A 576,716-nucleotide genomic window follows, 5' to 3' on the forward strand; every position below is an offset into this window, starting at 1 on the left:
CACTGGTTCAGATCATGGGCGCAGAGCTACTCACCACTTATCAAGCCATGCTGAGGCAGGATCCCACATAGAGCAACTAGAAGGATGTACAACTATGACATTAAACTATCTGCTGGGGCTTTCGGGAGAAAAAAGGAAAATAGGAGGAAGATTGGCAACAGATGTTAGCTCAGGGCCAATCCTCCTCAAAAAGAAAAAAAAAGAAAAGAAAAAGAAAAAAATGGAGAAAAGAAAGGAAGAAAGAAAGCTAGACAATAAATAAAATAATCAAGACTATGGAGTAAAGATAAGGTATCAATATAGAAGGATGTTTATTTCTGAATTTGTGAAGTAGAGCAGTGGAAAGAACAGTGGCGTGGCTGTAAGGCAGTGTTTCTCATTTTTTAACAGCTTTATTGAAGCATATGTGATATATAAAAACCTGCACTTATTTAATATATACAATTTGATGAGTTTGAACATATACCCATGAAACCACCACAACCAAGTCAAATTTTTAAAAAAAATTATTGTCCCCCACCCTGCAAAAGGCCTTTTTAGGTGTTTCTTTTTCTGTAAACCTCTCTCTAGCCCAAGAAAATTTAATATCATAGATATGCTACATATCTGGTTTTGTACTATGGCCCTTTGGAGGTGACCACTCTAATACCTAAAATATTTTTGCCCCCAAGAACCAACTTTCACCCCATTGGTGGCATCATTGCCCGTGCTGAGAAGACACGCTGTAAGGTAACTTGAGTTCTAGTTCTGCATTAAATGATTACTCAACCTTTTGCAAGTCATTTCTCTTTTTGAGACTCAGTTTTCTCATTTGTAAAATGAAGAGGTTGAATAACATGCTCTGAAGACCCATTTGCAGCCCTGGAGTCCTGTGACTTTCATGTGGTATACATGGACCCACATAGCTCACTCCTCTGGCCCTCCCTGTCCCCTTGCCCACCCACCTTTGCAGGCAGAAGGAGAAGGTAGCACACTTCATCGTGATTTTTAGTTTGTGTGCCAGTCTTCCTCCAAAATGACGTGAGCTCCTTGAAGAAAGTCCACGTGCATTTGATATGGTAGCTGGCAGGAAGTAGGCACTCGGTCGACATCTGTAGAATGGGCTACACAGTGTACTTGCAGGTTGAACTAGATGAAATTGTCAACATCAGACCTTTTTGACATCAAACATTTGACATCAAATATATAGGCTAACTCAGGCCCTATGGAATTAAATGACACCTGCCTGGTGCTGTAGCTCACAGGGTAGTATCTGACATGTCAAGAGGTCAAGAAATGTTTAAGGAAGGAAGGAAAGTTGGCAGTAGGAGAGGGAAAAAGCACAGAAGTATTGTTACCAATTTTACATATCTTCAGAAATGCCTAGTAACTTTACCAGCTCTACCAGATTGTTCTGCCCTAGATCCAGCAGGCTAGTTAATGAGCTTGGTCAAAATTGGGCATGTAGGAATATTGCCACTGAAAAATTTTGTGCTCTTTATAGTATAAATCTATGTCATAAAAATTAAGAAGGCAACAACTGCTTATATTTGTAAAGTACTTTCTAGTTTCCAAGGGACTTGTTCATTAATTATCTCATTGCGGGCTCCAGAAAAGTTTCACATAGTGCAAAAGGCAGTCAAACTAAGTAAATCCACTGAACCAGTAATAGGATCATTCCTTTGTCAACCACATTTGTATCTTATGTAGATGTCTTAAGTGTTCTCTTTACAGACTAGTTGATAGTATTCAAAGTTGCCATGGATATAGGATAGCTATATAACTCATCTGCCATTCTCCGTCCTCAGCCACCAAACCTACGACTAGACGAAGAAAATGTAAGAAACCATTCCCATCAGTACCTAACAAGACTTAACATCATAGAATGCAAGTGGTAGAAGGAACTTTATCTTCTGGTGCAGATATCCTTAACATTAAGTACATGAATCCCTAAAATTGACTGGAAAACTTTATGGCTATGAGAATGTTTCTCATAATGGTCCATAGGTTTCACCAGGTTATGAAGGCAATGGGCTCCATGATGACAGCCCACCATTTACATATGAGATAACTGAGCCTAGAGAGGTCAAGAGAATTTCTTGGGGTTCCACAGTACAACTAGTTAGAGGCGGAATTTGACTGTGGCATTCCTAATTAAATGCTGTTTCCTCCTGTAACTCAGGGCCTTCAGAAACCATAAATTTTTTACCCCAATCAGGGAATAGTTACATCTGTGTGTTTCTTTTTTTTTTTTTTTAAAGATTTTATTTATTTTATTTTTTTCCCCCCAAAGCCCCAGCAGATAGTTGCATGTCATAGCTGCACATCCTTCTAGTTGCTGTATGTGGGACTCGGCCTCAGGATGGACGGAGAAGTGGTGCCTCGATGCGCACCCGGGATCCGAACCCGGGCCGCCAGCATTGCAGCGCGCGCACTTAACCACCAAGCCACAGGGCCGGCCCCATCTGTGTGTTTCTGATGTTAGAATATGAAAGGGTCTTGCACATGTCTGCCTAGTTTATCCTAAGATTCCAGCATTTAATTGGGATGAGGTAGCATTGTCTTAATTATACAACCTCAGCAGCAAAGTATACAGAAAATGAGTCATTTCACAGGGTGAAAATTTGGTGAGTATGCATTAAAATTTGAATAGAACTGGTAATGGTATATGATTACGGATTAACACGTTATTCAGTTTCCTCAGAAATGTTTAGGGTAAAGGCCATTTTTTTTTTTAAACAATTATTTTTTTAATAATTTTATTTATTTATTTATTTTTTCCCCCAAAGCCCCAGTAGATAGTTGTATGTCATAGCTGCACATCCTTCTAGTTGCTGTATGTGGGACGCAGCCTCAGCATGGCCAGAGAAGCGGTGCGTTGGTGCGCGCCCGGGATCCGAACCCCAGGTCGCCAGCAGCGGAGCGCACGCACTTAACCGCTAAGCCACGGGGCCGGCCCAAAGGCCATTATTTAAGAATTAAGAAATTGGGAGCAAATCTCATTTGTAACCTGGAACAGCTTTAACTCATATATAAAAGGCAGCAATGAGGATGCTGAAAAAGCTTATTATAATCATGTAAATGTCAAGGACAGAATTTTTAAAAGGTGACAATGCCAAAATTTTAAGTCGGAAGATAGGAAATACTCGTAGAATTATGTGAAATAATATTTCCCTTAGTTTTTGTAGGTGGGAATTTGCCCAAATTATCTGTACAGTACTTTAAAAAATATATAGTTATCAGCAAGAATATAGTCTAAGGATAAGCAATTAATTGGATGCCTAACTTATGTAAGAATAGGGCAATAGTTGAAGCTCGTTTTAAAACGTAGTATTTTATACCTCTTTTGTCCTCACCCTTTATTCTAGTTCCTTCCTCCACTCAGATTTTAGGATGCCATATATTGTCCTCCCGTCAAAACTAGCTCTCAAGAAAAAGATCTTGATAATAAAAGATAAAGCCCTGATTATATTGTCATAGCTATATTGCAAACTGCCCAAATCTGAAAAATTGCAGGGCAAGAACCCAAAAGCATGTGTTACCTTATTAGCAAATGTCCAAATATAGGGTGTGGATCCAAGGAGAGGAAGCACCAGCTTCAAAAGGAAGGAGGACACAATGAGGGCATTCTCTGGTTACCAGGCAGCCAGTAAAGTTCCCCTAAGTGTTACAGGAAGCACCACTCCCCATTCTTCCAAAGCTTCCAGATCACCCCGGAGGGGAGGATGCAGAGAGGCAGGTGGAGAAGAGAGAGGCCTTGGACACCAAGATTCCTAACCACAGTGGGGAAGAAGGGGCTCCGCGGGCTGCAGAGGTGGAGCTGGCTCTCTATACTCCTGTGGCTCTGCTCCCTGTTACCTTAGAAGAAAGGGATGGATGGTGGCAGCCCAAAGACACACAGACAAAGGCATGGACCTCTGGAAACCTTCTTTACAGTTTTTCTAACTATATTGGGGCTCTCTGAGTGGGATGAGTGGGAGATAAGGAAGTAAGCAAATGGTGGGGAAGGGGTCGGACGCCGTGTGGGAAGCCATCCATCAGTTACTGTCACAGGACTGATTACACGCAATGTGGGGGAGATGCCACTTCTCTCTCCTGGTTACTGCTCCAGCTTTTGGCCATCCAGAAAACAACTGAAGAGTGTTCAGAGCAGCCAAGAATTGTGGCCTTCGGGACTGGTAATCCTTTTAGAGCAGGAAATCTTTTTGAGAATGTATCACAAAGGGTTGTTCTATTAGCCACCAATCACCCAAGGGCCAGCCTACTAGGCATAAGGCCCTGTGGTAAGTGTTGAGACAGGGAACGGAAGGGGTAACATGAAGTTCTTTCCCCAACTATCTTAAAATCTGATTACAACCTGCTGATGGCAGCAACTGCAACACTCCCCCATCCACTCCTACCAAAATAACTGAGAAGAGGGACACCCGGCCTGGAGGGAGGGTTTCCGAGGTGATGGTTGTGCTTGCCTTGGGGTCAGCAGTGGGCTCCAGAGAGATGGATTCGGCCAGTCATGCTCCTCCTGCAGGCCTTGTACCATTACCTCTTGGGAAGATCTCCCCATCCCCCACTCCCAAAAGTTAATGTTTTTTGGCAAGTCTCTCTGGCAGGGTGCCTTAGTTATTTGCAGAGTTGTTATTCTGTAGGATCAGAGCCAGGGGCAGGCCAAGTTTTTGCCAGTCATGCTGAATCTGCCATCCTTCCACCTTCACAACGTGCATTTTTCCTGGGAGTCCTAAGTGTGGGGCTAGGATGAAGGAGGGCTTTCTGTTGATTGGTGGGATTCTTCCCAACAACTCAGGACTTCTCTCTTGCTTTCTAAACCTCAGCCACGGAAAGCATTTTAGCTCTGAGTCCACAGTGTCCCCCAGGCTGAAAATATCTAGGCTTGCATTGTTGACAGGCTAGGGAGAAAGGGTTGGGGGGTAAGGGAACAGCAGGCAACCACACTCTGAATGCTCCCCTTTCCCTTTGTGCCCAACATGTGTACCAGAGTGAACCAAGGTCGCCACCACGAGCAGCTTCAAAGGTGGAAAGTCATTAGAGAAGAGCAGAAGGGGAAGGGGCAGAGGATCTCACACATCCTTCCTTGATGATTTGAGGCAAAGGATGAGTGAGGGGCACATCACAGTGCCTGGTGCACTGTGGTCACCCCTCCTCTATAACTGCATGTGTTATAGGTCATACTGCATACACAAGCAGGAGTCACACTTGAGTGAGCATAATTCAGTGAGTGTTGTTGCTTATGAGATCTGCTCCTTCTGAGAACCTGAATTTGAGTCTAATGAGTCTGGTTATAGTATATCTTTAATACTTGAAGTGATCCTTTTATTTATTTATTTATTTATTTATTTATTTATTTATTTATTTATTTATTTATTTATTTATTTTGTGAGGAAGATTAGCCCTGAGCTAACATCCATTGCCAATCCTCCACTTTTTGCTGAGGAAGATTGGCCCTGGGCTAACATCCGTGCCCATCTTCCTCCACTTTATATGCGGGACACCTGCCACAGCATGGCTTGACAAGCGGAGCACAGGTCCACGCCTGGGATCCAAACCTGTGAACCCTGGGCCACTGAGGCAGAGTGCCTGAACCCAACCACTATGCCACCCAGCTGGCTCCTTGAAGTGATCCTTTTAATTTGAGACTTGACTCTCTTTTTTTAAGGATTCACTGAAAATCTGAAATGACAATATACAATAACCTATGTGAATTTACCAAATTCTTAATGTACAGGCACATAGGTCCAACCAACTATAAATAATACTGAGCACAATTCTGGTGTTACAGCTAACCTCTCCTAACTTGGAAATAGAAGGAAAAAAAGACGCAGGCAAACCCAGCTAATAGGACAATGGGATATTTTTTCCATCCTAGTTCTATGTCATTCACAGATTCTCCTCTCTGTCCCATGCTGGTCTGATTTGGAAGTCACATCACTATTTTGAGGCTCTCATTCTGATTGTAGAGAGTTGTCAGTTTATTTGTTTACAACTAGTCATATTTCACGTTTTGTAGGCGTTAGTTAAATGTAGTTCTCTGCCTCAGGCTACCTGAGTGATGACTTCACAGATTCATACAATGGGTCCCTCTCTTCCTCTGCTTGCTTTCTAATTTCTCACTTGAGCTATTCATGGCTGCCCACAGTTGTGTGATGGGATAAATCCTAAATGGGCTATCCCTACCTATTTTTAGGAACATAATTAAAATTTTAGGTTGTGTGCTACTTGAAAAAATTTCTCTTATGTCAAAAAGTCATTGATTTTATATATTTTTGGCATTACTATCAAATATAAGCCCTTACCTTACAAATATAAGCAGCTTCCCGGTGGCTTAATGGCTAACCATTTAATACCTGTGCAGAGAGTGCTCCTCAAGAAATTTCAGCTCATGAGGTACTGTAGGGCTTGGGGCTAAACTGAGAGGGTAACAAGAGTCTTGTGACCCTCTGGACTGTCTGGCAAAAGCATTCCCCAGGCAGAGGAACAGCAAGAGCAAAGAGCCTGAGCTGAAACGTTTATGTAACAGCTACTCTGCCCGATCTCACCGAGGATATGTAGATGAGGAAGTCGGCAGGCCTCACCCTGCTCTGTAGCCTGCACGTAGTTTCCCAAATATTGTTTGTGACTTAGTTTATTTTCATATAAGCCTAAGCACGCTATCAAGCTGTTCACATTTGATTTCAATTTTCTCAAATTCGGGAAAGAGAATTTTTTTTTAAAAAACAATCCCTTGGGATACGTCTAAACAGTTAAAACTTGTGCACTTAGGTTTTTACACAATGGCTTCTCCAAGGATACCTTTTGGAAGCTGCATTCCTCAACTCTTCTTTTGTGTTGGAGACAGAAAAACGAAGTGCAATATGGATGCCATAAAAAGTAGAGAAAATAGAACCATATAATTTGTGAGACAGCTGCTTGGAAATGATTTCCACTAAGTTTTACTAAATTAACATGCTTTCTGGAGCTGGGAGGAGCAGCTACAGTGAACATCTAGGGTAGTGGTCTCTGTCTCTAACTCAAAGGGATCTGCGAACAGAGAAACGAATTCCTCAAGTGATGGAGTCAGCATGGTAGCAGTTTCATGAAGAATCACAAAATATTCAGGACTGTTAGTTAATAGCCACAATATAATGCTAAAGAATTTTTTAAAGATTTTATTTATTCATTTTTTTCCCCCCAAAGCCCCAGTAGATAGTTGCATGTCATAGGTTCACATCCTTCTAGTTGCTGTACGTGGGACTCGGCCTCGCGTTGGACGGAGAAGTGGTGCCTCGGGGCGCGCCCGGGATCCGAACCCGGGCCGCCAGCATCAGAGCGCGCACACTTAACCGCTAAGCCACGGAGCCGGCCCTAAAGAATTTTTTAAAGTAATGAATATTGTACTTCTTAAGTAAAAAAATACAGTAGATTTCAAATAGATTAGCAGTGGTCTTTAGATTAATAAAATCTTGTTGCAATGATACAAAGAGACCCTCCCTATTTTTCTTACTAGTGAGTTCTTTGGCAAAGTCCATTAGGATTTATTTTTTTGTATGGGCTCAGCAATGTTTATCATGTGCTTATGAAATTGCAGATTCATATCAGAAAGATGACGGTATAAAAAGGGCTGAGTTAATACTGATTTTATGTAAGGTATGCATGATTTCCCATAAACATTCAAGGATTTAAGTTGACTAATTGATTCAGTTTTGCATATTGAATAACACTATACGTTGGATGTAATGAAATTGGAGGATCCTAGAAACTAGTTGCAGGATACTTTTCTTTGGATCAGGGAACTGTTTCCATCTAAGGAGCATGGTTCTCATGAAAGACATAGAAATAATTACTTTAGTTATAGATACACACACTCATTAGATCCTTGAGGCAAACATAGCTTAAGTAAAATTATCTTGCAAACAAATTGAATCCTTGAGATTTCACATTTTTCTCTTTTCTTGATTTCTCCATTACTTTCTTAAGACTCCTAAATCACATTAACATTTCCTTTTATATACCACAGAATTGTCATTGTCTGTAATCAGTTGTTATTCTCTGATTCTTTGACTTTCTTTTCATGTTTAAGCTTCTTTGTGGGATTAAGTTTGAGATTTAAGAAGAATCAATTCTATCAATTCCCTATACTAGGAAACAAGGCTAGTAATAGTCATTACTTAAATGCTATTTATTAGGAAGGGAATTTGGCACTACGAAGTATCAATCCTGATAGAAAAATGCAAAGAATTGAAAAGAAGAAATAAATTATAGGTTTCTTAGCTAATATGTTTTCAGATTATTTTTCCATATTACAACACAGTATTTCTAATTCTAATCTATTTTTGACTAGATTTAAAATTACTTCTGCTGATATAAATTCATTCTATATATTTATAATGTAGATACCTGGCTTATTTGTTCTTCGGTAATATAAAGTCAAGCTGTTTGATGAAAATGACAGTTCATTTACTTGTTGAGATATAACTCATATGGGAATAATTGCTTTGAGAACACTTTGAGTACAGAATGCCTTAAAAGTCCTCTTGTACTTACCAATAAAACCTTCATTGCAACGAATTCTACTAATGTAAAATGAAAACATACAATTGAATCATGACCAGTTGAAATTCATTTTTTCCACTATGGCAGAATTTACCATGGTAAGTAAAGATGAGGAAATACTCATTTTTAGTTTGCAATAATAAAACTTCACATTAAGAGGACTGCATACAGATGAGAGCCACTTTCTAGGAAGCACATTAAAATGCAACTTTAAAACAGTGTTCTCATAGGTATAAGTCAGTCCAGAAATATCTAATTTGGAAAGCATTTGACTGGAGGCTGTGAAGGGTCAACACGAGAAAAAAACTCACAAAAACTAGGACAAATCTTGTCCTCAAGTTCTCACTTGCAAGTCCCAGTGCAGTCAATGGAAAGTTTATGGAAATATCTGAAAGGCACATTTGGCCTAGTTCAAAAGCTCTATTAAATTAGTACTTTAATACGTTGTCCTAGTTAAGTCTTGTCTTTATGGCCCTTTTAACATTGCTTCACCCAGGGTTCATTCATAGCTTACTCAGAAATCACAGAAACGAGGATAGGCTAACAAGCGATAGTTGACCTTCTATTCAGTTTCAAAGATACTTTGACTCCCTAACCTCCCCCACTTCAATGCTGAGAAAAAGACCTATGTGAAGAAATTGATGGATCCAAGGCAAGCTTTGTGGTTTTTAATGCTCATACAGTGGGAAGCACAAACAGATGTAAAATGTATAATACCAATACTTAGCTTGGGGGAATTCAGTCCCCGAAACTAAACTGTATATACAACCGACAGTATCCGATGTTATACATTTTATCTTATAATACTGAGTCTATAAATGTTATTGCAGGTTTTTCCTTGTGGTACAAGGAGGAAGTCAGGTAACCTTTAACTTCCTGTGATCTGTATTTACAAAGCCTCTGTTTTGGCCTGGTACTGTCTAAGATTACAGCAGTGTACCTTGTCAATGGTACCAGATTTGGTTTCTGGAAGTGCAGGAGCAAAGCATCACTTCAACATTTTGGAGTCAGTCATCAATGAACCTTGATTTCCTCAAAGAGGTGGACTTTTCTAAGCACCCAGCAACAGATTTCAGATAGATACCTTTGCAGGTAGGACCAAGGAGGCTTCAGGGAAACATCTGCTAAGAGAAGTGGGAGCCAGGTGAGACATTGTCTGCTCAAAACTAATCCTTGTCCTGGAAGGAAAATTTGGACCATAGACTCTGGAGCCAGATGGACTAAGTTAACATCCCTGCTCTATCACTTACTAGCTCTGTGACCTCTTTGTTTAACCTCTCCGGGCCTCAGTTACCTGACAATTACAGGGTTTTGTGAGAATAAGAACTCAAATATCTTGACCATTGTTTTTCTCAGCTTAACTCTCATTTTATTTTATATTAAGTACTATCACTGGATTTGTCTCTTAGCCCAGCTCCCCCTCTCCCCCCTCATTGAAATAATGTAATGGGCCTGGGTGGACCAAAGGATGTGTGGAGGCAGAAGGAGATGCCATAAGATAAAAGCAAAGGGCTGCTTCAGTAAAAACTCTGTGAACTGCCCTGCCCCTGCTCCACCTTGGTAACTATTTAACACTACTTCACAAAAAGGAAAGACAGGCCTTCTCCTCATTATGCAACACAACCCTAGGTGGGCTTCTGTGTGTCACTCGGCAGTTTCCAGCAGGATCCAGCCATTCGCAGCAGAGGAGGCTGGTGGGCCTGGGGACCTGTCAATGAGTGGTGGCAGAAGAGGAGTAAAACCAGATGCCACACTGCAACCACGCTCTCTGGTTCCTGAGCCTCCTTGAGACAGTCCCAGGAGGTGCTCCAAAACATGCTCAAGAATTAGGAGAAAGTCTTAAGGATTTGTCAGAAATGTACCAAACCACCACACTTCCTGCTTGTTTGTTACACACCAGGTATTGTGCCGGCAACTGGTGACACAAAGATGACAATGACGTCTGTGACCTCAAGTCCTTGTCTGGTTTACCCATAGGCCCAGACATTTTTAAGACAATATGAGGAATTCAGAGGTAGCTCAGGCCCATGCACTGTGTGACTGCAGAAGAGGGGACCCATGGTTGGGGATATCAACGAAAGATGACTGTAGGCGTTAGCCCAGCGCAGGGAGATTTCAGATAGAGGGTGCCATCCAAGACAAAAAAATGAACTTTTTGTTTCACATTTACATTTGCATCTGTTTAACTAAGATTCTCTGAAAATATTAATTCTACAAACAAAATGAAGTTCTGCTTTAAAACCGAAGCTATCCAACACGTATGGCTTAAGCACTGAACTACCCCTAATATCACCATTTCAGAATGTCTTAATATTAATACTGGCAAGAACCACCTCTCTTTCTCAAGAAGCTGGGTTGCATTGCTTGGGGTCTGTATGCACATGGAAGTGGAAGCTAAACACAAGTCCCAGTGAAAGGCCAAGAGGCGGCACGCTCCGCCCCGACACGGCACACGTGCCCGCCGGCCCCGCCCCCGCACCCCGCCCCGTCCCGATCGTGCGGGGTCCGCCAATGCTCGCGAGAGCCATCTCGGCTTCCACGTTTGCCACGTTCCAAAGGATCAGGACAGACTGGAAAGACGAAAGCTGCCCGCGCTCACAGGCGACTGCGTCGCGCCAGGACAGCCTTAAGTCTGCAGGGGGCGGGGAAGCGCGGCAGGGTTTCGCCCCCTCATAGCCGCCTTTGTGATTGGCTACACTTCCCGTCACTCAAGCTTCCGGGCAGGGAGGAGGCGGGGCTCAGCCGGGAAGGGGCGTGGCCGAGGGCCGGCAAGCCGCGCGCTCTCGCCGCGGGAGGGAGTCACAGGCTCGGCGCACGCACGGCCGGGCGCGCGCAGCCGGCACGCGGGTGAAAGTCCTCGGAGGCGCGGCCGGCGGTGCCGAGCCACAGCGGCAGCTGCAGGAGCCGCGGCCCGCACCCGCTGCAGCGCTCGCCCGCCGTCAGCGGCCCCCGCGCCCCCGGTGTCCCCCGCGCACTGAGGGGCCCCCCACCCCTCGCCTGCTCCGGCGGTGCGCGCAATGGCCCCACGCAAGAATGCGAAGGGCGGCGGCGGCAACAGCAGCAGCAGCGGCTCCGGCAGCCCGAGCGCCGGCACCAGCGGCGGCGGCAGCAGCCCCGGGGCACGGAGAGGTCAGAGGCGCTCCGCGGCGGGGCTCGGGGGCGGCCGTAGGGGTGGGGCCCGGGCGGCGGGCGCCGTGGCTCCGTCTCTGCAGCTCCCGCCGCGCGTCTCTTCCATCCTCCGCGTCGCGCCTCCTTTTGGCGCGGGGCGGAGGCCGCGCTCGGTGGGCCTGGCGGGCGGGCTGGAGCGGCTCGGGGGGTCGCGCCGGGGAGCCCCTTCCCGCTGATCCCTCACCTGCAGGGCGCAGCCTAGATGGAAGTTATGGATAGACTCCGTCTTGGCTTTCCGTGGACTTGAAGATGGGAGTAAGAGAAACAATTTACCTTTGCCTTGCATAATTTGGGGAGTTTGGCAATGAGCCAAAGTCGAAGTAAATAAGTTCTTGCCAAACCGGCAGCTTTTAAGAGCAACTCGAAGTGTGTTATTCTCAGGGGGGTGTGGGGGTGTGTAGGGGTGTGTGGGGGGAGTGATTTGAATGTTCTTGGAAATGATTTTAAGTATTTTTGCATTTATGTAGCTTTCTTAAAGGGCATTGTTGTTACTTTTAAAATATTACAGAATACTTTAGAATACTGGGCCAGCTTCTCTGTTGTTTTTCCCCTTGTCTTTTTTTAAAAAAATCTTTTGGATGTTCACCTTTCTCCTCCATGTGCTTACCCAGCAAAGACAGAGAACAGATGTTTTAAATCTGTTTCATCTCATATTTCAGTGGTTCTCTGTTTCTTTTATATTTCCTTTGACTCATAGTTAGGATATTGAAACTAACTGCAGGACACATGTGTATTGAATGTGAACTGTAGACTTTCCTTGTTGAAATGATTTAGACTCTTTTTGTGTCCTGGGGTCTACATGTAATGTAGTCATATATATCAAGAAGATAAATCAGATAACTATAGTCATACTTCACAGGACTTATTTTTTTTTACAGCCTTTCTCACTACCTGAAATTATTTATTTTCGTTTGTATTGTCTTCCTGTCTTACTCCCTCCTCTTGTTCATTCCTATCCCCAACTCCTAGAATGGTCCTGGCCTTTAATAGGTGCTCAATATATATTTGAATAAATTTATGTGGTGAAAGTAGTGCAAAGTCACCACACAAATTTACATTCTAAGAACTAACATTTGTATTGTAAATTGAAAAGATACACACAGTTTGAAATTCAAAGCAAGCATATTAATTCACCTTCGACAATAAGTAAAAGTTTATGTTCTTTTGTCCCTTGTCCTTAAATGCCAGTCCGTTACTTAAACAGGCTGAAGAGTAGATGAGCTGTCACAGGCGGCTCCAGCTACACTTCTTAAAATTTAGAGATGAGAAGAGCCCATTGTGCCGCTTAAGTTCCAAACAGAGAAAGCGGATGAACAAGACTTTAATGTTAATTGTTTTTTACAGTTTTCTGCACTCTTTACAAATGAAGCACATCTTTGTTCCATTTTATCCTTTGGGCTCATGAGCAGAGAGGACTGATTGCATCTGAGGAAGTCGCTTTGTATGGCCTGTTATTGGTAAAAATTAGTATTGGGAAATACGTATTGTGTTCCCACCCCTACTGGATCAGTAAGTGAACCAGTTTTAACAGGCAAGTAATAAATTCAGGAAATGTTATGACCTAAATGAACATATTCTGACTTTCACATTCAGGCATTTTAGAGCAAGCTCTGTCCATATTTGAAGATCTACAGCCTTTTAAGCATTTTATACATTGATTCCATAATTATCATGAAACAGACATAGTATCTAAAGAGAAAAGTATCTCTTTTACAAAAAAAAAAACACATTTAAAGAATATTGGAGTCTCACATGTTACATAATGAGTAATCTTTTTCCATAGCCATTTTTTTCAGTAAATATTGACCTCTGGTTGTGTGCCAGGTAGAAGGCACAGGAGATGGAAACAAGGATTCTTTCAGTCATAAACAGTTATACCGCAGAGTGAAAGTGTGATTCTATTTATATTGTTTTCTTATAGCAGGATATACCTGAAAGATAAAACCAACTTCTCTGTTGTTGCAGTGGCACTGAAGTATAGACATTGATGCCCAAACCATTCCCATCTGCTGGGGAAATCATAGAAACTGAAGAAATTTTAGCAATGGCATTACTGTGAGGCCCCTTCAGTTCTCTCTTCTCATCTTATAGATGAGGGAATTATTGCCCAGAAAGGTTGTCTAGTTCATTAAAGGTTGTGTAGTTCTTGGAAACCCAACTAGTTAGTGGAAGATCCAAGACTAGAACCCATGTTTTCTGTAATTCATTCATTATACTACTACTTGGATTTTAGGTTCTCTAATTTGTAAGATTTTAATGGAATCTTGCAGTTAAAGTAGATTGTCTCTTAAGTTTCCTTCTGGATCTCTCTGTGGCATGCTACAACTAGTTAATTAGGAAAAGTGTGCTTTCGTCATATAACCAATTAAATTTTCCATCATCCTTGATGATGACATTGGTCACATTAAACATTATTATTTCTTAAATTTTTGTATAAAAGTATGGGGGAAAATGGACGCTATTCTTTGAAGCATGCATTTTAGAGAAACGGTGATTATCTGGCCTTCTGTTTGTCTTGGTGGTCACATTGTGTTGAAAAGTGATGTTTGGAAACTGGAATTTTGGGGATTTATATAACATTTGGAATTTTAAGTCTGTCTTCTTTTAACTCTTCAACTAAAACTGAAAAATGATAAAATGTCTGGTTTCCTACAGAGCTCAATTTTACCTTTGTCAGTTTTATTCTTCATAACATAAAAGAAACAGAAGTAAATTGGACATCTTACTTGTAACTTGCATATAAAAATTTGACTTGCATGGCCAATTGGGGTCAGAGGAAACCTCTTTCGGATTTATTGATTTGAAAATCTTTGGTTAAGAAGGATTACGATGTCCTTTTAAAGGGCTTATTTTGTAGTACAGAGACACTGGTATGTGTCATGTTTTTGTTTGCTTCGCTTTTCGCTTTTGAGTATCATTCATTCTTTCCCTGTAACTTCTAGCATGCTACAGTGGTGTAAACATCTGACTGTTTATTTTGTCTAGTAGTGTCGTGCTACTACGTTCCTCTTTACCGGTAGGTGTCACTGTAGAACACTTTTTCTTCCTTCTATTTGAAGCTTCAGACTGTAACATCAGTTGTTTTATTTTGTTTAATCAGTCCTGTACATACTCAAAACTATAGTGGGCGACCGCTTAAACACTCTTATCCACTGCTGTTTAATTCTCTCAAAGTCTCTAACAGCAGATTTTGAAATTTAATAGTAAGAGTTTGTCCCTACCAGCCTTATTTTTTTAGGCTTAATTTAGAATTAAATTTAGAATTAAATGCATTCGTATACTATTTGTAAAACTTAACATGTTCACAAATTTATTTGATGGATATTAATCATTTAGAATTTTTTTCTCTCTTTCTACTTTTCAGTATCTTTTAGACCACTTAGTAACTAACGATACGGTACACTGCTGATTACATTCTGGATCCCTTGAATGAAGAGGGCTTGGTGAGATTTTCTTTCTTTAGCCAGAGGCTATCAGTTAGGGCCAGTTGCTTAATCCTCCATTAGTCAACGTAGGATGAAAAGATAGGAAGGCTATTATTCTTCCACTATAAGAACTGTGTGATATTTTGTGTTCAGTTGAACAGCATTTTGTCAGCCTGGCTATATCATATAAAACCAACTCCTAAAAAATGTTCTGAGAGTATTCTTGAACACATTTTAAAAAGACCAAGCGTATTAACCCGTGTTGGGCTTAGGAAATAAAAGAAAAGATCTATATTTTAGTCTGTCTTTGACATTATATGTCTCCAAGGATTATTAGAAAGTGAGAGGTTTTCATTTTCAGCTAATTACCAGCAGAGTAACTCAGAGTAACAGAGATAAAGGCTCTTGTGGGTTCTCCTCCCTATTTTCAGTTAGTCTCAGAAATTTAACCTCTGAGCTCTCTGGTCCCAATAGAATAAACCTTTTTTCCTCCAGAAAGGTAGTGTAGTTTGGGAGAGTCTGATGACCTGGATTCATATCCATTCAAGAACCTTGTGGCAAGCCATTCAAAATCTCTAATCCTAGTCTCTTCAAATGGGAAAAAGTGTTCTCTCCTTTTCTTTCAGAGCTGTGATAGCTCTAAAACCAATTTTGTATCCCTTCGTGTTTCTCAGAGGTTTTCACTAAATTACTTCTGATGGTAAGGGTGAGTACCAGACTTCGGAGGATGTAAGGTATAGAGCTAAGCAGGCCATTGCATGCTTGAAACTTTTTGATGATACATTGTAAAAAAAAATCATTTTTTGTTATATTCTGTGGCATCTATGTTTTAAGTAAAATGGATGTTCTAGAGGTGGTGTTTATACTGTGGCTTTGAGAACCATTTGACAGGTCTTTCTGCCTCTGGTGGTGTACATACCCCGTTGACACATCAACCTTCAAGTTGCTGATTTACCCTTGAGGTCTGGTAACGTTGTTCTATTTTACCAGAGCTCAGATACATTTTAGTCTTTTGATGCTGTTCCAGCATACTGTTTTAATATGAAAATATGCAACTTAGTTTTGTCTTAGATACTTCTGCAACTCCTGAGTGGTTTGACTTCATTCTGTACCAAGATAAAAAATATTTTTTTTGAATTAACTTCCCTTAAATAAAATCTGTATGTACTTAGAACCCATCCACAGCTTACCCAAATCTCTGGGGAAAGCCTCAGCCACCTGCCGGGAGATGTGGGGTTGCTGTGGCTCACTCCTAAGTTTCAGTATCTGCTGCCCAGCATCTGCTCAGCGCCACACACATGGGTGTAAATCTATCTGGGTGGACACGTGTCTGGTTCGGTCCTACAGTTTTGGCCATTTCTATTAGAGGACTCGAGATTAGGATGTTCATTTCCTCCTCCTCTTCTTCCAAAGTGCCACTGTAGGGGTATATTCTGGAGTCCAGTGCTTTCACCTTTTCACTTTCTTCTGGTAGTGCTGGGAGCCAAGATGGTATTTTCTTGTTAGTCATTATTAATTTTTTTAAAATTTTCCTTACTTTATTTCCTGAAATGAAGGTGCTTCATGTGTTTGGTCTGCATTTGATATTCGTTTTCAGGGATGTGTCTTGGTTACCTTTGGCTGATATAGTTATCTTTTAATGGCAGATCACTGAATGTAGTTTAGTTCTGATCAGATTGATGACACCTGAGGACAGATTTACTTTAGCTAACCTATTAAACTCAAAGGAAATTTGAGCTCACTTGGTGAATAAATCTTTTAAAAAATAGTCACATAAGATCTTTTGAAGGATCTGGGTTGTTCTGTGACCCCCTGTGAGATCCAGGTGGCTTACCTGGTTGTTCTGACTGTAGTAGGACTGTCATCATCTGCCATAGATGCCCTTTGTTCTCTAATGTGGATAGGGTAGTGAGTTAAATGGGGCCAGGGGTGGTGGGGGAGGGGTATCCACAGCGAGCAGAGTGGAACCACTATTGCTGTACTTGGAGAAATGCCAGCGCTTCTCTCCCACGTGTGTGCCTGCAGATGTAACCCAGTGACTCGTTCTGAATGGATGCCAGCGAGCATCCTTCTTAATTTTAAAATGAGAGAATGTTGTTTGATAAAATAATTTTATTCCATAACTAATATTGTATAACTGCCTCTTCTCATATTTTATATGTTTGGCAGCCTTTTCTACCATAGTGCAGACTCACTGCTGTTCTGTTGTTCTGTCTCTAACTTGTGTTTCTTGTTTATTATACCACTGATATACACAATTACTTCCCCTTCCCATCTTTCACACTGTTTTTAATCTGAGTTTTCCTGAAATGGTATATTGGAAATCCTTTTTGGTCTTAGGTTCACATGTAAATTTTATTTAGGAGCTGTTAATTTTTTTTCTTGCATGAAAATAAAAATCTGTGTTGCAAATGTTTGTTGAAAGAATATCTAGCTCTTAACTTGACTTTTCCATTCTTTGAATCAAATCATTTTGAATAAGATGCTTGTCACTTACTGAGTTTTATAAATTATGTCATGCTTTTTGACATGTGAACCATCTCTCTAATTTCTAGAACACAATATGTGCTGCTCTGTTTGAAATATTACGTACTTAAGACTATAAATATATAGTGAATGCAGTGAATGCCCGTGTATCTACTGTACAGGTGAGGAAATAAAATGTTACCAGATTCTCGGTTTCTCCTTTCCTGTGTTATCCCTTCCCAGCCACTCGTACATATTTTGTGATAATCATTCTCATGCATTTCTTTATAATATATAATATATATACACCCACAAATAATATATAATGTTATGTTGCATATTATATGTTACATATTCATTCATGTAAAAATGTATGTAATGTTAAAAGCAACATATATGAAAACTGCTTAGGAAGTATGTGTATATCCCTATATATAGAAATATATATATTCTTGTTTAGCACATATTAAAAGTTTTGTGTATAGGCTCATACTTGGCATAGTAGTTTGACACCATTTGTTTGAGATTCCACCAAACTCTGGCTCTTTATTTTCATTTATATAGTTCCTCACTCTTATGAATGTGCCCCTTTTTGTTTACCCATCTTACTGTCGGAGACCACTTGGTTTGTTTTGTTTTTTTCCTTCAAAGACTGCTGCCCTGAACACTCTTGTACCTGTCTGTCCCCTTGTGTACGTGTCTAAGAGTTTTTCTAGAGCTTAATTTAGGATTGGAATTGTTGGGTCAGAACAAATACACATATTAAACTTTACTGGATATTGCCATTTTTTTTAACCCCAAAGTGGTGGTGTCAGTTGACACTCCCACCCACAATGAATGCAGCTCCTCTCGTGCTGCAACCACATTGCCAACACTTGGTAAGGTTTGATATTTGCAAGTTTGGTGGGTGTGAAATAGTACTTTGTGGTTTAAACTTCCGTTTTCCTGATCGCCAGTGAGATTACTAGTAAGAGTTGACCTTTGTGTTGCCTTTTCTATGAATTACTTGTTCATATATTTTGCCTATTTCTGATTTTTTTTGTTTTGTGTTTTTAGGTTTGATTTGTAGAATTTTTTTCTATATCTTGAACCTTTTGATTATTTGTGTGGTAAAGGAATTCTCCTAGTTTGTGAGTATTCACATGGTCATTTTCTGTGGTATATTTTGTTGAATAAAATTTTAAGATTTTAATATATTAGCAGTAGAATTTTCCAATTTTCCAATTTATGGTTTGTGCTTTATTTAAGACATCCTTTCTAACACAGAGATCATAAAACATTTTCTATTTTCTTCTGAAATATCTTAAATTTTGCCTTTTCTCATTTAGATGTCTAAACCACTGGACGTAGATTTTATTGTATATATCGTGAGGTAGGGATTTAATTCAATATTTTAAAAAAATGGATAATGAAAATTTCCTGTACCCTTAATTGAAGTGTCTTCCTTCTACACTAATCTGCAGTGTTACCTGCTCTGTATAAACATGTGTGGCTCTGATAGTTTCAGGTGTGTAGCAGCTCTCCCTCACTGAGCTGCTCTCTGCAGCGTGTCTGATGGGGCAGGTCCTTCTGTTCTTCTCACCATTGTCCTTGCTGTTTTTGGACCTTTCTTCCTCCATCTCTATACATTTTAGAATTTACTTATCAAGAAAGTTTCATTAAAAATATTTCAGGGTTTTGACTGGGATTGTATTGAATTTATAGAACAATTTGGGACAAATAACATGTTTATAATATTGAGTCGTCCTATACTTGAACATAGTATAATTTGCTGTTTATTTAAATCTTATAACTAATTTTTATAAATTTACCCAAAAGTCGTATACATCTTTTATTAGATTGAGTGTAGGTACTTTATATTTTTTAAACTAACATATATTATGAAAATTTAACTATATGCATCCAAGTTAAAAGAATTGTGTAGTGACCCCACCACCTAGATTTTACAGTGGTTAACATTTAATGTATTTGCTTTATATCATATCCATTAATTAATCTTACTCTTTTATGCACTTCAAAGTTGTAGACATCAGTGTACCTCTGTCCTAAACACTTGAGCATGCCTGTCATTAGAGGTTTGTTTATGCCCCCCCTGTAATATTTTCATACAGTGAATTGCACAAATCTTAAGTGTGTGATTTGAGGAATCTTTATAAATGTATACATCTGTGTAACCCAACAACCAATTAAGGTAGAGAATATTTACATCATTCCAGAAAATTCCCTCAGTCCCCTTCCTTGCCACTACCTCTGTCATCAGAGGCAACTATGGTACTAAATTTTCTTACTACAGATTGGTATTGCCTGTTCTAGAACTTCATTTTGTATTTTTTTGTGTAAGGCTTCTTTGACTCAGCTTATTTTCTAGGTCCATCCGTGTTGTGTGTATGAGTACCTTGTTCCTTTTATTGCCAAGTGGTCCGTTGAATGACTGTAGCACAATGTGTTTATCCATTCTTTCATTGGCCACTTACACTATTCCTAGTTTTGGATTATTATGAAGAAGATTCTATGAATATTATAAATTTTTTTTTTTTTGTGGTCATATATCTTCATTTCTCTTGAGCAAATACCTAGGAGAGGAATTGCTAGGTTATAGGCTAGGTGTATGTTTAGTTTTATAAAAAAACCTGCCAAACTGTTTTCCAGAGTGGTGTGTAAGTATCTTTTACACTCCCACCCACAGTGTGTTGGAATTCTAGTTGTTCTACATCTGTACCAACATTTGGTGTTGTCAGTCTTCTCAATTTTAGCCATTCTGGTGGGTGTTCAGTGGCTTCTTATTGTAGTTTAGAATTACACTTCCCTAGGTAAACAAACAAACATGGAGGTAAGGAGAACAGATTGGTGATTACCAGAGGGGAAGGGGGTGGGGGGAGGGCGAAAGGGGTGAAGGGGCACATAGGTATGGTGATGGATAAAAACTTAGACTTGGTGGTGAACATGATGCAGTCTATACGGAGGCTGAAATATAATAATGTACACCTGAAATTTACAGTTATAAACCAGTGTGGCCTTAATAAAATAATTAAAAAAATAAAATAGAACTACACTTCCCTGATGACTAATGATGTCATGCACTTTTTCTTGTGCTTATTGGCCATATGCAGAATCTTCCTTTGTACTTTTCCTTCCTTGAAACTTGTAAAGTTTCTATTTAGCTCTTGTGCCCATTTTTAATTGCTTTTTTGTCTTTTTGTTATTGAGCTGTAATTTTTATGTATTCTAGATCAAAGTTCTTTTCAGATCTTTGTATTGCAGATATTTCTCCTGGTCTGTAGCTTACTGTTTCATTTTCTTAATAGTATCTTTGAAGAGCGAGTATTTTTAATGTTGATATTTAATTTTTTGTGGTTTTTGCTTTTTGTGTCTTGTCTAAGAAACTTTTCCTATTCCCAACTCACAAAGCTATCCTCTTGTATTTTCTTCTGGAAATTTTATGGTTTTGGTTTTTGTGTTTAGGTCTGTGATCCATCTCACATCAATTTTGGATTAGTTTTATGTTTTTTCATGTGGATATCCAGTTGTTTTGGTGCCATGTGTTGAAAAGACTTTGCATTCATCATTAGATTGCTTTTGGTGCCTTTGTCAAAAAGCAAAAGATGATATAATTATAGGTCTATTTCTGGGCTCTCTATTCTGTTTTGTTGTTGTTATCTATTTGTCCTTGTGCTTTTACCACATACTCTTGATTACTCTAAGCTATATACTTGAAGTATGTATTACTAATACTTGAAGCTGTACAGTAAGTCTTCAAATCAGATACTATAACTCTTCCAACTTTGTTGTTCTTTTTAAGATAGCTCTGGATATTCTGAGTCCTTTGTATACCCATATAAATTTTAGAATCTGCTTATCAGTTTCTACAGAATAAAGCGTACTAGGGTTTATGGTTAGAATTCATTGAATGTATAGACCAGGTTTGGGTGAATTGTTATCTTATTGATGTTGAGTCTTCCAGTCCATGACAGTGGTATATCTCTTTGTTTATTTAGGTCTTTAATTTCTTTCTGCCTTGTTTTATAGTTTTTGTTTTTTTCTTACACATTTTTTGCTAAATATTTTTCTAAATAATATACTTTTTGAAGCTATTATATGGTATTTTAAAAAATTTCATTTTCCTATTATTTCCTGTGAGTATACAGACATAGAACTGATATTTGTATCTTCTATCATGTGACCTTGGGAAATTCATTTTTTTAGAAAAAAATAGATTCCTTGGGATTGTCTATGTAAATATCATGTCACCTGCAAATAGAGACAGTCTTACTTCTTTTCCAATCTGTGTACCTTTTGTTTCTTTTCTTGCCTTACTGCACTGTCTAGGACCTCCAATACAGTGTTGAACCGAAATGAGAGGAGACTTTCTGGCTTTGTTCCTGATTTTAGTGGCAAAGTGTTTGGCATTTCACCGTTAGGTATATTAACTCTAGGTGTTCAGTGGATGCTTTTTATCAGATTGGGGGAATTTCTTTCTATTTCTAGATAGAGAAAAAATATTTGATTGAAATGATCATGTGACTTTTCTTTTATATTGATAATATGGTAAGTTATATTTATGTTTTTTTTTGAACAATTTTATTTATTTTTTCCACCAAAGCCCCAGTAGATAGTTGTATGTCATAGTTGCACATCCTTCTAGTTGCTGTATGTGGGACGCGGCCTCAGCATGGCTGGAGAAGCGGTGCGTTGGTGCGCGCCCGGGATCCGGGCCCAGGCCGCCAGCAGCGGAGCGGACGCACTTAACCGCTAAGCCACGGGGCCGGCCCTATTTATGGTGTTTTGAATGTTGTCTTCCTCCCTCTCTCCTCCATCCCCCTTATTCCTTTCTTCCCCTTACTAAGAATTATGATTAGTACTGACTTTTTTCTGTCTCTATTGAGATGAGATAGATATATATAGAGAGAGATATAGATATATATATATGTATATATATAAAATTTTTCTTCCATATTTTAATTGGTAAATTATAATAATAGATGTTCTAATTTAAAATCACTCTTACATTTCTGGGAAAAGTCTAACCTTGTGATGATATATATTTTTCAATATTATTGAATTAGTTTCGTTAATATATCCATAAGTAAAATTGACCTTTAATTTTCTTTGCTGATTTTGTTGTCAAGGTTATTCTAGCCTTGTAAATGAATTTAAGAGCATTGCCTCTTTTTCTATTCTTTGGAATAGTCTTATAGGATTAGTTATTTGGTAGAACTCATTTGAACCTTTTTGTCATTTACCCCCACTGGGTAGGGTGTGTGGTAGATAGGAGGGGAAACTGTTTCCCTTTTTACATGTTTAAATGACCATTTAAGGTTTCTGTTGCTTCTTGAGTCAGATTGGCTTAGTTACATTTTTGTTTCTTCTTAGGCACATTACATTTATTAAAAAGGTTTCTGTCTTTAAATTTCAAACTTACTGGCAAAAGGTTGTTTATGGTTTTAGTTGGACCTCTTGTAAATAAAACATAGCTATTGTATGCCTATTACCTTGCAATAAAATAATTTAAAAAAATCACTAAATATTAACTTTCTTTAAATTGTAGCTATTTTTTAGACACAAGGAATATTTTCTGAGTTTATTAAAGTGAAAAGTCTTTATAAAACAGACTGATACTCTAATATCTGTGAGAAGTAAGCTATTTTACTGGTAATTTGGTTGGATTGACTTGGGATGGTACCCACTTTCCTCCTTGAATGCTGGCACTGGGTACATTACTTTGTTCAAAATTGGACTTACTCTCTTCATGAACAAAACATAATGCTTATTTTCTGGAACCTTCAGATTTATTTGATTATTTTATGGGTTTTAGCTCTTTGGTCTATTTAGTCGTAACCAGTAAATAGCCTGGAGGCCTGGAGTGCCTGACACAGATCTAAGACAGTTATTGATGGGCTCTGTGGCTCATATGGAGGTGCGAGGAGAATTATAGGCCAAACATAGCCCAGTGTTTCTGTTACGCTTTTGCTCTGTAAGATTATAGAGGTTGGACACTTTTAAGGTGAAATTAATGTATGTGCAAAGCTCATAAGCAACTTGTATTTATTTAATTTTTTTCTTCTAGAGGTAGTGCAGTATTTGTGTTAATAAGCCCCCAAGCTGATTTTTAGAATTCTCTTTCCATCAGTGAGACATTTAAGATGATTGAATAAGGATACAGTAAGATCGAGGTAGAGCACTGTTCACTAGCTTAAGTAATACTGATGTGGAATAAACTATGTACATTCAAGAGCTTCCCCCTCAGCTGGCCCCTCAACAATGCCTTGCAGTCTTTCATGTATGTTCTTAGTTGATGTTTACCCATGTTTTCAGCACCCGCTATTTAAATCTTCAACTCCTTGAGCTCAATACCTTACTACTTCCCATTTAATTTTGACAGCCTTCCTTCCATTTTGTAGAGAAACCGGAGCTTCCTTTAAGAGTTTGCTCATCTCCTGCATGATGGATGGGGTTGGCCTCTGAGTTGTCTGACATTGGGAGCCAACTGACATGAAGCTGATTACCCTTCTAGGGGGGAGATAGGGTCTAGAACCTAGGATGGCTGCAGAAGCCAGTACAGTTGAACATCTTGGAGAGATTGCTCTAATTTGGACGTGCAAGTACCCAACAACTGAGCTTGTGAGGTGTGTCTTTGATGTGTGGTTCAGTAAAGCCCCTTTTCTCCATTGAGCCTGAGGAAGAAGGCCAGTAGGGTGGTGGGTGAGTGGAGGTGAGCCAGTACCACAGTTAGAATTTAAAATCTTGGCAGTCACGGGCTACTACGGACCTTTGGGCCCCCACCTACCTAAGAGGAAAGCATAAGCTGGGATAGGAGTCTGGGCAACTCTGAGGGAGCCCTTAGTGGACACCACTTTCTCATGGACCTTGAGTTTTCCCTTGTCTTCTCTTTGAGAACTCTCCTTCTCCACCCCTCCCACAGCTACGCCCCTTTCTTTAGTCTTTCTCTTTTAATGAAAAACAAAACAAAAAACACGAAAACCTTGAAAACTTCTTTCTACTCTGCCTGCTCTACCCAGCCACATATTACAAATGAGTAGGATGAGCTCCTTGTCTTCTTCCCTTTGGGTCTTGCTCTTTCTGGCCAGGGTCAACAGAGACTACCTTAATCCCAGATCCACTGGGCTCTTCTTGTTCCTTTATCTGCTCCATAAAGGATAGTCTTCTCCACATTCTTTGCTTGGCCCTATTTGAATCCTATGCCACACAGTCTCCATAGCTTTAACTACTATCTATTGATGGCTCCCGATTCTATAGCACTCCTGAGCAATAGACTTAATAACAACAGCAATGACCCAGGAAAAACATAGCTGCCGCTGACTGAGTGCTAGCTATATGTAAGACATCGTGTACTTCTTATATTTTAGCATTTTATTCTCACAGTATTTATCTAAATTCTCTTTTTGTAGATGAAGAAATGGAAGCTTAGATTAATTTGTCAGAGATCATGGAGCTAGTGTAAGTAGGAACCGTAGTTTAGATATCCATTTTGACTCTAAAGCTTCTTTAGATGAACAGTGTAGGTCCTCATTAACTGCTTAGATTACTCATAACTGGTCCTATTTCATCCTTCTGTCATAGCCATCTTTATAAAGTTGAAGTTAGATCATGTCTCTTCCTTATTTGAAAACATTGAGTAGTTAGTTCCCGAAAGTGTTCAAGATAGAGTTTAAATTCTTTAGCATGATCTAGGAGGCCCTTCATGATCTTGCCTCTCTTATCCTCTCTAGCCATTCTCTGCCTCACCCTCTGTATGTTTATATTAATTTAGCCATGTTCAGTCATTCTCTGTAGTCTTTGTATTCACACAAGCCATTTCTTCTAGAACAGCTCCTCCCTTTCCCTTTCCCTGTGTGGCTTCTGTATAACCCTCAAGAGGCGGCTCCTTCGTCACTTCTTCCCCACTCTCCCTTCATCATCTTCCCATGGACTAAGTTCTGTAACTACCTGCCCGCCCCTCCAAGCATGAGCTTCTGTAGCACTCTGCATGTCGCCAATCTAGCATCCTCATTCATTTACTGGTTCCTTCAGCAGGTGAAAGTGTGACCCAATCATGATATTAGACAACAACATATCATCAGACTAGACTAGGGTTGGGAGAGTTGGTCCTTATGTTTTATGTAGTAAACACCATGTTTTATTTTCCTTTTTATTTTTAGTGCTTAAATGATTGTCTGGACATAGTAGGTGCTCAGTAAATGTCAGAATGAACAAATACAGGTAAAGGTCTTACTTCCCTGTAGTAGACCAAAAAGGCATTGAGTGGGGGAACTGGGTTTTTGTGTCTGCTACACTGCCTTGAATGTAATAAGTGCTCAAAAATTATGTGTTTTATGGTGGATTTTTTTAGGTTTATGGTATGGGCAAGAACACAGATCAAAAAGTCCTATTGATGTTTATAAATGTTGAAGCTAAAGACACAAACAGAAAAATTATTAGGAATTATGTGGAGAATTGTTGTCCATTAATGTGGAGAATTGTTTCAATAGATCAAGTCCTTTAATAGGTACTGCTTACCATGCTAGTAGTTTCAGCATAGTAAGCTTTTGGGGTTATACCTGTAGGAAGCTGTTCTGAAGCTGTGAGAGGCTTTCCTGATGCTCCTTCATTTGTAGTTAGTTCCTTCTGATTGGCAGGAAGGTGGGGCAGAACCAGGCATTTTATTTGTTCTGTATTTTGTGAATTTAGAAAAACTTTGCAAGATTTTGGTTTTTTCCTCATTTTATTTTTAAATATGACTCAAGGATAGGCTAAAGTTATTTATGTGAATACTGAAATACTTCTGAATTGTTCTGTTTTTTTTGTTTTTTTGTTTTTTTTGGTTTGGGCTTTTGAGATTACTTGTAAGAATTGTGAGTATATTTCTTCCTTGACTTAAACTAAGGTTTGTTGATTTGGATTAAAAAATATAAAACTATGAAGTGAACAATGCTAGCATTTATAAAGAACAGTTTGGAACTTAGAATGCTATATCTTTAAAATTCAAGGTTATGATTCTTCCCAAATGATTGTTTTCATCTATGTTGTCCATATACCCCTTAACTCTAATATAATATACTTTCCCAAGTAAATTTTTATTTGTTTTTTCTCCTCCATTGGACTAAGTGGCCTCTCTTGTTCATCGCTGTAGCACAGGGTAGGGACTGAAAGGGTTTTTGTTGAATGAATGAATATTCAGATGCATGGAGAAAACCATGGAAACGATTTGAAATTTATCATCGTGATTTTTATTCCTTTGTATCTTAAAATCTGTATTAGCTTATAGAGCTGAAAGCGCCTTGTTTTGCTGATCTGAATTATATGTTGAGCAGAAGTGTTCTATTTAGGGCAATACTTTTATCCAGGATGGTATTAAACATATTTAACCTCTACTATGGGAGAGGCCCCGCCTGGTCAGGTCAGCGCCTGTAAAACATCCCTGTGCTTGCTGCCTGAACACGAGCTTCTCTGTGACTTGCATAAAGCTTTGAGATGTCAGCCTTTTTCCTTCCTCAAATCTTTTGGGGGTCATACTCCTGGGAACCTTCAGCAGCAGACTCAATTATTCCAGAGCACAGTCAAGAGGCGAGCATTTGAAACAGTGTTTACTGCAGTGCAGCCCGGCAGCGCAGGACAGCGGGGTGCCTGGTGACTTATTCTGGGTGACCTCAGCCAGGGGATAGGGGGAGTGCATTTGAAGCTGGAGCTGAGGGAGGGGGTGTGGAGGGACTTGAGAGCAAAATGGGTCAGTGAGAGTAGGGTTACGGGACCTCTCCGAGCATGTGGTGGCATCAGTCATCACTTTGGTTTTGAACTGGGGGAATTGGGAGGAAAAGGACAGACTTGGGGTGAGGGGCGGGGCAGCTGAGTCGTTGAAGCTGGCGAGGTTCTAGCTGTACCCGCACTGGCTGTTCCTGTCCCTTACTCAAAACCAGCCTGTCCTTTGCTGCTGTGTGGTTTGGGTTTGTTTTTAAAATACTTCATGTATGTTAGATTTGCTTTACCATTTAGATGGGACAAAAACAATGTATATTTACATTTTAGATTTTTGTGGGAATACCGTGTAAATTGTCCAGTGAGGTTCCTGAGGACTTAACTGTGTTCCAGCCCTGTGCTCGGTGAGGGAGGACAGCAGTGAACTCGAGCACCCAGCTTGGGAAACTCGCCGTCCTGTGGGCTGCAGAGCAGTAAATATTTGTTGAATGAAGGAGGTGTGTGTGATCGAGGAGTAGGGAGAGGAAGACTGAAATGAGGAAGAGCTCTGAGGCTTTTCAAGACTCTCAAAATATAGCCCCAACTGAAGTTTTCTGGGGAGTTAATCTCTGGGGAATCATGAAAATTAGAAGAGGTGGCAAAGACACTCAAGGGACAATGGCCCATTTTTATTAAAGGAAAGAAAGGTAGATTCAGGGCAACTATAAACCGTTGTCTCATCACAATCCTAGGCAAATTCTAGAGTTAAAAATTAATTTTAAGTATTTAGAAGAGAAAGCCATGAACACTAGGAGACAGTACAGGTTTACTAAGCACAGATTATTTAGAAAGATAAAAACAAAAACTAATAATTATGCATTTTGATAAGCTTTCTAGACTAAGTGGTCAGGATACAAGCTTGTAATTTTTCCTGACTTCACCGAGGTCTTTAACACCATCTCTGAAAACCCCCCTGTGCCTGCGATGGTCAAACGTTGGTTATATGATATGGTTGAATCACAGCTGACTGTAGAACTCTACCCACAGAGTGCTGACTTAATGGGTTGATGTCAGCCTCAAGGGAGCCGGGCCCAGTTACTGCTTATGCAGATGTGTGTGGTACACAGCTGCGAGGGAGGCTAGCACTCGAGGGACGAGACACTGTGCAAAAGACTGGCCTGGCTGGGAAGGTGGACTTTAAAAGGTTTAGCACATTTTTGCAAAATGAGCTCACTGCTGAGGATTAGCTGGGAGAGGCTTGAAGTAGTAGAGATATTTTTTTAAGAAGGCCTGGTATTTTGTTTGGGTTTGGTTTTTTAATTGCTTGCAGTTGCAGAGGGAGCTGCCTGCGTGCTGTGGCTGAGGAAGACTACCCTTCAGTGTTCGTGTTATTAGCGACCAGAGTGAGAGAGGTGGAAATTCCGCTCTGTGGTCAGGGCTGCATCTGGAATTGTGGTTTCGGTTGTGGGGGCTGCGTGTTAGGGGGATGATGACAGCAACTGCTCAGAGGAGGATGAGCTTTCGGATGAGGCCCTTGGGTGAGGGTGTGTTAACCTTAATGTGAGGGAGCGGTGAAAACCCTGTGGATGGCTGGCCTGGACTGGAGAGTCCTCCTAGGGGACGTCACCATCCCCAAGCGATTTTGCAGCTTCCAGGTGGCAGAGGAGTTAGGTTTATTCTAGCAGGTGAATTTGAGGCGAAACTCAGGGTGTCCAGTAGAAAATGTCCAGCAAGCAGATGGAGAAATGTGACCAGAACTTGCCTGTAGGAGACGTCAAGTGGAGACACTTTTCCCTTTGGGTTTTAAGTTTGAGACCAGAGGCTGAACTGGTGTTTTTTTCATTACTGCTGGGTTTGGAACTTGATCCTTGACTTCTTGTGTCGTCTTTTTTAAAAACAGGTTAACTTTGTTTTTATATTTTTCCAACGTTTTGTTTTGAAACTTTTAAGCCTATTTAACAGCAAAAAGACTCATGCATTGAAAGACTCATATGCTCTTCATCTGGGTTTACCAACTAGTTGTTAGCAATTTGCCACATTTGCTCTCTTTGTGTGTGTGTATCTGTCTGTCCGCCTGCCTTCGTTTCTCTGTCTCTCGTTTTTTTGGAACTCTTTGAAAGTAAGCTGTCGTCATCATGACCGTTTAACTCGCTCAACTACTTTTCCATGTGTCTTCTAAGGACTAGGACATTCTCCTGCGTAACCACGATAGAGAGTGTTAACACTGATACAGTATTATTTAAATGCACTCCCTTTAGATAGTACAGTATTATCTAAATTTAACACACAGTATCATTTAAAAGCATCCTTAAAACTTGAAGCTGCATCTTTTTTTCTAAATTTTTTACTTATCCAGAATCCAATCATGAGTGAACCTGGGTGCTTTTAACATTTCAAATTCTTGGCCCTTACCCTCTAGAGTTTCTGATTCTTTAGGACCAGAATGGGCCTGGAAATCTGTATTTTCCCAATTTTTAATTTGAAAAAATTCAAACCTTCAAGACAGTTATAAAAAAGTTCATTTACATTCACCAGTTGTTAATATTTTGATGCCTTTGCCTTCTCTATTTCACTCTCTAGACACACACACACCATTTTACTTACTTATTCATTTTGCTGCTGAACCATTTGAAAGTTAAATCATGATACTTTACCCCTGAATTCTTCAGTGTGTTTTTCCTAAGAACAAGGATATGCTCCAACATCATAATATAATCACACTCAGGAAATTTAACTTTGCTGCAGTACTGTTACCTAATAGAAAGTCAGTATTCAAATTTTCCTGATTTATTCCAATAATGTCCTTTAAACTGACCCTCCAACCCACGTGTAAATTCTTAATGTCTCTCTTATATAACGATTTTTTAATTAGATTTTCTCCCCCAAAGTCTCATAAGTAAACTACATGCCTTCCCTGTAAAATATGTTGCTTTTTGTAATTCTTCTAAAGATTTTATGAGTTAGGGGGAAAACACAGTAAAGAGAAACTTTTTAATTTCTTCTGATTACAACAGTCTTGAAATTTAAATTTGTGACTGAAAAGTTGGGGGGGAACATACCAATAAAAACACAAGTAAACCAGTTTTTGAAGGAAGTGAAAGGGTTCAAGTGTTAGCAGGACTTTTGGGTGGCAGGAGAATTAGATTGATTTCATTCTGTTGAATTTGAGGGGAAAATAACTGGCTTAGAAATTTTTTATAACTCATCGAAGCTAATGAAAATATTCCTTAAAATTATCAAAATGTTTCTTGCTTTCACTCTCTGCGATACGCACCACTAATAGACATTTAGTCGACATACTGGCCTCTGATTTCATGACCTCTCTTTTCGCTGACACAGTGTTGGAGCCAGTACCGGGGCTTTTGTCAGTGACCGTATGTCACAGAGCCGATGATTGTGTGTAAGTGCTGAAATAGAGGTCACGTTTCAGAATGTGACGCGTGGAAACCCTGTTAAGGTCTAAGTAACATTTTCCGATCTGGTGATATATTTAAAAATATATAAAATTAATACATTAGACATCATCAAAATTAAAAACTTTTACCCGTCAAAACTTTTTACCCCATTTAAGAAAATGAGTAAGAAAGTCATAGCCTGGGAGAAAATTGTGTAACACATATCTGTTAAAGGATAGATGTCCAGGAAATATAAAGAACTCCTGCAATTCAATTAAAAAAAGCAATGAAAAATTATAGGCAAATGTGCAAAAGATTTGAACAGACAGTTCATAAAAGAAGATAAATAAGTGGTCATTGAGCACATGAAAAAAGCACTCAAATATTGGTCCTCAGGGGAATACAAATTAAACCACAATGAGATAAAATTGCATATTTGCCAGAATGGCTAAAATGAAAAAGACTGACAACACCAAATGTTGACAAGATCACAGAGCAAAAGAACTTTCCTACCTTCTTGGTGGGTATATAAAATGGTAGGACCACTTTGGGAAAATGTCTGGCAGTTTCTTGTAATACTAAATGTACATATACCCTATGATTCAGCAGTTCCCCTCCTAGGTATTTACCCAAGAGAAATGCAAGCCTATATTTCTAATATGCAAGCAATAGTCTTGTACAAGAATATTTTTGGCAGCTTTATTTGTGATAGTCCAAAATGGGAAACAGTCCAGGTTTCTACCAATAGGAGAATGGATAACCTCTGATATACTCTGGTATATTTATACAATGGAATACTACCCAGCACCAGAAAAGAATGAACTACTACTACACAAAACGTACATGGCTTTCGGGAACATAAGGCTGAGGAAGAGAAACCTTACACAAACAAGCACATATTGTGCGTTGCCATTTTTATGAAATTTCAAGAACAGGCAGAACTAACCTACAGTGAAAAAAAGCAGAACAGTATAATGGGGCTGCCCCAGGGAGCTTGGTAGAATGTGGTAGAATGGAGTTGTGGTAGAATGTGAGTGGGGAAGGGCCGTGAGAGAACTTAGGGGTTGTGTTAATGTTTTATGGCTTGATAGGGATTTGGGTTGCACAATGTATATTTTTGTGAAAACTCAGGGAATGTACACTTAAAATTAGAGCATTTCATGTAAATTTTACATAAAAATGATTGAACTGTAGTTATGATACAGAAGCTGAAGTACTTAGGGGAATTGAACTAATGTCTACGATTTATTTTGAAATACATTATACATATAAAATGGATTAGTGGATGGATATAGAGGGATAAATAGACATGCCATAAGTGATGTAATAAAATGTTAATGGTAGAATCTAAGTGATAAGTACATGGGTATTCTCTGTAAAATTCTTTCAGCTTCGTTGCGTGTTTGGAAATTTTCATAATAAAATATTGGGAAGAGACTCATCTATTTGTTGCATCATATGAAACCCATTTTTGTGGGCCAGAACGATGAGGTGCTGGCGCTTTTTTATGTGTCAGCCTAACATACACAGCTATGGTCTTTTTCCGACAGGGTATTGGTGTGAAACTTCATTTCCTCCACTCGTCGTGCTCAGTGGGACTAGATTAATCTCTGGGTGGCAGAGGCTCTTGACTGTCTCCGGCACAAATTCCTTAACGTCCCAGTCACTCTCCTTTTCTAAAAGTCTGTCTGGTTTAAATCTGATGTCATTTTCAATGCAGAATTTCCTGTCTCCCGTTAGCAGCAAGGCAGGAGGGCCGAAGTGGGGAGGGGTAGTTGCGCTCTCTGCATGGCTGCTTTGGGGCAGTGCCCTCTTGCCTCTCCTAGGATCTAGTTTGTCACTGGTGCTGAGTAGGGAGAGGAAGAGTGGGAAAGGCCTTTGTCACCTCACAGGTCCTAGTCAAGGTCTCTTGTGCTGGTCGATAAGAACACCTGACCCTGGTTGCCCACAAGTGACAGGTGCCCAAAGGCTGCCTCTGTGAGTTCTCTGGAGAGCCTGATGAGGACCTTCCCCACGGCATGCAGCTTCTTCCAGCCCCCCGGGCGTCCACTTCTGGCAGGATGCTCCATCCTGTCTTGCTCCTGGGAGTCCCTCACCTGGCATTCAACCCTTTTAAATGAGATGCTGCAGGATGGTACAAACCCCGGTACTCCCGTGCTGCCCACTTGGGTCCGTGGGAAGCTGACATCCTGCCGGGAGTGCAGGCTGCTTGGTAGCTGTCGCCTTTCCTCTGCAGTCATCCCTCTCCAGTTCTCCCGCTCCGCTTGGCATGGGCTGGGCCATCGAGTCCATTGCTTAAGTAAACATCCCCTGGGGAATGAGAAGGCAGTCTTCCTTTCCTCCAGGCAGGAGGAAGGGCTTCTCTTGCAGGACGTCTCTCTCACTGGGCTTTAGGCAGGGGACTTTTGGAACTTATAAATGAGTATTCGTATCTTCTAAGTTTGTTGAAAACTCAGATTCATTATTCTACAGAAGTGTGGTTTGTTAGCTTTTGGCAAAGTTGTGAAATTTCTACTGAAGGTATATATTTAAGGATGGTTGCAGTTCATGTAATTTGGGAGAAGGACACCATTAGTCAATCATCAGTTTATTTAGTTGATCATGATTTCTGCACGGAGTTGGGCAAACTGTACATTCTGAGGGAAGTGTCCACACAAGATTGCCCGCATCAGACACCAGCAACAAGTTTGGGTGGGTCCCCTGGGCCACTATCACTTCAGATCAGCTGGCCACAAATTAGGGGGTTCCCCACGAACACAGAACTCAGGAAAATGCCACACTTAACATTGCAGTTTTGTTACAGTGAGAGGATACAAATTAAAACTAGCCAAAGGAAGACACGCAGGGCAAAGTGGGAAGGTTCCAGACACAAAGCTTCCATTGTCCTCAGGGACATCTTGCCTTCTTGGCATCAGTGCATGACAGTACGTATTGGAGTATTGCCAACTAGGGGAGCTCATCCAAGCCTTTGACATGCAGAGTTTTTATTGGGCCTCGATCACGTCTGCAAGCATGGCTGACCTTCAGTCTCCAGTTCCTTTGGAGATTGGAATTGATACTGCCTGTCCCAAAGCCTCATCATAAATCACATTGTTAGACTATCCGGTGGCCAAAGCCCCCAGGCAAGCAAAGTCATTCCTATCAGGCAGGATGTTTCAGGGACCAGAGATCCCCTCCAAGTAGGCAAGGGCAAAGCCAGACAGACCTCTCTTTAGGTGAAGTTAATTCTTTACTATGTAGTTTTCAATTGCAGCCATTCTTGCTTTTTACTTATTACTGTTCTTCAGGTTCATTATTATTAATTTCTTTAGTAAAGGGTTGTTGGCTGTCCCCAAAATGTATTGTGATATATAATTGCATCAACTGTTTGTTTTTTTTTGTCTATAGTTTTCTAATCACTTGACTCTAAGATGTATATGTTTTGTAATTTACAACGGACTCTTCTGTGTATTTTGTGCCAGTGCTTTTATATGCCCCCCTCTTCCCTCCCTATTTGCATCTCTAGGACACTTTTTTGTAATTGCTGAATTCTTTTGCCCCAGAAAGTGGGAACTTGTGGCTGTGGATCTTCTGCTGTCTAAGTGGGTTAAGGTCAGAAAGCCTTCGGTGACACAGCTGCATGTCAGTCCTGGTCATACATATCGGCTTTGTGACCTGGTCTCATTGCTGCAGAATTAGAGTTAAATGACGAGAGGTAGGCTTTTTTGTTATTTTTCTTAGTTTTGAAAAAAAACCTCTCTTTTTTTTTTTAAAGAACTTTTCACCACCTCTGAGTTTCTGAATGGACACCATAACTCACTTTTCTTCATTCCTTTTGCCACTCCCCATTCAGCAGGAGACTGTCGCACTCTGAACACCATCCTGTTACCCACATGGACAGATGATTGACTAGACGAGGAGTGGTTTTCCCTCTGAGACTGAGTCTTCCCTCTTTATTGAATGTTCTGTAGGGAGAACTGGTTAAGTTTAAACAACTAACTCATTAGGCCTGGCTTGATGAACTAGCTTTTGGAGTTACCTGCCATTTCTATTGTGTTTTGAGCTTCCTACCATCGGAGTTTGGATACATCACAGATTCGTAAGGGGGGCGTTGATGGACCCGTGCCCTGATTCAGTTGTTCTCTTCTGCAGTAAATCAGGAGTACAAAGATACATGTGCATGAGGGCAGTGGGTCCTCAATTTGGGTTCCAAAGAATAATAAGGGTTCCAAAAAATATCTGAAGGCTGATATAGGTAGATATTGCTAATATTTCACTTTCTGTTACTTATACTGATGAAAATGGAAACGCCTTTCACAGTTTTGTGTTACTAAATTCTGAAACTCCTGGTAGCCTCTTGTCACTCCTTCAGCCTTTTCTGCACAGAGTCAGTCAAGAGAGCAGCGTTAGGGGTCTGGCTGCCAGGCCACCCTTCCTCCTTGGGCTTCTCGTGTTCAACCTGGGGTCAGTCACCCAAGATTGATCAGTGAGAAATTTATCTGACACAGAGCAGTGGAAACTTGATCATGGACCGCTTTGGGTTCATAGCCAGAGTTTGGGAACCACGGGGCTTCTTTCTTGATATCTCTCTTAACTATTTGAAGGTCTTTTCCTCTTGTGAATTAATTTTAGGATAATTAAATTCATGGAGATGAGGAAACCTGAAGGAACTAGGCAGTTGTTGGACCAAGCTTTGCTCCCTTTTTTCTGAAGTGGTAGCAGGAAGAGCTTTGATTACTCGTGTAATAACAAGGATTTGAGAGGAGTTTACTCACTTGTTTAAGAGATGTATGTTGAGTTCCTTCTAGGTGCAAGGCGAATATTCAGTGATGAACAAGGCAGATTTAGTCCCTGGCTTCATGAAACTTGCATTCTGGAGGTAGAAAAAGATTAAGAAATTAATTATGGTATAATTGTCTAATTACCAATGAAATAATGCTATAAAGGACAAGTGCATATTAGAAAATGCTCTAATAGTAGTATGGGAAGGCTTCCTGGAAGAGGTTGGATTTAAGCAGAGTGAGCAGGAGATAGCTAGGCTGTGGGGAGATGTGTGATGGTGCAGCAGTGTTGACATTCCAGGAAGAGAGAATGGCCCGTGCAAAGATCTGAGGCATTAAAGAGCATTAAAGAGTTGTTTTGTGTCTGGAATATACACAGCTAGGGGAAAGGGCACAAAACTAAGTCCAGAGTGGTAGGCTGGGGCCATGTCAAGTAGAGTCTTATAGGCCACACTGAAGATTTTTATTTTATCCTAAGACTAATGTGAAGCCATTGAGGGATTTTTAATAGGGTAATGATATACTCAGATTAAAAAAATTATTCTGGCTACTGTATGGAGCAATAAAGATTATGTTAAGATATTTTAATTGTAATAGCCTAGGAGATGATGGTAACTTGAATTTGGATGATCACAGTAGAGAGACAGACATATGGGTGATTTGAAACACAGTTTCCCACTTTTTCATATGATGGCATACACAAATGCTTTTTAGAGATACCATGCTGGGATAAGTTGACAAGGATGACCCGGGTACTGAGGGGAATTCATATCTGGGCGTAGTTGTAATCTATTTGCAACAGCCTGATGAAGAAACTTTGATTTGAGACGTGGCTGTTTGGGAAAAGAGGAAGAGTAATGAAGTCAAGGATAAATCCCAAGTTTTTGGTTTAAGCAACTGGCTTGATGGAAGTGCTTCTGAGATTCAGAACACTGGAGCGGAGAGGAGAGAGATCATGGGTTCAGTTGTGTATATGCTGAGTTTGGGGTGTCTGTAAGTCATTCAAATGGGATATTGAATAGACAGATCTGTGGGTTTGGAGTGCAAAGGAGAGAAAAATATAAGCAATATAGAATGCAGCTGAAGTCAACGAGGGAGAAGGCATAGGACCAAGGCTTACAGAATCTCTGCTTTTAAAAGTCCACTAGAGGAGAATGAACTAGCAAAGGAGATTGAGAATTAGAAAGTCCAGAAAGGTAGAAGAAATACTAGATGATTCTGAAGTAATGAAAGTCAAGGGAAGAGAATGTTTAAGAAGGAGGGAGAATTCTTCTGAGAGGGCAAATAAGATGACTGAAAATGTTTCATTGAGTTTTGTGACGTGAAAGTCATTGGTGTGACATTAGAGCTACTACACTACACTGTGCAGAAGCTAGTTGGCAGCCTGCAGGTTGTAAGGGGTGAATGGGCAGTTAGAAAATGAAATAACTGCTCTGTTTAGTGTTTTATCTGTTATGGGAAGGAGAAAGATAGAGCAGGGGCCAGCTATGGGGTTGAGGGGAGATGTAGTAAAGGCAGAGAGGCTCGTGGTATAGGAGAGTGAAAAGATAAAGAGTGTAAGGGAGCTGAGAAATTAGTAGGAAACCAGAGAATGAATGCAGGTGAATCCAGGTTTGTAATGGTTGGCAGTGCATAGTCAACACAATTTCTTGCCAGTGGTTCTGTTTTCTCTGTGATGTAAGAGGCTATGGCATTTTTTGAGTATGAGAAGACAGAATACCTTAGGAGCAGAGAAGTTTGAAGTAGTCTGTGGAAATTGGGAAAGTGAGTTTTCTAGAGATGTGTGGTGGGATTGACAGGCAGTCGTGAGGGCTGTGGTTGGCTCCACTGTGTCCTGTGCCTGATTTTCCCTTGGTGTGCCTAGCTGCCCGTGTAGTCATGGAGAAGATGAATAATTGTGTTCGTCTAGGGAGGCAATTATGGCAGATTGATGCAATGAAAGGATAGAGGAGCAAGGGAGTTTAGCGAGTCAGGAAGTGATTTAAATGATGAACTACGAACTCTTAAGACCGGTATGGGTAGATGTGGAGGTAGGAGGTGAAGAGGGGATAAGAAGAATGTGGAAGCAAGATAACTACAGGATCCAAGAAGAAATGGTTGAGTAAACAAGCTGGAAAAATAGGACAGTTGTGTCAGAGTGGATGTTTTCATTCTATGCATCACACACTCGGTAGAACCTAAACCTTCGCACATAGTGGTGGTGTTCCCTACCTGGGGGTGATGTATTTAAGTAGATTTTACTCAGTGTTTCTCTGCTGAGTTGCCTTTTGTTACTTATGTAAGACTAACTATTTAATATTAGGTTTAGAATGCTAAGACTCGCTCATGTTTGCTTTGGAAACTATATGTAGATGAAAAGTTTTTTGCTTTTCTTATAAAGAAACATATTTTAGGTATCTCATGACATCTTGCAGCCTATGATAGACCCAAACAAGCAGAGCTTTTTTTTTTTTTTAAATAATTTTATTTATTTATTTTTCCCCCAAAGCCCCAGTAGATAGTTGTATGTCATAGTTGCACATCCTTCTAGTTGCTGTATGTGGGATGCGGCCTCAGCATGGCCGGAGAAGCGGTGCGTCGGTGCGTGCCTGGGATCCGAACCCGGGCCGCCAGCAGCGGAGCGTGCGCACTTAACCACTAAGCCACGGAACCGGCCCAAGCACAGCTTTCTTAGCAGAGTTACAGAATCCATTAGGACGGCTGTACCAGGAGAGCTACAGAGATATTTCAACAAGAATGAAGACGTGTTTAGGAAGATGAATTAGGTCCATGGTAAGAATGTAAGAATGAGTGTTGGATATGGAATGGAGGGGAACAGGTCACTGGGCATGAAGAAATGAAGGGAAGAGAACCTGTCATGTTGGCCACGCAGATAGACGTTGAAATCACGTGGTTATGGCTGGAATTGAGGTGTAGAAGACTTCACTGAGGGGAGAGGGCCCTGGAGGTGGTCGATGACAGTGATGAGGCAGGGTGGAGGGCAGTATAATTGGATCGCATGGACCTCTGAGCAACAGGGTTTTGTTTTCCTTTTTAGGTGGTAAGGAAATGAAAATGGGTAAAATGAAATGGAAATGGGTAAAAACAAGAGCTCCTTTCCCCCTCCTCCACACCCCGAAAATTAGGGATGGCTAGTGCCGTAGTGGTGTGAACCCTAGACCAGAATGCAGATTCTCAGGCCCCACTCCACACCTACAAAATCAGAACTTTGGGGTGGGCCCAGGAATCCGTTTTTTGTTATGCCCACCAGGTGACTCTGATGTGCTCGGAAGTTTGAGAACCATTGCTGAAAATGATAGCTGATCGGGTGAGGGGAGGGAAGTAGTCAGTGTTGACCCATGAGCAGTCTGAGGGATTTTCACCTGGTAGGGTTTGGAGGCAGGTAGAGCCCTGGACTCAAGGACATAGGTCTTGGCTCTGTGGTCTCCAGTGACATCAGGCTGGTAATAGTACTCAGAGCACATGTTAGAAGTTAGGTCTTTGCTTGGACCTAGGAGTTTGCTGTTAGTCCCAGCAGCTAGTATAAGGACTAGTTAACTTTAGTTGTCTTGGCTAGGGTTTTAAAAACATGATTCGCTGTATGCAAATTAAATTTATTTTTAAACTTTTCATGAACATTTTCCATCATAAAAATGAGTTATCTTAAGAGAGAGTTATTTGGAATTCAGAATTTCTTTTTCCTTAAGAAATGTGATAGGTGAAATGTTATTTCAGAGAGATTTATCCTAATCACCCTATTTAGAATAACAGATGTGCCATTATTGTGAAACTGAGAAAGGAAGACATTTAATCAAAATAACTGTAAAACTCTTGCAAAAGAGGAAGGAGAAGGTTAGCCATGGGATGTGTGAATATGTGTAATAAAGGTTTGTTGAGGAGGAATAATCAGAGCTGTGTTGAAGAAGCCTCAGGTGTGAGGTATACCCAGATTTAATAGCTATGACTCTTGTCTCAGTTTAGCGTTTGGCCTCAGACCTGTAATTGAGAATGCAGCGGGCCTTGCGCTGCCCAGTACAGGGAGAGAAGAAACGCTAGCACTCTGGCAGTCTTGGTGGCAGGCTAGCATCCTGAAAAGAGCTGTGAATTGGAGATGAAGAGACTTGTGCACTCGTCTTGATTGATTCAATAAAAATGTGTCGCATGGATGACTTCAGCAAATATTTGCATGCCTATTTTGTACCAAGGCGCATTTTATAGACAAGGAAATTGAAGTACAGAAGTTTAATGACCTTCCCCAAGTGAAAGTAAATGAAGAAGCTGGGAATTGAATCCAGGACTCTTAAGTCTGAAATGGGTTACCCGCCATGTGAGTGTAGTGGCTTGGTTTCCAGTGGTCCTAAGAAGGGTCTCTTGTCACTCTCGTTCTCCTTTTGAAAACAACAAAACAAAAGAAAGCCTCCAAAATATTTGTCTAATAAGTTTGTATGATGATGGGTCATCTTAAACCCCTGTCAACAGATGATTCATTTTCATGTAACGTTTTAGCCAGCACTGACTTTAGTTGGACAAATCCTTGAGGAAAGGAAGGCGGGGACATGGCTCTTGGTCAGAGGACACCTAAGACACTCCTCCGTTTTGTTTTGTTGGCCCTGATGCCTTGTTCACTCTCTCCCAGCTCTGGGCCGTGGAATATTGGTACCGTAGGTTGCTGACTCCTCTTCAGAACATTTAAATGTTTGATTTGCATGTGAAGTTAAAGACTTATAAATGACTTTAAAGGCTACTGCATTGCTCTGGATACTATTTGTGCTAAATTAATTTAGTATACTAATTAGAGCTCTGATGAATTCTGTCAACTGCTAATCTAAAATCAGTGAATAAATGGTACTAAAATTGGGCTGGTTTTATTTCCCAGAAGAGAATATTTGGAGATGGGGCTGGAGGGAAGTAGAAAAAAATCGGAACGCAGTTGTACAATCTCCAGTTCCCTCTCTGAGACAGTGTTTCCTAGATCACCACTCTTACTGCTGAAGAGCCCCTTCTTTCCCTGTCCCCTCCCTCCAGCCTTCCTTGCATTCCTTCCCTCCTTCGTGTCCTCTCCCTTCCCCTCCCCCTGTGCCTTCCTTCCCAGCTCTCTCTCCCTCCTTCTCCAGTGAAACATTTTTTAATTGTTGCTTTACCTTTGCTGTTGGAAGAATTAGTCTTGGGATGGTAATGCCTATAAATCAGAATTCTAGAGCATTAATTAATTTCTTACCGTTTAGGCTTCTGTTTCATTCAAACAAACAAAGTAATGGCGTTTTCATGTAGGCGTTTGGTTACATTCTGAAGGGCCAAATCAAGCTCTTTCTGGGCATGGGGCCACATTTTATAGCAAGGCTTGTTTCAGTTTTGAATGATTTGGTAGTTAGGCTAAAACCATTAAAGATTGATTCCAAGAAAACAAAACTGGCGGTACAATTTGTTCCATTTCATTTTTCCGGCATGCTTGATTTTTTTAGAGTTTGGGTTTGGGAGACAGGACCAACTGAGAAAGGAATCCCATAAGGGGAGAAAGGCTGTGGAATTGTTAGGAGTGCATTTCAGCCTGAGTGATTAGCAGTATTTGGCCATGAGGAAGAGGCCTCTAAAAATAACTGGTGAGCAGAGTGTGCAGTCAGGTCCAATTTCAGGTCTGGAGGCCTTGCCGGTGGAGCGGGTGGCCAGTCCGGAGCTCCAGTAGGGACGGGCATGTGGCCTGCCTGATACCTGCTGATCGCGCAGTGATTTTTTTCCTTCAATACATATTATTCATGGATTGAAGAAATCAAAATGGCTGAAGGTAAATGTGTATTTTTATTGTTTGAGTTAAAAGTGGTTTGGGATCCAGCTGACAGTCTTTAGCTTTATTTTTGGTTGTGCACTGTTAAAATATTTTTGACTATGTGCTTTGACTGCCTCGTCTACATTTTCTATTTTGAACTCCTGGTTTTCACGGTAGTTTAATTTTTCACGGTAGTTTAATTTTTCATGGGATGATCTGTCTTTAATCTGAATATGTTTTGGTGTCTTAACTTGGAATATGTTTTAGTATATTGTACTACCAGAGACCGCATTTTATAAACTTCAGAAAAATGTACAAGCAATCTTCCTTAGTCTTAGAAGTTAATTACAGTGAATTTAAAAAGTTGTGTGTATTTAGATCTCATAAAATTATAGGAAATTGAAGGCGTGTATAAGTCCCATCTTGTGTTAATGAGCACTCTTGGTTGGCTCAAGCAAAGACTTAACCATATGTGGAAACTGACCTAATTTTGGTGAGGCAGATGATAAATGCAAAGAAAAAGACACTCGGATTTTATTTTGTTTTTTAAAATTGAAACATTAACTTTCGAGTGCTCTTTAGTGATGTGTTGAATATACATTTTTTGTGTATGTTTGCTTTTGCTTTACTTTGTAAGTTAAGATTATCTTTCCATTTAATTGAAAGCAAGCTACATTGACTCATTATATTGAAAATTTAAGAAGGAAAAAATAGATGTATTAAGACTGCTTCCAACTCTTAGCTGCCTAAGCGACGACTGGAAGGATTCTGTTGTTAATATGGAGAATATGAGTATTTCTACTTTGAACACTGTTTTGATAAATGGTTAGGATAGGTCACTTGACTAGTCTTATAAAGTGCCTCATGTAGCCACGAAGAAGAACATGAAATATATATCTGACTTTTAGTTCTTTTAGAATGCATTTCTCCCCTTCTCCATGGATCACTTAATGTGCATAGTGAGGTAAGGTCAGCTGTTACTTCTGACCCACTTTTAACAGTTCTTGGCTCTCAAAGGGTGAGATTTTGTAACGTGGAAAAATAATCAGTTTGATGAATTACTTGACAATTTTTAAAAACTTTAAATGCGTAGAGTTTATGTATAAATATGAAATCACCAGCAATGCTAACCAAAACTCGTAAATGGTTGGTTTGTAATTCAGTTAGTTGTAGTCTGGTTAAGTAATTGCCTACTGTTGAGGTGTGGGGTATATTTTCTATTTTTCCTTTCCTCAACCAAATAAATAACATTACCTGTTGTCCCTAGCCCAGTCTTCATTTTGGAGAGAGACATGTTTCATTGCTCATCATGGTAATTTTCTGCTTTTGGTAGTATGGAGGAACATTTTCTGATTTGGAGCTTGTTACTTTTGATGGGTCACCATGGAAAACAGTGAATCACATAGTTCTTGCCATATTCTTAACCCTCATTGAAAAAATCTTTTTGACTAGTCTCTGGGACTACAGGTCAAATATGGAGCCAGAAAATGAAATGAAGACTGTTAGATTTATTCTGACCTTAGCAAATATGGACAACTACTAGATGTTCTTCCAGAATACCTTTCGAACAAAGTACTGGTTTCAGGTTTGCTTAGGGAGTTTTAAACTCTCTTGAAGGGTTTATCTTACTATGTTTTTTTCAGTTTAATTGGACAGAAACTGATCTGCCCTTTGGGACTAGGCACACCATATTTAGAAACTGACATATCAGGAGTGTATGATTTGGTGTCAGTTAAAAAGTTCCCCTAAAAAAGATGTCTTAGGAAAGACTCTTTTCTATAATTTACTGTTTTGTTCCTTTATGGAATTAGTAAATATTAATAGTAATAAGATTAATAACACCAAAGTAACACCTCATTTATTTGACATTATAAAGGGATAGGTAAAATATTGCTAATAATTTCGTACTCTTAAGTAATGTTTATACTTTTTTGACATGTACCGTTTAAAGTGATAAATCTGTTTAATAAAAAATATTTTGAGTGAAAATCTTTCTAAGATTTATTATACATTTCTTGCATTCTTAAGCAGTTTGAAATAATATTTTAATGGCAGAATCAATATGAATATCATGACCTTGTACTAAAGATTATTTTAAGGACTATTCAGGATTTGCCCGCAAGCTTCAGTCATAAATGGCCTCCTGCCACTATTCTTTTCTAGTCCTTGTGTCTACTCTTGCTGCTGGTTTTCTCACCTTTTATAGGCCTTCCCTGTGTCAGCACTTTGTTGCTTTAACTCTTTTGGATTAGATTTTCTTTAAAGTCTATTCTTTAGTTTTGTGCAGTGGGTTAGGAAACTTGATTGAAGTGGTTAGAATCATGTCCAAAATAAATGTAAATCAATTCTAGGTAAAGGTGTATTCTTTATTGTGTTTGGCTTTCTCTCTCCTCCCCCTCCCAATCCCTTCTCTCTGTTTTGGTGCATGCATTTATGCAATTTTTTAAAAAAACCTTTTTCCACTTTTTACTTATATTTGGTGTTGCAGGTTGCAACCTTAGATGAATGTTACTAAATTAACTTGGATAAATGATACTTTCCTTTTGAGAATCTCGGAAATTTTCCTCCTCCATTTCTGCTTTAAGAAAGACATAGAAATGGAGAAAGAATTGAACTTTGAATTCAAATTATTATTTTGTTTTATTAGTATTTTATGATGTTTATTTTAAATAGCATTGTCTTGGGTGTACTTTTATTGAGGTCTACGTCTTGAAAACTTAATTGTTGAGTAAAAATTGTGTCATGTCTGGCACATGTATGCTGAATGAATATGTGGAATGAATAAAAGGATGAACTATTTATGTAACTTTACCATTTCCTAGTTAATAAGGAACAGTACAAGAGACTAGTGTCAATTACAAAGTGTCCGAGAGGAGATAAGAACCCAGTTTTCCTGCAATTTTAGCACTCATTTTAAATAGAAAATTTCGGTTTGACTCTTAGAGGCAATAAGTAGCCAAGGGAGGAACATTCTTAGTCATGAACTATTATAGTTCCATATTTGGAAGTAAAAGGATGCTCCTGAAGGCATTACTCTTATTATAATTAGTATTCTATCCAAATGGGTATTATGCATATATCAGTATGTTATATAGAAATAAGGGTTTTTAAATGCAGTATTAAAAAATGTCTTCATGTTTATAGAACTTTAATAAATGAAACACACAACACTGCTACTGAATCTATGCTCCCCTCCCCCTGCAGAAGCTAGCCACTTTTTTCTTTTCTTTTTAACAATTTTAATGGTGCTTTATTTTATATTGTTGTTCTTATAATTCCTGTGCTTAAGACACATAAGAATATCAGGAATCATCATTTCCCCCCACCACCATTGCAGAAATTTTCACCCAGTCTCCCCCTCCCATGGCTATGTTCAGATAATGAAACAGTGACACCTGTTTTAAGTGGATTTAGTATGCAACATTTTGATCTGTGCCCAGCAAGGACTTTTTTAATATATAAATTAAGTTTTTATATAGCTGGCTTTTAGGAGACTTGTAATAGATCATGTTAGAAACAAATTAGTGGGCCGGCCCCGTGGTTTAGCGGTTAAGCGCACGTGCTCCGCTACTGGTGGCCCGAGTTTGGATCCCGGCGCGCACCGCTGCACCGCTTCTCCAGCCATGCTAAGACCGCGTCCCACATACAGCAACTAGAAGATGTGCAACTATGACATACAACTATCTACTGGGGCTTTGGGGAAAAAAAGGAGGAGGATTGGCAGTGGATGTTAGCTTAGAGCCGGTCTTCCTCAGCAAAAAGAGGAGGATTAGCATGGATGTTAGCTCAGGGCTGATCTTCCTCACGAAAAAAAAAAAGAAACAAATTAGATGGCTGTGTGTTATTTGGTAAGTATACTTCTGTGAATTCACCATTTGATTATTTATAAATCTGGCCGTTCTTGATGGATCTGTTAATATTTCAAAGAACATTAGAAAAGGAAATTGACTTTTTCTTTAAGAATGAAATTTGTCTTTTTTAATCATCATTATTTTATATACTTAAACATAGATATTAGATAAAGACGTGTATGTTTGAATGTGTATATACACACATATACATACACTCTCTCTCTCAGATTGATTTAGTTTTTGTGGCTCCTTTTAAAAAGTTGATCCAGTGGTTGGTTTAAAAAATGTGTATCTTTTTAACAAGAAGAATTTCATTTTACTTTTTCTTCAGAAGAGTTGGCAGTATATTCTTGATTTGAGCCACTGGAAAACTACTACCAGTATTCTGTGATTAGAAATGGATTTAGGAGTCAGAAGGCAGGTTCCAGATTAGAGCTAGTGAGGTTGTTTGAAATCATGTAATTTAGCCCACTCATATGGATCAAGGAACTAAGGACCATAGAAGTCAGGGTTTATTCCTAGCTCCACCCAACTAGTGCTGGTGCCTTTGGGAATCACTTAATTTTTTCTCTGTAAAACAGAGATGATTGTTCCTGTCCTTACCCCAGTGGTTCTCAACCAGGCACTGCCCCTGTAGGGGATGCTTGGAAATGTTTGGGGGTGTTTTTGTTTGTCATAATCACTTTGAGCTGCTTACCTTTGGGACCAGAGGAAACCAGGGGTGCCAGCTGCCCTGCAGTGTGAGGAACAGTGCACAGGATGAAGAATGTCCTGTGTAAACATCCAGAAACACCCTCTTGAGAAACACCGAGAAGACCATTGTGAGACTCACGTGCAGCCATGCGCGTAGAAGCACTTTGAAAGCGATGACACGGGTCAACAAGAGAAGACAGTGTCCTACTTTCTACGTGGCTGATAATCTTTTCCTTTTCTCAAAGGGCATTTTGAGATATGACATATCCTTTTAATTTATTTATTAGCATTCATATAATTTTTATTCCATTCCTTTTTAAGAGAAATTTGATTATTATGGTCCTTCCTTTTAAGGACAATGGTGACCATTTTCTATTAATATCACTTGACTCTCATTATTTTTGGCTGTAGGAAGAATGTTTCCAGAAGACTATAAGGTGTATTAAACATATCAAATGTGATAAGTGACACTTTTGGTGGACAGCAGTTTACAAAGTTGTTTCCTGCATCGAGACCAATTGTGAACGAGCCTTTTCCTGTTTCCGTAGGTCCCAGTGGATCTTGTAAAGGAGGAGGACTGAGTTGTTGGACTGTTTTGTTTCTCTTCTTCCCTGACCTCTGTTTCCTATAAATAGTTTCCTTCCTTCTGTTTCTCTCTGGCTAAGAATATGGAGTGGTTTTGGGGGGAGATATTTTCAGTGGCAGTTAACAGAGTTTTTAAGATTCTATGGAAACTAAATGAGACAGAGAAAAGGATTTGGCTGCATTTCTATATGATTTCATTAAGTTGTTGATATGCTCTGAACTTTGAAGGAGGTTACATTTAGGTAGTTTGGATAAAGGACTTAGAAGGAAGAAATATACATAATATATGAGTGTTTATTGTTAGCCCATCGGTAGTTTATTTCCTTTGTTACTTTGAAGTTAAGGTTTTACTACAGTATTATCTAAGCAGAATCTTTTCTAGTTTCAAAATCTTTATTTTATGTAACATGTTTTGAGAATTTAAGTGAAAACTGTTTTTGATATGATTTACCATTATAAATACTCTCAAATTACTGGAGAAATAATTCAGCAAAAAGAGGTGTTCAATAAAGGATTTTCTTCTTATATGATGACATTGTACATCTATTTTATTTTTAAACAGAGACAAAGCATGGAGGACACAAGAATGGGAAGAAAGGAGGACTTTCTGGAAGTTCGTTTTTCACATGGTTTATGGTCATTGCATTGCTGGGAGTTTGGACATCAGTAGCTGTCGTCTGGTTTGATCTTGTTGATTATGAGGAAGTTTTAGGTAAGAATTTTGATATTGTTTCTTATGTGAATTTATACGAGTGTAAATGACATCCCTTAGTAATCTTAAAGATTTATCATCATCTTCTTGGTACTGTTAATTTCTGTAGCCTTTCGGTGGTTCTCTACCTTGGAATAGTGGCTTTTCAACTTCTTTGACCATGATCCGTAGCAAAAAAAAAAAAAAAATAGGCTTTATGTTGTATGTATATCACACAGAAAAGTTTTATCAAACAGTACTGACTCGCACTACGTGTGATACTATATAATTCTATTCCATTTTGTTATATTATGAATTTTAGAAATATTGGTCATGATTCACTGAATTTATTTAAGGACTCATTAATAGATCACACACAATTTGCAAAATAACTAATAAACACAATTCGCAAAACCGTGCCTTAGAGAGCATTTCAAAGCACACTCCTTTTTGTCTTTGTGGGAATCAGTGTGTGTAGATGTGAGTGTGTGTGTATGTGCTGGTATAGGGGTGTGTGAATGTGAGTGTGTGTGTAGGTACTGGATAGGTGTGTGTAGGTGTTGGTATAAGGGTGTGTAGATGTGAGTGTGTGTAAGTGCTGGGATAGGGGTATGTGGATGTGATTGTGTAGGTGTTGGGATAGGTGTGTGTAGGTGTTGGTATAAGGGTGTGTGGATGTGAGTGTGTGTGTATAGGTGTGATCTGTATGCTGTTCTGAGGAAGTTGCTGTGTTATTCTGGTAGTTGTCCTCCTTTCTCCTCCATTTTCCTTTTCTCTCCCCATAATCATTGCAGTTTTTTGTGATTTTTTTTTTTTTTTTTTTGTGAGGAGATCAGCCCTGTGCTAACATCCGCCAATCCTCCTCTTTTTTTTTTTTTTTTGCTGAGGAAGACGGCCCTGGGCTAACATCTGTGCCCATCTTCCTCCACTTTATATGGGACGCCGCCACAGCATGGCCTGCCAAGCAGTGCGTCGGTGTGCGCCCGGGATCCGAACCAGCGAACCCCGGGCCGCCACAGCGGAGCGCGCACACTTAACCGCTTGCGCCACCGGGCTGGCCCTGTGATTTTTTTACATTAATGATTCTTTACCATTTTTGGAATCACACTCCTTTACTTTTTTCACCTCACCAAGTCTTTTTTTTATTTTGAGATAAAATTCACAACATAAAATTCAATGTTGTAAATACTTGAAAATGTACAGTTCACTGGTTTTTAATATATTCATCATTTTATGCTATCATCATCATTATCTAATTCCACAATATTTCCATCACCCTCCAACCCCCCCAAAACACCCAGTCCCCCGCTCTTTCCCTCTCCTGGAAAACACTAATACACTTTCTATATCTATGGATTTGCCTGTTTTGGACATTTCGAATAAATGGAATCATACAACATGTGGCCTTTTGTGTCTGCTTTTTTTGCACTTAGCATAATGTTTTCAAGGTTCAATACTTATTCCTTTTTAAGACTGAATAATATTCCACTGTATGGATACACCACATTTTGCTTATCCGTTTATCACTGGTGGACATTTGGGTTGTTTCCACTTTTTGGCTGTTGTGAATAAACGGCCTTCTTTTTTAATAATCAAGAGAAAGATGTGGAGCCTGTCACTGAAAAAAATGCATATTCTCTCTATGTGCAGTGTTGCACAGAAAATCTCCTCCTTCCATAGAACCTCCTGTTTTTCTGCTTTACTTGGTAGATTATTGCCATCTTTCTGGAGTAAAAAAGGCAAAGAGGAACAAAACACACTTACATGTAATCTGCCTTTTGTTGAAGCTTCTCATTTTTGTTACTTTAAGAGAGTGTTTCTGGGTAGGTTGATAGAGTGATAGAGGAAGAATTTTAGTTTAGAGACAAACTTCTTAGTAGACCTGTGCTTTTGTTGACTGACAGTGATATGCTGCTAGGGAAAGTCTGTGAAACAGAAGAAGAGATTTAAAGTGTTTGTACCTTTGAGCACAAGTAACAATTTTCATGTTTTTACATGCATGCAGCCAAAGCAAAGGACTTCCGTTATAACTTGTCAGAGGTACTTCAAGGTAGGCTATTGGAGATGTGTTTTAAGTCTCTTGTGTTAGTCTCTAAAACCTCCTCCTCCTCCTACTAATTTAGTTATCGTCTGCATCAGAGCATGTAAGTGGTAGGACCAGTTTCCCCTTTGAAGTCTGTCAGAAAGTGTAGTATTTTCTATCTTTTTAATGTTATTTGAGCTCTGTGCTGTATATAGCCTCCACCTGCGGATAGATCAGTGCTTTTCATTTATATTTTCTTAGCAAAAAAAATAACTTCCTTATCTCTCCACTGTTATTATCATCATCGTTTGTAATGTGTGTGTGCTTTCTAAACCAGACTTTTCCATAGCAAGTTAACTATCTTCCTATGTAGAAACAAGACTCTGGGAGGGTAAAGAATGGTCATAGCCACTGTACTCCAAAAGTTGCCTGCTCTTACACAATGTTTTAATTTACGTTTTATTAAAGAAATGGTAACAGTGCTGCCAACTGGTGTTTTATAATGCTATATTTGTGAATGTTGATTAAAATATTGCTATGCATTATGTCTCTTCAGAGCCATTTTCCAGTGATGAATTATAAATCATGTTGATTTTAGGACGTTTTTTAGGAAATTGAATGTAACTGACTCATATTTGAATGCTAAACATAATAGTGCTCTTAGATGATAAAGGTTTATTAGAGCCTTAGAATATGTATTTACTGTTCTTGAAGAGGAAAGGCCGTAGTGGTGGTGCCTTCTCAGCTCATCTGTTTTAAGCCTTCTTTTTTTCCTTAGTAGTAGATGGCCAGTGCTAATTAAGTTCTTAAGTAGGATAACTGCAAGTTTTCCTCTATAAATTCAAGAAGCCAATTATACTTTGTTTCCAGAACAGTGTTTTTTTTAAGGTTGATTCATGATGCTTTTGTTGTAAATCATTTTTTTTTAAATTTTATTTTTATTTTTTAATTTTTTTTAATAATTTTATTTGTTTGTTCTCCCCCCACCACCAAAGCACCAGTAGATAGTTGTATGTCATAGCTGCACATCCTTCTAGGTGCTGTATGTGGGACGCGGCCTCAGCATGGCCGGAGAAACGGTGTGTTGGTGCACGCCCGGGATCCGAACCTGGGCCGCCAGCAGCGGAGCGCGCGCACTTAACCGCTAAGCCACGGGGCCGGCCCTCTTGTAAATCATTTTTGTAAAATATAAAATTAATTGTCCTCATATTATACTCAATGATTTCTATGTAGTCTTTATTTGAGGTTTGGTGGGTGTTCTTTTTGTTTTGAATATTGATGGTGTGAGGAACTTTCATACTTTAGAAACACTGCATTTCATGTTACTGTTAGAAATGGATCGATATTGTTTCTTATATATGTTGAAAATTTTACCTAAAATATTTTTCAGCAGTATAATAAAAAATTATTCTGTAGTGATTAAATTTAAACCTTTAAAGAAAATATTATTTCAGTTATATTTCTTAGATTTGTTAGGTGGACATTTCTTGAATCTCTAAGTGAATTGCTCTCAATTTTAGGTAAGATATTTATTTAGTACTGTTTTTTAGGATTTAAGGAGGAAAGAATTGCATTGACTGGTAACATTTATGGCTGATGTGCAGGACTGCAATAAGTGGTTAATACCTTATTAAATTTGTTTCCCCTTTGTTTCCATATCCATCTTTCCTCCCCTCTTGTAGGAAAACTGGGAATCTATGATGCTGATGGTGATGGAGATTTTGATGTGGATGATGCCAAAGTTTTATTAGGCAAGTACACATTTTATTTTTTGTTAGTGGTAGTAAAATGCTGGAAACATTCAAGAATATTTTTGCTTTAATAATATGTCAGTCATATACATTTTATGGAAGATATTTTCCCACTTAAACCATATGTTTTTGTTGAGATGTTAAATGGCTTAATTATTTTTCTATAAACTGTCACATTTCACTTGACTTTTATAAATGGATAAGTATATAGCTCTTGTACAGATATTTTTAGTAAGTATAATAATTTCATATGTTTTCAGATTCAAAGCACTTCATATTCTGAACTTAATATTTGAACATATAGATTATGTCTTAGTCTGTTTTCAAATATGGTAATTACAGCCATTCTTTAGCATCATTTGACATAATTCACTTCCATTTGAAAATGTAAATTTCAAAAAGCTTATGTAAAAATGTCCTATGTGTATTTGAAAGGTAACATTAAAATATGAACTAGTAGTCTTTGGCCTGTTTCTTTATTTTGAAAGTCTTGGACCCTTCTCTTTCTATCACCAGAATTACTTGTCTTTATCATTGAGATGTTTGTTCTAATAAATAAAGATGTGATATTCCTTCATTTGTTTCAAAATGCTGTCTTACTGGAAAGGATGGTGCTAATTTTAATATGCAAATTTTTTATTCTGTGGCCTGGTGAGATATGTATTTCTGCTTATTAAATAGCATCATTTCCTTTGCTTTAGTATGTAGCATAATATGTATTAAAACTTTTTATATTTAAAGTCTTTAGGAAAGTAATGAATATGGCATGGTATTATACGCCAAATTTAGTAGAATAATGGCACAAAGAAATTCTTCCTAGACACACAATTTTGTGTATATTTTATGAATACGAAAAAATGGGATGATATCACATCTGTAACCAATGAAACTTTTCAGGAGATTAATCTTACCTCTTTATAAAACCGTAAGTTCTAAATATGAGAAAAAGTTTTAGTTGTGATTAAATATAATAAAGCTTTTTAATTTTGACTTTAGTTTATGTTTTCTTATTACTGCTCAGTGGGAATTATGTTTGCTACTTAACAGTGGAAGCTTACTATCCATGAAATTTCTTTCCCTGTCTTAACTTTGATAGAATTTTCTATGTAATTCTGTTATTACATATCTAAATTTGAGTTTCTATAAATATAGTAAATACTCAGAAGACTATAATCCTAGGCATGTGAAAGAAAGAAAATTATATAGAACTTAGAATGATGCTGATTTGCTTGCCTGTAAATGGTTTATTACTCCATTATATTACTTTACTTTAAATGTTGGATTCTGAATAGTAAAACTTTTTGTATTAAAGATAACTTGATGTGGGCCAAGTTCCCTTATTTTTAGAAATAATATTACTTCTCATCTACTATATTTTGTTGATTTTTTTGGGAGAGGGGCTTAAAATCAGCTATCTGGTCTGTCAGCTAGGAAGTGTCAACTATTAAAAATTAAAACATCTTATTTCTTTTATAGAACACACTGATTTCTATAGCAAACTTACATTAATAACTTGCTTTTAGTTTGATATTTTAGATTTTAAAAGTTTATTCACCTTAAGGTTTTTAAGCAACCATTAAGAGTTTAATTAGTTGTAATTTAGAACATTGCCATTTGCAGGTAGACACATAAGTGGTACAGGCAAATCTTAACTTGTTCCTTTTACAAAAATTATATACTTGGAGGTCGAGCCAAATTTGCTGAATCTGAGGGTTCATTTTGGTAATTTGACTATTAAATGCACAAAGGCTAAGATTAACTTATTTTACCGTATATATGTAGGAATTCACAGTTGGCTGTGGCTGTAGTAAAGTTGCAACAAACCAAAGTTGAATTGTCAGGCTCACTTATGCCCTCTATTTCATTTCTGTAGTGTTTGAATTCTCTGCACGAAATATAACCTTGACTGAAATTGAATTTTATGACTAAAGTTCTTTTCTAGTTTGTGAGGTTATTGTAGCTTAGTTGTGGCTCTATTACTCACATGTGGTTATAAGAATCTGGTGAAATTCTTGGAGTTTAGAGACATTAATGGGCTCTGTATGTTGAGGGAGAAGTTATGGGGGGAGCAAATTTAATGAGTGTATACCCAAAAAGGAGCCATACTTTCTGGGTACATTCTCATTGGAGAGGCCACTCAAGGGTAAGGGTTTTGGATTAAGGCAGAGGGAGTTCAAAGGGAAGCATGAAAGCGAGAAAGCGGAGATTGGGGGAGAGCTTGGCATGGTAGGTAGAGTAATAGTTATGTTGAACTTCTGTAGGTTTGGCATTTATTTCATTAGTACTCCTTTCTGGTTTCTTACATCAGAATATATATTCATATCTTACCAATCTGAGGAAATATATACATTCGTGTATACATTTCTTTTACATTTTAAGGTGTGACTTTTCTTGTGAAATGTAAGGAGAGAATGAAATATGTGTGAGTAAATCAAGATCAGTAGCCATTATTAATTTTATTATTTCATTATTTCTGGCCATGGCCCCCTTATGATATACTTTGAAAATATTCTAACTCTATTCTGGTTTACGTAGCTTCCACTTTTATGGCCAAATTATCAAAAACAAAGTATCTTTGATTTTGGTTTTGATTATTGAAAACTACATTGTTTGAAATGTATTGTTTGGAAACTTGTTTCCCAAATAAAATCAGCAGGAAAATGATCTGAAGACTAAATGCCGAGAGTAGCATCTTCTTAGAGTAACGCCACCTCAAGATTACATAGTTATCCTTTTGTCCTATGACTAGCACCTAGCTGGCACCATATCAGGTATGGCTGGAGAACAAAAGGGAAGCCAGTCAACAATTCCTAGAGCCTTGACAAACATTCATAGACAGGATAGATGCATGAGTGAGCTGAGGGACAGGACTGGACCTTGCCCAGTCAAAGGCATTCACACTCTGCTCTGTGGGTTACACCTACTCTTAGAGGTTAAGAAAGAATTGTATATCCAAAGTATTTTCCTTTTCTCTTTGGATTAGTATTTTATCTTAACCACAGGAAGGTTGCATAGTTGGGTAAATAGTTTTGTTCAGATACTTTTGCGTATTTGTTGTACACGTCAGCCTGTCATACTGAAGGGTGGTAAAGTTTTATATTTTATATTCGATACTTGGAGGTACTTATATTGGAAAATGGAGAAAAATAAAAATATTTAGCCTAAATATACAGCTATGGTGTTTTAAGGCAGGAAGAAGAAACAGTGTTATTCCCACAGAGACTTGGGTGGTGGGAGTACAGTTCTCCTCTGTTCACAGCACTTGTGCAGTTCAGTGAAAAAACATTCTGAGTTTGTCAAAAGTAATTTAAATACCAAGTACAGTTTGTGTCCCGCGCCCCTCCCCCCCCCCAATATATGAAGAATGACATAGTTCTTCTATGGACTAAAGTGGGGAAAATTCACTATGATGTTTGATATTTATACTAGTTGTCTTATTATTATCCGTTACTTGCCAATCTTGATTGCTGGTGGTTATGCTACGTGGAGAAATTCTGTGTTGCCAAAGCCTGAAATACTACGTTAGTGGTTATAATCTGAACAGCTCTAAAGTCATGAATGTTCACATTTCTTATAGCTAGAACACGCCACCCTGTTTTTTTCCTCCTCAAAATTATGGGTCTTGCTGTATAGACTTTGGCAGTGTTAGTAGACTTTAATACCTACTGAAGCCAAGAGACCTTTCCTACCCAAAGTCGATTCTTCAGAGGAAAAAAACAATGATAAAAACAATACGTACTCTGCTTTCTTCCATCATGGGGGCCTGTGTTGGGACTGAGACTTAAAAACAGCAAGAGTGAGGGGTCTTTGCCATAGAATTTCATGGGCTTATGGGGAGAGAGCTTCTGAATGTTTCTGTTGCAAATAACTAGCTAAGGCCTGATTGAATTTCATATTGGTAGTCAGAGTGAATTATTATTAATAGCTGACTCTTACTATTGGCCAGAACTACAGGACCGTGAGTTGGTAGCCAGAGCGTTGTAGAGCTAACATATTTTATAGTGTTAAAATTTTAGTTATCTGAATTACATAATTTGAGTACATTTCTACCCGTGTATGGAGGCTATGATCAGTAATCCTGCTATTCATATTAATTCTAGAGTTTCCTGAGTTAACTCCAAGTCCTAAGGGGAAAAGTTTGGGGAAATGAACCTTTCTATTTTCAGTGAATATGTATTGATATATGTAAATGTTTGTATAATCAACTCTCGATAATATCTGGTTGGTAAAGGAGCAAATCTAGAGGTTGTCGGAAGTATCTATCTTTTTGCCCTCATACTACTTTTACTCAGTCTTCCCATTGACATTAGTCAATCGATTTTAGCTGATACAATTTTGTGTTTTTCAGCTTTAGATTCTCTAATGAGACAAAGGCAAACCTGGTTAGGTGCCGGTAGGAATGGTGAGGATTGTTCAAATTGTGCCTTTCCTTGAGCACATATGATTGAGAGTTGATTGTAAAGTGTGCATCTTAATTGATTTCTTTATTTTCCAAAATATCTTTTCTGTAAACTTCTGTGACCATGATGCACATCCATTTTGAGATCACTCTTCCTCAACTTCTTTTTCTGCCTAACTGCTCTCCTTATTTTCTCTTTCTCTCTTCCTTTATTCTTATGTAGGCCTGACCAAAGATGGCAGTAATGAAAATATTGATTCCCTTGAGGAAGTCCTTAATATTTTAGCAGAGGAAAGTTCAGATTGGTTTTATGGTTTCCTCTCATTTCTCTATGATATAATGACTCCTTTTGAAATGCTAGAAGAAGAAGAAGAAGAAAGCGAAACCACAGATGGTGTTGATGGTACGTCACAGAATGAAGGGGTTCAGGGAAAGACTTGTGTCATTTTGGATTTACATAACCAGTAACTTGGATTCAGGGACTGATGTCATTGCCTTATGAAAACCCTGAGCAGTCTCCTTTTTCTTCCTTTCCATCGCTCACCCAGGGCTTAATGTGCAGTGGGGCAGCTGCGGTCCTATAATACAAGGCAACCACGTGATATTTTCCCTCAGTACAGCTCCTAGCTAGTCCCTTGCTCAGCTCCCCCACTTCTAGTGAAGAAAGTAGCATTCTCCATTCTTGTAGTAGCCTACAAAGTGCATTGAGAATGATGTCCTTGGTGGTATAATTGGTTTCTGTATCGTTTTGTTTCAACTTATGTATTCACTGAACTAAATTTAGAAACTTAATAGCAAATTGTTTTGTGATTAACCCTTGATGCTTGTCTTTCTGACACACTATTAATTAAAATGATTATAATTAAATGATTATAAAAATATTTCTAGCATGATTCATGAATTAAATGCTTCTCTGTTGATCTTTAACATGACTGATGTGTAAAATGATGGCTCTTAAAAAAGCTGATTTTTTTTTGTAATTAATTTTTCAGGTTAATACAAATTTCAATATAAAATTCTGTATTAATGGTGCTTTTAAAATAATTTGAAAATAACCCCATGTTTTTGCCATAGGGTAGTTAAGTTACTATATTCAGATAGTAGTATATCTGAATATTTCTGTCTATGAAAGCAAAATTTATTTTTAATTTCATTTTCAAATATACATCCAGAGAAAGTAATTTGTATTTTTTTGGAAGTAGGTGTATTACTCAAGAGGGAAAATGTGAATATGTATCTTAAGTAATGTTGTACAAATTAAAATTATTCATCCTAAATAATAGTCTTTTTCCATTTTTTTCTCTATTACCTTATTAATTGGCTATCAACTTTGACTTAGCCATAATATATGATTTTTAGATTTATAAATTAAGTTTATAAACGTGATAATTCCTTTTAGGAGCATGAGTTTTTGCCATTAGAAAACATCTTTGAATCAATTCCTTTAAAATGAGTTTGCTTCAGTAATAGCAAAAGGAATTGTATTAGTCATATATAATATGCATTTCTTAAAATGAGATTTCATCCATTTCCTCCCTCAAACAAAGCTCTTACAGCTTGAAATCGATAAGACCTAAGACCTTTGGTTTCTGTACCCTCTTAGGGAGTGGTGTTTCATGTTTTTAAATCTCTTTGAGCTTCCATAAAACTTAGTTTTGGTTCTTCATAGAGCTTAAAATTTGAAAATGTTTGCATTTTTTAACATTTTAATCAAATTGCTTTCAGTAAGTGGGTTATTCCAAGGGGAATTTTTCCAAGGGGAATATGACAAATTTAGTTTCTTTGTTAGAAGTCACTCTTGTGAACTATGCGAACGATAGCCTGAACGTAAAAGTCTCAAATCAGAACACAGGAAGCACATCAGCTTCTCCCTCCACTCACCATTTACATGTGTCAGGGAGAACCGTCCAATTTGCTAATTTTAGCAAAGAAAAAAGCATTATTCTAAAGCTACTTTTGGAAATGGATGTGCATGTTGTACATCGGGTGGTGATCTCCTAAAGCTTAAATGGCTATTAGAACTCCAGTTTGTCTTTCGATAACTATTTGGAGAAATTGATTCCTTCTGTTAATGTTTCTGACAGTCGAAAGCTTCTGATTTTGAAATGTTAATATTCTGGAACAAATGAGTATAATTTAATAATGTTCTTTCTGAAAGGTTATGCAGTCTCTGTCCACATTTATTGTATCTTCCTCTCTGCATTTGAGTACTGTGAAATATCCAAGTTCGTTAGCTTTAAATTCACAGGCAATCTTAGGTCTCACTCTCAATGAAATTCACTTAGCCAGATGTCTGAGATGTATTTTTTAAAGCAGTCTTATGTTTTAATGCTTCATTGCTACTAACTCTAGATGTTTGATCAGTTTATAAGAACTGAATAATTAAATTTGTGTGTTAAAAATGTTTGGAATCATTAATTTCTCATCTGGCTCTTTTTCTTTTTGTCATGGTACTAATGCACATTTTATGTACAGAAATTAATTATGCTTTCAGGATATGAGGTAGTAATTAGCCATTTATTTAGTACCCCCCATTTATTTAGTATTGAGGATGTGAGATAATAATTAGCCATTTATTTAATAACCCCCATTTATTTAGTATTTAGCATGTGAGATAATAATTAGCCATTTATTTAGTAATCGGCCCTTTTGAAAAGCCTCTGATGCAGGTAAAATCCAGTAGCTGGTGAACCCCTGACTTCTGTGACTTCCTTCAACTTGTGCCTAAGGCTTGTTTTGGTGAAAGAAAATAAAATTGTTTGCAAAACTGGTGTAGAGTATTTCAAAACTGATCAAAATTATTTCACTTAAATTTTATTTAAGATATATAATTCTTAATTTTCTAAGGATTTGTTGTGAAATTTTCTATTTAATAGTATAGATATTTTACTAGCCTATGTCTTTTAAACTTAGCAACTTACAAAGGCATGATTGTATTCTGTACGTTTGAATATTTATTTATAGTTACAGAATTTTAAGCTGTACTATATTTACTTTGCTTTTCTGATTTTGAACAACCAAAGGAACTTTGTGGAATACACTCTTCTTCAGATGTGGTGCTGTCTCTTCAGAGCTGCCCTTCTTGCTTCTTCGGACCGATACTCTGCCATTTGTCCAGTTGGAAAGGGACTGGGTTCTCTGGAGTTTGGTGCAAAAACAAGGAATTGGCACTCTGGGGGTTTCTTTTCTGCACTTTAGCTTCTTTCAGCCCTGATTTTCCCTGGGACGAGAGTGGTGGATGTAAGTCAGTTGAAGAAGCATCTTCTAGGTGCTGAGGCCCAGCTGCCAGCTTGCTGCCTATGGGAATCATGCAGATGCCTTGGACATAATGGAATGCTGGGTGGTCCTGCTCTTTCATCTTGTATTGGATTCTTTATTCTAGAAATTATCTCCCTGTCTTACAGAGCTGTATCCAGACATGAAAAAAAATGTTTTTTGTTTGAATTCTGATTTTTTTTTTTCATTTACAGTTAGCTAGACTGAACAAAATGTTTCCTTGTCTATCCTGATGTTTATAACTTTGGAGAATTATCAAAAAGCAGCTATAGGCATAGACGGTTTTTCTTTTTTTTTTTTTTTTTGGTGGGGAAGATCAGCCCTGAGCTAACATCCATGCCAATCCTCCTCTTTTTTTTTGCTGAGGAAGACTGGCCCTGGGCTAACATCCATGCCCATCTTCCTCTACTTTATATGGGACACCACCACAGCATGGCCTGACAAGCGGTGCATCAGTGTGCGCCTGGGATCTGAACCCGGGCCGTCAGCAGCAGAGCACGCACTTAACTGCTACGCCATGGGGCCAGCCCCCATAGACAGTTATTCTTAATTCAATCCCTTGGCAGTTACACCTTTTGGGAATTGATACCCAATGACCCTTTCTAGATAAGATTCTAGTCTATAAAACAAGAAGTTTTCTGTGATTTGGGCTGTGGAATTTTCTTTGATCACAATGCATATTTGGAGCACTTTTATGAAATCTAGTGACTCAGACTTTATTATCACAAGTTGATCAATGAAACAGTGTACCAAATTCTCTGCCTCTGTTATTTGTTGAGAAAACCATGGAATACATAGGAGTGGGTATTAACTAGACTGTGCACGCCTGGGAGTTAGCAACCATTCGAATCCCTCTTCAAAGCTGAGCCTAGCATGTGATATTTATTAAATATTTTGCGGGGTTAGTTCTGATGAGTGAGAACTGCAGGAGTTACCCATTGCATAATAAAACATTGACTTTTTTTTTTCTTTGAAAACCAGGTTAGATAAGTGAAAAAATTATTGGACATATTTTTTTCAAGAGAAATGACAATTTTTTTTTCTTTTTTTTTTTTTTTTTTTTTGGTGAGGAAGATTAGCCTGGCCCTGGGCTAACATCCATGCCCATCTTCCTCTACTTTATGTGTGGAACGCCTGCCACAGCATGGCTTGATAAGCGGTGCGTATGTCTGTGCCCGGGATCTGAACCTGCGAACCCCAGGCTGCCAAGCAGAGGGTGTGAACTTAACTGCTGTGCCACCAGGCCAGCCTTGAGAAATGACATTTTGAATTTTCTGCAATAAACTGACCTGTGTTAACAGAGGTCTTCAGGTCACATTTCTGATATCTCAGTTGTATTTGAGTCTGCATTTTATCTTCATCCAAACTCTCAGTCTCTGGATGTAATCGCTTCCTAAATTTGTAGCCTTTCAGTTCTCTTATGTTCTAATCCTCCCGTCCCCACTCATCTTAGAGGGTTGGAAGGTTTGTAGCTTCCTTTTTTCAAAACATCTGTGATAATATTGTTACAATATCTATTTAAAAATAAAAAGGAAATTGGTGTAGTGTCCTGACAAGCATTTTTACCAAGACCAGACATCCATTCTAGAGCAACAGTCTGCCTAGCTCACAGAACCTTTACTTAGGCATTTGGGCCTCTTTCTGCTATCTGTAGTCTGTTAATGTTGGAATAAATTGTGATGTTTCAGTATGGGAAGGAGGAAGATGAGAAACAAACTCAGTGACTCAGGTCTCCCCAGGGACTATGGGCGTGACTGAAGTGACCTAAGTGTGGAGTAATACCCAGCCGACCAATTCTAGGGCCAACTCGGAAAGTCGGCAGTAGCTGCCTGGGGTTCTGTAATGGAGCCAGTATCCTAAAATTCAGTCTGTTACATGTGGTGGAACCACACGTCCAACAATTGGCTTCATGAGTCAACATTTTAATTCCATACGGAACATATCATTTTGAAAATATGTGGGCTAGAGGCCCTGCAGCAGTTGCCAAAATAACGTTAATTAGCTTTAGGCAACTCCCTCGTGTTCTAAGGGAAGAATACAAGACCACCTTTTTCAAATTTCTGTTTAAGAATTCCCAAATAGTCAACAGAGCTACTAACAGTAATCACCTTAAAAACCATTAGAATAAACATACAGAGCAAAAAGGAGGTAAGCAACTTGGTAATTATTTATTTTTTGCCATTCTCTTTGACTATAACCACATCCTGATTCTTCTTTGATGACTCCCTTCAATTAGAATGTATTCTCTCAATAAAAACAACTTTTATCCCAGTGGATTATAAAATAGCAAGATGCTTCCTTTTCAGGCTCTAATTGGTATAATTTTCTCCGTACTACTTGGAAACTATTTTTAAGAAGTTATTTTATTGTCATTGATTTTATTGTTTGATTGAATTGTTCCCTTTTTTCCCCTCGGCGTTGACTGTGGTAATAAAGAGAGAAAAGGAGAAAAACAGGGCATGCTTGTTGATTTTTGACACTGTAGGGAGAGTCCACCTCAACCATAGTTACAAATGATAAGAATTTAATTCTGAATAGTATTAGGAGTTATGTGAAAGCAACGTGTTGCATACTTTCCTTGTGGTTTTCTCTGGGGCCACTTCTCTGATGTCCCCACACTTGTTTTTTTCCTCTACATGCTGTCACCAAGTCTGGATCACCACTCACCACTCCATCCCTGGGCTTCACGTTGTTGGGAAAAGATCTGTTCTAAATTCACCTGAATCAGACCTCTGTGAGGTGCTCTCTGCTCTGTGACAGAGTTATTGACACAAAAGTTTGACAGGTATTCACACCTTTTCTACACTCTTCCATCTTCCAGGTTCATTTTATTCTTCTGTAGAGGTGTTTTTGCCTTCTGCTTTACCAAGATGGTCACCTCTGGCTTGGGTTCCATTATCTTCATCTCTCTACACTTTACAACATTTCTTTACTCTCAGAATTTTCTTGAGTCATCATTTCCTTTCTCATTGGTCATTTTTGCAGATGTTGCATCTTCTGGTTTCTCAAGCTAACCCATTCCCTTGTGTCTGCACCTGCTCCTCTGACCACATCATTTCTCCCCTCTCTCAGTGAATCAATTTTTTTTCCCATAGACAAGCCTGTGCTTCCTCTAGCCTTCAAAACATACGAACACCTATAAAAAGTCCTTCAAACCCTTATTTGCTCACCTTTCTTTTCACCTATGTTTTCTCCTCATTGTAATGTGACTGCCTCTTCTGTGCTTGTAAAACTAATCTGAAGAACCTTACAAGACGTTTAATAACTAAGATGGGTCAGTAGTGTTCTGATCCTAAACTTTTGTTCATGCCTTCTTTCCTAAAACTGCTCTTTTGACTTTTAGAACACTGCATTTTGACTATATCATAACGGTAGGGTGGGGAGTGGGCAGTCTCATTCCCACCCCTCTGCTTTTTAACAGGAAAATCTGGGCCTGCATTGTGAGAACATGCAGGAGTCGGGAGGGGACATTAGCATCACTAAAAGTATATTTTAATGCTTTGTTGTATCTAATTTCTTTTGTACTTTGGATACTACCCATGTATTTAAAAGTTGGTATTACAAGAATAAGTTTGATATTTTCTTCTGAAATAAACTTTAGTGGAGAGTAGTCCAAGATAGCATTTAGTATTACAGTATTGGCATGCTATTTTTAATAGAGTTTAGGAAAGAATCAATTTTTGTCTGTGAAAAATAATTGTCACTCACACTGTTTATGGTGTATATGTATATCAAGTAATTGGACAGATACAGATAGTCATGAGGAACAGTTAATTCACATTTCTTTTTTTATATAGTTGGTAGTAAGACATACTAACACCTTGTTTTCCAGAATGATGATGATGATATTTCCATCAAAATAAATTGCCATTCTCAAAGGGACTATCTCATTTGATGAAAAGAAATTGCTGTGACTAGAGAAAGTGGAAGGAATTCAGGAATGGAGGATGATTTGAACAATAGAACAGAATGGGGGTGAAAACATCTCATACTGAGTGTGGGGGTGTGATTACGGTGTTGAGAAACATATAGAGTGAGTTGTACAGTTTCCAGCAGGAACAGTGTAAAAGGGTTTGGGGGCTTTCTTGAGACAACACCTTAGACCCTAGCTGTTGAGTGACAGATTGTGCCTGATGCTGCCACAACAGGAAATGAACAATAATCACTGTACCTCCCACCCTAATATGCCTAGAAGATGGATTGGCAACTTAGAATGCCATTTTGGAAAGTTTGCTGATATATGAGTATAAAGTAGCATTTATGTGACCAGGCGATGGAGTTGGGAACATCAGTGGACTGGGATGCTAAGCACGGCCTGCTTGGGATAGGAGTGTGCTGATAGGTAGATGATATTGACATTTGTTAGGAGGTTAAAAATAAACCCATTATCAGAACTTTCATTTGCCAAGAGAGAAAATAGAAAGCCCTCACAAAGTGTTTAGATGAAGAGTTAAAAAGTTAATAGACACTTACCTAATAGTGTAATTCTTACTTGCTTGTGTAATTAAAAGAAAGTTTGAAACCATGGGGGAAAAAAGCAATGATTGTTCAAACAGTAAAGATGAAAATTCTAGCATAATATGCTGCCCTTTTTTGGATGGCGGTGATGATTGAGTGGCCAAGTCAACTCTCCAGTAAAGCACCCCTGGTGCTTGTAATGGTCATCTGTGTCCAAGTAGACATCCACTGGCCCTCCAGGCACCACTGAGGGGGAAACGCCATTTCCAGTGGTGAATAGGCATTTCTAAAGCCAACGCTTGATTCTTTCAGATCTAAGGCAAGTTGTGAAGTTGACTTAGTCATAGGCTGATTACAATGCATTTTTCTGTTATAGATAGTGAAGGTAAGATTCTAAAATGACATATTAATGATAGATATTTATATGTTGAAGGAGTGTTTTATTTTAAATTTGCTTGATAGATGCAACGATTTTAACTATTTTCTAGATCCTTGTTTTTAAATTCCCTTAATATTTTCTGTTTATAACCTATTTTCCATTTGTAAATACCAACAGAAGGACCTGGTGGGGTAGCCAAGAGAAAAACTAAGGCTAAAGGTATTTTCTCATTTTCAAATTAGCCTTGAGTGAGTCAAGTTTAATGCTTGAGAATGCATGACATTTTCTAGATATGTTGTGTAAATGCAGCTACTAATGCTAAACGTTATTGCTTTTTTTGGTTTTGGGTGCACCTTTGGTCATGATTCATGATTAGTTTTATCAAAGACTTTATTAAAGAATATTCTGCCTCAAGCCTATAATTTTAAGTAATTTTTCATGTTATCGAAACTTTGTAACAGTCTTTAAATTAAGAATATATATTATAACAATATCATGATATTGTTATATATAAATTTACATATACACATCCTACCTTCCAACCTAAAACCTTCCTTAGTTTGAATTTTTCAGTTACTGTTGGAAAAAAAGATGAATTCATCAGTGATTTCATTTCTTCAAAAGCTCTGATGACACTGTCTCTTAGAGCACATTAAAAGCTAGTGTGATGAAGCTTGTAGTTTTCAGTAAAATGAAAACTTAGATTTATAATCTGGAATATAATCTGGAATACTGTATTATGTTGGTATAGAATTTGATATTTTAATTCTTTAAAATTTACTATACTGGTCAACCATTATATATAGGCTAACAGCTTATTATTACAGCCTTATTTTATATCCCAGTGGTTTTTCTTGTTCACGTGTAAATATTTAGGGAGAGGGGCATGGGGGAAGTGCATGTTTTTTTTTATAAACTTGTAGTAGTCTTTTGTGTTCAAGTGCTTGGCATATTGTTGGTAGTTTGTTTTTGGTGAAACATTAACAGGTGAAACTTCACTATGTGGTTTGCAGGGTTTTGTAATTTGTGTTTTAATTTTAAGATGAGGAGATTTTCATGTTTTAACTTTGTATCCCACCTGAATAATTCCTGGAAAGAAAACAGAATTTTCACCATTTTATTTTTATATAAATAATTGTGAAATAAATGCCCGATAAAGTATAATTTTACTTCTTGATTTAGAGAGGCAAATTAAACTATTAAATGACAGATGTAATATTTTAGAAACATTGCACGAGCATTCTACTTTTACAGTGTCGTTATCTGTGTTACTCTATGGATAGCACTGAAGTAGAATGAAGCCTCTATTGGTTGATTCTTTATGGATGCTATTCTGTATTTTTATAAGGTTTTAATAAGATTTTCAAGAAGAATTGAATAACATTTTGTGTCATGTGAGTTTTATCTGATTTCAATGGGCAAAAATGTCTTCAGCATTTTATTATATTAAAGAAATCTTTCATTTTCTTTGTTTCTGCTTAAATACTACATTATACAGTAAACACCTCGCTTCTCTTATGATTTCCTAATGAGAGGACCAGAAAGTGAAATTCAAAGATTTTGCTCGCAGCTCTATTAAACTTTATGTAAAACAAATCGAAAACAGCATCTTACATGAGATTTGAAATTATCTGTGTATTGCATTTAATTACTCTCTCCTCTGTGAGCATGGACAACATATGTGTTGGCTTAAGTGGCCCTACATAAATTAACAGGAAGCATACTTAAAGGAATACTGATTTCATAATGTTGAATATAAGCAGAAAAAAATTTACTTGTCATTTTAGATACTATATAGATAATGAATTTAAAATTTCATACTCTCATGGAAATTGTATTTTTCTTAACTAAGAAAATTAAATGGCATTTAATTTACTTTTTGTGCATTATACTTGCTTTCAAGGATTGTAAGGACAGGTATTTTAGATACAATTTTTTGTTGGAGCTAAACAGGTTTTAATTATCTTTGTACAAATACTTGCATATTATGGAAAATTGTTCTTACACTGCCAGTGTTCCTTTAATTATGTTGTTATAGTTTTGAAATGTGAGTTAACACTTTGTGTAAAATACTGTCTTTATGGATGGACTCATTTTAATAATATTGCATGTTAACCTTGTTTTAAGACGGGTCATAGCGTATTTCAAGCTGGAAAAATATGATGCAAGTTTCTAGCACTTCTTTTATAGCTGATACTTTATAGAGGTTTGCGTGTATTTTGCGCCCATTTAAAAATAGTGCATTACAGTCATTTTTTGAATGAGCATTTCATGTGTGTGGGGAGATAAAATAAAAAAAAGACAGTATTTTTGCATTAAGTTGCTGTTCTATGAATTGAGATGCTTTCAATAAACTTTTTTCCTTTGATTGGAAAACCTGAAAGTTAAAGAACTCACTAAAGAAGAACTCAAGAAGGAGAAAGAGAAACTTGAGTCAAGGAAGGAAAGTAAGCATGAAGAAAGAAAAAAGGGGAAGAAGGAAAAAGAGGATGGCCGGAAGGAAAAGAAAATTGTTGATTCAAATCTATCCAAGAAAGAGTCTCCTAAGGGCAAAAAGGACAGAGAGAAGGAGAAAGTGGGACTAGATAAAGGTGCTAAAACCAAGGAAAATAGGAAAAAATCAACGAATATAAAAGATATTTCTAGTAAAATGGCATCCAGAGAGAAAGATGACAGAAAGGAAAGTAGAAGCTCTCCCAAACACGCGCACTTAGCAAAGGGAAGTAACCAGAAAAGAAAGAACTAAACATCATCCCAGGAAATGGTAATGTTCTTCTTTGTGATCGCGGCTAAAGGGCATAGAACATTTGGTATTGCTCTGGTTGGCGAAGATGTGTCAGTTAGCCATTGAATGTATGTATTTGTTGGTGCTCAGCAAGTAAATTCTATGAAATTTAAGTATACTGTCTCCTGCTTCTAAATTAAAAAAAAATATGTAATAAAAATGTGATGTAATAACTTTTATTTTTATTAATTTATTGATCATGTATCCAGATAAATGTATATGTATAATATGAATTGTAATGAGTTTATTAATATATTGGATACTGTCACTGGAGTTAAATAAGAATATTAAGATTTTAAATAGTATTTATATGCAGAGTGACTTACAACTTGCAGGTTTGATAAATACTCAGGTAGGTAGGAGGTGATCTACTTTGTCCTCAGTTTTCTTCCTACTGCTTCCTGCTTTTCTGATCCTCTTTCTTCTTCACCTACCATTTTCCTCCTGCACTTCCTTTCTCCTTCCCTTTCCCCTTCCCCTCCCCCAGCTCTTCAGAGGGCACCTCCTCAGGCTCTTGTGACATCCCCTGCATTCCTCCCTCCCCTGCATTCCTCTCCCCAGTCCCTCCTTCCTCAGGCTCTTACCTATTCAACTTTTCCTTCTCCTCCTATCTCTCTCTGTTTGAGTCTCTCCTTCCCAGTCTTACAATCTCTTTTACCTCCTTCATTTCTCCATGCCTCCTCACTTCTTGCCCCTCCTCAACTACCCCTCCCTTTCCTACCAAGAGCTCTCCCCCACCTTCTCCTGTCACCTAATGGATACTTCGTGTCTACTGTGTGTAGGATACGCTGTTGTGAGAACTCTGGATATAGTCATGAATAAAAGAGAATTTTATTTAGAAGAACAATTTTAGAACACTTTATGACGTCTTTACAGACTCAGAATAGTTAGAGAAAGGCTTTAATTACTTCAAATTAGGATATACTTTCATTTTATATCACATGGTTTTCAAATATTTTGGTGGAATGGCATATATTTTTCATATTTGATTGTATCATAATTGTTTACCATTTCTAAGGGGTTACAAATTTGAGATCTAACTAGACATCAGAATTTATCCATCAGAAAACATTTAATAAAATGAAATTTCAGTAAGAATACGTTTCTACAAATGGTTTGTACTCTTCTGTGCATGAAGTCTTAAATCTCTAATTGGGACTACTGGTAAAATTGAGTTATTGAATTTGAGAAGAGCAAGCTGGTATATTGTAACAGAATCAAAAGTGCTGCCACAAAGGCTTTATTTTTTTAAATAATTCTTCAACTTTTTCTATGAAGAGCTTAGAAACAGATTTGGGCCTCATGAAAAATATTTCAAGTCAGAAATGAGTAAGTATTAAGTGCAAATGTTTCTAAAAGTATTGTGCACCTTTTTCTTAAATGCTAGCACCTTTTACTGCGTAAAATCAAACACTTAGACATTTAGTTGACAAAAATTCCCACTGACATAATAGAATTACACAGCAAGGGGGAAATCCTAGAGAATATCTAATCTAATTTCTCTCTCTAATCCAGTCCTATTATTTTATTGTTTAAAAACCGAGGCCCAAAGGAATTGTAAACACTGGTAACTTGGGGTTTCATTTGTTGATTAGTCAGGATTTTGTTGTTTGCATAGATTACAGGAACATAGTAAACCAAAAAGGAATTTTGTGACTTATTTGAGTGGTAGATACAGGGGCACTGGCTTCAAGTGAATAGATCTCTGTAATCAGAGCTCTGTTTCTTCCTAGCTCTCTTCTCAGATCTTGGCTCTGCTGTTTTCTACTGGATTTTGTTCTATATGGAGGTGTTACCACTTAATGAAGAAGACAGTCCTCAGCAGGCCCCGGACACATCCTTCTAGTTTAGCAGTATTAATGCAAAGAGGCAGTTTTCTGGGATGGCTCTGGGAGAAGTGTCCCTGGGTGAATTCTGACTGGCTGGTTGGGCCTAGTGACCATTCCTCTAGTTGGGGATGGCTTGTCTTCCCAGGCTGGCTCCTGTGCACAAAGCTTTGGGTGGGGGTGAATGGGTCCTAGTCAAACCACATCAGATGTTTCCTGCGGGCAGGAGGGCTTCTGGGAGGAGAAGAGGAAGGCTCTGACTGAGAACTGGACGGAACAAGAAGCAAACTATATCCACCGCACACATACAAGTTACAACATTTAAAAACTATATCCTGATGTTAGATCTTGCTGCTAAGATAAATGGATTGGTTTTTTAATTTATGTACGACATTTAAAGTGTTAATTTTTGTACAGATGATTTTTTTTTCCCACTTGCAAAAGGGCAGAGAATTATAATTAGATTTACTGAGGACATTCTAGTAATTTTTACCTTAATTCTTGAAGGACAATGGTTATGGGCATAAAGTACATAAATGCTAAATTCTAAGAAAATGAGCAAAAAAATTTTTAGAATAAACTAATCAGCATAAGCATATAAACGTCTGTTGGTATTTAGTAAAGCACTTGGAAATACTTTAGTTCTATCATTTAGGTTTTCCTTTGAATGTCAGCTCAAGAATTGAAACATCTCTACTAAAACATTTAAAAATACTTCACGAGCTCTTGTGAACTGGGAGTTGATTTATTTTCTTTCTTCCTTTTTCTTTCTTTTCCTTCCCTTTTCTTCAGTAAATAAAGGCTTCACCTGAATTTTATTGAAGTCGAGGTCACACTTTACCCAACTGCTTGGCACTTATTATTCAATTAAAAAACTTAGTGCAAGATAAGCTTTTGGTCGTGATTAATGCATTACAATTATGTTTGCATTCGCTGTTTTACTTGCTTTTTTATTCAGTGTATAGTTATTTCTGTATTCTGCTTCCAATTGTTATCTAAGGATAATTAAAACCAGAAAGGTTCCCCTTCTTAAATAAGTAAGCTAAAAACAGAGACAAACATTTTATGATACAGAGTAGTTGGGAGTCAGAAGTCCTGAAAGTGTGAATTAAATACTTAAGAATGTAAGTTTATTTTGTTGTATCACTAACAAATTATTTATTTAAATTGCGCTGAGATGATACTTAGAATTCTAAAAAATGACATTATTGATGTATTTTTCCTTAAATTATGTATGATAGCATCTCACATGTGAGTAGCACAGTCATCACAGAGATGGTCAGTTTTGCAAAAATATTTGAGAGCCTATCAGATTTCCAAGAATCTTTTTTTATCCTTTAATATTCAAATTACTTTCTTTTAATGCGGTTTATCATCGATTTTTTTTCTTCATTTCTTGTGATGTGTAACTTCTATGTTTCATTTGTTAATGGCTTTGTGTATGAATTTTAGTTGTTTCTAACATTGGTTGTAATCAACCTTTTGAAATATTATTATTTTTTTTTAGAGGATTTTCATTTTTACCTTATGGGTGATATGCATTGTGTCCTCTCAACATTTCACAGTGAGGGAGAGACTGGTAAAGAAATTAACATAAATCAGTCAGCATGAACGCTTGAGTTAATCCAGGGGGATTAATTCTATAAGTGATTGTTCTTAAGAGGATATCTTATAGTGTTATGGCCTGCTTAGCCATACACTCTTGTAACTTCAGAGGTTCTCATAGTGATTACTTGGATAATAAGGACTTCCTGTATATATGTCCTTTAAAAAACAAAGAAAGGTAGTAAACAAGTGTGATTTTTAAGTTTAAATGTTTTAAATTAACTGGAACGTCATTTTGCATGAAATGGGTGTGATGACTTAAGCTACATCTCCTGACTTTGGTTCGTTTTTCTTGTGTCTTTCACTGTTCCTTCTCCTGTTAATGCCCATCATGTTACTGCCCACTAATGCCCAGTAACAATTCTCCATGTTGATTACTCAGATTATTTCACCATACAATGCATCTCTGAAATACCAGCTTTCCTCCTTTGTAAATTGAAGATAACACCATTTGCTCGAGGTGGTTTTGAGAACTAGCTGGTATTACATATCCACAAGCAGCTGGCACATTGTTGGCACTCGTTGATACCAAAACTCTTAATCTCAAGTGTCCCCAGTGATGTGCAGCAAGCCAGTCACTGAGACATCAGTACTTGGAGATGGAGAAAGGTTTATTTGAATTCATCAAGATGAGAAGGTGGGAGCATAGGTCTCAAATCTGCCTTAACAAGAGAAGAGAGCAGGGGCTTTTATAGAGCTCAGGGGCTTCGGAGGAGGAGTTTTGGAGAAACAAAGGAGTAATCCGTGTTTTTTTCACTCCTGACAAGCCCCTGGGCAGTCTGGCTTCTGGGTGTCAGCTGCAGCTGGGGGCTGGTTACCTGATTATCTTGTTAACTTCCTTGAAGGCATTCTCTTTCTTCTGTAATCTGTAAAACATGCTCATAATTCCTTGTGACCCTTGAGTTACCCCTCAGATTAAACAAGAAAACAGCAAATTGACAAGATTAACTTCTTTCCGTAACAGGGTTGAAATATTCAAGATTATTGCATATTTACAGTAACCCTCAGGTACCCGCTTCATCATGTTTCCCTTTCCTTTGGTAAGATAATGGTAATAATCATAGCAAGGTGTTTTAGTCAGGTGTTAAAAATTTTGAAACACTGAGGTTGTAATTCCTACTCTTTGTTTTGTCAACAGGTTGTGAGACAAATACCTTCCTCGTTTATCCTTTGTAACTAATATATCTTTGTGAAATGGGTTTACTGGGTCCTGATTTGTTCTACTGAGATAATTGAGAGTGCAAATAAAAGTAATTATAAAGGTTACATATGTGTAAAGCCATAAGAATGCATAGTTATTTAAAGGATACTGCTACAACATGAACACACAAGATATGAAATGTAGAGGCTAGAAAAAAGTTATGAAGTAATAAACTATAGTCTTAAGTATGTGGTACAGTTAAGAAATTTCATAAACAACCTAGTTGTCGAAAACTTATTTATATGTTTTCTTTGTACTCAGAACATGTTTTTCTGCAGAAACAATTTTGTGATCTTTAGAGATTTTCTACTCCAGTCCACAAAAAACCTATTTAATCCCTAATGTCTAGTTCTGCAAGTCTCAGTGTAACTATGTTTCTTTAGACAAAGGGATTCATCATTTTTCCTCAGAGTATTAGGAACATATTTAGTTTTATTTCTAAGTGTTCTCCAGAATTCTTTTGGTTAAATATGTGAATCCGTTCAAATTAGCTTATATGGTTAAAAAAAACATTGATTGGCTCACATCATTGTAAAGGCCAGGGGTAGCTGTGATTTTTTTTCCTTTGGTTATGCTGGATCTAGGTGCTCCAACAGTGCTCTGAACCTCTCGTTCCATCCCTGGACTTTCTGGGATGCTGGCTTCCTTCTGAGGCAGCCTGTCCCAGGTTAAGTGTCATGTGCTCATATTTACCCCTAATCCTTATGGAGTAGGGTAGGGGGAGTGAAGTTGTGATTGGCAAGACCTGTGTCATGTGAGTGCCTACCCTTAAAACTGTGGGGTGAGGGAAAAGCAGTTCCTCAACAGAAAAATCAGTGTGCTTTTACCAGAAGAAGGGGGAATACGTGCAGAGGGGGCTACACAGTGACTATTTATAGCCTGTGCTTCATGTGCACCAATGCAGGCAGCGTCTGGGGTTTGTTTTCCTCATCTCTTTTCCTCACCCCGTTCCTGCTTCTGCCGCTGCCTAAATACGAGGAGTTGAATGGGATGGGCCTAAATGGGTATTTCAGAGTTAGAGCCATGGGGAATAGAGAGAATCCATCCCAACCCTCGGTCGGCAATAATTTTAGACAGATGAAGGAGTGTAAGAGAATATTGCCATATGATAAATATTGCCATTTAGTTATCAGGTCTGTTAGGTTTATTTATGTTGTTAAGCTCTTTCCATTTCCCTCCGATTCTGTCTAAAGAGAAAGTTGTTGTTCTTAGGAAACTGAAGGGTGAGTGTTACGTCGCAGACCCTTAAGAGTTCTTCTCATGAAAATCTTATTTGGGGGAATCTGAAAAAGTCCTCAGTAACAGCATTCAGTGTCATGTCCTTGCTCCTCTGTTTGCCTGAGGGTAAAACTGCATGAGCTAGATGTTGATTACCGGTTTGGATATCAGTTTACATAGGAATCAGTTTCTACAAAAGCTTCAATTTTATAAGCCCTACAGAGCAGAAGTCATCTATTTTCCTTTTCTTTACTCCTCATTTCATGCCTCGTTTGATTTCACTTCATGTATGTGTTTATGACTTTATTAGCATTCATACATCATAGAGGTCTGTCTGTCATTTACTTCTTTCTTGCCTCAAACGTTAGTTCTCTTGTATCCTAAGAGATTAGAGGAAGACCTATAACTTAAAGCTTCTGTGTTATTTTTGATAATTATATACCCACCTGCTGTGTCATCTCTATTTCCCATTTATTGATTCATTCAACAAATATTTGGAGTATCTGCAGCTTACCGGGGTCTCCTAGGCTGCGGGGATACAAGTGATCAAGATGGCTCCAGTCCTTCCAGTGAAATGCTGTGAGATAAATAAGGAGATGAGGAAGAAAGTAATGAAACTGGAGCTATTGCTGGTACTGCCCACTGTCCCCTCTGCCCGGGATATGCTCCCACTCCGTGTGGTGGGCCACCTTCTGTCTCCTGCAGGATCCAGCAGAGTCATCACATCTGCACTCCTGCTTTCTCTGATCCTCCCAGGTGGGTGGACTGCCTGTCTTGCAGTTACTATGCTTATCACTTTGCTTTACCCCTAGCCTTTGCTTTGCTATCAGCTTATGATTTATGTCCAGTACCTATCATAGTAACTGAGAGTGATAGGCATTCAATGTGTGTTTATTGAATGGGGAACACATAGAACACAGATCATTTAAGAATATTTCAGATCTGTATGTACTGTTGAATAGTAATAGAAAGAAGAAAAAAAAATTTTTTTAAAGAAAAACCCAGAAGTTTCTTCAGTAATTGTTTTAACCACCTTGGAAGTTGCCTATAACTGTTTGTGTTGCTGTATGTATGTGTGCAGGGAGCGGGGTTATATTTGTTTCTTTAGAAGAAATAAAGGAAGAAATAAGTTGGCAAGAAAAAATGTATATTTGCTAGGTTTAAATGATCTCATTTAATTCTTAAAACCCTTCTAAGGAGGTACCGTTTTATCTCCTTTCTGTATTTGTGGAAGCCACAGTTGTAGCCGTGGTAATGTGCTCGAGATGAGATTCAAATGGAATTCAAAGGCAGCCCTCCTGCTTCACATGCCTGAGCTCTTACACACCATCTCGTGTTGCAAGAGGTTAAAGTGAGTCCATTCCATTCCAGTCTGTGGAGTCCCTTCATTCGTTCTGAAACTCAGGCTTTTAGGAACCTTTTTGGCAATGTTTAACTCTTTGGAGATTTATGTCCTCCTCTTCCTGAATCTGTCTCTTCATCACTTGGGTTGTGTTAAGATGCTTTGAATCTGGAATGGCTCTCATTGTATATATCTTGGGGTAGCTCTATTAGTCACTGGCAGTCTCAGAATTTTGATAAGTTCTAGGACCGCTGTTGGGATACCTGCTAAGATCTGTGTTCGTGATTATACAAGCCAGGAACAACAACGAGATTTAGCATGGTTGGTTGGTGTGCATGCCTTTCTGGTTTGATTTCCCAGAATATTTCTCTAGTTTCGTGTACCTGTTAGGGTATATTGATTTATATTGTTAGACTCTAGATCTTCCTTGACTTACGGTGGGGTTACGTCCTGATAAATTCATATTAAGTTGAAAATATTGTAAGTTGAAAGTGCATTTAATACACCTAGCCTACTAAACATCATAGCTTAGCCTACTCTACCGTAAACGTGCTCAGAACACTTACATTAACCTGCAGTTGGGCAAAATCATCTAACACAAAGCCTATTTTATAATAAAGTGTTGAATTTCTCATGTAATTTATTGAATACTGTATTGAAAGTGAAAACAGAATGGTTGTCTGGGTACAGAATGGTTGTACGTGTGTTAGTTGTTCACCCTCGTGACCGTGTGGCTGACGGGGAGCTGTGGCTCGCTGTCGCTGCCCAGCATCACGAGAGTGGATTGTACCGCATATCGCTAGCCCAGGAAAACATCAACATTCACAATTCCAAGTATAATTTCTACTGAATGCATATCGCTTTCTCCTTATTGTGAAGTCGAAAAATCTTAAGTCGAACCAGCATAAATTAGGGATGTCTGTTCTTACATTTGAAGCAGTAGCAGTCCTGAGCACTTCTCCTTCATGAATAACAGTAGCTGGAGTAACCTTGGTTGGTAAAATCAAAATTTTCGTCGATCTGTACACCACTGAATTGGTAAACCAAAGATTGATAAACTAATTTTTAGCAATGTCTTAGCTTTTATGGGCTAAGTATATAAAATCCTATGAAGCAAAATACTATTTATAATTCTTACTTGCCCAGATTTTGTTGAGGAACAGTTTGTATGTAAGTCTTATGAAAAGTGTCATTTTCACTCAGAGTAAAGGCCTCGGTGATCTGGTCACCCAGGGCCTTTCCGATGCCCACGCCCTTGCTCGCTCGCCAGCTGCGTTGACCACTGGGCTCTTCCTTGCTCCCAGCACCCTCTCCGCTGGGGAATGTTGAACTTGCTGTTCCAGAGCCTTACCAGGAGCACTCTTCCCCTCTGTAACTCGCATGGCCACATCCCTGATTTCCTTCAGGAGTCTGTTCAGATCTTATCAGTGAGTTCCTTTCCTCCTCCATGTGTTGCAAATAGCCCTGCCCCCTTTCCCTAAGGGCCTGGCGCTGCCTGTCCCAGTCTTCCCCATACCATCTTCCCCCATCTGATATACTCTATTTCATGTTTCTTTTCTTTTAATTGTTCCTCTCTATGGGAGGTAGGGGTTTTGTGTGTTGGTTTTCTGTAGAACAGTGCCTTGCATTAGTACATGCTAACTATTTGTTGAATGAATAAATGCAGTATGCAATTTAGTAAGTTTTAAACTATCGCATATTTGTGGGAAGAAAATACACTTATTCTTTCCCATATGGTCAGGTGTAGTTGGGTAGCAGTGAATGAAGTAAGCTAATACTGGTCTAGGGTGATTGTGTCAGATAATCAAATTTGCTATGAATGGTTATTTAAAGTGCTCATTTTCATTTACTTTTTGTAACTTCTTCCATTTTTACTTGAAATTGGAGGAAAAATTATGTATGTTTGAAATGCAAACATAATGTTTTGTGTTTTTTTTTTTAATTTCCTGATTTATCTGATGTGCCCAAAAATCTAAAAAGAAGGTACACTTTCAGAGAATTAATTTATTTTCCAAATCACATAGGGGCTGTTGTGGTTGACTCGAAACATTTATTCAACCCTAGATAATTACTGTCAGGCAATTGTGGTCATCCTGTTCCTCTTGCCAGCTTAGGAATGGAAGTGGATTCTGGTTTTGACTATTAAAACCGGAAGAGAAGACTGTTGGGAGCTTCTAGGAAAGATTTCCTCACGCCTAAGAAAGAAGCAGAGCACCTTTTGCTTCTGGACATCATCTTATCTGGAAGGGGAGCTTGCAGCTGGTGGGGAAACCCTGATTGCCAGCCCGAGGATGAAGCCGTTGCTGAGAGCAAGCCAGCTTTGCCTCCGCACTTCTGGTGAAGTTAGATAATAAATTTCCTTCTTGCTCAAGCCAGTGTGCGTTGGTGTTTGTTATATGCAGCCCCAGGAACATCCAAACCGATACATTCATTTCATCACATAATTCTGAATATTTATTTCAGTGCTATGTCCTTGCCATTGTACCTTATAATAAATCCAATTTGAAAACCATTCTTCTGATTGTGAATTGACCTTATATGCATTCATGTTCCTTGTTTAATTTTTGTTTATGTGTTGCCTGAAATCTTATATGAAACATGGATTTACAAATCACTGTTGTCTGAGGAGCACTTATTCATGGACTAAAATGGATGTGGGTGGCGAAATGTTTTTTGGGAACACCAGAGTAAAAGCTTGTAGGGTTCATTCTTCCATATGGGTCATCAAAGCAATAAGAATTAGTCTAGAGTGTGTTTCTGTTAAGTTTTAGAAAGTTTATAGGGGTTTAGGGAAGGCAATGTGTTAATATGGTCCTTAGCTTCTTTGAAGTTTACAATGTTTATTTTTGTGCTGACTTCTCTGGAAAAGGAGGTATCAATAAATTGACAATTCTGCTGCCACTTTGGACAGAAAAGAAAAGTGCTCAGTATTTTCTCTTGTTATATGCTTTCCCTTTCTCCTGTTGTTTTTCATGTTTTACAATTTCAATTTTAGAAACTAACAACTTCCAGTTGATTTCGAGAAAGCTGACTGTTAGGGGCATTGTATGTCTGAATATTGGTATACTAGTACTTTGCAAACACTTAGCAACAAAATTTATTTTCAAATGAAACTTCTCAAAATCCAGTAAGAATGGGATTTTCAGGCAGTTTAAATCTTTATTATTTGGCAGAAAAATATTTTACTGCTTACTGAACCCACAGTTTGAAAACCTGTTACGTATGGGCTTAGTGAAGAATGACCCTGTAATTTTTCCTCCAAACTGAGGGACTGTTGAAAGGGAAATAATTATACCAGGACAACAGACATGAACTGGCACTGCCCCAGGCAGACCAGGCCTGTGGCGTTGAACTGGTGGGTGCTGGAGCACAGATCGCAATCTCGTAGGTCAGCAGTAGTAGGGAAATAAATGCAAGCCCCTTCCCCCCTTCACAGCACTAAGCCACTCTAGTGCAGCTGAGAAGCCTTGGCCCTACGGAGAATCTCTGCAGCCATTTAAACGAGCAGAGTGGTCACACCGGCGGGTGTATTCAGCCCTTCAGCACATATTGAGCACCTGCTGTGTGCCGGGTTTCCTGAGGTGCAGAGGGTGCAAAGATATGTTAATTGATTCTGAAGATTCTCAAGGTTTGCCCTATTCATTTAGCCAAACATGGCAGTGAGTAGTTCCCTTAACAGTTGAGAGATGTAGGAATGGATTATTTAAATGAAAAAGGGCATAGGGATTTTCCGCCCTGAATTTGGAGTTTGAGCTGTGATGTGTTTTAATAGGCCTTCCTCTCTGGCCCTCCACCCCGTGAAATTGAACTGCATTAGGATTTGTGAATACTGGTGTATGATCTCTTTGGAATCTATCTTATAGTTAGAAGTCACTTTATAGTTAGGTGTAGAACACAGCTGTGTGTGTTGGTGTTTGTTTTACTCGCGCTAGCGTTTTTGAGTAAGTAGTGTTGGAAATAAGTAACGAGAGGATTTATGAGTGATGAAGTGGAGTCCTGTCTCAGTGTCTTTTTAGGATTTGGAAGAGGAGAGGGTGACTTTGTTTTTGTCAATGAGAGAAAAATGAAGAGAGATAGAAAAGAGAATGATAAGGAAAAATATAAAGAATCAAAACAGAAGAGTAAAAGACATTGAAATGAGAATTTTCTGGACAAGAGTATATGTACGTTAAGAGTTGGATAAAGGTGCCAAGATGAGAAAAACGCTTCTCCATTCTGTCTTGACCTTTTCACTCTAGGCTGTTGACATGCACAACACACTCCCTTTAGTGACAACTCTTGGTACCACTCTTGGTGGGGTGGTGAAGAACCCAGGACTTGGTAAATGGAATCGTCAGACTCTTTAACCCAGCCAGTTTAGCTTTCTAAATAGTTATATTTAATTGAGGATATATTTAAATTTTCTACATATAAAATATCAAAGAACTAACTTAGTATAATAGATTTCAGACTCACGTTGACTTTCAAATCAGCTTTCATGGTAGTTTACCCTGATGTCTTATTTTCCTTAAGACATAAAAAACAAAAACCAAAAAAGAACTTTTCTTCATGCCTTTGAGCTCTTATGGAATAATATGATTGCTTAAGTGTTACCTTTAGAAGATTGTAAATAGTGAGTTATGTATTATTTCTTCTCATTTTTAGCTATAATTTTCAAGAAGAGTATATACAAATCAAAATACAGAGTGTGCACAAATAACAGTAGAAAGTTCAAATGCATCTTAGTTGTGTTATTGCTCAATTCAGAGTTCAGGCTTAGGAGTTAATTAGTCACTTATGAACACAAGGAGCTTGAACTCATACTGAACTTCTTTTGGCAAGTTCAGACATGACTTTATATTTTAGCGATTCATGAACATGTAAACAATGACTTAATATTTTAAGTGAAAGGTTAATTTAGATAAGGAGATGTTAAAGGCCCATGTGAAGTTAAAGAGCAAACTATTTCCCTACTTCAGTTTTTAAGCATATCAACATTTTCCTGTAGTATATAGTCTTGGAAACTATAAATTGCGCTATTGATGAAGTGTTTGAGAATGTTATTTTTCCTGGCTTAACATGTCAAAAAAAAAAGAAAAAAAACTTAAGTTAACTTTGTGAATAAAAATGCAGGCCTTAAAGAAAGATCTGCTTCAAAGCCAACAGTCCCGCCAGAAGAGGCTGAGCCATACCCGTGGCTGGAGGATCAGATTCTCGAGGGGCCAGGTAAGCGTTCTCTAATTCTGACTGGATGTGCCTCAGCCTGCCAGGGATCCCAGTTTGCAGTTTGCAGAATCCTGTTTTACCCATAATTTGTTTCACAATGTTTACAGAATGATGAATTACCTTTTCTTCTTCTGAAATTTTATAGTGAACTTAATTTTTTCTAGTACAAATTTACACAGGATAATTTTAATTTTTGAGATCAAGAGTTGAAGGCGCAGATGGTTGCTCCTTGCCTGGGATCACACAGTTAGGAACATCATGGACTAAATGCTGTGTCTTGATTCTACTTCCAGGACTACTGTCCCATATTACATTGAAAGTAAAATTAGACACGTATTGTACACTAGTTTTGTCATCGTTTGTCACATTATTTACTAGAGTTGGTCTACTGGGTTCCCAGTCTTTTTAATATGAGAGTCTCCTTTCTACATCAAAAGACTTCCCAGATAGTCTGTGAAGCCTGTTTTGCATCTACATGAATTCATGGATCAATACAAGTATCTTCTTATCACCCACAGGCCTGTGACCCATAGGATAGAAACTCCTAAAATCTCTTAATAAATTGGTAAATGAAATTTGAATCCATTACTATCATTTCCTTTTTATGCTGTGGTATTTATTACAAAGTACTATGTCATTTCTGTACATTTTTCATTTATTCAGTACTCAAAAATCTGGTTTAATTTTGCCACCTATTGAAAGTGTTAGGTATGACACTGCATATTTACTGGCAACTTAAGTACTGGGTCCACATGGTACTTGGCTGATTTTATCACTGCATACTGATGAGTAATATTTGATTTACCTTCCTTCCTTTTAAGATCAATATGTTGCTGATTTTTTTTTTTTATTTGTTCAAATCATAATCCCAGGAGAATTTACTGTCTCCTGTTCCTGTGGAATTGCCATAGTCATACCACGGCTCTGGAGCAAGACTTGTTTTTAATTTTATAATTTAAATGTGTATTTGTATTTGGAACCTGAAGCTTTACTTTGTACTAAGTACATTTATAATTTAAAAATCTTGTTTTTTAAAACTGGTACCTGCTCTGAAATATTGTTCCATTTGCTTCCACTCTTCCTTTTTTGTTTTTTGTTAATACTACTCTTTGCATATTACTGATAACTTGTCCTCCTAAATCCATCAATTTATTATCAGCTCATATCCTTTTCAACTTTTTGGCCATATTTGTTTTAGTTTAAATGTTGCCTTCTCAACCTTTCTGTTACCTAGTCCTTTAGCTTCTCTCTCTTCTCTGACTACTCACCTATTCTGTAGACATAAGTACATACCTCTCATTAAAACAGAATAAAATAAACTCCCTCTTGGTCCCTACAGTTCTCTCTATCTGCCCTTCAGTCCCTCTCCTTGCTGCACTAACCAGGGTTTTGAAAGAAGAATCTACAGTTGCTTTTTTGCCATATTTTCTACTCAATCTTTAGTTCATCACAGTCTGGCTTCTGCCTCTACCAACCCTCCCCAAAGGAAAAGAGGAGCATCGTAGCATCATGGAAAGATGGAATCGCATGGTGCCCTCACCAAGGTCAAAGCCAGTGCTGTAGCAGAGATTCTGGAGAGGCACGTGAGGGCTGGATTGTGGAGGTCTTGTATTCTGTTCCGAGGAGCTTAGATTTTCATTTGTTCAGGCAAAGGAAGCCAGTGGCGGGTTAAGTGAAGGACCAGAGCCTCACCCCTCTGCTTCTCTTACGTTACTCATGTTATATTCTCTGGGCACTGCTGTCAGCAGGTGGAAAACTGGGAATCCAGTTAGGAATCTATCACAGGCATCGTGAGAGATGATGAGGGAGGAATAGATATCAGCAGACTCTTCTGTAATTATTTGAGAATATATAAAAAACTGGTTTGTGAAATAAAAACATCCATAAAAATAGAAGGTACTTTTTGTGCTTCAGAAATGGTTTTGTAGTGTTATTAGCATAATAGATTCTTAAATTTTTTTTCCTATCTGAAGTTCAAATTAACTTGCTCTGTTTTTGTCATTGAAGATTAGCTCAACAAAATAACTGATGTCGTTGGTATTATTTCATGTGACAGCATTCATGATACTAAGTCTAGTACTGCTTCTATTTACTGAACATAGATTATGTTTATTACACAGAAAATTTATAGTAGTGTCAATGTAATTATAGCTTCTTGTTTGTTGTGTGATGTTGCAATAAACCTGATAACCCAGCAGGCATCACAGTGTTGTCAGAATGTCATTACTAATGTTGTTCACTTTTGTAATTTACGTCTATTTGAGTCTATGGATCTGGCTGCCAGATGGGGTTCTCCAAAGCAGAAAGGATTGTCAGTTATAATGTAAGGTCGACTCATGCTGCCTGCTGACTTCTGGGAGCGGTCAGCCAACCCGGACCATCCCAGCCCTCACCCGAGCTTTGGGGCCCTTTCCCCTAACAGGAAAGACAGAGGCTGACCATATACTTTAATGTCTGTTGACTTCCTCTTCCACATTGTTATCCTTAGTCCCTAGTACTTCCCTTTCTGAAAGTTTTGCTCTTGCCATTTTTTTTTATTCTACCATCACTGTGAATTTTGTTAATTACAAGCTGAAGTAATTTTGCTCTGAGTGAGGTTTCTTTAAAAAAAAAAAACTCTAAACCTGAATTAGTTTTCTTTTTTTAAAATCTTATGGAGAAGTTTTTTTAACACTTATAACTGCTGTCAAAATAAAACCGATTTTAAATATCTATCATATTTGCCAACAGAAAAAAAAGTGGTAAACTGATATGAAAAGGATGGATAGTTGATTAGCCAATTATATTCAGTTGAATGTGTATACATGGATGCCATATTTCATGTTCTACATTAATGTCTAGATTTTTTCTACTTAGTTATGTTTTGTAATTATTTTAGGACCTCAGAATATTGAAGATGAAGTACAAGAACAAGTTCATTCCGTTCTCCATGAAACGGTATACACAGAACCTGGTATGAATTAAAATCTACTGTTTTTTCATGCATTATTAAAATAATGGTTAATTACATAAAATGACTTGGGCATTATTTTAAATAATAATTGAGTGTTTGGGTTTTTTTTTTTAAGTTATTAGAGGACAGGTATTTCTGAAATAGCACTAGACATGTTTTATTTTACCCCACCTTACTGTTAAGGAACTTATTGCATACATATAAGAAAGAAATGGTGGGAATAAATGAGAATAAACAAATCGAGACCAATGATACATCAAGAACAGATGGGAAGAGCAGGGTAGAGGAAAATAGAGCACAACCAAGCAAGCTGTCAGGGGCTGTCTGGGTGCTGTGGTCAGACCTCAAATTTTACTGTGTGCTTTGGTGGTTGCCAAAGCAAAAAGGAGAAACTTTCAATTATGTAGGTCCTGTTACCAGAGAGGAAATAAACATGCTGTCTACTTAGAGAATATAAAGCATTTTCCCAGCTCTTACATCTAAAAAATTTCTTCTATGAAGTTCTATACAGAGAATGTTAAATGATACTCTAGAAACCAACATTTTTAGATTTTATAAGACTGTTTCTTGAAACATCCCTTGATAAAAGCAGAGAGTATAACCCCAAAATATAACTCACAGAGGGATTTTGCAGGGGACAGAGCACTTCGTCTCCTGATACTCCTAATGGTTTGGTGTAAGCTGAAGATAGTTCTGAAGGAAAGATTGTGTTTCTTAAAAACAAAAGGCAGAATTCCCTATCATTTAAATTGGGCTTTAGCAGGTCTCCTAAACCAACTTATTCAGTCTTGGGTGTTGGGGTTAAGTGTGGAGCATCCCACCTGGCTCCATCTGTGCTCGTCTGGGGAGACCAGGTGTGGCTGAGTGGTGGGTTTGTGCCATTGGCTGCTGGGGCTCTAGGAGCCTGTATTCTTTCGTTACCAGCTTCTTCTCAGCTGGGAGAGCTACTTGCCCTGAGTGTATGTCTGCACATATGAACAAGTGCGGACCTTCCCTTCCTGGATCTTCTTTTTTTTTTTTTTTTTTAACTTTGCCTAACACACAGATGATGCAGTCTACATAAAGAACTGATTTCAATATGATGAGCCAAGTGCTGTAATAGTGAAACACAGGATGCTATGTGGGGCTTGCTCAGACTTTGGGGTTTGCAGAAGCTTCTTGGAGAAAATGACATCTTGACTGAGGAGCTGAAGGATGGTGTAGTGCTTTGCTAGGCAGATGTTGTTAGTGACTAGAGTGTTTTAAGCAAAGGGCGTGGCATGTGTGAATGTCCAGAGGCTAAAGAGGATCTGAAAGTAGTTCAGGATGCCTGGCACGTGGAATACGTAGGTAGAGAGGTAGAGAGTGATGAGGAAAAGAGTATTTTTACTTGATTCTTGGAGTAATTGCAGCCATTGAAGGGTGTTGAGGAGTGTTGTGCGTTCTGTCTGCAGCATGAAAAATGAGTTGCAGGGAGTGTGCAGCAGGGAGATCTGATGGGAGGTGGTACTGGTAACCTGAGTGAGGTGGAGATGGTTAGTCAAAGGTGGGGAGAGAGGATAGTGGAAGGACATGGTAGACATTTAGGTGGGTGGGTGTAGGAAGCCAGACAGAAGAGGGAGGAATGAAGTCTAGCGCTGGAGTTTCTTGCCACAGCCTTGGTCTTGGACCTGTTCTCTTCTCTTCTTTATCAAGACTTTCTGCCTAGAAAATCACTTAGGCCATGGCTTTAGATATTATTTGTGTTGCTTCTGAGTGTACACCTGCAGCCCTGGTCTCTCATCTAAGCTCCTGGTTTATGCAGCTGCGTACTTATCTCCATTTGCATGTTTTAGGGTATCTCAGACTTAAAATGTACCTAAAACTGAATTCTTGATTCCTCTCCATATCACAGCTCTCCCCCCACCCCCAAATTTTGCTCTTATTCCAGTCTTTTATGTTTTGGTTAATGGTCTCCCTATCCACTTAGTTGCTTAAGCTAAAAACCTGAGAGTCCCCTCGATTTCTCTCTCCTTGTCTCCCCTCGTATGTAATTCATCAGCGCGTCCTGTCGGCTTTGCCTCCAGCCTGTGTCCTGACTCTGCAGTGTGTCAGCGTCACCATCACCTCTTGCCGTGACCACTGTAGGAGCATCCAGTTGGCTCCCTGTTTCCGTCCTTGCTCCTCTACACCCCGTGTTTGATGTGGCCCAGCCCACTGTGCCTTATCTGGGCCAGTCTGTTTCTCCCTCAGTCACTTTTCTCTAGCCCACTGGCCTTCTCTCTTTTCCATGTAATGGCTAAGCCCATCCCTACCTTGAGGCCTTTGCACCTGTTACATCTTCTGTTGGCGTGTGTGTGTGCGCGCGCGCGCGTGCATGCGTGCGTGCGCACACGCCAGGCCTCACGTCTTGTCAGAGCAAACATGGCCCCCGTGACCACCATCTCTAAAGCAGCCTCTCTGTCCCGATCACTCTGTATTTCATTATTGGGTTCAGGCCCTGCAGCTGCCATTTATTAGCTGTGTGGCTTTAGCAAAGTTTCTCAAGTCCCTGCTTCTCCAACGTAGGATGATTGTACCTCCCTCATAGGGTTGATGTACTGGCTGCAGAGGGCCTGGCAATGCCTTGAGTCCAGTAAGCCCTCAGGAAACTATCTTCTTTATACCAGGCTATCACTGAGAGAGCAGTGGAGACTCACAGATAGTGTACGATGTTTGGTTGGTTTCCCTGCTGAAAACAGACTTTCCACTGAATGGTGATGGCTGAGAGAGCTAAAACCTGCTTATGTAAAAACTATAAACTTGCACTGGGTAAAATGAGAGTAAGGAAAAAGGAATATGGTAAGAAGAAAAAGAGTTGTAAAATTAGTGACAGGAATTAGAATTGGTGATTAGTTTGCTGAGTAGCAGGAAATCTGAAATGAGGAGAAACAGTATAGCAGGCTATGATGAGAAGACAGAAAACAAATAAATACAGTCATATGCTGCGTAATGACGTTTTGGTCAACAACAGACCCCATATACACAGTGGTCCCATGAGATCAGTACCATATAGACTAGGTGTGTAGTAGACTGTACTATCTAGTTTTGTCTAAGTGCACTCTGTGCACTTAGACAAACTTATGTGTTTACATAATGACAAAATTGCCTAACGATGCATTTCTCAGAACGTATCCCTGTCGTTAAGTGACACATGACTGTAGTTTTGACATAAATGGACCTACATAATTCAGTAACACCTGAGAGCATCACTATGCCACAGTGAAAGTAAAGTAACTAAGGAAACCTTCCTGCAGTTTTGAGAGGAATTCTCAAATTCCCAATTTTCTATTGGGAGAATTTTTTTACACCACAGTAACAAGCTAAACCATATTGCAGTGGAATAATGTAGCATGTTCAACATCTACACAAAAAAACCACAACAGTTCAGTATATCATAAAAGCTAGTCTCAGAAGAGAAAATGGGCATCTTTGTGTAACTTAAAGGCTAAAGATAGGAACCTTCAGATGCAAAGTATAATACCAGTGACCTAGCTAGATATGCACGATGACCTAGCATATGGTTTCGATAGGTTGTTGGCTATTCTTTGAAACAGAACATTTGTATGGAGTTATTTAAGACTGTTACATGGAATTTTACGTCAATTCTCAAGGAGAGGTCACAGAGTAACCTTTTCTCTGACCTCGTAAAAATTGAAGAGGGAAATATATTAATAATTATGAGTTCATTTATTCATTCGTTAAATATTTGTTGAGCACTTCCTATGGCTTGGCATGGCCCTAGATGCTGAGCATACCTAGTGAACCAAATAGATGAGGCCCCGGTCCTTGGTGAGTTCATGTTCTAGTGAGAGAAGACCTGTTCTCTACTGAGGTGGACTAGCACTCGGCCAGAGTGGGAACAGAGCTTCAGAGGGGGCAGCAGCATGTACAGTGGCCCAGAGGAGGGGCAGGGCATGCCCACAGCGGGAGCGGGTATGTGGCAGCCCTTCAGAGGGGCTTGTGTGCCTGCGGGCTGCTGCCTGTACACCCGTGTCACTTTGTTTATCATCTCTGTTCAAGGAGAAGACCTGCAGCATGAGGAGGGTGAGCCAGCAAGAGAGCTGCCACCAGACGATGATGATTTCCTTATGGGAGGTAACGCAGATGATAGATTTGAGGCCCTGGAAACTGGAACAGTTCATGAAGGTAGAACACGTTTTTTGGTTCTAGACTAAAACACAGTAGGCAATTTGTAATTATGATTGTTGAATTTTTTCTTAAATGCCTTTAAAACCTATATTTTTTTAAAGTTGAAGCCGAAACTTAATTACAATGAATTTTTTTCCTAAAATAAATAGATATCCCAATTTTGATTGAAAGCACTTTTAGGGAAACTCTCAGAATATATAAATTTCTTATAGAAAGTCAGTGAAATGCTTCAGCACATTACTTTTACTGTACTCTCCTTCCTAGAGTGTCAAGTGTTATAAGAAATTCGAACAACTGATGAAATATGCTGCTTGATAATCTATCACAGGCTCTTGTTCTAACATGAAATCTGTAACTACAGAGGGTAGAACACAATTCTTTGCTTCTGTACTAGGCATTGGCAAACTTTTTCTGTAGACGGCCAGAGGGTCAACATTTTAGGCTTTACAGACACTGTAGCCTCTGTTGCCACTACTCAGCTCTGCTATTGTAGAGCAGAAGCAGCTGGGCAATACCTGATGGGTAAGTGTGGCTGTGTTCCAGTAGAACTTAGAGTCGGAGGCAGGCCTGGTCTGGGCTATGGACCATAGTTGGCTGACGTCTGTGTCTATCAATACTGTAAATTAAATGCTAGTTATTTAAATATCAGTTGAGTTGTTTACCTTGTCTCGTTGCAGTAGGCAACCTAGAGTTATCTTTATTCTCCACTGACATACAAAGAAGTAATTTCTGTAATGATGAAAACTTTTTATTCTTATATTTTGTGCTCTGCTATGCTTTAACATGAGACTACCACGATTATTTGAAACCCTGTTGAATGAGGTGCACATGCTTTGTTCTTATGTCCTCTTTCCTTAAAGGAGTCCTTTAAGACTTTATGAGTTCTTAAAAGATTTTAAGCCACAAGTTTTGAACTTGGATTGATTTATGTCATTTTATTTAAAATATATAAATATATAAATGATATAATTTTAGACTTAAAATGAGTGCTAATGAAACTTTGTTTATTTAACATGGATGTTTCATTTCTAAAGAGTAATAAAAGAAAAGCAAAAAGAAAAATAAAGCCTGAAACTGAGGGGTAAAGGTCGATGGCACCAACACAAAATTAACCACATTGCACATTAAGTTCCACCATAAAATAATCAGTCTTTGGTTGAGTTGCCTTACAACCCGTGCAATTACACGGCACCACAAGTCACAAGGGATCTAGACCAGAGGCGCCTGGCAGGGTTCAAGGATTAGCCAAGCCCAAACCGAGTCCAGAGAGGGAGACAGAACGGTGAGAAGCAGGCAGTAGATCAGATCCACAGCGCCAGTAAGAGTAGAAAGGGCTGGAGCCATAGGGTCATGGATTCAGAGGCAGAAGCTCTTGTGAACAAGATCCACTAAGATGGACTGATAACCCTACAAATAGTTTTCAATCCTGGATGCAATTATTATCACCTAGAGAGCTTTTAAAAGAATCCCTGTAACTCACCCTAGACAACGTGACTCTGAATGTTTGGGGTGTGGGGCTCCCAAAATGGATAATTGTACAAAGTCCCCAGGTGATATTAAAATGCAGCCAGGGTTGAGCAAGGATGGCTGGGCTATTTTTTCCTGTGCCTCACGTCACATCTCCTACTCTGCTGTTAGGGCTTGAACATCTGTGCTCAGAGCCAGTGGGGTCAGGCGGCGCCCCGGGACTCGTCCAGGCTGAGGACTGAGTGGAGAGGTAGCCTGCACACAGTATGGTTGGCAAATGGTTGCAGGACTATTTTAAAGCATAAAAGTTATGAAAAAGTGAGATATATCTACTCATAATATTTAATATATTGGGAAACTACTTTAGAAGTCAGCAGCTCCTAATTTATAAGTGACTGTATTTCCAAAAGTTTATATTCATGCCTATTGTTGAGAGCAGGAAATGCACTTTTTCATAGAAATAATGTTATAAGTGATGGTTTGGTTTCCATACCAACCTACAAAATTGTATATAAGGCATAATTTCCTTTGAAAAATGTAAACTCAAAATGCTTCTGAATATGTATATGATTTCAGCTGCATTGTGCGTTGAAAATAGGCCTTTGTAGACTAGCTTTAGAACTTTAGACCTTTAGTTATCATGTATGTCATGATTTCTATGGGGAAAATGTTTCTAATTTCTGAGTGGGAATGCTGACAAAATGGTTTCCACGTTTCCTTGGTGTATCCTGCTCCATCCTGTCTTCGGCCAGGATGGCTCAGAAAGATTGACAGTTACTCAGAATTTTGGCATCTTAGATGCTGTTTATACAGCAGATTTCAGTTAAGAAGCTCAAATAATCCGAATCATAAGAATTTTATATTTTTGAAGGTTAGGAGTTAGAGATCGAGGGTAGGAAGAAACATTTCTAAAAAGTTCATAAATTGAAAAACCTAATTTTATTTAATTGGGCTGTAGATTCAGTTTGAACTTCAAAGTTACTTATTAAAAGTCTTCAGAAATTAAAAATATTTACACTTCATATAGCTGTTGAATAAAATTAACAAGGGTTACGCGAGTGGAGAGGATCATACAGTGGCAGCAGCTTGCAATCATGGGTATGTGGGTTAAATTATCAACACCTTTACCTTCCAGCTCCCCACACTTAGAAAGTCTCCCTGTTCTTCCTTTGTGTTCCCACGTATAGACGAGGTACTCTTGCTCTAGAAAATAGAACAACTTAGTGGAATGCGAAGTAGACCAGAAATGAGCCCGTTTCCTGGGTCCAGCCTTTGTCACTGTGTTACTCTGTGTAAATCATCTGTCTCTTTTGCCCAAGTTAAGGTGTGTGTCAACCTTGTGTGGTTGTTGAGTGGATTAAATAAGAGAACATTGAGACATTTCTAAGTGTAGTTCTAGTGAAAGATAGAGTGTCTAGCAGACATTTAATTGCTATTTTCATGTTTTTTTTTAATAGTTATTTGCTTTCAAAATAAAATCAACATTAAGCATAGATTCAGAATATACATAGTATATGTACATACCGTTTTATGAAAGTAGTAATACTGATTTAATGTTTTTTTTTTCAGAAACTGAAGACAGTAACCATGTAGAAGAGACAGGTGAGATTTTAATTTAATACTATGTTTTAATTAGAATGATTCTTTTCCTATAAAAGAGCATCATGAAAGAGAGAGATAACGTTATCTATAATTATTAATAGTAATCTGTTTTATAGTATATCTAATAGCCTATATAATATACATCTAATAATTAAGTTATATTTACTATATTGTGTCAGATATATATATCTGTCTTTGTGAATATAGCTTTTGTGCCTTTGAAGTCTACTTGCTGAGGACAAATTCCGGTAGTGGAATTACTAGGTCAAAAGATATAGTAGAATTGCATGTTTTGTAGTCTTAAATTACAAAGTCAGTGAAAGGTCAGAATTGTGTATTGTCACATGTCATGTGTCTCCGGAAGGTATAGCCACACTGGAGATGAACACATCATCTTTCAGTAAGCCTGAGTTGTTCGCCAGTTTTTCTTCCAGTGTTGGAATGGATCCTTCTTTCTGTGCTTGAGGACCACATAATATTGTTGGCTGGCATTTAGGCCCTGTATCGTTTCAACCATATGTATCTGTAAGCACTAGAAGTATGTTGCAGTCTGGGAGTAGTCTGGTATTGAGGCCAAGTGAGAGTCTGGGATGTGCATGTCTTCACTCAGGCTCACTCTGTGGCAGGTACCGCTGAATGGATGGCAGGAGGGCTCACCTGCACTGTTCTCTCTGTCTCATTTTTGTTTTGCTGAATATAGTTGAATTCACATAAGCTAAATGTGAATATAGCTCCACGATTTTGTGGTTCAATTATAAACCCACTGATGATGAAGACTGTCTTATTCATCATTGTATTTGGCATTTAGCACAGTTAGTGCCTATTTGTTCCACGAGTGAATAAAAGTTTGAACATCATTATCATTTGATTTTACATTTCTATCATCACTAAAAATTGTTCTTTTCCTGTCTTAAATATCAAGTGTAATCCTTCTAATTTGAAATATATTTATAATTTCCTAATTATTTTCTAATTTTTAGCTTCACCAGCCTATAATCAGGATATGGAAGAGATGATATATGAACAGGAAAATCCAGGTTTGTGATATGTGTTTCTGTTTGAGGCAGTGGCCAAGGCCGTTTTAACCCAGAGTTAATGATTCGATCTGATTCAACACGGAGTACTCTTTATAATACTCATAATCATTTTTAGTTGCCCAGATATTTATAGAAATTTCTGAATGTAGTTTAATATTACATGAAGAAATGAGGAAAAAAGGAGATTTGTTTTTCAAACCACAGGTTGGGACCTTGGTCTTCATAGATAGGATACTGGAAAGAATATTTGGAAATTAATGAGGCGTTGTATGTAGTGGAGTCAGACTAGGTGTATATCCTAGTTTTGCTAGTTCCTATCTTTGTGACTTCGCAAATTATACAACTTTATTTGGCTTAAATTTTATTAAATGGTAAGGATGATATCTATCTTACGTAATTGTGAAGATTAGAATTAATTTATAACTATTTTAGAATGGTGTCTAGTAATGTGTTTGTTTTTTTCATGTTTGGCAAAGGTGTATATTTTTTCTTTTTAGATTCCATTGAACCAGCAGTAGACCATGAAAGAATGTTCCATGATGCAGGTATTAGTGAACATATTCATTAGATTTTAAACATTACTTAAGACTTCACAGTTGCAATGCTGTGCTAACATGGTGATTTTTCTTTCAATGGAGTCAAAGAAGTAATTTTTTTGGGGGGGAGTGAGGAAGATTAGCCCTGAGCTAACGTCCGTTGTCAATCCTCCTCTTTTTGCTGAGGAAGATTGGCCCTGGGCTAACATCCGTGCCCATCTTCCTCAGCTTTATATGGGACGCCGCCACAGCATGGCTTGATGAGTGGTGCATAGGTCCCTGCCCGGGATCTGAACCTGTGAACCCTGGGCTGCCAAAGCAGAGCACGTGAACTTGACCACTATGCCATTGGACTGGCCCCTCAAAGAAGTAATTTTAACACCTAATATAAGACTTTGCCTGACAAAATTAGGTGGTTAATAAAATGTCAAGCTTTCACCTTTCACCTCGTCTACCACCGGCTCCACAACAAAACAGGATATTTATTCCTAATGCTCCTTTTGCATATCTTTTTTTATGCCAGTTTGAGGAATTTTTATGAAAATAACGTACCTGCCCTTTCCTCTAGTTGCTTTTGGGCAGAGTCATTTATCACTAACTGCAGACATTAATATTTAAAAGAATAGAATTCTGTATTTCAGAGTGTTGTTTTTTAGCTAAGCAATTACACAGAATGATCGTTCAATATTTATTTTGGTTTTATTCTCTTTTTTGCAGATGATGTAACACACCAAGACTATGACGAACAAGGTTTGAAAATGCTTCTTACCCTTAAGCCCCCTGTTTGTTTTAAAATCTACTCATAGGTAGACTGTAAAGTATGGAGAATGATGTCTTAAGCTACAAACACCATAACTTAAAACGTCCGAGTGAATGATAGATTTCAAAGAATTTACTTGGGGAGAGTGTTTACCTATTCCAGTGGTTCTACCATTGCCTAAATAATTTCTTAAACTCTTTACAAGTTGCCTTAGGAAGCAGTTAAAAATTATTCAAGAGAATTTATCTCATTATTTTATAGTCATAGCTCTCTTTTGACTAAAATATGTCTTGTGCTTGAAAAACTACTTTAGTCAGAGTTTAACTGCTCCAGCTGCTTCTATAAATTAATGCCACTCTTGAATAAAGATGACTGATTGGCCAGTATGGAGAAAGGTACAGAAGAATTCATTCCAGGTTTAAAGGCAGCATGGAGAAAATAATTCTGGCAAATTCGTGGCATGAGTAGCAGCAGATTCAAATTTAGACAGTCATAGTTCCTTTTAGAATGCACTTCTCTACTGTTTTATTAAACTCCATTAAATAGATTATATTTTCCTTACTTCCCAGATGAGAGAAATAAGATTGAGAATGTAAATAATTTGCATAAGTTTATATGACTAAGAAATGATAGAGCCAATAAGTGTACCCTTTTCATTCCAATATCTTCAAAGATGACTCTGTAGAAGGAAAGAAGTCAATCGAGTAACTTTGTGTGTGAAGCGAGAGGAGGAAGAAATGTGTGGTGACTGAGTCAAATATAGAGGACTTTCTATGTGCTAGGTGGTTTTAGCGCTTGGTATTCAAATATGGATAATAAAGAGTCCCTACTTTCAAGAAATTTGTAGTCTCGTAATAGTTGGTGAATCTCATTGAAGAAAATTAGGAATGGCTATATGTAGACCTGTTATGCTAATTTATTAAGTGTGTGTATTTAATATGTGAGACCCTACCAAGATCACTGTCCACAGTGGCCATTTCTTTTTTGCTGAGGAAGATTCGTCCTGAGCTAACATCTGTCACCAATCTTTCTCTTGTTGCTTGAGGAAGATCCACTTTGAGCTAACGTCTTCCTCTATTTTGTATGTGGGTCACCGCCACAGCATGGCTGCTGATGAGTGGTGTAGGTCCACACCCAGGAACTGAACCTGGGCCGCCAAAGTGGAGTCTACTGAACTTAACCACTAGGCCATGGGGCTGGCCCCCACAATGGCTATTTCTAATGGGATGGGAATGACACCATTGGAAGAATCCTGAATCTTGGATTGTATCTTTAGGAACTAATGTTTTTTATAAGAAATTAAAGAACTTGGCCACTATGATTTCATTCAGATTTTCTTTTCAATTTTGAATTTGAAGGGTAAAATAGACATTTGGGAGTTAAAACTTGCTTATAGAAGTGGGATTTGAGATAGTTTTCTAGTCTCTGCCAGTCATTATAGTGTTTTTCTAAATATGCTGGAGAGAACATGCTTGGAATGCAATTTGCAGAATAGATCTAGAGAACTTTAAAATTAAACTTGAAAGATTGGAAAGCAGGACGGGGTCATGAGTCCAGTCTGCATGTGATAGTGCATGTTGAGACACCCAAGGGGAGATCTCAAATAAGCTGATTGATAGTGTTTGGATCTCAGAGGAGAAGTCTAATTCAAGGTTGTGAGTTTGAGAATCATCAGTAAACATGGTGATTGGAGCCAAAGGCTGAGATCACTTAAAGAAAGAGGACAGAGAGGGAAGAGAGGAGTTTCTATGGCTGGACTTGGATGAAAGCCAGCCTTTGGTAAGATGAGGATGAAGTGATAAAGAAGATTGAGAAGTAGAAACGGAAGAATAAAAAGAGTGTATGGGGGCCGGCCCAGTGGCGTAGTGGTTAAGTGCGCGGCGCGCGCTCTGCTGCTGGTGGCCCGGGTTCAGATCCCCGGCGCACACCAAGGCGCTGCTTGTCAGGCCATACTGTGGCAGCGTCCCATATAAAGAGGAGGAAGATGGGCACAGATGTTAGCCCAGGGCCAGTCTTCCTCAGCAAAAAGAGGAGGATTAGCATGGATGTTAGCTCAGGGCTGATCCTCCTGACACACACACAAAAAAAGAGTATATAGTCCCATTGAAGTCCCAGGGCAATAGTGTTTGAAAAAGAAGGAGCTACTAGGAGATTTAATAGGGTAAGGGCTGAAAGTGTGCATTAGATTCAGTGAGGGGCTCACTGGTGGGCTCAGCGGAGTCTTCTCAGCCTGACGTGGTCAGGGCCCCAGGGCAGATTGGAGTGGGTTGAGGAGAGGAAGTGAGATGAGAATGTAAATGACTCTTTGAAGAAATTAGATTGTGAAATGGAGGAAAAGAGAGGGCAAGGGGAAGCAGCTTCCAGAAAGGGCTTCTTTTTTTAGTTGGTGGAGACTTGAGCACATTCAAATGCTGACTCAGTTCAGGGTGACAGAGTGAGCAAACATTCCCTGCGTCTTCATCTTCCAGATGCGCAGCACTGAGAATGATATCTGAAAGATAGTAGGTGCTCCAAAATTTTTCTTTGTTAAATGAATAAAAGGAATAAATTTATAACCGTGCTGGGAAAATTAGAAAGTTTGCTCCTCGTGTGTCAGAAAATTTGAGGCATTTTGGAAGATGGAAAAGCAAGGATCAGGTTGACTAAGAAAGCTGCGACCCACCTGGGCATGAGAGGACTGTAGCAGAGACCAGAGCCCTTGCAGCAGAGCAGAGAAGCAGTAAGCTCTGTGCAAGCAAATAAGAGGAGAACTGGGTGGTGGGCTGTGGTTAGGGTACTGAATTAAGGGCCTGCCAGCTGAGCCCTCATTCTAGGGGGCTGGCAGCAGGGGTGTTTGCCCCTAGGCGAAAGATTTGAAAATTGTTCCCTAAACAAAGGAGAAATCTAGGTTGCCTGGTGAAAATCTAGATCCAGAGGGATAAGCAGGGTGGAGCCTCGGGTAACTCAGAACATCCACCGAAGACGTAAAGAAAATGAAGAAAGGAAATTCATGCCACCTGAGAGTAAACAAGTTGTTGGATCCTGGTAACAAGTGATTGGGGAGGAACTTTAATTTTCCCCATTTTACAGGAAGGAAGCGTATGTAACTGCCCATCTCCATGGCTAAAAAGTGGCTGAGGTGGGATTTGAATCTGGGCCTGTTTCACTCCAGACCAAACTCTTCCCCACCCTGCTCTGTAGCCTGCCTTTCCCCAGTGACTAAGCCCTAGAAGTTCAAGGATAAATTAGACATTCTCTCTGCTCCTGACTCCTACAGCCAATGTTGTGTTATATTGTGAGTTATGCAGTGTTAAAGAATTATTTCTTGTGTGTATTTTATAGTATACGAGCCATCGGAAAACGAAGGGATAGAAAGTTCAGGTAAGCTTTTTCTCTAAGCAGCCGTTTCCTGCAAGTCAGCCACCTGTATTTGTTAAAACTCGTGTAACTTGTGGAACAAACATAGATGCAGTAAGAAATACAAGACATTTTCAAGTCACCAAGGAAGTAATTGGATATTGTCAATATATTTATTTCCTATTTATGATGCAAGGTTTATGTCAACAAGGATGATATCTGCCTATTAATGTATTCTTTGAATATAATTTAGAAATTAAAGTTGATATTCTAGTATAAATACTTATGAGTCTCTCTGTGAAAATCCTCAGCCTGAAAAGAGCCACATTTAGGTCTCTGAGTGGCTATAAGTTAATTTAAGGACCTAGTGGAGGTGAGTTAATGTAAGATGTGTTTACTTTTTTTTAGATACTGCTGTAGAAGATTCAAACATAATTTTAGAAGGTAAGTTAATTTTATAGAGATAGGTTTACTTTTCATATTAAAATTGTGTTCATTTTTTCGACAATATTGATTTAGCACTTAGTCTTTGCTACCTATGCAGTGCTCAGGGGCTGGGAGGACGAGAGTGAATGAGGCAGGTGTAATTCCTGTTTCCAGGGCTGGCATTCTAGTGGCCAAACAGATGATAAAGTAATTACAGATTATGAAAAGTGCACTGACAGAGATAGAAACAGAATAGTGTAATAGAAAATAACTGGTTAAAGTGAGGAGGGCTACACTAAATAAGAGAAGGTGATCTTGTGAGGAGTTAGCCATGGGCAGAGATGGGTTGAACACTGGGTCCTTTATGTTGTTTATTCAGCTGGGAAAAAATTTTGAAAGTGAAGGGGTTTCTGAAACATAAAAATTGTGGCATATATTACACAGTGGCACTTTGACACAACTTAGGTTAATATAGTTCTTAACAGTTTGCAGAGTTCTTTCACATATGTGATTTCAGGTGTTGCTCACAGAAGACACTGAAGAGGAGGTAGGGCGAATATCATTGTACTTATTTTACAAATGAAGAACTGAAACTGACGTGGAGTCAAGGGGCTGGCCCCACGTTACCGGCTAGAAGTGACTAAGCTGTTATTCAACCCAGGCTTGGGGCCTGCAGTCGACTCTGGGGTCCCCGTGCTTTAACAGCAGTGGGTTGCCACAGGGAACATGTAATGGGGAATTTTGCTCATAGAATTACTCTTAGAATTCATTTATGAGCAACTGTCAGTTTTCAGACTAAATGTTACTTCTTTTGAGCTTTATTAGGCAGAATAGATAATAGTACAGTCGTAATGGGAGCAGAGAGAGAGGGCTGGAGGGAATGGGGGACACTAAAATTGCCCTTGTTGTGCACTTAGCTGCTGGGAGAGACCCCTGCCTGGGTGCTGTGGGACCACTGTGTACAAGCAGTTTCATCTCCACGTAGCAGGCTGGATTGAGTTCAGATTTTCTCCTACCTTTACTCAGTTCTCTGTGAAGAATGTGGCTGCCTCTGTTTTTTCATTCAGTTAGAATCAGAAAATGGAAACCCAAAATCCCTAGGAAGAACTTCATCCAACCCACCCCACATATATTATTTTGTGTAAGAGAACTAAACATCACAGTATGCAACTTGGCCCTGCCTTTCTTGTATTAGAAATGCAGTTTTTTCCCTAAGACTTTTCAGGCATTTTAATAAGCCAATAGAGGACATGGCAGAGACTGCTCAGGGAATTCCTTCTGGTGGACGGTGGGGGTCTGGACTGGGCACCATCAGCCCAACCTGCAGTTTCTGTGCTTCTGCAGCACCCGAGTAGACAGTGAGAGGGGACTCATCATCTTCCCATGCCTTCCAACCTTCTCTTTCCCCGCTTCCCTTATCTTGGCTGGTTGCATCAATATATGCTTGGATTCCCAAACCAGAAATGTGGGAGTTATCATCGAGTGCTCCTTTCCCGCTGTCTCCATAGCTAATGCTGAGTCCTGTTGACTAGTCTACCTGAACCTTTCTCACATCCAGTCTTTTCTTTGTAACTCTAGTGATCTAGTTCAGCCTCTTGTCATCTTCCTGGACAATGGCAGTAGCCTTCCATCTAGTCATCTTAACTCCATACTTGTCCCTTTCAAATCCATCTTTCACAATGCCATTAGGATATTCTGTTCAGAAGTACAGATCTGACTATATCAACCCTATGTTTAAACCCTTCTGTTCTTCCTCATCTGTGTCAGTAAGGTTACTTTCTATTGCATGTAACAGAAAACTGAACTTGAATTGGCTTAAGCAATAAAGAGACAGGAGATAGATCAGTTTGGGCCTTGGAGGACCTAGTATGGAAATTGGATTATATTCTAAATATAGTGAGAATCCATGGAAATACTTAAGTGAAAGATTGTGTAATCTGATTTATGTTTCAAAGAATTACTTCCACTCCTAGTTAGAGAATGGATTGGATGGAGCAAGGATGGAAGCAGGGTCCACTCTGTTAGAAAATTATTGTGTACTAATCCAGGGAAATGATCCTGGTGGCCTTGAGTAAGATCATGGCGGTGAAAGTGGAGGGGAAAGTTTTGAACTTGAGATATATTTTAGAATTACAACTGATGGAACTTTCTGAATAAAGGGGACCTTTGGTTTGGTGTGAATAACTATTGGATGATGGGGCCATTTGCTGAGAAGAAAACTGGAATGCTAGAAGAAATTGGTTTAGGGAAAAAATCAAACACTCCATATTAGATATTTTCAGTTTGGGAATTTTGTGATACAGCAAGGTGGAGGTATCAAGTAGGGAGTTGGATATGCCACTCTGAACTAGACAAGTGAGATCTGAGATGGGTATAAACATTTGGAAGCCATCATCATGAATATGGTGTTAACTCCATGGAAACAGATAAGATCGTTTTGGAGATGAGTGCAGAGAGTAGACAAGCAGTCCCAGGACTGCGTTCTGAGGACCCCAACATTGTGAGGTTTGGTGGAACATGAAGAACCAGTGAGGCTTGAGGAAAACCGGGGGGGAAGAATGTGAAAGAGCAGAAGGAAGGAGGCAATATGTTCCATGCTACTGCCATTGGAATTTCAAGACTGAAAGTGTCATTTGCATTTGGCAATGTGGAGATGGTTGGTGATCTCAGCAAAAGCTATTTGAGTAAGTTGATGGGAGTGAAAACCATACTGAGGTGGGTTTAAAAAGTCCTGGAGTAAGAAAAAGTAAGCTATATCAATAGACACCTCTTTCAGGTTGTGCTGATATAATTAATTGGCTATTTCCTTTTAAAAATCCTCTTGTTACATCATTGCCAAAATAATTTTCAGATAAGTTTTTTAAATATACATTTTTTCAGAATAAAATCAGATGAAAATTTAATTTTAATATTGCAATAATAATAAAGGCTTTCTTAGTATGACATCAATGATGGAAATAACAACAGAAGCGATTAATACTTTATGATGTACACAGTTTTTTCACATGTACCTAAAATGACAAAAGTAAAGGAAATTCTGAGAAAAATATTGGTAAAATTGGGAAAGTGCTAATACGTCTGTAAATTATTAAGAACCAAATAAATAGGCAAACCACTAACAAGCCAGTCACAACACAGCCAGCTAGTACTGGCACCAAAAGAAGGAAATACACCAGAATACTAACATTGATCAGTGGGAATATGTATGAGATTTTTCTGTTTCCTTTTTACTCTTATGTAAATATTTCTAAATCTTCTGTTTTGAGCATGTATCATTCTTATAATTAGAAACAAATTAATGCAAGGAGAAAAATGATTAAAATAGCTGCATAAATATTTTCAGTTTTAGAAAATGCTATTAAAATTTTTTTCTTTTGGGCCGGCACTGTGGCTTAGCGGTTAAGTGCGCGTGCTCCGCTACTGGCAACCCGTGTTCGGATCCCGGGCGCACACTGACACACCGCTTCTCCGGCCATGCTGAGGCCGCATCCCACATACAGCAACTAGAAGGATGTGCAACTATGACGTACAACTGTCTACTGGGGTTTGGGGGGGGAAAAATTTTTTTTTTCTTTTGACCAAAGCCTGTTAGAAATCTTAAGGAGCAAAAGGAAAGCTGATATAATCTTATCTCTAGATTAAGGTAATGTCAAATGAGCTGTTAGGTGTGAAGATATTAATATGTGATGTAACTTTATAGAGCAGATCAGATCAGTATATCATTACACCATTGGCTGGTGAGATCTACAGTCTCTTTAGTTGTAAGTGGGTTGAAGCAGCCAGGGAAAAAGACAAGACGTTAAAAATTCATATCCACTTTTTTGGCTAGTCTTAGAATATGTCATCTGGAATATTATTTTTCAATGACAACTTTAAGGATAATGATTTATTTTTAAGATTCTATTTCAATTTAATTTCTTTGTTGTTTCATTCACGTTAAAACTAGGGTTATGAAGTAAAAACTTGTAAAGAAGAAACAAGATGCTGTAAATGTCTTTCCTCAGTTTTCTTATCAAGTCTGATGCAAAATTGTGAAAGCCTGAGTTTGTTCCTTTCTCCTTTGCTGAACAGTGAGTTTTGAGGTTAGTCATTAGGCAGATTGTGTTATAAAGCCGATAGTGCAGAACAGTTGAGAAATATACAACATGTTATGAAGTTATAGCTCATTCTTCTTTGTTGTGATGGTGTAAAAACCTAATACTTTTATGATAATTGCAATTGAATCCCAAAAAAGTCTGTAAAAATAATCACCATAACTTAAATGCAAGCAATCTGTGTTTTAAATACTGGTCAGCAGTATGTAATGGATTGTAACTTTATCATTTATTTTAGAAGTACGTGCGCCCCCTGTAGAAGAACAACAGGAGATACCACCAGGTATGTTTTGTTAGATGTATTGCTTTTTCCTTTTTTGTTTAATTTAATACGCTATTGATATTCGTACTAGCTGTATGAAGTAAATCTATGAAGAGTAAAAATCCTGAGAAGAATTAATTATACCTAAATTTAAAAAGAAAATTTTCTGTTTTGATCAGATGAGCCAAAGTAATGGAAAATACACGTCAGACTCAGTCTAGTACATATTTGTTGAGCAGAATTTGTGGAGTATTAATGATCAAAGTACCATATGATTTTTGCCATTATAGATGGCAGTAATAGAAATTAGGGGATTTTTTTCCTCCTTTTTTTGACTGGCAAGCTATTTGATGGAGAATATGGAATCAGAATTGCCTTGAGATGAAGTTTAACAGTGCATAAATTTGTGACGTTCCTCCTCCTCCTTCCCATACCCCATCTTCCTTGAGAGCATCATGAGTGCCCCCTGGCAATGCAGGCTGCCTGGGACTTGTCGGTACTCCCCAGTCTTTCCCTTCAGCCCACTGTGTTGAACCCATTTCTCTACTTTCCCTACCTTCCCCACACGTCCCTTATCATCATCAGTGAATTTAAAGAATGGAAGTGGTGCTTTCAAATGCATTTTAGAGATGATATTAACTATACCAGCAATCAGAAGATAACATAAACCTTCTATTCTCATAGTGGGGGAAAAATGTTTTAAGAGACAATTTTCCAATATCTCTTTCCCAAGTGTATTTCTTCTTGTTTTTGTGTTTTATTTCCATTTTTTTCTTTTTGGGTCATTTATTGGTTCAATTTTTACTCATTTTTCACATTATGCTTAATATGAATTTTGTAGCAATGATATGCATTACTATTATTGATTTTGGTAGAAATAATTGAGCCGCCAAAATTTATTGAATACTCAATTTTAAGGAACAATATAACTTTTTAAGCAAAGAATATTTTTAGTTATACCTCAGCTCACCTTTGCTTTTTTATGATTGGGATGTTTTAGGTTTTTTTTTTTTTTTGCTGAGGAAGATTGGCCCTGGGCTACCATCTGTGCCCGTCTTCCTCTACTTTATATGTGGGGTGCCTGCCACAGCATGGCTTGATAAGTGATGCATAGTTCTGTGCCTGGGATCCGAACCTGTGAACCCTGGGCCGCCTAAGCGGAGCGTGTGAACTTAACCACTATGCCACCGGGCCGGCCCCAGGATGTTTTAGGTTTTGATAGTTGTCACACCATGTACATTTATGATGATATGTACAAATACTTAAGAGAACTGAATTGTTGGTATTATAGTATGAATGAGAAAAGAGATCCGTGGAGAAATCCATCTTTTACATGATGATTGTTGGGCGTGAATGTATATTTTGTGTTTAGGAAAGATGCACAGGGCAAGGAAAATTGATGTTTCTGTCCTACTTTTGTAGTTTCCTCTTTATCGTTGGGCGATGCTTCACGGAGTGCCTTGTTTTTATCTTGAGGAGGCAGAGCAGGTTACTGAATGAGCATTTTGATTACTATCCATTCCTTTAAAGAAAATTGTTTTATAAGTATACCTAAAAATAATGAGTGTCTACAGTATTGACTTTTTTCTAGTTATAGTTCATCTTTTTAGATATTGATATAATTTTAGTGAAGGTATGAAAGGTAATATTATTTTCTGGCCAAAAAGTTCTGTGCTTTTCTTTCCATGTTTTATAAACTAAGCCCAAGAATTTCCTTGGAACATAAATATAAAATGCTAGGTGGCTAGAGTGCTGGAATAAGATGCTATTTTAGATGAGGTATTTAATGACTGAAGCACATAAAAATGAAAATTTGATTAATATACATACTTCCTGGCACATAAAAAGCTCCCCGTAAATGGTGGCTGTGGCTGTTATTGTTTAGTAATTAATGAGCCTGATCTTTGAGGTGGAGCGAGAGAAGCTAAATTCTGAAAGACCTGCTCAGGAAGTTATAACCTGTAATTTGGTATCATAAAAATTTGATTGACCCACTGCATGCTTGTAGTTTGACCTTGCCAAAAGAGAATGTAAGGCTGAGAGTTAGAGATAGTTATTTTTAATGATTGCACTTGATTTGCTTTTTCCTATTATCTTCTTAGTCTTACTTTTTATTACATTTTTTTTAGTATTCAATCTTACAAAAGAATAATGTTCATAAATCTGTATTCATGATCTTTTTGTACATTAAGCTTATTGCTTTTGTAGTTGTGTTTAATTGTGTTGTGCTTGCAGAAACTGCAAACACACTAATTGTGGGGCCTGTCTTCTTGCTACCTTTCAATCCTGAAAATTCTGTTTTTAGTAGAAAACTCAAATTGACGACCTCTGCAAAATACTGGATATTAGCTCACTTTTTCCTGGCTCTCAGAATCTAATTGACAATTATTTTGCCTTCCCTGATCATTCTAAGACTAGGTTATACAGTCTTTATATTGCTTATTAAAGTTAGTATATTTATCAGTGTGATAATCCCATGGGTAGGAACTGTCAATCTACCATTGTATCCAGCCACACACAGGGGACGGGGAGTGCTAACGTTTATTCAGCATCATGTAGGTGCTCTTCTAGGTATATTACATGAATTAACTCATTTTATTTCCAATAGCCCAAGAAATAGACATGCTGTTAAGATGAGAAAACTGAGACACAGCAAGGCAAAGTACTTGCTGATCCTTGCATCCTGGCTCCAGAGTCCACATTTCAGCTGCTGTGCTCTCGAGGATGTTAAATAAATGATGTCTAAGAGCTGATGAGTTTGGGAGCTGTTTGTATGTGATAAAACTAGGGTATCGTATTCTTTGGCATCTTTCTCTTAATATACGTTAATACTTCAGTTAAGACTCAGAATGTTGAAGATTAATTATGACTCATTATAGAAAAATAAGTTGTCCAGTGGTTTAAATTTTGCCATCTTTTGTTTATATTTGTAAATGTATAAGTGTTTTGGCACTGGACGCTTGGCAAGGATGTAAAAGATCAATCCTAAGAATTGATCATTCTGATATTAGAAGTCAATCTTTGTTTGTTTGTTTTTTTCTTTTGTGAGGAAGATTAGCCATGAGCTAACATCCATGCCAATCCTCCTCTTTTTGCTGAGGAACACTGGCCCTGGGCTAACATCCGTGCCTATCTTCCTCCACTTTATATGGGACGCCGCCACAGCATGGCTTGACAAGTGGTGCCTCGGTGCGCGCCCGGGATCCGAACCTGCAAACCCCTGGCCGCCTCAGCAGAGCGTGCGCACTTAACCGCTACGCCACTGGGCTGGCCCCACAGTCAATCGTTTGTTTTAAAAAATTGATTTTGGAATCCCTGCTCCTTTAGTGGGTTTTCACCATTCTCTCAAACTCATATTTTTACTTGAAATCGTACTGCATATTTCTAGCAGTATGACAGCATAAATATACATAGCACAAATTGAATGATTTTTGAAGAAATTGCTTAGGAAATTCATCAGAGTCAAATTTCCTGCCAAATAGTACTTTAAGGCCATTTGGCTAACTGTTTCCATTAACAATTTTTCTGTCATACTATGCCAGAAAAAAAAGTTAATTTTATGTTTTGTGATGATAATCATGTTATTCAAAATGGAGTTATGTGAGCATCAGTGTTTCTGGGTGATTCTGCTGCTCTTGTCTCTCTGAAAATGGAGATAACATTAGTAACTCACTCCATTGTGGAATATTCTAGCAGTGGTGGTGGTCTCACCCCATTACCTCTGTCCAGAACTTTCGCTCATGGCTCCCCTGTCACCAGCATCTTCTGACATGATCAGTAAGGCCCATAAGCAGCTTTAGTCTGGCAGCCCTAGAGGTCTTAGCTTATGTTAATAAGTGCCTAATACGCATATTGGTATTGATTTGATCATTTATTTATTCAAGAAATGCATATCGAGCAACTACTGAGGTACAGGCTCTGCTCTGGGCCATGAAGATACACGATCAACGATATAGGCCCATCTCGTAGTGGTTCACAGTCCTGTGGGCATACAGCTGAGTAAAACAGCCAGTACAGTCCTTAACTTCTCAGAGTGGTACGCAGGGCCCCCGCAGAAGGAGGGCTAACTATTCCAGCTTCGGGGGGCGAGGGTGCGGAGGGTGAGGTAAGGCCTGCCACGTGTTGTTGTGCTAGAGCTGAGGTTTGAGGTGCTGCCGGAAGCGACGGGAGCTGGCAGGCGGGGAGCAGGGGATGCAAGTGCTTACAGAACAAACACCAGGATAGTGTGCCACATGAAGGTGTCAGAAGACAGGGTGGGAAAGTAGGCAGGCGTCACTTCTTGGAATGTCCCATATATGATGTTTAAAGATTTGAATCTGGCCCTAAAAGTGACAGGAAGCCACCGAAAAATTCCAAGTAGAGGAGTCACATGATCAAATCCAGATTCGTAAAGAGCCGTTCTGCAAGGAGGTGGAGACTAGTGAGGGGCAGGTGTATTATCTAAGATGGTAATGGGGGGAGTGTGGACTGTGGTGGAGGGAGGGAGGGAGGCAGGGAGGGAGCGACTTTGTGGAAATTGGAGTTGGAAATCATTAGACGGGAGAGGGGGCTGATGGAGGGGCTGGGGTCGAGGATGATTCCTGTTTCTGACTTGAATGAATCATGGAACCTCAGAGGAAGTACAGAAGGCAGGAAAAAACGGAGAGTAGCAGAGATGGGACCTGATTTCGGAGGTGTTGGGTTTGCAACTTGGTGAACCACTTCTGAGTGGAGACTTTAAAATATTTAGGAGCATATATTTGAGTTGTTCAAAGTTGAAAATGAGCTTTTAGTTTATTTGCGTTTTTATCAGTACCCATTTTACTTGGAACAACTTCCCATAGTCTCGGTATTTTTGATTGCCAAGTTACAGAAATGCTCATTCCTCTCAAAGTCTGAGTAATTGTTAAATTCTAAGAGAAGATAAAATCAAACTCATTTTTAATAACTTTTTCTATTGAGGTATAATTTACATGCAGGGAGGTGCTCCGATGTTGCGTGCACAGTTTGATGAACTTGTACCTGCTACTCAGAGTTCTTCTAGCACCCCAGGAGTCTCTCCATCTTCCCTCTCAGTGACACCTCACCAAAAGTAACTACTGTTCTAACCTGGATCATCATAGATTGGCTGGCCTACTTTTGAATTCAATTAAATAGAACTATAAGAAACACACACACAAATAAATGTATACTTTTCTGTTGCTCAACATTGTGTCTGTGAGTTTCATCTACTTTGTTATGTATAGTAATTGGTCTTATTCGTTGCTCTTTACTATAAATATATTCCTTTTTAAAAATTCTGTTGTATGTTGATGGCTGTAGTGAATGTTTGTAGTTTTTGGCTATTATGAAAAAAGCTGCTGTGAATATTCTTGTGCATGTCTTTTGGTGAACATAAACTCATTTCTGTTGGATATATAAAAGTACACATATAATTTCCAGTTACTTCACATTAACACCAAATAATTCTGCTTATATAAAAATTTCTGGTTACACACACACATGCACACATGCTTATTGTAGATAGATGGATAGATAGGAAGGAAGGAAAGAGGGAGAGAAGAAGGGAAGAAAGGAAGAAAGAAAGGAAGGAAGGAAAGAAAGAAAAGGAAAGGAGGAAGGGTCATAATCCAGCTTTAGAAATTATATCAAAATTTGGCTGGGCCTTTATGTGCAATAGCTTCTTTTCTACTCTAATATAGATCCAATGCTGTCTGTGATGGTAAAATAAATCAGATACTAAAGTTTGGAATGAGAAAGTATTCGTAAAAAGTTGGACTGGAATGAATTTTACTTCTTTTAAGATACTGTATACTTTTTTTGCTAGTCATTTATATTGTCAATAACATTAAAAATTGACAAAAGATTATTAAATTAATATATTTTAACTGCAGCTTACAGTATCCAGTTGCTCCTTGAAAATCTTTCCTGTATTTGTTTTTCAAATGCCATACTAGATTTTTTTTTCCTCTTACGTTTCTTTTCAATACAGTGAAAACATTGATGGGAGAAAGAAGTTTAATGCTTTATAGTTATCAAAAGATTGAAGTTCTTAAGTTCAGTTTTAGTTCTCAGATGCTCAAAGGAACCTCAGATTTTCATCAGCAGCTTTGCAAGTAATCCCCAGGAACTTCTCTAGGTAGTTAATCACTCTGTTATCAAGTTGCCCTTAACAACAACACACAAAAAAGCATTTACTTCTGTGGGTGGGTTTTTTAAAAAGGATAATGAAAATGAAGCAATTTCACAGTCTATGTCTAGTTAGTCCTTTAATTTAGATTTCCCCTTATTTTTGCAGATACTTAAAGCATCAGAAAGACTGCCCCTACTACCACAGGAGGACCAGCCTAACCATACGCTCCAAAAGATGGCTGTGATAGATCTTGTGAAGCAATTACTGAGCAGATCAAGATCTTTGGGAATGAACACTAAAGATGTTTTGAATGAATCGTAGTCCACTGGCATTTTAGTGTATTTTTTTAGAGACAAAAATTACCTGTAACGTTACATTCCTGCATGTCCTTTTCTGATAGCGTTAGTGGATCCATTGGGTTTCTTTTCATTTTCTTTTCATGACACAGCTTTTAGTCTTGCATTTATGTGTGTTTTTCAGACAATAATTATATTGATGATGTAGCAGCAATTGTCTTGGCAGGGTTTTAATATATATTATTAGTAATTACCACTAACCGTGTTGGACTGACTGTGTAACCTGCGGTAAACGTGATTTAAAGCCGTGAGGAGTCCCTTGTGTTAGCGTTCTTAGAAACACTAACAGAGGTTGTCATTAGCTGTGAAGATTTGAGTTGTATACATCTGCACTGATATCCTTATAAAAAAGTTCTGTGTTTCGAGTATTCAGGGTAAAACTCAAAATTTGAGATTCCTATAGCTTTTAGCTTGTTAATTAGAAAAATTTAATATTTGAATGAAAGTTTTAAATTATCACGGTTAATAGGGGGAAAAACTAAAATTCCTTGTTAGGATATAGGCAAACAGAATGGCCTTCTATATCCTGCAAAAACGCTTTTTGGCACTTTGATTGATCATGTAATAGCTATAGTCCAGTCGGCATTTGGTTAAGTTTTAGAAAATCTATATCAATTACTAGTGTGTCACTTAAAGATTGTTCTGCCTTTGGCTGATTGCGTAATGTCCCCACAGCACTAAAGGCGGCACAGTGCTCTTAGTGAATAAGTTGGTGTTGCCTCCTGCTGGGTTGATTCAGGACGTGTGACAAGTGCTCACAGAGCCAGGTGCCTGCTGCTACTTCACAACATATGAGCCTTTTTCTTTCTACACTGAAGAGTTGCTTCTATTTTTAATGTGGTTTATTTGTGGCTCAGAAATAGTTGCTGTGATGAAAATATTCATTTGTTAGAAAAGAAGCTAGCTACAATGTCGTTTTGAAAGGACCATGAGCTGTAAAGAAGCCATAAGAAGTGGTTTCATTTACGTGTCAGGGGTAGCTCTTGATTATGTTAACGTTGTTTTAAGATAAAGTGACGTTTTTCCTGCTTTTAGGGTTAAAAACAGAGAGATTTTATATTTTTATCACTATAGATCACAGTTGCAGTGTAGTGAGTTATGCATGCTGACCCAATGTGTAGTGAAACCAAAATAATAAGTTAGTAAGAAAAGCAATAATTTTCTAAAGCTGTGATATGGGTAATACAGAGTTGCTACTCAAAGTCTAATAAACCTCTTAACTCATATTGTGAATTATAGAACACTACTTTTTATAAAGCCATATTTTTTTAGGGAAACTTAGGCGTGACATAGAACTGATAAATGAGTAAAATAGATTTTACTGGATTTTTGTATATAATCATCTCTAGAACTCTGGAAATTGAGGATTCATGATGCTGTGGTCAACTTCAAATACTTTTTAATTCCAAATATCTGACTTAATGAGCCTTGTCTTTACAAATCTGTGCCAAGCTGGGCAACATGAGTGGATTTTCTAAAAATAATGTTAAATGTCTTCTGTTTAATGTTACTTGAGTGCAATAAAATGCAGAATTCTTCTCTATATTGTCATTATTTTGAAGTATATATTTTTTGTTATATAAAAAAATCAGTTCACTTTATACTTACTAGTATTTTAGAATATTATGGCGTTTTTGATGACTAAAATCACAAAGGAGTACCTTCAATGCCTTTCTTCACCTATTTCTAATAGGTAATGTTTATTTATTTTGTTTAACATTTACTAGTATGCTACATTTCTGAGGGCAGGATTAAAATGAAATAGCCCCTGCATCCATCCTTTGTAGGTTTTGGTCCAGCACCTAGAAGCTTTGATAATTCCCTGGTGAGGCCTCCCCTACTCCGCCATACCCTTCTGATCCTCCAAGACCGTCGTGCTGGGAGGATTGTAACTTCATCCTGCTTGAGATGACTAAAGAGTCCGAGTGGGTGGAAGGGCAGAAAAGGGTACAGAAGGTTCTCTTTCTTCCGATCTTCATTCTCTGGACAGACAAGGAGAGCTAGACAGGTAGGGAAGAAGCTTCTGGGGTTCTAGAAAGTGTTGTTTTCTCCTCCAACATGCCCAGAAGAAACAATATGACACAGACTTTAAGGGTAAGTCGACCCACTTTCACTGACTACACTTCCTCTTCTAAGTGCTCCGTGTGTGTTAGGGAGATGAGTTTTCCCAGCAGATGGGCATTATTCCTGCTTGCAGATGAGGAAACTGAGGGTCAGAGAGATTGAAACACCTGCTGGCCTGAGGTCATTCATGGTATTCTAGAATGAGCACATGGGCACCAGGTGTAAACAATTGGAGGGAGGCCGAAGAGCAGGCGGGAGAGCAGTTAGGAAATTAGCTAGTAATAGTCCAGGTGATGGTGAGAGGGCCTGACTTCAGGAAGTGCTAGGAGAGAGAGAGACAGGAAAGATGGGACTCCAAGACTGGGTAGTGTGGGCGGTCAGGGAGCCCAGGACTGGGTTTTGGGGAGTAAACAGATGCTGGTAAAATGAGGGACTCAGAAGGACAGATGGGCCTGGATGGAAATTAGCTTTGGACGTGCAGTGGATCCAACAAGAACTGCCGAGTAGGCGGATTAGCACAGTAGCGGGAACGTAATGGAGTTCAGGATATTTGAATCCACAAGTGATTTTTTTTAATGGTGCTATGACAATTTTTAAAAGTTTAAGATCCCATTCTTTTTAGTAAAGTTTTCCTTATTCTGATAAAATAATGTTGAAAGGGAAAAAATGTAATGTTATTACAGTTAGAGAATGTGTAACAGCTTTCCTTCTTGGGATAGGTGTTTAAACACTAAATATGAGTGACAAGTGAGCTTGCACTTTTGTAATTTTCAGGGTTGGGCTGAGCATATAGCTCCCTTTAATTGATGAAGTGCTCGTTATTGGAATATACAGAGTATGATTAAAGTAGTATTGTTATAGAGTATGGCCTCCTAAATCAGTCTTGTGTGTTCTGTAACCCTCGGCAAGATTCCGTAGCCTCTCTAAGCCTTAGTTTCCTTATCTGTAAAATTAAAACCACCTCCCAGGGTTGATAGAGTTAAATGGGATAATCTGCGTTAAGTGCTTAGAGGAATAAGGCATTTTCCCCCCTGACGCATCGAGGTCCATATGAGGTCTCCCAGGGAAGCATGTGTGCAGAGAGTAAAGTAAAGCGAAGTAACACTTGGTTATTAGCTGTGCAGAATGCTAGTGAGCTAGAGCTCTTAGAAAACTCCTTTACTTAAGCTAAATTTAAGCACTGAAAACCAGAGAAGCTAAAATGCCTGTTGTGTGTTTTCCCATACCCAAACAGGAGTCTCAGATCTCAGCATGTCCCTGTGAGGTGAGGGACAGAGGGGACACTAGAGACAGTCTTTGCCCCAGGGCTGGGAATCATTGGCCTCGCGATTGCATCCTAGGTCCTGCACTGGAGGAGGACAAAAGAGGATGGCTGTTGTTCCTGGGAGTGTGCCTGGCCAGGGCCCTCCCACGCCTTTTAAAATGTGACCAATTCAAACCACTCCTCCTTTCCTATGTCCCCCCCAGGGGCGGGAAGATCTGTGGAGAGCCCTAAACTCTTCTTCATGATCCGCATCCGCCTGTTTTCTCTAGTCAGGATAGAAACTTGCATTTTGTGCTTGATTTTTCAAATGACACTAACGTGGGCCAGGTAAAGGGTTAACTGGAGGATGTGGAGTCTCACAGCCTGCCTGCAGGCATTACTGACACTGCTAGAAAGAGAGCTCCTTGAGATTTTTGACGATTTTCTTCAATCCTCTGTCCTTGATGCCTATGACAGTACATTCTATTAAATAATGCACTGCCTAACTTTATGACAAGGAGATTATAGTTAATAAGATCAGGAATTCTAAAACATTCAACAGAGATCTAGAAGTATATATATATATATACGTATATATATATATATATCTCCTACATATCTCCTGCAGTGCTGGCCAGAAAGTGTATGGCAGTCAACTGTGTAAAACCTACACTTTGCAAAAGTGAAGAGCTGCACTTCTCTATTCTTTCTGTTTCAAGAAAGGAAGCGAATGGCACAGTGGAAAGATCATATGCTCTGGAAGGATGTAAACTGCTGACCTTGATAACTTTGGGCACCCTACTTTCTCAGCCTCAGCTTCCTCCTCTGCACAAGAGGAAGACAGACCTTCCCCATAGGGTGTCAGAGACGGGAGACGTGTGTGACGTGCTCAGCACTAAGCCTGGCACACTGTAGCTTCGAAGTTAATTCCCTTCCTCTCCCCTGGGGTCTCAAAGGAGAAAAATACTCGACCTATCAAAATTCCTTCCTTGCATCAGAAGTCTCCCTCAGATTTACTCTCACCCCCAAAAAGTGAAATGTTTTATATGAATGAATGTGGGAAACTGGGACCAACAAATCAAGTGATCCGTGATTGCATCCCTGATCCCTCCCTGCACTGCACCCACACACTCTCACGTCTACTGTGGGAAAAGGACGGAGTCTGTGATTTTCATCAGTCTCCCAAACTCTGCCCCATCCCCATGCCAACACATATGTGTACACACATGTTCCTGGAAATACCCAAGGACTAGATAAGTACCTACTGGGACTATAATCGACTGGTCTACCTTGAAAAGTAGCTAGATCCTAATCTATATTAAATAATAGGCCAGATATGAGGTTATAAATGCAGAGGTTATAAACACATGGTCAGGTCAGATGCTGCTGTTTTGCCTGTGGGGGTGGATGTTCTTTGGCTGGTCCAGGATCTTGGTGGGTTTCACTGTGCTCTGTAGCCCCATTTGTGGAAGAGACACTATGATTCACTTAATGAGAGGCTGACACAGGTGGGCTCTCGGGTTCATCTTGATTCTTCAGCAAGTGAGCTGTAGGACACCTGGGCTCAGTGCAGGCATTCCCCCCTGCCCCATAGGTCAGCTGTGTATGTGTGAGGTCCTTAGAGGAGGGAGACTAATGTTCTCAGTAGTGTGACGTCATTCTTTTAAAGCACACAGTGCCTATTATAAAGTAGTCTTATGCTTTTAGGGAACAATAAAAATATCGAATAAGCTTTGATGAGGCCTTCTCCCTACCCCAGTTTCCCTTTGGATCCATAGAGCACTTGGAGTTGATGGAGACGACCCATGCCAGCTCTCTTATAGACGAGGAATGCTTAGTCTGGCACCTGATGCCTAGTTACTGCTTAGTGACTTTTACAAGTAATTCAAATGAGTATATTCTTAATATTTTATAACAAATTTCATGTGTGAAGAATTCAGGATTTAGGAAAATTGAATTGTTGGCCCAGAAATATTTTTCTTAAATTATATTTATTTGAATTCATTTAAATATAGTCCTGTATTTTGAGATATTGAGTGGTGACTTGCACAGTATTTATTTTGTTTTGTCTTTCCTTTTCAGAAACAAATAGAAAAACAGATGATCCAGAGCAAAAAGGAAAAGGTGAGATCATCAAATAAACAGCCTTTCAAATGTACATATGAAAAAGTCGTCATACCATCCATGAATAACATGATGGTTTTATTTTATATCACTAGGTAAAATAAATTGCTACTGGATTTATTATTTCAAGGACTTTATCAACCAACATTTATTAATATTCTACATAACCATTAAGATCTAAGGCTCTGGAGAGAGAGTGCCTGACTTCTAATCCTAGTTTTGCCATTCCTTATATGTGTGTCCTGGAGAATTACTTAACCTCTGTGCCTCAGTTTCCTATTAATATTAATAATAATAATAATATTAGTACCAACTTCAGAAACCATAAGACTATAGATTCCACAATAGTAGTTAAGTGAAAATATATGTAAAGTGCATAAAGCTGTGTTGAGCACAGGGCAAGCACTTAGGAAATGTTAAATATTCTTTATTGTCACCTGTGTTGACAACTGTGCTAGGTATAGGGATCCAAAGATTACTGGAACATGGTGTCTTTTTTCAAGGAACTCTGAATCGTTGGGAAGAAACAAAGTTACGTCCATATAGAAAGGATCATCTCTGCCTTCCAAGAGTTTGTTACCAAGGCATTCTAATCAATTTAATAACCCAGTAGAATTTTAGTTCAACTGTCACAAAGCTTCCTAAACTTAGAGTGAGGAGCTGTTTTTAAGTTAAGAAATCATATGGATGATCATAGAGTAGTGATTATACTTTTAGTACCAATTGAGTGATAAAATCTTCAATGATTAAACATTATTACAGTTTCAGGAATGCCTTTAATGTGTGGTGATGAAAACAGTGTCTACATTGAAAAGATACAGTACACAGAAGGTACAAGATCTTTCTCAGGATGGAAATAATAACTTGAGCATGGGGACCTGCTGGCCGCTGCTGCAATTTCGTAGCCCTTAGGCTGGGAACTAGACATCTAGCTCATGCACTTTTTTTTCTGACTTGTTTTTAATTTTTTATCGAAGTAATATAGAGATATGGGTTTTTCTTTTTTAATAATTTTTTTTTCCCCCAAAAGCCCTAGATAGGTATGTCATAGTTGCACATCCTTCTAGTTGCTGTATGTGGGACGCGGCCTCAGCATGGCCAGAGAAGCCGTGCGTCGGTGCGCGCCTGAGATCCGAACCCGGGCCGCCAGTAGCGGAGCGCGCGCACTCAACCACTAAGGCATGGGGCTGACCCTATAGAGATATAGTTTTAAAAGTTGTGACTTACAAAGAAAAACAGTAGTCTTTTATCCTCCTTCTCCCCATCCATGAGTCCCTTTCCCAACTTTCTTTTAGCTGTTTCTTCTAGTACTTACCTACACATTTCTAAATAACTTAATTCTGCAAGTTTCTCCTCAATATTGGAAACTGTCGGTTGACTTTTATGTATAGATGACTGGGGTTTCACTCAGTCATCAGACTCACTCAAGCTCTCCATGCTGCCCTACCTCCTCAACCTTCAAGTACATTCCTGACATACTCTGTTAGATAATGATAAGGACCAAGGAGAAAAAACAGCAGAGGGGAGGATGTCAGCAGCTTTTGATGAAACGAATCGCTTCTCTCCTCCAAGACACTTCCGCCACTTGGCCTGCTGGATACCACGTTCTCTTGGTTTTTCTCCTGCTCTTTGTTGTTTGTTTTTTCTCAGCCTCTCTGGTGAATGGTCCTCATCTCCCTGACCATCACACAGTGGAGAGCCAGACCTACGACTCAGTCCTCAGAGCTTTTCTCTCTCCACACACACTCCCTTGGTCTTGTCTAATCTCATGGCTTTAAATCTCTCTATGATATTACTACATCTACCTGCAGCCTGGGTCTCTTCCCTGAACTCCAGACTGGGACGGCCAGCTGTCTACCTGATGACCTTAATTGGGTGTCTAATAATCACTTCAAGTTTAACAGATGTAAAACTGAACTCCCAACCCTCCCCCCTCGAAACCCACTCCTCCCGTGAATCTTCTCTTTCATGCCTCCCTGTCATTCCGTCAGCAAATCCTGTCAGTCCTCTCTTTAGAACACATCCAGAATTTGACTACTTCCTGCCACCTTCACCCACTACCACCCAGGTCCCAGCCACCACCGTCTCTTGCCTGGGTTATTCCAGTTGCCACCTAACTCGTCTTCCTCCTTCCACCTTTGTCTCTCTGATCTTTTTCATTACAGCAGCCACAGTGACCCTTTTAAAACCTAAGTCATATCATGTTGCTCAGGTGCCTCCAGCGTCTTCATATCTTCCTGCAAGTAAAGCATTAAGTCCTTTGCAGTGGTTTGCAAGGCTTCACACCGTCTGTTCTCCCTTCTCCCTCTTCTGTGGGTTTCTTTCCCAACCTCATGCCCTATGACTCTCTCTCGCCTTTCCTCACTCTCCTGCAGCTACGCTGGCTCCCCTGCCAAGCACAAGACTCAGGGCCTTTGCACTGGTCATTCCTTCCTGGCTGAAGGTTCTCCCCCACAAGTCCACATGGCTTGTTCCTTTAGTCTTTGCTCAACTTTACCCTCCTAGTGAGCCTCCCTACCCATCTGCATAGCACTTATCACTATGTGATTATATTTGATAGTTTAATTCTTTATGTTTATTGTCTGAACCTCTTACTGGAATCATGTTTCCATGAGGACACATTTTTGTCTCTGGCTCACTGCTGCATTTCCTGTGCCTGGAACATAGTAGGTACTCAGTAAGTTTTGCTGAATGAATCTCTATTATTTTTTAATTACTAAGCATTAATATGAACAGACATTAAAGGCTCTATAAGACCCAAAGTGTAGCAATAAGACCCAGATCCAGATAGAACTCCTAGGATGGAAGGCTTGGGGGACCAAAAACCATGGGAAATCTATGGGAGACCCAAAACTTTGGGGACCCTGGGGTAAAAAGACTCTGCTGTTGTCATCCCTAAAGAAACCAGATGGTTATGTGGTCTCCTCTGTGACTTAATGTGTCTCAACTCAGTGGACACGTAGAATCGTCATACCCACACTATTTGGAACACAACTAACAAGGAGGAGAAAACCTTTATTTAAAAACATTTTAATCTTCAGTTTCTTTGTCCAGAAATGAGGATAATGATTTGTATGCCTTACAGGGTGTATTTCATAGCAGAAGGATAAAATGAAAATAGTATCTGTAAATAATAAATGCACTCTGCTACTATTATTATTATCCAAACTTCAGTCTACTACTATTATTATCGAAATATCTGGATTTCATGTTGCTTTTGATTAGCAATTGAATTGGTTGATTTGGAAATCTAATGTAGATGGGCCAATTTTTAATTTTGTTAAAGCAAGACTTTTAAAAGATCCACGTGTACTATCATAATCAGTTGTAAAAGCAAAGGTATTTTTAGCCCAAAAGTAAGACATGCATAATTTAAGAATAAAGGACCGTTTTTTAAATTGAATAAATTTAGATTTACAAAAAACTCACTAAAGAGATCCACATCACTCCGTTTGCCTGGGACTAGTGAACATTTCATGACGTGGCTTCAAGGCAAAGACCACGAGGCTGCTCTTTGGGACCAAATTTACCCAGTTGTCCCTCTGCCATCCCAGATACCAGCCTAGAGTGTAACAGAGAAGGGAGATAAATTCTCTTTGTCTTTTATTCTTGTTTTCGTGTCCTACATTGGTTAGGGAAATAAACGCTTCTAAGGAAAATTCTGCTTTTTCTTAATAGCCCCCTATTTTTACCCTCCTCCCCATCTTGTCTCCAAGAGGTGAGTTATAGTTCAAGTTCAAACCTCCCCTACAAATTACCACATTCCCGTTACAATTAAATTCAGTTACATATAATTTTTTAAAACCTCAAATTTCAGTGGCTTAACCAAGATAGGAGTTTATTTCTTAGCCACGTAAATAACCTAGCACCAGGTCACTGGCTCATCGGGGACCCAGCTCCTGTCCTGCCAGTCTGCCATCTTTAGTCTATCACCTCATGTTCCAAAAGGGCTGTTCAAGCGCCAGTCATTGTAGCCACATCCACGTAATAGGAAGGAAGGAGGGAGAAGGAGTAGGCTTCTTAGAAGAACTACATTTAACTGACAGAATTTTGTTCAAGCTGAAATTCAGGGTTCTGGTTCTAAGGAATAAGGGAATATCGACTATTGAGAGGAAGCAGCAATAGCAGTCTCAGGCATGCTGTATTTCATTCCGTCTGTTACCAGGATATACTCTACCATTGTAGTTTAGGAAAATGGCTACTGTTCTGTGCTAAAAAGTTTGATAGATCATCAGAATATGTTTATTAAAAAACTATCAACTTCTCATCATTCACAAAAAAATATACTGATTTATTCATCCACTTAAATATTTGCATGCCTGCTGTGGACACAGGTGAGAGTAAGCAGGCAAGGTTCCTGCTTTCATGGCACTCACATCTCCCCAGAGAGCCCGACAACACACACACACACACACACACACACTCAAACACAAACTGAAACAGTGAGAGAACTCTAAAGGAAACAAAGCAGGAGAGTGTGCTCGAGGGAGACGGGGGGTGAGTAAGGGGAGAAGGTCTCTGAGGAGGTTAGCGATGAGATCAAGGTAGCTGTGTGAGTGCTCAGCTAAGGGCACTCTGAGCAGAGGAACAGTCTGTGCAAAGGTCCTGAGACAGGAGTGAAGGACCTGAGAAGCTGGAGCATCCTGAATAAGCCCCGAGTGTGTGGGATGCAATTGGAAAGAAAGTCAGGGACCAGACCGTGGCAGAGAGTCTGGATATTTTCCTTCATGCAGTGGGATGCCGTACCCAGCCCGTGCAGGTGTCTGCAGATCAGAGCCTTTCTCATTCACACATTCCCTGGTTTGCTTCTGGGAGGTCTGCCTCAGTGTGTTCTTACAAAGGTGGAGACAGGGAGGGTGGAGGGTGGGCGTCGTTTATTGCAGATGGTGAACACATGCAAGCCCTGCCCCCGGACTGGGGACACAGCGTTGTTGTGAGCCATGTTCTGCTCGCTCTCCAGGGGCTCCGTTGCATCCTTAGGGGCCGTGCCTTCCTTTGCACTGCCCTGTGGATCTACTCCACACAGCTTTATCCTCCAGGGGCTCTGATCCTAAAGGGAATTTTCCAGTGAAGTGGGGCTGGGCTCTCGGCGATTTCTTCCCGGAAGCAGTGGAGACAGTCAGGGCAGCAGCTTCGCTTGATGGTTCCTCCCTCTCCATCATGTGGAACTGGCAGTTCCTGTCAGTACCAAACAAAAGGTGTTGTAACTGAAGTCCTTTACTGAGTGTGAAATGCAGGAATGGCCTTAGAATTAAAAGATAAAATGAGTCGCTATTACTACAGATTCATTGAAATTCCCTTTGGGAATTCCAACTGTTTTTCACTCAGATAGATTTATATGATGCTGTTAACTGATAGAGGAGAGGGAAGGGGAAACATTCCATTTTTGGTATATGTGTGAAAAAAGTGAATGTGTTTCAATAGACTTTAATTTCGTGATAATAGAGATGGAGATTTTTTTTTTTAGTGGTAATTACAAATTTGTCTCAGGATGAATTATTAGGTTGCCTAATTTTCTACCTGTATTATCGTCCCTCAAGTATATTGATGAGGAAATACTGATGAGAGTGGGAAGATTTTGTTTTTACTTAGAACTAATAATTATATGATCCCTTTCTTTTAGAGAATCAGATTTAGTTTATTTTGATAGAGTTCATAGGTTTGGGATAGGGCTTATTCCAAATAGGCCCACACTTGGAGATACCAGAGTCTTAAATTGAATCAGATTATTTATATATCTGTTTTAAATAAAATTGCTATATCAGTTTCTCCCCACTGGATGTCATCTTTTCCCACATATTCCGTATTCTACAACCATAAAATGTTAGAGTGAACGACGAAGTAATGCAACGCAAAAATGGCTTGTTAGATATTGACTTCAAACACTTATTCTCATTCATTCATTTATTCAATGCATATTGAGTACCCACTATGTGCCAGGCCTTGTTCTAGGCACTGGGACCAGAACAGTCAATAAAAACAAAGCCCCGGTACTCACCATACTTATATTTGTGTGTGGAGATATGTAATTAGAATATAATAGGCAGAATATAAAAATTAGAATATAATGGGCAGTGATAGGTGTGAAAAGGAATATAAAACAGGGAAAGAGGACAGAGATTGACAGTGGGCAGGGGTGCTGCTCTGTAGATAGGCCTCTGGGGCAGTGACACCTGAAGATGCGAGGGAGTGAGCTGTGCAGCCACCTGGGAGAAGAGAGCCCTGGGGTGGCACAGCCTATTCATAGTCCTTATAGTGAAGTGTGCTGAGTGTGTGAGGGTTAGTGAGCCAGGAGTGAGCTGGTGAGGAGTGTGTGAGGGGAGAGCATTAAGAGTGGCTGAGGGGGCCAGCCCCGTGGCTTAGCGGTTGGGAGCGCGCGCTCCGCTGCTGGCGGCCCGGGTTCGGATCCCGGGCACACACCGACCTACCGCTTCTCCGGCCGTGCTGAGGCTGCGTCCCACGTACAGCAACTAGAAGGATGTGCAGCTATGACATGCAACTGTCTACTGGGGCTTTGGGGGGGAAAAATAAATAAATAAAATCTTTAAAAAAAAAAAAAAAAAAAAGAGTGGCTGAGGTCAGAGGGGTTTCAAGGTCCAAGTCACATAGGGCCACCCCCTGTAAGGGCTTTGTGTATTATCTTGAGATGGGAAGCCACGAGATTCTGAGCAGAAAATTAATATGATCTGCCTTATGGTTTAAAAGGCTCATTCTGGCTCTAGGGGTGCAAGATTTGGAGCAAGGAGACCACTTAGAAGACAATTGCACTCGTCCAGCCAAGCCATGATGATGACTGAGGTTAGGATGTGGGGTAGAGGTGGTGAGTGGTGGTTAGATTCTGCCCGTCTTTATGGGTAAAGTCAGTAGGATGTCCTGATAGATAGAATACAGGGTATGAGAGAGAGGAGCCAAAAATGACACTAAGCTTCTTAAAAAGGTGTGCTTTAACAAATTCATTGAACATCAAGTATGCAATGTGTTACTGATTTAACATATATCAAGTGTCAGTTATTAGTTGAGGATTTGTGAGCCTTTAAAGAAATTTGAGGAGCAACAGAATCTCCGTGCCTGCAAAAAGATGTGCTTGCGTGTGTGTGTGTGTGTGTGTGTGTGTGTGTTTGTGTGTATGTTAGACAGAATTGCATTTGGATCAGGGACTTTTCCTGAAATTTTTCTTTGATTTAGACTAATATTTAATATCCCATTATATTATTCATTATGATTGAGGATATGCTTAAACAGTGTATTTTGTGAATGTCTTTAAGAAGGCATTTAAAGATTCCTGGTTACTGTTAGCATTCTTTTAAAAAGTAATAATCAGTGTCCTAACAAAACACCAGATGGCACTAAAAGACAAGTCACATTTACACTAACAGACATCACATTTGTAGTTCAACTTAAAGAAAAGGCTGAGATGGCTGTGTAATAGCCATTAAATCAGCCTGGTGCAACTAGTACCTCATATGGAGTTTTTTGTGATCATAAGGAAAATAGAAGGCAGGAATCAAGCCTCATTAACAAGTTTTCTTATTATTTTTTTAAAAATATCTCCTATGAAGTTTTTCCTGTGATTCTTACAACCATATGTAACATATCTAAGCAAACTTGTTCTCCATTGCCCTGAGGATGAACATCGAATTCCTTAATACAGCACAGAAAGCATCTCAGGCTCTAGCTCCTACCTCTGGCTTTCCTCTGTTCAGAATGCTCTTCCTTGCCTCCTGGCGTCACGTTCAGCTGGCAAACTCCTAATCCTTAGAAATGAGCTTAGAGCTTATCTCTGCTAGGAAGCCTTCCCTGACTATACCTCCATCTCCTACCCCAGAACAGAAGATGTGCTTCTCCTCTGTGCTCCCAGGACACCCTGTGCTTACAGATTTTTAGCATATATTTTGAGTTTTTCCCTTAATTTTTAGATGAAAAGCTTCTTAAGGGTAGGAACCATGACCCTGCCCCTTATATTAGTCAAAGTTCTCCAGTGAAACAGAACCAATAGAGTGTGTGTGTGTGTGTGTGTGTGTGTGTGTGTAGAAAGAGAAAAAGAGAAGTAGAAGAGAGATAGAGACAGAGACACAGAGAGATTTATTTTAAGGAATTGTCTCAAGTGATTGCAGAAGCTAGCAAGTCCAAAATCTACCGGTTAGGCAGGCAAGCTGGACATCCAGGGAAGAGATGATGTTGCAGCTCGAGGCCAAAGGTAGTTTGGAGGCAGAATTCCCTCTTCCTTGTGAAAGGAGAGGAGGTCTTTTTTTTTTTTTAAGACCTTCAACTGATTGGATGAGGCCTACCCACATTATGGAGGATAATCTCCATACTTTACTCAAAGTCTACTGATTTAAATGTTAATCTCATCTAAAAAACTAATTTCCCAGCAACATCCAGACATGTTTGACCAAATATCTAGGTACCATGGCCTAGCTAAGTGGACACATAAAATTAACTGTCACATTCCTCCAGCAGCACTTAACCATAACATAGTAGGAACTGCATAAATAGTTGTATGAAAAAAATGTGGTTAATCCCTTTCCCTTTACTTGTGTCTTCATCTGATGGTGATAATATGAGATGCAAATGATGGGCAGGAAGAGTTTATAAACAGAAATATCAAAATATGAATGAACTTTAAGTGTCTACAATTTACTGCATTTCAAATTATTTCCATATAGACTCTCATTTAATCCTCACCAAAAAATCTTGTGAATTAAGTATTTTTTAGCCATTATTTCTTCAAGTGTTTTTTTCTTCTTCCTCTCTCCACTATGTCTGGTACTCCAATTACATGTTGGACTTCATGATAATGTCCCACAGGTTTTTGAAAAACTTTGTTCACTTTTTTTCCTTGGGATTGCATAATTCCTCTCGCTCTATCTTCAAGTTCAGTGATTCCTTCTGCCATTTCAGATCTGCCGTTGAACCCATCTAGTAAAATTTTCATTCCAGTTCTTTTCAGCTCTAGATTTCCAATTGCGTCTTTTTTTTTAGTTTCCTATTCACTGTTGAGATTCCATATCTGCTCACTCCTTACTACCATGTTTTTCTTTACTTCTTTGTACTCATTTATAATCATTGATTTGAAGTGTTTTTCTAATAAACGCAATATCTGGGCACACTTGGGGGCAGTTGCTAGTGACTACTTTTTTGTCCTGAATGTGGGTCAGGAGATTCCTGTTATTTGCATGTCTAGTAATTTTTGGTCAAAAGCTGGATTGTATATATAATATGTTGTAGCAACTTTGGAAATTGTTTTGTTTTGTTTTTGAGAATTGTTGGTGTCTAGTAGACGATTAACTTGCCTGGACTGAAACTGAAAAATCTGTCTCCCCTGCAGTGTGAAGTGGTGCTGTCTGCACAGGTTTTTTGGCTTCCAGTGGCTGTTTTTTCAAATCTAGTTCTCTGGAGGGTGGGGATGGAAGTGCCCTGTGCCTGCATAGGTTAGTGGTCCACTGAAGATTTGGGCAGAATTCATACTTTGATTTTGGAGCTTGCTTCTGGGGTTTCTCCTTGCATCTGGGACTCACCATCTAAATTTCCAGTTGCTTTGCTAGCTGCAACTTCTACTGTCCTATACCTCACAGCAGTAGGACTTTTCTGCTACCCAAACAGTGTATGTGTTGAGAAGTGTATTCAGGTAAAACACAACAAACTTGCAGGTTTCACCAGAAGTAGTCCTGTCTTTCAAAGGTAGATTTCTGTAGTAGTTAGCCTCCAAGAAGACCCTCAGTGATTCTTGCCTCCTAGCACTCATGCCTTTGTGGTACTCTCTCCACTGAAGAGGGCTGACCTGTGTGACCAATAGGGCATTGCAGAAATGACAGAGTGTGACTTCCCAGCCTAAGTCATAAAAGATGTTGGAGCTTCTCCCTTGCTCTCCTCTGGATCACTCGCTATGGAGGAAACTAGCTGCCATGTCATGAGAATACATGAGCAGCCCTTTGGATGGGTCTATGTAGCAAGGAACTTGTATAAGATAATAAATGTTTATGGTTGTTGTAAGCTGCCAACTTTGGGGATAGTTTGTTTTGCAGTCATTTATAACTAATCCATCCTCCTTGAGTTTCTGCCTGCTTTTTCACCAGGCTCCCTGGGGCTACCCATGAAGATGGAAAGTTATCAGTCAACCAGGGATTTGGGTAGAGTGTATTCTCAGATTTTGGGTCTCAGCCCTTCTGTGGCTCTCCTGCTTCCAGAATTTCCCCTTTAAATCTCCCTCTGCTCTGCTGCTCTGAATGCTATCATCTATCCCTTTCAGAGGGGAACAACAGAGTGTTCCACTGCCTGACTGGGGCTGGTTGGGGAGTGTCCCCACAGAAGAAAATCACAAACACACCATTCTTACCCAATGCAGAAACAGTCTTTCAAGAATAAACTCCTCTGTTTATAAGTTTCTGCCTGTCTTTGGTCATTTTTCAGTGCCTTCAAATAGTTGTTTTAATGTTTCAGTGATACTTCATTGATTTAATGAAATATAAATATTAACACTCTCTGAAGATTAGAGAAGCTGAATATCTCAAATTTGTAAGCCAGTCTGGATTCCCTTACTGTGATACTGTTCATATCTTATTTTTTTGTGATGCTGTTCATATCTTATTTTTTTATGTTGATTTTCATTGGTTTTGTTTATATTACTGATATTAATCCCTTGTTTGTTTTTATATTGCAAAAATATTTTCTAATTAGTTCTTTATCTATTAACTTCATGGACAGTGCCTTCCAGATACATAATGGTTGGAATAAACGAATTTATGAAAGAATGGTGTTCTCTGGCCTGTTAACAGCACTTTGAACAGGTCCAACGATATCTTCTTGCTTTCATATATTTTTCTATTATAAAATAATAAAGTATGTACAAAAACATTGGACAGATGGTTTTAGCTGGGGAGCTTGGGCAGTGTGAAGCATGGTCCTTCCCTCAAAGAATTCCTTCATTTATCTCATTGAGATAAGAATTGTAGTACATGGCTGTACTTGTACATGCCATCAAGCTTCCATCATGTTGTCTCTGAGGGTCCTTTCCCTTGATGCACATGAGCTCAACCAAGTCATCCCTGCCTTGAACTTAATTACTGCATGATCCATATGGGTAGGTCTTCTGTCTTTAGCTGCCCATTGGAGGTGCTTTGGTTCACTGTCTTGAGCAGTCCCTAAAACACTATATATTCCTTAGGAGTAGTACCAACAGCCCACTTAGATGTAGCACAGGCTGGCCGTTCAATTCAGGCCACACCACTGTGCTTTAGTAATTTCCCCATATTGTAGAAATAGCACACTTAAACCAACTCAGGAAAAAGCTTTGAAAAAACAGTCTCCCTCCCACCCTTGCAGCTGTGAGAAGAGGTTACGAGATAACTGCTGTTCAAGATTTATTATACTCATTACATTCAACAGCTACAGTAGTTTTAGTGGTTCCTAAAATACACCAGCAGTTATTGTCTGATTACTTCTACAGATAAGTTAATTATAGGAGATTTCTGACTCCTATATAAGTCTAATTTAGAGAGAAGTTTAATTACAGCTATTTTAGTGATTTAAATAAGCTTAGCATATATTACCAGTCTCAGCAAGTGTAGGAGTGGTTTTTAGCTGTGTTGAAATACGCATTCGCTGTGTTTTTATTTTTCGTTTCACGATTTTAGCCATACTGTAGTACCAGTGATAATTCAGGACACCTGTTTCCACCAGAGTGCCTCTTCAGTCAAACACACCACAGGACAGTAATAGCAAATTCTTCGTTATCATTAAAATCCCATTCTAATACTTCCCGTTGAGCACTCAACATTTTACAAAGCTAATTTCTATAATGATTGTGACAACATTAGCAGGAAAGAAAAATAGATTTCTTAAGGAAAAAACTTCAGATATTAGTGTATTTTCAAATTATCGTTAGGATCTAAATTTCCTTTTAATTGATGGGAAATGTGACCCTGTCTTCAAATCAGAATAATCCATGTTACTGTGTATTAACACATCGTCTATTTGTATACTGAAGCAAATTAAAGATTAACGTATTAGCCACATATGCCCAAGCCAGCTTAAAGTTAATCTTTCAAAAAATGTGCCATAAGAAGACAGAGCTATCGGTGGTTGAATATATTCATTTGTTTAAACAAGACTTCAAATTGGAGAGTGCATTAGTTTGCAAAATGCATTACTGAAAATTACCTCAGTGAGAGGTCTTCCCCACAGCATTTTTCATTCTTCTGATTAATGATAGGTTGTACTGTCACAGCCGTAATTCTTGCCATATGTTTATATGTTTTTCACTTAAAACTCAAATATATATTGACAAGAAAAGTATTAGTAATAGTGAAAATAAATCCTCTCTATGTTTCAGTTTGGGTGATTTTATTCTGCTCAGGAAGCCTCATCCTTAACACCGTGGAATGTCAGTCATGTTTTTCTCCTTTGCTGGAATGCTCTTTCTTCTTCATCTGTTCAGATCCTAAGGTCCGTTGCTGTTCCCAAGCCTGGTCAGCAGTGACACAGAGTAGGCGGGGAGTAGCTGGAGCTCAAGTATGAGACAGAAAATTAGACACAAGCAGCACATCGTGTCTGGGAGGCCAGGCAGTAGGCAGTAGGCAAATATGTCTCAGAAACGAGGAGAAGCCTCTATCACAGAGGTTCAGGCACACACCACAAGTCAAGCGGGGAGCAGGAGGACATTTGCTGACAGAGACAGGATTTCCTCCTAGAGGAGTGGCATTGGAATTCTCCAGAGGCACTGGCATGCTGCAGAGCCCCATCACGAGCCCTGCCACGGAGCTGGTCCAGGCTGACGGCAGCAGGGCGTGAGGTCGGTGCAGGAACATCAGCAACACTCATGGTTTATCAGCTGCCTTAACGCTTTTAGTTAACCATCCGCTTTCCCCCTCGCCCTCCATCTAGAACATGTGAAGCTAATATATGGATAATTAACTGCTGTTGAAACCAGTGAGGCACCCAAACACAGATTCTTTTTTGGGCCCCAGGGTATGATACAGCATTTCTCAACCCTGCCGGCATGTTAGCATCACTTGTGGGATATTTCAGAAAATGCCCTGGGTCGCACCCCAACCATTCTGATTTCATAGCTCTGGGGCCCAGTAGCTCTAATATGCAGTCCTGGTTGAGAAGTGCTAGGTGAGGTGTCCTGCTTACCAGGGCAATCTAGTCTGTCTACCAGGATCGTCTTAACTAAAAATTTTTCACTGGGTCCACTTGGTTCAGATATCATTCTTTGATATTATTTGAATGCCATTAAAGGGATTCTTTAACGTAATGAACTATAAAGACAACAAAAGGATTAGTTGAGGCAAGCTGAACCTCTGCTATAGAAAGAACGATTGTAAGTGGATGAAACACTTTCTGAAAGAGAAGTCTGAGCCACAAGTGGTGAGCAAGCCCAGCTGCATTGCGGACCTGAGAACAGCTGACCACCTCCGGTCGTGGGCTTGGTAGGCTGCTGGGCTGGGTTTGGGAGGTGTCCGGGTCTGAATATGGCAGCGGACCCTTCTCCTCTTTTGTGGCCCATGTTCCATCTCATCGGTAGACTCTCCTCTCACCTCACACCGGTCCATTCCTTTGCTAAACCTCACAGATTTGAATCAGAACTAAGAGAATACCGTTAAATTCTCAGTTGCCGTCTACACGTGCTCAAACTTCAGGTATTAAAGAATGTGATTTTTATTGATGACATTTTTATAGGTCTAGCTTTTTCTGTTTCTGTTAGTTGTGCTGATGCCAGCAAATGTTGGAAGCAAGGTGAGCCTTTTCCAATGCTGCAGATACGCTGCGTGGGAAGGACGGTGACCAGGAGAGACCCATTTCTGGGCTGACCGGGGCTCAGGCCCTCTCCCCACTGCGCACCTTTGTATCCACCCTCCTGCAGCAGCCAGGGTGGAAACTGTCCTCCTTGGGATTTTTGCTGCTTAACTGTTTACAGGCAACTAATTTAACCCTCATCATGTGTGGGTTACAAAACGTCTGGGGACCTAGGACATATCGTTTATTGAAGATATATTCCTATACGGGATGAAGATGTTTGGGAAAAAATATAAGCCTAATAATAAAAAGCAGATGCATTCCACTCTGTTGGTTCACTTTTTGCCTTTTCCAGCGAGCCTGGCTGTGCCCTGCACACAAGGTGCTCAACATTTAATGGATCGTTGCCGCCTTAGACCCATTCTTGTGTTGCCAGGGAGAACTTGGTTAAAACTCTTATCACTAAAGTAATAAGAAAACATCACTGAGGTTGTTAAAGGCGTCTGTTTCATACATCCTCCAAATTATTCATTACTAGAGATTTTAATCATTTAAGGCAAATATGCCGTAATTTATATTGCAAATTCTAAACTCATTTCAAATATTAAGCACATTTGTCCACTTGGTTATGGCAGAGTCAGAAAACACGGTGATTTTTGCCTTTGGCTTAATTTTTAAGAAGTCAGCATGTGTGGGAGAAGGGAGTAAAGAAGTAATTGCATAGATTCTAACACGTTTTCTTTTCCAGGGGATTCATTGGTGTTGGGTGAAGGTAAACCCTCTTTTACCAGGTCCTGGAACTCCAGCCACCCCTCCGTGTGGTGACCCTTCTTAAAGCATGGATGTGGGAACTGAGTAAAGGGACAACAGCCTCTAGCTAAGAGGATGATTTATTAATTTAACAAACATTTCAGCTTCCTTTGTTTGCCATGCTCTGTGGAGTGCCCTGAAAACAAAGCAAATAAAAAACTACACTTTAAGGAGGTGGAGGTTAGGAGCAAAATGCTGTGGGAGCTCAGAGGAGAGAGGAACTCTCTGCTAGGGAGATGGAAAGCAGCTGAAGTCTTCATGGAGGGGTGATGTTTGAGCTGGTCCTCCAGTAGTGAGCAAGGGTTATATCCTTGCAATTCTCTGCCTAGACCTGGGAATTCAGATACTTAATTATTTTTAATGACAGGGCTGATGGATTGATATGGAAAACAGCTTGTAGGTGTTTTTGTGCGCAGCCAGCTCATCTTTACTCCAAGAGCAGTACTGCTAGGATATCATGGGGGATGCGCTTTATAAAACAGTTTAAACTGATTAGAGTCCTGTCTTGCAACTCTTGACCACTTTTTGGGAAAAGATTATCATAATTCAGTTTTTTTTTTGATATCCAGTGATTTTTACACTTTCTCTCCTTTGATTCTTCAATACCATTGATGGTATCTTGTCTTGTTTGTTTCTTTCCTGTTTCACATAATAGGTGTAATTAGAGCCTACATCTAGGACTATATATATATTATTTATCTGGAGCCTTCGGGGCTAGTTAGCTACCATGATTATAACACCACCTCTGCTCAAGTTGGATGAAACACCCTCAAAACTAAACTTAAATAAAAGTGGATAAAATCTGTTTCTGTAGCATGATGCCTTTAATTGATATCCTTTGCATAAAAGCCAAGGCTTGATAAAGGTGTGTTTCAGGTAATAACCCTGATGTTTATGCTTCATTGAAATTGGGCTCCTCTCCCCCAAGGATCATTGACTTCTTTGTGCAGTTATACCACCATATTAGGGATGTTATTACTAATGTCATTCAGCTAGTCATCGGGTGGAAGTAGCATTAATTGCAAATTATAGCTTCAACATAAAACCAATAGACTTGGGTGAGCTTTTTATTTCTGTGCCTTGTCACTTTGATTCATACTGCGTCTTGCTTTTTAACTGCTGCCTTGAACCCCATGTGCATTTCTCCACGGTATATTTTTCCATGGCGCTTGCAGACAGTCATGGGAGTCAAGCAGTGTAAGACCCAGCAGGGCACGTGTTGTTGTGCCATGAATTGTGTACGTCTGTGCGTGGTGAGGAGGGAGGCCAGAGGCAGATTGTCTGTTACCCCCTGAGGAGTATGGTAATAGCTCGACAACGCACTTCCTGAGTATTTCCCTGTGATTATAAAACATGAGTGAAGAGACTTGTTAGAAAGAAGGAAAAAATGAAGACTAGTTTAAAGTTGCCTTTAGATTATTAGCAAACATACTTAGTGCATTGGCACTAGAGTGATGGAAATATTCACATGGTGTTCCCACTCTCGGTCATTCACTTTAGACTGAGTTTTTGGTTTCATCTGTTTTGTTTTTAGATTAAAGTACGTGGCTGAATGTGGTGTTTGGAGGTTGAGGTCCGTAACAACATTACAGGAAATTTGGGAATCTAAGAGTATTGTTCTGCCTGCATTAGCCATCATTTTTTTTCTTGCTACCCCTGAACATTTTCCTCATAGGCATTTAAATCCCTCTTACTAGTGTGAAGTAACTTGATCAAAACAGAAAATTGTTGTAGTATGGTGAAAGGGGTCCTTTACCAGGAGTTTTAGTCTCAGCTCTGCCAATTCTTATTTGCCATTTGATGTTGAACTTCTTATTTGCTATGTGATCTTGAATAAGTCTCTTAGCTTCTTGGAGCTTTCCTTTTCCCGTGTGTAAAATATGGAGGTGATTCTGCCTGCCCGCCTGCGGTTTTTGGGGAGGTCGGATGACCATTTCACTTTGTCTCTGGTGTCATGCTATACAGATAGGAGCAACTATTATCGTTATTTCCGCTCCTAGTGTTATTTTATATAAAATGTACATAATGCCCAGATCCAGATGCTGTTTGATACTGTTTATTTGTATATGTTCCTTTTCTAAGAGGCTCTTGATGGATTTGATACACCTTAAGTGCAAGAGGAGAATACTGATTCTTCAGGGATGTTCCTCTAGAAAGTGTTTATATGTGGAAAATGAGCATCTACGAGCTGAGTAAGCTGTGAGAATATTGGAGAGCTACTGTAGTACATCTTGTAGTGTACTTGGAGTGGCATCTCATTAAAGAGTAAGTTATTCTTTCCTTCCACCTGGGGTGTTAAAGCTTTATTAACACTGAGTTTGGAAACAGCTAGCAAAAAAAGCTAAATGTGTAAGGGATTTATTATAAAACTCAGTAGTGCCATTAATTTCAACATCTCTTTAAATTGCTGGGGTAAAATCATGTATTCAGCAAGGAAGCAAGTTCTTGCTTCCTCCCATGAGTCTGCTTGATTGTGCTATTGGTATCTCATCCTTTAATTAAACTTGTCCAAAGATAGGATCAGCTAAAGTGTTTACTGTATAAATAGTTTTCATTCCCAGTGTGCAAGTTTAAAACCCTGGTTAAAACAGTTTGCCATCTGTTAAAAACAAAAACATGTGGTGTGGCATTGCATAGAAATAAACTGTGTATTATTCATAAAAAGAATCACAACATATATCATATCTTTCGGGCCGACAATAATCTGTGCTATTTTAGAATGTCGCCACCTTCTCTCTAAGTGACAGTATGCTCAGTTCATTATGGTAAAAAACATGATAATCTATAAACATAATAAAATTAATATATGCATTTTTATCCACGTGAAAATAGATTTGTCTGAATATAAGTTTTACTGGTGAGGAGGTACAATATTTTTGCTATTTTCAAATTGAATTATTTATGAGAGTTTAATGTTGAAACCTTGTTTTCCCCTAATTTAACCATTTAATGTAGCCGGGACTGTAACTCTTTCCCACATTGCCATTTCCTCAGCCCCGGACAGCTGCTCGGGCTTTGGCAATCGCTTCCTGCTTCTAATTTCTACTCTTTGCCTTTCCTCTTACACGTACTCACAGGAGACACTTCCTAAAACACAGGTTATTTACAGTCACGCATTAAAACCATCAGTAACACCACCTTGCCTGTGGAACAAAGTCTAAATTCCTCGGAATATTGTTAAGGATACTCCATAATCTGGCTCTAAGCCACCCTCTCTGCCCCTGACCCAGAACACTGTGTAGTTCCGCCTGACTTACAACCATCAGTAACACCACCTTGCCTGTGGAACAAAGTCTAAATTCCTCAGAATATTGTTCAGGATACTCCGTAATCTGGCTCTAAGCCACCCTCTCTGCCCCTGACCCAGAACACTGTGTAGTTCCGCCTGACTTTTCACAGACCCCTGAACTTGCCTCTTTCCTGTTTCCACCACTGTATCTTCCTCTTTCCATGGAAGATTTTTCCCTGCCTCTGCCTCATCCCAAATTAGATCTGTGCTTCAAGACTCAGCTCAAACACCAGATTCTTCCTTAATTCTTACCTTCTTGTTCCAATTAGGAGTAATGCCTTGCTTCTCTGTGTTGCCAAAGTATTTTATAATTCTTATTTTGCCTGATAATTTTCAACCTTATATTCTCATCATTAATTTACTTTTTTTTCACTTTCTAATGTCTAAATTATTTGAGGATAGAGATTTGTCTTAGTCCTTCCAAGCTGCTATCACACATTTACCATAAACTCAGTGGCTTAACAGAAGTTTATTTCTCACAGTTCTGGAGGCAGGGGAGTCCAAGGTCAGAGCACTGGCAGGTGTGGTATCTGGTTCATGGACGGCACCTTGTTGCCGTGTCCTCACATGATGGAAGGGACCAGGGAGCTCTGCGGAGTCTCTTTAATAAAGCACTAGTCCCATTCATGAGCTGAGCCCTCATGACCTAATGACCTCTGAGAGGACCTACCTCCTAATACCATTACCATGGGGGTTAGGATTTCAACATATGAGTTTTGAGGGGACACAAACATTCAATCTATAGCAGGATTATATCCTGTTCCTCTTTGTATCTGCTATGTTAACCAGCATAATACCTTATGAGGTACTCCATACATGTTTGTCGAAATGGTTTGAAAACTGATACACGCGTTCCTCTGGGGAATCCATAATAACCAAATTAATGCAGTGCAGAAATTTAGATTAACAGATCAGAGCAGATTGTCGGATTCTAGGCTGGATTTTTTTTTTAATAGAGCTACTGGGCAGTAGCTATGGATGTTATAAAATATTCTTGGCACTCTTCTGTTCAGTATTTCTTATTGGACGGTTAATATCTCACAAGATTCTGTGGGAAGTTCTGACTAATTTGTTTGAGACAAAACTAGTTGTAATCTTTGGACCTTGTTTGAATCTCATTTCAGAATAACGAACTCTAAAAATATAAATAAGACAATGAGGGAAATATAAACACTGATTATCCAGTGGAAGTATCAATTATGATATTCAGGAATTATTATTAATTTCTTTTTAAATATGATTATAGTATTGTGGTTATGTTTTTATGTTTATTATAGCAGCTTTATTGAGATACAAGTAACATACAATAAACTTCGCCTAAAGCCTACAATTTGATAAGTTTTGACATATATACAGCCATGAAACCCTCACCACAATCAAGATTATGACCATATCCAAGGACACCAAAAGTTTCCTTGTGCCCCTCTGTAATCTCTCCTGTGTGCTCATCCTACATGCCCCTCTCATCCCCATCCACTAAGGTCCCTCCATATCCATTAGTTTACATTTCCTAGAAGCTTATCTAAGTGGAATCCTACAGTATGTAACCTTTCTTTATCTGGCTTCTTTCACTCAACAATTATTTTGACATTCATCCATGTTGTAGTATGTAATATAGTTCATTCCTTTTTATTGATGAATAGTATCCATTTTATTGCTATAATAATTTATTTATCCGTTTGCCTGTTGATGGACATTTGGGTTGTTTCCAGTTTTTGGCTGTTACAAATATATCTGCTAGTGACATTTATATACAAATCGTTGTGTGGACGCGTGCTTTCAGTTTCCTTGGGTAAGTACCTGGGAGTGGAATGGTTAGATCATATGGTAGTTGTATGTTTAACTTTTTAAGACATTCCCAAACTGTTTTCCAAAGTGGATAACTTAATTTTACATCTTACCAGCAATGCATAAAAATTCCAGTTCTTCCGCATTTTTACCAATACTTGGTACGGTCACTCTTTTTCATTTTAGCCATTCTAATAGGTGTGTAGTGCTATCTCATTTTGGTTTTTTTTTTTTTTTAAAGATTTTATTTATTCAGTTTTTTCCCTCCAAAGCCCCAGTAGACAGTTGCATGTCATAGGTTCACATCCTTCTAGTTGCTGTACGTGGGACTCAGCCTCGCGTTGGACGGAGAAGTGGTGCCTCGGGGCGCTCCCGGGATCCGAACCCGGGCCGCCAGCATCAGAGCGCGCGCACTTAACCGCCAAGCCACGGAGCCGGCCCTCATTTTGGTTTTAATTTGCATTTCCCTGGTGACAAATGATGTTGAACGTCTTTTCATGAACTTATTTATCATTCTTATCTCTTCTTTGAAGTGTTAGTTGAAATCTTTTGCCCTTTTTTTACTGGATTGTTTGGTTTTTTATTCTTTGAGTTTTGCGAGTTCTGTATATATTATTTTTCTAACACTTTTGTCATATATATATGACTTGCAAATATTTTCTTCCAGAATCTGGCTTATCTTTTCATTTTCTTAATAGTAGCTTTTGAAGATATTTTTAATTTTAATGAAGTCTGATTTATGAATGTGTTATCTTATGGATGGTGCTCTTGGAGTCAAGCCTAAGAGATCTTTGCCTAACCCAAGGTCACAAAGATTTTGTCTTATGATTTTTCTAGAAGTATAATTGTTTTGGATTTTATATTTAGGTCTCTGTTCCATTTTTTTTTTATGTTTTTTTGTTCCTTTTGGTTTTTTTTTGTGAAATTTTTGTTGTACATTATTGTTTATCAGTCACCATATAAGTGCATTCCTCCACCCCTTGTGCCCACCCCCACCCCCCTAGCCCCTGGTAACCACCAAACAGTTCTATCTGTGCGTGTGTTGGTTTATCTTCCACATATGAGTGAAATTATGCCCTATTTGTCTTTCTCTTTCTGGCTTATCTCACTTAACATAATACCCTCCAGGTCCATCCAAGTTCTTGCAAATGGGACGATTCTGTCTTTCTTTATGGCTGAGTAGTATTCCATGGTATATATATACCACATCTTCTTTATCCATTCATCAGTCGAGGGACACTTGGGTTGCTTCCATGTCTTGGCTATAGTGAATAACGCTGCGATGAACATAGGGGTGCATAAGCCTCTTTGGATTGTTGATTTCAGGTTCGTTGGGTAGATACCCAGTAGTGGGATAGCTGGATCATAAGGTATTTCTATTTTTAATTTTTTGAGGAATCTCCATACTGTTTTCCATAGAGGCTGCACCAGTTTGCATTCCCGCCAGCAGTGGATAAGGGTTCCCATTTCTCCACAGCCTCTGCAGCATTTGTTGCTTTTTGTCTTGGTGATTATAGCCATTTTAACGGGTGTAAGGTGATATCTTAGTGTGGTTTTGATTTGCATTTCCCTGGTGACTAGTGATGTTGAGCATCTTTTCATGTGCCTATTGGCCGTCTGTGTATCTTCTTTGGAGAAGTGTCTGTTCATTTCCTCTGCCCATTTTTTGATTGGGTTTTTTTTTGTTATTCAGTTGTGTGAGTTCTTTATATATTATGGAGATTAATCCCTTGTCAGATATATGGTTTGCAAATATTTTTTCCCAGTTGGTGGGTTCCCTATTCATTTTGATCCTGGTTTCATTTGCCTTGTAGAAGCTCTTTAATCTGATGAAGTCTCACTTGTTTATTTTTTCTTTTGTTTCCCTTGTCTGAGTAGACATGGAATTCAAGAAGATCCCTTTATGGCTGATGGCGAGTAGTGTACTACCTATATTTTCCTCCAGGAGTTTTATAGTTTCAGGTCTCACCTTCAGGTCTTTGATCCATTTTGAGTTAATTTTTGTATATGGTGAAAGAAGGTGGTCTACTTTCATTCTTTTGCAAGTGGCTGTCCAGTTTTCCCAACACCATTTATTGAAGAGACTTTCCTTTCTGCACTGTATGTCCTTAGCTCCTTTGTCAAAGATTAGCTGCCCATAGATATGAGATTTTATTTCTGGACTTTCAATTCTGTTCCCTTGATCTGTGTGTCTGTTTTTGTACCAGTACCATGCTGTTTTAATTACTATTGCTTTGTAATATGTTTTGAAGTCAGGGATTGTGATGCCTCCAGGCTTGTTCTTGTTTTTCAGGATTGCTTTAGCTATATGGGGTCTTTTGTTGGCCCATATGAATGTTAGTATTCTTTGTTCTATTTCTGTGAAGAATGTCCTTGGGATTCTGATTGGGATTGCATTGAATCTGTAGATTGCTTTAGGTAGTATGGACTTTTAATAATGTTTATTCTTCCAATCCAAGTGCATGGAATATTTTTCCATTTCTTTATGTCATCATTGATTTCGCTCAATAATGTCTTGTAGTTTTTATTGTATAGGTCTTTTGCTTCCTTGGTTAAATTTACTCCTAGATATTTTATTCTTTTTGTTGCAATTGTAAATGGGATTGTCTTTTTGAGTTCTCTTTCTGTTAGTTCGTTGTTGGTATATAGAAATGCAACTGATTTCTGTAAGTTGATTTTGTACTCTGCCACTTGTCTGTTGTTGTTGATTATTTCTAATAGTTTTCCAATGGATTCTTTAGGGTTTTCTATATATAAGATCATGTCATCTGCAAACAGCGAGAGTTTCACTTCTTCGTTGCCTATTTGGATTTCTTTTATTCCTTTTTCTTGCCTAATTGCTCTGGCCAGAACCTCCAGTACTGTATTGAATAAGAGTTATGACAGTGGGCACCCTTGTCTTGTCCCTGTTTTCAGAGGGATGGCTTTCAGTTTTTCTGCATCGAGTATGATGTTTGCTGTGGGTTTGTCATATATGGCCTTTATTATGTTAAGGTACTTTCCTTCTATACCCATTTTGTTGAGAGTTTTTATCGTAAATGGATGTTGGATCTTGTCAAAAGCCTTCTCTGCATCTATTGAGATGATCATATGGTTTTTATTCCTTGTTTTGTTAATGTGGTATATTACATTGATTGATTTGCAGATGTTGAACCATCCCTGTGTCCCTGGTATAAATCCCACTTGATCATGGTGTATGATCTTTTCAATGTATTGCTGTATTCGGTTTGCCAATATTTTGTTGAGGGTTTTTACAGCTATGTTCATCAGGGATATTGGTCTGTAGTTTTCCTTCTTAGTATTGTCTTTGCCTGGCTTTGGTATCAGGGTGATGTTGGCCTCGTAGAATGTGTTGGGAAGTGTTCCATCTTCCTCTATTTTTTGGAATAGTTTGAGAAAGATAGGTATTAAGTCTTCTTTGAATGTTTGGTAAAATTCTCCAGAGAAGCCATCTGGTCCTGGGCTTTTATTTTGGGGGAGGTTTTTGATTACTGTTTCAATCTCTTTACTTGTGATTGGTGTATTCAGGTTCTCTATTTCTTCTTGATTCAGTTTTGGGAGGTTGTATGAGTCTAGGAATTTATCCATTTCTTCTAGATTGTCCAATTTCTTGGCATATAGTTTTTCATTGTATTCTCTTATAATCTTTTGTATTTCTGTGGTATTTGTTATAATTTCTCCTTTTTCATTTCTAATTTTATTTATTTGAGCCTTCTCTTTTTTTCTTGGTGAGTGTGGCTAAGGGTTTGTCAATTTTGTTTATCTTCTCAAAGAACCAGCTCTTTGTTTCATTGATCCTTTCTACTGTTTTTTTAATTTCAATTTCATTTATTTCTGCTCTGATTTTTATTATTTCCCTCCTTCTGCTGACTTTAGGCTTTGTTTTTTCCTCTTTTTCTAATTCTGTTAGGTGTAGTTTGGGGTTGCTTATTTTGGCTTTTTCTTGTTTGTTAAGGTGGGCCTGTATTGCTGTGAGTTTCCCTCTCAGGACCGCTTTTGCTGCATCCCATATGAGTCGGTATGGTGTATTTTCATTTTCATTTGTCTCCAGATATGCTTTGATTTCTCCTTTAATTTCATGAATGATCCATTGGTGTTTAGTAGCATGTTGTTGAGTCTCCACAGCTTTGTCACTTTCCCAATTTTTTCCTTATTCTAACTTCATGGCATTATGGTCTGAAAAGATGCTTGTTATGATTTCAATCTTCTTAAATTTATATAAACATGCCTTGTTTCCCAACATATGGTCTATTCTTGAGAATGTTCCATGTGCGCTTGAGAAGAATGTGTAATCTGCTGTGTTTCGATGGAGTGCTCTGTATATGTCTATTAAGTCCATCTCATCTAGTTTTTCATTTAGGTCCATTATTTCCTTATTTATTTTCTGTCTGGATGATCTGTCCATTGATGAGAGTGGGGTGTTAAGATCCCCTACTATTATTGTGCTGTTGTTAATATCTCCTTTTAGGTTTGTTAATAGTTGCTTTATGTACCTTGGTGCTCCTGTATTGGGTGCATATATATTTAAAAGTGATATGTCTTCTTGTTGGAGTGTCCCTTTTATCATTATATAATGCCCCTCTTTGTCTCTCATTACCTGTTTTATCTTGAAGTCAACTTTGCGTGATATAAATATGGCAACACCTGCTTTCTTTTGTTTGCCATTAGCTTAGAGTATTGTCTTCCATCCTTTCATTCTGAGCCTGTGTTTGTCTTTAGAGCTGAGATGTGTTTCCTGGAGGCAGCATATTGTTGGGTCTTATTTTTTAATCCATCCCACCACTCTGTGTCTTTTGATTGGAGAGTTCAGTCCATTTACATTTAGGGTAATTATTGATATATGGGGTCTCATTGTTGTTATTTTATCACTCTTTTTCCGGTTCTTTTGCATTTCTTTTGTTTCTCGTCCCATGTATTTTGGACTACCAATGCAGTTTGGTAGTTCTGTATGGGGGTTCTCTTAGTTTTCTCTTTCTTTATCTTGTGTGATTCTGTTCTGATTATTTGGTTGGTGGTTACCATGAGGTTTGTATAAAAAATCTCATGGATGTGATAGTCTGTTTTTTGATGGCCTCTTATTCCCTTAGACTAAGTCAATTCAATCCCTTTCCTCTTCCCCTTCTATGTTATTGTTGTCACATCTTATTCCTTCTTGTGTTGTGAGTTCATGTTTAACATGATGAGGTAATATTTATGCTTGGTGCTTACCTTCCCTTGATCTTTGGTTTTATAATTAAGTGTTTGCCAATCTATTTTGATAGAGGACTGAAATTTTTCTGGTTTTGTCAACATATTTTCCTCCTCGTTCAAAACTTTGAATCCCCTTTCTCTTTTTTTCCTCAGGGATGAGGACCTTCTTGAGCACTTCTTGTAGTGGGGGTCTTGTGGCAATGAACTCCCTTAGCTTTTGTTTATCTGGGATAGTTATTATTTCTCCATCATATCTGAAGGATATTTTTGCTGGATAGAGTATTCTTGGCTGGAAGTTTTTGTCCTTTAGCATTTTGAGTATATCGTTCCACTATCTCCAGGCTTGTAAAGTTTCTATCGAGAAATCGGCTGAGAGCCTGATAGGAAATCTTTTGTATGTTATTTTTTGTTGTCTAGCTGCCCTTAATATTTTTCTTTGTCATTGACTTTTGCCAGCTTTACTACTATATGCCTTGGAGAGGGTCTTTTCGTGTTGATATATTTAGGAGATCTATTGATTTCATTCACTGGTATTTCCAGCTCCTTCCCCAGGTTTGGGAAGTTCTCAGATATTATTTCTTTGAACAAGTTCTCTGCTCCTTTTTCCCTCTCTTCTCCCTCTGGAATACCTATAATCCTTATGTTGCATTTCCTAATTGAGTCGGATATTTCTCAGAGAGTTTCTTCATTTCTTTTTAGTCTTAGTTCTCTTTCCTCCTCCATCTGGAGCACTTCTGCATTGCTGTCCTCGATATTGCTAATTCTTTCCTCCATATTGTCAGCTCTGGTGCTTAAGGCTTCCAGATTTGTCTTTATCTCCTCTATTGTGTTTTTCATCTCTAAGATTTCTGATTGTTTTTTTTTTAGTTGTTTCATTCTCTTTTGTGAAGAAACTCCTGGTTTCACTGAATAGTCTGTCTGTGTTTTCTTGTATTTCATTAAGCTTTTTTATGATGGCTATTTTAAATTCTCTGTCGTTAAAGTTATACATTTCTGTGCTTTCCGCGTTGACTTCTGGGTGCTTGTCATTTTCCTTTTGGTCTGGAGATTTAATATATGTTTGCATGGTACCTGTTGGTGTTGGCTTACCTTTCCCAATAGTGAAAATATATGGTCGCAGTTTCCTCTTGCTGCCGCTGGATGGGGGTCAAGGGCTGTGTATTCTGGCCCGCCTCAATCTGTGGGCACTCTTGTCGGCCCCTGGCTGATCTGCAGTGTGGCTGCGTGGAGGCTGCTGGGGGGAAGCGTGAAAACAGCTGGAGCTAGAGCGCAGCTAGGCTGAAGCAGCTGGGGCTTGGGTGTGGGTGGGTTGAAGCAGCTGCAGCTGAAGTGCTGCTGGGCCAAAGAAGCTGGAACTGGAGTGCGCTGGGCCGAAGAAGGAAGAGCTGGAGTACCGCTGGGCCAAAGAAGCTGGAACTGGAGTGCGCTGGGCCAAAGAAGGAAGAGCTGGAGTACCGCTGGGCCAAAGAAGCTGGAACTGGAGTGCGCTGGGCCAAAGAAGGAAGAGCTGGAGTACCGCTGGGCCAAAGAAGCTGGAACTGGAGTGCGCTGGGCCAAAGAAGCTGGAACTGGAGTATGCTGGGCCAAAGAAGGAGGAACTGGAGTGCGCTGGGCCAAAGAAGCTGGAACTGGAGTGTGCTGGGCCAAAGAAGCTGGAACTGGAGTGCGCTAGGCCAAAGAAGCTGGAACTGGAGTGTACGGGGCCAAAGAAGCTGGAACTGGAGTGTGCTGGGCCAAAGAAGCTGGAACTGGAGTGTACTGGGCCAAAGAAGTTGGAACTGGAGTGTGCTGGGCCAAAGAAGCTGGAACTGGAGTGTGCTGGGCCAAAGAAGGAGGAACTGGAGTGCTCTGGGCCAAAGAAGCTAGAACTGGAGTGTGCTGGGCCAAAGAAGCTGGAACTGGAGTGTGGTGCGCCGAAGTTGCTGGTGCCAAGTCAGCTGGAGCCTGCGCACAGGCCAAGCCAAAGCAGCTGGAGCCGGGGGACGGGGGGCGGTCAAGCTGAAGGAGCTGGGGGCGGGGCATGTTGCAGCCGAAAGAGCTGGGGCCGTGGAACGGTGGAGCCCGGGAAGCTGGGGCTGTGGCGTGGTCCAGCTGGAGCAGCTGGGGCTGTGGCGTGGTGGGGACTAAGCTGCCGCTGCCTCTGGTGCGGGAGTGCAGGCTCGCCCCACTGCTGGTCGGGCTGGGCGCCTGGGGGCCGCTGCCTCTGGGGATAGGGCTGAACTGAAGTGCTGCTGTGCTGAAGCGCCAGTCGGGTGGGCCAGGTGGGGGAGGGGTGCTTACTTTCGCCTCCCCGATCTCAGAGGTTTCTCGCCTCGCTGTGGCTCTCTGCTCTCCTGAGGGGCTAGCTTGTTGAAACTACCCTCGCAACAGTTCTGCTCCCTCCATAGGGGGATCCCCTTGGGATGTGAGGGGTCTTGAAGAGCACAATTTTTCACTCGGTGAGCTGCCCCTCCCCCCCCTCTGAGAGACACATGGTCTCAGTCTCTGGGTCACAGTCCTTGGGGAAGGAAGGGAGCTCCTCTTACCTCCTTCCACTTACTCTGGAGATTCCAGCACTCAGTCCTTGGGTGTACGGCTGTCTGGGTGCCTCAGACGTCCCCTGTATTGTGTGAATAGCTTCTGTTGGAATATGAATGTCCTTTTTGTTGTGTCTTAGAGGGGGAGAGTTCAATGGCGGAAGCTCACCCGCCGTGATGCTGACGTCACTCCTCTGTTCCATTTTGAGTTAATTTTTGTATATGGTAAAGGTATAGATGGCAGTTCATTTTAAAAATATGGTTATTCAATTATTCCAGCAGAATTTGCTGAAAAGATTTTTTTTTTTACACTGAATTGCCTTTGCCCCTTTGTTGAAAAAGTTCATATATGTATGAGTCTATTTCTGGACTCTCCTGTTGATCTGGTTATCTGTTTCTATAACAATACCACACTGTCTTGATTATTGTAACTTTATAAGAAGCCTTCAAATCATGGAATATTAGTCTTCAAAGTTTGCTCTTTTTTTTCACAATTGTTTTGGTTATAGTAGAGGTCCTTTGTATTTACATATGCATTTTAGAATTAGTTTGTCAATTTCAACCAAATAAAAAAGCCTACTAGGATTTTGACTGAGATTGCATAGAACCTATATATTTATTTGGGGAGAATTGATATCTTTACTAAGTTGAGTCTTCTATGAACATGGTATGGCTCTCCTCTTAAGGTCTTTTAAAATTTCTCTCAGCATTGTTTTATCGTTTTTCACATACAGGTCTTTTACAACTTTTTTCAGATGTGTCCCTAAATATATCATATTTTTGGATGTGATTATAAGTGGTATTACTTTATAACTTCCACTTCCTGTTGTTTGTTACTAGTATATAGAAAGAAAATTAACTTTTCTATATCAATCTTGTATTCTGGAGGCTTGCTAAACTGACTTATATGTTCCAGTAGCTTTCTTGTAGCTTTTATCAGATTTTCTATAAAGATATTTATGTCATCTCTAAATAAAGACAGTTTTACTTCTTTGTTTCTAATCAGGATGCTTTTTCTTTCTTTTTTTTGCCTGATTCAATGCCTAGAATCTCCAGTATAATGTTGAACAGAAGTTATAAAAGTAGACATCTTTGTCTTGTTCCTAATCTTAGGGGGAAAAAAAGGTCAGTCTTCTACCAGTGAGTGTGATGTCAGCTGTAGATTTTTCATAGATGCTCTTTATCAGATTGAGCAAGTTTCCTTCCATTTCTATGTTGCTGACAGCTTTTATCAGAAATGGTTTTGAATTCAGTCAAAGGCTGTTTCTGTACCTAATCAATTGATCATATGGTTTTTCATTTTTATTGTATTAATATGATAAATTATGTTGATTGATTTTCAAGTATTAAACTAACTGTGTACATTCCTGAGATAAACCTCATGATGCATTATCTTTTGTATATGTTGTTGGAGTAAATTTGCTCACATTTTTTTTTTGTGTGTGAGGAAGATCAGCCCTGAGCTAACATCCATGCCAATCCTCCTCTTTTTGCTGAAGAAGACTGGCCCCGAGCTAACATCTATTGCCAATCCTCCTCCTTTTTTTTCCCCTTTGTCTCCCCAAAGCCCCAGTAGATAGTTGTATGTCATAGTTGCACATCCTGCTAGTTGTTGTACGTGGGACGCTGCCTCAGCATGGCCAGACAAGTGGTGCATCGGTGTGCGCCCGGGATCCGAACCTGGGCCGCCAGTAGCAGAGCATGCGCACTTAATTGCTAAGCTCCGGGACCAGCCCCAGTTCTGTCAGTTTTTGATTCATGGATTTTGAAGCTCTGTTACTAGATGCATAAACATTTAGATTATTATGTTCTCCTAATGAATTGACACCTTTGTCATATGAAATAACCTTTTTTTTTTTTTTTACCACTAATAATATTCTTTGGACTGAAATCTACTTTGACAATCATATAGACGCTCCAGCTTTCTTTTGATATTTTTGATATTGTTAGAGTGGTATGCCATTTTCCTCCCATTTGCCTTTAGCTTATTTGTATCTTTCTATTTGAAGTGCATTTTTTGTAGTCAGCATATAGTTGAGTCTTGCTTTTTCATCCAAACTGAAATTCTTTGGCTTTTAATTGGGCTATTTATATTTAATGTGATTATTGATAAGATCAAGTTTAAATGTCATCTTGCTGTCTGTTTTCTATTTGTCACATCTCTTTGTTCCATTTTCTTCTTTCTTTGCCTTCTTTTGGAATGATTGGATAATTTTTTATGATTCCATTTTATCTCCTTTGTTGGGTTATTAGCAATAACTCTTTGTTTTGTTACTTTATTGATTGTTTTAGGGTTTATAGCATACATCCTTAACTCATTACAGTCTGCCTTCAAGTGATATTACACTACTTCATGTCTACTATATATGTATTACAATATTTATTACAACCGTATAATAATATACTTCCACTTCTCCCCTCTGAATCTGTGCTATTGTTATACATCTTACTTTTACATATACTTTAAAGCCTATGTTCCGTTGTTATTATTTTTGTTTAAACAATTATTTTATTTAAAATATTATCTTTTAAAAAGTTTTAAATAATAAGAAAGAAAACATATGTTAACCCCTGTAGTTACCATTTCCAGTCCTTTCATTTTTTGTGTAGATCTATCTTCCCAGCTGTTACCATTTTCCTTCTGCCTGAAGGTTGTCATGTAGTGTATTTTGTAGTGCAGGCCAGTTGGTGATGAATTCTTTTAGCCTTTGTATGTCTGAGAAAGCTTTTATTTCTCTTTTGTTTTGAGAGATATTTTTGCTGGGTATGGAATTCTCAGTTGACTTTTTTTTTCTGTCAGTACTTTAAATATATTGCTCCACTCTCTTCTCTTTTCCATTTTTTTCTGATGAGAAATATATCATCCTTATTTTTGTTTCCTTGTATGTAACATGTCTATTCTCTCTGTCTACATTTAGAGTTTTCTTTTTATCACTCGTTTTGAAAAATTTGATTCCTTTCTCTCGGGGATTACTGCCCTTCATTATTTGATGTACAGTGTCTTGCAAACCATTATTTCATATATGATATGGACATATTTAGCAATTTGACTTTGTTTTTAAAGTATGCCGTCAACCTTAGTATTTGAAGATAACATCCTCTTCTTCTTTATTGTTAATTCCACTACATTTATTTCAGAAAGGTAATGAATTTTTCAATATATTGAATTATAGGTCTATTTCTCTGTTACTGATCCATATTCACATTTGTCTGTAATGAAAATCTGGTCATTTAAACATTTATTTTCTGTTTGTTAAAATATCAGATCCATCACTTTATCATTCTGCCGTTGCCCAAGTAAACTCAACTATTTCTCATCTCCCGGATATCCAGATGTTTACAGTTGAGTTTCTTGTTGAAAGTTTGTGGTCATCTTATCCTACAAACCAAGATGAATAAATTCTGTAATATGAGATTTTCATTTTCATCACACAGGAGAAACTCTAAAGGCACTCTTGGGATTTCTCTTATTGCAATGATCAAATTATATTTAAAGGTTTTCACTTGGGTTTGGTGAAATCTCAGATGATGTCTAAAAAAATATGAATCAGGTTTAACTTCTGTCTTGAAAGATAAAATAGTCAAAACCAGCCAACATCAATGCTGACAAACACCAATCAAACATACAGACTCTTATTGACATCTGAACAATCAACTGAAAAAATAAGGTAGCATAAGAAACTAAGCTTACAAATACCTAACTTATTTACTCATATCATATATACTGATCTTTAGATATATCTGAGATGTTGCAGAGCAGAATTACCTGTAACTATTTGTTTTTAATATAGGTTTTTGTCACCCTACCTCCATACTCCCTCCCCCTGCCTGTGATACTTATTTGATGGGGCTTGGGAATGTCTATTTTGTTTCAGGTTCCCCTGGTGATACTGATGTACAGCCAGGCTTGGAAATTATTGTTTTCTTTGACATTACTGGGAAATCAGTATTTCATAGAAACGTATTTAAAGATGACTTTAAATACCCTTAAGCACCAAATTTAACAAAATTTGGTAGATAACTTTTCTTAAAAACTTTTTATGCATCTCTGCCTTTTTAAATTGTATACTGCACATAATTTAACTTTCTGTGGTGGTTAGAGACTGTAATGCCCATTTTGATGAACAACAGCCTTTTGGGCTGTTGAAGTGCAGAGCACTGTTTCCCACTATATATTGCAGGGCTCTTTGAGCTGGGTTCATTTCTGGTGATTTTTCTGTCTTTTTACTTCGGTCTGTCAGCTTTTACTTCCTTCTGCTGAGTATATATCTGGTTCAAGCAACCCTCACTCCCTCTGATTTGTTACTTGTAATAAAGCCTAGAGAACCAGGAGGCCAAGAATCTTAGAATTGTATCTAAAATAAAATTTGAGGAAGGTGGCTATTCTCTCATGGAACATTGCACACAGAGATGGAATTCATGATGTCTGAAGCAGCTGTTGTTAGCCTATGGACTGCCTTGGTGCTGAAAGGGTTTCTGTTATGTATAGAAAACACATCACTTAGCGTCTCTGAAATTTCTAATTTAACATATGGGGTCACATCTGTTAAAGGATTATTACTCTAGAAGGGGAGTGATGTATAATTTATTAAAACAACCCTATGGGGAGACAGAGGACTACATTTAATAAACTGGAATACTTGCTGGCGCCATTGAATGCTCCCAGCTGAATCCCACATTATTTCCATAGAAGGGACAGAGGAAAACAATTGCCCTTTATATAATGTTTACTGTGTTGTATTATTAGTGTCTCTCAGCTGAAAAATATTTATGGTAACTGTTTGGTTTAAGCTTTGAATATTGAACTCCTGCTGGTGTGTAGTTGCTATTTAATTATGAAGAGAACCAAGTCCATTATTCTTTAGCTGTAGGAGGCAAAGGAAGGGCTCACTACCCTTCTTCCCACCAATCTGCAGTGAAGGCCGGCAGGTAAGAGAGTCTCCCCAGAGTTGCCCAGATTTCTCTCTCCTCCCAGTACTATGCACCCATGAGGTAGATAGCACTAGAGGAAGTAGCCTCAGAAAGAGTTCTTTTTGTATCAGACACATTAATTTTCCTTTCTCATGGTGATAAGACAAAGACTACTGCCAGTAGCACTTCCGTGGCTGCCTGCTGATTGGGTTTCTCAACAGCAAATAACATGATTCTCTTGATATGATATCAGATTTATTTCAGACTCCAGTGTGAAGCATAGCAATAGGATACCTTGCACAATTCCCATTTTTAAATGGAGGAGAAAAGAACAGAGAGCTCCTACGCACGTCCCCTGCCTGTGCCTTGGAGGAACACTGGTAGATGCGGGCTTGCTTTCCCAGTACCCAGCAGATAGAATTTCATCAAAAATCCTAGTACTGGATTCTTGAAGTCTTGAATGTTTTGCTCTATTGTTTCCTGCTTTTTTCTCATTTGCCTTAATTTAGAGATTTACCTCACTGCCAGATAAATTTAGAGATTTTTTTTTTCTTATATTGAAATTATCATTGATTTTTTTAAAAAAGCAAAAGTAACTTCCAGTTCTAATACAGGAATATTACAATAGGTAGTGGGGTCTGTCTTGGATTAACTGTGAATTAACATGAATAATAGTGCAATAAAGCAATTATGTGACTTGTAGCTTCAGGCTGCATCCCAGATATAAAGGACATTTTTCTTCAATGTCTTATTTTAATCTTACTTTGTCTTCTCTTTAATCATTTTGCTTTTTAGATTATTTTTCATCAAATTCCACCTTTGGATACCTAGAACAAAAAGCGTGGTCCTGCTTCAAAACATGTGGTGGGGTTTGAGGAGCAGAGGAGTAGAGTGTGTGGTTCCACTGCTCCTTGGGCCTCTGTTGACTCAGAAGGTAGAAGCTGGGTGTGGGTAGACTGTGGCAAAGTTATTAGTTGCCCCAGATCTCTGCCAGGGAAATGTTTGACTGTAGAGCAAATGTGGTATCTTAAAAAAATAATGATAATAATTCCTCAAACGTTTACTAATAAGGTATATCATACACATCTCATTTAATTAAAGAGCAGAATTTTAAAGTAAGTGAAAATAAGGTATTACAGATGGAATGCATGATTAACATTTATGTGATGTTTTATGCTCCTTCATGGTTGGTAAGTGGGGATCAGATATTATCCCCATTTCATAGACATGAGATTAAGCAAGTCGCCCAAGAAGGGCAGAATTGAGGCTCACATCCTGGCCTCCAGACGCCACACCCTGGGGTCTTCCTACTAAGCCTGGGTGTCTCTGTAATGTGTAAATGCTGGGTCTTTGAGACACAAAATAAAGGAAAATTACTGTGGTTGTTTACCTTTATCCTTTGAGACAAGTCATACAAAGTTCAACTACTTCCTTTACACAACATAATACTTATACTAATACTTAATTCTACTCTATCATCACTCGCAAAGCCCTTAGGAACACCCTAGTTTCTTAACTTCTGGGCCAGATGCCAGAGATATAGCAAAATGGTCAAAAGCAAAGACATTGGGGTCGAGGCAACCCCAAGTTCTAGTCTTGGCTCCTACTGTTTACAGTTTGTGCAGCCTGGGTGAGTCACACACATCTAGCAGAGTCAGATGGATAAATGTCAGCTGTTATTATCAGCAAATAATTTGATAAGGCATTAACAATGACTCAGAACATAAATGCAAGCTGCTTAGTGAAGTTTTTATGTTCTACTGAAATAACCTGAACTTTGCAGTCCAAAAACATGCTGGCTTATTGTGTTTAGTATTCTGCCATTTGTGTTCTAAATTGCTAAGTATACTAGAAAACTTAAATGGAATAAGACATACGAAATAAATATCAGTCTTCTCTATAAGATCTTCAGTGGAGATTGTCTCATACATACCTTGTTTCTTTTTCTTATTTTCCTCCTCTGTCTCCTCCATTGTTATCCATTGACGTTTTTTGGATTAGACCTTATTTATGAAGTAAGCTACTCTCAGTTTGTTCTCTATCTTGGTTGCTTATAATTTTCTAATTTCTTTAAACAGCTGATATGCCTAAGTTACAAATTGACATTGCCCTTTCTCCTTCTAGAACATCTTGATTTATTCATGCTTGCATGTATTCATATGTTCAGAAACATTCATTGGGGCCGGCCAGTGGCTTAGCGGTTAAGTGCGTGTGCTCTGCTGCTGGAGGCCTGGGTTCAGATCCCGGGCGTGCACCCACGCACCGCTTCTCCGGCCATGCTGAGGCTGCGTCCCACAGACAGCAACTAGAAGGATGTGCAGCTATGACATACAACTATCTACTGGGGCTTTGGGGGGAAAATAAATAAATAAATAAAATTATAAAAAAAAAACAAAAAAGAAGAAATAGGATCAATGTTTGAAAAAAAAAAGAAACATTCATTGAATACTTTCTGTAGGACAGGCCATGTGCTAAATGCTGGAAATAAATTGTGAGTAAGACACACTTCTTTTCTCACAAAAATTAACAATCCGGGGGGTCAGGGGTGGGTAGGAAGAGAGTGAGCGCATGCTATATATACAACAAACTTAAACACAGCCTGAAAACTTTACTAGAAACAAAATGTTATATGAGCACAGAAGAGAAATATTTTATTTTGTTTTTTGCATTAAGATGTCTTAGATGACTTGAGAGAGGAAATGGCATTAAAACTAGGTTTTGAAAGTTGAAATACAGAGTTTTCTTTGGTAGAAATAGAAGGATTTTCTAGGCAAAGAAACACCATGAGAAAAGTCACAGAAGGGTCAAAGTTCACTCCATGTTTCAGAGGCTGTATAAAGGAGAGATAAACTGCCCTACAGGTAGGTAACAGGAGATGAAGACTAGGGGCCACTTTGTGAAAGGCCGTAAAGCTGATTCAAGGAAACACAACTATGAAAGAGCTGAAGATGTACATTGTTTTCTTGAATAAATACAGCATTTCAGATGGGTTTTGAGTTGATGGGAGAAATTCTCATTCTCTCTCTCTCACTCTCAGAGTAAAGTTAAATTAATGTCCTTAATTAAGCATACAGTATTGTGTCTAGAGCAAAATGGCAGTCCAGGGCAGGAGCAGAGGCCATGACCATCAGTGTGGCTTCATGGGCATCTAGAATCCCTCGTCTGGCGGGAGTGGGAGCCACAGCTGTCCACCTTGTCTTGCATGTTTTCAAAGCCCAGTTCTTGCTATGCTGCTGCCCTTTTATAGTCGGGGTGTACGACCTCTCTCAATAAAACTGCTACTCCCCGAACATGCACTTTGGGCCTCTCCTGGCTGGTGAGGCAGGCTCAGCATCACTAAAGCCACGACCTCGGATGTGGGGAGAACACAAGTCAGTTCCTGGGATCCCTGAGCAATATTTCCACCTTCAGCTTTCCAAAATTCTGGAAAGCCCGGATTCCTATAATAAGAATATTCACGTAGTTGATACCAAACCTTAGCATCCAAGCAGGAGGAGATTTTTAGCCTTTCACTTACAAGAAAAATAACTAAGATGACAGTACAAGTTCTCAATTCTGATTGAATTACAAAGTCAATACTCTTCCCTCTGCCTGGAATGCTACCTCTACCTGGCTATCCTTCAGCTCTCACTTTCCCTCCCCTCCCAATTAGATTAGCACCATTCCTGGTCCACACTCATATCTTTCCCCTAAGGGTTAATTATCCATTTACATCTGTCTCCCCAATAAGACTGTGGCCTCCTTGAGGAAGGTTCTGTTGAATTCCTAGCACCTAGGCCAATCCTTGGAACATAGTGACATTTTAGCAAATAGTTGAATGAATGAACAAGCCAGTGAACAAGGTTGGTCTCAATCCACACTCCTGAGGCTCTCTCCTCCGTGTACGGAGTCACACACTGAAGAACAGCAATGGTTTGGTGTAGTTCGAGAGTAGTCAAAAAAAATTTTAAATAAAGAGTAGGGGTGCTTGGAATGAATAGTAAGGAAGAGGGGCAGTCAGGAGCAGAAAAGGTAGTTGGGATATTAAATAAGGAAAATATATAGATGTCATTGAGGGCCTAGTTAGGTCTAAAAGGGCATTTTTTTTTTCTTTTTTTTTTTTTGTGCAGAGAGGAGCCTCTTAAGCATGGTTGAGTTTGAATTACCTCACAATAGGTTCATGGGGGTGAGGGAGCTCAAAACCAGATTTAATTTTATTTTTAAAAGTACAACATTTTTATGCCGAAATGCTTTTCATACTGTTAAACCTATAAGAGGAGTCTTCATTGAGAATCATGTGGCTTGTCTCTTCCTTATAACTTTGTTGTTAAGTCAGCTATTGAGGTATAATTTACATACTTTTGCAGTGTGCAGGTCTGAGTTTTGACTTGTGCAAAGACATCTAGATACAGTTTATTCACCACAATAAAGATATAGAATTTCATAACCCCAAAATTCTCTTGTAGCCTCTGTAGTCAACCCCTTTCCCTACTCCCGGCCTCTGAGACCACTTATCTATTTTCTTTCCCTACAGTTTTTCTTTTTTCAAAATGCTGTATGAAGGGAATCATCCAGTCAGTAGCCTTTTGGATTTCGCCTCTTTCACTCAACATAATGCACTTGAGATGTATCTGTGTTGTTGCATTATTCGTATTATGGCTGAGTAGTGCTCCATTGTACTGCTGTACCACAGGTTGTCTGTCCATTCACCAGGTGATGGACATTTGGGTTTTTTCTACTTTTTGGCTGTTGGGAACAGTGCTGCCGTGAATATGTGTGTACAAGCCTTTGTGTGGATGGATGTTTTCATTTCTCTTGGGTAGATAACTGGGATCAGGATTGTTAGGATAGCATTCTAAGGAATTTAGTTTTTATTTCGTATGCTCGGGGGATCCATGGGTGTATTTTAAGCAGGGGGAGGCATGGACAGATTGTGTTTCAGAAAGATCCTCGGGACAGTATAGAGCATGGGGACAGACTGGAAGCAGGGAAACTGGTTAGGAAATTGCTGCTTTTCTGTCTACCTAGTGGCAGACACTGCCATTTTCGTCACTTGTCAATGGAACGGGTCCAGGACATGGAGTAATACAAAGATTGTGTCTGTTTTTATGGGTGTTCAACTTTTCCCCATGCATCATAATATAAACACATCTTCCATGGACTAAGTGGAAATGAAAGGGAATCAACATTAATTTTTATATAATTAAAGTATGCACTGTTAGTGCTTTTCTCATGCCTTTAATTATTCTTTTTTGCCATTTTATTTACTCTTAATGTTTCAACCATGGCATGGCAAGAGAACTAAGGATTTGAAATGCAACTGGTCACTTTTTTTCCTTCGTTGTGGTCTTGGAAAAGGGTAAAATACTTGTAATGGCAGTGATGAAAAAATACATACAAAGTCTAATATAGCATAGACAGCTTCCTCCTAAACCATTTTTAAAAATCCATATTCAATAAAATCAACAATTCATTCCGGTACCTTCTAGGTCTGCTTTGAAAGATTATTAATGTGATTTAAATCAACTGAAAATTAGAAGCACAGGATTTTTGAGTTGAAAGAGACCTTAAGAGACCAGCCCAAGTCACTCATTTGTAGATGAAAAAACTGAGGCCCAGGGGCCGGCCCAGTGACCTAGTGGTTAACTTTGCGCACTCCACTTTGGCAGCCCAGGGTTCGTGGGTTCTGATCCTGAGCACAGACCTATACACTACTCATCAAGCCATGCCATGGTGGTGTCCCATATACAAAATAGAGGAAGATTGGCACAGATGTTAGCTCAGGGCTAATCTTCCTCAAGCAAAAAGAGGAAGATTGGCAACAGATGTTAGCTCAGGGCCAGTCTTCCTCACCAAAAAAAACCCCAAAAAACAAACACTGAGTCCCACAGGAGCCTGAGAGTGTTCTACCTGGTCCGTCACTAACCCATTGTTGTTTCTGCAGCTAGACCATGTGCTTCCCCAGGACAGGAAGGAAGAGAGCTGTTTTCCTAGCAATTGGGAAAATTGCCTTAGGCTTTTTCTATACTTAAAAATAGTTATGATAAAACAAAACTTGAATTTCAAAGAGAGGAGCAATGGTTAGGAGCTATTAAATAGGAAAATATACGAAAAGATGGGACAAAATTATTTCTTGGTAACAGGTGCTATGAGATTTTTAATATTTTGTCTATTTTTTCTGATGATATTGAAATATTTTGACACTAAGACACTTGCAGTATGGCTGTTTAGCAAACATTATTTCACTGTTGACTATTGTGGGTGTCCTGAACTGCCAATAATCTTTTTCTTGTGAATAAATCTCGTGTTAACTTTAACTGTATAACACTGGAGGCATATTTGGGAAAACCGATGATGCCAGCAGTAAAACCCTCTACTCAGGGCACGGCAGGCTTGCCTGGTCCTGCTGGCATTCTGCTGACAGACACGTCTCCAAAACCAAAATGATCAATTGAGAGACATAAGTCAGTGCTGAGATGACAAGGCACCAACTCCCACCACTGTAAATCCACATCTCAAACGTCAACTCCTTTTCCGTATCCTCCGCACGTACGCTAACACATAATGACATGCAGTTGAAAATGCTCGTTATTCATGATTTTTTTCAGCCCCTGCTTTAGACATTTATTTCTTTCAACAGTAGAGGGCCTGACGGTTTGGAGAGGGGAGAAGAGAAAGGTGGAATAAACAAATAAAAGAGCATAGCAATTAAAAAAGAGGCACAAGGAATGAAATAAAGGAAAGGTGATTAAAGTGCCGAGGAGAGCTGACTTGAAGGATGGGACTTGGATGAGCGGGAATAATAGGTATCTTAACATTGAACTCCAGAATTAAACATTCCCACCCACTCTAGGCACTATGGAACAGCTGGGTCTCCCATGTGGGCCCCCTCCCTGTGGGATGTGTGATCAGCTCAGCGCAGGACGCATGCTCTTGGGAGGAAGCTAAGGGGTGGAAATGAGCTGCACAGGCTTGTCCTTCCTCCACTTCAGTCATCAGATAAGTCACATCACCTCTTCTGTATGGAGAGGCAGGAGGCTAAGGGTTTCTAGGAAACTTCCCTCCTTTTGGAAACCATGTGAGTGGAAGATAGGTGTCCCCTTCCTCCCGTGTGGATGAGAAAGGGGACTTATCAAGAGACTGACCCTTTTGGAACCTCAGTGGCCACATCTGTGAAGTTAAATTTCCTGTGTCCAGGAGATTGGGAGAATAAAAGGAGACAGGCACAGAGTGAGCGCTAAAAAATAGTAGCAATTCCGCTCAGTCTTCATTTGGATAATTCCACATTTTCCTTCTTGGCCCTGTTTTACTTGCCTTCTCCAACCACGTTTGTGATTTGGATAACCAGATGAATAGGGCTCCATCCTCTAAAGTAGGGTAAATTTGAGAAAGAATGGATTTGTGAGCAATAGTGAATTCCATTTCTGATCTGCTGAGCTTGAGGCATCTGTGCCCTAAATCATAGGCACTTGGATTTGTGATTTTTTAATACAGAGAAAAATTAGCTAGTTAATTTTTAGCTCAGTTGGAAAATTAACAGTTAAAGCCATTTAGAGGGCTGAAGACTGAGCCTGAGGAGCACAGCATCCTAGGGATCAGCAGAGGGCAGGAGCCACAGAGGAGACGGGGAGGAAATGGAGAGGCCAGAGAACAAGGAGGAAAACCAGGAAAATGGGCAATGCAAAAGTCAAGGAGAGGGATCACATCAGGAAGGAGGGTGGAGTCAGCTGTGTGAGATGCTGCAGAGTGGGCAGGTAGATAGGAAGAAAAGGCCATGCAGAGAAGGCCTTAGGCATTATTAGCCCTCAGGTACAGACCGCTTAGTACATGCCAGGCACTGTGCTGTTTGCCCACACACAATATAGATTTAGTTCTCAAAAACACTACACTCATTTAATAGATTAGGGAAGCGCGAGTCAGGAAAGTTTAATACCAGCTTAGGTCATAGAGCAGGGATCTGACAGAGCTGGGACTCAGACCCCTGCCGTGACTCAACCCCTGAGCTCCCCTTCCCTCTGGAACACTTGCTTTGGCCTATGTGTGGGGTGAGGGAGCCAGGGCTCTGTGGGTTGAGAGAGAGCCAGGTGTGAGGGGAGGGGAAGAGAGGATGGCAAGCAGAGGAGGGCAGGCTGAGGTCGGTCTTGGTGGGTTGGTTGGTTTGCTTTAAGACACTGAGACATCAGCACTATTAAATGCCAATAGGGGCTGAAAGCCAGAGAGAGAGTGAGGAGCCATTCAGAGGAGACGCAGAAGGCAGAGGGCAGGTGTGCGTATGGAGGGGGTAACCTTCGGAAGGAGAGACCCTCCTCTTTCGTGACAGGATAGAGCAGAAGTAACTGAATGTGTAGGTTTAATGTCAGAACATTTGAGCTTCCAGGGAGCACTTGCTATCTGTCCACTCCACAGGCGCTGCCGGGTATGTACCAGCACGACCCGCCCTCTCACCTGTTGACTGTGACTTCATGCTGAGTAAGCATGAATACATTCAGTTGGCATCTAAGACCTGGTGCCACCTTGCAGGAGCTTCTGGTTTGGAAAGGAACTAAGATAAATGCACAAATGATTGTAGTAGAAGTCATATGGGAGAGGGACCATAAAAGAGATGTATGCAGGGTGCTATGGACTTCAGTTGAGAGAGAGAGAGACAGAGAAAGAGGAAGAGGGAGGACTGAGTACTTGAGTGAGTGATTTGTGGGGAAACTTGATAAGGAGTGTGGTTTTGAGCTAGTTGTTGAAGGATGGGCATATTTTCAACTGACAAAGATAAGGAATAGGCCATTTTATTTGGAGAAAGTGGCATCAGAAATGCACAAAGCTTATTTGGGGAACATGGAGAAGTCTAGTTTAGCTGAAGTATGGAATATAGCGGAGTGGTAAGTCCATGAGTCAATGGAAGATCCTTGAGTGCTAGACTAAAAAATCCTGTTTACTTGACTCTATAGAGAATAGCTTCCCATTTTTATCTTTATCTGATTAGAAACATTGTAGATATATGCTAAAACTATTTTAAGTGGTCTTTTGGACTTAGCCAAGAAGTCGATCATAAGAGTTTAGAAATCATACCTACTATTTTCACTCCAGAAACTAGGCCAGTATCCCTGCGAGTTCCAGGATACCAGCATCCACCCAGTCTCCCAAGAATACTTTTGGGCCTGAGTTAAGGGCTGTACTGTCTCCCTGTGGCCTGGCAGTTACTGACTGTGTTATAGTGGACGTGGGTAAGGGGGTGGGAAGGTGAGCTGGGAGTGTGCCTCCTCCTGCAGTTATAGGTTCCAGACCAACGCTAGGTTTCTCACTACTTATAAATCACTATTCTTAATAGCTATTTCTAGACAAAAAAAATAAAAATAAAAACCTCTTTTTTCTTTCAGTTAAGAAAAAGAAGCCTAAACTATTAAATAAATTTGATAAGACTATTAAAGCTGAACTTGATGCTGCAGAAAAACTCCGTAAAAGGGTAGGTTGATATTTTTGTTTTGCGCAGAAATGTGCAATGGTTTAGTTGTTAAATAAACTCAGGCGTTACTCTTGATTTGTTTAAAAAAAACGTAAGAGAAACCACCTTTGAATAGAGTGGATTTTTCCCCAGGCACATCAGCATTCCATGTGAAATGAATCAAATGAAAAGCACAATTGCAGTTGTAATGGCCAAATGGAAACAGAACTTACCTTCAGGCCAGCTAACTTGGGAGTCAGCCCACTTCCATCACATTCTAGTCGTGTGGCTTTGGATAAGCACTTGGCCATTCTGAGCCTCAGTTTTCCTATTTTAAAAAATGGGAGTAATAAGTAGTCTTCCTACATCCTTCTTGGTTTTTGTAAAGATCAAGTGAGATTAAAAAATATATATATATCAATACTGTTAAGTACTATGCAAGTGGAGGTTTTAATTTTATAGCAGCTACATGCAAACAGAAAGAACAAGTTAGTCCACTACTCTTAGGATAGTTCCTGTTAGGTTAAATGACATTCTTCTCACTTGGGTTAACCTCACGCGCCTCCAGTTTTCAGAGTGACTCTTTTATGTTTTGTTTTGTCATCAGTTAATTTGAAATACTATTTGCATTTGTTTCTAGATATTAGTTTTTGAAAACAGTGAATTGACACTAAATGGAAGTTATTTGTTCTCTTGACTCAGTCATATCCATGTAATTATCAGGCCAGATACTTACGATAATATATTTAATGACATCTTCATTTAATCATCTATTTGTTTTTCATAGAAATGTCTTTTTCTCTACTCCGTACTTGAATTTATACGCGGTGTAATGCTCATTAGTTTTCCTGTAAGCTGCTTTTTTATTGGTAAACATTGGCTGCAAAAAAAAGGGACGAGGGAACTGTGAGTAAATAAGCAAAAACAATAAGAAAACCCGTGTTAGGAACTGAAATGGGACAAGAAAGTGCTTCCCACACGTTTGTTGGAAGTGTACCAACGAGCGTGAAGGCTTCTGTAACTAGCATTAGACCAGGTTCCCAAGCTAAGGTTGGCTTACCCTCTTTACCAGCCGATACAAATGTAGTAACTCCAAAGAATATTACAGCAAAGTCGTTGTTCACTAAATTAATCATATGGAGTGATTTCTGAGTCTATCTTGTTTAGCTTTATAAAATGAAGCCATCTACTGTTTGTAGGAAATTTGCACTTCTTAATAGAAATGAAACGGGAATCTTCGTTTTCTGTCGCCTGTTTGGCGTTCTCCACTTTCTCAGGACTAAATGCCATATATGAAAATATGGAATGCCTATTTCACAGGTGACTTTTGGGATAAAGAACAAATGAACAGCTCTAGAGTAGGATTTCTATGTAATTATAATGAACAGTAAAGAAGGGCTCAGTTATCAAAGGGCAGATAAGTCAGTGGAACATAAAAGTGCTGGGAACAATCCATGGAGTATTCTCTGGTTCTTGTTTATTTGGAGAAATGATGACGCTCTCCTCGAGGAGCACCCTGAATCTATAACAGGGTAAATAAGGGAGGAAGAAGTGGCCACATAGGTAATTCTTGCTTCTGAAAGAACAAGGTGCTGAATTATTGACTGACTCATCAGCATAATTAAGTCTTGTAGGGTCGTTTTTATAGCTGGTATTTTCAAAAGATGCAGCGGACTGCACTGGAGTAGTTGAGGCCCATGCTAAGGCCCAGTCTCAGTTCACATTCTAGATTCAAGTAGCATGCTACAGGAAAGTCTGAGGTCACTTTATTTTTCCTTCAAAAATGTATGGATTATTTTTAAATGTTATTTAAAAAATAACATTTATTGTTTAAAACTTCTCTTTACCCCTAGAGAAAGGATTTCAACTTATATTCTGAAATATTTGTTTATTTTTTGGAATAATTTATTATTATTGCATTATAAGTGGAAAAAAGAGAGAGAAAGGAAAACTTAATAAAGTCAGAGTAAGGTCAACACATGAAAGTTCACAGCACACAGGCTCTGAACGGAGCAAGGGATGAAGTAATCTGTAGGCAGAACCAGGGGAGTGGCGTGTCACTGTAAGGTGAATAGTATTCATCAGAATAGCTGTTCTGCACCAAGTCCAGAGAGAAACATCCTGCTGTAGCTCTTCATCAAGAGTACACTGATGGACTGCACAACCTCCTCCCTAACGTCACATGAGCAGATTCTACAGTATATCTGCAGGGGTGTGTCCTAACGTCCTTCAGCACAGCCCATTGGCCTCATGCCAAGACAGTGGGCCCAAGTCCACGTCTCTCCAGTGAACTGTCTTGCTCCTAGAATAAAATATAAGCTATGTTGAAGCACAGATGATTTTCAGGCAATTCTTCACAAGCATTGTATCTTGCAGTTGAGTTTTCTAATAAGAAGTACAATGATGTACACCTGAAATTTTTACAATGTTATAAACCAATGTTACTGCAATAAACAAAAAATTAAAAAAAAAAAAAGAATTGCACAATAGTGTTAGGAGCTGTAGTAATAACCTGGGGAAGGGAAATTCTTTCAGACTAAAGGCAAATACATTTATTTGCCAGACAGATGCGGTTGAGAGCAGGGCTGACAGTCCCTTAGGAAGGCCACACAGCCTCTGTCTTAAGGGGATCCAAAGGATGCCTAGGACAGTGGCAAAATATTCCATTATTCTGATAACCTTGATGGCTGCCTAAGTAGGAAGGGTCAAGCAGGAACAAAATACTTGAAAAGTTTTGTTATAAACATTGTTATTCCTATGTTTTAAATCTGGTAATGGTGCATTTAGCATGATTTTCACAAAAATAGCCTCAACATTTGCAATTTAAGTTGCATAGGGCAGGTGGTAGGCTGAAAATGGTCCCCCCACAAATATCCATGTCCTAATCCCTGGAACCTGTAAATATGACTGTATTTGGAGATAGGGTCTTGCAGATATGATTAAGTTAAAGATCTTGAGATGGTGAGATTATCCTCAGTTATCCACTTGGGCCCTAAATGCAAACACGTGTTTCCTTCTAAGACAGAGGCAGAGAGACAAAATAGGAGAGAGCACACACAGAGAGGAGTAGGCAATGTGAAGATGGAAGTGGAGATTGGACTGATGCACCCACAAGTCAGAAAATACCGTCAGGAGGCAAGAAACAGATTCTCCCCTAGTGCCACTGGAGGAAGCTCAGCTTTGCTCACACCTTGATTTCAGCCCAATGAAACTGAGTTCGGACTTACATTCTCCAGAACTGAGAGAGAATAAATTTCTGTTGTTTTAAGCTACCAAATTTGTGGTAATTTGTTACAGCAGCCGTAGGAAACTGATACAGATTTTGGTGCTGGGCAGTGGGGTGCTGCTGTAGCCAATACTGAAAAATGTGGAAATGGCTTTGGAAGTGAGTGAGGGGTAAAGGCTGGAAGAATTTTGAGATGCATGATAGCAAAAGCCTGGATTGCTTTAATCAGACTCTTGGTAGAAATATGGACATTAAATCTGCTTCTGGTGAGGACTCAGAGGAAGTGAGGAGCACAGTAAAGAAAGCTTTTATCATCTTAGAGAACACATATATCATTATGAACAGAATGTTGATAGAGATATAGACATTAAAGGCACTACTGGCAAGGGCCCAGAAGGAAATGAGGAACATGTTCTTGAAAACCGGAGGAAAGGCAGTCCTCGTTGCACAGTGTCAGAAAACTTACCTGAGTTGTATCTTACAGTTGTGTGGGAAAAAAAAACTTGTAAGCAATGAAACTTGGATATTCAGCGAGGAGATTTCCAAGCAATGTGTTGAAGGTGTGGCCTGGTTTCTTTTTGCTGCTTCTAGTAAAATATGAGAGGAAAGAGATAATTAAGGAAAGAACTGTTAAGGAAAAAAAAACAGAACATGATTATTTGGATATTTCTCAGCCTATCTAGATTGCAGAAGATGCTAAAATTAGGAAATTCACTGTTAGGAAAGCGTACTTTGGAGAGAAGACCAAGGGTGGGACTGGACATCCTTTTCCTGAAAAGATTAGTTATGTGACTCTTGGTTCCACTCAACCATCTCATCAGAAGCCAGGAATAGAGAGGGGATTATCCTGGAAGGGTCTGTGGACATGACTTTAGTCTAATGGTGTGAATCCCTGTGACATACACAAGAGAGCCACAGGTTTTTGAGAATATTATACCAGCAGAAGCACTGCCACTTTGGACTGAAAGAGACAGAGGACAAACTGAAAGAAGGCTGACAGACTCCCAAAATTCCACAGGCAGGAAACAGGCTGATAAAACTAATCGACTGAAAACCCACACTCTCTTTTCAGTAGAAAGGAAAGATAAATCCAAGGGCAGAGACTTGGACCCAGAGTCTAGAAACAAAGACACAATAGCCAGAGCCTATGACCCAAAGGGCAGAACCTTGAGCTACAGACTTTGAAACCTAATGGAATTCGCCTGGCTACATTTTGAAATTGGAATCAGTGACTCCACTCTTCTTTCCATTTTCTCTGTTTTGGAATAGAAATGTCTATAAATGTTATCCTATGATTATCTCACCTTTGTGTTTTAGAAGCAGATAACTTGTTTTCTAGTTTCACAATTCCACAGATGGAGAAGAATTTTACCCCAAAAAGGATTATAACCAGAGTCTCGTCCATCTGTGATTTAGATGAATTGAATTAGATGATGAGATTTGGGACTTTGGAGCTAAGGAGATTTAGATGAGATTTTAGACTTGAGTTGATGATGTAGTGTGTCCAGACTTTTGGGAATGTTGGAATGGGTGAATGTATTTTGCATATGAGACAGATGTGAATCATTGGGGGCCAGAAGGCAGACTCTGGTAGGCTAAAAAAAGGCTTCCCCAAAAGATATCCATGTTCTGATCCCTGGACCTGAAAACATTACCTTATTTGGGAAAAGGGCTTTTGCAGATGTGATTAAGATAAGGATCTTACAAAGGAGGAATTTTCCTGGATTATCCTGGTAGGCCCTGTAATAGTCAGGGTTTTCCAGAGAAACAGAACAAATAGGATACATATAAATATATAGAAGAAGAGGTTTATTATAGTAATTGGCTCACATGGTTACAGAGGCCAAGAATTCCCACATTCTGCTCTCTGCAAGCTGGAGAACCAGACAAGCCAATGGTGTCATTCAGTTTGAGTCTGAAGACCTGGCCGATGGTGTAAGTCTCAGTGTGAGTCTGGAAGTCTGAGAACCAGGAGCGCTGATGTCTGAGGGCAGGAGAAGATGGATGTTTCAACTCAAGCACAGAAAGTAAATTCTCCTTTTCTCCACCTGTTTGTTCTATTCAGGGCCCCTCTGGATTGGATGATGCCCGCTGGCACTGTTGAGAATGATCTGGTCTACTGATTCAAACGCTAATCTCTTCTGGAGACGTCCTCAGGGACACACCTAGAAATAATGTTTTAGCAACTATCTAGGCATCCCTTAACTCAGTCGAGTTTGACACGAAAATTAACCATCACAGGTCTGAAATGTGTCCTTATAAGAAAGAGGCAGATGGAGATTTTATACAGACAGATGAGAAGAAACATACACAGAGGGGAGAAGGTGATATGAAGATGGGGGGAGAGATTAGAGTGATGCAGCCACAAGCTGAGGAATGCTAACAGCCCTCAGGAGCTGGAAGACGCAAGGACAGATTCTCCCCTAAAGCCTCCAGAGGACATACAGCCCTGTGGACACCTGATTTCAGCCCGGGGAAACTGATTTTGGACTTCTGTTCTCCAGCACTGTGCGAGAATTAATTTCTGTTGCTTTAAGCCACCAAGTTTGTGGTGATTTGTTACAGCAGCCACAGGAAACTAATTAGACGATAATTTGAAGAAAGTCACACAGAAAAATATTTAACATGAAATCTTCATCCCTTAAAATCATTAACAGAAGAAATAAAATAGTGGTATTAAAAACAGTTATCCAAAATATACAAAGACTTCTTCAAATTCAGTAGTAAGAAAACAAACAACTTGATTAAAAAATGAGTCAAAGACCTTAACAGGCACCTCACCAAAGAAGATATACAGATGGAAAATAAGCGTATGAAAAGATGCTCCACGTCATTTGTTATCAGGGAAATGCAAATTAAAACAACAATGAGGTACCACTATATACTTGTTGGAATGGCCAAAATCTGGATCACTGATAACACCAAATGCTGACAAGGGTATAGACTAACAGGAACTCTCATACATTGGTGGTGGGAATGCAAAATAGAATAGCAACTTTGGAAGGTAGTTTGGTGGTTTCTTAGAAAATTAAACATGCTCTTATAGTACCATCCAGAAATCCTGCTCCTTGGTATTTACCCAAAGGAGTTGAAAATTTATGTCCACACAATGAATGTTTATAGCAGCTTTATTCATAACTGCCAAAACTTGGAAGCAACCAAGATGTCCTTCAGTAGGTGAATGGATTAATAAACTGTGACACATGTAGATAATGAAATATTATTCAGCACTATAAAGAAGTGAGCTCTCAAGCCATGAAAAGACATGGAGGAACCTTAAATGCATATTACTAAGTGAAAGAAGTCAATCTCAAAAGGCTGCATACTGTATGATTCCAACTGCATGACCTTTTGGAAAAGACAAAACTATGGAGACAGTAAAAAGATCAGTGTTTGCTGAGAGTGAGTGGGGGCTGGGAGAGGGATGATTAGGCGGAGCACAGATGATTTTTAGGGCGGTGAAACTACTCTGTATGATACTAGAACAGTGGTGCAGTCGGTATACATTTGTCTAAACCAATAGAATGTACACCACCAAGAGTGAACTCTCAGGTAAACTATGGACTTTGGGTGATTATGGCGTGTTAGTATAGGTTCATCAGTTATAACAAATGTACCACTGTGGCGCAGCATATTGATTATAGGGGAGGCTGTGCGTGTGTGGGAGTAGGAAGTATATGGGAAATCTCTATGCTTTCCTCTCAATTTTGCTGTGAACCTCAGACTGCTCCAAAACAATAGTCTTTAAAAAAATTAATATTATGATGGAGCCAGCCCAGTGGCATAGCAGTTAAGTTTGTGCACTCTGCTTCGGTGGCCCAGGGTTCACTGGTTTGGATCCTGGGTGTGGACCTATGCACTGCTCATCAAGCCATGCTGAGGCGGTGTCCCACATAGAAGAACTAGAAGGACCTACAACTAGGATATACAACTATGTATTGGGGCTTTAGGGAGAAAAAGGGGGAAAAAAAAAGGAAGATGGGCAGCAGATGTTAGCTCAGGGCCAATCTTCCAAAAAAATAAATAATAATTAATATTATGAGAGGGGCAGCATATTTTAAATAGCAATACAATTATTTCTGACAATAAATATAACTTAGAGAATGTGTTCCTGGCATGATTCAAGTCCTCATTGTCTTTGCATTAAGCTGCCTGTCTGTCAGATAAGAGACTTATCTGGGATGGGCCCCATTATCTTGTGCTGGCACGCACATCCACCACACACCACAATAATAATAATAACTAACATTGTTCAGTGCTTTCTATGCTCTCTGCAGTGTCTACAAGCACTTTATGTATGTAATCAGATTTAACCTTCATAGCAACTCCACAAGGTAGTCAAGTACCCTCATTATCCCCATTTTACAGATGAGCCACCTAAGGCAGAGTCCTAAGTAACTTGCCATAAGTCCCACACCTCCCAACTGGTAGAGCCCAGACTTTGACCAGTCCGTGGCTCCGGAGCCTGCACTTGTGACCACTACACAATGCATGTATTTTCCTCCAGCCCCTCAGCACCACCTACGGGCATGTGAGAGGGAAAAGAAAACCACCTTCTTCGATGATGTCTACCTAAGGAATGATTTCAAGGAACTTTCATATGGACATTGCCTGACTCCTCTCTATTTAGTCAAGTCTTTCAGAAGTAGGTGTAAGGAACAGTTGGGTAGTACTATACTGTTGGCTTTGCACAGCCACATTTGTGAGGTAAACTTAGTTGAATGAAAACTCACTCGGTGAAGGTCAAAACATATAAACCACAGTGAGCTTGCGTTTACATGTAGATTGAATGGATTTGCCAGTTTATAGGGAGCTGAAGTGTCTGGGAAAGTTCAACTTGGAAAATCTGTCTCAATCCCGTGGTTCCCAATATCCTTGGCCTGCTGCCACCTGTAGAAACCAGGAGACGTTTGTTTCACCCTGTGGAATGGCACTGGACGGAGTGAGACGGGGAGAGGTTTCCTCACGCCCCTGCCAAGACACTCACCAAGTTTACCTGTTCCATGTCCTCCATTTCTTTTCATGCAGTGGTGGTCAGAGACCTATCGAAGGTGCTCGGACCATCTTCTTAAGGCCCATGTGAGCTTTGGCAGGGGATACGTGATTGAGGCAGTGAGGCTCCAGTCAACCAGATGAACCAAATCAACCCTGAGGTTCAATGGGTCAAGGTACCGTGGCCAAGTGGCCCTCTCATCCTGTGTGTTTGCTCTCCACTGTTTTAACAGGTGCTTCAGACGTCTCACTGCAGACCCCATTGAGAATGTCTCAATGCAGACATTCTAGCTGCCAGCAGTATTTTCCCCCCAACTTAAAACCTAGATATTTAAGAATTCTTGGAGGAACTGTACATATGGAGGGAAAATACAGTTTCTTTAACAAAGTCTCATAGTACATCATTTGTCAGGTTCTGTCTTTTAAAAACTAAAATATGTTTTTGTTCATTTCTAGTTTTGTGTTTGCCATATAATACAGTTAATTTTTTTAAAATCTTAGTTTAAACTGTCTTTAAATTCAGAGTGGAGTCCAGGAAATTTCGACAAAATTGCTTGGTAAATATGAAACAACTATATTGAATAACATTATGCGTTTGAATTTATTGTATCTATGTAAATACCTCTTCCTACAGGGAAAAATTGAAGAAGCAGCGAATGCGTTTGAAGAACTAGTTCGCAAATACCCTCAGAGTCCGCGGGCGAGATATGGGAAGGCACAGGTATTCTAAAACCCTTCTCTTCAGAAAACTGTGTGTGATGTCCTTGTAGTCTGCGTAATTGGATTTTCCACAGCCCACTATTTGCTTTTTCTTTTTCCCATATAACTTATAAACAGAATCAATTTTTCATGCATCTGCATAAACTCAAGCAAGAAGTACTGTTTTAGATAAGAAAATTAATTATTGCTCTTGTGTACTGGTGAATTTAGTAACATTTTTCTGTTCCCCCTCCATATGACTTCTCTCTAGTTTTGAAAAGGAAATAAAGAATGACGCTTTTGTCATTGATTTCCCACCACTTCCACGTCTCATTCCAATTAGACCCATCACATAGTTTCACTTTAGGCTCCTCAGTGCTTTAAGAGCTCAGTTTTATAACCAGAGTTGCAAGTATGCTTAGAAAAGACTTTTTTAAAATATAAAGTGGGATGTACTTTGTTTTCTCTATAGTTTCTTTCAACTGACTTATTTCTTACCAGCTACCTTCTCCCTATCTTCCGCTCCCACCATCTCCTTTCTCACCTGACTTTCTCCATCTTCCAGCTCCTCATTTCATGAAGCTTTTCCACATTCTTCTATAGCTGCATAACCCACCATGTGCCACATACTGCTTGAGGCCCTGGAATGATCATAATGAACGCTCTAGAGGTCTCTGTCCTTGCAGATCTTCTATTCCAGTGGAAGATATTTTAAAAGTTACTTACTCAAAAATTACTTAGTGAAAATCTACTATACACCAGGCTCTGTTTTAAGCACTGCACATGCAGCCATCAACAAAACATATGAGTTTTCATTTGTAATGGCAAAGACAATGCATGAGACAAAGAAGTAAAATATATATGCTTGCTAGTGATAAGTGCTAAGGAGAACAAACATAGAGCAGAGTACAGCCACAGGATGTGTGAAATGTTGGCTAGAGTGGCAGGGAAAGGCCTCCCCAAGGAGGTAACATTTGAGCAAAGTCCTGAAAATCTTTATAAATGAATATACATTTATAATATAATATAAATAAATGTAATAATAATATAGATGTAATATAATATAAATATCTTTATAAATAAATATATATTTAAAGAATATTATAAAGTGTTAAAAGTAAATATATTGGATCATCTTACATAATAGTATATGCCATAAAGAAAGAAGGTAATGGAATAAAGAGCATACCTATTAAGATTTTTGGCTGCAGGTAATGTGATTGAGGGCACAACAGACAATGCTTAAGATAAGATGATCAGAACAGGCCTCTCTAGGGGTGACAAAGTTGTGGAAGGAGCTGTCCAGGCAGAGGGAACAGCGAGGGCAAAGGCTGTGATGCAGGGAAACAGTCTTGGCGTGATAAGCTCGGGGACAGGAAGAAGGGCACTCAAGGGAGGGTGAAGTGGGAGGAGTGAGGCCATGGCCTCACAGATTGTATTCTCCAGGCACTGGGAAGCTGTTGGAGAGTTAGGCATGGGCATGACTCTGGTTGTTTTTTATAAAGATTGCTTTGGTTGCTGGGTGGAGAATGGATTATGGGGCAAAAGTAGCAGCAAGAAGAAAGGAGGCTGTTGCATGTGTACTCAAGATGCGGTGGCTCGGACAGTGGTCCCTTGGAGGTGGGGAAGTGAGCAGAGGGCCAAGCTTAAAGGGCTTGATGATGGATGAGATGGAAGGGTCTGAGAAAGAAAGGACTCCAGGGGACTCCTGGGGTTTTGGTGTGGCCAGCTGAGGAGAGGAAGATTCCAGTTACTGATTGGGAAGATTGGTAGAGGAACAGGTTTGGGCAGGTGCAAAATCAAGAAGCTTCTAGTCCTGTTAAGTTTGTGATGCCTAATAGACATTCAAGTGGGCGTGTCAAGTAGACCATGGGATTTATAGAGTCTGGAGCTCAGGGTAAAAGCCAGGACTGATACACGAAGGTGTCAGCAGTCAAGCCCCTGCAGCCCTGCCTAGGGGCACGAGATGGTCAGCCCTGCTGGGAAACAGTAGATGCAGAGCTACAGAAATTTTCCAGACCAAGAAATTGACAACACCCCTTTGGAAGGGGTCAGTGCTGTCACTTATGTGTGATACTCACACAGGAACTAACACATCTATAGGTAAAATAAGTATGTTTTGCTCTAAACTAAAGGTGGCAACCGCTTGAGATCCAGATGTTCAAATTCTTCCGATCTCCTCATTAAAAACTTAATAATTAAATTGTTATTAATTAAATTTTAATAAATTAAGTTTGTGAAAAATTAATGCGAATAAGTTCCTCTTATCTATCGTACAGAACAGGTTTAGCAGACAACAGCTGTATCATTTTTGTAAATTAATTTGGTCAGTAATCCTCCAAAATTGCTAAATTGTATTGCCAGTAAGCGAGGGAGAATGTGCTCATTACCAACAGATCATGCCTGTTCCAGTAAATGATGTGCTTTGTCGCTAATATTGACAGTCATTTGATTAAGGAAAGTGTATTAACTAGAGAGAATAATGATTGATGCAAATGCTGATTTACTTATGGCAAAATGTTTTGTGCTTTAGAACTTTTCTTACATGTGATATTAATTGTGGGTACCAAAGTCTAAGTAAATGCAGTATTTTTTGCACATGGTGATTGATGTCTTTATATCCTGATTTAACAGCAGGAATTTGAGATTTAGGCCTCAGGCTATATTTTTTATCTCTAAACTGTTATGCTTCAAGGTATTATTGATATTAATGTGGCATAAAGCAAGATTTAGGCATGGTAAATTAAACATTAATAGAGTAATTTAAAAGAAAATTTAAATTCATAGTTTTAAAAATTCAACAGAAGATGGATTTTAAAGGGAGGAATAAGTGATGGCTTTTTCATTCTTTGCTAGCAGATTAAGTAATTACTTTGGAATATCCCAACAAATTTTAAAAATTCAGCAACATTGAGTTAAATATAAACTACAGTCTCTCTCATTTCTAAAGTAGCCTAGATTATTCTTATTCTTTGGATCACTCTGAAAATCAATTTTGACGAAGTTCCCTCAACATCGGACACAATATCTTGAATTCTTAAACTCAATTCATACAATTACACAAACTATTAATGCCTCTGAGGCAGAAAATGACACATCTCCTAGGAAGGGTGGATGGGTGAATTAGTCTGAGTCAACAGAAGGCTTTGCCATGTTAACGTCCTGTAACAAATGCTCAAGTCATTTTATCTACAGATGCTAAACTGATAAAAATCAATCTGTACAATTTTGATTTTCAAAGCAAAGCCTATCAGTTTCATTCAAGAGATTTTAAAGAATTATGTGCCATTTTAATACTGATATTTCTCCAATTCTAGAGGTTGTAAAATGTTTTGTACTGCATTAAAATGAAAGACCCTGGGCTGGAAGGAGAGGAGGGGACAAGGAATAGATTGTATCATCTTTCTCTCTTTTTGGGTTGAGTTTAGTTAGATATTTATTCCTAACTCTATAAAGAAGGATTACCTTGGTAGGCATTTGTCCTTGCAATAACCTTGAAGAGACCCTCTAGTTCCAGTATCTATTTCTTGGCTTGAAGAGGCTATACTAGATGGTCTCAGAAGGCCTCTCTCAGCTGTAGGACTCTGTCATTCTGTGAAGTTATCTATGAATGATTGTGTTTCTGGGAGTTAAGTCAGCATAGCCAAACTCACAAGAAACTGATGCCTAAACAGAAAAGCCAGCATATGAATTAACAGAAGGCCATATGGGCAGGATGACCAGTATGGGCCATTGACACTGGACTTCCTCTCCTGGTAGATAAGTCTATTCTGGAGACCCTTTACAGATTTGAACAGATAGTTGTGTGTTCTGAAGCTTTTTTCTATCAAACAAGGGTGACATGCCCTTTTCAAATCTAGAGATTTTTTTTCAATTTTTCTTTCTCATAAATCTGTCCACTTCTGTCACCACCGCTTTGAGTCTAGCCTTCATCATCCTGGGAAACTTACTTAATCAGTACATAGTATCAAGTTTTTTCTTTGATGTGTTATTCTCTGAAAAGCTTCCCATAGATATTTTATCAATTTTTACTGATTCTTACTAGTTTTTGGGGTGGAGGAGGGATGGATCATTTTCTTACCATGTTCTCAAATTATGGAGTTAGGCTTTATTTTGGTTCTGCAGACGTTGTATGTATTGACTACAGCACACACTTTCTTTTAAAAAGGTAAACATGTTAAATAGGATATTCTGAGAAAAAAAAATTTATATACTACTTTTAGCATCTAAGTGGTATTATTTTTCCTCAAATGGTAATCTGCAAATTGTGGTCTACTAAATCTGATGAGATTTTGATGACCATTTTACACATTCTCCTCTCTCTTCCTACCTCTGGTATTTCACTCCGCATTCTCAATCTCCAGCTAAGAATCTTGCTTATTTCACTGAAAAAATAGAAGTATCCAAAGAGAGCTTCTGCATGACCCCACTACTGCACTAATAACCTACCGCCACCTGCTCCCATACGCTCTGCCCTCCCTCCTGTTAGCACGGATGAACCGTTCTGGTCCCCTCTCCCGTCCCCTCTCACCTGCTGAGGGACATCATTCTAATTTTTGTGTCCCCTTCTGCATCATCAGATTTTCCCTCTCTGCTGAGTCTTTCGCATCAGCTTAGAAACATGCTGTAATATTTCCCGTTGTTAAAAAAACTCTCTCCTGTCTCCACATTCCTTTCCACTTACTTGGCCCATTTTTCTGCTTCCCTTTACAGTGAAACTCCTTGAAAGAGTTGTCTGTACCCTCGTCCCTCCTGTTTTCTTTTGAACCTGCTCCATTCCATTACGGGTCCCCCATAGTCCTATGGAAACGCTCTTGCCAGGGCCTTCAGAGGCGCCACATTGCCCAGTCCAGCATGGTCTGCTCTCAGTTCTCATCTCGCCCACCCTGACGGCCACCTCTAACACGATCGATCACTCCCTCTTGATACCTTCTGTCACTTGGCCTCCAGAACACCACTTTTTTGTTCTTATTTCCTTCTCTCCTCCTTCCTTCTCTGTCGTTTTTTGCTGGTTCTCCCATCTTTCTGACCTCTAATGACCTTGAAACATTGCAGTTCCTTGCAGTTCTGTTCTTAGACCTCTTCTTTTCTCTATCTACATTCCCAACTGCTTCTAGCTTCTTAGCTTTAAATATCATCGCTATCCTTGATGATTCCCCAGTGGATGTCTCTAACTCTGACTATCTACTGAATGTCAGACTCACATATGCACCTTCTTATCCAATATCTCCACTTGGATACCATAGGCATTGGGGTTTAGTATGGCTAGAACTGAACTCCTGATTCCACATGCCTCCAAAGCTGCTTCTGCCCTGAACTCCTGTTCTCAGGGAATGACAGTTCCACCTGCTAATTATTAAGCCAAAAACCTTGAATTCATCCTTGACTTCTCTCTTTCCCTTTTTCACATACCCTACATTCAGACCATCTACCAATCTGTTGGCTCTGACCTTCATAATATACCTACGATCCAACCACTTCTTACCACCCCTATTACTACTACCTTAGTCCAAGGCATCATACCCATTGTCTGGATTCCTGCCGGAATGTCCTAACTGGGCTCTCTGCTTCTCCCCCTGCCCCCTGTATGTTCTCCATACCACTGCCAGTGTGAGCCTTTTGACAGCCATCAGATCGTGTCAAAAAACCCTAGTTCCTTCCATGTGATGTAGAATTAGTGTGGTAGAATTGGCAGTAGTTTACCAGGTTCTTCATTCCCTGACACCCCGCATCAGTCTCCTCCTCGGTCCCCTCCTGCACCAGCCTTTCCTCTATTCCTCACCATCCCCCAGGGCTCCTGCTCTTGCTGTTCTCTCTGCCTGGGACATTCTTCCCCCAGATATCTTCATGCCTCACTCGATCACTTCTTTCAGGCCCTCCCTGATCATCCTGATTAAACTAGCATCCTCCCTACCTCCCCACTCCCAGCACTCGTAAGCCTGCTTTGTTTTTATCCACAGCATTTATGGCCACCAGACTTTCTCTCCTTTCCAGAATAACGGAAAACGAGAAAAGGGATTTGTCTGTTTTGTTTAATTTGTCTGCCACATGTGTAGAACAGTGCCTGGCTCCCAGAAAATAGTTGTTGAATGAGTGATTGAACACAGGAATAAACTAATGAAAGAAAGGGAACTGTGGACTGGAGTCTTGTCTGTATAATGTGAATGTATAACATGATATAAATCTCCATTAGCCCCAGCATATATTAACCTTGTTTTTATGATATTCTTTCTCATCTGTAGCTTAGTAGCTAACTTTTGCTCATATTATTAAAATAGCATGTTGTGTTGCTTTCCTTTGTTTATTTTTTTTGTCTTGATAAAGAGAAAATTTTAATCTGTCTTGAATTACTTTTAAAGCATGTCCCAAAGTCAACTTTTCACGAATATGTTGGTTGATTACAAATATAGCTTGTCATGGGACATTTATCCAGTGTGGGACTTCCTCTAGTGTGAAGACGATTTGGCTGAGAAGAGGAGGAGCAATGAGGTGCTGCGGGGCGCCATTGAGACCTACCAGGAGGTGGCCAGCCTGCCCGACGTCCCCGCAGACCTGGTGAAGCTGAGTTTGAAGCGACGGTCAGAAAGACAGCAGTTTCTAGGTAAAATGGAATACGAGTTAATTCAGCAGCAAATGCCGTGCTCTTATCTTGAAGAGCCCGATGGCTATGTATACTTTTAGAAGAGTTTAGTTACGTGGAAGGAAACCCAAGTTTTATAACTAATTTCAGGTAACTTACTCGAGTGTGTCTTAGACTGAAATAGCAACGCTAACCTTAATAATTACAAAGATGTAGATAGTATTTTTACCGCCTTCCTACCGCCTTCCTTCACTCCCCCCCATTTTAAAGATGTGGCAAATAGGATGTTGAGAGGTTGGATAATTTGCCCAAGGAATCATAGCTAATAAATTAATAGGTCTGGAATCAAAAACTCCTCCTGTCATGGCATATTCATTTCTTTATTATAATGAACTGATTCATGGAGGTTGAAATTATCAGTGGAACAATTTTGATAGAGGAATATTAGGAGTTTCAGGCTCTGAAAATTTTACCTGTAAGGTTTGACTCTATACCAAGGAAAATGATAGAAAAAAAAAATCGTAATCGCTAAGTAAATTTGCATATGCTTTGAAAAGAGCAGCATAAAGCATCATCTCTGACTGACCCAGGTTCCCAGTGCCAAAGGCAAGTAAGACTAGCTGTGACCTAACTTCATTATAACCAGGCTTGTGATTCTCTCCCACCTAACATGTCATCAGTAAACCAGGAGGCAAGAATCTAAGCCATGGGTAACTGTTAAGATGGGTGCCCGGCTGGCTGGATAAGATGTTACGTGAACGAATTATCGATGTCACTAGGAGAGGCTCGTATAAGTAATATTCAAGGCCAACTGACCCTTTTATCAATTTTCTGAAGGATGGAATTAAAGGTAGTTGTGTCACTTTGGTAGATGACCAAAATCTGTGATAAGAGTAGAACCCAAGTGATGATTAGCAACTAGAAGAAGTGGTCCATCAGACTTAAAGTCCATAAGGGCCCATGCAAGGGAGGAAGAACCTACAGCACACATGCGGGGTGGAAAAGGCCAGGCTGGGGCTCAAGGGGAGGCTCTCGCTTTGGGCGCAAAATTGGTACTGCTGGCTTGTCCTCTTCCCTCAGGCTCCACTATAGCTCTGGTAAGTGGTGTTTACTGATTCTGTCTTTAAAATCCCGATATTTTGTTCATCATGGGTTTTTCCATTAATTTTGATCTGGATTGCTGAATTTGGAGCACCCTCTTAAACTCTGCACCAAGTGTTGCACTTGCCTAACCCTATTCCTGGCCCTGGGGAAAAGACTGCCTATGAATGCATCTCACCCTCTTCCACAACAACCTTCCAATACTTGAATATAGTCTTTCCCTCCGAATGACGATGAGGCAGGTTCACTCGAGGAGGCTCTGTGAGGAGGGACTTGTCTGCAGAGGATGTCAGTGAAGGGACAAGGTGATGAAGGTCACTCTCAGGAGAACAGGGCTCCAGGATGCAGTGTAGAAGGGACAGGAGGAGATGGCAGCAGGAGGGATTTTCACCTGGGGCTTTGTAGTGGTTAATAGAGGAAGTTTAGAAGCAGAAGAAAAGCGTGGACCTAATTTGGGCAGATAGGGGAAGAGAAGGGTGGAGAAAAGTAGTCCAGTTTGTTAGCGAGAGAATGAATGGCTGAGCAAACCCATCCCATATTGGCCAGTGATGGAGAGCAGGCCATGGGATAAGTTGCTGAGGTTTTATGCCAAATAGTTTATCTGTTAGTGGGGCATACAACTGCATTAGCTTACTGATGGTCCTACTATACTCTTGGCTAATATTCAGTTTGTGGGCAGCTGAGCCCTTTAGGTAATTAATTTTGTCATGTATACTAGTCTTAGTTTGCACATTTTCCCTTATTCAATTTGTCTTTCCAGCTATGGTGAGGAGTAAAGACAATTGGCCCCAGAAATTTTAAACTTCCATGAGACAGCCTTAAAAATGAATTGAAGCTGGGGTTTTCATGATTCATGTTGTGCATAGTATCCTGTCGTCCACCAGAGGGTCCCATAACACTGGATGATGTCTCCTTTGCTCCATGACTGGCCATTACCTAGAGACAAGGACACGCTTAATTGGAAACACTGTCAGCAGTGTACCTCAGTGCCTCTTCAAGTTTATACAGGGTGCTAGACCCTGAAATCTATTAGACTTTTTATTTGTCTGTTCTGTATTCATAATTTTAAAGTTAATCATAATAAGGCAAAAATATCTCAGCAAAATATTTTTTTACAAGGAATTGGTAACTAAAACTTTAAGAGGAAATTTGACATAAGAAGGTAAATGATGATTTTGAAAAATGAAAATGTCTTTAAAATGTTTATAACCAGTATCATATTTAGTATCTACTTACAGGAGTTATTGATACCATTCAAACTACAGGAATAAAGCCTAATAGGTACTTAGCTATCAGTAAATAGACTCAGATTTCAGTTGGTCTTCAGGCTCTGTTGAATACTCTCTTGTGATTTGTAGTCTCAATACAAAGGTCTACATAGGGCCGGCCCCGTGGCTTAGCGGTTAAGTGCGCACGCTCCGCTGCTGGCGGCCCGGGTTCGGATCCCGGGCGCGCACCGACGCACCGCTTCTCCAGCCATGCTGAGGCTGCATCCCACATACAGCAACTGGAAGGATGTGCAACTATGACATAAAACTACCTACTGGGGCTTTGGGGGGAAAAAATAAATAAATAAAAATCTTTAAAAAAAAAAAAAAAACAAAGATCTACATAATCTATTTTTATTTTTATTCTTTTTTTTTTTCCTTCCTGCCAAATCAGGTCACATGAGAGGTTCCCTGCTAACTCTACAGAAATTAGTTCAACTATTTCCTGATGACACTTCCTTAAAGAATGACCTTGGAGTGGGGTACCTCTTGATTGGAGATAATGACAATGCCAAGAAGGTTTATGAAGAGGTAAGCAGGCAGCTATCTTCTATGAACTACATGAAATTGTTTTGAACATGAAGTTCTAATGTTATTTATAAATTGCATTTATTTTACACCCAATCTCTTAATTTCTTTGTTTTAAATCAAGTTAAATAAAATGTAAGTATTATTATAGTTGCCGTGTTCTACATTTTGTTTTCATCCCCTTTTTTCTCAATCAGATTTTAAATTTTAGTTAACACATGGTACATGAAAACTTTAACCATCAAAACCTTTATAATTGATATTTTTAACGCTTTATATTTATCAGTCCACAAATAGCCTTTCTAAAAGTGTTCTTTATGATAGAAAGAGGAACTCAAGTTTTCCATGAATGTAAAAACAGACAATCTTTTCCTTTTTTCACGAAAAATCAGGTCTAGAGAAAGACTACAAGACCTGAATCTTTTGGGCATATGGAGTAAATTACCTTTCAGAGGTCGTTAACTCTTCAATCCTCTAGCAAGGATGCCTTTAAAGGATTTCTACCTTATAATGAGTGTTTTAATAAATAACCTCTAAGTCTCAAGTAACTATAAAATCTAGAGAACTGTGACTCCTGCAAGCAATGAGGGTATTCATTTCGTATAGAACAAACAGGATACCAAATGAACTTAGTAGCTGGAGAAAGTTAATGCCTCTATAACAGAAAGATGAATACATTTACTTGTTATTCTTTAATTTAGGCCTTTTGGTCAGTGGTTTTCAAGCTGGTGCACCTTACATCGAAATACTACTACTCAGTAATAGCCAATATGATTCCTTCTGTTTTAAAAATGCTGTCAAGTATAGAGATTTCCTGCTCAGTCTAAGGACTGGTCTACTCACAAAGTGATGCTTTCCTCCCTTTGTTGCTGTTGATACTTAATTGAAAATCATTGAATTTTGAAGCAGTTGTCTTTTCATCCTTGTCATAATTTTTACATTTTCTTTTTTTTTTTTTTTGTGAGGAAGGTCAGCCCTGAGCTAACATCTGTTGCCAATCCTCTTTTTGCTGAGGAAGATTGGCCCTGGTCTAACGTCCGTGCCCATCTTCCTCTACTTCATATGGGACCCTGCCACAGCATGGCTTGATAAGCGGGGCGTCGGTGCGCACCCGGGATCCTGTGAACCCCGGGCTGCCAAAGCGGAGCACACTGACTTAACCGCTTGTACCCCTGGGCCGGCCCCTATATTTTCTCAGAGAGAACAGAAATAAGACCTTTGCTGTTTATAGCATCTCTAATATCTACACAGAGTGGATCGAACCTACAATATTGGAAATGTGTGCCATGTACTAAAGTACCTGTTCCAGGTCATAAAATAAGTCCATGTGGGGCATTGTATTTACTAATGGCTAAAACATTATGCTGAGTGCCCTGTCTTGCAAAGTTTGGTTAAGGGAAACATGTATCTCAGTGATTCAGGATCATATGAATGTATGAATTGTCAAACTATATCAGACACACTGGTTATTCTGCCACTGTCAGAAGCCACAGAGATGGAATTATAGAATTCCTTCCTTCTTTCCTTCCTTCCAAAAAACATGATCAAGTGTTGACTGGGTCCCAGGCGCATTTGAAGTTAGGGCAGGATCTGAAAGCGCGCCAGTCTCTCTCACCCACTGGGAATTTGTCCTCCTCCACCTTTTCAAAACCTGCCTTGAATATATTCATTCTTTTCACCTGGTACTAAATCTTGGCTATGTGAAACATTTTACTTCATCCTGAAAAATAAAATTTACCTGCTGTTATTTATACATTTGAAATCATAATCTCATCCAAATAAGCATAACAGAATGCAGAAAGGCTAAAATATAGCCATAGTATACAATTGAGTGGGTTTCTTTTTAAAGAAGCATTAATAGACTGAAAATATGTGTGGGGTTTGCTTTTTATTCCCTCCTGTCACTGCTCAGTTAATCAGCTGTATCTAATGGGTTCTCTTGCCTTAACCAAAGTTTATCCTGGTATGTTTATGTCTCAGTCAAAGATCATTTTCAGAAAACTGATAGTGTAATTTTATATTTTTCTTCATGTTGATTTTTATTTTTGAGTAAATTTATACAAATCATTGATAGTTCCCTTGGTGGGTTTTTGCTGCTTTTAGTTTCAACAAAAACTGCCTTTAAAATGGTTTGATGTGGATTGCTCACATCTGTAGCTTTGAGAGGCACACTGCGTTCCCTCTGCGTTGGCAACACTACCAGTTACCCAGGCCACCCACTGTCAAAAGTCGAGCATCATTCCTGATTCTTCCCTCCCCTCACTCCTCACGTATATCCATTCACTTAGTCAACACGTACTTATTGAAACCCACACATGCTAGCCTGGGAAATGGAAGTTAATGAAATGAACACTGGTTTTGCCCTCATGGAGTTTATGATCTGGTACCAAATCACTAATTTCTCTTAATTTTACCTTCTGAATTTTAACCCATCACGCATCATCTCTTTTCTGAACTAGGACAGCTTTATCCTGTCCAAGCCTCCTCTTCTCTGACCTTCGTCAACACAAAACACAAATCTGACCATGCCACCCTCGGCTTGAACTCTTCAGTGGTTGCCGTTGCCCGCAGCAGTGGTCTTCACACGCAAACCCTTCCAGTAAAAAATTTTCAAGCAAATACCTGTGATATGTATGTTTATGTATTTATATATTATGTATATATGCGTGTGTACTAATATGTGATATATATTACAAAAGGTACACACCCCAGATAAGTTTTAAGATGAAATGAAGTATTTCAAATGCTTTTTAAATTTCATTTAACCGCCAAAAATTCTTTTCATTCTCACTGAAAAATTAATATTTTAGTAATATCGATATGCAATACTATTTATGGTTATATCACATGATTTTTTTACCCTGGTAATGTGTCATGCAAAGAGTTTGTGCTGGGCTAGAGATGTCAGCTCTACCAGGTTTTTGATGTCTGTGTCGTGTGTGTTTGTGTAAAGAAAGAGAGAGAATCTATGTAATATTATTAATATTAGTCTCAATCTGGGTTTCTTAGAAATCGTATGAAGCCACTCGTTTTGTGAGGTTTGTTGATTACAGCTAAATACACCTGCACGTCCATTCTGCATCCATGTGTGAACTATAGTGAGCACAGCAGGTGATCATAAGAATCAAACAGGGAGGGCAGCACTGTTGGTAGCTCTGGGGCCTGATCGCCCACCCTCCCCTCACGATAGCACGGGTATGAATGGGATGTGTGACTGTCTGCCATGCAGATGAGAGGAGAGCCCTGGAGCCTGCTGCATGCTAAATATTATATTTCAAAGACAAATACAAGTAGAAGCATTTTTAATTTTTTTCTACTCCCTGGAGGATTATTTTGCATGTAATTCTAAACAGGACCTGTTGTGATTTGCCTCCTGCCCTCATCTCCAGTCCCATTCCTTTTTACTGTTCCTGGCCCACTGTTCCTTTTTACTCCTTTTCTCCTATGCCTTGAGTGCCTCTTCCCTGCCTATTCCCCATCTTCTCTTTCCCTAGTGAACTCCTATTCATCCCTAAACACCTTTCCAACTTTGTCCCTGCCACACCCACTTAGAATAAGCAAGTGCCTGTCCTCCATACCCCCTGCATGCTTCGTGTCTATCGCTGTGGTTACACTTACTGCCTTGCATTACCATTGTGTGCTTGTGAATCTCTCTTCCTCCCTTGACTGAGAGCTCCCTGAGAAAAGAAAGTATCTCTCATTTATGTTTATATGTCCAGAGCCTAGAAGAGTTCTGTGTTCTAAAATACCATAAATGAATACATTTGCTAATTACTTGAGATCATGGCTGTGTGTCTCCAGTAGCTGCAATAGTTGTAATAATCCCTTCATAGTTATGCTGTCAGAAGCATGATCAGCCCCAATTCAGTTCAGTTCCAGAAGGGTTTAGTGAGCTCTTGCTCAGTATCTAGCTCAGTAACAAGTGCTGTGGAAGGTGCAGAAGCAGCAGGGGCTATGCTTTCAGAGATCCAGTTAGGCAGGAAAGCCCGGCCTGCACCCGTCATTCAGTTAGTGCAGATTGCTGGACCACCTGCTGTGTGCTGGGCACTGTTCGGAGCACTGGGGATCAGCAGTGAGTGCAACAGACAAGATCCCTGTGGAGCTTGCTTCTTAGTGGGAGAAATGAAAATATAATCAGTCAGATGGTGATGCATGCTGTGAAGAAAAAGGAGTCAGGATAAAGACTAGTGATGGGGGTGGTTGGGCACAGGCTTCACTGAGATGGTAACTTTTGAGCAAGGACTTCATCAAAGAAGGGAGTGAGCCATTTGGTTGTCTAAGGGAAGAGTGTTTGAGGCAAAGGAGTACTGCAAGTGCAAATGTCCTGAGGCGGGGGTGCCTTTGGTTTGCCACATGGCAGCAAGGAGTCCAGGGTGCCTCAGAGTGGCTGGTGGGAGGCAGTTAGGAGAGGAGGCCAGAAAAGTAGAGAGGCTCAGGTTAAGGGAGGCCATGGAGGCTGTTCCTAGAACTTGGTCTTTTACTCTTCATGAAATGGAACCCATTTGGGTTTTGGACAGAGGAGGGATGAAATCTGACCTAGGATTTGGTGAGTCCATTCAGGGCCCCAGTGGGAGAAGGGGTTACAGGAGAGAGGGGCTGGGAGTGCAGAGGGGGCTGGGAGGCAAGGGTTGGCAGTTAGGAGGCTCCTGTAAGAAGGTGGGGGAGAGATGCTAGACTTGGAGCCGCGGTGAAGGAAATGACAAGGGGTAGGATTCTGAGTATATTTTGAAGGTAGTGTTGGCTGGATTTGCTAATGGATGAGGTGCACAAGCAACTACAAGATGGAAAACGCTCAAGTATTGGCAGTGTGTAGTGTGAACTCACGAAGGGCGTGGGGTCCCCTTTCCTGGTGCACTTACTCCTTCTGTGTAAGGAACCCACCGTGGCTCTGACCCTCCCTTCCCACTCAAGTGCAAGGATGAAGGGCAGCTACAGGATGTTCATCTTTTCTCTACATGCACCCAACTCAAGCCTTCTTCACCTTTCACTTTTGTTCTGTAAATTAGTTTGTCTAAGCAGCTTCACAAGTTGACTGTTATTGTTTTGATTTCTCAGTGCTAATATTTAATTTATCGGCATTTTGCATAATTTACCTTTAATCATAATAAATGCATATGATAGTAAACAGTGATTTGGTTTATATTAAATATTTACCTGGGTTTTATCACAGAGTATTGGATTTGCTCACTGCTTTATCCTCAGTCCTTAAAATGGTCTGGGCAGTCAAGAAATTTATGTTGAATGAATGACTCATGGTATATTACAAATGCAAATCTAAATTTTCTCTTAATTAAGACAGTGTATAAAGCATGTATTTAAAGAAATGTATAATAACCATTCAGAGTTGACTTCAAGTATAGCAAATTTAAAGCAGTTTTTTCCAGATCAGTAAAAAAATGTTGAAGTCCTATCAATTGACAGATATTTTGCTGATTTGCATTGTTAAAGCAATGCTTTAGTAGTCATTGCCTTTTCATTCATTTCTTCATTCTTGAGGAACTGACGTGTAGATGTGCGAACATTGTGAGCTGAGGGAAAGTGGGGCCATGAATTTAAGCGTAGTATATTGCAATGAGTAAATCACTGTAGTGTTGTAAGCTGTAGCATCATAATCCAGTCCAAGTGCAGCAGAGCTAATTAACATTTGTTCTGATAGTCATTTGTAGAATTTGTAGTCAGTCACAGTAGCTTTTTGTTTTCTTGGAGTTTAGATTCTGAATGTGACACCTAATGACGGCTTTGCTAAAGTGCATTACGGCTTTATCCTGAAGGCGCGGAACAAGATTGCTGAGAGCATTCCCTATTTAAAGGTAACTGCCCCTGCCCCTCCTCTTTTTCCTTCTTCCCATTCCTTTGAGTCACTTGGACGCCCTTGATGATACATTGTAGATTGATTGGCATGCACTGCTGAGTCTTTTCATCAACAGAATGTACCCCCTCTGACCGTGATCTTCCTAGGCAGAGTGGACCTTCACTGTAATTGAGTGTCGGATGTAGAAACACCAAATATGTGAGCAGAGACTGCTTGGAAAAGACTTTATTAAGAAATTCCTAAAACTGCAGTTGTTACTGGTTTTTATTTAAATGTCAAAGGTAGACAGAAATTATTGATATAATATTTTAAAATATGGGCAATGCATTAAATGTTCCTTTTACAATTTAATTATACATTGAGACTGTTTGAACAGGGCTCACGGCAACCTCTACAAAGTGATGTGACAAATGCAGACGAAGAGGTGAAACCCCAAAAAACCTGATAGCTCAAAATATTTAGATTAAAATATGCTGTCCTTTTTTTCCCTCGTATCTAGTTGAATCCTTGTCAGTTCACCAGAATCATGTTTTGTCTAGCTCAGGGCTGTCCAACAGAACTTTCTGCCACAATGGAAATGTTCTGTGTTTATACTCTCCAATACGGTAGCCACTAACCACGTGTGGCTATTGAGCACCTGAAATGGGGCTAGTGTGACTGAGGAACAGAATTTTTAATTTTAATTGATTTTAATTTATGTGGTAACATTAGCTAGCAGCTACCTTATTAGACAGATGGCTGATGGGAAACCTGTGGACTTTTTTTAAAGTAGCAGTATATTACACTTTTATGATCTCTTTCTTTCACATGACTTACATCAGAGATCCCAAATAGCAACCCACTGATTGCAGATAGCTTGCATGTTTTATTTGTCCAACATAATTCTACTAAAAACAATTTTAATTGCTTGCCTTAGTTGAGGAAATGAACATTTTATATAGTCATGCAGATTTCTGGTTTCGCAGGAAAGGTCTTATCTGGCCCACATCCCAGCACAGGCACTGAGCACGGTGTCTGCTTGAGGCAGCCGTGCACCCCGTCTGTCTCGGCTGCACTGGGCCTCTGCAGTCCTTTACATTCCCCGCCAGGACCCTGTGGGCATGTGGGTTCCTCTGCTTTAAAGTGTCCCCTTAGATTTCCTTTGTCGTAATAAGGGCCTAGTAATATCTCCCTGCCTCAGAGATGGGGAGACGGAGGGCGGGGTTGGTTAAGAGCAAGGACATTTATTTGAGTGTCTGTCAGTCAGGGGCCCTGATCATAGCTCTCCTTCTCTCCTGAGCGGTGCTTCTCCTGTTCCTTGCTGCTATGTCCCAACATTATGCAAATAACATTTCTTCTCAGTAAAAGATAATGGGCTTCTTATGAAGAGGCCTCAAAGATGCAGATTTTTAGAAAAAATTCCTTGACATTTAAATTTTTTTTTTCCTTTGTCCTTTCACTTTTCTGAACTCATTCTTTTTTATATTTTCTCTGGTTTTTTTTTACATAAATCTCCATTCAGTCCTTATGTGGGAGATGGGGGAGAAATCAGCTAAGTGTTTTAGAGTAGGATTTGTTTAATAACAGTTACTTTTTTTTTTTTGAGGAAGATTAGCCCTGAGCTAACATCTGTTGCCAATCCTCCTCTTTTTTGCTGAGGAAGATTGGCCCTGGGCTAACATCCATGCCCATCTTCCTCTACTTTATATGTGGGACGCCTGCCACAGCATGGCTGGATAAGTGGTGCGTAGATCTCAGCCCGGGTTCCAAACCTGTGAACCCTGGGCCACCAAAGCAGAGCATGAGAACTTAACCGCTTTGCTGCCAGGCCAGCCCCAACAGTTACATATATTTTTGTGTGTGAGGAAGATCAGCCCTTTGCTAACATCTGCCAAAATCCTCCTCTTTTTGCTGAGGAAGACAGGCCCTGTGCTAACATCCATGCCCATCTTCCTCCACTTTGTATGGGATGCCACCATAGCATGGCTTGCCAAGCAGTGCATCAGTGCGCCCCCGGGATCTGAACCGGTGAACCCCTGGCTGCCGCAGCAGAGCACACGCACTTAACCGCTTGCGCCACCGGGCCAGCCCCTCAACAGTTACATTTTTAAAAATTCCAATTGACTTTAATCCTATTGTACATTTTGTAAAAGATTTCATTAAAAGACAAGGATGCATTTATTTTGAGTGGGAAAAAAATATTACTTGCAGTTGAGTCTCTATCAATTCAAACATCTGTGACCAACTGAACATTGTGGTTCAGGAATAAAAAAGCCTCTGGATGACATATGGTCAGATTTGGAGAGCAAAATAAATGTGATGGATAGGCAGAGAAATTCTTTGGGATGTTGAAATATGATTGCTCCCTTAGAGACAATTCACACAGCATCATACTAATGGGCTGTTTCAATGTTAATTAATGATGAATGTATTGTTAAATTTAGCTTTATCACCTCTTTTTGGTTTTGCATTGTAAATGTTGACCAGTAACCTAATTGCCAAACTTCAATATGGAGATGAATTTTTCTGGTTCTCAGATTTTCATGTGGTGTGTAAAGATTAAGTAAACCAGTGAATTAAATCTGGTATTTAATTCTTTCATAAATACAAACACTATCTTTTCTGCAGGAAGGAATAGAATCTGGGGATCCTGGCACTGATGACGGGCGATTTTATTTCCACCTGGGGGATGCCATGCAGAGGGTTGGGAACAAAGAGGTAATGGATTTGTGGACTTTTGTTCTCTTTAACAGAGGATAGAGTGGAGGGGAATTAATTCTAGGAGAAATTTACAATTGAAAAATTTTTTTGAGCATAAACTTTTGAAGGTGGTGATTGAAACTATTTCACTATTTAAATTATTTTTTGAAACAATCCAACAACTCCTGTTTAATCCTATAAAGAATTTTTGGGGTTTGACTTATAGTTTCTTTCAAGAAAGTAGCTGAGTATTCATAGGAGCAGCCTCTAAATTAGTGTGTGTTTATGTATCTGTATGTGTGTGTCTGTGTGTGCGCATGTGTGTATATATAGAGAGACAGAGACGAACGTTGCCTTGGAAAAATATTTTTAAAATTATGAAATGAAGAAGATCTCTGAAATTGTCTAAGTATTTAAAAAAATATTTTAACAGTTTGCCTAGATTTATTTTTATTTTATTTTGGAATTTAAAAAGTAGTTATTTTTAGAATGAAGCTGTTATTCAACTGGTTCCTAAGCACACTGAATCCAGTAGTTAATTGTGTCAATTACCTTCTGAAATATTTAATACCAAGTTTAAGATAAACACCTGTAACTATAGTCATGACAGCTACTGACACAGAAAATGTAGTAGCTAAAACAAGATACATGTTTTCTTTGTGATTATTACTTTTTTCTGAGTATAATGTCAGCTTCTTTAAACATAACATTAGATCGTTAATCATGACATCATATACTGTAAGTTCCAAAACCCTCCCAGTCCACCATGATTTACGGGACGTTAGTGGGCAGTGAAACTCACCTTTCCTGTCCTACACCATCATAGGGTTCTGGCCTGGGCTCTCCTTTGGGTCGGGGATAAAAGGGTGAAGTGAGACACTGAACCTTTGTAACCACTGCCTTCCGTAAATGTGATAAAGTGACCTCTAAGGAGAACACAGCTTAGGTTTCTAAAATTACTAATAACATGGGACCATTTGGATGATTGAGGGTTCATTGGAGCAAGGGGTTTTGTGATGGGGTAATTGCCAGCTGGAGAGGTGAGCCAATTTGGGGTAATAGAGATTTGGATAATTGACACTGTTTTCTCTACATATTTCTATGTCTCTATACCTTTCCCCCTCTAACCTACCAGTCAGTCAACTGAAATAGAATGAGATATGAGAGGTGAAGAGAAAGAAGAGAGAAGAAATTGCTGATCAGTATCACGTTTGTGTTCCTTCATTCTTTTAAATGTAATGTCTGGTACCTCTTTTGAATGAGAGGGATAAGAATGATTTTGTTACAGTATCTAACACTGGATAAATGTTGATATCTGATTGCTGTAAATGTAATTGTCACTAATTAATTTATCTTTGAACATCTCAGGGTCCAGGGCAAAGACAGATAAAAGAAGTCTGATTTATTATCACATTTTAGATGAAAACAGCCCCTACTTCAAGGGCAAAGAATTCACTACTAAACACTTGTTAAGGGCTTGGGATTTGAACCTATGGGACTGTTCTATCAGCTTAATTATCATTAATATGCAAAGAACAGCGCAGTCTTGAATTTAAAAAGTTCACAAGGATTCATCCTTATAGGAGAACAAAAACAAGCTTGTAGACACCCCATCTTAGTATATTCTCAATATTAGGTGGTGAATCTGTGAGTTGATGACTCTGATGCTCTGAGTTTGCATATTGGGAAGCAACCATCCTTCTTGTTCTTATGCGTGGAGCTCTGCTCCAGTCACCAAAGCTGATGATAAAATTGTTTTTGAGGAAGATTTTTCTGACAAGTTTGTTTCATATGGACAGGAAGAGAGGGGAAGACAGACCAGGATAGTCCTGTAGCCTCCGCTGTTCCCAATATTTCTGTAACTCTCAAATTCACATTCCAGCTCTCATCTCCTACTCAGAGTTCGGATGCATATGTCTACTGCCTGCTTAGTGTGACCACACGATGTCACAGAGACAACTCACTTGTCTTCCTCTAAACCTGTTTTCTTCTGGGTTCTGTCTCTCCTTTGATGATATTGCCAGCTTCCCAGGATCAGAACTTGAATTTCTTCCCTATCCTTCAGCAGGCCCACCTCCTCACTCCAGTCTAGTCAGGCCCCATTCTGGGAAGTCAGCTTCCGCGGGTCCTTGGCGTCCATCTCACCTTCCCTCTTGTTTGGTCAGTGTTGTCATTTGTTACCGTCCACTTCAGCGATGGCTCTGAGAACCTGGCTGTTGCTTCTCGCTTTAGTCTTACTTACTTCCAGGCCTTCCTATGCTCAAAAACCCCACAGTGCAAAATAAAAATAAAGGTCTATTTCCAAGCCACGGCATTCACAATCCTCCACAGGCCATTTGCAGCCAACCGTTCTCACAAGTGTGTCTCCCGTGGGCCACTGTGCACCATGCTCCAGGTAGAACGGGCTCCAGCTGGGGCCATGTGTGATGGGCATGTTCCCCACATGGGGCCTGGCTTTTCTGAGTTGGAATCTTTCAACACAGTTTCTGTGTGATGAGTGTGTGTGTGTGTGTGTGTGTCTGTACCATACCTGGCAATAATTTGAAGTATAGTAGACATTAATATAAAATGTATTTAAGAAGGTACCCTAGGTGTCCTTTCTGTCTATTTTAGTATGCCTGATTAGAAGTATAAAAAGGAAAGAGTAAAGAGGAAATTTTCAGAGGATTCTAAGTTGATAATTGATTTTTCTAGCAATTTTTATTGTAAGGTAGTTTAGATGTAAAAAAAAAAAAAAGGCAATCTGGCTGAATTCATTGGGTCCCCTGTATAATTGGAGATATCATTGAAGATGATTTTTAAAAATTCCTGATATATCATTGTCATGATTTTGTTTCTCTAAAAGTTAAATGACAGAGGAGTATAAAATTAAGGGTCCTGTTTGATACGCTAGTACTAACTTGAAGTGTTGGAAAAAACCTTACAGATAGTTTAAACATGCCATTGTAAGCCAAGTCACTTGCCCAGGCATCCACCATGGTGAATGTTAAGGCCAGGACTAAAATCTAAGACTTCTAAGTCCTGAACTAGAGCTATGAGGTTTGCTGTTTTGATTTTCCTATAGTAATAATTTTTTTCTCACTATTCTAACAATATATCTAATCCTTAAAATGAATTGCTGATGACTCAAAAATGGACTGTAAGAGTTTCAAAAAAATCACCTGTGGTAATTAATATTATTGTTCACTTTAACACTGAAAAGTGTAGGAAATAAAATCCTAAATTTAAATTGGACAAAAATAAGTAAAAGTAAAATTAATTTCAAAGGTAAAATGCTATATTTTTAAAATCAGACAATAATTAGCCATTTTAAGTTGCTTTTAAAGAAGTTGGTTTTTAAAGAAACTACTTTATGGCTCCCACTTACATGTATTTCAAGGAAACCATATAACAGTAAATAGTGTATGCGTTCCTTTTTTTTTAATAGTGTATGCGTTCCTTTTTTTTTAAGTTCATCTTTTTTTTTTTTTTTTGTGAGGAAGATCAGCCCTGAGCTAACATCCATGCCAGTCTTCCTCTTTTTGCTGAGGAAGACTAGTCCTGAGCTAGCATCTATTGCCAATCCTCCTCCTTTTTTTCCCTTTTTCTCCCCAAAGCCCCAGTAGATGGTTGTATGTCATAGTTGCACATCCTTCTAGTTGCTGTATGTGGGACGGCACCTCAGTATGGCCAGACAAACAGTGCGTCGCTGCGCGCCCGGGATCTGAACCCGGGCCGCCAGTAGTGGAGCGCGTGCACTTAACCGCTAAGCCACGGGGCCAGCCCCAGTGTATATGTTCTTAATTGAGATATTATTGAGAAAGATAATTAAATAAGATGATCACTTTTGGTAATTTATTTTTTAATGCTACAAAGATGAAAGGAGAGTGGTACAAGTTGACTGGGGCCTGGGTTATAGCCTTTTTAAACCTCAGTTTCAACATTTGTAAAGTGGAGATATTTGGGGATCTTGGAAAGATGAAATGTGATTACACATGTAAAAGCAAACGAGAATATGAGGTGGTGCTGCTGTCACCCTTGATTTTCTAATGAAAGAAATTTTGACATAGGAATTTTAAAAGACTTTTAAAAGTTATTATTTTTTACATCTAAATTATATCTAGAGTTTTATGAAGAATTCTTCTTGAATATCTTCTTAATCCGCTTGATATTAAATGTCTATGTTCAGTTGATCAAAATGTGTATTTGAAACCATTCTTCAAAAGTAATCATTAGATCAGACTTATAGTAATGGAAGGGATACTGTTAAGTCCATCACTAGAATGGTCTCCCGTCCTAAAGACAATGGGGTGTGCACGGGGCAGGAAACGTGTGGGGAGGGCCACTAGGAGAGCATATGGTCAGGGCGTCATTTGAAGGAGACATATGGAGCAGCAGACTCTGCAGCCAGCTGTCCCTGAAAAGGCTAGTCTTCTTGGAGGCAAGTTGTATCGTGTTACAGCCAGCCGAAAGCCGTAAATGTTATCCCTTATGGCAGGAAAAAAACAAAAGGGAAAAAAAATTCCCTTTAAAAAAAATCTAATATGGTTTATCACTATATTTACTGCTAACTCAGAATAGTATTTCCCCTCTGTCTACTTAATTTAATGGAGGATATACACTCTGTCACCTTGAGGTAGCCTTCTTAAATGTGGGCATAGAAGGAATGTACATGTGAAATGATGTTGCTCTCCATTTTAGCATTCCAATTCAGTGAATGCAAATATCTTTGAAGAAATTATTAAAATCATAATCCTTTCCTTTTAAAGGCAACATAGAAATAGAACTTAAGAAATGAAAGCTAAATATAAATATAGTCCACATTAGTGTCTTAAATTATTTTTCTGCTCAAAATAAGTCCTAGACTCTGTGCTGGCCACTCAGGGGGAGACCAAAATGAGTGCTGCATCAATCCTGTATTCAGAGAGCTTACAGCCTAACAGTGAAAATAAAATACACACATTTATTTATAATAGTAGGTCATAATCAGAAACCTAATCAAATAACACTAATTTCACCACCATAGCAGATTTGAGCACCTGTCTAGCAAACTCTTCATTTAAATGTCATGAAGTAATACCTTATTTTTAGTGACTTTAATTTTAAAATTAATAAAACTATTTCATTTGGAGTTCAATCTTTCTGTATTCTTTCAGGCATATAAGTGGTACGAGCTCGGGCACAAGAGGGGACATTTTGCGTCTGTTTGGCAGCGCTCACTGTACAACGTGCATGGACTGAAGGCCCAGCCGTGGTGGACCCCAAAGGAGACGGGCTACACCGAATTAGTGAAGGTGGGTGTCAACCTAGACTTCGTCATCACCTAATCGTCATCTATTTCCTTCTCAAAATCAGAGAATGCTTCTCATGGAAAGGAAGGTCAGGGAGGACATAGATTTTATTTCCAGTGACATTTGCAAAAAATATTGCAAAAAGAATCTTTTCATCCCATTAGCCAAAAGTTTAGTTTAGATGGTGAAGAAAGGAATTTGTCTTGAAGAGCAGTTCTCAAACATGTTGGCTTTAGGACCCCGTTACACTCTTAAAACTTATTGAGCACCCCAAGGAGTTTTGTGTGTGTGTGTGGGGGGGTTATGTCTATCAATATAATTATTAGAAATTAAAACTGAAAGAAAATGTAATATTTATTTATGAATCCTTTAAAAATAAAATAATTTGGGGCCAGCCTGGTGGCATAGTGGTTAAGTTCCCTTGCTCCGCTTTGGTGGCCTGGGGTTCGTAGGTTCGGATCCTGGGTGTGAACCAACACGCCACTCATCAAGCCATGCTGTGGCGGCATCCCATATACAGAACGGGAAGAGGGACACAGGTGTTAGCTCAGAGCTAATCTTCCTCAGCAAAAAGAGGAGGATTGGCGATGGATGTTAGCTCAGAGCCAGTCTTCCTCACACACACACACACACACAAATAAAAATAAAATAATTTCATTATATGTTAATATAAATAACTTTTTAAAAATAGTTACATTTTCATAACAAAAAAATGAAGTGAGAAGATGGTCATTGTTTTCTATTTTTACAAGTCTCTTTGATGTCTGGCTTAATAGAACACAGCAGGATTCTCACCACTGCTTCACAATACACCCATTAGAACGGGGATATCATATGTCGTGTAGCCTCTAGAAAACACTGTGTGCCTGTGAAAAAATGTGCATGAAAAGAGCAAATAACGCCCTTGTATTATTAAGAGAATAGTTTTGATCTTGCAGACCCCCTCAAAGGGTCTAGGGAGCCCCCAGGTGTCCCTGGACCGTACTTTGAGAACACTAGTCCTGAACCTATAAAAAAAATTAGATATAGTTTTAGAAAATGTTGTGTCAGATATGTAGGATAGAGAAATTATGTGATTCTAACAACTTAATGGCTTAAGAAAGAAACAGAACATTGGAAGCTTTAAGATTGGTAGATTAAATCCAAACTGTAAGCACGTCTACTTGATGATTTGGGTATAGGCTGGTCAGAAGTTTACTATTGCTTTGGTAAGCTCCTTCTTCTTAGACACATTAATAAAATGGGAGGTAGATTAACTCATAGTTTCAATAATATTCTTTTCTACTCAAAATGTAAAAGAAGTCATCTATCTTATTGGTTAGATGGGCCTCACTGGTCTGGCCTGAGAATCTAACTACGTATATACATTGCTTATATAAGAAAATGTATTCTGGTTTTCAAACAACTGATTTTACATCTGCCATGTGTGTTTTCTAACACCACTAAACAATTCTCCAATTCTCAGTGGACACTGACTCAGTCCTACAAATTTAACTCAATTCTGACAAAACCTGGAGATAGCTTCAGATCCCATGGGTTAAGGGCTCAGCCCCAAAGACTGCCCCCAACTTGAGATGCCAATAGCAAGTCCAGGTTGTCACCTGTGCTTCTGACTGACTGACTGCAAAATCTGAGGTTCCCACGACCCTCTCCTCGGGTTCAAATAATTTATTAGAGCGGCTCATAGAACTCAGAACATTTACTTTCATTTGCAAGTTTACTTTAAAGGGTATTGTAAAGGATATAGATGAACAGCCAGATGAAGAAGTACATAGGGTGAGTTCTGGAAAGATCTCTAGCACAGGAGCGTCTGTCCTCATGGAACTGGCGTGTAGCATCCTCCTGGCATGTGGACACGTTCACCAACCCAGAAGCTCGTTACATCTTGTTGTTCAAGAGTTTTTCTAGAGCTTAATCTGCAGCACTCACTTCCCCTTCCCACTGGTCGGCGAGTGGGGCTGAAAGTTCCTGCCCTCTCGTCACTTGGTCTTTCTGGTGACCAGCCCCATCCTGATGTTATCTTGGGCCCCACGCTATGTCACCTCTTTAGCATAAATTCAGGTGTGCTCAAAAAGGACTCCTTATGAGTGACAAAAGACACTCCTGTTATTCAGGAAATTTCATGGATTTTAGGAGGTTTGTGCCAGGAACTGCTGACAAAGACCGAGTATATTTCTTATATTACCACAGGCCACCCCTGGTTTTTGACCACAGATCCCTTATAACAAAAGGAACATAATAGTTAATAGACACTGGCACGTTACTAGAGTAGCATTCAGTCGTTAATAACTAGCCCAGTCCATCATCATATCATATGAAAATACCTCCCAGGGCAAGGCCACTCATGTTGGCAGGCCTCCATTAGATTTTGTTGGGTTGCAAAAGCAGGAGTGGTCTTAGCAACATATAGCTTCACCCTTTCAGACAGCTGGTATAAGTGAGCTAAGAGACAATATCATCTCTTGCCCTGAGCCTCTTTTGAGGTGTTGATATAATATTGGATTTCCCTCGTTAGTTTATTTATTCATTCCCTTACTCTCAGCTACTATTCCTCCTTTTCTTCATTTATACCCAAACTTTTCCACCTTTGGAAAGGACATTAGGTTTAGCCACAGTGCTGCTCTACATTGCAGGCAGCAATACTAGTCTAGCAAATATCTCCCCCTTGGTCCACTCTCATTCAGATAGGGTAAGGTCACACAGGTGCAGAACCAGTGGGCTATTTTTACCACCAGGCAATATAGCTACATTCACTCATTAGGCAAGAAAGGAAAAGCCAGAGTAATAAAATATTGATAATTTTGGAATCTAAGTGATGGATATATGGAGGTTTCTTATACTGTTCTCTCTACCTTTAGGTATATATTTTACATTTTTCATAATTTTTCATTAAAGAAAATCTTGAATAAGACTTACAAGACCTCACGGATTAATTTGGTGTACTTGGGGAAAAGAAAAGTTTCAATGTGGTTTTAACGTGCTTACGTTAAAGTATTACTTGACCATGTTTATTCTGTATTTCATTGCAAAAGCACACTCAATAATCACCATAATCCAATTGTGGACTGTCATCAGTTAGCCTTTGAATATTTTATAGATCAGAAAACCATAGTTTGGTGACAGTGAATGCAGATTGATTTAAAGAGGGTCTGTAGGGCCGGCCCCGTGGCTTAGGGGTTAAGTGTGCGAGCTCTGCTGCTGGCGGCCTGGGTTCGGATCCCGGGCGCGCACCGATGCACCGCTTCTCCGGCCATGCTGAGGCCACGTCCCACATACAGCAACTAGAAGGATGTGCACCTATGACATACAACTATCTACTGCGGCTTTGGGGGGAAAATAAATAAATAAATAAATAAAATCTTAAAAATAAATAAATAAATAAAGAGGGTCTGTATCCAAAGCAGAACTAGTACAGGAAAAACATCTTCCTTGATAGATCTACTCTGATAAATTTTGCACTGTCAGTGATTCTTTCCTTTGTAAAATTCCATCCTATCTCAGATGGTGTCACACTGAGCTCTTTTGATTTTCCTACCACCTAATCTTTTTTTCTTGGTCTCTTTGAGAATTTATTTTTCTACTTTTAGCATTTATGCTTTTAGGATGCTTTCAAGTTCAAGTAACAGAAATGCAACTGGAACCTAGCTTAAACAATAAGGAATGTGATTGACTCATGTGAAGGAAGCCTACAGCAGGGCAGACTTCAGGGGTAATGTCATCGGGGGAAGATTTTCTTGGCTCTGCACTTCCTCCTTGGTCAGCTTTGTCCTTGTGCTGGCTTACTACAAGATGGCAGCCAGCAGCAACTGGAATAGAGGGTTGGAAAGTGTTTCGGGGCTTCATAACATTGTTGAGCCACCACATCAGCCCTAAATGGCCTTCTAGAAACCTCCTGGCAGATCCCGTCCTATTGGTCATAATCGTGTCTCATAGGCACTGACAGTTGCAAGGGAATCTGAGGCGGCTCCTGAGTCCAGCAGGAGAAAACATGGCTTCTCCATCAAGCAGGGAACACAAATCTCCCTTCAGTCCAATTGAGCCAATTTAAGTCACATTTCCACTCTACGTGAATTAGTGGTAATGGGCTGTGAGATTTTCCTTAAAATAACAGATTAACCCTTGTCAACACAAAATAACCAATAGCTAGTCTATAGGTAAGAGAAATAAGGTGAATTTTACTTGGGCCAGAGTGAGGATTATAACACGGAAAGGCCTTAGAAAGCATTTTGGAGAAAAATGGTTTTCAGTACAGTCTTATATCTTTTTAGAACAAAGAACATGCATTAAACATGCCCAGGATACATATTCATCCAAGCTTCAAAGAGGTGTTCAGTTGCAAATCAGCAGATCAACATGACACTGGTGTCGGGAAAGGGACTAATCCCTGCGCATTACCGGTAGGGCATAGGAGGGGAAGTGTGCATTCTTGTCCTAAGAGAGTGCATTCTTTACTTCAATGGTTAAAGCAGATGTACAATGTATGTTTGATAGGCCATAAGTCAAGCTTTTTGGTTCAAGCCAAATCAGTTTTGAACCCGAATAGTTACCCCACATACCTCAATATGTGAAAATCTCTTGTCACCCTGGAGCCGGAAAAGGGTCAGATTCCTCTAAACTGAATGGGTCATCTGAGGAGAGTGAACACCCGAATGTAATCAGGATCTGTCAGGAAGGAGAAAGAGGCGCAATGGATGTTTGGAAGGCGACCTGATGTGTTCAGTGCCCTCGCTGACTGGACGTGCCCTCAGACCCAAACATTGTTCTCTGCTCTCGGTTCTCCCTTTCTTGTCATTCAGTTTCTGAGAAACCTTTTCCACTCTTGTTCAACTCCAATTAAAATTTCTATGTGCTCCCCAAATAGACTTCTCACTGTTTCTGTTCTGTCTCCAGCTGTATAGGGACATTGACATTCAGTGTGAAGATTAGTTTACCTGGTAATCTCATGGTTAATACTCATTTCCAGCTTTATAGATTTGGTCAGTGATTTAGCTTCACCCAGAATACCAGGTTCATTAGTCTGTCCTTGTGTCTTACCATTATCCTTTACTGCCTTCAATTCAACCAAAATTCCTCCTCCCACCGGACCTTCCCATATGATAGTCTCCTCTCCTTTACGCCTCCCCTTTTTCCTTCTCCCCTAGCCCCTTCATAGCCAATTCCTATTTACCCCTCAGAGGGTAGAGAAGTTGTCACTTCTTTTTGGAGGATAAGTTAGAGCTCTCTTCCTTGCGTGTACCCAAAAGCACCTTGGACATCCTTTTTAAGTACTCAACACACAGTATTCTAGTAGCTCTTTAGTTCTCTGTAGCCCCATGAGATCATGTGCTCTAAGAGGGCAGGGACCATGCCCACCTTATTCAGGACTAGCACAGTATCTAATACATAATAGGATGATAGGTGCTCAGAAATTAGGTTTGTTGTATGAGTTTCTGTAAACTTTCTTTTCTCCAGTTGTTTCATAGCTGTGTCAGAAGACTCAGGGATATAAAAATCTTACTACTCAGCATTTCTTACATATAAGCAGTTGGTGCAATTACCATCCTTCTTGGCCTTCCCTGAATGTGGGGGAAGTTCTCTCTCACTGCTATTGCACTGGGAGAAGAAGACCTAGAGAAAAGCAAGATCCCCTCTCTCTGCTATTTCAGGAGCAAGGGATAAAGCCATTCTTTTGGGAAGGATATTTAGCATGTCCAGAGTTCCTATTGAAACTTCAGGCATTTAATTGCTTATATAATATTGGGGTAGGACTTGAAAATGGCAGAGAGAATATTTTTGTAAATCCATCCCTCCATAAAAGCAGTGAAAACACTGAGAAAAAATGTCAAAATCAGCTTTTTCAGAACTCTGTACATTAACCAAAGGCTTACAACAATCTGAGGAGCATTTACTCAAGAAAACCTGCTATACCTCAGTAAGAATGGCAGGATTTATGGCATGGTAACTTGACTTACTTCCCTCCATTCCTGCCCAGCTCCAAGGTAGCCTTGAACTGGTTATCTCACAACAAAAGCTGTGAAGACCACAGCCTTGCAGGCATTAGTGGGGACAGATCACATGTGGAGCCCTTCAGAAAGTTCCACACTTAAAGCATTGTCGCTATTTGATTTATCTTGTGCTGCTTGGAAAACCGCATTCTCAGGACATTGTTTTTATTTGACCTCATTCATAAGTAAAGCTTTATTCCAGGCTGTTAGTCAAAACAGTCAGTGGCAATTTTTTAGATATCATAGCTGCCTAAGGTAGCAGTGCCGACTGGAGCAAACAAGAACCTGTCCAAAAATAAAGGCTCATAAAAGACAATCTCGTGAGCAAGATGTCCATGAGGGGCTTTGAAAAGCTCTCACATATTCCTGGGAATGTAGAAGGCCATGGCACATATAGGTATGCAGAGTGGTGTGCATAGCCAGGAAATACCTGAAGGGCCACAGTCTTTCACCTTTGGTTGACCTTGAGGCTCTGCACAAGCAAGAACTGAAGACTAAAGCAGAGTTGTAAACTGCCTGAGCATTGCAGACATGCCCCAAAACTCACTCAGAGCCCCTCAACAAAGAGACAAAGAGTTATTGGTTCAAAGTGATTAGGCAAATCTCTGACCATTCATTAGCTGACTGTTAAGTTAACCAAAAAGAGGCTTTAGTAGTCATATACTATAGTCGAGTAATAGAGACTTCACAGAATTAATCCAAGAAAGTCACCAAACAAACAAATAGCAGCACAAAAACAAAAATCACCAACAACAAATGCTGTGGGAGGGGACGGATCTGATTTCTAGAGTTGCCACATTATATTATCTAGGATGTCCAGTTTCAACAAAAATTACCTGACACACAAAGAAACTGGAAAATATGTACATAACATTATATATCTATAATATCTATAATATATATACAGAACAGGAAAAAATGCAGTCAATAGAAACTGTTCGTGAGGGGCCAGATGCTGAACTTACTAGACAAGGACTTTAAATCAGCTATTATAAATATGTTGAAATAACTAAAGGAAACCATGTCCAAAGAATTAAAGGGAATTAGGACAACCATGTGTCACCAAATGGAGAGTATTAATAAAGAGATAGAAATTATAGAAAAGAACCAAATGGAAAATCTGGAGTCATAAAGTACAATACTTTAAGTTAAAAAATCACTAGAGAGGCTCTACAACAGATTTGTGCTAATAGAAGAAATAATCAGCAAACTGGAAGATAGGTCAATTGAGATTATCCAAGCTGAGAAACAAAAAGAAAAGAGAATGAAGGGAACAACCTGTGATGCACCATCAAGAGTACCAACATATGCATAATGGGATCCTCAGAAGGAGAAGAGAAAGAGAAGTGGCAGAAAGATTATTTGAAGAAATAATTGCTGAAAACTCCAAAATTAGATGAAAAACATTAATCTACACATCCAAGAAGCTCAGTGAACTCCTAATAGGAACTCAAGAAACATACCTAGACACATCATAGTCAAATGTCGAAAGCTAGAGACAAAGTGAGACTCTTGAAAGCACGTACAAGAAGATGACTCTTGACAGAAAAGGAGTCCTCAATGCAACCAGCAGCTAACTTCTCATCAGAAATGATGGAGGCCTGGGGCCCAGCCTGGTGGCGCAGCGGTTAAGTGCGCACGCTCCACTTCGGTGGCCTGGGGTTCACAGGTTCGGATCCCCAGCACACACCGACGCACTGCTTGTCAAGCTGTGCTGTGGCAGCGTCCCATATAAGGTAGAGGAAGATGGGCATGGATGTTAGCCCGGGGCCAATCTTCCTCAGCAAAAAATAGGAAGATTGGCATCAGATGTTAGCTCAGGGCTGATCTTCCTCACAAAAAAAAAAAAAGAAAAGAAATGATGGAGGCTAGAAGCAGTGGGGTGGCATTCAAATACTGAAAGGAAAAGACTGTCAACCACAAATTCTGTATCTAGCAAAACTCTCCTTCAAAAATAAAGGAGAAATTAAGATACTCTTAGATAATTAAAAACTGGGAAAATTCAATGCTAGCAGACCTGCTCTACAATAAATACTAAAGACAGTTTTTGAGGCTGAAATGAAAGGATATTAGATGGTAACACAAATCTACATGAAGAAATAAAGAGCACTACTAAAGATAACTACACAGGTAAACATAAAAGAGAGAATACAGGTATTTTTTTGTTACTCTTCTATCTGATTTTTGAAACAACTGCATAAAGTAATAATTATAAAACATGTTGATGGCCTTAAAATATATAAATATATAATTTGCATAATAAGCACAAAGGAGGAAGAGGGAACAGATCTATGTTGGAGCCTAATTTCTGTATACTATTCAAATTAGGTTAATATTAAACTGAACTAGATTGTTTTAATTTAAAGTGCTAATTCCAATGTCCAGGACAACTAGTAAGAAAATAACTCAAAAAAGTACAGTAAAATAACATGGAAATTAAAATGATACCTAGTGAATATTTGATGTAAAAGAAGGCAATAATGGAGGAATAGAGGAACAAAAAAAGATATGACATATAAAGAACAAATAGCAATATGGCAGACATTATTCAGCAATTGTATTAGATGTAAATGGATTGAATATTCCAATCGAAAGGTAAAGATTGACAGAATGGTTAAAAAAAGTGATTCAACTATATTCTACCTACAAGAGACACACTTTAGCCAAAGACACAAATAAGCTGAAGGTAAAAGGACGGGAAAAGATATTCCATGCAAACGGTAACCAAAAGAGAGCTGAAGTGGCTGCACGAATATCAGAGAAAATAGACTTTAAGACAAAAAGTGTCACTGGAGACAAAGAGGGACATTTTGTAATGATCAAAAGGTTAATTTATCAGGAAAACATACAATTATAAACATATATGCGGCTAATAAGAGAACACTAAAATACAAGGGAAGGGAAAACAGATGAAATTGAAGTGAGAAATGAACGATTCATCAGTAATAGTTGGAGATTTTGAGACCTATCTTTTTAGAATGGATAGAAGAACTAGGCAATATATCAACAAGGAAATAAAAGAATTGAACAACACTATAAACCAACTAGAACTCACAGACTTATATAGAGCGCTCCACCCAACAAAAGCACAATACACCATCTTCTCAAGTACACATGGAACATTCTCCAGGATAGACTGTATGCTAGGCCATAAACAAGCCTCAAATAATTTAAAAGTATTGAAATCATACAAAGCATGTTCTCTGACCATGCTGGAATGAAATTAGAAATCATTAACCAAAAGAAATTGGGGAAATTCACAAATATATGAAATTGAACAATATACTCTTAAGTAACCAGTGAGTCAAAAATGAAATTACAAGAGAAATTAGAAAATGCATTGAGATGAATGAAACAAAAACACCACCTAACAAAACTTACAGGATGCAGCTACAGCATTTATTAAAAATTTATACCTATTAATGCCTAAGTTAAAAAAGAAGAGTGATCAGAAAACAATGTTAGTTGTTCACCTTAAGAAGCTAACATAGCAGAGCAAAATAAACCCAAAGCAAGCAGAAAGAAGGAAATAATAAAGATTAGAGTGAAAATAAATGAAATAGTGAATTAAAAAAATAGAGAAAATCAGCGAAAATTTGGTTCTTTAAGAATTATTTGACAAACTGTTAGCTAGGCTAACTAGTAAAAAAAGAGTGAAGACTCAACATTCCTGAAATCAGGAATGAAAGAGGAGATATCACTACCAACGTTACAAAATTAAAAAAGACTATATGGGAATACTATGAATAGCTATATGATAACAAATTAGATAACCCCAATGAAATGGATAAATTACTAGAAAGACACAAACTACTGAACAGACTCAAAAAGAAATAGAAAATTTCAATAGATCTGTAACAAGTAAAGAGATTAAATCAGTAATTTAAAAGCTTCTCGCAAAGTTAAGCCCAGGCCCAGATTTCTTCACTAGTGAATTGTACCAAATATTTAAACAAAAAATGAACACCAGTCCTTCACAAACTCTTCCAAAAAATAGAAGAGGAGGGGGGCCGACCTGGTCCACAGTGGTTAAGTTTGCGCATCCCACTTCGGCGGCCCGGGGTTTGCTGGTTCAGATCCTGGGCACGGCCCTACTCACCGCTCATCAAGCCATGTTGAGGCAGCGTCCCACATAGAGCAACTAGAAGGATGTACAACTATGACATGCAACTATCTACTGGGGCTTTGGGGAGAAAAAAGGAAAAAGGGAGGAAGACTGGCAACAGATGTTAGTTCAGGGCCAGTTTTCCTCAAAAAAGAAAAAAAAATTGGAAGAGGAGGGAAAATTTGCTAACTCATTTTATGAGGCGAGTGTTATCCTGATACCAAAACCAAAGGCAACACAGAAAAAGAAAGCTATAGACCAGTATTCCTTGTGGACAGAGACGTAAAAATCCTCACACACACACAAAAATACTGAATCTAGCAACGTATAAAAAGAATTATATACCATGACCACGTGAGATTTTTCTGGGGAATGAAATGAAAATCAATCAATATAATAAGCCATATTAATAGCATAAATAATTCAAGTTACATGATCATTTCATTAGACACAGAAAAGGCATTTGACAAAATCCAGCACCCTTTATGATAAAAAATACACAACAAACTAGGAATAGAACAGAACTTCCTCAATCTGTAAAAGGGCATCTATGAAAAACCTATAGCTGGCATCATACTTAATGGTGAAAGACTGAAAGGATGAAGTAAAGTTATCTATACTTGGAGATGGCATTATCTTGTATGTAGAAAATTCTAAGGAATCCATGAGAAACTATTAGAACTAATACAGGAGTTCGTCAAGGCTGCAAGATACAAGATCACTGTACAAAAATCAGTTGTATTTCTTTACACTAGCAAAAAACACTCCCAAAATGAAATTAAGAAAACAATTTCATTTGCAATAGCATCAAAAAAGAATAAGATGCAGTATTAGTTTGCTAGGGTTGGCATAGCAAGGGACCACAAACTGATTAGCTTAAATATTAGAAAGTTATTATCTCAGAGTTCTGGAGGCTAGAAGTCCAAGATCAAGGTTTCAACAAGGTTGGTTCCTTCTGAGGGCTCTGGGAAAATCTGTCCCATCCATCTCTCCTAGCTGTGGTGGTTTTCTGGCAATCTTTGGAGTTCCATGGCTTACAGATCTCTGCCATTATCTTCACATGGCACTCTCCCTGTTTGTATGTCTATCTCCAAATTTTCCCTTTTTATAAGGACACTAGTCATATAGGATTAGAGCCCACCCTAATGTCCTCGTTTTTACTTGATTACCTTTGTGAAGACCCTATCTCAAAACAAGGTCACATTCTGAAGTACCGGGTGTTAGGACTTCAGTATATGAATTGGGGAGGGAGTGGTGCGGGGGAACACAATTTGACCCATAATAGATACTTAGGAATAAATTTTGCAAAGTAGTGCAAGACTTGTACATTGAAAACTACGAAACCTTATTGGAGGAAATTTAAAAATATCTAAATAAATGGAAGCACATCCCATGTTATGAATCAGAAAACTTAATATTGTTAAGTTAGCAATACTGCCCAAATTGACTTAAAGCTTCAATACAATCTCTGTCAAAATTCCACATGGCTCTTTTTTTTTTTTTCTTTTTACAAACATTGACGAACTGATCCTAAAATTCATAAGAAAATACAAGGGACCCAGACTAGCCAAAACAATTTTGAAAAAGAACAAAGTTGGAGAACTCACACTTTCCAATTTCAAGACTTAGTACAAATCAACAGTAATCAAGGCAATGTGACACTGTCATAAGGATAGATATAGAGATCAGTGGAATAGAATAGAGACACAGAAATAAACCCTTACATTTATGATTAATTGATTTTTGACAAGGTGCCAAAACAATACCATGGGGATAGAATTGTATTTTCACAAATGATGCTGGAACAACAGGATATTTATATGCAAAAGAATGAAGTTACCTCATATTATAAACAAAAACAAACTCAAAATGGAAGTACATCTAAATGTAAGAGACAGAACTATAAAACTCTCAAAAGAAAACATAGAAGTAAGTCACCGTAACATTGAGTTAGACAATGTTTTTTTTAGATATGACACCAAAAGCACAAGTGACAAAAGACAAAATAAATTGGATTTCATCAAAACTTAAACTTCTGTGCTTCAGAGGACACAATCGATGAAGTGAAAATAAAATCCAGAATGAGAGGTAATATTTGCAAGTCATATATCTGACAAGGAACTTATATCCAGAATAGAAGAAGAACTCTGATAATTCAATAATACAGAGACAAGTAACTCAGTTAAAAAATGGCAAAAGGATTTGAATAGACATTTATTCAAAGAAGATATATGAATGGCCAAGAAGCATATGAAAAGATGCTCAACATCATTCATCATTAGGGAAATGCAAATCAAAACCACAGGGTGATACCACTTAACCCTCATTAGGATGGCTATAACAAAAAAGATGAACATTAAGTGTTGGCAAGTATGTGGAGAGATTGGAACCCTCAGCCGTTGCTGGTGAATATGTAAAGTGGTACAGCCATTTTGGAAAATAGTTTGGCAATTCCTCAAAAAGTTAAACATAGAGTAATTATATGGCCTACCAGTTCTACTCCTAGGTATATACCAAGAGAAATTAAAGCATATTTTCATACAAAAATGTGTATGAATGTTCATAGTAGCATTACTCGTAATAACAGAAAAGTGGGAACAACCCAAATGGCCGTCTAAATGATGGATGAATGAATGAACAAGATGTGGTATATCTACACAATGGAAAAGAAAGGAAATGAAGTACTGATACATGGTACAACGTGGATAAACCTTGAAAACATTATGCCAAGTGAAAGAAACCAGTCACAAAAGACCACATATTACATGATTCTATTTATACGAACTGTCCAGATTAGGCAAATCCATAGAGACAAAAAGTAGATTAGTGATAGCCAAGAACTAAGGAGGTGGGGTGGGGAAGGTGACTGCTAATGTGTACAGTGTTAGTTTTTGGCATGATGAAAATGTTGTAAAATTAGATAGTGCTGATGGTTGCACAACTCTGTGAATATATTAAAAACCACCAAATTGTAAAAGCAAATTGAGTGAATTTTATGGTATATGAGTTATATTTCAATAAATCTGTGAACAATGGGAGACAGTGATAGTATACTGTACTTCAAGTATGTTAAAAATAAACAAGTTTCTGGGGGTTGATGAAGAACACCTAATTTACTCATCAGTGAGGCAGTATAGTGAAGCACTTTAGAGCATCAGCTCCATAGCCACATTGCCTGGTTTTGTTTTTTGGTCTGTTCCTCACCAGCTATGTGACATCAAGCAACACTTTGTGTTTTGATTTCTTTATCTGCAAAGTACCTATGGAAATATGGAACTATGTTCCATAGTTGTTCAGAAGACTTAGTAAGTAGGAAGAGCTCAGTAAATATTAGTTGTTGTTATTATCGTGATTTATAATTTTATTATCTTTTCATAGGAAAATATTTTCTAGTGTCTAAAGAATAACTTAGAAAGCCAATTTTGAATTATGTATTACTGAAATAATAATATAGCACCTATCATCTATTAAATACCTCCTATTTGCAGTCAGTGTTACCAAACCAGGCCCGTTTTACCTGCCGTGTGGTATGCCAATCACCTAGACAATGAGTTTTGCAGCAGAGAAAGGGTTTATTCACAAGGCAGCCAAGCGAGCAGGTGGAAGAACAAATCTCAAATCCACCTCACTGAAAATGGGGATTAGGGTTATTTATGGAATAAGGGGGCAGGGTGGTCTGAAGGGTGCAGATAGATGATTGGAGGTAAGGAAAAGTAAGATAATGACTTGCGCAAATGTAGTCAAGCTTCGTGGCTCTTCGTAGGACGCCTGTTCACAAAATGGTGGTGTTAGCATGATCTGAGTAGAGTTTTCGGCCCCCTATTGTCAAAGAGTCACTTGTCAGACACTCTCAAAGGCCCAGCTGATGGGTTGGTGGTCTCACCCCATTTGGACTGGACAAGGAGTTGACTCTCAGTTCCTGAAAAATGACTTGAGCACCCATTATCATGGTGACCCAAGTGTCAGAGATGTTCTCTATAAGGAACCTAGTGGGAGTCTGATAATATATTGCTTATCTACGTGACTTGTGGGAATAAGCAGCATAGCTAACAATGGGCGGGCAAATACTAAAGCCTACAATTAATAACTGCCTGGAAAAAAAACTTTAGTTACGAGCTACCTAATCGCTAATGGCTATCTGGCCACTGGCTTCATCAGTGTGCCTAGCACTTTTGTATATAATGCTTCTAATCTTTACAACAATTCTGCAAGATAGGTATTATTGTGCCCACTATATATGAGTAAAGTAAGGAGTAGAGAAATTAAGAAATTTGCCCAAGGTCCCATATTTAGTGGTGACAGAGCAGAGATTTGATCTGAGGTCTCCTTGTCCTCCAAGTCCATTCCTTTGCTGGTACCCCACTACTCCCTCAAAGTTACTGATGTCTCAGGTCCTTCTCCTTTTTACCAATCAAGTGTTTATTTCAAATTCTATTACACTGGGCCTTTTAATTTCAGCCCTGCCTGTTTTAAGCTCTACTTTATTTAAAGAAGAGCAAAGCCTGAGCCTTAATCTCCAAGTCCCCAGAAACATGGAATCTCCGAGTGCATAACATCTTGTGTTTCAAACTCGGTGCTTTGTGATTGTAAAGTTAGCTTTACTTTGCTAACTCCCTTTATTTGCAGAAATGTTAATATCATATCTGGTTATGACTTAAAAAAAAAAAAAAGTAATTTCAAGGAGACCACTTGCCGATAATGACTGTGACAAGAGAGAGCCTGCTGTGGTAGGAAACCAGGGCCCATGACCATTTAGTTGACACTTCCACAAAATTTTCTTCCATTTTCAAATTACAGATTGTAATATATGGATTATAGATCATCACCCAGGCATTAACATCTTAAAGTGGAAACCTTCTAGATCTGGTATCTGCCGTGTTAGGCCAAAATCCTTTTAGGATAATTACCCAGACTCTGGCCCTAAGGTGACAATTAACTACCATAGATAGCACGTTTTCGTTTAAATTATTCTCATTGTGTGTTCCAGTGAGATGTAGAGTGCAATTTTCCTGAAGGCATGGGACAATGTTCAGGAAAATGCATCATCTGTGTTTTTCTCTTTTGTTGAGTTCTCATTGTTCCTCCTCATTGTGTAGTTTGCAATTTGGCAATTCTGTGTACTGGGGGTGTTAAGAGGTTATGCAGCTCAGTGAAAAAATTTAGAGAAAAATGTTCCAACAGAGTTTTCTCTTTTAGGTATATTTTCATTAAAATTGAGTGGGTTGCTGCCCAAATCACAAATATCAAAGCACTAAGGTGCCTTGGGGGTATTTAACATAGAAATTGAAACAAAAATGGATTAAAGTCTTTGCTGGGTTATAAATAGAAAAGATCTCTTCTAACCAGAGAAAAGCTACCATACCCTAAGAATTTTGCTTTTCTCTTGTTGTGATTAGCTTTTTGATCCACATTATTCCATGGCTAATTTAGATGTAAACATGCACACATAGAAACCACTGTAGTCACATTGAAAACACAACAGCCAATAGCAACTGAAAACTATATTTAAAATACCCCTTTTGGATTTGTTTTTCCTGCTAGCTCACTCTGCATTCATCACTGGAAAAAAGGAAAACTATTGCATCCTTTTTCTGAGTTTTTCAGAGCAACTGCTCTGATGTAAACAAATAGCATTACAGATAAGTTTTCCTTTCTTCATGTTGTGGTTTTGTTACAGTTGGACGAGTGCCCAGTAATATTTTGCCAGTGTTGTGACACAGTGTGTAAGAATGATTGATTAGAATGATGTTCTCTCTGTCATTTTCCTTCAGACTGTGGCTTTTATTAATTAAGAAATCCATTGTGTATGAATAACGTCACCCGGACAAAAGTAAGACTTAAAATAGTAATACATTAGTGGTTCAGCATTTCTATCTGTGCAATTAAATATTTGAATGTTTTCACTGAATGACTTTTGAAATGAAAGGGATTGAGAAAGAAGCAAAAATGTCAGAGTTATAGTGGAATTAAGCTGTAAATTAAGAGGATTAGCAATTACATAGAAAAGTGAGTATCGTAGTATAAAGAAGTGCTGATAGCAATTCCTTAAAATTAACATGATAGTTTTATCCTATTTTTCTAAGTCAAACTTGAAACTTTTTGGATTTCAATGATACTTTCGCTAAAAATGACAACAAAATGACAATGGGAGTAAGAGAACTGAGGGAATTTGAGGACTATGTGATTTAAAAGGGACTCTACAATTAGAAGCAGCTTGGTTTTGCCCTCAGCTCCCGCAGTTCTTGGGCAAGTCATTTCTGTGCCTCAGTTTCTTTACCTCTAAATTCCAAATAATTATCTCAGTTCTTCCTCTCCTACGAGGTTTTAGTAAGACTCAAAAACAAAACACAGCACAGCAAAAACCCACCATCATGGGTTTTCCTGTGCGTGTTTAAATGTGAGCCCATAATAAATTGAGTCAATACTCTGCTAAGGTTATAGGACTGCATATGGTGCCAATGATGGCAACAGAACAAAAGAATAAAATATTTGATAGTCTTTGAATTATTTCATACTAAAAAGTTTTCTTTCTCAAAGTGAAATCGGTGAGTTTTCAGTATTTGTTAATGTAAAAAAATGCTTAAAAATTGGCTTTATCTGTGACTCTCTTTGGGCACTCACACAGTACAGTGTTTGCTATTTCAGAATAATTACAAACTGTACCTGTAGGTTGGTGCTCTATTTGCAATTCCAGAATTTTTAATTGAGTAAGTCATGATCTATGTCTTAATATACGTACACACAGATGGATGTCTTAAATATAAATATGCACATACGCATTATAGATTATTTATTTATCTGTTTATCAAGTGATTTATATAATATATACACAGAAGCCTCCCCATTGGACTTTAAGCCCCTTGAGATTAGAGACTCTGGGATTTTTGTTCATGGCCGTAGCTCCCTCAGCACATAGCTCAGTGCATATTCCCAGCAGGCAGAGCAGGGAAGTGACGATGGTACCTTGTCTCCCCTTTTACCCTCCTCTGACTGAGGCTGTTGGCCGGCCCCCCTGGCCCTCTGAGCTAGGGTATGAGGAATGTGGGTCTCCTTTGCCCTCCGAGTCCTTGAAGCCCTCAGGCTGGATGTTTCTCCCGACAACCTGGAATGTCTTTTCTCCTTTCTCTGAGGAGAAGACACCCTTTTTCTCCCACTCTCTAGAAATATCAAAATTCAGTTCCCCAAGACTCTTCTCTTGCCTGATGCTGGGTGCCTAATGTTATCCTTTTCCTTCAGTGAAGATGATGAGAGACTGAATATACAAATGGACAATGGCCAGGCCATGTGTCAAGATATAACCTTGACCCACAACCTTAGCAAACTGCCTGGGAAAACAACCCCTACAATAACCAGCCCAGGAAGGCAGCCTGCTGTCAGTCAGACTTGCAGGAAGCCAGATTGCTGCCTCTAATGACAATCCAAGAAGCTAAACAATAGCTTTTGTAACAATCAGCCCAAAATGGCCAGGACTTGATGAATAACTGACAGCTTCCTTAATTTTTGTCCCCACTGCGTACTTAGGACCAACCAGAGAAAGCCATTTGTGCTCCCCTAACCAATCACATAGGACTCCCACTTCTAGCCAGCCCACCTACAGCTTCTCCATGCCACAGCCCCCCATCAGGGCACGCCTGAAGCCTTCCCTTTTTCCACTATAAAGCTTGCCCACTTCTCTGCCGAAACACACAGGATGGTGGCTGACTCCCTGGCTGCAGCAAACTCTGAATAAATAGCCTTTGCTCTTCCGTTGGGTTGGTCTTTGTTTATTTCCACAAAAGCAAATATCAGATGTTTTCTTTATATTCAAACTTGAAAAACAGGAAATCTGATAAAATTGCATTAGGACCAGCGAGAGATTGCTCCTTTAATGCTACCAATTTCCTCAGAGAGTTTATTAAAATTATTGCAAAGAGAGTTTGCTGTGAAAGCATTACACTCACTCTGGTGTTTGTTCTGATTTCATAACTTCAGCTCAGCGCTCAGGGGGTTGCCTGCCACCCCCGGGGTATTCTTTCTTAGGCAAAGCACACTACTACCCATGTTTTATCATCACGGTGTAAAGTATAGGCAGGCTTTGGCTAATGTTTAAGCTGATTTTATCTCTTAAAAATCAGATATGTAATTTCTAAAATAATTAACTCTAACAAGCATGTTCATAGCCAATTAAATAAAATTTGGTACACATTGTACCAATACACCATTGTTATCAATTCATTCTAACTCCAATTTAATGTGTAAACTTTACCTAGAATAGTCTTTGAACACATGCCTTGTCTGAATTTAGAGTCACAACCTTTCAAGGTACATACACATCTCTGGGAATTCTTAACTGCCGATGTCTGTGTTTTCTCAATGCCCTTTTTTAAATACCTAATCACACACTGTTCCTTACCTAATCTTGCTCATGTTAATCTTAGCTCTAAGAGTTCTTGTATTTTGTTTTTTCCATATGTTAGAAGTATAGCTCTTCTTGCCTTTTTCCATAACTGTGTTTTATTTTGCTGCTATAAATTTACTTATTCCCATGTCAATATGAATTTATTCCTGATCTCCTTCCACCTGCTGTTTGCTTTCTTAGCTGAAGCTAGTTCTAACTTGAATCTGCATTCGTGTTGTGGGTTGATTGTGTCCCCCCAAAATTCATGTGTTGAAGACCTAACCCCTTCCCACCAGGACCTCAGAATGTGACTGTATTTGGAGATAGGGCCTTTAAAGAGGTAGTTAACTTAAAATGAGGCCATTAGAGTAGGCCCTAATCCAATATGACTAGTGTCCTTATAAGAAAAGGAAATTTGGACACGCAGAAGGGTGTGTGCACGCACAGAGGAAAGACCACGTGAGGACATAGAGAGAAGATGGCCATCTGCAAGCCAAAGAGAGAGGCTCAAAAGAAACCAAACCTGCCGACACCTTGATCTTGGACTTCCAACCTCCAGAACTGTGAGAAAATAAATTTCTGTTGTTTAAGTCACCCAGTCTGTGGTATTTTGTTATGGCAGTGGTGGCAAACTAATAACCATTAGTGGAGAAATTTCCCTTACTTAGCAATCTACAAGGTTTACTAACTACCTCAGCAAAAATGTTTCTCTGAACGGTCCTATTTTCCTACGTAGAAGAAATATTTAAAGCTCTGGTAGATGAATTTTGTTTGATTAGTACAAAATTAAAGTGATGTTTTGTCAAGCTTCAAGCATCATAATCAATTTCATCATCATCTGAGCACATCATGGAATCGGGGGGTATGCCAACCAAGTCATGCAAGGAAACTGTATAGGCCAAGAGGTGAAAAGAAGTTAGGTTGACAATAAATCAATATATGGATTAGCAGAGTTTGATTTAAAATATAAAATTTGGTGCTGAGAATTTTTTCTTACTCCTCTTTCTACTACCTAACGCTGTCACATGAAATATTACCTTGAGTTCAGTGATCTTTTGAAGACACATTTGAGAGACTAATAAAGAGCTTTGCAGACTTATAGGATTTTATTTCTAAACTTCCCTAGATGGTTAGATTACACATTACATGGTCCCTCTAGTCTAAGAGAAAAGAAGGTAAACAGTTAAAAATAATCAACTGTTAGAGATGTATATAAAATATGAGTGAGAAAGGATCAAGCAAAACTGAACACACATATTTAACACCTCCCACGTGAACCTTAAATGACAATGAAACGATAAAATGGTATAAACCTACAAGAAAAACATGAGGGAGGAGGGAGACCATAACAGATGAACAATGTCAGCATGGTTTTTTGAAAATGGAAAAGACAAGTATCTGACTTGGCAGATCAAAGAAATCTGAAACCGAGTAAGTGACTGCAGAGGGGCTTCCAAAGAGAAGGAATTTAAGGCACCTGGTACTACAGCAACTCTAGAAACTGCGTGGCCTCCAAGGATAGGCCCATCCATACTGACGCTTTATGGTGCCCAGTGAAAAAACGGGCTTGATGCTGCACCCAACAGTGAGGCCTGTCCGTCATAGGCCTCGCCCTTTCACCCAGAGCTTCCCATCGCTACCTCAGTTTTATTGGACTAACAGTCAAGGATCACCAGACACTGGAGAGACCCATCAACATGAAAGAAGATACAGAACACAACAAACCAAAAGAGTGCTGTAGCTTGGGGGAAATAGAAAATGCAAGGAACAAATGCCAACTTAAAATAATATCTCTTAAGATCTTCAGGGCAATAAAAGAAGATAGTGTATCCACGGGAAAAGAATAGGATACTATACAGAGGAACAATCAAAGACTCAAACACGTTTTCAGAAATGAAAAAAATATGATTTGCAAAAAAAGAATTTAATAACAGTATTGGAAGCTAAGTCAAAGATATCTCCCAGAGGGAAAAACAAAAGACAAGGATGGAAAATAGAAAAGTTAGGAAAATTAGAGGCTCAATTTAACATGTCCAACATAAAAACAAAAGAAGTTCCAGAAAGAATAGGGAAAAAATGGAGAGGAAATTATTAGAGAAATAATACTAGATAGTCTAAAATTAAAAAATGTGTTTCCATGTTGAAGGGACCACTGAGTGTCCAGCACGTACACTAAGGCACATTTCCATAAAACTTCAGAAAACCAGAAATAAAGAGAAGATCTTAAAATCCTCATCATTATCATCATAGTTGTATTTATATATAGCACAGGCCTTTTTAGCACATTTGATCTTAGAGACTCTTGAGGGAAGTTGTAGTATTTTATCCTCTTTATAAATGAGGAACCTAAGGCACAGAGTGGTTAAGTAACTTGCTTGATATAACACAGCTAGTAAGTGGCAGAGTCAGATTTCCAAACCAGGGACTCTGGCTACAGATTTTATAGCCCTAACCACTACACTATACTGACTTTTATAAAGCTTCTAGGGGGAACAAAGAAAAAAAACAGGAATCCAAAAGGTATCAGATTTTCCAACAGTAACACTTAAAGTTATAATGCAAGGGAGCAATGCTTTCAAAATTCTAAGGAGAAATTATTTACTATGTAGAATTCTGTACATAGCCAAGCCTTCAGTCAAGTGTCAGAATGGCTTCAGATATTTTCAGAAATTCGATTTTATCTGTGCTGTGTCCTTTCTCAGGAACAACTAGAATCCAATAATTAGGGAGCCCCAAACCCAGCAGAGGCCAAGGGAAGTTTTCTGGTGACAGATGGCTGCTGCTTCAGAAGAAGAGAGAAAGAAAGAAAGAAATAACTTATATGATGTTTTTGGCAAAGGGTAGAATAGTATCAAGAGATTTTTTAGCCCTCTTTCAGTGCTATAAAGAAGAAACAGTGATAAGTGCATTAGAAAATGAAGCCAGAGAAAAGGTGGCAGAAAGAAAATACTGCACGTGAAATGAAGTGTAATCATTACAATACAACTCAAGTGTGAATCATACCGCACTGTCGTAATATTCTAAAACCCGAATGTGAATTCACCCAGACGGATGAAAGATTTGTGAAATTAATTGTATTGCAAGACGGAGAAGAGCAGACAGAAGACATCAAATTGCTAACTTGTTCCCTTCCCTAATAGAAAGATGAGTGACAATGTCTAGAATCAAGAAATAGCAATATTAACATATTATTTAGGTGTAAGCAGGTAAATGTCAGAAAAAATATTTAAAGGAATTAGCTGGGGGTTGGACCCAGGACCAGGGAAGAGTTGAGTAAAAGATTGCTGCTTTCATTATAAGACCTGTAGTAATATTTGACTTAAAAAAATGTGTATTTTTTAATTGAATGAAAACAGTACAGGAAATCATTAAATAAGAATTAGTTTGACTTTGCCTCTCTAAAGACTTTCTGCAAGTAATCGGTTTTAGGAGAAGACTTTAACATAGGACTTAATCTAATTTGACTTTGAAAAGTGCACCATCCGTATGGGGTGATGAAAACATCTGGGAAGTGAGGAAAGAACTGGATGAGGATTTGGATTAAAGAGAGCTGAAGTGGACTGTGGGATTCATGAGGCTTGAACCTGGGAAGTCCACTTATAGTTGACTAGAGTGCCAAATATAGCCGAGGTTTAGCTCGAAAGGCAAGTGCCGCAGATGGGTTTCTGAAGCCGTGTGGCACAGTGAAAATAATCAAATCTCTGTTTTCTAACGTCTGTGTAGCCAGAAGAAGAAATGTGAATTTGAAGCTCTTGTCTTCTGGGCAACCAGAAGTTTCTCTTTTCAGTTTTATGAAATGGATGAATTTAGGGTCAAGGAAGTAATATTTCAGATGAGACCTTTAAAAATGTAGGCATGGCCTGCTCTATATGAGCCTTCAAGTGCCTGTTAGAATTTCCTAATAAATGGAATTCTTTGCCATCTCAGACAACTGAATAATATTACTGTAGAGAAAATTCATCTCTTTTCTCTCTATCTCTCTCTCTCTCTCACACACACACACACACACACACACACACACGTAATTAGGTTTGGTCTTTAATCCCCTGTAACCATGTGAATTTTATACCATGCAGTTCCTTGGTTTGTGCTTAAAAAATAACATTCCCAGGTCCCATCCAGATTTCTCCCTAATGCCCATAAAAGAGACCCTGCCCTGCCGTGTCTTTCCAAAGTTGAAAAACACCCCCAAGCCCAGTCATTGCTTTGGTAGAAAAAATGTTTACGTTGAACAAGTAGGAGATCTCCATTGTTGTTATCTTTGTGTTTGTCATTATGTCACCAGGTTTAACCGGTGTGATCTTTTGGTTAGCCCAGTTTCCCCAGTTGTCAGGAATGTGAACTCTCTGAGGCATGCACAGTGCCCAGTTGGGAGCACAGTGCCGTGCAAGTACCCTGCCCCGCGGGTGCCCCATAAATCACTGCACAGGAGACTGTAGAGCCCACAGCCGCTCTTGTGCTCCAGAGGGGGGCAGGACCCCAGAGCCCACCACAGCCTGACCCTGTCTCCTTTCATAGGTGCCTTAGGAATAATCAGTGGGGGATGGGATGGCATAGCAGGTTTCTGGCACTAGCTCTGCTGACCACTAGACTATGAAATGTTAGGCTCATTAACCACTCCAAAGTCCTTCTGTCATCCCTAAAGCGAAAAAGTTTCCACTAGATTAACGGTGCAGATCCTTCCAGTTGTAAAATTCTATGACAAAGTATTGAACTCAAAAGAGAAAATGACGAGTGGCTGTTTTATAATGAAAAGAAACTAAAAACCTCTGTGTGCTTGGTTAGTATGGAGCAGGTCTGTGGCACCGTAGCACGGGTGTTTCGAGTTGGGACTGGGGAGACCCTCCTGTACCAGTTTGCTCCTTTCAGCACCAGTCTGTCATCCAATACCTGTGGGCCGTGTTTAACAAGGGAAAACAAAAAAGTTCAAAAAAAATCATTACTGCTCATGGAAAAGAACCTCAACAACACGTCCCTGGGGGACACTGGGGAGAGGAGGTGAGGGAGGCAGGAATGACCACATTTCATATTTGAAAGACAGCCTGCTCTTAAGTTAAATTTTTAAAATTTTATTTAGTGATGCAGTCTAGTTTAATATTTTCCCTAGGGCTTTGTGCCCTATTTTAGTAACAAAATATCAGCTCTTTCCAAAGATACCCCTAAAATCAGCTTTTAAAAGAAATTTCTAAAATACCAGGAGGCGAGAGGGGAAGACCCTGCTGTATAAGGCGCCAATAACCTCATTTGAAAAGTAATTTCATGTGTTAGAGAGGTAATTCTCCCCTTGTCTCTGTGACAGTTCAACAAGAATCTAACAGATTTATCTAGTAACTTCAGCCCGTTACAATAGCCGTGGGGAGTGTTGGCGATTTAGGTGCATTTGAGAAGATGTCAGTATCTGAGGTATATTTTTTTCTTTTCTATAAACCTGGAATTCTTGAGAAAACCATGGTATTCTCTCACTTTGGAGACCTGACAATGTGAGGGCTTTCGAGTATCTCTTTATTGAAATTCAGTCTTTGACTTATTGTTTACGAATTACCTACTTGGAATGAAGTAATATTGAAATTATTTGTGGACACATGACCAGCACCAGTATAAAGCCGGGTGAAGATAGGAGCAGCTGGAGATTTTGACAGAGATCAGTGGGTAGGTTTCACAGAAATAGAAGTATAAAATCAGTAAATTGGTACAGCCACCATGGAAAACAATATGGAGGTCCATCAATGAATGAATGGATAAAGAAGATGTGAGATACACATACACACTGGAATATCATTCAGCCATGAGAAAGGAAGTCTTGCCATTTGTAACAACATGGATGGACCTTGAGGGCATTACGCTAAGTGAGATGAGCCAGACACAGAAAGACAAATACTCTATGGTATCACATGTGGACTCTACTAAAAAAAAATGAAAGTCGACTCACAGAAACAAAGAGTAGAAAAGTGGTTGCCGGGGGGTGAGGGAAATAGGGAGAGGTTGGTAAAGGGTACAAACTTTCAGCTATAAGATAAATAAAGTCTGAGACTCTAATGTGGAACATGATGACTATAGCTGATAACTCTATTATGTAATTGAAATTTGCTAAGAGAGTAGAACTTAAATGTTCCTACCAAAAAAGAAAAGATAAATATGTGAGGTGATTAATGTGTTAACCAGATGAGGGGATTCCTTTCACAATGTGTATATATGTATCAAATCACCACAATATACACTTCAAATATCTTTTAATTTTATGTCAGTTATACCTCAATAAAGCTGAAATTAAATAAAGAAATAGACCAATAGATTCAAAGAAATAAGGGGAAAAAAGAAGTGTAAAATCAATATCTAATCTTAAAATCTCTCTCTTACCCTAGGATATTTTAATAAACCAAATGTCACACAATATAAAAAGTGTTCCCTGAATTTGACTGAAGTTGGCACCGTTTTTTTTTTCCCCCCTTTTTTTTTTTTGCTGAGGAAGATTGGTCCTGAGCTAACATCTGTGCCAGTCTTCCTCTATTTTGTATATGGGTCGTCGCCACAGCATGGCTGCTGACAAGTGGTGTAGGTCTACACCCAGAAACCGAACCCAGGCCGCCAAAGCGGAGCAGGCTGAACTTGATCACTAGGCCACAGGGCCAATCCCTGGCACCATGTTTTCACACAAATCTCCGAGGGTCTCTGTCTCTCATGGAGTCCCCTGCCTGTGCAGTCTTCCTGGCTCCTTATCATTTCTCCCACATTGAGTCAAATTCATAAAGCACGGGTTGGTAAGAACCCTCGACACATTATTTTGTGCTTTGCTCTACCCAATAATTGGTCATCGGGCCTTCGCTTGACTAATTCAAAAGATAGAGGGGCCAGCCCTGTGGTGTAGTGGTTAAGTGCACGCGCTCCGCTGCTGGCGGCCCGGGTTCCGATCCCAGGTGCACACTGATGCACTGCTGGTCAGGCCGTGTGTGGTGGCGTCTCATATAAAGTGGAGGAAGATGGGCACGGATGTTAGCTCAGGGCCAGTCTTCCTCAGCAAAAATAGATATATAAATAAATAAGTAAATAAATAAATAACTGTTAGGCAAACCTAAACACAAGTAATAGAGGGAATTATTCTCTGAGGTTCCTAGAAATTATTGAAATGTTTATGCTGCAGAGGCATTTGGTTCTGAAAAATAATATTAGGTTTTTTTTTTTTTTACACCCTTGACAAGAGGTCCTAGAAGAAATTGAAATAAACAATCTAGATGAAAACAAAAATTTCATTGCTTTATTAATCAGACAAACAAACAAAAAGCTGAGGGTCATTATTAGGTGTTCTACCATGCGTATTTTCAGTCCAGTAAAACCAGAATCTTCCCTCTAGTCCTTAGAGAGAAACTGGAAGTTAATCCGCGATGAAGGCCTTGCCGTGATGGATAAAGCTAAAGGCCTCTTCCTGCCTGAAGATGAAAACCTGAGGGAGAAGGGCGACTGGAGCCAGTTTACACTGTGGCAGCAAGGTGAGCTCCTGCCTTCTAGATTGTTCTCTGCAGCCCGCTGGGAAGTGGGCACAAATCTTCTCGTGATAGTTTCCAGAGCCAGGACTCCCGGCTTAAAGGAAATTGCTTGGAAACCTAGATTATCAAAATCTATTCATTGTTTTTTAAAACTACATTTGAACACTTATTTGTGTGTGTATGTGTGTCTGTTTGCGTGCTCATGTAAACATGTGTGTGTGTGTGTATACTCACATGTGTATTTGGATAAGTATATATATATATAGCATTTTGATTTCATGGTCTTTTCTGCTAAACAGTGTGTTACAAAGAGTAAGCCTACTGTATAGGTGTAACTGAAAAGTCCATGTGCTTATCAATGCCTTAGAAAGGAATTCCCTGAGCCTCATTTGCTCCTGGAAAATGGAGATGCTGTTGCATGCCGAAATGCGTGTTAGAAGTGATAGAGTTGTTAGAAGTGATAACACGCCAGAGTGACAAGACAATAATAACTAGTGTCTGAGCTCATCAAGAATAGGAAATGGTTCATATTCAACCTAATAATCCTTGAGCTGATCCCAGGCCCAAGCACATAGACAGGGCTCCAGTGTATGTGTTCAATGAATTAATATCTCAATCTATCCTCAAAATCAGGAGTATCGAATTTTATCTTTAAGGCTCTTTACAATTCTCTTCTTGAAAAATCAAGTTAATCTGGGATAACAATAACTGTACAAAAGTAAATCCATTTTGAAGACTCAATAGCACGTACCGCACAACTTTAGCTGCACAAAATAAATGGAGAGGATGATAAGCAGTCCCGTTTACATTCAAGGACAAATAAGCACAGTTGTGTATCTCAGTGTGCCTTCAGAGTGGTTTACACATAAGAGAAAGAACTGCTTCAGTAATAGTTTCAAGGATACGTCGATCAGAAGAGAGATCACATGATTTCAAGTGCCTCTGTCAGCTTTTTGCCTACAAGAATTTTATTCATTTTATTACATAATAATCATCCATTGTGTAATAATAACTGTAATGGAGAGGCAGTCTTAGGTCATGGTTAAGAACATAGACTCTGTGTTCAGTAGGGCTGGAATTCTTCCTCTACCACTTACCGGGCGACCTCTCTGTGCCTCAGTTTCTCTTCTATAAAGTACAACACTAATAGCGCCTCCCTCACCAGGTCTTGTGGGCATCAGATGCATCACTCTAAGCACGTTGAGTGGTTCCTGGCCTATGGTGAGCACCATGGAACTGTTGTTGCATTCTTAAATCCTCATGATCACGTGCAAATAGTTAAAACAACCAATGGCAATTCACAAATGTCAAGCATCTACTACACAGCTTTTTCCCTTACAGAGAATCTGTGTTTACAGACTAGAAGAGATCTATGTGTCTAAATAGCTAGAGGTGCTCTCTAAATCAGTCCTGTTCAAGTGGCAATCTGGTGACACAATCCATTGCCTATCATTTAGGGAAGACACACCTGTTCTCCAAGTGGCACGTGCTCAGCCCTTACCACTGTGCCTGTGGGAGCTTGGTTGCTCCTGAAGCCACCAAGCTTCACTTAACTGAGCAGCACAGAACCCAGAAGTGGGGACTCCTACCAAGCCATCCCCAGATCCTGCGTGTGGGAAGACATGGGAAGCTAGGGCTTAAAAATGCTTTATGATGGCGTATACAGGAATATATTTGGTCTAACTGACATTTATCATTCAACTCATTTGGGGTACTCCATTTAATAGCTAAAAACAGCAACTAACATTTTACTCAAGAGGCAAAATATAACATGGGTATAAAAGTTGTTTTTTAAAATATTGAGGTCCATTTGACTGAGGAGAATACCTTTAAGTTACATTCTTTGTAACTCATTTTATTCTCAGTATATCATAATCTTAGAACACAACTAACATTAATTAAATAAAATTAAACTCAGCTTTAGATGTAGCAGCCCCTTGTAGGAATCTGGAATAGGGAATTAAAATGTATTTTGTTTTATTCCTGTTGTTTCCTGCATTGTTTTATTCCTCCATGAGAGCAAATGATGCTGTGTACAGTGCTGAGCACATCTTCCCTAAGAAACAGTGATTCTGTAGATGGTGAAGAAATTTGCATAGTCCAGGAAGTTTAAGACTATGTCCCAAAATCTGTGTTCCTAACACAGTCACTCATAGAAAACATCATCTCTCCAAGACCTCCTCTCTTCATTTAAATCCTTTTCTTTGTCAACATGTAAAGGATGATCTGTATGTTGAAAATACATTAAATTCCAATTAAAAAGAATGTTTAATATAGTCTTAGAAATGCATTTTTAGGTTAGAAATATAATGTAAGCTATTTTCCTTCCTTTGTGGGTGTGAGTTTACTGTGGCTGCTGTAACAAATTACCACAAACTTAGTGGCTTAAAATGATGCAGATTTATTATCTTTACGGTCCTGGAGGTCAGAAGCCTACAGTTGTTGTCACCGGGCTAAAATCGGAGTGTCATCATGCTGCATTCCTTCCAGAGGCTCCAGCCTCTAGAGTCCACCCACATTCCTTGGCTTTTCCTAGTCCCTTCCTATCTTCAAAGCCAGCAATGGCCAGTCAAGTCTTTCTCATTCTGTGTCACTCTGACACTGACTCTTCTGCCTCCCTCTTCCACTGTGATTACATCAGTCCCATCTAGTTAATCCAGGATAATCTCCTTATTTGAAGGTCAGCTGATTAGAAATCTCAGTGTCATCTGCAACCTTTATTTCCCCTTGTCATGTAACATAACATATTCATCGGTTCCTGGGCTTACGAGATGGACATCCTTGGGAGCAGGCCATTATTCTGCCTGCCACGGGGGCAACAATGAGTATTCGACGCATGCCTTGTCCATTAGACATCTTTAGTCAGATAGTCCAACACTGAGTGGAGAATGCTGGTCTCTGCCAGTCGCTGTCTAGTGGAGCAAGACGCTTTTGTCTTGTGTTTGCTCAGCCTTCTCGTTCCTGCAGTGAGGATGACAATGTAGATCACATATGGTCAAAACGGGATGAGTTCAAGCTTTTCTGTGATTTATTTCTAACATGGCTTATCATTTATTGTTCTAGGAAGAAAAAATGAAAATGCCTGTAAAGGAGCTCCTAAAACGTGTTCTTTACTAGATAAATTCCCCGAGACAACAGGATGCAGAAGAGGACAGGTACCAAGAGTGTTTCAGTGCTGGCAAGTGCACAATAAGTTATTAGGAATAAGGGAATGCTGACGTTTACAAAGAAATGGTTATTTCCTTTGTCCTAGTGAATGCCTCTTTTTTCACTTTTTTTTTAATGAAACATAATTTTGTGTGTTTGATGTCAGAATTGAGGGGTGGAAAATCGTTTTGTGAAGAATGGGAGTCCTTATTTTTAGTTCCTTCACAAAGAAATAAAATGAGAATATAAATTCTGAGTCTTATAAAGGCTCTAATCCAGATTGACGGTAATTTTGTACTGTCACTTTAATTCAGCAGTTCCCCCACACCTTGATAAATGGATGAACGGTGTATTATATTTTCTGCGCAGATCAAATATTCTGTCATGCACCCAGGAACTCACGTGTGGCCGCACACGGGGCCCACAAACTGCAGGCTCCGAATGCACCTGGGCTTGGTGATTCCCGAGGAAGGCTGCAGGATCCGATGCGCCAATGAGACCAAGTACGTTTCCTCCCATCGTTTACCCTCTTATTCCTCACCCCCGAGGATGGATGCTCGTTACAATAGAGATTTTTTTTTCTTCCTTTGTAACTGAAGCAGACTGGGGCGGGTGATCCCGATCCAGACTCTTTCGCCTGTGTTCCTTCTTCATACTCTCTGTTGGTCTGGAGACACTCCCCAGTTGCAGGGCTACCCTCCTTGACCATTTCCCCCGAGCACGCTCGTCTGTTCCTGAGCCTTCTTGCTTCGCTTTCTAGATGGACAGACACGCGTGCAGAGTCAGCTAACTTACGCTGAGCCCTGCACGTATTACACATTGTGCTTATGGCTTTACAGCTTGAATTACTCATCTATACAAAGAGTCCCCCTCCTGAAGAAAACACCGCGTCATATTTATGTGTTTTGCTTACGGGAGACAGCAGAGTGCAATGGAAGCGGGCTGCCTTTTTCAGATCCCAGCTCTGCCGCCTAATCCTGTGTAACCTTGGCCAGTCACTAATCCCCTCAAGCCTCAGCCTCCTTACTTATAAAATTGCCAATGAATCTATCTGCTTTTCGGGACTGTTGTACGGATTACAAGAAATAATGCATACCAGGCACTTAGCCCAGGTCCTAGCATGAGTCGGGGTGTGGTGAATGTTAGGGCCCCTTCTCCCCATGCCTTTCCTGTCCTAATCCTATTACTCCCTTCACCTGGAGTACCCATCTTTTCACCCATCCAAAATAGACCTGTGACTATGATCCAATTTAGTTTCATAAACAGGAACCTCTCTTCTGACTTCTTAGACTGTGTATAGTATATATTCTCAGTAATCTTGTTCTTTGTCTTTCAGTGCTTTTTATTATTAGTATATATTAGCCTCATCTCTATGATTGAGCTATAAGCTCCTGGAGAGCAGAAGCCACGTTGTTGTCTTCTTATGCATTTCTCATGGTCCTTAGTAGAGGTCTGGTGGAGGGGAGTGTTCAGAGGAGTGTACTGTTGTTCATTTGGTTATTGCAGACACCTGCCTTCCCTGGGCGTGGGGCCTCAGCACCGAGTGCTGTGGGAGAATCAGAGATGAATCAGATGGGGGCCTTCCCCTGCTAGACGTGCCCAGTCGGGGAGGTAACACAAGCTTGAATGTCATGAGTCACAAGAGAGACACAGCAGGGCTGGCTCCGTGGCTTAGTGGTTAAGTGCGCGCTCTGCTACTGGCGGCCCGGGTTCGGATCCCAGGCGCGCACTGATGCGCCGCTCGTCGGGCCATACTGAGGCCACGTCCCACATACAGCAACTAGAAGGATGAGCCACTATGACATACAGCTATCTACTGGGGCTTTGGGGAGAAAAAGGGAAAAAAAAAAAGGATTGGCAATAGATGTTAGCTCAGGGCTGGTCTTCCTCAGCAAAAAGAGGAAGATTGGCATGGATGTTAGCTCAGGGCTGATCTTCCTCACACACACAAAAAAAAAACCATGAGAGAGACACAGATAAAAATGCTACAGTGGGTCAGTGGGCAGGTAGCTCATTTGCTGCTGAGGTTTGGGAATCTTGACAGTGGTGATTTTTAAAGATAGGAAGGATTTGGACATTGAAAGCTGGGCTGGGAGAGAAGGGCATTCCAGGCTGAAAGAACAGCATCTGCAAAGGCACAGAAGCCAACATTACAGGCCACATATGAGGAATATTGAGTGATTTCAGCAACCAAGAGTGTAAGATACTGTTAAAAGGTAAACTGATGTGCATTAAATTTTTTATGAGTTTATCTGAGCCACATCGATTCCAATCAGGCAGCATCAAACTAAAAGCAGTTAGGAGCAGTCCACCGACAGGAGCTAGGGGACAGGTTTTTACAGGGAAGATGCTGAAGCAAAGCAGAAAAATTATTTGACTGGTTCTAGCATCAGCGGCTGCTGTATTTGGGAGAGCCTGGTTGGCCGTTTGTGACTGGTTGTTCTTAAGTTTCACTCTCTCAGATTCGAGTGCACTGACTCTGGCTTAGGTTTTGGTGTGCTTGTGTAGGCCACCAAGGTATTGGAGCCACCTCAGTCTAATAGCCTCCTTATTTAAATACTCTAAGAGTACATATAGAATAAGGTTGGAAAGCAAGAGAGTGGATTAGAAGCTAAATCATAGAAGGCATTGAATAGCAAACAAATGGGATGAGACCTTTGTTAGGAAGTTATTCTGGAAGCTCTGGCTGAATCCTATGAGGGGAGATGGGCAGAGGAGTTAACAGACTGTCACAGCGGCCCACCCAAGGAAAGCTGGACTTGAGACGCTGGAAGGAAAGGGAGAGTGAGGAGCAGATGCAGGAGAGATGGTGGAGACTGAGCCAAGTGAATCTGGAGTGTGCGTGGTACAAGGGAGGGAGAAGTCCAAGATGACGTGGTCGTTTCCATCTTGGTCGGTAGGAGAGTGGTGATGCTTTAGCAAATATTGAGAACTTAGGAGGCATGAGGCAAGCTCAGGGGAGTGGATAATGAGTTCAGTGTTTGTATGTATCTTGTTTAAGTTGCTGTTGGAACCCATTGTGGAAATACCTGGAGTCGGCTGGATATAGAGGCCGGAAGCTCAAGTGAGAAGTCAAGTCTAGACATTAAAGGTTTGAGAGGCAGACTTAGACGGAGGTTCTAGAGGCAGCTTGAGAATCCGTGAACCGTCTACGTTTAGGAGGCAGAAAGAGAAAGGAGAACCAAGAAAGAGGTGGGGCAGCAGAGGGCAGAGTTGGGAGGACCAGGAGGAGGAATCAGAGGTGGCTGGACAGGGAGAGGCTTCTTCCAAGATGGAATGGATCTTGTCAAGCCTTTGAGAACTCAGTTTGGGTCTGCAGGGTCTCTCTGCCAAGGGGAAGATGAGCAGGAACATGGCAGAGGACCCAGGGGATACAGAGGCGAGGTGGGGGAATGCTGGGGAAGGCAAAGATGGACAAGGCCAACTCCTTGAAGATCAAATAAGAACCATGGGGCATTGAAGATGGAGAAGAGCACCACGCCTCATTCCTGAGTACTACCTTAGGGCTTTAATCTTGTTCTTTGTTCTCTCTGTCTCTGTCTCTCCTTCCCTCCCTCCCTCCTGCCCTCTATTTATTTATTTTTTTAAATCTCCTATCTGTTCCGCTTGTAGATACTTGGAAAAAAATCACTAGATAAAAATTCACTTAGAAACAGGCAGGGAGAGGGAAATGTAGGGAACTGATCCTAGTCATTGGAGACCAGAGGTGGTGAGAAGCCCAGAGTGAAAGAATGGGTGTGGCAGTCAAGAAGGGGAACAGGTGGACGGCGCCAGAGGCTTAAACAAGAGGCCGGGGAGGGCTCACAATGCAGAAGTGACGCTGGGAGACCTGCCCCAGCAGCACACCCACAGGTGCATCCCCACCCCAGGCTCCCAGCAAACACCTGGTGCCCATGCTTGGCAAAGGAAATAACGGCCAGCCCCTACACTCAAGTTTAAAACGTGATGAGGTTAACTGTCCTCACCTGCCTGAAGGAGGGAAGGGTTATAAGCCTCAGTTCACTTGGACGGTGATCTTCAATAAGAAGATTAGCTTGGCAGCCCCTCAGTTTCCACTGTGCTGAAATACAACCTACTTCACCTGACCGTAAGTACCCGCTGATAACAATAATTTTCAGATGGTGTATTTTGCACAGTGATTATTAAAAAGTACTTGCCGCCCACCTGCATGTTGTTGAGCCAGGGAGGCAACTTGGTAGAGGATGAAATGCTTCAAGTTCTCTCATCCCTGGAGAGGAGGTGAGCATCAGTGCCTTTCCGTCTCATCACGATTGCTGGTCAGCATCCTTCTCCATGTCCCTCCTATTATACCTGCTTTATGTCGTGTTCCGTTCTTATCCTTAATAGTCCTTAACTCAAGGGTGATTGTATCAGGCTAAGTACTTCATTACAAAACTAGTGTTTTTCACAAGAGAAATGGGTCAATTAAAGTACTGTGTAATGCTTATAGTGAAAATAGCTAGATATCTGAATAGCAGTTTATAAACTCTAAGGACAGAAAGACTGTAATATGAAATCTGGATGTTTCATGCTGTTATGATAGTGGTACTATCAGTGTAGGAAGAGAAGCACATACACCAAGAAATCAGGCTTCCTTGTGCTAGGCAACAGGAAGCAATTTTTCAAAGTTTCTCACCTTCCAAAAGAGTAGCTTTCTTTTAGCAATTTGTGCATTGTAGTTCTCAGGTATTAATAATCACATTGCTATTTCTCCAGTGCTGTGCGATTCCTGCTAGCGTGCATGTTGTTAAATATTCCATCACTGCCAAACAGCACAGCTCCTTCTATCTGAAGACGAACTTGCAGATATACAGCCTTCCATCACTATAAATAAAATGACCATTTAAAATTAATAAATGCTTTCTGATTATAAAACCGATGCATGTTCCTTATACATCATTTGTAAAACACGGAGAAATACAATAAAAGGGTAAATATTATTTTTGGTCTCAGTACTCAGAGAAATTGCCCAGATGCTTTTCAGTATCTATATGTGTATATTCATGATGATGATGATGACAATGATGAAAAACACAGTGATAATGTATATTGTGCCTACTATGTGCAAAGCACAGCTCAGAGCACTCTCTATACATTAACTTGTTAATCCTCGCAACAATGCTATCAGATTATTACAATCTGTATTTTACAGCTGAGAAGACTGAGGTATACAGGTGCTAAGTCACTTGCCCAAGGTCACTCAGCTTAGTGGGTATTGATATTTGTATTGGTTTCCTAGGGCTGTCATAACAAATTACTACAAACTGGATGACTTAAAACAACACAGATTTATTCTCTCGTAGTTTTGGAGGCCAGAAGTCTGAATCAGGCATCAGGAAGGTTGGTTTCTTCTAGAAGCTCTGAGGGAAAATCCTTCTCTGCGTCTCTCCTGGCTTCTGGTGACTGCCGGCATTCCTGGTGTTTCTTGGCTGGTAGACGCATCACCGCAGTCTCTGCCTCTGTCATCACGTCACCTTCTCCCTGTGTCTTCTCCCCTTCTCTTCTTTTATAGGGGCACTTATCACTAGATTTAGGGCCCAACCTAATCTAGGATGATCTCATCTCAAGATCTTTAACTTAATTACAACTGTGAAGACGCTTTTTCAAATAAAGTTACATTCACAAGTTCCAGGTGGACATACTTTTTGGGAGGCCACCATTTAATCCACTACAATATTGGAACCAAGCTTTGGTCCCAGGCAGTCTGGCTTGAAAGTCTGTGCTCCTAGCCTCAACCACATAGCCCCGCTATATATAGGTTTTTGGGCTTTTGGGATTTTGTTGTTGTTTCTAAAATTAGGATCGCTATACAGTACTTATAAGGTTATCACTTGGAATGTTGGTTTTCATTTCTAGACAACAGGGTATCAAGTAGAGAAAGCAACTGTGAAGTCTCCGTCCCTGGGCCATTCGTTGGTGTCACCCCTCACAGGTCATGCTTTGTGGTCTCTGTAAGAGAAGCCTGTTAGTGATCTTGATCCAGAGCTGAATGAACTTGAGTCAGTGGATAAACATGCCCCTGGCAAGTGGGAATTCATTATTACCCTCATGGAGTGGCCGAGTTGTGTGAGCTCTGGATGATCCCAGAGAGGAATTCTTTCTTTCAGTCTCCAAGAGGGCCTCCAAGACATGCTGGAACTGGGCTGAGGGAAAGAAGGGTGAGCGTGAGCTTTCCTGGAGACCCAGCAGTGTTGCCTGCGAATTGCCAGCCTGAAATGTAGGACAAGACCCATATGTAGCCAGGAAAGCATGCGTTGGCCTTAGTGTCAGCGACAGACTGAAGAAATGACCTGGCAATGCCATTTAATTCCTCTCTTTATTGCTGTAGAAATAATGGCCTTTTCCCACATACCTCAAGTATTTTATAACATATTTCTTTTCATTAATTTCTTAAGTTTCCAATTAGGAAGATTGTGTGGAAGACTTGCTAAAATATTAACAGTCAGAGAGACACTTAGTTTTTTAAATCCACCATAAATTGTTCATAGATAATATTTGTTTTGTTTTCATAAAGTGTCCAAGAAGATAAGTTTTAAAATTTTTTAATCACACTGTAGAAGCAGTGAATTACCAAAGCATTTAGAAACCAAATATTTTCTCCTCTTCTTCCATCGTTTTTCGCTTGTTTCCCTGAAATCATAGATCTTCTGTTTCGCAAAATCTACCCATATTCCATCCAAATTGTAATGTGACCTTATTCACAAGTCACCATTCAAGCCTGCCCATCTGGGACTCTGGGACAAAAATGGCATTTTTAACTAGATGGAATGTGTTCTTGAGGGCTTGTTATTGGATAGTAATGTTTTATCCTCTTTCTTCTTTCACTTCAGCAATTTGGTGAATTAAAAACATCAGTAGTTTCTTTACCCCTGGTCTGGTTAGCATGGTGTGTTCACGGCTATTCGTACACACAGACACATCTTTACATCTCTACAGGGAATGGCAGTTCCCACACTGAAAAGCGATTGTGTCCAAACATTTGTTTGTTGAAGTGATTGTTGAGAATTTGGAGAGGTGGAATCCATTTTCCTATGGCAATAATAAAGGATGTGCAGGTTCCTGGGCCAGCCCCCAAAAACTTCTTAACTCATGATCCTTTTTAATAAGTCTCTAGAGCCAATGACTATATATAATAATGTTTCTATGGGAAAATGCATCCCCAGTTTCTACTTCAGATTTTAACATTATGTATCTTCATAAAAGCAAATTAAGAGCACTGAAGTCACATGACCTGAGTTCAAATCCTAGCTTTATATCTTTGTAACTTTAATCCTGGCTGTGAAACTTCAAATAACTTGCATAACCTCTCTAAGCCTTGATTTCCTCATCTGTAAAATGGAAAGAATAAAAGTATGTCTTTGTGTGGTTTTGAGCATTAAAGTAATCCATATAAATGTGCTGAGAACTGTATTTCCAAGGTACTGTGTGGTAAATGTCCTCAGTATATTTGAGCTTTTATTGTCCTCTTGTCTGTTTGCTGCAGAAATGGGGACTTCTGTCCTTTACATTCCAGGGAGTGAGACCAAGCACTCCTACAACACTGGAGGTTGTTCTTGTAACCTGGAGTGTGTACTGTGACAGGGCAGAGGGTGGGGCTTAAAGGAGCTGGGAAAGAGGAGTGAAATAGGAACTCGAGGATGTGGGAGGCCAGGGCTGCTGGGGGGCGGTACAGATACAGATGGAGACTGTGATTTGACTTGTGTGGTTTGGGGCTGGGAGAGATGCTGGGAAAGAAGGCATGGGAGGAGCACAGCTGATGCCTCCCCGCAATTTCTCCCTTTTTTCCCCCCACAAGGAAAGATTCGCCCTGAACTAACATCTGTTGACAGTTTTCCTGTTTTTTTTTTTTCCTTCCCCAAAGCCCCAGTGCATGGTTGTATATCCTAGTCGTAAGTCCTTGTAATCCTTCTATGTGAGGCGCCACCACCGTGTGGCAACTGACAGCCGGGTGGTGTGGTTCCATGACTGGGAACAAACCCAGGCTGCTGAAGTGGTGAGAACGCCAAACTTGAACCACTAGGCCATCAGGGCTGGCTCTGCCATTCTCCTTTTGCTCCCCATGCCCCCACCCTGGGACTAGAGATATGGGAGAAGGGGCAGTGGCATCCCATTTCTGCAGCCTCGTGAGTTTTCTTCTCCCCCTTCCCTTTCTTTATTTTCCTTTTTCGGCTTTCTTAGCTGTGTTACAGAGCCATCTGCTACCGGGTGACCTAGAACCAAGAGGAGGAAGTCAAAAGCTAGAGATGGGGCCGGCCCTGTGGTGCAGTGGTTAGGTTCAGTGTGCTCCATTTTGGTGGCCTGGGATTTGCAGGTTCAGATCCCAGGTGCGGACCTACACTACTCATCAAGCCATGCTGTGGCGGTGTCCCACATACAAAATAGAGGAAGGTGGGCACAGATGTTAGCTCAGGGCCAGTCTTCCTCACCAAAAAAAAAAGCTACCGAGAGAGACAGCAGGGGGATGGAGAGCAGGGCTGAGTCTGGAATCCCCAGGCCTCTTTGGAAGGGAGAGAAGCCCTGTGGCAGCCTGGCTGGAACAGCTCTCCCCAGGAGCGGCTGTGACATCTGCTAGAGGTGCATAAATACAGAACCTGTCAGGAAAAGAGATTCTTTGTGAAGTTAGCCATCTTTTATTGAAATTAATATTTTGACATTAAACAAAATAGCAAATACTATTCTCAGCAAATACCTTTCTCAGAGGAAACTTGTTAAATATATCCTATGAAATGTAATATGAAGACTGAAGTCCTAACCAACAGCTCAACTCAGAGAATTAAGAGAATTTTAGTGCTGAAAGTAGCCTTAAAGGCCATCATGCCCACCTCTGTCTTTACACATGGGGAAACTGAGGCCTGCAGGTAAAGTGCTTTGTCTTAGTCACATGGCTAGTTAGCAGCAGTCAGAACGAGAACACAGGTGTCCTAGCGTCCAGAAAAATGCTGTCCAGATAGATATACAGTGTGAGAGAGAGAAAGAACGTGTGTATGTTCCTGTCTGTGTGTATTGGGAGGAGAGAGAGAGAGGAGGTGGTAATAATACAGTTTTACATTTCAGTTCCAGTCTGTGCCCGGATTTCTAATGCAGCCAGAACTGAGGGATCTCAGGAGATCAGAATTAGTAAGAGCTGTGTTAAGTAGCCTTGTTCCTGAGCTCTTGACCCTTGTCTGCATTCCACTCAGCCTGTTTAAATGCCCTACAGGCCACCTCAGCATAGCAGCTGTGGGCGCTAAGAATAGCCCCTGGTACCGTGACCTTGAACTAAAGGTTTGGGTTGTGATGAAGCAAGTCGAATGGCTTTCTGCTTCTTCCACAGAATCACACCATCACTGCAGACATCTGAACTTGCTCCCATGAGATTCCCTTCCTGGAAAATTAGAACCGTGTCATTTGCCTGCCTCAGAACATTTGAGCAAAGGTCACTGAGATGTGATCTATGAAGTTTTTAGGAGGCAAACTATAAGCACCTAGTATCATTACTTAGCATTATTAATATTGGTGGTAATTCTATGACAAAATTATAGTTATTAGGTATGTGCTGCCGTTGTTATATCATTATCATTAATTACAATTATAATAATTTGAGCAATTGAGGAATTATATAATATTGCTTTATCTTGTGACCAGATATTCTTTATCTTTTGGCAAACCAGGGAGAGGCGTTCTCATCATGGTAAGAAATTCTAAAAGTACGCCAAGGTAGCTGTCCAGAGGTGGGGTCCAGCTCCCCATCTCCAATCCTGCTTTTCTGAACCCTCGGAGAAAGGCTGTGTGAGCACCTTCAGGAAGCTTCTTTCAAAGGCTGCCCTGAAAGTCTTTTCTCCAGAGAGCCCTTTCCTTGTCATAATTTGCACATAACTTAATCATATTTGGTGGAACTTTGCTCACAAAGCAAGTGGCCTGAAAGCTATTTCTTTGCATTGCAATGAGAGTCTTTGTTTTTTCTTCAGAAGAGAGCCAAAGACCTTTGACATCTTTATGCTCTGTCTCTTTTTGTTGTGTAAAACCCTTGTCCTTTCCCAGGCAGGTCATGTATCTCTAGTTTAACCCCAAGTCACTTCATTCTGCAAGTCCCTTGAATAGGGTTTTATTGTCCTTCCCTTTTCCCCTTTTAGGTTAATGAGGGCTGCATTTTCAGTCATTCTAGTTCTGCTGGGTGATTGAAAGACACCATTTTTTAAGTATTCAGAAGCAATCTACATTTGAGAATCTACATTAAGTAATTGAGTATCTTTACTATTTTCTGCGAAAATGTGTGCAAGAAAATGGGAAGGCAAATATAAGTCTAAGAGGACACACTTCTCCATGATTTTTATGGACCTAAAGGAAGCCAGACCTTTGGAATACCTCCTAGATTTTTTGTTAAAAAATTGTTTAATCGATGGTTTATACTAGTCCATATTTCACTTAAAAAAGCTGAAAAGCTACAAACCAGTGGTAACAAGTTCCACTTTTACAGACACTGGTGTCCATGAATGAACCAGTGTGATCCAGCGCTAAAAGCTTTTTCCACTTTACAGGGAATTTAAGTTAATGAATGAAATGCTCAAGATTTTTCTCCCACAAAGCACTTCCTAAATCTTTGGCTTTCTTATATCTATCAGAATCTAGTGAAAATGTCATTTTCTGCAATCTAGAATGTTCTATTGAGTTATTTTAACTACTTCCTGTATTTTAAATAGGTTCCAGATTCTCTGCCGCTCAAAAAACGTTGAGAATCACTTGTCATTGCAGCACAAAATATTTCACAGATTCTCTTAAAGATTTTTGGTATCTCACTCCCTGGGGAGTTTTCAGTTTTCTCAAATGAAGAGAAATTTGAGAAAATTCATAAGGTAAATTCATAAGGAATGACGCCAAGGCAATTTTTGGTAATATTCTACCACTTCCCAACATTATCACCTCTATCTTTTATCTTTTTCCTATTTTTTTCTATATTTTCCTTCCTCTGTTTTATATTCTCTTCCATTAATTGAATATCTATTATTTGCCGACCATATGCTTATCCTCACATCAGTTATGCAGATGAAGATACAAAGGCTGAAATATGCTAAGAAAGTCACCCTCAGTCACCTAGTCAATGGCAGATCCAAGAGCTTTAAATCTGCTTCCCTTCAGAGACTGTGACTTTTCCATCACGCTATAGGGTTTCTCTCCCCCTTTATCTTCCACCACATGCTCCCCTTTGCCTCTCCCTTTTTTTCTTATTTCATTGTGGTAAGATACACATAACATACCATCCTAACTATTTTTAAATGTGCATACAATTTAGTGGCATTAAGTACATTCATATTTTGCTACCATCATCATCTTCCATCCACAGAACTCTTTTCCTCTTGTAAAACTGAAACTCTGTACCCAGTGAACAACAACTCCCCATCATTCTACTTTCTATCCCTATGGATTGGGCTACTATAGGTACCCCATATAACTAGAATCATATGATATTTGTCCTTTTGTGTCTTGGTTTATTTCACTTAGCATAATGTCCTAAAGGTTCATCCATGTTGTAGCATGTGTCAGAATTTCCTTCTTTTTTAAGGCTGAGTAATATTCCACTGTATGTGTATACCACATTTTATTTATTCATTCATCTGTCAGTGAACACTTGGCTTGCTTCCATCTTTTGGCTGTTGTGAATCATGCTCTGAACATGGCTGTATGGCTTTTCCCTTTTGAGTGCACTTCCCCCCCTTATCTTCTGCCTATATTGTAGGCTTGTCAGGGGTACCCATTTCACATTGCTTAGTCCCACCCATAACACTATGACCTGGAAAATGACCACCTATCTATATAAGCGATGGACCATTTCACTTCCTTTTTTTGTCTTTTTTTTTTTCTTAGCTTTACCTTTCTTTTCAAGTTTGGTTTTACATGGTAATGAATACCTGTTCTGTTGTTTGCTCCTGAGTCTATATATTTCTGTCCTTTGTTACACTTGAATAGAACTCCAAAGAACTCTTTGAACCTTCAGAGGAATTGTATCAAAGAGCCAAGCAACACATGTTTATTGAATGCAATACATTAGGCTAGGTATGTGAGACAGCACACAAGGTTAGGGGGGCATCAGAATTGAGATTTGGCTCCTGACTTCAAGGAACTTTTAACTTGCAAATATTCATTTACTTGATCAGCTAATTTAAATAATTTGGAAATGTTACTGTTAGATTCATTCCATATGTCTGGGATGAATTTTTCCCACCCCTCCAAGACATTAACAATGACTGGAGATATTTTGGGTTGTCATAACTGGTGGGAGTGCTACTAGCATCTTGTGGATGGAGGCCAGAGATGCTGCTACACATCCTACAGAGCACAGGACAGCCCCCACAACAAACAATTATCTGGCCCAAAATGTCAGTAGTGCCAAGGTTGAGAAACCCTGAAATATGTAATATTACTTACTTTAATGTTGATTAATCACCTAGTAATGAATAAAAAGACACAAATCATTTTCCTAAGGAAAACTTCCTTATGATAATGCAGTAACTTGAAATCAAGCTATCATTTTCCATCCTATAATTTTAATTATTTGCTAATCCAGGATATAAAATTTCAAATGTTTGAGTGGAATTTTAATATCTAAAGAAAATTTTCTAGTAAAAATTTCATTTTAAAAACATAACTTAGTATTTAATATGTTGGCAATTAATTTGGGGACAAAAAGGGAACATTAGCATAGTTAATAAACTTTTTTTGAATTTAAAAGGCATTGTGTAATTACTCCTGCATCTTTCTCTCTGAACTGCTTTATTTAGCAGTTCAGATAACTGTTTTATTTATTCTCCCTGAACACTATATGTAGATCTCAGCTCCTACACAGATATTTTATGAAATAGTGCTATTAGCCCTAAAGGATGTTTTGCAGGATTGATTTAAAATATTCCGTGGATAACCCTCTTGCATAGCAGATGACATTAGAAGTATAAGCAATCTACTGTTCCATAAAGGGACTTTCTTTATGGAACTTTCTTCCATGAAATGGAACTTTAACAAATGGAGTGGATTGAAAAGAGAATCATGTGGAGATGCACAAACACCATGCCAGGTATCCCATGAGGCATAGAGATGCCTGAGACCCACCCACCCCACCCCCGCCCCAATTGCTGTCTGTAGGTCTAAACCAGTCTCTGAAATGCCAGGGAGGATACCATGGAGTCACTGACTGGGAAGTCACTCTGGGCATGAGCCGCCGGGGCACGTGTTTGAATGCTTGCCTGACTAAACAAGCCTTGCCTAGGTTTGTGCCGAGAATAAGTATGCCCTGATCACTGGTCCCCTGCCCTTTGTACACCTTCAGTGCTGAGCGTTGAAAATTGATGTTCCTGGTAAGAATCCTGAAATTCGTTCTTAATCACCAAGGAAAAGAATAAATCCTGGCTTGGTGTTCCAGTTATCTGGTCATTTGCAAAGGTGATCATGAAAGTGCCTTCCTGCACAGGGACATGAATCGATCCTCAGGCATCTGAATCACAAGAACCCATGTTTTTCTGTTCCAGGACGTGGGAAGAAGGCAAGGTGCTCATCTTTGACGACTCCTTTGAGCACGAGGTCTGGCAGGACGCCACGTCTTTCCGGCTGATATTCATCGTGGACGTGTGGCACCCAGAGCTGACGCCCCAGCAGAGACGCAGCCTACCTGCAATTTAGCATGTCTGCTGGCTCAAGACACACTGGAGTGAGGCTGCCTTTCTAGATCTATCTCCTTGGGTGTGGGGATGGAAGTTTGAACACCAAGGCCCTTAATTCCTTGGACTTGCAGCCTGAAAAATTCTAAACCTCTTCCTAGGGTTAGAAGACACTAAAGGGAATATTTGCCTTGCTGCAATTCATTTAGAAAATACGCTGCTGTATTTTGTCCCATGACTACACCCATCTGATGCCTGTATTTCAGGTCAATACAGGATAGCTTCTGCCTGGCCAGCCAAAGAGTTTTTTCCACTTAGAATAGGCCTGAATGAGTGTACAATGAGAATATATGTAGAAACTGTGAATGGATTGCTTTACTTTATAATTTTTCTATATAGTTATATTTTTCTAGGGTAGCTAGATGATTTTGTCATCGCATACCACTACTTTTTTGTTGATCTTAGCGGTAAGCTGTATAAATGCTTTACTTCTGGCTGTTTAATGGTAACTTTCCTGGTGAACTCATATTCCTTCTTTCAATTACTTTTAGTAAAAGACACTCATATGAAAAAAGAAGTTTTATTTTCCTAATGCAAAGGAGAAAGATATAATTATGCAAATATCTGTGAACTGTACTGGTCCCTATCCAGTGAGTCTATTTGCTTTTTTATCTTCATTAAGAGCCCATGTCTTAATTTCTTTCCTCACTACGTGAATGGGAGAGCTATCAAAATCATATTTCTTTCTAAGAGGAACTTTTAACACTGAAAAAGGACATGGAATCATTTTATATTGAGTTATAAAAATGCCACGTGTAAATTTTTTAAATGCCAAGTATTACGGCTTGAAAAAAAAAAGTAAAATTTCTCCAAGTAGAAATTTTTTCTTGGGATCAGGTAGATAGGTGGCTGCCAGGACATCTGGCTCCTAGCCACTTTTCTGTCTATGAGTGTCATTGCCTGTTGTAGATCCATGTGAGTGATGAAGTCCTTGAGAGGATTTCCATCACAATTTTGTAAAAATATGCAAGTTGGCAGAGTGGAAGACCAAGAACTCCAGGATCTTTGTCCTGGGTCTAGGGTGTCAAGATTGCATTTGTCTTTGAAAGAGTTTGGAAGACTCTTCGTGTCCCGGCTTGAGAAACTTCTGCCATTTAAACCTCACTTTGAAATAGCAATTGTTATCCACAGTTTAGCTTTAATATTACCCACAGCTTAGAAATAACAGCTGAAAAATGGTCTTGCCTACTCATTCTAAAGATGATCAATCATTAATGTAATAGAGTATTAATGCATTAAATTTTGTGTTTTTTAAATCAAGGTAACTAGAAATGTTAGCAATAAGAATGTAATGATATTCATGCACTGAATTTTAAGCCAATATGAACAAAAATGCTGAAGAAATGACACACAGATTAGCAAATTTCATTCACAGGTAGAAAAACACTTGTGCTTTCTTCTCCATCTAAGGACAAAGGAGGATGCTTTCTTTATCTCATTTAAAAAACAGTTCTTTAAAATTGAAATGGCCCTTTTTTGCTTGTCCTTAAAGACATTAGCTTCCAGTAGAAGAGTTTGCAAAATATGTGTCTTGTTCCCTTCTGTCTTGCCAGTGTTAAAAATCTCACTAAAATAGATGAAGAAGCATGTGAGGAAAAATATCAAAATTAATTACCAAAGTCCAGAAGAAAAAGCAAACTCTTAAAAAATAAAAAAGTATTTGTGTCCTTCAGTATTTATTGAACAGAGAAAATGACTGACAACGGACAATACAATCCAATGCTCATGTAGTAACATTCATGTCACTTATTGAATTTGGTTTTTGTATGTATATTGCATACACATAAAGAAATTCAAAGTATAAGTTGTCATTGTTGAACCATCATCTTACATTCATTTAATGAAATCATGGACTAGAGTGAAAACTAGCTCTTAACTTAGTAATTGTGATATGGTATTTAAAATCAGGTCACTACAGTAGGATTCTAAATATTGCCAATTGAAAAGCCAGAATTGTTATTACTGTTGCAAAGTGTTGGCAAGAATTGACTCCAATAGCATTTTAAATACTTGGATCCCACAACTATTTTATAAACCCGAGTAATAAAGTGGGTTTTCTAATTCACTTTAATTCTTCATCTCTCTTCCCTATGTCATGTTATATAAGAAAAGTGTTTCAGTGACTGCATTGGTAGAATTATTTCAATGTTGTTATTTGAAATGTCTACACAAAATGAATAGATTTTACTTATACTGTGATGAAATTGGTTGAGAAATATTTTTAATTCGATTTCAATTTTATTTCAAGAGCGGAATACAAAAATTACTTCTGTATTATTCTCTACTAGTAGCAAAAAAATTTAAAACACCAGATCCATTGAGAAAGAGATGTAATAAATGGTTAAGATTAGTAATATCTGTTGAGGGTGAACGTGGCCAGTTGAATCACCTCTTTCCTTTGAATTCTTTTGCTAACAAATTAACCCTCCCAAATACTTAAAATGTGCAATTGTATTTTACTGCCCGTTATCAACTAAAATATTTTTTATTTGACATTGAGCACCAGCTCGTCATCCGTGAATGCCCATGTCATGCAGGTGGCTGGAAGAATAAGAGATATCTGGAAACATACAACTGGTTTGGGGAAACATGGCACAAGTAAGGATATCATTTCCTATGATATCTGTTTATTTTTATCTAATTTCCTTTGAATGGATAGTTGGGGACTCCATTTCTAAGGAGAAAAGACAAAGAAATAAAATGATCTTTGGCATTTCATCCTGCATTCCTAGTCTTCTCTTATTTTCAGTACTTGCATATTTAGCCATCCTTAAAGGTCTTCCTCCATGATTGAATACCTACCTTCTCGGCTACAGCCAGGCCCTTTTTCCACACCTTTACTGGTAGCAGGAGGGCAGGGGGATTAAATGCTTTAGTAGCACTTTTCTTTGCTGTAGTGACCCAAGTGAGGCAACTTGAATGGATTCATTAATCAATGACATCTGTTTTCAATGAGACCCCCCCCACACCCTGCAGACACATGCAGCCTGTGGGAAGTCACATTGCTAAAGTGAAATAATCATATTTCAAATTGTGTGTCTTCTTTAAAGTCAGCTCATGATAATCAGCTGGTGGCCTGACAAAAGATGTGACATCAAAATCATTTTTGCAGGATTTCAAAGTAAGCAAAAATTCTGCAAATAGCCAGACCTACGAGAACATACTCTTAGGCTGAACAATTCAATGCTGGTGATGAGGTCAAAGAAAATAATTCAATAAGAATGGAAATTACTGGAGATTCTATTGTCTCGCGGCTTTGTACTACATTAAACTTGACAATTGGGTCTGCATGGTTTAATTCTGATGTATCTACTTGGAAATGCACTTAATCTTAAATTGCAAAAACTAGGGAGGGTCTCTGTGCAGTGCCTCAAAAAAAATCCTTGTCCTAATACAGTGTGTGTATCAAATTTGGTTTTTGTTTTTTCAATTCATTTAATACCATAAATATGGGAGAGGGGGAATCTTGTTTACGTAAATGCCTTGTTTCATCCTCCAATCCCCTCTCTGAAAAAAAAGCATCTCTCAGGTCTTCGTTCAACTTTGGCTGCTCAGACCAATGGCTGGTGACAGTCATTACTGGGTGGCAGGAGTGGAGGGCCTTGTGTTAAGCCAAACGCACGTGTCTGTGGGGGTGAGTTGCACATGTGCTTCCTGGGTGGCTGATGCCACCGAAGGCCGACGATCTGCAGGAGTGTGGGTGACCCAGAATTCAGTCCAGAGCCAGGAGTGGCTGAGTGTTCTCATTCTCTCCCTTTTCCTCATGTTTCAGGGTCCCAGCTTCTACCACAGACTGAGATCTAATAATAGGGAAAGGAAAAAGATATGATTACAAACCATTCATGGTGGCAACAATTTTGGAACTTTGGAGGGCATTCAGATTTTATGTTCCCCTTGTTAATCAAGACACTCAAAGTAACTATATAATCTCCCCCCTTTTGTATGTTTTCCTTGCTTTTGTGTCTTCTTCACCACATTTTTATGGGGAGAGGCATCTTGCAATCTTCTTTGCAGAAATCTCTTCTGTTGGTGAAAGGAACACATGTTCTAGCCACATCTCTGCCCCACTGTCTAAACATTCTGTGAATCTTGAGATGTATAAAGTCAAATAAAATGTGTTGGATTCTTAATGTTTCAAAATGCTTTTTAGAGCCTTTGTTTCTCAAGGTCATAGGAAACTGTCATGCAAGATGTTAAGACCATGACCTTTGGAATCAGATGGTAAAAGTTGATCTACCCCTTACTGGCTGAGGAACCTCCAGGGAGTTCTTAAAATTCTTTGGACCTTTGTTCTCTCTCCTGTAAAATAGAACTATTATCTACCTCCCACAGTTGTTGATAAGGACTAAAATAATATACGTAAAGCATTTGATATGTAATTATAGTTAAAATTTACAGTGCACTCTGTTATCACCATTATTGCAATAACAGTAGTGATCTCTAGTTTCAGTCCTTTCATATTGGAGTAATAACGATTTCTTTCCTGAGTTTATAATATGGATTGAAACTAAAATTATTTTCCAGCTTATAGAGAAGGTTATAAAAATGACTCATGCAGTGGACATTCAATAAATGTTACTACTAAAAAAAAAAATCAAACCATTAGGAAAATGGTTGAATTAGTTAATTCAAAAGCAAAATTTACATATAAGTGACGTAAATGGTTAACTCGGGAGGCCTGAGTTACCCAAACCCCCCACATTCCAAAAGTCTTCAGGACTGTCCCTTGACTGGCTCCTCTGAACCCCTGGAGTATCCTGCCTGATAAAAATGTCTTTGTGTACCTGAGACTTTGGGCCATGCCATGTAGTTTATGCTAACGATGTGATTTATAGTGAATGCCTGTTTTTGTGTGCCTGGGCTTTGGGTCACACTGTATCAGTTGTACCTCTTGCGGGGGGGTGGGGAGGGTGGCGCAGAAGACTGAGCAGCTAACATCAGTCACGCATGCGCTGCATGCCTGTGTGACTCACCCCCCCACCCCTGCCCCCAATAAAAACCCTGGACACCAAGGCACAGTTGAGTTTCCCTGTTTGGTGACACTTTGTACATGTTGTCACACATCATTGCTGATAGAATTAAGCTCTGTCTCTGTGACTCCACTGGGACGACAACTGAAAGCTTGCAACTGGTCCAGTGCTCCTGGATTCCCCCCAATGCGCCTTTTTCCTTTGCTGATTTTAATCTGTATTCTTTTGCTGTAACAAACCATAACTGTGAGTCTAACAGCTTTTCTGGGTACTGTGAGTCCTTCTAGCAAATTATCAAACCTGAGGGTGGTCTTGAGGACCCCAAACACAATATATAATAACAAATAATTGTTATTTATCCACCTGGTATTGTAAGTTCTTTATATATATTAACTTCATTTTCACACCCCTAAGGAGTGGTGCTATTATTGTCTCCATTTTATAGATGGGAAAAAACTCAGGGACAAAAAAAAATCAAGTAGCATAGGAAAGGAACACATACAGAGAGTGAAGAACAAGACAGGTTTATCACCATCTCACTACTCCTGGGTGTACCTAAGGCTGCAGAGCTGTTTAGCTGAAGTATTTAGTATTCCTTCCACCTCACTGTAAAAATAATTTTCTGCCTAAAATTCTTATCTTCATTCAGGATATGTATATACTGTAGAAACCATAAAATATAGAAATCAAGAAGCAAATCAGTACAGTTGTCTCAAAACAATTGGTTTCTACTCTAAATATCAATCCAGTCAAACAGTCCAACTTTAGGTACCAAGCCTAACCTTTGAAAGTGAAATGGGTTCATTTACTGCTGGGACAGGGCAGAGGAAGCCCCAGGGAGTAGGTTAGCTCAGCTCCTTTACACATTTTCTACTCATTTCTCTCTCTGTTTTAGTTAAGGGCCTAATACGTGTGTATGGGCTGGGGGTGGGGGGCAGTGAATAGATTTATATAAGGAACAGAAAAGCTGAAAACACAGAAGGCATTCAAACAAACATGATAAAAAAGAGGAACACAGCTGCCCACCCAGGCCACCTCCCTCCAGCACCTCGGACAGCTGCTCTACTGCTTCCCCCACAGGCCCTGGTGAAAAGGGAGGATACTGATGGCCGTTCCACATTAGAGACCTTGACCTGCATTTCTCTTCTTCTTTCACTGAGTTGGCTTTACTCTACAACATGGCAAGTGAGTCACAGCCACAGAGAAGGGACCTTGGTGACCCATCTAGATTAACCCAATAGGAAATATTCAGTAAGGGACCATGCAGCCTCTTGAATATGTGCAACTTGAGAAACCCACTCCTGGATGCCCCTAGAGGGGAAACTGCTAGAAAGTTCCTACATTGAACTAAAACCTGTCTTTCTGCAATCTCTATATACTGTCTCTACTGGAGTCACCCGAGTACATGTAATTCAACTGGTCCACATAATAGTCCTTTAAGTATTTATCTAGTGCCCTCCAGTACTCTCCTTGCCCCCACCAAAGCTAACCAGATTCCGCTTGTGCCAAGTTTTTAAAACTCACCACTCCACACTCTCCTTCTTCTCTTTGTCAACTGGTTGCCCACAGGGCGTGACCTCAAAATAGAGTGAAATTATTGCTTCCTTTTTTTTGTATGCTTCTGTTGGAGCATGGACAATGCATCTAAAATTGCATGAGCCTTTCTGGCACTCACGTAACACAGCTGAGGGAAATTTTAGCTATGTTTACACATGCTGGTTTTAACCATTTCTCTCCCATCCTGAAGGTGCATGGTTATTAATTTTCATCTCTTTAAATTTGGCTCATATTTCCACCCTATCTCCACCCTTTTGGATCTTGAAATGTGTTATCCATCCAAATTTCTGTCTGTGATTTTAATGAGTATTGGATTTTTTTTCAAACTTTTTCTGCCTCTATTTTGGGAGATATTATGGGAAAAAACCAACAAATTCTCAAATATTGAATTTTGAAACAAAATCATTTATTTACACTCACTCCTGTTAAGAAATGTTTGTGAATGTCTCCTGCTGTATGCTGAGAACTGTGAGCAAATGTTCAGAAACCTTCATTCTTTTGTGGAAATATTGCTTCAGTTACCCAGCCAAGACCCACAAACAGATGTGGGATTACTATGATAGGCACCCAGAGGAGAGAGTGTTTGCGGGAGGTGAGGCATTCGCTCTAGAAGGAAAGGAAGGAGGGAAAAAGTTATTATTCACTCAGCAAAATCATTCACAGTCCTTGTTCAGCTGACTCTCTCTTCCACTTGAGGTCAAATTTGGATCTACATGACTTCTTTCAATACCTGTACTGACAGCAGGAACGCAGAATGCAAGCTCTCTTAGCCAATAAACTGTATGTCTTGGATGAGTGGCGAGTAACAATTGAACAATTCTGAGAAACTAAGCATGAGGAACCAAGCATAATGTTTTTTTTCCTGTCTGCATTTTCCTTGATTGAGAGGATGACCATAGCCTCTTTACTTTCAGCGTAACATAATTCCATTTATCTGGTCACACAATGAACATCTGATATAAGCAACACACTATATTGTGAAGTATTTGAAATTCATTGGAAAAACAAAACGAATGTTGCTTTTTTAAAAATCTAGTATAGATAAATAAAGCCAAGAAAAACACCTTTCTTAAATCTTGCCCTCAGTCCATTTAGCTAAGTCAAAGTACTCTCTGGGAAGACTGATCGACTGCCCAGTGATGAAAATGTCTCCCCGACTTGTAAACAGAGTGCTCAGAAATTGAGCACGTTAATGCATTAGCCATGGAGGAACGACCTGCCTCGCAACTCCGTTGTCCAGATAATTCTTGGTGGCAATCTCCGCGTTCAGTGGCGTTGCTTCCTCACAAGAAGCTTAACACTTCTGCTAAAACAAATATTTCAGACTTTTCTCTTGGGTCCTCTTTCCAACACTGAAAGCCAGCTTAACCCCAAGAATAGGCAAGGGAGTGATTGGAGCTATTTCAGCCATCATTATCTCAGTGGTGTAGCAGACTACCCTAACAAAGGCTTCATTCTAGCCCTGAGGGCCACATTTTGTTTTCCTGCTATTATATTCTCTCTCCCCCTCAGTCCCTTCCCGCTCCTTCCCCATCCCTCCCCGCTTCCTCCCTCTCTCTCTTTCCCCCTCCCATTCCCTCTCCCTTTCTACTTTCTACCTACCCCCTTTCCTCTCCAAAATTCAGAACTTTCCCCGCTCCATATCACCAAAGATTAGCCATGGTTTAATTTTTACTGATTCTAAAGGCAATTAAGTTCCAGAAAGAACAAGACAAAGATGGAAAACATTCACCATGAGCTAGTCCACTCTGCATAGACCTACAATTGGACTGAGAGTTCTGCTGTCAGTCAGAGGTTTATTTCTAAAACTTCATTTATTTACCTTATCTCTACATATTCTCCTTACTAATGAACTGCCATTGCTTAGCTTGGGCTATGTGGACCCCAAATAAGTGCACAGGAACTCCGCCCTTCAACCCCAGGCATTCACCAAGAGTCATAGAGACCAGAGCTGTAAGGAGCCTCAGAGTTGACGCAGCAAACCCTCATTTGACTTAGGTCCTACCCACTCGTTTTCCAGAGACCAACCTCCTTACTTCATCAGGAAATATTCCATAGTCCTGGTTTTATTTCTTAAAGTCCACGATGGGCTTCGTTTTGTGGAATAGCACAGAACTTCTAATTTACTAGTGAGCCTATATAAGCACTTCTAAACAGAAAGAGAGTATGTATGTTAAAAAAAAAAAAAAAGAAGGTATCTTTAAAGAATTCTCTTAAGTAATTCTAGTCAGCCTCTTTTTCTCCCTATAACTTAAAGTATCAAGAAAATTCCACCAGGAGCTCCAGCCTTGGCTTGAATGATGGCTCCACCACCGGCTTTGTGACCTTGGGCAAATTCCACCTCCTCATGTGTAAAATGGAGATATGATAGTACCTACATCATAGGAAGTGGGAGTAATGAGGATTAAATGAATTAAGGCATGTAAAATGTTTAACCCAGTGTCAGTTTCATATATGTGCTTGTTCATTTTTACCTCTTATTCTTTTCCCCATTCGCAGATAAAAAAAATTAAGGTCTGGAGATATCGAATTCATTTACAAATTGAACCATGAAGCATGAATTCAACTCCAAGTTCCTATAGCCTCATTATGAAACTTACAAGAAAGAATTGTGTGTGCTGATGCATCATGTAACCTAACACTAAATGAAAGACTAATATTTCAAAATGGATAAAGGCTAATAGTTTAAATTCAAAATAAGTGATGAGACTATTCTACATGAAAGATATAACCTTATTACTTAACCTTATATCTTGTAATTTTTAGAAGTATCACAGAAATTTCCATCTGATTAATGATTATTTATGTAGCTTTCAGTGCAATGTATTTGTAGTTGTTTCCACTGTGTAAAGCAGTATGGGGTTTCTTTCTACTATAATGCCTTCAAGAATGGGCTTGATAAGGAGTCTTAAGGAATGTTTTTTAAGACATGTATTCTGTTCAGCTACCAAATTCTTTATAATCAAAATCATCCTTGCAGGCAACATGATTATGCTCAGTGGGAACAATTAACGTTTACTGAACCAGATAAATAAATCAATTTTTTAAAAAGATAAGCCTAAGTATTTCTCACATAAAGCAGCAAACCTATTCCCTATCGAAGTGAACAAATGAAAAATAAACCTCTCTCTCCTCTGACAATACAATTTGCCACAACTTACTGAAGTGGAAATATAAAGAAACCAATCCAAGAATGATAAATTTTCTATTACTTTTGAAATAAACTATTTTTAGAGTCAGCCAAACATTCAACTGAGCTCTTGCCTGCATGTACTATAACTCAAATTTAAATGTATAATGTATTTCTGTTTAAATGTGATGGGCTTGGGCTCTGACTAGCCATCTTATAACAAGAAAGAAAGAGCCAAGAGAAAACACGTGCACCTTCAGAAAGGATGGAAGCAGGTTGCTTTTGTGAAACTGGGCTCACATGTCAACAGGACCAGAGCAGCACCATCCAACACGGAGCCCTAACAACAGGTGGCTTTTGCAGACTTGAAATCGGGCCAGTCTGAATTGAGATGGGCTGTAAAGGCAATGTATACACCAGATTTCAAAGATTTAGTATGAAAAAAAAGATTGTAAAATATCTCATTAATAATTTTTTAAATTAGATATTGAAATAATTTTTGTATACATTGGGTTAAATAAAACATATTATTAAAATTAATTTCACCTGTTTCTGTTTACTTTTGTAATGCAGCTACAAGACAACTTAAACTTACGTATGTGGCTCACGTTATATTTCTGTCGGACAGCATTGGTCTAGAGCCTCATTTACTCCACCTTGTTTGTGGCTGAGCTCAGAGTAATACGCTTATCCTTGTTTAGAAACTCATAGTCATCTTAAAGGACCTCAGCAACAACATTATGTTTCATTGCCAATATTCACTGTTCTAAGCTCTTTCCTCCATCTGTTGGTTGTCATACTGTGGCGGCTGCGTGTTGCTGTGATGCTGAAAGCTATGCCACCAATATTTCAAACACCAGCAGGGTCACCCATGGTGGACAGGTTTTAGCAGAGCTTCCAGACTAAGACAAACCAGGAAGAAGGACCTGGCCACCCACTTCTGAAAAAATTGGTCATGAAAACCCTATGAATAGCAGCGGAGCATTCTCTGATATAGTGCTGGAAGGTGAGAGGATGGCACAAAAAGATTGGGCAGGGTTCCACTCTGCTGTACACAGGGGCGCTAGGAGTCAGAATTGACTAGACCGTGCTAACAACAAAGCTCTTCCCACGTATTAACTCGTTGAATCCTCACACTGACACACACAAAGCCCCATGTGACATGAACACTGTGTTCTGAGTATCACTGTTGTTTCTTGAATTCTAACTAGAAAGAAATTTTATTAGTAGACTCCATTAATTTGTTATCATTTAGAGAAGACTGAATGGGTATCTTTAAATGAATAAATAGTATGAATAGAACTTCAGGAAGAAATTTAAACTACCTAAAGAAAAAGAAAGAAATTCTTTCTGAACAAATAGCAAAATTAATACTAACTTTATGTTATGACTACAGATTTTTCTTGCTGTTCGTTACAAGGGCCCTCTGAAAGGCGGATGAATTGATAGAAGAGCACTAGGCTAGAGGTTAAGTGCCTTTTCTTGTCACATGTGTAACTGACTCACCGTGGGACTCTCTGGAGCACCTCACTCAGCTTCTCAGAGCCCACATTCTTCAACTATAAAATGATGATCTTGGATGGGGTAACATTTTTAGCCCCAAGATTTCAGGAACTCTACCAGACTGGGTAACAATCATCATTTGTTCTTGAAAATAATGAGACTTCATTTTTCAAAGTTCTACAATTCAGACTTTAAGCTAATTTTCTCAAATAGTCTAAGTACTTCTCTACCTCAGCATTTGTTTTTACCTCCTTTTAGAAAAGCATAAAAATACTAAAAATGACAAAGTTTGGCCCGACATGGAAAGCCTTTTCTGAAGTTAGTATGTGCTCAGGACATTTAGGTTTCATGAGTCAAAAAGATTTATCTTTTAAAAATATCTTTCACTTCCGTAAGTTTTGAAATGTTGAATTCAAAGCTGCCATGTGCTACTTAATAACTATGTTCCTGTGTCTTTGTTAGAGTGTTTAGTTTATTTAAAATGTCTTATTGCTACAAATGATCTGTGCTCAGGTCATAGTTTCTGCTGGAGAGAGTAGCTCTCATCCGATCCATAGCCACCAAGGGTGTTCCAGTGTGCAGAAAAATTCCGTCTGAGTTCAGTAAATCTTGTTTGCTACATCTGAAATCAGTTTGAGAATGTTTTGGAAAGGAAGATTTCAACACGCAGTTTATTTGGATATTTTTAGAATTTTCACCTACAGGAGAGTTTCCCATCTCCATTTCTGGTTATTATAATTCTTGTCATCATCATCATCATCATCATCATCATCATGATTAATAACAACAACAACCATTCATTGAGTGCTTACTACATGCCAGGTTTTGCACCAAGTATTTACCCTGCATTATTTTTGTTTAATAATCTTCTGGGCTGGCCCCGTGAGTTAGTGGTTAAGCATGCGTGCTCCACTACTGGCGACCCGGGTTTGGATCCCGGGCGCGCACCGACGCACTGCTTCTCTGGCCATGCTGAGGCCGCGTCCCACATACAGCAACTAGAAGGATGTGCAACTATGACATACAACTATCTACTGGGGCTTTGGGGAAAAAAAAAAAAAAAAGGAGGAGGATTGGCAATGGATGTTAGCTCAGAGCCGGTCTTCCTCAGCAAAAAGAGGAGGATTAGCATGGATGTTAGCTCAGGGCTGATCCTCCTCACACAAAAAAATAATAATAATAATCTTCTGAAGTGGGTATTATTAATTTGATTTTGTGGATCAGAAAACTCTGCCTCAGAGAAGTTAATTAATTTGCTCAAGATTCCATAGTTAGGTGTGGAACTAGAACCTGAACCCAAATATGACTCTTTAGTCTACATTTTTAAACACTATGCCATGCTATGCTGTATGAAGTATCTACACCTTGATAAGAAACCAAAGAATATAAACATATCTATTAGGAATTGGAAAATTCAAGTTCTCAGAGAAGCATTTCTCCTATTGTTATTGATGAATCCAAAAGGTAACACAATCATCCATTATTTGTAAAAACTTTATTTTAGGCATAGTGAATGAAATTAGAAAAGAAAATAGCAGAATTTCATTTAGAAAAAAAAATGTTCCAGTGATTTAAAGGTTCTGCAATCATACCTTTATCTGTAATGACCAGTAAGGTATTTAATAATACTTCAAGGTCCTCTCTTTTAAACATACAGCATTCACCCGAATACCTGGCAACATGTCTGCAGAACTGCAGTTAGTCATCATGGAACTTCGATTAGGGTGGAGAAACAGAGCAGATTAGGTTTAACCGAGACCAGAGCTCAACTGCCAGAGGACAAATCAGTCCAGGAACTTGGAGATGGAAGGAAGGCGAGAAGGGCCCAAGGAAGGCCATGGTAGAAACTGGCAGCTGCAACTGGACATTCTGCTTAATTTATTTACAAAGAGGTTTATTGCTCTTTATGACACTATGCATTCCTGTCATATTAACTCACAGCTTCGCATCTGTAAAATGAGGAGAGAATATTACTGTATTCTCCACTGGGCTATGAGAGATAAAAGATGTAATAAAGTGCTTGGAGCTCTTTGAAAGAGAAATTATTTAAATTGGAAGGGTTTCACATTTTACTAACACTTCCCTGTGCACGATCTTCTCAGCATGACCAATTGATACTCTGCCTTGTCTGATAACAGAGATTGTCCACATCTGCCCACTAGAAGAAAACCAAAGAAAAGACTGCAAACTTAGAAAATAGATATGGAGCTGTAGATTATTTACATTACAAAACTACTGTTAATTTTACTGAGCGATTTACCAAATAATTCCTATAGCAGAGTGGCCGTAGTGCACCTGAGGTATGAGAGTATTCAAGGTCATAGCTGGTGTGTGTTGTGCCCAAATCCTTTGCAGGAACCCCAGGTATCAGAATGAGATCTACAGACATCTTAGGGCCCCATCTGTATCTGACCCAGTCAGCTATCCTTGCAATCTTTCCATATTCTGTGTGGGTGAGGTTTACAAAGTTTTGAGGAATGGAGTGCACTGCTATAAGCACTTTGATGTGGATTCAAGTGCTCTGAGATGGTCAGAAGGAGCGTTAAAATCATACGTTTTTAACACGCAGATCTTTCTGGAGGGGTCTTTTTTCTACTACCGATCATATCTTAAAATAGCACAGTGAATGGCTGCAGGTGCTTGCATCAGCTGTCTTGAATGGAGTTGTCTTTCATTAGAATTAGACTGGCACAAAGAGCTGCCAGTCTGTCTCAGACCATTCCTAACTATTCCTAATTATTCTCCTCCCTCTGAAATAATTGGTGGTACACACCGTCGGTGGAGTTATTTTGGTAGAACTAGAATATGATGTTCTGAAGCAGGTAGAGAAATGCCAGAAGCTGTGACAATGAGGATGACTCATTCCACCTGAGTTTGAAATGGATGGCTAGTGTTCTTGATAAAAACTACCTTTCATAGGTCTATTTTTTTACTGGAATGACAGTATGTTAATATATCTTCTTTTATATTACTAGATTAGCCTGAAGACCAATTTTCTTCCTGAGTATCTGTATCTTCCCTGCTCAGAATGGGGTTTGGGACAGCACACTGCACGGAAAGTGGGGTGGAGGAAGTTGCTTTTTAACTGAGTCTTGAAGACAGGGTGGGATTTGGACAGGAATGGGAGCAGACATCATCTGAGACACCTGCAGTGGTTTGAGCAAAGAAAAATGCTCAGAAAAGTGCTCTATAAACCCTTTGGAATGAATGAAAGAAAGAAAGAAAGAATGAATGAATGAATGAATACATAAGTGGTGTGAGAGCAGAGGTGATATAGGAGAAAGAGCGTTTGACTTGGAATGAGGAGAACTGAGTTGACAATATTTTGCCATCTACTAGTTGTGTGATCTGCGTAAGTCATTTAACTTCTGTGTGCCTCAGCGACTTTATCTATACAACAGGATAATAATCTATTTTTATCTATTTTAAATCTATTTCTAAAAATTATCTATTTTTTAAATACCCATTTTTAAAAAAATTTTCTAAACCTGAAAGGCTCATTTTTCAAGGATCCTCAGAAGAAATCAGTGGAACATCTGTATCCAGTCTGGCATGTGGGAAAATACTACAGTCCAGGGTCTTGCCAGTTAAAGTCTGGTCCCCAGACTAGCAGTATCGGGCAGCACTTGGGAGCTGGTTGGAAATGCAGATTCTCAGGTCCACCCCAGACCTACTGAGTCAGAATCTGCATTTTAACAAGATCCTGGTGCTTGGACACACGTTAAAATTTTCAAAGCATTTCTCTAGAGCTAACTCTGCCTGTATAAATAACTATGGGACAGTCAGAAGCCTTCTCGGTCTGCCTAAAAGACAACCTGCTTCCATCTTCCTCAAGAAGAGCTGTGAGGATTCATCAGATGTGGCCCATTCAAACCAAATTCCTGATTCTCTTCATTAGTTTATTCAATATCTTAAAGAGTTACAAAAGTTCATAAAATGCTGAATTTATTACTAGAGAGTAGCTCTCAGTTTAGGAAAATCTGTCTTCATATCTGGAAAATACTTTGAGGATCAGGAATATATTTTGGAAACTCAAAGTTGGGACACTGAGACCATCCTGCTTTCCCACTTCACATTTTGTCAGTGTTCATGTCACACAATAAATTCTTTCAAAAGTTTTGAGCACATACTATGTGCTAAATGAGGAAGGAAAAAATCTCTGTCTTCAAGGTATTCACATAAAAGAGACAGAAATTAATATAAAAACATCTGTCTGTCACTTCTGGCAGCTGTTTATAAACTCATTCGAGAGAGTATGCCAAGACTCAGCAGTCAACAGCTCACACACAGGTAGGAAACACACCTGGATAGTCAGAGTTGTGCCTTATCACAGCTGGTCATTAGTCTAGATGCTGGGTACAGGACTGAACCAATCAGACGAGCCCCTGATCACAAAGCTGGTGGGAGCTGACACAGACAATGAACATATAAGCAAATGGGAAGTTCCGGAAAGTGAGAAGTGCTGGGAAGCAAATGAATGAGGGCAGTGTTAAGGGGCAGGGTTGGGGAGGCAGGGGGCTGCTGCTTTAGTGAGGCTGCACCTCCACTAAGAGGAGTCTCCAGCGACGCTGTGCATCTGTGGTGGGGACCAGTTATCCACCTCGTTCCATCTTCCACGTGTAACAAGAATGCAGTGTTCCCTTCCTACGACTGATCCACAGATACCTTCTCGACTCCTCCATTTTCAACAGGTAGTGCGTGGGAAATAGGGGCTCGTGTGAAGGCGAGGCCGTCTTGGCCAACAGGCAGGGAGAGAGGCAGGGGTGCTCTGTGTTGCTAATTCCTCTCTCTCCTTGGCTTTGCCCTCCATGCCCTGCTCCCACTGTGCCTGGCCACATTCTGGGTGCAGGGCTCCAAGGATACAAAAGGCCTGATACTGGCCCAATGCATAAATTAAGGCAAGAAGAGGGAAATGGCCAATGTAAGTCTGACTTCCAACCAGGAATTCAAGGCATTTCCCTTCAAGCCACCACGCCTAATCATTGCTGGCTTCTCTGTTAGGGGGTGGGAATTTTCATTGTTAGTGAGAAACTTCCATTGGGAAAGAAATCAAAACTGCAACAAAATGGAAATCCTTATGTACAATGCTCGGGAAGAAAGAAAGTTATCGTCCTGTTCTTCTATAGCGCTGTAGTTTACTCACCCTGCTGCTGTTCAACTGTGACAGCAACCCCCTGAGTTTATACACACTTTATAGTTAAGGAAGCTGAGACTTGCCCAAGGTCACATAGCTAGAAAAATCAGTGGGAGAAAGTGATCTGAACCCACATCTAGTCTGATAAGGGGAGACTGGGAAATAAAGACCAATAGAGAGGAAAAGGAAAGTGTAACCACTGCTTCCAGGTCACAAAGCTGAAGCAAGCGGCTGGGATTAGGATGCGGTGCCATGTGCACGGAGCCCCTGAGGCCCATCCTGCAGAGCAATGGAGCAAAGTGACGCATGGCTCAGTGGGGCTGACCGCCACACAAACAGGAGCCCAGCTACATTCAAGTGGGGCCGTGAAGGAGTTCCCAGTGAAATGCTGGAAGCTCAACAATGCTCATTTATGGCCTTGCCATAAAAACTCACACACCACAGTTTGGACATCTTAAGCCCAAATGATATCAACAAGGTTTGCCTAAACCTGAAAAGGAACTGTAATTCTGTAGGCAAGCAGCACACTGTTTTTAAGAATGACATCGCAAAGAGATTTTTATCACATATTATGTCAAATATTTGTTTTCATCCATACAATCATTAAAGCTTATAAGAGAGATTCGTGGCTGGCTAGATGTTCGGCACAAACAGCATCAGCTTTATTGGAATCAGGCAAAATGTTTGTTTACCAACAGCAATATGTTCAGGAGAAATAAACGTTCTTTGTTTCTCTTGCCTAGACCACGTCTCCCTTTCCAAGTAATTGCGTCTGACCGTGGTGCTTCAGCAAACAGGCATCTTTTTCAGAACATACACCATGAGTAATCAAACAGTGAACATTTGAAACTACACCCAGTCAGTTCACCCACATGTGTTCGTTTCCTCTAATTCAGCCCTCCTCCTTTGCTTTTCCGGGAGCTTCGATCTCTTTATCTCATCATTTGTCATGTCATTCTTTAAAAAAGAAAACATGCCCCTGTACACAACACTTTGTCTAGCCTCATTCATTTTCTCATTGACCAAATTCATCGTATAGATTTTCTTTCACTCTAACGTTACATGGCTGTATAGCATGTGCTTGTCAGGAGATGGCCCCCTTCATTTCTGCCACAGAAAAGAAAGCTGTACAAAAAGCAAGATATTCATCTCAGCCAGATGCACAAGTAGCGATGAGGCTAAGCAGCTATTTTTCTTTGTTCTTTAAGAAATGTTAACAAATTCCTGTCAGCATCCATGAAACACGCCAGTATCCAATAACTACATAAAACACTGAGCATTTACGACTTACCCGAGAGATCTTTGCTTCTAGAAGCAATGACATCTCAGGCATTAGCTACCTGAGTAGGAATGACACCCCAAAACTAAGAAGTTCAATTCTGTTTGAGCTGGAAACCAGTCACGAGACAACTTAGGGGGCAGCAGAGACTGGGGGTCGTTCACTACGAAATGATGCATTACATAATTTTATTGAACGTAACATCCATATGGAACATCTGTTCCCGGGCCACACAGTAAAATGAACCCTTTTTGCCCTGACTGCTTAGAAGACAAGGGTCCTCCTGTTCCCGCTCTGCCACCCCTCATCCTTGCTGTATGGCTTGTATTTCATGATGATGTATTGCTTGTGCCGGAAATGAGCAGTCATCCAGCAAATGCATCCGTTCACCCTGTAAGAAGAGGACTATGTGCTGAAAAAGCACCAAGGATCGCCAATCCTACTGACAGCTGAAAACAGTTAAACTGACTTTTACCACCCAGGCAGGGGCCAAGAGGGAACAACACGGCCCAAAATTTCCTTCTGGCTCAGAAATGGGAGCTCAGTCCAGATGTTTCCCCCACTTTCTCCACCCCTTCCAAAAATAACAGGCGGCTCGCAATGCCTTTATGACATCTCACTTCTTCCATGTGGGATCTGAGAGGGGTATTTAGGGAAGATAAGGATGAAGGTATTTGGTCAAAGGGTCATAAGTAGTTCTACTGCCATATAGCTGGCCAAGACGCTACAGCACTGGCCCCTCCTATCGCCCGCCATATAGAGTAGACTGGGGGGGTCTGAAGCAGGTGCTGTTCTTTACTGGTGCAAGTGGTCATGCAGCTCGGGTCTTCAGGACCTCTTCCTCTATAGATAATTGTCTGGATCCTTGACAAGTGGTCTGATCCCTGACATTGGTCTTTTGATTCCATGAAAGACAGGGCCTGTGATCTCAGCACAGAGGAGATGCTCACTAAATATCTGTTGAATGGATATGGCCAGGGTGCGCGTGGGCATTGCTCTCTGCCTTCGATTCTGCGCGTTAACACACCTCTCCGTGTATCTTCAAAGTCACTCTGGTTCTGCTTTTCCTCAAAGTGACTCCGTTTGGCCTGGGTGGCTGTACAGCCTTGGCATGGGCTGGGTGAAGTGATAACTCCATTCCCCTCACTTGTTGCACAAGGGAAGGAAAAATGTGCTTTTCTCCTTGTGGTCATTTCTGGGCTTCTGAGAAGGAGCCACAGCTCCACTATGATCAGGCTTGGATTTTCTCTTTCAGTGCTGAGACATGAATGTTTATTTGGAAAATGAATGAGCTGAATGACTAGAATACCAGATAGTACATTAAAAAAAAAAAATCCCTTTTCTTGTGTATCAGGGATGCCAAACTGAACCCGAATCAAAATGCAGATGCATCAGAGCACACTGTGAGGGGATCTCTGGGAAACAATGAGGATGGAAATTGTCAGTCAATTGTCAGACCAGCGGATTTCCATGACCTTAAGTCAGCTTCCTGACTTTCCATTTCAAACACGGGAGCAGTGTTTACTACTCTAGTCTCTGGGAGACAAGTGTCCTGTGACATGTTTACAGCTGTCCTACCCAGAAAGAATCCTATGACGAAATAGCTTTGGTGCCACAGCTTTTCTCCCGGCGGGACTTCTCAGGACCTTGATTATGAAAATTAGAGAAATATTTTTAAAATCTTAGTACCAGTGAAAAAAAGGCACATCTATGCACCATTTACTTATATCTTTTAAGCCAAAAAATGTTAAATATGTGTGGAACATCTACCATGTGCAAGAAAGACACCATGCTTTTGGAAGCAGCTAGAGGCCTGGCTGTACAAAAAAATCCCCAGACTCAGATATGAGGTTGGAGCTTGAGTACCAGCGATTTCACATAAGTAGTAATGGACAAGGGGGTGGGGCAGCTATTTTTACATTATTGTTAATATTCCATAAAACTTAATGTAAACTTACCATCTGTAAGACTAAAATTTAAATTAAACACTAAGTAACTTTGTTTTTATTAAAATTAAAGATCTTAGGATAATTCTGCGAAAAAACATTGATTACATCATGGCAAGATGAATTTGTGATTGTTTAATAAATGCAATGTCCTCAGCAGCCAACTTATTTATGTGTATGTATACACACACACACAAACACATACATATACACTATATGGGGGACAATAGAAGAAATCCTTGGTGATGGAAAGTCTGATGACCCCTAGGTGACCTCTAAGGACCTCCTCTGGCTCTAAAATTTTCTAAGTCCCTTATAATAAGGAGAATGATAAAATGTATTTTTATATAAAATTTTAATATTTTATACACAATTTTTGTGGAGGGTTTTTATCCTGCAAACGGAAGCCGTCTACGGTGGTACGGCCTAGAGGAACCTACTCAAGATCAATGGCAAGATGGCCTAAAATAAACGCTGTCTCTCCCTGGCCACCCTGGCAGAGACTGCCTGCTCTTCTGATATGGAGGGGACACACAGTTTTGACCTGGTCCACACCCCTTCTCCTTTCTATAACAATCCTGTTTAGTCCAGGATAGCATCCCACCACAACTGGGGCGACCACATGCCCCAGGCCTGGAAAATCAGATGCACCTTGCCCCTGCCACAGTGATGGGTTCACAGATGGCACAAAACCTGGCTTTTCAGAGTCCTCTCTTTAACTTGCTCAGAAATACCAGGAGAGATGTTCTTTATTTCTTTGAGATCATCAACTCCATTGTCAATAGCTCCCATCAGTGCAGACTAAGATTAGAGAAACCAATGGAGTAATGAAATAATGTATCTGAGAGCAATTTGTGATCTCTTACAGGCTGCAAGAGGGCTGGCCATCACTTTCATTTCTGAGTGCCGGATCTGAGCCGCGCTATTCCCAATCACCCCACCTCTGCATCACCAACATGCACTCAGAGGGCTCCAGCTCCAGGGAAAGGTTCCAGTTCCTCACTCAGGATCAAGATCTTAAGATAAAATTTACATGAGGTTTATTACCAGTAATTTTTAAAAAAATTATATATGTGTGTGTGTATATGTACATATCTGTATATATTTCAATATATATTTATATATACACATATGCAATCTATATATACATATTTATGAGTATATATATACATGTACACATATATAATATATACATTTATATTTTTAAGTATAACCTCTCCAAAAATAACAAATCATCCACCAGTAGTTACTTCAAGATAGAGCATTTCTCTCTACATATGTGCATGTGCATGTGCACGTGCCTTTTAAATAATATCTATAGCCATTTTAACTACTTTTTCAGAGATAAAAGCTAGAATCAGAAAGCAATTGAAAACCACATTTAATAATTGAAAGAGATGTCACAAAATCTACATACTGATTTAAAAGACAACGCATGAGCCTCATGGGGCAGAAATTTCAGGCCTCGCTCCTAGGCCTGAAGCAGGACTGTTGGTTGCCAATCCCAAGCCATTCCCTCCTCCTTCCTAGGTGGCCATGCTCCTCTGATTTGGGTGTCATCCTCGCTGCGTGAATCAGGGGTGGACTCCTGCCTGAGAAGTCCCTAATTGTGCTGGACACGGGTAAGAACCCGGATTCTGGGTGCCACCACCAAGTCACGCAGCCACCTCATCTTGCCACTTCTCATGATGTGAGATAAATTTTCCTTATTGTTTAAAGCAGTTCAGTTGGAGTTTTGTCTTATTTTAGCCAAAATAATTATAGCAAATACAAATTCTATTGACTGTTATCTGTTGGGTGGTTTTAATAATTTTGGCTACCTGTTTTCCAAGCTAGAATGCATTCCAGTAGTAAATTAGATAGGAGGAAATGGGGAGCTTCAGACGTACATAGTCCTAAGAACAGAAAGTGACAGTCAATGGCCTGAGAGCAAGGAAATAGATTCCAAAAAATAAAATAAAAAACAGAAAGCAGAAGTTAAAAATACAAAATGGCGGGGTCGTTTAGCATCGAGGCAGAGAATGCCACACACTCAAAGGCTCACAAAGGCATCATTATATTAAAGAACAGACCAATATTGAAATAATCTGTTGAGAGAAATTTCCATCTAAGCTAATAATTTTTAAAAGTTTTTCTGCTTAAGGGTTGCACCAAATTTATCTGGGAAAAGAAAAATTTATCTTGTTTGAGTGACTCATTGACTGAGAATTTCCTACGTCTTAGATTTTGCTCTACCTGCGTGTCAGAATGCATTGTTCTGAGCCACTGGGAGCTCAGAGGCCATTTGTGCTCAGAAGCCGTGTTATAAAAAGTGATTAGGTCCCAAGGACACTCCACCAAAGCCCATTTGACTCCAAATGGACCTGAAGCCTGTTGGCAACTGTGGCAGGGGTTAGGACTATAGGCAGCATCTACTCACTGGAAGTTAGGGTGCTGTTCCAGAGGACAGACCCAGGGCATCCAGCATAAGGAGGTGCTTCCTAAACCACGATGCAGGGAACATGCTGCCCGTAGCTGCCTGCCTGTCGTCTCTAGACAGTGCCAACTGAGGCTGGCCAACAGCCTGGGCCGGAGAACAGACCACCCTATCAGGTGGGTAACTGAAGAGATGACCTTTAAGGTCTCCAATTCTGTTTTCAATTTTCCCAGGTCTCTATGGGTTCCGAGGCGTCAAAAGAATCTATGAATGTTGGCTGTTCTGTTCCTGTAATTTTCTCAGTCTCCACGGACCTCCATTAGTGAGGCACCTGACAGCAGGCACAGTCCAACTGCAAGTGTGGTCCCTCCTTGCTAGCATCACTACTGGTACCAGTCTCCTCACTGCCCGTCCTGCTGCTGCTGCTGCAAACACTCAAGGATGCCACCACCTTGAGTGGACAGCAGGAGTGGGCAGGAGACCTTGGTGGCCTTGACGGGGTAATGAGATGTGTATGCAATTCCTAGCTTCTACAGATAGTCTTGGATGGTGACTCTAATACCTTATCATTCTCCAAAACCTGGCTCAGCTATGCCTTCCTCCATTAAGACTTCTCTAAGAGTCTTCCTGGTTGGAATTAGTGAATGCTTCCTCAGAATGCTATGGCAGGTTCTTACACCTCCTTTGTAGTGTCTTGCCCATCCTAACTGTACTATAGTTATTTATGGGCACATCTTATCTCCCTTACTGGGCTGTAAGATCCTCTAAGGCAGGATCCATGAAAGCCAAAGGAAATTAGCTCCTTCCCTCTAGGAGCAGACAATTTGGTTGAAGCAACTGAACAAGTGCACCAAGGGTGGGTTTTGGCAGTAGTAGCTTTCATTCAACGTTGATTCATTTATATGCAGCAAGTATGTATAGGGTGTCTGCTGTATATCTATTGTGTGTTGGACATTGAATGGATTACTGGGGAGAGAGTACGGTAAATACAAGTTATACAAAGACTTTACCCTCCAGAACTCACTGTCTAATAATGGAAGCTGTCACCTCCTCTGATCCTCAACATCAATTCAGAGGTGGAACTTGGAGTCAGGACATGTCTGGTCACCCAAAAGAGATGTAACTTTGTAACTGATCATCTGGGGAAAGAGTGGCAAATTCCTATTTTATGCCACTTGACTTTGGAAGTTCAGACATATATGAGGGTATGATGGCTTTATCTAAAAGTCTCTAGAGACGAGGTAGGGACAGGCTACATGAGATGTCATTGTCTCTGCCCATGGAAGGATCAGGGAGAGAAAGCTGGCATTAGAGCTAAGGATAGAAAGCATGAGGAAAAGCAGGCAGTGTGTTGTATCTTATAGAGGACACGAACACAGAGCACGGAGCCGGCCTGACCACATCTGAATCCCAGAGTGGCCACTTAGCTAAGTGACTTTGGGCAGTTGCTTACCTTCTGTGTCTCAGTTTCCTCATTTGTAAAATGGGAATAATGATAATACCTTTCTCATACTGTTGTGATGAGGATTTAAAGAGGTAATGCAGGTGAAGGGCCTCGAACAGTATCAGTTGTGTGAGTTGTTATCATTGTCATTACTGTGCTGTCGTCTGGACTGAGAGTAGGTCAGGACCAGGGCCGGACCATCTCACTCAACCAGTGAGGTCAGTCCCCTCACTGTAGAAACAGAAAGCCAACCTCTCAGCCACCGTGGCCAACACTCCCCAGAGAATGTCAGCCGTTAACCTGGGGAGTCAATGAATTTCCAGATCCCACCAGTACCAGTGGAGAGGTTTTCCAGGCATTTGAGTGTAGTATTCACAACTGAGCAGGAAACGTGGGGATCCTCATCCTGGACACTCTTTCTTGGTTCAGGACATCAACATGAGCCCAGACTTCAACCTTGACGCTGCTCCTTTCCCCAGAGTTCAGCCCGTCCTCCATTGCTTCAGCAGTTCTATCCCTCATCTTCCCACCTGAGCCTTCTGATGGCTTTTAGTCTCCTTTTCCCTGCTAATTCCATGATCCTTATAAACCTCAGACCTTATTATGTAATTTCTCTGCTTAACTATGTCTGATGGGCAAATATAAATGGAAACAAAAATAACATAGAGTTGTCCTACCATCAGGATTATGATTAAAATTGAAGTCTGATAATATGAAGTACTTTTCAAGGGTCTGGGGATAGAGAGTCTCACACACTCCTGGCAGGAGTGTCAATCAGTACAGTCATTTTGGGAGGTTTACAGGCCATGTGGAATAAAATCTAAAGTACACACACCCTCTGGCCCAGCTACTGCAGGGCTCCAAGTCTACCCAGAGGAACTTTCCTGTGAGAATGAAGGAGGCATATCAGGGATATTCTTTGGGCCTTATGTGGGTTAGAGAAAAAAGTCACAAACAACCTAAATTCCCATCAATAGGGAAATGGGTAAACTGTGATAGATCCATGTTCTAGAATACCATGCAGCATTAAAAATATGAGATAGGTCTAGATTCATTGATATGGAAAAACGTTACATAACAATATGGTATGGGATTAATTGTGTCCTCTACCAAATTCATATGTTGAAGTCCTAACCCCAGTACCTCAGAATGTGACTGTATTTGGAGATAGAGTCTTTAAAGACGTAATTAAGGTAAAATGAGGTGGGCCCTAATCCAATATGGCTGGTGTCCTTATATGAAGAAGAGATTAGGACACAGACATGCCGAGGGAAGACCATGTGAAGACACAGGGTGAAGATGACAATCTACAAGCCAAGGAGAGAGACCTCAGCAGATACCAACCCTGCCGACAACTTGATCTTGGACTTGTAGTCTCCAGAACTATGAGAAAATAGATTTCTGTTGTTTCAGATGTTTAGTTACAGCAGCCCTGGAAAACTAATACACAGTATTAGATATTTTCTATGGGTGTGTATAGATGAGTGTAAATGTACAGAAAACAGAAGGGGAGAGTCCATCCCAGTCTGACAACAATGGTTACCTTTGGAGAGGGATTGGGATTGGGACTGGGATTGAGGATAGTGGTTGAAGGGGATTTTAGCCTTATAAATAAGGGTTTACTTTTTACAATGAGAAAGCACACATGCACTATTTGTTTATCAGTTGTAAAAACCCGTCTCCCACGGCACTCCACTGAATACAGTATGCAGTGTACTTCACCACCTGGATCCAACAATCTTTGGAACATTATTCCACGTCCACTCTCATCTCTCGATCCTCTTTGCCACACTAGTGTATCCCATCTCTCTAATGCCTCCACGCCTCTGTCTGTCCCCTCTGCTGGGAATGCCTTTTCCCTTTTTGTTAAGCCTGGGCTGCTGATTTTCATCCATTGAGCCCAGCTCAAATGTGACCTGCTTTATAAATACCTTGCTAAAAGTCTTACTTGGCAGATCTTCCTGAGGCACACTTCTCTGTTCTTTTGATGTCTTATTTCTGTTTGTACTCCCAGTGCCTAATCAGTGCCTGCAGCCAAGTAAATGCTCGATAAATGGTTCTTAATGCATGGATGATAGGAACATTTTCTAGCAGGTTGCTTTTTCATCCAGTGTGTCTCAAAGGTACAACATTTCATTCTGTGTATATTAACAGACACTGGGACTGTAATCATAACATGAGCAAGGTCCTAGCCTTTAACTGTTTCTTTAATACAATGGAGACAACTATATTTCTGGGCAAGCCAAGCCCCATTTGCTTTCAATTCTAGTGAAATCAGCTAAGAATGTATCGCAATTTATTTTATTCAAGTTCTGTGCGCATTACGGTCTTCAATTACTTAACCCACAGTAGGCCCAAATCAAAAATGCCTATTGACCTCCAACTGGGAAGCTCTGATAATCAGGCCTTACCTCTTCATCGGCTTGGGTGAGCATTCTCTCTCCAGGTTGGATGATGTGTGTTTCACGTGCATTGCATTATAGGAAGTGTGAGTATAGTCATTTTCGTCGCTGTAGTCAGGACCAAGTAATGTCCGGGCCCACGTTCCCATGTCATAAGGAGGAAGCGTTCCTCCAAATTCAGAGGGCAAAAATTCAGGGTGTATTAGCTGGTGAAGGCTGTTTAAGTTGTTTCCATGGAGGAAAATCTGGAAAAAAAAATAATTAGCAATAAAAAATCCAAAACATATGACCAAGCATTTAATCTAATACACAATTTAGCAATGAGAAATTGGATGCACTGCTGGTGATCATGGTGTTTAAAGAGGCATTCAATTTTGTGTCGGTGGCTTAGTTTTCATAACATGTTAATTTATTGCTCAGAAAGGGGGCTGAATTAACAGTCCTTAAAAATGAAGTTTATGAACAAATTGGGTATTATTTGGCCATGGCCCAAATTTACATATACAGTCGTCTCCTAATTACCCCTGTTGGTGAAAAGAGTAGCGATGCAGACCCTCCAGACCCCCAATCATGCTTGACACACATCTCTACATTGCTCTGTTCTCCCCCTGGAGTGCTGTCTGCCCTCTGCACCCCCATCAATCCTCCCATCCTTCCCAGGCCTACACCAAGTGGCAGCTTCTTCCTCAGTATATCCCAGTGACACCTGCCCACTCTGGTCCTCCTCCCCCTCCCCCCAGTTAACTCTTTATTATGTGATGACCTCTATTTTTGTCTGATTTGTTCATTTACGTCTTGCTTCCCCACAGGAAGAGAAGACTACTCAGGAAAAGGGGTGATGTTTTCTTATTCTTTTAATAGACTCCTAGCTCCCTGGGTGATGTATGTGGGCACAAGGTCAAAGCTTGATCAATTCTTAGTCAATGGAATTGAAAACTGTGGCCCGAGAACTTATTGTGGGATGGTTTTGCAGCAAGTTTCCATTTTGTCTGGATTGAGGTTAACACCCAAACAAGTTTGCACCTTCTAAGCGTATAATGGATGGTGATGGAAATTAGTCAAGCAGGGGAGGAAACATGCCCAAATTACAATTATTTTTCAGACAAATCTGAAAAGTGAATAAGCCACAAGTTGATAATTACCATTGCCTGCAATTCAGGAATTAATTCCTGAACGTTTATTTAAAGTGCATCTGTGTAATGATGTCGGTTCGCACAGTTCTTCATGTTGCAGGCTCGATACACATAAGTTGTTCCCAACTACAGGACCGTCAATTACACAAAGACACACATGCACACACACACACACGCCATCTTTTTTTTTTTTAATTTTTTGTTTATTGCAGTAACATTGGTTTATAACATTGTATAAATTTCAGGTGTACATCATTATACTTCTATTTCTGAAAAATATGGAACGCTTCACGAATTTGCGTGTCATCCTTGTGCAGGGGCCATGCTAATCTTCTCTGTATCGTTCCAATTTTAGTATATGTGCCGCCAAAGCGAGCACCACGCATGCCATCCTAACCGTGATGAATTGCAAATGTGATTTTTAAAATACTTAAATATAGTATAATAATATATGTACCACAATATTATATTATGGTATATACTACATGCTAAATTATAGTGTACTATGTAAGTATATAATAAACATCTGCTACCCTGTTCTCTTGTGTTGATTTTAACTTATGAGGTAGTGGCATCATTTAAAGATGAAGGGGACAATAAGATGAGTGTTAAATTCTTCAGAAGAGTACTGTAGCACTTCAGAAAACAGTGCACATTTGCTGACAATGGATTGGGTATGACTGAATTTTAATAAGAATTATTTCTTTTGAAGAAATTAACATATTCTGGCTTTCATAAAACGTCACACAGGAGGAATCAGTATTTGAAGTATGGAAAACCTGGAGCTAAATTCTGGCCCTGGTGTTAAGAGCAAACATTTGTACACACCCACCCAACCCCTCCAGTTCTTAAAGAACTAGGAGTGCTGCTGAAACTGGTCCTCTCTCCTGGGGTCCTGTGGGATGGAGGAACTCAGCGGGTAGGAGGCTGGACCCTCCACCTGTCAGATTCTGTTCTCTGCCCAGAGCTCCAGGAACTCCTTCTATGGCACAGCAGCAAGTGTCGATTGCTTTGTGGGAGGAATTCCCACTGGCTCCTTCCTGAGCAGAAGATGAAGCCACATTGGGAACAGTCTAGGACACTTCTCTGTCCTTAGTGCTGTCCTGAGCCCCAGAGAGATTGCAAAATGCCTCAGAATGTCTCTGTCCTGAGGCTGGTCAGTTCTAGTTCCTGGTTCCACACTTGTTTGGGGACAGGGGAATTACCCCTCCCATACCCTACTGCAATGTCTCCTAAGGACCTGGAAGCATCTGAGGGCTAGGAGTTAGGAACCCTACAGACTGTGTACGTGTGTGTGTGGGTCCCTCATATCATCATTACCCCCTGAACACTCAGAGCTCTCTCCCAGCATGGGGTGCCCTGGCTATAAGGGCATATGGAAGGTGCTAAAAGGATGACCTGGGCCAGGTTCTTTTGAGAGGTGGTGCTTCTGACCCAGCAGGTAGCTAAAATCAGAAAGCTTCAAAGAAAAGAGAGTTAGATGATAAAAAGAAATAAAGGTCATTGAGCTTTGCTATGTGAGTGGCATTATGCTACCTGCTTTCATATGATGTCTCATTAAATTACCCCAACAACTCTGTGATGTGGGGTTATTTTTCTCATTTGTAAAACAAGGAAACTGAGATTCAGAGTGGTTTGGGAATGTTCAGTTTCTCAGCTACTCAGAATGCCATGAAAAAGTCCAGCTCTGATGGAAGACATTGGCTTCCCAAATGTCATCAACTAATACAATTAAGATTTTAAAAGCATTCCTCCTAAGAGCATTATTATTTCCAATGAAGAATGCTTTCCCAGCCTCAGAGGTGATGGAGCTGCCAGCTATGACCCAAGAGCCATGGGGAAAAATACAAATTATAAACATTCCTCATAGTGATAATACATTTGCAGGACAAAATGCTAGCTATTAAAATATTCCATGAACAGGAAGCTGCTTGACCCCATATCTCCCATAAGCATTTACGGTAAAATGGGCATCTGGTATCTGCATGCCTTCAAAGTTTCCTTTGGTTTGTCACTGGGACTCTGAAAATAACCCAGTTCTACTAAATTATTGATTAAATCTAGGTCATTTGCAAACTCCAGCTGAGGCTCAAATGCTCAGGGACTGCAGAAAAGCAGAAAAACCACAGTGAAAAATAAGAAAAGAGGGAGAGATTGAGAAGAGAGGCACCGTAATTGTCCCTCCGCATCCCCGCCGTTGGGTGTTTGTTTTCGTTACCCGTTTCCTGGTCTTGTCTTTAAGGAATGGCTTGATGAGCGTGTACAGGGCATGAATGTACCAGGGCTGGTTGACAAAATGAACTCCTCCGAAGCGAGCAGGAAAGCTGTCCTGGGGTGGAAAGAGAGAAACACACACCAATTAGCACGTATTCCAGGTTAGACTGGACCAGCACCCCTGAGAACAACCTATTTCTTCTCTCTGCCTGAAGCACTAGCTAACGGTGGGAAAGAAAGAAAACACACCTCTTTCTAGCTGTTAAGGTTTCCTCTATTCCCCTTGCCTCCCTCCTCTCCTTTGACTCCATAATTTAAAACTCATGCATAGGTGCCAAGCCTCTCTTTTCCAAGTCACAGTTATATGACCTCCTACAGGGCACAGGAACAAGTGCGGCCTGGGTAGTGAGGGAGTTGAAATTCTTCATTGTGTTAGGGAACCAAGGCTTCAGTTCCCACAAGCCCTAAGCATAAGCTCTTTTTACCCTCATTCTCTACTCTCCCGCTCCAACATTCTCCAGCAGTATTATCATGACAATAGCTGAACTTTCTGGATGAGTGAGTTCTGTGTAGGAAGGGGTGGGAGGATTTCAAAGCATTTTAGGAAATAGGGCTCTCTGGAATGCACCAAAGTCTGACAACATTTGCCAGCTATTTTCTCACAGATTCCAGAACTAGCTCCTTACTTCATCCTGGGACCCACACAATATGTTCCAGGGAAAAGACACTTGTCGGTTGATGGGCTAATTGATTCCCCTAATTTAAGGAATATGCGTCACCTTTTCTGCAGATCAACACATTTTGTAAATATCAAGAAATAAGAGCATTTTAAAAATGGTTCCCATTTTAGAATCGAGATCAGGGCATAAGTTTCTGTTTTAGAAGGTGCTCTCAATGCTAATTAGATCCACAGAATAAGGGACCTTGACCATAAAGTCTGAGCTAGTCCCACAGCACCGGGTCATGAGATCCTGAGGAAGGGCCTCCGCAGATTGTGTTGCGTTCATCTTGGTTAATAGAATTAAAAAAGAAGAAACATCTAATGCAATTTGAATTGCCAAGTGTGCTGACAATCAATTTCATTGCAACAAACATCTTTGTAAAGTGTTAGCAAGATGAGATGAAAACAGAAGGAGTCTAGTCATCTGAGTTAACAGTTCAGGCAGCTAGCTACTCTCTGGGGGTGTATGAAATGCCTCGCCTGGGTCTTTTTTAGTAACAAGGAAAGAGGGTTATTAACTTTTTTTCAGAACCCTTTGACTCTACAGGATCCCTGGGCATCTTCCATGCTGAGACCTAGTTTCCAATGTAAGTACATGGAACTGTGCTTAAGGGTTGACATTTAAAAAACTTAAAAGTAATTTCCACCTCTATCTAGATATTTTACAGAGTAGAAAGGAATGAAATATTTTGAAGGCTAAACTAGACAATTTTAGTAAAAGTCTTTGCTCTGCAGAGTAGGTATTTTTTTATTTTGTTTATTTTATTTAAAAAAAAAAGCAGTAAAACCACCAAGTAGGGATGGAGAGACCATTCATGCTCATTTGCACGTTTGTCATAATCTCTCACTATTCCAAATCTGGTTTTAGAAATGTAAAAGTTCCTTAATAAGTCTATCTTTTCTTTTAGGTATAGTTTAGGATCTAAAAATTCTTTGGTTCCCTAAAAAAAAAGAACTTCACAAAAGTTTTTCCTTTGAAATAAGTGCTAAGCACTAGTGTCACTCTTCCTGGTTCTTGTGAACTTCTTATTCAGAGTATAATTCATTATCCCACAAATTAAACACAGGTTCTGAGGGGCTATAGAAGAAGGAGAGTAAAGGGTTTACTTATAAAACCAGGGCTTGACTATCTTTTCAAATAGGACCAATAAAAGGGGTTTTATTTCTATTGAGAGTCTATTGTGTTATACATTTCTAGCTTAGTAAAGTGGGAGAAAACTCTGTATATAATACTTTAGAGGAAGTAGGTAAATCTCAAAGAAAATACTAACCTTTTAGAAATATCCAGACTCTCAGTTTTAATCTACAGAACCTTAATCATCAAAGACATCAAAAAACAGTCTTCTGTTTGTGTCAGAGGAGGTTGAAAGAAAAAATGCAGGGCTGAGATGGTCAGTTCCCTCTAGGCTGGCCCTGGCTTCAAGTCTGCCAGCGTGAAGGCATGGGGTTTTATTGATCCCACCCAGGTCGCCAGCAGCTATGTGCAGATACACGCACGTAAAATCCTGCGCCTCAGACTTCCGGGTTTGGGCCAGAGTAGAAACAGGATCACTTTTCTTCAGTCTCTCCTATAAAATTCAAATGGAAGGCCCTCCTGTGTAACAAAGGCAATGTGCAAATGTTCCAGGCATTCTCAAATGAACCTGACTGCCATATTAATAAAGGTGTGTGCAAAGGAAGGGAAAATTAGCAAACACAACCCTTTTCTGACCAAGGCCCGGTCTTACTAGCAAACTACACAAATGTTTCCCAGGACCCCAAGCCATCCAGCACTCCCACGGAGGTGCATTTTTTGGGGGGCTGGAGCAGATCTAAGATGGCAGGCCTTGATTCAATGACAGGGTAACACATTGTTTTTCAGGGTTCTTGGCGACTAAAGAGTATGCACCAAAACACACCCTAGGTTCAATAAATGTGTTAATTTCTGCATGTTTCATGCAATTATCAATAAAAATATAACATCACTTCAAATTATAAACAGATACAAGTCATAAAATTTGTCCCCCAGTTTATTTTAAATTAATTTATTTCCCTATTACAAAAATAACATCCATTCCAGAAAAGTCAAAAATAGATTTAAAAGAATCACTTGAAAAACTAGAAAATACAAGAAGACAAGAAAGAAGAAAAGTCACCTATCGTTCCACGGCTGAAGACATCACTTAGTATTCTCTATCATTCAGGATATGCTATGTCATGTTACAGTAACACACGCCTGCTCTTTATTATTTAAAATTATAAAGATTTATTTCTCGCTCATACAACATGTCCTTGCTGGGTTGGTGGGGAGCTGTGCTTGATTTGCTCTCAGCCAGGGATGCAGCCTCCCCAACCTGGAACAGAGCTGTTTGCCATCGCTGAGGGAAACAGCATGGGGAGTCCCACCTGAGCTCTTAAGGTTGGCTGCCAGAAAGTAACATGCTACATCTGCCACATTTTACAGGCCAAACACCTACCTGACCTCTAAGGGGTCAAGAAGTGGAATCCTACCATGTGCCCAGTAGGGGAAGCACCAACAGTGTTGGTGAACAGCACTAATGATTACCCAAGCTGTCCTTTCCTTCCTCCCTTCCCTTCATTTCCTTTTTTTTTAAAGGAAATGTTTTTTAAATCAGACTGACTAACTATTCATTGATGGCCAGCTTGACGCTGGTGACACAGTATCAAACAATGTAGATATAGAGTTACAAAGTAGTGGGGAAAACAGAAAATTGCAATTATGTAATGAATGGTTTAGTGTCTTTAATTCTTTACAAAACAATCAGTTCATACCTTGCACCTCTTCAATTCATGAGTACCCACTACAGGACAAGCACTGGGTTATTCTCTAAAGTATACCTCCAGCAACTGCCACTGACCAGGGCCCTCTGTGATTTTGACTCCTTTTCCTGCCTTCTCTACCTGAGTTCTACCCATGCCCTTAGCCGCTGAGGTCACGTTTGCCTTCACTGGCTTTCCCTTTTTTATTTCAATCGTGCCTCTCTAATATTTTTCTTTGGAATAGTGTTGACACCAAGAGGTAGCTTGGAGTGCTAACCCCTCTATAAGCAGTCCCTCCTCTAACCCCCAAGTCACACAAATACATGTTCCAACGAGATAAATTAGCAAACACATCTTCCAAAATAGTCCCCAAGGCATTCCAACTCCACATTCAAAGAGTGCTACTTCTCAATCCTTCCTAAATGGAATACCGGCTCAACAATTGACCTGAAAACTTGAGCTCCACTTACTCATGTCCAGGGTTCCCTCTTTGCTCTCTGAATATTCAGAGTAAGGCTCCTTTCATCCGTCTGCCATATTTTCCTATAGCAGATGACTGTGATAGCATCCAAATGTTATTTAAATAAGGGTGTGACATCAGAGAGTGTGGAAAACAGAATAACACTGACTTAAGATGAATGGTGGAGGAGCCAGTAACCAAGAGAATGATGGAGCAGTGAGGAACAGGTCTAAACATGCAGGAAAAAATTAAAAAAAGAAATTGAGAAAAACAGTTGAGTGGGATAAACTCAATTTTAGGAAAGGGAAGGAGATGGAGGAAATTCTATTGTACATATATCTAACAGTGGAATAAGTATTGGAGATGGGCCTTTATTGTGGAAAATAAGAGGGTGAACCAGAGACATAAGCACCATCGAGGTGGCAGGACCCTTTCAGAGTCGTGCGAGGTACCTGGGCAGAGGGAGCAACGGTTGAGCTCAGGACTGAGCCTGACTGAAGAATTAGGGTCAGTTCCCTGGAAGAAATTCCCAGGGAGAGGATAATTATTAATGCCTTGATTGTCACTTACCAAAAGATACGTGTCCTGTAGGAACTGCAGAACTGCCAAAACTTTCCAGAGATATCATGATATAGCAACCATTGACCAGACGTCTACTTGTGCCAAGCATTCAGATTATATTACTAAACAGTATCCAGTCTCCTGCATGTCAGTAATGAAGGTCCCCTCCCCTTCTCCACTGGGGTGCTCTCAGAATAATGGGCAGTCAGAACTTTTGACTATCACCCAGTGGTAACGAGGCCACTTCCACCATGGTGTCAGTGGAGGCCATGTAGGAAGCCAGAACTCCCACCTCCTGCCCAGCAGTAATGAGGAACTCTCTTTCCTTGTGTGAGGAACCTGGACTTCTACCTCCACCAGGCAGTAATGAGGCAGCAGACCCCACTTTCCCTGCCAGAGTGGTATCAAAAAAAGCTATCTAAAACAGGAGGTTTACATAAAATCCAGAATTTCAGTATAAAACAGAATAATACAGAAATAATACAGAAATGTCCAAGTTAAAATTAAAAAATCACTCTTCATACCAAGAACGAGAAAGATATCAAACTGAATGAAAAATGACAGTCAATAGAGGCTTACCCCAAATGATACAGATGATAGAATTACTTGACAAAGATTTTAAGTTAGCCATCATAAAAAATGCTTCAATAAGCAATTATGAACATGCTTGACACAAATAAAAAGAAAGAAAATCTCAGAAAATAAATAGAAAGTCTTAGCAAAGAAATATAAAATATAAAGAAGAACCACAATTAATTTTTTTTTTTTTTGTGTGAGGAGATCAGCCCTGTGCTAACATCTGCCAATCCTCCACTTTTTTTTGCTGAGGAAGACAGGCCCTGGGCTAACATCTGTGCTCATCTTCCTCCACTTTATATGGGACGCCACCACAGCATGGCTTGCCAAGCAGTGTGTCAGTGCGCGCCTGGGATCCGAACCAGCGAACCCCGGGCCGCCACAGCAGAGCGCGTGCACTTAACTGCTTGCGCCACTGGGCCGGCCCCCACAATGAAATTTTAAACTGAAAAATACAAAAGCACCACCCCTCACACACAAAAAAATGAAGCTCAGCAGATGGGCTCAATAGCAGAATGGAAGGGATAGAGGATAGAGTCAATGAACTGAAAGATAGAACAATAGGAATTACCCCATCTGAACAATGGAGAGAAAAATAGACCTTAAAACAATGAGCAGAGTCTTAGGGGCCTATGGACCTATAACAAAAGATCTAACATTTGTCACATTGGAGTCCTGAAAAGAGAGGAGAAAGAAGGCAGGGCTGGAAAAGTACTCAAAAAATAATAGCTGAAAACTCCCAAAATCTAGCAAGAGACATAAACCTACACGTTGAAGAAGCTAAGTGAACACCATACAGTATAAATGCAAATAAATTGATGCTAAGGCACATTATAACTATATTTTTGAAAACTAGAGACAGAATGTTGAAGGTAGCCAGGGGAGAAAAAATACCTTGTCTATAGTGGAAAAAAAATGCAATGACAGTGGATTTCTCATTAGAAATCATGGAGGCCAGATGGAAGTGGCACAATATTTTTCAGATGTTGAAAGAAAAGAGCTGTCAACCTAGAATTCTATACTCAACAAAAATATCCTCAACAAAAATATCCGTCAAGAAATTCTCAGGTGAAGGAAAACCAAGCAAATCTGTTAACACTAGACTTACCCAAAAAGAATGGTTTAAGTAAATTCTCTTAAACAGAAAGGAAATGATGAAAGGAACTTTGAGTCATCAGGAGGAAAGAAAGAACACAGCTACCAAAAATATAGGTAAATATGATAGGCTTTTCTTCTCCTCTTAAGTTTTCTAAATTGAAGCAGAAATTATGACAGTGTCTGATGTGGTTCAAAATATATGTAGAGGGGGCAGGCCTGGTGGCATAGTGGTTGGGTTCGGCATGTTTCGCCACTGCAGCAGCTCAGGTTCGTGGGTTTGGATCCCAGGCACAGGCCTACACCACTCATCAAGCCATGCTGTGGCAGTGACCCACATATAAAGTGGAGGAAGATGAGCACAGATGTTGGCTCCGGGCCACTCTTCCTCACTCCCTCCCAAAAATATGTATACATATGTAGGGGAAATAGTTAAGACAATTATATCATAAATTGGGAAGGAAAAAGGGATGTAAAAGGAGATAAGTTTTCTATACATCACTTGAATTGATAAAATGTTGATATAAATAGACTATGATAAGTTGTGAATGTATAATGCAATACCTAGAGCAATCACTAAAAAAGCTATACAAAGAGATATACTCAATAACACTATAGATAAATAAAGACAGAATACTTAAAAAAAAGTACAAGTTGGGCTGGCCCCGTGGCGTAGCGGTTAAGTGCGCGTGCTCTGCTGCTGGTGGCCCGGGTTCGGATCCCGGGCGCGCACAGATGCACCGCTTGTCAGGCCATGCTGTGGCAGCGTCCCATATAAAGTGGAGGAAGATGGGTACAGATGTTAGCCCAGGGTCAGTCTTCCTCAGCAAAAAGAGGAGGATTGGCATGGATGTTAGCTCAGAGCTGATCTTCCTCACACACACACACACAAAAGTATAAGTAACCCAGTGGAAGGTGGGAAAGAGAAAATAGAAATGCGAAACAGAAAGAACAAATAGAAAAGAAAAAAGAAAGTGACAAACTTAAGCCCTAACAGATCAATAATTAATTTTAATTTAAATGGTCTGAATACAACAATTAAAAGACAGAGATTGGCAGAATGGATTAGAAAACATGATCCACTATGTATGCTGTCTACAAGAAACTCACTTCAAATACAACTATATAGGCTGCAACATATATGAAGCAAAAACTGATATAACTGAAAGAAGAAATAGACAAATCCACAATTGTTATTGGAGAATTCAACATCCCTCTCTCAACAATTGGCAGATTTTTAGACAGAAAATCAGCAAGGATATTAAAGAACTCAACAACATCATTAATGAATGACATCTAAATGATATGTGTGAAACACTCTACTCAACAGCAGCAGAGTATACTTTCTTTTTAAGAGCCTGTAGAATATACACCAAGACAGATCATACCTGGACCCTAAAACAAACCTCAGCAATTTTAAAAGAAGTGAAACCACACAAAGTGTGTTCTCTGCCCATAATGGAATCAAACTGAAAATCAATAACAAAAAGATAACAGGAAAATTTCCAAACACTTGGAAACTAAAGAACATGCCATTAAGCAATTCATGGATGAGTCAAAGAAGAAGTCTCAAGGGAAATTAAAAAATACATGGAACTGAATGGAAATGAAAATACAATACATCAAAATTTGTGGGACACAGCTAAAGCAGTGCTGACAGGAAAATTTATAGCACTAAACACATACAAGAAAACAGGAAAAATCTTGAATCAATAATCAAAACCCCCACCTCAAAAATCTAGAAAGAGAAGAACAAAATAAAGCCAAATCAAGCAGAAGAAAGGAAATAATAAAGAGCAGAAACCAGTGAAATTGAAAATAGAAAAACAATAAGGAAAATCAATGAAACAAAGAGCTGATTCTTTGAAAAGATTAATAAAATACTTTTAGCCAGACTGACAAAGAAACAAAGAGAGACGTCACAAATTACCAGGATCAGGAACAAAACAGCAGATACAGCTACAGATTCAGCAGACATCAAAAGGATAATCAGGGAGTTCTACAAACAAGGCTACATACATATATTTGACAACTGAGAAGAAATGGACCAATTCCTCACAAAACACAAACTACCACAACTCACCCAATATGAAATAGGTAATTTGAATAGCCCTTAACTATTAAGAAAATTAAATTTTTAACGTAAAAAGTTACCCAAAATAAAATCTCTAGGCTCAGATAGTTTCACTGGAAGTTTCTACTAAACTTTAAAGAGGAGTTAACACCGGTTCTACACAGCCTCTTCCAGAAAATAGAAGAGAACGTCCCAATTCATTTATGAAGTCAGTATTACCCTGATACTAAAACAAAACAAAAACAGCAACAAAGGGCCGGCCCCGTGGCTTAGTGGTTAAGTGCACCAGCTCTGCTGCTGGCGGCCTGGGTTCAGATCCCGGGCGTGCACCGACGCACCACTTCTCCGGCCATGCTGAGGCCGCATCCCACATGCAGCAACTAGAAGGATGTGCAGCTATGACATACAACTATCTACTCAGGCTTTGGGGGAAAAATCAATCAATAAATAAATTATTAAAAAAAACAGCAACAAAAAGTAAAATTACAGACCAATATCCTTCACGAATATAGGTACAAAAATTCCTAACAAAATATTAGCAATTAGAATTCTGCAATATATAAAAAGAATTATACACTATGATCAAATGATGTTTATTCCAGGGATGCAAGCCTGGTTCAGTATTTAAAAATCAATTAATCTAATGTGTTAACCATGTTTTCTAGTTTCTATATTTGATGCTTTGACACGCGGGGCTTTGCTGACCAGGGAGGGACTGCTCCTCCCAGAGTTAGCTGATGTCTGGAGATAGCAAATGACTAGTCTGGGAGCACTCCTTTCATATGCAAACTAACCAATCCAGCATCCATACCTCTGAATGCCTCCTTTATTGGGCTCTTTTACTTTGAGCTATTACTCCTTTGCCCTAATCACCCTCAGGACCAGGTATCAGCCACCTAGGAACAGGCCCTACCCAGGAGACCACTGAAATTATTCAAACTAGCCAATCCTAAACTTGCCTTTCCCTGCCTTGCCCATTCCTTCCCATGAAAACCACAATAAAAGCTCTTGCCCAAGTTTTCTCCTCACTTTCTCTGCCTTCTGACTCTGGTGCTTCCCCACGTGTCCCCCTGTGTGATGTGCCGTTCCCCCTGTTTCCAGGGATCTATGAATAGAACAAATTTCTTCTTTCATGCCAGTCATTTCCATGTCTGTGTGTCTTACCATACCTGATTAAAACAAATCCCACGTGCCTGTACAATAGTAATCCATCATATTAACAGGCCAGAGAGGAAAAATCACATGATCGTATCAACTGATACAGAAAAAGCAATTGACAAAATTCAACATCCATTCATGATAAAAACTCTTGGAAAAGTAGATCTCTATTTACAGATAACATGATTATCTACATAGAAAATCCCAAGTAATCTACAAAAAAACCTTCCATAACTAATAAGTGAATTTATCAGCATCGTAGGATACAAGATAAACATATAAAGAATATGTAGGATACAAGATAAACATCAAAATTAAAACTACACTACCACTCATAATTGCTCAAAAAATTAAATACTTAAGAATAAATCTAATGAAACATATCCAAGATTTGTATGCTGAAAACTATATAATGCTAATGAAAGAAATCAAAGAAGATTTAAATAAATGGAGAGACATATTATGCTGTGAATTGGAAGATAACATACTAAATATGTCAATTCTCCTCAAATCGATAGACCGGTTTAATGCAGTACCTATCAAAAGCCACATAAAATTTTTTTGTAGACATTAATTGGATTATTCTAAAATTTATATGGAAAGGCATAGACCTAGAATAGTTAAAAATAATTTTGAAAAGAAGAATAAAGTGGAAGGAATCATTCTACCAAATTTCAAGGATTATTATATGGCTAAAGTAATCAAGCTGAGTGGTATTGGAGAAGAAAAGATACATAGATCTATGAAGCAGAATAGAGAACTCAGAAATAGATCCACACTAATATGCCCAACTGATTTTGACTAAGATGCAAAAGAACTTCAACAGGGGAAAGAAAGCTTTTCAACAGAGAGTGCTGGGACAATTGGATTTCCATAGGCAAAAAAATCAACCTGACTTAAACCACACATCTCATCAAAAATTAACTCAAAATAGATCATAGACTGAAATGTAAAACATAACACTATAAAAATTTTACAAAAAATATGAGACAATCTTTAAGATCTCGGACTAGGCAGAATTTTAGACCTGACTCCAAAAGCATGAGCCATTAAATCTGGATGAATCTCTGGAGAATTTTGCTGAGTGAAAGAAGCCAATCCCAAAGGTTGCATATTGTATGATTCCATTTATACAACATTCTTGAAATGGCAAAATTATAGAACAGAACAGATTAGTAGTTGCCAGGGTTAAGGAGTGGGTGACAGTTGAGGGAAGTGGGTGAGGCTGTAACAGGGAACATGGGCGATCCTTGTGGTGATGAAAATGTTCTGCACCTTGACTGTATCAATGTCAATATCTTGGTTGTGATATTGCTCTATAATTTTGCAAGATGTTACCATTGGGGGAAACTAAGTAAAGGCCATACAAGATTTCTCTGTATTACCTCTTACAAGTGCATGTGAATCTACAATTACCTCAAAATTAAAAATTAAAAAATATAATTATTGTGAATATTTCAAAACTCCCCCAAATGGGAGCAGCCATATTTTTAAGTACAGTAGAAGTATTTCTAAGGATGATCTTTTCTGCCTTAGATGGAATGTTAAAAAAAACATGCCAAGGTAAATTGTAAGGCACAAGATACATTGCAGGACATTCTAAGGGGCTCTTCATTTTCTTTGGCAATCTTGGACAATGTTAAGTGATTCTTACAATCCATTAGATATGCACTTCATTTTTAAATGGGCACTTCGTTTGCACTTTATTTTCACGCTGGCACTGTTCACACATCACTTTGCCTTCTCTTGTGTTTGATCAGGGTTTAGGAGATACATGATAGAGGCAAAACTATTTCCTCTTTCTTTCTTTGACAATAAGATACAGATGTTACTGGTGGCAGTTGGCCGTGTTTCCTACTGGATAATAAAGCACTTACTAGTGCTATTTTCTAAGATTTGTAATGCCTGCAGGCTAACATGCTTCACAACGAGGTTGCAAAACACATCTGACCTCAAAAGCACATTGCCTTGCAAAGCTTGGGGAGCTTAGCTCACGTTGGTTGCCCTCTCTCTCATCCTTTCTCAGCTCTTCTACTGCTCTTACAAGAAAACTAGAACAGGACCACTCAAATTCACAAATATTATGAACTTCCCCATCTATTAAGATTTCTCTGAAAACCAAACGCAAAGAAGAAAAGGGAGGAGATGAGCACATGAACCATCTTTCAGACCTTCTGCATCCTTCCCTCTGACTGCCTTTCAGGGCCTTGGCAGAAGGCATCCATTCATTCACATAACTGCATATATGTAGGCCTGCAGGTGGCATAAAGACACAAGCATGAAGCTAGGCTTTTTCTATTCAGTTCATGCATGTCCTACTAATGACACCCATTTCCCACATCAAAGCAGACAGATAAAACATTTTCAGGAGCATAAACGGGCTTCACTGATGCAATAGAGCCTTCTGAAAATGCTATATTTCATGGTAATGGGTTTCTATTACACCACGTGGTAGTCATTAGTGGGGAAGTCACATATCCACTTATTTGCAAGGAAATGGAGAGCTATGCAATAGCAGTTACACAGCAAATGCTTTATATATATATATCAATAGCAAGCATGAGAGAGAAGAGAATGTGCTTATTAGGAAGGCAGCTGGACAATTGCTCCAACTGATTATAATCTATGGCTTTTCTTTCAATATATGTTCCTAGAAGGCATTGTTGACTTCTGAGAAGCTGTATCAACCCAGTGTTCTCTTGAGGTTAGGAAAGGCTTGGGTTTTTTATGCAGGTTCAGATCAGGACATGCCAGAGGATAAGGTTTTATCTGCAGATCCTAGAATGGTTATAACCCGTTGGCAATTGTCCTAAAAAACTGGCCTTCTGTCAAAGTGGCCCAGACCAGCAGATCAAGCTCCGAACCTCCTCTGGCTGCAATCTAAACAATATTTCTTGATGATCTCTTTCAGATTCAATTCTGTTCAACAGTTCAACTGAGCTCCTCTTATGAGCAAAATGAACGGGTGCAGGGATGTATGAAACACAGTCCTTGGCTTCAATGAGTTCATTGTCCAGTGGGAGAGACAGGAGAATGACAATGTGTTGTTTGAGGGAAAGACATGGGATTCAGGGTTTAGGTTTGTGGTTTATAGTAGTTCCTGAGAGCAGAGTTAATAAACAGCTTAGATAACCAGAGGTAAAGGATGAGGGGAAGACTGGATGTTCCGCAGAGGCCAAATAAAAAACCCTTACTTAAAAGAGCTAACAAAAGATTTGGTAATGGATAAATATATGTGACTACGTTTGAGAGTCTCCAAGAATTTATTTGGCACCAGGAGTCCCTAAATTTTGCTTAGCCTCACTATTTTCTAAGAATAAGCTTGCAGATGATCTCTATTTAAAAAAAATAAGGAGGCAGAGTCAAGATGGCGGCGTAGGCAGACTCTGAACTCACCTCCTCTCGTGGACACAGCCAATTTACAACTACTCGTGGAAAAATTACCCGTGAGACAGAACTGAAAACTGGATGAGAGGAACTCCTGCAACAACGGACAATCCTAACTGAGGTGGAAGAGGCAGAGACTCCCTTCCGGAGAGGAAAAACGCTGCCTTCACAAGCCGCCAGCTTCACGGCCGCCGAGGAGCAGCTCACAGGTACGCAGACCTCCCTGGAGGCGCGGGGTCCTGAGCTGGGGAGCGCCCCTGCTGTGGGCATTTTGTGGACCCAGCACAATCGACACCAGCGGCATAATATCTGCCTTTGCCTGCTACTAAAGCATTGGGGAGCGCCCCCAGAAAACCCGGTTCATAAAGAAACTAAAACTGGCTCTTAAAGGGCCCACGCACAAACTCACCTGTTCCAGAAAGCATCCTAAAATCACCAGAAAGAAAGGTGCACAGTGCTGGGGTGAAAAGAGACTCACCTAATAGGCCCTGAGTGCATCTCGGTGAGGGGTGAGACCTCTCCAGGGACTGGGACATTGGCGGCGGCCATTGTTGTGGCCTGGAGTGGGCGTGCTGACACAGACGCCATTGAAGTTCTCCCTGAGGCCTGCTAGCCCAGGGTCTGCTCCACCCGCTAGAGCACCGATTTAATCCAGCTCAGCCAGGGCAGGCAGCCCACCCTAGAGACTAGCCCCACCCAACAACAAGCCCTCAGGCAACGTGTGGGCCTGCATAGATTGGTGACTGGATTCTCTGCAGCCTGGCAACTGAGCCGACTTGAGTGGGGCAGGGTGTGCACAAGGAGCGGGTGGAGAGTGTGGGGTGGTGGCGGAGTGTGTGGGGTTCCCGCCGTGGAGAGACTGGGTCCGCTTGGGGGTCGGGGCGCTCACACCGGGCAGGACTGTGTTGACTGTGTGTGTGGACCTGTGGGCAACAGGGCTTGTCAGCTGCAGAAGACTTGTGCTTCTCAAAGACCCACATAGGAGGTTTGCGCCACCTTCCAAAGCCTGAAACAATTGGGTGCTCCTGTGCCTGAGGCCAGCCCCACCCAGCTGCAATCCTCAGAGAGCTGACAAGAGACCTAATAGGCTAGAGGCTTACAGCAATTGTAAGGCCCTGAGCCTAACAACCTGCCACGCTGGGGGCCTACTCAGTTAAAAGAAATACTGCAACACAAATGTGGTATTAGAACTTACAGCCAACTGTGCTGGGGCTCCCCACACCTGATAAAGAGACTGAAGGGCCCAAAACAACTACAAACAGCTGAGCATTACAACAGCTGGCCAGGAGCATAACTCAGCCTCCCTGGGCGCCTATAGGGAGAGCTAACAGGCCACAATAGAAGGACACATGTAGCCCACATAGGGGTCATCCCTGGAACATTGAGAACTGAGGGAAGCACACTGGAAACCTCCTAAGGCATCACTTACATAAGGTCACCTATCCAAGAGCAGGAGACGTAGCTGACCTACCTAATACGTAGACACAAGCACAGGGAAAGAGGCAAAATGAGGAGGCAAAAGAATACATTCCAAGTAAGGGAACAGGACAAAACCCCAGAAAAGGAACTAAGTGAAACAGAAATGAGCAACCTACCCGACAGAGAGTTCAAACTAAGAGTGTTAAGGATGCTCACTGATCTGGGGAGAAGAATAGATGAACTCAGTGAGAATGTCAACAAAGAAATGGAAGATATAAAAAAGAACCAATCAGAAATGAAGAATACAATACTGGAAATGAAAAATTCATTAGAGGGAATCAAAAGCAGAGTAGAGGATACAGAAGAACGGATATGTGAGCTGGAAGAAAGACTAGAAGAAATTACCCAAGGTGAACAGGTAAAAGAGAAAAGAATTAAAAAGAGTGAGGACAGTCTAAGGGACCTCTGGGACAACATCAAGCGCACTAACATCCGTGTTATAGGTGTCCCGGAAGGAGAAGAGTGAGACAAGGGGGCAGAGAATCTATTTCAAGAAATAATAGATGAAAACTTCCTTAACCTAAGGAAGGAAACAGACATCCAGGTACAGGAAGCACAGAGAGCCCCAAACAAGGTAAACCCAAAGAGGCCCACACCAAGACACATCATAATCAAAATGTCCAGAATTAAAGATAAAGAGAGAATCCTAAAAGCCGCAAGAGAATGTCAAGTTACATACAAAGGAAACCCCATAAGGCTATCAGCTGACTTCTCAGCAGAAACCTTACAGGCTAGAAGAGAATGGCACGATATATTTAAAGTGCTAAAAGGAAAAAACTTACAGCCAAGAATACTCTACCCAGCAAGGTTATCATTCAAAATGGAAGGAGAGATCAAAATTTTCCCAGATAAGCAAAAATTAAAGGAGTTTGTCACCAAGAAACCAGTGCTACAAGAAATGTTAAAGGGACTGATTTAAGGGGAAAAGAGAAGACCACAAATAGGAAAAATTATCTATTTCCATGATTAGAACGTAATGGATACAAATGCACAAAAAAGAGGTTAGATATGATATCAAAAACATAAAAGGAGGGAGGAGGGTAGTTAAAGAGTACAGCTTTCAGACAGAGGTCAAACTAAAGTGACCATCAATTCTGTATAGAAGAAGTAAGGAAAGAGAAGTACTACTAAAACACTGAGGGAAAAAAAAAAAAGTTAAAAAATGGCAGTAAGTACATACCTATCAATAGCTACTTTAAACGTCAATGGACTAAATGCTCCAATTAAAAGGCATAGGGTGGCTGACTGGATAAAAAAACAAGACCCATATATATGCTGCATACAAGAGATACACTTCAGACCTAAAGACACTCACAAACTGAAAGTGAAGGGATGGAAAAAGATACTCTACGCAAATGACAATGAAAAGAAAGCTGGGGTAGCAGTACTCATATCAGACAAAATAGACTTTAAAACAAAAACTGTAAAAAGAGACAAAGAAGGGTATTACATAATGATCAAGGGAACAATCCAACAAGAGGATATAACACTTGTAAATATCTACGCACCCAATGTAGGTGCACCTAAATATATAAAGCAATTATTAACAGACATAAAAACAGAAATAGACAGTAACACAATAATAGTAGGGGACTTTAACACTCCACTTACACCAACGGATAGATCATCCAAACAGAAGATCAATAAGGGAACATTGGCCTTAAATGACACACTAGAACAGATGGACCTAGTAGATATATACAGAGCATTCCATCCAAAAACCGAAGAATACACGTTCTTTTCAAATGCACATGGAACATTCTCCAGGATTGATCACATATTAGGCCACAAAACAAGTCTCCATAAATTTAAGAAGATTGAAATAATACCAAGCATCTTTTCTGACCACAACAGTATGAAACTAGAAATCAACTATAGGAAGAAAATCAGAAAAGCCACAAATACATGGAGATTAAACAAAATGCTACCGAACAACGACTGGGTTAACGAAGAAATCAAAGAAGAAATCAAAAAATACCTGGAGACAAATGAAAATGAAAATACGACATGCCAGAATTTATGGGATACAGCAAAAGCGGTTCTAAGAGGGAAGTTTATAGCGATACAGGCCTATCTCAACAAAAGAAAAATCTCAAATAAACAATCTAACAATGCACCTAAAGGAACTGGAAAAGAAGAACAACCAAAGCCCAAAATCAGAAGAGGAAGGGAATTAAAAAAAAACAGAGCAGAAATTAATGAAATAGAAACAAAAAAAACAATACAAAAAATTAATAAAACCAAGAGCTGGTTCTTTGAAAAGATCAACAAAATTGACAAACCCTTAGCTAGACTCACCAAGAAAAAAAGAGAGAAGGCACAAATAGGTAAAATCAGAAATGAAAGAGGAGAGGTTACAACAGACACCTCAGAAATACAAAAGATTATAAGAGAATACTATGAAAAGCTATATGCCAACCAATTCGACAATCTGGAAGAAATGGATAAATTCTTAGAATCATACAACCTTCCAAAACTGGATCAAGAAGAAGTAGAGAATTTGAATAGACCAATCACCAGTAAGGAGATCCAAACAGTAATCAAAAACCTCCCCAAAAACAAAAGTCCAGGACCAGACGGCTTCCCTGGTGAATTCTACCAAACATTCAAAGAAGACTTAATACCTATCCTTCTCAAACTCTTCCAAAAAATTGAGGAGGGGGGGAAGCTCCCTAACTCATTCTACGAAGCTGACATTACCCTGATACCAAAACCAGACAAGGACAACACAAAAAAAGAAAATTACAGGCCAATATCACTGATGAACATCGATGCGAAAATCCTCAACAAAATACTAGCAAATCGCATACTACAATACGTTAAAAAGATTATACACCATGATCAAGTGGGATTTATTCCAGGTATGCAGGGATGGTTTAACATTCGCAAATCAATCAACGTAATACACCACATTAATAAAATGAAGAACAAAAATCACATGATCATCTCAATAGATGCAGAGAAAGCATTTGACAAGATACAGCATCCATTTATGATAAAAACTCTGAATAAAATGGGGATAGAAGGAAAGTACCTCAACATAATAAAGACCATATACGAGAAACCCACAGCTAATATCATCCTCAATGGTGAAAAACTGAAAGCCATCCCTCTAAGAACAGGAACCAGACAAGGATGCCCACTGTTACCACTCCTATTTAACATAGTATTGGAAGTCCTAGCCAGAGCAATCAGGCAAGAGAAAGAAATAAAAGGGATCCAAATTGGAAAGGAAGAAGTGAAACTGTCACTATTTGCAGATGACATGATTTTATATATAGAAAACCCTAAAGAATCCACCAGAAAACTTTTAGAAGTAATAAACGAATATGGTAAAGTTGCAGGATACAAAATCAACATACAAAAATCAGTTGCATTTCTGTACACGAACAACGAAGTAGAAGAAAGAGAAATTAAGAATACCATCCCATTTACAATTGCAACAAAAAGAATAAAATACCTAGGAATAAACTTAACCAAAGAGGTGAAAGATCTGTACACCGAAAACTATAAAACATTTCTGAAAGAAATTGAAGAAGACACAAAGAAATGGAAAGATATTCTGTGCCCTTGGATTGGAAGAATTAACATAGTTAAGATGTCCATACTTCCTAAAGCCATCTATAGATTCAATGCAATCCCTATCAAAGTTCCAACAACATTTTTCACAGAAATAGAACAAAGAATCCTAAAATTTATATGGAACAACAAAAGACCCCGAATAGCTAAAGGAATCCTGAGAAAAAAGAACAAAGCTGGAGGTATCACACTCCCTGATTTCAAAATATACTACAAAGCTATAGTAACCAAAACAGCATGGTACTGGCATAAAAACAGACACACAGATCAATGGAATAGAATCGAAAGCCCAGAAATAAACCCACACATCTATGGACAGCTAATCTTTGACAAAAGAGCCAAGAACATACAATGGGGAAAAGAAAGTCTCTTCAACAAATGGTGTTGGGAAAACTGGATAGCCACATGCAAAAAAATGAAAGTAGACCCTTACCTTACACCATACACAAAAATTAACTCAAAATGGATTAAAGACTTGAATGTAAGACCTGAAACTATGAAACTTCTAGAAGAAAACATAGGCAGTACGCTCTTCGACATCGGTCTTAGCAACATCTTTTCAAACACCACATCTGACCGGGCAAGAGAAACAATAGAAAAAATAAACAAATGGGACTACATCAAACTAAAAAGCTTCTGCACAGCAAAGGAAACCATCAACAAAACGAAAAGACAACCTAACAATTGGGAGAAGATATTTGCAAACCATACATCTGATAAGGGTTTAATCTCCAAAATATATAAAGAACTCATGCATCTCAACAACAAAAAAACTACCAACCCAATTAAAAAATGGGCAAAAGACCTGAACAGACATTTCTCCAAAGAAGATATACAGATGGCCAACAGACACATGAAAAGATGTTCAAAATCACTAACTATCAGGGAAATGCAAATCAAAACTACAATGAGATATCACCTGACACCCGTCAGAATGGCTATAATTAACAAGACAGGAAACAACATGTGTTGGAGAGGATGTGGAGAGAAGGGAACTCTCATACACTGCTGGTGGGAGTGCAAACTGGTGCAGCCACTATGGAAAACAGTATGGAGATTCCTCAAAAAAGCAAGGATAGAACTACCATATGATCCAGCTATTCCACTGTTGGGTATTTATCCAAAGAACTTGAAAACACCAATTTGCAAAGGTACATGCACCCCTGTGTTCATTGCAGCGTTATTCACAATAGCCAAGACTTGGAAGCAACCTAAGTGCCCATCAAGGGACGAATGGATAAAGAAGCTGTGGTATATATACACAATGGAATACTACTCAGCCATAAGAAACGATGAAATCCAGCCATTTGTGACAACGTCGATGGACATTGAGGGTATTATGCAAAGTGAAATAAGTCAGAGGGAGAAGGTCAAATACCGTATGATTTCCTTCATTAAGTAGTAGATAATAACAACAATAAACAAACACATAGGGACAGAGATTGGATTGGTGGTTACCAGAGGGGAAGGGAGGAGGGACGAGGGTGAAAGGGATAATTCGGTACATGTGTGTGGTGATGGGTTGTAATTAGTATTTTGGTGGTGAACATGATGTAATCTATGCAGAAATAGAAGTACAATGATGTACACCTGAAATTTTTACAATGTTATAAACCAATGTTACTGCAATAAACAAAAAATTAAAAAAACAAAATAAATAAAAAAAATAAAAACATAAAAGAAAGAAGGAAAAGAGGGAGGGAGGGAGAAAGGAAGGGAAGGTAGTAGATAAAAAAATCATCTCATGATGTGTACCTGTCAAATTTTTGCCAAGACAACAGAAAATGTGACTATAAATTTAAAGCATATCTCGATTACACTAGTATCTGCCTCGCGCCTGGTAGGAAAGCCTTCAGTAACAAGAAAACCAAGATAATACCAAATGCTTTTTTAACTTCCTACTTAATAGAGCTCCAAATGGGAGAACTGCATCCTTCCTTGGCTCTCTGGCAATCTCATCGCTGCCTGGCGAGATGACCAAGGAGGTGACCACACTCCAGGAGGTGACCGCCACTCGGAGGAGAGAAGGGATGGAATGCAAATCCATCCAGCCTGGTCACTGTGAGTCAGCAGAGTTGAACTCAAGCAACGGAAACTTAATTTGCCATAAAAATCTCTTCCAGCTTCTCTAACCACAGTGAACTTTAAAAGAGTTTATATTTGACTATTGAATAGCAAACTCATTGTGGTAAGTACACAATACTTCATCTTCAAGTTTCCCTCAGGGTCCTTAAGTGGTAAATAGATGATTGTCATTCATTACTTAAAAGCTAATTCGTGGAGAAGCCCAGATTGCTTGAATCACTAATCACAGCATAGCTTATCCTGCCTTGATGAGCTTGGACACTAACAGCAACGAGCAGGGGACATCTGGGCTGTCGAAATGACTTGGGAGTTATCAGCTTGTGATGGTATTTAAATCTATGAGCTTTGTGAGGTCACCCAGGAAATGAGGGAAGATGGAGCGGAGATGAGATCCCAGGACTGAGCCCTCAGTATTGTCATGTTTAAAAGGCAGAAATATGAGAAGAGTGCAGGACAGATGTCTGAAGGGTGGCCTGTCAGGCAGAAAAGAGGGTAGTGTCCTGGAGGCCAGGTCAAGAGAACATTTTCAGAGTATTTCAGTATTTTCAAATTGATGAGCATTCAATGGTGTTGAATGCTCCTGAGAGGCTGAAAAAGATAAGGGCTGAGAACTGTCCCTTGAATGTGGCAATGTGAAGGGCCCTAGCTTCGAAGAGCTTAATCTGGTTGGGAGGGAGAGACAGATAATAAGCAAAAGTAAAAACAAACCAAAAAAAGCTAGAAAGTGCTACCTCGGAAAATAAATAGGGAAGAAACCACTAGGGAATGTTGGAGAAGGGACTTGAATTTTTAAAAAGTTGGTCAGGGAAGGCCTCACTGAGAAAGTAACCTCTGAGGGAAGACTGCGGGCTATGTGGAAAGCTGGCCAGGTGGCTGCCTGGGGCTCGTATTTCAGGAGAAGGGAATCAGGGCAAAATCCAGTGGTGGGAGCATCCTCATCCTTCATCCTCTGAAGAAAGGCATCGACTAAACTAGTATTTCCCAAAGGAAGGACTGCAGAATATTAATTCTGAAGGGTCTCACCATACAAAAAAGAGGATTCCAAGTTAAACATTGCATACTCGGCCTTCTCTTGGGATGTAAAGGGACATCTTCATCTGCTTAATTAAAGCCTTTGAAAAAGTCTGGTAGCAAAGAAACCAACTAAATTTTGTTTAAACCATTGCTACCCATGTGTTTTACACGATAGGACCCATTTTTCGGAGGTTATCTATTAACCAAAACTAATATTCTAGAAAATCCACAAGGAGAAATTTTGGACTTAATCATTTCTCTGTGTAAGTCAGAAAACAACATACTTCAGTTATCAGATCTGTTAGACTTCAGTTGGCAATGTGACAGTTTAAATATAGTCAGATACTATTTTAAACGCATCTATTATGAAAGGCATACGGTTACAAGAAGCAAGCAAGCATGTGGTTTCAAGAAATCAGTTTGTCTCTTTTAAAGTTAGAACTGTGTTTTAGTCATTTGAAAATCTTTATTATTCATATTTTACCCAGCTTGCCCACGGTCTTCAGAAAGAGAGCCCACTGATTTCTTGCTCAAACTAAGCAAGAACAGGGAACTGAATCTCCTCCTGAGGAGTCCGTCTATTTTTTTACTCCAATTCTTTGGTCTTGGGTCTTGGGAAAGAACTGCACCAGCCGTTAGAGTTTAAATGGTACCTGTGTTAGTCTGAACTTAGGACAGAGCATCATCTTTCCTTTAAAAGGGAACACATTGAGCGCTGATTTGTTGTCCTGAGAGCAGGATGTTGACAGAGGCAGAGCCCATAGAGACAGCTGGCAGGTCACTGTGACCTGAGACCCCGAAGAAGAGCCAGGCTGGACCTGAAGAAAGCCCCCTATTGAGTCCAAGACTCACCTGACACCTGTGGAGAAGACTGCTTTTTATTGCCTAAATATGAGTTTGCTGCTTTGCTGGGTGGGAAAAAAAAAAAAAAAACATGCCTTGAATGTGGAGGGTAAATAAGCGACCTTGGGGAGAATTTCATTTCCCTTCTTTGAAAAACAATCTTATACACATCTTCTTTTTGCTCATCTGTCTGCGAGGCTCAATGGGGCCTAATTGTCTTGAAACTACTTACTCCAATATCCAAAGAAAATTATCGCTAAATCACACTACAACTATCCAAATGGTTCCATGAAATTTAAGGTTTGGTTTAAGCATCTCTAGAGATCTGATGCACTCATATATTTATGATTCATTAAGGCATCTGCAAAAGAGTTTTGTTAGGTATAGAGACTTTCCAACAGTCTTTATACACTTATGTATTGCTGTGGCCTGAGTGCTGTTTCAAGGGCACAGCATAAAAAGTATATTTTGCTCCTTAATAAATGTTGACCATTGTAAATATTTGACCAATTTTTTTCATGGAAAAGCAGCTTACATTTGTAGTTTTAAAAAAATGGTAGAAATGATCCCAGAGAAAATAACAGCTCATCAATAGGACTTTTTAAATTTTAAACTCTACTGTTTGTGCTTTTAACTCAGCTACGAGAATCTTTCGGAATTTAAGGGCCGAGTGAGAGAAGATTATTACTAATAGAATTAGATATTTTCTATTAGAGAAAATTTACCATCACCATTATAATATACCTTGGGAAAAATGGCTTTCCTGGTTTTTATTAGTAACACAAATTCTTAAGAATTTATAAGAAAATAATTCAAAAGTCAGCCTTCTCACTAGGTGAGTCAGCCATGACTTAAGGGGCATTATCTTACGGGAAAATCTCCACCACCTCTGGAACAGACAAATCCATCACTAGAGAATCATCCCTGTGCCATAGAGCTGTATCTCCTGGTAAAACAAAGACAGCACCGTCAGGGTATCTCCCCAATTATTTTTCTCTCGTTATTTCCTGGGAGCAGATTTGGAGCTATTCTTGGTGTGTAGGTTTTGTGTGTCTGTATGCTGGTGGTGGCGGGGAGGTGAGATGTGAATGGAGGTGATGGGAGGATATTTGTAGGGCTGAGAAGGAGGCCTGCCATGGAAGATAGGAAAGCACGCACTGCAGGTTCTCCCTGTGTCACCACTAGCTCTGTCCGTCTAATGTTGTTACCAAAAGGGACATATTTGTGGACACTTTTGAGAATGCAACATTGTATTTCAGGCACAATGCGGTCAATGGGTACTTTGTGGTCAATGAGTTCTGGTTCTGAACTCCATCCAGGCGTAGTGCGACTTGGGGCAAATTACTTAATCTCTCTAGGCCCAGTTTGCTCCTGGTAAAACTCTGCAGGCGATGGTGAGACTTCAGTGGATCAGTGTGTGTAACCTGCAACGTCTGGCAATTAGGAATATGCCCTGAGTGTCTCTCTTGCGAGCCCTTACTCACGATTTCCCCTCTCTGTGGAAGTACATATGGGCATGCCCATGTGACCAGGCCATTTCTGCACCACTGTGTCTTTGTTCATATCCTTCTTTTTTCCCAGGTTTGTCAGTGATATCTTACACAGATTGTGTATGTGCTGTGCCTATTTACCCCAGGGTTGGTCCCTCACTAACCTTCTCCTGCTCTGGGCTATAGTGGGGGGTTCTGACTGCGCCCCCCACCACATCTCCCAGGCTCCTTTTCAGCCAACAGGGGCTATTGGTGGAAACTCTGAGGTGGGTGGGGTGGAGGAGAAACCAGGGCATTTCCCCCATGTGGTTCTACTTTAGGTGGTCCCGTCTCTGATGTGCCTGCTCCCTCCAGACTGGCCTGTTTGGTTCCCATCCCTGGGCCCCAAGAAACTTTGTCTCTCAGCCCCATGTAGGTCTCTGCTTCCTATCCTTGCTCATCTCTAGCTTGCCTCATAGTTGCTGTCTGACTTCTCAGATTTTTCCATCACCCCTGTGGTGTAGCCGATTCCTTGTGTTAAATTAAGTTACCTCTGTTTTAAATACTCATCATGGTCTCTGCCTTCCTGGTTGGACTCTGACTGATACACAGATGCAGTATTATGGATGTTACTGAATTTTAGCCTCTGGGTTGGAAACTCACACTATGGAATTTCAAAGCAATGGGTCCTTAGATGCCTCAGGTAAATGGACTTGAACCCTCACATGCCCAAGTTAGCTTGACTAACATAGCGGTTGTAGCTCTACACATAGGCACAGAAGATATGTGTGTGGTCTGTCCAGGTAAGACCTCTGTTTGCTCTGGTCATAGATGGAGCTGAAACAGGAAACTGAAGCTCCTGCAGGAAGGATCAACAAGAATCTTGATGACCATGAGTGCCATGTCCCAGCAGGGCTGAGAGCAGGGACCCCCCCCTGTGATGGGTGATTAATATTGTGTGTTGGCGAGGGGGCCGGATAGCCCATCAAGTTTAAGTGGTCATAAACAACTTTTGTGTGCTGGCTGCTGTTCACATCACACATCTAGTGGCGTGGCCCAAAATGGAGAGGAAGATTCTTTCCCAGCCCTGGTAGATTCTCTCCATTTCAAAATCTTATTGAATTTATAATAGGGACAAAAAACGACTATTGGAGTATTCATAGTCTTCACCCGTATAAATCCTCTTTACTACTCCCCCCATCCACACCTACTTCTAGAAAGGAAAGATTTTCTTGCTCGTTGGGTTTGTTCCAGGCTCTTCTTTGCAGTGCAGACTTGGCGTAATGAGTGAAAGTCAGAGAGGCTGCGTGAGTCTGCCACTGAGAGAGGAGAAAAGGGAGATACCCAGAAAGTAGGTGCCTGTCGGGTGTGGGGAGAGACTTGGGGACTGGAGAGTGAGAGGCTGCAGAGTAGTAGGGGGTGTAAGAAAAGGGGAGGACAAAGAAGGTGATTTTATGAAGTGTTGCTGTTGAATGCGAGTTCCATCTCCTTTAAAGCTCTTTAAAAGATGCAAATAAAAATCTGATGTACTTTAAAATGAGTTTCAGTGGTTAGACAGTACATTAAAAAAATGTTTTACTTAAACCAGACTATATGGGTACCCGAAGTTTATTTGGTTTACATGTTGTCTGCTGTACATAATTAGCACCTTAAATGATACTATCTTGTTCTCTCCTTGTTTCGGATGTATGTGTGCTGTCTTTTGAGCTAGGCAGAAAGCTGCTAACAACTGCCTTTTTATTTATTTATTCCCATGACAAACATTGATTGAGGGCCTGCTGTGTACCAGGCTCTGTGTAAAACCCCATTCTGCCCATGAGGAGCTCACAGTCCAGGGAGGGAAACAGAAAACAAACATCCATTACACCGGGGGGTAAATGTAGGGATAGAAATGAGGATACCAGGTGAGCACAGAGCAGACACACAGTAGTTGCTCAAACACAAGGCAAATCCAGTAATAGAGGGTGCTGGGGCTACAGACCAAATGCAGGGACACAGCAACAGCAGTTGGCAGGGGCCCAACCCGTCACTGAACACTATTATAGAATGGGAGTCAATAGAAAATGTGGTTCGACCCAGAGATTTCTACCTGACAGCTAAACCAAGTCCATCAATTGTCATGAGGATACACTACCATGTGATGGGGCTGGCATGGGACTGGGACACACTGTTCTCTATTCTCAAGGCAACCTCATTCTATTTGGGAAGATAGGACAAATACAGAATAAAATTAGCAAATAATATAAGTCCACAGACAGTGAAGCATGAAATCATAAGGTAGAAGTGGCTATGTCTTGTGGGAATTGTCAGGGAAGACTTTCCTACATCAAAGAATACGTGCAACAGCAATAAATGCTCAAAAGAGTGTTTTGAATATACTAAAGTGACATTATGGACCCCCTGGTAGACGGAGGTGTGTGTAGGAATGACGTGTGTAGGAATGACAGATTGATGTTCATGGGGAATACCTTGGCTGTGTTTCCTCTGAAATAGGATAGAATAGAGGCAGAGCGTGAGATGGAAGCGAGCCAAACTCCTTCACTTATACACTCCATGGTCTCCTGATTGGAGCTGGGTTCTAACTCTAAATAAACTTGTAAAAATGTATCCACAGATCTACAGAGCCAGAGATATTAAATGATGATATTCTAGCAACTTAAAATTCTAACTTCCTACAAAATGGTGTTGTATCTGATCTTACAGCAGTCAAGCGCAGAAATGAGATCTAGTCTGTGTCCTCTGAGCTTATAGCAAAAAAAATCACATCTAACACGCAGAACTGTCTCCTCTCTTCAATCCTTACGCCCTAGACACTTCAATAAATATTTGCAGAGCAAATGAATAAGAGAATGTAATTGGAGCATAAACCACCATGCCAAAAAAGTCCATGGCCTATTCTAATTATAAAAACTTTACACTCAGCCTTCCGATGTTTTTCCAATTGAAATGAAGCTACATGGGGCAGGGGGGCAGAGATACCAGGGAGTGATTGCTAATGGGTATGGAGTTTCTATTTGGGATGATGAAATGTTCTGAAATTAGATAGTGGTGATGGTTGCACAACTCTGTGAATATACTACAGCCCACTGAATGGTGTACTTTAAAAGGGTGAATTTTGTGGTATGTGAATTATATTTCAATAAAGCTGTTATGTTTTGAAAATCACAGTTGAGATTCAGTCTTGATGAGATACATTATAACTCAAGAATCCAAATACAGCTCATTGTGCCTAGTGTAATAAATTAGTTTTATTCTTGAAAATAAGTAGATTTACACTATAATCCAATAAAAATTATGACCTTACAATGGAGAAAAAACTATTCTGTTGAAATACGAAAGCACTTTAAACAGAAAACCAGCAAGCATATAAGCATGGGCTCATTAACTGAGAGCTGCAAATATTTTGTTTATGCATCAGAATTGGTAGGTGAGCTATTGGTTCATTAAGTTGTTCATCCAACAAACATTTATTAAGAAATCTAAGCAGCAGTATTTTTCTAGGATCCTGAAGAGCTGTCTCAGCACTAGCTGAATCATTGAGCACTAGAAAGGTTTGAAATTCTCTAAGACCACTTGAATATACTGTATAGTGGGCTGTATAGATACATCTCCTATGACAGCAAGACTCCGGGGCTCTCTCAGATGAAAACTGGGAGAGAGAGTTACACAGCTCTGACAGAATTGGGTTCGTCTTGTCCACAAATCCTGAGGCTTCCACAAACAGAAAAATGGGAGTTCTTCCCTGGCTATAGTGACTTTTCTCTAACATTCATGGCCCAGAACCACCATCAGTTCTCTGTCTATCTGGCACCCACTGCAAGCTTCAACAGACTGTAGCTGACAGGCAGTCAATTTCTATAACCTTGACCTGTCCAGTACAGGCACCATTTGACACACGTGGTTATTAAACACTCGGAAACGTGTTTTTTCTAAAGTGGGATGTGCTGTCGGTATAAAATACCCACCAAGTTTTGAAGACATAGTACAAAAAAATCTAAAATATCTCTTTAATATTTGAAAATCTGTGTTACATGTTGAAACGACACCACTTTGGATTTATTGGGTGAAATAAAATATATTCTCCCTCCCAGATGTAGCTATCCCTTCCCTGAGGATGAACAACAAAGGGACTCAGCCTGGTGAAGGTGACAAAGAATGAAATCAAAAGAAGTGAAGAGAGAGGCATGGCAAGCCTCTGCTTACTAACTTTTCATAACTGCTGTCATAACTGGGGGGAAGTTATGAGAATCAGGTTTGAGATGTTAATTTAAAAGCTGATTTAACCCTCAATCGTTCTGAACTTTTAACACCCTTCTATGACCAAGACTTCTTTCTTGAAGGGGAATCCCAGCTGGCCATTGACAGGTTGTGTAGCTGGACATTAAGAGCTGGATCCTACACAGAGGCTGATGTAGCTGCCGCTACATACATACACGCTGGATATTTGGGGAGGTGAATCAGGTGTATAGGGAGGATCAAGAACTGTTGGAGCCCTTTGCCCAGATATAAGTAGTCATTTTCAAACTATATTTTTAATATCCATGTGGATAAAGAGCTCATAGCAAGGAGAAACAGACAAGTGCATTTACATTTGCACTGAGTGAAATGTACGGATAGAATCTTCAGGATACATTCTACGTGCATTTCCTTTAAGTGAACAGGCCCAATTGAAGAAAACCCAAATCTTCCAGAGGAACTCATATGTGCTTCAAGCTCTTAGCCATCAATTATCTAATGATACCCATTGTGTCTGGAGGCATTAAAGATACCAAGACGAAGTGACTGGGTAGCCTCCCTTGAGAGAGACACAGTTTGGTAGGGGAAAGATACATGAAAACAAATAACTAAAGCAATGTTATACATGCTGTAATTGTGATATTTGATTAGTAGTGCACGTAGGAGAAGGTGTACAGTTTTATAGGTAATTGAAAGCGAGTCCACAGACTACTACTTGGTTAACACAGCTTCTACTGCTACATGACAATAAATAAATAATCTACTAATTATCTTATTTATTATGGAAATTGGTCCAAGCTACTTTGTTGTCTACATGTTTGTGTCTACACTTCTTTGCTGCCGGTGATGCAGAACAAATGGATTAGGAATGAGTCTTTTGTTTTAGTACTCTATGCCAAAGAGCAGCCATTTGCCAAGGAAAATGCTATGCTTTGCCCCCAACTCTTGGTATACGGCAAGCTTTGCTCTGCAGGAAGAGTAAGATCTTTGTGAAGTCCAAGTATTCACTGAGAGTTACTAATGATAATAATAATGGCAAACAATTTGGAAAAATGAATGAATTATTAGAGCTGATAACTTTTGGGAAAAAAACAGGAGCTAATCAATGAATTTGCTAATTAGTCCTCTCCATTGTGACAGAAAGTTCAACAGGCATATCTGTTCATAGTGCAGGGTGGCTTTATATGGGGGGGGGTGTGTCTATGTGCAAGGGAGGAGAGATGAAGACAGATGGAGATGGTCTGAATTCTGGAGTCTCACATAATAATCTTATTAAGCATTGATAAATGTTTTCAAGTCTCTGCAGATTACTCTTGACTTGGAAATTAGACACCTTTGTTACATACAGAAAATCAGTGTTCTCATATTTGGAAATTAACCATTCTAATCCTTTGATATTGCTCAAGTTATGTTTCCATCTCAGTTTCGTCCACTCTCACCTGAGAGACACTTTAATCAAACACGGTTCGCTATTGAGAGGTGGAAAGGGAACATTCCTGGTAATTTTTGGAAAACGTGGTTGTATAGTCAGTACAATTATTTGGAAAGCCTCTATTAGCTGTTAGGTAATAATTCTATCAAGAGGCAAGAGGAAAAGAGGGCACAGTTGAAATCTCCCTGAATAGCATTTTAAGGGAAGCTAGATACGACAAACCATTCTCAAAAGAAAAAAAGAAATTTCATTAAATTTAATTAGGCAAGAAAAATGACTGTTACTCACTGTATTGTTAGACATTAGGTTTCGCTTGCATGTATGTGTTTGGGAGGCCAAAACAGATGTTACAGTATAGTAAGAACCTGTATAAAATCTATGTGGGCAGTACACACATGCCCATTTTGTAGAATGTGAAGCATAGATATGTTGTCAATTTTTCCCATACAAGTTTATCATTATACATTTATTTTTTAATATATCTTTGCTCAGATTTAGGACACATTCCCCATTACCACTCATTCTCTTATTGAAAAATGTTTTTAAGCACAATTATATAACACCACACAGATTACATTTTGGAGGATATCTATAATTAGGTGAGAAAGGAAAGCAGATGTCCCTTGCAGGGAGAAATCCCTTAAGAATATTTTCTATGCTTGTCCTGCCCTAGAAAAGATCTAATGTGTTTTGAACAAGCTAATGAGCATCATTAGTTTAAAGTGTTCTGTGAATTAGATACTTTTCTATATGGCCTGGCTTCAAGAATCTTTGAATGTTTAGTATTACTGAACTCTGCTCAAGTTAAAGCGGTTACATGAGTTTCAGGCTTACATGAGCTAATAAAGAAATACGCGCCTGGTCCTGAGGCTACAGCCTGGGAGAGAAGGGGAGGGTAGGGAAGTGGACCAGTGTGAGGTGGCCTCATCTGCAGGGCAGGGCCAGGGAGGAGGGAACTGCAGCGTGCAGGGCACATCTTGCTCATTTTGGTAATGCTTTGAGATGTGCTTTGATCCTCATAGTTTTCCATCAGGAAAAATCAGTGGATACTGGAGGCCAGTAGCAGTCAGTCCATCTTCCAAGGGGGCTCACTTCTGATCACCCACCCATTGCCGGTTCTCCTGAGGGAGGCTTCCCAGCAGGAGGATGGCCCCCCTGGGACAGGGCTGGGAGGACAGGGTGATGGGTGGTTGTGGCCGATACTACCTCTGCCCCCAGTAAATAAGCCTTTTTTCCTTCTTTAAATACCTCCCGTTGTTTCAACTAACTCATGAGAGTAGACTAACGGATACTGTTAAGTGGGTTTTCTTTGCTTTTTCTCCTTTAGATAGTCTTCCAGAGCACACACAGTTGATTATAGGTTTTCAAGATGCTTTTCAGTTATGAAGATTCACTATGGTTGTCTCAGTGTTTTATTTTTATCCCGTCTCTTGTTTTCCTCCACATTCTAGGTAACACTATTCAAGTTATAGGTGGTTCCTCACTGGAATTTCAGCAGTTTGAAAAGTAGGTACTGGATATAAATTAGGCTTTAAAAAGAAAACAATTGAAGCAATTAGTAAAAACAACTGAGACTAATAGGAGGAATGCTTAGCTAAGGAGAATTTTTTACCACCCCAAGTTATATTGATTTATTTTCTCTTCTTCATAGCATTGAATATAATCTTTAATTGCACATCTCTGTGTTCTGTTTTCTTCTCCTTGGCACCCCAGTCACCCTGACTCAGGGATCACATTCACTTTGCACTCTGCAAATCCAGCACCCAGCTCAACGTATGGCACATGGAAGGGGCTTGGTAAGTAGCCGCTGAGTGAATGAATTGATGTTATGTCAGTAGATGTGTAATCTCCAGTTTTACATATATATGCATATTTCCATTGACATTACTTTAGATTATTGAAAAATCCTTGAGGCTGTTTATTCTTTACTTCTAATTAGAAAGTTGGACACTCTCTTTCTAAGGCTGACTGGAAATGCTCTTCAAAAGAAAAAAAAAGTCAAGCTGGTAAAAAGAATCACACACTCAGCACTGAGGTAGAATCATCTAGTTCACACTATTTCCCAAGCAAGAAAATCCTCTCGTATTATTTGAACAGTATTTCATGACTAAAGCCCAACATTTTCATTTGTGGGTATGGTGTTTCAATCTGTGTGTTCACAGCTGGAAGCAGCACTGTAATATCTTCGCCTCATGAAGGAGTCCACCTTAACTGGATTCTTCCATTTCACTCCAGAATGAAGGCATCCTAGTATGACCACAGAGGAATAAAATAATATTTGGTTGTCTCTTCATATTTAACTGCAAAATTTTACTTCTCATAGAAAGAGCCATCAAAAGCATTTCCTATTGTTCTGTTTCCAGAGGAAGAAACAGAAACTGAGTGAGAGCTATGGAGTTGGTCCTAGAGTGGACTGGAACTCATTTGGCAGCTTGTTCTGCTAGATACTACATCACCAGAGTTGGGCCTGCCTGCCTAGTGTCCAGGAATGCCAACAGTTTGGTAATCAGAGGTTGAGAAGGGTTGGGCCCTTTCATAGTCCTAGGGCGATATAATTAGCTTAATCCAGAGCCACCCTAAATTCAACTCAGCCATGGTGAGAATTGCTTCAGTGAGAATCAGCCAGCTATGGGCTATCCTGGAGGATGGCTCTATCCCTGGAAGAACTACCACAAATATTTTCTATTAACTCTGAGAAGACTAGAGCAGACTCTCAGCTCTGGTGTAGTATTGTTTTATCTATGATGTCTTTATAGACATCCATGGAGTGTTGCTTTATACCACCCCCCCACCACACCTACTTTGCTGCACCAGCACAATCTCCATTTCCTGGATGCTCAGCAGAGAGTGATGTTTGTGGTGACATAGCTGTGCATTTACAGCTCTTCAGTACATGGTTTGAGCAGTGACATCCAGCTGGGGTCTATTGAGGAAGTGGGTCCTAGGCATCCTTCCAGCTCTTTTCAATATTTCAAAGAGTCTGTCTCAAAATAGAATTTACATCCCAACCAAAACACTAACAACCTCAAACAAACAAGCAAAAGCCACCCTACATTTGATGCTACTTTTAGTTTCTATTTTTCTGAACTTGCACACACAGTTGCAAATGTTTTTGAGTATTAAATATAAAAACAAATTAATGATTAATAAACATAATCCCTAAAATAATAACAATGATTTTAAAAAGCTTGTTTTTCAAACCTTTATTGGGTATTTACCACGTGCCAGACCTTCTGCTATGTGCTTTTGTAAGTGTATCAATTAAATCTCATAACAATCCTATGAAAGGCAATATTATTAGTTCTATTTTAGGGATGAGAAAATCGAGGCCCAGAGAGGTTAATTAATTTACCCCATAACCTACAACCAATATGCTTTGGAGTCAGGATTTGAATCCAGGCTGTCTAATTCCAGAGTTCCCATACTGAATATGAATTCCATGAAATAAAAAGGAGCAAAGTTATCGGAAGATATTAGATAATAATAATCAGATTTAAAGGTTCCAGACTTGTATAAACACTGGATAGGTTACTTGCCTGTTACTTTATTGAGCCAGCCTTAACATGCTTATTTAGCATGACTAATGGTAAATAGCAAGTGTGAAGGGGTTAGGAAATATTCTTAGAAACTCTAGAAGTGCATTTTGGGTCCTTTGAACATTACATCTTTAACTGGTGGTTTGCAGATATGGAGGTAAGTTCAACACACAGAGTCTAGAAGCATCTAGAATCAGAAAGTTATGCCAGAAATGCCTGAGAGCCTACAGAGATGTAGAGAAAGATAAAGAGCATAACTCCGTGAGTCAGCTGCTTCCAGAGGCAGAATTCCCTGAGGAAGTTCCAAGGAATTATGTTAAACTGTATTAATGTGAGAGGGTAGAAGACAAGCCTGATTTCCAATTCAGCTTTGGAGTTCCCTTGGCTGGTGAAACAATTATAGGTCCCTTGCCATCAGCCTTCAGCATGTCACCCTTTTTTTTTTTATTGCTTATTCAAATACATCCCCAAGTCTCTTAGAGAAATTCCCTATTTCCTCTCATTATTTTCTTCTTTATTTTCACCACAACACTTAAAGAAATGGTTCTTATTTGTAGTCTTGTTTGTACCTTCATTTGTTTCCTTTTAAATTCATTGATCTATTCATTAATTCTTCCTGTATCTCCCCATCTCATCCCACTGTTACTGCTCAGCCACTCTGAAGTGTGCTTGGTTCCAGGGACAAATGTGGACTAGGTCGCCGTGGCTCTCTTCTTCCCCAGCCCCTAGGCCCTCATGTTGCTCCCACTCACACACTCTCCATCCAGGCTCGGCAGATGGGCCAACTCTGTGTCTATACCACAAAGTTACCAACTTCATTGTGTTCAATAAACTCACCTATTCCTTCACTCAGCTGATCTCTTACTGATGTTAGGAAGAGGAAGCTGATTGACCTCACAAACAAAATACCCGAAGTCTAAGCCTTGAAGAGTAGTGAATACATTTTACTCTTTCATGAGTCTCATTTCATTTGCTCCTCAAAACAACAATATATTGAGTGGGAAAAAAGACCTAGTTATGAATAATGTATATCATATAAAGAAATTTTGGTACAAACACAATTCCTCTTTATTTATTTATGTTTGTATGAGCAAGGAGAAAGAGATGGAAAGATACATACTGGGCTGTGCGCATTGCCTGTATCAGGAGGGTGGGAGTGGAGGGGAAAGGCAGAAAGTCATCTTTGCCTTTATACAGTTTGTTTTGTTAGCATCTGTTTCGCTAGGTAAAATAAGCATGGATTACTTTTGTAGCTTAAAAAGTAATAAATAAAAATTTTACACTTAAAAACCAAACAGAAAAATAAAAAACCCTCAGGTTGAGGCTAGCAAGTCTTCATTCTTATGGGTGAAGAAATTGAACCTGGGGGAAAGCAAGGGTCTTCCTCAGGTGATGGGGCCAGAAGCGGGCAGAGCCAGGCTCCATCCCAAATCTTCTGGTTGGTAGGACAGTGAGATTTCTGCCCACAGCAATTGTTTCCTTTCCAAAGAACAAACACATCACAACTTGTTAGGATTTGGGGCAGTGTACCAAAGCAAAATAACACTCTCCACTACTGAGGGACAAGACATTTTCCTAAAGAGAAAAGCAGTAGACCAGTCGGCTCTGGGTGTGATGGTGGACACCAAGTTGACTACATCAAGTTGTTCATAACTTCCTCAAATTTTCTTCTTCCAAGTCCAGAGACCATCTAGGAGCCTGCCAGATACCATCAAATGGCTCTCGGATGGGGGTCCCTAGTCTCTGACATAAGGAAGTAGGGTAAGGATTACTCTTATTTGTAGGTATGGACTATTGTGTGAGTTATGAATACTTAGCTGAGAAATGCTTAGGATGTTTTTCTACCTTCTTTCCTGTTTTGAGTATAGTTTTTAATATTTGATGCTGGTGAAAATTAATTTACATGCTAAGAGGTCCTCACCTCTCCCATGAAAGAGTCTTGGAAAAGAGGAGAGATGATAGTGGTGACATCTCATGGTGATAAAAAAATTAAGTGCACCTGGAATTGAGCAGATGAGCAACCAGAAGAATCTGGCTCTTGAGGCAGGCTTCCCAGAAAGTCGGAAAGTTTAACAGGTATAGCCAAACTTAAATCAAGAACTTTACACGGTTCAATTTTTGCCTGGCATCACATTTAAAGAAACAAAAGTCGGGTGGAAAAAGTGTAGCCTAAATAATTCAGATATACTGAGTGTTTCCCAGAACTGATATGCTCACAGGCACACACACAGTGGATGGGTGGGGTGTGGGGGGCACTTTCTTAATGCACAGCCACATTTCTTTATGCTTAGATCACTCTTATTCTCAGATCACTAATAAGATCACTCTTATTCTCCACCTTACTCCATGTCGGGCAGCAACTCCCAAACAAGGTTTCTTTCCTCTTTTCAGTCCCCAGTCTGTCTTTGACACTCACCCTGCCTGGCTTTTCAGTCACTCTTCTCACTCACGGTATCCTTAGGCAAGGTGTGCCTCTGGATCATGTTCTCCTTCCCTGGCCTTGTGAAATCTCTCCAGACAAATAACCTTTCCTGCCACACAGTGGTGAGGGGCTTCCACTTTGATTGCTATTCTCTTAACAATCAGCCCCATCCTGCCTTGGCCAAATGCCCCTTCCACCCACCCCAAACCCACCAGAATTCTGGCTGATAGAACTTTCCACTTCGTAAGACTGAATTTCACCTTAAAGCCCAACATATGGAATAAAAATCTGGCAGATCATAGTGAATAAGCAAAGAAACGTGGAATTGCTTCAGCTGGAGCCAGCATCAAGGAAGGTATCCACGACTGTGTGAGTGGCACCTTTTCCATTCTTGCATTCCTATGTGGAAGATGTGTCCACTGATTACCTGTTTGAGGCCCACTCTTTTGATGGAAGTAACGCTCAATAGGCAGAGATGAGGGACTCAACCTAGTGTATGTCACATAAACAGTTCATATTTTGCAAAACAGCAAATAGAGAAGAATCAAGGCCTTGAGCACAAGTGACAGATCACCTTGGGATGAAACAATGCAAAGTTCAGTATTTTTCCCACCTATTGTTTCTAATATTTTTCCTATGAATTGGACTCTCTTTCCCTTTCCCTTTTTCTTTCTCCTTCTTTCTCTTTCCATCATCATCATCATCATCATCATCATCATCATCATCATCGTCTATATCTTGATATAAATGCTGAAATTTAGAAGAAAAAAATGATAATAGACAAATATCACTATTTTAAATAAATGTGTAATTCTCAAATTCCATAACTGGAGGTAGTGCCAGACAGTAATTGCTAATCCCAGGAACTACGCAATACGAGAAGACTGTTATCTCCTGTTTTTTTCTGTTACAGTTTCCATAACCCTGTTATTCAAGGGCACATCTCCATGTCTTCGAGTTGCTGGGGTTCCTCTTAGCTCTAGTGCAAGCGGTGTCTGCGAACCTCCGGTGAGCCCACGTGCAGCAATAAAGCATCCTCCCATGTATGCTTTGGGTGAGTGGTGCCAGGACTTCACCAGGCTTTGTTTTTCACTGGTTGGGGTCTAGTTCAGAGGTCTCCAAAGTTTTCGGTAGTGTATACTTATGTATAAATTGAATGCAGGGATAAAATCAATGAAGATAGAAAATAGAAATTTTTCTTCCTATATATCAGTGGATCATCTTGTGCACCATCTGGGGACCGCTAGTGTGTCCCATAGTTAATTAAAATATGTGTGCTTCATTGCCTCGAGGAAGAAGATAGGTGGCCACTCATTGGAAATACTTTGCATTCCTGGAGAACAAACGTCATGGAGCATATACTGGCACCCACGGAAGGTACCATGAGAGCTGATGGTCCTCTAGGGTCCCTGGAATTCTGCAGTTCTGCTGCCATTCCAGCAGCTCTGCCATCCCTCCCATTCGTAGTTTCCCAGGCATTATTGATGAACAGGATGGGGCAACCTATTGAATGGCTGATTATTTTCATGCCTTTGAATAAAGTTCTACACCTTGACTTAGCCACCACTATCTGAAAGACAATTAAGAATCTCCTAGCATCCATTTTTTTGTTATAGACTTTACCCTTTTTCACTAGATAATGTTCCAGCACAAATTTATGACTGTGAAATAGATTGGGAGGCTGGCAGCACTGCAGCTCTAAACCCTGTGAGCTTCTAGGGCAGGTGCCCCAGCTTCCGGCATAGGGCCACCCTTGGTGACCACCTGTTCTACCACTCGGGAGGCCCCCCTTTGCTCCTGCGCTCAGGAAAGTGTTAACAGGCAAAAATGAATAACATAAAGAGTGGGCCTTATGTGAAGTGAGAGCAGAGAAATGCAGAGAGAAGTGGTTTTGGTGAAAAGGGCTTAGAATATAGATCAGGCAAGAGCCAGAGAGGATAATTAAGCCAAAAGCCTTGGGCCTTTGCCCAGAGCAGCATTTCAATCTCCTGTTTCCTTGGAGCAGGAAACTTCAGTTAAATATTTTCATTTCTCAACCCCCAAATGGTGCCTAACTTCTGCCCTCCTCTGTGGCTTACAGTAGAGTGTAGAGAATAAGTTAAACTTTGTGAATCTATGAGATGTTAATAAGTTGCCTGATAAGCAGGTGGATTGTCCCTGGCTGGGAGACCTAATGCAGAGGCAGGTGCTGTGAGGATGAGCTGCATTTGACACCCCATCCGACTGGCCTGGGGAAGCTCCCTGACTGACAGGGTCAGTGAGGGTCTTTCCTGCACAGATGGGCTCGTTCTAATCATGCTAACTCTTGGCACCATGACCATGTTTCTCTTTCTCTTCCTCTGTAGCCTTCTCTTTCTCCCATCACTTTTCTCAGTTGATTACAGGCTGGTAATAGCGAAGGCCAATGTAAGAACAGGCCCCTTAAACCAATCGGGAGCCCTAGACCCCACTCACAGTCCCAGCCAAGGAGGACGCCCCTTCTCCATCTCTTGGAAAACAACTCAGACCTGGCAGGTCACAATAACATCTTTGTAAAAGATGCCTCATTCTGTCTCCAATTTATGTCCTAAAAATATCCCAGCCCCTATATAAGTAGGAAAAAAAAAAAAAGAATGGAAAATATGAAAAAAAATCTTTCTGAGAAATTCCAAATGCAGCGTGCCCTGTTCCTTGTCTTTTATAACCTACTATTGTTCAAAGTCCCCTGCAGATCCCACTCCACTCATGGAGCCTTCTTGTCTAATCACATAAACTCCCAAGGTACGCATTTCTTCCTCAGAGCTTCGTAGCATCTTGGGCACAGCTTTATTTTCATACGTCTCACCGTTCTTTGCAAGCATTAATTTATATATCTATTGCTTTTACAAATCCATGAGTCACTTTAGGGCAGGAACCCAGATTTATTTATTTTTCTTCCCATCTCTCTCTCATTTTTATTTTATGTTATTGTTACTATTATTTTTTGGTAGCCTAGCACAGTGCTCAGTGTTTTTTGACTGACTAGGTCTCCTGGGGCTAATTTATTAATCAGTTGTTCAAAACTAGAAATGAAGTTTCCCATAAGTTCCCTGTCCAGAATGGCAGTTACATTCCTGGAATCATTAATAACTCCCTCCAAGGAAGTATCTGACCAAGGAGGCACCCTGTATATTAGCTGTGAAGAACTAAAAGCAATTCTACTGCAGTATTAATGGAGTATATCCTTTGCATTTTGTGAATATTACTGTAGCATATGATTTGCCCCATAAAATAAATCTTTGACCAGGAATTTCAAGCAGAACTCAGATGAGGTTGAGATGTCGACCTGAGCTGAGCCCAGTCTGCTCAGCGGCTAAGGGACAAGCCACTCCTCCAGCCTGGCAGGGCACTGAATTCAAGGGCCTCAGCAAAATGATCAATTGTTTGCCATGGCCTTAAAGGATGATTCACACATAGATTAAATCAAAATGTTAATTCCAAAAATGCACAAAAGCTTCTGAATGTAAAGCAGGAAGGCAAAAATTAAAGAGGAAATAATAAGTATCTGCGTTTAGTGGGGAAGAAAAACAGGTGTAATTAAAGGAGAATAAAGATTTGCAATTTAGAGACATCTTTCTTTGGTGATTCCGACAGGAAAGTGTAGGGAATTTAGAACTTCATAATACTAGTTCCTAACTCCTTCACTGACATTCAAGGCCCTCTAAAAAAATAACTCAGTCCAGGTCTTAGGCTTAGTTCTTACCAACTCCCCTTCTGTGCAGCCCAGTCTTAGCCAGCCTGGCTCCCTGCTGTTCCCTGGGCACACTGCTCTGCCTGCCTTGGTGTTACATCACCTCTGAAGGGTGATAGAGGAGGAGCAGTAGCGCCCTCTCCGGTTGTTGTGAGGATGCCACCACACCTGAGAGCACTTGAGTTTTGCACAAGTTCGACTCATTATAATACCACGGGTTGCCTCTCAGCCCCATCCCCACCAGTAATCCATTCTTATAACCAGCGTAGATGCCAATTCAGAGCTTCTGTTATAATTCAACCTATTTCTGAGTCTGAGTCGAATCTCCTTTCTCACAAAGCCTGAGTTGAGACCCCTACCACATGTGGTCATTTGGTTTCACCAAATCTTCAGAGTACTTTGTTTTTTTATCTTTCTTCGACTTGTCTTTTCTCTGTGTTCCATTGCTTTCAGTGCCTATCTCATAGTATGTGTGTTCTTTTTTAATTTAACTTTTTAGCTAGAAATAATTGCAAATTTGTGTTTCATTTTAATTATTAGTTTACATATTGACATTCCCCACCAAACCATTACTTTCTTTAAGGATAGAACTTTGTCTTCCCCGTCATTTTTTCCCCAGGACCTAGTGTGGTGCGAGCCCACAGGGAATGTTGAGTCAATACTTGCTAACAAGTGTTATAGAATGAGTGACGCAGAATGGTTGCCTTTTAGGCAGTTGCAGCTTCTGCTGGCCAGCCCCTGCCTTCAGGGCGCTTTCAGCTTCCTCTTCACCCACGTATTTCCTTCAGCGCCTAGCACAGGTGCTCTGTAAATACTAGTTGAATTCCCAACCAGTATTTCCTGTTTTTCATGTTTTGCATGAAAACATATGGATTTCTTTTTCTTTGATCAAGATAGAGCACTAACATACCTGCACATACCTGCTGTGATTAGAGTAGGCTTCTTTTAATTCCTCCCAACAAAGGACTTTAATTCTGAGGAAAGTGGGAGGGAAAGAGAAGGGGAGAGTGGATAAAAGTGAGTTTGTGGGAGCGTGAATGGAAAGGAGGGAGAATGAGCGACAATGAGGGAGAATAAGTGAGAGTGAGTGAGGAGTGAGAACGTGTAAGGATGCGAGTGTGAACCAGGGAGAGCGTGTGAGATGAGAATGTGTGAGTAGATGCACAAGGGAGGCTGACTGTCAGGGTGAGAGAGTGCATGAGAGGGAGTGTGAGTGTGAAGGTGAGGAAGGGAGTGTGCGAGTGTCAAGTGAGAGAGATGGGCACAGTAGGTTGAGGGGGAGCTTCCCGAGGGGAGGGTGAAATGCTGAAGAAATGGGGAGCGGGGCCCGTCAGGAAGGAGAGGAGGAGGGGTCCTGGGGGGATCACGCCGGAGGCGACCCGCCGACCACCCCACCCTCCGCAGCGGGGCCTGCCGGACCCTCCTCGGTTTCCCGGGCTCGCGGAGCCCTGGCCGCCTCCCACCGCACAGGGCGTCGTGGCGGGGACGACGGTGGCCCTGCGGGGCAGAGGGGAGGGGTCAGGGGAGCCGGTCCAGCCCGGACCTCGGGGGAGAGGAGAGGAGAGAGGAGCCCCGCCGCGGAGGGTCAGCCGGAGAGGGTGTGCACGGGGTCCCCACCCTGGGACCTGGGGCCAGATGTGCCGCAGGCCTACCCCTCTTCACAGCTACCCACAGAGAAAATGCTGACCGTGTCCGAGGCTCTGAACAATGACCCGAATATTCCTAGCTCTGCAGCCGCCTCCTCAGCCGAGAATTGGTGAAGTCTTCCCTCGTGTTTCCTCTCTCTGTCTCCCCCTCTCCCCCGTCTCTGTCTCCATGGCCCAGACAGTGGAGGAGACACAGAGTCCGATCCGCCGTTCCAGTCCCCTGGCTGTCAGGGCCCCCCTGTCACTGCACAGCCCTGGGGGGAGGCGGAGGGGCGGCGGCTGAGGGATTCAGGGCTGTGTTCAAAATCAAGCGCACTCTGGGGCCTGAAAAACATCTTTTTTTCTTTTCTTTCTCTCTCTCTTTTTTTTTTTGTTTTTTGCCCTACTCCCTTTATGTCACTTCTCCTAAATATATTCTTGGAAGCATACATTTCTATAGGCAATCTGTAAAAATGTAATGATTATCAGCTTCGCAGGACAACTTTTAGAATCTGGATCCAACAGCGTGGAATGCAGATGTAAGTTCCTCCACATCTGGAAGCTTTGACAGGCACTGCATTTGACCACATGACTAATAGGGAAAAAGCTCAGAGGATAGAAGAGGCCCACCAATGCCAGCTTTAACGGTGAAATCTGACGGAGTGGAGAGCGGTGCGAGTGTGCAGAGAGTAAAATGAAGAAGGCTGCTCTGATGGAGGCCGTATGGCTTCTGACCCAAGAAATCATGCAACCAGCTTCGGATAGTCAGTTCTATTTCTTTTCACAGACAATGAGTTTATATTGGGTAGAATATTCAAAGGAACCAGATCTACTGGATATTAAAACTTATTTTTAAGCCTCAATAGTTAAAACAGTGTGGTATCTATGTATGAAGAGCCCCGAGTATATATGGCATATGATGAAGAGGGAAAGTACAATCAGAAGGGGGAAATAAATATTTCCATAAATTGTGTTGGAACAACCAGGCAACTTTGTAGAAAAAAAAACAAAACAAAACTCACACTGTACTCTAGGATAAACTGCAAATGGATAAAAATTTAAATGTAAAATAAAAAGAAACCATAAAATTTTAGGAGAAAATCTAGAAACCATGTAAAATTCATAAATACTACAATAAAAAATACTCTTATCTAGCAAAAACAAAATAAAGCAAAAAAAAAAAATCCTGCAAGTAAAATCAAAAGACAATTGAAAGAAAATTATGAAAAGTATTTACAATTCATATCACAAAGAACTAATCTCCCTAATATAAATTGATAAAACCAACAATATAATAAAGAAAATTAGCAAAGGATATGAACAGGAAATTAACAAAAAAGGAAATACAAAGTTCACTTGAACGTATGAAAAGATGCTCCACTTCAATCATAATTAGAGAAATGCAAATTAAAATTTCACTGAGACAACATTTTTAATTCTATCAGGCTGTCAAAAATTCATAAGCTTGAGGATACATTCTGTTGGCAAGGCCTTGGATGATAGGCGTTCTCATACATTATTGATGGAAGTGGATATTGTAGTGCTTCCTCCATGGAGGGATGTTGCTGAATATTTACCCAAATTACAAATGCATAATTTTTAATTTATATGAAGATCCTACTTCTGGGAATTTATCTTGCAGATATAATTGTATATGTTCAAAATGATGTATGTACAAACTTGTTAGTTGCTGCATTGGTTGTAATAGCAAGATTGGAATTAGACCAAATATCCATTTATAAAGGACTGTGTTTAGCAAACCGTGGTACATCCACACAATAGAATACTATGCACATGTAAAAGAAAATAAGAGGGAAGTTCTCCATGTGCTGATATGAAAAGAGTTCCTTTCTATGAAATGATATACTGAAATCCTCAAGACACATTATTTAAATAATAAAGCAAGGTATATAACACTGTATAGAGTATGGAATCTTTGTATATAAAGGGGAAAAATAAGAATATATACTTCTATTTCTGTTACACAAAAAACAAAGACACAAGAAACTAATAAAAGAAATTGTGATAATGGAGGATAGGAATGAAGTGGAAACATTTTGCTGAATACTTCTTTATATTGTTTTGATTTATACACTATGTGAATGAATTGCCTATTCAAAACATATATATTATATATGTCAGTCATATTGAAATATGTCTGATTTTAATAGTATCACCAAAAAAGTCCTCTTTTGTGAAATCAAAACACAGCTCAAAACTACTTCTTATAAATTACCCTGTCTTTCTCTCTCTCTCTTTTTTTTTTTTCCTGTTCCCATTAGGGCTTTTAAGCCTGACATATTTCTTCCTTTGACTTGGAGAAGAAGATAAATAACTGTGCTGATGAGTGGCCTGAGGATTTGGGGTGTTCTGTCAACAATACGGAGACCACCGTTTCCCTATTAACTCTGGATATCTGTCTCCGAGACGCCAGTTTTTCTTAATGCACTGAATGTTTTGCATTATAGATTACTGTTCTCAACCGGCTAACAACACCCAAGTAGATAAACAGCTGTCATGTTTCAGCCCAAGAGTGGCTGAAGGTAAATGCAATATCTCTCATTGAGATGAATAGCACCGGAGTTCCAGGTACTTGCTCTTATAAGCCAGAGCTTAATTTCGTCAGTGATAAACAGCCGTTTATATATCATTTGATTTAATAATCCTTCTACGCAAAATATAAGAATTCCTAAATGCAGCTGTGTAGATGAAATAAACTAAAGTCTGTAACTTGCTGTAGGCATATGAAAACCCATCAGTGCCTTAGCTTGGTGGATTGATTTCTAGGTCTAGAGAGGAGACGTGGGTCGGGTTCTAACATCAGGTGCAGCAAACCTGGGGTAGGTGAGGTGGGGAGTTGGAGGAAGGAAGAAGCTTCCACTTACCTATCTTTCCAATCTGATTTTTTTTTCCTTTATCTCCCCAGTAAATAGTTATGTTATAGTTGCACATCCTGCTAGTTGCCATATGCGGGACGCAGCCTCAGCATGGCTGGACAAGCGGTGCGTCGGTGCGCGCCTGGAATCCGAACCCGGGCCTCCAGTAGCGGAGCGCACGCACTTAACCGCTAAGCCACGGGGCCGGCCCCTCCAAGCTGATATTTTAACTCCTTCTTCTAAAGGCCTTTGCACTTGCTGTTCCCTCTGCCTAGAAGTTGCTGCCCTGGATCTTTGAATGTCTGTCCTCTTCGTGTCATTTAGGTCTAAGCTCAAATTTTGCCTCTTGAGATAAAACTTCTGTGGCTTCCCCACACCTCCCCTCCCCATTACTCTATCACATCCTCTTGTTTTATCTTCATTTTTTTAAAAACTATTTTATTGAGGTCGTATGGCTTATAACATGGTGTAAATTTCAGGTGCACATTATTATATTTCAGTTTCTGTATAGACTGTATCGTGCTCACCACCAATAGTCTAGTTTTTATCTGTCACCATACATATGTGCTCCTTTACCCCTTTCTCCCTCCTCCCACCTCCTTCCTCTCTGGTAACCACCCATCTATTCTCTTTATCTATGTGTTTGTTTGTTTATCTTCCATATATGAGTGGAATCATGTGGTATTTGTCTTTGTCTGACTTATTTCGCTTAACATAATACCCTCAAGGTCCATCCATGTTGTCGCAAATGGCACGATTTTATCTTTTTTATGGTTGAGTAGTATTCTACTATATATATATATACACCACATTTTTTGATAAATCTCCATACTGTTTTCCACAGTGGCTGCACCAGTTGCATTCCCACCAGCAGTATATGAGGGTTCCCTTCTCTCCACATCCTCTCCAACCCTTGTTATTTCCCGTCTTGTTAATTATAGCCATTCTGATAGATGTGAGGTGTTATCTCATTGTAGTTTTGATTTCCCTAATAATTAGTGATGTGGAACATCTTTTCATGTGCCTGTTACCCATCTGTATATCTTCTTCAGAAAAATATCTTTTCATACCCTCTGCCCATTTTTTGATTGGCTTGTTCATTTTTTTGTTGTTGAGTTGTAGGAGTTCTTTATATATTTTGGAAATTAACCCCTTGTCAGATGTATGATTTACAAATATTTTCTCCCAGTTGGTGGGTTGTCATTTTCATTTTGTTCATGATTTCCTTTGCCACACAGAAACTTTTTAGTCTGATGTAGTCCATTTGTTTATTTTTTTTGTTGTTTCCCTTGCCTGAGTAGATATGGTATTTGAAAAGAAACTACTAAGACAGATGTCAAAGAGCATACTGCCTATATTTTCTTCTAGGAGTTTTATGGTTTCAGGTCTTACATTCAAATCTTTCATCCATTTTGAGTTAAGTTTTTGTATATGGTGTAAGATAATAGTCTACTTTCATTCTTTGCACATGGCTGTCCAGTTTTCCCAACACCATTTACCGAAGAGACTTTCTTTTCTCCATTGTATATTCTTGGCTCCTTTGTCAAAAATTTATTTTCCATAGATGTGTGGTTTTATTTCTGGGCTCTCAATTCTGTTCCATTGATCTGTGTGTCTGTTTTTTCTGCCAGTATCATGTTATTTTGATTATTATAGCTTTGTAGTATATTTTGAATTCAGGGAGTGTGATACCTCCAATTTTGTTCTTTTTTCTCAGGATTGCTTTGGGGTTTTTTGTTGTTCTGTATAAATTTTAGGATTCTTTGTTCTATTTCCATGAAGAATATCATTGGGATTGGATTGAATCTGTAGATTGCTTCAGGTAATGTGGACATTTTAACTATGTTTATTCTTCCAATCCATGAGCATGGACTATCTTTCCATTTCTTTATAGCTTCTTTGATTTCTTTCAATGATGTCTTATAGTTTTCAGTGTATAGGTCTTTCACCCCCTTGGTTAAATTTATTCCTAGGCATTTTATTCTTTTTGTTGCAATTGTAAATGCAACTTTATTCTTGATTTCTCTTTCTGCTAGTTTGTTATTAGTGTATAGATATGAAACTGATTTTTGTATGTTGATTTTGTACCCCACTACTTTACTGTATTCATTGATTGTTTGTAATAGTTTTTGATGGATTCTTTAGGGTTTTCTAAATATAGAATCATGTCATCCACAAATATTAAGAGTTCTATTTGTTCCTTTCCAATTTAGATGCCTTTTATTTCTTTTTCTTGCCTAATTGTTCTGGCTAAAACTTCTAGTACTATGTCAAATAAGAGTGGCAAGAGTGGGCATCTTTGTCTTGTTCCTATTCTCAGAGAAATAGCTTTCAATTTCTCACCATCGAGTATGATGTTGGCTGAGGGTTTGTCATATATGGCCTTTATTATGTTGAGGTATTTTCCTTCTATACCCATTTTATTGAGAGTTTTTATCATAAATGGATGTTGGATCTTCTCAAATGTTTTCTCTGCATCTATTGAGATTATCATGTGATTTTTATTCTTCATTTTGTTAATGTGGTATATTACATTGATTTATTTGCAGATGTTGGACCATGTCTGCATACCTGGAATAAATCCCACTTGATCATGGTGTATGATCCTTTTAATGTATTGTTGTAGTCGATTTGCTGATATTTTGTTGAGGATTTTTGCATCTATGTTCATCAGCAATATTGGCTTATAATTTTCCTTTTTTGTGTTGTGCTTGTCTGGTTTTGGTATCAGGGTAATGTTGGCCTTGTAAAATGAGTTAGGAAGTGTCTTGTCCTCTTCAGTTTTTCAGAAGAGTTTAAGAAGAATAGGTATTAAATCTTCTTTGAATGTTTGGTAGAATTCACCAGAGAAGCCGTCTGGTCCTGGACTTTTGTTTTTTGGGGTTTTTTGATTAGTGTTTCAGTCTCTTTGCATGTGATTGGTCTATTCAGAGTCTCTATTTCTTCTTGATTCAGTTTTGGGAGGTTGTATGATTCTAAGAATTTATCCATTGCTTCTAGGTTATCCAATTTGTTGGCCTAGAGCTTTTCATAGTATTCTCTTATTTCCTTTGTATTTCTATGGTGTCCATTGTAATTTCTACTCTTTCATTTCTGATTTTATTTATTTGAGCCTCTCTCTTTTTCTTGGTGAGTCTAGCTAAAGGTTTATCAATTTTGTTTATCTTTTCAAAGAACCAGCTCTTAGTGTCATTGATCCTTTCTATTTTTTCTTTTTTAGTCTCTATTTCATTCATTTCTGCTCTGATTTTTATTATTTCCTGTCTTTTACTGACTTTGGGCTGTTTGTTCTTCTTTTTCTAGTTCTTTTAGGTACAGCATAAGATCGTTTGAGATATTTTTGGTTGTTGAAGTAGGCCTGTATTGCTATAAACTTCCCTCTTAGTACTGCTTTTGCTGCATCCCATAAGTTTTGGTATGTTGTGTTTTCATTTTCATTTGTCCCCAGGTATTTTTCCTTTTTTTTTTTTTTGTGAGGAAGATTAGCCCTGAGCTAACATCTGTTGCCAATCCTCTTCTTTTTGCTGAGGAAGATTGGCCCTGAGCTAACATCCATGCACATCTTCCTTTACCTTACATGGGACGTTGCCACAGCATGGCCTGACAAGCAGTGCTTTGGTCCGCGCCCAGGATCAAACCCTGGGCCACTGAAGTGGAGTGCACGAACTCAACCACTACATCACTGGGCGGGCTCCCTGTCTCTAGGTATGTTTTGATTTCTCCTTTGATTTCTTCCTTGATCCAATAGTTGTTCAGTAGCACGTTGTTTAGTATCCACATAATTGTGACTTTTCCAGCTTTTTTCTTGTAGTTGATTTTTAGTTTCATACCATTGTTGTCAAAAAAGATGCTTGATATGATTTCAATCTTCTTAAATTTATTGAGGCTTGATTTGTTTCTCAACATATGGTCTATCTTTGAGAATGTTCCATGTGCACTTGAGAAGAAGGTATATTCTGCTCTTTTTGGATGGAATGTTCTATATGTATCTGTTAAGTCCATCTTGTCATTTAAGGCCATTGTTTCCTTGGTGACTATCTGTCTGGATGATCTATCTATTGATGTAAGTGGGGTATTAAGGTACCCTGCTATTATTGTGTTGCTGTCAGTTTCTCCTTTGTCTCTTAAAAGTTGCTTGATATACTTTGGTGCTCCTGTGTTAGGTGCATATATATTAATAAGCAATATGTCTTCTTGGTGGAATGTCCCTTTTATCATTATATAATGCCCATCTTTGTCTCTGTTATCTTTTTGCCTTGAAGTCTGTTTTGTCTGAGATAATTATAGCTACACCCGCTTTCTTTTGGTTGCCATTTGCTTAGAGTATCATCTTCCATCCCTTCACTCTGAGCCTATGTTTGTCATTAGAGATGAGACATGTTTTCTGGAGGCAGCATATTGTTGGGTCTTGTCTTTTAATCCATTCAGCCACTCTGTGTCTTTTGCTTGGTGAATTCAATCCATTTACATTTAGAGTGATTATTGATATGTGAGGGCTTAATACTGCCATTTTATCTTTTGTTCTTTGATTGTTCTATATTTCTATTGTTTCTTTTTCTTTGTATTTCTGTCTGCCTTTTCAGTTTGGTGGTTTTCTGTGATGTTTTTCTCAGTTTTCTCTTTTTTTATGATTTGTGACTCTAATCTGATTTTTTGTTTTGTGGTTACCATGAGGTTTGTATAAAAGATCTCATAGATGAGATAGTCTTTTTTCTGATAGCCTCTTATCTCCATTAACCTATGCAGGTTCCATTGTTTTCCTCTTCCCCTATGTTTTTGTTGTCACAAATTATTCTTTTTTGTATTGTGAGTTTGTTACCAAATTGAAGTGGTTATTGTTATTTTTGATGCACTGTTTCCCTTTATCCTTTATGTTATAATTAAGTGTTTACTAACATATTCTGATATAGAACTGTTATTTTCTGATTCTGTCTCTCTATTTACCTTCTTGCTCAAAGCTTTGTAAGCCTTTGCCTTTTTGTTTCAGGTAGGAGGGCTCCTTTCAACATTTCTTATAAGGCAGGTCTACTGGCAATTAAGTCTCTCAGTTTTTGTTTCTCTGGGAAAGCTTTTATTTCTCTGCCACATCTGAAGGATAATTTTGCCGGATAGAGTATTCTCAGCTGATAGTTGTTGCCTTTCAGTATTTTGAATATATCATTCCACTCTGTCCTAGTCTGTAGGGTTTCTGCTGAGAAATCTGCTGAAAGCTTGATGGGCATTCCTTTGTAGGTTATGTCTGCTGTCCTTAATATTTTTTCTTTGTCATTGACTTTTGACAGTTTTAATATTATATGCCTTGAAGAAGGTCTTTTTGCATTGAGGTAATTAGGAGCTGTGTTAGCTTCATGTACTTGCATGTCCAGTTCTTTCTCCGGGTTTAGGAAGTTCTCAGCACTTACTTCTTTAAAAAGCTCTCTGCTCCTTTCTCCCTCTCTTCTCCTTCTGGGATACCTATAATCCTTATGTTACTTTTCCTAATTGAGTTGGATATTTCCTGAAGAATTTCTTCATTAAAAAAAAAATCTTAATTCTCTCTCCCCCACCACCTGAATCATTTCTAGGTTTCTATCTTCAAGCTCACTAATTCTCTCCTCCATTTGGTCTGCTCTATTTTTAATGCTTTCTACATTATTTTTCTCATTTTCTCATTATCATCTCATTAACTATGTTCTTCATCTCCAGAATTTCTTTTTGGCTTTTTTTTAGAATTTCAATCTCTTTGGTGAAGTAATCCTTCTGTTCATTAATTTTATTCCTGAGATCATTGAACTGTCTCTCTGAGTTTTCTTGTAACTCACTAAATTTCTTTATGAGAGCTATTTTGAATTCTCTGTCAGTTAGATTGTAATCTGTGACTACAAGTTTAGTTTCTAGAGAGTTGTTATTCTCTTTCTGTTTTGCTGTGTTACTGTAGTTCTTCATGGTGTTTGATGAACTGGTCCTCTGCCAGTGCATTTGTGGTAGTAACCACCTTTCTTATTTGGGTATGGCTTTGGTTACTCTGGTTCTGAGCTGCTTCTGGTTGTATTTGAGAACCTACTTTCCACCATCCACTGCCTCTGCTAGAGGCATTGTCAGTGCTGCTTGTGCCTCTGAGATTGCTGGTGCCTTGCTGCTTATGATGTCACTGCAGTCTCAGGTGTGGCCACCAGGATCACCAGGCTGCAAGCATTTCTGCTGCTTCTGGAGTCACCTGGGTCTCATGTTTCTCCATTGGCTCTCTGCAGGCTCTCCACAGGCTCAGATGCTGCTTCCCCATGCACCATGTGCACTGCTGCTCCCAGGTTTCTGGGGGTGCTGGGTTCATGGGTATTGCTGTTGCTGCTGGGGTCCCAGGGACCCAGAGACTTGTATGCAGTCCCTGCTGCTGGTGGAGTTGTAGTCATGGGGGCTGCCACTGGGGGTTGGGTCACTGGTTCTGCTGTGGTTCCTGAAGCCTCTGGTCATAAGTTCTACCTGCCACTTCTTGGGGGGAAGCCAGGGCTAAGCAGGGAGAGGTCGTTGTTACTGCTCCTTTGTGCAGCCTTTAGTCTCTGGTGCTAGCCAGTGTAGTTTGAAAATTCAGGTCAGGGCACCCTGCCCCAGCCAGGAAAATCTGAGTTTTGCATACTGTTCCAACTATTGGAAAGATCTGGCTACTTCCAGGGGAGGGGGAGGGAGTGCACACACTGGATCTGCTGGGAGACTGCAGGGAGCAAGCCACACCTGTGTTTTCTGGTCCCACCATGTCCTCTTGCAGGCCCTCGAGCTGCAGTGCCTCCTGCCTCTGCTCTGCACCATGGAATGCTACTGCAAGGGGAGGAGGAAGGGGCTAGCTCCCCTAGTTCCTTTGCCTCCCGGGGTCCAGTCCACCTACCTTCAGATGTATAAATGCATGGATCTCTTATGATCTGCTGTGTAGAGAATCCTCTTTTGGTCAATGGATGTCTGATTGGTTGTAACTTAGAGGAGAGAGACAAAGGGAACTACTTACTCTGCCATGATGCTGACATCACTCCTGTTGTTTTATCTTCTTGATAGCACTAATCGCTGTCTGAAATGGTCTTGCTCATTCATTTGTTTACTTGTTTATCATTTATTATTCCTCTCTTCCCTCCCACCCAATAGACTATAGAATTTAGAAGAGCAGGGACCTGGTCTATCTTGCCCTTCCATGTAGTCTCAGTGCCTAGAACAGTGTCTCACCCTCAATAAATATTTGTTGAATGAATAAATGGAAGATTAAAGTCCATGTCTGATTAGATTTTGTACACAAAACCTAGCAAATAAAAAGCATTTAACAATACTCATTCAGTGAATGCATAAAGCCAAGAAAATTCTCCTGAGACATGGACATTGCCTTTTAAAACACACAATCTGGCAAAGAAAAGACTCTGGCTTGACCCTACTTGTTCAGTGATCAGCCTTTTCTACCACACTTAGGACAATTACTGAGATCTCTGAAATTCTGAATAAAAAAGAGCTTTCTTTTATAATTTTAGTATTTGTTAAGAAGATTCAATCTGTGTTAAAAGGCTTATCTAACTTAAAAGGCTTATTGGATTATCAGAAGATGTGTTTATTATACATATAATTTCTTCCTTGAGAATCAATGGAACTTGTACTAAACTGAATCTATTTTTCCTTCAATAACTGATTTAAAAATCAAGTGCACAAAATTCTTTGTCATCAGCAATGCAATATTTCTTTAGGTACTTTATTCCAATTTCAAATGCCATTTTTATAAGTGTGAAAATAGATTTTTAAATTGTATAAACAACTAGAGTTTATTGATGTGTTGGTTTAGTAAATCCTAAGGACAAGGCTGCCTTTACAATATTAGTGGTCTTATAGACGTAATTAGTTACATTTAAAAATGCAAATAATATCTGTGTTTTTTAATGAGGCTTAAATTTAAATTCTGATGAAGTGAAATTACAGACAGTAGGCTAGGTTTTGGAAAGGGGAATGAGCATCTATTGCATGTCTGGACATGTTCTAGACATGGTGCTGGGTATTCTTCATATGTTGGGGAGCAACCAAATGTTCTCTGGAGTTTTCTGTCAGAGAAACCCGGTGGTTTCAAAACCACTCAGGCTTTGAGGAAAAACCCTTGGGGGTTATTTTGTGTGATGTAGTCTACACTGTGAGACAGTCCCTTGATTAGCTAAATCCCTTTGATCTGGGTCCAAGATAAATCTTATTTTATTAAATTTATCACTAATAATAATGAGATTCAATATACTGTAAAATCCTTAAGAGTATAAAATCTTGTCTTTTGGAGAATTTTTGATTAAGATGACTTTATCTAGAAAGAATTTTATGTAACTTCTGGGAATCATGTCAATTAATCAGGAACTATCTTAAGTTCTCTTCCATTCTTATGATTATATGTTAACTGTTTTTGACTTGGAATTTTATTATAATGAACATATGCCTAAAAAATCACATTTTAGATCAAAGGAGCTGAAATACTACTTACTACTAGTCTTTGTGTAGTGAGTTAGTAAAAAAGAAGGGTTTTCATGGAGCACAGAGATGGGAAAGTAATGGGCTAGGCACTATCACTAATATTTATCACCATTCCTTTCGTTCTCTAAATTCATGGATCTATTGTGATAGATACTGTAGTGGAACATGATTTAGAGTTCATCTGAGCACTGTATTGAATGGTTGAGATATCTGAGTTGGGAGAAGTAACAGAAATGGAAGAGAAATTACTCTCCCCTCCTCAGACACAACAGAGCCATGAGTTACAATTTGGACTCTTGTATCTTACCTATAAACAGGACGTAGTTAGGAACTTTAATTCTGTAGAGTGTTTGCCCGATAAAATGGACTTCAATACATTACAGAGGGAAGCGCAAATTGATAGACCATGTCTGAAAGGCAATTTGTTAAGGTGTATCAGGCACCTTAAAATATTTGCAGACTATGACCCAAGAATTTCAAGATACACAAAAGGAGTGGTATACAGCAGCAGTTCTTGAATTGTGGTCTGCCGTCCTGCAGGGATCCCTTTTAGGGAAACCACAAGGACAAAACTAGTTTCATAATAATATTAAGATTATTTGCCTTTGTCACACTGTGTTGTCATTTGCACCAATGGTACAACATGAATTAAGACAGTGGCACCAAACTATACTAGAACTCATTGTCTTCTGCACTGCCATGCCCCAGGAGTAAAAAATATGTCAGTTTCATTTAAAGGTGTCCTTGATAAAGCAGTAAAAATTAATAACTTTATTAAATCTCAGCCATTGAATACATATCTTTTTAATAGTCTGTGTGAGGATGGGAAGTGCATGTGAAGCCCTTCTCCGGTGCACTGAGGTATGACGGTTGTCTTGGGGAAATGCCCTTGTGTCATTGTTTGACTTGGGAGCTGAACTAGCTGCTTTTTACATGGAATGTTATTTTTATGTGAAAAAGATGACCGAAAGGCAAACAATGGATATTTAGATTTGGGTTTTTGGCAGATATGTTCTCCAAAATGAACAAAGTGATCCTGCATTTCAAGAAAAACAAGTGATAATATTTTTAAGTCAGAAGATTCAGGGTTAGAGGCAGGGCTACTACAGTAATAAACACAGAAATACCTTTAAATGAATGAGTACATATATTCCCCGCCCCTAGAGAGTTCTTTGTAACATTCAAACATACCAAGTTGGTGACTCAAGTGCCAGCCATTTCCCCTTAGATCGTGCTCAGTGGAGCTCCCATTTGGTTCTAGTGGCCGCCCCCTAGATCAGTGGTAACTGGTTGGTTTAAGCCACACACGGTAGTCCATCCTCCTGTCTTTGCCAGGGCTGGGGATTGAGCTTGATATTGAACATCCTACCCTGTAAAGGATGGCTGTCATCTCGGGAGTTTTGTGGGCAGACTGAGCCCAGGGCTCTGCTGACAGGCCTCTGAAGGGATAAGTATCAATTGCCATAGTTCTTAGTATCGGAGGTACAGTGAGCACTTTAGTTTTTTCATCCTTATAAGGTGAGCAACCAGCCTAGAGAAATTCCCTTATTGCAAATCCACCAGCCATTTCCATCTCTTGAATTAATTCATAACAACCTGATCTGTTCTCTACCTTCAAGTTTCCAAAGGTTTCTCCTCAGCAGCTTGAGGAGTATTGTACTCCCTGTTACCTGGTAGTTGCTGTTCTGAAAAATCCTGTTTTCCACAGTCTTTCTAGTGTCTTAGCTCTTATAAGGTAGGTTAATTGTAATCAATCTTTTCACTAAAGATGAGGAAATTTGTTTTAATGAAAAACCCCCAAAGGGCTGGTCTTCCTCAGTAAAAAGAGGATTGGCAGGGATGTTAGCTCAGGGCTGATCTTCCTTACACACAAAAAAACCAAACACACCTATAGGCATTGAAAGGAAAATACGATTAGGAGGTGTGTCTGTCAAATATAATTTATTCTTTGAACAAATATTCATTAAAATTCCACTAATAAATCATTGTGGTAGATAAAAATCAAATATAAGGTCTTTGCCCTCAAAGAATTACAATCTAAGGAGGCTGAAAGAACAGTAAACAGACTCTTAGAATCCTCTGGGATGGTGCTGAGATGGAAGTATGAACTCTGGCAGCAGAGGACTTGGGAAGAGCCCCAAGCTGACCGGTGGGCCAGGGATAGTTTTTCTAGAGGAGGAGCCTAGCCTTCGAGGTCCCCCAAATTCTGGCCCTAAGTCATCTTTCCACATTCATGTCCTGGTGTTTCCAGTAAGAATTCCTCACCCCAGGCAGGGATCTCTGCTCACTCTCACAAACTCACCATCTTGTTCTTGTTCTAAGGATCTTGCTTAGATATTCCCTGTGGCTGGAATTCTCTTACTACTCTCTCTGTAGTCAAATTTTTCCTGTTCTTTAACGCCCACTTCACTTTCTGAAGCCTTCTTGATCACACCAGCCTACCGTGCTCCTCTCTACAGGCAGCATTTGTCATTTCCTCAGGGAGCATCACATGAGTGCCCTTCCTATATGTTCCCATAGAATCCTGAGCTAACCTTTGCTTTGGTACTTATATATCCAACTGCTGAGGTGATGTCTCCACTTGGAAGATTTCACGGTTACAACGTACAAAACTGAACTGATGTCCCTGACCCCATTCCTAATCAGTTTTGCCTGAAATCTTTGTCCTCCTCCCCATCCTTCCCCATTCCCTAGGTAGAAGCACCAAACAAAACCCTGAATTCATCTTTGACTCTTCTGTTTCAAAAATCATACACCCAATTCTGGTTGCTCTACTTTTAAATATATCCAGAATCTGGTATCTTCCTACCACCTGCACTGTTTCCACTCTCACCTCAGCCACTAGAAAAAAATCTCAAGCCTAAATTATGCCAGTGATCTCCTAACTGGTTTTCCTACATCTGCTCTGGGACCTCAAGTCTATTCTTTGCAAGCAGTGAGATAATCTGTTTAAAATGTAAATTTTATTGCATCATTCTTTTGCTTAAAGCTCTGCAATTGTTGTCCATTTGACTAAGACTAAAGTCCTTCCCAGGCACACAAGGCACTCCAACCTCCCTAACCTCATCTCCTACCACTGCTCCCAGTCCCTGGACTTCAGATCTAGCTTTTTCTTGCTATTCTGTGAATACTCTAGGCCTGCTCTCACCTCAGAGCACTGGCTGACTGTTCCCTCTGCCTGGAACATTCTTCCCTCAAAAGCTGTATGGCCAACAACCTCATCTCCTTCGTCTTGACTCCAATGTCACCTTCTCAATAAGGCCAATCACAATGACCCTACTTTAAATTGCAACCCGTTCTCATCCATGGGCCAGTAGTCTTAATCACTCTAATCCATTTTTTGTCTTTTCCATAGTACTTATATATTTTAACATACTATCTAATTTGTCTATTTGTTTATTACCAACCTCTCTCCACTATAATGTATACTCTATCTGGGCAGAGATTTTGGTCTTTTTCATTCATATTTATTGCTGTGTCATGAACAACCCTGGGATAGCATGTATGATGGTTTTCAATAAGTATTTCCTGAATGAATAAATTAAGTTATATGTTAATTTGCATTACTCCCTCAGTAGACTATAAACTCCTTGAGCACACAGATTCTGAATCGTTCAACATTATATACTCACAATCTAGCCTAGTGCCTGGCAGATTGGTAGCATATAGTCAATAATTGTGGACTGAATGAGTTTTTTTGTCCACTCAACTGCTATTGTCTGTATCGCCCACTTTGACATTTAATTGTTGGCTGCTTTTAATGTCTCACTCAATCTTGTGTGTGAGCGTTGACCACTTGGTGAAACTTGGTTTTACTGTGATCACAGGCCGCAACTCTTACTTCCTTTGTACATGAACATGGTTGATTACCTAATATGTGTTCTACCATATTTTTTGAGTTAAATAGAATGTATAATAACTAGCAGTGAAGATTGTGGATGAGGGGTGGGAGAGAAGGGGGATGAGGGTCCTTAGGAAGCATCATTCATAGACTAGGAATATGCATTATTTCCAGCAATTGAGACAAATTCTGTGGAAACCCTAGCTTCCAACCCTGTTTTACTTTTTTTGATTGATATTTTTTTTTATTTGCCATGCATTTCCCCCATTTATATTTCATAGGCCTAGAACAACTCCATTTTCCCTTAGGGTCTCTTGCTTTTTATGGCTGCTAAGAACTTTAGGATTGTGTCAGTATTTTTAATTCATTTATGTATGCTCAATATAAAAAATGGCATAAATCTTAACATTCATCCATCCATCCATCTGCCCGTCAATTTACTGAGTGGGTTCTAGGCCCTGTGGATGAAAGATGCATAAGATATGGCCTCTGCTTATAAGAAATTTATCCTGCTTGGAGAGGCAGAAATTTAAATCAACAATACAGAATAGTATGTTGAATTCTAGCAGAGAAATATGTGCAGTGTGTTATAAGAATACAGGAGAAGAAGGGCACTTAAGCCAGATCTAGTTATTTGACACGTTTTTGAAATTAGTGGTACTTGAGTCGTGTCTTGAAGTACAAGTAGGAGGTGAAGAGTAGGGCTAAAGAAGACGATAAAGCAGAGACACAGGAGGTAACAGGGAATGTTAGGAACTGCATGCAGTTTACTGCAGCTGGAGCTCAACATTTTAGAGATGAGGTTAGAAAAGATGGTGCAGAGGGAGTATCAAGAGACGAGGCTGGAAATGCAAGCAGGGGGAGCTCCAGGAGGGTCTTCCATCCCAGGCTATGGAGCATGAACTTGATCTGACAAGAAATAGGGATCTACTGAAGGATTTTAAAAGATGATGGTGATTGACTAAACAAACTAGGAATAGAAGGAAATTTCTTTAACCTGTTATAGGGCATCTACAAAAGACCCATATCTAACCTCACACCTAATGGTGAAAGACTGATTGCTTTTCCCTAAGATCAGGAGCAAGACAAGGACGTCTGTTTTCACCACCTCTATCCAATATTGTAGTAGAGGTTCTAGCTAGGACAATCAGGCAAGAAAAAATAAACAAATAAAAGGCATCCAGATTGGAAAAGAAGTAAAACTGTTTTCAGTTGACATGATCTAGTGTATATAAAATCCTAAGGAATTCAGTTTTTAAAACTATTAAAACTAATAAATGAGCTCAGCAAGGTTGCAGGATACAAGATTAATATACAAAAATCAATTGTGTTTCAATTGACTAGCAATGAAGAATCCAAAAATGAAATTAAGAAGTTAATTTCATTTAAAATATCATCAAAAGGAATAAAATACCTAGGAACAAATTTAACAAAAGAAGTGCAAGACTTGTACAATGAAAACTATAAAATATTGTTACAGGAAGCTAAATATCTAAATAAATTGAAAGACATCCCATATTCATGTATTGGAGGACTTGACTTTTTGTATTGAGGTATAATTGACATATTATATTAGTTTCAGGTGTACAACATAATGATTCAGTATTTGTGTATATTGAAAAATGATCACCACAATAAGTTTAGTTAACATCCATCACCACACATAGTTAAAAATTTTTTTCTTATGATAAGAACTTTTAAGATCTACTCTCTTAGCAACTTTCAAATATACAATACAGTATTATTGACTATGGTCACCATGCTAAACATTACATCCTTATGACATTTATTTTATGACTGGTAGTTTGTACCTTTTGACTATCTTCACCCTTTTTGCCCATCCTCTATCTCTGCCTCTCGCAACCACCAATCTGTTCTTGGAGGACTTAATACTGTTATGATGGTAGTATTCCCCAAATTGGTCGAGAAATTCAATGCAGTCTCTATCAAAATCCTAGCTCCTTTTTTTGCACAAATTGACAAGCTGATCCTAAAATTCGTATGAAAATGCAAGGGACCTAAGATAGCCAAAACAATCTTGAAAAAGAAGAATAAAGTTGGATGACTCACATTTCCCAATTTAAAAGTTATTTCAAAGCTACAATAATCAAGACTGCATTGTACTAGCAAAGGATAGACATATAGATCGATGGAATAAAATTGAGGGCCCAGAAATAAACCCTTACATTTATGGTCAATTAATTTCCAACAAGGGAAACAGTACAATTCAATGGGAAAAGAATAGTCTTTTCAACACATGATACTGGGACAAATGGATATTCTCATGCAAAAGATTGAAGTTGGAATCCTACCTTACACTATACCCCAAAATTAACTCAAAATGGATTAGAGACCTGATTATAAAACTCTTAGAAAAAAACATAAGAGTAAATCTTCACGACTTGGGTTAGGAAATGATTTCTTGAATATGACACCAAAAGCACAAGCAACAAAAGAAAAAGTAGATAAATGAGACTTCATCAAAATTAAAAACTTTCGTGCTTCAAGGGATTCTGTCAATGAAGTGAAAAGGCAATCTACAGAATGGGAGAAAACATTTACAAATGATATATCTGACAAGGGAATTGTATCCAAAATAGGTATATGTCTCTTACAACTCAGTAATAAAAAGACAAGTAACCCAATTAAAAATTGGCAAAGGATTTGAATAGACAATTCTCCAAAAGGCATACAAATAGCCAATAAGCACAGAAAAAGATCCTTGATATCATTAGTCATTAGGGAAATGCAAAACCACAACGAGATACCTTTTCATACCAACAAATACGCTATAATTAAAAAAAAAAAAACAGGCAATAACTAGAGTTGGAGAGGGTGAGGAGAAATTGGGACATTCATACCCTGCTGGGGGAAGTGTAAAATGGTGCAGCCACTTTGGAAAAAAATTTGGTAGTTTCTCAAAGTGTCAAATATAAATTTACTGTATGACCTGGTAATTGCATTTGTAGATATACCCAAGAGAAATGAAAATATTTGTCCACATGAAAATGTGTACATAAATGTTCATAGCAGGATTATTCATAATAGTCAAAAGTGGAAACAACGGAACTGGCCGTCAACTGATAAATGAATAAAAAAAAATTTTTATAGCTATGCAATGGAATGGTATTCAACAATAAAAAGGAATGAAGTACTGATAGATGCTACAACATGGATAAGGCTTGAAAACGTTAAGATGCTGAGTGAAAGAAGCCAGTCACGAAGGACCACATATTGTATGATTCTATTGACATGAAATATCCAGAATCTGCAAATCTACAGAGACAGAAAGTAGATTAGTGATTGCCTATGGCTCTGGAAGGAGAGGAGGGAGCAATGAATGGGGAAAGACTGGTAATGGGAATGGGGTTTATTTTGGGGATGATGAAAATGTTCTAACATTAGATTGTGGTGATAGTTACACAACTCTGTGGATATACTAAAAATCACTAATTGTACACTTTAAATGGGTGAATTATATGGCATGTGAATTATATCTCAATAAAAGGTGAAACGGTAACACATAAAAATGTGAACTGTGGTTCTCTCTGGGCTGAGGAATCATGGTTAATTTTTATCTTCTTCTTCATATTTTTAAAATTTTCCAGAATTCTTCAGTAAATTTTTATTACTTCTTATTTTTTAAACTTACCATGAAAGATATTTATTCAAATTAAAACAAAAGGAAATAGTGTATATTACAAGACAGATTTGATTTTTAGAAAATTGATTATGGAATCTTGAGAATGGATCAAAATAAGACTAGAACAAGGCAGAAAGAACAATTAGGAAACTGTTCTGTCTTCTGAGAAAGAATAGATCAGGTCCTGAACCAAAGTGGTGGCTCTGGGGATGGAGAAAAGAAGATGGAAACTTGAAAAACATTAAGGAGATAAAATTATTTGGAATTGGAAACCAATTATATACATGATAAAAACAATAGATTCATGAATTCAGTCAAGGTTTCTATTTGGAATAAGTGTGTGAATGGTGAAAACTTTCAATATCTTAGAAATAACTGACAAGTGCAGGGAAATATATACATTACTTCAAAACCAATTTTCATTTAAGGAGAAAATGGTGTTTATACACAGGTTTAGAGTCACAAAGTCTTACCTTGAAAATCTGCTTCTGAAGTTTACGATGAACTTTTTGTGTCACTAACTAGTTTTGTGATATTGAGCAAATCCTTTTGATTCTTGATTTATTATTTGTATAAGAAGGTGCTCTATTGTAGTGATTCTCAGAGAGGAGTTCCTGGATCAGCAACATCAGCATCATTTATGAACTTGATTGTAATGCAGATTCTCAGACCCATCCCAGACATATGGAATCAGAAACTCAGTGGATAGGCTCAACAATCTTTCTAATTTTGAAAACTTTCCTGTGGATTCTGAAGCATGCTAAAGTTTGAGACCTGCTGGTCTATACCATCCCCAAGTTTTCTTTTAGATCTAAAATTTAGCGATCTAGAAGAATTTAGGGGAAGAAAAGTTCACCAAGGATTAGAAAATCTGGAGAAAATCTTCACCAAGGAGGTGAGGTTTGATCTAGTGATATGCTGTCATACTCAAGACAAGGGCTGGAGAGGATTTTAAGCAGTAAAATGGTAGAGGGATTGGCACATTACAGGCTGAGACACCAGTGGGAGTGGGAATGGAGAGATGGGAATTTATAATTTATCTGTGACCAGGGAGGAAATTAGGCAAGTGGTGCAGGAAAGGGAGGTCATGTTGGGCAGCACTTATAAATTAACTTGGATGGGTAGAGTAGAGCAACTTAACGGTGGCTCTTAAATATTGAATATTGGGCTTATGCTTAGAGTTTATTATTGTCTCTATCTATTATCCTTGGAGTTAACAGAGTTATTATATGTAGCTAACTTTCTTACAGAAGATGCTGTAAACTCAATTTTTTGTGAACTTAAAGATATGTGAGTATTTTAGGAAAAAAACACAAGAACAATCAAGAAATAGAACTTTGTACTAAAGTACTCAACCACAACATGCTCTGACCTGAGAGAAGTATTCCAGAATGTTCTCAGGCTTTAGATGGATCAAGATTTAATTTCTTTCATGGCTTTTGAGTCAGGTGCTCTCTTCCCTAGATCTCTTTCAGAACCGAGATCCCCCTTCCAAACTCTTAAAATCCACTCTAACATAGCCCTGTATTCTTATTTTTCCAAGAATATTTTAATTAAAACCTCATTCAGTTAACGGACACGTTATTAATAATTTCTTCCAAATCCTTAATGAGTCTATGGATTAAGGCATTAAGGATTACTCCTCTCAATTAATGGCGTTCCAGTTGAGCTGGCATTAGCTTAATCTTTTAAGTTTTTTCCTGTTTTTAATACTCTCCATTAAACATCTTTAAATTACTCAACTCCACTCTAATACCGTTGAAGCAGGAGAAATCATCTTTATGACTATATAGCTTAGAATTCCTTAGCAGTGAAAGGTATTTTCCAAACTCTTCAGTCCAGCTTTTGTGCCCAACAACTGCTCTGTGCCTGGCCAACTCACCTTATTTTTCCTTTTCTCCCATGTGGCCCCAAAGAAACACCAAGTTAACCTTTGTCCTATCCTGGGGCACGACCAGCTGGTCCCTCCACCCATGCCTGCTTAGAACTCTGGCACATAGTAAGTTAAATAAATAGTTGTTGAATGGAAGTGAGTCTCATCTCCCTATCCTTTGCCCATTCACATTACTCACACTTATCTAAACTGGGCTCAAGTTTCTTACAGAAAGCATTCAATGAATAACTAGTTCTGTCATCACTCTCTTTCTTAATATTCCCTCAGCATTGATTTATCCACCTTCTAAAATGCATTTCAGGATGCATTATATAATAAATGGTATTAGGACTAATTGAAATACATAGAGAAAAAATTAAGTTAGATCCCTTCCTCACATCTTTTCAAATGTAATTTCTGATAGATAACAATGTTAAATTTAAAAAATCTAAATCTAGAAGGAAACACTAGTGAACTTTACATAACATTTAGGAAAAAGAGAAAAAGACTTTCTAAGTCCTAGCAAAGGCAGCTTAACAGACTTGACCATATAAAGTTTTTAAACTGCTTTAAGCAAGAATAGCAAAAATACACACTATTCGTTGTAGATGCAAATTGTGAAAAAATGTTTGTGACATGATAAAAGGTTAATTTCCTTAAGTAACAAAAAATACCTTACAAATTAGTAATAAAAAAAGATTTAAAAACCTCAACTGAAAAATGGATGAAGTACATTAATAGGCAATACACAGAAAAGAGAATACAAATGTCTAATAAACATATAGAAAAATGTCCCACTTCACTAGTAATCAAAGTAATCGAAACAAATTAAAACAATAAGGGGCCATGTGGTGGAAGCCTCATGGGGAGGTCACAAATAGATCAAGACTTATTTTTAATACCCAATGTGGATTTGGGTTCAGAGGCAGACCCTCTCGTACATTGCTGGTGAATATTTAGAAAATCCTTCTGTAGATCATCTTCAAAATGCATTTCAACTCTAGAAATTAATCCTAAGGAAGTAATCCATGTGGCCCAAAATATAGCTATAGGGACATTCATGCCCGCATTTTACATAATACTGAAAAATTGAGAACAATATAAACATTCAACAGTTGGGAATTGGTTAACACATTATCACATAATTAAACAATAGAATACTATGCAGTCATTATAAATGATGTTGAGGTAAAATATTTAAAGAACTACAATACTGTTCACTGTGTATTGTACAGTGAAAAGAGCAGATGCCCAGGTTTAAAATGTTTATTTCTGAGTAAGAATTGTGTGTAACTTGCATTTTTAAATTTTTTATTTATTAGTATTACCAATATTAAATTGTTTTTTTTATATCCTGAACATGTATAATGAACCCCCAAGAGTGGAGTTTTGGGAGTGAATGTTGAGTTTAGAGACTTACAAATTTCAACAGCTTGGAGGCGCTTAGAGCATCTACTGTTCTTCCATTTCAGGAAATTGAAAAGACGGATCTTTAGAGGGCTCTGTCTTGGCAATGTGGAAACCATTTTCACTATATAATAAAACTCTCAAATAATTAATAATTTCTGGGATTCCTAAGTTATACAAGTGAATAAGGATTTGCCTCTTAAGCTGTAAAATTTTCTATATCACATTATGACTATTTTAGATAAAAATCTGTCTACAGTTTCACACATTTGCATGGCATCCTCAATAATGCTTATTGAACATGACCGAGACTCTTCCAGATAGCTCAGGGCCGTGGCTGTGTACATCATATGTGGGTCCATGGCACGCTGATGCTCTCAGCACGTGCTAACCTCCATGCTAAATGGCCTCAGTCATGGTGTTTCTAGTTGCATCAGCAAAATTTTATGTTATTTGTGTTTCTTCCCTGGCTGACAGCTGTTATTTCTTGATAGAGTCTTCATGCTAATATGAATTAGCCTCTCAACCAATTCCTGTTAGAGACTTCTAATATGTGGTGAGCTTGGAAACCACATGACCAAATCAACAAGAATCATGTGTACAATGTGAAGAAATGGGCTCTAAGGGAAAGTTTAAAGGATTCTCTTGAGAATGAAGTGTGTAAGTTTAACGCAGCAATTTTGCAACACTTATTTGATGCTGCATATTCTAAATTCTATGAAATGCATTGCTGTATAATAAAATTCCAAAAGACAACGTGCTACTGCGTTTCTTAGCCTCAATATTTTCCAAGAATAATTTTATTTATTGACTTCCAAATACAGACACTAATATTTTTAGATCTTTAATGGAAAAAGCACAAGCAGATAGTACACCAAGTGCTGTCATGCCACAAAAGAATGATTGACTCAGGAACACCTGGACACAGCGGGTAAGTCACTTCTTTTTTTCTGTAAACCAAACTGTACTCTGGTGAAACTAATCCATGGTGTTGTAATTCAGGATCGTAGTTACCTTTGGGAGCTAGTTACTAGGAGGGGGAAGGAGGGACCTCTGGGTAACTGGTAGTGTTCTTTTTCTTGATCTGCATTCGGTTACTTAAAGGCTCTCATTTTCTAAAAATTCACTTGGCTGCACATTTACACTTTGGGTAGTTCTCCGAATGTATGTTACACATCAATAAAAAGTTTATTACACAAAAACTATGTCCTTCTAAATATAAAAATAAAGAACTGCACTTTGAAATTTTGTCTTTGGGCTAAAAGGGGTTAATGATTTTTATTGGTTTCTTAGCAACAAGTGCTTTCCTTTGGTGGAAGTGGAGACTGCCCTTTGTCACCTATTTATTCTCACGAAGTCCACCTTCTCTCGACTGGGGCACAACAAAATGTCTGGAGTCTTTAGTTGGCCTCCAAAGCAACTAATGTCTTAACCAGAAGTGATGTTTCATTGATTTTTCAAATCAATCTTTTTCATGTTTTTATTTTGAAGTGATGATTTGTCACTTTTCTGCTCTGCTTATTACCAAGGGCTGTTGAGAGGATCAAATAAGACACTGTGTGAAAGTGCTTTAAGTGCCACACTAACAATATGTACCATCACCATCGCCATCATCATCATCACCATCATTATCATCATCATGTTTGCTTATTTTTAGCCTAGACTAGAAAATATGAGTTTTTTTCAAGATGCTTGTCTCACACTATGGTTATTCTCCATATTTCTTATACCATGAACACTAGACTGTCCCCCAAACAGTATAGCTAGACTATCCAGGTCAGGGTATGTGGCAGGCTTGCCCATTTATCCTCCACGGTGAAGGGAGACATCACAAACCAATGCCACCTTTCTTTTCTGCTTGAGCATGGAGTTTGCCTCAGAATTCTTTGTAGCCCAGCATTCCAATTGTTTAGATTTGGTCTGTGAGGGCAAACCTGTTTCCCATCCCTGACATAAGCACGGAGGGGATTTCCATGGAAGTAAAATTATAGATTTGTAGCATTAAGTGATAAAAAGGGTTGTAAGAAATTATCTAGTCCAGTGTTGTCAAGAGTGGTCGCTGGACCAACATATCAAGATCACCTGGGAACTTGTTGGAAATGCTAATTCTCACTCATCCTCCCTGCAATCTACTGAATCAGACTCTCCAAGGTGGGGACCCTGTAATCAGAGTTTTAACAAGCCCTCCTGCAATTTTGGTGAGTGATAAAATTTGAAAACCACTGCTGTAGTCCAATCTCATTGGTCTTTGCTGATGAAAAACCTCAGGTCTACAGGTAATAAGCCATTTTCCCAAGGTTACCCACGGAATTAGTTGCCAAACAGAAACAAAACTCAACTTCCTAATTTCTAGTTGCTACATTGGATGGCAAGTAGAGAATGGCAAGAAAACTTGCCTCTAATTTTCTACTTTAAGTTACTAAGTGAAAATTTTTGTCATTTTCCAGCATCTTTTGGGGGCCATTCCTCTAATATTCTTAGTTTGCATGGTTCAGGTATAGCATCTTGGGGGAGATTCATAATCTGTTCTGTCCAGAGCACCCCTCAATCTCTCCTGCCAAGAATGCAGACACCCGAGGTCACTTGTACCTGGAACTGTCAGAGTCTTCGTTGTCACCCTGTCTGAAAATGAAGTCAGTATAGAGCAAGTGTAACTGAGAGATGGACAGAGAAAGAGAGACTGAGATCTTATGGCATTGTTTCAACTTCAATGCCAGATCCAGCTAAGCCTGGAAGATGGAGCAGCTCTGAACTTTTCTGTTATGTAAATGTCACCCATCACCACCATTTTTGTTTTACTTGAGCCGGATTTGAGTTGTTTTTCTATTCCATAAAACCAAAGAGCTCTGACTGATTCTTTGGCAATGTGTGTTATTATAATACCTATAGTTTAATCACCAGAGAATGTGGGTTGTGTAGGGCAAGGTTTTCCACACAGCTTCTTTCAACAGGGGGCCCTTGGAGAATGCTGAATACTGCTTAACTCTGTGACACTAGGTCCCCTAGGACGCTGACAGGCCTAGAAACTCATAGGAGTCCATATTTCTGCAAATCCATAATATATTCAGAACTGAGTCCCTGGATAGCCATGTCCCACTTCATTTCATAAGAATGAGAAGCAGAGATCTCTTCTTTGGTGTACTGAGACATATTAACTTGGAACTAAACAATTCACAAAGGTCAATTCTTGGTCAAGACTGATCTTCTACTGCTGTGTGAAGACTCTTGATATATTCCTTTGCTGAAAATCTTGTCCGACAGAAAAGTAAGATGGAATACTTCTTCCACTACCACGTTCCTGCTCCCTCTCCTTCCCTTTCCTCTATTCACCCACCCACTGTGGTCTGAGGGACATATTTCTTGATAGAGTTATCTCCCTTTCTCCACCGCCGTCCTCAAACCAGAGCTCTCTAGATGCCGTTCCCACTGCTACACTGAAACGGTTTCCCTCCTGGAAGCCCCACTCCCTTAGTGTCCCTCAGGAGATGAGCTCTTGATTCTCTCATAGCTCTCCACCTCAATCTCCCCTTTCTCTTTTGTGGGCTCCTTTTCATCTAACTTGTTCATTTATGTTGCTCTTCACTTGGGTTCTTTTCTCAGTCATAGTTCCTCACTCCATGGTTTTTCTCTGAATGATTTTTCCTTTCCTATGATTTCAAATACCACCAACTCTATAGATTCAGCCTAGACCTCTTCCCTAGGTTCAGACTTAAACTGTTAAAACATCCCATAAGATCTTAAACTCAACATATCCAGCGCTCAACTAATGCTCATTATCTTCCCACATTTGCCCACTCCCATCTGCATGATCTCATTGGTTGGCACCACCACCCACCCTTCACCCTAGCTGCACACCTAAGCTTCATCCTTGACTCCTCCCCCACCACTTCCCACTCTCAAGTGTCCAACCACCAAGCAATGCCTTTTTTTACTTCTTATGTAGTTATTGAATTGCTTCTATCACTCCAGTTTAGACTCATTATTTCTTACTTGGATTATTGCAGTTGCCTTTTAATTGGTTCCCCTGCCTTTGAATATTCCCTGCTCATACACACCAAATTGACCCCTTGTGAAATATAAATCTGTATTGCCATCCTGCTTCAATATGTTCAGGGGCCCCCAACGTCTGCAGGAAGAGATCAAGCTCCTTAGCATGGCCCAGGGGCACACAAGCTCCATGCCTGGCCCTTGTGCACTCCAGGAATACAAAATTAATTTTGTTTCTCTCTGTTATTGAGCTATGTCTTGCCTCTGTGTCTTTGCCCATATTATCTCCTTTGCCTGAAATTTCTCCCACTCTGCTTTCGCTTGGCTATTCTGCATTCATCTGCTAAGAGTCAGCAGAGATGCGGCCTCACCCAGGATGGCATTCCTAACTCCTGCCTAGATAGGGATTTTGTTAACCTGGTGCATAGCTCCCTTTCTGCACATGCTATATCATTTTCATCGTTTATATATAGGTCTGCCTCTCTGTGAACTGTGACCTCTTGAGAGCAGGGATTGTATCTGTTTACTTTTGTGACTGACTCAAAGTAAAGGCTCAGTAACTGTTTTTCGAATGGATGAATCAAGAGCATTGGCTAGGTCTATAATGCATGAGAGTCCAGAAATAGCATTTATCAAAAATATGCCAGAGATAACCTATTTAAGTGGAACTTTTTTAAATGGGCCATACTGTCTACTATCATGATCACCAGAGTGTCATTAGCCCTAATTATCTTCCTGAGTTTAATTGATACTTAACAAGATAGAGCATTAAAGGAGGCATTTTATCCCTCTAATATGTCTATAATAACATATTGCACAATTGCAAATTCAAAATTGCAGCTTTGTGGCCTGAGATGGTAAAAAGTAGGTTGTATAGAGAGAAAGTGCTCTTTGAGCAAACCTGGAGTGTTCAGAAAACATGAATTAAGAACCTTCTTGGCAAAATATAAATATCCTTTTCCTTCCTTCTGTTCCTAGCTAATATTCTTTAATACATGAAAACTGTAAGGATCAATAAAAGACACTGTAAATATTACTGTTGAAAAGAGTCTTACAGGATGAAAGAGGTGAATTTCGACCTCATCAATTACCCAACTGCAGAGGTGTTGGGAGTGGACTGTTCAGTGATAATTAAAAAGATCACACTACACAGATAGAAAGAAAAGGCAGCTCAAGTGCCGCAGCTTGGGCAGGGGACAAATAAGATGAGAAGGAGAGGGAGCTCCCTTGTTCAGGGACAGTGAACAGGCTGGTGAGGTCTTATTTTCAGGGATCCAATCTTACAAAGCTGGAGCAAGGGAGAGAAATTTCATTTTACTCTGTGCATTAGAACCAGAGGAGCCCATGGATAAGGGCTGGCCTCTTCATTCTTCCAAAAACTCTCCATCAGCCAGTGAGCACTAACTACAGCCCAGGCACTTTTCATGTACTATTGAATTTCTACCGTAAACGTATGAGGTGGTACTCTTATGACACCACATTTTACAGATGACGAAACTAAACCTAGAGAGATAAGTGACTTGCTTGAGGTCTTTAAGTGGCAGACCCAGGATTGAAGCCCAGATCGTTGGACTCGGCTCTCACCTACACCAAAGTGTGGTTGTACCAGCAGTATCAGCATCACCTGGGAATGTTTCTTAAGGGTAAACTCATGGGTTCTGCTCCAGATCTACAGAATCAGCAACCCTGGGAGTGCGGTCCAGCAATGTGGATTGTAACAAGCCCTCCACGGGAGTCTCGTGCATTTAATTAAAATCAAGATCCATTGCATTATATTGTAATCCCATGTGTACAGCGGTGCTTCTCCAACTTTAACGTGCATACAAATCACCTGGAGAACTCCTTGAAATGCAGATTCTAATTCAGTAGGTCTGGAGTAGGGCCTGAGAATCTGCATTTCTAACCAGCCCCTGGTAATGCTGATATTGTTGGTTTGTGGACTACACTTTGTGTAATAAAGCCGTTGAATGTAAGCTTCAGGAAGCCAGGTCGGCTTTGTTCTCTGCTGTAATCCTGTTTGGAAGAGTGTCTGACCCACATTTGATGTTGAACGAATACACCATGAGATGCCTGCATGTCTGATTTATGGACTGTTGATTCGGTGTGAATCTACTACTAACTTGAAATGCATCTGCCTAACCAGCCTTTCCAGATTTCTAATCATACTATCCATCCGTTTACACTCAGAAACTGTCACATGCCCAATGGCTTGACAGACTTTTTATTGTTCTAATTTTTTGAGTGAATATGGCACTTTGGATTCCCCAAGGGCAAGTGAACATATCTTATGTTTTGGAAAATGAGTTAAAAAGTAGAATGTAGGAAGGAGGCTAGAGAGAGTGGATGAAGGTCTGAAACGGTGTAACACAAAGGGATGCTCGGGAAATAGATGATGTGCAGTTGGCCGAGCATTGCTCCAAGTCCCCTCTCCCCTTTGGGTTATGAGTTGGAAAAGCAATGGGCCTCCTTTTCCACTAGACTGGCTCAAAGCTGTTGGGAGAGGTTGAACCAAAGTTGATGTAAATATTATAAAACCATCTTTAACAGCAACAACAAAGTTCATGCAGTCAACCTTGAATGAAGAGTTAATGAACTGATGAATTGTCTGATTGGCCAGAGGATAATGATGTAAGTAGAGAAATAAGGAAGACAAAAAGAGTGCTGTCTAGATCTCCTCTGATGAGTGAAAAGTTAAGCTTCTCTAAACCCTTAACAAATGTCTGGGTCCTTAAAGGAATCAAATATTTTGTAAATAGCCTGTGGGGCACAGGCTGTAGCTGTTCCTAGGTAAAACACTCCAGCACAGTAAACTCTTTGAGTATCTGGGTTGGCTGAACATTGACAGATGCCGTGTGTTGATTGTAATGGCTGGGCTGCAGTGATTTACAAGAAGTAATTCCAAAAATTGATTTTGGAAACAATACAAAACTCAAAAAGCAGGACTTCAGCATGTTGCTCATTCTGCCAGAATTCCCCAGTAGAATTAAGAATAACACTGTGCTGTATTAAAATGGTGGCATAAATATTACTTCAAAATTGATTAAAATTTAAACAGGTTGTAATGAACAGATACAATGGTTCTTTTAGACACTATTGCCCACATTTAAGAGATCAAACAGCAGAGCAAAAGAAAATAACTTCCAGGCATTCTCAAAATTAGTATTTTAACTAAAGTTCTTTGAACTAATAATACTCATAGAATATTTATGTAACTGGGACAACTTAATATTCTAAACAATGACATTTCCTCAAAGCATTGCTCTAAAAGGAGAAATACATAGTACATGCAGTATTAGAATTTCATAATTGGCTGATACAGGGTAACTTTTGATGTAAAAATCTGACGATTCTTAAAGAGCAGTTTTCTATATGATTTTTATTATATCATTAATTCAGCCTATGAAGTGCATAACCAAAGTTCTATGCACAGGCCATTTTTTTGATGATCATTGTCAGAGGCAGTATAATTGCCTTTTATTTTTCATTAAGACTTTGTTTTTTTTAGAGCAGTTTTAGATTCACAGTTAACTGAGGGGAAGATACAGAGATTTCCCATATGCTCCCTTCTCTGACACACGTCTAGCCTCCCCCATTATCAACATTCTCCACCAGAGTAGTACATTTGTTATAATTGATGAACCTACATTGACACGTCATAAACACCCAAAGTCCATAGCTTACATTACTGTTCACTTTTGTTGTACATTCTATGAGTTTGGACAAATGTATAATGATAAGTATCTATCATTATGGTATCATACATCCTCTGTGAAACACCTATTCATTCCTCCCTGCCCTTGCCCCCAACCCCTGGCAACAACTGGTCTTTTTACTGTCTCCCTAGCTTTGCCTTTTCCAGAATGGCAAATAGTTGGAATCATACAATATGTAGCCATTTCATATTCTTTCACTTAGTAATATGAATTAAAAGTTTTTCATAGTTTGGTAGCTCAGTTTTTTTAGCACTGAATAATATTCCATTGTCTGGATGTACTACAGTTTATTTATTCATTCACCTACTGAAGGACATCTTGGTTGCTTCCAGGTTTTGGTTATTATAAATAAAGCTGCTATAAACATTTGCGTACATGTAAGTTTTCATCTCCTTTGGGTAAATACCAAGGAGCACAACTGCTGGATCATATGGTAAGAGTATGTTTAGTTTCGTTAGAAACCACCAAACTGTCTTCCAAAGTGGCTGTACCATTTTGCATTCCTACCAGCAATGAATGAGAGTTCCTGTTGTTCCACATCCTTGCTAGCATTTGGTGTTGTCAGGGTTCTGGATTTTGGCCATTCTAATGGGTGTGTAGTGGTAATTCATTGTTGTTTTAATTTGGATTTCCCTGATGACATATGATGTGGAGCATCTTTTCATATGCTTATTTGCCATCTTTATATCTTCTTTGGTGAGGAGCCTGTTAAGGTCTTTGGCCTATATTTTAATTGCATTACTTGTTTTCTTATTGTTGAGTTTTAAGAGTTCTTTGTATATTTTGGATAACAGTCCTTTATCAGATGTGTTTTTGGCAAATATTTTCTCCTAGTTTGTGGCTTGTCTTCTCATTCTCTTGACAATGTTTTTTGCATGGCGGAAGTTTTTAATTTTAATGAAGTCTAGCTTATCAATTATTTCTTTTCTGTATTGTGCCTTTGGTGTTATATCTAAAAAGTCATTACTATACTCAAGGTCACATGGGTTCTATCTATGTTATCTTCTAGGAGTTTTATAGTTTTGCATTTCACATTTAGGTCTGGCATCCATTTTGAGTTAAGTTTTGTGAAGTGTGCAAGGTCTGAGTCTAGATTCACTTTTTTGCATGTGGATGTCCAGTTGTTCCAGCACCATTTTTTGAGAAGACTATCTTTGCTCCATTGTTTTGCCTTTGCTCCTTTGTCAAAGATCAATTGAATATACATAATTGCCTTTTGAAGCATAGAAACACAACTGGTAGACCCAAATAAAGGATGGTCACCAAGTTGCTATCCCAGTGCCCATCACCTCTCTATTACTGGACATCACTTCCACTTTGGGGTTAATTGGGACTGTATGCAGCCAAGAAAAAATAGGTAAACATCCAGATTCAGAATAAAGGAAGCTCCTTGACATTACATTACAGGATATTCCAAATATCTTTTGCTTATTGCAGTAGATGTTCTGATATACTTCCAGGCCTCCTTTAGAACTGAGGATTTATTCCCCAGCTAGAGTGCTTCCAGGAGAAAGTTCTCAGATAACAGTGCCCTCTGGGACCTCGAGTTGAAGACAGCCACTTTGCCCAATCTCACAACCACTTCCCAGGGCAGCCTGCACCCAATGACTGAACAGTGTGAGACTATAAAGACCCAGCCCCATGGCTCCAACCAGGGATGACTCTGAGGATCATCTCAGCCTCAGAACACCTGAGGCTTTCATTGGCAATGACTGAATCCCAGCTTAACTTTTCCTGCTGCCAAACTTTCCTCCTTAGCTTCCCTTCTGCAACAGTTGACCCCAAGAGCACTCCCTAATAAACCTCCTGCATGTTAATCTCCATGTCAGAATCTGCTCCCTGGAGAACCCAACCTGCAATAATTAGTAATAGAAGTCCTTGTTGAATGACTGATTGTCTTTATGGAGAACTAAGAATGGTGGTAATAGGGCTAAAACTCAGGGTTCTGGAACTAGGTTGTGATGCAAGGCATGCAATTGACTAAAAATGACCCTAAATTCTCTCTGCTTGAACAGTGGGCCCCCACCTCTTTCTCCCTGCAGGAGTTGCTGTATTACCTATGTGGTGGAGGGGAGCTCTCCTATCCCAGGGCCCCAGATTTTCCAGGGGTTAGTGGCAGGTAATACTAGACAAATCCTATAAGCAGCTGAAACCCCAAACCAGATGGCCTAGCACAAAAAGGCCTGATGATTCCCCCTGACAAGGCTGCTTTCTCACATCTACCCTACAAAAGGCAAGACAGCCGAGAGAGCACGTTCCCTTCACTAGAAGACAGAATCTCCCTCCTCTGCAATCTCCCACATGCAGGCCTGACCTCTTCAGGCCTCTCTGAGGGTGCAGAGGAGGAAGGAACAGCAGTGGCTTCTCTTCTCTCACTGACACTGGCTTTATGTAGCTTTCTTTTTCTCCACTAAAGTCTATGCCTTCACCCATGCAAGTGGTGTCATGAAATTTATCTTGAACCTTCATGGCTGACAAACGGAGATCTGGATGGGACCTCTTTGTACAACAGTGTGACCACAAAGGCATGAATTCTGCTTAGTACCAGTTATAACTATTTTGAAATGTCAAAAGGGGTTAATAGCTGCACTGGGGATAGAGACAATCCCTGCCATGAAGAAAGGTCACTAGGAGAGCCAGTGGTGGGGTGACTATGGTGTCTGAATGTCTTCAAAGCCTGAGAAAGGACAGCCTGGAGTGAGCAGTGCCCAGCGGCTGGCCAGAGCTGACTACCCACTGTGGGGCAAGAGCAGAACCGTCTGCAGTGACCATGTGGGCTTCTTCACAGTTGCTGAGATAATAAGCTAAATGGTACAGGAAGTCTATATCCTAGATGGAGGGGCTGAACCCAAGTTCAGCTTCCCTTGGTGTCATTGGCTTTCTTCTCCTGGCAGGAAGACCACATCTTTCCAAGGACTCCCAGATCTTCAGGGCCTGGGCAGGCAGAGTTTGCAGTAAAAGCTGCATCTCAATCCAGAGAGCCTGACTCCAGGATGGCCTGATGCTTTCCCACAGTCAAGGGAGTTTACCTTGCTTTATAAAGGAGGAGAGTAATAAGAGGTCCAGGCCATTGCTCTGTGAGAGGACTGGAGGGTGTACCTTTTCTCCACTCTGACCCTGGCCTCATGAATCTCCCCTTCTTCCAGTAGAGGCTATTCCTTAATTGGAGCTGTGGGACATTGTGGAATTCATCCTAGACCCTGGTATATGACAAGAGAAGGCCCAGATGGGATCCACCTTGCCCCACAAAAGGTCATCTAGTATTTCTCATAAAAATAGCTTACAAGCTTCTGTGTAGCTTTACCTATTAAAACACATTCATGTGCGTTAACTCAGTAAGACCCACATCAATCTAGTGAAGTTGGCAAAGGACATAAAATATAATCCACATGTTTTCAGAAAGAAAACTTGGAACACAAGGTTGGGTAAAGGGCATTTTCCTTCCTGGTTTACGAAAAAATCTTATAAATACACAGAACTTGAATCACAGTTACTTACATGTGTAATGAATTATCTTTTTTAAAAAAGATAAAATTAACTGAAGCTTGTATTACCACAGAAAATCCTGGAGATATGGTCAGCATAATTATAGGGCATGAAATAAACCTTGAGGCTGACTTTAAAACTCTCTTTGATAACAGCTTTAAGGAGAGAGAGATCAGATGTTCAGAGGCTTAGATGAGAGGATGGAGGAGAAAAGAAGTTAGAACAAAGAGAAAGTGATTGATAGTAAAGGACATACAAGTCTATGATTGGGAGTTTTAAGGCAAGGCAGGACCCTCCATGTAGGCCAGAAATGCAAAAGCAACTGTAAAAATATGCCCCCAATACCCTGCGTGATGTAGCCACACAGGATAGTGCGGCATTCCTGGAAGAGTGTGTACTTGTTCCTCTTCTTCTGAAATGCCTGCTCTGCTTCTCCTCCCCTTGAAATACAAAGCCATTTCAATAAAATAAGATCCATTCAATAAACATATATCAGAGGCCCACCAGGTACTAGATATTTGCTGAGGACCAAATATGAAGAAGCCACGGTTTAAGAAACAGACCCACCAATTATTCATGGCACTAGGGATGATGAGTGACTGAAATGGGTTTTCTAGTCTTGCACTCTGAAGAGCATGAGTAATGGCTGCTTGATGTGAGAATTAGCAAATATTTTGCTATTTGCAAAGCGTCATATAACTGCCATCTATTGGGGGGGAGGTGTCACTCCACTGAGTCAGTCTTCCTATAAAATGAAGAAGGGACACGAGTTTTATCCATGCTGATTCTGAATCTTCCTGAACTGTGCCTTTACTTTTGTACTATAATGGTGTATCACCAGGAAGCTAAGCAGCATCGCCTCTCTGAGTTTGCTACTTTTCATAGAATCACTGGTCCTTAAAAGTAGAAGGGACCTCAGAGAGTGACTGCTCTAACCGCCACACAGCACAAAAACCCCTTCCCCAAGGTCCTGACAACTGGTCATACAAACAGGAAGCAGGGTTTCTTCTACTTCCTTTGTGTGCTCTGAAGTGATCTGTTTTAATACAAACACTTTTGCACATGGCATTCTGGGAAGTGAGGATCCACAGGGTGCATTTCTGGGGGTACAAAGATGCTTCTAGAAATCCTAGAAAGCCCCCATGCCACCTCTATATAGAACATGCTCATAAAGCAGATGTTTTCTAGTTTTAATTTTTGTGAACTCTCCGATGGATTAGACCAAACGTCTCCGAGCTTTACTCATAATTGCTACAGTAGGTAATTTGTGCCTGTGGTAACAGTAATTTAGAGTTATTAATGAAAATGAAGTCTGATTAAAAAAAAGCCAAACATCTAAACTCAGGCTGAGTAAAAACATAGAGTATTCACAGGTGAATTTTATCTATTTTCTTTTTCCATCCTAAAAGACCAATATTACTTTGGTTACAATAAGAAAAAGTACATATCACACACAGTCTCATATTGTACGTTTGCTGAACATACCTGTAACCCCTCAATGGCCAGTTTGAGGATTGAAGGTGTCAGTTTGGAGGCTTGTTTGAAGGAAAAATTACTCCAATCTATAATTAAAATGAAACCATTTATCTGAAGCTCCGGATCTTCAATAAGGACTTCCAATGACAGCAGGATGGCCCGGAGGATGTCTGTGAAGGAGTTCCTGCAGCCAGAGCAGAAAGGAGAGAGTGTGCGTGAGTATTAGTGGTGATAGCACTTCGTGTGTAACCGTGCTAGCCTCCTCACTCTACTGCTCTGCGAGCCCAGCCTGCGGCGTCACATCCATGTCTTCTACCCAAAGTGATAGAAACTGCGTTTGCTCAATTTCACAGGAACAATGCTTCAAGACTAACGGGATGAAGCCTCCCTTTGATCTGACTGCACCAGCACCTCAAACTTTACCAGGCGTCTCTCTCTTGTGTTTCCATGGGTCTCTGTGCTCTCCTTCCACCACACCACTGATTGATTTTGTTGAAATTCACCCCTTACACATCTCTCACTCACAGAGCTCTAATATCTTTTAGGGTAGAGACTGGGCCATAATCATAGTTGTGTCCTCAGTACCTAGCTACTTAATGAATCATTCCTGAACAAATGAGGTGAGAAAGGCTTAATCAGAGAGGCTTATTTTGATTAAACTTCTTAGTCCTTTTGTCTGTAAGTTTAAAATCTTGCTAAAAGTGTGAAAACAATTGACACTGCAATTGATGCTATTTTTTAGCTTCAATTCATGGATAGACAAAAAAAAAAGCAAGAATAGCTTATTTTCATTGAGGGTGTACAGAGTGTGATTCAGGAAGGAAATCGCTCTGAGTACTTCGGTAACTATGACAACAGGCAGACCCGAATACAAACTACAGTGACAGTTCTCCAGTGTTGTATGTGTTTCTTCACATCATATATTCCCATTCACCAGTTGATTTTTGTTTTAAATAATTTTCAGACCCGAAGAAATGATGGCATATTCATTCTGCTAATTCACCCAACAAATTATCTGAGCTATAAATTTAAGATCTTAGAGGATCTATAAATTACTGAATTTACTGAATTACTGAATTTTTCTTTTTTTTCTTTTTTTGGTAAGTAGGAAAATATAAGCGTGGATGGCAAGTTATGGCAAAACTGTTACTTCCTTCAGGCTATCATTAAAATCAGATATCCTCTTGTGAAATCAGTGTAAAATGATCAGATTCTTGAGCATTTCAATCTGGCTCAAATTCTAACCAAATCTATTGAGTCCAGATTAGAATTCAGGAAATCTGTGATCGAGCAGTAAACAAGTAGGAATTTACTGAATGTCTGTTAGAAGCTCAGCATTGTGTTTCATACCTGAAGTTATAAAATAGCATGTCATATTTCTACTTTCAAAGAACACTTAATTTAGTTGAAGTGGGGAAGGATATTAGCAACATAAATGGAAAGAGAATAATAAAGTTTTAGTAGTCACAGAAGAGTTTGTGGAGGGTTGAAGGCTTGGGATAAGCCTCGAAAGATGGATAGGATTTTGATGGATAATTGAGAGAAGAAGGAGCAAGACATTTCAGGAGAGAGGAGTGACACAGAAAAATAAAGATATTAGCTTGTTCTCTTTCTGTGCAGTTCTTCTTTTTTTTTTTTAAATTTTATTTATTTATTTATTTTTTCCCCCAAAGCCCCAGTAGATAGTTGTATGTCATAGCTGCACATCCTTCTAGTTGCTGTATGTGGGACTTAGCCTCAGCATGGCCGGACAAGCGGTGCGCCGGTGCCCACCCGGGATCCGAACCCGGGGCCGCCAGCAGCAGAGCGCGTGCACTTAACCGCTAAGCCACGGGGCCGGCCCCTCTGTGCAGTTCTTATTAAAAATTTCTTCCTTGTATCAAGCTAAAATTTTCCTCCCCCAAATCCACCCATTGGGTGTCGTTCTGCTACAAAGAAAAAAAAAACCTCAGGTCTTCCCACACCACACACTTTCAATTATATAAACATGGCAGTCATGACGCCCTAAATAATCTCTAGATTAAAAACATTTTTAGTAACTTTAACCATTTCTCATAGGAAATGGTTTTCAGTATTCTTCTCATCATTACCATTTCCTTTCAGATATACTCTCTTTTAATTTTTAGAGATGTCAAATTCCTATTATTGTAGGGTAAGTTTTCATTAAGGCTTTTTTTGGTTTTTGGTTTTGCATTCACATCAAACATGATCTAAAAACCCAAGTCTTTTTTAGAGATACAGCTTTGTATTGGGAAGAAACATTGATTTAAGTGGAGCATGGGACCAAATATTATGAGTTTAGGCAATTCCAAATGGAAATATGGAAATGCCCAATGGTAAGCTGGAAATGACCATTAGGGAATTAGAGAGTCTAATCCCGGATAAACTTTCTTAGGAAGAGCACACACATGAAGAAAATCAGGACTGAAAGGCTAAGCCTTAGATAACGCCTACATACAGTACTGAGGTTGAAAGAAGAAGAATGAAGGAAATAAAAGGTGAGAGAATCAAGAGAGTATTGTGTTTTTAAAAAAGGTGGGGGAGTGTTTCAAGAGGTAAGAGTATGATAGATTGCATTACTGACCCCAATTCTTCACTTATCTGAGCATCCACACACTAGCTATGGGTTGACCTCATTGATGATACAGTGTATTTCCTGCTCCTTGGCCACGTGACTTGCTTTAACTGATGGCATGTGACAAAAATGACAATGTGCCAATTCCGAGCCTAGCTCTTAAAGACCTCAGATGTTACTACTTGTTCTCTTGTCTTCTGCCACTGTCATGGTAAAAACATGCAACAGCTAACATGCTGGACTGAAGAGAAGGATGAAAAACACAGACCAGTAACTTCCCAGCCAACTAGCAGATCTTCATAAGAGGCAGAGCCACTCAGGTGAACCCGGCCTAAATAAACTCCAGCTGCCCCACAGATGCGTGAGCAATAATAAATGATTGCTTTTTTAAGCCACTGAGTTTGGGGATGGTTTGTTACACAGCGATAGCTATCCAATACCAGAGGGTAGTTAACCCAGTCAAATGCAGCAGAAAGATCAAGGAGAATAAGGAAGGAGCAAGGGCCATTGTATCTGATGACAAGTCGATCTTTGGGGAATTTGAAATAGCACTTTTAGTTGAATGGTGAAGATAGAAATCATTGATTGTGAAAATCTTTAGCAAATCACTTACTACCTCATTTTACTCCTGTATAAATGAGAGATAATACCTCTTCCCATCACATATCCACTTGTATCCACTCCCAAGAAAATACATTGAATTCTGCTTGGAAACCATTTTATGCATTTTCAGGACCAGAAGCTTATTATTGCAGGATAGGCATTGATTGGCACTGAATGAAGTATTACTTTCATGGGATGGTCTCAAGAGAAAAGTAAAAGGATGCTGGACTTCATTATAGTTTCCAAATGTTCAAATGCTTCACTTTTCCAGAGGAACTGGATGGGCAGGAAAAAGTTGAATGGAATGTGTCTCAAGAAATGAGGCTTTACCCCTATTGAGGAGCATGACCCCACTCCATACTTTAGCTGCGATCATTATCTTGAATTCCTTACCTCTTGACTTCCTCATATGAATTTCCTCATGTTTTTCCTCTTTCTTATTTATGACATCTTTGATCCATGAAATCCTCCCAGCTTTTTCTAATTTAAAATACCTACCAGACAAGATACTTTATGTAGTTCCTCCACCCTCAAGGAGGTGGAGCACAACTCCCCACTCCTTAAGTGTGGGCTGAGCATAGTGACTTCCTTCCGAAGAGGAAACATGGAAAGGGGGAAAAAAGAGTAACTTTACAATGGAGACACCTGACAAACACTTCCTCAGCCAGGTGGTTAGGGTCAAGATCAACAGGGATAAATTATGTTGATAGTAGTTACCCTTGATATGGTGACAAAAATGGCACTTTACCTCTGTGATCTTCCTCCCAAAAAACAATAACCCCAGATTAATCAAGAGGAAAACATTAGACAAATTTTAATTGAGGGACATTCTACAAAATACCTGACCAGTACTCCTCAAAATTGTCAAGTTCATAAAAAACCAAGGGAAGTCAGAGTGTCACAGCCAAGAGGAGCTTAAGGAGACATGAAGACTAAATGCAATGTGGATCCTGGATGGGATCCTGGGACAGAAAAAGAATATGAAGTAAAAGCTAAGGAAATCTGGGGCCAGCCCGGTAGCGTAGTGGTTAAGTTCATGCGCTCCACTTCAGCGGCCCTGGGTTCACAGGTTCAGATCCCGGGCACAGACCTACACACTGCTCACCAAGCCATGCTGTGGCTGCATTCCACGTACAAAATAGAGGAAGAGTGGCATAGATGTTAGCTCAGGGACAATCTTCCTCACCAAACAAACAAACAAACAAACAAAAACCCTAAAGAAATCTGAATCAAGTATGGACTTCAGTGAATAATAATGTATCAATATTGGTTCATTAGTTGTAACAAATATACTATACTAATGTAAGTTGTTAATAATAGGGGAAACGGGATGCACGCCCCTTTGCTATCTTCACAATAATTCTGTAAATCTAAAATTGTTCTAAATAAAAAGTTTATTTTTTTAAAAAAAGTGCTTACTAGAGTTTGTATTCTGCCATGGTAAGTTTCCATAATCTTGTAACAAGGTTTCTAAGCAAACCAGAAATGGTCGTAAACAATTCGGCAACGTCATGCAAACTGTGGAAATGAGAACAGAAGAAATTTCCAGAATTTCTTCATTCTACCAACTCATTTAGACTTACACATTGTTTAAGTCAAATAACCCAGAGGAAAAAACTTATTTTGTGTATTGTCTACAATTACAATTCCATCAGTGTAGTTTAGCACTTGTATCAAAATGAACAAACAGGTGACAAATGGATATTTACAGTTCTTCAATCCTTTTCTATAATTTGCATAGCATTTATATAGTCAGTTCTGGATTATATCAGTTTTAGATTGATAATTAAAAGTTCCAATGTGATAATGCATGTCAAAGTATTATGTGAACTGCAAATTGCCAATGAAATGTAAAGAACTGTATTATCAGAAAATAGAAAACTTCAACTTTTCCCAGAAAAGGATAATTTCATATTGATTAGCACTTATTGATGGTTTATCTACAAGGGCTTCATCATTATACTGTGACCAATTAGAGATTATGAGTAGTGACTCATTTGTAGGTTCTACTGTTGTTTTTATGAATTGAGCACCCAACATCACTACCAAACGCTTTAAAATCTAAGTCAACAGCATAATACAAATGAGATACAAAATAGTGGAAAATAGTAAGTGTTTTACCAACAAGAAGATATTTAAGTTTCAAGAAGCGACTGCTCTGTGCTTTGAATTTTTAGTGGAGATTCTTAAACCTAGATCCCAGGGCTAGATCATATAAGAAAAAAAGAGGCTAAATGTGATCAGATAACCACGTAAACATACAATGTGGCTGCTAGTGATACTGTGTCTCAGAAGGAACAGGGAGAAGCCTCTTAGTCAATTCTGAAATCACAGCGAGTGTTCCTATGCTAATTTTTCTGCATATAGCAGTAAGAAGTCTGTTAATGTTAGTAGTTAAAGCTCTTTGGCCAGTTATATCTTCACACTCAATATCATTGTGTTTATTATTTTTTCTTGGGAATTTTTTAAGGTCCTCCTTAAATCACAAAGTAGTTTTGCAGATAGTGTGCTACCAAATATCTATTCACAGGTACAGAAACATTGCATCTGAGCATGCTTCCTTATCTCTTCAGCGCATTTGAAGCTTCTTTCAAAGTTAATGACTAAAATACCCATGGCATGGCTTTCCCAGTTACCGAGGGTGTTTTGCCCCTTATCTGATAATGATGCCTAAGCCAAGGTGGAGAGGAAAATGTGCTCTGTCTGCACCTTCTCTGGTGCATTTTGGCCTCTGGACATAGCAAGAACCCTCTTTTGGTCACATGGCAAAAGAGTCTGTACTCAACGGCTTAACATTTTAGCTCTCCCACACACCACGCGTGCAACTATGTGTGGAAGAGTAAGGTTCAGCCAGGGATAATTTCCCGTTCCTCTATGTAGAAGGTTGCTGCGACAGTTATGCAAAATAATATGTGTGAAGGAGCTTTGCAAGTTAGAAAGCACATCCCAATAGGAGGCAGTATTTCTACTTACACGGATTATAGGGATACCTGTCTTGGTTACATTGCTTTCACGGTGGTGATGGCATCAGGACATCGGGAAACGTGCAAAATTCAATTGTATGTCCAAGTGAACCTATTTTTCTCCTCTTCTAGGGCTGAGGGTCTTTGAAAAATGGTCTGAAATGAGAATTCTGGTGATATGTTTTCCTAAAAGGGTTCTAATAATTCCTACATGAATCAGGTTTTAGTTGGATGGACTCTGTGTGTCATTGTGCATCTAGGCAAATGAATTCATATTTCTCAATGGGGTAATCAAGGAAAAATTTAAAAAAATTATTTGTGTTCTGAAATTATGAGATGCAAGTAAGATACTAACAAAAGTGTTTAGTTTTGCTGTACTAGAATTAATATTTGCAAGAGCTTATTCTTAAATTTACTACTTTGAACGTTAGCTGGAATGTCAAATTAGGTGATTACTTTTCTCAGCAGGAATGATCATCCAGAGAACAGAAGCCTGGGACTTAATTCTGCCTCACATGGTTTGATGGGGCTCACACTCTCAAGAGGAGAAAGAAAGGAAGAAAGGGAAGGAGAGAGCAGGGAAGAAAGGAAGGAGGAAGAAAGAAAGAATGCAAAAGGAAAGAAAGAAAAGAAAATCTTGCAGCTAATTTTTTTGAATTTTTTTATTGATGTTTTAATAGTTTATAACATTGTGAAATTTTGGGTTGTACATTTTTGTTTGTCCATCACCATATATATGTCTCCCTTCACCCCTTGTGCCCACCCCCTACCCCCATTGCCCCTGGTAACCACAATACAGTTTTCTCTGTCCGTGTGTTGGTTTATATTCCACATATGAGTGAGATCATACAGTGTTTGTCTTTCTCTTTCTGGCTTACTTCACTTAACATAATACCCTCCAGACCCACCCATGTTGTTGCAAAAGGGACGATTTTGTCTTTTTTTATGGCTAAGTAGTATTCCATTGTATATATATACCACATCTTCTTGATCCAATCGTCAGTAGAGGGACACTTAGGTTGCTTCCGCTTCTTGGCTATAGTGAATAACGCTGCAATGAACATAGGGATGCATAAACCTCTTTGGGTGGTTGATTTCAGGTTTGTTGGATAGATTCCCAGTAGTGGGATAGCTGGATCATAGGGCATCTCTATTTTTAATTCTTTGAGGAATCTCCATACCATTTTCCATAGAGGCTGCACCAGTTTGCATTCCCACCAGCTATATATGAGGGTCCATGTTTCTCCACATCCTCTCCAACATTTGTTGTTTTTTGTCTTGGTGATTATAGCCATTCTAATGGGCATGAGGTGATATCTTAGTGCAACTAATTTTTGATCTCTAGTAATTTTATCCTATTCTGTTCAGTAAAGAAAACTTTTGGATTTGTGTTAGCATAAGAATATAATTCCTTGTAACACCAGAATAATGAGTTGCCTATTGATTTATTATTAGTTGTAATATGGGAATATCTGGCTCTCAAAGCCTCAGCATCAGATACAAGAAATAATGTCTTCAACATTATTCAAACATCTTCTAACAATGAGGCCCAGTTCCTAAAGTGTAGAGTTTTAGATAAGGGGCAAGCTAAAGCATATCACCTTCTTTCTGAATTTTTGGTTCATTTCAGGTAACAGAACCTCAACTAACATACTATATGTTTTAAAAAAAACAAGTATAGTCATTTTAAATATTTGTCTACCTCCACCAAGTATAACAGTAATATATGGGAAGAGTCTGGGGCAGTCATCCTTAGCACCAACCCACCTCTAATTCAACTATTTGCTCATTGAGGATGGAACAAAAAGGGTAGTGTTCTTGTGTAAGAACAGAGCCCTGATTTTGAGCTAGTGTAGAGAAAATAGCAATGAAAATGGTGAAGACAGTGTTCTCTCACTCAAGTAAAGCATGAAGATAAGAGGCTGTGTTTCTCTAGACCAAACCTGACGGGACTATCCATCTCTGGATATAGACATAAGAATGCAAAGTATTCGCATCTACCTTTCAAAATGACACTGAAACCAAAGCTCTCAAATTCCAATCTGCCAGGATTCTTCCTTGTTTGTGTTTCTGTGGTGAACAAGAGTATAAATTATGTGTGTGTGCACACATACAATAATTCACCGTTTAGAGTTGCTTCCATTCCGTTTTTTTTGTTTTAAATGAAAAGATGGTTTGAATAAATCAACATTTTATCACATTTGGTCCAAGTGCTTCTAAATTCTCCCAAGAATTGAAGAGAATAAAATTAACATCAAATGCATCTATCTGCTCACTTAAACAGCCAATGCAATTTCTTATCATTCAATGTCTTGTTTTAAAATTTTTGAAATACCTGGAACTGGATAAGGAATCAGGAGGCATTTATTCAAAGATTTAACAAAGTTCTACTTTGTGGAAGACATGTAAGATAAGAGGGTATTTTTCAATTTTCTCATAGATGGAAACCAGTAGGAGACATTCAAAAATATGTACATGGGAGGTAATGAAGCATAGTCATTAAAAGCATAGGGTTTGGAGTTAGCAGACTCTGATTCAAATCCTGGCTGTTCTATGTGAGCTTAGCAAGTTACTGTCTCTCTCTCTGTAGTTCAGTTTCTTCATCTCTAGAAGGAGGATCATAGCACTTACCTGACTGGTAATGATAAAGTGAGATAATGTACACAAAGCCATAGCAGAGCAACTGGCTCAACTAATCCACAGAAGGAGCTGATGGTCATGGTGGTTTTCGTTATTATGTAAGTGAATATGATATCAGGTAGAAAGTAATAGGGTTGCAAAGTGCTTGGGAGTTACAAAAAGAGATCACTTATGGCTGGAGGGTTTCAGAACATTTTCAATTGTGCTGTGAAGAATGGGAGGGTTTGGACACTGGACATAGAAGGAAAAGGGCACATAAACAGTAAGATCTGAGAGTGTAGAGACTATTGTATTGGCAGCAATGGCAAGTTTGCTTGTGCCATGAGACAAGTGAAAAGGAATATAGAAATAAGGTTAGATTTGTGATCCATCTTTATTCTCCTTGCTGGGAGAACTACGGGCTGTTTATGCAGAGGAAGGAAGCAATGGAAACTATGCTTTAGGAAGATTTGACTAGCAACAGGGATTATATGGATTGGAGTCAGGAGACTGGAGCCATGCAGTGCAATTAGGAGGAGGCGATTGCAATACATTAGGTGAGAGCTGAGTGGAATTGATAGAGATATGAGAAGAACTATGAGGGACGCTACCCAAGACTTAGTTATAGATTAGATGTGGGTGTGAAGAGAGGAAGGACAGTGGTACTGTTAAGGACAGAAGGAACTCTGTTGGGTAGGAAATGAGTCAGAAGTGCTGGAGTTGCATCCAGTTCTTACACAGTAAGAGTCAGCACCAAGGACAGCAACATACAATATTAACATTAGTATTAATATGACAACACCAGGGCTGTCAATGGGGTGTTTAGAAGTGCATGGCTGTGTGCGGTCTGCATTCTTACCACTCAAGCGATTAAATAAGCAGATACTATGTCTGTAGGAGAGACTATATCCTGTCCTGTTTGTAAGAAGGGACCACTTGCCTCTCTAGCCTAGACTATGAACTCCGTCAGAGCTGGGAGTGCGTAGTACTTGTCTTTGAATTCCTGGAAATAACCAGTACCCACACATAGTAGATGCTCAACAAATGGTTCTTAGTGAAGGAGCAAAGGCAGGCATCTTAAACCAACCCATTGGAAGTTCTGAAATACCGAAAATAGACAAAACCCATTCTAGGAGCGCTAGTGGGTGAATTTCTTTCCTCTTTGATGCCTCTCATGCTCATTGCTAGGAGCAGTGATGTCAGATGTGGGTCCTTAAGTACTTTTTCCATCATGGCTCATATTTATAGAATAATATGCTACTGACCACCATGTATCCAAGTGTTAGAAGGGAAACTAAGCTTTAAGATTTGATTTTGGTTTAGGAGAGGGCCATGTCTGCATTCACATAAGGTTAATGTGGGTATGAATGAAGACAGTAAGAAAATGACAATCTAGAACAGTTAATAATATATGCTAGATGGATGTTCACAGATAGGAAGGCTGGTATACTACAAGATTCTTACCCCATTAGGAAAGAACTGGTCCCCAAACACCACTTTAAGGAAGCCTGAAATGCAAGTGAGGAAGAGGTTTATTTCATCCAGCTCTCTGGATGTAGATTGGGCTAGAGTCTATAGGGAGCAGTAAAAGAAGAATAAAAAAAACACCTCAGTGGAAGTGAGCTATGAGCATTCCATCCATTACTAAACGACTATGAAAAATTAATTTCATGCCTGTCTATTCTGGTAACTACTTTGGCTGAGGAGCTTCAGAAAAGTAAAAACTAGGAAGAGTCCCAAGAATGCAAAAAAGCACTTGATACTAAATACTAGGCAAGGAGCTAGGATTATGTCAGCCTAACCTAGGTCGCAAACTGCAAAATCTCTCCTGAAGTGAGTGAATTAATGTGGATGGCCACATTACTCTTACTTCCAATGGAATTCAGTAGACATTTATAAATCTTGCATGGGGTTCATCATAATGTGCTAGTCACTACTAAAATGGAATATTCTTTCCTCTAAGCCTATCTGGCTCTTATAACCACAAAATCACTTTCAGGATAAGAAATTGGACAATAAGATGAGAAGGCATTTTAGGAAAACATCCATCCCATGGTATTACATTGCTTTGAATCATTTTACCCTCCTGAGGTCCTTCTTTCTGGGTGATACACTGCAATCACTCTTGCAATCAAGAGGTTCCTTTCTGAAATCACAAACTCTGATAATAGAGTGTAAGGAAACTTGAATTAAATAGTCCATTAGCAAAACAAGTCTGTAGATGTTGCATTTCACGGAAGACACACCAGTGACTTGAGTTGGAAGTATACAACATCTCGTAATTTTAATTAATTTTATAAAATTGCCTTCCTCCAATGAAAACTCCATACTTATGTACTTAATAGAGACATCAATATATTCTGGCAGGATAACAAGATCTTAAAACCAAAGTCCCAAGGCTCTAAAATTAGTTGCCTGTAACTAGGAGTCTCAAACCTGAAGAGTATGGGTAATTCATGTCAGAAGATTTAATACACTCATTGAATTTAGAGAGTCTGCAATCTGATTGAAGTTTTCCAAGTTGGTTTATCTTTTCCCCTTTTTAAAATTCTAGCCTTCTTAATCATAAGCTACTGAAATAGCAGCAAGCAATCAAATTTATGAAAGATTAAAAGGAGAGAGCCACGGGCTGGCCCCATGGCTTAGTGGTTAAGTGCGCGCGCTCCGCTGCTGGCAGCCCGGGTTCAGATCCCAGGGGCGCACCAGCGCACCGCTTGTCCGGCCATGCTGAGGCCGCATCCCACATACAGCAACTAGAAGGATGTGCAGCTGCAACATACAACTATCTACTGGGGCTTTGGGGGGGAAAAATAAATAAAATTAAAAAAAAAAAAAAAGGAGAGAGCCACAGGAAAACAATATGTAATGGAAAGAGAAGTCTTATTTTCATAGGTAGTATATTCAGGATAGCTTTCTAATCCACCCTGACAGAAAGGCAACTTGTTGGCCAGTTTCCAAATAGGTATTCTTCTATCTGGCTGCCACTCTTCAACTATTCCATCTTCTTCAAGACACTTCAAGGTTACTGGATTCTTGGGGAGAGAAAGATATATGGCTCGCATGACCTTCACGGCTATCAGGCTCAGGAAGACCCTTACCACTGTTTACACCGTTTCTGACTTTCGGCACCAGGAAGGTAAGTCTGATGGGAAGAATTTCTGGTCTTGATCAACTCCTATAATGGCTCACAAATCACAATAATGACAAGCAGCTTGATTATCCTTCTGAAACCAGGATAAATATATCCCACAGCCCAGAGTGGAAAAGCCTCCTGCAAATCTCACCTATGCTTCTTTCTAGAACTAAATATGTGCTTAATTTCAGCAGGAAAAATCCCCTGTGGCAGTTTCAGAAGACAGCTAGAACCTAGAGTGCTGTGCCTATAACAGTTAATTGGCAGGACCAGACATGTCAGAATAGAGATGTGGGAGTTCCTAGAATTCTCCTAGAAGAGGGCCCACATGCATATCCGCTGGGCCCCAACCCAGCCCAAAGCAGGCAGGTCACGGAGACTAAAGAGTGGTAATGCCCTCTCCCTGCACTCTCTTCATAAACCAGTGGGCTGGGAGCTCCAATGGACCCACTTACTGAGCCCCAGTCAGAACACAGTCTCCTTATTTTTACCTTGTTTAATTCTAGGAATGAGAAGCAAAACAAAAGGTAACATTTAATACACTAATGAAAAAACAAACATAGGCTCAACACAGTTCATTTAACAACGACAACAAAAGGATTGGTTGACTTTTCCTACCCGAGGTACAGTGTGCATGGAGGGCTAATTTTGCCTACAAGACAACTTTACCCATGGAGGCTCTGATGCCTCTCTGGGGAATTATTTTATGGAGGTGGTTAAAGACAACATTGGTTTCTTTTACTTAATTACATCACAGATTATCACTTGGCAATTCTCTAAGCAATTAGAGCCAGTGGTTATTATTTATTGCTGCCACTTAGCAGCTACACTGCAGGAGATACTGTAAAACATCAACATACATTTATCTTTGACATAGGTCCAAAATATCCTACTCTGAATAGCAGAACAGAATTTGGAAAACACATTACATATGTATATAGATACATAATTTATATATTTTAACTACACAAATAGAAAATACAAAATTTTAGGACTTGGGATTTTGCTGTAGCAGGATTTCATTGCCTATATTTATCCTAACAAAATCTCAGAGATTGTAAAGGACTATTTAGAAAGATCAGCAGTTTAATTTCCAAAGAGGAAAAGAGGGAAAAATTTAAATGCTCGGGCTCTGGAGAAGTCTATCTCAACTTTTCCCTCCTGCTTTAATCCTTGCCTGCTGTAAATTGACAGGCTATTACCTGTCCCTTTTGCTATTAACCAAGGCACAAGGAGGGTTTTCCTCATTCTGGCTCATACAGAACATTCCCAGAGGAAGAACTGGAACTTTCTGTCTCCTTCACCCACATTCAGGAATCAGGGATGGTACTTACCCCCCTACATAATTCTCTTGTTCCTGAGGTAACATATAAATATCACAAGTAATTGGTGACTGCAGCAAGTCAAAGTTCTGGGGAAGCTTGAAGGGAGAGTGGATTAAGATGGAGGCTGGTTCTTCCAGAACGGATTTATAATTCAAATAGAATGAGACAATTGAGAGCTAGCAGGAATCTTTGTGATTACCTGGTGATTCTCAACTGAAGGTAGAATCACTCCCTCCCCATTTGGGGGATATCTGGTAATGTGTGTATAGGAGGGGGGTCATCACTGGTTTTCACAATGTTTGGAGAACTATTAGCATTTATTGGGCAGGAGCCAGTAATGTTAAATATCCTGCAATGTACAGTACAGCGCCCAGAATAAGATCCCATCTCAAATGCTAGTAACTTCTTTATCTTAAACAATGAAGTTCAGATCCAGAGAAACTCAATGAAACCACATGAACCGTTAGTTGCACAGTTGTAACAAAGTTCCTGACTCCTAGGTCCAGTATGCCTGTCACATCTCTGAGACTCACAGAACATTACAAAGGAAGAAATATTGACTCTAATGGGAGGCTGAGCAATGTATGGAATCAAGACTATTTCTTGCTGCTTCTCTCTCGCATTTTCTTCCTCTGTATCTAGACCATTCTTTCCCTTCTCTTCACCAGGCTAACTCTCATTTTTTAAATCTTGAGTCAAATGTCGCTCTCTTAGGGAGGTCTTCCTACCACAGAAAGTAGCAGAGTATTGACAAGGACTCCCATGTTGATCAAACTTTAGCCAGGCTCCTCTGACTTCTTTCTTTGACTAGCCTCATCCTTAGTCCACATCCTTGGCTTGCAGGGCAAAAAATCCAACTAAGCCAGTTTACTAAGAATCTCTGTACCCTTGATATCTAATCAAGTTCCTCTCTGCTCCCTTCCCATCCTTGACACCTAACCAAGTTCCTCTTAGCAATTTCCCATCCACTCCCTCACCCTGCCCATTGGCTATAAATCTCCACTTGTCTCTTGTATTTGGAGTTGAGTTCAAATCTCCCCTATTACAATAGTCTTAATTGGACCCTGGAGAACTCTGCTTGTGCTCCCAGGAACTGGTCCTGGGGAAGACTTCTTCCATTTATTTGTTCTAATGAGCTTTCCCTGTAGGCAAGGCAGAAATTTGTGTCAATGGATGGGACAGGAAAAGGTAGAACTGTACGAGGCTTGGAAAATATCCTTCGGGGTATTCAGTTTACAAAGGAGACAATCTGGTACCTTGGGGTTACATGGATGGAGTGAAGGGCTAGGATACCATTGAGTAGGGCAGACCCTTTCAGTTATTATTCCATACTGGATGGAATGCATTCATTTTTGCCAATTTATGTATTTTACATGGACACATTTATCATCATTGAAAGACTGAAGAAATCTACTAGAAAAATCAACTCTAGTATTTATTGCTTACAAGAAGTCACAAATTCTTCAAGCATCAGTGGAAGAGCTTTTGTTTGTTATTCCACACCAGGTACTATGAAATGATATTTCATATTTCATATTATCATATTTCATATGATACTCACATATTCTGTATTTTGGCCTAATGCAAAGTTGTCAAGAAAAAACTGTTATATCTTTTTTTTTCCTCCAGGCTAATCTTGAAACTTAACAACACAGAAACTTCTTCTCAATTTATCTGGCTCTGGTGACTTGGACAGTGCCATCTCAGAAGAGCACAAAGTTTATTGGTTTACAGGCGAAAGACACTGTTTTGGTCCAGGTGAATTTCACCCAGGTTGAGCTGTCTTAGAAGACAGGAATGGAGCTGACGTTTAAGGATCACCTAACATATGCCAGGTACCATACGCCACACGCACCCTCTCGTTACCCTCACAATAACCCTGTAAGGTAGGCATTAATGCACACAAATGTAGAAGTTGTGGCTCAAAGAGGTCACTGATGGAAAGCCACACAGCAAAGGGATGAGCAGAGATTAGACCCAGGTGTCTAAGTGCATAGTCTACAGTCTGTTCTGAGGGAATCTTGAACAGGGAATGTGGATCTGACTTGAATACTCCCTACAAAAATATCTCTTGACACCATAAATCAGGCAAAGAGAAAAACCTGCTTGCGGCACTTGGCAGCTGCTCAGAGAAAGGCCTGCTCTGGGAACTTCCCTTTGCCTCAAATGTTTGGAAGTAAACAGGTCCACCCAGGCCGTACTTCTGGCATCTTCCACTTCTGTCTCCCAGCCCAGGTTTCTTCTTTTTTTTGGTGCCCACCCGCAACACCCTTCCCCTCTCCAGAGGCCCTGTCCCTCCCACTCTTTGCAATGGAAACTGGGAAGGATTGAGAACCATTCCCGTTCTGTGATTGGTTGACTGTTGATTCTGCTTTAAATGCATGTACACAAAATGCTTGTTCAATCAGGTTTTTAAAGGTTTTTATCTCTGACTGTGGGATGCTTTCCATAGTCAAAGGATTTCCAGGGTGGGAATGGAGAAACGGGGCTTCCAGAATCACCTACACTCCAAATAAAACTCTGCTTCAGCTTTTTTTTAAGGTGATTCGAGAATATCTAACTCCATTTACACACAGAGACTAGGAGGGCCTCCTAAAGCACCAAGAAAGCAGACCCTTTGGCTGAAAATCATGACTAAGTGGTCTCCTTTTGGACTTTTCCTCCAGATCCCAATACACAGATTCCTGTCCATCTCTGCACAAGTCTGCCCTTTCCCAAACTCCCTCTGGACCTGCCACAATGGCTCTCCAGATCCGCAAGTGTTGTGGGTTTTTTTGTGTGTGTGTGTGAGGAGGATCAGCCCTGAGCTAACATCTGATGCCAATCCTCTTCTTTTTTTTTTTGCTAAGGGAGATTGGCCCTGAGCTAACATCTGTGCCCATCTTCCTCCACTTTATACGGGACACCATCACAGCATGGCCTGACAAGTGGTGTGTTGCTGCGTGCCCGGGATCCGAACCTGAGAACTCTGGGCCACCAAAGCGGAGCGCGCACACTTAACTGCTTGCACCACCGGGTGGCCCCTGTAGGTTGTTTTGAGGGCTGAGACGTGTGTCATCCCAGTGTTCAGCGCAGGGCAGTGCTCATAGCTAGTGCTAGGTAAGACAGAAGAAAAGGGAGATTCAGATTCAGTTCTAGATACAGGATAGAGCGGTGGACAACTCAAATGCCTATGAGGCAGGACTTGTGAATGAATGAAGCAGGTTGGGAAACACAGGCCCATTGAAGAGGATATGACCACAGGAGGAGTTACCACTAGACACTAAGAAAAGCTAGAAATTGGGATTTCTAATGTGAATCTTCCAATGTTTAAACATTGACTGACAGGTCTGCCCCTACCATTTGCGGAGCCTGGGATAGGAGTACAAATGCAGGCCCATATACCATATGTCTAAATACTTAATGATTAGAAACCAAGCCAAAAAATTGTTAAATAAAATGTCTTCTAGCTCCTACTTTGACAAATATACTTTCATGACAACCTGGAAGGCCAGGTTCTAATTTAGAATTCTTGGGATCTTTTGAACTCCATACCCGATTGTGGTACTACTGAGAAAGCCAAGCCCAGCACCTGGGTGTACCGCTCCCTGCTTATTTTTATTATCATGATTTTATTTTCAAAGGTGTTCAGAGGATTTTTCACTCTCTCTCTCTCTTCTTATTGAGGTAACATTGGTTTATAACATTATATAAGTTTCAGGTATACAACATTTTAATTTGACTTCTGTATATGTGCTCCATACAGAAAGTCCAGTTTGCACCCATCTCCAAACAATTGACCCCCTTTACCCATTTTGCCTCCTCCCACCCCCCCTTCCCCTCTGGTAACCACCACTCTGTCCTCTGTATCTATGTGTTTGTTTTTGTTTTGTTTGTTTGTCATGGATTTTTATCTACTCTACATATGAGTGAGATCATCCAGTATTTATCTTTCTCCATCTGACTTATTTCACTTAGCTTAATACCCTCAAGGTTCATCCATGTTGTCACAAATGGCAAGATTTCGTTCTTTTTCATGGCTGAGTACTATTCCATCATATATATTTATCACATTTTCTTTATCCATTCATCCATTGATGGGCACCTAAGTTGTTTCCATGTCTTTACTATTGTAAATAATGCTGCGATGAACATGCGGACACATGTATCTTTTTGGATTAGTGTTTTCATATTCTTTGAATGCATGTCCAGAAGTGGAATAGCTGGATCACATGGTAGTTCTATTAATTTTTTGAGGAATCTCCATACTGTTTTCCATAGTGGCTGCACCAATTTACATTCCCACCAGCAGTGTATGAGGGATTCCTTTTCTCCACAACCTCCCCAACACTTATTTCTTGTCTTTTTGATAATAGCCATTCTAACAGGCATGTGGTTTTGATTTGATTTTCCCTAACAACTAGTGATGTTGAATATCTTTTCATGTACCTTTTGGCCATCTGTATGTCTTCTTTGGAAAAATGTCTATTCAAATCATCTGCCCATTTTTTAATCAGATTGTTTGATTTTTGTTGTTGAATTGTATGAATTCTTTATATATTTTGGATATTAACCCCTTATCAGATGTATGGTTTGCAAATATCTTATCTCGCCCCCTGCTTTTTTCACCCCTGGCTTTTTCTGATGTAGGAGGGGCCTTGCATACAAAGAGATGGACAACCCAGTTCACACATCTAAGTTCCAACCATGTGTCCTTCAGACAGTGTCCCCTTGGTTATGTCTCAGGCCTGGAGGTGCATATCTGTGCACACTTGGAAAAGCCAGATCTAGGGAAGAGGCCCACACAGGCTATGGAAGTGAGCTTGGGACTACTTGGGAAGGAAACTCCAGGGTGCTGGGTTCCAGAGCACCACCTAGGAGGGGAGGGCATGGACTTCTGATGGGCTCTTCTTGGCCCTACGGACTCCTGTAGGGAGCAGCCCCTCCTGGGGAGGAGCACGGCTATAGGAGGGCCAGAAGAAGGTCCTCTAAAGTGTGAGACTCAGAACAGGAGCTCACTTTACCAAGGTCTAAGGGCAGTGCTATTGCCAGATTATACAAAAATGTCAAGAACACCGAGTGGACCACCAGTTTGTTACCACTGGTCTAGACAGAACATTGAGTTGGAAGCAAAGAAACCAGACTTTGCCATGAGTTAATTGCATTTACTTAAATAAATTATAGAACTTCTTCATGACTCAAGTTGACCATTAGTAAAATGAAATGATATTTATACTGGATCCAGAGTTCTTACATCTAAATTGATTACAGAATTCTTTTCTAGCATGATTAAACAGTGCTATAAACCTTTATAGTTATATTATAGAAATAAGCAATTGCTCTCTCTTTCATTTCTTCAGCAGATGCCAATTTTACAGGGTATATAAACGTGGTCATATGCTATAGACATAATAAAGTTACAAGAACATAATATTCTCTCTGTGCTAGTGTGGTTGGTAACTTAATCCTTTAAGTTATGAGGGCTCGATTTTAAATAACAGTTATAATAAGCCATAATCAGTAAACAAAAATGTTTCTTAAAGCCAAGTTTAAGAACCATTTTCTTTGTATCAACGACACAACTTTGGGAAACAAAAATCTGTAAAAGAGATATGCCTATCAAGAATATAAATAAGAACTTATACTTTTAAATAATAATAATAAAACTACAAATTTTCAAGTTTGCCTGAGAAAATATTTAGATAACTGAACATACTTATATAACCAAAAACCCAGATATATTAGAATGGCCAAAATCCAGAACCCTGACAACACCAAATGCTGACAAGAAAGTGAGCAACAGGAGCTCTCATCATTGCTTTTGGGAATGGAAAATGGTGCAGCCACTTTGGAAGAGAGTTTAGTGGTTTCTTACAAAACTAAACATACTCTTATCATATGATCCAGCAATCATGCTCCTTGGTATTTACCTAAAGGAGTTGAAAACTTATGTCCATGCAAAAGTCCACACACGGATGTTTATAGCAGCTTCATTCATAATTGCCAAAACTTGGAAGCAACTAAGATGCCTTTCCGTAGGTGGCTAAAAAAATCTGTTGTGAATCAAGACAATGGAATATCACTTAGTGCTAAAAAGAAATGAGCTATCAAACCATGAAAAGATATGGAGGAAACAAATTCCTATTACTAAGTGAAAGAAGCCAATCTGAAAAGACTACAGACTGTATGATTCCAACTGTATGACATTCTAAAAAAGGCAAAACTATGGAGACAGTAAAAAGATCAGTGTTTGCCAGGAGTTGGGCATCAGGAAAAGGATGAATAAGTGGAGGACAGAGGATTTTTAGGGCAGTGAAAATACTCTTTATGCTACTATAATGATGGATACTTGTCATTATATATTTGTCCAAACCCATAGAATGTACAACACCAAGAGTGCACCGTGCTGATAACCATGGACTTTGGGTAATTATGATGTGTCCATGTGGGTTCATCAATTGTAACAAACGTACCAGTCTGGTGGGGAATGTTGATAATGGGAGAGACTATGCATGTGTGGGAGCAAGGGATACATGGGAAATCTCTGTACCTTTGTCTCAATTTTACTGTGAACCTAAAACTACTCTAAAAAAATTAAGTCCTAAAAAAACAAATAAAAACGTAGATTTTATTAAGGACAACTACAAAAGAAAAATGCCTCATAAGGTCTTCTGTTTGTTAGGATGGACAACTGAAAATCCATGTGCCTGATAGACCCTAGCCTCATAGCTTTGTGATCACTTCTATTCTGTTGTTCCTCCTGCATTCCTCTATTTGGGCAGCCTCTCTCCTGGGATACTCTGAGTTTGATAATGGAGACGGGTTCTCAGTTCTCTACTCTCCAAGCTGGGTTTTACATCAAGGGCAAGCACACCTGTTGCTGCAAATCTTCACAATCACGTTCAGCATCATAGCTTGGAAGGAGAATGATGGTGTCATGCCTGGAATTTTGATCAAATTGGGGACTTACCCTTGGATAAGACATATTGGTCAGGCAGCTCAGAGCAATAGGACCAAATTGGCTAGAATTTGGACTGGCAGAACTTGGAAAGGATGCAGAAGAAAGTTAAATATAACTAACTATTGTTAATGGAAAGACTAAAGAGGCTTGTACACAGTGTACAGTATAATCGTATGTATTGATCTGACTTGCTGGAAATGACTGGTTTAGGAAAGGAGGTAAGCAAGAGGCCAACAAAGAACATTTTTCAAATATTTGAAGAATACTTTCTCTGCCTCCTTCTCTTTTTATTGGGTCCAAAAGAAGAGGGAAAGTTTTTAAACTACTGTTTGAAAGATTCAGATTGGAAGAAAAACGTGCTGTCAGTGAGGATGGTTCATGATGTGAATGGATTACTAAAAGATTTAGAATCAACTTTTCTGGTGTCCTTAAGATATACAGAATTTTAGAACTGTTCCAAAGCCTTCATTTTTATACATAAAAAAACGAGGCCCAGAGGACACAGTTAAAAAATATCGGAGCTGAGATTTGAACTTCAGGGTGTGAACATCACAGTGGGAAGGGACCTGAAAGATCATCCAATCCCCAGATGGCCAGTGGGGTTTGTTTCTCGCCAACTCTTTAACAAGAAAATGTCCAGGCAAACAGAAAAGTTGAAAGAATACTACCACGATACACCCATCATTTGTTTCAACAAATTGTCAACATTTTGTATAGTTGTTTTATCTATAATATGCAAATGTATGTATATGTGTGTGCACAGCTAAAAGTAAGTGGAAAGAAAGTTCCATACATGAAGTTTTTTCTATGATTTCCATGCCCCTTGTCCTGTAGAACGTCTTACACTTTGGATTGGCCTATTGTTTTCTCTTTATCCCATTTAATTTGTTCCTTTTAAACTGGAGTGAGATCCACAGGCTTGGTTAGATTCAGGTTAAATATATCTGGAGAGAATATTTTATATGATGATGTGCCGATAGGCTTGAATTCGTTGCCAATTCTGACCAATTGATGGTTACTGCAAGCACTATTGTTAAGAGAGTCAAAGGCTATGTCAAAGGTCAACAGAAACTGGTGCCAGGACAACTCCATATTTATGAGGAAGAGGAGAGAATAGAAGATTTTTAATTGAAATAATTGTAGATTCACATGCAGTGGTAGTCATTTGTTTATGTGTGTGTATGTGTATTTAGTTCTACACAATTTTATCAGACATATAGATTGATGTGTTCCCCATCCCAGTAAGAATACTGAACAGATCCATCACAGCAAGGATCCTACATGTTGCCCTTTCATAACTCCCTCCTTCTATCACTAAAACCTGGCAACCACTAATCTGCCCTTTATTTCTAAAATTTTGTCATTTCAAAAATGTTATATAAATGGAATACTATGTTATATAACCTTTTGAGATTAGCTTTTTTCATTCAGCTTAATTACCTGGAGATTCATCCAATTGCTGCATATATAGTTTTTTCCTTTGTATTGCTGAGTGTTATTCATAGTATGGATATGCCACAGTGTGTGAAACCCTTTACCTGCTGAAGGCTATCCGAGCTGAGGCTAGTTTTCGGCTATTACAAATAAAGCTGCTATGAGCACTTGTGTACAGACTTTTATGGGAAAATAAGTTTTTCATTTTTCTGAGATACATGCTCAAGAGTGTAATTTCTGGGTTGTATGGTAGTTGCATGTATAGTTTTTTTAAGAAACTGTCAAACTGTTTTCCTGAAATGCTATACCATTTTACATGCTCACTAGCAATATTGACAAGGGCTTCAGTTTCTCTGTATCCTCACCGACACTTGATGTTGTCACTATTTTTCATTTTAGCCATTCTGATAGGTGTGTAGTGATATCTCACTGTGGTCTCAGTTCGCATTTTCCTGATGGCTAGTGATGTTGAACATTTTTTCATGTGCTTATTTGTCACCTATACATTCTCTTCAGTGAAATGATCATTCATATGTTTTGCCCATTTTCTAACTGGATTTTTTCTTTTTACTGCTGAGTTTTGAGAGTTCTTTATAAATTCTAGATACTGGTCCTTTGTCAGGTATGTGGTTTGCAAATATTTCCTCCCAGTCTATATCTCCTCTTCACATAGGCTTTTGCAGAGGAAAAGTTTTCAGTTTTGATGATGTCCAATTGAGCATTGCTTTTCCTTTTATGGTTCATGCCTTTGGTGTCAAGTCTGAAAAACTCTTTGCCTAGACCTAGATCCTAAAGAATTTCTCCTTTTTTTCCCCCAAGGATTTTATAGTTTTACATTTTAGATTTAAATCTATGATCTATTTTGAGTTAGTTTTTACGCAAGATGTGAAGTTTAAGTTGAGGTTCTTTTTCATTTAACCTATGGAAGTCCAGTTACACCTGCACCATTTGTTAAAAAGCCTGTCCTTTCTCCATTGAATTGCTTTTGCACTTCCACCAAAAATTATTTGGCATATTTGAGTAGGTCTATTTCTGAGTTCTATTCTCTGTTCCATCGATCTGTGTCTGTTCCTCTATCAATATAACACTGTAGCTCTATGGTAAGCCTTAATGTTGGACAGAGATTTCTCACATTTTATTCTTGTTTGTCAAAATTGTTTTAGCTAGTCTAGGTTCTGTGCCTTTCCATATAAATTTTAGAGTAAGCTTATCAATATTTACAAAAAAACTTATCGCAATTTTGATAGGAAGAGCAACAATCCTGTATACCAATTTGGGGAGAATTAGCATCTTCACTATGTTGAGTCTTAGAATACATGAACATGGAATATTTCTCCATTTGTTTAGAACTTTGGTTTATTTCACCAACATTTTGTAGTTTTCAGGATACAGATCCTATACATGTTTTTGTTAAATGTATACTTAAATATTTCATTTTCTTTGGAGCTATTGTAAATGGTATTGTGGTTTTAATTTTGGTTTCCATGTGATCATTGTTCATATATAGAAATACAATTGAATTTTATGCATTGATCTATCCTGTAAACTTGCTGAACTCACTTATTAATTCTAGGAGTATTTGCAGGTTCCTTGAAATTTTCAGCTTAGAACATCATGTAATCTGCAAATAGAGGCAGCTTTATTTCTTCCTTTCCAGTCTGTATAGCTTTAGTTTTTTTTCTTGACTTACTGTAGTGGCTAGAACTTCCAGTACTATGGTAAATAAAAGTGGTGAGAGTGGCCATCATTGCCTTATTTTCAACCGTAAAGGGAAAGCATTTTACCTTTAAGTATAATGTTAGCTGCAGGGTTTTTGTAGATGCTCTTTACCAAGTTGGGGTAATTCCTCTCTATCTCTAACTTGCTGACTTTTTTTTTCTAATCATAACTGAGTATTGCATTTTGTCAAAGCTTTTTCTATATCAACTGATATAATTATATGATTTTTCTTCTTTAGCTCGTTGATGTGGTGGATTATATAGATTGAATTTGAATGTTGAACTACCTTGTATATTTGGGATAAATTTGGCTTGGTCATTGTGTATAATTCTTTCTATATATTGTGGATTCAGTTTGTTAATTTTGTGTGTGTGTGTGTGTGTGTGTGAGGAAGATTGGCCTTGAGCTAACATCTGTTGCCATTACTCCTCTTTTTGCTTGAGGAAGGTTGTCCTTTCTGCTGTGCCAATCTTCCTCTATTTTTTTGTATGTGGTATGCCACCACAGCATGGCTTGATGAGTGGTGTAGGTATGCGCCTGGGATCCGAACCTGCAAACCCCAGGCCACTGAAGCAGAGCATGTGATCTTAACCACTACGCCACCAGGCCAGTCCCTCAGTTTGTTAATATTTTGTGATGATTTTTTAATCTAAATTTGTGGAAGATATTAGTCTGTAGTTTTCTTTTTCTCTACTGTCTTTGTCTGGTTTTGCATCAGGGTAATATTGGCCTTATAAAATGAATTGGGAAATGTTCCCTCCTTTTCTTATTTCTGGAAGAGATTATGTAAACCTGGTGTTACTTTTTCTTTAAATGTTTGGTGAAATTCTCCAGTGGAACCATCTGGACCTGGAGGACTCTCTTTCATGACCTTTTAAATTATGAATTCAATTACTTTAATGGTTACAGGGCTATTAACAATGATCTATTTCACATTGACTGGGTTTTGTTACTTTGTGGTTTTCGAGGAATTGCTCCATTTTTTCTAAGTTGTTGAATTTATGAGGATAAAGTTCATAGTATTCTTTTATTTTCTTTTTCATGGCTGTAGAATCTGTAGTGATATCACCATTTCATTCCTGATATTGGTGATTTGTGTCTTCTCTTTATTTTTCTCAGTCTTGCTAGAGGTTTATTATTTTTACTAATATTTTTTGAAGAACCAGATTTTTGCATTGATTTTCTCTTTGTTTTCCTACTTTCAATTTCATGGATTTCTGTTATTTATTATTTCTTTCTTCTGAGTGCTTTGGGTTTATTTTGCTCTTCTCTTTTCTGGTTTCTGGAGGTTGAAATTTAAGTTTTTCATCTGAGATCTTTCCTCATTTCTAATATCAGCACCTCATGCTATAAGTTAACCCTCTCAGCACTGTTTTATCTGCATCCCACATATGTGGTTGTGTCGTATTTCTGTTTTCATTTAGTTGTATGTAACTTTTAAAATTTCCTTTCTGAGTTTCTCTTTGACTCATGGGTTATTTAGAAGTGTGTTGTTTAATTTCCACGTTTTTGAGAATTTCCTGTTGTCTTTCTGCTATTGATTTCTAATTTGATTTCATTATGATCAGAGAATACACACTGTATGATTTCATTTATTTTAATTTGTCAGGGTTTACTTTACGGCCTCAGATATGGTCTATCTTGATGAATGTTCCATGGGCACTTGAAAAAAATGTGTATTCTGCTGTTGTTGGGTGGAATGTTCTATAAATGTCATTTACATCCTATTGATTGATTGTGTCATTCAGATCTTCTATATCCTTGCTGATTTTCTGTCTAGTAGTTCTGTGAGTTACTGAAAGGGAGTGTTGGAATTCCCAATTGTAACTGTAGATTTATCTGTTTCTCTTTTCAGCTCTGTCAGGTTTTTTTTTTTTTTTTTGAGGAAGATTAGCCCTGAGCTAACATCTGTTGCCAATCCTCCTCTTTTTGCTGAGGAAGACTGGCCCTGGGCTAACATCTGTGCCTATCTTCCTTCACTTTATATGGGACGCCACCACAGCATGGCCTGACAAGCAGTGCACGTGTGCGCACCCGGGATCCGAACCGGGCTGCCAGCAGCAGAGCACGAGCACTTAACTGCTACACCACGGGGCCGGCCCCCCCAAGATTCTCTCTTTTATCTTTTACTTTCTGTCTGAAGAAATTTCTATAGCCAATTTTTAGGGGTAGATCTGCTAGGAACAAGCTCTTTTAGCTTTTCTCTGTTTGAAAATACCTTTATTTCCTCTTTGTTCCTATAAAATTCACAGTGAATAGTCTTTTCTTTCAGCATTGGGAAAATGTTGTGCCTCTTCCTTCTGCCTCCATGGTTTCAAATGAAAAATCCACTGTCACTTGAGTCAGTCTTCCTCTAGATGTAATGTGTCTCTGGCAGCTTTCAAGATTTTTTTCTTTGTCTTTAGTTTGCAAATGTTTGATTATGACATGTCTTAATTTGTTTTATCTTGTTTGAAATAACTCCAATCATATGAATATATGATCTTATGATATTGTCTACAGATCTCTGAGTCTCTCTTCAATTTTTTTCATTTTATTTTCTGTCTCTTGAGATTGGGTAAACTCTATTAATCTGTCCTCAAGTTTATTGACTTTTTTTCTCCTCACTCAACTGTTGGGACTATCCAGCAAGGTTTTTAAAATGTCTTTTATTATATTTTTCAGTTCTATAATTTCTACTTGGTTCTTTTTTATAACTTCTATTCTTTTGCTGAGATTTCCTATTTTTTTGTGGTGTGTGGCTCTCCTCATGTCATTGGAAAGAATACCATTAGAACCCGGGGGGAGGAATGAGGTTACCTGCCTTCTGTTGCTTGGTTACGTGGCAGGAAACACTGAACCTGGGTCCCTTTCTTCCCTGGGTGGGGATGTAAGGTGCCCTACTGCTGTCTGTATTCCGGTCCTGGAGTCTTAAACTATTTGCCTTCTTCTTACCACCTTTAAGGGTTCTCCTTTGGTTGTCTCTGGTACTATTTCCAGGGATTGTAGTTGTAGTTGGTGAGGAAGAGCAAACAGAAGCCCATTTATGTCATCTTGTCTGGAAGGGAAGTCAGAACAGACTGTTTTTTAAGGCTGTTTGTTTCCTTAGCAAGGGTTCTTTATCTGAAGTTATATTTTGCGTCTTTGTGTGCCTCTGTGTTTCTCTGTATCCTGGAGCTTTCAAATGTGTATCAAAGGAGACCACAATAAAAAGGGTCAAGTCCTGCTCTCAGAGCAGCGTCATCTCTGGGGCCTGCTGTGCAGCCACACCAGCTATGCCCAGATAAAGAGTTTCCATGAAAGGGCTCAGCTAGGATCTTACCTGCACTTGCTCCCCCTAACCCAGGAAAGCTAGAGCCTCAGGGACTGCATGTTCATCAGATCCCTGAGCTTAGGTAGCCTCTAGATGCATTCTAAGACGGCAGGATCTCCACGCATTTTGTTCACTGCTATATCTTTGGAGTCTAGAGCAGTGCCTGACATAGAGAACTCATTTAGTAAACATCTGTGTGAATAACACTTAGACTGGAACTAAAGTAGCTTGAGAACACCCTGAAACCCCAGAATCTCCTTTTGAACCCTGAGTAGCTCAGTTATAACTCTTTATGGGGAAGGGAGATTGTGCAATGTAGGGTGAAGACCTCGTGGAGAAGAACCCATTCAATTTAGAGCTTCTTGGGATGTTCCTGACTATATGGGATTCCTTGGAGGAGTTCAGACTTGAGCAAGTAGAGAGGAGGGACCGGATTCAGGGAATACTCCCATAAAATGGCTTAGAAGGATCAACCTTGGTGCCAATGACATCTTCCTGGGACAGATGAGGACATGCATCCATTCCCTACCAACCCCTCATGCCCCAAACTTCTCTAGAAACTGCCATCAGCATACCATGCCTACCAGGCAGGCAGTACACCATCTCTATTCAACTCCACAGCCAGAAAGAGTTGAGGAAGCCTTCGAAAGAAAGGACCAGATGGCCCTTCCGCTCTCTGCATCACTACTACCTGGAAAACTGGGAATCACAGAGTTAACTAAAGGCTTCCACTCGACTTCATTTCCTTTACTCAACATGGTAATTACTTTGCTCATTTTTTGCTTTATCTTTGATTTCAGTGAACATGAACAAAAACATAATGATATAAGGAGGGGGAAGAGAACATGCATTTTCTAAGCTGCCTAGAGTCTGATGATTCTTTGAATGTGTGTGTACATTTAACAAGAGGGTAAACTACACCATTAGCTTATCTTCAGAGTAATAAAAACTACCATTCAGGAACCGAAAATCTTCTCCTAATTTCTTGAAATAGTTCCCTCTTGCAACACATTATTGCTGTACATTACGATAAGGAGGAAAGCACATTCCAATATAACATCAGATAATGCCAAATACACATACTTGTAAGAGAAATAACCACTTGGGAAAGAGAGAAGTAAAGAGAGTGTGTCGCATGAGAGATGCTAACTAGACCTCTGGTAAGCGAAGTAAGCGATAACCCATATGGGACATCTGATTCTCTTCAGTGGTCAAAAACACTCAGGAGGAGAGAGAGCAGAGAGGAATTACAGTTTAATGTGTTTTAGTTAATTTAATACCCCACAGGCTTATTAGTCTATGCAGGAAATAAAATTAAACCTTTCTGAAAAAATCCCTTGCATGGCAAAGAGAGCATGTGCTTTAATGATGCAGTTCAGGGATTATTTGGATGGGGCTTAAAAGATACAGGCAGCATAGGGCATACCTAGGTCATATTTAGAAAGTGCTGGAGAGCCAGGAGGCACTTGATGTGACTGCTGAGTGATCCTTCCCCAACCGGCGATCCCTTGCCTGGGAAACTTTAATTTACATAGGCTTATTCTATATTTATGTATTTTGTCTTTTTGGAATTTCCAAACCACGAAATTTTGGGAGTTTGGAATCAAGCACACTAGAATTGCAAATCACTTCGAAGAGTTTCTTACTGATTCCAAGTGGTAAATCTAGAAGTTTCTGAGTATTCAGGTGGCGGATCAAACAAACAAAAAACCCAAAAAACATCTTGGTATGTGTTTTGAACCATCTGACAACCCAGATCTGGTCCTCTCATCATTCCCCATCTCAGAGATGGCACTACCCCCAAACACAGGTTCTCATGGAAAAATATGAGAGGCAATCTTGACCCCTCTCTTCCTGCCCGTCTCCTCACTAATATCCAGTCAGTCACCAAGCCCTGTTGATTGTCCCTTCTAATAACTTTTCAGTCTGTCCAGGTCGCCTTATCTCCACCACCTCGCTCCTCCAGTCACCTCCATCTCCACAGGAAATGGCCTTGGGACTGGTCTCTGCTGCTTTCACTCTTGCAATCATCTAATCCATTCTCAACCTGACAGACAGAGGAAACTCTTTAAGAGACAAAGCTGATTATATTGCTCCTTTCCTTGAAACCTTCCATGGGCTCCTACTGCTCTATCTTAGGATGACCTACCAGGCTCCGCATGGTTCATCTTGCCCTCCTCAACATCATTTCATGCAACTTGGGGTTCAGTCTTGGTGCTGCCACAGCCCTGTCTTGTGATCTGTACCCCCTTGGAGTTGGTTGTACAACAACTCCAAGTGTGTGTACATTTAACCAGAGTGGGGGTACCGCTACAAGAATGGGGTACCATTCTTTACCTAAACTCTAACTTTTCAGCTTCATTAGCCTTTTTAAGTTCCCTGAATATACCATGAGGACCTGAGGACATTTGCATAGACTGTTCTGTTGGGCTGGGATGCTAACCCTGGCTCACTCAGATCTTATCTTAAATATCTGCCCCAGAGCAGATCAGGGGCCCTTGCTTTCCATTCCTTAGCATTCTGTTCTTCTCTTCTGAACACTTATCACAGTTGTGCTTAAAAAATTAGATGGGACATTATTTGTGTGATGAACTGTTTCACAACTCTCTCTGCCATTAGAACAGAAGCCCCCTGAGGACAGGACTGCCATCTGCCATGCTCCCGGCACAGTGTCTTACACAGGCAGGAGCTCAAGCTTTGTCAAATGAATAAATTATCTGGGGAAAAAAATCAAAGCCAGTTTACAAAGAACCTCAGGGAAGCACAATCTTGAAGGTTCGCTAGTGAGAAAGTGATGACAAATGGAAATTAATTGCATGTTGCCTTTTAATTAATTAGAGATATGTAACAGGTTATCATTAGTGTTTGGTAGGAGTCCTTATTACGTTTTAGTGAGCCCAAACACAGTTACACAGTCTTGAAGGGTCTCTGAAAGACTCCCATCCTTGGTTTTTTGCTGATGGCCTTGCCACACCCCCAGATATTCTGATGTAATCATTTTGGGGCAGGTCCCAGGCAGCTTGGGTTAAGAAACACTGACTGAGAATCTGCACGAGCTGTGAATAACTCTTCAGTGCAATGCCTTATGCAGGGAAATTGGAATTTCTTTCATCTTTAAATAAATTTTCTTTAGGATTTGATGGACACAATTTTACCTTAGGCCGTTGGACCAATACGCTTCTTTAAAAAGTATATCCCAACAAGAGTTAAATGAGCTCTTTCTTCATTGTATAAAATAACCAAGAATGGATATGGGTTTTGGAGCAGTAGAGTCACTCTTGAGCTGATTTTGCCTGAATTCACTGAAATACCTGCCCTACAACCCAAGCTCAGGGCTGTCCCCACCCTGCCCCAGGTCACCCTGCCAGCCTCCAGATCCAACTTCTCTGACACCTGCTGCCACCATCTACAGCCCTCCCAAGCTAAGAGCAGAAGCTGTTCACTCACCTTTCCTCTTCTATACCTTTTTCTTTTCTCTTATCTCTCTTCTGTTTCTCTTCTTCCCTTCTTCTACTTCCATTCTGTCTTAGTCAAGGATGTGCCTTTCAAAGACCTGTTCTTTCCCTGTAACAGCTGAAAAATATCCACACAGGCCCTCAAGCCAAACACACACACAAACACACGCTTAGAAGCCCCTAATTGAGGAAGAGAGTAAAGAGCAGGCACCATATTCTAGAGAACATCAAGTCCTCCAAATGTAGTGAAGAGTTTCTTTCCCACCCGGGACTTGTACACATTGGTCTGTCCCTGATCACCCCTTGCTTCTAGAAGAGGGTATCCTCCGCATGCTCTGTGACCTTCCTGACTGACCCTTCAGCCTGTCAAAGCATCCTAGTGTGGTGCACTTGCACGAGGGTTCTTGAATAGTGCAAACGTCAGTCGAGTCTTGGTTTTGAGAATTAAAAATTAAAATGCAAATGTGATTTTTATAAGTATTTGTCATAAGAATTATTGTCAATAATGGAAAAACGTAGTTACAAGGATTATAATAAAGGAAAATGCGGGTGATATGTGTACAGGGCACATAGCCATGAGAAACAAAGTTGAACTTCATCTTGGCTCTTGTGGACACGCTGTCAGGTGCCACTGGTCTTCTGTAGCAATGCCCTCTTTAGGTTAATAAAGGGATTTGTCTTTATTAAAAATCTTGAACGTAAAGATAGTTTAGAAAATTACCACTGAGGAGACACTGGGAGAGAGGAGCAGCAGATGAGCAAATCTGAGCCAACAAAATACACATTTGCCTTTTGGTAACGCAGTGGGTCAAAGGATATAATTTTCCATATTATCCATTCCATATGGTACTTTTTCACTGTCTCTGGAATAGTGATTTTTCTTGGGCAGTTCAGTCCCCAAATAGTATGTCGTTTGCAAAACCTCAATTTAAGAGAGGGGGAAAAAATCACCGCTTATCAAAGAAGCATGTCTCATGGCTAAAAAGTTAAGGCAAGTATTGGAACCAAGGAAAAAAATAGAGCTGGTTCCTTCAACAAGGGAAAAAGTGTCTCAGATCCTAGTTGGATATTCATTCATTCATTTATTTACGGAGTGCCCGTGAGGTACCAGCCGTACGCTCGATGCTGAACAGCTGAGATAGGAGAACAGCTGCACAAATTCCAGTCTGTATTGCAAGATGCCAGAACTGAGGGGTGAGCAGACTGCTTGTGGGGTCATGGAGGAAGTGGAGGTTATCCAGAGAACTAGATTGCTCCATTCCCTGGAGATGTCTAATCCTACACTAATGCGCTGAGCGCAGTGCCCAACCTGGTCCTACTGAATTAAGGAGAGATTATTCTTGCACTGTTCTCTTGACAGTCCTTGGAATGTGTGGGCAGAGTGGGGAAGGGGGGTGCTCTGGAGCCAGACAGTGGGGACTGAATATTGCGTCTAAATTTATCAGCTTGACTTGGTCAAGTTTGTTGTTGTTTTGTAATTTCTCTGTAACTCATGTTCCTCGTCTGTATAACCAAAATGATCATGCCAAATCCATAGGATTTTTGTGAAAGAATTAACTCATTTAAAGAACTTAAAACAGGGCCTAACATAGCAAGTGTACAATCAATATTAGCAATTATTACTGCACATATTGGTCCTTTGTCATATTACCATAGTCTACTTTATATTAAAAATGTTTGCGTATATGTGTGTATACATATCATGTTGAATAAACTCCTTCAAGACAGGAAATGGGTCTGAGTCTTCTTTATACCCCTAGCTCCTAGCATTAAGGTTTGAGTGAATTGAGGATGATAATATCAGAAATGCTTAATTTTATTTTATACAGTGTTTTCTTTCTAGGACAATATCAGAGTGTTGATATTTTCTCAAATTTATGACCGAAATGAAAAACTTTATCTCTAAGAGGTGTCCTGAGGATTTTGCTTTGGAGAATCAGAGGAATTCAGAATGAGATGAGAGACTCTTTACTCAGCATCACTTTCGCAGTCGGCCCCAAGACCCAGTCCTGTCCTTCAATTGCTTACAGTTTGCCCAGACCTTTGTCTTTAGGTTCACATTTCTGGGTCTTAGGTTTTTAATCCTCTTCTTTGTTTTTGGAAGCTTCTCCTCATCACTCAGACTTGCTAAAAAGACCACAACACTGAAGTATGCAGTCCAGGTGCACTGTCTTTAGCTCTGGAGATGCAGCTCTGAAAATGCTTGGGAAGCCTCAGCAACAACAGAATCAGGCCATGCCGGACCGCGGAGCATCATCTCTGTTGGTCATTAAACGGCTGACCTGTCGACCTACAACGGTCTCCTCTACCCGCTTTAGACTTATTCCAAGGGTGGTTCGGCCTCACCACTAGCCACCCACAGCCATAGTAAAATGTGCACTTTAATGCTTAGCTGGAACTTCAGCCAATGAAACATCCCCATATATGTTTATCTTTCAGAAAACAAATGTTTTGCTGTAAATCTAAAGATCATCAGAAAATCAGAATGGGCAAGGGCAGATCAATCTGAAGAAAGCACCTTCACGTATTTTAAGAGACTCATACTGTACCAGGCAATGCTAAAAAAAGATACCCAAAGTTACTTTGAAGTCACACCTATTTAATTAAATTGGGTGGAACGGCGAGGTCTCTGTCCTGCTCTAGTATACAGAACCTAAGATGTTAATACTTGAAACCAGATGCGCATTTAAAAAATTAGAATTTTTAAAATATTGTGGGATTTAAAAAATTCAGATTTTAAAAATATTGTGCCTATATTTCTTTCTCTACTTTCACTCCTCTCCCAACTGTGGTTTCCTTTGATCCTTTTGGCACCCGACATGTCTCTTCTTTAGACATTATTCCATCTTTTCAAAGTTTAATCATAACGTATTATAATTACGTGGTTGTTTGAAAACTCTGCTCGGCACAGGCGTGGATCTCCTAAAGGCCTCAGAAAGCCCCACTTGGGGATTTGCTGCTCTGGTATGCCAGAGTGCTTCCCTAAATGGCTCCATTTGATGTGGGGAGCAGCTTTCCCAAACCACCACATAACTATAATTTGTTATAATTGAACTTTGACAAGATGCTATAAACATCACTCACTTTTTCAGCAAAAGTTAACTGAATTCCGTGTGCCATGCACTGAGCCAGATGCAGGGGCAACAGAAGCAGAGAAAGCACAGCTTTGGTTTTCCAGCTTATCATTTCAGGGGGAGACTAAGAAGAAAACCAAGCAGTACCTACATCTCGTGTGATTCGTGCAACGGTGAACAGCACAGTAAATAGCAGCCCAGGCCGCTCTCCTCGGGGAGTTATGTGTAGAGTGGATACAGGCAATAAATGCTCACAACGCATTTCATTGGCTAAGCCAGAGAGGAGCTAAGACCTCCCGCCTTGAGTGGGAGGCAGAGTCCTCTCCCCCGCCCATCACCATCTCCTCTTAGCAGGGCCCTGCCCTCTTCTCTCTCTTTCCTCCCACCAGGCCAATGATGCCATGGGAAGGGCCCTAGCCCCCTCTGGTTGGGGAGGAGAGTTCTTCCCCCTCTGCAGGGGGCAGAATGGACATGGGGTGGGCCCTGGGCAAGAGGAGGAGGGTACTGACAAGGGGATCTCCACTGGATGCTCCAAGGACAGAGCAGCAAGTACGGCCTAGTTCACCATACTTGGAGCTGACAGAGATTTGGGGGAAACTGTCACCTAGCATTTTCCTCACAAACACTCTCAGGAATCTAGGTGTTCAGAGGGGGCCAGCTGAAAGTTGGGAATTCTATCGCTTTCCATCCGAAAGCCAACTAACAAATTTTCTTGACTTTTTGAATCTGCCACTCTTAAGAAGCTGAGCATGAAAAGCCCTCCAGGAAATGGCAGTGAGTTCAGCCTCCATTCAAAGAGAAGAAACAGCAGCTGTTTTTACTCAGGGGTGTTCACACCCAAGGCTTCTCAAAATTCCTTCCAAAGCCATCAATTAGTTTCTGGTGGTTCTATCCCAATCTGCTAGTACAACCTTGGCTTTCGCCTCCAGCCTTAAAAGGTGGGGAATAGTGCCAGATTGTCTCCTGTGTACGCTTTTTTGTCTGAAACAAATTCTGAACCCCAGGGAAAAGTCCACCTTAGTGACACTCGAAACAAATCTGCTTAGACTGCGGTTCACAGAGGCGTGCAGCTCCTGGAAGAGCTGGCTACCAAACAATCCCAGATGGTGGGTGTGGAATTGATTAGGGGTCCTCCTGATAGATGCTGGAGGAAATGGACATGGATGTGAGTGCCGGGCCTGGGAGCCAGGCCTGTGATATGGGGCATGCATATTCACGAATGCCCCAAGAAAGAATGGACAGCCAGCTGTGAACACGTTGTGTATGTGAAAAATGGTCCATGGGATGTTAGGCCAGAGGACTGCTCCATTCATTTCTGGGTTTTAACACAGGTCTATTATCTTTAACAGCTTCGAACTTTCATCCAATTTCAGTCCCGGTGCAGTTTTCAGAACCCGTTCCCTCTAAATAGAATAATGGATTTATCAACACGTGGAACAGAATTCATTCTGCTGTGGTGGCTAGAAACGACAAGCACTGAAACCATCAGGAAGCTGAAAAGGACATGTGTTCTAGTGTTTACCTACTAGGCATAATTGATTGTTTTCGGTGCATTTTAAAGATATATGTTTTTATCAACACTACTTTTAAGAGAAGGCCAGTATCTTCAGTGTCTGTGTCCTGCCTGTGATGTTTGCACTGAGCTGACAGAAAGCACACTTAGTTTACAAAACAAACAAAGCAAAAACCAGGAAATACAAATTGTGATCACATTTCCCAAACTGCCGACCTGAAAATATTCTACCCCAGAGTTTTAAAATTATTGAACCAGTTAAAAAACGAGAGAGATTATTCAGGAACAAAATTCCCGTTTGCTTTCAACAATATGATGTTGAAATCCATCCAAATTAAAAATGTACCCAACACGGCTAGAAAATGGAGAGAGGTCCTTCTTTTCTTTCTTTCTTTTTTTTTAAAACAGTCCCTCTGCTTGCCAGAGTTTTACTGTCACGAATACCTATTTGCGGATGAAATACAGGCCAAACATTTCCATTTGGTGAGGCACCTCTCAATTATGTCCAGGGTTCTGCGCCCCTCAGTTGATGCTCTGTGAGGGACCTGTGGCACAGTGACCTTTCTGGGACACAGGACACAGGTCACAGTCCTGGCTCTGGCTGGGCAGCTTCAGTACCTCACCCAGAGCTGAGACCTGCCCACGGGCGGTCAGGTCCTGTCCTGGTTCTTAATTGTTTGAATATAAAGATCTCTTGCATCCCAAGCAAAATTCTAGCACCTTAGAGCTGACGCCTGGGCCATCTGCCTCTCTTCCCTGTCCATTTGGCTGTTTACCACACAAAGTGCTCAGGTCACCACAGGGAGAGAGGTCTGATGCACATTTTCCCTGGGCCTCCACAGTCCCCTTGTTTCCACTTATGTAGGATGGGGGGAGGATGGGGGACCCCACGACAGCAGCTCATGCTGGCTGCCCTTGACCCCACGGGGGCCAGCAGGCACAGTGTCCCCCACCCCGGCGACTCTTCGAGGTCAGTCTTTGTGAGTCATGCCCAGGGAACCACTCGACCACTCTCCCCTCCCTCATCTTCAAAGCATCCTCAGCCCTTTCAAGATAAACACACTTACACAAATAAAGCATTTCCTTTCTTCACCAAGTCCGCTGACCTGGGGGAACAGAGAGGCGAGCTGGCTGTAAATTAGACCTTGACTCGATCTGTGCTTTGCCGCTGAGCCTGAACACACCAGCAAGCTAGGTAGGGTCTCCGCCAGGCAGAGGAAGCACGAAATCAGAGCAGAGGTCCCTCTGCAAGTTTCCCATGCCCAGACTTCAGCTCAAGAGAACTGTGTGCAGTTCCCACACCAGGAAGGAGAGGCACCAATTCAGCTGCTCCTGGGAAAATCTGCTGCTTATGGAGGAGTATGATTTTTGAAAGAGCAAAGACACAGTTTGGGAACCAGAAAGTTCCTTGCTAGGATCCGAGGTCCTTATTTAGCTGGGTAATCTTAGGAATTTACCTAACATTTCTGAGCCACAATTTCTTCTTCTGTAAAATGAAGAGAATAGTAGCATCCTTTGGGGTTCACTGAGAGGATTAAGGTAAATAGTCTATACTAGTGATCCTCAAAGGGTGGTCCCTGGAGCAGTAGCATCAGCATCACCTGGGAATTTACTAGAAATGCAAATTCTCAGACCCCACACTAGGCATACTGAGCCAGAAGCTCAGAGGGAGAGGCCGGGTAGTCTTTGGTTTTCACAAGCCTTCCAGGAGATTCTAATGTATCCTCAAGTTTGAGAACCACTGGTCAATTTAAAGGTGCCTATTACAGTATCTGGAATGGTAAATGCTTGGCAGATGATTGCCATTTTCCCCCATTTTCCCATTTAGAAATAAAGAAGTATATAGTCTTAAAAATTTGCCCATAACAATTTGATTCAATTGAAATATTTGCAGAAATGGAGGCTCTGCGCCCGGCATTGTAGGGCTACAAGGTGGACTGAGAGAAGACATGTTGCACCGGGTTCCCTGTGTCATACGAAGGGTCTGGACTTTTTCCTGAGGAAATACAGAGACTGAAAATCATTGAAACTGCCCCATTTTCCGGTGCCAAGTCTCAAGGTCTCCTGCTACAGGTTACTTGCCTGAGAGTGAGGAGATCTTTTAAAAGTCAATTCTGCCACTAAACACTTGTATAATTTTAGACAAATCAGCTTCTGCGATCTTTGCTTTCTTCATTACCATTTTTAAAACAAGAGCTTTAGAGTAGATATTTTCTAGTCGTCTGTATGAGGCGGTGGAACAAGTGAGCTCTAGCTGTCACCCCAACCAGCATCAAGAGCCCAGCCCCGCCTTAGCTGTTATGGGTGAGTTATTTCATGATTCTGGTCTCCTGTTCCCTCATCTAGAAAATAAAGACTACAGCAGCCCACCTCACCATCTGTTTTGCAGATTAAATGGCTGTATGTGACGACAGTTAAGCACAGCCCACATCACAGATCTCAGTACCACAACAGGTCAGACCAGATGGGGGCTGATCTGGAAGGCAAGACCTAGCAGCGAAATCTCTACAACATGGCAGATGTCTTGTTTAGGTTTCTGGAACAGCAAAGAGCATGGAGGGGGCAGTTTATTTGAAGCAGATTGTGCAAGGCAGAGGGGGAGGAATTTTCTGGGGCTGGGCAGGGTGAGAGCTCCAACCAGGAACTGCGCTTCAAGTGCAGCAGGCAATTGTTGGGTAAAGAAGAACTAGAAGTAGACAGCAAACCTCGCGGGTACGAGGGTAAAACAAGGACCGCGTCACAGGGGGAAATTATCCATAACTCACCTCTTGTGGCACGAGATGCCTGAAATACAGCAGACTTAGTTGGGATTACCCCAGGACATAGGCAGAGATAAACCTGCTGCTTTAAAGGTCACTACTTTGAGCTGGAAAAGGGTGGAGTAGACAAGGATTAAGAGCCACCAGTTCTGATCCCCTGGGTCCCTTGACCTTGCAGTCCACGTGGACATCCAGGCAGTGTAGATGAACACCTGTGTTAGTTAGTCAAGCATCCACGTCTGAATTACTAACTGACTGCACAGTTTGAGAAACAGATGCTGAGGGTAATGTTGACCCCTGAACGTTGAATTACCGACAAAGGCCAATACTGAATTCACTGTGTGTTTCCCAATTTGCTCCTTCTGCCATACTCTATTCCCGTTGTATTTTTAGTTGCAGAAGTTTTTGTTTAGTTTTATTTTTTCTTTTTTAGTCATTACCAGTAGATCACTTTCACTTTTTTCCCTTCCTTAGATGCCTTCATTTTGCACCATCTACCTTTGTCAATCTCTATGAAACTTCATGTTCGTGAGCTTTCTTATCTGCCTTCCTATCTCCCACCTTATTTTTTTCTAGGCTACTCTATTGATTTTTTTTTTTTTTTTTTGCTGAGGAAGAGTTGCCCTGAGCTAACATCTGTTGCCAATCTTCCTCATTTTATTTACTTGAGAAAGATTAGCCCTGAGCTAACATCTGTGCCAATCTTCCTCTATTTTACATGTGGGTCACTGCCACAGCATGGCTGACAAGTGGTGTAGGTCTGCGCCTGGGATCCAAACCCATGAACCCGGGCCGCTGAAGTCAAGTGCACCGAACTTTAACCACTATGCCACGGGGCTGACACCTACGCTATGGATTTTTAAGGCATTTGGTTCCTTTTCTTTCTCACGCTTTTGGATTGTTATTATTACTATTATTATTAACTTTTAGCTCCCCTAAGTCTCCTCTTCCTGTCTTGCTCATCTCCTCCTCTCATACCCACCTTTCCTCCCACGGAGACGGGTGTGACAGGACAGTGAGAGCTACGCTCACTTCCATTGCACCCTGGGGTGCTGGGCCAATGATTTGCTGGTGGTTGAGGAGCCTTCCTGCAGGAAAAGGCGTGATGCCAAACTTGAAGCCAAGGAAACACTTCAAGACTGGTGCTAGCTTGTGAAGGTAGGATGTGTCGTGTTTCACTATCCTCTGTACTTGAAAAAACATATTTGTTTCCCTCTTGTTACAGTGCTAGAGTGTTTTAGAAGTTAAAATGGAAGCTACAAAGATCAACTAATAACCAAACAAAACCCTATCACTTGTAGAGGGAAATGTGAGTCTAAAATTGGGTTAAAGCTTGGAAATTCTCAAGGAAGGATGTATGGTGAGAATTTATACTCTAAAGGGAAGCTTGAGTCGTGTCACAGCAACTGCCGGGGGCGGCCCTGGGTGTGGCTGCGGATCCCTGACCCAGGCTGGCAGCTCAGAGTGGAAATGAGGGTCCAGCAGGTGTGTAGAAACCGGGGCCCACCCTCTCGTATTCCTCATTGAATCCTACTCAGAAAGGCTGTGCCTCTCCTCTCAGCGTCCATCTGTTGAAACCTGGCCCTGGGCCTCTGACCCCTTGACCCTCCAAAAGAAAAGTGTCCCTTATACACCACACTTGGTGTGCCTGCTGGTTGAGTTCTGATACACAAGTGGGCTTCTCTCCAGGAAAAGGCGGGCCGTCCTGGGGCCCTCTGATATCTGATCACCTAACCACAATGCTCTGTGTTTGGAGGGCAAGAGAAGAAATTTGATTTGCTGCCGTCTGTTTCTCAAAAGAAGTCGTGTAGGAGTCTGACACTTTTTAGAATATGAAGTTTGATGCTGGGAGACAGCAAAAGCCTTAAATTAGAAAATAAACTCTCCATAAATTCATATGTATTACCTAGCTTTTTACTACATGTTTACAAATAGACTCCTACTCTGAAGAAAATTGGTATAACAGTCCTAAGGAAGAGAAAAATCTCTCATCAGCCAAAAAAGCCTATTGTTCCCTAGTCCACCTGAACACAAGCTTTGCTGCATGAAGTTTACAAAGCACATTCACCTTTATGGTCTTCACTGATCTTTCTTGGCTCAGGACTTAGCCTTGCTCTCTACCTGGACAGATCTTGGTCATCCACTAAGACCCAGTGCAGCTATGGCTGCCTGCCCTTCCCCCACGTGAGGTGCCTCTCCTCTGCATTGCCATGGCAACCTGCATATTTATTTATCACAGCACTTACTACATTGTACGGAAGTACTTTACTCAGTTATTGCCCTCATTAGCCGCTTAGCTTCTCAGGGGTAGCCGTCTTGTTTATTCATGTCAACAATATTGAAATTTAACCAATTTCTGTGATCCTGGAAAACAGCAAAGGTTAAGGTATCTCCCCATCCTTTGTGTTCCAGGAAACAAGGGCTGACTGCAAAAACCACCCTTCCCACGTGACTTAGACAAGACTCACAGCGATGCCCCCTCCCTCGTGGACCTGTGACAAGGTCAGACACAGACCCTCCAGCTTCCCATTCTTTGTCTCATAAACGACTAGCTGAACTGCTGGTCTCCACTGACCAATTGGAGCAAAATGCTTATTAACCGAATTTGGTTAAGGTTCTGTCCTTCCTCTACGCCCCGAGCCCTGGCAAATCCTCACCTGGTCTCGGGGTAAAACCTTCTCTGATTTACTATTGATCCTGCCACTCTTTCATCTCACTTCCCACAGCCTGTGCTTTTTAGCCTGGTTTACTTGTCGGAGCTAATAAAGAAAACTCTTTTTCTTTATTAGCTAACCCTGGAGTCCCTTGCAGATCTTATGTTCAGAGTGCTCTACCTATTGCTATAGTCCCCGTCCCCCTCCTGCGATAGGGGAACTTGAGATTCTTCCACACCACATGTCATCTGTTAGCAGGAGTTACAACTGCAGAGTACAGCTGGCCATCCCAGCTCCCCCTGCCACCGGCTCCCATGGCTTTCTGCACACTGGACAGGGTGACTGCACAGTGCAGGCTGTGATCTGGGGATTTTTTTTTTTTGCTGTACAAATTAGTTTAAAAAGAAGAAAAAGCAACTCATTGAATTACCTTGCAGTGGTGTGTGTTTGATTCTTTTTTAAACTGCCTTCAGCATTTTGCAATTTAAAATAAGTAACAAAAGTAACACACTTATATAAATCTTGAATTGTAAAAGAAAAAATTATTTCCTCCCCTCGCCGTAATCTTTTTGAGTAAAATTTTTCCGTACTAAGTCCAGATTTGTTTTTTATCTGACAATATATTTATTCTCACCCACTAAGCACTTGGTAAAAATTTTAAGCATTTGTTGCTTTTGTTAGTTTTAAAACTCAATATTTCGAATTAATAACTAATCCCAAAGTTTCCTTTCTATTTTATTTTTATCCAGTTAGTCATGTCCTCTTAAGTCACCATCTTCTCTCATTCTTGAGATCTTTACAGGACTCTGTCAAGTGTCACAATTAGATGATTGGGCTTTGATTGTTAAAAGGGTTTTCTGATTATAATTACTTCTTACTATGATGTTTACTTCTTTGTCACTGGATATGTAGATACTTTACTAAACTTTTAAATTTTCCCATACTTTATTCTTGCCCTAATTTAAAGGGTATTTTAAAACTTTTTTGCTTCCTGAGCAATGTAATAAAACACATAATCAGTAAATGCATACGAAAATAAATGGACCCAAAAACTTCAATGGCAAAAGACAAGTCATAGGTATTTTAAATACTAACTCATGTTATCAATAACAGACTCATAGGAAAGTATAAGAAAATATACGAAGAAAATTAAATACATGTTGTTAGAGCTTTCAGTTAAACATGGCAGATTGAGCACATGAGTTTACTTCTCCATTTAAAACCCCATTTACATAAGAGTAAAAGAATTTTTAAAAATACACAAACCTAGGGAACAAAGAGAACATATGAAGAAATGAGAGCAGATGAGAGATATCAACAAATTTTGTTAGTTGGCAACAGATGGACACGTGGCTGCTGACCTAACAGACCAGAGGGAGGAAGCCAGCAAGAGGCAGGTCCATTCGTGCCACAAACTCCTGGAAATGCTCGGGAGATAAAATCTCCTCTGAAGGCAAGGATGGGTGGCTAAAACCAGGGGAGTCCATGGAATGAGTTTAAAGGAGCAGTTAGACACTCTGATGCCCACTCAGTAGAAGAGGGACAGTTTACTCTCTGGGGGGTTGGAACAGAGAGAGGCTTCAGGACACCAAGCCCAGCTGACACCGGGGCCAGGAGCCACACAGTGGGTTAAGTGAAAGTCTATTTCTGAAACTGCAAAACCACCAGCCCTCCTTCCTGGCCCGGCTCCCAAAGAGCTGGCAGCCACCCTCTCCCCTGGTCAGGAGATTGGGAGGATTTCTCTCTGGGGATGCTGATCTGCTAAGGAAAAATACATTTGGGAGTTCTCCAAGGAAAAAGACAGGCTGCCACCCTGTCATGCCACCATGGAACTCATCAAGTTGACAGGCCCCTCACATGTACAGAGAACTTCCAAATAGGTTTTTGGTGCTCCCATTCTTAAGGATGACTTGGCCAAGGATCAGCAACAACTAAGAAAACAAATTAACTTGGAGAAAATGCAAGAAGGAGAATTATAATTAGTATCCTCAGAGAGATAATAAAAATATTGCATCTATGGGGGAAAAAAGAGTAAGATGTTATTAACAACACAACCAAGAGTACTCTTAGAAAGTAAAAATGTGATGTCATACGTGAAAAATGCAGAGAAAGATAGAAGATCACATCAAGGAAATCTCAAAAAAAAAAAAAATAGAACAAAAAGACAAATTTTAAAAGTGGAAGAAAAGAGTAAAAAATTTAGAAGTTAACTCCTATAAATCAAGTATTCAAGTAACAAGAGTTACAAAAATAAAAAACAGAGAAAATGGAGGAGGAGATTTAAAAACAACAAAAAAATAATAATGAAAGAAAGTTCCCCTGGACTTGAGCACATGAATTTTCAGACTGAATGGCCTCATATGTTAAAATGAATAAACGAAAAAGACCCAGACCAAATACATCAATACAAAATTACAGAACACCAGGAAATGTCTCCTGAGAGAGGCTCCAGGAGAGAAGAGATGGATTCCATGTGAAGGTCCAAGGACTAAAATACCATTGGATTTAGTGGCAATGTTGGAAGCTTGAAAAGAATAAAGCAATACCTTCAAAATTCTGAAGGAAAACAATTTCCCACCTACAAATTTGATACCAAGCTTAGTGTGAGGATGAAATAAAATATTTTTCAGCCTGCAATGTATTTCCCATGTACCCTCTCAACAAAACAAGGAAATAAACCAAGAAAGAAGATGACCCAGGATCCAGAAAATAGCAGAGACAATGCAAAGGAGAAGCAAAAGGGATTCCAAAAAGGATGGAGAAGAGAGGTGATGGATTACAGCTGTACAGCAGGACAAGTGGATTTGGACAACTGCGAAAGGAGGGACTTCTCTAACAAAACAAAACAAAGATATTAGTGGATATGTTTGAAGGAACCGAGAGGAGATTTATTCTGGTCGCGTGTTGGGGGTGAATTACTGATAGGTGCACACACATTGGTCCCTAATATTTGCAGGCCAGGCCAAGAGTAGGATGGATGCCTCCAGTCTGCAGCCCACCCCCTCCTCCCACCCCTGGCTCCTTCCTCTATCACCAGGCGTCTTGCTCAAGCTTATGGCCATCACTACACCACCAGCTGGTTGACTGGTGGTTGGCCTTGGAGTGTGCGCACAGCAGTGCCATCTGCCTTTGCGAGCAGGTGCCTAAAGGCACCTTGGAACTATCTGGGCAGGAAATTCTGGAGTCCAGCTTTCTGAAGCAAAGTCTAGGAGGGCTGAGTGGCACAGGGTCCAGGTGGGCATGTGCCTATCCCCTTGGACCCCATGGATCCCTTGCCATGGGGGGTTGAGAATGAGGGAAAGCCAGAGGCTAAAGCTCACAGCCAAGGGCAAAGGGCCCTTGTTACCTGGGTCTAAAGGCATTACTGGATGCACAGAACATCAAGTAAACCCTTACAAAAGCAATTACTAACTTAAAGGAGATCCAAAAATGTCATCATAGTTTTTTACTTTTAAAAAACATTTAAAATATAATCAGCTTTTTTATGTGGCCTAGCTATGAATAATATTTATATAATTATAATAATATAAACACTATATATGATTTAGCCCCAGATTGTGTTTTAACTATTTTAAGAAGTTGGGAAGAAGAAAAATTCATGTGCAAGGTGGGGTAAACTTTCAGTGTAGGATTACCAAATAGTAACTAAAACTAAAATAATCAACAAAAAGTAGTATATGCATATTAGTTCAAAATAGACAAGTAAATACCAGAAGATACAGCTAAAATGGTTGAAATTTTTTGCCTCTGAACAAGGGAATTAGAGATAGAGATAGGGAGAGGTGGGGAGATGCTGCCTACTGTTCAAGACTATTATTATTTTCCTTTTAAACTATTTACGTTATTACCTTGATAAAAATAAAAATTAGATTAAAAGAAAGAAGATCATTAGAAGGAAATACTGGGAAAAAATGAATGAGAAAAAAGCAAAGAGAAAATATGGAAATATCAAAAGGAAAGGACAAAAAAACAATTTAAATAAAAATGAAGACAGATAAAAAGGAAACGAATGCACAGGTCCAACTTGCAGACATAATAATAAAAATTCTATTTTAATCACACTGCACCATTCCGCAAAGCTTTCATGGATTGCATTCATTAATTTTATTGCCTTAATTTATTCCTCATAACATGCCTTTGACTTAGTCTGTTGGTAACATTTACCAAATGTCCAGTATAAATAGAGTGCAGAGTGAGGATGGAGAGGAATTAATAAAAAAAGACAAACCTTTGTTTCCAGGAGACTTACCTCTTGCTGACAGACAACCAACATAAGTAGAAAAACATGAAAACACAAACAAGAGACATATAGAAATCCATCTAAGGCAGATTAGAGATGAACACGCATGCTGGAGAACTTCTGAGGCTCCAGAGACTTTGCAGTGTGAAGGAGGCTTAATGGAAGTAATGAATTTGGATGATGCCTTGAACGAAGGAAGAAAAGACCCAGCTCTTGGAGGGAAATCAGGGAGGAGATAAAGAAGAGTAAGACTGGCCGGAACGGGGTTGAAGGGGCTGACAGGCAAGTATGCGGAAGGGATAGGACAACCAGCCCACCTTGACCAGCTCTAACTTGTCCGTGTTAATCCTGCCCATCCTGTGTGTCCAAGTCAACCCTCACCTTCCAGCACAAGCTTGACCTCCACCTAAGCCACTAGGGCACCAAAACATGCCCCATTAGGAAAGACAACAGTAATTGCTCTCCCCTCTTCACCCTTAGCTGGGGTCCTGCACCCTCGTTTTGGGCACTTTTAGGATTTTCTGCCACCTGTCCAGATCCAGCTATTCTCTGGATCAGAAGGCAACCCAGAAAGACGGTGGCCTTTGACATCGTATTTGAGTTAGAATTCCTGCTTCACCCACTTACGATAGCTATGGTTATCAGGCAAGTCCACAAAACTCCCTGAGCCTGTTTCCCTACCTGCAAATTGGGCAAAGTAACTGTCCAGCTCGCAATGTTCTTGGAAGAACGGAGATAATGTAAAGTACTTGTCAAAGAGCAGGTGTGCATGATGTGGTAGCTGCCATTATTGTTACCAAGAATGTTATTATTTATGTGAATATTCTTTTCTCAATTCATCTAGACATATCTTGAGGGCAGGGACTTAGTCTTTTTCCCTCCTCAGGGTCACAGTGCCAGGCACATGACAGATACTTCTGAATCCACATAGACTGATCGAGACAGTGGTGGCTACTACACAGTGTAATGCTTAGAGAAGGAGAATTCCATGCTGCTAATTTAAGTGGTTCTAAATGCTGATGGGTGGGGAGAAGCCACTGAATCTAATCCTGACACAGGAGCAAGGACACATAGGCACAGGTTCAGTGGTCCTACTATGTCGTGATACTCCTTTAAATGAGGAAGAGAGGGCTGGGCCCATGGCCTAGTGATTAAGTTTGGTACACCGTGCTTTGGCAGCCTGGGTTCAGTTCCCGGGCACAGACCTACACCACTCATCAGCAGCCATGCTGTGGTGGCAACCCACATACAAAACAGAGGAAGATTGGCACAGATGTTAGCTCAGGGCAAATCTTCTTCAGCCAAAAACAAAGAAAGAAATAAAGAAATAAGGAAGAGAAAACTGCCTTCAGAAGTATCTGAAAAAGATTTACTTCCTGTGTGCACATAGGTATAAAATCATACCGAAAATTTGAAACTTTTAAGTCACAGTTGGAATTGAAATTAGAAGCTTAATTTGATTTAATTCAGCAAATATTGAGGGCTGAGTAAATGTCTAGCGCAGTAATGCTCTGCACTAGACATGAGAAAGTGGATAATATATAGTCTTTGACTTTAAAGAGCTTATTTAGGAGAGAAAATCTTTACACAAAAATAATAGCACTAAAGGTGATTGGGAACCGTCTGCTCACTGTTCTATTCATTACTAAGTAGAAATGGAAAATGAGGTTCTGGATTTTGAACAATAGAGCATTATCACGACAACAAGAACACTAGCTGTGATCTTATCTACACAGGTTTACACTCAACACTGAGCATATTTTAAATTGCTGGGATTTAAGGTCACTTAGATTATTTCAGGATGACAAAATATAGAAACAATGCTTTTCTCTCTTTTTTTTTACTAAAGAGAAAAAAATGGCTCTATTCCTTAAAAGGTTCACTTTGAATTCTCTCATGCTGTCTCTATTTCATAATAGTTTCATTTACACAGACATATATAGGGAGATATATTTATGTGTGTGAAGTTTTGTTGCCTCCAGCATAAAGAGATCCACGTGAGCTCACTTTTGACGATAGCCTGAATATTGTATTCGTGAGAGTTGTCAAACTGAAAATCCTTTAACTGAACTGAACCATGTTTTTAGGGTTTTCGAGTATTAAAAGATAAAAATCAGCATTTTTCTGGCCACGTTTATTACATGGAGTGAAATCTTCCTAAATCATCAGAAGAAAATGCCTTTGAAAGTATCTAAATGCCAAGTCTATTTTAAACAGAACATCAGATTTGGAATTACTGACCTCAATTCTTCTTCCTCCCTCACTTCAACAGATATTTATTATAGCACTTATTTCTGTTAGATGATCTGCTTGGTGCTGTGAGGAATACAAAAGTTAGCAGGACTTGGCTCCTGTGGTACCTTGTTTAATGGTCATGAATTCCTCCCATCTCAGGGGACATCTCCCTTTGTAATGTGCCTGTGCTGCACTCCTCACCCAGAGATGGAGTCTTTTTCTGCAGCTTTTCCAACCATTCTGGTCATGTGACTTACTTCGAGAAATAGAATGTGTAGAAGCAATATGTGAGTTCCAGAGTCTAGGCCTCAAGAGACCTTGCAGCTGTTGCCCTTCTTCTCTTGGAACCCTGTGACCACCATACTGTCAAGAAGCCCAAGATTAAAGACTACTTGGAGATAGAGGCCCAGCTCTCCAGCCATTGCAACTGAGCCCAATTCACAGCTGACCCCACAGCCGAATGCAGCCACCTGAGTGAACCCAGGCAAAACCAGCAAAGAACCACCCACTTAAGCCACAGAATCAAAAGAAATAATAAATCACTGTTGTTTTAAGCCACTAAATTTTGGTATGGTTTGCTATGCAATAAGAGAAAACACACTATTATACCTGAACTCTATATCTGAAAGTGGAGTTCCGTTGTAATGGAAATTTAAAACATGTAAGGTTCTGCACCCAATTCCAATGAATACTGGGGTTGGAGGGGCTTCCCAGCACCAAGAAATTCTCCAACACCAGCTGAATGTCCTACAATTCTACTCAATTCTGATACCATCTATCTGGAGATAGCATTAGATCCCATGGGTTAAGGGCTCAGTCCCACAAGACTGCCCTCCTCCACACACACACTTCAGACACCAGTCAAAAGCCCAGGTTATCACCTGTGCTTCTGACCAACCACCTATAGATTAGAGGTTCCGATGACTCGTCCTTGAGTTCAATTAATTTGTAGAGTGACTCACAGAACTCAGAGAAACATTTTACTTACTAGATTACCAGGTTATTATAAAAGGATATAACTTAGGACTAGCTAGATGAAAGAGATACATAGAGCAATGTCTGGGGAAACAGCCCGGAGCTTCTATGCTCTCTTGGAGTGTGCCTCTCTCCCCAAATCTCCATGAATTCAAAGCTCTCCGAACTCCATCCTTTTGGGTTTTTATGGAGGCCTCATTACATAGGCATGTCTGATTAAATCATTGGCCATTAGTGATTGATTCAACCTCCAGCCCCTCTCCCCTCCCAGAAGGTCTGGGGGGTGGGACTGAAAGTTACGACCCTCTAATCACATGGTGGGTTCTCCTGGCAACCATCCCCCATCCTTAGGTTACCTAGGTGCATTCCAAAATTCATCTCATTAACATAAAAAAAGATACATTTATGCTCTCATCACTTAGGAAATTCCAAGGATTTTAGGAGTTCTGTGCCAGAAACGGAGAGGAAGTCCGAATATATATTTCTTATTATAAATCACAATATCATAATGTGGCACTGGTTTTAGTTCTGGTTTGTGGGTGAAGGCTGAGAGGCAGTGAAAAGGCTGTTACTGAAGGCTAGAGGAGCAGTAAGAAATTGTTAATAAAGGCTGAAGAAAGGCAATCTGTGCTTTGGAGTGACAGAATATTTGCAAGACTGTTTTCTGAGGTAATGTAGAGCAAAGAAAATGCACCTAAGGAACCTGTAGATATGGCAGAAAGTTGAAAGTGTTGATTTGCACTCTTTGGCTATGTATGATAAATTATGTCAAGGGAGAGATGAACTAAATAAGGAACACTTTAGTTTGTGAGCATAACTTAGAGAAGAAGTAAAAGGACCAGAATTTGTGAGTTGGAAAATAAAACTATTCCATATTCTTAGTCTCTTTCACTAGCAAACAATTTTCAATGTAAGAAATGGCCTCAAAATCAAGGCTGTGGCTGTTAGATCTTTGTTAAACCCCAGAAAGATTTAAGATGGTGCCTAATAAATACTTTCAGCTGGACGAAAGAGCATCTAAGAAACTCAAGCTGTTGTCATATGGCAGCTACCAACCTAAAGTGCAGAGTGGTCTGTCTTAAAAGAAGAATAGACGCACTTTATGGAGCATAGCATGAACATTAATACAATTCACAGGAAACTCACAACATTTTTAAGAAAGTTATATTGTAAAAACACTGACAGCTTGGACTAAAATAGGCTGAGACAGTTCAAAATGAAAAGAAGACTCTGGGCCTCCAGTGTTCTATAGGCAAGAAAGAGGCTGAGAGGGGCCAGCCCGGCAGCACAGAGGTTAGGTGCGTGCACCCCGCTTTGGCGGCCCGAGGGTTCGCAGGTTCAGATCCCGGCCTGCACCAATGCGCTGCTTGTCAAGCCATGCTGTGGCAGCGTCCCATATAAAGTGGAGGAAGATGGGCACAGATGTTAGCCCAGGGCCAGTCTTCCTCAGCGAAAAAGAGGAGGACTGGAATAGATGTTAGCTCAGGGCTGATCTTCCTCACAAAAAAAAAAAAAAAGGAAAGAGGCTGAGAAAGCCCCTCAGCTGCAAACATGAGTCATTTATCAAGAAAAAGGAAAGATATATCAGAGGGCAGAGTTTACAGCCCAGAGGGAAGAGCCAAGAGTCCAGGAGAACAAAAAACCAGGAAATCCTTGAGGAACAGAAACAAGCTCTAATTAAAAAACATTCTCTGTCCGTAAAGTAGGGGAAATGGCAATATGACCCAGCTGGGTTTCAAAACTGCTGTGGACTAGTGACTGCTACATGCTTCCTGTCCGTCCTTGCTTTGAACAGGAGTGCTTATTGCAGATATCCACACTGGGGTAGGCTGAGTGGGTATGGGCAGACAACTCGACATTTTAATTCACAGATCTCTAGATCAAAAGTTGTTCTTCCCAAGGTACCGCACCAGAGGAGCCTTGTCCACATCTGGATCTGATGGAACCCACAGGATCATGGCCTTGGAGTTTGATGCTAAAAATTGAGGTCTGACTTTTGGGAGAGGGTGTGAGTATATTTTGCCTTTGGGAGGAATGTGAATTACTTTGGCCAGATGATGGATCTTTGCAAGCAATCGAAGCCTCAATAATTCCTTCCAACCTGCATATCTCTGCCCAATGTCACTTTACCATTTCTCCCATAAAAAGGCAGAGTTGACCTCCTCACCTCTTGGATCTGGACTGGTCTGGTGACTTTCTTTGATAGGATTTGGTAGAAGTGACACTGTGGAAACCTAGGTCTCAATAGGCATTGCAGCTTCTGCCTCTGCCCTCTTGGAGAACTGCCCTGAGAACACCACGCTCTGAAGAAATCTGGGATGGAAGAAAAACCCAGCCATCCAACCCCTTCCAGCTGGGCCAACTGCCCAAATGACGCCATCCTCCTTCAGTTAAATGCTCCACGTGAGTGAGCCCAGACAAAAACCAGGAAAGAACCACCCTGTTGACTCACAGAATTGTAAAAAATAATAAATTGTTTTTTAAGCCACTAAGTTTTATGTAGCAATAGATCGCTCAGACAGTTCCTGCTCTTTAGGTGCTTATAAAGTATTAGGAAAGAGAAAATATGTACACTTACTTAAGGAAGCATTTTAGAATGATTACGCAAAGTATCATAACAGATACAATGCTAAAATTTTGGGAGTTCAGAGTAAGGGAGACTCAATTTTATTTGGAAAGATTGGTGAATATCTATAGAAAAGACAATTTTTAAACTGAATCTTGAAGAGTGTTTTAGTTAAAGAGAAGTATAAACAGAAATCTTGGGTTTCCTTGGAGAAGAGGCTCACTAATTTCCCTTATTGATTAAGTGTGATGAGAAGACTACTGCTTCCAACAGGAGCCAGAGTGGGCCCAGGAAAATGGGAAGACTCATTCTGACTTACCAATAGTCCGTTCTTCTGTTTCTAGAAGAAAATAAGAGCTACTCTACCTTTATATTTCAGCTAATAACTAGCTTACCTTATTTTCATTATTTGATAAGACAAGTAGGTAAAACCCTTTTTGGGTGGGCTGGCAGACTTCTGACACCCTCAGTGGCACTGGGAGTCCCTAAGGCTTATTCCTTAAGCAAACTTGCTCCTAGGCACCCACATCAAACACACAGAGGAAGTTCTCCAGGTGAGACATGCCACTCTCTGTTACTTGTCATTCTCTCTCTCATCCCTCACCTGAGGCTGGGAATCCTTGGAATGATGATTCCAATTTACAGTAAATGTGCATTTTCCTGTCATTTCTATCAAGACTTGAAAGAACTTGCCAAGGATCCACATCTGTATCCAAAGAGGTCTACTGTATTTCAATTCCACATACCTTTAAATGGGTATTAGAGAAGAACATATCTGCTTCTGTAAATATGAGGAAACAGAAAACAAATCACCAGATATTTAGGCACACTAAAGAATTTAACCCTTCACCTAATACATATTTACTGAGCACCTAGTATGTGTCAGGGACTGTTTTAGGTACTTGGAATATATCAGAGAACAAAACATACAAATATCTCTACTCTCATTCTAGGAGTTTATATTCTAGCGAGGCTGGACTAGGTGTCCCTGGAGAGGGACAACCACAAAAAATAGATTAAACAAATAAACAAGGTAGATAATATTTTAGAAAGTGATAAGTGTATAAAGAAAGGAAAAATAGAACAGAAATGAGGAATCTGGATGGCTAGGGTCAGGAAGAGATTGCAATTCTCAACTGTATGGTGGGAGCAGGCCTCATTGAGAATATGACATTTGAGCAAAAATTTGAAAGAGAAGAGAAAGCGTCAGAGATATTTAGCCCTCTCAAGTAGATTTTTTGCAAGAAACAAGAGAAAATATTTGAAAATTTCTCATTTATTATTTTTTAAAAATCCCAGAGAATATTGCATCCATGAAAGTTTATGAAGCTTATGTGAAGAGGTGTCACTCTGGTAGGAGGAACTGCATGCCCTTGCACAATGCCCTTGCTCAATAAGAAACAAGAAAGTAATTACTGTAGCAATGTAGGAATTATTTCCTAACACAAAGAAATACTTTAGTTAGAAACTTTACTGTACATTATGTTCCAAGAAAACAAAATGTCAGGATAACCGCTCTTAAGCATAACAAGAAGGAATTTCCATGATCTGAGAGGAAGATGAAGAGGGAGAATAGGAGGAAATCTTAGAGGCATCCAGATGAATGCCCAGAAAAAAAATCCACCACAAAATCAGCTTGTTCTCAGACTACTCAGGAAGTTAAACTGCTAGAAGGCAAGTTAGCAAACCATAGAACTCTGGAGAATAAAGCCTCTGAGCGTATACCCAGTCAGGCCATTCTTCACGTGTGAAAACAACAAAAGCATGTCCTCAGCTACTCAAGCTCGCAGATTGCTACTACCAAGGCAGTCGTCCTGAATAAGCTATTGGAAAATCTACGCCAGGACAATGAAACAAATATAAAAACAAGTCTAGAATGGAGAAATCTTGGTAGAAGGACAGGCATTGAGCAGAAAAATGAGTAAGATACAGAGATGAATTTAAATGTTTGTTTTAAATGGTTATAAAATTCATTACTGAAAGGAAATTTTTAAAGTGAATTAAATGATCAGTTTTATTTCTAAGATAATAGAAAGCAAAAGCAAATAAAAATAAATGTATACAGCAAAAATGAACAAGCCAAAAAAAGCACATAAATAAATAGCAAAAATAAAAAGCATTAAAGAGTAACACCACCAACCATAACAATTGTAACTTAAAAGAAACACATCTAAAACAAAACAACACAGAAAAGCTTAAAATATTGAGATGATCAAAAGCAGAGCAGATAACTCCAAAGGAAGAGCTATAAAGGCAGCATTTTAATATCTGATAAGTCAAAATAATTAAAAAGGAAAAAGAGCATTATTTTATACAGACAAAAGCTATAATCAATGCTGAAGATATAATGAATAATATAGTATTTATAGGAAGCAAACGTATAGAAAGATTGATAAAAATAGAATTATATTGGAAGAATTTGACACAATGCTACCAATCCCATCTATGACAGAATACATAGGCAAAAATAAAGATACAAAAGTTGTTGATAAAAATAGAGAACAAATTTATCAATATTTTAGAATGTGTGATTGTCTGCTTGAGACCCAAGAAAATTAAAAAATTAAATAAGGTGAATAAATATACAAATATTTACATATCAGAAATTCTGCTTAAGATGGTAGAATAGGCTAGTGCCACAACTAAACAGAAATGTGGGATAAATATAATTTTAAAGTGTTAATTCATAGCTGGAGTCAAAAGTAAGAAAGGGAAATCTCCAGGGGTCACAAATAAAGTAGAAATCATCAGATGGGTGAGAGATTGGAAGCAGATGGAGCACTGAACCAGATCTATCACTTAGGGGCTAGAGTTTTAATGCTTTCGTGGTGATGAGATGGAAGTCAAGGCCTTAGGACCGAAATTAGAACTATCTCCCTACATAAAATGAGATCTAGAAAATGGGGAATCTTCGTTGCAACAGGAATAAAGAGAATTCTGCCTGCCTATCTTTGGGAATAACATAGAATGGGGCTTTCATTTCAGTCCAAGAGGGGAGCGGGGGAAGGACAGAGTCTCTGTTTGCAGATGACATGATATTATGTATGTTAAAGACTCCATCAAAAAACTGTTAGAACTAATAAACGAATTCAGTAAATTTGCAAGATACAAAATCCATATACAAAAATCTGTTGCATTTCTAAACACTAACAATGAACTATCAGAAAGAGAAATTAAGAAAACAATCCCATTTACAATAGCATCAAAAAGAATAAAATAATTAGGAATAAATTAACTAAGGAGGTGAAATATTTGTTCACTGAAAACTACAAAACATTGATGAAAGGAATTGAAGAAGACACAAATAAATGGAAAGATAGTCTGTGTTCGTGGTTTAGAGTAACTAATATTATTAAAATGTCCATACAACCAAAAGCAATATACAGATTCAGTGCAATTTCTACCAAAATTCCAATGTCATTTTTCACAGAAATAGAAAAAACAATCCTAAAATTTGTAAGGAACCACAAAAGACCCTGAATAGACAAAGCAATCTTTAGAAAAAAGAACAAAGTTGGAGGCATAACACTTCCTGATTTCAAACTATATTACAAAGCTATAGTAATAAAAAGAATATGGTATTGGCATAAAAGCAGACATAGATCAATGGAAAAGAAGAGAGAGCTCAGAAATAAACTCATCTTTATATGATCAATTAATTCATGACAAGCCACCAAAAAAGCACAACAGGAAAAGAACAGTCTCTTCAATAAATGGTGCTGGGAAAACTGGATATCCACAGGCAAAAGAATGAAACTGGACCCCTATCTTACACCATACACAAAAGTCGTCTCAAAATGGATTAAAGACTTGAACATGAGACTTGAAACCATTCAACTCTAGAAGAAAACATACAGGGTAAGCTCCTTGACATTGTCTTGGCAATGAGTTTTTTTGGGTTTTACACCAAAGCAAAGACCAAAAAAAAAAGCAAAAATAACCAAGTGGGACTACATGAAACTAAAAAGCTTTTGCACAGCAAAGGAAACCATCAATAAAACGAAAAGGTAACCTACAGAATGGGAGAAAATGTTTGCAAACCACGTATCCAACAAGGAGTTAATATCCAAAATATACAAGGAACTCATGCAATTCAATAGAAAAAACCCAAATAATCCAAATAAAAATGGGCAAAGGACCTGAATAGACATTTTTTCAAAAAAGATATACAAATAATCCACAGGTACATAAAAAGATGCTCAACATCACTAATCATCAGGGAAATGCAAATCAAAACCACAATAAGCTATTGCATCACACCTATTAAGACATCTGTTATCAAAAAGATAAGAAATAAATGCCAGTAAGAATGTGGAGAAAAGGAAACCCCTGTGCACTGTTGGTGGGAATGTAAATTGGTGCAACTATTATGGAAAACAGTATGGAGTTTCCCCAGGAAATTAAAAATAGAATTACCATACGTTCCTGTAATCCCACTTCTAGGTATATATCCAAAGGAATGAAATCATTATCTCAAAGAGATATCTTCTCTCCCATGTTCACTGCAGTATTATTCACGATAGCCAAGGTATGAAAACAACCTAAGTGTCCATGGAAGGATGAATGGATAAAGAAAATGTGGTATATACATACAATGGAATACTATTCAGCCTTTAAAAAGGGGGAAACCCTGACATTTGTGACATCATAGATGAAGCTGGGCAGCATTATACTAAGTGAAATAAGCCAGTCAGAGAAAGATAAATACTGCATAGTATCACATATATGTGGAATCTGAAAAAAATAAAGTCAAACTCATAGAAACAGAGAGTAGAGTGGTGGTTGCCAGGAACTGGGGGTGAGGGAAATGGGGAGTGGTTGGTAAACGGTACAAACTTTCAGCTATAAGAAGAATAAAGGCTGAGGATCTACTGTATAACATGATGGCTATCATTGATAATATTGCATTGTATAGTTGAAATTTGCCAACAGAGTAGAATTTAAGTGTTTTCACCCCCAAAAAAGGAAAATATGTGGAACGATGGATGTGTTAATTAACTCAATTGTAGGAATCCTTTCACAAAAAAGAAATTCATGAGTCCTAAGATTGAGAATCTGAGTGTAAGACTATAAAGCGCTCCACTAGTGCTTAAGTTCTTTGAAAGCAAGGACTTCTTTTTGTTCAACTCTGTGTCCCTGGCATCCAGAAAACATCTGGCATGTAGTAGGTGCTTAATCAGTACTCATTGAAAGAATGAATAAAATGAATGAGACAAAAAGCACATCAAGTCCCAGGGAGGATTAAAAAATACAAAAATAAAAAACACCCAGACACAACTGTAGAACACCACAGACCAAGAGAAATTTTAAAGTCCCAGAGAGAAAAACCAGATTACCTATGAGGGAACGTCAATTAGACTGATGCATTTTTTAGAGCAACAGGAATGCAATTAATTAATATCTTCAAAGTGTTGAGGGAAAATAATTTATAATCTAGAGCTATATATCCAGCTAAATTATTATTTAAGAGTAAAGAAGAAATAGCGTTTTCAAACATACATAGCCCCTCACTTCAGCAAAAGGAAATGAATTCACGAAGGGGAGTCAGGTGCAAGATTCAACAGTGAGCAAAGAAACTGGTAAAACACCTTAGTAAATTTAAACAGGCACTAATTGCAAGTAATAACAACAACAATAACAGTAACTGTGGGGTTGAATGCATGATAGGACTAAACAATAGACAGCAGTGATTTTAAAGGTGGGGAAGTTCGAGAGAAGTTAAAGTGTTTTTCTGATTGACTGACTTGGGACTTTTTAGCAAAATCTGCTAATAGAGCATTTATATCAAAATTTGGAGAATAAAATGTAAAAATAATAGAAATAGATAACTTCCACACCTGAAGGGTGGAAGTGGGGAAAAGCAGGAAAAAATACAACTGGATCAGACCAACAGAATGCAGTGCTCCCTGAGAGTATGCATAATAATGCTCACAGACTGCTGATGGGCATAGAGACTGGAACAACATTTCCGGAAAGCAATTTAACCATAGCTACCAAGAGCCAGAAAAGTTTTCATTGCTCATTAATTTGACATCTTGGAGTTTATCCTAAGAAGGAAAAACCAAAGATGTGGGGAAATATTTATACAGAGAGATGTTCATTGTACCATTCTTTATACGGGGCAAAAATTGAAAATAGCCTAATGTCCAACATTATTTGAGTTTTAAACTATCCAGTTATAATTTTGTGCTCAGTGCATATTTAGTAAACTAACAGAATAACAATGATATAATTTTTTTTTTTGAGGAAGATTGGGCCTGTACTAACATCTGTTGCCAATCTTCCTCTTTTTCTTTTTTTCCTCCCCAAAGCCCTAGTAGATAGTTGTTATGTCATAGTTGTACATCCTTCTAGTTGCTCTATGTGGGATGCCGCCTCAGCATGACTTGATGAGTGGTGAGTAGGTCTGTGCCCAGGATCCGAACCGGTGAACCCTGGGCCGCCAAAGTGGAACACGCAAACTTAACCACTATGCCACCAGGCCGGCCCCACTATGATACAACTTTAAGTGAAAAAAAGCAGAATAATAAAAATAGTTGACATTTACTGAGTGTTAAGTATGAGTGGGTCATTTTTCTGAGCCTTTACCCATATTGATCCCTTTAATTCTCATTACAACCCTCTGAGGTTGATACTATTATGTTCTTCATTTCATAGGTGAGGAGACTAAGGCTAAGTAACCTGCCCAGCTCTGGCACTAGTCAGTGGTGGAGCTCCGACTCACAGCAGGCAACAGTGCTTGAGCTCTGTATCCCTGTGCTATCCTCTCTAGACTCATAAAGCTGTACACAGGATAAGCCCAATGGTGTGTGTGCGTGTGTGTGTGTGTGAGCAAAGTATACCTCAACTTTCAGTGTAAATAGCAGTTATAGCTAAGTGGTGGGATCATGGATGATTTTCAATGTCCTAACACTTTCTCTATTTTCATAACTTTCTTCACTGAGAATGGTTACTCTTATAATCACACAACACTTCCTGTTTAGGATAGAGTGATCAATCCGACAGCCCTTCTCTACTATTCCAGTAGGATGTTAGCCTCCCCGGTATACCACAGAATTATACTCAAGGGTAAACCAGTAGAAGGATAATCTAACATGGTGATCCTTAAACTTCTTTGCGTTGTGAAGATCTTGAGAATCTAGTGGAAGCTGGGTACCTGCTCCACCAAATGCATAGGCGTCTACAATTGCAGGAGATTCGCATATCCCCGGTAGCCAATTGTAGACCCAAAGTCTCTGCCCTCGGGTTAGGAATGAACCAGGTTAAGGTGCCTCACTTATCCAGCAGCTTCAACTACCTAGACCACTGTGGAGAACAAGGAAGAAAACATTTCCCATGTTTCTCTCTCCGACTAAGGTGTCTTTGTATTATTGGCATCCTTGCCCACTTCCCCGCCCCTGCCCCTGTCCCTACTCTTGGGTGTCTGGGTACTGGAGGGACCAAAGCAACAGAAATTTAAATCTATAAATATAAAAACTGTGGCCCTGGTGGTGGGGCCATTGTCATATGACATGTGAGAAGGGTGTAGTAGCTCAGGTGAGGGGACCAAAGAGAATGGGCCCAATGAAAATGATATTTGGATCCCCATTGCCTTAGAGTAGATATAGAGGGAAGACAAGGGATGTAGTGAAAGACGAGCTACTTTATTTTGCCTAATATATTCCTGATGAGAGATAAAGGCTTATATTTATATTATATAGCTAGAAAAGTCTAAACATGAAAATACAATGGATCATCACCACTTTGGAAGAACAGATTTTAGTCCAAATATAAATGAAGGTATAGGTCCTTTTCCATTAGGCTGGAGGAAATATTATAGAGCAGAAAGATGCAGAAATCAGAGGGGGTGTGGTATGTGAATCCAAGGTTGGAGAAATCTTGGAAGAAAAACTGCCCAGGTTTTCAATTTTGCACAGTTCCAAATAGATGCTGCAACGGAAGACGCTTCACGCTCAGCCTGCTGGTGTGTTACGTGCAACTATATTTCTGAGCAGACAGATGCGTTGTTATAAAGTTCATGCACTGCTACAGCTCATTTACTTTATTTCTTGGGATTCCCCACAGGTCCTCACCCGAAGCACATAATTCAACAAGCTCAGTTTTCTGGCTTCCTAATCCACAGAAAATTAGAAGGAGAGAGGGTTTTGAACCAGGCCCACTAACAGTAACCTATTAACAGCTAAGAGAAGAAAGAAGTACTTAAAAAAAAAAAAAAAAAAAGGTTAGAAAACACATATAGCATAGCAGTATGTGCCATGCAGCAACGGGACAAAGCTCTTAAGCCCCAAGAGTCCTCATCATAATACTTATTTCACAGCCCAGGATACAATAATTTATATTCATCATAGTCACCATTTGCCGTAAAGAATGTATTAAATTATATTCAACAGGGGAAAGGAGTACACAATGCATTCTAAGGTATTTTTTTTTAAACCAGAACTCAATAAAATAAAATTTAAAAATTGTCCCTTAAAAGGCAGCCCTTGACTATTTGAAGATCTAACTTCTCTGGAATATCCTCTTCCCTTACAAAGACAGAAAGTAAATGAGGCATCATAGGATTGTTCTGGGAGATTTCACAGATCAAATATCAAACTGAAATACTCTACCTGTGGTGGATATACTAATCAATATGCATCTAAAAATTAATATGATGGATTAACTCATCAGAAACTCTTGAGGAAACATCAACGAAATTCACACAAACCTGTCTGGGTGAGGAGTTGAAATAAGAGTAGAAATAAGTAGCCATTCACAAAGAATGAGGCAGGGAGGCAGGTTTCTGTTCCCTGAGCTCTGCACAGAATGTAGTACCCAGAGCAATGCAGATTTCTATATGAAACTTTTCTTAACCCAGTCTTATGCACAAGGAAACACATAGAACATAGAATTTAAGAATTTAGAGAAAACTATAAAAGTCATCTACTTCCACATCATCATTAGATGATGAAATCAGCACCCAAGCCCAAGTCACACAGTGGATGGAGCACTACAGAATCCCCAGTCTTGACTCCCATTGTGTCCTGTTTGCTCCGCCCCCCTACAACACTGTCTGTCTCCATTATGTCACACTGAGAATCACTGGGCAAGGGGTAGACAGAGTACCCTAGTCTCTTCCTCCTTCATTCTCAAGTTCAATTGCACACGACTCCAGTGGCCTTAACAAGAATATTGTTATTGGGAAGAGTCTGGAAAGAACCTCTCTCATTTGGGTTTTCCCAACCCAACTTTCTCCCCACGAGTCAGTCAGTCAATAGAACACTGCTGAGCCCTACTCCGTACCCAGGATTACCAAGGAGAAAAAGAGGCAGCATCCTGCCTCCAGGAGCTTCCCTGAAGCATGAAAAAGTGTTCAGTAAAGAAGATTATTGCGACAGGCATTCAGGGAAGAACAAAGGAGAGATCAGTGCTGCCCCAGCCATGGGCAAAGCTTCTTAGTGTGGATATGAGCTTTGAAAGATGAGTAGGACTTAATTTGTCCTCAAGCATAAAGCCCAGATTCCTTATGGCAAGCAAGGCCTTTCATTCCTGGCCTCAGTCTATCTCCTAAGCCTCATTTCTCCATGCGAGTCCTTATATTCTGTGCTCACTGGAACCAACCAAGGCTCTCCCAACGGAGCAAGCTCTTTCTCCCCCTGGATCACTGCAGAGTGTGCTCTTTTTATCCCAGACAACCTCCCTCACCTTCCCTCCACCTGCTCAATCTTACTTCTCCTTCAAGTCAGACGATGCCTCCAGGAAAATTTCTTCCAGGCTCCGCTTCCCAGCTGCATTAAATGCCTCTTATCTGTGCTCCTGAAGGGCCCATGCAAAACCTCATTATAAGAATGAAGCCTGAGGAGGGGGAACCACATCTATAAAGTCGGAAGAGCTGGGATGAAGAAGCGGGGAAAAAGGGGAGTGGAGGGAGACTCGTTTTACTCAAGTGGAAGATGTCTTTTGGATAAGGAAAGTAATGCCAAATTTTTCAGGTTTTATATGGCAAAATGTATGGCAAAGAGACTGAAGCTACTTAGGGAGCCACAGGGCACAGGGATTTTGCACCAAAGTTTGAGCAATCAGAGATTAGGTGGCACAATCCCGAAGAGCAGAGCCCAAATGGAATCAGGTATCACGAAGAAGGAGAAAGAGAAATACTCAGGATCAAACCACGAACCAGCCTTGTGATTTTGTACAATTAAATACCCTCTATTTAAAATGAGGATAATAATATCTCCTTCATAAATTGTTGTGAGGATTAAATTAAACAATGTGGCACAAGAAGACGCTCGCTGCCTGGGAGCATTACTAATATTAACATTCTCTAATCCAGAAAGACACTGAGTGTTATTTGTGGGAGTGCCACGTTTGAAATGAGATCCAGAGACACTCAGCGGGGCGTGTTGGAGATAGGGAAGAAATAGAGGCCAAGGGAAGAGAAAAATGATGAGAAACAGAAAGAGAATTGCAAGGAGAAAAGAACACATCACTTTAAAACCTTCACAACAAAATTTACCCTCTCTTTATTTTCCCGTCTGGTGTTACATTTTGCGGTACAGAAGAAATAACTTCTACTGCTTTATAGTACACTCACAATAAATGGCTTCTAAGCTTGATTTATGACCTGAGTGAAGTGCAGGCATTTAATCATTCCCAGCAGCTGTTTAAGGTTCCGTATATCACCGTTCAGCAGCCATTATCTAGGAACCATATTTAAAGGGCAGGAGAGCTGGCGGCTGGTTAGAGAGCTGAGATTCAGGGCTCAGGGGTGGGGGTTTCCTTCTCAGCTCTACAGTATCCTCCTTGTAAAGGGGTCAAAAGATGCTTCCCAGCTTATTGAGAACTGGGGAAAGCAGTTAATAGCCCAGAAGAGCTTCAGATTGTGCAGGAAAAGGCCCAATAACTTGCAACGCACTCATTCAGGAAGTCAGCTATGCTCATAAGAAACTCTAACAGTGTTCGCAGCATATGGGCAACATCATGATTAAAAATCGCCCTTTCTCTGTGCCCTCTTTTACTGACACTGGCCTTTTAAAGAGCAGACAAAGGTCGTGCCCCCACTACAACATGATTTCAGGTCCAGTTATTGAGAGCAAACTCAGCGTTGGCTGCTTTATCCCGGCCATGCTCTGAGAAGGAGGAAGTTATTCTTAGACCCTCGAATTTCTAGCCATAGTAATGAGTGTCATGTCTTTTAAACTCCTGCGTTTATAAGTGGGAATTTGGGAGGAGCAGCTAGCGCCGAAGCCCACTGCTCTCTCTTCCATTCAATCCATGTGGGAGACGGCTTCTAACAGGCAGGCTTTAAGGGCCTGAGCTCAATAGAACAGGGGTGTTGACAGTGGCCAGAAAGCAGCTGACCCCTGGACTAAGTGGAATGCGAGGGTGAGCGCTGACGAATGTCTGATAAGGAATTTTTGGGGAGGAAGAAGGAGATTTAAAAGAAACATTCAGAGAACTGTTTGGCTGACCCACTGACAAGTCATATACTCATCCAGCGGGTTGAGGAAGTGACATAAACTCTCCTAACTTCATCCCCTCATCAATCAACAGCTTTTTAGGAGCACAAAACGGAGATACATTCTATTTTATAAGATCTTCCAGCTGAATGAGAAATCGTATCTTGGACATTTTAGACTCTGAATTAGGTGGAAGTGGGAAAACCACCTGAATTATAGAAGAAAATGGTTCTCTCTGTGTCAGACCCCTTCCTGATCTAGCACCTCATTTATCTCACAGCTCTGCCGAGCACCTATTACTATTAGGAAACAGTGAGGAAATAGAGGGCCAGAGGAGTTACACATCTTGCCAAGGTCACAGAGCTGGGAAGCTGCAGGGCTGGGGTTCTGTTTGCCAAATGACAATCTGCATATGAAAACTCACTTTAATGCAAGGAATGGGTAGGCAAAGGTGATGCCTTCCATCAGTATCTCAAATCAGGCCCCTATTAGCACCACTTTTTGCAACACATGCCAAGCAATATCTAGATTCCTTTGTTGGGCTGGAACTTTTAAAAATCAAAGTTTTTGTTACCATTATCATTGTCAAATAATTAGGGCAGAGATTGGATAGGATTTTCTACATTTGGTTGGCCAGGCTGCTGTGAGATTGGAGTAGGTAGCAACAGGATTTGCCTGTTAAGCTATGTATGAAGTCCTTTCCAAATCTTTTGAGACCTTGAGTGACTGGTGGAGGCTTGCTTACTGATACCTCACTGAGAGCCATCTTGAATGTCCGATTTAGTGGCCCCCAAATTTGGCAAGCGAGTTCTAGTGGTGAGCTGTGCAGCATGGTATTTGAACTGTGGAATTAGATCTGTGATCCAGCCTGTTTTAGCCACTTACCAGCTGTGTGACCTTGGATAGATCACCTAACTTCTCTGAGCCTCAATTTCATCATCTGCAAAATACGGATATTAATAGTACCTAAGAGCATTACAGCCTGCCACGTGGTAAGCCCTTGGTAAACACTCAACATTATTTGTTTTTGTGGTTGTAATAACTCTCCTTTTCAGTTCATTTTTGCTCAATCCCAAGCTCATAACAATTGGAAAACTGATTACTACCAGAGCGATTCCAGGAATATATTTGTAGGAAGGACATTTTCCTAAACATTTTCTTGAACCTCTCTCAATAGGCCTTGGAATTTGGGGACGAGGGTTACCTCATGGCCTTGGTGAGAAGCATAAAATCCACCTGGCCTGCCTCGTCTCGTCTTGCCTCACCGATATTCCGCATTGACACATTACAGATCTGTCTTCTCTCGTGCCACAAGTTCTTACACTGAGAACAGTCAAACTAATGAGACATAGACCCCCTGCCAGTTACAGAAAGCTCTTTTATGCTCCTGCAAACGCTAAAGGGGAACCTCAATCAGCTGGCTTAGTTATAGTGTGAAGAGTTATATCCCACCTACTGCCTCGGGGTTTTAATCAGAAGTCGGAACCTAGTTACAGCTCATCCCCCACTGCCGAATCACACTACAGAGCTGTCGGGACATCTGCCACGTCAGCCCTTTGGAGGTCGCCACAGGTCAGCAATAACTGTGACTTCTGAAGGAGATGCTATCTCTAGCGTATCCATCAAATAAATTACTGCGCGGCGTGAGAGGATGAGGGGCAGCTGAACGCCTTCTCAGGAAAAACCAGGGAGGGGAAGGGCACCTGCACCCCGGAACAGACAGCTTCCAGGCTGTTCTCTTCATTATCAAGTAAATACGACAGTGTCCTTGCTTTCAGAATTGTGAAGGCAAGAAGGTCAAGTACCCCAGTAACATTCATCACCTGCCACTTAGTGCCTGGAGGCACTGGGGTGACTGGTGTGAGATGCTATTCTGGGACATGAGCTCAGAAGGGGAATGCTGCCTTCGGACCCTCAGGACCTCGCACAGAGTTGGGTCACTGTAGCTGTTCAGTGTGTTGACTGAGGGCCTGAAGGATGAGCGAGGCTTGGATTCATCCCACTGAAGAACAACAAGTCTTGTCTAGTGATCAGACCCTATCCATTTTCTTCTTTGCTCAAAATGAAGCTATGAGTCCCTCTCTACTTCCTTTCTTCCCACTCATATCAGGGACTAGACAGGCCCTCCACATTGAGCCTCCGGAATCATCTCAACTCCTGGTGCACCCAGCTTCTGATGCACGTTCCTCTGTGTCTGACTCCCATTCGAATGCACAAGGAATGGCTTTATTGTTTACACTGAGCCTCCTTGGGCCTCTTGGCTAGAAGAGGGAGCTGAGGACACAGTGTGAAAACTCTGAATTTGGACCCTGGGGCCACTTCACCACTTAGCAACATACCAGTGATTCAGATTTTGATTGTAAGAGGCTTTGGAAACTCTGAGTTCAGTGTAGGAATGAGACTATAGCTAGGGCTTAGTGGAAAAGCATAGTCCTTACGTCAGACAGAGTAGGGAAGACGCCCATCTCTGTTATATATTACCTATACACGTAACATAGATCCATGAGGGACTATGGTAGGGATTAGAAATTATATGTATGAAACACTTAGCACAAAGACGTTTAATAAAGGGTGGTTATTGACATTGGTGTTGGGACATTTCTAGATACTCCCCATCAGGGTTTCTCAAAGTGGGCTCCAGCTCCCCTAAGGGCTTTGGAAATATGAAGGTGGTCCTTTTGGTTGTCTCAATGCCTGGGAGAGGGGATGCCTAACATTCCACAATGCTGGACACAATCCTACACATTAAGAACCTAGCAGCTCAAAATGCCAATGGTGCTCCTTTGAGAATCACTGCTCCCACACCTCAGATCCTCTCTACCGGGACTCATCACACTCATCACACACTAGTCCACCACCAAGAAATACACCTACAGCCTTTTGGAAAGTGCATGGATATGCTGAAATGTCTAATCACTCAAGGGCTGAGCAATGGCTCCAGATATCTTTGGAATGAGCTTGGAATTGGAAGCCCTGAGTCTAAGTTTTTCCATTGATGAGTCACACAGTTCCTTGATTAGAAAGTGTCTTCTCCTCGACCTCTTCTTTGTCATCTGTCACTTAGTGATCCTGAAACTCCCCGAATGGTTATGAGTATTAAATCAGAAAGTGTACATGGAATTGCTTGGGAACCATAAGGTCCTATGCAGCTGTGGTAGGATGTGGATGTACAGTATTATGTGCTGTAATATAATTGACTAGGAGCCAACTTAAGGCTCTTCCCTTGAAAAATCTAGTGGGCCTGAGCAGTGCTGTGTGAGCCATATTAGAGCCTGAGGCACAAGGAAAAATCCATAACTCTTATCCTGCCTTCTTTAAAATTTTGATATTTTTTCATCAAGAATTTTTTTGCATTAACTTTGATTTAAAAAAAATTTTGTGACAATATTATTTACTTTGATTATTGAGTGTTTTGGTGCCCCCTTAAATTTTGCACCCCAGGCAAATGCCCTGCTCCCTAGCCCTTGTCCTAGCCCTGGGTCTGAGGCCTTGGCTCAGGCTCCCTTATCTTCAATCCAGTTGGTTGTTCTTCCGTCCAAACCTTTTGTCACTTGTTCTGTATGGTGGAGAGAGAGAGCCTACTGTATTCGTTGCCTTCTCATAATATTGAAGGCAGTAATCAAGTTGTTCATCAGCCCCCTGTTCTCTCTGCTAAATTACCCTAACTTAGCTCTTCTTTAGAGTGCCTCAGCTGCCTTTAAGAACCAACTTTTCAACTAATTTTCAACCTAGCTGCTGATTCTGAGCTTTTAATTGTGAGAAGCGAACAATACACTGACAAAAAATGTCCAGTGTAATTTTATATATTATGATTTGCCAGGCATTTCCAATTATTTCCTCCCATTAAAGTACTCAGGACCAGCTGATCTATACATGGCACTGATGGATACTATTGGGGTCTATTGTGGGGCTTTTATTATCTAGACACCCAAATGCTTTTCTTATATCCTGAGAATATAATAAACACAATAGGTAGGGGCACTAAGACCAAATGATTTCTCAGAGCCTCCCAGCCACAATTGAGCTACCGTAGAGGCCTTTGGAGCACGGTGACTTGGGGTCTCACTTGCATTTTTTATAGTTTTCCAGGTGGGGGAAAGTTGGTAATGGCATCAAATCCCGCTGTCCTGAGAAAGTACATCTTGTGACCCAGTAGCCTCAATATTTGCCTGATTTGAGTTTTTTCTTAAGAAACAACTGTCATTTATTGAACACTAACTAGTGCTAACCTATGATCATTGTCACCCCCATTTTACAGGCGAGAAACTGAGGGTAATAAGAATTTAAGCAACTTGCTCAGAATCACATAGCTGGTCAGGAGGCAGCTTGCATTTGAAGCCGGTCATCTGGCTTCAGAGTTTGTGCATTTAATCACTATTCTATTCTGCATCTTGGACACCAACAAGTAGGGCAATTGGGGTTGATCCTTGCAACAGCTCCACGTGCCAGATATTATACCCATTTCCACTTGAGGAAGAGGAGACTCCAAAAAGTGAAATAACTTGACCAAGTTTAACTCTTTTTGTAACTGAGTGAAATCTAGAAAAAATAGACATGCTCCTCTATGCTCACAGTTCCTTCTCCATGGGAAGGGCATGCACGGACAAATCAGGCTGTAGGACAAGATGCAAAAATGCAACTCAGAAAGAAATAAGAAATAGATTTCTTTTGTATCAGATCTTCAGGGGCAAATTGTGAATTCTTGCCAATGCCAATATGAGGGTAGGTGAGAAAGATCAAAAGGCTCATCCAGCAATAGTGTCCCCTTAGGTCTCCATTACATAGCAAGCTGGTGAGCTGAAATGTGAACTCTCCTGACCCTGAAAGGGCCAGCTGCATTTTATGAATGAATATGTGGGTGCTGATTTACTCTAACTCATTTCAGTTCAGCCTGGCTGCCTCAGAAAATCCAGACGTCAGACAGCTCTGCTCAGGCCCCATCTCTGGAGGAGGCCGGTTTCTGCTCCCATAGCCTGGAGCACTTCTGTGCCTCGGCTGACACCCCTAACCCCAGCAGAGAGAGCCCTACATGCACCTCTGGAGGACAGTGCTTCCCATCGCTCACTGTTCTGTGCTTTTGTTCATGGTGTCTGGGTCTAGATGAATGAGATTTACATAGTCTTAATAAATATTAATAACCATTTTAATCTCAGTAAACCTTTCACATGAGACATTCAAATCACTTCCCAGTCATCTCAGGCTCCCAACGAGAGGGAAGTAATCACTTTGCAAAGCCGTGCCAACTCTTCCAGGTCCTTCGGGCCCCATTTAGGCTGGGTCTATGTGACAGGGAACATGTTTCGGGAGAAAACAAACAAGTGCCAAGGACAGGCATGGAGGCAGATCGCACCCATCAGCCCACCTCTATTTTCAAATATTCTACTTCTGCCTCTCCTTTAATTTATTTACCATCTGTGCCCTATTATTTTTGTAGTGGGATGTTTTATAATATTAGTGATAATACTAGAAGCCAATATTTATTGAGTGCTTACCATGTACCAAACAATGAGCTGTGTACCTTAAATGCATTATTTTATTCAATCCTCCCAACTATATTATCAGATAGACATCGTTACTATCCCCACCTTACAGATGAGAAAAGCGAGTCTCAGAGAGGTTGCTTGTCTCAGGTCATATAACCAGTAAATCACATGACAATATCTGGGTTCAAACTGAGATTTGTTTGCTTCTAATGATCTTTGGCTGTCAATGGGATAGCCTTATCATTCACCTTCTTTTTGAAACCAAAATATTTGGAACAAATAGTATAGTACAGTTTGAAAAAAATTGCCTCAAGTAGACCCAGCCTTGGGGGAGATGGGGAAGAGAAGAGAGATATTACTTCAAAAAGCCTAGTGAATTAGGAGCCTATAAAGTGAATTTTAAAATCTCTTTCCATCAATAGGATTGGGCTGAATGAGTTTCATATTCATGACCCATTAGAGCTGGAATGTATCTCATAGATTACCTGGTTCAAGCTTCCTATTTTACACATGAGGAAACTGAGGAACAGAGACATGAGGTAATTGGTTCAAGGATACATAATCATAAACATTTGGATTATTCCCTTGGAGATTTGTTTCTTCTTACTATTACTATTTGCTATTACTTCTTAATTCTTTTTGAGACATATGCATACCAAATGCTAACACAAAATAAGACATTTTGTTATAATTTATTTCTTTATGTGTAAATCACTACTTACTGGAGTTCCATGAATCAATCTTAGCAGATGGAAGTTCTAGAACACTTACAACAACTATGCACGAATGAAGTCAGCATGATTACTCTCCAGAATCATCAAAATTTTTTCCTGTTCCCAAATCCAAAATGTTAATGTGCCATTCTCAAAAGGACAGCTGTTCCCTCTAGTTTAAGACTGATGCCCTGTGTTGACGGTTTGTGTGTCTCAGAAAGAATTCTCCTACGGTAGACAAAAGTTAGCTGTTTATGTGTTTGCACAATTGCTGGACAGTAGGCTCTTTGCTGGCAGGGACCTTGTGTTTTCATCATTGTCCTCAGTGCCTTAGTACAAGCCCTGGCACAAAGTCTATACTCATCAAATGTTTGTTGAGTGAATGATGGATGGGTGATTGTAAAGACCTGCAAGTCTTTCTCATCAGCAGAACATTGTAATGAGAGGTTCATCATTAATGCTTAGGGAATAACAGAGCAGAAGCTTGGAAAGGCAGCCCAGGCTCAGGTGCAGACTTGACCAAACTCTAGACTGATAGTGTTAAAACATTCAAATACCTTTCAGGGTTAGATTGCCCTGCCTCAATTCATTAACCAGAAAATAGCCAGTAGTCACTAAGATGTCCTACACTATCATCATTTTTAAGAGAAGGAGTAGTGACAGGAGGTAGTGAAGGGGCACTCTAGAAATTCCTTTTAATGATACTGGGGGAGGGGTTCTTTACCATACTTTTTAACTTCAACCTACGTCTCTCCAAGTAACACAAAAATTTCAAGGATGATAGCTCTGTGAAAGCTCAAGCCAGAGGTGAAGCTTTGGAGACTGCTGCATTCATTCTTTCTCACTCAGCATTTATTGGATAGAGTGCCACGTGCCAAAGAGACAAACATGAAAAAGACAGTCTCGTGCCCTCAAGGAACTTGCAGTCTTGGGAAGAGGATTAAGAAAGAGCATACAAGTAAACACATGGTTACAATAAAGCTGGGTTAAGACAACTTGCTCTCAAGTCAGACTACCAGGGCTCAACTCCTACTCCATATTTTACTAGTTGTGTGACATTGAGTGAATTACTTAACTTCTCAAAGCCTATGTCATCAAATATAAGATATGGGTAATAATAATACCTGTCATGCAAAGTTCTTGGGGGGTTAAATGAGATGATATATATAAATGCTTAGCAGAGTATGTGGTGAGTGTTCAAAAATATTGGCTATGATAACAGTGGTTCTTACACTCCTTTGTAAATGCTTTAGTGCAAATATGAACAGAGGGGGGACACCTAACTAAAAAGGGTTGGAGTGAAGGGTAGATGAAGACTAACTTCCTGAAGAACAATAAAGATAGGTATGAATCAGTAGGCAGATTGCATCCAGGATGGTTGAAATTAGGATAAGAAGTGGTTGGTCTCTCCTTTAGGTGTCTGATGGGACAAGTCCAAAGGCTTAGAGGCATGTAAAAATCTCAGCTATTCAAGGCAAGGCTTGTACTTCCAACCAGCTGGACCAGAGAAAAACAAGGGCAGAGGGTAAAGCAGAGATGCAGAAGTAAGATCATCAAGGGCCTCACTTTACTTTAAAGGCCTTGCAGGTCATTGAAGAATTTTAATTAGGGGAGTGAAGTAACAGAATTTTGGAAGGGTCACTCTGGCCATGGTGTAGACTACAGTGGGCCTGAAGAGACTAGACCAGAGGCAGGATGCCACTTAGGAGGCTGTTGCAGCAATGCAGGTGAGAAATGATGAGAACCTAAACTAAGGGATTCGCAGTGGGAGCAAAGGGGAGTGCAGGAGATTTGAGAGGTTTTCAAGAAGAAAGGGGCAGGACTTGGCAATTAATTGGATGTGAGGGACAAAGGCAAGGAGCAGTGTCGGATGACACCCAGATTTCTGGCTCAAGAGATGGGATAGATGCAAGAGTAAGTGTAGTGGGGAAGATGATACATTTAGTTTGGGACATGTTGAGTTTGTGGTTCTTTATAGACTTTCAGGGAGAGATGTCTAGCAGGGATTTGGATAGAAAAATCTGGAACTCAAAAGAAATAGAGGATATTAAAGTCATGGAGAGGATCCAAGAAATTATTTTATGTGTTGAAAACACTTGATTTCAAGCCATCTACTGAATCCATTTTTGTTGTTGTTGTTAAAGATGAGAACACTAAAGACAGAATATATGGTTCTTCCAGAAGACTAGCTTTCAATTTTATTAAAATAAACAACTCACTTTGATGAATAGAATAATGACTTGTAAGGTCTAACACTATGATTCTGTTGTTCTAAAACACTGCTGTGAATCTGGACTTGCCTTTTGATAACAGTAAACTTGTGGCCTTAAAACTTCCCTTGTGGGATGTATAATATATATATTTTTTTAAATGAAAACCCACTATCTATAAAGCCATACAGCCCCAAACATGCAGTCACTATGCTCATGAAAAAGAAAGAACAAGTAAAGACACTATCTACATTTACCTACTCTGATCCCAGTTGGCTGCAAACAGCAGAAGGATCTTCCTGCCGTAGTGATCGCGGTTTTCCAGCACTCCGGGGAACCCATCTATGAGAGCCCTCTTAATGCCAGGATCATCGGCCTTGAAGTTTTTGAACATGTCCAGGTTGAGCTGGCGGTACTGGAAGTACTGGGCCAGGAGTCTAAAGGCATCTGCTTGGTGAAACTTCCTGGCTCGGAGAAATCTCAGGATGAAGGCATCATCTGTACGTAAAAATCCAATGTCAGGCCTGGTAATGATCATGTCCCTGACTTGCTGAATATCCTGATGTAAAACATCTGGGTTTTCATTCAGTTCCAGGCGAGCTTTCTCTATAGTCTCTGGACTGAGTCCAGCCTGTAAATGGGTCATCTTGGCCAAATCTCCCTTCCAAGTGCTTAATTTCTGATATTTGGGAAAAAGAAGGACTGGTCCCATTCACGTGATGGTCTGCTGAAATCGGGGCCCATTCAACAGTTTTTTACTACCAAGCAGCCACTGAAACAGACAAACAGAGGGTCTTCTTTCTGTTCCCGGGAAGCAGTAGGACATTCAGGTCCTATGTGGTGGTAGCCATCCAAAAGAGAAGCAAAGCCGAGGCCACCGCTCACTGCAAAACGAATGCACACAGAGAAACAAAACAGAGATGATACAAAGAAAGTCTGGACAAGTTAACTGGAATTTAGATAGAAAAGTATTATATTATGCTCTGGGTCTGATTAGATTAAGTATCTAAAAAATAAAGGGTAAATTATCCTTAAAATGGGATATTGAGCATAATCTTATTGCTGACAACTTGAATACATCATATGCAAGTATTTGAAATATGTTTGGAAACATTTTAGTTACAATGAATAGTTAATGTAATAGTATATGGTCAGATTAGTAACAGATTGCTCTTTTATTAATTACCCTAAGTAACAGTAAGAAGAAAGATCCTTCTGTTACAGCATGCTTTATGGAGCTATTCACAAGACTAGATATGGCAGAGAAATTATGGCTGCTGTACAATTTATTGCTTCCCATTAGCCTGTCTTCTCAAGTAGAAGTACCTTTCACAGAATACTCCCTCTCCCACCTTTTTTTAAGGCAGCCGTTTGCAACTTAACAATAAAAAGGGATTGTTAAAGGTCACCCCATTCTAACCTCACAGGTACCTAATTACTCATAATTGAACAAACAACAGTGGGAGTTGGGGAGGGCACAGGCTATGGCTGGAAACTTGACCTTTAATAATCAAACTGAGCAGCAATGGGAAAGGATGCTCATGTGTGGACATTTACAAGCAGTTGTATTATTTGCCTTTGTTACCTTTCTGCAGGAAAGCCAAAGGGACTTGAAACTCTTGGTTGCCTCTCTACCTAATCCAATATCCATACAGGCTTAAAAATCATTTGCTTTATGTAACTTTTCTGTTGTCTTGAGATATTATTTTACTAATGATAATGATCGAGTGTTTTAATCCCCTCAGACACATCCCTTAAGATTTCTCTACCTAAATGGTAGACAGAGAAACACCCATGATATTTGCATCTTTCTCATTTTATATATAAATGTTTAAGCTCTCTCAGACATTGGTTTGGTCTAACCTGGAAATTCCAAATATCAGAAGACATACTCATTGTAAATAAACTTGGAGGCATGTATTTTTTCCCTAGCTTTCCTAGGTCAACAGTATCTGCAATAAGATGGAAAATATTTACTCCCAACCTAATTATTATTGGTAATGCTTTATCATACAGAATAATTTAAAAAGATTCTTCTGCTTAGTTTAGGACTAGTAGTAATTTCTTAAGGGAGACAATCAACTCACATATTTCTGCTTTATATTGTCTTTGTAAAAGAGGAGAGATGAAGGACAGTTCAAGTAATTGGTATTTGTTTTCAAGATAATGGAATAATAAAAATTTTATTTATAGAATGTTGGCTTTGTGAAATAATTTGTAAGAAAATAGCATTTAGCTCTGCGATGTATGAAAACAAGAAACAGAACAGAGTCTTGATTCTCACTGATTATAAGGACTTAGAATAGTAAAGGAAAATAGTACTATGAACTATTCCCAGGATTGGAAGAAAACTTCAAAATCCATCTAGATCAACGCCCATGTGATGTTAAAATTTCCTTTCTAATAGCCTCACCATACTCCTTCAAAAAGTTGCCTTGTTTAGTGTCTCCCTCTTCCAATTCATCCCTATACCACTGCAATCTATCTTTGCTCTCACCAACCAATGACCAAGATGATTGTATAATTTATTATCCAAATTTAGACACTAGGAGGTGCTAATAATAATAATAATGCTGGAACAACAGGCATAAACAGGGACAGTTCCAAACAAACCCAGACAGATGACCCTACTAGTGAATGACCTTTCTGTTGCTACATCCACTGGACAAATTTCAGTACGTGTTATGGATGACCTCTATCAGTATTTGATATTGATGACTTTATCCTTCTTAAAACTCTCTTTCCCATTCTCCAACTCTCTTTTCTGTGACTAGACACATTATTTCTCTACTAGCCTTCTGTCCGTTCCTGCTCAGTCTTCTCTTTCTGTGCTCACTGCTTCAACGTGCTGTTTTCAGGATCCTGCCCCATGATTTGACCACCTACATGTGGATAACTTCAGTCCATTGCTCTCTCCTGATCTTCAGACTACATATCCAACTGCCTACTGAACACCTCCACTTAAGTGTCCCATAGACACCACAAGCTCAATATGCTCAAAACTAAACTAATCACAGTCCCTCATCCTGAATTTGCTTCTCCACCTCCATCTCTTAGTGACTGACATCATCTTCTGTGTGGTTTCCCACGCTAGAAACTGGGAGTCAACTATTATTCCACCCTCTCCCTTACCATAATATTTCTCAAATCTGCCAAATTTTTTTCCACCCATTTTCACTGTCTTTGTTTAGGCCACATCATCCCATCTCTGTTTAGTCCTGCAACATTCTCCTTGCTGCCAACCTTGTCTTTTTCCAGTCTATTCTCTGTATTACAATTGAAATCTTTTCATGTCACTCCTTGATTGACATTGATCAATAGCCACCAATGGTCCCAGGATAAAGTACAAAACTACATAACACGGTCTCCAAGACCCTTCATCATCTGATCCCAATCGGTCTCTCCAGATTCACCATCTGGTCATGCAGCCACACTGAGCCACTTGCAATTTCTTCTCACTTCTGTGGGCCTTGGCAAAGGATGTTCTCTCTGCCTACAATGACCACTGATTAACTCCTTTTCGTCCTTCAGGAGTCATCCTGGAGATTATTTTCTCTAGAAAACCTTGCCTGACCTTCAGACGTCATGGGTAGCTCCACAGCCCTGGCCATACCACATTTTATTGCCATTTTCCTCTCTCCCTCTTTACTCTGAACTCCTCACAGACAAGAGCTGGATCGCATTCATTTGTGTGTCCCCAATACAGTGTCTGGCACAAAGATAACGAGCTCCATGAGCAGAGAGACGTTGTTGTGTTCATTGCCTATCCTTAGTCCCTAGAACAGTGTCTGCCATGGAGTAGGGGCTCCATAAATATATATATATAGAATAAATGAATGAAGAAAGTAGTCGAAATGTTGTTTCAGTGAGTAAGGGGTTTCTCCTACTGTTTGGGTACCTCTAGGACAGTTTTCTTTAAATGAAGGCTTGCAGCTGACTTTTAATTTCCTCCCTCATCTACGAAGTATTTTTTTCCTAGGAGAACTTGGCCTAGGCACATTGTACTTCAGATCATCAACTCCTTGAAGTATGCTGGGCGATGTTCACAGTTCCAAGCCATGGCACAGGGTGCTTCGAGCACAAGGCACAACAGTAGCTTGTCCCCTACAGAAGGTTTAAAGCAGCTGGGAGCGAGTTACTTACCTTACAGTTCAGGGAACTCAACAACGTTTCCTAGATAAATTACTATAGGTTCAAGGGGAGAGTTGAGGTTGCATTTTTCATGGCTCACTTCCACACACAGCTATGCCTCCAATCTATAATATCTGAAATAAATTTGCTTCAATCTATATCTTTATTCTGTGCTCAGCATACAGTGGAAGCTTCTGGGGAGCACACTCAAGCCAGGGTCACTGGGTTTCATACTTAAGATAAAATAGCTATTTTCCATTAAAGGCAAATCCTGCATTTCAGAAGTCTGAATAGACTTCCACTTAAATAACAACTTCAACTGATAATATTTAAGGCACTAAAAATGCTATGCTATTCAAGAATGTTCTCCAGGATGTAGCATTTTCAATTGACTGTAATCTTTTGTTCACGTGAAGGACTTGGTTCTTATTCAACTTTTCTGAACTGGTCAGACAAGTATAAAAAGATACATTGGACTTGGTATCACGTGGAGAAGTAGGAGTGGTTTTCTGTCCTGGTGGTATTCATGATAACAATAGCTTTAATTTATTATTTATTCTAACAATGTTTATTATGTCCTAGGCACTTACATATTCTCCTTTTATCTATTACATTATTTAATCCTTAGAAAAACTGTATGAAATGAGTATATTATTGTCCCCATTTTTCAGATGAGGAAACTGAGGCATAGAGAGGTTAAATGACTTTCCCAAGGTTACACAGCTACTAAAAAGCAGAAACTGAATTCAGGCCCAAGTAATCTTTCTCCAGTCTCATGCTCTTTACTACTATGCTGTTCTGCTCCTTATGTGTAGCAGAGAGGTTCTAATACTTACTACTTAAGACCTATCTGACCTTCAGCAAGTCACCTTCACTCTCAGAACCTCCCTCTTTTCCCCTCGAATCCCTTCCAGATTTACCGTTCTGTAAAACTAAATATGCCTAAGGGGTTAACAGACATTCTTAGGTAACCTAATATCATACCTTACAGATGTCCACTTACCACCTTGTCTTCGTTTCTTCATTGGAAGATGACTGAAGCTTTTTAAAATCTAGCTGTCTATGCCTTTTCCATCTATCACAAATTTTTGCCCTTCCTTTATCTATTTTCCTTTGGCTAAAATACCAGATCAAAGACATTGCCATTCTATGTGAGGAGTTGATACTTTCCCTGCTTAGCAGAGTGCCAAGCATGACCTGGGCATTGAAATATGCTTAATAACCAAAAAGGGCATTTTAGGCAGGTTCACATGAGCCTCAAAAACCATCTTTTCCATTTCTGGTTGGGTGCCCAATGAATTTTTATTTAGAGATTGTTCCAAATACACAGAGAGTAACTCACCACATCCTCTGGGGAGACCAGGGTAGAAGCTAACTTCCTCTTCTAACCCATGCTTTTCCTAATGAACTAGAAATTATTTTTGTATGAGGGAGAGGAAAGAAGAGTCTCCTTATCATGATATTTGAAATCATGGCATCCATAGATTCCAGATTCACACTTCATCTCAAGTTTCCACGAAAAAAATCTACTTGTATATTTCTTCATACAGAATCCAGTCTTCAGAAGGTGTATTTGCACACACCCTCATATTTACGAACCAAGGAGTCTAGGTGGAAAAATCATTTCATAAAGTATAATAATTCAAATGAAATCTATTTTTGGTTATTTTATAATTTATTATTCTCATTTATTTCATTATCTGCAGAAACACATTAAATATAATGGGAAATACTCAGAATAATAATAGCAATGTCCTGCCTAAAAATATGTACGTGTGTGTATTATTTCAATGCATTTTACATCGATTATCTTTTTTTCATTATTAACAATGATCATGCCATAGGTAGAAGAAAGATAATTCCCTGGGAGATGCTGAGGATCATGTGGAATAATGAAGGTGTGTGCTTGGAAATGAAAAGCTCCATTTCACATTTACTGTAATATTTTTGTTGATATCATAATTTTGTTGTCTCCAGGTAACTAAAAGAATATTGAGGACCAAAATAGCTAAGCACCTGGCTTAAAGTCAGATAATGAGCTAGTGTTAAAGTTGGAGGAAAAAGCAAACAAATATTCGTTAAGTACTTATATGTGCCTGCGGCTTTGATGTTCTATGATCTAATCTCCACACCAACGCTTAAAGCTAGGTTATTACTTGTTAGATGAAAGGATAAATTTGAGATGTAGATAGATTAAGTAGAGCTGGAAGAACAAAGATTTGCACCCAAGCCTGCCTGACCCAAAGCGTGTGTTCTGTCAACCACCCTGCCCTGCCTCTCGGAGTAGGTGGTTTCCATTCTCCACCCTGGGTACCACTGCCCTCGCAATCACTCACTCACACAGCAGGCGCACACCCACACCCCATCAGTTCTAGGGAATATCATTTAAAAGATGCTGTAAAATTGGCCAAATTGGGGGAGAAAAGAGTATATTGTTGTCATGACCAGAAAGATAAAATCTATGAGGCCTAAATGTGTGAGATATAAGAACATCGATACTAATGAACAATATCTCAAATATGTATTGCTTCTAGGTGTTCTTGGTCATACAAAGAACAATTTTAAGTACACACAAATTTAAGTTCATACAAATATAAAATGAGAAACTAGACCCATATTTGTCTTGTGGGCTTCTCTTAGAAGAAAAAGATAAAAAATGAATCTCAGTGATAAAATTTTCCACAGGAAAGTCTAATCACCTACTGATACCTCAGCCATCAGTAGATGTGAAAGTTGTGTTTCCAGATTTTAGATCCATATTGAGTAAGGTTAACCCTTATTGCTCTTCACCTTTCTAAAATCTCAGTGCAAATTTTTTAAGTGAATGTGTAATTTCCCCCGGAAATGTCAAAAGCAATATCTATACTGAATGAAATAAAAATAGATGCTGCTGATACATCGAGACCAAAATTGAAAATCCCAGTGAGCAAAAATCTTTTAAGTATGACTCTATTTGAAATCTTTCCTGAAAGATGATATGCTCCCTTACTGCCAGTGGAGCCTACATTGAAATCTCAGAGGTTGGTTGATTACAACATTCTCTGGTGCTGACCGGAAAGGAGTCTTCTCTCCAAATGATGCATTTGAGGCTGACCACTGGGGCTTGTAGGACGTCTCTGCATAGGTACTGGCAAAGGAACATAAGCCCTGTGAGTAACAAAGTGGCCCCCAACTCATTGACTTTCTATCAAATATTAGCCAACTTGCAGATATGAACTAGCTATACCAGGGGCAGGGAGAGTAGTCTGGAAGGATAAAGGGAAGACCTTTAATCATCTGAAAGTGTAGCATGACCAGAATTTAGCTCCTGGCTCACAGTCAACTTTCCATCACCTGGAGCTCAGTCATCGCCCAGGGCTTGCCCTTGCCACATAAATATTCATCATGTAGACTCCCTTGGCTCCCTTTAAAATAGTAACTAAGCACGCAGTCATCTGCTCCCATTTGCTCTTGCTCTTAAGAAAGATTAAAAGGAAATTGGAATGAGTTCCAACAGAGCAGGGAAACTGAGAACTTCAACCCAAAGTAGATGCCAGATCAGAATTAGAATAGCCTGGGACTCAGAGGAGGTAGACCTATTTGACAGAAGATTGTGTCCTAAGTTCTAGGACACTCTATAAAACTTTTATTCTTTTAGTTTGCTTTAGAGCAAATAATGCAAGTTGAAGGGAAAGACAACTTGTAAGGAAGGTATGGGATTTTTCTGCCTCTTCATTGTGTTAGGTAGAAAAGTTTTTAATTGAAGTAATATTTACCTCTCTGTTTTAAATAAAGACAATGTATAGGGGGGAAAATGTATTGAGACAGCAAATTAGACTGGAATGTTTTTCTATGCCATTAAGCTATCCCCATAAGAAGTCATTGGCAGTCAATGCCCCAATTTAAAAAACAGAATAGTTGTGCTTCTTAGAAGTATCAGTGGGAGAGGAAGCAAAAAAACTCTTGGAAGAGTCTAAGAATAGACTCTTTTTGAGGAAGAGCATCTGGAAGCATGTCAGAGAGGCAGGGTTCACCCAAAGATGGCCATTAAATCCACTCGCATCTCTTTTCCACTCTGTTTTTCCCAGCACATCTCTGTGACTGGGACCTTTCTTCTGGATGTGATCAGGCAGACGACGGCAGCAGCGGTAACTGTCTGATGAAAGTGAGGCATAGCAGGGTGAGTATGGGTGAGGTGGGAGGAAAGGGCTATTTGTCTAATTTTCTCCTCAACTAGAGCTATGATTTCTGAGCTCTTATTGCCTCAGAACTTGAGAGGTTTTATTTTGTTTTAGTATGAGTGCCATTATTTAAGAATCAGACATAAATGTGGGAATGTTAAAAAAGAAGGAAACTGTTCTTTGTCTTTGCTTCTCAAAGTATGGTCCATGGATCGGCAGTATCAGCAGCACCTGGGAACTTGTTAGGAATACAGAATGTCAGGACCCACCCAGACCTGCTGAATGGATAGCAGAATCCCCAGGCAACTTGTATGCACATTAATGTTTGCGAAGCGCTAATCTAGAGGATTTGAAATGAATCCGAGGTTGAGAAGGTAAGTTAATTGCCCGTGAAGTCAAAGCTCACAGTGTCTGTGGACAGCAGTGCTACATTGCCCAAGAGGAGCGTAAAAGCACCCCCAATGTCTTCATTCCTTTTGGAGCACGAGCACTCAAAATAGCTTATCGGATCACCCCATTAATTCTTCTCACACATGTTTGCATGCTCTATATATCAACCAAAAGCAATGAAGAAAGGAACAAGGGAGAAAGCAAGAGAAAGTGAGAGAGAGGGAGGGATAAAGGGAAGGAGGAAGAGAAAAAGGAAAGAGAAAAATCTCATATGTTTTGTTTATTTTGTTTTATTTTGACCACATGTTAGACTAGAGGCCTTTTACTTCGAGCCCCCAGTTGCCTGTCATTTGAGCCCTCAACTGCCATTCACAAGCCCACAGCTCCCCTCCTACTTCCTGCAAAATAATGAACACTGAATACACTATGTACTTGACACACATAAAGGTATGAAACTTCCTTTCTTTTGAGCAGTAACAGAAGCTGAATTGATGTGGTGTTATTTTAAGGAGAAGAGATAGAGAAAGAGGTCTGCACAATATCTACAAATGGGAGATAATGGCTTTACAAAAGGATCCAGGAAACAAGAGTGGATCATCTCAAAAACATAAGGGGAAATTCCTGCTTGTTCAGAAGTAAGGAAGAAGAAAAGCTCATAAAAAATTAGCCTTCCACACAGAAAACTTTCTCTGATACTCCTTGCTACCTGATAACAGGTCTGTAAAGAGAGAGAGCATAGGGTTACCTGACCAGAGAAGGTATGATAAAGGATGTAGGAGGCAGCAGAAGTAGTAAAGAAGCATGAACTTATTTACTGAATAAATGAAAGTGTTTTTGGGGGAAGGGGAGTGACCAGTTGATTTCCACATCCATGAAGAATCAAACCAAAGAACATCTACTTCCCTGAAGCTAAGGAAAACTTGGATTGGAAATTAAATTCAGTTTTCTCTAGAGAGATATAACACTTGGGGCTGATGTTAGAGGTTGCAGTAATTCACACTGTGGATCTTCTCCTGAAACAACTTTATTCCAGTGAAATCTGGAGAAAATGAACAATAATCAAAACTATCAAAATTTGGGAGAAGGACATAATGGGGGAAAAGATTTCTCTTGGCAATGTTGAGGGGTGTTTTGGGGCTAATTGCATGTGGCCAGGCTTCATATTTTGTATACCCATTCTGCTGTGCTACCTTCTCTGAGTCACCACATAACAGGAAAGCAGAGAAGATCCAAGTTATCCTGGATCCATTTACTAAGGATGGCTCTGCTATGAGGGAGTGTGTAAAGTTGTGAATAGACTTCTCAGGATTAATAAGGTGTCCCTTTGTAAAGCCTGAAGAAGTGAGCAAACACCACCAGTTCTGAAGAGTTCCAGATTCCCCCTTTTGGGAAATGAAGGACCTTCCAGCTTTATACTCCATGATTCTAAAAGGTTGCACCCCTCTGTGAGCATGTCTACACAAGTCTACACGCATGTCTACGCAAGCATGTCTTCCACTCTGCTGGAAAATATGTTTTCTGCTCACCTTTAAATCTGTTATAAAAATGAGAAAATTCTGTCACTGAAAATATGAAAAAAGTAAAAAAGCCCTTAATAGAAAAGAAATAAAAGAAGAAGCCAGGATAGTGGCACTCTATAAAAATTAATAAGCTCGGCATAATATTTCAGTCAGAGAAAGGCATCGCTTCTGAGACAGATGCTTGTAAATCTCACCGAAGCAGCATTGTTTTGAAATTTCCCCAGCCTCAGGAAATTGGATTAAGCACAGGAAGACAGCAGCATTAGAGGCACTGAATTCCTGGCCTGAGTTTCTGGTTTGAAGCAGCTAGAATTGGCAATAGGTACACTTTTAAAAAATTGTCTAGGCTGAACCATTCTTTGCAGACAGATAAGGGAAGTTTTAAGAATCTTGTTGCTTGGGGACTTGAGAGGTCTTGTTTCCTATGGATATTACCAATCTAAAGATAGTATATGGATGACCACATTTTCTTCTTCTCTAAGATCCATCTCACCAAATATTTTCACTAGTTTTTTTTGTTTGAGTTCCAAAGTGAGTGAATTTTAGAGGCAGATAGAATCATGCCAATGTTTATGTAGTTAGTAGCGAAAAGTAGCTTTTGACACAAACTACTATTCCTCATTAAAGAAGAGTATTTGGTTTTAATTCCTCCTCAAAACATCTTCCAGGGGATATTTGTTTGTGACTATTCTTTATTTTTGACAACGCTCTAATGATGAGCAAGCTCGTTTAGATGAAACTTGCTTCATTGCCTCTTTTTCTTTTTAAAGAAGCAGAATAATGTACAAGGGTGATTTCTAAATGAACATTTTTTGTGCCCTGGTTTAAACTTTGTTGTTCCATGTGACCTACATTATTCCCATATGGAAATATGATCCATCTCATTTTTAATTATGATGTTGATTTTATGAAAAACAATTTGTCAAAAAAACCCCCAATACTTTGCTGTTCAGTAATAATTGATTAAATGGATACCTACCAAAAGATTTTTATTTATGACAGTCTAGGGCACTCATTTCCTGATATTTGTTAGCTCTTATAAAACAGATGATCCTGGCTAAATTAAAGAGGTGCTATGACTTGTGTTTGGACCTTCAAGTTATTGGAAAAGATGTTCCAACTTCCCTTCAACTGAGATAGAAAATGATAGCACTCTAGAAGCAGAGCCTGGTAGAACACGGTTACATAAAATACCTTTTCAATTTTTGCACTCTATTACCCTTTACTATTATAGGAAAATGGCATTATCGCCTGATTACTGAGAAAGCACACAAAACTCTCGCCCTCCAAATCCCAGTCAGTCCTTGACTAGAGATGAACAAAGCCAGGCCATCTGCTCTGAATATCATTACTGCTTTGGCCATTTGGGCAAGGGATCTATCTTCTCTGCTTCAAAGAGAGGTTTAAGATTGGAAAATTGAAGTGAAATAAGTAGACAGGAAGAGATATTTGAACAAACAGCACTTTCTAATGAGAGCCACATTTGTTAGGTTATTATCACCATCACTTTAATTTTCACTCTGATCACAGAATTAACCTTTGGGGTCTCCATTTTATAAAACATTTCAGCAAAAAACTTAATTCCAGAGTTTCTGCAATAAATGCTTAGGAAGGAAAACGGGAGTGTGGGTGAATATGAGTCATCAGTCACCCCCACCCTGCTTCCCGGTGATTCTCCATTGGAAAACCAAAGACATGGACTGAGCTTATATATCTATTTACCGGAATAACACTAGACCCCAGGCAATGTTAATTTCCTGAACCAAACAGTTCCTAATCTGCAGAAAGGCAGCTGGCTAACTGCTGGTGTCTGGCAACTGCCCCATCTGTCCCCCTGCCCGGGGTCTCTCTCTCTCGTCTTCACTTTTCCTTTCTCTCAAGCAGTCTCTCTTTGTTTTCAGGGGTGTCGTCCACCTGAACTTTCCGTCCTATGCCTGAAAACTTGGGCTCTTTTCCTCTACCCTGCGGACCTCGGGCTTTGTCTAAGTGACAAGACACAGTTGTGTTGACTGTAGTTACGGCGCTGGTGATGGTGGAGATCATGACGGTGATGGTGGAGATGGGGGTGCTGATGGTGTAAGGGAGCGCAGGCTGAGCGGGCTCCGGGAGGAGAATGGACCACGGAGGCGGTGGAGAGTAGGGTGCTGGAGGGATGGAGTGCAGAGGGATTGCAGATGGGAGCTGTCCACGCACCGAAGTGCTGAAACGCCGCAGCCATGGCATCGCAAGAGGGGAGAAAGGCGGGGAGGCGCTGCAAACACAGAAGGGAGAAAAAAGGCAACAAATACCTTCACACGGCCGCCCAGCCTTGCTTTCGGAATGTGTTTCTGCAGGTGTCCTCGCTGCTGAGCTGAGTGGGTGAAATCTCCTATTCTGGCAGGTTCGGGCTCAGATTTCTCTAGAAAGCTGTGAATGAGTGACCGGCTCCACGGGGCTGTGATTTTGGTAGGAGGCGTGTGCTCCCGAGACTCTGTCCTTCTGTACTGAGCCTGGCTTTCCCCTGGGTCCTAAATGCCTCCGCACCTTTGCTCTCCCACCCACCCCCCGCCCCCCCTTCCATCAAGCCACTACCAAGAATTATTGTAATTTTGTAACACCTGGGACAAAAGTACCGGAACCATCATCCCCCCCAACCTTAAAAATAGAATCTTTCAAACAGATTAATGCAACCTCTGAAACAGTGTGTGTGTGCCTGTGTGTGTCTGTGTGTAAATTTAACAGATGAGAAAGAATCACAGACCTATAGGGAAAAGGGTGGATTATTTCATTAGCAAATGGTGGTAAGAAAATGAACGATTTGAAAAAGGCTCAAATTAAAGCCTCATCGTACCAAAATTAATTCCACATAGATTAAAGAGCTAAATAAAAAACAAAAATTAAAAAAAAAAACTAAAAGAATGTAAATATTTTACTGATCTCAGGTTAGGGAAGGTTTTTTAAGCACAAGAGGAATCACAAGAAAAAAGATCAATAAGTTTGAGTGCATAAAAATACTTTTGAATGTAAAATTGTCATAAAAGCATAAATATAAATGACCACTTAGAAAAAGTTGCCACAAATATATGTTTCATACATAAAATATCTCATACATCAAAAGAAAAACACTAATGGCTTAAGAGAAAAGAGGAAGAAGAGCAAATGACAAAGAATTCACTAAAGAAAGATGAATAAATAATAAAGATATTCTGAAAAACCAGCCTCACAGTAAACAGAGATATGTAATTCAAAATCAGGTGCAGTTTTGGATGCGGTTTTAAATCTACTTAATATCTCATATTGTTGAGATAATAGTGAAGAAGTGTAATATATATAAATCCATAAATCTATTTCACAACATACGTCAAGTATCATAAAATATACATGCAGTTAGACCCAATAATTCCACTTTATGTACCTTATGCTGAGGATATGTAGATAAAGATTTATGTACAAAAAATTAATTTATGATCACAGACATTAAAAAATAATGAAATTATTAAAATTGTATATATATAGCCTGTAATATTTGCAGCCACTAAAAACACATTTTGAAGACTATTAAAGACAAAGAAAAATGCTCACAAAATGGTAAGTAAAGAAAAGCAAGACACCAAATACAGTACTCCTCCCCCCAATTATCAATTGGTAAGATTATAGGATAGCATGATGAGATTATAGGTAAATTTGCTTTTACTTTTTATCAAGTTGGACAATTTGATTTTCTTCCTTGTATTTATCTCGTCTCCATTTTTACTAAAAGAAGAAAATTTATGAAATATTTTAAGGCAATCTTTTTATCATATGTTTCACAGAGACTTTAAAGTTGTCAGAATTCGTTCAACTCTGATGTAGTGTTATATATTTATCTACTTCTTTGTTTGTCTCTCTCACCAATAGAATGTGAACACCCTGTGGTAGAAAATTTTCTGTTTTTTCCACTATTTCTTCCCAAGCACCTAGAAGTATGCCTGGGATATCGTAGGAGTTCAATAAATATTTGTTGACTAGAAGACTGACTGACTGAATGAATGAGTGACACAATCCCACCATATACAAGAGGGGTATTTAAAAATATTTTATAAAGTTATGAATTTCATATAGATGTTAACCAAAAAGGCATAGGACACCAAAATGACCTGAGGTCGCTGCTGAGTTTTGATCACATATAATCTCAATTAAAGAGGCATCTTCAAAGGTATAACTAATCATGGCGGTGACTTGCAAAGTGGCAACGAATGTGAGTTTTTTAAAAGAAAAATGTTTTCTCCAATTAATTTCCACTCTAATACTCTTCATTTCATCTTGATCCTGATCCCTTTAAATCTTTGTAGACTTTCCTTTCTTCTGAGATGTTAATGTTAATTATTCTGTTTCTCTTCCTTTTTTTCTTCATTCTATAAACACTAATGGAAATATAAACCAAGACTAAGATCTGAGTGTTTCATGATTTAAAAATCCTTTTTCAAAGTTTGAAATGAATTTGGATACGTTTGCTCAGCTGGTGTTCCCTTTCAGTTTTTCTTCACTAATAATTGTGACTTTTGAATGACTTCAGTGATAACCTAGCCGAGTTTTATTTGTATTTTCTAAGCTGTGAGTTAGAAAAAAAATCATATATATATACACACACATATATGTATATATCTATATATGTATATATTTATACATATTATGTATATATGTGTAAGTATATGTATGTGTGTGCATGTATATATATGTACACACACACACTCTCCTTCCTGAGAAATCTTTGTAAAGGAAAACTATCTCCCTTTCTATGAGGCTGAAACATAAACCCAGAGTGCTCCTATATGATCATATGATAGAACCCACCGAGACAGGCAGAGTAACTACAAAAGCTACTGGCTGTCAGAATATAGTCTTCTTATATTCTGAAGGTTTTAAAAGCAGTTCTAAAGTTTATTTGCACTGATCAGAGTGAAAAAAATTAATTTGGTTAAAATAAGTCACTTTTATTGATGGTTAGGATATATATCCTCGATATAATAAAAGATTTACTTCTTCCCAAAGTGCCAGTGAAAGTGTACCATATCGCTTTACATTCATGAGCAGTATCCATGTGTTGTTTATAATACTTACATTTCTATATGGTTTAAAATTCCTATTTAAAAATAACTGCCCTTTACTGAGTACATGTGTCTTCACTGTCTTTTTGTTTCCTGGGACCCAGATTGTCTTTGCTCGAAGCTTTTGCCTGAAAACTGCAAACCAGAGGCTTCTGTAATGGATTTCTTTTCTTTACTCCCTCTGATTGACAATGTGCTGCTATTTTGCACACTCTACTCAACCTCCATTTCAGCCCCTCACACTACAGCTGCCTACAGATTTGTTTGCAGGGTTCCTCCATGGACCCCTGTGCATATAAGCAGCCAATACCAACGATGAAAGTGTGGCCAGCTCACAAGCACCTTCTGTGCTGCCTAACCATGTGCCTGACGTTCTCAAGTCAGTTCCTCATGTATGTACTGTCTTAATAGACTCTGTTAATGTTGGATATGCTGTGGTGTGTGTTTGGATAAGGGGAGGTACAGTGCCTTCTGTGGGTTGGCTAGTGACAGATGAAGGCTCTATCCATGTCGGGGTGCACTGAAGTCTGAGAGTCCAGGCAGAATGAGTTAATACCCAGAGAAATCTTGATATTTATGAGAGAAATGCTGGGATGATATCACAATGGCAAACAGCACATTTCTAGACAACTGCCTAGCTTTGATGTTTAAGGACTGGGAAATGTGTGAGAAATAAGGTCAAATTGCAAAAGTAAGAAGATTTTAATTAGGCATAATGATATTTCTTCCCACATTTTGTGATGTACATCTCAATATATTATCATAAGAGATTGTCACTGGTATTTCTAACATCTAATGGGTAGACCAATTTTGAAGTTTTAGAGTTTTTGTATTGGTCAGGATAGTCTAGGTGATGCTGAAACATCAAATTGACACTGCAGTCCCAGTGACTTCCCACAACAATAGTTTCTTTCTTGTTTACACTAGTTTGGGGGTTGGGGGGGAAGGTGGGGCTCTGTTCCACTTAGCCACTCAGGTGCCAGAGGAGGAATTGCCACAGCAGGGAAGAATAATGCATGGAGAACTTGGGCCTGCTCTTATGCTTCAGCCTGGAAGTAACACATATCATTTCTGCTCACAGCTCATTGGCCAGAACAAGTCATATGGCACTGCCTATATGCAAGGGGGCTCAGAAATGTGGGCAAGCACAGGGATATTTAGTGAGTAGCCAATGTTTCTGCAATAGTCTACCCTTGTGGTTACTAAAAATATCTTCACTCCCTTCTTAACACATGTTGAACACACTCAACCCATCTCCAAAGATCCCTTCAGTGCCAAGTTCTGGATCTCTAGGTTTTATGCAGGTGTCTTATCTCTACTACATATCTGGACGTGATCCTCTTGTTCTGGAGATGTATAAACAAAAATACAAATTATTTGCAACCCTCTCCCCCAACATACCCAATATACAATAGTAGAAGAGGAACAGGGCAATGGCATTGAATCCTCCCATTTGGAAAGGGAAGAATGGGAAGATAGCTGGCAGTCATTGAGCCCAGTAATTCTGAAATCACACTGAACAGTTACAGCAAGACCTCCTACATTGGAGGTAAGGGGATATTTTTTTTTTGCAGAGAAGGAATGCCCTGAACTAACATCTGTTACCAATCTTCCTCCTTTTTTTTTTCTTCTCCCCAAAGCCTCAGTGCATGGTTGTATATTCTAGTTGTAAGTCTTTCTATTTCTCTATGCGAGCCACGGCCACAGCATGGCAACTGACAGACAGGTGGTGTGGTTCTGCCACTGGGAAGTGAACCCGGGCTGCCGAGGCACAGAGCATGGAAATTTAAGCACTAGACCATCAGGGCTGGATCAAGAGGATTTTTTTGATGAGGGCCTTACTCTGATCTCTGGGGAAAACTTTCTATTCCTTTGTTCTCCATGACCCCTGCCACCACATTCTGAAAAGTTGTTATTTTTTCCATTATGCTCCTTGGCCACATCCAAAATGCCCTCAGTTGAAATTGAGTTTCCAATTTTAGTCTCAATTTCTGTTTTACTTGGGTCGCAGCAAACATCCAGTTCTTTGAGTAGCAGTATGCACTCGAGAAACTGCACAGCCACATAGTTAAACATTTATAAATTCCAGCATTTATTTCCTCAAAAAGCTAAATGGATAAGCAAGCTAAAAAGGTGGGTAGTTGTGTGCAAACTGAATCTCTGAATCGGTCAGTGTCTCTCTGTCTTGACCACTACTAGATGGTGCTTTCTTCTGCTTGTTGTCATTTCAACGTTTCTTGGAGATTCAAGGAGCCAAAGTCATGGATTGCTCCATCACTGCTGTGGCAGGTTGGGTGTTTTTTCCCCCAGGTGGGACCTGGATGGTATCAATACCTCACATTCTGTTGGTTCAAAGTTACAACATTCAGAGTTGCATGATTAAGCTGGAATGTTCCTAGATTGCCACATTCTAATCTGTCCTGGGCAAGGTGGCCATATGATTATCAAAGTAACCCATTTCCTTTGGAGTGACACAAAAAAGTTCAAGATCAAATTAAGTTCACATCTAGCCAATTTCCCATGTAAGGCAAGTTCAAGCAAGTGATTACAAACAAGATGAGGCATCATTTACAATATTTTGAAACATACATACCTCAACCTCCCTAAGGGATGCACAGTTTTGCAGGCCACTCCCTTCCCAAAGGAGATTGGGTGTCCATGGGGTATTTCAATTCTCTAAGGCTCACAGGCTTTTTTACTCCAAGCTCATAGTTTCCTTGAAGATATAGTTCTCTGAAGACTTTAGAGGTATATTGTCTGTCTGATTTAATCAGTTTCCTGTTACAGTATATACAGCATGATCCTTTGGAGACATAGGTCTCAGATCTTCTCTGTTTATTTGCTTTATTTTACCCCCTAACCTCTCTCATATATTGAGACTCTCTGGAGTAGTAAATGATAAAGCCAGACCATTTATCTGATCTTTTCCTTGAGAAATTCTAAACCATTGAGAAGTTTAAAGCGAGCCTGAAGGTCACACTCTTAATCTGATTCTTGCCAAAAGTATTTGGTTTTAATGGACTTTTCCTCAAATGCTTTTTAATTTTATCTCTTTTAGGGGAAGGAAAAATTAATTGGCTTTTCCAACATGGCAAGATCTTGAATTTCTGAAAGTATCTGTTGCCTTTTATTTCTACTTACAAAATCAGCTGTCTCTTTCTTTCTTTCTTTACTATTTTGCGAAGTACAACAAATAACAACCAAGACATACTATTAACACTTTGTTTTTCATCCACTTTCTCTTAGAAATGTGAATTCTTTAAGTATTCAATCTTACTCCTAAGTTATTGCAGGTGACAGTTTTACCAAATGTTTTACCACTGCATAACGTGGATTGTTATCTTTTCTACCTTTGATATCAGCTTCCTAACCATGTGTTACCAACCATTAAGTCAACAATACACAATTTATTTTTTAATACAGCACTTCACTTCCAGAAGATGATAGGCTATGCTTCAATAATAAATAAACCCAAGGATCTTAAAGACTGAACACAACAAAGTTTTGTTTCTCATGCTGGAGGTTGAATGCTAGCTGGAAGGGAGATGGGGTGTAGGGGAGACAGAAGGGCTCTGCTCCCCAAAGTCATGTACATGCCTGAATTATCTGGGCATCTGGGAGCGTAACCCATGTCTGTTCCCAAGGCCAATGCTCTTAACCACTATTCTACCATACTGTATGAGTCCCAGAAGAATTGGGCAATTGGGCTGCTGGGAGAACCAAAAGCTGTCATAGCTCAATGCTGTTCCTCTAGTCTTTTAAGCAGGTTCTATCTTGGTTTCTTCCTCTGCTTCTACCAGGTGCTTCTTTCTCTCTTCTCATTTCTATTTCATGATTTCTACTTGTGTCTTATGCCTACTGCCATCTCTCTCTGTGTCTTTCCCCACTCTACTTACTGAGACTCTATGTGTGTGTTGCATTCAAACTTTCTTAAAACCACAATCTGATTGGCTCATTTAGACATTAGCAAGGGAGGAGTGTCCTCTAAGATGAAATTCTTTCATAGGCAGCGTGATAAGGCTGTCCCTTTGCTAGTTGCCTTTTGCTCAGGACCAGCCCTGGTCTAATTGGTTGTGGCCAGAGCGATGGTGGGGTGACGTAATTGTAAAGGGACACCGGTAGACACTTTTCTCAAAAAGAGAACATGAGACATGTTCAGAACTTCATGGCTTGTTAGTTGTTCATTGCTACATGTTCATGCACATCTTTGCAGGTTTTAGTGACTAAAATAGGTGAGCCAGTCATTTGGCAAGTTTCCTAGGGTTTGAGATGTTGGATCAGTATATTTTTGTGGCTGGAATGTCAGAAATGACTTGGAGTCAGGAGGGCAGGTTGGGATTATAGCAGATCAATGAATGCTTTGAAGAAACAGGATGCAACAAGAGGACATTGGACATCTAGTAGGATAGCATAGGAAATACAGCAGAAACACAGAAAGGAATAAACTGGTAAATGAAAGGACACCCACTGAATTAGTCTGCTAGGTTAATAACAAAGTACCACGGACTGGATGGGTTAAACAACAGAAATTTATTTTCTCACAGTTCTGGAGGCTAGAAGTCCAAGATCAAGATGTCTGCACGGTTGGTTTCTGATGAGGCCTGTCCCCTTGGGTTCAGACAACTGCTTTCTCACCATGTCTTCACATGGCCTTCTCTCTGTCCATGCACACTTCTAGTGTCTCTTCCTCTACTTATAAGGACACCAATTCTATTGGATTAGGGCCCTACCCTTGTGACCTCATTTAACCTTATCTCCTCAAATGCCATATCTCCAGATACAGTCACATTGGGGGTTAGAGCTTCAACACATGAATTTGGGGGGACACAATTCAGTTTGTAACACCTCAAACTCCTTTCCTTACCCTTGGGGTCATAAACAGCCCTGTAATCATCCTCCTCCTTCTTACACAGTTCAACAATTAATTTTGTATTTGAGCATACCTCATTTCAGGACTGAAGGAAGGACCACATCTCTTTGGTGTTTTGTTTTTGTTTTTGTTTTTTGGTGGGGAAGATTGTCTCTGAGCTAACATCTGTGCCAATCCTCCTCTATTTTGTATGTGAGTCGCCGCCACAGCATGGCTTGACAAGTGGTGTAGGTCGGCGCCTGGAATCCGAACCTGTGAACCTGGGCTGCCAAAATGAAGTGCGTGAACTTAATCACTACACCATGGGACTGGCCCCTCTTTCGTGTTTTCTGGAAATTTTTGTAATTATGCTGTTGATTCTGTTTAAGAGAAGGAAACTGTGTAGAATAAATGTACAAACCCAAGTCTATGGGTATAGTTTGGGAGCCGTTATCATTGTCTCCAAGATTGAAAATCACATGCATTTCTCAAGTGAGGTTTAATGCCATTTAAAGGAGAAGACTATGAAATGTGCGTGTGCACATTAATAAGCAAAAAACTGCTTATGAGCCTTAAGTATTTTAAAGTATATGATAAAAAATTCTCCAAAACTTCTTTTTTTTTGAGCTGTTATATTTGCAAATAGAGGGCTTTTGCACTGTTGCCACTAATGAAGCAAAGGCCCAGGGAAATTCATCTCCAGTTTCTTTAAAAAAATAATTTTTTTTTTTGCTTTAAAATATGTGATATTTGTTAATACGGATATTTAATGATTTCACTATGTTCATTTATTTTTATTTTCTATTTCAATATAAAACAATATTTTAGTATAAGACTCATGATAAAATAGCTCTTCAATACAAAATACCAACAATACAATTTTAAAAATTGTATTTTGCAGAAATTGGACATCACTTTGAATTCCAAAAGAAAAATTCTGTCTAATACAAGGGATAAACTTCAACAAGTGTGTATTTAGTTAGGTTAATTATTTATTTAACATATTTAAACTATCCATTTAATTTAAAAACTAATCCTTTTGCCCCTATGCTTTGAATAATATGATTAATAATGTGTACAGAAAATATTTAAGTATGCTGAGTTTATATCCTATTTATAATTCACACTTGTCTTCTATTCATGTAATTTTATGCCTCCATGATAAAGACTATCATGCTAGATGAGGGGTCACTTTTTTTTTTTGCTGACGAAGATTCATCCTGAGCTAACATCTGTGCCAATCTTCCCCTATTTTTTATACGGGTCACTGCCCCAGCATGGCCACCGATAAGTGGTGAAGGTCTGTGCCCAGGAACCAAACCCAATCCACCGAAGCAGAGCATACTGAACTGCCAAATGAAGCGTGTGAACTTAACCACTAGGCCACAGGGCTGGCCAGAGGCTTCACTTCTTTTAATGAAAACTAATCAATTTTAAAGTTAATAGTATTATTTCTGAAATTTACATTAATTGTACCAAAAATTTTATTGAGATTCTGAAACTAGGTAAAATTTCTACTAGGTTCTATACTCAATATGTTTAACATATATATATTATATACATGTATTTCATAAATAAATAATCAACCAAACTCTCAACTTGCATGTATATCTCCTTGGACTGACAATTCAAATCTATATTCTTGAGACACAGTTAAATTTACATCCTTCCAGTCCCCTAAAGCTTTCAGTGGATATCATAACAGGGGACCAGGGGAAAGTTATGGTTTGGGAAATTACTGCTACAAATAGGCTCTAAATGGATTCCAGCCTCTGTGAGTTCCTCTTTCTGCAAAATTAGAATACATCTGGAATTATTTTTGCAGATATTTTTAGCAACTACATGAATTTGGCTTCTGAATTTGCAACTTGAAAGTCATTCCTCTGGAAGATCATTAGAAGAAAAAAGATCTGGTCTTTGGGTATAGGAGACAGGTAAAGCGAAAGGTAAAGAGTCTTTGCGTAAAAAGTTGAGAGAGATGAGGAGACAAAGGCACATCTAGGCCAAGAGTTGTCCCTGCCCAATGGGAAGCAGGAGTTGGGATGCAAAAGAGGAGCCTGCTCTGAGTAGTAAGTACCTTAGCGTGAAGTCATTGCAGGCAGAGCTATATTGTTAGGAGGTGGGAGATTGGGGTTAAGAAATACAATTCTGGTTTATTCAAGCCTCAGGTTTCTTTCCATCCCAAATGTAACCTATATGACCTGCATCACAAATTGTAAATGCAATAGGGTCACCAGTTTCCTATGTTGCAAAACAATTACTTAAATATCCCTCCCCAAACCTTGTCAACAGGAGGTCCCCTCTTCCCCTGCATTGTCCAAAAACTCAGGGCTAACTCAGCCCCAAGGGGAGGTGCTGCCCCCACACCCAAGAGAGCTACAGGGCAGTTTGATTGGTCCACTCCAGCCAATGTTTCTCACAGCCATGATCTGTCTCTGGGAACCTGGTCCTACTCAGGTGGTGCCAGTCCTGTCAGTGAGGATGCCTGCCCCTTACTGCAGCCTCTGTCCCAAGCTCAGGCTGTCAAAATGCTCTAGTGCTCAGCACCAGCCTGGCCCAGAGGCCCCAGGAGCACAGGATTAGGAAGACAAGAACTATCCTTGGGGTCCAGGGAAAAGCCACTCATAATGATTCCAAGATGATTTCCTCTTCTGAGGGAGACCAACTAAGTCATTCCAAGGGGCTCGGTCCTAGACTAGGGGGGTTGGAGGAGGGAAGTTGCCTTCAATCACATAAGACTCCTGTTTCAACTGAAGAAGAGAAAAAGATATAAATTTAATCTCTGATGACATCCAACAACAAATATAACCAAATTAGTTTGTGTTACTAACCCTACCAGAGAACTTGGGAAGTTGTGTCCAATAGCTCCAAGTTATAAAATCAGAGAAATTTTGAACATCTGCTTTGAAGACAGGACACAGGGAAAATGCTCACAAAAAGGAAACAAATTTACAAAGACATTTTTGAAATGGTAGAGAAGGTTGAGCCTGAACATTTCCTAGCCATCCAAGACGGGTAAATAGAAATTAGTGTTATAGTACACGTGATTGCTATTTAAAGCAGGGTACAATGACAGAGTGTTTCCTTTGTTTGCTGGGTTGTCTTTGTTGCTTTGTGCAGCAGATGTAAAAAGTTTCATAAGAGAAAAGACCATCAGTTTTTGCTCACCACTATGTCTATCAATAAATATTTGTTGAATGAATGAGTTTACTTCAAACCTTAGTAATTCCTCTAATTTTGTTTTCTCCGTAAGACCTTGATTTCCCCCACATGGAGTAGTTGTGAAGAACAAATGAGGCAGTATATGTAAAGCACTTAGCAGGCTTTTATGGGAGCCGAAAGTGATAATCGAGTAAAAGGAGAGGCCTCCCCACTCCCACCCATAGACCACCGCCTTCTACATTCACCTTTGGCTTTGTCCTGTATCATGAGGGGCCCCATGGACATGTGTGCAGACATCCTACACCACAAAGCTCATCTCACCTCATTCCCTACCAAGAGCACAGGCATGCTCAGGAAGCGGGACCTTTGGAAGAGGTCCACACAAGCCCCAGGTGCAGGTTTGGGGGCCATTTGGGCAGGGGATTCTTGCATCCTGGGTACTTGGAACATGGGACGGTGGTGCAGAGTCTGGGTGGACATGTTCCCGAGCACCATGAACTCCTCATCCCATGGGGACTGTATGCAGCTAGCCAGGGCTAAAACTCCCGTTACCCAGCTCTAAGGGAAGTACTGGTGCTTAGAACATGCCTGGTACTTAGTAGGTGCTATCTCAGTGGCGAGGGAGAAGGAGAGAGAGAGAGACAGAGACAGAGAGAGAGACTTCTGAGCCAGGAGGGCCTGACTTCAATCCGATGGAATAGATCAACAGATATAAAGTAAAAAGATACAGACAAAGAGGAGTTTAGTCTATTTTGGTGGGATAGCAAAAGGAGAATCTGAACGACAAATCAATACAGCCACAGCTCACTCAAGCATCAATTAGGTGGCAAACAGTGAGGAGCAAGACACCAGAGGAAGCAGAGAACTTGACATGGGGCAGAGAGAACATCAGAGGTTAATGGTAGCCACTCTGATCCACTTGGGACATTGGACTGAAACCAGCTTCCCTTCCCTTGATGGCACCACCCCCTACATAAATTGTCCTCTCTGATTCTTCCAACTCAATCATAGTTTCTTTTTTCTGTGTTTTTATATATTAACTAAACTTGGCTTTTTTAAAAAAGTAGGACGCTTCACAACACCTATTATCTTGTGTGTTTCATTCATTCATTTTTTTTCTTTCACTAATATCACACGTAGTATGTTAGGTTCCAGAAATACAAGACTGATTAAGACATCTCTTGTGCTTAAGGTGCATAGTGTCAGATAAAGGAGCTGAATATGTGAGCAAATAATTATAGTGCAATCTGATAAGTGCTGGATACAAGTATGAAAAAATGCTGTGGTGCACAGAGGAGGTTTAAAAACTGACAGTCTAGTTTAATTAAGATCTAAAAACAAACAAGGGAAATACAACTTTACTGGTGCATAAATGCAGAGGTTTCTCCAGCAATCTTTCTAACTCATATAGAGCTCCTGCTGGGAGGGTGTGAGTTCACGCTGTAGAAGAGACAAGACAAGTAAACAAACAGAAGAGAAAGGTATTCCAAATCCATTGACCACATGGTGACTAAGAAGTAGAAAAGGAAGAGACTGAAAAAAACACAGTGTAAACAAATGTGGGTGCACTTTGATGGCACTAGATCAAGAATGATGGGAGAGTGTGGTTTTTTTTTTTTTTTTTTTGGTGAGGAAGATTAGCCTTGAGCTAACATCTGATGCCAATCTTCCTCTTTTTGCTGAGGGAGATTGGCCCTGGGCTAACATCCGTGCCCATCTTCCTCTCCTTTATATGGGACACCGCCACAGCATGGCTTGACAAGCGGTGCTTCGGTGCGCTCCCGGGATCCGAACCTGCAAACCCGGGACCACCGCAGCAAAGTGCACGCACTCAACTGCTACGCCACCAGGCCCACCCTGGGAGAGTGTATTTTTAATTACCAGTCTAGACTTTGTCCTTCGTTCTGTGGGCATCTTCCCTGATTGTTAATGCCTTTTTCCAAATATCTTAGAAAACCACAAGAATTATTGTTCTCTTAATGAATGTTTAGTTCTGAGTCAGAAAGTGCAAGGAATCCAGAATTCCCCAAACTAAACCATTCTTTGTTCTCTTTTGTGCTTTGGTGATGAAATTGTGGCTCTTAATTACCACATTAATGGCAACTTAAATTAAGAAATCCTAGGGGCCGGTCCCGTGGCATAGCGGTTAAGTGTGCGCTCCGCTGCTGGTGGCCTGGGTTCGGTCCTGGGCGCACACCGACACGCCGCTTGTCAGGCCATGCTGTGGTGGCATCCCACATAAAGTAGAGGAAGATGGGCACGGATGTTAGCTCAGGGCCAGTCTTCCTCAGCAAAAAAGAGGTGGATTGGCATGGATGTTAGCTCAGGGCTGATCTTCCTCCCCCTCAAAAAAAAAAATTAAGAAATCCTACTGCCTCTTATGCCAACCCAAATGATCTTTTCTAAGTGAAGTCAGATTGACATAAAGAAATCTTGCATGGGTAACACGATGGCTAAGAGAAAATAATTTCTGAGCATGCCATAGGCTTTTACTTATTTATTATACTGACATATTATTTATTCACTGGTTTGTCTTTTTTGAGAGATCAATGGCATTTTAAAAGCAACCACCTTCTAGAAGTTTATTTGGAACCTGTGACTTTAAGCTTATAGAAAGAAATGCTATAATTTAATCACTTGTTATGGGCTTCTCCCTTCCTTGTGCAAAACAAGCAATAAACCTAACCTGTGTAGGGTTGAACACAAGACTCAAAACCCAGCTTTCTCCCTCAGCTTGGTCAAATTACTCAATCTCTTGAACTTCCTTTTTATAACTCCTTCTAAAATACTTCTGTGATTTCTGATAAATAAATGGCAAGCAATAGGATAAATTGGAGCATATGAGGAAGCCATTTGGTGTAAAACTAATTCAGCCTGACCTTGTTTTTCCAAAAGGGGCCTGTGGCCTCTGAACATTCATTGTGTATCTGTTTGAAGCAATTAACGTGTCCCAAAGCGAACAAATGCCCTTAAGATAAGGATGCAACTTCCCCTACATTGGCATTTCCTTAAGGACAAGCATTTCTCCCTAGGCTAGGATTTGATCTCTGCGCCCATCCTGTGACCACCCAACTTGAGACAACAGACCTGCCACCAGCCACAACCATGGAGACAGCAGACTTGCTCCCCGCTGTGTCCATCAATCGCTATGCTGACAGGGCAATCTGGCAGGGCGATCTTGTGACTATTGTAAAAGGGACATTGCAATCATATGTGATACATGCTCTTTGATGGTATATAACTGCTCTGTGCACCCCACTTCTTTGGTGCCCTTCCTTGCTTGGGGAAGGAAGGCCCCAGGCTATACAGTCCTCAAATTTGGCTCATAATAAACTCACCCCAATTTTGATTTATAGATTGATTATGGATTATCTGCGTCAACATTTCATGAAAGTATGAAATGTTGTATTAACGAACTAGAGTTTTAGTTGGCTCTGACCTTAATCTCTCAGACAGATGTAACCACACGTGGCGTGGAAATGACTTTAGATAAGAAATCTGATATTTGTGAGGTAAACTGGATATGAAACACGTTGTTCATCAGTTACCTTGAATAAATCACTTACCTCACAGTTTTCTCATTTCCTTATCTGTAAAAACTGGGTCACAGATTGAAATGCATTGAGGCCAGGCAGATAATATCAATGCGTGAATGGGCTCAGGGGTCGGGTGTGATAGCAGTGGGCAGCGTGGTGGAGCGTGGTGGATGGAAGATCAGTTTGCTTTTCCTAAAGGCATTCTGAACCAAAGTTAAAGAAATAAAAATAATCTGGAGGTCTCCTGTTTGCAATCTCTGGGTTAGATAATATTTCTTTCCCTCTCCAGGTCTCATAATTCTGTAGTCTTTGTTTCTTTGGCTTGAAGTCAAATGTCTCAGCCTCTGAGCTAGCCCTTGATTGCGAATTGAGCACCTTTGAAAATTTCATTAATTCTTTGCACCACCAGAAAGCCCTTCCATAAATTACTTATTCAGTTGCACTCTGTATGTATTACTCAATGATTGCAGTCTTTAAAGCTGCCTGACAACCTTATTTGTACTGGGAGAAATGAACAGAGTCTGTAATATGAATTATGAAGGTATAAGAGACTAAGATGTTAATCAATTTAAACAAGTAGCACCAAATTTTAAGCAACTTCATCTGGAGAAAAAGGATGTGTTTTAAATCAGTTTTAAGCCACCAAAACTTAAAAATAACTAGTGATTGTGTACTCCTTTGCCATGATGTGCCTTTGAAACGGAGATAAATTTCTGGGACCTGAAAATCAATAGCAGTGTGATGAGAGAGGGAAATAGCAATTTCCCTGCTTCGATGAAGACATCTCAAATTCACTACGTGCTAAAAGACACTCAGGGACAAATATTAACGAGCTCACTACTCAGAATTTGGTTAAGATGGAGGAGGAGAAGAAAGGAAAAAGAGGAGAAGAAAGAGAGAAGTTTAAAGGAGCTAAGTATGTCCATGGTTAAGTGATTCATTGGAGTAGAGAAGTGGCATTATCAATAACTGTCAAGAAGATTTAAACTCAGGGAAATAGAGCTAATTTCAGCTGGAATAAGAGAGTACATCCAGCAGTGATGCAGAGAAAATCGAGTCAAAGAATGTTTAATCTAATCTAAGCAAGTGGCAACAAAATAAAAGAGTCCCTGAAACAGCGTTGAAAGAATGGATATTATACCACTTTTTTTTATATATGTGAAAGAAATCTTTATTTTCTTTTCACAGCTCATAGTTTCCTTTAGTTGTTTCCTATTAATGTGACCGTATACCAGAGGTACCCAGGACCTAATTCAATAGAAAAAGATGAAAGTATATAATAATAATGATAACTATATATATTTTTTCTTTTTACAAAGTCTACAAAAATACGCATTACTTTTTTTATTGATGTCATAATAGTTTATTACATTGCGAACTTTTAGTTGTACATTATTGTTTGTCAGTCACCATATAAATGTGCCCCTTCACCCCTTTTGCCCACTCCCCAACCCCTTTCCCCCTGGTAACCACCAAACTGTCCTCTCTGTCCCTGTGTTAGTTTATCTTCCACATATGAGTGAAATCATCTGATGTTTGTCTTCCTCTGTCTAGTTTGTTTCACATAACATAATACCCTCCAGGTCCATCCATGTTGTTGCAAATGGGATGATTTTGTCTTTTTTTATGGCTGAGTAGTATTTCATTGATATATATCACATCTCCTTTATCCAATTATCAGTCCAGGGACACTTAGGTTGTCTTTTTTTTTTTTTTTTTTTGGTGAGGAAGATCAGCCCTGAGCTAACAACCATGCCAATCCTCCTCTTTTTGCTGAGGAAGACCAGCCCTGAGCTAACATCTATTGCCAATCCTCTTCCTTTTTTTTATTTCACTTTTTCTCCCCAAAGCCCCAGTAGATAGTTGTACGTCAGAGTTGCACATCCCTCTAGTTGTTGTATGTGGGAAGGCGCCTCAGCATGGCTGGACAAGCGGTGCATTGGCGCGCGCCAGGGATCTGAAACCGGGCTGCCAGTAGTGGAGCGTGTGCACTTAACTGCTAAGTCACGGGGCCAGCTCCCTAGGTTGCCATTTTTTAATCACCCATCAGCTCTTAGCACAACACGGGGAGCAGTGAAAGGACTCAGTAAATTACTGTTGATTGCCTGACATCATGTGAAACATTTAAAATAACTCAATGTTGTTTTTAAGAATTTTTATCCAGAATAATTAGCTATTCCTAATTCTTCAAGTTCAAAATGACTCTCGTATCACCAAACAGCTGGCATCAGGACTTTAATATTGTCTAAGCAACCACCAGGGCTGTGAATGGCAATCTCCTTCCCTGATCAATCCATCAATAAAGAGTTAATTAATGGCCTTTTCCATGCCCAGCCCTGAGATAGATTCCTTAATAGCAGTGAGCAGAATTTTCATAAATAAATTAACTCAAAATGACAATCTAGTTATAATATAATGAAGCATATTTTATGAGTCTTGAAACATAATTATACTAACTTGGAAAACTCATATTTGTTATACATATAAAAAGGCAATAAACCCAAATTAGCTATATACCTCCATCATGATTATCATTTAATATATTTGTAATTGAGAAGGATGCTTAGATTAGTCACGAGAAGAGGAAAACCTAAACTGGTATGGAAAGTTGTTTGGTTTTTTAATCACAGCTGCTTAAGCAGTAATGGAAAATATAGGAGTTGCTCTATCTTTCAAGGCTGAAGATAATTTTTGCTATAAAATTATAGTTAGCTGTATACTCTATGCTGAAGGATGAAAGACTAAGCATGGGTAACCTAAAACAAAGAAAACTTTAAAAAGAGTAGAAGGTTGTGTGTATGTGTGTGTTGGTGGAGAATATTTATGGCTTATTTTTATTCTATTTTGTTTCTGTTGGTTTTAATTTTTAAATGCAGTCAGGAATACAACACAAATTTAGATTCAAGGTTTATCAGATGCTAAATATCTTCTTGAAAAATGGGAGATTTTATTTTTAATAATACCTTTTGATTACACGGATGTTTAGCTTCCTGCAGATACAAAGACACACCCTCACAGTACCCTCATCTTTATTCAGCATACCACCCAGGTGGTACACAGTGAAGGATTGGCTGGGGAACAAGGGGACTAAAATCTGGAGAGGACCAGAGCATGCGTTTTTTTCTGCAAGTGAATAAGAATGAAATGAGTTGATGGTTGAACGGCAATTCCACCCCCAGCATCAACCATCCACTCTCAGCCTGAATGCCTTGTCTCTCCTAAGGGTCTACCTCTGTGCCCAGAAGTCAGTACAAAGTGAAACTGCCTGTGTATGCTCCACGGTGGGGATTTTCAACAATGAGCATTGGGCTTCACTATGCCTAGAGTTGCCATACTATAGCTACAATATTTTGACTAGAATCCCAAATAGCAATCTATTTATATTCCACAATGAATATCCATTAGGCACTTATGTACCAGGCACCTTTTAGACACTGGGGACTGTCAAATTAAAAAACGAATCTGGGTTTATTGAAGAGAGACTTTTAAAGATTTTATTTATTCATTTTTTTCCCCCCAAAGCCCCAGTAGATAGCTGTATGTCATAGGTTCACATCCTTCTAGTTGCTGTACGTGGGTCTCGGCCTCACGTTGGACGGAGAAGTGGTGCCTTGGGGCGTGCCCGGGATCCGAACCCCGGCCGCCAGCATCAGAGTGCGCGCACTTAACCGCTAAGCCATGGGGCCGGCCCCTGAAGAGAGACTTTATTCAAAAGGATTATTGAAGGGGGGAAGGAATTATTGCAACAGGGGAGGAAGAACATTGCAACAGGAAGAATGCTGGGAACATAAGACCTGTAAGCACCTCAAGGATTAGGCAAAAAGGGTTTTTCTTTTATAGGAAGGAATAAAAAGGCTAGAAAGCATCGGTGTGGGAGAGTGGGACGAAGGAGTGACCTGATCAATAGTAGATCAGAAAATATTCTACCCTGTGGCCAACTTATTCTTACCTGTCTTCTTGTTCAGGCTGAGGGTGAGCCAAAGTTCCGTGGCCTGGGGAAAGGAGAGAATACTAACCAAAGTCAAGTTAACAGACATTTTCTCCCACTTGATCAGTGGAGACAAGAAGTTTAGTTAATCAGTTATGAGGCAAAGAATAGGAATTTAGAGGGTCCGTGGCTGGCCTTGTTATAGGTAAACAAGGGGGCATCCATAGTCTTACCTAAGTCAATGGATGAAGGATGGTTCTTTGCAAGTAAGCCATTTCTCAGAATAGAAAGGATGGGGGATTTCTTAGTCTACACTGTTTTCCAGAATCACAACAATCAGGTGAAGTTCTACATTGTCGGGACACAGCAACAAAATAGACAAGAGGGTCTCCACACTCAAGGACCTGACATTCCATGGAAAGAGATGAACAGGAACCTTTAGACCTGTCCATTAATATTGTCATTTCAGATCCTGTTAAGCCCATGAACAAAAGAGAAGGATATGACCATGGTGGGCCATGACTGATAGAGGAGGCTTCTCCTGACTGTGGAGATGAGAGAAGGTCTCTTGAAGGAGGTCTTTGGCAGGATGCCATTTGAGTTGAGAAATAATGATGCAAAAGAGCAATCGTGGCAGGCCAGAGCATCCTGAATGAGGTAGAGAACAGCAATGAGATTGGAAAGGAGAGCGGGGCCAGAGCAGGTGGGACTTTGCCGGTAAGGAGCCTGGATTCTGATTGCTCTGCAGAGGATGGATGGCAGCAGAGGGAAAGTGAAAACAGGAGGCAAGTTAGGAAGGGCCGAGGAATTCGATGGAGATAGAACGATGGTCTGGACTGGGGGTGTGGTACTGGGATCGTGAAAAATGGTCAAATTCAGGGTATGCTTTGGAAGTAGAGCTGACAATACTTGCTAACGAAATTTAGATGAGGCATGAGGGAATAATAACACAAACCCTTACAGAACCTACAATGTGCTAGGCACTGTTCTGAGGGCTTTGCATACACTAACACATTTAATCTTCACAAAATAATGTGAAAAGATAGGTACTATATTGTCCCCATTTTAGAATTAAGGAAACTGAGGCACAGAAAGATTAAGTAACTTATCCAAAGTCACAGAGCTAATAAGCACCAGGGCTGGGATTTGAACCCTGACGGGCTCCAGCACAGAGTCCAGCAGGCGTGTGCCCTATCATCTTGGCCTGAGCCATTGGGGGAGATAAATAAGGCTTGGTGGGAAGTGGATTTGAGGGGAGATTAGTGGCTCAGCATAGGCCATGTTAATTTTCTAATTCCTATTGGACTACAAATGACAGCATTGAAAATCTAATTGGATATATTTTTGGAGTTTAGGGAAAGTTCCAATTTGAAGCTGTAACTTTCAGCATCTTCAGCATATAGATGACGTTTAACATCATGGGACTGAATGAGAGCACCTGGAGAGAGAGAGAGAAAGGAAGAAGACAAGCTCTGCACCCTGGGCATGTCGGTGGTTTAGCAGCGACACTGCTGGCCTTGAGACTATACTCCAGGTTTTCTGGATGTCAGCATGACAGTATCTGTTCTGATACCTCTTTTTCATTTCATACTGTTGCAGCTTGAAATGAAACTTGAAAGCATGCTGCAAGTTAATTTGCAATTATTTGGGACAGACTATCTCTTGGAATATGGAAAATCTCACACTCAATCTCTAAGAGAACTACTGCCTTCTCAACCTAAGATAGCGCTTTGTGAACGTGTAGGGGGCCTACTAGTATTACAGCACTGGACTGTTTGAAATATAAAAGAGCACATTGTAGTTTACTAAATTTTTTCATCTCATTTGACCTTCATACCCACCCAATGTCATAAGCAGAGTACGATGATGATATCCCTTTACTGAGTGGGTCTAATGCTTAGAGACACTAAATGACTTGCTTAAGGCTACTGTTAAGTAGCAGGGCTGGGACTCAAACCCACATCTTATACTACCACATGCTGTGCTCTTTCTGCAACACCACGCCTGCTCAACACACCCAGGGAGCTTCATTATAACACGTGTAACCCCCATTCATTTTGTCAAAAGAAAAAGGTGGAAATGCAAACACTTAACTTTATCTCTCCCACTAGCCAAAACGTCTAAGGGTTGATAATGTTGAATCCCAAGACATCATGGATTATAGATAAGAGCCCAGAAAAGGAGTCAGCCAGGAACTGGGCAGGCTTCCAACACTTGCAGAGGGAAATCTGCCCAGTGGGCCTTCATTAATTTGTTAAACATGAATTCTCAAAGCATAAAACAGATCTATTCTCATATGTAAATACAAAGCTACATTTAAAAGTCAACTAAAAATAATCTGTGTATTACTTTTACCACAATTGTATATTTTCAGTATTACAAATAATTAAGAATTGATATTCAAAGAAAAGCATGTGGGTAAAAGATGGCAGTATGTAAAACATAAACCCTGTCTTCTGTGTGCTAGTGAAATGGGCAGGAAGTTTTAGCAGAAATTGTAAGCAAATTACAGCGAATATGAGTTGGCTTTCAGTATCTTGTGCCAGCCAAGCTGATTATTTAACCAGGGACTTTTCTGCGTCATTTTTCACATGTCAAGCCTCCCATGGAGCTGTCTCTCTCTTGCTCCTCCTCTTTCAAATACCAGCTGATTCAATCACAAAAATGTGCATTCATCTTCCTGCCTTGAGACAGTGCTGCACAGCAGGTTTAACTAAATTGCCAATAAGACCATCTTAAATCACTGGCACCCCCCACCTCCACCCATTCCAGCACCTTCAGCAGGAGCAAGTGTGTGACAGGCTCCCAGAGCAACAAGTGCTCTTTGTTCTTTTTGCTCCGAACCTTCTGGCAGACAACAGTCAAGAAAGGGCAAGTCAACCACAAGGAACCAGAGAGGGGAGAGCACCCCAAATGCCTGCCACCCTGTCACCAACACTGCCTGCAGCCTGGGAGGTGGGAAATTATGTCAAGGGAAAACTTGTCCTAATATGGGATGGGCTCGGGTCAGCAGAGGAAGGGCGACTAATCGCTTTCAGGCGCTGAAGTCAAAGACAAGTTCAGCGGATGCGCTTTCATTGAAGGGGTGCCTTTCGCCAATCTCAGAACAAAATCCTTCTGAATTCTCACCAGATATGCCTAGGGAGCATTTGACAGGTGGATACTGTTTTCCTGGACAGTCAAGCAGCATCCTAAAACATGCTTTAAAAACACAAAGCAGTGAGAACTGCTGCCAAAAGTGGAAGAAAGAAAAGAAGCAGTGATTCAATACAAAAGGAGAGCATCCCTTGCCTGAAAAATGTGAACTGTGGAGTCCTCACGTGGTCCAGGACTTTTGTGACTCTGGAGTTGTAGAGCGGACGAGGGTGTTGTGCAGAGGCCTCTCCTGCACGGCAACCTGGCCCCAAACTATATCCTTTCTTCTCTTCTCTTTAAGTTCTGAAATTAACTTTATTATCCAAGGGATGGTTAACCTGTGTGGGATTCTGAAATAGCGTTGCTTAGCCAATGCTTCACAACCTCTTTCACATCAGCGCACTCAGAACAAACCATAGTATTTGTAAGGCACAGCAAGGCAAATGGATGAGGCTGGTGAAGCCTATCCCTCTGGATGGGGGCCACCTCGGGGAAGCAGGATCCGAGCGCACATCAGTTGGAAGCGCTGACTTAGCTCAGGGAGCTCAAGCCACAGGTGCTTGATTCTCTAAAGACAGGTAAAGATACAAGACTCGTTTTTGCAATATTATCAGGATGCCTCTTTAAAATGTAGATTCTGGAGTCCAACACTTCCACCCCATATCTACTGAATCCAAATTTCAAGGTGTTAGGAAAATCTGGGAATTTGAATTTAAACAAGCTCCTCGTATCTTCATCATGCACATTAAGCTTGCAAATCTCTGTGTTTTGCTGTTTCCATTTTCATCTCCCTTACTGCTTCCTCCAGCGTTATCTTCCCTCTCCTTTAGCCACTTCCTGGATAGCGGCGCTTCCTCTGGGGAGCTGGCACTTATAAGTTAGGATAATAGAAAATGGGAGAAAGAAAGACTCAGCATAATAAAGCACAGGACATGGGCGCTGAGAGGCTGTCAGTATGCTTGGGCTGGACCAGGAAGGACCACTCTTCTTCATCTCCTTTTATACACAAGACCTGAGAGTCCTGAAGATCTGAAGCCCCTCCCTCGCCCACTGCCAGCCCCTTCCATTAACCAACAGCTTCACCAGAGGGTTAGAGAAAGAAATGATGGAACCCTGGCGTGGGGAGGTGGGGCAGAGAGAGAGAGGTAAAAACTTTCTTCCCATTCAGCTGGTATATGGGGAGAACAGGAAGGGAGAACAGATGTCTGCTGGCGATCTAAAGAAAAAAGCAAAAAAAGGTTTTGTTCCTTCCTTTGGACTGTGTGTTTGCCTTATCAGCTAATAGTTGGGTTATTGAGAGGCAAATGGACTTTCAGCCGTCCCTGCCCTTTCAGGTGTTATAGACTCGGCTAAGGGCGCCACTGTTGATTTAGGTGAGCAACCTCAAGCACTTCCTAACTCTCTAGCCATTAATATCCTTGTTTATAAAGGGAAGGGATTGGGCACTCAATGACATGCGAAGAAGTAAAATCTAGCACATAAGTGCTGTGAAGGAAACCAAGCAGGGACTTGAATGGAGAATTAAAAAGACAGGTAACTGCCACCCTACTTTAGAGGGCGAGGGGGCAGGGAAGGGTGACATGAAAACCGAGAGCAGAAGGAGGAGAAACAGAAATGGGGGATCACCCATTCTAGGCAGAGGCAACATTTGTGCGAAGGGAGGGATCAGGTGGGCCCTATGGCTACTGCAGCAGCTGTGCTGCAGGCAGGGGCAAAGGAGGAAGTAATACTAGATGGGGTGCAGCCCCTCCTGCAAGCTTGCTGCTGCAGCTGGGAGAGCTGGGTCCAGAGCAGCCCTACGTGCAGTGCTATGCTGACAGCTGCACCCCGGGCTGCCTGCCACACGGGCACCGTCCGGCTCAGCATCTGCTGTCAACCATCAATACCCAGGGAGCTGCGGTGGTGCTGAGTGCTCCAGGAAGCCCAGTGAGAACTTATTTGTTCCCAAAGTCTAAGCTAGAGGGGGACTTTGAAGGCATCGATGATGCCTCCTGAGCCATGCTCTTCTCATGATGGATATGAGCCTGCATTATCTCATTCTTCTGTTACCACATCTTTGGTTTCGTCCTGAAAACCTTGGCTGCAGTTACAGTCATGTTTAACCAAACTCCACCCAGGACCGTGCATGACAACTGCCTTGTAACAATTTTCCCAGCAAGAAAGACATCATGATAGTGATTCCTACCCCTGTAGCATTAGCTTGGTATTTAAGGATTACATGACCTACTGTGTTTGTCGACCTTCTACCTATACACTAAGGCCAGGACCTCCTTTAAGTTGTGATTTATATACCAGCAAATGTACCTGGGTGCTATTGTTGACAGAAAACATCCCCCTGTGAATGGTGCCAGCTCTCGTGTCAGCCCTCAACCAAATGGAAAGCCCTCTTAGGAAAGACACCTTGAATTTCCAGGTATCTAAGCAATAGTTATTGTATTTCATTTTTAAGATGTGCTCTCTGAAATAATTTGCTAATGATATGCTGCAGTTTTTCAAACAGAGATGTTATATTAAATCACTTGATGAGGGATTTTTTTAACATACGCTTCCACTGGAACACTGTAACAGTTGGCTGTAGAACTCTTGCCTAAGGCTGGCTAAGAATCTTCAACATGCAGCTTTTTAGACATCGTAAATTTTTAAATGTTTTGTACCTACTGGGCTCTGGAGTTAGGGAATATCCATCACCTTCATCTCTGGGTTTCCTCTGTATCTTTGGAATGTGTAAAATTAAACCAAAGTCAGGCATTGCTTTTCTTCAAAGCATTCTGTTGTGTAGAATAAACTCTTATGGGAACAAGAATGTTAATTATGTAATAATTTCACTAGACGAGTAAATAGAAGTTCTAATCTAAGTAACGCAGGAATTCACTTACACCTCCATTTTAAGACATAAACTCAGTGGCGATTTTGAATTCACTTACCAAGGATGTTCTCTGTGGTTTAGGTGAAAGCCATTCAGCGGTCCTGTGCCAGGAGAGCAGTAACTAACAGCTGTGTCTGTGCTGGTGTCGGGGGAGATGTGCCCGGGTCACAGGGGTGAGAACTGATTCTGCTGGCTTGTGCTTTGCAGGATGCTTCTGTCTCCTGGTCCTCACCCTTCCCGGGGCCACCTTCATTAAGTATTTGGCTCAAGCCTGATTCAGAGAGGTCCTCCTAATGTGTATTTGCTCAATAATATGAAACATTTTCTTCTCCTCTCCTTGCAAAGTGCATGGCGCTGCTTTGCACTTTCTAGGATGTAGGAGAAAAAGTAAATTTTTAAAATGTAAAATAATCGATTGGAAAGCTGAGTTGGGCTGCTTTCTTGTTGAATGCTATTATCTTGACTTTTTGAATAGCAAGGAGTTTTTTTGCTTTTGTTTGATTAAAAATCTGCAAATCGGGAGGCCAGCCTCGTGGCATAGTGGTTAAGTGCACGCACTCCACCACTGGCAGCCCGGGTTCGGATCCCGGGCGCGCACAGAGGCACCGCTTATCAGGCCATGCTGTGGCAGCGTCCCACATAAAGTGGAGGAAGATGGGCACAGATGTTAGCTCAGAGCTGATTTTCCTCAAAAAAAAAAAAAAAAAATCTGCAAATTGGGGCTGGCCCTGTATCACAGTGGTTAAGTTTAGCTCATTCCACTTCAGCGGCCTGGGTTCATGGGTTCAGATCCTGAACGCAGACCTACACCACTTGTCAGCCACACTGTGGGGGTGACCCGTATATAAAGTAGAGGAAGATTGGCACCGATATTAGCTCAGGGCCGATCTTCCTCAGCTAACAAACAAAAAAAAATCTGCAAATCTACTTCTCTCTCTTTTTTTTAGCTTTATTGAGGTATAATTGACAAAATCGTAAATGTATATATATGTGCATATATATATATATATATAAAAACATTGTGAATGGATTCCCCCACTGATTTAATTAACACATCCATCACCCCACGTGTTTACCCTTTACCCTTTTTTATTTGCTGAGAACATTTAAGTTCTACTCTTTTCACAAATTTCAATCATACAATACAGTGTTATCAACTGTAGTCACCATGTTATACATTAAAGCCTCAGACTTGACTCATCTCATAACTGAAAGTTGTACCCTTACTAGCCTCTCTCTATTTCACCTACCCTCCAGCCCCTGGCAACCCCTTTTCTACTCTAAGTTCAACTTTTTTTTTTTTAGATTCCACATATAAGTGATACCACGCAGCATTTGTCTTTCTCTCTAGCTTATTTCACTTAGTATAATGCCCTCCAGTTTCATCCATGTTGTCGCAAATGACAAGATTTCCTCTCTTTTTAAGGCTGAATAATATTCCATTGTGTACATGTATATATATACCATGTATTCTTGATCCATTCATCTGTTGATGGACACTTAGGTTGCTTCCATGTTTCCATACCTTGGCTATTGTGAATAATACTGCAGTGAACATGGCAGTACTGTCATATGCTGCATAGTGACGATTCATCATATATCAGACTGCGTATACGATGGTGGTCCCATAAGATTGATACCATATAGACTAAGTATGTGGTAGGCTATACCATCTACGTTTGTGTAAGTACACTCTATGATGTTCGTACAACAATGAAATCCCCTAACAATGCATTTCTCAGAATGTTACCCCCATCATTAAGCGACACATGACTGTACAGATATCTCTTCGAGATAATGGTTTCATTTCTTTTGGATATACACCCAGAAGTGTGATGGCTGGATCATACGGTAGTTCTATGTTTAATTTCTTGAAGATCCTCCATACTATTTTCCACCAATTTACATTGCCACCAACAGTGCACAAGGGTTCCCTTTTCTCCACATCCTCACCAGCAAATCTACTTCTTGTTCATTATTAAATTCACTGTAAATAAAGGCTTTTAAAATTAAAATGAGATTTGTCCCCATCTAAAGAAAAAAGACAAGAGTGCTTGCAGAACTGAACTGTAGGCAGAAGAAGCAGGGCAGCAGGATTGACTGGCTCTGCCATCAGTAGATTCTGTCCCTTGCCTTTCTTCATGCCTTTCTTTCTTGCATTTTCACCTGTCCCCTGTCCTGGCTTTCTCAGTAAAAGTCATCATCATCACCATTATCACTCTCACCATTAACAACCATAAATACATATTTAATAAAATACCAATGCATAGCAGGTCTCCTCTGGTAGAGAAACAGGACACATGAATAAAATATACACAATAATTCAGGGTAGCATGAGCTAATAAGTGGCAATAGGCACATTTATTTTCTAGACTCCAGATTTGGGTTAATATATTCATTTATAAGCATAACATGGAAGCCTAGCCTATCCATTTTTTCATGAGGTTCTGCTTTCCTGTTTTTCCATTTTCCTTCTCTTCCTTGCTCACTTTTCTCTAAGTCTCCCAGCCCTCATCCATTTAACTTGCTGAAAAATACTTTGTAAACACTCCAAGAACGTGGGTACACTTCTTACTGGTTTTGCAGCCTGTGGCCTGCACTGTGCATACGAAATCAACTCACTTCACTTTTGTGAGCAGATGAGAGCATTTCCGAAGTTAATTTAATCAGAGGACAGAGAATTGAAAGCATCCCAAACGATTTACCCAGCCTCTTCAAGTGTGCTTCAGTCATATATAATTTAAGTGTTTCTGGTCTGGAGTTAAAACATATTTAAGACTTATAAAATTTTAAATGTCAAGATTTTAAATGTGTGGCTTTGCTGTACACAGATGAATTTATAGGCATTGACGGCCTGCCCGCCATCAATTTAATGGGTGACAGAACATCTTAAGGTGTTTTATCAATATCTGTTTGCCGCAAAGGAAAAAATCTGTCTACTCAATTAGCACAGAGACAGACAATGAAAGCGATGCTGCTAATGCATTTGTTGGAGTTATCCCCACAATCTGAGTTTTGTTTAAATCAAATGGTGCAGCTGTAATCGATTTTAGCCCATTTTAAATTGTGTGCTATGATCAATCAAAACCATTTTTTAGTGTTATTTCAGGGAAGAAAATAATTTTGAACATCAGAGAAATTTTTTTATTTGCACCATAAACACCACCCCAAACCCATACAATGTAAGACCTAAAGCTCTTATAAACTTATATTTCTGATTAGGAAATCAATAACAATAACATATAAGTAGTTAAGTAGCTCTTGGTTCTGAAGCTTGCCTTCTTTAATTCACTTAGATGCCCTGGAAGACATGAGGAGGCTCAAGGGATTTATTTTGTCAAAATGTTCTGAAATTGCCTCCTTCACTAAAACCACTTCACAGATTTAATAAGCAGAATGCATAAAAACCACAATCAATAACAATGTTTAGAAGAGAGTTACTTGTGCTAGTAATTTACTATTTGATTCCTATATAGAGTAGGTTAGTTTTAAAAATAATGTTTTAAAGTATTGTATGATTCTACTTATGCAAGATACCTAGAGTAGTCAAATTCATAGAGCCAGAAGGCAGAATGGTGGTTCCAAGGGCTGGGTGCAGGGGTGAATTGGGAGGTGGTGTTTAATGGGTACAGAGCTTTAGTTTGGGATGATGAAAAAATTCTAGAGATGGACAGTGGTGATGATTGCATAACAATGTGAATGTGCTTAATGCCATAGACCATACACTTAAAAATGGTTAAAACGATAAATTTTATGTCATGTATTTTTTACTACACTGAAAAATTAAAGTAATATTTTATCTACCTTGTTCTCAAAGCAGTAATAAGTAATTCGTGTGAAAGGAAGTTGAGTCATGTATTCCTTAAGCCAAAGACGGTACTCAGATTTTAAAAGTATACATCTCTCCTTTGTTCAGTAGGGTCTACTTTTTATAGTAAGATCAACTTTCAGGGTTTTTTAAACACAATTATGAACGTTTCAGTGGCAAATATTTCAGTTATTTTTGACAGCTAGAACAAAATGTGCATCCTTAGAGATTTATTTAACCTCTCCTCCTGCTCCATTGTCTTACTTGAAAAGATGCACCTTGAAACCAAACACCAGTCCATTCCATGTGTAAGAGAAGAAAGGTGGAGATCTACTTGCAGAATAAAAATGATTATAAGGAAAAGCTCATAGAGGAGATAAAATAGCACTTATCAATACCTGAAATCATATTGTACCTTTGTTTACTTGTTTATTTTCTCTCTCCTTCATTCCTCCACGCACACAAATAAGAATTTGACTTCTGTGGGTACTGAGGTTTTATCTTAGTGTTCCCTCCTATACCCTCAGCACCTTGCATGGCTCTGGCACATATTAGCTAATTAATAAATATTTACTGAGTGAATGAATAAATGAAGAAACTTGATGAGAAGTCTGGTAATATGAACGTACCAGAATTTTGTCAAAAGATCAGATTTCTAGTATTTGCTTTGGCACCACTGTTCTTTGAGTTGATCAACCTCAAGCACTTCCTCCAACACTCTGGCAATCAATATCCTAGTTTATAAAGGAAAATCCAAGTTTCTTCCAGCTGAAATATTCTGTGATCTCATCCTGTCTTCCCTAAGGCCCTAGAAAGGGCAGCATCATATCATTGAAGTGAATTCCCAGAATTACTCAACCCCTCCCTAAAAAAAATCTACAAAAACAAAAAAATTTTGTAGCAAATATTTATTAGATAAAATAAATTTTAATACAAAAGTATTAAAAATGGTAAACGGTCATTTTATATTGATAAAAAGTAAAATACAATAATGATGACTTTACAGTAATGATAAAATTATGTGTTGAATACTATACTTTAGAACTATATAAAGCAAAAAGTGTTCCAAACTCAAAGAAATATGAACAGACACAAATGGTAGGAGACCATAATGAAGCATTAATATTTTATATCTGATCAAGTGGTTGAAATAAATACGGACAAAGACAATTTTAAAATCAATAATAAATTTAAATTCTCTCTTCTCTCTTCCTCCCTCCCCACTCCCCCCCACCCCCACTTCCTAGCTTTATAGGATTATAAGAGAAGTTCATAAAGGAGAGAGAATAACACATATCAATATCTGGAATTGTATCATATACTTGTTTATGTGTTACTACCTGTGTTCCCCCCACCCCCACATTCACACAAGAATTTAAACTCAGTGGTGCTGAGTCTTTGTCTATAGTATTCACTGGTATATTCCAGATCTAGTACTCATAATACTTAGCCCAATATAGTATAATATATATGTGTCATATATATACATATATTATATACATATGTAATATATATTCTTCTTTATTATTATTTATTATTCTGATTTATTATGTGCTCCTCCACCCCTAGAATGTAAATTTCATGAAGGCAGCAACCTGGTCACTATTTAGTGTGTTAAATCCCCAGAGCCTGTGAAAGTGCCTTACTTACATATAGTAGAAATCCAAAATAATATTAGCAAATTATACTCAACAGTATATTAAAAAGTGAATCACTAGGACTTCAGCTCCAATAATAGCAGACTATCTAATTTAGACAAGTTTTCCCAAGAACAAATTAAAATGCTGGTCAAAATTTTTTTAATTGACTTGAAGGCAGTAGAGAGTTATGGAGCCAAATCCAGAGAAGAAGAAACCCAGAGAGTCTGGAGGAGGTGGGTAAGAGACTGAAAATCTGAGTGGAGCTTGTGATAGCCTCACAAAATCGGGATGCCAATGGGTTGACCTGGTCAACACAAGCTTTAGTTTGAGATCCAGTTGGGTCAAAGCCTAAGAATATGTGTGAACCAAAAGTTAGAATGGCCCTCTCAGTGACTAAATTCATCTTCAAAGCATCTCAATCTCTGGAAATTGGACTAAGTTGAACCAGGATTGCTGGTGCTTAGATGTCTACCAGAAGCAAACATAAATCTTCTCAAAACAAGAGAAAATCAACCTAGGCCTCAATTATTTCTACAATATTTCATATTTAATATATTGCACTCAATGAAGCCTATGAGAAGACAAGAAATATGATTGAAAAACAAAAGAAAAAACAGAAAAGAGAAAAAGACAGGGCCTATATCGTGAAAATTTTGGACAAACACTTTTACACGACTATGCTTAATATGTGGATATAAATAAATACTGCAAATTTGGATAGAAAAATAGAAACAAAATTTAAAAAGAATGAAATAAAGACTGTGAGCTGAAATATACAATATCAAGATCTCAGGGCCGGGCCCATGGCTTAGCGGTTAAGTGCACACGCTCCATTACTGGTGGCCCGGGTTTGGATCTCAGGCGTGCACCAACACACCACATCTCCAGCCATGCTGCGGCCACGTCCCACATACAGCAAATAGAAAGATGTGCAACTACGACACACAACTATCTACTGGGGCTTTGGGGGGAAAAAAAAGGAGGAGGATTGGCAATAGATGTTAGCTCAGAGCCAGTCTTCCTCAGCAAAAAGAGGAGGATTAGCATGGATGTTAGCCAGGGCTGATCTTCCTCACAAAAAAAAAAAAAAAAGATCTCAGTGGAAGGGTTAGCAGCAGATTAAACACAGCTGAAGAGAGAATTAGTGAATGGGAATAAGAGCAAAAGAAAATATTCAGAAGAAAGCATGAAGAGACAAAAGAATGAAAAATAAAGAAGAGAAGGTAAGAAACACAGGACACGCACTGAAAAGGTCTAACATAATTGTATTCCCAGAAGAAAAAGAGAGTCAGAAAGAGCTAGAAGTGATATTTGAAGCTAATAATTTTCCAAAACCAATCCGCCAAACACAAAACAACATCGAGCCACAGATGAAGAATACCCAAAACCTTGTTTAGCTAAAGCACATAATTACAAAGAAAACCAACCTTAGCCTCATCATAATAAAACTAACGGACACCAAAGACCCAGAGAATGTCTTAAAAAGCAGCCAGATAGGATAGGAGGGACACAGTTTACTTTCAAATGAGCAACAATGAGCTGACAGCTGACTTTTCAACAAAAATAATGTAAGACAGAAGATAATGAAGCGACATTTTCTTATATTTCCTATAGGAGTTCCACTCCTGATGTGGATAAGTAAACTCCTACAAATTGGTCCTCCCACAAATAACAACTATTAACACTGGGTAATATACAATAACAACTACCCAAAGCCTCTGGAAAGTAAATAAAAGCTGGCAGATTTGGGAGGAGAATGGAAACTTGGAAGAAACCATCAGCATGGGGCAAGTTTCACATTTTTCTGGCTTTATCACAGATATGGTGACAATGACAGACAACTAAAGCCTCAATAGAAAAACCTGCATCTTTGGGGCTGGTAAAACCAGATTTGAAGGAGCCTGAGACAACCAGGACCACTAGAGAGTCAGGAGGGATCCCTGAAAGGAGAAATCTTGAGAAGTGAAAGCCAGCCTGTGTATACCTCCACCCAGGTCTCTGGCTGGCCCTTGAATCACCCATACGCAAGTCACCTTGAAAGGAATCTAAACTTAGATCTCAACCACCCACTGCTGGCATGAGACAATTTGCCATTTGAGCCCAACCAAATTAATGTCTTTTAATCAATACTCTGCTGAGCAATAAAACAGAACCCAATATAACATCACAAGGTCCAAATACAATTCAAAATTTCTCATCATAAGAAGAGCAAGGAGAATGTGACCAGTTGTCAAAGGAAAAGACAACAGTTGCCAACTCAGCTAAACCAGACTGGAATTCTCAGTCTGAGGACTTTAGAGAAGCCATTGTAAGTATGCTTCATGAGGTCAAGTTTAATATGCTCACAATGAAAGGCTGGAAATGTCAATAGAGAAAGAGAAAATACATTTTTTTAAAAATGGAAATTCTAGAAGTGAAAAATAGAATATCTGAAATAAAAAATTCATAAGATAGTCAGAATGGCAGAAGAGAGATGAAAGAAGGAAAAAATCAGACAACTTGAAGGTAGATGAATAGAAATCATCCAGTCTAAAAAAGAAAGAAAAAAAAGATTAGAAAAATGCACAGAGACTCAGGAACATGTGGGGTAATTTTTTTAAGTCTAAGATATGAATAATTGAAGGCTCAAATGAGAAGAGAGAATGAATGGAGAAGAAAATATATTTGAAGAAATAACTGAACTGAAAAGTTCTCAAATTGGTGAAAGACAAAAATTTGCAGATTCAAGAAGCTAAGCAAACCCTAAACAGGATATATTTTTTTAAAAAAACCATGCCTGGGTGCATCATAGTTTAACTGCTAAAGAACCAAAATAAAGAGAAAATCTTGAAAGAAGTCAGAGCAAAACAACTCATCACATACAGGAAAACAATGATTCAAGTGACTGAAAATTTCTCATTAGAAAAAATAGAGACCACAGACAGTGTAACAATGTGCTTAAAGTGCAAAAAAAAAAAAAAAACAACCCTGCAAAACCAGAAATCTATATCTAGTGAAAATATTCTTCAGGAATGAAAGCAAAACAAAGACACGTTCATTAAAGGAAGACCAAGAGAAGTAATGACCAGCAGACCTGCACTGCAAATCATGTTAAAGAGATTTCTTCAGGAAGAACAGAAATGATTACAGAGGAAATCAGATCTTAGAAATGAAGAGCATCAGAAATTATAAATGCATAATTATAAAAACCATTTTTCCTCTTAATTTCTTTAAAGAGCATGCCTATTTAAAGTAAAAATTATAACAGTCTTGCAGAGTTTATAACATATGTAGATGTAATTCATATAAAAATTATAACATAAAGTATCATGGGAGAAGAGTAAATAGATCTTTATGGTTGCAAGTTTTTACTTTTTTTTGTTTGTTTGTTTTTACGTTTTTTAAATAATGTGGTACAATATTAACCCCAAGTTGATTGTGAAAAGTTAAGAGTGTTTATTGAAATATATATTTTTTCCCTAAAGCAACCACTAACAAGTGAATTCCACACCAAATAACAAAAATAATGTATCATGACCAACTTGAGTTGATTTCAGAAGTACAAGACTGGTTTAACATTTGAAATCCATCATTGTAATTTACCTCATGAACAGAAAAATGCAAATAATCATCTTAATACTTGCAGAAAAAGAATTTGTTACAATTCAAATTCATTTCTAATAATACTGCATAATAAACTATGAATAGAAGGGGACCTCCTTAATCTGATAATAGTTATATACAAAAAACCTACAGCAAACATCATTGTTAATATTGAAACTCTGAGAATTTTACCCCTGAGATCAAGACCAAAGCAAGAAAGCCTGCTATCACTACTTCTGTTAAACATTACACTGTAGATTTTAGCCAGTGCAATAAGGAAGGAAAAAGCATGCAGTTGAAAAGAAATAAATAAAAGTGTTAGTATTTGCAGATAACATAATGTATTTGGGTGCAAAAAAATCCAAAAGAAATCTATATATTGACTATTAGAACTAATATGTAAATTTAGCAAAGTTGCTGAATACAAGATAAATGCTAGGAATTGAGATTCACTGTGATAAATAAAATAGTCAAGAATCCTGCCTTCATTGCAGCATAAATTGTTGTGGGGGAGACAAATACATACATATACAAATAAATACGCATATTTTGAGTAGAAATAGTGCTATAAAACTTACACAGAATGATGTAACAGAGGTGACCTATTGGTGGAGAGGAGGCTGCTTTAGAATGACAGGAAGGAGCAACCATGGGACGTTCTACGTAAAGAGCAGTCCCGGCAGAGGGAATGGCCAGTGCCAAGCTCCTAAATCAGAAATGAACTTGGCCTGTTAAAGAAAAACAGGAGACAGGAAAAAGGTTGGTGTGAGTCGAGCACAGTGAGCACAGGGGAGAATGGAGGTCAGAGGGGAGAAAAGCAAGGGTCTGATCGTGCATATCAAGGAGTTTGATTTTATTCTAAGGGTGGTGTGAAGTCACTGGAGGGTTTAAGCAGATAAGAAGATGCTAGATTCTCTCCATCTTTATCTCAACTCTACTTTTCATTTTGTTTTGTTTTGTTTTTAATTTTTTGTTTATTGCAGTAACATTGGTTTATGACATTGTAAAAATTTCAGGTGTACATCATTGTACTTCTATTTCTGCATACATTACATCATGTTCACCACCAAAATACTAATTACAACCCATCACCACACACATGTACCGAATTATCCCTTTCACCCTCCTCCCTCCTCCCTTCCCCTCTGGTAACCACCAAGCCAATCTCTGTTGCTATGTGTTTGTTTATTGTTGTTATTATCTACTACTTAATGAAGGAAATCATACGGTATTTGACCTTCTCCCTCTGACTTATTTCACTTTGCATTATACCCTCAATGTCCACCCATGTTGTCACAAATGGCTGGATTTCATCATTTCTTATGGCTGAGTAGTATTCCATTGTGTATATATACCACAGCTTCTTTATCCATTCGTCCCTTGATGGGCACTTAGGTTGCTTCCAAGTCTCGGCTATTGTGAATAACGCTGCAATGAACACAGGGGTGCATGTACCTTTACAAATTGGTGTTTTCCAGTTCTTTGGATAAATACCCAACAGTGGAATAGCTGGATCATATGGTAGTTCTATGCTTGATTTTTTGAGGAATCTCCATACTGTTTTCCATAGTGGCTGCACCAGTTTGCACTCCCACCAGCAGTGTATGAGAGTTCCCTTCTCTCCACATCCTCTCCAACACATGTTGTTTCCTGTCTTGTTAATTATAGCCATTCTGACGGGCGTCAGGTGATATCTCATTGTAGTTTTGATTTGCATTTCCCTGATAGTTAGTGATTTTGAACATCTTTTCATGTGTCTCTTGGCCATCTGTATATCTTCTTTGGAGAAATGTCTGTTCAGGTCTTTTGCCCATTTTCTAATTGGGTTGGTAGTTTTTTTGTTGTTGAGATGCATGAGTTCTTTATATATTTTGGAGATTAAGCCCTTATCAGAAGTATGGTTTGCAAATATCTTCTCCCAATTGTTAGGTTGTCTTTTCGTTTTGTTGATGGTTTCCTTTGCTGTGCAGAAGCTTTTTAGTTTGACGTAGTCCCATTTGTTTATTTTTTCTATTGTTTCTCTTGCCCGGTCAGACGTGGTGTTTGAAAAGATGTTGCTAAGACCGATGTCGAAGAGCATACTGCCTATGTTTTCTTCTAGAAGTTTCATAGTTTCAGGTCTTACATTCAAGTCTTTAATCCATTTGGAGTTAATTTTTGTGTATGGTGTAAGGTAAGGGTCTACTTTCATTTTTTTGCATGTGGCTATCCAGTTTTCCCAACACCATTTGTTGAAGAGATTTTCTTTTCCCCATTGTATGTTCTTGGCTCCTTTGTCAAAGATTAGCTGTCCATAGATGTGTGGGTTTATTTCTGGGCTTTCGATTCTATTCCATTGATCTGTGTGTCTGTTTTTGTGCCAGTACCATGCTGTTTTGGTTACTATAGCTTTGTAGTATATTTTGAAATCAGGGAGTGTGATACCTCCAGCTTTGTTCTTTTTTCTCAGGATTCCTTTAACTATTCGGGGTCTTTTGTTGTTCCATATAAATTTTAGGATTCTTTGTTCTATTTCTGTGAAAAATGTTGTTGGAACTTTGATAGGGATTGCATTGAATCTATAGATGGCTTTAGGAAGTATGGACATCTTAACTATGTTAATTCTTCCAATCCAAGAGCACGGAATATCTTTCCATTTCTTCGTGTCTTCTTCAATTTCTTTCAGAAATGTTTTATAGTTTTCGGTGTACAGATCTTTCACCTCTTTGGTTAATTTTATTCCTCGGTATTTTATTCTTTTTGTTGCAATTGTAAATGGGATGGTATTCTTAATTTCTCTTTCTGCTACTTCGTTGTTAGTGTACAGAAATGCAACTGATTTTTGTATGTTGATTTTGTATCCTGCAACTTTACCATATTCGTTTATTATTTCTAAAAGTTTTCTGGTGGATTCTTTGGGGTTTTCTATATATAAAATCATGTCATCTGCAAATAGTGACAGTTTCACTTCTTCCTTTCCAATCTGGATCCCTTCTATTTCTTTCTCTTGCCTGATTGCTCTGGCTAGGACTTCCAGTACTATGTTAAATAGGAGTGGTAACAGTGGGCATCCTTGTCTGGTTCCTGTTCTTAGAGGGATGGCTTTCAGTTTTTCACCATTGAGGATGATATTAGCTGTGGGTTTCTCATATATGGTCTTTATTATGTTGAGGTACTTTCCTTCTATACCCGTTTTATTCAGAGTTTTTATCATAAATGGATGCTGTATCTTGTCAAATGCTTTCTCTGCATCTATTGAGATGATCATGTGATTTTTATTCTTCATTTTATTAATGTTGTGTATTACGTTAATTGATTTGTGAATGTTAAACCATCCCTGCATCCCTGGAATAAATCCCACTTGATCATGGTGTATAATCTTTTTAACATATTGTTGTATGCGATTTGCTAGTATTTTGTTGAGGATTTTTGCATCGATGTTCATCAGTGATATTGGCCTGTAATTTTCTTTTTTTGTGTTGTCCTTGTCTGGTTTTGGTATCAGGGTAATGTCAGCTTTTCATTGTTTGTTGGTCTCATTTTTTCCTGCTAAAAATAGGTTTTCTCTCCATGATGGAGGGTTGTGGCTACATAAAAAAATAATTCCCAGTGTATAAAAAGTATTGAGACCATGCGGCTTACTAGGGAAAAGCCCTGTCATTGGTCAGAGGGGTATGGCCCAGGTCCACGGCTCTGCAACCTGATGGGCTTGTGACCTGGGCCCATCACCTAACTTCCCTAAGGCTCAGTGCCTTCCTTTTCTAAACAAGGAGATAATAAGGGTATCTGTTTTGCAGGATTGCTGTGCATATTAAGTGAAATCTTGCATGAAAGCTTAGCATAAGGAGTGGCACAGAGGAAGCACTTTCGAAAATTGGCTTTAGTATCATAAAAACGATATCTTAGGGCTGGCCCGGTGGCTTAGCGGTTAAGTGCGCGCGCTCTGCTACTGGTGACCTGGGTTCGGATCCTGGGCGTGCACCAACGCACCGCTTCTCCGGCCATGCTGAGGCCACGTCCCACATACAGCAACTAGAAGGATGTGCAACTATGACATGCAACTATCTACTGGGGCTTTGGGGAAGAAAAAAAGGAGGAGGATTGGCAATAGATGTTAGCTCAGAGCCGGTCTTCCTCAGCAAAAAGAGGAGGATTAGCACGGATGTTAGCTCAGGGCTGATCTCCCTCACAAAAATAAAATAAAATTAAAAAAAAAACGATATCTTAAAGGACTGAAAAATACATATATTAGGATTTAATTGATCTCTGGATAAGGCATGGCTTTCTAAGCACAATAACAATAAAAGAAATCACAAAGGAAATATACACAAATTCCACATAGATTTTAACAAAATTTAGAAATATCTCTGCAAGGCTGATATGTCCAGTTGTGTAAGTTGTACATTATACAATCCCAAGAAGCAACAGTACATTTTTACAAAACAATCACAAATAAAATTAGAGAGCAGATAAACTGGGTTTAAAAATGAAACAAGTATAGCAATTGATGCCATACTATTTAAAGAGTTCTTAAAATAAAAAGGATAAATTGAAACAAAAATTAGACACCATTTTCCAACTGGCAAAATGGCAAAGGTAAAAATGGCTGAAGAAGTTCCAGTGAGGTGGAGACTCACATTCCACTGGCAGTGTGGGAGCGCAAACTGGTTTGCTCCTTCCAGAAAGAAATTTGGCATAATAGATCAAGACCACTAAAATATGAGAATCTTTAAACATGAGAATTTTCCTTCTAACAATGTAGGACTTTACCTTACGGAAAGAGTCATCATTATGGACCAAGATTTCTGTATAAAGATCTGCATTAGGGTGAAAAATTAGATATTACCTGAATGGCCACAATATAAGATTGATTAACTAAATCATGTTATCTTCATTTGGAAGAGTATTCTTAAAAAAATATCTAATAGCATGAGAAATTGCATACAATATAATATTAAGTAAAACAAAGACTTTTTTAAAAACTATGTGCAATGTGATTCCAATTGAGAGACTGAATGGCTGGAAGCACAACGCAGGAGCTCGTGATTGTGGGTGGGCCACAGTAGCACTGAGAAGAAAACAAAACCCATCCATCCAGTGAACTGAGTGAAATACATTTAGGGCAGCATCCTGAGGCCCAGCAACAGATATCGCCTATGCTCCAGGAGCCTAGCTGTGGCCTTCTAATAAAGTATCTGTTTGTAGGGGGAAAAGGGAAGGAAGGAAGGAAAAAAGAAAGGAAATAGAGAAAGAGGGAAGGAGGGAGAGAGGAAGGAAGAGAGGGAGAGAGAAAGGAAGGAAGAGAGGAAGGGAGGAAGGGACAGAGGGAGGGAGGAGGGAAGGAAGGAAGGAAGAGAGGAAGGAAGGAAAATGTTAGCAGTAGGTCCTTTCTGAGTGTTAGAATTATAGGTAATTTTTGTTTCTCCTTTTTTATATTCATGGCACAGTCTCAAATGACCTCATAGCTTCTTCATTTCCTGAAGATCTGCTCAGATCTTCTATAAGACCCCCTGCTCTGGCAGAAGTAGCAGATAGGAGGAACCCTACACATTAGGCTCTCTCAGGCCAAACCAGTAATTAAACTACCTCTTTAGCTAATTCAGTCTCTGCTTGCATGACTCAAGTAAGTACTCAGCATTTCAGAGTTCTGACCTCTTCCAGGATCCTCCTCATGGGAACAATGGGATGGATAGAGAGTTGTGGCTTACATGACCTGATGGCAGCAGAAAGTCTGCCACATGTCGTCTGGGCCTCACTTCTCTTTGAGCCTATGACTTTGGAGAAGGAATGACATGGTTCTGTCATTTGTCTCATGTCTGGATGTCTCTGAACGTTGTACCTTGTTAGGTGTGACCACAGGCCTTTACTTACCCATGGCCCTCCCGTACCTCTCAGTTTTCTGCAGGATCCTATCAAACCACCACCCACTGGAGTGGCTGCTTCTCCCTGGTCTGTCCGAAGGTCCTAGAGTTTGGTCAAAGCTGGAGAATTTTCTTTACCTCCCTAGACCTCAATACCCTCAGCTCTTAAATTACTAATTGAGGACGTTTGAAGAAATGGTCCCTGAGTCCATTTCAGTGTCCAGCTCGGTGACTTCAAGATTCTCAGAATAGAGGAGAACTCCTTTTCTCCATGGACCTCCTCTCTCTTCCACTTCCTCCCTTGCAGGCATTTCCAATAACCTCCTTAAAATTGACTTTATTGCTCTGGCCGGGGTCTTGCAGCCTAGGCCAGCTCTGCCCCAAATTGGCATCATCTTGTGATTTGACTTTAATTCATTAGAATTCTCTTAGGTTTGGGAACAAAGCCTGGGCTAATTAAAAAATATTCTCTTTTGCCTCACTGATCATTGTCCCATGGATGTACTTCTCTTAGGGACTTCACATGAAGAATTGATTAATTGAAGGCAGGATTTAAGTGTTTCCGGGTCCTCCGATACCATATTAATGACACTTACTTACACTTTGTTCATTGATCAATTTCACTCCCTTCCTTAATTGCCCTCCACCCATTGTCCACCAGCATGGGAGAGAACGGGCTGTTGAGGATGCAGGCGTTAGCTCCACTGACCTCTCATATTCTAAGTGAGGGCTCATCCATTTGAGCTAATTCTGCTGCACTAGCTGTGTGACCTTGAGGGAGTACCTTAGCCTCTCTTGGCCACCATGTCCTCATTTGTAAAATGAGGTCGGTGAACTGGATGATCTCTACAGTCATTTCTATTTAGAAGCCTGTAATCCTTCTTGTTTGTGTAAATGAAGCCCAGCTGGATCTGGGCCCTGGGGCGCTATTAAAGGGCAGAGCAGGTGCTGAGCACTGGGAGGAGAGGCGGGATTTCACGCACACAAAAGGCTGTCCACTCAGGAACAGTGCCACTACTACCTTTGCAAAAATTTTACTCTCACTCCAGAGCTCTGTTTTTGGTCAGATTTCTGGGTCCCAGAGGGACGTCTGAGCAAGTGGCAGACTGTAGGAGGGAAGTCGGCATGCCCTGCTGCAGGCTGCGTCTTGGAAGGAGGCTTTCTCAGGGCCTGCTGCCACTGGAAACAAGCCTACCTGTGCTCACGCTGGACCCCGTGGTGCGCGAGCTGAACACATTCATCTCTAATTGCCTGCTGTCACCACGTCTACTGCCTCTCTGAGCCACTGTGTAAACATTCGTCACATAGCCTTTACGCTGTCATTCACCTTTCCTCTGGCTTGAGAAGCGTCCCGCCCATCTCGCATGCCCTTGGCCAGTGTACTGTTCTCTCTCTACCCTTGGCCCTGGCAGCACATTGCCTCATGTCAACAGGAGGTCAGCATAGCCAAGATGAACAGAGGGAAGCTTGGCGCAGGTGCCTGGGGGTTTGTGGCACAGCCAACTCATTACCGACAGGTTTTGCTTCCTCACCAACTGTGGAAAGCAGTCCAGGAGGCTCACAAAGGATCCTGACATCGACAGCAAGTGTCAACAGATTGGACCACAGCCTCTGATTTCATTGGTCTGAAAGCTGACTGCTCGGTGGTGCCAGACCCATCTGACTGTGTGCCAGATGACACATCGCTTTTGTTGACAGGGCTTCTGGCTTGGAGACGGGAACTATTAACAAAGAAGGAAAGTCTCAAAAGATCTTGGCCCCGATGATCTCTATCCCCAGCAACAGAAGTGGCTTGTGCATTCTGTTTTAACTTCAGGACTCAGGGAATGCCAAGGAACAAGGCATTCGTATACTAACCTTTAATTCAAATCATCTGATATTTGTGGGTTCTGACATCCTTACAAATGAATGTTCTCTTTTCTTTGTTTTGTTTTTTGCTGAGGAAGATTCGCCCTAAGCTAACATCTGTTGCCAATCTTCCTCATTTTTTTTTTTTTTTTTTTTTTGCTTGAGGAAGATTCACCCTGAGCTACCATCTGTGCCAGTCTTCCTCTATTTTATATGTGGGTCACCACCACAGCATGGCTGGTGAGTGGAGTAGGTCTGTGGCCGGGATCCAAACCCACAACCCGAGGCCACCAAAGCAGAGCATGCCAAACTCAACCATTATGCACAGGGCTTGTCCCGAAGGGTCCCTTTCTTAATACTTCTGGTGAATATCAGCCCGGAAAGAGGAATTGTGCATAGATAAACAGAAAACTATCCTTTCCTCCCTACTCTCTCCTTTCTGGAAAATCTTACCCTCAAAATTCATCATTGTTTTTTTTAATTGAAAGACATGTTCAGAAGCTTTAAGAAAATAAAGTGGTGAGTTGGGCTGAATTTAAATAAAACAAAACAAAAACTACTGTACAAAACGTGTCCACTCAAGTTCCATTCTCTTGAGCTTTAATGGTAGTTATAGATAATAGCACAGAACTAGGTGAATGCATCTGTGATCTGAAATTCTTTCCTCCTGAGACTATTAAAACAAATGGCAGGGGGCATTCAGTGCAGCTCAGATGGGCTTCTGTTGGAATCCCCTGTCTGTTTGCAGGCTGTGGGCAGTTTCTCTGTTCACGTTTGCGGCAGCCACGGATCCCCAGGCAACTGAAACATCTTTGTGTGCTGCTCACGTGCTTGAATTTTGGCCTTTGAAACCTTTACTCCACAATCTAAACAATAATTGCCTGTAGGACAGCCGAGTCATTGAGATGCTTTTTCCACAAATTCCTTAGTGCCTCTCTATACCCAGCTCCCTAGGCTTCCTATTGAAGTGCTACCTGGTTCAGCTCTGAGCTGCAATTAGCCGGGTCATCTTAAAAAGTGATGCTCACCTCGCTCTGTTTAGGACAACAAAGTTCGTTCTGACGTGGCCTAGAACTGTACGTCCTGTGCAGATAAGACGGCCTGCTCCTTGGAGATCCAGGGTGGAAGATAGCCGCAGCAGCCTTTCTGTCAACTCTGATTTTTTTAAAGACCTAACTATGAAAACTAGCAAAATCGCACTATTTATGCCGAGGTCTGCAAGCTCCGAGTATCTCCATGTGCTTGCTGAGACCCATGTCTGCTATGCTGGTGAAGACCTGGTCAGTATCACATAAAGGCTGATGGGTAACGTCACCGCCAGAGACCAGGGGCTGAACCCTGGCCTTTCCCTGTCTACCTGTGTGATTTGGGACAAGTTGTGTATACTCTTAAACTTCAGCCTTCTCGTCTGAGAAAACCAGAGATAATCAAATTATCCAGTCTCATAGGGTGGTTGTGAGGATTAAATGGGATGGTACATATAAAGTCACAGAAAGTCTTAATATAGGCCCCATCTTGATTGGGTCTCCCCGGCTTATGGTGACTGGATACACTTCTAGCTGTCCTCAACTTGGTGTGTCTCCATGCGCGTACCCTGAACTCCCAGCACAAAATCTGGCATGTAAAAACCACCCATAAATGTAAATAATTATTATTCATCAGAAATGTATTGATGTTACCATTTCCCATCTGATTTTTGTTGATTCCTATTTGTGAAGGTTATGCCCACGACACCCAGGATTTCAGACACTGACACACTACTCTGGGGAAGAGTGAGTGACCGTTCTCTCCACCGCAGGAGTGGGGGTAGCCAACAGTTAGCAGTTAGCATGACTTGTCATTGACGCTGAAGAGTTCTTCCCAAAATGCCAGGAACCCCCTTCCAATTATGTGTGGTGCTGCTGGGGAAGCGAACTCTCCCTCCTGCTCAAGCAGCTGACTGAGAGCAAAGCTCAAATGTGCTTTGGGCCCTTGCCCGTCTGGACTCAGATAAAAGGCATGTATAAGCTCTATGGATACAGATGGGCCCTGCAGGGATAATTCACCTCTTCCTGTAGAGTAATTATCTGCAGTTACTTATGCACAGACACAGGGATCCGGTGCCAAGCTGACACTCCAGCAGGAAGAGCAGGACAAGGGACAACTGCTAGTCAAACCGGGCTCTGTCCCTCCAGCCAGGATGCCCACACTGCTCAGCCAACCCAAAGACGGGATTCCGCCACCCTTGCTCTCTACTCTCTGGTCTGACGAGACTTCTGCCTGGGGGCCAGCATGCCCCGATGCCAGTGGCCTGTGGTGAGATCCTGGACTGAGGCCACCCCAGGGGGAGCGGGTACAGGTAATAGGAGGCTGAGTGGGCCTTTTCCTGTTGCCTCAGATGGGTGGCTGGGATGCAAAACTAAAGCAAAGGGTGTCACCTGCCCCCTATTCTCAAGGAAGTTATACATAACTGGGGGCTAAACACCCCCTCCAGGTCTTACAAAGAAGCGACCCATCAACTCTACTACCCATTCAACTGCCTCCCCAGCCTCTCTCCTCACCCATTCCCAAGTAGGGTATGGAAAGAAGAAAAGAATATCACCTATGCCCAGCGCAAGTCTTGCACCTCCAATCATTTCCTCTCTCTCTCTGTTTGGAGGTACTCCCCTCAAAAAGAAAGGGAGAGAAAGTCTCCCAGAAAACCAAACCAAAAACCGAGTGTGCAGAGAGAAGGGGCTGGCATCTCATTCCGTGGGTGGATGTCAGCCATGGGTAGATCTGGGCAGCAGACCACTCCACCCACCAGGCAAGGAATGGAATGAGGGGCAGCCCCTGTGTGTGGCAAGGACGGACACATTTCCTCCAGGGTGAATGGACACTGTAGATGAAGCAGGCTATTTCCCCAGCCGAGAGGACAGGCTGCCAGGAAAGGAGACGATGAGAAGGCAATGGGACGCTGAGGGTACTCAGCTAGGAGGAGCAGCATGGGAGGCAGGCTTGGGAGAGGTTGGTCTGGGAGAAGGGAAAGACATAAGCATTAAGCCAGAAATGAGTTTGAAGTTTTCAACTAGATCAGACTGACCTGCATTTTTAAATAACAGAAAGTTATAAAAAGCTATGGGTTCTTCCTGAGACTTCATTAATGAAAAAGAAATAGAGAGTTGATGGAGAATGGCCGACAGCAATGATGGGGAGAAAAATAAGTCCATTCCACACATGTACCCTACCAAATGTCATACATATAAATGACAAATATCCAGCAATCCCAAGTACCTCACAAGGCAGATGGATTCAGAATATGTCGCCTCTCTAAAAATTCTCATTTAGCCTATTGAAATGTAAAATGACAAACTCTTGTTTAACTTGTCTGGTAGATAAACTGATAATTGCCTATTTCCTAATTTTTTTCACCTAGAGTAAAGAATGTGAGCAATTCCCTCTTAAGTGATTTCCTTATAAAAATTCAAACCTTCAGATATTCACATCCCTATTATGGAGTTTGTCATTTGACTCATAAGTAATGTTTTTTGGAAAATATTGGAACAATTACTATCTTCTTCAGACATGCTAGAAAATAACCATAGTTATTTTATCCTCTGCTAAATCTGTATATGGTTATATAGTTTTTACATATTGTTTTACTTTCCAAAGATTCTAGGAAACCAAGAGTAAAAATTAGGAAAATCCCAAACATTAAGTGAAGAATTAAAGAGATGATCAATTGTGGTTTATTTCAATGCAAACGATCAGTATAAAATGTAATTAACATGGTTACCCTTTGCTCCAGAAGCCCTGCTTATCCTAGGGGGAAATATAATGACATTGCCAAATAGTTGCCATGGTAACTGCTGTGTTTTTGATGTGGGGTCAAAAAGTCCAGGGCAAAGGATATCCAAAGATTGATACTAGGGTTGTGGGGAGGCTCTCACTAAGAAAGTTTCTAGATTCATGAACATTCACATATTAAAGAGACAATGGATTATATTATGGTGACATCCAAAAACCAACCCACCACTTGTAGATCCGACCATCTTCCATTTAGTAGAATTTTTATGGGGATAAATCTTTCAAATGAAGGAAACTAGTCTGGAAAAATGTGGCGGTTAAGTAAGACCTCATTTTGGCCCCAGCTTCTTGTTCTAAAAGGTCCATAAACTTTCCATATCCCAAATGTGGCTCATGCAAATAATAAACAGACCTCTTTCGTATAGCTAACTGGAGGTTCCCAATGCAAACTGTACTTTAAAATTATCCTGACGCTTTTTTCAGAGCTCCTTCGTTGGCTGTCCCTTTGACCACAAGGATTTGGAAGCATCCAATGTTACTGCAGCAAAATATATGCATAGTGTTCATTGGATCCAGGGCTTTGCTTCAAGGATCAGAACTCTCCCACCCACTGGTATGGCGTAGCATCGTGGGGCTTTCATTTCAGACTCATGGTGGCTTAAATCTCACCGTTTTGCCTTAGGCAGGTTATTTTGTCTCTGAGCCTCCATTTCCCTATCTAGAAAGTAGGCTAACAGTGGGATCCAATAATTAGAGTTATTATGGGGACTAAATGAGAACGCGCATGGCATGCTCAGCATGCGGTAAATGCTTGATAAGGGCCAGCCTTGCCATTTTGAATATAAGTCTCACCAGAGGAGGAAAGCTGTGTTATTCTCTTCTGGACCTATTTCTATCGACAGTGCTTGGCAAAGAAAAAATCCTCAAAAAATATCTTTGAGTAAATTAATGAGTGAGTGGATGAGACAAACCACTTAGCCGTTAGCTTTAACTAACTCACTGAAATTTAAGGAACCTGGAAACAGATGTTTCTCAGAAAAGTCACTTGTCTTTGGAACTCAATACAGAATCCCACGGACCTCGATTTCTAAGGGTACCAGTTTTTGATCTTCACACTTCTTCTGGAATTGGGTTTCTATGTATTTTCTTTCCAAACAGGATACACCTCCTCTTCCCACAGGGCTTCTCTGTCTTGATCCTTACAGCTTCATTATTCTACCTACTGGCTGAGCACCTGGTTGGCCAACAGTCTTGGTTTGCCCAGGATTTCACAGTTTGGGTACTGAAAATCCTCTGTCCAGGAAAACCCCTCACATCACCCTACTTGGCATCCAGACATCTTTGAACTGTAAAAACTTAACATTTGGGTACCAATCATTGCGATATAAAATGTCTTGAAATGACTCATTCCTTTGCAACTGACCCTTGCCAAAGAACAAGATAAACTTTCTGTCTCAGTGTCTTTTTCGGACATAATCACAATGGTAAAAAGGTAGGTGTGAGAAAGAATGTGTCACATTTATGGAAAATACATACTAATTTTTTTGGCAGAAGCCAAAACAGGAATTAATATGAAAAGAATGACTCAAGTCCCTTCAGATATTAAGTTGGATTATTAAACAAAAGGAAATGTGACAAAATGCTTATAATGAAGGAAATAGCAACAAGTTCTCGTGAAAATGTAATGGCATAGTTTCAGCTCAGTGTACATCAAAGGTTTGCTGGATTACATAGTTTCCCAGAATCAGATTTTACAGCTGTGTGCCTGATCAGAAACGTTGCAAAATCTCTCACATAAGAAAGGAATAACATTTCTCACCTAATCCTGGAAGGGCTAGTTCCTCACATCCAAGCAGACTTCATTTTTACTGAGAATTAATTCAATACAGCACTGCTCGTGTATGCTAGGATCTTGTTTTATAAGACAATCTGGGGCCGGCCCTGTGGCTTAGTGGTTAACTGCACGTGCTCCGCTACTGGCGGCCCAGGGTTCAGATCCCGGGCACGCACCGACGCACAGCTTCTCTGGCCATGCTGAGGCCGCGTCCCACATACAGCAACTAGAAGGATGTGCAACTATGACATACAACTATCTACTGGGGCTTTGGGGGGGAAAAAACATGGAGGAGGATTGGCAATAGATGTTAGCTCAGAGCCGGTCTTCCTCAGCAAAAAGAGGAGGATTAGCATGGATGTTAGCTCAGGGCTGATCTTCCTCACAAAAAAATTTAAAAAAAATAAATAAAAAGACAATCTGCCTCGACGTTCATTTATTAGGACATATCTATCCAGCTAAGGACACACATAGACATCATGGGACTATTGATGGCACTTTCTTTTGTAGTGTGCCTTTCAACTGTGATCAGATCTTATCTATTAGAACCAGTCGTGATATGATATTGATCTAGTTTTGAGAAGCTAAATTTAACACTGAAGCTGAGCAAGGAAAAACATATGTTTTCATAATATGGCAGGTTTTCTTCATATAATTAATTAATTTCTTCATATAATTTCTTCATATAATAAAACCCCAGGTCATCAGAAAGGATCTCTCATTCATTCTAATTACTTTCCAAAGGGAAACTGTCATTATCTCAGCTGTGCCATCTTTAGACCTCAGGTGCCTTCTGCTGTGGTCACTGGGTGGACATGAATAATCATTTGCTGACACCAAACCAATGATCGCAAATAGGAACCAGTTATCTTTCCCCGCATGTCCACCCCCGATTTGAACCTCCTTCCTCCCTGGTCCTAAGATTAAAATGAAAGATGAACACTACAAGATGGCTTGCATGATCACCAGTGAAGAGAAGCTGATTTTGATCTAAAAAGGCAACATGAAATCTCCAAGACTATTCTTCACTCTAAATTTTATTGAATTTAAAAGTAAACTGAGTTGTGTCACAAAATGTTACAAAAAGACACCAAGAGGCAAAAGTGGAGAATTTGATATTCCTTCACCCACTCATTCTGATGAGGTTAAAACAAAGTCAGCTATGTGCAAAAATGAAGTGCTGCGTGTGAAAAATATCTTCTAGTTTTAAAGGCCAAGCCTCAAGCTGAAAAACTTTGTAAGTCTTAAAAGTCTGAAAAATTTGTCAATTTAAAAAAACGTTTTGAGTGTCTTACACATTCCAAGCCAAGAGTGGAGTCACTCATCAAAAACACAACTTCTAATAATACCTTTGAACAATAAATCGTGGGCTGAATTTCTTTTTTTTTTTTTTTTGGTGAGGAAGATTAGCCCTGAGCTAACATCTGTGCCCATCTTCCTCTACTTTATTTGAGACGCCTGCCACAACATGGCTTGATAACTGGTGTGTTGGTCCACGCCGCCACAGCATGGCCTGACACGCAGCGCGTCGGTGCGTGCCTGGGATCCGATCCAGCGAACCCCGGGCCGCAGCAGGGGAGCGCACGCACTTAACCGCTTGTGCCACTGGGTCAGCCCCAGATTTTATTAATTTACTTCCGTAAGCATCTCTCCTCCATTTGCAATACTTCTAAAGCCAAAACAAACCTAGTGACTATATTCACTGTAGTCAAAGTTAGTTGCTATGACCCATGTATCTCAAATTGGAAATTCAGAATTTATTTTTTTCTCCTTCTTAAAAAGCTTACATGAAATGTCTTGAGAAATAAGCAAAGATGACTTTTTAAGAATAGTATTAAAAAATCAATGGTTACACCATCTTTCATGGTCTAATTGAAAATAGCGGACATGACATTTTCCTGTGCACTACATTTAGCAATTGCTACCCAGGAGGAACCACTGTCAGAAGAGGCACAGGCATCCTGGGGATTAATGACAGCCCAGGGGTTGCCAGTGGGCTGAACCGACACCAAAATTCCATTAATTCCAGCTAATCATTTTGCCCTAGAATGTGCTGTCCAGCTAAGTGGCTCAGACTATTGTAGCTTCTGCAAATCGCCTGAAATAACACACACTGACTTACAGAGTGCATTCTTCTCCTGCTATTTGAATTCCACATTCTGTGAAAAAAATAAGATTTTTTTTTTTGCTTCTTGTTCAAGTATCAAGCTAGTGATTCATTCCTTGTAAAACCAATAAAGGGAACTGTGACATGAATTTAGAAAAATCCCTTCAGAGTTGAAACTGCCTCACCAGGATTTGAGAATCCAGTGGAAAATCTCACTTTCAAATCCCAGCGTGTTCAGAGCATTGGAAAGACTGCAAAAGATGTCACTTAACAACAATGCATGATCTTTTTTAAACCCGTTTCCCAGGATTTGATAAGTATAAATGATAGTTGATCGTAGTTAATAACCACTAGGCATAAAGAAGCTTTTATGTTCATTTTTTGAAATCTCTGTTTTCAAAACTATAAAATTGCTTCGGTAAAATGCAAAGAAGTCATGCATTTCTATTTCTCCCAAAGCTATAGATGAGAATTCATGGTACATGAATGAAAATATCCTGCAGTCATAAGCTAAGGAGCACCCCCTCCCGTCTCCAGTGACCCCCGAGATCCTATGAATACCTCTGTCTGAACATTAACCACATTCTAGTGAGGTACCTGTTTAGTTGTTCATCTCCCCCACCCCCAAAGACTGTGAGCTCCTGAGCTCGGCTGCTGTCTCCTGTTTGTTTTTATATCATCTGGTGCCGAGCCCATGGCCTGGCACATGATAGGTGCTTAAATAAAGTGTGTTGAACTGAACCATGAGTTGAAGTGAACTTCTAAAAGAGAAGCCAAATGGTGACTGGAGATATACCTTTGGTGCAAAATGCAGTATTCACAGCCTTTACACTTAGAAGAGGAGAAACTATTTGAGCATTTCTTGCAACCTACTTCCTTCCCCCATTTGGAGTTAACTCTTCTCCCCTCAATGTCAACTAGCCTGTTAGGAAATAAAAAGTAGGGGAACTAGCATTGTAGCCCCTTCATTTGCCGCCCCCTCCCATGCCCTTCTTGTGGTTCATGGGGCACACATATCTCAGTGAACTAGGAATATCTGAAACCCTAGCTCTCAAATCTGTAAATAGGAGAGACCTTCTGTAAATCAAAATCAAACTCACCTACAGTTATGAGAGGCTATTTACTTGGAAAAGGCAGGAAAATAGTGGAAAAGTCTCCAAAAAGATAATGAAAAATTTTAGAGGAGCTGAGATTTCAAGAAATTTATATTCATTAGGATGGTATTTTAGAAAAGAGAAGGTGGAAAAATCTAGATCTAGACAAGTGATGAGCAGACTTTTTTGCATAATGGATAATTAAGAAAGGTTAAAAATGCTTAAATCTGTGCTTTTGTTTTGAATGAAAGTATATTTAGAATAGCTTGGAGGTGGAATGTATATTTTTTAAAAGATTATGTACTGACATAATAGAAGAATGCCAGTGAGATACTTGCCCAAATATCACAGTCGGTAACTGTCCACACTCGATTGCCAGGGTCCAAACCAGGACCTGTCTCAGGGGCAGAGGCTGAACTCTGCTAAACTGCTTCCTTGTGCAGGAGTCAAGAGGCCAGGTCCCAGTGGAAACAGAAAACTGTGGGTTCAAATCCCTATTATGTCAATATTTCTCAAACTCCATTGAGTAAAATATTATTTCTAAACTACCATCTTGTACTCAATCTGGTTTCTTCATCTTCATCCTCACAAGTCAGCCTCTTTTTTCTATTTAAATGCATTCATGTTAGGGTGTTTGTGATCCAGAGCCCAGCCTCCTAAGGCAGCATCTTTGTCTTTGTGGAGAAGCTGTAAGATGGATGCTAGCAAGGTCTGCTAACCTCCTCCCTTCAGACAGACTAGAGGGTGGAGGGGTCAAGCAGATATGTTTAGAGAGCAGATCATGGTTTCCAGATCATGGTTTTGGCCAGCAAAGCAAAGGTTCTCTGGGGGTCTTCCACCCTACTCTTAAAGATTCTAGCTTCTCAATCATATTCCCTTGGTACCCAGTTTTTGTTATCTGACAATGAGTTTCTAATGGATTTAAGGAGTAAGGAGACTGTGAGAACATTTAATCTATTACTCTGCAAGAAAAGCCAGTACACAATCCAGTTAGAGACACTCTTCATTGAGAGAACTCAGGATGACAGTAAGGGAATTTCAAGCCTGGAGAGGAGATAGCAAAGGCCAAGGGGATATTTTCTATGTGCCTCAAATTCTGCTGCATTGGTCTGATCTACTCTTTATAAGATGATTGAGTCACAAACTAGGATTTCTTCCCGGTCACTGTGTCCACACACCTGGGAAGGACCCAATAAGTGAAGTGAGCAAGGAGTGCAGTGACTCAAGGGCAGTAGGAGATTGAGATCTGGTGACCCACGGTCACCTTCCCCAAGAAGAAACAAAACTCACATTCCTCTACCCATTGGCACAACCATAGGATCCAGCTCCTTTCCCAGATCAGCCTCCCTTTGCCTTGACGTAGTCCTACCTATCATTCTAAAGGCATGCAAAACTTTTAAAAGTTGGAGGACAACATAGCTCTCTTATTGTCAATTGAATTCCACCTCTCTTGGAAGTGACTTGGAAACCTTTAAGTATATTTGTAGAATGGCACTGGGAAAACACACACACACACACACACACACACACACTTTCAACTTCACTGCTATAGTTATGAGTTCAACATCATTGAACGTAAAGGGGCGAATATGATGTTTCAAAACTTCTAGCTAGTACATAAGTAAAATTCAAGTGAAAACTATTGATTTTTCTCCATAATCACAGTTTAAAAAGTAAAAGACCTTGACTAAACTTTTAAACCTTAACCTTTGGTCATCGGCAAGGAAGCTAGCTCATGAGACTGGCCCAATATGCCAGGAGCTTTAATTCATAGGCTGTCAAGTTCAGGTACACAGTGTGACTTTGATACAATTACTCACCTCGTCAGCTGTTTTTGTGTCCATTCTCACTGATCTGTGTGCCACATAGCCTTGCCAAAGCAGAAGTTATGATGCTACTACTTTTTGTGTGTGTGTGAGGAAGATCGGCCCTGAGCTAACATCTGCCTATCCTCTTCTTTTTTTGCTGAGGAAGATTGGCCGTGGGCTAACATCCATGCCCATCTTCCTCTACTTTACATGGAATGCCGCCACAGCATGGCCCGACAAGTGGTGTGTCAGTGCGCGCCGGGGATCCAAACCAGCGTACCCCGGGCCGCCGCAGCAGAGCGTACGCACCTAACCGCTTGCGCCACCAGGCCGGCCACGATGCTGCTATTTTTATATAGCCAATTTAAAGTGACTAATGGAATATTTAATGCAGCTAAAAACAAACTACTAAACTTTAAGTTTTTTTTTTAACTAAGTCCTTTGAATTCCTGACATCCTCACCTTGTACCAAAACCATATCCCATTTCTCCATCCCATCTTTGACCACAAAGCTTTAGGAGGTAACGTGTTGAGGATGGGATGGGGCTATCCATTGTGCACATTTCTTAGAAAAAAAACACTTGAAAAGATGAATAGTTATTTTTGTCACACCATAGGGGACATGATCAAAACATTTCCAGTGTGAAATGACTCTGCAGGCTCAGAAATTCAATTTTACAGCACTCACAAGTAAGAGAGGGATTCAAAGACTGAACTATAATAAACATGCTCCTAAGACTGATGCATGCACTGGAATGCTGATTAACTAATTCACAATGGGAAATAGAGCTGACAAGTGGGCCAGGATTCTCACGGTGTCTGGTTAGTGCATTCTTTCCCCATAATAACAGCTGCACAGGAGGTCAAATTATAAACAGAAAGTTACCCCAGGACTCTAAAATCAGGGTGCAAAGAGTTGGATGGTATATTAGTTTTCTAGCACTGCCATAATCAAATACTACCAGCTGAGTGGCTTAAACAACAGACACATATTTTCTCATGTGCTGGAGGTTGGGAAGTCCAAGATTAAAATGTCAGCAAGGTTGGTTTCTTCTGAGGCCTCTCTCCTTTCTCCTTGGCTTATGGATGGCCATCTTCACCCTGAGTCCTAACATGATCTTCCCTCTGTGTGTCTGGGTCCAAATCTCCTTTTCTTATAAGGACACCAATGAGATTGGATTAGGGCCCCCCCTAATGTCCTTATTTTACCTTATCTACCTCTTCAAAGGTCCTATCTCCAAATACAGTTACATTTGAGGTACTGGGAATTAGGACTTCAACAATGAATTTTGGAGGGACACAATTCAGCCTATAATAATGCATGACTTTCATGGCTAGTTCACCAACATTTTCATAGCTCCACGTGCCCATCCCCATTGCAAGGTGAGCCTGCCAAGTAGATGTGCAGTGTGTGGTCTCTTCAGGGAAACCCTGGCTAAAGAAGTAATTAAGGTGCAGTGAGGTCCTATGGGTGGGCCCTAATCCAATCTGACTGGAGTCCTTATAAGAAGACCAATTTTGGACACACAAAGAGACACCAGGGATGCACATGCACAGAGGGAAGACCATGTGGGGACATCTGGAGTAGACAGCCATCTATAACGATGGAGAGAGGCCTCAGAAGAAACCAACCCTGCTGACACCTTGATCTTGGACTTCCAGCCTCCAGAACTGTGAGAAAGTAAATTTCTATTGTTTGTACCATTCAATCTGTAGTACTTTGTTATGGTAGACCTAGCAGACTAATACAGTAAGTCACTTGCCCAATGTCACACACTACCAGTAAATTTGTCACCAAGAGCAGTGCCTGTATACAAATTATTTATACCATTAAAATTAGCTCTTACCTCCCTATTGGGAATGGAAATTGTGTCATCTCATGCCCCTTCCCCTGTCACATACACACACTGATATGTTATCCTGGAGGAAGAACCCTCCTAACATTTAAGGGTGTTGACAGTAAACCAAGAAGCTTTGAGCAGGGAAGCCAGCAGGAAGGGAAGAGCCTCCTTCTCATTGGTCCAGAGGCACCTAGGATGGAGGAAGGTGCAGCCTGCTCTCAAATATTGACACCCTCTGAGATGGGGAAGGGGGTGGTGCGAGCAAAATATAGGTTTAGGATGAGCTGGAAGAAGCCAGTAATCCAATTTTTGGGCTTGGTCTGATCCTTGATAATTCTCCTAAGCAGAGGTTTCAAAGCTTTACCTCCCCCAACCCTGGCCTCTCACATGCCCAGAGGATGGTCTAGGTCACCCAGAAATGGGGCGTCATCAAGCATGAGCCACAACGTGCCTCTGCTCCCCTGCAAGTCTCCCTCTCCTCCTGTCCTACCTTGCCCCACCTCTGAGGACTCTCTGGCTGCCTGTTGACTCTGCTCTCCATCTTCTGTCTTCCCCAGGGACTTTGCTTTACTCCTCATGCCCATCTGCCACCTTAATCATGTTTAGCTCTGTCCGTCCCTCATTTCCATAACCTGCCCTCTGTTAAAGCCACCACTGCCTCAAGATCTTATTGCCACAATCCCCACGTGACTAGGCTTCTTGCTTCCGGTCTTCCAAGTCATTCTCACACTTTATCCAGAAATATTTTCCTAAAATACATATATGATCATGTTCACTCCCCTACTTAAGACTCTTCAAAGATTCTTCCTTGCATTCGGGATAGAATCCAAACAAGTTAGCCTGGCAGACGTGGTGGGCGCCTGCTCGGCCCTCAGCCTCATCTCCCTCTATTCCTCACTTGGTACTCCGGAGTCCAGCCGCACTTCTCTTCCTGAAGTTTCCATGGTTTGCTGTGGTCTCTCTTGACCCTCACTTTTGTCCCTGCTGCTCCCTCTCTTTGAGATGTTCTCCCACCTCACTGCCTACCTCCTTTCGCCTGATTCCTACTCTTCCTTCCCAACACTGTGTAGACATTACCTCCTCTGTAAAGCTTCCCTTCCTCCCTCTCCAGACTCTGCAGCACTTGATTCTGGTCAGAGCCTGTTGATGGACTCTCCCCTGTGCACACCCTGCACACCCAATGAGAGCATCATAAATGGAGGGTCTGTGAAGCTGTGTCTGCCATTAGCTTCTGTATTGCTTTCCTATTGCTGCTGTAACACATTACCACACACTTAATGGCTTAAAACAACACAGGTTTATTACCTTACAGTTCTGGAGGTCAAAAGTCTGAAATAGGTTTCATTAGGCCACAATCAAGGTGTCAGCAGGGCCATACTCTAGGGGAAGGCTCTTGGGGAAGATCTGTTTCCTTGCTTTTCTAGCTTCTGAGGCCACCTGCATTCCTTAGTCTGTGGCTCCTTCCTCCTTCAAAGCCAACAGCACAGCCTCTCTCTGACTCTGCTTCATATCTTCTTTCTCTGACTCTGACCCTCCTGACTCCCTCCCTCTTATAAGGACTGTTGTGATTCCATTGGGCCCACCCTTATAATCCAAAAAAATCTCCCCATGGCAAGATCCTCAACTTGATCACATCTGCACAGTCCCTTTGCCATGTAACAGGTAACATAATCACAGATCCAAGGCTTAGGATGTGGACAACTTTGGGGGACCATTATTCTGCCTCCCACAGCCTTCTCAAAGTAAGACGCAGATCTTATTTGTAATTGTAGCCCAGCACAATAGCAAGCTGCAAATATTAAATGAATTAATGAGAGGATACTCAAATACTCACTCTCTGGTGGATCTTTTCCCTCAACCCACAAATGTGTTCAAATCTACTTCATTCTGAAGAAGGAGGAAGAGGAAGGAGTATGGAGGAGGATGGGGAGGAGGAGGAGGAAAAAGTAAAAGAAGACTCTTTACTTGATTCTCTCTAGAGACTGCCTTTTCACTGAATCTTGAAAAATCTTCCTACCTTCATTCCTCAGCCCACTGCATCTGACCACTCCCCCATATTTTTCACCAACGCCTCTGACTGAAATGGCTCAGGAGGTCCCCCCATGATCTCCACATTGACCACGTTTTGGTCTCCACCCTCCTGGATCTCTCTGCTGCATTTAACATGGTTGACCACTTGGCATTTCTCCAAGCCCTCTATCCCCTAGGCTTTCCTGTCTTTACTCCTTCCTTTTTCCCTCATTCATTTCTGATGGCATCTGCTAGATTCCTTTTTTTGGTAGCAAATCCTCTTCTCCTTCCCAAAATGTAGGCATTCCTCCAGGCTCTCCCCTTGCCCACTGGTTCTCTCACACTACAGGCTCTCCCTGGGTGATGGCATCTATTTCTCTGTGGCATGGACTCCTCAATCTATACCTCCAGTCCCTAAGCTAACTGTAGTAGTTTTCTATTGCTGTGAACAGATTACTACAAACTTAGCAGCATACACTTACTGTCTCACTGTGTCCAGGCTCAGGAGTCCAGGCAGGGCTTAGCTTTGCTGAGAGACTCACAAAGCTGCAGTCTAGGTGTTGGCCATGCTATATTCCTTTCTGGAATCCAGCATCCCCTTCCAAGCGTACATGGTTGTTGCTAGGACTTAGCTCCTTGCAGTTATAGTACTGAGATCCCTGATTTCTCGCTGACTGTCAACTACAGGTCACCATCAGCTTCTAGAAGCCCTCACAATCCCCTGCCACACAGCCCTCTCACAGGCCCTCTCACGACATGACGGCTCACTTCTTCAGTGCCAGAAGGCAAATATCTCACTTTCAGTCTCTTCTATCAGAGAAGACCAAACCCTCTTTAAAGAGCTCACCTGATTAGGTCAGGCCCACTCAAGATAATCTCCCTTTTGATGAACTGAAAGTCAACTGATTAAAGACTTTAATTACATCTATAAAATCTCTTCACCTTTGATGTAACCTAATCATGGAGGTGATATCGGATCCCCTTTGCCATATTCTGTTTGTTAGAAGCAAGTCACAGGTTACCCCACACACATACTCAAAAAAAGAGGGCTATACAGAGCATAAGTCATTGGGAGTCCTCTTAGGATTCTGTCTACCACACTGACCTTCAAATGTATCCATCCGATTGCCTCCTAGATATCTATATCTGCGACACCACAGGTATCAACAAATGACGTCCAAAAGTAAATCAATAATCTTTTCTTCAAAACTTGTCCTTCCTCCCCTCTTTTCCAAAACTTAGCTAACATTAACCTCATTACTCAAATCAAAAAACATGGCCGTCGTCTTTGACTCCTCATTCCTTCTCACCACTCACATTCAGGCAACACGATGTGGAATTGATCCCCTTCTTCCATCTCTGCTGCTTCTGCCTTAATCAGGCCATGGTCTTCTTTTACCTGGACCACTGAAGTAGTCTTTGCGTCTTTAAGCAGGTCCCATGCTTATAGTCTTACCCACCCAGATCCACACTATAGTCAGTGTTCTATCATAGTGGAATTTATCTTCTTTTGAAGCACTGTAGAAAAGTGCCAGCGAGCATTTTCTATGAGGAGAGGAGAAAACTTTCTAAGCTTGATGCAGCCAGGCGCAGCAGGCAAGACAGCAACTGCAAACTCAGAGACCAAGCTGTGTGCTGGGCTCTGAGGCCCCGGGCTGGATGCTGACTGGCCCCTCAAGTCTGGCCTACGTATCTGTCATTCTATTCATTGTGCATCTCCCTTAGAGTCACCAGGTTGAAAATATGGTTAGTGCCCCAAGAGCATGGATATTGTTGTTTTCTCCGTGGAGAAGTGTGTTAAAATAACCCCCAAATTTAGGAGAATTGACATAAGTTCTCGCACTGTCCTACCAGCTGATAATCTTTGAGGAATCACTCAGCCTATTCCACCCTAACAGCACACCTCCCGACAGCCGTCTCTTAGAGATCTAAGAGGATTTGTGAGGAAATTTTTCCAATCCTATTAGAAAAATGGTGTGTGGTCAATTAACTAAGCTATTTTTTGTATCTGGTAGATATGTTCTGAGAACTTGTACATTTTGTTAATTTTAATGCTCAAACACTACAAAATATTAAGTAAAATGCAAAATTCACCTCAGCTTTGCAATTTCTTTAGGCTAATTTCTTAAACTATTGGAGCTATTGCCAAGAAAGAGTAAGAATGTGTAATACTGTTCTGACTTATCTCATATTTTGTCGGAACACTTTCTTCAGAATTAACGATCTGGATACCTTGCCTCAAAGTATATGAAAGATAGGGTCTTTAAGGAATTCTGCCCTATAGTTGAAACTAAATCAGCATGTGTGTCTGGAAAAAATCTATCATTTTGGGAAGCCGATAAATATCCTCGCTTAGCAAATGTACTGGTGATGGATCGCAGAGAAAAATTACTTGATCTATCCATATGCAGTAAAATATTTGAAGATATTTCTATTTTCTGACTTCTTGTTTTTAGTTCTGTTAAAAAACCAAGACCCATAGATGAAAGGTTATGGGGATGGATCTGAGTTTCTCGAAGAGCTACCGGCTATGGTAGCTGAGCCCACCACTCTCCCCTGGCTCTCAAGTACCTGCAATAACCAGGGCGTGTCCGCTCCCACGGCTGGCATGTGCTGGCGTAGCTCCCTGAGCAATCAGTCGGAAATCTTTCCAAGGGCCTCCAGTGGCAGAAAGCTGGTACTTCAAGACCAAGTTGACAGGCTGCCTGCAAAGCCATGGGGCTGAGCAATTTCTCAGTCTCCACCTGCTCTCCCTGTGAACAAACAGAATCCCAACTGAGAAACATATAACAAACCTTTTACCTCAGACGTTCTGTGTGGATGAAAATGGAGTCAAATTATGAGCCAAGAACTTCACAATCACTTCCTCCTCACCAAAACCCAATATAGAGTTGGGAAACTGAGGCTAAGAGTAGATAGGTGGTCAATTACCTGAGGTCACACACCTGGCTAGTGACAGAGCAAGGCTTTGAGCTCAGGTCTCTCTATCTTCGTCAGTAGCTTTCAGACATGAGTGTACATCAGAATCACTGAAGGACTTTTAAAAACATAGACACCTGGCCTGGTCCCAGAGCCCTTGGAGCCCTGCCGTCTGTGTTTTGATGATGTCTCCTGGTGATTGAGATGTACGTCCAACTTGAGGGTGGCGGGTCTGCAGTACACCACCTCCCTGTGGTTCCTCAGGAAAAGAAGGCTGCTCTCCTCCACCTGGGATGTCGGCTGCTCTTCGGGTGGAGCCTGAGACAGAATGGGTCTTATAACTCCCAGAAGTTGCCCAACAAACAATATATGAGTGATGAACAAGCAAACGAACTTCTCACAGGCAGTGGTCTTCATCCCTGTCTCCCCCTTCCTTGGACTGCAGCTTTCATGGCCACTCAGGGAAGGAGCTGAGCCGGCCCCACCCAGCTAATGTACTATCAGCAAAGGCACCCAATGACCAAGTGGATTATGGTGGATCAATTTGATGGAATATTTTTCAGCCCCAGAAAATGGTAAGACTTTTGTATAAAATCATGATACAATGTTGAGTTCTGTCTCCAGGCTATGAAAGTTTATATACATTGATCATAAGCATGTAAAAACTGTGCATATGCATGGCAGAGACTGAAGGAGGACAAAGAAAAATGGAGAGAGTCCATGAATTAGGATGCTTGAGTCATAAATAAATATATCACTCTCTCTCTTTTTAAAATTTCCTTTCAGTTTTTTAAAAATTAAATTAGAATTGTTTTTTAATAAAATTAGAAAACTACCCTGTGCTCACTGACAGCTGTCCTGCTTTGCTTGGTTCCTGGGTCTGTGGCTTATGCTAGGCTCAGATGAATCCACGCTCACTTAGAAGCTTATAGCTCATCTACTGAAAGTTCCAGTTCAGGGAGGTCAAGGTTGGTTGATTTCAGAAAAAATCCTGAATTTATCCCAATCAAAAATTCTATTACCAACACTGGAAGAAGCCATGGCATCAAAGTTTCCCTGGTACAAGGTAGGCACTTGATAAATACACGCCCAGTGAAGGAGTCTCTGCCAGTGTTTCCTAGATTCCCCCATCCCTATATTGTGACCAGATTGGTCTATCTGAGATCCCCTGAATATGATATGGGGTACCTCACTGTTCTTTCAAGATCTCCCTCTTCCCCACCCTGCACCCTCCAGCACACATCTGCACCTCACTTTAACTCCTGCATGGCATGGCTCAGAAACAACTTTTTCTGTGAAGACTTCAAATGCCTTCCCTCTGCAGTTAGAGTTACTTTTTCCTTCTCTTTGCTGCCACAGCAATTTATTTATACTAATACTTACAATGCTATGTCATCTTGTAATCTCTCCTATGAGGCTGCAGGCTCACTCAGGACAAAGATGCTGCGTGCACTCTGTCATTCATTCATTAAGTCTCCTGACTGACAGATAGGAGAAAGGAATTGTGCCAGGACTAGAGCAACAGGTGAATAAAGCACAAAGAGCCATGCTCTCATCAACCTGAGGATCTAGTAGGAAGAAAATCATTCAATAACTAATGAAAATTAGGATAAGTTCTATAAAGCAGTTCAGGGTCCTGAGAAAGAATATAACAAGGAAGCCTAATCTAGCTCAGGGAGTTAGGGAAGGCTTCCCTGTGGAAGGGACATCTACTTAAGTTCTGAATTCTGAATAAAATATTAATTAGTGGGGAATAGAGATTTCTGAGCACTCTGGGCAGAGAGAACTAAGAGCCCTGTGTTTCAACCATTCTATCCATTACCAGACGCACCACTTCCTGCTCAAAACCTACTGCAGATTTCTTTGCACATGTTCAGTCCTCATTAGATAGTCGTTGGATCAATGACTTTAGCGGGGATATTACTCTCCCAAACTCTCTTAAGTTCTGATGGTACAAGTCAGGGCTTAAACAAAGATAGCCAGTCTAAGGATGACAACCTGTGGGCAAAGATATTTAACAGTATCTTCAAGACACTGTTAAATCCAGGATCTGGCACATGGTAGATGTTCAATAAAGTTTGCTGAATGGAATGGAAATGAATTATAAAAATTCTGGCATGGGAATTTACTAATTAATTCATCTATTTACGCACTGAACAAATACTAATTTTATTGAGTACTTACATGTGCTTGAAAATTTTGCTAGACACAGTCCATAACTTACTGAGCTTACAGACTGATGAGAAAGACAGAATTAGTCAAATAATGACACTCATAAAAATGTGAAATTACACCTAAAACAAAAGCAGAACTAAGATAAGTAGAGAACAATGAGTTTAAAGAACTTTAGCAAACAAAAAAAGTAAAAGAAATACTTAGTATTAAAAACATTCTCCCCCAGTGAATATAGACAATATTGCATTATAATCATCAAAATTGCTAAGAGACTAGAACTTTATTATTATAACTACCGAAAAAAAGGATAATTATGTAACATGATAGAGGTGCTAATTATTGATATAATAGCAATCATATTACAATATAAAAATGTATCAGATTAACATGTTATAGACCTTAAATTTACACAATGTTATATGTCAAATATATTTCAATTAAAAACAAAAAAACACTAAAAAAAAAACCTGAAAATAACAAGTGCTGGTGAGGATGTGCAGAAATTGAAACCCTTGTGCCGTGCTATTTGGAATGTAAAATGATGTAGCCACTGTGAAAAACAGCATATGGCTGTTCTTCAAAAAATTAAACATAGAATGACTGCATGATCCAGCAGTTCCTCTCTGATTATATATCCCAAGGAATTGAAAGCAGGGATTTGAACAGATATTTGTACACACGTGTTCATAACAACACAATTCACAATAGTCAAAAGGTAGAGGCAATCCCAATGTCCATTGATGAGTGAATGGATAAACAAAATGTGGTATATACAGACAATGGAATATTATTCGCCCTTAAAAAGGAAGAAAATTCTGACATATGATACAACGTGGATGAACCTTGAAGACGTTATTCTAAGGGAAACAAGCCAGTCACAAAAGAACAAATATTGCATGATTCCACTTATATAAAGTACCTAGAGTAGTCAGATTAATAGAGACAGAAAGTAGAATCGAGGTTACCAGTTACTAGGGGCTGGAGGGACTGGAGAATGGGGAATTATTGTTTAACGAGTGTGGAGCTTCAGTTGGAAATGATGACAAAGTTCTGAATTTGGATGGTGGTGACAGTTTGCACAACAATGTGAATGTACAGAACTTTACACTTAAAAATAGGTAAAATGGTAAATTTTATGTTATGTATATTTAACCACAATTTTGAAATTTAAAAAAAATTTTTAGAAAGCATTCTCTTCATTAGGCTTAAGTAATTCCCTTGTGATATATGAATTCACGAGACTTGATAGATTTTCCAGTTCTTTCAACAAACCGAGCAATTCTATCCACCTCCAAAATTTCTTTTGTAAGTAGTTTTTCTTTATGGAAGTTCAACTATTTCCTTTGGCTTAAGCAACAAATTCTGAAACAGCTACATCCTCAAATTGTGGTTCACAAATTTGACATCCATAAACTACTCCCATTTTGCTTTTCTTTCGTTTGGTTTTGCATTTTTTAGTGGCAAAGAGCTCTTGAGGAAAGCAAAGGAAATAACGCTAAGTCCCATAGGTGATCTGTTAGTGAGACAACTTGACCTTCTGCAAGTTGAATGAAGCTGGATTCCCACCTCCAGTGGAAGTTGCTTTCATAGAAAAGTAGCTATACAAAGTGATATGTGGCACTTCATTTTTGTTTTGTTATATGACATTGATTCTTTTCTTTTTTAACAAAGAAATAATGTACTTAAGGTCATCTGCAGAATGTTTAGGGAGCCTTATCATATTCCTCCCACATTTAACATTTTCCTACAGAAACAGTCAAGTTCTGTAGACATGCTAAAAAGTCTTCAGTGCATTAAGTACTACATTTTTTTGTTTTTTTGGTGAGGAAGATTGGCTCTGAGCTAACACCTATGCTCATCTTCCTCTATTTTATATGTCGGATGCTATTACACATGGCTTGATGAGCAGTGCGTCAGTCTGCGCCCGGGGTTCGAACCTGTGAACCCCGGACTGCCGAAGCAGAGCATGCGAACTTAACCACTACACCACCAGGCCAGCCCTACTACATTTTTTGATAGTGTAAACAATTCATGCTTATAGCCCCTGAAAATTCTACTTGGATATTTTGCCAGCAGAAGACAATCACAAGTCCATCGGTTTTCTTCCTGAAAACCCATCAATTTTGGCTTTAGCAGAAAGACAACTTCTCTATACTTGTTTAGTTTGCTTTTTAGAAGCAGCCCTTGCCTGAGAACATAGGCACCATGGGGTTTGGTTAGCAAGAACTGCCAAAATAATCACGCTTGTCTTTTCTCAGTGTCTCTCGACAAGCTTGTCAGTGACGCTCGTTCTCCTCTGTGCAGAGATCTTCCACCCACAATCAGGTTGTATTGAACAAACTCAGAAGGAGGGTGACACCGCCAAAGAGCACTAGCTTCAAAGCTGGGAAGCCAGAATCCAAACGAGCAGCAGAATCTTGAGAAATTGGTTAACTCTTCTTGGCCTCAGTTCTCTTGTCTGAAGATGGGTCAATATCTCCTGCCTGGCAGGACGATCGTAGGAATTAAATAAGATATCTTATGTGGAAGCACCGAGCTCACAGCAGTTGCTCAATAAGTATTAGTTGAATCTTTCTGCAGAGCTGTTTTAAGCAACCATTAGATAAATCAATTTGCATTTAGAAGAAACTCTACTGTCTGCTTAGCTTTGTACTGGGGATTGAACTCCTGATCTATTATAAGAGGAAAATAAGAATGATGTCCATGAACGTTAAGAGAGCAAGAGGAGTAAGGTAATCAATGCTAAGTTGGGTGGTACAGGCTCTGAATGCTGAAGCAGTTCCCTATGAGCTTGACCTGCCAGCGAGGCTCCTTGGAGGAAGAGGGGACTTAGGTGGCACTAGGCTTCTAGGACAACTGGGGTTTGGATTGTCAGAGAAAAGAATATCGGGTACTAAATGTAGTAACTAAAACACAGAACCCTTAAAAACATGATCTTTTTGGCCCATCATGGCGTTGTTTATACATAACTTTTCTCATTAGGACCAAATCATTCTTTTATTTATGCCAGAAAGATTTGAACATGTCCTGCCACCTCTGTCAACAAGTCGTCCTACAAAATATAGTCAGTCCTGCCTCTCCTCTTTGCTCTTTAGATTTTCTTTCCTCTTCTTTTGTTCTTTGTTTTTTTTTTTTTTTAATGAAGAGGACACTGGATTTGTAGTCAGATCTGGGTTCAAGTCCCTCCATTGCCCTTCCTCTGGGGCTTTGGGAAGTGCATTTATCCTATCTCACACTAACTTTCCTTGCCTGCCATTGCACAGGACCTGGCTCTGTACTGTGCTGCTATTACTAATTTGGCTGGTGCTCCTGAACTTCCCATCTTTCAGGTTAGCTAACCCACCATAATTACCTCATTCCTTAATGCCAATAGGCCCCTGACCTTTAGCTGATCAGAGAAATATGGTCTCATTACAAACCCTAAGGAGAAGGTTTGATTTATCAAAATTATTGGATAGATTTATTTCATTCTACTGGAGTTTTTTTTTTTTTTCTTTGTGAGGCACAGAGGCAAATAATTGAAAGGGAAGTCCAGGAAAAAATTGCAATTTAGTAAATATCACCATGATTGGTTGTGGCTAATAATATCACAAAAAGATTTTCCAACTCCAAAACCTTATTGTATGTTGCTAAATGTTAAATTACAATTCAGCCCCAACAGGAAAAATTAATATGTGATTCCAAAAACCAGACCTACAGTAGTCAATAACGATAAAAATCAAAAAATTTCAAATTCATTAGTGATTAAATAAATGAAATAATAACAAGATACTATTTTTGCCTATTGAATTGACAAAGCTTAAAGAGAATGATAATAATCAATGATGACACAATTGTGGAGTAACTAATATCTCATACATCATTAATGAAAGACAAATCAGTAAAGCCTTCTGAGAGCAGTAAGGCAAAATTTTCATTAATGAGCACACCTTTGGACTCAGCAATTCTATTTCATGAAACTTGTTCTAAGTAAATAATTTGAAAAATACTCAAAGATGTATGTACAGGATGTTCATAGCAGAGTTTTTACGTTAATGAAAAAATTTTTAAACAAATTAAATATTCAAAAATAGAAAATAGAGTAAATACATAGATCACACCTTTATATAGAATGATGCACCATCTAGTCGTTAAAAATGACAATACAGGTGTGCATTTATTTTTGTCATGGAAAACTTCCACACTATATTAATGTTGCGGTGATAAATTTATGAACTCCTGAGTGTTTACATTTTTTCTCCTTTACCGGCCATCCCACTTCCTAAAGAGGAGGTTGTCCTTCCTGCTCAGTTCTCCCCTCCTTCAGTCCTCAGCAGAACGCCCTAGACTTTCCCAGCAAAGTCCCTTATCTCTGCTAATGCAGACTCCGGGGAATAGTAAATTAACAAGGGGACCAGACTGCAGAGGCAGAATATGAGGGGGAGGACTCATTGGAGAAAACATGTTGCTCTACATAAAAAGTTGGTGAGGGGGATGGGACAAAGCAGCTCTGGGAATGACAGAGACACCGGGAGTTTGGCACGGAAGGTGTCTTCAGCAGCTCTGGGTGCAAACAAAACAAAATGACTGAGGAAAAGAGGAAGAGGCTTTCAAGAGTACAATTGTGGGTTGTGTATTTTGTCGTTAGTGCCCTTGAATCCATTCTGACTCCTGGCAAACCTGTGTGCAGCAAAGCGGAACCCTGCCTGGTCTTTTTGTGCCATCGTCTGGCCTTCCGGCACTGTCTCAGACAATGCTCCACTGCTATGCGCAAAGTTTTCACGGCCAATTTTTTCAGAAGTAGGTGGCAGGTCCTTCTTCCTAGTCTGCCTTCGTCTAGAAGCTCCGCTGAAACCTGTCCACCATGGGTGACCCTGCTGGTATTTGAAATATCGGTGGCATAGCTTTCAGCGTCACAGCAACATGGGGCCACCGCAGTATGACAACTGACAGATGGATGATGTAGTTCTCTGACCAGGAAAGGAACCCGGGCTTTGGTGGTGAGAGTGCAGAATCTTAACGGCTAGACCACCAGGTTGTGTATTAGATTTCCCCTTAATAGCCATCAAGAAACACAAGGACAGAATGGAACTGTACTTGAGGTTCATGGATTCTGTGTCTTTAAGGCAAATCTAAAAAAACAACATGGACCTGTTGGATTTATTAGAATATATTGGGTTACAGTATTTGAGACGGGTCTAGAAAGCAGTGTACAAGACAGTATGCTACTTTTATATATCCATATGTATGTATTTGCATAAGCAAAATTCTAAAAAGACAGAAAATCCAAATTTTATGCATTGGTCATCTCTGGGTAGTAGGATTTTTCAATCATTTTCTTTTCTTTTGTTTATCTGAATTTTCTAATTTTTCTACAATGAGCACATTATTTATGCAACACAAAGGTGAGGGAAAATAAAATAAAATTGAGCCTAGAAGCTTGGGCACAAATGCTCAGTGCTGTACTGTGTTCAGGATTACATTCTAGTCTTCCCCTCAAAAGAGCTGCTTAAAGAAAAACTCTTGCTGCCCCTCTCCCACGTGTGTGTCCCCGGCCGTGTTTGCTTCCCATGTGTAAGGCCCCACAGCCACTTGTGTGGGGCCGCCACACTCGACCACGCGCTTGGAATTAAAGGCAGTTCTGTCTCTGGTAGTCTCTGGGCAGTCACTTTTATGCGAGTCAGTTTTGCACAAAAACTAGGTTGAGTTACAGGCTGCCCCCTGCACCAGGTGGTGGAGCCACCAGCATGAGTCTCCAGAGGAGAGCGAAATGCTAGCAGGAGGTAAAGGAAGCATAGCAAGAAGACTGCTGAACCAAACACGCTACTCACCCTGAGAAGAGCTATTCAAGACAACAGTTTACAGTGGAGCTAGGGGAGAGGAAACCACACGACACTGGAAAACCACACTGGAATCTTAAACTACAGAAAAAGAAAATTGAAAAAAATGTAATATATTAGGTATATAGTTCATCTATATATAATTTCATGTTTATACATGCACATTGTCACCTAAGGGAAAATAAGTATAATTGAGTTAATATCTTTTCATGAGTTAATCTGACTTAAACGCAATCATATTGTCATCTTCTCTGAGTAACAAGATGTTTATATTTAAAGAAAAATTCGTAATTGAGTGAAGGAAGAATCTAATGTGCTTCATGACTTCTGACCTGAAAACGTAGTGCTCCAGGGAAAAAATGATGACTGTTATTCCCATTGTAGACTTTGAAATGGCAACACTTGCTTTTTCAGCCCTACTGCTAGGTGAGTGTTTGTAACAAGTATTATTCTGCCTACCACGCAGATCACTCCATTTCACCTGTGAGCACCAGCCTTTCCCACTCACAGTCAATGTTGCTTATCAAGAGTTCATCTCAGCCCCCAGTTACAGAGTTGAACCTTTATTAACTAACCCACTGTAACAATGAAGCCCAAGCATGCAGTACTTAGGTGAGAAAGGCCAGAGTTGGCAGGAGATCACGGACAGACAGGCTCTCTGCTCTACAAGGTGATCCAGGGGCCAGGTTGTTTTCACCTTGCTATAACCTTGCAGCCTTTCTCAGTTCTCCCAAGCATGATGTACAACTAGTACCGTACTAAATGCGTAGGAGAGAACTTAATGCATTATATACAACGGATGCCTGAGGACATGAGGGCTTAATTCTCTCCTGGAACTCCTGGTTGAGACAGGCTGCTAGAATACTGTCTGCATGGACGAGGCAGGCATAACCAGCACTGCGTCTGCACTTCAGCATGTGGGAAAGGGACAGAGCAAGCAGAGGGCGTGTGGTTATTTAAAGCGATGCAGAAGTTGCACGTATCCCTTCCGTTCACATTGCATTGTTGAAGAATTGGCCATGCTTAGCTTCAAAGGAGGCTGAGAAACATGTTCTCTAGCAAGGTGGCCATGTGCCCAGGTGAAACTTATGGGAGTGTTATTACTAAAAGAACAAAGAGGAAAATATGTGGTGGATGACAAATAGCAGTCCCTGCTTCAGGCACAGTGACCTAAGTATAGCAGTGAACAAACACACTCGTTCCTCCACTGTCCCCCACCATCACCACCACCACACACACGCACGCACTTGAGCTGGAAAGCCTACTCTCCTGGAGCTTATGTCTAGTGGTGGAGTAGGGAAGACAGGTAAAAACAAGTAAACCTTGGGGCCGGCCCAGTGGTGTAATGGTTAAGTTCTTTTGCTCAGCTTTGGTGGCCGGGGGTTTGCAGGTTCGAATCCTGGGCTTGGACCGATGCACCACTCATCAAGCCATGCTGTGGCAGGCATCTCACATACAAACAGAGGAAGATGGGCACAGATGTTAGCCCAGGGCTAATCTTCCTCAGCAAAAAGTGGAGGATGGGCAAGAGATGTTAGCTCAGGGCCAGTCTTCCTCACCAAAAAACAAAAAAAAAAACAAGTAAACCTGATGATATCCTTCAAGCCCCCAAGTCACACTGTGCTTAAGCCACCCTGGGCTTCTAAAATACATGAGCAAATATGTTCCCTTTTTTGCTTACACCAATTTCTGTTGTCTCCCCCTTTTCCAATAAAAAAGTCCTGACTAGAGAACAACAGCTTTATAGGCTTGTATGAAATGATGACGATGTTTTTTATCATTAATAATAAAAACCTCGACCAGCATTTATTGGAAGTTTATTACGAGTTAGGCACAGTCCTAAGACGCTTTCAAACATCTCTTTTAATCTGTGTCACAGCACCCTATTACCCACATAGCATGCATCATAAGCCCTCATTCTTTATATAATTTGTTACCTGTTTGGTACCTGTCCTTTTGATAAAAGATAAATTCTATGATGACAGTGACCTTGTCTGTATCCCTAGGGTCTAATGCAGTACTGGCACATAGTAGTTGTTCAATAAATATTTGCTGAATGAGTGAATGAATTCATGACTCCAAAGTCTATGCTCTTAATTATTGTGGAATATTCCTTTTCTAAAATAGAAAAATCATTTTATTTTGAAGATTTGGAATTATCTTGTCCAGTCTGCTCATCTGGTGGAAAAAGAAACTTGAAATCCAAAGCAGTTATGTAATTTTTCCAAGATCACAAAACAACACCATTAGACGATCTCTGTAGAAATGATTGTATACAAATGTTTTAGTTACTTGTAGTAAATAAAGTGATTTGCCTGAAATTATTGATTTTCTACTTTTTCTCTTTATTACTGTGGTCGTTCAAGTTTACAAGTCTCACCACTTCATCATTTCTGCCGCACACCTTTGCAGTCATTAACTTATTCACATTCACTGTTCTCACTTTTCTTTTGCTTTTTAAAATTCAAGTAGCGTTCAGCTCTATTAACAAATTTTGAACTAAATAATTTCTTATATCTTTTTGTCTAACACTGCTAAGCTTTCAGGAACTTATATTGCACGAATTTAACGATAAACTAATTTCTCTTTCATTATATAGCAGTCATTTATAACTTAAGATAATTCTTACTTTTGAGTAAATATAATTGAGAAAAAAAACATCATCTTCTTTTTGAATAAGCACTTTACAGTAAAAAAAGCCAGGACTACAAACTAAGTAAGCACTAGCTATGTGTTCTGCATAATAAGCACTCACTACAATATATTAAGTGAGAAAATACTTTATTAATTAAAATAATTTGTAAAAGTAGGAGATAAATGCAATTTCTGCCAAATCTGTAATGATGTCACTTTTTTAATTCCTAATATTGGTAATTTGGATTCTCTCTCTCTTTCCTGATTTCACCAGAGGCTTGTCAATTTTATTAATCTTGAAAAAAAATGTTTTGACTTTGTTGATTCTGTTTATACTTTATTAATGTTTACTTTTATTATTATCGCTCCTTCTATGTACCTTATTTTGCTCTTCTTTTTCTAATACCTCAATGAAATTTCAGCTCTTCTTCTTTTGTAATGTGCCCATTTAAAGCTATGCATTTGTGTCTAACTTCTGCTTTAGCTGCATCCCACACATTTTGAAATGTCATATTTTTATTAACATTCAGCTAAAAATACTGCTTGATTTTCATTATGATTTATCCTTTGACCTACAGGTTAATTGAAGTGTATTTTGAAATTTCAAAACATATGGGAATTTTATAGTTTTCTTTTTGTTGATTTCTAGTTTAATAATGTTGTGGTCAAAGAACGTACTTGATATGATTTCAACACTTGAAATTTGCTAATGTTTGTTTTATAGCACAATATTTGGGGTTTTTTAATGTTTCATATTACCTACAAAAAATATGAATTGATATATATTTGTTTAAATCATCTATAACTATACAAATTTTTTCTGCTTTTTTCATCAAATTTTGAGAGATATGTGTTAAAATCTCCCATTAGGGTGTTTATTCATCTATTTCCCTTTGGGAAGGGGAAGGGGTTATATGAGTACATGCATGTAAGACTTAAAATTGCTAAATTTTCATATTGAATTAAACGTTTTATCATTATGAAAAATCCCTATTTATCTCTAATAATGTCCCTTTGACTTAACGTTTAATTTATCTGATGTTAACGTAACCACACTAGCTTTCTTGTTGTTAGTATTTGCCTGACATACATTCCTTCCAACTTTTGGCTTTCAAACTTTCTTTATCCTCAATTTTTAGATTTGGATCTTTCAAACAGTGTATAGTTGGGTTTTGTCTTTTTAGCCAATCTGGCAATCTTTGTGTTTTAATTGGAACATTTAGTTATTTACATTTCATAAAATTCCTAGTATATTTGGGATAAATCTACCATTTTATTCTATGCTTTCCATTTGTTACACTTGCTCTGCCCTTTTTTCTTCTTTCTTCTCTTCATTTGGATCGAGTATGTATTCTGTTCAATTTCTTCCCCATCTACTAGTTTGGAATGAATATACTCTCCTATTTATTTGGTATTTATCTGCGCACTACAACATGCATATGTAGCTTTTTCAAATTCTAAAAATAATCAATACCTTTACTCTCTTTCAAGACGATACAGGGACTTAGAATACATTTATTTCATTTACTTATTTTCCAATTTCTATGCTACTATGTGTTTTCTTTCTTTTTTTTGTCCCTCAAGACATTAATACTATTGTTTAGCACAATGTTCAATTAAATATACTCCAATATTTAATATTTCCTAAGCTTTTCCTTTCCTTTTGGAATTTAGACCTTTTATTTGGGCCCATTCTTCTTTTGCTTAAAGTAAATCTTATAGACTTTCCTTTTGTGGGATTCTGTAAGTGTCAAAATCTCTCTTTGTCTGAAAATTATTTTACTTTATTTTCATTCTCAAAAGCTATTTTTACTTTGCAGAAAATTCTAGTTTATAGTTATTTTCTTTCAGCACATAGAAGATATTTCCTTGTCTTCTGACTTTCATTGCTGATATGTCTACTGTCATTTCTTTGAGATCGCTTTGAAGAATTTTTCTTTGTCTCTAGTTTTCTGTAGTTTTTGCTATGATATGTCTAGATGTAGATTTAATTTTAATTTATCCTGCTTGGGATTCACTGGTATTCTGCAAATGTAATTTATTGTCTTTCATCAGTTTTGAGTGGTCTTAACCATTATTTTTCAAATATTATTTCTACCTCATTTCTCTTTTTTCTCCTTAAAAGGAAATTCTAAAGACATTCCAAAGAATTATAAATTCTGAAGCATTCCTGTTAAATATAAATTATTCCTTCCTATTCTGTCATCTATATTGCTTACCTTATTTTATGTATTTTTCATCTTTGTATTTCTCCATGCTACATGCAGGAAATTTTCTTCTGATTTATCCTCCAGCTCACTAATTTTCTGTTTAGCCATGCCTAACTACTGTTAAACATTCCATTAGGTTTTCAATTTTAGCAATTTTAGATTTTATTTCTAGCAGTTCTATTTATCTTTTTTTTTTTTTTTTTTTTTGAGGAAGATTAACCCTGAGCTAGCATCTGGTGCCAATCCTCCTCTTTTTTGCAGAGGAAGATTGGCCCTGGGCTAACATCCATGCCCATCTTCCTCTACTTTATGTGGGACCCACCACAGCATGGCTTGACAAGCCATGACGGGCATGATCCAAAACTGTGAGCCCCGGGCTGCTGAAACGGAGCACATGCACTTAACCACTATGCCACAGAACTGGCCACTCTAGTCACTCATTTTAACTGTTTTCAATAAGATGGTTAGTCCAAGTAAGATGGTTGGTCCAATGGCAGATCTTAGCCTGCCGTTACTGGAAAGAGAATATACCCACAAAAGTGTAAAGAAAGAGGCAGGAAGCAGGGCTCAAAATCCTGGCTCTTTGGTATAACTATCACACCTGTCTGAGCTTCAGTTGCTAAATAAATTTGTTGGGAAGATTGAATGAGATATGTTAGGTACCATATATGTCATAATGCCTGGTACAAAATAGTTGCCTTTCTCCTTTTACTATTACATGAAATGATTCAATTTGACAGCTTTTTCATGGAGGAAGTTGGGTACATGTTGGGTGATGTCAAATATTCAGTGGAAGGAAGGTGACCCGAGGTGGGAGGCTGCAAAATGAACAAAGCAATAAGGAAATGAGGTTTCTGAGAACAGATCTTTAGTTACTCTGAGCTGGAGTGAAAATGGGATTTTCTGGCATGCTTATATGGATGGTCATTTTGCTCCCTTTTGTCTGCTTGTATAATTAATTTCTACCTTGTATGGACCCAGTTCAAATGTCATCTCAGAGTCAAAATGCTTATTTAAGGAATGAATGGATGAAACTGTTTATCAATCAGTTTTCTGTGGGGAAAAAATATTTTTTTTTTTTTTTTGTGAGGAGATCAGCCCTGTGCTAACATCCGCCAATCCTCCTCTTTTTTTTTTGCCGAGGAAGACGGCCCTGGGCTAACATCCGTGCCCATCCTCCTCCACTTTATATGGGACGCCACCACAGCATGGCTTGCCAAAGCAGTGCGTCGGTGCGCGCCCGGGACCCGAACCAGCGAACCCCGGGCCGCCGCAGCGGAGCGCGCGCACCCAACCGCTTGCGCCACCGGGCCAGCCCTGGGAAAAAATATTTTAACGCCTTGGAAAATGTTTGGAAACACTCATCACTATATCATTATTCTCAGTTTTATACTTTAGGTTTCCATTTCATGTTGCCAGTTATATAAGAAAAGAAGTCCAGCTGTGTGCCCCAGAATGGTACAATCTGAATGAGAACCTAAAAGGGTCTTGAACTTCCTTTCCCCACGCTCAGGCACATCAACATTCAACATTCTAGAGCACTCTATCTTTAAAGATCCCAGAGAAGATACTGCAATTTTTCTCAGTTCAACTGCCCTTTCTGTCAAAAATCCTTCCTCATACCTCAGTTAAATCCCTTCTGAAACTACAGAGCTAGTTGAAACAAGTTTTGAGTTTTACATTTTTAAAAGTCCAATTGACAGTATCTCAAGCTTCTTTTAAGGCATCTGTTGTAACTACCTTCAATTACAGTCTTTCCTTCCTGCCTTCTTTCCTTTCTCTCTCCTCTCTTTCCTCAGATAGTTAGAGTTCCCAGTCTCCAGAGTTCTGGCGTATACTTCCCACCTAGCAAAGCCCCATGGGTGATGCATATGACGAAAGCTAGTATGACTGTCTCTGATTCCAAGAAGGCAATTTGTCTGCCATTTTCTCCCCTTTCTCATCCCTTCAACTTTGCATTTCCCGCCAATGCATCTTCAGATGCTTGTCCTCACTTGTCTTTCCTTCTCCATGTTTACAGCTCTGCAAATATGCAGAGAAGGAACAAAAACTGCACCTTCTCTTGAGAGGGAGTTTGCGTTTGCATTACATTTTCATTTCATTATGTGTCCCGGCAGATCTACAGAGCTATGACATCAATTCATTCAGCTGAACGTTTTAATCTCACAGAAGGTAAATGCCAGCTGCAGACAGTGCCTTTATCCCATTTGACCTTACTTGATTCCTTCTTCAATTCCAAGCACATTTATGGTAATGAGTTAGCCTGGCTGTCACTTCTCTGTGACCCTTTTCCCCACAGGCCGTGGAGTGTTGGTGTGAGACGTCAGAGAGACATAAATTTCCGTTACAAGGATTTCTAGTGGAAGGCGTAGAAGCCTCCTTGCCCATTCGTTAGCCCTGTGGAATAGACTCCCTTACACTGTCCTATCTCCATGGCCGCTCACAGGACCAGATTATGGCAGTCATATTTCAAGTGGCAACCAGGGAGGAAACAAGATTTGGAATCATAGCAATAATGCTAACAACTAACATTTGTATCACACTTAAACCTTGCAGAGGGCGTTCTTATCAGCCTACTAAGTCATCATAGTCATTCTAGAAGTTAGGTGTTTGTGTTATTATTCCCATTTTACAGATAAAGAAATTGAGCCATGGAAAGATATTATAAACAGCCTAAGATTACACTGCCAGTAAATAACAGCCTGGTAGCCAAATCCAGGATTTCTGACTCCGGAATCCACGTTCTTAGTATTTACCTAATTTTAGTCTTCAATACAACCTACATGGAGAGCAACTGGACAATAAGTCTAAAAAGCCTAAAATACGTGCATATGCTTTGTTCTAATGTGTAAAACTTCTAATAATTTATTGCAAGAAAATAATCAGAAATATACATAAAATTTATTTACAGGAATTTCAGTATAATGTGGAAACGTCATGAAATTACAAGCTAAGTAATGTTTAAAAATAGGGGATACATCATACATTCATAAGATGTGATACCATTTTGCCTTTAAGACTATGTTCTCAAATGGCATTTAAACATAATTGTTGTATAACATTAAATAAAAATTAAAACAGGTTAGAAACCTATACAGAGTATGTTTCCAATTTTATTTGGAAGATACATGCCTAGAAAAAAAACTGAAAGTAATATATATATAGATACATACACATGTATACGTATATACACACACATATTCATGAAAATATAAATAATATTTATTCCCTGAAAAATTCTCTGAATTTTTCAAATATATATAATGAATGTGTATTAATTTTAATCATCAGGGAAAAAGCAATAAAATGATTTTTCAGACGATTGTCCAATATCCTCATTCGTCTTGAGATCTCTTAACTCCTCTCCTGATTTGTTTACTCAGATGGTCCATTATCACTGGCGTCTGTGGCCACTTTGTGCAACCTGGCTGTGCAAAGCCCCTCCCTTCTCTCTCTTTCAGACAGACACGTTCCTGAGCATCTTCTGTTTGGTGGTGGGAAGGTGGGTGCAGGGTAAGCAATGAGGGAACTTAGTTTCCATTTCACGGGCTCTCCGGCTTGCCGTTTTCTCCCCCGGCAGCTGATCTCCAGTAGAGATACTGTCCAGTGACCCAGAGGGTCGACTGCAGCTCCTGCGACCACTTCTCTGCTAGAACCTTCTCTCGACCCCATTGAACGCCCCCAACTGAATGTCAGTTGCTTTTGTGGCTTTTCGGAGCATCTGCTGTGCCTTCAACGCCTGGCTGAAGCAATGCTGTCTGTTAGGCCCGGAGACTGAGTCTTTCTCTCGCACTCATATGCCTCAACCTCACCACGGAGGAAGAAAGCCCTCAGACAGAACCCAGTCAACGGACAGAGGTTGTCCACACGAATGCTGGCTCTCTGGTCCCCGCAACCTCCGCCCTCCTCCCTGAGTCCCCGCCTCCAGCCCCCTGCCCCACCGTCAGGTGGCTGCCTCTCCCTCTCCACTTGAGACAGAGCTTCCACCGCTTGATCTTTTCTGTATCTTGCAAGCTCAAGTCCCTCAAGTTTAGGCTGGGAGTTAACACGACTTTTTCTTTGCTGAGTCCAAACGGCACAACCTGGGCTCTGGCATTACTGGGGGGAGGAGGTAGTCAGTGCTCTCATTCCAGTTCAATCTCCCCACCAGGAAGTTGTGGCCGATGTCCTCAGAAGTTTCCTATGAAGATAGAACACTTCCCTAAGGCAAACATTACTTTTTCTAAAATAACACATTATATTCTCGTTATTCTCATACAAGAAAAACACATTGTCCCATTAGCATGTCTTTTATTATACCCTGGCATTTGTGTGCTAAGGGCCTGATATATGTTATCAGAGACATATATTATCAGAAACAGAGACAGAGAGGGCTGTCTCTCTATATACATACATATACACATATATGGCATGTTTCATGTATATAACAAGAACTATTATAGCTGAGAATGACTCCTACTTAGTCATGGTAGTCAGGGGTAGGGAGGAGTATTAGACCCAACTAGCTTCTCTGTGATATTCAAATATCATCCTAATAGAACGGGGAATAGAAAGTGCAAATGCTAAGAGGAGAGAAACATCCACATAACATACCGTCCTTCTGAAGGCCTAAATCTGCACAAGGCTTCTTCCCTTAGGGCTGTAATTGTAGCTTCTCTGTGAGATCTGCCCAACTTTTCTTTATCGGTTAGCATTTGCTGTGTAAGAAACCACCCCAAAATTTAGCTGCTTATAACAACAACCATTTATTTAGCTCATCTCATGGGAAGTGGGAGAGGCACTAAAGAAAATTAACTTTTGGACACAATTCTAACAAAGAATTGGTTGAGGTAATAAATGTGATAGGAAACTAAGAGCAAATTAACATGTCGTGTATCAGTTATTAAGAACCAATGATAAAAATTCAATGGATTGATAGTTAGATGATCTTTCTTAATATAATGATCCTCTTTTAAATTAAAAATTTCACAATCTCACTTGATAGTAGCTATGCTTTCAATATCTATTTATTAATAAAATTCGCAGTGGTAACTTGGGCTGGCCTCAGCTAGGCAGTTCTTCTGGTCTGCCTGATCTTGGCTGGGCTCGTCTCTGAGTCTGGGGTTAGCTTGCAGGCTAACCAGAGCTGACTGGATTATGCGAGCCTCAGCTAGAATGATGGGACAGCTCGGGCCCCTCTCCATGTGCTCTCTCATTTCCTAGCAGCCGTCCCAGGTGGGTCACATAGCTATGAGGTCCAAGAACAATAAAAGAGCAAATCCAAACGTTCAAGCACGTCTCAAATCTCTGCTTGAGTCAAGTTTACTATCCCATTGGAAGAAAAAATCCCCTGTCCAAACCCAGTATGAGAGAGCACTTTCAAAGGGCATGGATAAAGGAGACATTAAAAATCAGCGCTATTACTGCAATCACTGTAAATTCACTAAAGGAACTACATCTGTCTCTAGAGCGTGTCTGGTCTGGAGAAGGCTGACAAGTCAGGAAGTACTCTGGACAGGGAAAGTAACCCTTCTTGCCCTCTTACAGGTTTGGGGGTGGGTGTTGATTAGGCAGACATGGGGCTGAAAGTTCCCTACTGTGTTAGTGTCCTAAGGCTGCCATAATCAAGTACCACAAACTGAGTGCCTTAAAACAACAGAAATATATTCTCTCACAGGTCTAGAGGCAAGAAGACTAAATCTAAACGTCCTTAGGGCCATGCTCCCTCCAAAGTCTCTAGGGAAGAATCCTTCCTTGCATCTTCTAGCTTCTGGTGGTTGCTGGCAAACCATGGTGCACCTTGGCTTGTGGCAACATAACTCTAATTTCTGTCTTCACCTACACATGGTCTTCTTTCCTCTATGTCTTCAAATACTTCTCTCCTTAGAAAGACCCCAGTCCTCAGATTTTGGGCCCATCCTAATCCAGTGTGACCTCATCTTAGTTTAATTACTTCTGCAAAGACCCTATTTCCAAATAAGTTCACATTCACAGGTACTGGGAGGGTTGAGAGTTCAACATATCTTTTTGGGTGGACATAATTCAACCCACAGCACCTACTGGGCATCAACAGCCCAGAAAGACTGACAAGCCAGTAGTAACTTAGAACATTCCTCAGGCACATGATAGTAAAACTGAAGTCCCTGATTCCTACTGCTCCACCCTTGGGTTAAGAAACACCTCTTGTAGACAGAAAAGGGAAGACTTTTTGATTCCCAAATGGTGAGGGAAATTTGTGGGGAGGTGGACAGTGAAAATATCAGTTCATCTCACCACACTGTTTTGCAATCATTCTCTTCCTGCCTTTATGAGTGTTCAGTCTTCCCAATTAAATTGTAAGTTTTGAGGCCAGGTACAATTTTACATTTGTAAATATAAATGGACACTTAATCATTGAGGAATTAACATTCATGGTTTCAACCATTCTCAAGCAACCCCTAAAATCCATGATGCCCAAAAATTCGTAATGGTCACGAAGTCATTTTGAATCCCAACAAGAAGACTGGTTGTGGAACAAATCACTTAGCTGGAATCCTAGCTGATCACACAGTGTATTTTTCACTTCATACATTATAGTCTTATTTTTAGAAGCTGAATTTGGGTTTTTTTTTTTGTTTTTCATGTCTCTCTACTTAACTTACTTAACTTTTTTAAGGTACGGAAACACTTATAACTATTTCTAATGGCCTTTTATGGTAATTCTAACATTTGTGTCACTTTGGGTCAGTTTCAATTGATTTAACCTCATTATAGTTTTCCTGTTTCTGTGTATGTCTGGGAATTTTTTTATTGGATGCTAAACATTGTGAATTTAATCATGCTGAGTACTAGATAGTTTTGTTTTCCTCTAAATATTCTTGAATTTTGTTCTGGGATGAAATTAAGTTGCTTGAAAACTATTTGATTATTTCAGATCTTGTTTTTAATATTTATCTGACAGGACTGGGGCAGTGTTCATTCTCAGGCTAATTATTCCCACTACATAGACAAGAACTTGCTGTGTACTGTACTCAGTGCCCTATGAATCTTGAGGCTTCCAGTCTGGCTGGCAGGAATAGGCACTATTTTAGATCATATGCATGTGTTAGACACTATTCCCTTTAATCCTTTCAGGTGGTTCTTTCCTACACTCAGGTGACTTTCTCACCTGCGTGTGCTGATCAGTCCTCAGCTGAATACTTGAGGTGACCCTCTGCACATGTCCAAAGTTCCCTCTATGTACAATTCTCTCCTTCAGTACTCTGACCTGCAAACTTGAACCACCTTAGTCACCCGTGGTTCAGCCTGGGCTCCCCTCCCCTCCTTACCTGGAAATTTTCAAGGTGGTAAGCTGAGACAGTTATAGGGCTTGCCTTGGTTTCCCACCTCTCAGAGATAATCATCCTTTGTTGTCTGATGTCCAGTGTCTTGGTCAGCTCGGGCAACCATAATAAAATACCATAGACTGGGTAGCTTGAACAACAGAAATTTATTTTCTCATATTTCTAGAGACTAGAAATCTGAGATCAAAGTGCCAGCATGGTCAGATTCTAGTGAGAGCTCTCTTCCTGGCTTGCAGATGGTCTTCACAAGGCCTTTCCTCAGTACGTGTGTGTGGAGAGAGTTCTCTTTCTCTTCCTCTTCTTATAAAGCCACCAATCCTATTGGATTAGAAGCCTACCCTCATGACCTCATTTAACCTTAATTACCTCCTAAAAGCCCTATCTCCAAATAAAGTCATGTTGGGGGTTAAGGCTTCAATATATGAATTTGGGGGAACACAGTTCAGTCATAGCATCCAGTATCTCGCAAACCATTATTTCATATATTTTGTCCAGTTCTGGTTGTTTCTGGTGGGAGTATAAATCTAGTTTCTGTTACTCTATCCTTTCTGGAAATAGAAATTGTGATCTCTTTTTAAAATATAAAATTTCAGGTCAGCATAATGGTAGAGCTAGCTCTTCCCTCAGTCTCCCCCTCAAGACACAATTAAAAGCACATTCATAGGGGCTGGCTCCGTGGCTTAGCGGTTAAGCGCGCGTGCTCCACTACTGGCAGCCCAGGTTCGCATCCTGGGTGCGCACCGACGCACCACTTGTCCAGCCTTGTCCAGGATGCTGAGGCCGCATCCCACATACAGCAGCTAGAAGGATGGGCAACTTATGACATACAACTATCTACTGGGGCTTTGGGGGGGGGGAAGGAGGAGGATTGGCAGTAGATGTTAGCTCAGAGCCAGTCTTCCTCAGCAAAAAGAGGAGGATTAGCATGGATGTTAGCTCAGGGCTAATCTTCCTCACACACACACACACAAAAAGCACATTCATAAACCAACAGAGGACACTCACACAACACAATAGACATCTGAGAGATCCACACAGCCATACATATGAAGGTGGGGGTGCTGAACCCTGGGAGGCAGTGGAAGGAGGTAAGGGGCATCTCCACTCCCACCCAAGCGGCAGCAATCTAGGGGCAGGACCTCATGCAGTGACTGGTGCATGACCCTGAGAGGAGAAGGGAAGGAGGCAGCCCTCCACGGGAATGCTTGTGCTCTCAGAGTTGCCTCCCAGCCTGTGGGAATGCTCCACACTGAGGCAGCTGAGCAAACGAGGGGGCGTCCACACCAAGCCAAGAAGCCCAGGTGGGCAGACAGTGAGTGCAGAGTAGGAGCACATGGGATCACACATGTGAAAGAAAGCACCCCTCAAGTTTCCCACCTGGCACACCAGCTCAGCCTGTCGGCCAGAGCAGGGGATTCCTGCCAGAGTGCCTGCACATACATGTGTAAAGCAGCAGCAACCTGCATGTAAACGCAGATGGGCCCTGTCAGCACAGCTTCCAACAGACAGGCACATCTGCCAGGGGTCTCAGAGTGCTCAGAAAACACAGTTCCTGCCCCCCCAGTGGCAGCAAGTGGAATCTGCAACCAGATACAATGACTGTGAGGCAAAAGTCCACCCCATTAAATAGCATGAAGAGGTATGTTAACACTCTAGACCAGAAGGAAAATGACAAGTACCCAGAAATCAATCTTGAAGGCACAGAAATTTACAATCTAAATGACAGAGAATTCAAAATAGCTATCATAAAGAAACTCAAGGAGTTACAAGAAAACTCAGACAGGCAGTTTAATGATATCAGGAATATAATTAATGAACAGAGGGAATTCTTCACAAGAGAGATTGGAACTATAAAAAAAAACAATCAGAGATGTTGGAGATGAAAAAACAATGAATGAGACAAATAAAAATCTGAAGTCCTTAAAAAACAGAGCTGATATTATCGAGGACAGAATAAGTAATTTAGAGGACAGAAATATATAAATGCTACAGATGGAGGAGGAGAGAGAACTAAGACTAAAAAGAAATGAAGAAATTCTCTGAGAAATATCTGACTCAACTAGGAATTGCAACATAGGATTATAGGTATTCCAGAGAGAGAAGAGAGGGAAAAAGGAGCAGAGAGCCTGTTTGTCTGTTCGAAGAAATAATAGCTGAGAACTTCCCAATCCTGGAGAAGGAGCTGGAATTACATGTAAACAAAGCTAATAGAACTCCTAATTACATCAATGTAAAAAGACCTTCTCCAAGGCATATATTAGTAAAACTGGCAAAAGTCAATGACAAAGAAAAAACATTAAGCACAGCAAGGCAGAAGAAAATAACCTACAACAGAAGCCCTTTCAGGCTTTCAGCAGATTTCTTACAGGCTAGAAGAGAGTGGAATGATATATTCAAAATTCTGAAAGACAAAAACTTTCAGCCGAGAATACTCTATCCAGCGAAACTATCCTTCAGATATGATGGAGAAATAAAAACTTTCCCAGATAAACAAACGCTGAGTGAGTTCATTGCCATAAGACCCCCCACACACACACAAGAAATGATCAAGAAGGCCCTCATACCTTAAAAAAAAGAGAGGGTTTACAAAGCCTTGAGCAAGGAGATAAAAAGACAAAATCAGAAAATTGCAGCTCTCTGTTAGAACAGGTTAGCAAACACTTAACTATAACATTAAATATAAAGGGAAGGAAAGTATCAAAAATAACTATAATCACTTCATTTTAATCACAAACTTACAACACAAAACAGAATAAGTTGTGACAACAATAACTTAGATGGGGAAGAGGAAAGGGATGAAACCTGCTTAGACTAAGGAAATAAGAGGCTATCAGAAAATGGACTATCTCATCTACGAGATCTTTTATACAAACCTCATGGTAACCACTAAACCAAAAATCAGAACAGAGACTAAATAAAGAGAAAACTGGGAAAACCATCACAGAGAAGCACCAAAGTGAAGTGGCGGTCAGAAATACATGGGACGAGAAACAAGGGAAATACAGAACAACTGGAAAACAAGTGATAAAATGGCAGCATTAAGCCCTCAGATATCAATAATCACTCTAAATGTAAATGGGTTGAATTCTCCAATCAAAAGACACAAAGTGGATGGATTGAAAAACAGAACCCAACAATATGCTGTCTCTAGGAAATACTTCTCAGCTCTAAAGACAAACACAGGCTCAGAGTGAAGGGATGGAAGGTGATACCCCAAGCTAATGGCAAACAAAAGAAAGCAGGTGTTGCCAGACTTACATCAGACAAAGTAGACCTCAAGGTAAAAAAGAAGATGAGAGACGAAGAGGGTCAGTATATAATGATAAAAGGGACACTCCACAAAGAGGACATAATACTTATAAATATATATGCAGCTAACACAGGAGCACCAAAGTATATAAAGCAACTATTAACTGACCTAGAAGCAGAAATTAACAGCAACGCAATAATAGTATTGGACCTCAACACCCCACTTACATCAGTGGATAGATCATGCAGACAGAAAGTCAACAAGGAAACAGTGGAATTAAACAAAAAGCTAGACCAGATTGACTTAATAGATATATATAGAACACTCCATCCAAAATCAGCAGAACACACATTCTTCTCAGGTGCACATGGAACATTCTCAAAGATAGACCATATGTTGAGAAACAAGACAAGCCTCAACAAATTTAAGAAGATTGAAATCATATCAAGCATCTTTTCTGATCATAATGCTATGAAACTAGAAATCAACTGCAAGAAAAAAGCTAGAAAAGTGACAAATATGTGGAGACTAAACAACACACTATTGAACAACCAATCGATCGATGAAGAAACTAAAGGAGAAATCAAAATAGAAAATTTCATAACCATATTTGATAGTAGCTATACTTACTAGTATCACATTATTAACAAAATACACAATGGCAAAAAGCTATGGTAAACTCAGCAATTTTTAAAAATAAATATGCATTTTATATATCCTAACAATATCTACATATATTTGAAAAACAGTGGCACCTGTATTAATGAGTCATTTATTTATTTTGTCTGTGGACAAAATTTAGTGTGCATTTACAGATTTTAAAAACTTTTGTAAATATGGTTCTAACATTCAAATGATAGATTCTAAGAACCAAGACCAAAAAGAATTCCACATTGATCTCTACAAATTTCTAAAATAAATTTTTAATGTAATGATTGATATCACTAAAAAAGGAAAGAATTATTGGTTCAGTTAGAACAAATCATTTCAATCGAACTTCATTTTCTTTAGTATAGATTACTAGATTGATATTTCAGGGGAATGCTTAAATATACCTCTGGATTTAATCAAGATCATGGGTACTCCATTTACTTTATCTACTTGTGAGTATGTAGATACAGAAATTTTAGCACGGTAATAACTAAAGAACAAGCTAAAAAGATCCAAATCAGACACCATTCTAGAGGAAAAACACGAAATGCACACACTTGGCCTCTGAGGCAGAATTTTCCCAGCTTGTCACAAAACCTGTTTCCTCCTCTTCTTACTGGGCACACATCTACAACCTATTTCCCAGCCTCCACTGCAGTTCTAGCCAGCGGAATATGAGCAGAAGTGGTTCATGCCACTTTCAGGCCTGGTGCAAATAAATATACCATGGAAAATCCTGCATGCTCTTCATTCTTCTGTCAGCTGATGTAGACAAGTATGGCCCCCTTAGAAGACACACATTAATGATGGTGGGGGCACAAGATGGAAGGTGCCAGGTTCCTGAATCTCCCCTGGAGGAGACTGCTCACTAATTAGGAGCAGGAATAAATTTTTATTGTGTTTGAGCCATTATACATTTTCCAGATTTTTGTTGCAGGAGTTAGAGATACTCTATGTAATGGAGCTTTGTAATGTGGCGATTTGCTATTTTCATTTTTATAAATTAATTGGATCAACATAAAATAAAATCTCACAATGAGTATTATTAATTTTTAAAACTCTAATTTTTCATATTTTTAATATTATTTTATGACTTTTTCTACTTTTAAAGTAGTACATGCTCATTATGTATTTCACTAAATTTGCTGCTCTTTGCAAATAGAAAATCGAAAAAGAAATAATAGTAGTCTTCTGTAATAAAACACTCAAAGATAATTACAGTTAACTCCACCAATTGTCTCCAAGTCACTTCAAACTCAATTTATTCAACACTGAGCTCAGAATCTTTCCTCAAAATAAAGTCATCTTCCAACATTTCCTACCTCACTGCACAACACCATCCCTCCAACTGCATGAGCCAGAAACCTCAGTCATTCTTAACACTCACCTCTTCATAAGCCCTTTCTGTAACCTGCAAGATATAGCTAAGATAGACAAAAGATACAGCGATTGATGAAATCTCACAATAGATTGATACATTAGCATCATGGATGAAATCTAATAATCCTACTCTAAGACAGTGGTGGGCGGGGAGGAGCTGTGATGCAGGTGGACTGAGCAGAGGAAAACATGATCAGCAAGACTTTTAATGTGAAGTAGGCTTTTCATTCTCTGAGTATTTGCTTTTGCCATTTTCCACATTCTTCCCAATGAAATCCAATGCTAGGACTGGTGCAAAATCTACCTCTTGCATCAACCCGTACTTGACTTCCACCCCACAGCAACCTGGCTCTAGTTCAAAATAATTTCTCCCTTACAAAAGTATTTTGTATCCATACCATTCATGTGGTGCTCATTTCTGGCCATGCACTGTTATTTTTGTTTTTTAGGGTGGGTATACTTAGTTGTCCCAGCTAGAATCAAAGTGATAGCTCTTGAGGGATAAGACTGTGGCTTTATTCCTTTGTGCATTCAGAGTCTTGTACAGTGCCTGCTCCCCTGGTATGCTTATTTTTGAAAGAAAGAAAGAACAAATGCGTGCTGACTCATTTCAGTCCTGTGTTGCCCTGTGCTAGAATGTTAGCAAAGCCACTTGAGGAGCTGGGGTGAACCAAGGGCAGCTTTGGGAGCCATCCCACCTCCTTATTGAACAGAAGACAAATGACCAGGTTTCCAAAGCAGGCTATTTACATTCTGATCACCGCCTGAGCATGTCTAGAAGACCACAATTTCCGAGATGAGATTTCAGTTACATCAAAAAAGAGATGAGTAACCCTGGCTGTGATTATTTCTTATTTGCTAATAAAAAAAAATCCATTTAAATTGGCCCTCCTCCACTACACCTTTTATACTGATTAATTTCTCTCCAGTTTTGACCTGCTAATCTCTTCAGCATTCAAATTCACTATTTATTTCAATAATAATTCATTAACTTGATTTTAATATTGACCACAAGACCTGGAAAATGTTTTTTCAAATTTCTTGCTGATCTGCTCAATAATGGTTGTGCTTCTGTGCTGAAATAGAGTTGTGGCATTTAAAACCAATGAAATATGAGCTAACAGGAGGCTGTGAAACTCTCCCTTGGCCTGTCATCTGGGCAATTGGATGGGAAATTCTTTTTCCTTTTTCCCTTTTTTTTTTTTTTTTTGGTGAGAAAGACTGGCCCTGAGCTAACATCTCTTGCCCATCCTCCTCTTTTCACTGAGGAAGATTGGCCTTGAGCTAATATCTGTGCCCATCGTCCTCTATTTTGTATGTGGGTTGCCACCACAGCATGGCTTGATGAGCAGTGCATCAGTCCACACCAGGGATTCGAACCTGTGAATCCCAGGCCGCCAAAGCAGAGCACGTGAACCCCAACCACTATGCCACTGGGTTGGCCCCTCTTTTTCCTTTTTTTTAAACTACTAACATCTAAAACAGTTGTATCTTTTACTTAAGAGGCTTTTACTGAAAATAAATGTACAAAGAGGGAAATTAAGCAAGATGTTGACCATTTCCAATTTTCTCTATCCCTTTTCAATGATATTGTATTTCTGGTGTTCCACAAAGTGTTTGCTGAATGGCAAATTGAGATGTGCTCTTGTATGTATATCCATTTCCTTGTGTAGAAAGAATTGTACTCTTGAAAGAGAAAAATGATTGCTTAAAATTTTGGGAGATGTACTATTTTACAAAATCCCTATGATGCTTTTAATAATCAGAGTGACTTTTGGAGTACTTGGCTGTTATCAAGTATTGTGGTATGTAACTCCAGGGTGTGGTTCTCACACGAGTTCTAAGATGGGCATTATTACTCTCCTTTTGCCAGTGAGGATGCCAAGGCTCAGCAATGTTGCTAACATCATCCAGGGTTGCTCCGTAAATGTAGGGATGGACGTTCAAAGCTGGGTCAGCCTGATTGCAAATCCACACTCTTAAGGGCCACATTGCTTTAAATATGGCACCATATTTAAAGAGCTTGTTAGAGTCACCTGTCATATGTGTTAGTTGTAATTGTCATTGCTGCTTATCATTGTTGCTGGTTTAGGATGACAGTGTTGAGCATCTAAATATAGAGCCATTAACTCATGATGGGTGAGCAGTAATATCACAGAGAGAGAGACAGCAAGACAGAGGGGGCTAGGGAGAAGGGGAGAAAGAGAGAGATGCACTGATGTTGTGGAAAGAGACATGGTTCTGAAATCTTGCAGGCACGGCTTCACGTCCTGGCTCCCACACAGCAGCTATGTAACATCATACAAATGAAATCAACTGTCTAATCTGTAAAATGGTGTCAACAATAATAGCTCCTTTTGGGGGGTAATGATATGTTCATTATCTTGATTGTGGGGATGATTTCACAGGTGTATATATATGTCAAAATTGACAAATTCTACACTTACATGTGTGCAGTTTGTTGCATGTTAAATTATACTTTAATAAAGGATTAATATAATAATAATAACAATAGGTCCTGCATCATTAGGTTGCGTGAAGATTAAAGTTAATGTATATTTAGAGGTCTATAACGTAGCAAATTCTCAATAAACATTGCTCTTGTTATTGTCTGAAGATTTACGTATTGTTTACTTCAATTGAAGGTATTTCTTAACCCTTTATACTGGAAGATATTTGCAACATAGGACAGAGCAAAGAACAGTCCCTCCATGGAATGTTTCTTACCAGCTGGTAGACAAGAAATTAGCCCCTTAAGCCATGTAAGCCTCATTTTCTTCTTCTATAAAATGGGGAGAAGAACTTACCTCAGTGTTGATGAGAGGAGCGAATGAGATTATTCGTGTCAGCATCTGTTTATCAACAAATCTTCACCAGGAGAAGTCTGGGTTCCCGACACTTCCAGTGCTGGGGATCCGTTAGCGGAACAGAGAGACAAAGTTCTTACCCTCATGGAGCTCTCATTCTGTTAAAGAAAAATTATTCTGACACCTGTTAAAACAGTAGGGAAGACTTTATTCAAGGTTATTGCAATAGATGTCAAGACGATTGCAACAGAGGAAAGAGATCAGACTCAACTCTGAACACAAGGACCAGTGGGGGTTTATATAAGACGCGGGGGGATGGATGAAAAATTACTAAGAGGAAACATCACAGATGGGAGCGTTCTTGCTAAAGTGACTTAACAGGATTCTTGCTGAAGGAAGATCCGGAGGATCAGATATCAAGGGTGGCAGATGAGAGATTTGATCAGATATCAAAGGGGATCAGACATCAAGGATGGGAAGATTCTCTCTAAACTGATTTAGCAGGATTCTTGCTAAGACTGGGCTACGCCAGCCCAGCAAGGACTGTACCAAGGGGTCAGAGAAGCCTGACTAAAGTTTGGTCAAGGAAAGAGTCTTTGTTAGTTTCATTATTTGCATATTCAACTGGCATCAACAAACTCTTTTGAAAACCAAATGTCTATTAAAAAGACTGTCATTTACACCTGGTTATTAATTCCTCTGAGGGAAAAGGAAGCTGGTGGGAGAGGTTAGGAGATAATTTAGAAGCACAATCCTCCTGGGGAAGGGTGGGTGGGATAGCCAGAGGCCCTGAGGATAGAGATATAAGCAAATATTCCTCTCCTTTTCCCTTTTGCTGCTGGAAGCGTGAAGGCAGCCTCTCCTGGGTTGCCTGGGTTGGCTGGCACTAGGAAGGGCCCGGTAGAATTATTTTTATTTTGGGTATAGTTGTTTTGTTTGGTTTTGCTTACTAAATACAGATTCCTTTTCACAGTAAGAAATCATAATGGGTAAAACAAAGGCTAAAAAAGCAAACATTCCTCACAACGGCAGCAGATACTGATTTTAGCCATTTTTTTAAATGGCTCGTTGACTAAATGTTGATACTGATTTTAGAGACACTGCAATTAATTCCTGTAATCAATATGCATTTTTAAAAATTCCAGGTTAAAATCCAGAACAAATTCCAAGAAGTCGTCACACAGGGACCTTCCAGCCTCCTCTGAAGGCCCAATCTGTGCTCTGCTTCTGCATAAGACCTTCAGTTCCCTTCACTTAGCAGCTCAGGCCAGAGAAGAAATGGAAACATATGAACCTCAGATCCACTTACAGTGAGCAGTGAGATAAGAAGTCCAGCCTTGGGAAGTGTCAGTCACTTATGGTGTCAGCAAAAAACTTAGGTCTAGGTAGAAAGGAACTAAGAAATAATTCTGAGGGCCTCCCACCAATTGTTGGAGAATGTTCAGGAAAATCAGGCCTATCCTAATGACTCTGAATTCCTTTCTTGGGCAGAGACAATGGTTTGATGTCTCCTTACTCTCGACCCTCTGGGCTTTGTTCTGGACACAGCTCACTTTTCGTTCTATTGCACCAATGACAAAGCCCCAGAGGGCTGTTACACCAGCCATTCTCTCTCCTCCTGGCAATCAGTTAAAAGCATGAAGCCTTGACTTTCTCTAATTGATTCATATCCATGCCTTGACTCACAGCATTCCGCATTCTCAGCGAGCTATTTAATTCGTGATAAATGATTTGGGTGCCTGGAAATGAGCCGCCCCAGTAGGAAGACTAGATAGCTCAGGAGGCTGAGGAAATAAAAGTGCTTTTCTCTGGTTCAAATCCAATTTGGTTAATGGAGACAAGAGGCTATTTTCTAAAAGCCATTCACCAGCAGGGAAGGAGCAAATCTCTCCCATATCCAGTCTTTGCAAAGATCATTCCTCTGGCATTGTTATGGACTGAATATTTGTGTCCCCTAAAATCCATATGTTGACACCCTAACCCTCTAATGTGACTGTGTTTGGAGATAGGGGCTTCGGAAGTAATTAAGGTTAAATGAGGTCACAAGGGTAGGGCTCTGATCTGGTAGGATTTGTGTCCTTATAAGAAGAGGAAGAGACACCAGAGTGCTCTCTCTTGCTCTCTCTCTCTCTCTTTCTGTTCTCACACAGAAGAAAGGCCATGGGAGGATACAGCGAGAAGGTGGTTGCCCACAAGGCAGGAACAGAGGCCTCACCAGAAACCAAATCAGCCTGTACCTTGATCTTTATCTTCCAGCCTCCAGAACTGTGAGAAATAAATGCCTATTGTTTAAGCCGCCCAGGCTATAGTTATTTTGTTACCGCAGCCTGAGCAGACTGAGGCAGGCATAATCCATGTTAGCATATTTTTCCAGCATCATCTCCTTGGGCATGCCTTTGCAGCCCGGCCTTTCTCATGCCTGCCCCAGGACTTGCTGGCTAAGGCAGGAAGAAGTGTTGAAGGTGGGTTAAGGTAGAGAAGAAGGCCTCCTCCAGAAGAACATGTGCTCATAAGTATTCACTGAGCATCTCCTAGGCCTGTGGCCCTGCCCAATACTGTCACTTGTAAGCACAGCCTGAGAGCACAAAGAAAGCAATTTTACTAGTAGCCGCTCATGTCCAGATGCTACTGCCACATATTTCTTTAGGATTCCCACCACCATTTTTCAGTCTTTCAGAATCCATTTCAGATGGCAAATAAGGTCTTTCTCTTGATCCCTTTTCTTTCCTACCCTCGCCCACCCTCTGTCCTAGACTCACTGTGCTGCTGCCCCTTCAGGTTAGGCCTGTGAGAGGTGCTCTAGCCTGGTAGCCCAGATCATCCAGCCCTCATTATGCATGGCTCTGTCTTCTGCAGGGAGCGCTTGCAGGACAAGCAAAGCTCTCTTTTGCTACCAATGATCAATGGGGCATTATTTTGGTTGTGGCTTTTATTTTAGCTTTCTTTTTTTTCCAGCTTTATTGAGATACAATTGACATACAACACTGTATAATTTAAGGTGTACAGCATAATGGTTTGACTTACATATACTGTGAAATGACTACCGGGATAAGTTTAGTTACCATCCATCATCTCATAGATACAATAAAAAGAAAAAGCAAAAAGAAGATAAAAATTTTTTCTTTGCAATAAGAACTCTTAGAATCTACTCTTTTAACAACTTTCCTATAGATGATATAGCAGTGTTAACTCTAGTCATCATGTTGCACATTACGTCCCTAGCACTTATTTATCTTATAACTAGAAATCTGTACCTTTTGACCATCTTCCTCCAATAACTTTCTTTTTTTAATTGAGGTTTAATTTACACACAGTGAAATGCCTAGATCTTAAGTGACTGTCCAGTTGATACTGGCTCAACACAAGGTTGACATAAGGGAAGCCACACTGTAGAAAAGAAACCCTATTGTAACTGTGAATGACCTCTGACTAACTAACCCAGCTGGGTATGCATCCTCCAGGAGATCTAACTGCTCTGTAGATTTTACAACCCCTGCTTGTGCATGTACCTCCCAGCTGCGATAAGATGATAACTTTGTTCTTTTGAGATTCTTAGGAATGTGATGACCCCCAAACAGAGAGTCTACGCTGATAGCCATCATCAATGAAAACTGAAAGATCTGGTGTGGCACTCCCAGTCTGTAACACCAGAGGGCCGACATTCCCTACCCTCTCCCCTGTAACCTACTGCCCTATATAACTGCTGTAAGATCTTCTGCGCCCTTAAGATGGTTTGTTTTTGTTTTTGGACATTAGTTGGCCATCTTCCCTCTTGCTAGCAAGCTGTAATAAAAAGTCATTTTTTCCTACCACCTTGCCTCTTGACTATTGGCATATCTTTGGCGAGCAGAAGAACCCCTTGGGCAGTAACACCGTCAGTCTTGTCAAATGTGCATCAAAGCACAGAGCATTCAAAAAGAAAGTTGCGGGCCAGCCCCGTGGCTTAGTGGTTAAGTGCACGTGCTCCGCTACTGGCAGCCCAGGTTCGGATCCTGGGCACGCACCGGCGCACAACTTCTCTGGCCAAGCTGAGGCCGCGTCCCACATACAGCAACTAGAAGGATGTGCAACTGACATACAACTATCTACTGGGGCTTTGGGGAAAAAAAGGAGGAGGATTGGCAATAGATGTTAGCTCAGAGCCGGTCTTTCTCAGCAAAAATAGGAGGATTAGCATGGATGTTAGCTCAGGGCTGATCTTCCTCACAAAAAAAAAAAGATAGGTGCCCAGCAAGTCTCTCCACCCCTTCCCACTCAATTCCTATTCCCCAGAAGTAACCACTGATTTGACTTCCACCACCATAACATAGCTTGCTTCACTTAGAACTTTATATAAGTAGAATCATACATGTAGGTTTTAGTGAGTGGGGAGGTCTTGGTACCAGCTCAACACAAGGTTGACATAAGGGAAGCCATATTGTAGGAAAGAAACCATATTGTAACTTTGAATGACCTCTGATTAACTAGCCCAGATGTGCTCTGTGGATTTTATGGCCCCTCCCAGCTGCAATAAGTCCACAAATTTGTTCTTTTGAGTTTCTTAGGAATGTGATCACCCCTGGGCAGAGAGTCTATGCTGACAGCCATCATCAAGTCATCAATGACAACTGAAAGATCCGGGTATATGGCATTGCTCTGGTCTCCGATGCATATCAGTAAAACAAAAGACTATCAGGAACTGAGACCAGATATATGCCTCCACCCAGAGATCAGATGGATGCCCCCACCCAGAGACCAGCTGCTTCCCCCGCCTGGAGACCAGCCCCGTATATAATTGGCCTGTAGTCTTTGTTCTGTAAGATGTTTTTTTTTCGGACATTAGTCGACCATCTTCCCTCTTGCTAGCAAGCCGTAATAAAAAGTCCTTTCTCTCCTATCACCTTGCCCCTTGACTCTTGGCACATCTGGCGGTGGGCAGAAGAGCCCCCCTTTTGGGTGATAACAGTCTGGCTTCTTTCACTCAGCATAATGTTTTTGAGATGCATTTATATGTTGTTATATATATTGATAGTTCCTTCCTTTTTATTGCTGAGTAATATTTCTCTGGATAGATGTACCTCAGTTTGTTTATCCATTCCATTGATGGGCATGAAGGATGATTCCAGTTTGGGGCTATTATATATAAAGCTGCTCTAAACATTCTTGCACATGTTGTTTTCATTTCTCTTGGATAAATACTTAGGACATACAAGAGATGTATGTTTAACTTTTAAGACTGACAAACAGGGGCCGGCCCCGTGGCTTGGTGGTTAAGTGAGCGCGCTCCACTGCTGGCGACCCGGGTTCGGATCCCGGGCGCACACCGACGCGCTGCTTCTCCGGCCATGCTGAGGCCGCGTCCCACATACAGCAACTAGAAGGATGTGCAGCTATGACACACAACTATCTACTGGGGCTTTGGGGGGAAAAAATAAATAAATAAAATCTTTAAAAAAAAAAAAAAAAAAAAAAGACTGACAAACAGGATGTACCATTGTACGCTCCCACTAGCAATGTATGAGAGTTTCAATTGCCCACATTACCACTCATTTTAGCCATCCCTGTAGGGGTGCATCAGTCTCTCATTGTGATTTTAATTTGCATTTCCGGAAGGATGTTGTGTGCTTCTTCATGTGCTTACTGCCATTTCACTATCATCTTTTGTGATGTGTTTAAGTCGTTTGTCCATTTTTTCTTTGGTTGTCTTTTTTATTATTGAGTTGCAGGAGTTCTTTATATACTAGATGCAAGCCATTTGTTATACACATGTGTTGTGAATTATTTTTCCCAGTCTGTGAATTGCCTATCAATTTTCTTGATGATGTTTTTTAATGCACAGGAGTTTTTAATTTTGATGGCCTAATTTATTAATGTTCATTCTTTTATGGTTTGTGGGTTTTATGTCCTCTCTAGGAAATATGTACCCACCTCAAGGTTGTGAAGATGTCTCTATGTTTTATTTTAACAGCTTTATCATTTTATTTTTTTCAGTTAGGTCTGTGATCCATCTTCAGTTGATTTTCATGTATGGTATGAGTAAGTCAAGGTTCTTTATTTTTCTATATGGATATCCAGTTTTCCCAACACAATTAGCTGAATAGATTTTCCTTTCCCTGTTAAATTACTTTGGTGCCTTCGTTAAAAATCATTTGAATGCATATGTGTGGACTTAGCACTACTTTGAGTGTTCATGCAAAAAAGAGCCCCTCCCTATCAGGGGGTAAGGTTGTGGAGGTATGAAGTGGGTGAACAAAAGGCACAGAGAAACCTATTCTACCACATACACAAGGACCATGCTAGCTCTGCTATGAGTCCAGAGCAAGAGCTGCCCTCAAACAGAAGATACTAGCAATGAAAGAACTCCAGGAGTGTTCCACCTGGGGAAGGGATTGGCATAAACTGGGAAACATTTCTACCTGAAGGCTGATTCTCATGCCAGTTTTTCAAGCTCTCTGATGTTAAAAGAAGGAGAAAACCTAAGGAAAAGTAAATCAAAAGAGCATTGGCATTTACGAAGTATGGAGTCCTCCTTCATTGTTTTCCTCCCTGACTGAAGGAAGAATTGTCCTAGGTGCTTCAGAGAGCTCTGCCCTGTGGGGCCTCTTGATCCAAAATACAGTAATTTACTCCCATTTCTAGAACATTGCTTGGAAACCTCATCAGTGCTAGGGCACTGAACAGATATATAGAGAGTATTATTGCTGACCTAAATCAGAATTAAGGACTAAGTAGCCTGACCAATTTTCACTTTCCTATTTCCCCTTCATAAATTCTAAAGTGATTTTTATCATAGGGAAGCTGACATTTTAATAGTATTAAAAAAAATCCATGGTAGTTATGTCTCTCTGAAGTTTTGTTGGAAAGTCTTCCTTCCTATTATCCTTGTCAAAGTCATAGTGTAGGGGCCTTGTACATATAAATTGAGTGCTTGGAAATGGTCAGAAAAGGAACTCAAAAGCAAACAAAACACACAGACAGACACCCTCTTTAAATTGTACTGACTTTCGAAAACTTTGCTGAAAGTGTTGTTCTAAAATAAGGAGAATGGGAGAGGAGTCAAGATGGCAGCGTAAGCAGACTCTGAACTCACCTCCTCCCGTGGACACAGCCAATTTACAACTACTCGTGGAAAAATTACCCCTGAGACAGAACTGAAAACTGGATGAGAGGAACTCCTGCAACAACGGACAATCCTAACTGAGGTGGAAGAGGCAGAGACTCCCTTCTGGAGAGGAAAAACGCCGCCTCCACAAACCACCAGCTTCACGGCCGCCGGGAGCAGCGCACAGGTACACAGCCTCCCTGGAGGCGCGGGGCCCTGAGTCGGGAGCGCCCCCGCTGTGGGCATAAGGTGGACCCAGCACAATCGAGACCAGCGGCATAATATCTGACTGTGCCTGCTACTAAAACACTGGGGAGCACCCCCAGAAAACCCAGTTCACAAAGAAACTAAAACTGGCTCCTACAGGGCCCGCGCGCAAATTCACCCGTTTCAGGAAGCACCCTAAAATCACCAGAAAGAAAGGTGCACAGTGCTTTGGTGACAAGAGACTCACCTAATAGGCCCTGAGTGCATCTCGGTGAGGGGTGAGACCTCTCCAGGGACTAGGACATTGGCGGCAGCCATTGTTGTGGCCTGGTGTGAGCATGCTGACACAGACGCCATTGGAGTTCTCCTTGAGGCCTGCTAGCCCAGGGTCTGCCCCACCCGCTAGAGCACTGATTTAATCCAGCTCAGCCAGGGCAGGTAGCCCACCCTAGAGACTGGCCCCACCCAACAACAAGCCCTCAGGCAACTTGTGGGCCTGCATAGATTGGTGACTATTCTCTGCAGCCTGGCAACTGAGCCGACTTGAGCAGGGCAGGGTGTGCACAAGGAGCGGGTGGAGAGTGTGGGGCGGTGGCAGAGTGTGTGGGGCTCCTGCCGTGGAGAGACTGGGTCCGCTTGGGGAGGTCGGGGCACTCACACAGGGCAGGACTGTGTTGACTGTGTGTGTGGACTTGTGGGCTGCAGGGCTTCTCAGCCGCAGAAGACTTGTACTTCTCAAAGACCCACATAGGAGGTTTGCTCCACCTTCCAAAACCTGAAACAATTGGTTGCTCCTGTGCCTGAGGCCAGCCCCACCCAGCTGCAATCCTCGGGGAGCTGACAAGAGACCTAATAGGCTAGAGGCTTACAGCAATTGTAAGGCCCTGAGCCTAACAACCTGCCATGCTGGGGGCCTACTCACTTAAAAGAAATACTGCAACACAAATGTGGTATTAGAACTTGCAGCCAACTCTGCTGGGGCTCCCCACACCTCATAAAGAGACTGAAGGGCCCACAACAACTACAAGCAGTTGAGCATTACAACAGCTGGCCAGGAGCATAACTCAGCCTCCCTGGGCGCCTACAGGGAGAGCAAACAGGCCACAGCAGAAGGATACACGTAGCCCACATAGGGGTCACCCCTGGAACATTGAGAACTGAGGGAAGCACACTGGAAGCCTCCTAAGCCATCAATTACATAAGGTCACCTATCCAAGAGCAGGAGACGTAGCTGACCTACCTAATACGTAGACACAAGCACAGGGAAAGAGGCAAAATGAGGAGGCAAAGGAATACATTCCAAGTAAGGGAACAGGACAAAACCCCAGAAAAGGAACTAAGTGAAACAGAAATGAGCAACTTACCCGACAGAGAGTTCAAACTAAGAGTGTTAAGGATGCTCACTGATCTGGGGAGAAGAATAGATGAACTCAGTGAGAATGTCAACAAAGAAATGGAAGATATAAAAAAGAACCAATCAGAAATGAAGAATACAATACTGGAAATGAAAAATTCACTAGAGGGACTCAAAAGCAGAGTAGAGGATACAGAAGAACGGATCTGTGAGCTGGATGAAAGACTAGAAGAAATTACCCGAGGTGAACAGGTAAAAGAGAAAAGAATTAAAAAGACTGAGGACAGTCTAAGGGACCTCTGGGACAACATCAAGCACACTAACATCCGTGTTATAGGTGTCCCGGAAGGAGAAGAGCGAGACAAGGGGTCAGAGAATCTATTTCAAGAAATAATAGATGAAAACTTCCCTAACCTAAGGAAGGAAACAGACATCCAGGTACAGGAAGCACAGAGAGCCCCAAACAAAATAAAACCAAAGAGGCCCACACCAAGACACATCATAATCAAAATGTCCAGAATTAAAGATAAAGAGAGAATCCTAAAAGCCGCAAGAGAATGTCAAGTTACGTACAAAGGAAACCCCATAAGGCTATCAGCTGACTTCTCTGCAGAAACCTTACAGGCTAGAAGAGAATGGCACAATATGTTTAAAGTGCTAAAAGGAAAAAACTTACAGCCAAGAATACTCTACCCAGCAAGGTTATCATTCAAAATGGAAGGAGAGATCAAAATTTTCCCAGATAAGCAAAAATTAAAGGAGTTTGTCACCAAGAAACCAGTGCTACAAGAAATGTTAAAGGGACTGATTTAAGGGGAAAAGAAAAGACCACAAATAGGAAAAATTATCTATTTCCATGATTAGAACGTAATGGATACAAATGCACAACAAAGAGGTTAGATATGATATCAAAAACATGAGGGAGGAGGGGAGTTAAAGAGTACAGCTTTCAGACAGAGGTCAAACTAAAGTGACCATCAATTCTGTATAGAAGAAGAAAGGAACAGAGAAGGACTACTAAAACATTGAGAAAAAAAAAGTTAAAAATGGCAGTAAGTACATACTTATCAATAGCTACTTTAAACATCAATGGACTAAATGCTCCAATTAAAAGGCATAGGGTGGCTGACTGGATAAAAACAAGACCCATATATATGCTGCATACAAGAGACACACTTCAGACCTAAAGACACTCACAAACTGAAAGTGAAGGGATGGAAAAAGATACTCTACGCAAATGGCAATGAAAAGAAAGCTGGGGTAGCAGTACTCATATCAGACAAAATAGACTTTAAAACAAAAACTGTAAAACGAGACAAAGAAGGGCATTACATAATGATCAAGGGAACAATCCAACAAGAGGATATAACACTTGTAAATATCTACGCACCCAATGTAGGTGCACCTAAATATATAAAGCAATTATTAACAGACATAAAAACAGAAATAGACAGTAACACAATAATAGTAGGGGACTTTAACACTCCACTTACACCAACGGATAGATCATCCAAACAGAAGATCAATAAGGAAACATTGGCCTTAAACGACATACTACAACAGATGGACCTAGTAGATATATACAGAGCATTCCATCCAAAAACCGAAGAATACACGTTCTTTTCAAAGGCACATGGAACGTTCTCCAGGATTGATCACATATTAGGCCACAAAACAAGTCTCCATAAATTTAAGAAGATTGAAATAATACCAAGCATCTTTTCTGACCACAAAGGTATGAAACTAGAAATCAACTATAGGAAGAAAATCAGAAAAGCCACAAATACGTGGAGATTAAACAAAATGCTACTGAACAACGACTGGGTTAACGAAGAAATCAAAGAAGAAATCAAAAAATACCTGGAGACAAATGAAAATGAAAATACGACATGCCAGAATTTATGGGATACAGCAAAAGCGGTTCTAAGAGGGAAGTTTATAGTGATACAGGCCTATCTCAACAAACAAGAAAAATCTCAAATAAACAATCTAACAATGCACCTGAAGGAACTGGAAAAAGAAGAACAAACAAAGCCCAAAATCAGTAGAAGAAGGGAAATAATAAAAATCAGAGCAGAAATAAATGAAATAGAGACCAAAAAAACAATAGAAAAAATTAATAAAACCAAGAGCTGGTTCTTTGAAAAAATCAACAAAATTGACAAACCTTTAGCTAGACTCACCAAGAAAAAAAGAGAGAAGGCACAAATAAGTAAAATCAGAAATGAAAGAGGAGAGGTTACAACAGACACCTCAGAAATACAAAAGATTATAAGAGAATACTATGAAAAGCTATATGCCAACCAATTCGACAATCTGGAAGAAATGGATAAATTCTTAGAATCATACAACCTTCCAAAACTGGATCAAGAAGAAGTAGAGAATTTGAATAGACCAATCACCAGTAAGGAGATCGAAACAGTAATCACAAACCTCCCCAAAAGTAAAAGTCCAGGACCAGACGGCTTCCCTGGTGAATTCTACCAAACATTCAAAGAAGACTTAATACCTATCCTTCTCAAACTCTTCCAAAAAATTGAGGTGGGGGGGAAGCTCCCTAACTCATTCTACGAAGCTGACATTACCCTGATACCAAAACCAGACAAGGACAACACAAAAAAAGAAAATTACAGGCCAATATCACTGATGAACATCGATGCAAAAATCCTCAATAAAATACTAGCAAATCGCATACAACAATACGTTAAAAAGATTATACACCATGATCAAGTGGGATTTATTCCAGGGATGCAGGGATGGTTTAACATTCGCAAATCAATCAACGTAATACACCACATTAATAAAATGAAGAATAAAAATCACATGATCATCTCAATACATGCAGAGAAAGCATTTGCCAAGATACAGCATCCATTTATGATAAAAACTCTGAATAAAATGGGGATAGAAGGAAAGTACCTCAACATAATAAAGACCATATATGAGAAACCCACAGCTAATATCATCCTCAATGGTGAAAAACTGAAAGCCATCCCTCTAAGAACAGGAACCAGACAAGGATGCCCACTCCTATTTAACATAGTACTGGAAGTCCTAGCCAGAGCAATCAGGCAAGAGAAAGAAATAAAAGGGATCCAAATTGGAAAGGAAGAAGTGAAACTGTCACTATTTGCAGATGACATGATTTTATATATAGAAAACCCTAAAGAATCCACCAGAAAACTTTTAGAAGTAATAAATGAATATGGTAAAGTTGCAGGATACAAAATCAACATACAAAAATCAGTTGCATTTCTGTACACTAACAACGAAGTAGCAGAAAGAGAAATTAAGAATACCATCCCATTTACAATTGCAACAAAAAGAATAAAATACCTAGGAATAAACTTAACCAAAGAGGTGAAAGATCTGTACACCGAAAACTATAAAACATTTCTGAAAGAAATTGAAGAAGACACAAAGAAATGGAAAGATATTCCGTGCTCTTGGATTGGAAGAATTAACATAGTTAAGATGTCCATACTTCCTAAAGCCATCTATAGATTCAATGCAATCCCCATCCAAGTTCCAACAACATTTTTCACAGAAATAGAACAAAGAAGCCTAAAATTTATATGGAACAACAAAAGACCCCGAATAGCTAAAGGAATCCTGAGAAAAAAGAACAAAGCTGGAGGTATCACACTCCCTGATTTCAAAATATACTACAAAGCTATAGTAACCAAAACAGCATGGTACTGGCACAAAAACAGACACACAGATCAATGGAATAGAATCGAAAGCCCAGAAATAAACCCACATATCTATGGACAGCTAATCTTTGACAAAGGAGCCAAGAACATGCAATGGGGAAAAGAAAGTCTCTTCAACAAATGGTGTTGGGAAAACTGGATAGCCATATGCAAAAAAATGAAAGTAGACCCTTACCTTACACCATACACAAAAATTAACTCAAAATGGATTAAAGACTTGAATGTAAGCCCTGAAACTGTGAAACTTCTAGAAGAAAACATAGGCAGTACGCTCTTCGACGTCAGTCTTAGCAACATCTTCTCAAACACCATGTCTGACCGGGCAAGAGAAACAATAGAAAAAATAAACAAATGGGACTACATCAAACTAAAAAGCTTCTGCACAGCAAAGGAAACCATCAACAAAACGAAAAGACAACCTAACAATTGGGAGAAGATATTTGCAAACCATACTTCTGATAAGGGCTTAATCTCCAAAATATATAAAGAACTCATGCATCTTACCAACAAAAAAACTACCAACCCAATTAAAAAATGGGCAAAGGACCTGAACAGACATTTCTCCAGAGAAGATATACAGATGGCCAACAGACACAAGAAAAGATGTTCAAAATCATTAACTATCAGGGAAATGCAAATCAAAACTACAATGAGATATCACCTGACGCCCGTCAGAATGGCTATAATTAACAAGACAGGAAACAACATGTGTTGGAGAGGATGTGGAGAGAAGGGAACTCTCATACACTGCTGGTGGGAGTGCAAACTGGTGCAGCCACTATGGAAAACAGTATGGAGATTCCTCAAAAAATCAAGGATAGAACTACCATATGATCCAGCCATCCCACTGCTGGGTATTTATCCAAAGAACTTGAAAACACCAATTTGTAAAGGTACATGCACCCATGTGTTCATTGCAGCGTTATTCACAATAGCCAAGACTTGGAAGCAACCTAAGTGCCCATCAAGGGACGAATGGATAAAGAAGCTGTGGTATATATACACAATGGAATACTACTCAGCCATAAGAAATGATGAAATCCAGCCATTTGTGACATCATGGATGGTCATTGAGGGTATAATGCAAAGTGAAATAAGTCAGAGGGAGAAGGTCAAATACCGCATGATTTCCTTCATTCAGTAGTAGATAATAACAACAATAAACAAACACATAGGGACAGAGATTGGATTGGTGGTTACCAGAGGGGAAGGAGGGAGGGAGGAGGGTGAAAGGGATAATTCGGTACATGTGTGTGGTGATGGGTTGTAATTAGTATTTTGGTGGTGAACATGATGTAATCTATGCAGAAATAGAAGTACAATGATGTACACCTGAAATTTTTACAATGTTATAAACCAATGTTACTGCAATAAACAAAAAATTAAAAAATAAATAAATAAATAAATAAATAAATAAATAAATAAATAAATAAATAAAATAAAATAAGGAGAATGTTCCTAGGGATGTAACGTAAATTAATGTCTACAGAACAGTTGAATAATCACCATTAGATGGCCAATCACCACTTCACCCCAAAGCACGAGAGGATTTCAGTGAGGGAAGCATGGATTCCTGGTGTTACCTTTGACAAAGATTCTCTCCTTGACCCATCTCTAGTCAGGCTCCTCTGAGCTGTTTCAACTAGGCCCTGACCTTGAGCATATCCTCAAAACCTCAGTTTTAGCTGGAATTCTGTCAAGTTGGTTTAGTCAAAATCCCCCTTTACCTACAGTGTTTCCTCTTAGTAATTTCCCATCCACTGACACCACCACACACTCTCTGCTCTTTGACTACAAATTCTTACTTTCCCTTGTGGTTGGAGTTGAGCCTGATCTCTCTCCCCTATTGCAAAACTTCATTGCAGTAGTCCCTAAACCTATCACAGTGGTCTTGAGTAAAGCCTGCCTTACCAGTTTAACAGAGTCATGAATAATTTCCCTCTTTAAAAGCTTTCTCTCTTTTATTTTTTTTTTTTGTGAGGAAGATCAGCCCTGAGCTAACATTCATGCCAATCTTCCTGTTTTTTCTGAGGAAGACTGGCCCTGGGCTAACATCTGTGCCTATCTTCCTCCACTTTATATGGGACGCTGCATCAGTGCGTGCCCGCCATCTGAACCTGGGCCGCCAGCAGTGGCGGGCGCGCACTAAACTGCTATGCCATGGGGCCGGCCCCCTAAAAGCTTTCTAAGATATTATAAGACTAAGTGGTAGTGGCCATGTCTTTGGCTGGTTCAGCAGAGAGGAAGTATCTGTGGGTAAATAGGGTTATTTTCAAGTGTGTGTGTGTGTTTTGTTTAGTTTTGTCTAGTTTTGTCAACAGTGCAGAAAATCCTGCAGTGGAGAAACAGTCCTTGTAGACACTTATAAATGACCAGGACAATGCTGAGGTTCTGTGTGGGTCCTGGTGACCTTTCTGAATATACAACACCCAACACCCAATCCACAGTATATATTTAGCCCTCACATACTTAAGGTGAGGTTTGTTCAAAAATCTTTATTTCCTGTTTCTGACAACATCTGTGTGGTGCTGCTCAGGCCACAATCCTGGAGCCAACGACTCTCCTCTACTGTCCAAGCACCAGTGCAATCCCACATGTGTCCTACCCCGCACTTCATGTACCATTTACCTCCATCATCCTACCAAGCTCCTTTAATGGACTTGAGCGTAATTGGCATCAGCAGGACTGGACAGCCCACGTTTTCTCTGTTTTTCACGTTCTTTTTCCTTCCTCCATAACTGAATTTCCAAGGAAATAATGAACAACATCAGCCAAAATTTGCTGAGCGTTACTCTGCGCCATGCACTGTGCTAAGAACTTTACAGGCAGTATCTCCTTGAATTCCCACAACCACCATATGAGAGAAGTTTTATTATTATTATCCTCTAGATAAAGAAACAGAGGCTCAGGGAGATGCAATCACCTGTTCATGGCCGCAGGGCTAATTAGTCCTGAATTTGAGCAAAAGACTGTCAAGTTTCAACGTCTGTTCCTAACCATGACGCGCTCTAGATTCCACAGCCAACTCCTCAGTGTAACTTTGGATTTATTTTTTTCATTTTGTTTTCTGTCAGATCAAAATACATGTTAAAACAAATGACTCCCCCCTCCCCCACAAAAATGATATAGTGCCCTTATAAGCTTTAGCCAGAATGATGACATGGTTGTTTCTGATTTTTGAATGGGAATGTTCGGCAGAGAAAAGGTAGTACCTCCATTGAATTTGATTGTGCTGTTGAATAGAGCCACTTTCATTTTAGCTTCATTCAGAACAGACAAAAATCAATTTCTGCCTACCTAAAAAATAAAATGACATGCTCCACTAGGAAAAGAAACAACTCAGGTTTCAAGTTAATATTGTGAATAGTAGAGAACGCTAAAGGGAGAGAAAGACCAGACCATAGGAAAGAGGCGACAACAGCAGGGACAGTGCTGAGCCTCTTGTAATTGCTGCTTTGTGTTTCCCTTTTTGCTTTCTTTTCTTTGTAGAGAAGAAATAAATTCGTATCTGATTTATAGACTTTTTTCCCAGCTCCCCGGATATTCACTCTTAAAAACCTAGGGCTCTAGCTAAAAGATGACTTATAAAACACCTTGAAAGCACTAGTTATTTTTCCAAGTCTAAGCTCCATCTAAACTATTGGTGCAATTTTTATGAAAATGCCCCCAGGACACCAGTTTCAGGACCCTGCCAGGTGACCGAAGTTCACCCCTTCCTTCAGTATCCTTGAGACAACCCAAAACCCAGGACAAGCGTGGAACCGTGTGTTGCAGGAACAGATGCATAACAAACACGAGGTAGGGGTCCAGCACTCAGCCCCAGTCTCCTTTAAGAAACCGGAGACCACGGGGCACCTTCCCCAGGGCGGACCCTCGGCACAGGCTGCGTCTCGGTAGCAGTATCTCTCAGCTCCCCCACTGTGGCACCAACAGGCTCTCCGGTTTGCTTTTAGTCTTATTATTAGAGGGTTTTATTTTCATGTCTACCTTGCCAGCTACCGACAACAACACAACAGCCCTCCGATTTCTCTTTACAGCCTCCGACCTTGGAGGAATCTCTCGCATGCAGCCACCATCTGGGAGAGCCATTTCTTTCATCTAACTTCTAAACATTTTCAACAAGCCTCAGAAGGCAGCCATTTGGCACAGCGTCCCCACTGCTTTCCCCAAACATTGAGATTTCAAATTTGAATTGCAGCTTCCTGATTAGGCATCAAAAAGTCCATTTTGAAGCATTTGAAATAACATTTCTAAAATGCAAATCTATCCATTTCAAGTGCTTATTTGGGGTGGTTTGAGTACTGAATTTGTTACTGCCAGTTTTGAAAATTCACTTGCACTATGCATAGAGAAAATACTTTGGTGATTATTACTAATTATTCTTAGTTTTAATGTTCACCATTTGCAGATATCTAAAGATAATCTTAGCCCCACACCAACCAATAGAAGAAGAAACAGGAAAGGGAAGACAGTGGGGGAACTGGGTGAACTATCCTCCTCCCCAGGCCCACCCACAGGCAGAGGGGGAGAGCAGAGTGTGGGATGCTCATCTGAATCGGCTGCCCTCCTCTGAAAGCTCATGAACTCATTCCTTCAACTTTAATAAACTAGGACCCTAAAGACCTCGGATCTGAAAATCAGCGAGGAATGGGCCTTATATTCAAGTGGATCACTCTTTGTGAGGGAAAAACACAAGAAATGGAAGCTACTCCTTTCAGGAAATATTTGTGGACCACTTGTTACATGCCAGGCCCTGCAGGAGGCGCTGAGGCCACAGCAGGGAACCATCAAAGGGCACCTCAAACTCTAGTATCCATCACAGGACACATCACCTTCCCCTGCTCCTATGAAAGGCTGCCCCCTGGGGGCCCTGGTGCTCCCCCTCACTCCCTGCTCCCCACCCCCACACGTGTCCCATCTTTTCACAGGCACACACAGCCCTTTTTAAGGCCCTAATCTCTCACTTAGAGAAGTTTGCAGGATACTAGAAGGAGTAACAACTTCAAAATAAGGCTGATCTCAACTCCAATAAAGGCTCTGTCTCTTTCTAGGTGTGGGTTCTTGAAAGAGTAACAACTCCTCTAAGCTTCAGTTTTCTCATCAGTAAAATGGGGAAAATATCTACTTCATAGGATTGAGGCTGAACAAGATAATGTAGTAAAGAATACAGCCCAGGGTCCAGAGCCAGGAAACGTCTAATAAATATTAGTTTCATCATTCTGCCCCCTTCCATTTTCTGGTTTGTTACAACAGCCTCTGAATAGCCCCTGACTTTAGAACCTAGCTTTCTAACTCACTCAAGCTGCGACACTAACATTTCTGAAGCCCAGCTCTTACTCCTGTCCACCTCTACATTGACTCCCTGTTGCCTACCTGTACATTCCAGGGTTTGTGTTCCTCTAACCACTGGGAGCCAGTGCATTAGTCAGGATTTTTTTCATTGCAAGGAACAGACATCTAATTTGCTCAAACATAGTCTGGAAATGTATTGGCTCCCACAGCTGAGAAGTTACGTCCTGGCTTATCCAGGGCTCCTGTAAAATCACCCAGGTCTCTCTGGCTCCCTTTCTCCATTCTGCCTTCCTTTATGGGTTTGCCTCCCTCTCTCCTGCTGCAGATGGCTTTTCACTCGTGGCCAGGAAAGATGGCTTTCAGCAGCCCCAGGTTCCCCTCCTCCCAGCGTATTGACCTCCACAAAAAGAGAATTCAACATCCTCAAACTCTGCATATCAGCTCCAGGGACCAGCCCCACTGGCCCTGTCTGAGTCACCTCTTTGTAGCTCTGAGGAGTGAGGGAGCAAGGCAGAATACTGTGGCTGGGACTTCTGGCGGAACCACAGGGAAAGAAGTGTCAGTCATGATATTCCAAAGGTCAGATGTCGCCTAGACAAGCACAGCAGATTCCCACTCCAGCCAGGGATCCCTGGGGCAGAGCAACCTACGGCCTCACCAAGCGTTTGAGGAAGCCCTGCTGGACTGGAAGTCTATAAGGGGAGACACAGAGCAGGCTCCCAGCGCTGACCCTCCCTGGGAGGGAGGTGAGTGCATGAGAGGGGAGGAATAGAAGCAAAAGCAGGCTTCCCACATGACACACCCCAGAGAAACAACGGGGCACAGCGCGCAAAAAAGGCGGCTCTCCCCTAGCACGTGGCCTCAGGAGACCAAGCTTCGAGAAACGTGGAAAGGAACAGCAAAGGCACCAAGGGCCGCTGGAACGCCTGGGCCACCTCAGGAAGTACTAAGCGCCATGACCCAACTCTGTGCCACTTTCCTTTGGCAAGCTCAAAGCTTTGTCTTGCTGGACCAGAAATGAAGCATTCTTGGGCCTTGAGAATAGTGAAACTGGGACTCAGGAAGGTAAGCCATGTCTTTCAAGGGTTCCCATCTCACCGACAAAGTACTTCCGGCCTTGGTTAGTTCATCCACTCACAGGAGAGTCTCACACACACACACACACACACGTGTGTGCTCTGGAGGTCAGGTGCTGTGGTGGGGACATTTACCGCAGATGTGTCTTTAGAGAGATGGTGGCTTTTATCAGATGCCTTTTGTCTGAGGATCACAGGAATACTTTTGAACTATTTAGTTGGGTCTCACTACCTGTCTATAAGAAAGGTATATTACTATTCACCTTCCTCAAATGATAAGACTGAAACAAAAAGTGAAAAGTGACTTTCCCAAGGCTCCTCAGAAGTAGCATTTTTAGAAGCGTGACAGTCACAGACTCTGAACACGGTCACGTTCTCACCTCTTCCCGCTGCTTCCTTAATAGCCAGAGGATGAAAGCCACATGGTTTAAGCTGATAAGGCTTGGTCAGCATCACAGAACGCTGAATTCCTCAAGAGGAGGAGAAATTTTAAATGTAAAATATATTTTTAGCTTAATCTCAAGGTCAGAATAAATGGTAGAGGTCATTTAATTCATTTCTTCTTCTAGTCCTGGGCTACAGTATTCTCTCTGAAGATATCAAGTCACAGGGAGCTGTCTCCAGAAAGAACTGGTTCCAACACAAGACAACTGCAATTGTTGGAACATCCCACTTCCCATTAAATTAAAATTAGTCTCCTCGTAATTCTGTTCACTACTTTTACTTTTGCCCATTGAAATCCATTCATATGTCCTTCCTTCCTTCCTTCCTTCCTTCCTTCCTTCCTTCCTCCTTCCTTCTTTCATTTCTTTCTTCCTTCCTTCCAGCTATTATTCATTAGGTACCTACTCTGTTCTATATGTTGGCTTACGTACCCAGGATACAGCATTGAACAAGAGAGAAAGGCCTTTGCCTCATGGAGATTGTATTTTAGTGGATAAAGACAGAAAACACAATCAGAAAACAAATGAAGAAAAATTTTAACTAATGTTAAGGGTTATAGAGGAAATTAAACAGGATAATGAGATAGTGGGTGCCTGGGAGGAGGGGCTGCTTTCTGTAAGGAGTCATAAAAGGCTCCTCTGAGCATCTGAGAAGGTGACATTTGAGCCACAACCTGAATGTTCCTGGAATCACACAGCATATTTCCAGTGCACAGCCTCTTCCTTCATTTAAAACCAGACATCATGACACACAATACACATGCACAGGGACACATACGCAAATGTCTTCTCTCCTCTTGGTTAAACATCTATATTCCTCAGTCGTTTCAAACACACACATCTGCTTATCAGTGTTACTCTTAAAATATAGTGTTCAGGGGATCAGTCTGGTGGCGTAGTGGTTAAGTTCGCGCTCTCTGCTTTGGCTGCCCGGGGTTCTCAGGTTCAAATCCCAGGTGTGGACCTACGTACCACTTACCCAGCCATGCTGTGGCAGCGTCCCATATACAAAATAGAGAAAGATGGGCACAGATGTTAGCTCAGAGCCAATCTTCCTCAGCAAAAGGAGGAGGATTGGCAACAGATGTTAGCTCAGAGCCAGTCTTTCTCACCAAAAAAAAAAAAATTTTATATATATATATATATATATATATATATATATATATATATATATATATATATATATAGTGTTCAAAACTGTATGGAGCTCTCTAGATTTGGCCTGACCAACACAGGAAAGATGAGTCCATGAGCCAGCTCCCTTGTTCTGGACACCACACTTCTATTAGCTGAACTTCTGTGCTTCTAGATATTGGGGTACCAATGTTGCAATAGCCTTTAAAAACCTGTATCTCATTAGTTCTGCCATTATTAAGCTCTCAGCCAACTGAAAATAGTAAGTCTATCACACGTGCTATTGCTAAAATTGATCACTAATACCCTGTAATTTGTAATTGTAGGTGGGGAGGGGTAGGCCAGAGTAGAATCTGAGTTTCACTTTTTTTCTATTGAAGCCATCTTGCCACTTACCTAATATTTTCTTTTCTTTTTTTTTTTTAACAACAGATATTGTCATTTAGGATTTTAACTATCCTTCTACGTGTCACTCACAGATTTGATAAGCATGCCACTAACATCCAGATTCATGACAAAACATCTCCCAGGCTGGGACAGAAGGAATCTGAGCATGCAGACAGTTATCAATCCATCTAACAATATTACCAGCCAGTCCACTCAAAAGAGGAAGATACAGAACACTTGCTGACACCCAAATATACCGCAAACGTTCCTTCATAACCCGAAGAACAAAGATAGGAAGTTAGTGTGACATGACGTTCTTAATAACCCAGCGCTGAATCTTCGCGATCACTGCTCCTGACTTGGAGCACTCAAAAACTCCCCTTTAGAAATAATGGTCTAAACATGTGTTCTAAATCGTGCCTACTCTACATTTGAGCTCAACATTTAGGGAACATAGTTCTGATTTCTCTCTTTTGAAAATTTCAGCTTTACTATTTGTTCCCTGGATCATGCTCCAGGATCCCCCAGAGGTTTCTGACAGTGCTGCTGCAGTTGAATATCTAAGTTTTTTATATATATAAAAAATTTTATATCTATAAGTTTCTCCTAAGATACAATCCATTTGGGTGAAAGACTTAAAACTTTTAAGCCATGACAGGCTCACTTTTACAATCCTTGATCTAATGTTGGGTCCCTTTTATGATAGTCAGTCCTACCATTTCCAAGAAGATTCTCATCCCTGAAAAAAAAATTTAAGTAGAAAACAGGAATTGAGCAGTTCTCTATTTTTTGCTTTTCATGTTTTTGTTGTTGTTGTTATTGTTTATACCTTTTATTTGAGGATATAGAGAAGTTTCCAGAAAGCAAAGCAGAAAGTGATAGAAGGGAAGCCCATATAAGAAATAAACGAGATTTTACACCTATCTTTTTAGGATATTTTGAAAATTCAATTTCTAAATTCATATGTGCCTAATCTACTAAGCTCAGAAGTTTCTTTATGGCTCAGATGACATTCTCGTTCACACCAAGCTTTTTATAGTTACTAAGTATTCCCTTTGTTGATCTGAACTGGTTTCACAATAGCAATACCCATTGTCGCTTCTCCTAACTTCCTAGAAATAGAACAGTCATCAAAAGAAGTGAAAAATCTATGGGTTGCTCAGTTTTCGTTGAATGAGGCTTCAGGCTGAGGTCTGGATATTTCAAGCCCTCACTCATGATTCGATCTCTCCGCTAAGCCAGTTTTGAGGTTTGCATTGGGAACACATGATTCGCCTCCTCTCTCAGGCCAGGAGATCCAACATGGACATACAAATTCCCTTCTGTATCTCTCATTCAATCTTCACGGAGGAGCTCTCCTCTCATAAAGGGGACGTTCTCAAAAGAAGGAGGTCCTATTTCAGTCATCCTTTTGCAAGGGTTTTTGCTGACCTGATGATCAATCTGGTCACCAGGAAAGTAACTTCAAATGTGGGTTGAGCCCATCTGATCCGAATGTCCCCCAAAATACGTAAAGGTGCTTTTCACTCGGGACTTTTTAAAGACTCACAGTCATGTTGATGATGAGAACTAAGTTCAAATCCTGCCACGGAGTAGACACAGTATACAATTCACAAAGCCAAAATTTCTTTACACGTGTATTTATGCAGACAGACAGAGCAAACGACAAGTCAAGTTACACGAAATTGCTGGTGAAGCTCGGCCAGCAGCGGTCCTGAGAGCGCCTGGGATTCAACGATGCTCCTCTTCAGCTGCACTGTTTCTGCACGAGCACTGACACTCATTTGATTTGCACAAGCACTGACACTTTATCTGCTGACGTTGTGCTCCTTCAACAACAGTCTTTCTGACTTGAATGTTTCTTATTTATTTCACCATGCTGTGTGATTTCCTCAACGCTGCTCACAAATCTGCAGCACTCTTGGGAGTGGGCATCTCCTCTAACGAGAAGGCGTTCACAGAATGCCTTCCACAGTGTGGCCGACAGGTTGCATAGATTCTTCCCACATTTCCAGAGAGATTCCCTCTCATTCTTCAGAGCCCTTTCTCAGAAGCTGTTTCCTGCCTCCCACTAACAATCAGGTCCCTCGTCCCCCTCTTCTATAGCAACTAGAACTTAATTTAATCCTTACTAAAGAGAGGTTAAACTGGGAACATTAGGTTCATAGATTTCTGCATGGATATTGATTTTCTTGACTTAGACTGATTCTACTCCCTCTTTTTAAAAAAATTTATTTCACATACAAAATTTAGCTAATAAAAATCTGAAGTATCATACAAATTTTTTTTCAATATACCTGCATGTTGCAAGAAAACTAAGATTTTAGAACCAACATAGAGGGTGATGGTGCCCTTCACACATCAATAACCAAGCAGAGCATTGCCGAAACTCATCACGAAAAGCAAAAGTAAGCATTTCTGAATTGCACAGTAATGGCAATGGGTCTGAGAAAACACGTTTAGGTAGAAGTAATCCCAACTTAAGCGGGAGCCCATCCACTAAGCCAGGACAGGAATTTAAGCTGGTTATTTAAGCTCTCTGTGCCTCGGTTTCCTCACCTGTAAGAAGGAGTTTATAATACCTGCTTGACAGAGTTATTGTGAAGAAGAGGGGTGCTAGCCTCTAAGTTAGACACTGTGAAGTGCTGCATAAGGAAAAGGAACGCTAACCTGCCAACATCCACCAACCACAGTTATTTCCAGCAGTCGTGGGCACTGTGTGCCTTGCCAGAGGGGACAGGGTCGGTAAGCGAGAAGCCTGGAGACAGCTGAGGCTGCAGGAGGCTGGAAGGACAGGGAGAACACAGCCTGGGCGCCCAAGGACTGGCCTGGCCCCTGCTCGGTGAGCTGAGGGCTCCTCCTCATCTGGTCCAAGCACACTCGAAGCTACACGTTTCAACCTAGTTTGGAGACGTCAATGAGACAGGGGACCTTTGTACTTACAAGATGTCAATATCCACCTTTCGTTACTTCAGAAAACCAGCTGCATGCCAACCCCAACGTTTTTCCTCCAATGGATGGGGTTTTTTTAATAATATCTTTGATTGAAAACTGAGATTATGACTTCTGATTTGCTCCAGTGAGTGTGGTGGGTTTTTTCCTTGTTTCTTTCTATTGGAAGATTTCAAACTAATTCAAATAGAAAGATCGTGATCACACACAAAGTGAATTTGAGTGTTGATATTATCTGAATAGCTGAAGAGAAAAAAATTCAACTCATCTTTAGTTTGGGTAATTCACACAAAGAATCCTATTAATCTGGGTCCTTCACTAAAACATTTCAGCTCTGCATCTTAATTTGCTTGGGTAGATAATCCCATTGTCCTCAATTTAATAAAAAGTAGGTCCATTCATAATGTCTAGGAGATGTGAAAGATAGACTCACGTGTTCTATGAAAATATTTCTAGATTAGAACAACCAGAAAGGAGCAATCCCGCTTGGCATAAAGAAGGTGAGTATCTGTGTCCCCTTTTCTCCTCTAATCACAGTTTTATTCTCCAAAGTTAAAGTTGACCAGACACGTGTAAGAGGCTTGCTCCTCTCAGCTTCAACAGCTCCCCTGAAGGCCAGAACCCAACACAAAGGACAGACCAGAAAAGGGAAAGGAATGTACTTCTGAGCAGGACAGGCAATCTCGCCTTCATACACTTTATTTGTGATGGCAAGAGACAGGCATGATTCTTCCCTCCCCTGATTCCCTGGGGATGATTCTTAATCAGCCAGCGAGACTCAAGTGAGGCCCACTGCCTTATGGCAAGCCGACATCCTGGTGACTGTAAGAGTTACAAAGAGGGTCACACAAGGGTTTTATAATGCAGAAGTGAGACTGTATATATAAGAAACCATGCCATATGAGAGAGTCTTGAGGAAAACAGCAAGGCCGAACCAGGAGAGGTGATTTAAGGGAAGATGGCCACCTGCAATCTGGAGTATTCCAGAAAGCAGGATCACGGCCGATGGGAGCTCAGCTCAGAACAAAGACAGACTTTCTAAATCCATCATAGAATGGACTGGGCCCACTCTGGGGTTAGCAGACACTGGACAACCACCCATCCTGTACTGTGGAGGGAGGCAAGTGTCAGGTGGATCGAGTATATCCAAAATTCTCCAAGGGAGTGTAGAAGGAGATGAGCAAAGCCTCACCCAATCCTAGTATTCTGTACCAAGGTAACTAAGTAAAATAAATGAGGGAGTGATGTATTCTTTGTGACTTGGGCTTCACAAAAGAGCTTTGTGAGAGTAGGCGGTACTCAGCTTAGATAATACCGATATATACTTTTATCTTTAGGAGAGAGACAGATTGAGAGAGAGAGGAAGAAAGGGAGGAACGGAGAATGTAAGTTGCTGGCCAATAGATAGATAGATAGATTCTAATACATATATGTCAAAATACTGGATTATTGGCCAGTATTCAACATATAGATAAATATAGAAATAAAATATAGAAAATACAAATACATATATAGGCCGTTTTCCAAATGCCGTGATTTTTCTTAAGTGAATTTCTATACAACTGAGGTTGTAGGGTAAGTCTCCACTTGTCTCAATGTTTATGCTCTTTGGGTGAGGTTATTTGACTGAAGGAAAGAAGGAGAAGGAGGAAAAAGAGGAAGAGGAGGCGGAAAGGGAGACCATGATAGAGGCCCTTCTGTGGCAGGTATTTTACGTACGTTATTTTACTTTGCATACATTTGTAGACAGGAGGAGACAACTATTATTATTACTCCCATTTTACATTTGAGAAAATGGGAGCTTAGATGAGATCAGATAAGGGAAATGATAAAATTAGTCAACGGCAGAGCTGGGTTCCAAGCCGGGTTTTGTCTGATCACAGATGCTGCTCTTTCCACCAGCCCTGCTCTCTCAGCAACAAGGAGAGAGGGCCTGACTCACCAGAGACCCCCCCTACTCTCATGACTCACTGCTAACACATGTTCAAACAACAGGAACATATTCAAGTTATTTTAATTCAAAGGAAAAAATTAAAGTACATATTCCTAAATATGCATTTTTTTTAACTAGCTCTTACGCTAGTTACAAACATTTCCTTTGCCTATACCAGGTAGGAATTTGATTCAGCCGGCCAAATATATCACTTCTGAAGGGACAGAAGAAATACTTCGCTTCAAATCCACATCACTTAGCAAGTACGCTTATTATGGTCTTCAGGATTATCAAACAAGAGGACTTTAATTTATGCCAAGACCATGAGTATGGGTAAAATTGAAGATTTGAAGGTAATCATCGAGCGGAAAGAATCAATACTGTCTATAAAGAAATAAAGCACACTGGGGAACAGGAAAGATTCCAGTTTTTTGTAGCAGCGAGGAGCCTTTGCCCAAGAATATAATTATTATTTAATCAGGCTGAAGGAAGAGGGTTTTCAGTACATCCAACTGGGCTTACTCTTCTCTTCTTGGTCTCTATAAATGTGCCCTTTTAAATCGATGTAATTTTGACAGCTTGCGGACCATGATGGAGACACGTCTCAGCATGTTTTCTGCTGAGGGCCAGCTCAGATTATGGAACATTGACTCAGCACCCACAGCGTGGAAACACAGAACATGGAGACGAAAAGAGTCCCATCCTTCTGGCCAAATAGGAAAGGATTCAGGGCCACTTGCAGCCTCGAGGGTGTGCCCAGGAATCTGCAGCGCAGCCGCAACCGGAAGCAGAGAAGAGAAAGGGCAGATCAACCGAGATGGTGAAGGACAAAGGAAATGCTAAACGTTGCTCCCTGCCCAACCACAGAATCAACATGGAAGGAGCCTCCGGTCGCCAGTGGGAAGAGCAAGCCTGCCCGCCTCCCCTCCCCTTCTGCCTTGTCACCTTCCTTCATCAAGCTGTGATGCTTTGCCGCCTTCCACCTGATCACAGCCGCGCTGGAAATGTGCCTGCATCCTCAGCATCCTCGATAAACGCAGCTGCATCCCTCCCCTCCTCCAGGTCCCGGGTTCTCAGCCCCTCGGCCCTGCTGGCTTCAGCCTTCCAGTCTCAGGTGCCCCCTCTCGCTGCTGGCGGCGCCCCCACATACGGTGCTCGGTGCTCGGTGCTCGTTACTCGGGGGGTGCAGTGGCAAACGCGTTCACCCGGCTCCTGCACCAACAAAACCACCTTTAAGCTGGAAGGATGCGTCATCCACTGATAAAATGCTAAATGACAACTCATTTTCATTCTGCGGAACAGAATTGGTTAATATTTCATTCCTATCACCTGTTCATTTTCGAGCAGCCCACGTAAGGCCTGAAGGGCTCCCCGGGGGAGTTGTTTAAAAGGTTAGCGCCTCCACCCAGCGCGGGTCCCGCGGCTCGGCTTCCCGGCGCGGGCGCCCGGGCGCTCCCTTCGTTGGTGTCTCAATGCTGCCCTCTGCTGGAGGACGGCGCCCCCGGCAACGCCTGGGAAATGGGACGCGCACTTCCACGGTGCTGGTTCAATGGAGACGACGCCTGTGTGGGAGAGCAGACAGCTAAGGAAGGCGTAGTTGTATAAAACGGGGCACAACGGAAATTCCCCGCCTTCGAGGGCATCCGGCCCTCGCTGGATGGATGCTCAGCTACTCTTTCGCAGCGCGGCCGCTTCTAGCGGGTCTCAGGCTGTCATTGCACAGAATGAAGAGAAGCCATTGTCGTTAGGACTTTCCTGCCTGAAAGAGATTTGCGTGTGGAACGAAGATATGTGTGAGAGGGAGATGTTTCCTACTAGGAGAGACCGACAACACGTGGTAGTAGAGAGGCCAAACGTGGGGCATATGCAAGGTTTCCAGATTCAGGGTCCAGTGATAAAGACAGTTTCACCCCAGGTAGGATGCCCAGCTCTGACACTCCTCCCACACGGGTCTCAGCCCCTCCCTCCTAGCCCGGCTGCTCTCCTGCCTTCTCAGACCCCTTTCAGGACCCCATTCCCCACGCAGTCACCCCAGCTTGACTCCTCTCCGTCCGCTTGCACATCCTATCCTCCTGCTTCGGACTAGTCTCCACGCCTCCAGCCTTCCCCGTCCCAAGCCCATCCTCCAGCAAAGGCCAAAGGCATCTACATTAAATGACTGAATTAACATAAAGTTCTTAATACAGTGTCTGGCATGGGGTAAGCACTCAAGAAATTTTAGCTAGAAATTTAGTTAAATCTGACCAGCTACTCCCTGCCTGGTGAACACTTTTAGGGGCTCCCATCCCTTGGATAAAATTAGCACGCCTCTGCCTAACTCGCAGCTTCATCTTCATTTTCTCAGGCTTTACAAACCAGCAGTGTAACTTCCTGGGGTTCTCCCGTGCCTGATGTCTGTCGTTGGTAAATCCGATCCCTCTACCTCACAGACCCTCTCCTGGCCTCTTCACCTGTTTACTTATCTGTTAAGATTCAAGCCTTCCTGATGAAGACATCGTCTCCTTCAGGAAGTCTTTCCTGACTGCCACACTCAACCCATCTGGTTGACTTTGGCCGCCTCTTCTACATTCCCCCTAATACTCTATACTTTAGTATGATTTTCTCAGAGTTTCATAATTGTCTGCTCACGTGTCTATCCACTCTCTGAGTCTGAGCTTCTGGAATTCCAGGACTGATTCGTCTTTCTATCCCCATACCTAGCACAGGAGCTGGGACTCACCGCATGTGCATTGCATGAGCGAATGAATGAAGGCAGGAAGGGGTGCATGAACGAGAAGAGGTCCCAGAAGCACCTACTCGCCCAGCCATCCCGTTGTACCTGCCCGCTGGAGAGTCTTGTGACTTACTCTACTCCTGCGGGGGGCTGACAGGGGCAAAGCATTCCCACCTGGCAGGCTTTGGCCCGTCAGTCCTCCTGGGGCATCAACTTCTTTAATTAGAACAATCCGGGCTGCCTTTGAAACGGGAAGTTATTCCTGGAGGAGGAGAGGAGAGAGTAATTCTGGAGATGTGGGAACTTGGCAGAGGACAGGTCTGGCAGGAGTAAAGACTTGAGACCCAGGAGAGATATTAGGACACTAGGCTCACAGGGAAAGAAGAGACTGTGGGAACTTAACAGAGGGGGCTAGAGGAGAGAAAAATAGACTGAGTACAGTGTACGTGCCAAGTTCCTTCATGACAACCAGAGAAGATAGGTATTATTATCCCCATTTTCCAAATGGGATGTTGAGGCTCAGATGCTTTCCGTTCCATACCTGAGGTCACACAGCAGCTAAGTGACAGCCCCAAGCTTCAAACTCAGGCTCTGTGACTTCCAAGACCATATTTTCCCACTACATTAATGTTTGCTCTGCTTTCAGAAGAAAGGTGAAAGCACCCAGAACAGGCAGGTACTAACCTCCCACCTCTGACTAAAGTTGACTAGACCTTCTTAAAGATCGTTCTCCTCTCCATCTCAAGAATGCTAGTGGGTTTCTCCATCTCTGAAACGTGTGCCATTGAATACTAAGGGTCTCCTGTAATTCAGACCCCTTCATAGCTCCCAGCCTAAACAAGCCCTAGAGAGAATGGGGATCAATAACTGAGGTTTCATTTCCCATCTTATACAGAAGACTTCCACTTTCATATACTCCATTTGACTTGGAGATGTGGGATGTTGCCTCATTTATCACACTCTGTCCCACAGTGTCGCACTTCATTAGGCATCAGTAGGATTAAACAGCAGTGACTAAGGAGATCCAATCGACTATTACAACCTCCAGAAAAGAAATCTGAACTCACAAGTCACTGCACTTTGGTGTTTTAGAAAAACCCAGATCTGTGTCTCAACTTACATCACAAAATCATGGTGTTGCAGTGAGACTGGGAACCAGGGGCATAGGGCTAAGAGTTAACGTGTTGCCATTTCAGCAGGGAAGTCAAATCTCAAGTCTCCCTTGACATCAAGACCCACAGAATTCCACACACATCCCACATGAGCTTCCAGCAACACTATACTCGGCAATAGAAACTGCAGTTCGAGGAGCAGTGGTCCTCAATCTTTAGTGTACATCACAATCAGTTGGAGGTTATTCAAACCAGGCTGCTGGGCCCACCATCCCGAGAGTTTCTGATTCAGCAGGCCTGGAGAAATCCAAGAATTTTGATTTCTAACCGGTTCCCAAGTGAGACTGATGTTGTTGGTCCAAGGTTCATACTTTAAGAACCAATTTTTCTGTCTTAGTCTCTCCTTTCTCTTGCTCTCTCTCTCTTGCTCCTTCATATAGTCTCCATTATCAAAATCCTCTTCATTTGGTTCTAAAGATGGCTATTGAAGCTATAGGCCTGGAAAATGCTTACATGACAATCTTTCCCAGGATTCCCAGCACAATGTCACTGCTTCTCATTGACACAAATTGTAACAAGTGCTCAGCCCTGAACGAATTACTATGTACGGACAGGAAAAAGCAATTCACATTAGGCTTAAATCACATGCTCCACTCTTGATCCCCAGACACATCACAGGGATGGGGAGGGGACAGGAGCACGGACAATAAAAATGTGCCTCTCCAAGCCATCACGCATCCACTGCCGCTCCTAACTGCCAAATGCAATGGGCACTTTTCGTCCGCGTTCTTCTCTCCAACTTCACTGTAGCATTTGTCTCCCTTCTTGGAACTCTCTTCTCCTTTCGGCTTTCTTGATTACATGCTTTCCTTGCCCTCCTCCCATTTCAGTCTCCTTTTCAAGATCCTTTTCTTTTGCCACTTAAATCCAGGTGTACCCCATGGATTTTCCTTAGGCCTCTTCTCACTTCATCCCTCTTCCATGAGGGATGTCATCAGTTCTCTTGCCTTTAAATATCATCCTAAGTCAATTGATTTCCAAATATATACAGTCATGTGTCACTTAACAACAGGGATACTTTTTGAGAAATGCATTGTCAGGCAATTTTGTCATTCTGCAAACATCAGAGTGTACTTACACAAACCTAGGTGGTAGAGCCTACTACACACCTAGGCAATATGCTACTAATCTTATGGGACCACCATTGTATATGTGGTCCATGGTTGACTGAAATGTCATTATGTGGTGCATGACTGTATCTCCATCTGTGATAGGCAGAATAATGCCCCCTCCAAAGACATCTACATTCTAATTTCCAGAACCTATGACTATGTTATGTGTTACATGGTAAGGGGGAATTAATCTTATAAATAGAATCAAGGTTGCTAATCAGCTGACCTTGAGATGGGGAGAGTATCCAGGATTATGGGCCGTGTTCTTATAAGTCAAAGGGGGAGGCAGAAGAGTCAATGAGTCAATGTCAGAGTGACATGTTTTGACAAAGACTCAACCACGGTTGCTGGCTTTGAAGATGGAGAAGGGACCATGAACCAAGGAATTTGGGCAGCTGCTAAAAGTGGGAAAAGGCAAGAAAATGGAGTTTCCCCTAGAGCCTCCAGAAAGGCCCTGATGACACCTTGAGTTTAGCCTCATGAGACCCATTTTGGAGTTCTGACCTCCCGAACTGTAAGCTCATAAATTTTTATCATTTTAAGCCACTAAATTAGTGCTAATTTGTTACAGGTGCAGTAGGAAACTAATACAGATTTTAGTTTATTGATTGCACCCAACTAAAAATTGCAACCAACTAAAGATATCCTTGAAAATCCCTTAAGTCATTCATAAGATATACAAAGATTTTTCTATACAAGCATGTGTAATAATATGCATGCACAATGTGTACTGAGTTGGCTTGTGCTTAGTGGTATGTTGCTAAAACAGTAGATGTTCAAGCCCTAGAACAGGAATCGGGGAGCTTTATCTGTAAAGGCAAGATAGTAAATATTTTAGTCTTTGGGATCAAAACAATCTCCTTCTTAATTCTGCCATTATATCACCAAAGCAGCCATAAATGGCTCACAAACAGAGTGTTGCTGTGTTCCCATAACACTTTATTGATAAACACTGAAATTTGAATTTCATATAATTTTCACATGTCAGGAAATATTCTTTTATTTGTTTTTTTCAACAATTTAAAAATTTTTAAAAACCAGTGGTGGCCCAGTCTGGCCCTCAGGCCACAGCTTGCCAACCCCTGCCCTAGAGTCACAGCCAGAAAGGTCAAATGCTCAAACTTGGAGAGGCACCTGGCACTTGGGCTCCACTGAGAAAATGGAAGGTTGGGGTCTCCTATCTCATGCTCTCTACTGGGCATATGACTGCCGAGCAGAATGGCATGAACAACACTTTTTAGAGTAGTTTTTCCTTGCTCTGTCTCTCTATATGTCTGTATCATTTGCTGACTGGGGGCAGTTGGATTTGCATACATTAAATATGCTAATGTCATGTGGCCCCACTATATACCCAGCTGCCTGCTGGACATCTCTACCAACATCTCATAACCACCTCAAATGCGCCGTGTCTAAAACTAAGCTCAACTGAATTCATTATCTCTACCTTTTTTCTCCCCACCCCCCACACCCAACCACCTCAACCCAAAACAAAAAATTTCTATACACCTTACCCTTCTTGTTAGCACCATGATACACCCAGTCATCCAGTTTAAAACTCAGAGCCATCATTTTCTCCTTCTCTCCCTGTATTCCATAGCCAACCGTGAGATCCTCTTGAATCCACCTCTTGAATGTATCATAGACATACCCCTGAACTATCCCCACAGCCAGTGCCTTAATCCCAGCCTCCATCACTAGGACTCTGCCTTGCAACAGCCTCCTAAAACTGACCTTGCAAATGCCAGTCTTGCCCCTTCCCAATTACTTCAACATATTTTGGCAGAGTAACCGCCTCTGGCAGAGATAAACAGCTATCGCTATGTTGCTCCTCAACCTAAAGCTCTTCGGGGTGTCATTTCATTCGCAGGATGCTGTCCAGGCTCCTTAGCGTGATGTGAAGGTCCCCCATGACCTGGCCCCTGCCTGACTGTCAAGTCCTGCTTCTCCCTCCTTACCCTCTATAACCAGCCATAAGGAACACCTGCAACTTCAAGAAACATACGTTATTCTGTACTGGCACACCCTCGTATATGGCACGTCTTCTTCCTGGACTGCCACGTCCTTTCTCCACTTGGCCGATTTATACTTGTTCTTCCAGCCCCCACTCAGCACTCATGTCTTCTGGGGAGATTTCCCTGGTCCTGCCTCCTGTGTCCTCCCGTGCAGAATTGATAATTCCCTCCCTGTGCCACCTCCATATCTTTTCACTCTGTCTCCTGTGGCATGTATTTAACTTGATTGGAATTGTTTGCTTTTCTGTCTGCCTTCCACACAGGCTAAGAGCTCCTTGAGGGCAATTTCTCTCCATGTCCCCAGGACCAAGCACAGCATCTGGCCCTTGGTCGATGCTTCACAGACATTTATAAACGCTCTAATCCCTGGGCTGACACAGCTCCCCCACGGTGCAACAGTAGTACGCCGTCTCTTGCAGGACTCAGAGGGCGGCAGTTACTGTCCCTCCAATTCAGAATCTCATTGTTTTTTATGAAAAGACTGATGACGCTCAGGCCTTTATGTAACGGAAGGCCTGTCCTGTGCAGGGCCCTCCCCACAAAAGCTTCATCTCACGCCTGGCTAACCAGCAGCAGCAGGATCATGCATCACCCCTGTTGGGTGAAACCAGACACCCGGCATCACCTTGCACTAACGACACACTGCCTGCATTCTAACCCACCCTCTAGGGTATCGTTTTACCTATGGGAGTCAGGCATCCTGTCCCAGCAGGGACACTGGAGCCCCCGTCACTCAGCCACACACCCAGCCCCACACCCAGTTCTCAGGGCACCTGAGGCTTCCTGCTGGCTGAGCAGCCTCTAGCCCCAGGACAGTCCTGAACCCATCATGAAAGTCTCATTACTAAGTAATCCCAGGGGCAGGTTGTCCTCCGGTAAAAAGCGACACAGAGGCCTGAGCTCTGCAGCACAGAAGGGCAAGTGCTACAAGATGCTGATGTCTCTGACAGAAGGAAGGGCACAGACAAGGGTTCTCTCTTCTCTTTTGTGAAAATTGGGGCAACTGCTTCTTGAGGGCAGGTATCTGCCAGCACCAAAAGCCCGCCCTGTCCAGCTGGCCTCAACCCCCCTCATGTGCCTGACTTGTCCCAGGACTGTGCTTCTCCGGCTTCTAGAGCTTTCTGCTAATGCCTTTCCGGGCCAGGCCTGAGGAGAGAGTCTAAGTCTCTCTGGTTCCAGGCTCCCTCTCCCCAACGTGTGCCCAACCCCAGTCCCTTTGCATCACCACCAGCAGCTCCTTCTGACTGACCTCCCTAACTCCCTCCCAAAGAGATCCCAGGCAAAAAGACTGGGCCAGTTTAAGGCTGGTTTCTCACATCTTGGTTTCACCTCCTGCAAAGAAGGACACGTTACATCTCCTCATTAGTGAAAATCAAAGAATCACAAGGTCACAAGGATGAACACGTTTTGACAGCGCTAGCCTCATCGTTTCTCAGTGCAGGCGCTGTTGCCGTTCTGTGGGCAGTATGATTCTTTTTCGTATGAGTGTCCAGATACAGCAGGTCATTTGGCATCCATGACCTCCACCCGTGAAATGCCAGAGGCACCCCCACCTGGTCATTGTGGCATCAGATTACCTTCACACACCCAAATGCCCCTGGGGTTTTAGCGGAAGGGCCCCTTGTTAAGAGCCACCTTCAGGAAATCCCCCAGTGGTGAAGTTCGTGCAGTTTTCAGAAACACCTGGTCTCGTTCACTCATATTTTTCCAGGCTGAGAACAAGTCCAATTCACTCTGAGAGATCAATTCCTAGAGCTCCTGCTCTGGCCTTGGTTCTCTTCCCCTTCATTCCCTTGATTAGGATCTTTATTTAAAAAGAAAAAGAGGCCGGATTTTAAAAAGTAGCATTCACTTAAACCTTGCTCTGCGAGTAGTAGTGGTTAAAGAAACCATCTGCGCAGGCCGACAGATAAGGGAGCTGTTTGCATTAAGTGAGTGCCCTTTGCTAACTCGTATTTCTCCTCTGCCAGTAACAAAGGCTCAGTGCTCAGGTTTCCCAATGTCAGAACCAAGAGCAACTTTCCTCCTTCCCTTATTTTCCCCACCCCCAGCCGATGCCTCCTCCTTCCTATTCCTTTCCGTGGTCACGTTGTCACCTACCCGGTCAGAAAAGCTCAAACACAGTGTATTCCCAGCCCCATATTGCTTCTCAACCCCAAGCAATTTATACACTTTACACGTTGCTTCTGCAAAGTTCTTATGTGTGTTCACTAATTTTCACCTGCATAACCACTGCCCTAGTCCGTGCCCCTGTCACCTGACACCCGGACTGTCGCAGCCGCCCTAGCTGGTGTCAATTGTCAGTCATCTCTTCCTTGTCTTGAATCATTCTGTCTGCTTCTACCAGAGGGAACATGCAAACATGCTCAGGTCAGAAACCTGTGGTGTCAAATTGTAGAGGCACTGTTGTTGTGATAATATCCCAGCCCAGGGCCACAGGGAGGAACAACCTCCCTAGGGAACAACATTGGGCTGTCAGAGGGGGTTACAGGGTGGTGAGGAGCCATTGTGGGGGGCCCTGGCCCAGGGCTCGGACACATGACCCTTGCATAGAACTACCCCTGAGTGTGCAGGTGGGCTACCTGGAAGTAGAAAAAGGCCCAGGACATTCATGCCTAAAAAGGGGACCTGAACCAAAACTCCTTTAACCTCATGAATAATGAAACTATTATGATTTGATGCATCTGGAATTTTAGAAACATCTTAGGCCTTTGCCCTGGCATCAATTTTGCAGAAAAGGAAGAGGCCCAGGGCAGACTCTAAGCATCCCCATGGTAACTACCTTCCAGCCTTCTGAGAGAATTCTTATGTTCCTTCCGTCAGCAGCAGAGGGCCTGAGGGACCCTGAAGCCCAGACATTTCAAACACTTGGTGTGGAGCCTCCTAACGCTTTTCAGAAAATGTCCTCTACCTCTGCCTTCCTTCACCAATCAGACAGTTATTTAAATGTATGTAACTGCCTTTTAACTAAAGTGTATGTACAAATAAAACAAAACAAAGCAAAACAAATGCTATACTAATTACATTTTAGAAACATATTTCCTCACCCAAGAAGCCAAGTTATAATTCATTCTGTTGGCTTCTAATCTATTTGGCTTAAGAGCTCTTTTGATTGATGACAGATCTGTGAACTAATTCATTATATATTCATTCATTCATTCTGTTACTCTTTATTAACTGTCCATAGAATGCTTGGCATGAATTGGGCCAATTTGATATGTACAAAGGCTCCATATCATCCATGATGTGTCACTGAATATACTGACTTGCATTGGAATTTTACAATGTATATGTGCTTTTTAACTCTTTAAATCGATTGACCAATCAGGATTATAAAAAAAAAAAAGTATATGTTTAGATTCAAATCCAAAAAATATATTAACATTGTCTTAGAGAGGTGCGGTGCTTTTAAAATAAATGTCTGAAAATTGTTTGACACTCCTGTCATTGAGAGGTGGCAGTATGTATTCCTTCCCCTTGAAGCTGGTCCAACCTTAGTGACTGGCTGATAACACAGTTTGGCTGAAATGGCACTATGGGACTTCTGTGTCATAAAAGCAATGTGGTTGGTTTCTACCTGGTTCTCTGGAACATTCACACTGAAGCCCTGAGTCTCCATGTAGTAAGTTCTACCACCTAGAAGCTGCCATTCTGTGAGGAAGCTCAAGTTGTCACACATGAAAAGACCACATGAGAGGCCCTGAGACAGCCCTACATGAAGAGAGAGAGAGAGATCCATACAGCCCCCGGCTCTGCAGCCTTCCACTATTCTGCTCCAGCTATTGTCTAATGGCAACCATTTTGTAGACCCCAAGGCAGGTCCACCTAACTAAGCCCTCCTGAATTCCTGACCCTCAGGAACAGTGACTGATTATAACACGATTATTGTTGTTAGACACCATTAAGTTTGGGAATGGCTTGTTACACGGCAATAGATAACTGATACAAGAGAAAAGGAAGAGTTTTCAACACGAATCTCTACTGCTGTCATTAGAAATGGTCTGGAAAGCATTTTCTATTAACTGCCACAAAACCAGCCACCTTTCTCTTCTTCTATTTGGCCAGTTATTTCTCTGGGCAGTTAATGTTTTGTGTGCCCTTAAGTAATATTGGAACTCTCTATTCATGCTTGACTCTAACTAAGAAGATTTTTCACAGATAGTTAGAGATTCCAACTTGCTTACATTTTAGGAAGAGACAGAGTTAAAGGAAGAAGCAGTAACCATAGTTTTAGCCAACATGTAAATGCGAGAATCCCTGCAGTGGCAGGACAGAGAACCAGAGGCATTTTTTCCTCCACTTAGTGGCTGTGTAGCCCTGCCTCAATCAGTGCTCTCTATGACTACCCAACTTCAATGGCCAAACTTCATTCATCCACAGGGAAAACTCCCACTCTGCCTCTCCTTTTCCAAGACAGATAATGTGAGAAATCACTGTTAAATTGTCTGGTCAACAGTGACCGTGAGTAACTGTCTATATACTGTAGTTCCATTTAGGTACAAACAATTCCATCTCTCTCTGTGGTTTGCTTGAGGCCTACCTTGCAACAAATGAATCAGCTGAGGGTTAGCATTCTAACGAAACCTGACGGGCTTCAGAAATGCTATCTTCTTGGTGTAGAAATAGGAGACGTTGAACCTTATCCTGGAAAAGGCTGGGCAGTGTCTAATGCAATAAAAAAGAAATCAGTCACTCAAGTTTCAAGCACCCCAATAACAACATAGAAAACTATGAGGGTGTGAGGAAAGCAGGGGAATTACTCTGTGTAAAGAGCAAGGAAAGAAACCACAGGACAGTGAGTTTATCATCTGTTCCTACAACATACTGGGACCAGGTCAACACGCGATGGTGAGAAAATGGGTTGTCTAAGTAGCTTGATAGGAGAGGTATCGATTCAGCAACGTGATCTTCAGGGGGTTGCGCCAGAGAGTGAAAAGAGGGTACATACTGCAAAAACCCAAAAGCACATTTACGTATCAGTGAAGCTGTGGAAAGTCCAGCCTGGTCAAAACATGTAACACATTAAGAAGCCCCGGGGCAGAGATGAGCACAGATGCAGGCCATACGTGGTGGCTGCCCCAGCCGTAACCCTGTGCCTCTTTCTTCTCTGGATCCTTGGTTTCATACCATGTTATACAACTTATCACATCAGGGCTTCTTATTGAAGGAGCCTGCAACAATTAAGAAGATAAAACAGGAAAGGAGAGGTCAAGATGGCGGCGTAGGCAGACTCTGACCTCACCTCCTCCCGTGGACACAGCCAATTTACAACTACTCGTGGAAAAATTACCCCTGAGACAGAACTGAAAACTGGATGAGAGGAACTCCTGCAACAACGGACAATCCTAACTGGGGTAGAAGAGGCAGAGACTCCCTTCTGGAGAGGAAAAACGCCGCCTTCACAAGCCGCCAGCTTCGCGGCCGCCGGGAGCAGCTCACAGGTACGCAGCCTCCCTGGAGGCGCGGGGCCCTGAGCCGGGAGCGCCCCCGCTGTGGGCATTTTGTGGACCCAGCACAATTGAGACCAGCAGCATAATATCTGACTTTGCCTGCTACTAAAGCATTGGGGAGCACCCCCAGAAAACCCGGTTCACAAAGAAACTAAAACTGGCTCTTAAAGGGCCCGCGCACAAACTCACCCGTTCCAGAAAGCATCCTAAAATCACCAGAAAGAAAGGTGCACAGTGCTTCGGTGACAAGAGATTCACCTAATAGGCCCTGAGTGCATCTCGGTGAGGGGTGAGACCTCTCCAGGGACTGGGACATTGGCGGCGGCCATTGTTGTGGCCTGGTGTGAGCGTGCTGACACAGACGCCATTGGAGTTCTCCCTGAGACCTGCTAGCCCAGGGTCTGCCCCACCCGCTAGAGCGCCGATCTCATCCAGCTCAGCCAAGGCAGGCAGCCCACCCTAGAGACTGGCCCCACCCAACAACAAGCCCTCAGGCAACGTGTGGGCCTGCATAGATTGGTGACTGGATGCTCTGCAGCCTGGCAACTGAGCTGACTTGAGCTGGGCAGGGTGTGCACAAGGAGCGGGTGGAGAGTGTCGGGCGGTGGCAGAGTGTGTGGGGCTCCCGCCCTGGAGAGACTGGGTCCACTTGGGGAGGTCGGGGCACTCACACGGGGCAGGACTGTGTTGACTGTGTGTGTGGACCTGTGGGCGGCAGGGCTTCTCAGCCGCAGAAGACTTGTGCTTCTCAAAGACCCACATAGGAGGTTTGCTCCACCTTCCAAAACCTGAAACAATTGGGTGCTCCTGTGCCTGAGGCCAGCCCCACCCAGCTGCAATCCTCAGAGAGCTGACAAGAGACCTAATAGGCTAGAGGCTTACAGCAATTGTAAGGCCCTGAGCCTAACAACCTGCCACGGTGGGGGCCTACTCACTTAAAAGAAATACTGCAACACAAATGTGGTATTAGAACTTGCAGCCAACTCTGCTGGGGCTCCCCACACCTGATAAAGAGACTGAAGGGCCCACAACAACTACAAGCAGCTGAGCATTACAACAGCTGGCCAGGAGCATAACTCAGCCTCCCTGGGCGCCTACAGGGAGAGCAAACAGGCCACAGCAGAAGGATACACGTAGCCCACATAGGGGTCACCCCTGGAATATTGAGAACTGAGGGAAGCACACTGGAAGCCTCCTAAGCCATCACTTACATAAGGTCACCTATCCAAGAGCAGGAGACGAAGCTGACCTACCTAATACGTAGACACAAGCACAGGGAAAGAGGCAAAATGAAGAGGCAAAAGAATACATTCCAAGTAAGGGAACAGGACAAAACCCCAGAAAAGGAACTTAGTGAAACAGAAATGAGCAACCTACCCGACAGAGAGTTCAAACTAAGAGTGTTAAGGATGCTCACTGATCTGGGGAGAAGAATAGATGGACTCAGTGAGAATGTCAACAAAGAAATGGAAGATATAAAAAGAACCAATCAGAAATGAAGAATACAATACTGGAAATGAAAAACTCATTAGAGGGACTCAAAAGCAGAGTAGAGGATACAGAAGAACGGATCTGTGAGCTGGAAGAAAGACTAGAAGAAATTACCCAAGGTGAACAGGTAAAAGAGAAAAGAATTAAAAAGAGTGAGGACAGTCTAAGGGACCTCTGGGACAACATCAAGCGCACTAACATCCGTGTTATAGGTGTCCCGGAAGGAGAAGAGCGAGACAAGGGGGCAGAGAATCTATTTCAAGAAATAATAGATGAAAACTTCCCTAACCTAAGGAAGGAAACAGACATCCAGGTACAGGAGGCACAGAGAGCCCCAAACAAGATAAACCCAAAGAGGCCCACACCAAGACACATCATAATCAAAATGTCCAGAATTAAAGATAAAGAGAGAATCCTAAAAGCCGCAAGAGAATGTCAAGTTACATACAAAGGAAACCCCATAAGGCTATCAGCTGACTTCTCAGCAGAAACCTTACAGGCTAGAAGAGAATGGCATGATATATTTAAAGTGCTAAAAGGAAAAAACTTACAGCCAAGAACACTCTACCCAGCAAGGTTATCGTTCAAAATGGCAGGAGAGATCAAAATTTTCCCAGATAAGCAAAAATTAAAGGAGTTTGTCACCAAGAAACCAGTGTTACAAGAAATGTTAAAGGGACTGATTTAAGGGGACAAGAGAAGACCACAAATAGGAAAAATTATCTATTTCCACGATTAGAACATAATGGATACAAATGCACAAAAAAGAGGTTGGATATGATATCAAAAACATAAAAGGAGGGAGGAGGGTAGTTAAAGAGTACAGCTTTCAGACAGAGGTCAAACTAAAGTGACCATCAATTCTGTATAGAAGAAGTAAGGAACAGAGAAGGACTACTAAAACACTGAGGAAAAAAAAAAAAAAAGTTAAAAAATGGCAGTAAGTACATACTTATCAATAGCTACTTTAAATGTCAATGGACTAAATGCTCCAATTAAAAGGCATAGGGTGGCTGACTGGATAAAAAAACAAGACCCATATATATGCTGCATACAAGAGACACACTTCAGACCTAAAGACACTCACAAACTGAAAGTGAAGGGATGGAAAAAGATACTCCACGCAAATGGCAATGAAAAGAAAGCTGGGGTAGCAGTACTCATATCAGACAAAATAGACTTTAAAACAAAAACTGTAAACGAGACAAAGAAGGGCATTACATAATGATCAAGGGAACAATCCAACAAGAGGATATAACACTTGTAAATATCTACGCACCCAATGTAGGTGCACCTAAATATATAAAGCAATTATTAACAGACATAAAAACAGAAATAGACAGTAACACAATAATAGTAGGGGACTTTAACACTCCACTTACACCAACGGATAGATCATCCAAACAGAAGATCAATAAGGAAACATTGGCCTTAAACAACACACTAGAACAGATGGACCTAGTAGATATATACAGAGCATTCCATCCAAAAACCGAAGAATACACGTTCTTTTCAAAGGCACATGGAACGTTCTCCAGGATTGATCACATATTAGGCCACAAAACAAGTCTCCATAAATTTAAGAAGATTAAAATAATACCAAGCATCTTTTCTGACCACAAAGGTATGAAACTAGAAATCAACTATAGGAAGAAAATCAGAAAAGCCACAAATACATGGAGATTAAACAAAATGCTACTGAACAACGACTGGGGTAATGAAGAAATCAAAGAAGAAATCAAAAAATACCTGGAGACAAATGAAAATGAAAATACGACATGCCAGAATTTATGGGATACAGCAAAAGCGGTTCTAAGAGGGAAGTTTATAGCAATACAGGCCTATCTCAACAAACAAGAAAAATCTCAAATAAACAATCTAACAATGCACCTAAAGGAACTGGAAAAAGAAGAACAAACAAAGCCCAAAATCAGTAGAAGAAGGGAAATAATAAAAATCAGAGCAGAAATAAATGAAAGAGAGACCAAAAAAACAATAGAAAAATTAATAAAACCAAGAGCTGGTTCTTTGAAAAGATCAACAAAATAGACAAACCTTTAGCTAGACTCACCAAGAAAAAAAGAGAGAAGGCACAAATAAGTAAAATCAGAAATGAAAGAGGAGTGGTTACAACAGACACCTCAGAAATACAAAAGATTATAAGAGAATACTATGAAAAACTATATGCCAACCAATTCGACAATCTGGAAGAAATGGATAAATTCTTAGAATCATACAACCTTCCAAAACTGGATCAAGAAGAAGTAGAGAATTTGAATAGACCAATCACCAGTAAGGAGATCGAAACAGTAATCAAAAACCTCCCCAAAAATAAAAGTCCAGGACCAGACGGCTTCCCTGGTGAATTCTACCAAACATTCAAAGAAGACTTAATACCTATCCTTCTCAAACTCTTCCAAAATATTGAGGAGGGGAAAGCTCCTAACTCATTCTACTGAAGCTGACATTACCCTGATACCAAAACCAGACAAGGACAACACAAAAAGAAAATTACAGGCCAATATCACTGATGAACATCGATGCGAAAATCCTCAACAAAATACTAGCAAATCGCATACAACAATACGTTAAAAGATTATACACCATGATCAAGTGGGATTTATTCCAGGTATGCAGGGATGGTTTAACATTCGCAAATCAATCAACGTAATACACCACATTAATAAAATGAAGAACAAAAATCACATGATCATCTCAATAGATGCAGAGAAAGCATTTGACAAGATCCAGCATCCATTTATGATAAAAACTCTGAATAAAATGGGTATAGAAGGAAAGTACCTCAACATAATAAAGACCATATATGAGAAACCCACAGCTAATATCATCCTCAATGGTGAAAAACTGAAAGCTATCCCTCTAAGAACAGGAACCAGACAAGGATGCCCACTCTCACCACTCCTATTTAACATAGTATTGGAAGTCCTAGCCAGAGCAATCAGGCAAGAGAAAGAAATAAAAGGGATCCAAATTGGAAAGGAAGAAGTGAAACTGTCACTATTTGCAGATGACATGATTTTATATATAGAAAACCCTAAAGAATCCACCAGAAAACTTTTAGAAGTAATAAACGAATATGGGAAAGTTGCAGGATACAAAATCAACATACAAAAATCAGTTGCATTTCTGTACACTAACAACGAAGTAGCAGAAAGAGAAATTAAGAATACCATCCCATTTACAATTGCAACAAAAGAATAAAATACCTAGGAATAAACTTAACCAAAGAGGTGAAAGATCTGTACACGAAAACTATAAAACATTTCTGAAAGAAATTGAAGAAGACACAAAGAAATGGAAAGATATTCCGTGCTCTTGGATTGGAAGAATTAACATAGTTAAGATGTCCATACTTCCTAAAGCCATCTATAGATTCAATGCAATCCCTATCAAAGTTCCAACAACATTTTTCACAGAAATAGAACAAAGAAGCCTAAAATTTATATGGAACAACAAAAGACCCCGAATAGCTAAAGGAATCCTGAGAAAAAAGAACAAAGCTGGAGGTATCACACTCCCTGATTTCAAAATATACTACAAAGCTATAGTAACCAAAACAGCATGGTACTGGCACAAAAACAGACACACAGATCAATGGAATAGAATCGAAAGCCCAGAAATAAACCCATACATCTATGGACAGCTAATCTTTGACAAAGGAGCCAAGAACATACAATGGGGAAAAGAAAGTCTCTTCAACAAATGGTGTTGGGAAAACTGGATAGCCATATGCAAAAAAATGAAAGTAGACCCTTACCTTACACCATACACAAAAATTAACTCCAAATGGATTAAAGACTTGAATGTAAGACCTGAAACTGTGAAAGTTCTAGAAGAAAACATAGGCAGTACGCTCTTCGACATCAGTCTTAGCAACATCTTTTCAAACACCACATCTGACCGGGCAAGAGAAACAATAGAAAAAATAAACAAATGGGACTACATCAAACTAAAAAGCTTCTGCACAGCAAAGGAAACCATCAACAAAATGAAAAGACAACCTAACAATTGGGAGAAGATATTTGCAAACCATACATCTGATAAGGGCTTAATCTCCAAAATATATAAAGAACTCATGCATCTCAACAACAAAAAGACTACCAACCCAATTAAAAAATGGGCAAAAGACCTGAACAGACATTTCTCCAAAGAAGATATACAGATGGCCAACAGACACATGAAAAGATGTTCAAAATCACTAACTATCAGGGAAATGCAAATCAAAACTACAATGAGATATCACCTCATGCCCGTCAGAATGGCTATAATTAACAAGACAGGAAACAACATGTGTTGGAGAGGTTGTGGAGAGAAGGGAACTCTCATACACTGCTGGTGGGAGTGCAAACTGGTGCAGCCACTATGGAAAACAGTATGGAGATTCCTCAAAAAATCAACGATAGAACTACCATATGATCCAGCTATTCCACTGTTGGGTATTTATCCAAAGAACTTGAAAACACCAATTTGCAAAGGTACATGCACCCTGTGTTCATTGCAGCCTTATTCACGATAGCTAAGACTTGGAAGCAACCTAAGTGCCCATCAAGGGACGAATGGATAAAAAGCTGTGGTATATATACACAATGGAATACTACTCAGCCATAAGAAACGATGAAATCCAGCCATTTGTGACAACATGGATGGACATTGAGGGCATGATGCAAAGTGAAATAAGTCAGAGGGAGAAGGTCAAATACCGTATGATTTCCTTCATTAAGTAGTAGATAATAACAACAAAAAACAAACACATAGCGACATACATTGGATTGGTGGTTACCAGAGGGGAGGGGGGAGGGAGGAGGGTGAAAGGGATAATTGGGTACATGTGTGTGGTGATGGGTTGTAATTAGTATTTTGGTGGTGAACATGATGTAATCTATGCAGAAATAGAAGTACAATGATGTACACCTGAAATTTTTACAATGTTATAAACCAATGTTACTGCAATAAACAAAAAATTAAAAAAAAAAAATAAAAAAAAAAATAAAATAAAATAAAATAAAATTAAGTCCCTGTCCTCATGGGCATCGTATTTTAGTAATTCTTAAGGGTATATTTCATAAAAAAAAAAAAAAAAAAGAAGATAAAACAATTGTTAGAAAAAAAATAATATGGAGGAAAGAACCCTACACATGGAGGAAAAGATTTCACAAAAACCATAGATGATAAGGATACACCGAACAGACTCAACTCTGTGGCCAGTTGTGACTGTAAGAGATTAGGAAGTAATTTATTTGAAACCATCTAAAAGACCATAAAGAGTAAAACCTAACCATGTGCCTACCCCTCAGTGCCTAAATGACTTGCTAAAACAGATTAGATCACAATAATTCTTTCAGATCTGGACGTATCTTTGCATCAATCCTGTATTACTATTAGGAAACAGCTGTAGGTTTAAGTGATCATATACAGTAAGAACTCAAAAAATCAGCTATTTGGTTATGTTGACACCAAAAATCTTGTTTAAAAAAAGAAATGAAATCAATCAACAGAATACTCCATGGCAGCTGGTTAATGAGTTTTAAAAATAACTGTTTTTTCCCACTATTGTTGCTTTCTAAATCATCTATGTGTGTTTAAAACCCATCCAATAAGCATTGTTTTCAGCCCTGCTGGCAAGTAGCCTAAAGAACAGGTATATCCCGTCTTGTCTCCTAATTGGAAAGTTGTTTTTTGTTACAAAGAATGCCAACAGCACTTATTTTACATGGTTTATAGAACAGACTGTCTATTTTGAAAAAGGATGAGAGAAGGGGATATTTGTTTGGACTTTACAAGGATAATCTTTGATAATCAATAACCAATTGCAGTGTGCAATGAAAGAATAATATGTAAGTCCTAAAGTGTAGTATATCTCAATGATTAACCAATTCAGCTCAAAATATTCAGTGTGCTATCAAAATATATGTACAATATTCCATGAGAGATCATCAGGCATATTCTAGTTAAAAATTAATTTAAAATACAAAAATCATTTTGTGTTTTCTCCACTTTATGGATACCTTTTTATCCTAAAACATAAATCTGAGGCTTAATGCTAAGCTGAAGCAACTTTTTTTTTAAACTGAGAGAGACAACTCGGGTTGCTGAAGTTTTTTTTGCCCAGCACACTTAGGACCCTCCCTTTTTTGTTCTTTTAGGAAGCTCCTTCCCTTAGTCCTGTGGTCCTGTACAGTGGTGAAGTCATCGTGCTGATTTCAAGCCCACTGGCACCCCTACTCCTAACCTGCAGGAGGGGGAAAGATCCCAGGCCAATTGTGGAGGCACACTCCCAGGGCCCAGTGATTGGTTCAGGATGGACATGCAACCTAAGCTGGGCCCATTATAGTCCTCTGTGCCACCTGTTGGGCTCAGAAGGAAAGACCATCTTTTCCCTTTTGGATCATGAATGGTATCAAATGTCAACCCATGACTGTTCAGCAATTTAGAGAAAGGTTGTGTAAAGCAGGAAGAGAATAAATCCAACATGCAAACGAAAGACAGAAATGAGCTGAGCTGAAAAATGAGAGGAAGAGAGAAAGTGATGACAACATCATTTGAACCTCTGGATTTGGCCATTCAAAAAAGAGAACCTTTCCCTAGACTTTAAATTAAATGAATTGGGGTTTATGACTCTTGCAATGCAAAAAACCCTGATTAATACAACATATAGCATTATTTTAATATTTCAATACTATCAGTTCCACTGGATACAAAACTGATATACTTCATGATTCCAGTTTTGTAAAACAATAATGCATATAATAATTCTAGTTACAACAATAGCAAACATATTGACGACTCATTATGTGCCAGGCAATGTACAGATGTGTGTGAAGAGAAAGAGAGAAGTGAAAATGTACCATAGTGCCATCAAGGTGGGCAGGACGTACCTCCACAAAGTTTACGGCGGGTCTCTAAGAATAGCTTCAAGAGTTTCAAGATAGAGAGGTGATTCTCATTTCTTTGTATACTTATCATTCATTTCCAAATCTTCCACAATAAACATATTACATTTGGAATCAGGAAAAAAAAAAAAAAACATGTCCTTGAAAAAGACTCTACTCCATTTATCAAACCAACAAGGCTATTTCTCATTAATTGTTGTTTTAATATTAATTAAGAACGTTTATATAATGTTGAAAAAATCAAACTAAAATGTATTATCTGTCATAGTATTTCATTTTGTGTGTCTCATAGCTGTGTCTTCCTATTAATCTCCTCAGTACATTTGCATATCTCTTTTTTAAATTCCCTCCCAGAAAACCTTCCTGTGTACTAAGTAGGAAATTGTTCTGACCCTGAAATAAAACAATGGAGTTCTTTAGATTAGAAAATCCCTGTAGACTGAATTTAAACAATAGCTGAGGGCTGGCCCCGTGGCTTGGTGGTTAAGTGAGCGCGCTCCGCTGCTGGCGACCCGAGTTCGGATCCCGGGCTCCCACCAGCACGCTGCTTCTCCAGCCATGCTGAGGCCGCGTCCCACATACAGCAACTAGAAGGATGTGCAGCTATGACACACAACTATCTACTGGGGCTTTGGGGGAAAAAATAAATAAATAAAATCTTTAAACAATAGCTGAAAGTTGGTTGCCTGTCTGTTTATTTTAACTCTCCCAAGAATGAGAGTCCATTTGCCTCTATCCTGTGACCCACTGTGCTTTTAATCTTGGGTTTTAAAGGAGGAAAAAGAATCACCACTGTCTTTTTCAGTCAGTTTGAACTAAGTGAGAAAAGATATATCATTTGGAAGAAACAAACCAAAATGAGGAACTGAATTTACGTAATTGTTTTAGTTTTAGTTTTGAGTAACCCCTTACGGGTAAAACCTGACTTTCTTAGCCTGGCAGCCTTGTGGCATATCCTGTTCTCCCACACTGCCCTCACTCCTTCCCCAGACACTGTCACTACTGTGGGTGCAGCTGCCACCATCAGGGAGGCAGAAAAATATCGAGTATTTGCAATATCACAGCAAAGAAAGGGTAGACCAACAAAGTTTGGCAGTTAAAAGCCAGAGCTCTGGGGTAGAAGCTCGAAGTTGTCATTTTGAATGTGTGACCTTGGACAAGTTGCTTAATCTCTGTTGGCCTCAATTTCCTCCTGAATTTAGGGATAATAATAGTAACCACCAAAGAGGTGTGTTGAGACGAGATGAATGTTCCTCAAGTGTCCAGCCCAGTGCCTGCCACATAGTATGTGATTGGTAGCTATTATTATTAGCCAAAGACTTCCACAAGCATTATTCACTCTCCTCCATCAATGTTCTCTGAAGTTCCCGATCACCACCACCTCCTACCTGCACTTGGTACAGGAGGTGCTTCCAAGACCCCAGGGCACTTAACGGCATTTCTACGTGGGTCTCTCCACTACAGCATAACTCACGAGGGTTAGTAATAATAAGACTGTGTCTTATTTGTCTTTGTGTGTCTGACAGCCAACATCTAGTGGACATTCCATAATTTTTAAAGGAATGAGTGGATGAATGCCTGGCCCTCTAACAGGGGAAGAATTTGAGGCTCAGCAGTCATAAATGGCTTCCAAAAGATCACAAGCTGGTAAGTACCAGAGGCTGGTGCTTTTATTAAGGGTCTGGAGGAAAAACAGTAGTATGTTGCAGTCTTAGAGAAAATAGACAAGCTTGACTCGAAAGGAGACAAGATAAAGGAGCTGTTAAAAATAATGAGTTTTGATCAAATATATTGTCATATAGCTTGCTCTATTTACAAGAAATGAAGGCCTTGTCTAGACATGCACAAACCAGCTTTAAAACAAAGAAATGCAATCTAGCCCAGTCAAATAAGTGATTACTTTGGAAATGATTCATCCCATTCCAGGCAACAATTAGTAACTAATCTCGGAATCTTATAAGGAGTACTTTGCATATTTTTTAAGACCGCCTAAATCCTATTATTTGGTTGTGTCTTCATTGCTTCAATTCAAATCATTGTTTTAAAACTCAGTCGGTGATTTTGAATTTTGGAGTGTTCTTCTTTTGCAAAGGTTTGAACGTGCCAGTGTAACCACAAGGGAATAGTGATTGTGCTCACTCCGAAACACATGGATATTTTACTAACGTTTCAGGGACTTTTTTAACGATTGATTCTCACCCATTTCTGTTTTCTTTTTTTAAAGGTAGATAAGTTCATGCTTTGAAAGTAAGAGTCCTTTTGTCACTGTGCTTTTGTTGTGCAAAAACAAAACATTTTTAAACCCCTCTTTAAGACTCAAACGAAAGTCCATTCTTTTTTCTTTTTTATGTGTTTGGTGCTAATGGTAAGGGGAAGCAATTGCTCTTCTGTGACTCTCACTCCCCTCTCTTTTTTGTCAGGTTTGATGATCAGGCTGTTCCACAGTGAATGCAGAGCTGTGATGTAAACACACCAGGAAAAGCCCGAGTGGAAGCCAATGTTCGCCTGGCGAGAGCGCTGTGGTCACTTACCCCCCCATGAGGCCCTTCCTTCATGGGGGTTAGTCCATCAACATGGCTGATCTAAAATTTATAAAACTATAAAAGAGTGACCCAAACCAGCATAGCATACTCTTCCCCAATGATTTGGAGCCAAGTCTCCTGTTAAACTAATAATGAAGAAGAGAATAACTATTTCCAGTTATTTTGAAACCATGGAAAAAAATTTTAAATATTATATTATTTAATTATATTTAATTTATATTAATAAAATTAATGTAATTGTATCTAATACTTTAGAATTTTTCTCCAAAACATTCTTAGTTAAAAATGGAAATTTAGGAGCCAGCCCTGATGGCCTAGTGGTTAAAGTTTGGCACGCTCCACTTCAGCAGCCCTGGGTCAGTTCCTGAGAGCAGAACCATGCCACTCGTCTGTCAGTAGCCATGCCGTGGCAGTGGCTCAGATAAGGGAAGAACTAGAAAGACTTACAACTAGAATATACAACTATTTACTGGGGCTTTGGGGAGGAAAAATAAAAAGGAAAAGGAGAGGAAGATTGGCAGCAGATGTTAGATCAAGGCAAAGCTTTCCCAGCTTAAAAAAAAAAAGATTAAAAAAAAGGAAAATTTAGGGAACAATTTGAAATCTATTTACTACATATAGGTTTTAGCTTAATAGCATAAAAATCCATTTGTTGTAACTTTTTTTTCGTCATCAAAAGTCACAGTGATTTTTACTCTAAACTAGGAAAGAAGGTGACAACAATAGTTACAAAGTTACTGATTGAATTTACTTGAAAATGTTTTAATGTTTTCTAGAAAGGGAGGTACAAACTACGAAACTTTTTAAAGCACTAGATATCTCTTTTGTTTTTACCAGTTTATGAAAAGAAGGCAAAACCTTAAAAACCGAAGAAAACATGACCATTAACAATGAACACAGAAAGTTACATTTTCTGTGCTTAAAGTAGTCATAGAGTCAAGCATCCTTTTTCAGCAAAGAGCCAGAGATCCAGGAAAGGACTGAAACTGGTCCAAAGCATCTACCGTCTCAGGAAGTACGTTGCAGCCTTCTCTGGTGCTAACGTTTTCTCTCTTTCACAGCCTTCTGAAAATTCAAAAACCAACTTCACGCCTTTATGTGGTCTTTCATTTCTTGGTTTGCTGTTTTTTTGTTTTTTTTTTTAATATAGGCCAACGTCTTTCACATATTGTAGGAAATGGATAAATAGGATTCAGTTAGAAGTAAGAGGAGCCAAAAGCCAAATTTGCAAAAGCTTGCCACGAGATCGACAGAAAAATGTGTTTGACAGCATTTCTAGCAAGCCGTATTCCTGATATAAGTACCCGGAAAACATCTGAATTTTGCAACAATTGCAAGGACCCTGTGTGTAGTGCTCATTTAGCCCCCGGCTCCAGGTAGCCGTGGTGATGGTGTCACTCATTGCTATCATCCGGGAAGTTTACAGTGGCAGGAGCTCTCGACAAAACCCTACCAATATCTTTAGTAGAGTCAATCTTTCTCCTTACTTTGCTCTGTACTTATAATCAGAAGCAGCTTTAGAGTGACCGAATCAGCTCATTTAACTGGGTCATTTTTGTAATCATGTCTACCAGTGATAGACAAGCAGATACAGCTACTGATGAAGAACATGGCCTTTGACTCTTCAGAGCGTTCTATAGATAAACCCGGAAGAGATTTTCATGAAGTTCAAGTTTTTTCTACTTATGGGAACTTTAATGCCTCAATTAGCTCTGATTCTTTACCTTCCACTGTGATGTGTCTTACCACTTTATTTCAGTGTCTTTATTTTACCAGCATTCTTTTCTTCTGGAAGTCAGCACTTCCAATACGAATGGTTTGTACATATTCATACATCTTTTTATTCCTCTATGACTCAAGAATTTCTATTTTGTGCCACCTTAAGTAAGTGTAAGCCATAGAATGTACATCCAGCCACATTAATGTCTATGTGTGGGTGGGCGTGATTCCATTATGATCTGCTCTGCTGTTTCTGTGTAGACTTTGCTTTGACAGTCAGCAAAGAACATACTTGAAATGTTCAGCATCTCTCTTTGATTTCACAGGGCACAGTATCTGTTCACTCAAGTTTTGATCCTTCTGCAAAAATCTGATGGACTGAGATGTAATTACAAAGCCTGTATGATAGTTTTATTTCCCAGAACACATCTAAATCCATCTGTGAGTGCCCCAAGACACACATGTTTCAGTGATTATTCCTGGAACATATTTCAACACACAGAGTAAATCTAATAGTTATAATAATAAAAGCTGCCATTTTTCTAAACTTACTATGTGCCAGACATTGAACTAAGTGCTTTGCACACAGTATCTCATTTAGGTTCACAATGATGGTGAAAAATAGCTATCATCAGCCCCATTTTACTAATGGTTTAGAGTAATTTGTCCAAAGTCACACAGGGGTAAGTATCAGAACTGCATTTTGAGCCCAGGGCTCTGTCTTGCTAAAGCCTGTGTTCTGAAGCACTGTGCTTTAATGTCTCCTTTGTGAAGGGCTGCTTCCAAAAATGTCTGCAGGAAAACATTATACAATCATTTTAGCCATTTGCAGAGCCCAGCTTACACGCACCTTCCAGGGTTGAAAATGATAACCCGGAAAACCGCGCGATATTTTTAAGAGCGTGAAGAGATTTTTCGTATCTTCTAGTGCCATCTTACACTAAAATGAACACACTGGAAGCTTTTTGTTTTTATTTTTGTTTGTTGATTTTTAATATAGGGTTGCAGGTACTATTCAGTGACTTGAGAATGTTACTTAGACAGAAAGTACAGAAACAAAAGATGAATCCAGAGGTTTGAGAGGGCTGAAATAAAGAAGATTTTATTCACTTTCTTTTAATGTTTATAAGACATTTCCTATACCAAGAATTCTTTTGGCCGTTCTAGAACTTTCGGTAAATACACGTTTCACTTGCAACCCTTATTTAACCTCAGAATGATGTGTTAGGTGATAGTTGCAACGTCTTGCTCAAAGGGGAAGAAATTTGTTTAGTGTTAGCTTGCTGATAAACATTAAGTTTATCGGTACAAAAATTACTTGATCTTTGTACTTCTTTTCTTTTGAACCATTAAATGCAAGAGTGGTTTTATTTAAGAATCTGGTATTTCCTTACATCATTTCTGTTAAAGCCACTACCTCAGAGTGTTTATATAGAAGGCCCTATTAGTTCAAAATTCAAAGGGCTTTCTGGGCAACTTGCTGTGGAGTGGATGATGCTTTATTGAATTCACAGTAAGCTCTTTCTGCTATTTAATTTTATTTCTATGGGTGAGGTCAGTCCTGCCAAAGGACCGTATACTGGTTTATAACGCAAGTGAATCTTTTGTGTGGGTAAAGCCAGGGTCGACAAACTATGGTCAACCATCTCTTGTCGGAAGGCCTGACAGCTAAAAATGGTTTTACATTTTTAAATGATTGAAAAGAAACACAAGAAGAAGAATATTTCATGACACATGAAAATTATATGAAATTCAAATTTCATTATCCATAAATAAAATTTTACTGGAACACGGCCATGGTCATTCGTTTATGCATCGCCTGTGTCTGCTTTCAAAATACAAGGACAGAGCTGAAGAGTTGCCACAGGCCCACAAAGCCTAAAATATTACTAGCTGGTCCTTTACAGAAAAAGTGGGCTGACTCATGGTGCAAAGAATAAATACGGTTATTGAATGGTTCTTTTCGACACCAGAGGCCTTCAGTGCTCTGGTTGGTTTCTTTTTTTTTTCCTTACATGACAGCTTTTGAAAGGTACAGTTTGAGATGGCTTAGCTTTCTATATGGGTAAGAGTTAAAAATTTTAGCACATTAAACTGTTATACAAATTATAGAATAAATAAACATTGAGACTGGAAAGGGCCTTAAGAATCATCTATTGTCAAAAATATGCCATATACTTTCTTGTCTTCTGAAACCAAATTCACTGGACATACCACAGCCTTCCCCTATTGACTGGGGATGCCATCATGAGAGCCGGGATCTGTGGTAGTGGGGGAGGTAGGGGCGCCAATGCAGGTGTCCTGAGCAGGGGTGTCCCTTCCAGGTGACAATGCTCTGCATGGCTGCTGACCCTGGAACTTGCTTTCTTGAAAAACTTCCCCAGCCAATTTGTTTTTTGGTCCTTTGCCTCTTTTGCACAGATGGAGTGAAGTATGGGTAGCCGGGGGCCTCCCGGATGGCACGCAACAAGAGACTGCCTTCCTGCAGGCTGAACTAGCGAGCTCAAGCCTGAGGTAGGATTCTGCCATGTGGCTGTGCCTACCTTCACCCACCTCAAAAATTTTCTTCTTCATTTTTACCCTCAGTGTACTTTGACTTGTCTGCAAGACTCAAAACAACGTTTGTTTAATCTGGACATTCCCCAGGGCTCAGCAGCCTGGGGGTATAAACAAGGTCACTTTTACAACATTACCCCAAATTTCCCTACAGAGACCTCCGGCCCCCCACATGGTCCCACAACCCTCCCCGCTGTATTTATAGAAGTCCCCAGAGATGTCCCCATGTGCTCAAAGGCTGAATGGTCAGCCCAGTCATCTGGGAGCATCCGCCTCACTCCTCTCCAGCTCTACTTCTCACGTGAGGAAGCTCAGGGCTGCTCCTGTGAGTGGTACCCATTGGTGGGACTGTCCCCCACCCCCCCACACTCCCCAAACTGCTAATTCTCCAGGTGCCAGAGCAGGACAGCAGTCTGTGTGGAAAGGGGACAGATACCTTCCCAAACTGTACTGCTCTCGGGGCGGTACAGGCGTCCCAAATTTCCTGCTTGTGTCCAGAGCCTCCCAAAGATTCCCACAGAAAGAGCTTATTCAGTTATCACTTATTTGAAGATTGGTATGATTATCCCCACTTTATAGATTAAGAAAGGAAACTCACAGAGGAGAGCCCAGGGTCACCTACTGGTGGCACCAGGACCCAGAATCTGCTCAGTCAGACTCCAAAGCTTTGCTGGTCCTGCTGCTTTGCCAGTCTGGGGTTCAATGAAGTTCTCATTTTCTTCCAGCTCTCAAACTTTTTAGACACTCTCTTCGTTATCTTTGCTCTAACTCTTTTGACAAAGCAGGGCAGCAAGAATCTTGCATCCAATCTCTTGTAGAAACACACATGTGGGATTGACCTACGAGGCTTTAATTGACTATTTCAAATTTTTAAGGAAAAAGTTATCTCTCTGCCTATTTGAATTATGCCAAAATTTTAAAAATGTAGGAACCTTTGCAATTATTTGATCAACATAGCAGGGCTCTGATATAAAACCTCACAAAGATAGCACTGAAAAAGAGAGAAAGTGATAGACCAATTCTCATCTACAATAGAAATGCATGAAATTCTCCATTAAGTGTTAGCAAATTTAATTGAGTGTACGTTAATGAGACTAGTACACCATGATAAAGTAGGTTTTATTCTAGGAATTCAGGAATGGTCAGAGGAAAAACACATATGAACCTCTTTGTGTCTGTATGTGTGTAGCATGGGGAACTTTCCACTACGGTGGCCACACTAGGTGGTAGGATTGTAGATTATGTTTATGTTTATTTCTTCTTTTCACAGCGCTGCAAAGTCATTTAAAATATAAGGAGAACATATACATTATAGCAAAAAAAAAAAAAAAAAAAACATAAAATACCCAGGTGACATTTAACAAGAAATCTGCAGTATGATCTGAAGAAATTTCACTAAGGTTTCTAAAAGAGGACTCTACAATTGGAGAGATCTTATGGCAAAAATGAATGCCAAGTCTCTGCAAAATAATCTCTAAATTTAGTACTACTTCAATAGAAATTGCAAGGAAGTATTTTGAAACCTATAAACATGATTTTTAAATTTATTTGATAGAATAAGTATATAATGGTAGTTTAAAAAAAGAAAGAGGGATAATGAGGGAAGACTCATTGTCCCAGACTAAAACACATTTTAAAGCCACAGTAATTAAAACAGTGAACTAGTAGCAAAGAACTAGGCAGAAAGATTTATGGAACAGAACCAAAGACCTGAAATAGACTCACATGTAAACAAATAGATTATGGTGGTAGCATTCAAATCAATGTGGAAAAGATCAATAAATATAGATAGAACAACTTGCTAACTAAACTAAATTTCCATTGAATTAAAGTTTAAATGTAAAAGACGAAACCACGAATGGATGCTGTTTGCAGTTTCTTCTCCATTCCCAATTCTTTCGTGCCAAATCTGAAGGATAATACTACAACCCGATCTATTTATCTATATCAAAAGTAAATTCCAAGAAGATAACAAAGAAAATACGGAGTCATCGTCCTTCTCTTGGGAAAATGACAGGGCCTTTTGGAGGAAGAAGAGTATCTTGCTTTTGTGGTGAGCCATCATGACATAGGAATTTTAATAACCTGACAAAGTATTACAATTTTATGTTTACAAATTTTCTAGTTTTTTGCACAGCAAAAGCTGTATATTAATATCTGAATACATTCTTTAAAGCATCGTTGCATTTTTTTTTCAGAAAAAAATCCTACTTATTTTTAGAGATCTCACATATTTTTAACCATAGGAAGGGGGGAAAAATCCACATTCATTGATAGGGATTGAGACAGGGATTCTTGTGACATGATTGAGAAATGGGTCTCAGATGGGGAAAGACGGAAGCAGAAGAGAGCAGGGGAAATAGGGGCAGGGTGTTGTCTTGGCTGGAACGTGGCTACCGGCTGGCCCCCTGGGGCAGCTCTCCAACACAAACTGCACACAGAGGGGGTCCCTTCCTGAGAAAAGGAGAGAGGTCTTTTGTGCCCCCTGCCAGACAGTCAGAGCCACAGGCTGACCCCACTGGGGCAAAGGAGGAGGAGGCTTACTTTTCCAAGAGAGGCACCCCACACACATACCGTTCAGCCAAGGCCCCAAGAGAAAGGGGCAGCTGGGACCATTAGCAGCCAACACACATGAGTGTTGGAGCGAGTGCACAGGCAGAGGGACAGGATGAAGAAGAGCTAGTGTTGCCTCTTGAATTAAATTAGAATTTCATATGGACAAACAACAAATAATTTTTTAATATAAGTATATCCCATGCAATAGTTATACTAAAATATTTATATTTATATTAATATATATTTTACATTATATAGTTTATTATAATTTGTTATGTTATATTTAGGTATTACAACTAATATTATTAGTTATTATTCATTCTATTATTCATCTGAAATTCCAATTTAACTGGGCATCATGTATTTTCACTTGCTTAATTTGGCAACCCTAGTGGGGCCTCAACACCATCCACTCCAGTAGCTCACAGGCACCAGGCTCTGTTACAGAAATTACTTCATTTAGACTTTGGGACAACTCTTTAAGAGTTGTAGTATTTTCCTTATATTACAAATGAGGAAAGTGGAAGATCACACAGAAATAACTGATAGAAGCAGAATGTGGACCCAAGATGACCCCCAGCCCGAGTGCACACAGCATCTACCAGTGCTCTGAATGGGACCCCTCAACTCACTCTCCTCCGTCATGCCAGGTCCTCAGGCCATGGCTTAGCCAAGGGTGAGAAACCCCAAGTAGAATATTACTTACGAGAATCTTAAAAGAGATGAGAAAAGTGTTTCCTCATCTCTTTCCCTCCATTCAGGCATCTTGCTGAGTAAAATGCTCCCTGCATTTGCAGGAACGGCTGTTTTCCTGCTTAGGGCAATGTGGGTTAGAACCAACAGAGGTGAGCAAACTGAAATACGAGGGCTGACCTGAAAGCACCCTTAGACCCCTGACTCAGCAGGGCCACCTCTCACTAAAGAGAAAGAGCCTTCTAAGACGGTAAGCCCCAGACTCAGGACTAAACTTTGTAGCAACAAATAGACAAGGACATAGCCACCTGGAAGGGTTGTCACTGGAAAGGAACAATAAAGTCAGGAGAAAACACCAGCCCCTGGATTAAGATTCATATTTAGCCTGGTTGGGTCTTTAAAGATTTCTTGGAAGTTCTAATAGTCTTACTTAGGCTTACACACATTAGTATAATAATATATGTCCCTTTCATCCTCTCTTCCAAATGTTGTTAGGAATGCACATATTACCTGAGTGTGTATGTGTACATATAGAGAGAGACACACACACAAAGAGACAGGGACAGAAAGACAGAGGGAGAGACTGGAATAGATTGAAAGAGAAATCTACGGAGCCATTTAGAGCTTTTGGATATCAGAATTACCAATCAACTAAGTAGTCAACAACAATGAATGGCATACGAAAGTGCCAATCAAGTGTCACTCATTTGATATAAAAGAGAAATTTAAATGTTACAGTATATTTACAACTAATATTGCAGATTTTTTTGTGCTGAATATAAGACCCAAGAGGGCAGAAACTCTTGTCTGTTTTGTTCCCTGATGACTCTCGAGTGCCTGGTATAGAGTCAGCCTCAATAACATGTGTTGAATGAATTAAACGTCAGCTTGTAAATAACAAGAGAACATATAAACACATTGGTTCACAATTTCACCCAACCCAAAGGAAAAATCAGTAACTTGAACTCTGAAAACTGCCAAGAATGGAGGAAAGATTTCCAAAGGAGCTCAAACGACATTTCAGTTCAATTCAGCAAACAACGTTTCTGTGCTTAATAATGCTGTGCTAAGCAGGAGGAGACACAGATGAAGCAGCAGCAATCCTCATCCTCACAGAGAACAATCTACCAGCTCCAAGTGAGTTCTCACAGACCAAGAGTCTCATTAAATTGGGTTCAGTAGTAAGAAGAAAGGCTTCTGACATGAATTCTGTCTGGTCTGTAGATAGACAATTTCTCACTCTCTCTAATTTGCCAGCTAGCCCTTATGGTTTCAAATCATCCTTCTTATTTTTACCTGTTCTGCTTTCTCAGTCAGGATAACAGGGATGTAGCTAATCAAAGTATCCAAGATCCATTAGGACAACAAATGGGGGAATGAGGGAGGGTGGCGGTTGCCCGCTTCCTTACATCCTTGAGACCACCTTCTCAAAAATTCAGGAGGGTCATTGCCTGAGCCTTCCACCAGGCACACTATCACAAAGAACTATGTTGTTGTGTTCGCCGTTTCCTCACTCACTCACTCACTCATTCATTTATTCATTCATTCATTCCAACCAGCACTGAGCACCTGGCCCTCTGCTCGCCCCTAGGCATCCAGAGATAAGAAGCCTGGTCTTTTCTTCTCAATGTAGTGGTAAGCCCCTTACAGCCGGCTCAGGCTGATTCTTTTCTGTAAGCTTCACCTACCTGGGAGTTTACCCAGTAAGATTTCAATAGCCGTGTCTCCTCTGCGTGTAGGGAAACAAAATCAGGCATCTCCACATGGCCAAGTGCCTCCGCGCAGCCGGGCCAAGCTGCGTGCACCTGGACTGCTTGACAGCTTGCCCAGAGCTCCAACGCCCCAACATCATCCACCACCTGCGAGGAGGTGCCAACGACCCCCTCCACCATGCTGTCTGGTGCAGGCCCCGGGCTCAGTGCTCATCTCCTCACCTCTAATCCTCCCACCCTTATTGTGTGCTCGCCTACGCCCAGCCTGTATCTGAAAGCCTGTTGCCAGGATTGTTTTTCTGTTTAGGCTTCGAAAATCTGCTTTAGCCTTCATTCTAAGTTTTTTCTTTCCAGTGTGCCATCTCTTCAATCCTTTCAAAAATCTTTTATTTGGTTGTTAAGATTGACAGCTGGCCACCCACTTATAGTGGATGTATGTTTGTGTGGGATTTTGTTTTTTGTTTGTTTTTTTGGAGAGTTCCATTTACGGCCTTCCCCCTACCACTTTTGAATTCAGGCACTGGCTTCATATTTAAAATGTAGTGCAATTAAACAAACCTTAACCAAGAGCAAGAGCCTACCAAAGATCTCCACTCCGCTGGGGAACTGGTAAAAGGAGGGACTGAGGGATGAAGGCCTGGCAGAATCTGCTCACAGTCTAGTGGGGTAGACGGGCAAGCAAATAATGGTTGTATGATATGAAAATAATCTAGTATACAGGAATATGGAAGTGCTGAGATGGAGCAGCAGAGGAAAGCCAAAAAAAAAAAAAAAAAAAAAAGAAAAGCTCTGCTGGGAGAATTACAACTGGCTTCCAGAAAGGAAACCCTGGGAGCAAACAGAGAGCTGGGGGTGAAAGGGAGAAAGAGCTACAGGTGGAAGGAGTGGGCTCAACAGGTCCTATGGGTCAAGTGGGTGGTGGTGCCTCATGTGGTACAGGACAACAAATTTGTACTTTATCCTAAAGCCGCTGATTCCTACATTTTTGGAGTCTGAAGACCCCTTTTTAAAGTTAAAAAAAATGTTCAGGGTAGAGGAAGATGGGCATGGATATTAGCCCAGGGCCAATCTTCCTCAGCAAAAAAAAAAAGAAGAAGAAGAAGAGAATTGGCATTGGATGTTAGCTCAGGGCTGATCTTCCTTACTAAAAAAACAAAAAAAAATGTTCAGGGACTTCCTATATGAAAATAGTTGCATTTTTAACATCCTATGATTAAGAAAATACATATTAAAAAAGATATAATAATACACGCTTTGAAGTAAATTTATTTATTTACAAATTACAGCCTCTACAAGCATTTGTAAGGCCTTATTCAGAGCACAGATGGCGCTTGGCGTGTAGATGGGCTCCAATGATCCTGGCCATGTGCTGCCACCTTGGCCCTCCTCCATTCCTATGCTCTCAGATGCCCAGGCCTGGAACTGCTAATATTTCCCTCATTCGAGTTTTAAATGAGGCAGCCATCAGATATGTTCTCTGTTGTGAGAAGTTCCCTCTGGTCGGTGTGAAAAATGCATTGAATAAGGAAGAACTTGGGGTCAGAGAAATCAGTTGAGAAGCTATTAAATTTCAACGATAGAAGCTTTATGCAAAATTGTGTGTGTGTATGTGTATGTGTGTGTAAGCTATGCACAATAGCTCTATATGTACATCTAAGTGATTCAAGTTTGTTTTTCAAATTCCTTTTATTCTTTTTTCTTCCTATAAATACCTAGGAAAGCTATTTTAAGAAAATCTATATTTTAAAATATCTCTATTATAATTACTCTTTAAGGGGCCGGCCCCATGGCTTAGCGGTTAAATGTGCATTCTCCGCTACTGGCGGCCTGGGTTCAGATCCCAGGCGCACACCGAAGCACCACTTGTCCTGCCATGCTGAGGCCGCGTCCCACATACAGCAACTAGAAGGATGTGCAACTATGACATACAACTATCTCCTGGGGCTTTGGGGAGAAAAACGGAAAAAAAGGAGGAGGATTGGCAATAAATGTTAGCTCAGGGCTGGTCTTCCTCAGCAAAAAGAGGAGGATTGGCATAGATGTTAGCTCAGGGCTGATCTTCCTCACAAAAAAGAAAATAATTACTCTTTTAAAATAAAAGAAATTTTAAAATCCTAATCCAATCCTTGGTTTTCTTTCAAAATCCCCATATGCATTTGATGTGACAAAAAAGAAAAATCTGTATTGTGTAGGATAAGCCAAGTTTCCAAATGTTGATTTGAATGTGCTTCATGAGTCTTAAAGATTACTAGAGCTAATAACATTAAGAAATAACAATATATCTTTTTTGTAACTTGGGTGAGTTTTTCTCCTACTCTATCAAAACCACATCTATTGGAGTTAAGGACTACATGAAATTCTCTTGGAGTTCGCATCACTGCTGGCCACTGTAAGAGAGACATACATGCTTTCTATGTATCTTTGAAGCACATCCATTTAAATCTGTTCAAACAACTGTTTGACCTCCCTTTGAGCTCAAGTGCTTTGAAATTGGCCAAATGATGAATCCAGCCTGACTTCTTGTTTGTATGGATCAAGTTTCTTCCTTATGCTGCCTATAGCTCAAGTTTTCATTGTTTGTAATAAGAAGTTTCTAGGAAAGCAGAAATTTTGCAAGGCTGAATTTGCTCTTCAAGAAGCAGCAGGCAAATTTGCGTACTTTCATGCCTGCTGAAATCCAAGTGTCCAGTAGATTGTTAATCACCTTCTGAATACATGAAACATGCAAAGTAAAAAACAGATAAAAGTATCAGATTTTATGATATATGTTGGTTATCTATTGTATCATGCCCCTGGATACCAAAAAGCCAAAAGACTTTGTAGTTGGTGTTTTGTTAAGCTTCTAGAGGAGGAGTCCGGATGAGGGACGATATAATAGGATCTATTCTCCACTCATAAATCCCCACCCATCTAGGAGAGAATAGACCCCTAATGTTTGCATTCTTTTAAGCCAGCCCTTGCTAAAGTTCACCCCTTCCTGAAATTCGGCTCAACTGTTCAGCACTGCAGTAATGAATTGGCACAAGCCTAATTCTTCTGATGATTAATGGAGCTCCTCAGATGCAGCCTATTATTTCACCCAAAGTTAAAACAGTGATTCATCATTAATCACTACAAGAAATGGGCTCAGTGATTCATAATTCTAAGCCAGCCCATTTCCTTAAGGGTCCCCTTTGCCTTTTGTTATTCCAGAAATGGCACAGTTCACAGCCTTGTGCTGCCTGCATTCAGACATGCACATCTTCTGATTAATTCTCTTTAAAAAGTCACGTACCTCCAAGGATCTTTACTTATAACCCCACAGCTTCTGAAAAGTCATACTCCTTTCAGATAGCAATCTTTCTCTGGATCCAACTGCCCTCAGTTTATCCAATTTAAAACAAGCACTCTACCCAGAGACTGAACAAATTAATCACAAATCAATAATCCTCATGGCTACCTTCGGTCCTCAGCAAAGAGCAGCTTTTGGAGTAGGGCCATTTAGATTGAAATGTACTCAGCTTGGTTACCTTTTCACTGCCACCCCTGACCTACACCAGAATCTTCACCAGCAGCCGAGGAAGAGCTGCAAACAATGCTTCACCTTCCCGGTCCTGGCCCAAAGTCACTGACAAGAACAGCACGACTGCCTTCTACGTGGACCCTTACGTTATGTCATTTGCCAGCCTGATGCTATTTTCTCTCAAGCTGTCCATCCTGCTTAAGGACTTGATGCTCTCCTACTTTACATAAAGGAAATGAAAGCCTTCGCTAAGCTATAGCATCATTGCCGGCCTTTCCTGGTAATGGGCAGAAAGTGCATAAAAACCAACAGTTTCCCTACTGTCACTACTGCCTCCAAAGAGCTCAGGGAGACGACCTTCAGCCCTGGAGCCAACTCTGTTTTTTCTGTCCTTTTCGTTCTCCTCCTCCAACTATCTCCTTTCTCTTTCTCTCCTTCCTCTCATGTCACTTTCTTTTCCCTCTCACATTCCCTTTTTTCCCATTTTCTTAAGATTTTTCCCCCTTCTGGGCCTGGCAGTAGACTCCACATGACAGCTCAGCCCAATGATGGAATTTAGGAGTAAGGAGCTTGGAAGGGGCCTGGTGTTTGTCACTATGATCCATGATATTCTCTCATGAAGGTATAATATCTAGCCAAATCAGTTAGGCACGAAAATTTTTTTAAAAAGCATCCAGATTGGAGAGGAGGAAGTAAACTATCTCTCTTTGCAGATGACATGACCTGGTATATAGAAAATCCTAAGTAACCCATTGAAAAACTGTTAGAACTAATAAACAAGTTCAGCAAGTTTGTGGGTTGTAGGATACAAGAAAAATATACAAAAATAAATTGTATTTCTATACACAGCCAGTGAGGGGAAAAAAAGAAATTAACAAAAAATTAATTTACAATAGCATCAACAAAAATACAAAGTTAGAAATAAATTTAACAAAATAAGTGTAAAACTTATACTCTGAAAACTATAAAATATTGCTGACAGAAGTTGAAGAAGAACTCATAAATGGAAAGGCATCCCATATTCATGAATTGGAAGACTTAAGGCTTGTTAAGATGGCAATACTCCCCAAATTGATCTACAGATTTGATGTAATCTTTATCAAAATCCCAGCTGACTTCTTTGCAAAACTTGACAAGAATGGGATAAAAATATTTGATCCCACAGAATGGGATAAAATTTTTGCATATAATATATCTGATAAGGGATTTGTATCGAGAATATATATATCAAAAAAATTATTACAACTCAATAATAAAAAGGTAACTTGATTTTTTAAAAGGAGGTAAAGCATCTGAATAGACAGTTTTCCAAAGAAGTTATACAATTGACCAACATGCACATAAAAAGATGCTAAACATCATTAGCCATCAGAGAAATGCAAATCAAAATCACAATGAGATACCACTTTATACCCACTAGGATGGCTAGCATCAAAAAGTGTTGATGAGAATGTGTAGAAATTGGAACACTCATACTCTACTGGTGGGAATGCAAAATGGTGAAGCCACTTTGAAAACAGTCTTGCAGTTCCCGAAATATGAAAACATATGGTTATGTTACCATATGACCCAATAATTCCACTCCTTAGGTGTATACTGAAGAAAAATGCAAACATAGGTGCACATAAATATTTGTACACAAATGTTCATAGCAGCATTATTCATAATAGCCCCAAAATGGAAACAATCCACACGTCTATCAACTGATGAATGGATGAAATGTGGTATATCGATACAATAAAATATTATTCCACAATAAAAAGAAATGAGGTACAGATACATGCTACAACATGGATGAACCTTGAAAACATTATGCTAAGTAAAAGAATCCAGTCACAAGACCATATATCTACAGTAAATGTCCACAGTAGGTGAATCCACAGAGACAGGTAGTCAATTAGTGGCTCCCTAGGGCTGGAGGAAGTAGAAAGCCTATGTGGAATTGGGGAGTGAAGGGTAGCTAAGGAATGAATATGCGGTTTCCTTTTGGGATGATGAAAACATTCTAAAATTGATTGTGGTAATGGATGCACAACTGTGTGAATATACTAAAAGCCATTGATTGTACACTGAAATGGGTGAATTGTGTATTATCTAAATTATATCTCAAGCTGTTTTTAAAAAAAAAAAAATTTCAAAAATCATGACTTGAAATTTGTGCTTTTTAAAAGCTTTTGTGGAGAAAACAAAGTAACTTCTCCAGAGTAGCAAAAAAATCTAGGACATTATTTGAAGTTCTGGGGTAATTTCTAGTCCTGGCATTTGCTCGCTAATTTAGGCCAGTCCCTTGCTTTATTTGTATTATTTTTGACTCTGCCATAAAGTAGCGATTAATAAAATGGTGATTAACAGTTCAAAGGGTCAGTGCTTCACAATGTATTGTGAGTCATGATCATTGGCATAGTCATCAGGAGAGTCGTGTTGCCTAATGAAATGTTCCGAAGTCCATCCTTTCAGTTAAATTGTTATTCTAAGGAAACATTTCAGAGAAGACCTTTTGGTCAGGTATAAAATAGATTCATCTTCAGTCATCCATGCATACGCAGTGGGATTGAATGAGATTAACAACTGCGGAGAGTGAAAACGGAGGTGGCAGAGGGTGTCTCTCATGTTTCAGGCAACTCCTTCTTACCTTTCCCATTGCTCTAAGCAAATCTGAAGGCTCACGAGTAATTAATATCATTCAATTCACCAAAATATTGTGTTTTTTAAAATACCTACATGTTTATCATCTCTTTAAAAATGTCCTTTTACCCATAGTGACCAAGACTGCTAGATGTCCCTTAATACCCATTTTCCTTTTCTTCCTTAGGAAGCTGTGAACATGGCTGTCTGATACACTACACTTTTCGCCCTTCCCTGTAGCTAGGTGTGGCCATGTGACTAAGTTCTGGAAAATAGGAGAGAAGCAGGAGTGGTGTGTGCAATTTGCAAAACCTCTCCTTAAAAGGAAGGGGTGTACCTTTTTCTCCACCCTGCTTGCTTCCTGCTGGGTATGGACACATGGCTTCACCTCCAGTATTTACTTAAACCTTGGCAACAGGAGCTTTGCAAAGTGGAGTAACAAGAGAGAAGGAGCCTGGCTTCCAGATGCTCTTCCTGGACAATCTACTTCTGGGCATTTACATGAGAGAGAAAGAAACCTTTTCCTTGTTTAAGCCACTTCTATTAGGGGGTGTTCAGTCACTGGCAGCCAATCCTAATCCTAACCATTAGGCTTGCCTACTCAAAAGTCTTTGGGTGCACCCAATTCTCTAAAATCAGAGCCCAACCTTCCAAGCCTGGAAGTGAGGTCTCAGAGTACAGCTTGGTGCAAAAGAGTCAAGTGATGGTTGGGCATCTTGACCATCGTCAGGGGAAGGGGCACCACAAGCATCATATTCATTGAGCATAAGCAGCCCTGCCCTGTCTTTCCATGTTTGTGACCCATTTCTCTTCTATATGAGCCCTGCCTTCTAGACAATTGCCTTGTTTGGTCCACTAGATATGCCCCACCTATTTCTCTCTCTCTCTCCTTCTTTACCCCATAAGTATCCCTAATTCTAGCATTCTAACTTACCACTCTCTTTTCTCTGGATTTCTATTGTGCTTACTGTCTGAGTTCTCAAGTGGCAGTATTCATATATCACATTATATTGTTATTTAACCGTTTAAGTATATCCTGTTTTCTCAAACAGATTATAATTTGCCTGAGAACTAAAATCATTTCTAGCATGTCTTTTCATCCCCAGTAGCCCAGAAGAGTAGCTTGCATGTATTAGGAATTCAGTAGCTACTTGCTGCTGCTATAAATGATAATCTCAATCCTAATAACAAACTTTCAGTAAGTGGATAATCCTTGAAAGTTTAGCCGCATTGATCCTTTCAGCAAACTCCTCATCCTTCAGATCTATCCTCTATGTGGTCTTCAAGAGATACCTCTTGGAATATTTCTCTGAGCTAATATTTCTCAAGCTAATTTGCCCTGATTAGATTTTGTGACTATCTCTATGATTACTCATTACTTTATATAATAATTATTTGTTTGTATGTTTATCTTTGTTCTCTGACTGTAAACTCCTGAAAGATGAATGTTATGTCTTATTCATCTTAGAATTGCTTGCACCCAGCCAATGACTGGCATATAATGGAAGCTCAATAAATGTTTGTTGAATAAATAAATGAATAATAAATAATGACAAAGGCCCAAGAAGGCTCATGACTTCCCATTGAATTTGCTACTTTGCCTTTCAAGCCTGTCTCTGGAGCCCTTCGACCCCAGGTCCCATGCTTTCAGTGGCTCCGTGGACATTCACTGTCCCCTTTGACACCCACTCAGATCACACAGTGGCCCCCTCCACCAGCTCCACTAAAACAACAATGAAGTCCACGTGAAACCAGCCTGCATTCAAGTGAAACCAAGGAGAAAAAGTAGTTTGTCAAACTTAAAAGACAGATGTTAGCACTTCTCAGTTTCAAACTGAATCCTAACCCTTGTGAAGTTCAAGTTTCATTTCTGCTTGGCCAAATGGAATTTCCTGATTCTATGTAAGAAAAGTTTAAGGGTCTACATTAGAAGATTTTGAGGACTTTGGGGTTCTATCTAAGCGATACCCAATTTTATTCCGGTGATTAATAGACACATCTCTTTTCCCTTAAAGAGCATAGATTTTACATTTCAAGAAAAGAATATTTTTGGCTCTGTTTTTTGTAAGATGTTCGGTTAGTTGCTCCAGACTGATATTCAAAAAACACGTAGAGACAATTTCCCAGATCCAACTGTTACTGGCTTTCACTCTTCTGAGGAAAGAAGGTTCAGAGAGGCAGACTGGGGGTGGAACATGAGTAGGCTCTGTTCTCTACCCAGATCTGACTCATGCAACCCTGGGGAAGTTGCTGACATCCTCTATTTTCCTGTCTGGAAAATGGGCTAATCACCTAGCCTCCGATCTGCCTCCCAGGAGTGTTGCAAGGATTAATGAGTTAATAATGTTTGAAGAGCACTTTGAGCTTCGGATGAAAGATACAGAAGAACAAAGTGTGATAGTTATTATGCATAATTAAAAGCTCTAGGAGAAATGTTGGTCTGAGTTAACTCCCAATGCCATGATAACCAGAACTTAGACGTAGCATAGAACCAGTATTCAAATATGTATCATTTTCTCTAAAAGAGAACTTTCATCTGATCTCATGATTACACTAAACTAACTTGTTTTATGAGCAGAGCCATCATAATCACTGTGGGTAAACTGATAGTTCCATTATTGCCCTGAGGTATGGCCCTTGCCCCGACCCAGGGCTAACGTACACCGGGAGGGTGATTCTTATCTACTACACTGTGAGCTCTTTTAAGATAAAGCTTTTTGAAGAACTTTTAAGGACATCAAGAAGATCCACTGCCCCCAAACCATTCTCCCACATGATCATGGGTTCCTAAAGCTCCTTTAGTAGAAGACAGAACCCTTTTCAAATTATAGAGAAGACTTAAAACACAAGTACTGCCCAGAAGGGTAAAGCAGAGCACCCAGCCCATGAATTACGTCCACCCTGACATAAATGGGAGCAGATCCCACCCTCCATCCAGCACAGGTTTCAATAGGGAAGAGAGAACAAATGACCTTGAGCTCAGTAGTGGAGACAAGGTCTTCCAAAATAAGATGGGCTGGGTGTCAAAAAGAGAGACTCGGATCCCAAAGACAGTCGAGGACTCCTGCAGTCTGCAAAATAGAGAACTCTCTCTTCTTCCTCCAGAAAATAGCTACGCTCACACCACCCCATAGAAATGCATAAGCAACGTGTACTAGAAACTCTCAGGGGTCAAGCAGCGACCTGTACTGTCCTTGCTAGTTTCTGAGGGCGAAAAGGCACCATACTGTGAGAGCTCATCAAACATAATCACACTCACAACGCTTCTCCCAAATGACCATGTATATTGTGTTTTTAACAGCAGCCTCAGGGCACTTCAACTGTGTAAAGTGCTCTTTTTGCTAGTCAAGTTGATGTCTCAGTTGGAGAGAACAGAATGCAGGGTTTGCAGAAGGGAGGTTATGTTGTACGTCACCTCCACATGGGTCTGCTACAGACGCTAAAGAAGACCATACAGCACTAGGAGAGAGTGATGAACCACCACATCCAGAGGAGCAGGTGGCCAGGTGGTTGAGGGTGTAGGAATCAAGTCTAGGAAACGAGGTAAAGGAAGTAGGAGCTCTTCAGCCTAAAGGGTATGGCCCTCGGAGCTATGATGTCTTCTTCAAACATGTTGTGTGAGAGAGGGAATCCGCTTTCTCTGTGTCATTCCAAAACACAGCCCCGGGCCCAACACCCAGCATGGGAACACATTTTTTTTTTTTTTTGTGAGGAAGATCAGCCCTGCGCTAACATCTGCCAATCCTCCTCTTTTTTTGCTGAGGAAGACTGGCCCTGGGCTAACATCCGTGCCCATCTTCCTCCACTTTATATGGGACGCTGCCACAGCATGGCTTACCAAGTGGTGCCTCCGTGGACGCCCGGGATCTGAACCTGCGAACCCCGGCTGCCGCAGCGGAGCGCTCGCACTTAACCCATTGCGCCACCGGGCCAGCCCTGAACACATTTTAATCCAATAGAAGGACACTTTCTAATAGTACTACCCCAAGATGGAGTAAGCTGGCCTCTGTCCACTTCCTAAAGTCAAGCAGAGGCTACTGAGCATGATTTAAATCTTACTAAGTGACATTTCACAGCCGGAAGAATTACTGAGCCATATGCTGATATAAGAGGGGGAAAAACTAAAGAAAAGTGTCAAGCGTTTGCATTATCAGTTCAGACACTGTGTCTAACAAATCATTCTCTCAAGCCTCCTTTTTCAATATTTATATCCTATTTATTATAGATGGGTCTTAGAGAATCTGAAGATTCATTATAAGGAATAACGTTTTCCTACAGAATATGGGGTTTTCCCTTTGTATTCTAAAACAAAATCAAGAAATTCAAACCAATACAGATTCTGTTCTTTTGAACCGTATGGAGAAGTGGGTAGAAGAAAGAGTCGTAGAAACCAGAGAGTTTGAGATAGAAAAGATCCGAGGCTGAGAATGGACAACCTTGGCTGTGCACATCCCCGCTTTGTCCTGTAGGTGGCGGCAATTTATTAATAGCTGTCCCAACCACATTCAATGGCGGCTGGAGGGCGGCGGTGTGGAAGGAGTGAGTTTGGCTGCTTCAATTTTCAGAACATCGAGCATAATCGATTAAAATTTTAATATCATTAGGTAAGTGCCTTTGCTGAAAAAAATACATATGTACATGGAAGTCAGTTCTGCCTTACGAGCGGCCTATTGATTACACCCAAGGTCGTAGCTCAGACTTGCCACGACCCATCACGTTTTTCATCTTGACCACATATTGAATCCTTCATTTTTCCCCCGTTGAAATCTACAAAAATGCAACAAAAACTGTTGTTTACTATTCTTTTATCATTTCCAGGTAGATTTTTTAGAAAGAAACCTATAAAGAAGTAATTAATGCTAACCCATTGAAAATTCAGAAAAACTATGAACTGGGTCTAGAGCCAAAACCAGGAAACTGGGCTAAAGTTACTTTTTATAAACTAGAAAAAAAAAATATCTGAATATTGTAATAAATTTCATAAGGTATTAAAAATAAAGAGCCAGATGTGCCTCGAAACACCACATGTTCTGCTCCCTATGCTGGGGGTCTCAGTGTTAATTTATTAGCGTGAAGCCTGATCGTAGGCCAGAGAACAGAGTGAGGACAAGTCTCCAATTGCCATTGCAGTTCAGTCCTGTGGAAAACTCGAAATGCACAGTTGTGTAAGATCCTCTAGGGCAAGCGTTCCCAACCAGCTGATCCGGATCAACCAGTAGGTCGCCTAGCTCCCCGGGGGGTGGCCAAGTCAGGGCTGCCCTCCACCCCTGCCCACTTGCCCGTCTGTATCCCAGGCCCCCATTTGGGAGAAGTTTGCAGCACAGCAGCTCGGTCCCATGACTCACAGCCCTCCCCTGGGTGGACTTTCCTGCCCCAGCCCTCCCCTGTGACCAGGGCAATCCTTTGGGAAAATAAAAAGTGCTCCTCTTCTGGGAGAGGTCCCCCCCTGCACTGGGGTCAGAAAGCCCCACTCTTTGGGGAATTTCCAAAACTTATTGTTTGATTTCCTGAAACCTGCCTTCTACCCCTAAAAACCAAAACCTGTTTTGCATAGTTTTTTTCCCTTTAATTAAAGAAAAATTGAGTAAGTTTTGTTTTGAAAATTTCACAGCTCACCTAGACATAACTGGATGCCAGAGTAGGGTAATGGCAGGTTTGGGAGTGACTTCTTTCAAAATTTGGTCAATATGTTATAAATAGGAAAGGAGACAGAGACATATCCAATATTTTAACATATATTCTTTCAAAATAATAACTAATGCTTAAATATATTATTTGAAACATGTTATAGAAAAATTATGAGGTTTACATTGAAAATGTAGGTTCTATAGTCAGGTTTCCCTGGTATGTAGCCTCAGGAAAGTCACTGATTACTTTGCTAGGGCTGCTATAACAAAATACCACTGGGTGGTTTAAACAACAGAAATCTAATTTCTCACAGTTCTGGAGGCAAGAGGTCTGAGATCAAGGTGTCGGCAGAGTTGGTTTCTTCTGATGCCTTTCTCCTTGGCTTGCAGATGGGAGCCTTCTTCTTGTGTCTTCCTATGATCTTTCCTCTGTCCATGTCTGTGTCCTAGTCCCTTCTTCTTATGAAGACACCAGTCATGCTGGATTCAGGCCCACCCTAGTGACCTCATTTCAGTGTAATTACCTCTTTGAAGACCCTAACTCCAAACTCAGTCACATTCTGAGGTGCTGGGGGTTAGGACTTCAACATGTGAATTGGGGGGGACACGATTCAGCCCATAACAGTTACCCAACCTTTTGAGCCTCAGCTTTCTCAGGTTTAAAATGGAAAAGATAATAGTAAAAGCCTTGGCATTTTTCTGAGGATAAACTGATATAATGCTGTAAAGCACTGAGTAGTGTATAGTGCCTAGGGAATACTAGCTGTGGTCTCTGTCATCTTCCTCAGCAAGGTAACAGTAAGAGGACAATGCACACCCAGCATCAGTGCCCTGCATGGCCGACTCAGAAATACAGTGGTGGGAGGGATGGACAGGGGCAAAAAGAGAGATGAAAACATGATTTCCATACCCCCCTCCCACTTCTGACACACAGATAGAGCAGAAGACTGCCAGAGCCCCAGGAAATTCCAGACCTGACTTCTAGGATGCGAACCGAACTTGAGTTCAGAAGAAAGGCAAGAAAAGAGAGAGGCCTCTTCCCTCCTTCAAACAAGCGCCTGGCCGTGCAGTGAGCCCCAGGCTCCCGTCTCCGTAACAGAGCGCGGCGTTAAGCAGAGAAGGAGCGATGGCCAAACGACTGAGACCCCCACTGCTCCCAGGCACGTTGTCTGGGATGAAGTTTTCAATCCAGGCCTCTCCTGGCCAGGACAAAGGCTCGCCTGTCTGTCCCCGCTTCTCCAGGGAAAACAGCACGGCCATTAACCCAGTCACCCCAGCGGTGTGACACCTGATGCTGGCACTGCAGTGAGCTGCTGGAACAGCATTGCAAAGGTAGCCTGGGAAAGCCAACCCATGCCCTTCAAATGCAGTGATTTCTCGCTGGGGGGGAAAGGGCCCCAAGGAAAAGCAATGAAGCATGCGTGTTCCAGAAAGAAAGGTAAACGAAGATCAGCTTAGTGCCTCGCTGTCCTCTCCTCTCACCAGTGCTCGCTTTTAATTTATGACACGCGGTACTAAAGAGACTGTCGATAGATTTAGCAGTGACATTGCCTTCATGCAGTAATCCTTTGAATCCCATTTGCCATAAATTTCTGCAGAGTGACATAAAAATGACTTTTTTTTTATTAGTGAGCATATTATAATGAGCTATCTTTTTCTAGTATTGGGAAAGACTTGAATAAGCCGCACAGTTTTTAGACCCCCCAAACTCACCTCATTTGGCCTCTGTCCAGGAAGAATGCTGTAGCTATAGGGGCCGGGTTAGAAATCGTCACGCTGTCCATTGTTAGGAAAAGTGCTAATGGAGAATGGCTCTAATCACATGATTTTTCCCACACAAACAACTCAGACTATTACCTGAAGTAAGGAAAGGATTTGTGTGTGGCTCAACATGCCAATTTCAATAGGTTTAGTCCTTTTTCCATTACACTGGTACCCTTCATAAAGTTGCATATAGTTGTCATATATATAGTAAGGTATAAACAGAAGAAAAGTATATTCTCTAGTAGCCAATAAAAGGTTTTTGAGATTCCACATGAAAAAGGAAAGGAGAGAAGTCAAATGGTTTAGAACTAGACATTTACCTAGTGAAAACTTTCCATTTTGTAGTGAGGAGCCAAGGTATTTGTCTCTCTCCCCCACACACTGTCAGGAATGTGTCTCATCCATGCCTGTCCATCCGTGCTCATAATTCCTGCTGTGGCCCAGTTCTCCCTGTATCATCCTGCCTGCTGGCCCCAGCAATACCACTTGTGGAAGTGGTATTTACGGAAGCGGTATTAATTAATTAGCAGAAATAACAGTCTCCCAAAGATGTTCATGTCACAGTTCTCAAAAATATGTTATAATACAGGGCAAAGGGAATTAAGGTTGCAGATGGAATTAAGGTTGTTAGTCAGCCAACCTCAAAATAGAGAGATTATCCTGGATATCCAGGTGGGCCCAGTGTAATCACAAGTGTCCTTAAATGTGGGAGAGGTGGCAGAAGAATCAATGTCAGAGTGAGGCGATATGAGAAAGCCTCAACCAGCCATTGCTGGCTTCGAAGACAGAGGAAGGGAGCCAATAGCCAAGGAATGTGGGCAGCCTCTGGAGGCTGGAAAAGGCAAGAAAACAGATTCTCCCTTAGAGACTCCAGAAAGGGACACAGCCCTGCCAACACCTTGATTTTAGCCCAGTGAGACCCATTTTGGGCTTCCGAATTACAGAACTGTAAGACAGTAAATCTGTGTTATTTGAAGCCACTCGGTTTATGGTGACTTGTTACAACAGGTAGGAAGCTACCTACCAGCCTTCCCCTTGGTCCTCTAAAGCTAAGGGAGGAATCAGCATCATGCTTTTGCTGATCAATAGGTTCCCCACTGCCCTTGATTGGCTCTCAGATCTTTCATCACATGTGTAACCCACGTGTCTGGTTTCCTGACTGGACTGAGACAGACACAGCTACCATAAATGCAAACTGGTATTTAATCAAAAAATCTCAAATTTTTTGAGGGAAAAAGGGCTATCTAATGTTAGTTACCTCTGCAATATAGATACTACCGTATCTAAATACGCTTTTCAAACATTTCCATTTACAAATCTTTTCCAATTATAGAATCTGCAACCATATATTAAACGTAAATGAGTTAAATGTTGTATGCTTGGCATCTCTGATCAATCAAAAGAAGAAAATAAACATGGGAATGAGGACCACAGTCTAAAGAATTTTTAAACTCCCTAAAATCAAAAGCTCACACATTTTACTTCGGAGTCTTGCCAGATCTGCCAAAACCTGTTCTAAATAACCAGTGCCATCAAAAACACACCTCACAAATTTTAACCATGGCATTTTTCCCTATTAGGATTTCATAGGAAATTAATAACGTGATCTTCCTGCCATTTTGGCAAAGGTAATGTTGTGTGTCATTGTTAGTTTCTGTCCTAAGAAGCCTTAAGTCTTCTAAAGAGAGAGTTTTTTTAATGAAGTTAGTTTAGATGTTTAGTAAAAGCTGAAGTATCATACCCCAGATAGTATCTGTTAAATTACAGAACATTTGTTTTATAAAAGGTTTTAAATTTAACTCAGTTTCCTCTTTATAGTTATTTAAAGGCATTATTTGGGACAAAGAAAGTTCACCAATTATAATGAAATAGACCACCTAGGAAAGAAAAAGTCTCCCCCCTCATTCATTTTCATAAAGCTGCTCTAGCCAGTGCTCTTGAATGTACAAGAGCATTTCAGGACACAGCCCAACAGATAGTGTATTCGTTTCTTATTGCTGCTACAACAAATTCCTACAAACTGAGTGCCTTAAAACAACACAATCTATTATCTTACAGTTCTGGAGGTCAGAAGAGCAAAATGAATGCTATAGGGCTAAAATAAAGGTATCAGCAGAACTGTTGCTTTCTGGAGGCTCTGGGGAAGAATCTGTTCCTTCTCTCTTTCACCTTCTAGAGGCTGCTGGACATTCCTTGGCTCTTGACCACATCACTCCAATCTCTGCTTCACATGGCCTTCTCCTCTGTCTCTGACTCTCCTACATCGCTCTTATAATGACCCTTGTGATTACACGGGGTCCACCTGGGTAATCCAGGATAATCTCCCATATCAAGATCCTCAACTTAATCACATCTGCAAAGCCCCTTTTGCTGTGTAAGGTAATAGTAACAGATTCTGGGGATTAGGACATGAACATATTTAGGGGGTCATTATTCAGCCTTCCACAGTCCACCCTCTGGCCCCCAAATATTCACACACATCCCACATACAGACTACATTTACCTCCATCCCAAGGTCCCCAAAGGTCTTAACTCCTTACAACTTTAAGTCCAAAATCTTATCCAAGGCTCATCGGCTCAAAAGTCCCAAATCTCATCCACACCATCCAAATGAGGTATAGGTGAGTCTCTACATATAATTCATCCAGCAGCAAAATTTCTCTATTTCTGTGGACTTGTGAAGTTAGAAAACAAATTTTATGTTCCAAAAAAACAATGATGGGACATGCATAGGATAAGAGTTGTAGACATTGCATTCAAAAAGGATGAAAACAAAAGGAAAAGGATTCTCTGGTCCCAACCAATGTCCAAACGCAACCAGGCAAACTCCATTACATTTCAGGGCTGTATGACTCTTGGACCACAGCTTCACTCTTGAAATAGTCCTTTTTCTTGAAAGGTAGCATACATTTACAACTGAGTAATTTTATCAGCCTGTCTCCTACCCGCAGAATTTCAGGAGTCCACCAGCCTTCTTTCATTTCATCCTCTTTCTCTGTCCCTTTCAGTCCGGGCTGGCAGTGTTTTGCTGGTATAACATCCTCAAAATCCTTGTGGGCCATTATTCAGCCTGCCACAGATAGCCTGGACAGGGCAATTAATAAAAGGAAGTAAACGTGACTTTTGGAGGATGGACTAGGCTATCTATGTTATAAAGCACCACACACACAGAACGAAATCATTCAAAGTTCTTAAACGTGGAGTTACGGTATGTCAGGTCTTTAAATCTCAAGTTATACACTAGAACATGATGTTATCTGAAGGACCTTTCAACTGTGATATATCTTCTCACAGGGAAAAGTCAGAATGAGTGCTAAAAAGTAAAAACCATGCTGCCCAGAGAATGCTGATGACTAATAGAGAATAACCAAAAAAGGAGAGAGGTGCTCAAATTACAGCATGAGGTATTAGGGAGAACTTTCTCATCGGAAACCAAACTAGCGTCAGGATGGTAAATGAAGTTGTGGGACCTGCTTCCTGTGAGATTCTTAATAACTTCTTGTGAAAGTATTAGAATCCAGGACTTTATTTCCTGAGTTAGAGGAAACTGCTAACAAGTTTCACTGCTGGCAAGTTGGACACTGAAGAAGGGACGATCAAACCATCCTTTCACTTTCCGTCCACTGACCCAGCAACAGGGAAAAATAAACCAGGGAGAGACGCAGGCGTGTGGTCAGTCACACAGGTCAGCTCTGGCAGTAAGGCCAGAGTGGCCACATCATGTGACCATATATGCCCCAGAACCCGCAGTGTCCTTTTTGGCTAACCCCAAAATCAGGTTGACTTCCTCTCATAAGAATTTGTCATACATTTTGGTAAACCATTTGTTTGGATTACAAATTAGAGACAAACAGAGTGACCCATCTAGCTGGCCATTCCATCTGATTTCTGCAATTCCAATTTGATTAAATTATAGAACTGGATTAATTTATAACAATGAAAACTAGGCCCATTAGCGATCATAAAAATGCAAGTTAGAGCCACAACAAAATATCATGTTAAGCCCACCAGACTGGCAAATATAAAAGTCTGACCATACCAAGTGTTGCCTGGGATGTGTGGCAATGGGAACTCATTGGGGTTTAGGGGACTTGTGGAGGGAGAGTGTTATAATTAATTCAACTACTTTGGTAAAAATTAAAAAGCGATACCATACAACCCAGCAATCCCACTGGTAGGTATATACTCTAAGTGAACCCTTGCACATGGACGTCTTTTAACGTGTTTAAGACAGTGGAGTATACAGCAGCAAAAATGCCAATAATCCAAGTATCTATTGACAGGAAAACCGATAAATACATTGCTATATACTCACATGAGACACTGTACAACAGTGGCTATGAAGAAATTAC

General features: G+C 40.1%; 2 protein-coding genes and 1 non-coding gene across 6 annotated transcripts; 1 reads left to right on the top strand and 2 right to left on the bottom strand.

Moving 5' to 3' along the window:
- The first annotated feature begins 11,341 nt into the window (after positions 1 to 11,341).
- Positions 11,342 to 230,263, top strand: LOC101406061 (aspartyl/asparaginyl beta-hydroxylase). Of its 4 annotated transcripts, XM_087420529.1 has the most exons (27): positions 11,342 to 11,649; positions 46,838 to 46,987; positions 48,972 to 49,016; positions 50,672 to 50,740; positions 55,363 to 55,542; positions 78,342 to 78,434; positions 81,313 to 81,387; positions 85,408 to 85,533; positions 88,573 to 88,605; positions 89,586 to 89,642; positions 90,140 to 90,187; positions 90,896 to 90,928; positions 94,260 to 94,298; positions 94,683 to 94,718; positions 99,033 to 99,077; positions 110,914 to 110,955; positions 152,547 to 152,632; positions 161,464 to 161,550; positions 167,979 to 168,129; positions 170,872 to 171,008; positions 176,717 to 176,815; positions 179,425 to 179,514; positions 184,632 to 184,769; positions 210,581 to 210,716; positions 213,777 to 213,868; positions 214,230 to 214,363; positions 227,357 to 230,263. In XM_087420529.1, exons 1-27 carry the CDS (start codon positions 11,538 to 11,540, stop codon positions 227,505 to 227,507), a joined length of 2,484 nt encoding a protein of 827 aa, XP_087276655.1. In that variant the 5' UTR covers positions 11,342 to 11,537; the 3' UTR covers positions 227,508 to 230,263. The 4 variants fall into 4 exon arrangements, with proteins under 4 accessions (XP_087276655.1, XP_087276652.1, XP_087276654.1 ...); XM_087420526.1 differs by lacking the exons at positions 48,972 to 49,016; positions 55,363 to 55,542 and having other exon boundaries at positions 11,350 to 11,649; positions 90,140 to 90,190; XM_087420527.1 differs by lacking the exons at positions 48,972 to 49,016; positions 55,363 to 55,542 and having other exon boundaries at positions 11,353 to 11,649.
- On the bottom strand, positions 230,249 to 402,280 carry CLVS1 (clavesin 1). Its single transcript, XM_004435731.3, has 5 exons — positions 401,826 to 402,280; positions 331,660 to 331,834; positions 256,678 to 256,788; positions 253,336 to 253,571; positions 230,249 to 231,345 (listed from the first exon to the last, which is right to left on the bottom strand). The coding sequence occupies exons 1-5, from the start codon at positions 402,278 to 402,280 to the stop codon at positions 231,258 to 231,260; spliced, it is 1,065 nt and encodes a 354-aa protein (XP_004435788.1). The 3' UTR covers positions 230,249 to 231,257.
- Positions 254,732 to 254,838, bottom strand: LOC147913043 (U6 spliceosomal RNA). Its single transcript, XR_015549290.1, has one exon. It is a non-coding gene; the product is annotated as a U6 spliceosomal RNA (small nuclear RNA).
- Positions 402,281 to 576,716: the final 174,436 nt, after the last annotated feature.

Source organism: Ceratotherium simum, chromosome 31 (assembly GCF_057802395.1).
Source record: "Ceratotherium simum simum isolate JZ-2026a chromosome 31, ASM5780239v1, whole genome shotgun sequence".
NCBI lineage: Eukaryota > Metazoa > Chordata > Mammalia > Perissodactyla > Rhinocerotidae > Ceratotherium > Ceratotherium simum.

Coding starts and splice junctions, on each gene's coding strand:
- LOC101406061 (XM_087420529.1), top strand. CDS start 11,538: ATGGCCCCACGCAAGAATGCGAAGGGCGGCGGCGGCAACAGCAGCAGC. Junction 94,719..99,032: donor TTCAAACATAATTTTAGAAG/GTAAGTTAATTT, acceptor CATTTATTTTAG/AAGTACGTGCGCCCCCTGTA. Junction 184,770..210,580: donor GCTACACCGAATTAGTGAAG/GTGGGTGTCAAC, acceptor TCTTCCCTCTAG/TCCTTAGAGAGAAACTGGAA.
- CLVS1 (XM_004435731.3), bottom strand. CDS start 402,280: ATGGGACCAGTCCTTCTTTTTCCCAAATATCAGAAATTAAGCACTTGG. Junction 256,789..331,659: donor TGGCCATTGAGGGGTTACAG/GTATGTTCAGCA, acceptor TTTCCACCCCAG/GACAGCTTTCCTGCTCGCTT. Junction 253,572..256,677: donor AAGACAAGACCAGGAAACGG/GTAACGAAAACA, acceptor TTTTTTTTCCAG/ATTTTCCTCCATGGAAACAA.